General features: G+C 41.0%; 6 protein-coding genes across 9 annotated transcripts; 4 read left to right on the top strand and 2 right to left on the bottom strand.

Annotated features, from left to right (window-relative positions):
• Positions 1–43,000: 43,000 nt before the first annotated feature.
• On the top strand, positions 43,001–62,825 carry CDC16 (cell division cycle 16). The gene is made up of 18 exons (XM_021545572.3): positions 43,001–43,146; positions 45,488–45,542; positions 46,426–46,523; positions 47,001–47,039; positions 47,800–47,940; positions 49,310–49,469; positions 50,100–50,194; positions 50,819–50,952; positions 51,994–52,073; positions 53,648–53,697; positions 54,358–54,431; positions 56,254–56,379; positions 57,109–57,261; positions 57,879–57,942; positions 58,390–58,451; positions 60,477–60,612; positions 61,174–61,264; positions 62,367–62,825. The coding sequence occupies exons 1-18, from the start codon at positions 43,099–43,101 to the stop codon at positions 62,630–62,632; spliced, it is 1,872 nt and encodes a 623-aa protein (XP_021401247.1). The 5' UTR covers positions 43,001–43,098; the 3' UTR covers positions 62,633–62,825.
• Positions 62,826–66,162: 3,337 nt separating this feature from the next.
• Positions 66,163–93,141, top strand: UPF3A (UPF3A regulator of nonsense mediated mRNA decay). Of its 3 annotated transcripts, none has more exons than XM_021545629.2 (10): positions 66,163–66,443; positions 68,616–68,722; positions 77,380–77,486; positions 79,407–79,505; positions 79,591–79,701; positions 83,092–83,147; positions 83,240–83,398; positions 85,277–85,437; positions 88,405–88,699; positions 91,645–91,938. In XM_021545629.2, exons 1-10 carry the CDS (start codon positions 66,312–66,314, stop codon positions 91,816–91,818), a joined length of 1,401 nt encoding a protein of 466 aa, XP_021401304.1. In that variant the 5' UTR covers positions 66,163–66,311; the 3' UTR covers positions 91,819–91,938. The 3 variants fall into 3 exon arrangements, with proteins under 3 accessions (XP_021401304.1, XP_021401305.1, XP_021401306.1); XM_021545630.2 differs by having other exon boundaries at positions 66,215–66,443; positions 88,405–88,479; positions 91,645–93,141; XM_021545631.3 differs by having other exon boundaries at positions 66,215–66,443; positions 88,405–88,643; positions 91,645–91,829.
• Positions 93,142–100,478: 7,337 nt separating this feature from the next.
• CHAMP1 (chromosome alignment maintaining phosphoprotein 1) lies at positions 100,479–112,196 on the top strand. The gene is made up of 2 exons (XM_021545570.2): positions 100,479–100,565; positions 108,517–112,196. Exon 2 carries the CDS (start codon positions 108,579–108,581, stop codon positions 111,414–111,416), a length of 2,838 nt encoding a protein of 945 aa, XP_021401245.1. The 5' UTR covers positions 100,479–100,565; positions 108,517–108,578; the 3' UTR covers positions 111,417–112,196.
• Positions 112,197–126,097: 13,901 nt separating this feature from the next.
• Positions 126,098–178,984, top strand: SEPTIN10 (septin 10). Of its 2 annotated transcripts, XM_021545536.2 has the most exons (11): positions 126,098–126,113; positions 128,656–128,721; positions 130,629–130,750; positions 159,980–160,097; positions 160,785–160,980; positions 162,457–162,643; positions 166,213–166,374; positions 167,868–167,964; positions 168,481–168,643; positions 175,708–175,840; positions 178,221–178,984. In XM_021545536.2, exons 3-11 carry the CDS (start codon positions 130,682–130,684, stop codon positions 178,491–178,493), a joined length of 1,398 nt encoding a protein of 465 aa, XP_021401211.1. In that variant the 5' UTR covers positions 126,098–126,113; positions 128,656–128,721; positions 130,629–130,681; the 3' UTR covers positions 178,494–178,984. The 2 variants fall into 2 exon arrangements, with proteins under 2 accessions (XP_021401211.1, XP_077637688.1); XM_077781562.1 differs by lacking the exons at positions 126,098–126,113; positions 128,656–128,721; positions 130,629–130,750; positions 175,708–175,840; positions 178,221–178,984 and adding an exon at positions 156,388–156,500 and having other exon boundaries at positions 168,481–168,647.
• SOWAHC (sosondowah ankyrin repeat domain family member C) lies at positions 151,261–156,282 on the bottom strand. Its single transcript, XM_021545532.2, has one exon. The coding sequence runs from the start codon at positions 156,159–156,161 to the stop codon at positions 154,653–154,655; it is 1,509 nt and encodes a 502-aa protein (XP_021401207.1). The 5' UTR covers positions 156,162–156,282; the 3' UTR covers positions 151,261–154,652.
• A 21,048-nt stretch (positions 178,985–200,032) lies between the features above and the next one.
• Positions 200,033–453,447, bottom strand: SH3RF3 (SH3 domain containing ring finger 3). The gene is made up of 10 exons (XM_021545582.3): positions 452,995–453,447; positions 292,027–292,302; positions 285,261–285,356; positions 262,469–262,837; positions 247,549–247,649; positions 243,287–243,457; positions 239,859–240,109; positions 235,510–235,799; positions 213,057–213,394; positions 200,033–203,286 (listed from the first exon to the last, which is right to left on the bottom strand). Exons 1-10 carry the CDS (start codon positions 453,388–453,390, stop codon positions 203,118–203,120), a joined length of 2,457 nt encoding a protein of 818 aa, XP_021401257.2. The 5' UTR covers positions 453,391–453,447; the 3' UTR covers positions 200,033–203,117.
• Positions 453,448–495,141: the final 41,694 nt, after the last annotated feature.

Here is a 495,141-nt window from a genome sequence, read left to right as displayed (position 1 = left end):
GCAGGGAATTCAGATTTCAGACTTGCATGATTACACATTAAACAGCAAGAAATAGGACCTGTGTCAGTGTTCAGTGCCAAACTTTGGATCTCGTAAAGTCAGTAATTGAAATAGGCCTTCCCTAAAGGTCTGGCAAAAGCAGAGCACAAGGTTCAGTAGAGGTCTACAGATTACATTCTTTTAAAAACTAAAGAATCAAATTATCTTTGATGCAGTCACAAGCCCCCTAAAGAGGCTTGGAACATCCCTATGCAGAACAGCCCAGGCACATCACAGTTCAACATGTCTGATAAGCACAACAAAATGCCCTTTCTCAAGCCTGCAATTAAAAAACAATTAAATACTTTCCTGTTCTAGCTCTAATTTCAGGAGTGATAGAAAGGCAAACTCACTGAGGACAATCTATACATATATTAAAAAGCTAGTAATGAAGGACAGCAAGAAATCAGAAGGCAAATCAGTCACATACAGTATGAAGTCTGTACCAAAGAGGTGCATGCAAGCCTGAGCATGCATTGAGCAATCCATCATTGCTTGAATCATGGAAGGCACAACATATAATAAATGCCCTTTAGTACCAAAATAATAAAAAAAAATTTAAAAGGTGAAATATTGAAATATAGAAAAGTAGAAGAGCAAATGAAAAGTTGGGAAGGAGCTACAATAGCAGAGGAAGTCAGCTTGTAGGAGGCATCTGAGTTTTCCTACACAGGTATGGGCCTAACTGAAGGAAACTGGCAAGCTCACAGCCAAAAAAAGAAGCAGTCAGTTATCTCAAGGAGCTGCCTGACTTATTGTGTCTTCCTTGTCTGCATAGCCAAGTGACATAAGTAATTTAATAAAAATACTTTTACAGCACAGGACTCTAAAGAGATTTTATAAAGTACAGGCTTCCATTTATCAGCATCCATGCTGCAATTCCTTCTTCCTCTCTGTAATATGCCCAATGTCCTCTGTAACCTCGTTATACCCATTCCACCATGTGCCATCTTTTCTTTTAGGATGCTCTCAGCTCACTCCCAGCAACACTTGAGCTCCTCTGCCTGCTGGTCCTTCACATCCCCTATGATACCTTCACTGCTCCCTTTAGCATTTTCTGCACCATGACCCAAATATCAATTGCCAAAATTCTTGATTCCCCTATTTTTTTTCTCACCTTCCAGCTGGACAAGAGGCAGCACAAGCAGCAGTCTGAACAGAAATTACAAGAATGCTGATCAGAGAGCTCATATTTTAAGAAGGACATTGTCTCAGACCATCTAACCTGATGTTACCTCTCAGATGCTGGATATGACAAACAAACAATTTTGGGGTATACATGCCTGTTTAACACTCTGTACATGCTCAGACATAAAAAGGAATATACGAAGTCTGTTGCTTTTGCTCCTTCATCACACATACACATTCCTTGAACATATTGGTACAAAATAAGTACAATCCCAGCGGGCCATTTCACTGAAGAAAAATGGCAAGCAACAATGCTATACACAGGCACAAACAAAGAATTACACAAACAAAGTAAGTGGATAATGTTTAGCTATAAGCAAAGGTATCTTGTGCTTAGGATCTTTATAAATATTCCTCAACAGCATCAGGGAGAAACCTGCTTCCATGCTCTAAATATTAGGGACATCTTTAATGAAATATTTTCCTTCTCTGTTTGCTACATAAGGACTTCAGCAGACCTAATTTCCCAGTTGGAAGCTTTTCTTATCTGTAGAAAGTTGGCCCCAAAACAGTAACTTTTTTAAAAATCAATTTTTCAATTCTCTTCTCAGCACCTGCTGCTGTAAGAGTTGTTCTCAGCAGATACTGAACAGACTATCCTTCCCCATTGTGTTCTTTCCAAATAGTCATGGCGTTTCTATCTGTATACTTTATGCCCAGAAAATGAAATAATATATCTACCTATAATAAAGTCTTTGTATGTTCAGAAAAATCAAGCTATACATAAATTCCCCACCCCTTGATGTGCACCCAAATTTGCAGGCAAAGCCCACCATCTTAAATCTAATGTCATTTCACCCAGCATAAATTCACCTTGTAATCTAAGGTGCTGATTTTCTCCCACGTCCTAACCTCAAGTGTTTCTTGCAGCCTCACCCTGTGCTAACGCTGGTCTCACAAGGGTGTGTGGTGTAACACATTTGCTGGGTAAAAAAACATACACTGTCATGACTCCCATTTGTATTTTGTGAAAAACAAGAGGCGCATAAGCCATGACACTTGGAAATCCTTTACCCACCATCATAAGCAACCTGATCAGAAAGCATCTCAGTCCAAAGGTGTGGTTAGGGCACAGTGGCGTGCTGGGCAGATTTAGGAATGCATACCTGCCCATGGCCATACTTCCAGGCTATTTTTCAGGTTTGCCAAGAGCACAGATATGTCCAGGAAAACTATGGCAAAATTTAACCACAAAGCCAGCCTTTCCTGCGAAATGTAGTGAAGCATGAACAACTTCCACACTTAAGCATAACAGAAACTACCAAGATGCCTACAGAATCAATTAACAACAGTTGGAACAGACCAACATTTAAAAACATCAAAACACACAAAAAATTAGTAAATAAAAAACCAGTGTATAGCAAGAAAAAACAGGGGGAAAAGCTAGCACCTTTTTGCCATGGAATAAATTAATATTCCTCACATGAAAATCTACAAATGGTTACTTGCAGCTCTCTGTGCTGTCCAGCTACGCTTCAGGTTTCCCACCAGACCTTTTCTGCTGAAGCTCTTTGTCAGTGCTTCTGCGTATGAGTGTGCTAGTTTATTTGTCTGTCGGATCTTGTTTTCTTGACATACAGCTGAAAGCTTCTTGCTTCCTCTGTAATAAACTTGTCTCCAAATGTTATACAGTCCAACAATGTAAATGAAAGCACCATTTCAAAATTCACATGCATATGTATTTTTAAAGATGTTAAACACAATGTAAAAAACAGCCAAAGAGTGTGTGCTGCTTTTTCAGTTTTTCCATTGCTGAAATGAAACCTCAGCAGTAGCATCACATATGTATGTGCATATTACACATAACATGTGCAGGCAACATGAGGTGTACAGCTGCAGCAGTCTGATCAAAAAAACCTAGGCAAAGTGAAATACTGCTTTTTAAGATGTGGATGAGTCTGTTAGTGACAATGTCTTCCCAACTTTCTTCATCCAAGCCATATGGGTTTATATTATCAGCTCTTCAGAGGATTCTTGAATCTAAATTAGACTACAAAGAAGGTCATTTTCTGTGACTCATTTGTGCCAAGCAAGGAAATCATTTCCTCTCTTGATCTACATGATAGCTTTCTCTTGGGAGGAAACAGAATATAAGAAGCTCTCTAATCTTCTTTTGCATTATGCAAGAAACTAACAAAATACGAACCTTCTATCCCCAGGGCAGCACAAGGCAGCTACCTATATTTATGTAAAGGAACAACATATTTAAGACAAATCTAAGGAAATATCACTGTTATAAAAAACAAAACTATGATCTGATGACTGAGATATTGTAACTGAATTCTAGGAAGACATAGACAGTTTTAACTAATAATATCTGTACCAGGCCTAAAGGCAGCTGCTATCCACATTGAGATGCTGCATGATATGACAACTATGCTGACTAGGGTGACTCAATGAATATTGAGTTCAATGAACATCCCTGATAAAGTGAGTGAAGAAGAGAAGCAGAGAAGTCTTTGCTGGAGCCTCTGCATCCTATTCCCTGTCTGAGTGGTAAATTCAGACTGAAGTGATACCTCTCACAGGAAGATAGGAAAATTTGCTGTGTATGTTTGCTCCTGAAGTCCTAGAACCAACCAACTGGTCAGGAAAAGGCTGCAGTCCTTCCTGCAGTCTCCATGCATAGTGAGATATGGCAGAAATATACTATGCAAGTAGGAAATTAAGACTGAGTCTGTGATTACCTGTGTCTCCCCAGGCTAAGAGTTCACATCTGATGTAGCTCCAGAGGAATTATCAAACTAGTAGTGAAACTGCTTGTATGATTAGTCTGGCAGAAAAAAACTCTGGCCATTACATTAAATAAAAGAAGAAAAGAAATAGAATGATAACAAGAAGAAACCTTTAATTAGCAAAATGTCAGCAAAAGCGACAAGAAAGTATAGATTTCACAATAATACAAAAGTGACAAAGTTTAATGGAAGGAGAAATGTGGGAAAGAGCAGATACTACTGAAGTGGCTGTTACTGAGCTCTGTGTATGTACCAGTACATATGCATGTATGGTACACTCACACACTGGATAAAAATAGATCTATGCATCAGATTCAGGAAAATCAGGGATTGCATTGCAGTTACTACACTTAAAGAAAGCAAAGATCTCCCCTGTGACCCCAGAGTACAGGAAGTAAAGCTTGTCTACCTGTTTTTCTTACTAGTTACCTTCAAAAATGCCACATTTTTGCTTCTTGTGGCTGGAACATGGGGCCAGGAAGAGGCCAGAAGGGGGAAAAGAAAAATGGCTTTAATTACAGGAAAAGGGTGCCAGTAAGAACTGGTTGTTACAATAGCCAAGACAATACAACTAACTTTCATGGTATATGGTTTTTTTTAGCTTTTTCTTTTTTTCTCTATTAATTCTTGTTCATTACTACTAAAAATCTGTCAGTCTAGTTCTCTCCTAAAATATATATCTATGTTAAAATTCAAGTCATTTCAGCAGCAAGCTCCTAACATTCAGGATTCCAATTAAGTTTACCAACATTAAATACTTTCTGGTTAAATTTGTCAAAGCATTGTGTTCTGGGTCATATCTGCTTTGCTTGAGCCTATAAAGTTTGCTTTCCTATGAAGGAACAAATCCCTTTATCCTTCCATAAAAGATTACAATGTAATAAAACCGCAATAAGACAAAAACCAAAAATAAAACCAAAACAAAAACTAAAACACCCAGTGATTATGTACAAGAATGAAATATAGTGAATTTTCCTGCAGTTTAAAAAGTATGTGTCTATTTTCATATCTTCCACATTAATCTTCTGTAAAACTGCTAGGTGAAAACAGTAAATAATATTGAGAAAGAAAAAATGAACAGCAATAGGACTTGCTATTGTCTTAAAAATACTGAATATTTCTGTTTATAATAAATATATGGTTATGCAAACAGGCATATAAACAACCATATTTCACATGCCATTGCATATTGTCAGCCATAATCATAATTTTCAGATCTCCTTTGCTTTTAAGTCACCAGCTCATCTGCAGTCTTCTCTGTTCTTTATGGGAATTAATTTGATAAAATAGAACTCCATCCTTACTCTCACCTCCAAGGCAAAATTTCATCTCCCCTCAGTTTGGCAGCAGCAGTAATATCTCTTTTGAGAGGAGAGCAAGGAGAGCTTTTACCCCGTCTTCTCCCTCTTATCCACCCCAGAGGATTGTATAGCCACCCAGAGGAAAGTAATTGGGATTATATTACAAACATCCACCCCAAAACACACATTAAACAAACACCTCTGTCTCTGAGATGTGTTCCAGTTTTGTGCTATAAGCAAGACCTGTGAGACAGAAGCTCTGAAGTTTACATTGACTTGGTGCATCGCTCACCCACAAGCAGGGGCACAGCTCTCCCACATGCTGCTGTAAACCTTGACCAGCCTTTTCCATGTAGTCACGCGTTTAGTATGGGTCAGGTCCTGTGGTCTTCCTTTGCTCAAATACCCCATTGAAGCCAAGACTGGAAGGTCAACTTGCAAATGCCACCCTCTCTGTGTGGTGAATAGCTCCCATTGAACACACTGGGATTACTCATGTGTGTGAGTGACTACCAACAAGAGCAAAAGGATCAAAATCTGGTCCTCATTAAGGACTGCTAATCTGAAAAAAATCCTCCTTCAGTCAGTAGTACCAATCAGGCAGAGCAACTCTGTCAGTGAGAAGCTATATAGGAAGAGCAATATAGCACTGTTTGTCACTACATTTTAACACATAATTATTTGAAGCATCAGTTAATTATCCAGGCATGACTACATGGAGGAGCTCTATCCCACCAGGGTTGATGAGCAAAGATAATCTTATACCATGAAACACAATTAGCCAGATGGTTATTTGGAGGTTTTTGGAATAGAAGCAATTTCTCTGATCTGGGAAGTTAAAAAAATCAAGGTTGAATTTAAAAATAAAAATCATAGCACACTTTATAGCCAAGTATTTAATTACATATTATCGTGGGTAACTACTAATGGGCTCCAATTATGCAATCTTAGTTTATTGCTTTTGGAAACATTTATAGCCAATAGATAATGTGTAGATTTATGTCAGTATCTGAAGAAACAACCTGGAAAACACATCATTTGTACCCAGATTGGGTTACTTGCATGATTATCATCTGCCACCTGCTGGAAATAGCTGTGATAATGCAACTAAGTTCCACAGATGGAAGGTCTAGTCACTCACAGAAGAGGAAATGTCAAAGAGCAAAAATATATTCCTTGTACTCAGGAGTTTATTCTTCTTGCATCCAGTGGGAAAGTTTGATTTGCCAAAGAGGGATATTTGTGAGCATCCACTGAGAAACCTTAACATGACTTTGTTTAAACAAACTTAAATTAATTTGCTATTGAGAAGGACATTTTCTGCCTGTGTCTGACCAGAAGGCAATATATACAGTCTGAAACTAATTCATGCAGCTAATCCCATCTCAGGCTGGCATAGCTGGCTTGCCACTCTGCTAGAAATGGCAGGATTGCAGGTCCCCCTGCACCATCCTCACATTGTCTTTGGGCCTCAGTCAAAGAGATTGACTACTCTGGCTTTACAATGGCCCATAAAGCCCTCAAGGACAACAAAACCTGCCCATTCAAGACATCTGTTCTCACTTAAAAAAAAAAAAAAAAAAAAAAAAAAGGGACAGTGTTTGTATGTGGTATTCTTCAGAGAGCCAGAACCTTGTAACTTGCTTCCTCTGTGCCAGCAAACCAGAGTGAGTAATCCAAGTAAGCCAGAGGGTAAATTGAAAGGCAGCACTGCAGGACTGGCCTTCCTCTCTCCCTTGTGCAGAACAGTAGCAGGACACACAGGTACAACGAGCAGTTCTTGTCAGGGACTGGCTTATTTTGACCCACTGGCTGATGACAGGGCTAATTGTATTGGTGTGATTTTGCAATTGGCAGGTCTCCCCAAGCCAGAAGGGAGAATTAGACAGGTGCCACTATATTAGAAATTCAGACTTTTTTTTTTTTTTAACAAAATCAAACACAGGCCTTAAGCAACCAAATTTTGCATGCCAAACAGGTTTAGAACATCAGCCCAGAGTTAGTGTTTAGACAGTTCTTGCATTCAGGGAAACAGTTCCTTTCTCTGCATGCCTTTCAATTAAGTCAAAAAAGGAGAATAAAAAGAGAAAATGGAAATAAAAAAAGGAAGAAAGAGAATAAAAAAATGAAATTATTTTTGAAGGTTAACCAGGTCTGTGTGATGGAGCAGAGAAAGAAACAAGAATACACATCCCAGGGCCTAATAAAATTCTAATTAATTCCTAATTTTCTCCACTAACTTTTTTTAGCCATTATAAAGCAACCAGCTGTTTATAGCAGTAAGAATTAATATCAGCCCTGCAAGCAATATAAAAAAATCTAAAACATTGAGCCACACATTAACAAGAATTAACATGGGCATGTACTACCACATGCCTCCTGAGCAGGGAAAGGGCCAGGCCTGCAGGAGCACCATGTCCTACTGCAGTGTACATCATTCCTTCCAGGAGCTATGGCCACAGGCCATGCACCCAGAGCAATGTTTCTGTCAGTATTTGCTTTCAGTTGAAAGCCTTTGTTGCTTCACCCTGTTTGTCTGCTCTTAGGAGGTCCCTGTGCTACTCTTAGGAGGCTGACACCTCTCCTACAGCAACATGGTCCTTGCCTGTGCTAGTAAGTGTCCCTTGTTCCAGCCAAAAATTTAGCAATGCCTCATGCAGAAGATTTGGCTGATTTGCTCCACAGTAAACTTTGGCAAGTGTCTGATATTAAGAAAATACCCAGAAGTAAAAAACCTGCCAGCCAAAGAATCAGCAACACCCCTCAGCCTACACTCACTTTAGTCTGGCACCTTCGCTGCAGCCATTGCTGTGGTGACATTTGTACCCAGGGGGGCACGTGGCTGAACACAGACCCTCACCTGGGAGAACACGGTGCTGTCAGGCAAATTCTCCCAGCCCTCTGTCCCCAGACATGCTGGTCTCTGGCTACAGACCAGCTCTTCAGCAGCAAGAGCCTACCCCATCCAATTGCCTTCTCTGTGCCCAACACCAACACAGGGAGGTTATCACCCAGACAGTGCCCCCCTCCTCAGGCAAAGGTGGGGACAGGGCTCTGGCCTTACCTCTGTGTAACTACCCTGTGTCATTCATCCAGGCAGCAAGACCAGCCTTCCCCAGAAAGCTAAGGACTGCTGCACAAGCAAAGAACTCAGTGCAGGAGCTCAGTTAATTGCTCAACAGTCATGTCCTGCCCTGTCCTCTCCCTCTGTGTTCTCCTCCCACGTTAAAACCACTCAGGAACACTAGTTGTCAGTGCTAGTCTTCTTGGCAATTTTTCTGGAGATCAAGGAAATCGTGCATTTTAGTAAACATATCCAAAAGTTTTTAAATTGTGTAGGTAGATATAAATACATATAGATAAACAACTCTGTGTGATTATAGCAGTGTTTTTCCCTTCCTCTTCCTCTCCTTACACCCCATTTCCCTTCTCTCAATTTCTCAGACAATAAGTGGGAAACAAGCTCTTTTTTTTTTTCCCCAGCCAAAAATTAATTCTTGCTCAAAACTTCCAGAAGGGGTCAAGTCTAAAGGAAGCATCTGGTCCATCTGCTTTTGTACTGCAGTGGGGACCGTGGCCCTCCCGTCCCCTCCCTCTGCACCACTCGGCACCGCCAGCACTTGTGCCATGCCAGGGAGGCTTTGCTCACACTCATTCACGAGGGCAGGCAGCTCTGAGATGGAAGCCCCCGGGTATGCTGCATGCCCAGACAGAGCACATCCCACTCCTCCCAGCACGGCTTCCAGCTGCTTTTTTTATCCCTCTGAGTACAGATGGACTCCTAACTACCGACTCGGGTGGTTTGCTTGTGAGTTATCTGATAAGGGAGTGTGCTTGCACGGTCAGAGTCACAGCACGGGCTCCTGTCATGTAACATACTGAACTGACCAAACAATAATTTGGCTTCTCTCAGCATCTTGAAATGCATATTCAGGGACAGGCAAGGAATGAAGGCAAACTAGGCTTGATCCTCAAACACACCCACAAGTGGCTCTCGTCCTGTGGTTCAGTCTGTGTATATGTTCAAAGCCAGTGTAACACACTTCATCTTGCATTCCCTTAGTAAATATACCAAGTTCACAGCGAATGAAAAACATGAAAAAGGCACTTCTGGTCATGGTGAGCACCAGTACCTCCAACCATACACTCTCTATGGGGTGTGCAATGGCAGAAGAAGCATTTTTTTAACGTATACTGTAACTGGGCAGTAAACATGAGCAGTTGCTGTAGCTAGCAGCTCCTGAGTCAGCCCAAGCTGTTCTCCTGGCAAAGGGGGTGGGAGAGGAAAGGGCAGTGACTCACTAATTTGCAACATAGTGGGAAGTAATTCAAGAATCAAATTCCTAGCAGCAGTACCACCTGCAGAGCTTACAGCCCTATAAAGTTTATAAAGAGGTTTGCTTAAAAATCAGACCAAAACAAAAACAAACCCAGAAACCTATGAGAGCCATAGGGTGCTGAGATCTCCAATAAGAAACTGAACACACTCTATGATTAACAGGTTAACAAAGTAGTCTGGTATTGACTACTTCACTCTTATGCTGCAGAAAATACAATTCTCTCTGCTATGTCTGAAAGCTAAATGTATTTGTGTCTTAATACTTAGTGGAAAATGAAGTTTTTGCAAAAAATAAAATATTCTCATGCTCATTATCTACTAATTTCTCAAAATCTGTTCTTTAGCAAATACCTTTGCTATTAAAAAATTACATGCAAGTCCAGTCTGTGGCTTTTTAAGGATGCTTCAGAAGACTGCTTTGACTAAGCAGTGAACCACCATTCTAAAGACTTTCCTGCTGTAGCTCTAACTTTAGAAGTGAAATTAGATCTAGAGGTAGGATCTATTGTCCCTGTCTTCCATCACCATATTCTGATAGAAAGGATCTGCTGGACCTTAGGTAGCTCAACATGAAGACAACCATTGAAACTGCTGAGTTTTTTTTTCCTTATGTCAAAATAAAACAAAACCCATCAATACCAATTTCCCCCAAAACCCAGTTTAGAATGCATACATACACAGTTTCTGAGGATAGAAAGAGAATAGGCAACCAAGGAGGAAGTTTAAAGCCACTTCCCTTCACACAATTTAATTGAGAAGCAGCTGGGAACCCGTGCCAGTTGATTTCATTTCTTACTGGGCCATGTTTCCATCATTCTAAGCGTTTATGTTTTTCTTATATTTTAAGAGCTTCATCAAAATCAGTAAAAAGATAATGATGTTCTTCACATCAGTGCATAGCAGATCATTAAACATATAGCATTTAAAAGACCAAGGCCAAGGCCCTGCCAAGCACTTTTATTTGTTCAAGAGCAAAATATAATTGTATTATGTGCACAATTTTATATAGATATTTTTAAAAATACACTTAAATTCTGTACTCTTTATTATTTTGACTGACAGTCTCCACATCTTTCTTTTATATTAACAAGAAATTAAGAACACAAACAGTGGGGAAAAAACCACTTTTCATTTCCTTCCATCATTTGTCTGAAAATAAGAGTATTTGCCTTACAGCTCAAAATTAGTAGGTATCAAGATTTTAATTATATGTCTGCTTCTGCTGTTTAAGCTCCATTTCACATCAAGTGTAATAAAAATCACTAATGCCTATAATCAACCTTACTTCAACTTCTGAAATGAAAATGATAATCAAGATATATATCAAAAATACTGTCACTGATTCTCTGTTGGGTAGTTGAGTGATAGACGTGTTGCTGCATCCACATGAAACACTATGTAAGATCAACCTGCACAAACTGCCTTGCAGTAAAGAGGAATATCCCCTGGTTCATCCCTGAACAGACCAATTCTCATTAGTGAATTTTGGTACTATCTGCCAAAGGTTCCCACCCTACTTCCCAGTACTCCTATACAATGTGCATTAATCTACCTGTTTTAAAAGATCCATGGCAGCTGCAAGTTGTAATTCAAGTCTTCTCCTTAGGAACTAAGGACCTTATAAAGAAAAAGCATGAACCAAAAGCAAACTTCTTCAGCAGTCTGCCAGAGCCAGCTTAAGGGTGATCCATACCTTGAGGACAGGAACCTCAAATGATCTGTGTCAGCCCAAAGTCATCTTTGGAGGAGACCAAGCTGATCTTGAATTTGCAGAACCTTTCCTATTTATGAGAGGGCCTGAGTAAAAGTCTTTGCCCATTCACTTTTCTGCCAAATATTGCCTAAAAAGAATGAAAGCAAATGTGGCCATGGATGAGAACCAGTACTCAGTTTGGTAAATGGCTTTTGGAAGTCTGTTTTGCCTGTTTTTCTTAGCAGTCAGATATTAAGCAGATAAAGAAAGGTGAAAAGTCTACTAAACGCCACAACTATTTCAGTATGAACACATTCCCCTGGCTTTTGAAAAGTACATTTTTAATCAATGAAATAAATGTTTTAAAAAATGTATTGCAGAGCAAAAGACCACTGTGGGTTTGTTCAGAGCATTACTAAGGTGTGCCATGCAATTCAAGACTCAGTAAATATAGGCCATTATGAAGTCCTTTACATATTGTATGAATTATTCGTAGAATCATAGATTGGTTTGGGTTGGAAGGGACCTTAAAGATTGCCTGGTTCTAACCCCCCTGCCATGGATCTTATTAATGGCTTACACCACTGTCTTTTCTTCACCAGTGAGAAATAGAGCTGAATTGTGAAGTATAACTGGTAATCTATTTAATGTATGAATAAAATACTCTTTGCTATAATGTTCAGTTCTTGTTTTCTATTTGTTAAATTTATTGTTTGAAATGCTACTACCAGCTATTAATTCCTTTTCTGAGCAGCAATGCCATGACAACCCCCACATGACTGGCTACAAGCATACCACAAGTCTCTAGGGCTTTCTATTGCTTTAGAAAAGACTCAGATTGGTGTTACTCACACTTTTTTTTTAGAGCCCAGTTTCAGAGATGCTTTATTTTGCAGAGATGCATCAGACCAACCTGTCAATTCTACCATGTGGCAACAACTATTTCAGCTAAAATGGGACAAAGCAAAGTATGAAGAACTCAAGAAAAGGATGGGTACAACTGTTTGATAAGGAGCACATTCTTTAAGACTTCATTGAAGAATATGCTTACCCAAAAGGTCTACAGCATCTCTATTTGTTCTTAATGTGTTGTGAAAGCTACTGATAAGGAATAAGAAGAGACAGGTTTTGAGAATATCCAGCAAATATATGTGTAGCTTTTGTGTCCATTTAGGGTATCATAATGATTTTCACCAAATTTAGAAGTGGAAAACATTTGATTAGTCATTTGCTTCAAATCAGTAATAATGCAGGACTGTGCCTTCTTCAAATCCGTAAGCAGTGAATAGCATCAGGGATGATTCAACTGCATTGCTACTTCAGGAAGATTGTATCACAATACAATTAGCTCTAATATGAAGAAATAGTTCTTTATTATTTTCAGACTAGGTCTGCTTCATTAACTGTGTAAACCAACCTTCCTTCCTTCCTTGCTTCCTTGCTTCCTTCCTTCATTCCTTCCTCCCTCCCTCCCTCTAATTTGACTTGCAAGTGGAAAAAAGTTAAAGTTGAGGTAGAGAATTGAATCTGACATATTTTTCTAACTAAATTGACAATACTGAAATGAATCAATTTCTTTCTGTGTGAATTAACTTCAAGGGGCTCACTACTGTTTATAAGCATGGCTATTTAAACAGTGGCTCTTTTAAAGGAGAGAACTGATATCAGAGTAGCTGAAATACCCTCAGCATCCACTGTTCATACAGAACTCTATTGTTCAGTGTGCAGAACAGTCTACTTCATATATGCATGAAGGGCAGAACAGAGGTTAGAGATCACCATGGTATATAGTGAAGAAATGTATTTATAGAGAACAAAATATTTTTCACTACTCAATTGCTCTTGGATTAAAAACAAGTATTAATTCTGAGTGCAAGAGAAGAGAAAGAATAACCATCATGTTGAGTGAAGGATGGCTTAGAAAATACAAATTTTTGGGGTTTATTATGGGGTTCCCACCAAGCAGTGATTAAAAAGGTCCCCAGTGACCAAAGAGTGGCCTTTCCAAGTGCCCCTGTGCTGTCATGCTGGTGCTTCTAAATTCCCATGCTGGTTTTCCAGAAAATTCACCATGCCTTGTCCTGGCAGAAACACAGGCTTGCTGCAGAACACCAGCTGCCGGAGCAGAGGTATCTGCAGCTGTGGTACCTGGGGGCAGCAGGGCAATTTGCCAAGTTGTCCTGAATGGCACAGCCCCCTGGGGCCCGGGCTTTTGATCTACCAAGAGAGACAGAAATCGCTCTGAGAAAACATAAGGGTCTCTGCTTGGGGATGTGAAGGCTTTGCATTGAAGGAGCTCACAAAAAAAAAAAAAAAATGAACCAGTGTGAGAGAGAAAGGCGGAAATAGGAAGCAAGGAAGAAAACAAGGTAAACTTCTTGGAGTAGGCCATTAAAAAGATGGCAATGTTTAGGGATAAGTTATCATTTTCTCCATGCTGCAAAAAATGTCAGCATGTTTTTATGAACCCAAAAGCAAATGCATCCAGTCTGAATAATTTTGCTATTTCCTTAATAGAAGAAAGGAACAGGGAAAAAAAATCAGAAGTTACATCTGCTCTATGCAATATTCTGCATTGAATTAAAAATATAATGGTTCCAAAACCATCTGTAAAGTGCTGCAAATTTAAGTGCTGCTGTAAAAAGGTAAGGGTGGGTTTATAAATGCCAGGGTTGTGCATATAAGAGCAAGACAGAAATTGTTCACAACAATTTCCAGAAAATTAAATTATATTGATATGAATTCTACAGAAGAAATCTGGTTTCTAAACCCACCTTTTGTTATTTCAAGTTTGGAAGAGTTTGCATATTTACAAATTAAAATCAGAGTTTGCATAAATATCACTTTTTTTTCTTCACGTTGGTGATTTGTACTGACTGGTACAATAACAACCCTCTTTTACAAATTACATGTCTTCTTAAAGTTATTTTTAAATTAACTTATTAGTATGATAATTAAAGGCACCTGAAGAATCAGAGGAGATAGCAGCAGCAGCCAAAACTCTCACAGGTTTGCCAAGTTTAGTTTTGTTATCCAGTAAAAGTCAGCTACTTAACATGATGGTATCTAGAAAGGATGCAGATGAGCCCTGTCATCATCCCCTGAAAACAGTTGGAGTTGAGAGCAATTTCCTTCTGGGATGCCACCTCCTCTGAGATGACTGCCACAAAAAAAGCAGCTGAATGTTTTCACAGGAAGCCAAACAGCTCAAGTAAATTTCAGACAGTTAGAAACTGCTAAACATTATACCAGTCAATGCTGTAAATTATTCACTGTTCTAAATGCAAGGAACCTGCCCTGGAAGTATGTATGACAAGTCTGCTTGTCACAGGGATTCAAGCCTGGCTTTTGGCTCATCACAAAGGTGCTTCAGAAAAAGACATGGAAAACTTCTGTTGCATTCAGGCAGTGCTTTGGTCATCTCCTACACTGAGGAGTTTGTGTTGGTGATGTGCTTGCTGCTTTTACTTGTCAATCTCTTATTTTTTAAATAGCAAGTATTTCTCTCTTCTTTACATATCACTGAGTCTCTCTGAGCTGGAACAGTTAATGTGTAAGATATGAGAGAGGGAGAATGTATTTCATGACAAAAATTCATAGTTTCAACTGATCCGGTGTCACTCCCTGCAGAAGACCACTCTGAGAGAAAGCGTTCTCCTCCCCTCTTAATCCTTTCTTGCTCTACTCCATTACCAGCTTTTCTTCCATGGGGTTTACTTAGTCCAACACAGCTCACAGATTATTCTTCTCCCTCATATGTTGCATGGCTGTTTAGGTCAGATGGAGATAAGTATTAGTATGCCACTAAACTACCAACTCCATCAGAATTATTAGATCTACAATGTGCTCTTAATGATTGTTCTAAAATGCTAATAAGGAAGAGACCTGGGAAAACTTTCAACACAAGTCCTTTTCTTACCCCTCTGGCAGCATCCTAAATAAGTATCCTTTTGTAAGACCTAACTTATCTTAGGTGTACCTAGTCATTTCTTACACTAGTCTTTTTATTTCTGCTGAATGCCTTATTGAAAAATGCCTGCCTTCTCTTAGACAGTAATTTCTGTATCATAAAATCAACCCAACTGTAACCAGACTGTATGCATTTTCTACAGTTTTCCAAAATAAAGAAGACTTTGCATCTCCAGCAGGCTTTAGATTTTGTTGAATGTTTTCGTTTTCCACTACTCTTCTGGGCAAGTCTGGCTTTGCTGATACAATGAATCATGTGTTTAATAATGTTTCTGCCGGCTAACAAAACAGAACATGGGAATTAACAGATCTTCCATAATGATATGGAAGGATAGTTCTAACAAGAAAGTATAAACATTTCGCTTCTGTTGCAGATCCAGACAGGAAAACCATTATTGGGCACGTGTGCCCCAACAATATATGGCCACAAGCTGAAGGTATAGTACTGGCTATTTCACTGGCCTTCACATCTCCTGTCAAAGGAAATAAAGAGCCTAGCAGAATGCCACAATTTCAGAATGCCTTTTTTTTTTTTTTTTCTCTCAGTGAAGTGACTGTTACAACAGGACTATCAGGATCCACGAATAGCACATCCGTGGCAACATTAAATAACTTCTTTTATCTTTATGATGACTGATGAAAGCAGAGTTTCAGATTAAGAAGTGCTAAAGTGTTCCAATAGCCTTCTAAGATGTACTTCTGCACAGCCAAGAAAATACCATTGCAAATAACAAGAATAGCACAATCACCAAGATAAAGAGCAAAGAACTGAATAATGGGATGTTAACATATGCAAAGCACAAGAAATAACAATGGGTAGCCTTGACTGGCAGTTATCCTTCAAAATCTTACTGCTCCCAAGAGAGAAATTTTTAATAACAGATGAGAGTGGAAAATACATCGTTAGCTAATTATCTCTCCTCACTAAAAGGAAATAACAATTTTTAAAAAACCCAAGAAACCTAATGTAAGCAAAGTAGAAAATACATGGAGCTAAACCCTGTCAAAGACTTAATTTCCAACACAGTGCCCCTCAGGCAATAGGAGAATAACCCATATAAGGACTTCAGAATTAATTTCCTTAAAATTGTTTATCATCTCACTGTGTGACATAATAATCCCCAGGCACCTTAAAACCATTTTACTAGCAAAACAATTCATTTATTCTTCATGCATAAATTCACATGGTATATTAGGATGTGGGTTCAATTGCTGATGTTAATTTTTTTTCCCTTTACTGTAAAAATAATTGCTGAAGTTCCTTTGATAATGAAACAATGCATAACCCCACACACGGAGGCTAACAACAAAAACACCAACAGGAACCCACTAGGCTGAGGCATGCTCCTTAGAACTACAGGTCCTGATACCTCAAGATGGGACTGATTCTTTCTCATTCTCTTGATTTCCATACTCCTATAGAAAGGGAGGAGAAAAAAAATTGTGATATTCTGGTATCCAGTTTCTTTACAATCACTCTCCTCAGGGTGAGTGTTATTTTGTTATGGGATGACCTAATGCACCAGTTTTAGGTACCTTTATGCTACAGTGTAATCAGCATCTGGCCTGCTTTGGTTGCAAAGCCCACCAAGCAAGGCAGATTAATTAGATTTCCTCCAGAAACCTGCTATTCTAACACTAGCCTCTCTAAACTGTCAGATCTGGATAAGCAGGATTTACTATTTGTTCTGAATAAGACTTGGAATATTTTTGGAGTGTCTAGTATCAAATATGGGGAAGGAAAGGATGAGAAAGGAAAAGACTGAATTAGTATGCTCAAAACAAGACTATTACTTTAGCAATTCTGTTCCAAGAGCCTTTTGAGGTCCAGCTGTGAAAATTGTGCTCTCCCTGCTTCCCTCTGTCCAGCTTCTCCCTGGTTATCTTCAATTCAGCCCTTCCAGAAAAGGGATTGTTGGGCATCAGATAGTCATATAAACAAGTTTTTCTCTTCACCCCCCACCCCACCCCCCCATTCCTTCTCAATACCCACAAACACACTTTTAGCATGGACATGTGTTCTTTGAAAAACAACATGGTAACATTTCTTTACAAATTAGAAAATGCTTCAGGATGTCCAAAGAGATTCTCTCTCTTCCACTGGACTATTTCCATTTTTATCCAATGTTGACACAGTTAACTTTAGAAATTGAGATTATTAATATGTTCCACTTAAAAATCAAATTTTAAAAGGCATAAAATAATGATAACAATGAAAAGAACTAGCTTATCCTTCCTCATTCATCTCTCTCCATTTGTGCATTACACCCAGTTGTTACTTCTCTACTTACAACAGCCTCCAGGACAAAAATGGCCTGCAACTGGACTTAATCCAAATCTCACTGAAGTCAATGGAAAAGTTACTATTTGATCCAAAGCCCATCAAAGATAATGGAGAGAATCCCACTGACTTCACAGAAATCTGGATATGTCCCATCATGTGCTTATGCACTGTCCATAACAATCCTAGCTTTTGATAAGAGCCTATGAAGGCTGTTAGAGACAAAAATGATGATGATTCTGGAAAATATGATGACAAATATTTATAGAAACTCTGCTTACACTGATGAAATGCTTTCACTAATCATGTAGGCTGTGGTTGCAGGAGAGTGTTTCAGGGTCCAATTCACAGTATTACAAAGGGTTTTGTCTCCCTGTGCCACTATGAAAATGGTGGAAAAAAGGGTTCTCTCAACAATAGCACAGAGCTTTACCTGATCAGTGTCTGATGCATGCTGTGTAGACAAGGGGACAGCAATTTTGAACACCCCATTGGGTATCCATGGTTACATCACTGCTGCTTGTTATGCCCTTGTAAAAACAGAACCATTTCTTTATCCCTTCTGTACACAAAGTTGGAGGAACACCAACTTTCTGCCACTGAAAGAGAGAACTGTTTGCTGCTGGAGATGTCCTGCATCATGAGAACAAAGGGACAAATTGACAACAAAAATTACTATAAGGCCAAAAGGTAACATCAGCAACACTATTTCCATGTAGTTATCAAATTTCCTTCCCAGTGATAAACATAGCTAAGGATAAACTGCTCTGTGAGGATACATTTAAAAGGCAGCCTAAGGTATAATCAACACTTCAGAAAGCCATTTGCTTGTCCTGTCACATGAAATCTAATGCTAGGTCATTTTCCTCCTACACTCTGTTGAAGAGACGAGGGCTTTAAATTAGTTTTTCACTTTAATAACTAAGGGAATAAAAACAAATAGAAAGGGGAAACATTGCCCTACTTTAAGGAAATAATTGAAGCAAACCTGTTATGTCTCAGCAAAGCTGTTGATCCTGGTAAGTGAATCATTGCTGTTGACTTTGCCAGTTGTTCCTACAGACACCACCGGGCCCAAAGCTGAGCTATAAAATAAAGCCAGAGGAAAAATATAATTAATTTTTTTTAAAAAAAGTGGAGCAGGAAGAAGGCAAAAGTGAAAATTTAATTTGCTGCTCAAAGCAGACCAAGCAAAATGTGCCTTGAAGATTGATCACTGGAGAGAACCATCTTAAATATTTTTGATTCAGCAGGAAATTCACATCCCAAATAGGGCACAGGAAACCAGTCAACAACAGGGACAGGTTTTTGAAGTGAAGAATTTGTATAGTTCAGGTGGTGGTTGTTATCTCCTGTGATTCATTTGCAGCCAGTCTACTTCTTGATAGACTGACTACTCACCAAGCCCTAAAGTGTCTCCAGAAAGCAAACATTGTTCAGCTGAAATGACCCAGGTAGAACTCACTACACATCACTGTCACAAGTATCTTGACATCTGCACAGTTCCTTCACCTGAGGCAGAGTTGGTCATGGGCACATCATGCAAATCCATATGATAAAACTTACAGCTTGTCACTAGTGAATAATATCCAGACTGTGCAGGCATCAACAAGAATTACTTAATCCCACTGCTGAAGCTGAGATTACACAAGATACAGAAGGAGCAGAGCACCCTCCTCCTTTCCATTCCTTGTCTTCGCTCATGATTCAAATGGCAAACTCCTGTTGTTTTCTTTGGATCAACTCTGGTTTTCACTAAACCTCTCCATTAGCTAATTAAATTTGTGACAGCAGTAGAAAATGAACACAACAAAACCAAGCAAACCTGGATGGTTTTTCTGCCACTTTCTGCAAAGTCATTAATTCCAGGGCTGTCGCCAGGGATGGAGAAGACCACACAGTGGGAGCAGCAGGGAGATGAGCAGGGGAAGGAAAAGTGTGGGTCCTTTGCTTTTTTCGTGGCAGGAGACTGTTGTGAGATCAACTCAGCTGCCTGGAAAATTGCAGTCTAAGAAATCACAGAAAGCTTCCAAGGCATTTGAGGCAGTAGACTTAGCTTCAGTATCTTTGTGCTTCTCAACTCAGTATATCAGGTTTGTACACAAGAGAAACTTATAAACCAAAGTAACAGAAATTGATGATTAAGCATTTCAGACACCAGCCATGCCCTCACCTAAAGTACTGCACTACTGCAATTCCAAGACTGGAGGGCTGGCACTAACCTGAGATAAAGCTGTAGAATTCTCCCTCTTGTAAAATGTTCCAAAATTCCATATAGACAGGAGTGTGTTTGGAAGACACTGAACAAAGTCTATCCTCTTAAGAAGGACAAAAATATTGGGTTACAAGGGCCAGTTAATGCAGATCAAGAAGGAGCTAGTCCCTGTAGGGGAGGTATAAAATTTCAGGCAAAATTCCCCCCAACAGAAGATTGACAAATACCTCACATTCTGGATTACCAGGCATGGGAACACAAACAAGTGTGAAGTCTGATTCTACTTATATGGTTTTCCTCTCTAGTTAAATTGAAGAAAAATGAAAGCAGGAGCTGTGGAAAATGAACCAGGAGAACTGAGCCATTCTGGATAGAATTACAAAGTCCCAGCCTCAGTATCAGGTTCAATGATGGCATGAGTATTGGCAACAAGCTGAAAAATATGTGGCCAACATTGCAAGATATCCTCGTGGGCAGTGTAAATCACAGAGCCCAAAGGTAGCCCAGAGCTTCTATTCTTTCCTTCACAGTTATTTCTGGATCAGAACTGCTCATAGAGCACATTTTGCTGTACTTTTGTGCTGGGGATTAACTGCATGTGGCAGGCAGCCACACAATTAACAACCTTTCACTTAATGCAGCCACTCTTATCAAATGAATCCCAGAGCGCTCTTCAGACTTCATTAGGCAATTTGTAACTGCTGTTGTTTCTACACTCAGCCTGTGCATCATGAAGAGACGGTGCTTTCAGAAATAATCTAAAAATTATTGAAGAAACCAGAAGCAATTCCTCACCAGTTCCCTGAGAGAAACAGTCAGACACTGCAACAACAATTAAGGTGACTAGAAAGGCACATGCATTGAGGGCTCCAAAACCTACACTGGCAAAGTAACCAGGTTCTTATTTTACCAGTAACAGAGGTAAAGAAAATCAGAAACAAAATGGCTATAAGAGGTTTTAGCAAGCTTTTCCAGAGAAAGAAATTTGATTGTCTTTTGCTTTTCCATGTCCATCTAGTGTGCTTTGAGCCCTCTAAGTCAGAAATTCCCAACTTTCCTCCCACACAAGCCAGAGAGAAGCTGCAGCACTGCCTATCAAGCAGGGAGCTGGCATCAGCTCTGCCTTTACCCATCCTCCTTATTGCCTTGGACTGCTAGGCCTCTGTAGTCATGTGTCTTGATTTTTGAGGTATGTTCTCTGTCATTTGCATCTGATTCAGTATGTGTCTCATACTATCTGTATGTTCACCATATTCACTTCCTTACCCATTACCTCTAGCCTGAGTTTGCTGAAATAAATATTTTTGAAGCCAGTACTTTCTGAACACACATAAATGGATTTTCAAAGGAGCAGCTCATCAAAATCTGCCTGAGTCTTTGGAGGAAAATAAATGGTATTTCTTCTATCCTAGGACTATCCTTTTGTCAAATCTTTGGTCCCAGTTCTAATTCAAGAGGGCTTGTTCATGAAAGGTAAAACATTCAAAAGAAAAATAAATTTAAATTGTGGCACTGAAAACAAAAACTACCTCAGCTTCCCCCTAGCTTCTGTCCGACAGAATATATATTCTTGAATACAGATACATCAGTTTTACTAAAGCTTCCCAAAACTGTTTAATCAGAGGCAGAAAGCAAAATAAGAAAGCTTCAACCCAAACAGTTAAGACTTGACCAAGAAACTTCCAACTAAATGAAAGGCTTCTACAATGAAAAATATGAACAGCTTTAATTGCTGTGAAGGCAACCAAACAAACAATTATATAAAAAGTACTATGGTTGTTAATCCAGGAGTTTCATAGTCAGAAAGTTCCAAAATTATGGAAAACTAAATATATACTCCAGCCTTGCCCACATCAGCTGTTAAGTCTGTGCTCTGTAATTAAGAGGTACTAGAACATCTGTAAGAAGTAGTCATTAGAAAACACTTTTTTCCACTCACCATTTCAGAAATGGGTAAGCCATTTTGAAGGACATTTTTCTTTTAGCAAATAAGCAAACTTGATGCAGATATCTGCTGCAAATCTCTTTATCACCAGGGGAAATTTAGTAAAGTTACACATGAAAATAGGATCAGTGGAAGTATTTGGCAAGACCTGCCATAACTTGTGCTACTCTATGATATCTCTGTGATTTTACAGTTCACCTGACACCAGTCTACAGGCAAACTTCAATACAGTACAAGTCATCCAATTTCTTGTTAAGTGTTTTTCTACTCTACCTCTGCTGCAATTGAAAACATTTTACTAGTCACATGTATTCTCTAAAAGCAGGAAAAAGTGAGAATCTTTTTACATAAGGACATTCTTTACCAATTCCAACTGAGGAAAGAATTTATCTGAACCAGCCTTTCCACTGGCCTGACTGATGGAAATTGCTCTGACTCGGTGGCTCAGGCAGTACTCATGAATGAAAGGAGAATTCTCTTTATTTCCACTGGAAGAGGACTACAGCTATATCACCAGTAAGCACCTGTCAGCTTGCTTTGATAACCAAGCTTTGGTGCCAAGACAATAATCCTGAAAACAATACATATAAGGTCATTAAATCAAGGCAGTGATGATGGGTTCTTTATTTTATATATCTTTTTTCTATCTGCAAGAACAATTTTAAAAAACAGACATCTAAATGAGAAGGGGGGAAAAAAGAGAAAAACAGCTGAAACAAGTGTGAAAAGTAAGATGAAGGAAAAAGAAAGATATCATGTTAATCATGGAAAGCAAAAGAACAACTAGAACAAGACAGGGTTCCATAAATAGCATTATTCTAGTAGTCTCTTGTGAAGCAATTTAGGAAATAGAAAAGAATTCTTACTCCCTCTTGGATAATGACAGCATTTGGAAATTTTACTGTCCTCAGCCTTCCAGCTTTGCCCTTATTCTGAAAGTTAGCCCTTTCCTGGCATAGTGAACCAGCAGAACAGGAGTTACAAGCCCATTTTGTGATTGCAAACCTATGCATCAACATATTTTGATTTCTGCAGTTTAAGTTAAAATACAGCTGTTCCTATGCAGAGGATAAATTCCTGCATAAAAAAAAATTGACTTGTGAGGGTACTAACCTTTTTAGCTATGCAGCTAAACTTAGTGAAATTTGTAAATAGAACTCCAGAATTAGCTGGAGTGTGTTGGACAATCAAGTGGAAGGATTCATATACTTTAGGATACTAGGGGGTTAAGAATTCTGTAAGAGTATAGATATTAAAGACACTATGTCTTAAGTATAGTGAAAAACACCATGAAGCAAAATTACATAAAAGCCATTTCCCTTACAATTCCCAACAAAATTCCTTTGAGACTATAACAGCTAGTAAAGAAAAAGCCTAAATGGGAAAATGAATATAAGCCAGCAATAACTGTAGCATAACTAATTGATCTGATTACAATTTGGACTTTTTTCCTACATGACAATTTTCATCTAAGTATCCAAGGTCTCTCCAGCAAGAATCCAATTGGCTGAGAGCAAATACCTCAGAGTGAGGTTTCTGGAAAATCTTCAGAGGCTCTGAAGCCCCTGAGCCACTTGCCACAAATGAGGGAGAGCTCTTAGCAGAGCAATTCCCTCCCACTGCAGCAACACTTCCTTCTTTACTCATGATTTCATGCAATTTTTTGTCTGTCACAGTAATTGCATTCACAGAGTAAAAATACTAAAAATGTATAAGATCTGTTTCAAGCTTCCCTTTTAATAGGATTTGACAGCTTGAAACAAGGAGAAGCAGCACCACATGACTGATCAACTCTTTGCATGTTATAATTCACCACTCTGTTGCACCACCATTCATCTATCATGCAGGGGACAGACACCTTTGTTCTGAAAGCACATATTCCATATTACTTATTTTTAATTACACTTCTTCAAAAGAAAATTTGTATTAAAATCACGAATTATCTTAGCATAGCCAAGTAGGTTAGCAGCAATTCTCTCAGAAGCATTATCAATTTAAACCAAGACTTAAACCAGTATCAGCTCTTCCTTTATTTAACATAGAATTTAATCTGCAGTCATGTTGGAGGCTGCACTTAGATATGCTTTCTAAGGTATTTTCTCCTTTCTTATTTGCAGTATGGATCAGTAGAAAATGTTTGAAATTATGATGAAAACTTATCTTCTGAAAGACAGAAACTCTAGCACACAAGACTATAACTTTTTAGTACTGAACTAGGAGTAGAAATACCACCTACCATAACCTCCACCTTACAGTACTTCAGTGACTGCCACACAACTGCAAACTCCTGACTTCAGAAAATTGGCAGTTTCCCAGGGCAGGATCCCCAAACCCACCAAACCAGAGAGAAAAGCTTCGCTATACCTAAGTACCTAGGTCAAGAAGGAAAAAAGACTCTTGTTTGCTCAAAACAGAAGTGGGATTGGTCCGGTGTGCCACAGCAACACACAACCTAGAGTGCATTGAGTATGTCCAGACCCCATGTTGAGGAGGTGACTTCTATGCAGTGGTCAACCACAGAGCTCCATGGCTGGATGAAAGTTATCTCAAGCCACCAGCCATGATGGGAAAGTGCCAGGACAGACAAACTCAGCTTCTGTTGTGCACCTCTGTTAGAGCAATCACACTGGGCACATATTATCTGTTTCCTTCAACGGTAGCTCATTTCTAAAAGAAATATTATGAACCTTTTAAACAAGAGCCAGAAAGAAATTTAATGAACCAAAACTTCCTTTGCTAGCAGAAGGAAGATGACAACTTGGCTTTAGTAGTAATTCTATTTTTTAATGAAAATATTCTATGCCCTTATGGCTGAACTCAAACACCCTAGAACTCCCCTGCTTCGGAACCTTTGTGGTTCTAGGCTGGATCATCAGGGCACACTGTAAGGGGTCAGCTATCCTTAACAAGTTGCATCATTGAATCCAATATTTCTTATCTCCTTCTCTTCTTTAAAAGCTTCAGTTTGGGATAATAATAACCTAAAACACTTGACCAAATGCCACTTCCCTTATAATTAAGTAGAAATCTTACTCTCTTCAAATCCTTGGCTCTGAAATTAAAACACTTTGCTACTGAATCACTGGTATGATTACAAACGAAATACTTGAAACAAAAGAGAACTGAAGTACCACTTATAAAAAAGAATGTTAAGAGTTACAGGAAATGTTAATCTCAGGGTCAAGTTCTTTGTTCATTTTCACTGTTGTAAATCCAGGCTAGCAGCTTTATCTTCACTGCAATTGCTGTGAATATTATAGCCTCACATTAAGAAACCATGTCAAAAAAAACCCTGATTAACTAATTTTGAAGTTTTAAAGACATCTGTACTGAGATTAACTACCAATTCACTGCTAGGGGAAATAAGAGTCACTCTTCCCCTTTAACTCCAATTCTTGTGCCTCTCTTCCATTCTGTTTATCTTATACTTGTGCTCTTGAAATCCTGAGCAAGGGCAACTGCATGAGAAAAAGTTTTGTTTGTTTTTTTTTAAAGGAGACTAGTCTTCCAGTGGGTTAATTAGTTAAATCAGTTCATTAAAGATGAATTTAAAACTAAGCAAGGAAGGAAGGAAGAAGTAAAACCACATATTCCTTTGGTAAAGTAGAAAAACATTTACTCACTGCCTGGCTGTATTTAACATCAAAATAGCTCTCCTAAGGGTTGATAGAAACACATGAAATCCAGTAAAATGGCTACAACTCAATAATCCATGTTGGTTACCATGGAAAGGCTATGAATATAGACACAATAAGGGTTTGTCCAAGTTAGGAATGACTAATCTGGTATTCACACACACACCCCTTTAAACTGGACAAACACCAAGTATGAGTGTATTTATTTTATTACTTCTTCATATTTACCACAACAAAAGGAATATTACTTAAATATTCCAAATTTGGTTTGGGTTTTTTTTTGTTTTGGTTTGTTTTTTTTTTTTGTTTGTTTTGTTTTGTTTTGTTTTTTTAACTGAGTTTTTATGATTTCAGGATAAAATTAATCACCTGCACTTCCAGGTCCAAATTTAAGCAAGAACAATGAGTTGAAACCATATTGTCTGCAGTTTTAAAAAATTGAGTCAGGCCTTCTAAAAATGTTGCACTTGTATAATTGCATTAAAATTTGTGAAACTGAAATATGAATTGTGATTATTTCTAGTTGCTTTCTAGTTACAGAATATGCAGAGTTCATGTTTTCAAGTTTTTCTTTCCTCTTACAAAGTTAAGGAACCTTCTTTTCAAGTTTTCATTTGATGCGGCAGCAGGAACATGAAAAAAGAAAAGGGGAGAGAAAGAGTGATAACACAGAAGTTAATAATAAAACTATAAAACTGTAACAGTTAAGATCTTTTTTATTAGATACCAGGAAAAAATTCTTTACTGTGACGCTGGTGAGGCACTGGAACATCTTGCCTAGAGAACTTCTGGATGCCCCATCCCTGGAAGTGTTTACAGACAATCTTTAAGGTCCCTTTCAATCCAAACCATTCTATGATTCTATGATCTTTGTTCCTAATTCTGTGATCTTTGTTCCTTTCCAACATTCATGTTTGACTCTATCTGAATATCACTTGAAGTAACCTCAACTGTTCTGTGTTTTAAATGTACTTCTAAAAATAAATGGTAATGTTTATTTAAGAAGGATGTGGGATTTAACTAGTATGTATTGAAAAACTACATCAGCACAAAAGAAGAGCAAGAAAAGCATCAGTGTCATGCAGCCACAAGTAGAGGTTACGGAGTACAGACGATTTGTTTGTTTAAATTTGTGGTTTGATCTGTCTCTTCAGTATTAAAATAGTTTCATCCCACCATACAGCCTGCTGTGAAGGATTGAAATGATACCTTCACCTCAGAGCTGAGGAACTCTGGCATAAAGTTTCCTGTCACACTAATCAGAGGGTCATTCCACACCATTCTCACTATTTGCACTCCAAGACAAGCCAACCGGGGCACCAAGCAAATCAGCTCAGGCATAAGAAAAATTTAATCTCTTCTCTTGAGTATAACACTTATTCTAGAGTCCTTAGCCACTATCACAAATTCAAGCACATTTACCTAAGACTGGACACAGATAACCACAGAGTTCAAGGTCCAGGTTCACAAGTCAGTGAGAGGTTGGTGCCTGAAATATCATGTGGGGATGTCACTTCATTGCCAGTAAGAGGTGCAGATATTCTTTTGCTCTCCTACAGCTGAGAAGCCAGACTCTGAACAAACATATGAACTATAATGTGTAGAAGCACTAGAGTTTATTGGGCTACAGGAAGGCACTGTGCAATTTGTCATCCTGAAGTTCTGCTACAGCTCTCCAATTCACAAGCTCACTTCTACTGGGACTTTGTGAACAGTAACTATTAAACCATACCTAGGGGAAGACATGGCCCATCAGGAGAAAGAAAATGCCCGTGGTGGGAAACAAAGGGCTTACAGGAAGGAAGGTGAAGATGTGATGGTTGATGTGCTACTGTGTCAGAGGGGCAGGTAATGAAAAGCTCCCATGCCTGCTGTTGTTCCAGCCCTCAAATATAATTTCTAACTGGAGCAGCCAAGGAAAAGTTAAATGAGGAAGGAAAGCTGAAATGGAACATCCTGGTCACCTCCACATCTGGCATCATCCTCTGTTTCCTTATTAACCAAATATAACCCAGATTTATTTCACTGTCACATTTTCTTTTGAATCAGCAGACTCTTAATTTTTTTTAATTAAGGCAAAGCTTGCTAAAGCTGTTGGAAAACACGCTAGCTCAAACACAAGGATAATGGTTACAGTATATAGGTGGATGTAGAAGTGCTACACTACCACCTCCTAGAAATTCCCTTGTCTGAACAAAGAGCAGAAGGAGAAAATACTACAAAAATCATAGGGAAGTAATAATTTTCATATATATTTAAGTAATGCTGAAATATTTCTTCAGCCTGTAGAAGCTTGACATTTACATGCACTGTTAAAGAAATAGAAGAAAATCTTTATTTGGTATGAACAGAGATGCAACTTGTGAAGTGAATCACAGCTACCTTTTCTGCAGTGCTTTCTTTCAGTACTTTTTGAGACTATTAATAACCTGACAAAAGGAATTCAGCCACGGATGAAAAAGATTTTCTGCTCTTTCTTACCTATTTCTTTGTTGCTCATGACCAACATAAAATTATTTTTATATTCTGCATCAACCAGCAAATTTGGAGTCTCATTTCCATTTTAAAACTCACAGTTCTCTTCATGAATTAAATATGGCATCTAGTAATACAATCGCTACAGTAAGGCTGGAATTTTAGTTCCAATAATACACTGATTAAACTCTGCCCTCAGGAGTTTCAGCTTTCAGCATGACAAAGGTTGCTTTGATTATCCCATGTCTGCATTATCTATGTATAAGGGCTTAAGTACAGTGCCATGATTTGGGAGGCATGTGGAATCGTGCCTGTCATATATAATCTATAGGCATACATACAAATTAAATCCCATTGAGCTGGATTCCCTGGTGCCTTCCTGGAGCTCAGCTGGCATAGCTGCACTGAAAATTGGTCCCATTCTCAGGAGACAGACAATCACTTCTTGCCTCTGCCTTCCCACCCCCATCCTCCAGCTGTCCCTCCTGGAGCGGCTCGCTGCTTCATTTGTGCAATGCCAGCACTTTATTGCGGGAATTGCAGCCTTTGAATTGCTCCTGCCACTTCATTAACACCATCAGAAACAGAAGCATTTGCTGAACAGCATAATATTGATAATTGGTTTAATTTGGTCTCACCATCTCTGCCAGGCTTCCATGCAACAGAAGCATGAAGAGCAAACCTGCTCAAGCTCTTTTAACAGCCTGCATGGCACAAGTTTCATTGCACTTTAAGGCTCCTTAGTTTAAAGCTTAGCACAAATTAGAACACAAATTAACAGGTTACAGTGCAAGAAAGCACAGCCTTAACCAGGCATAGCTTGCATCTTCTAGAGGACAACACACCTTGGATTTTGGGGCAGCTGGTAGGTAGCAAACAGAGGGCAGCTGTAGCCTGGCTACACTCACATAAATCCGTGTGAAAATACATAAGGACAGACAAGAAAAGAGGGTGTAGACCCTCAGGAAATACTGGTTCTCACTAGTCACAGTCCCTGCAGCTATTCTATTTTCTGTCTTTTGCAGCAGTTCAGTCTCTCCTTTGCTACATATGTTCTCACAGCCCTGAAAGCGAGCTTGTCATGTGAAGTTAAAGTGCAAATTACTTCATCTTTGCTGCTGCTCCAACTTCATAACTGTGTTTTGCAGTACCGATACATCCTGTATCACACTTTTAGAACACACTAGCAATCACCAGCTAAAGCATTTCAGTGTCACATCTACATCCTAGGCTAGACAAACTGTGACAGATAGATCAAACAACACGAAAAGACACACATATTGGCAGGCACATGAGTTGGCAGACATACAGGAAGGATACAGTCCACTTGACTGGTTCAAGCTCATTGACAATGAGGGTACACATAGAGGTCCACTGTCCACTGTCTGTCAGGACATCAGCCAAAGTGAGTCTTACTGTGAAAAATCAAAGCAAAATTTGAAAATATCAGATAAAAAAGGTATAAAACAGAACGCATTTTAACACTAGTCATGAAAACTTGCAAAAGTTTGCAAATCTTCAGATATGGGCGGAAAATAATATTCACATTTGCTGGAAAAATCAGAGAAACAAAATTCCAGTAAATGGGTGCAAGTGCATAGAGCTAGTCTGGACTTGAATCAAGATCGATTTAAAGTACTTCAGAGATCCAATCTAAATGTTCTGCACAACAAGTTTCAGGCTTTGATTTTGTGAGCTGAAGGCAGGAGCCCATTTCCTCTGGGCTGCATTGCAACTAATAACAGCTGTAAAATGGTTCTGGCTACCTGATGAGGCATACTTTCATCCTCTGACCTTTCTGAGAAAAATGCCAAGGTTGGCATAGATGTACTGGCACATTTTTTCCATCATATAATATATTATGCTGATGCAACTAATCACTACACTGTAAACACAATTTTATTTTTGTGTTTACAATTTATCAGACTGATAAACACTTTCTGCTGTGGAGTTTATAAATATATACAGTTTAAAAAAATCTTGTTTGTAATTCAGAGTTCTTATAAAAAGAAGAATATTTTGAATGTTATGTTACCTCCAATACCAAAGATAGACATTAGAGTTTGACATGCTTGGGCTCCATGCTCTGTGCAATGAAAATTCCCAATACAAAATACATGGCCTACTTATGAAACCAACCAGGAAGTGGGGGGGGGGGGGCCGCGGGAAATGACACCAACTTGGGAGTTTAAATTATGTGCCAAAATAAAATATCCTGTTTACAAAGGCACTCAGCATTCTCAGACAGAAAGCAAATAAAAAACCCAGAAGCCTTCTTTTGTTGGCTAAGTATGGTTCTATATCTTAATTAGATAATCAGATTTGAATAAAGATGTTTGCCTCCAGTTTAAAAGTGTTGTTATCTGACCACACTTCTAAATGACAAACAGTTCAAGCCACTAAAATCAAAGGGGAGGCTAATTGTATTATTCTGAAGCATGCAAAGGGCTTGACTTTACAAGCCCTTCATGTACAGAACTCCTACTGCCTACAGGATCAGAGCCTTACATGGGGACCTGAGACATTCCTAGTCCTTTCAGTTCTATTTCTCATGCTTGAAGAGTTAGGTTGCCATCTGGCATAGGCTTGCAGCAGCTGCACAAGATAAACTTGAGCAAAACACATAAGCACAGGAGTAATTAACAATTAGAGGGGGCAAGTATTGTACATTACCTTATCTAAACAAGAGCTTGTGGGGACTCCTCACTCCTGAGTACATCATGATCATCTACCACCTTTTCAGCTGAAGAACTTATTCTTCAACCTTAGGGGCCTGGAGAATGCTTCATTCAAATCACTGCTCCCAAGTATATTTTGGGCTAAACCTTTAAGATTAAATTTTTGGTCTTAAACAATGAATGCTCCAGTGTGTGTGTGTATATGTATATATATATGTATATGTGTGTGTGTGTGTGTGTGTGTGTGTGTAGACATATGTAGACATAGAAAATATATAAAAACTGAAAAAGCTCTTATGATAAGTTCAGTAAAATGCCTGGATTTTTCTTTTTGTTTACTTGAATTTTATAGTACTTTCAAAGCTGCCCCTCAGTAAGCACTCTGTTTAACCTAAAATACAATTTGACCCAATTATGCAACTGGAGAAATAAACTTATTTTTACAGAACAAAACAATAACCAGATCACAAATTGGAAGACGTATTTAATGGATTTAGAAAGACTGGCAAATTACTAAGTATCATCATATTGTTCACAAAAGTGACTGGGATCTATGCAGATCTTTCCACATGTCTTGGAACATGTATTGAGCAAGTCTCTCAACTAGACACAGAAACTAATTTAGGGTAGAAAGGACCTCAAAAATCAAGTCCAGTTACAACCACACTGCCATGTCCCTAAACCATGTCCGTAAGAGCCATATCTATACATTTTTTGAATTCTCCAGAGATGGTGACTCCAACATTTTCCTGGGCAGCCTCTTCCAATGTTTGTCAATGCTTTCTATGAAAAAATGTTTTCTGATAGTCAATCTAAACCTCCCCACAACTTGAGGTCATTTTGTTTTGTCCTGTTGCTTGCTACCTGGAAGAAGAAACTAATCTCCACCTGGCTACAACCATTCAGGCAGTTGTAAAGAGACACAAGGTCCTTTCTCAGCCTCCGCATCTCCAGACTAACCCTCAGCTGCTGCTCATAATATTTGTGCTCCTGACCCTTCACAAGCTCCCTTGCTCTTCTCTGGGCAGTCTCCAGCACCAGTGGAAATTTTTCTTGCAATGAGTGGCCCAGAACTAAACACAGGATTTGAGGTGTGGCCTCACTGGTGCTGAGTACAGAGGGACAATCACTGCCCTGCTCCTGCTGGCCACACTATTGCTGATACAGGCCAGGATGCCACTGGCCTTCTTGGCCACCTGGGCACTGCTGGCTCATGTTCAGCTGCTGCCACCAGCACCCCCAGGTCCTTTTCCACTGGGCAGCTTTCCAGCCACTCTGACCCCCGCCTGTAGTGCTGCAGGGTGTTGTTGGGACCCAAGTGTAGCTTGTTAAGCCTCATATAATTTGCCTTGGCCCATCAATCCAGCCTGTTCATATCCCCCTGCAGAAACTTCCTATTGTCCAGCACATCTACACTCCCATCCAAATTGGTGTACTCTGTCACCTCATCCAGATCATTGATAACAATATTGAACAGATCTTTATATGTGAAGGAAAAGAGAGTTTTCTCTTTACACCACAGAAGTATGTGCCTTCTAAGATCCAGGTAAGGAATTTTTATGCCATGAAAGTGAAATGCATAGCTCCTTTAAAGCCCAGCTACTTGTAACTTGCTTGGTCACTCTTGCTAAGAGTGACCATGTTAGTCTGAGTGTGGTAAATGTGTGAAGTTCTAGAAAGTTATTTTTAAATCTTCAGTTTTCACAAGGCCAAACAACTCAACTTAGTTGAGTCCAGTCAGACTGAAAGCCCAGACACTGGACTGAGTTCATTCAGAAGAAAGCATAGATTTGAGAGACTGAACAGGAAGAGAGAGAAAGCTGCCCCATGCATGTGGTTTTGTGTTTAGACAGGACAACCAACTCTACTCCTTTTAATCATCTCTCCCTCTCCTGCTTTGGGCATTAAACTAGAACAACTTCACACATGCAGTGACCATTACCTGTGATTTTTGCACAGAGCAGCCCTGGTCTGTGTGTACAACGGAACCATTCTCACAGGTACATCAGGTTCTACTCACATGTGATAACTGATTGATTTTAGACACTTGGAGTTACCATGCTTACAGCAAATATATGTCCTTGAGCAGTAAACCTGGACTACCCTGAACATACATGAGGCCTAATGCCTATCCACAGTCAACAACCCAAGTGCAATAACTCTCACAAGTTTCTACTACACTGTTGAGCAGAAACATAAGCAAACAGGTGAGCTGAGTCTGCATCCTTGGCTTCCAAGCAATTTGTGCTGCCAGTAGAAAATGCTGGCAGAGGTGCTTCAGGTGTCCCATCTAACAATGAACACAAGAAAACACAACATCTCTGAACAGGCCCTGCCTCAGAGACCTTTGTGCTAGATTATGATACCCCCAGTGTCACATAAAGATCAGTGTGATCCTCTTTTCTAAGCCTCAGTCATTTTCTACTAGCTGCTGCCAGACAGGAGGAGTGGAAACAGAACAGCATGCAGAAACTGGATCTGCAGCAGCCAAGAGATTTCCACCTCCAGGGGAATTTTTTACTGGTCATTTTCAAGCCTAGTTCAACGCCCTACATCAACAGGAAAATGAAATCTGATAAACTTGACAAAGTTGATAATGAGAGACAGAACCTGGTACCTCTCTGAAAGTCACTTCCCAGGTGCACCCATTCTCCCTCCAGACATAACATTAGGGATCTATAAGATCCCCAAGCAGGTTTTGATCAAGGTCCAGGTAGATATGTACGTGCCAAGAGGTCAGCTGAATGCTGTACAATTAAGAAGTCAACGGGTATTGGCTTTGCCAGAACCAAAGGGAGGCATCGTACATGCCAAAGGTGAGTCAGTTAGCAAAAATCATAACATTTAACACTGAAACACAGAGGCTAGTTTGCTGTGCTTCCAAAAGAGTGCATTGATGTAGAGACTGGAACAATCAAGGCAGCAGTTAGATAAAAAATCCCTCCTTGATACTCTTGCCAAACCAACAGAAATGCCACTTATGTTCTTACAGTTAACATCCAAATAACTGATCACATTTCATCACGAAGAAACATGTTGCTATTGCCTGAGGCAAGCACAGAATCTACTACGGGACCAAATAGGAACAAATGAGATATTAAGCCCGAACTTGACAAGCAACATTCCAGTTCCTACCATAATTTTTTTTGGGGGGTGAATATTAGGAGGACAGATTATTTTATGGAATTTATTACTTTCCTGTGAATTGTATCCAACTGTAGAAAAGTGCAACCCAGCAAATCAGGACACGATTTACCTCTCTGGCCTTTGAATGACAAGTGGGGTACTCTCAGTTAATATACTGAGGAATGCAGCTCAGGACAAAGACTTGAGACTGATGCAAACCGTGTCTCTCATTAAGCTAAAAACAAAAAGGATTTTCAAATTTCTTTCAAAAGAATTTTTAAATTTCCAGTATGTGTGAAGAATTTATCAAATGCTGATAAAAAATGAAATATCCAAGGAATGGAGCTCTGTCTGCTTAACCATGCTGAAGAGGAGCTAAGGGCACTGATTCTGCAAGAGGCATCCACAGCCCCTGTGACTCATGTGACTCAGTGACACCTCAGGTACTGTGGACTGGTTGGTGTTTGGTTCTGTGAATCTTGACTAAAGGCATTTATCTCAGTTTGCTCATCACAAAAAAGCCCCTGTGTCGCTATAGGACATGTAAAGTACAACACGAGCCACTGTGATGGCGAGGCAAAAAGAAAGATGTTTATTATTCTGACTCCAACCTTTATACTTTTCTAAAGGTGACAGTGGATTGGAGAGTGAATGGGCCACCTCTCCAAAGACATTGGACAAACTACTAGTACATTAATTTCTTCCACCCCCATGAAGGAATGCAAAACAATATATCGTTTATAGAAAATGTGTGGGAAAGTTTTCTAGCAGAATGTAAACTCAGAAGGTTTTAGAAAATCTTAAGAATCAGGGTGACACCCCTAAAACTACTTGTAAGATTATCACACACTGTGAGAAATGAGTGCTGATGCATGCAAAACACAAGTTCCACCTTTATAAAGATTGCTGACAACAAATCAGAAGATATTATCTCCCCAGCTTAACCTTAGTATACATTTATTTATATTTTTTTTTGGATGAAAAAAAATAGCCAGACAAATTAAACATGGCCAAGTCCTGGAATGATCAACATATCGGCTTGAGGAGTACGGGCTCAGTTTGCACATAAATTGACTGCTCCGACACTCATTGTAATCCTGTTTAACAGTGGCCCCTAGTGTTGTTCGGCAGCATCTTTGTTTTTTCTTGGGTGTTGGGCAAAAAAGATCAAATAAATCGTAATAAAATGAAGCTGCCTTTATACTACAGGGCAGTATCAATGCTCAACCTTTGTTGTGGATGAGTGGAATGCATCTCAGTCAAAGCAGGGAGGCGGCAATATGTTTTATTAAGGTAAGGTAATAATTTGACAGAGTTAAATAAATTCCATGGAATTTAACAGTGGTTTAACAAGGTTCAGTAAGTTTGATGGCAAAGCTCACCTTATTAATTCATGCATGGAAGGAAAAGCAGGGGGAGAGGAGAGGAGAGGAGAGGAGAGGAGAGGAGAGGAGAGGAGAGGAGAGGAGAGGAGAGGAGAGGAGAGGAGAGGAGAGGAGAGGAGAGGAGAGGAGAGGAGAGGAGAGGAGAGGAGAGGAGAGGAGAGGAGAGGAGAGGAGAGGAGAGGAGAGGAGAGGAGAGGAGAGGAGAGGAGAGGAGAGGAGAGGAGAGGAGAGGAGAGGAGAGGAGAGGAGAGGAGAGGAGAGGAGAGGAGAGGAGAGGAGAGGAGAGGAGAGGAGAGGAGAGGAGAGGAGAGGAGAGGAGAGGAGAGGAGAGGAGAGGAGAGGAGAGGAGAGGAGAGGAGAGGAGAGGAGAGGAGAGGAGAGGAGAGGAGAGGAGAGGAGAGGAGAGGAGAGGTGTGTTTTAATTCTGCAGTAACTATTGAAAGGTCTAAAAACCTCAAACTTCCAGTGTCATTTTCTACTTAGAATAGAAATAGATTTGTAAATTTTCAGTTTTCTAAAAAACAGCAGAAACCAAACCTCCGCTGATTTGAAACTTTTACAGTAACACTAGAGGGCAGGAGAGCAGCTTTTAAATCCAAGTCTTGCAATTTCAACTTCATCTGGCTAAAGTGTGTTGAGGAACGTCCCTTTTGTAAGGGAACAAAATAGAAATTAGGTATTTCTTTTCTTATAGACTACTTAAATCTGCTGACATTATCATGTTTTTTTAATTACCACATACTAGCACAAGAAAGGTAGTGCCAATTTGAGCTAAAGAAATTAGTTTGCAATTTAATACTCTTTCATAAACACTCTGTATTTTTAAGTATAATCCAGCATATCTTCATTCATTTCACTTATGCAATCTTTCCTGGAAGATTTAGTTAATGTCTTTTCAGGCTTCTTGTCTTCCAGAAAATAAATTTTACATATTGTTTTATATATCCCAGTCAGTTGTAAAGAGTTTGGATTCACTGAGCTACCTTCCCCATCCATATAATGAGGACCACCAGCTTCTGCTCTCACAACTAATTTCCTTTATAGTCAAGAGGAACAGTCTTTTCTGGGTCGAAAGTGTTTCTGACTGCTGTACAAAGATGTGAGAATCTGTGTCTTTGAACACAGTATTTCACAGGATGTCGATGTGGTTGAGGTTTGCAGGCACCTCTGTCAGCCATGGGGTCCAACCCCCAGCTCAAGCAGGGCCACTGTGAGCTGTCCAGATGACTTTTGAGTATCTCCAGGGACAGAGACTCCACAATCTCCCTGGGCAGCCTGTTCCAGTGCTCAGTTACCCACACAGTGAAAATGTGTTCTCTGATTATCAGATGGACCCTCCTAAGTTTCAGGCTGTGCCCATTGCCTCTGCTTAGCATTGCCCCACTGGGCACCAGTGACCATAGTATTTATTTATAAGATGCAGAATCATGCACAACTATTGGTCACATCAGAACATTTTTAAATGGGCAACCTGGCACTAAAACAAAGAAACTAAAACCAGTCCGGAACCTCAGATTAGGAACTTCCCCAGAAGCCAATGCTGTTTTAAAATGGGGGTGCATAGGACCCTCTAAACAAGTCACAGGCTCAGTAATCAGTCATGGGAAAAAGCATGCTCAGGTCTCAGTCCTAAACAACACAGATGTCTAGGGACGTAAAATAAAGAGGGGATTCACACCATGAGCACAAATTTGTCAAAATGCAAATGTGAATATGCAAAATACGAAAAGCACCTGCAAGAACAGTTACCATGATCTGTCTAATATCTTGATAGCATGAGAGATTTTCTCTACTTTTTGTCTACTTGTGGGAACATGCTCTGTTTTTTTGGTTTTTTGGTTTGTTTTTTTTTTTTACTAAAAATTTTCCGTTAAATGGTAAAGTGCTTCTCTGACATGCATGCTGATGAAATACCAATGACAGGAGCTAAAAAACAGCTACAACAGCACTGATAGGAGATAGAAGACAGCTTTTAGAGGGTAATGACAGAGACAACAATAAACATGGAGATGGAAAAAAATGCAAGCAAAACAAATCCCAAAGATGCTACAAAACTGCTTTTCAAGGAAATCAAAAGTATACCTATTTTAGCTATTTTCTATTTCACATTGATTGATTCTTACTCAGCCATTTATGACATTTCTTTATGGAATTGAAGGACACAAGTGCCAAGCAATAACATCTCAGTATAAGAAAGCTGCATCTGTCTGGTACAGTGACCTGAGAAAAGTAAAAGTTGTTCTCTGGATATGATTATTTCAAATATTACATTTAGCAACAGAATAATCAAAGTCCATATTTCTTGAAAAAGAAATTCCAACAAACTAGATTTCATGCTTGCTAATCAGAAAATATGTCATGGATTACCTCGTCCATGCTGGTGATGAATTACAGTGGTAAGCAGTTCTCTTCACAGTCAAAGGAAATGAGTCACAGACTGTAGAGCTGCTCAAGCTGCAGCCCATGCAAGATGTGCTAAGTCTCATAGACAACAGCGTGATCACAGTGCTCCTACTTCACTGTCTCAAAGCAGAGAGAGCAAACTCTTAACCAAGCAGGCACATCAGCAGATTAGTCCCATACAGATGTCACAAACACTCTACAGCAACTGAGATAGCACTTAAATACAACTACACTCCTACATGTGGAGAAAATCATTGATGTCCCCGGGTAGATTCTATTACAATACATACATTTGGATAACTGTGAGACAGGTGCTTAGGGTCTCATTCTAGTCAGCAGAAATCAAATTAACACAAACAACAGAGTCCAGAGAGCCAGTCAGCTACCCCCAGTGCAGACACATATCCTTGGTCAGCCATATTATTGATACTGTGCCACTGACAACAGAAACTTCCAGGAAAATGACAAAATCTGGACTGATGGCAAAGCAAGCTCCAAGCACCTCATCTCCCTCCTAGTATATCTAGCTCAGCTCACCACCTCTGGCTACATAGACACCACAAGTCTTCTCAACAGAAATCGAAGGAAAATAAGATATAAAGAAAAACTTAATGAGGCAGGAACTCAGAGCTAAGCCTTACTTCAACACATACAATTTCTTTAAACATACATAGAGGAGCCTAACTGTAGTCAGTTGACATGGCTTTGCAATAAAAGTCACTTTTTATGATGCAAATATTTATTTCCCTGTGTTAAAATTTATCTTAAAGGTGTTACATTTTATTGTGATCAACATAATGAAGCAAAAGAAGATTGTGCTATCTTCATTTCCTTAAAACAGATTTCTCTTTTTTTGACTCCTGAGCAAGAAAGATGAAGCACCCTCAAACTCATACTAGGCACTTCTGTAAGCTAAAATGGAGTAGTACTGCATGAAGGAGAGAAATCAGCATGAAAGAGGCCACTCTTCCAAAATTTATCTCTTGGAAAAAACAAAGCCAAATGTATCTTGGTTGTTTTGATACAATCAATGAGATTCACTCATCACCACTGCAATGAGTAAACCTGCTGCAGAGAGCAAATACCAAGATTCTTTGCTTTACAGCAATAGGGTTGCATCATGTGAATAACTGCAGGACAAACAATGTTTTAGGAGCAGCAAACCCACAAAGGCTGTTTTTTTAATTGATGAAATCATGTGGCTCCCAATTTTTTTGCCAAGCCCCAGCTTCTCTTTCTCCATAGTAACTCTAGTTCCTGTCCTCCCACATCCTTGAAGCCTTCTGGCACAATCTCCAATTGTGATCCTGAGCCATACACATCCTCACTGGGCTGCTGGCAGGCCAAATGGAGCAGGTAACTCCTTAACTGGAGCTGTAGCCCTCCTTGAGGGAAAAGGGGCACTAGTCTGTCCATGTCTCTCTAATCTTGACACTGACTTCCAAAAACTTTCAGAAACTAGCTTTGCTTTTGGAGACTTCTCAAACTTGCTTGATAGTGACTAAAGGGATGAAAAATGTTTGGAAGGCAGGTCTGATTTACAGCAGTTGTGTAAAGCAAGCTAAAATAAGAAGGAGGAAATTTAAATAAAGGCCTCACTTTAATTGCAGATTGCATTTATGACAGCTCATGCAGTTCATCATGAGCAATCAAATAACAGAAATTCAGGTACAGAAGTATCATGCTAATAAGTTTAGAAGAGATGACACAATTTCTGTATGAAAAGGCAAGAATTCTGTAAGATAATTAAAGAACGCTGGCAGGAGACAAGACAAAGCCAACAGCTTTCCTTTCCATCCTCCTCTCCTTCCATGCATGCCACGGGTGTTCTCAGTTTATCAAGTTCAGTCCATTTCCAAAATCACATTTTTTAGACCCACTAAAATCAAAATACCTTTTTCCAAGTTTAGCCATGCTGCAGGCAGCTGAGGGAGAGCCATACCCCAAAGGAGCAATTCAGATATTCTGCCTCTGTAAAGTGGGGATTGCCAAGGGCTGCCCCTTGGCAGGGCTGCAGTTCTTATACACAACATTGGAAACAGGAGCACACATGGGTTTGGGGTTGCTGGGATGAAGAAGAAAAACTTCAGAATGAGGGCAGTAGAATGTCACTCACTTTTTCCACTTACCTGAACAAAATATCTGAGTTAGGGGCTGCCTCTAAAACCTTCCCAGAAAGACTGACACCCACTCCTTGGCTATTTCAGAGAGAACTTCTCCCAGCTCAATACAGATCTCCATTTCAGAGGCCTCACTTCAGTTACAGTACCCAAGCCAGAAACAAGGACACTTTCCAATATCAAAGAAGATTTTTTTCATGTACAGACTGAAAGCTAACACGGTCACTTTTACTTGATCAAGTTTATCTGGTCTGGTGGAAGGTGACCCTGCCTATGGCAGGGAGGTTGGAACTAGATGATCATAAAAGTCCTCTCCAACCTGAATAGTTCTGTGATTCTATGAAATGTGCAAGCACCAAACTGACTTGGAAACAGTAATTTAAAAGCAGCAGGAAGAAGCTATGTGATAGTACCAGCACATATCATGTCTACAGGTATTTTTAGAACAGAAGAAAAAAAAATTATCTAAAAGCAGATAAAAATATAGGAACTTCCACAAAGTACAGAAGTCTTACTATGACTGTGGAGCCTTAAACTTCCTGTCACAATTTAAGATATATAAGTTCAAATCAATTTGTTTTAACTGACTCTGCATACCCTCACCACTTTTAAAAGTATTATTAAGCAAAGCATTAGGTATATCAACACCACTTAACCATTACAGTAGTTTTGCTCTCTACTGGTTTTGAATCTGAAAGAGAAACTTACATATTATTTGAAAACTACATAACATCCAAAATTTCACCTGTTCACACCTAAAATAATTTTTAAGCCTCAACCACCACTTCACAAAAATCTTGCTGTTCACAACGTGATGTGAACATGTTGTGAACAGCAGCCCCATCTATTTGCTTGCACACTTACATAACTCCCAGGGAAGGAGCAAGATGATGGAGTCTGTCCATAAGGTTGCTGTCTTTGAATGACCAGCTACTTCATGAGAGCTGATGTCAGACCACTTCCTGTTGAAGAAAACAGGACTGGAGCCCACCCAAGCAGCCACACTGCTGTAGCCCCCCAGCATAGCTTAACCAACCATTCCTCTGAGCTCTAGTCCCAGAAATAGCTCACTCAGGTGAGCTAAATTTTCAGGGAAATACAAAAAAGCAGCACATAACACATGAGATTATGTACTCTGCTTTGACAATGTAAGAACTAGATAGATGCTAAAGGAGAAACAACATTCTCTATGTGCCTTTCTGTACCTGTTTCCTCAAGTTTATAGAGCATTCCCTGGACCACTCCAAGATCCTACAGATGACAGGTCCTCTCTGTGCTTCAGAGCAGCTCCCAGTGACCACGGCTGCTCTTAACTGTCACCCATCCCCAACAAGAGCATTTTCTTCTCTTCCAACCCCCACACTTCCTGTGCATCTTTTTTTTCTTCCCCAGACAAGATTTCTATCTTAGTCATTAGCACCAACTCCTAATTTTCATATTTTATTTTATTTTTTTGTTCTGCATTTCATGAGGTTTCAAATTCAGTTTTCAACTGAGATATTTAAACTAAAAGAGGGTAGTTTGGACTAGATATAAGGAAGGAACATTTTCTGATGAGGGTGTTGAGGCACTGGAACAGGTTGCCCAGAGAAGCTGTGGATGCTCCATTCCTGGAAACGTTCAAGCTCAGGTTGGATGCAATTTTGAGCAACCTGGTCTAGTGGAATGTATCCCTGCCCTTGGCAGGGGGTTAGAACTTGATGATCTTTGGAGGTCCTTTCCAACCCAAACCATCGTATGATTCTATGATTTTTAAATTTATCTTTTTCTCTCTGAATTACTGCAGTTTGCTACCCTGATGTCTCTCACTGAATAGAAGCCACTGATCTCTGGTGAGTTATTATTACACCTGGTCAAAGAGGGAAATGTGCCACACAGGACAAATCATGGGCTCCACCACTCAGCAGTTTCTAAATGTTATCAAAACCTCACTTAAACATCTTTTGTTGTACACAGACAAACCAACAAGCTGATAAATACATATGCTGTTATTTCCATACTGATTTCAAAGAGAATTTTAAACCAACAAATGCAGTAAGTGGAATGGTAGTACTCATTACAAGCCACAAGTTTCTGAGAACTGTAGGTACAAAAGTTTGATTACACCCTGCCATGGAAGGTACTTGCACACCCAAAAGTCGTCTTTAAGGAAGTTGAATGTGATAATAACCCTCACTAGATACAACTGTCTGATCCAAAGAAACCACTATCACATGGATTAGTTTCTTCATTATGTGATCTAATGGAAAGATGAACAAGGATTTTGCTTTCCCCAAGATTTTGGTTACCAAAATACAAAGAAGTGGCAGACCTACAAGTGCAGTTGAGTTAAAAAAATAACAGAATAAATTTATGCTTTACAGCAGGCATAAATATCTGCCTTCTGCAGCACACACACTCAATGGCACTAGAGAAGAACTGGCTCCCAAACGCTGACACAGTGTGAGGTGAAAAGCTGACCTAACTAATAACTGGAGGAAATCACTGAAATCAAACAGGTCTACATCAAAGTGCAGCTACTGCAAATAATTCAAGAGAGGACACATGGATCCATTTTCCTCAGAGACTGTTTGCTTGTGACCAGCTGCCACCTTTGTGGCCTTCTCCCCACTGTAACCTTGACACAAGTCTTCCTTCTCCATCAAAGCAAACACAAGTGATTCTTCCTCGTGTCCCATGCATACTTGCTCTAAGACATGTTGGCCGACACCCAAATGACTTCAAATCAGGTGTTTTAATGGTTTGCATTACTTGGGTTTCAGTAGTGAAAGCTGACATGTTTCAGCAGTGTCCTAGCAGATGATTCCCTAATCTGTGCGACACCAAAAATGCCTGGGAGATGCAGGACTCACAGAAAACCTCCTGATACACCATCCACCATTGCTGGAGAGTCCTGAGGGAACATTTTCACCACACGGATGCGGCAGCCGAAGGCAGCTCTCAGGGAGCAGATCTCTCCAGGAGCCCTGGCAGAGACTATGGTGGAACCACAGAGTTCAGGAAGCACAGATCACAGGATCACAGGACCCACAGAGTATGCTGAGCTGGAAGGGACCCACGAGGATCATCGAGCCCAGCTCCCGGCCCTGCACCTCCCCAGGAGACACACCCTGTGCCTGAGAGCTGTCCAAAAGCTTCTTGAACTCTGTCAGGCTTGCTGCTGAGACCCTTCCCTGGGGAGCTGTTCAGTGCCCAGCCATCATCCCCTGCATGAAGATATCCTGATACCCAACCTAAACCTCTGCTGACTCAGCTTCAGGCCATTCCCTCGGGCCGCATTCCACGAACAATCTTGCACTTCGAAACTGTGAAGAAGCCCCTCACCATAAATGTCTCTCTCTCTCCAGTACGGACCGTAGAGAAAAGTCGCAGGACATGTTTATTTAGGGGCGTGTGGAGGCCGGGGGGACGCCTCCGGCGGCCTCAGCGCTCCCGGAACGCCGCGCTCGGGGCGCTGTTTCCGGGAGGGCGGGAGCGAAGGCGGGGGGCGGGTTTGGGCGCTGCACCGGCGGGCGGCCGCGGTCCCTCGGCGGCTCCGGCACGCAGGGAGGGAGGCAGGGAGGGAAGGAGGATGAACCTGGAGCGGCTCAGGAAGCGAGTGCGACACTACATCGACCAGGTGAGCGCCCGGCGGGGGCTGCTGGGGAAGGGGCGGGAGGCCCACGGGTTTTCCTCGAGGAAAAACCTCGCTCGGCGTGGCTCCCGCAGAGAGGCAGGCCGGGGTGGGGCGGGGAGCGGTGCCGGCCTCTGCACGGCGGAGAAGGAGTAATTTTATAATTGTGCCGCGTTCTCCCTGGAAGGGAAGGAGCGGCGGGCACGGAGGGAGCGGCGGGCCGGAAGCGCCGCCTGTGGGTCTCTAGCAGCAGCCGGGTCCTCCCGCTGGGTTTTCCTGGTTTCTCCCTCGTGTGGAGAAGGAGGAGGGGAGCCGCCGTGGGGCCGCCGTGCAGCGAAGGATCCCGCCCTCTCGGGTTGTGCAAGCTGGGCCGTACCTACCTAAGGCAGGGGGAAAGAGCCTCTGTCGCACAAGGGCAGGTTCAGGTTGGATATCAGAAAAAAAAAAAAATCTCTTCGCTAAAATGGTGATTAGGTATTGGAACCGACTTCTCAGGCAGTGGTGGAATCACCCTTCTTGGAAGTGGACATGGCTCTTGGTGATACGTTTTAGTGAGTATGGTGGGTTCTGGCAAGGTCGGACTTGATTATCTTGAATGACTTTTCCAACCTTAATGATTCTATGATCTTTACAAGGGGGAATGGATTCAAACTAAGACGAATTAGATTTAGATTTAGATATTAGGAAGAAATTCCTTTCTGTGAGGGTGGAACTTGAAACAGGATGCCTAGAGAAGCTGTGGATGCCCCATCCTTGGAAGTGTCCGAGGCCTGGTTGGATGAGGCTTTGAGCAGCCTGGTCTAGTGGAAGGTGTATCTGCCCCTGGCAGGTTAGAACAAAACAATTTTTAAGGTCTCTTCTGAGCCAGACCATTCTGTGGTTCTCTACCTGGTGATTAAGCTGCCCATCACACTCCTGCAGTGCTGCAGACAGCTCATAGGAGGGCAGGGTTGTTTTCATTTGTTGATGGATTCAGCAATTATGTTGCTGCAGGGCAAAAAAGAAAAAAAAAAGACACAAGAGGAAAAAAAGCATAAATAAATTAGGCTAAATGTAGCATCAAACTGTTCTGCTCTTCTTCCAGTTCAGACTTGGTGCAGGCATCAGTACTAAGAAAAGCACAGCCCTTAAATTAGCAAAGGCATTTCTCTGTGTGGCCAGCAAGTCTGACTGAAAGGCTGTTAGGGATCCAAGCTAATTTGATTGGTTTGGTTTGCTGTTCTCATTTGTTAAACTGTTTCACCGAGCTGTTTTGCCACACAGCTGTGTAGACAGCTGTGCACTTTTGAGGAAGGAGCAGCAGCAGGAATGCGAAGTTGCTTTTTTGTGTAATAATGTGTCATCCTATAGTACTGTAAAAGTTCTCAACAGAAATCATGCAGTGCCTTGTAGGCCTGGATTATACCTTTCTTTTGTGGTGTTGAGGTAATAATTTAAATCTCTTTTCTTGTAGACAGTTATTAAATTTGTGTGGGGTTGGTTTGTGGGTTTTTGTGGATTTTTTTCCCTCCTTGGGACTCCAGATTGAAACCAAACAATTCTTAATTATTAATTAATCCCCATCAAGTAGGAAATACAGGAACACATGATAGAAGAGACCGGTGAGGCCATGGATTGTAGTGCTTTATGAGGACTGGGATACCATCAGTGTGTACATCTCAGAACAGGCTGCCAGACCCGTACTCCAAAAGCATAAACCAGTCTCTGAGGGTCTGAACAAACTCCACAACTTCAATGGGGCAGGAGAGGAGAGAAGCCATCAAGGCTTTCTTAGTCTTTAGAGAACCTCAGAGTTGTTTGGGTTGATCTGGTTCCAACCCCCTGCCAGGGGCAGGTGTCGCTGCCCGGTAGCGCCCACAGTGTGGAGGTCTCCTGGCTAGCACGCTCCCTATGGCCAGAAGGCACAACAGGAGTGGCTGCCCCAGATCTCTTCCAAGACCTCTAGGGTGGCAGTGCTCACAGGGGCTGGCAGGGACAAGTAGGGACAGGTGTAAGGGTGGCAGCACATTATAAAGAGGGGAGGGTATGAGGGGTGGAAGCAGCTCACATCCAGTGGGGAGACATTAGGGGAAGATAACACAACTGTGGCAGTCCAATGAGGGCAATCCAGGGGACGGATTGCCAATCCAATGAGATACTAGGGAAGGGGCAATAGGCAGGGAATTTTTGAGAACCAAATGGGACAGACAGGGGAGGTGGGCAGCACCTTTGATTGATAGAACCATTGAAGAGTAAGAGGGGAGGAACAGGGAGATTGGCACTTTGAGGGACAGAACAGTGTATTTCAAAAATATTCAGAAAAGCCAACCCCAAAGGAATACTAATTATTTCTATCATGCTTTTACAGCAGCAATATCAAAGTGCCCTGTTTTGGGCTGACAAAGTAGCTTCACTCTCTCATGGTAAGTGGTTGCTTTTTACATTGTATTTTATTAACTTCTTTCTGATAGTATTGTGTTTTGGTGGGGTTTTAGTGCTGTATGGCCAAATGCTAACGTTTTGAGTTTGATTTAAGTGCATTTTTGTGATCTTTGGAATGCCATTCTCCTAAATAGAGCAGAGCTCATCTTCCTTGCCTTTTGAACTTTGTGTTAAAATTCATGTTTGAACAAACCTTACGGTTTGCCTTCCTTAAGAAACCAAAAAAAAAAACCAAGATTAGCAAGAGACCATGGTGGTTTCCCACCGGACTCAGGGTTGCCCTGGGTGACAAGTACAGAGTCTGCTTACACTGAGAGGGAGCTGATGCTGCCCACAGCCACCAGCACTTACACTTCTTAAAGTGATTCCAGGGACTTGAGCCCACAAAGGCTGTGATTGCCAGTGAGGTAGAGGGTACTAAACTGTGCTTCTGAAATAGCAACTCCAAGCTGGGGAAGTCTAGTGCTTTCACTGTTGTTAGGTTCCCACTGATCATTTTATTGAGAGACATTTATGTCTTGTTTTTTTCTGCCCTATGTCCAAGAGCAGGGTAGCCTGCAACTGCTGCTTTTTTAATCTGTATCATTGTCTCTTTCTCATGGCACACCTCTATTATGACATTCTTTGTATTCACTGTCCAGTGAGGTCTTTAAAGTTAAAATCAGATTATCTTTTCATTTTAATCTCTCGCTGATAGATAGTGTAAGTACTTTATACATACTTATAAATAAAATTTTGTAACTCAGTCAGATGCTAGAGTAGGGGAAAGATACTTCTTTAGTGAAGCAAAAGTGAACATTCTGTATTAAAATGTTTGAAGGTATATTGTAAAGCAATGGTTTACAATTTGTTCTTTTACTTTAGAGGAACCACAGGATATCTACTGGTTGGCTCAATGTCTTTACCTAACAGCTCAGTATCACAGGGCAGCACATGCCCTTCGATCACGGAAACTGGATAAGGTAAGTCATTTCAGTCAAAGACAGGCTATTGTTACCCCTCTTTTAAGGTTCTGCTGCTAGCCACAGTGATTTCTTCACCATCACAGTAAGAAAAGTAATTTTAAAAGCTGCATTATTTAGTTTATAAGGCCTTGTGTTCAATTGGTCAGGTTTAAAGCATTGTTCCCAGACAGGTCACAGAAAAGAGAATGGGTCTGAGGATGTAACTGCAGCAGGTATGGGAAGGTGGATTGTCACTTCAGATGTAGTTTCAATTTTCCTTCCATTCTGATAATGAGTGGTAAAGACAAAAGTCAAGTAAGTGTCCTTTGAGAATTTAGTAGTAGAGAAAGTGTTACAGGCTTGGTCAGGAAGGACTTTTGGTGTGAAAGGGGTGAAGAAGCCAAAGTACTGAAAAAGGAGAGAGCAAAAGGGACTCGGGCAGAGTAAGCAAAAATGTTCTCTGTATAATTGATGTGTATGAAACTTTTCTTTCAGTTGTATGAGGCATGTCGCTACCTTGCAGCTAGATGTCATGTGAGTACACATTTTAATCCTTTACTGGAAACAAGCTAAATAAAAGACACATCTTGGGAAGATTTGGTACTTGATAGGCAGTGTAGATATATATGTTCATTGGAACAACAGGTTTAAATTTTCTGACAGTTAATGTCATTCTTTAATTTTCAGTTGGGTCACTGGAGTATCCATTGTGGCACTAATCGGAAGAAATCCAACTGACCATTTTTCCCAGGAAATACTCCTCTAATATTTTGTGGGCAAAGAATGTGAACTATTTTTGTCTCATATCTTCATGTTTACACTTTTATTTGGTTGGCTGTAATCTGACCACATTCTGTAAGATGTCATACATAAAAGGTAAAATACAGTGCTTTCAGAGACACAACTGAAACAATTGGTAGATTAAATACAGAAATTTGAAATAGAATAATGTGCTGCTTGTAGAATAAGATTATGGTATTTTATTAAAACCTGTGTTAACTATTTTTAGAGTCATACCTGTTTCTCTGATTGCATAATTCTGAATAATATATTTTTCTGCACATGCTTTATTTTATAAATTTTGCATATTTTTATAATTCTGTCATTTTTGCATATTATAGATAAGCAGTAAAAGAGCTAACTGCAATTATAAAATGACAAATGGCCAAATAAGAAAATGCGTGCATGAAAAGCCTCTTATAATCTATGCCTTTAATACATGGTGCTGTGCTTATTGGTGCTTTATGAACACATTTTTCATAACCTTGTTTTTTGCATGCACATGTTTGGTTAGTATGCTGCAAAAGAGCATCAACAGGCCTTGGATATTCTTGATATGGAGGAGCCAATCAACAAACGACTTTTTGAAAAGTACTTGAAGGATGAAAGTGGATTGAAAGATTCCACTACAGACTGGGAGATGTCACAGTCTTCAGTAAGTCGCATTATTTTAAAAAAATATTTTGTAGGAAAAAAACCTGTGAAGTCAGAAAGTGATTTCACAGCTCTGTGAATCTGAAAGTACATTAAAGCTTTCTTTTTCAGATAACGTAATTTTCGGAAATGCTGAATCGTTCTTCTTTCAGTCACACATTGTGTGTTAGCTTGCCTGTATGAAAATAACTTAGTATGCAAAAAATAACCAGTGCTTTTCAACAACTTCTTATAAATTATTTGCAGATGCTTTTCAGGAACTTCATGATCTAGTATTGGTTTTTACAGTCTTTTAGCTCTTTCTTGGTAATGTATCCTAACATTGCTTTCAGTTGGGCTGCAGGTTCTGAGATAACAAAGCAAGTTTGTTTGTTTTTTTTTAATTAAATACTTCATAATCACTCAAGTGGTGTTCTCAGTGGTATATTCTTTGATAACATTTGTGAAAATTATGTGAGGTCAATGTGAAATTTTTGAAGCTTAGTGAAAAAATTCTGTGTAGACATACAGTTTAAAGAGATTGGTATGATGTGTAGGCTGAAGAGTCTGTGAAGAATTGTTCATTTCAGAGGTACAAATTAAAATTTATTTGCTGAAATTGCAAATAGTGTAGGTGATTGACAGACAGCATTTTCCCTGTAACACTGAAGTAGCAAAGTGGGTTACATTGCTGATGTGAACTGATTTTGAATGCCGGTATAATGGGATTAAAGAACTGTTTAGTGATGATAGAGTTGGGTAATGTGTTCACTTTCTCTTTTGCTGACACATTTGTGGCTTTCCAATTGAACTGAATACCAGTCAAGGGAATTTGGAAAGAGCATGTTAATTAATAAACATTGAGGCACAACTGGTAATTTTGGGTTTTCACTGTTTTCTTTTGTGGAATATCTTATGTTTTCACTTAAAAAACAAGGATATATTTTTCTGTTCAGAACAACTGAGTCCATTGCTTTGGCCTTTTTCATCTCTACTGTGTTCATTCTTGTCTTGCATGAAATATGGGGTTAAATGGTCAGCAAAGAAGCATATTGCCTTTGGAAGGGACAATTTCTCTATGTTGGACATGAAGGGAATTTAGTATAATTAGGTTATAACTCAGTATCAGAGAGCTGGATGACAGAGATAAACTCTGTCCTCCTTTATTTTGAGCATCTATTTTTTTGGCAGTAGGTAACCTGACAGAGAATTCTTTGGATTTTTCTTTGAGATAGAACCTGGTTTTCTAGTGCTGTCTTTAAATAAAGAATTGTTTTTACTATCATACATGAAATACTTTCTATTTTCCAGTGAGCAAATTTGATTTGTGCTGAAAACTAAATTGCAAACAGTAATTCAGTCTTTGACCTCCAGTCTTGCTTTTTCACCAGATCAAGAGCTCTATATGCCTTTTACGAGGGAAGATCTATGATGCTTTGGACAATAGAACCCTGGCAACTTACAGCTACAAAGAGGCCTTGAAGCTTGATGTTTACTGCTTTGAAGCATTTGATCTGTTAACGTCACACCATATGCTGACAGCACAAGAAGGTCTGGAGAGAAGTATTTCTCAAACACAAGTAAAATTTACCTGCTTTTTCAAATATGTGTTTTCCTAGATAAAAATTAAGCCAGTACAACAAGTAACAGATTCCAAAATGTTAAGAATAGAAAATATATCAAGCGAGTGAAAATTATGATTTGAGCAAATTTGCACTTGAACTTTTATTTTTCAGTCCTGCAGTGCTAAGAGTTGAAAGAAACACAGTAACCCAGCTGTCCTGCTTGTTAGCTCCTGAAGCTCTTCTGTTCTGCCCAGCCCAAACAAAGTTTTGTCCTGTGTTCTCAATTTCACAGGCTTTGAACCAAAGAAACCCTCCTGGGGTTTGCTTAGGCATTAGTTAATAGAGCATTCTAAGTGATAACATTTGACGTATGGAGTAAATAAAAATAATGGTGTGTTATTTCATTTATTACATTTTGAAAGTGTAGAAGAAATGACTAATCAATCCTTAATTTCCAAAATTAGTAATATTATTAGTTTCAGTGTATCTGTGCTGTTATACTCTTTGCAGTTGGGATGACCATCATAAAATCCTTTGTATCTCTAAGTTCTTGAAATGTTGGATCATGCAGTTTCTTCTGTAATATGACCATTTCACTGTTTTTTAACTCATATAGAAAAAGAACTCCTTGAATCTCTACCTCTTAATAGACAATGTACGGAAGAAGAACAGGAATTGCTCCACTTTTTATTTGAGAATAAATTGAAAAAGGTAAGTCCCAAAAATCTGGAGAATTAATTGAAAGTCTTGACTTTGTGTGTAAATTTTCATGGGTCCCATTTATTCTGAACGTGGAAATAAATATAGACTTCTTTATTTTTTAAATTTTTGATGCAGTACATCCCACTTTATGCAATAGCGTAACAGCTTTCTGTTAATTGTTTTCTGGTGTGGTAACAACTTGAAATTCTGATTTATGTTTTTGAAAACTTATTTATTGAGAAACTTCTAGATGGGGAAAAGGAGTGTTAATAATGTAGACAAAAAGTCTGTTACCTGAAAATATTAGGCTATAAGAACATAATTCCAGACTATTCTTATACAAAGATAAGGTGATAAGGGAGCACTAAAAATATATATTGCTCAATTTTAATTTCTCCAGCCTACACTAAACATATTGACTATGGCAAGCATCTTTTGTGTTCTAAAAGAGCTTTTAAGTACATTTTAAAGAAACATTTTACCAAATACAGGTTTTATGGACTTTCAGTTTAAAAAAAAAAAAAATTAAGAACTTAAGACTTCTTTAGGACTAAAAATACTAATACTTATACCATCTTATACCATTATTTTAGTTTAGTTTTTGTTTCAAATGTTGTTTCTTTTATATTTCAGTATAATAAACCCAGTGAAACACTGATTCCTGAATCAGTAGATGGTCTTCAGGAAAACCTGGATGTAGTAGTATCCTTAGCAGAAAGGCATTATTACAACTGTGACTTCAAAATGTGTTATAAGCTGACTTCAGTGTAAGTGTGCAAAGCAACTTTCAGGTTTTTTTCTCATATGGTGGAGTGTAATAATTTTACCTGGACTAACAAAAATATTGTTCAGTGGGTAAACATGCATAACAATTTGATATGTATTGCAATACACATGTCATGTGTTATCTATGTCTCAGGTATTTAAAATGTGTAGTTTGTGTCTGGCAAGACGGTATTTTTATAATACATATCAGAAGTATCCAAGGTAAAACTCTGCTTAATCACCACTGTGCTGAACTTCCCCATATCCATCCTCTTCCTTATTCTGGTACCTTCAATTTTGTGTGCTCTCTACCTACTTCTTGTTTGGCCTTCAGAATTAACTGGTGTGAATGAGTTGGCTAGTTAGGAAGTTTGATTTCTCTGGCCAATAGCAGTTACAATGTTACTGACAGTGATCAAAAGATACTACTTTAAAAGCTAATTTTGATGGCCGAGTAGTGTGTATCAGTTGTTATGGGTGTGTGCTGCTGCTGGGGTCAGAGGGGTCAGAACGCTGCCATGGTTTGCTTCCTAGCTGCGGTAGGTCTACACTCATGGATGTGTTTCTGAATGCCACAGGAAACAAACTTTTACAACTGAGCTAAATGTGACAGGCATACTGCCTGGTGTTAACCTCAGGAAGTTGAGGACTATTACTTGAAAGTTGCTGTCAAATGTATGGAAAAGATTAACAGAAATGTTGTTGCTTGCTGTCTGCTGGTTAAATTTGAAGTGACCTGCAAAACAAAAGAGCATTTTATTCTGATTTTCTAATTGAATATTCAGCTTCAATTAGAAAATCAGAATAAAATTTTAAAAAATAATTTTCTGTTACCCTCTTCTGTTAAGCTGAATTAACTGTTGTATTTCTGGTCTGAAGAGAGCCTTTATTATGCTGTTAATAGTTGTCCTTTAATCACAAATAGTTTTCTAATGCCTAAAGTAGTAACTAATTGGAACATTCCATGCTATACAAGCAGTTTGCTTTTAACACATTAAAGTCTTTGAAATGTGTATTATGTTTTTTTTTTAATTTTTTTTTAGAGTGATGGAAAAGGATCCCTTCCATGCAAATTGTTTACCTGTACATATAGGGACACTTGTGGAGCTTAACAAAGCAAATGGTAAGGAGCACAGCATCTAATACAACTCAACAGAAGTCTGTAAAGTCCAATTTTAACAAAGAATTAAAGACCCCTAGAAACCCCCTTATATACCATAGGAAAAATTACATCTATTTTTCCTCCTTTTGAAACCTGCCATTTCAAGAAAACAGTAGTAACTGGTAAAGAAGGGAATATCAGAGCTGACAGCTGGATTGCAGGTTAGGGGGAAGTAGATGTGCAAAGAGTTCATGGTCATGGAATGTAGCTATCTTTTAACCACTGGACTGTGTAGCCACGAGGACCGTGAGCTACACTGCCTCATCCCTGTCATTGTGATTTCTGTTTCTGGGTGATATTTGTACAGTATCTGGCTGGACTTTTTCTGCTCAACAGTAAAATAAATAAATTAAAATAGAAAGTAATCTTCAGCAATCGTGTATGCTTAGGTGGACATGATTATTCTGTGATAGAAAAGGTTCTAGACTCTCCTTGACTTTGCTGTTGTGAAGGTCTCTAGTTCAAACAAATTAATAATCATGCAAAACTTTGATAGGAATTACAATAATAGCTTACGTGCATCTGGGGTGGCTTTTTCTCATTCCAGAATGCATATAAAACAAGTGAGTAGCTTGAATATCTTTAAAATCAATTGGAAAATAAAATAAGGAGCTCACATGCTGTGCAGTCTCTCGGGATGGTGCATTATATGTACACAAATAGGACATTAGGTGTACTGGTACTTCCTGAAGATTAGTGAATGTTATTTTGCAGTTATTTTACAGTTAAGTACATCTGAAAATGGCGCCAGTACTCTGATTTTTCTTCTAAATCTACCTTGAGAAGCATTATATACAGAAGTTAATATTCTGTAAGCCAGTTGTCTTTTTTTTTTTTCTGAGCTAAGATACAAAGTGCTCCAGGACAATCTCATTAGTTTAAGAGCACTATGCTGTGGAAATATAGAAACTTTATGTGCCATAATGTTATTTTCTTTGAAATTGCATAGGCAATAGAATTATTATCTGGTAGCTGATTACTGCTGCTATGATTAGAAAATCTGTAGTAAGTTATTCCAGTAACTAGAATTACTATTTTTACTAAAAAAGTAATTGCTTGAAATTATTTCAAACAATATAATAATTTATTTGCTTTTGTCCTATTTTCAGCATATTAATGCACTGGACTCTGCTTTGAAATGGATCTAGCCAGTATGTTATACCTTTTAGATGTAGGAAGTTGAATAGTGTTTAACCTTGACAAGGTACATTCAAGTGTAATGCTACTGGCATTTATTTTAATATATGGTAATGACCTAAGTTGTTGCAGAATTCTTAAAGGGTGGGAAGTAGAGCTGCTTATTTGTGTCTTACGAAGACTTATAGGTTATTTTGTGTGGGTTTTCTTTATCTAATTGCAAAATTGAATCTATTTTGAGGCAGTTTGAAGCATTACCTCTAAAAAAAACCATGTTGTTCACTTGTGGATTAATGTTAGATGTTCTGTATATTTTGTATGGAAAACTAAAAAACTTGAAACATCTAAATGTTCTGGCATGTTTTAATTTTCTTCTCTTGTTTCTTCCCACTATGTAGAACTTTTCTATCTTTCTCACAAACTGGTGGACTTGTACCCAAATAATCCTGTAAGTTGTTCTCAGTTTTTGTTGTCAGATAGTTTCTTTTTTAGGTGAAAAGACATTAAGTTTTAATGTATTAGTTTGAGATACAGAATTCAAAATCTGCTTCTGGATGAAGCTTGTACTCCTTTTATTTTCTCTGCATTGTAATTTCCTTATGCCAAGGTTCTTTTTATAAGATTAAGTAAAAGGTATTCAGTACAAGTTATTTACTTTGATTAATAATTTAAAACAAGTGCTGCACTAATAAATGTCTACATGTCTCTGAGCAACCTTTTTCAGTGTTTGATCCAGCTTCACAGTAAAATTGTTTTTCTTTGACTTGATCTTAAATTCCTGTGTTACGACTTGTACCCATTGCTTCCCGTTCTATTACTGCACCCCTGAAAAGAATCTGGCTCTGTCTTGTATTCCCTGCCATTAAATAACTGAGGACAGCAGTAAGCTTTCTACTTAGCTCTCTTCATGAGACTGAGTAAGCCCTGTTAGAAAGGTACATGCCAGCAGTTCCAGCTTGTCTGTAATACCAACTAATTTGAAGAGCTGATTGTCATTTCAGTGAAAATGTTCCTAGCTTCTCTAATTATTATGTCTTCCTCTCTTTTGATGCTTCACTACAATGAGTGTGATGTATCTATAAAATTCTATTTTGATTTTAATATGTAGGTGTCATGGTTTGCAGTAGGATGCTATTATCTCATGGTTGGCCACAAAAATGAACATGCTAGAAGATATCTCAGGTAATTTTTTTTCTGTTTTGCTCAGTGAATCTGTTGTTCACTTGCTAAGTAAGCATTTAATTGTTCATGATTGTTTGTAAGCTCATAAAGAGAAGCCTTAAAGAGCTGGTTACTATTTACTTTCATTGCCACCCTTTTTTTGGTATAGCAGTTTAGACCTCATCCACAGAGATACTTTAAAAATGAAGAAGACTTATGTGGTGTCTCTCAGTCACCTTCCTGTTCTGGACTGGTGTAGTCCCTGCAGTCGCTCATGCTGCTGAGCTAACTACAGCTGTAGGTGATCAGGCCTCAGTTCTCAATTGAGGGAAACTCAGGCATTCTCTCAGGTCAGGTTTCATATCTGAAAGGGAAGAATTATATGGAAAATTCTGACATTTGGCTGTCCAGTTCTTTCTGGACTTTTTAGGTTTGGTCAGTGCTATTTCCTGTAGGTCTTTTGTATGTGTAGTGAATATCAGCACTGGGGAGCAGGACCTTGCTGCGAAGTAGGGCATTTGTTCTGGTGCTGTAAGCTCAAACTGAGAAGGCATAAATCAATCTGTAAGACTAATTTTTCCTTAGATTTTTACAGACAATATATGTAAAGATGGGTTAGTCATTTAGACTTTTCAAATGCCTGGCTGATATTGTTGCTGAAATAAAAAACATCTTTAAATGTACAAACATCTCTAGACAGTAGGAAAGTATCTGTAGATGTGTTGAAGACAAAAACAAACAAACCAAGAAACAACAACATCAAGATTCAGAGTAGTTGTGGCAAAAGGGAAAAGAGGTCTGCTAAAAGTGAGATAGTAACAAGATGCTTAAATACCTTGGAGAAGAATGATAGTGTAAAGCTAACAAGGCTAGGGACAACTGTGGGCTACACAGCGGTTTCCAGAAAAGAAACTTGAATACACAGTCAAATATCCACATATCTTTCATTGCTGTCAGGGGTGGCAAGATACAAATGTTTGAATATGTAAAGTTTTGTCTCAGAAGACATGGAACAAGCCATTCTCTAGGATCTGTGATGAGAAATAATGAGTTTAACTGTGACAGACAAAATTTAGATTATATGTTTGTAAAAAAATAAGCTTTTAAGGATAGTTAAGCAATATGATCGAATTCTTATGGAACATGTATTATCTCCATGTAAGAAGCTTTTAAGAAAAAGCTGGGCACACTTGTTATGAGCTGTTTAGTTATGAATGCCCTTGCCTTCAAATTCAGAAAATAATCTACACAGCTTTCTAATGTTCCTGCCAAGTCCACCTTTCTGTAAAGTCTCCAGGTTGATGTCTTGATGCTCAGGTTGCAGTTTCCAGCTCAAGACTTGAGTGACTTTTTGTATACTTCTGTGATGCATGGCCTGTGATGTAACAAATGCTCATTTTCTTCAAAGCCAGTGCAATTAGATGGCAAAATTTCAACTTAGGTGTTCATTTGGTGTGTTCATCTCCAGCTTCTTAAACTTGAATTTGATGTAATGTATTTATTTCAAAATGTATAGCTAGGAATTTGCAATGAGTTTTGAGTCACTTCTAATGTTTCCTGTATTTTATTCAATTCACTTACTTTATAATTGTTTATGTTCAGTAATATCAAATAATTCCTCCTGTCTGTGAGCAATAATAAAATCAATCATAAAATCAGTTCACAAGAATGTGTGTGATGCTTCTAAGCGTGAAATAGTTTGAACTTTTATAATGAACCTTGTTTACCACTGGTCGTTACAATTATCTTAATAGATACTTAACCATATGGCATAGCATTGCTATCTGAGTAGTCATCTGAAGCAGATGAAATTTAATTTCAGATGTGTTTGCTCTTGTTTTAGCAAAGCTACCACACTGGAGCGAACCTATGGCCCTGCATGGATAGCATATGGGCATTCATTCGCAGTGGAGAGTGAGCATGACCAAGCAATGGCTGCGTACTTCACAGCTGCACAGCTCATGAAAGGGTCTGTATAAACATCATATTTGGGAAGATTCAAATGAATCCATAAGTAGTGTAGAATATTGACAGTAGCAATGCATTTGCTACTGTCAATGCCTTTGAACAGTAGCAATGCATTTGCAACAATTATCTGGTAGTGAACAAGGGAGGAAAAAACGCCCAATAATTTAACCATCTACATTTAACTGCATTATTTGCAAATGTTCTGACTTTACAAGTTCTAAAGTCAAGTTTTATATATTGGTAATCAAAGTTCCACCTAAACATCTTCTGAAACTTGTGAATCATGATTGTCATACCAGCTCATCAACTGCTTGAACAGCTCTTCTATGCTGAGTCGTGAACTAATTGTGTCATATAGCATATAAAACTATTGTATTTGATTGTGGTTACTGGCAAATGTATTTCTTTTATCCATTACTTCCCCCATATTCTATTTGTAAATTAAATGTATGAATGAAGTTAGGAGAAAAAAACATCAAAACTAAACTTAAGTGCTGAGAAAATACATTTGATTGCAGAGCAGGTTACAATTAGCTATTGGAATTCAGTCTCTTGTTAAATGGACATGTAAAGTCTTTTAAACTTCCCATTAGGTTAGTAGTCCATTTAAATCAGCTTTTACTTGGATGTGCATAAACATATGCCAACAGTTGGCACATCTTTATAGTTTGTGACTCCATTCTTGACAACCGCACAGAAACAAACATGAATTTTGTTTTATGGTTTTTAGGTGTCATTTGCCTATGCTCTATATTGGACTGGAATATGGTTTGACCAACAACTCCAAGTTGGCTGAACGGTTCTTCAGCCAAGCTTTAAGCATTGCCCCTGAAGATCCTTTTGTTATGCATGAAGTTGGAGTGGTAGCATTTCAAAATGGAGAGTAAGCTTGCACAATATGATCAAATACTATCTTAAACATGTATTATTCTGAATTATAATGTGCCAGTATATATATAAAGTATCTAAAGTATTTATATTGAACTATAGTGTCTTTTGGTCATAGTTTAGATGGTGTTCACCTTAAACCCTTGCTTTCTACATTGTTCTTCCTTGTGTAAGATTGAACAAGAATTTAATGCTCAAGGAACGTCCAGAGATTGATGCTATCTTCCATGTGCCTGTCATTGTGTAGTTGAATGCCTTATTGATTGCCTGAAAAGGCATCTATCTGCACACATACTATAAAATTTTGTACAGCAAAACTTTTTTCAGCTCAGGGAATTCCAAATATATTCTGGGGGAAAAACCCCTAACCTACTTAAGAAGTGTTTTGTCAATATTTTTAGTTTGATTCTGATTTTTGTTTTGTCTTTTTAGGGCTTAGGACCACAATGCAAAATATAGCCAAATGTAAATTACTGGGTTTTTTATCTAATTTCACTCATATGATGAAATAACGTTATAGAAGTCTTTCTTGAATAATACAGTTTTCTCATACTGCTAATGAAAACTCTTCACTAATTTACTTTTCTTTCCCCCCACCCCTTCAATCCTTAGCTGGAAAACTGCAGAAAAGTGGTTCCTTGATGCATTGGAAAAAATCAAAGCTATTGGAAATGAGGTATTTATTCTAATAACATGTAAGATCATAAATTTGTAAAACTCCAGCAAATTCTGTAATAGCTTGTGACAAAACATGTTGTGCTTATTTTAAGATAAAGGTAATATAGTATAAATTTTATTTTAAAACTGTGCCTTCAGTGTTCCTAGGCTGAGACTTAAGTTTTTTGGTTAAGTAGAAAACAAGTTTTGTTTGACTTGCATCAAGTTTTAAAAACACTGACCCTTTAAAGAGATATTATTAGCTTTGGGGAATTAGAAAAATTAGTTGTTGAAGAAATGTTTTCAGCTTGCGTGTTTTCTTAATAGTTTAAAATGCTTGTGGTATTTTTCTTGTTAATAAACAAAATTCCCTATTCATTTATATGTTTTGGGTTTTTTTAAGTAGACAAAATTTAGTTACAGTCTAGGAAGCTGCAGTTATTTGAATTGTTGCATTATTTTGCAGGTAACAGTTGATAAGTGGGAGCCTTTATTGAACAACTTAGGACACGTCTGCAGAAAACTCAAGTAAGCAGAGAGTACTGGAGCTCCATTTCTCTATAATGCTGCACATATGTATTTTCTCTCTCCTGTATTCTATCTTAAGAACAAGATTCTCTAAATCAGCTTGTGAACATAACTACATTAATCACCCCTAATATCCCATCTATTACACAAAAGTTAAAGTACATTTTGTAAAAGCCTTTCTTTAACTATTGATTCTTATTGGGGAATTAGTTGTAGGCTTTTAAATGCTTGTATGTTTGTGAATTTTAACTCTCTACTGTCCCAGTCCTCACATACTGAAATATGTCCACTGATTTAGTTAACATAAAGGTGGGTTTATGCCAATTAATTGGATTAGCACTTTTTGTTTTTTTACTGAAGTGAAATATTCAGTGGCATTATAACACAGCAAGGGAGTCTTACTTTGTGTTTTAGAACAAAACTATTTAATATTTCATTTCATGTTTCTATTCAATGACTAGAAAAAGTGCAAAGCATACATATACAAGTATTAACACTTTTAACATAGAGACATTTTCTTGTTAATTACCTTAATCTGACTTTACCCAGTCCTTTCTTTTTTTCAATCAATGCAATTTTAAAAAATATTTTCAGTGGTTTTAATTGCTCAATTGGTGTACGCTGTACTTTTTGTTTTAAAGCTGCTAATGAGAATGTGATTATGGTAGATGAAAGCTGTACTTCTGCTTTGGCAGTAATTGCTTTGTGCTTTAATTGCCAATTAGTCTTTATTTTCATTATGAAATAAGGACATATAACAGTTACTCCTTGTGCCAAGATAAAACAAAAGGCACTGCTTCTGAAATCTGTCCATGAGTATAATTGCAGGGTTTTTCAAATACTTGTTTTGTTTATAATTACTTTTGTCTTTTTAAAAATTCTATAGTGAGTTTCTAAATGCTTACATCATGCTTTGTACAACTTCTAATGTTTTCTCAGGTTCAAAAATCACAGCTGAAATATTTCTGCATCCTTGTAAACCATCTTCCAAGAAAATCAAGTTGAGAATTTAGGCAGCTGTGCATATGCTTTGACATCTTAAAAAACTCTGTAGTAACTAATTTAGTAATGTCTGTAATACATAATATGGCTATTATGAAAAACTTATTGGATATATGTCTACTCACTAGTATGTGGTTGAAATTTGAAAGCAACATATTCAAAAACAGTGGTAGTCAATTGGATGAATAAATACTATGAGTGAAAATGAAATTGAAATCATGTGAAAGGTTTGTGCAGCAAGCAAACAGTTGCGTAATTTTCCTGCCTCAATTGTTACTTGATGGCCTCTAACAACTTTGTGTGTTGCTCATTGCATAATTTCTTTATCACTTTAGATGTTAAAATTTCTTGTAAACAGATGATATCTGTCTTTATTTTAACAGCGTAGAACTAGGATGTCAAATATGACAATTTCTCAAGAGTAATGCTGTAGTGTACTTTTAATCCATGTTTTATAAAAAAACAAATACAATTATCAGTGTAGTTAATAGACAATTTTCAAAGACAGATTGGTATTTTATAGATATCATGGATATGTGTAAACTGCCTTTTCTGATAGAGCGTGTCGCAAAATGATGAAGGTATCATTGTATGCAGCACTTCAGGGTTGTGAGCTTTCTGCCCAGAGAGCTTTTCTCCATTTGAATCATGTGTGATTTAGTCTCATACTGCTCCTTCTCTCCCTCGGGAAGGCAAGTGAAAGTTACAGAAAGAAAGCCAGTGCTACAATGAGCAACATTAAACATCTAAAGCAGTTTACTGTATCAAACATCTAGATCTCCAAATGGGACTTTGCTGTAGGCAACTGTTTTGCTACGTAAAGAGAACAATGATTTCACAAGTACACTGAGGAAGAAAATTGTCAACATCCATTCTATTATTATGTTCAGAGTTTGAAGCAATAATTTTTAAGTTCTGGCACAACTGTGTTCTACTTTGCTAAGGAAAATACCCACAGGGTCCTGTAAAAGCACCTTTCACCATGAAGCTTACTAATAGATCTCCTGTACTTAACCCTCACAGGAAGTATGAAGAAGCACTGGAATACCATCGCCAGGCTCTGGTATTAATCCCTCAAAATGCTTCTACCTACTCTGCCATTGGCTACATACACAGCCTCATGGGCAATTTTGAAAGCGCCATTGACTATTTCCACACGGTATGTAACTGCCTTCAGCTGAAGGGCTGGTCACAGATTCTGTTATTTACTGTTTCACTCTGGTTTGGGTTTGAAGCAGAGAACCAGCATATTTTTCCAGCCTCCAAATGAGTGTTTATTTTATAATCTTAATTTGTTTTTTTTTCTTAAATCTTCTATATATTATTGGTTAGGTAAAAAAATGGCCTCTGATAAACTTTGAGTTGCAATTTCCATTTCATGTATGTAAGCTTCTCATGCACCTTAAATAATTTTGAGTACTTCCAACCTAGAAATTTTGCAGTAAGTAAACAGCAGCATATGTTGTAGCTCATATGTGAATGATTTCCTGTCTGTATATATGTTCTTTTCTGCTTTTGTTTTTGTGCTTTCCTTGGTTACTACTTCAGCCAGTTCATATGATGGTGTTATTTTTGTTGTGCAATGTTTTGCTTTTACAGTGAAGACTATGCTCAGATAGCATTGTGAAACAACAAACCAACAAACTGAACCATTGCAGACTTACGATGTAAATGTCTTTATTTGATGCTAAATACTTTTTACTGGTTTTTTTTTCCATAGGCCCTTGGTCTCCGGCGGGACGACACATTTTCGGTCACAATGCTTGGACACTGCATAGAAATGTACATTGGTGATTCTGAAGCCTATATTGGTAAGTCTCTAACTTATGTGTGTCTTGAAGTCATTGAGTCCTTTGAGAGGAGTGTTATGTCAAAAAGGACTGCCTACCACTACCTAATTACCTAACCAAGTAGAGGATGATTTTGTTTGGGTTTTTTGGCTGTTTCTTTTTAATGGCTAAGTGAGTCAAAACTTAGCAGCAATTGCAGATGACCACTGGTTTTTGTAAGCATCATGACAGTACTCTCACCAGCATAAAAAAAGGAAACACTTTGTCATTAAAGGTGTTGATGGTTTCTTTTATGTAAAATATTGATTTGTGGCATCTTAGATCGAAAAGCAAATGGGGGAAAATTAAACAGAGGTATGGAGTTAGGAAATCAGAGCACTAATGCTAATGTTGTTGTACAGCAAGGTATTTTCACCTTGTCAAAACTTGTCTTTGTGGAGACAGGGTAGGTTCTTCTGACTCTAAAAATACAGCTTTATATATGGTAAAAAAAGTTCTTCATAACAGTAATACATTATATTGCCATAGGTTTAAATTTTCTATGAAAGATTTTCCCTGCAAAAAAATTATATATTTTTTTATAGATTCTTGCTTCACTGAACTTAGTGATTTATCTGTAGTGAACACAGTTGATGTCTTGTCAAGCATGTTAAGAAGGCTGAAGCTTTAAAAGTAAAAGCCATCTGTGTGTTCTAGTGCTTTTCCTACAGATTTTTCACACAATTGAAACAGATGTTTCTTCTCAATATTGTCTTGCTCCATATGTAGTCACTTAACACATCTGGAAGAACCATGAAGGCACGTGATATGCATTAATGTAAACCAAGCTGTGTGTAACTTAAACAAGAAAAAAGCCGCTTGGAGAATTGTGAAGGGAATTGGCAATTTCTTCTCAAAACACACTTTTGAATCTGAGTTGTGCTTCTAGTATAGTGCTTTTTTGAGAAAGGAGGCTGCTGGATTTTTTCCGAACAACTCATTCAGCTTCAGTCATTAAGCAGCAGCAGCTCCTTGATGGTCTGAAAGCAGAGAATTATAGTAGTTTCTGAATGATAGTTTCTTTGAGATTACATTTTTGGGAGTGTTCATTTGAAATAAACTACTGATTTGTCTGTTTTCCTAGGAACAGAGATCAAAGACAAATTAAGATGTTATGACTTCGATGTACACACAGTGAAGACATTAAAGAACATCATTTCACCTCCCTGGGATTTCAGAGAATTCGACATAGAAAGACAAACTCTGGATGAAAGTGGCATAGTAACATTAGAGACATCAAATCAAAGGAAAAGTACAGATACCAGTCGCCCATTGGAAGAAACATTTGAGATTGAAATGAATGAAAGTGATATGATGTTAGAAACATCAATGTCAGACCATAGTACGTGACCATAAATACTGGTAGAGAGCTGATTTTGTCTAAGTGTAGTATGTTTGTTTTAGCATTTTTGTTATGGTGGTGTACTTTCATGGATTTGCTATTTTTTATATGAATTCAAACTACTATGTACTTAACACCGGGAGTTTTATAGTTCCTACTTTATAAATATTCCTTTCCTGATAGCACTCTTGTGAATCCCCATCTGAATCAAGAAGACCTCATTGCATTGATGCAGGCCATATACATAGTTTGAATCCAGAGTATTGGCTATTTTGCACATGCCTGTGCATTACTGAAGATGAAATCAAGTTTTAGACACAACTGCACTTTGGAATTCAAGGGTATCAAGGGAGGAAAAGTTTGGGGAGGAATCTGTATTTTATCAGCAATTGCACACACTCTATCTGTGGAAATCTGTTTGGTCCAGGTGATCCCATTACTTTCCTATGAGGACCAGCACAGCAGTGTAGAGAAATCTGGTTCTGTCTCAGTGACAATTGTGCTGTGGTTCCACAAAGGGAACAGAAGATGCCCAAATTTCCCTTCCATATGTTAGAAAATATAGATTGGACTTTGCATTGAGTGCAGAATTCAATACCAATCCTGTATATTCTTAAACATGAGACAATGAGGTGAACAAAAATGTTTTACTTCCTAGTTCTAAAACAATTCACCAAAAGTTACACGCTCTCCTGAAAAACATAGTATGAGCCACGAGTCTTAAATGAAAAAGTATCCAAGCACAGTGTAGGAAAAATTAATAATTTAGGAGGCATATGCATCTCCTGGGCAGAGCCAGGTCTCTCTTCTTCAGTTTGACTGGCAAAGGAGTTCATACAAAGGGCTTTATTTTCATTTGGAACCTGGTGATTTGGGTATGGTGCAGGTGACTTCTTTGACATAAACTGGGGATTTTTCCTGACCACTCTGGAAGAATCACTATTGTATGTCTCAACAGCTGCTCTATTAGCAGGTCTCTTCCTTTAAAGGATCTTTTGAAATTTATTTTTACATCTGTGCTCATGTATCCTGAGTGATTGTAACCAAGACTATCTCATGGGTATTATGACAACAATGGCTTGTTGCTGCACACAGAAGGATATTGCAAATAGATTCTCAAAGATTATCAAGGGCCCAAACTCCTTTTTCTCTATATAATTATTTTTAATTCTGCATATGTCAATCTAGTTTTCAAGTAAGACATCATGACAGCTTCTAAATAGAAGGTGGCAAAATAGTATTCTAGAAAATCAGGCCTTTTGACTACTGTCAGACATGGATATAAATTTTGCATTGTTTTGCTCTGTTACTAATCTTTTTCATTGGCAAAATGGTTTTAAATATTGATAGAAGTTCATCTTTCTTCCTGCACTCCTCAGTTATGATCTGATGCTGTGTTGGCTGTGATGGCAACATTGGTTTACATTATTCCTGCCTGTAGGAATCTAATCCTCAGCTGCGGTAATACAAATCCTTGTACGGTTACATTGTGAATGAAATCAGGGAACTGGAACAGCATTTTAAAATATTTTCTAGATCTGATCAATTCTCAGGTTCAAGGAGAGCAAGTCCCTGCTGTGTTACTTGTTGTCAGTGGGGCAGAGTGGTTGGAGTGGGAGGAAACAGATGGAATAGTGAGAATGGGCATTGCTATAACAGCAGCCTATCATGACACTGTGCCTTAGCACGTATCTGTTGGAGGTTGTTTGGCTGGCTATTGCTAACCTTCGTTTATTGGTATTAAAAATTGCCCAGAAAGAAATGTATGCAAGGTGTCCTAGATTGTGAAGGACTCTTGTATGTCAGAGGAATTCTTGAGACGGCTTGGCTCCAAGCCTCTTAGGCAGCTACAGTTGGGTTAGAGCTTGTAAGCTGGTTCATGATGTTTGTCTCAGACAGGACTTTAGGGGAAGTTTTTCTCCCCTCATTTATCTTCTGTTCAATGTTTTGACCTGCTCTTGTTCTGTCTAAATCCCTGCCTTTGTACTGGGAGCACCTGCTTGTCCTGGTCTTCTGCACTTCCCATCACCTGTCCTGCTCTTACTAGAGAATGCTTTGTGCCTTTCTGGGTTATTATGGCATTCACCCTGGCTCTAGTTAAATTGAGTACTGTCCTTGTCCTCGTGAGGACTTTGGTTATTGGTTTCAGCCTGACTTGACCTCAGATTCTTGGTTCATGCTGCAAGCCATTACCATTGCCTTGCTTAGCTTTGGCTGCTGAGTACAAGGGTCCAGGACTGTCAGGTTGAGTGGCTGATAAATATATCCCCAAAAGGGACATTTTGACTCTGTCTCATAATTTCATCTTTCTCTTCCAAGGATTAGTTTTGTCCCAGAGAGGGGAGATCTGGATGCTTCCTTAAAGGTTTTCAGAACAGATACGAAAACCCACAAGATAATTGTGCTGCAAATGGCTCCAAAAGTTTCTTCATAGATACTTCTGCCTAAAAGATTTGAAAACAGATAATGTGTTAGTTCAATTGATTGGAGCCTGGTGCTAATAATGCCAGTGTTGCAAGTTTAAACCCCATATGGGCCATTCACTTAAGAGTTGACTCAATGTTCCTTGTGGGTGCCTTCCAACTCTGAATATTCTATGATTTCAGTTTTTGCAGCCAATGCTATCTACTTTTATTATCCACATCAGATAATGTATTTCCTTCATGCTGTGGACAGCTGTTTGAGGACTATCAATGCAGCAGGATCTGAAGATTTGCAATGACCCTGTGTATTGTGATTAAATTGCAGGCATTTTTGCACTGTCTAATTCTCATAGCTCCAGACAAGCCTGTCTTTAAATGTGTGACATGTCCTTCCTTAGGAGCTTGCTGTACTTAGAATAATCATGGAATCATAGAATGGTGTGGGTTGGAAAGGACCTTAAAGATCCTTTAAGGCAGGGACACCTCCCTGCCAGGTTACTGAAGGCCCTGTCCAACTTGCCTTTGACCACTGCCAGGGATGGGCACCTACAATCTCCCTGGGCAACCTCTTCCAGTGCCTCACCATCCTGACAGTAAGTTTCTTGCTAACATCTAGCTTGAATGTCCCCTGTCTCGGTTTGCACCCGCTCTCCCGTGTGCTATCAGCACAGCTCCCGAGGAAGGCAGGCAGAAGGGCCCGGAGGCACCTTTGGAAGTCTCGCCTGCTGCGCGTAGGGACTGAGGCTGGCGTGCACTGCCGAAGGGTAGGCACTGCTTCTTAATTATCACAGACCCTCCCTGCAGCCATAAGACTCCTGGCCTCACGCATAACGATTAATGGCCTTGTATTTCGTTTTTCCCGCTGCTTTCTCCCCAGGATTTGGCTACCCCTTAGACCTAGCATCCAAAGACTGAATAACGCGCCCCGCGGTGTCTGTGCCCTTCCCGCCCTACGAGCCGCTGAGGCGGAGGTGACAAGGCGGCCGTGAGAGGCGGGAAGGGGCCCCCGCACGGCAGCGCGCCCCGCGGCGTCCCGGGGGCGAGCACGGGCACGGAGCCGCCGCTCCTCGCCGCGGCCAGCCTCGCGAGAGCCCGCCCGCCGCGGCCGTTCTCGCGAGGTTTCCGCCGGCTGCGGGCGGGCGGCTCCGCGCGCTCGGAGCGGGAGGCAGGGCTGCGGCTGGAGCCGGGGCTGGAGCCGGGACTGGAGCCGGGGCTGGAGCCGGGACCGGGGCCGGGCCGGGGCGGCGGCCGCGACTCGCGGCCCATGGACGCCCCGCTGCAGCAGGAGGCGCCGCGCCGCGACACCGACGCTCCGCCGAACCCGTCCCCGCTGCCGCCGCCGCTTCCCCCGGCGCCGGGGAAGCAGCGGGAGGAGAAGAGATCGGCGCTGAGCAAAGTGAGGGGGCGCGGGGCGGGGGCGGCTCCGGCAGGAGAGGGGAGAGCGGGGAGGGAGGCTGCAGTGAGGAGACAGATCGAGCCTGATCTCGGGAGGTTCGTGTGCTTATAACGGGAATTTCTTCATCTGCAGAATGAGTGTTCGTTCCCTGGAGTAGTGGGAGACCCCCAGCGACAGCGCTGGAAATAATTTCACCTTTAATTGTGAAGTTAAGGCTGGCTATTGCTGTGGCAAAGCAGTTTCTCACAAGGGCAAGAGCACATCTGTCTTCTCCGTCTTTATTCGAGCGCCTTTCAAATAATACTTGCAGACTAATATAACAGATTGTCCAGGGATGTCACGGAGTCTTTCTGGCTGGAGACATTCAGACCCCACCTGGACAAGTTCTGTGGCACCTGCTCTAGGTGACACTGCCTTGGCAGGAGGGTAATTCTGAGTCTTTGAGTACTGTGAGATTTGATTTATTCCCGGGATTTCTTTAATTAGAAAACTGAAGCACTAAAAATTACTATAACTCAGTAAAGTTAAATTCAGATGTTAAAGTACTCAGAAATTAAAACAGGTTTGCCTGAAGCTTGATGGCCATTTTGCTGCTTTGTGTGCTGGCATCATTCAACCAGAGGTTTCTACACAGTTTTCTGGCCTTTTTTATTGGGCAGTTTAGCTTGGTGTAGTGGGTTGTCTCTGGGTGGCTGACCTCAAGCCAGGTGGCCTTGCACTCCTCCCTCAGCAAGACCCAGGAATAAGGTATGATGGAAAAAAAACAGTGTCATCACAGGAAAAACTGACACAGCTGAGGGAAAACCTCATAGCAGCTTCTTACAACTGTCTCACAAAGGAAAATGGAGGGGCAAGCACTGGTACTTTCTCTCTGGTGGCCAGTGACAGGATGTGAAGAAATGGCACAAAGCTGTGTCTGGGGAGATTTAGATTGCATATAGAAAAAGTTTCTTCACCCAGAGGGTGGTTAGGCACTGGAACAGGCTCCCCAGGAAAATAGTCAGCACTAAGCCTAACAGAGTTGAGCATTTGGCCAATGCTCTGAGGCATAGGCTGTGATTCTTGGGGCAGGGCCAGGAGGGGGACTTTAATGGTCCTTGTGGGTTCCTTCTATCTCAGGATGCAGTATGGTTCTAACATGGAGAGAATTCATTTACTTAATGGCTAATTAAAAATTAGGGAAGACTGTTAAAGATTGCAACTAAAACATGTTCCAAATCTCCTCTGCCTGGAAGGACTACAGAAGGATGAGGAATGGGGGTTGCAACAGGACATAACAGCTCCTCTCTGCTGCTCCTTCTCCCTCACACTCCTTCCCTCCTACAGCATGGGGGACCTGACATGGGACACAGCAGGATACAGTCCTTCATGAAGTGCTGCAGAAGTGTCCCTCCCACATGCTGCAGTTGTTCATGACCTGCTGCAGCATGAGTCTCCTTCATGGGCTGCAGGCCTTCAGGATAAACCTGATCTAGTGTGGACTCCTCTGCACAGGCTGCAGGACCCTTCAGAGCATCTCCACTTGCTGTGGCATGGGGTTACCCATGGGCTGCAGTGGATGTCCTCTCCACTGTGGTCCTTTATGGCATGTGGAGGAACAGTGTGCCTCACCATGATCTCCTCCAAGGGACTCTCTGCTTCGGCACTTGGAGCACTTTCCTATTTGTCTGCAGGGCTGTTTCTTACACTTTTTTCCCCCTCTTACTCCTCTGTCTCACCCACTGCTGTGCTACCTTTCCTGTCCATTCTTAAATACCTTTCCCAGTGTCACCACCAACTTGGCTTAGGGGGCTCAGCTGTGCCCTGGGGTGGATCCAGTGGAGCTGGCTGCACTCAGCACTGATCAGCCAGAGCATCCTCTCAGAGGCTGCCCTGAAAAAACCCTGCCAGGAGCAGCTGGACACAGAAACCTATTACACTGAAATACTGCTGTAACAAGACTTAAAAGCTAGCTTAAATCATTTCTTAAAGATAATTTAAAATTTTTATGTAATCAATATCTATTTTTTACATTGATGAATAAATTGCAATGGTTCTCAGGCTTTTCATCAGAATATGTCAATTATCCTACAGTTTCAAAACAATTGCAGGAACTGAGTCAGGGAATTTGTACCATCTGTTTCTACAGTATTTAGATCAAATATAAATCTCCATTTCTTTTTATATATGCAGGTGGTCATTCGAAGGCTTCCTCCTTGTCTAACCAAAGAGCAACTGGAGGAACAGCTGCATCCTCTACCTGCCCATGATTATTTTGAGTTTTGCACTGCTGATCCCAGGTGAGGATGAGCTGTTTCTGTAGGTTTTCAGGTGCAGAAAACCTAATTAGGGTATGTGGGACATTGCAAATCACAATGTTTTTCCTTTTGTTATTATTTTTGTTGAGCTACTGTAATGGCCTGCCTCAGAAGGTGAGGATAACCCAGGTTCTTGTTACTAGGTCCCTTGGGGGACGTTAGTGTGAAACAATACTGAATGATCAGTAGCTGTAAATAAACAGTGTAGGGTTTATTATAGAACAACTTGGCTGCAAAGGAAAACACATATGGAGCTGTTTGGGTGGTTATTATCTATAGTAATACAACATGAAAGCATTGCAATGTGAAAGTGCAACATCACCCAAGGACACATACAAGGGGAAAGAAAGAAAAAGGAAGAAAGAACAAGAGTGTGAAGCACAAAAGAAAGAAAAACAAAGTACAAGAGTGCAAGGATCTCACTACCTGCAATAAGACCTGGTTCCTGTGCAGTCTTGGATCCAGATCTGGCAGGAGGAGTGGATGGGAAGTCCTGAATAAGTGGTGGGGAGAATATGGTGGAACACAGCATCTCTTGGGTCTATATTCACTCAGATGCAGGTGAATAGAAATCACTTCCTCCAGGGTGGTGAGCTTGATGTAAGAATGTGGATCAGGGGACACCTTCTAAGACAGCACAGCTAGCCATCCTATCAGTGCAGTTGAGTCAGTTTGCCCCATTATGTCCCATCAGCAGAGATGAACCTGCTCTGGTCACACTTGAGTTCCCTGGCATTTCCAGGGGGAGGAGGGCAAGCCCCACAGCCCAGTGGTTTGTGCAAGGAAGCACAGCTTGGCATGACAAGGGGCACAATTCTCTCCACTGGATCCAGCTCTTATCTCACTCTCAGCCCATCATTCACCCTGTGCCTTATCAGATCAGAGGTTTAGCCATTACACAACTAAAAGTTCACCTACTCCCTGTCAGCCAAGCACCCTGGCATCTCCACAAATGAGGAATGTTTTGATTGTCTCTGAATAGTTTGGTCTATTTCTTAAAATATTTCTGAAAGCTGGCTGCAGAGATATGCAGAGACAATGGCATTCCTGCTCTTTTCCTTTACACAGGAGATGTTAAAGTGTTTGTTTTTTTTTTTTTTTGGTGTGAATAGGCCATAATATATTTTGAAACCCTGATGTTTCTTTCAACCTTCATTGGTAAACTGTAACAGCCTGTTTAATTGCCTGTGAGCAAGATTCAGTCTGGGGCAAACAATGACAGAATGTTTTCATGAGTTCCATTTGGGTTACCTGCATGGATTTTTATGTGCTTCATACAAATTTTTAAATTTTATTCTAGTTTTATTCGTTCTTGTCTCATGCAAAAGTAAAAAGAAATATTGGCTGATTAAAATTGAATCAGAATTGCTGATATAGTTACATAATTTACTTAGTATCACAGTGGTAAAATGCAATTCATTTTTGAATAAATCAGTTTCCAGAAGAGAAACAAAACACTGTGTATGCTTAATCTTCATGTGTTCTGAAAAACTGAATTATAAGATCCATCTTACCATATCTTAGTGTGTGATTAATCACCCCTCCACTGGCTTGGGATTCTTTCCACTGACTACAGGGATGCCGACTCTTTATTGCTGAGCAAATTTTTAAGATAGGGGTTCTCTCAGAGTCAGTTTTACAATCAAGAATAAATAAATGTCTATTTTGAGAAATTATGACCTTTTCTGACCTAGGTAGTTGCACATGAGTGCAGCAAGAAAATAGTAGGTGCTTCAGATTTTCTGTTAAAACCACAAAGTATGTGAAGTGAAGAAGGAGGAGAACATATTCTGATTGGAAGTCTTCGTACCTTACATCGTTCTTCTGAACTTTGTCATCTCTATTTCCACATGGGCCTTTTTAAAGGCTTCTGTCCCAGCTGTTCATTTGATAAGAGGAAAACACCAAAGGCAAACCAAAAATTCTCTGAAGAAGAGTGTCAGTTCTCACTGTGTTTAGATGCACAAATACCAATTAACAGTTTAAAAATTTCCAATTTTAATTTTCCAGAAAAGTTTGCATAAAAATTTAGGGAGTCAGCCTCTTTAGAAAAGAGAAGGCACTGACAATAGTTGCATATATAAAGTTTCATTCTCTCTCCTATGTGATGAAATTTGGATTACCCAAAATACTGGCTGTTCATTTGTTTAATTACATCTATGGCAAAGTACCAATGAAAGATACTCTTTTTTCTCTCACACTATCATTTGTAATGTTATTTTCTTCTGCCTTCACAAATCTAAACTCACTAAAAAAATAATTAATTTAAGTTTGAATTTTTCAGCATGAAATGTTTTATGCTTGCTCCATTTTTCTTCATCCTGCTTTTCAAAAATGTGTTTTCAGAAAAAAGATGGGTTTTTTGGAATGGGTTTATCTTTACCAGGTTTGTATGGCTATAGCTTCTTTCAGCAAACTACACAGTTTACATGGCCATTTCACTGCCCTTCTGCAGTGTTGGCTTGACTGATTATTTGGTTTTTGATTGACTCAAGATCACCTTGCCTCTTTTGTCCCCTTTGTTCAAATGCTGACACATACCATGTATATCTTTTTATGAGTCATCTCTTTACATTACCCACTCAGGAATATACAATAAACCTCCAGAAATTAAAAGTTTAATCAAGGTTAATCTCAGTCTTGTATTACCCAGCAGAGAATACTTTTTGAGTATAAGGCGTGATATTGCCATAGTCTGTCATGTTATGGACAGTTCACAAGATTTCAGCAAACTCTGTGCATGTGTCTACATGTCATTCCAGCTAACAGGAAAAGCTACAGGACAAGGTTGGCATGTTTTCTGTCTTTCACTGAATAGCTTTTTTCTAGATCCTGTACCATGTGCATAGTGGCAAGCAATCCAGAGAATTCAGTGATAACAAAAACAAGTGAAGATGAAAAGAAATGCCACCCAAATGAGAAGGATTTGAAGAAGCTACTCAGTGAAGAGGATCTGGTGGAAAGGGAAAGGGGCATAGAGATGCTTTGATGCAGAAGCAGACAAGTTTCCTTAAGAGCTGTAACATCTCAGTTTAACCACATCCTGTGTAACTACATCACAGAAGTTTATATAAGCTCATTCAGATTTTAGAACTTGTCAGAAATTCATGCCACGAATGATGAATGTTGGAAATAGGTCAGGAGCAGTTTGACAAATACTTACTAAGACAAATATTTATCTATTAAAACCTATTAAATATGTTACCAACCTGGTATTACAAAGTCCCTAGGCTGCAGATACTTGAAATTATGAACTGAGTGAAGCATTCTCTATTAGTTGCTGTTGGTAAGGGCACTAGAGAGGTCTAACTGTAGCTGTTTCTACATTTTTATTTCCAAGATAATTCATCCTAGTGGACAAAGCAAAGATATGCATATCAACTCCAATTTCTCTTTTTTTGTAATCTTTATAATATCTTTATAAGTGTTATCTTTAAGTTTACAATGTCCTGTTATAGGCAAGCTATAAAACTTTTTCAAATTTCATGTGATTAATGTAATTTTCAGTTTTTCAGTTACATCCATTTCAGTAAAATAATTTCAGAAAGTGACTTGTGTTTCGTGCCTTTTTCAGGTTCATCTGATTCACTGCATTACATTTTATTTCTCTTGCATATTGGCATCAAAATGCAAACAAAGCACTGTTTATAGGTGATAATAAAGACTCTGCCTTCTTGACAGACTGTTGTGTACTCAGACTTTAATGTTAACTATTTTTTCCAGACACTCTTTCCTTTTTGTCTGCTAGTAAAGGTTTCTGAGCCTATTCTAAAGATTTGACTAATCACTAGTCAAGTGATTGATCTCTGGCCCTTCAGGGTTTGGGTAATCTCTCTGGCCTGGCATTGAGTGCTGAGTGTCAGGAATTGTTGATAGTGTTGTGAGGTTATGAAAGGAAAGAAATCTGAACACAAGCCTTGCTCGCATGAAAACAGTTCAAGTAGTCAGTTCCATGCCATGTATCACAGGGAGTGATAAAGCTTTTCCAAAGAGCATTCCTCCTTTTCTCTCCATAACTTCTTCCCAACATTTTGCTCAGGATTATTGTAGCTAAACAGTGTTAACACTGTAGGATGTAGGTTTGCACCCAAGAACTGCAGCACTGAAGGGGCAGTGCCTTTAGTGCTTCAAGTGAACCACCACTATTCTGTGTGAAATAATTGACAGGCTTTGATTGGCACGACTCTAGTGTTTCTGCTTTCTCTGCCAAGAAAACTGCTCATTTATAGCTGTGAAAAGGAAAGACTAAGCTTGTTTGCAATTGTGCCAGTTCCACCCATAATGTGAATGACCACAGAAGATGTTAAGGATGACAGCCAGGGGATTTTAACTTGACATGACAATATTGATGATGAGTTATCAATTACTGTATGAATGGGTGGAGGAGTTATTTGACTCTCCAGAATTTAGTTGTTGAGCTCTATATACATGTAAGTATATATTTTATGAATGTCCACCATGATTCAAGAGTTGATAAGTATTTTACTAAGATGAGATTGCTGTTTTTATAGTTCATATGTTGCTGCTTAGACTGTAGATAACTATTTAAAATTATATTCCTGTGTACCAATATTTTTACACAATTGTGTTAAAAGGTACTTTGTAGAAGAAGAAAACATTTACAATGTGTTTATTATTAAAGTTGCTAGAAAAATAAGGACTTAAAGAGATGACAGACTAAGTGTTAGAGAAATAAATGTACTCTGAAAGATTGAATACCCTTGAATGCAGAGCAGAAAAAGAAAAAAGAAACAGTGTGTTGGAATGAATAAATGTGTACACTCAGACTCATCTGGGTTATTTCCATAGAGATTGCTCTAAGTGCCAACATTTGCAGTGCATCTGTCCAAAACATTATACATATGGAAAGCAGCATTATAGACAGCAAACATATGGCAAAATGGAACCAGCTCTTGGATGATAAAACTGAATTTCAGATCCTCAATGAAATCTGTGGTGGTAGATACTTGAAAAAAGGAGGGGACATACAGAGTTCACTTCTGTAGGACTCAGCTGGAAGACAAAATCCTGAAGAGTAAAGAGTATTTTAGCCAGTAACTGCTAAATACTAAGTACAAAAGTCAAGCAAGAGTGTTTCTTCCTAGGAGGGGTTGTTAGCCTCAGAGTGCCTGTAGCCTTGTGAAGCCCTGTGCATTCTTTGCTGCATGACCATGCTGTTGAGTTCTGAATGGATAGGTAAAGACAATCCAGTGTGGGAAGTAGCTGCTGGAAGTCATATGTGTGAAACCTAGAGTAAAAGTTATATATATGCAAACCACTGCTAAGTATTCCAAATTTGCTAGGTTTAGTTAGCTTCCCACCTAGAAAGTTAATTTTACTCACTTTTTTAGGCACACTGCACACTTTGCTGGGTAAGAAGCCTAAGACAAGGGTTTGAAACACTCATTTGGGTGTTTTTTTGCACTAAGCACTCTGATAGCTGACTCACATACATAGGAGAACCAACTCTTGTGGAAGTGGCTCCATCAGAGAAGCATTGTCACAGCTCTGTTTCTGCAACCTTCTACCCTAATACACAGCTACAGTAATGGACAGACTGTGCTATTGTGCTGCACATCAATATCCTGCTGTGCTCAACTGTGCTTTTATATTGTTCTGTGTTTCTGCTGATGCATGTGAAGTTCTTGAAGATGTTAATGTATAGCAGCAACACTAGATCCCTTACTTGCAAGGTAAATTCTAAATATCTGTTTTCCAGTGTTCTGTTTATATAGACTCTGTTCTTTCTTACTGATGAGTGCTTGATAACCATGTCAGATGATTCTCCATTTTGAAAGATACTCTGTTTAAGCTGAAAAAGCTAGAAAAATACTATGTTGTGTACCAAGAAAAGGTTATGTTGCCCAAGAAGGTGAAAGAGGTGGCATTGATATACCAGCTAAAGGAAACAAGGAAGGAGCAAGCCTTTGTATTTTCAGTTCTGTTTCAGAATGTGTCTAACCATAAGGTTCTAAGTTCCTAGAGGAAAAAGATATCCAACTGTATGATGACAATGTCCACCGTGTACTGAGGCAGAGAAGTGCCACAGTAATGTAGCAGTGGACCCTTGTCCAGGTAACAGTCTTAAATCTTGAGAGAACCCTGGGCTTGGTTTGGGGGTCTTGTGTGGTGGTAAAGTCTCTCCTCCAACCTGTGCTTCCAAAGAAAAACTCCACAGCCTCTTGCTGTTCAGTCTCAAGGCAGTTTATTGTGAGTTATCTAAAAGATTGTCTTCTCGGGCTGCGGCTGCTTGGTCAGCGGCCCAGGCAGAGGCACACACACACCCTGACACCCTCTCTGTCTGCTGTCCTCTTCTTCTCTCCCCCCGCCCAGGGCTGCTGCTAGCTTTTATATGATACATTACTTGTTATATGTTTACAGTTTTCCCCCAATACCTACTACCTATGTTACAAGGTGCTTTTCTACTCTAAACCAATCCATAAGTGCCAGCATCACCAAGAACATGGAGGTAAGGAAGAAGAAAGAGGAAGAACAGGATCAGCCCACTTTCCTCCATCTTAGAACTTCTGACCCCCATGTACAAAGTAAAAACCCTCCTGTACAGGTGCTAAAACCCCCCTGTACAATACTAGAAAAATTTCCCCTCTGTTTTGCAACTGCTTTTCCTATACTATCTAACCCTTTGTGATTGCTTGTTCCACCTCCAAACTTGGTAACTCATTCCATGGCTCAAACTCAAAATCACAGCTGTTTCCAGCTGCCTGCCAGGGTCTAAAATGCTTCTGACCAAGGCCTGGAACCTCTAAAAATGTCTGAGGGACATTTTGAGTTCCAACAAAATCTATAGAAAGTTTTAGTATTTTACAAAAGCTGAAGATGGAAAGAACAGTGGAGTAGCTATTTAGACTAGGGACTAAAACTCAGTTCCTCAATCTCAGGTAATAATAACTGGAATGAAAAAGAATGCTCCTTCAAGATTCCTGGTTTTATCTGATGAATATTTAGCACTTCAGGTGTACAATCATACTAGCCTAATGTCAGGCCTTGTTTAATTTAAACCTCAAATCACATGAAACATAATAGTGCTGTTGTTGTGACTGAGAAGGAAATTTCCTTCTTCGTGGGAACTCCAGTTATCTGAGACTTCTACTGTTGTTGCCATTAGGCAGCATAGAGACATTGTTTCCAGTACAGCTATAGATTGCCAAATTCTCTCCTTTACTTACACATTTTAAAATACATTTTTTAACTCTGTGTAGTTATGGAAAATGTTGAATTTTGTCTTTGAAATCGATGAGAAGAAATCTGTCTTTTTATATCTGCTTTGCATCTTGGTGATAACTCTACAGCCATGCTATTAGCATCTTCCAGCCCTGGCATGCCCTCGCAGTTACCCACTTACCATTCATGCAATGCTGCTCCTATCTTAGAATGTCAAAATATACCAGGTGTATATGGATAAAATGGTTCTTCCTTTCTTCCTTGGGAATAGTTTATCCCCTTCTAGCTGTAGAAACACTTCATAGCTGGTATTTGCAAAGCAGCTCAATAAAAAAAGCCCTCTAGGTTGTTTTGGTTTTTTTAACATTTCTTCTGGCTACAGGATCAAACACAAAATTGATGGGTGTACAAAACCATTGGTGATTGACAGCACTGCTCTTTATGGTCCCCTCGTAACATTGTAAGTGGATGCATGTGGATGCATATGGATGCATATTTTAAAAAGAAAAAAATTACTTGGGAGCAGTGTTGCTTTGAGCTGCCACATGCATGGATCTTGTGATACAACCCATATTTTTGTTCTTTCTCACTCATTCTGAAATCTGATTTTGAAAGAGCTATGGAATTGAAATGCAATTGGAGCTGTGTATGTTTATTGGCTCCTGGTGCCAGTGGTGAGTCGATCTGAAGACTGGCCATAGGTGACAATGGAATTATGGAATTACAGGTATATTAAAGATATGGGCTTGTGTTAAGATTTGTTCAGAAACTAGATGTAATATTTAGTCATCATTAAATCAGTTTAATGCAAACTGACATATATAACAGTTGCAGGAGTTTAAAGCATGTACATGCCATGACTCACAATAACTTACCTGATGGGTTCTAATTCCAAAATTGCCTCCATTTCATCATGGTTGAGGTGTGCCAGCCTTGAGGTTTTTATCAGGCACATTAAATATTTACCGATGGAGTGGGATCTATGCCAATAAAATCTTGAAGAATCAGAATGGAAATCTATTTAAATACAGTAACAGCCTGGAAGTTGCCCCTTCACTGCAGTCTTTTACTTAACCTTTCCTTTTCTTAGTATGCCCAAGAAGTTCCCCAAAAACACTGATGTTATTCATATCTCTTTAATTGAGAAATATTAAAGTTTCGATCCTGCACAATTGTAAATGTTTGCGCTGCAATTTAGGGGGACGAAATAAACTGGAAGTATTTTTGTCAGTTCAGAATAAATTTCACAGTTGCATACAGAACTCTGATGTTTTGTTACTTTTTGTCATATATGTATATGACATTATCATTAGATAGGTAAATGTAAAGGCTATTTAAGGTAGTAGTTTCTCAAAGAAGATGAGAATTAATTACTATGTGATCCTTCTGGTTTTATGTTTTCCCTAGCCCTGAAAAGAATGATAAGTAACAGAAAATAAAATTGTTTCTTGTTGCAGCCTTTATCCTCATCTCTACTCAAGAGCATACATTAACTTTAGAAATCCTGAGGACATCCTTCTTTTTAGAGATCGCTTTGATGGCTATGTCTTCATTGATAATAAAGGTTGGACTATTTATAAGATATTAAATGTGTATGTATACATATAGCAGTTTAGAGCATCAACTTCCTTTCTTTTTGCTAGTTATGCTATTATTTCCTTACTATGCAGTTAATTACATTGAAATATGTTAACATTTATCACTTAAAATATAACAAAATGCAAAATATATTTGTCCATGCAGTTTTGCTTGTCTATGTGGTGTGCATGCTTTATGTGCATTCTTGTACTTTTGGCAATGCACTGTCAAGATCATACTAAGAAAATTACCTCATGCAAGCTTCACAATTCATTACAATAGTAACTGAACACATTGTGAGCACAGATTTTTACATCTTCTGTGTTTCTGAGATAAAGTTTTGCCATTTACCCCTCTTTGGAAAAAGCAAGAGGAAACCTTGAACATTTTGATTGGTTGCCCACTTTTAAGACATGTAGAGATTGAATTTTTAGGGCCTTTGCTGACATCCTGAGTTGAGTTCTAAGAACAAGAATGGTAAAATTGATTGCCAGTTTTAAAAGGTTCAGTCTGCAAGTGTTTGTCCAACAGTAAAGAAAAAGTCTGTAATGTAGATGTGGATAAATCCAGGTCTTCTGCAGGAGTATGAAACTGCCATCATTAAGAAGTGGTTTAGCAGAACTTTAGCAGTTCCTTGCCTCACCTTCTGTAAAAAAATACATAGGTTATGTAAAATAGACATAGGTTTGTGGCTCTCTTGTACAGACATTTTCTATTCTGTATACTTAGTGTTGAAGAGGTCCTGTGAAAAGTAGTCCTGCCCACTCTTACTAGAAACTGATCTCTAAAGAAGCTGTCAAACTAATGCATTCCTCTTCAACATTTCCTACCTGAGTTGTTTTATTTGCTTCCAATATCCCTCAGATTTAGATTATTGTAGAGATTAAGAACAACACATCCTTAGCTGTGTGCATTTCCCAGATTTAAAATTCTGGGTGTTTTAAGATTTAAAACTAGAAAGAAGATTTTTAATGATTCTGCTAAGACTTTGCCTAAATTCAGCACATTCTTCAGTAATATGCTGGACTGAAGCCAGAATCCTCTGCAAAACTGAGCTTGGACTGATATGATACGATTGCTTGTACAATTAAAGAGCACAAGGTTTGATCAGAAGTGTTCTCTGGTGAGGCTTGTGGCAGCATTGCATTATGAAGCTAACACTGAAACAAGGATTAGCAGCTTCAATAAGGTTAACAAATGTTCTAGGAGACTGAAGACAAGTTTTCCATGGACTTGAGTAAAGTTTAATCTTGAACCTGCTGCAAGTGGAAACCAAGTGAAATTCAAAATCCACACACGGTTCTGACTCCAGTCCACAGAAGAAGCCAGTGTTTAAGGGGCAACTCAAAGCAAAGAATCCCTGCCAGTGAAAACACAGGCAGCAGTTACACAGTCCATCATAAACAGAGAAGTTACACACAATTCTGCCTGCTGAGTTTTACAGTTGTGGTTCTGAAAGGAGGTGCGTTGTTGTTTTATTGCATATTACCCGTCATTTATTTATTTTTGAGGCAACAAAGCCTTAGAAAAGCAACTCAACAGGTGCAGGTTGATTTCTCAATAGTACTTAATCACTTGTCAGATTGAGATTTTGTGATAGATTTTTTAAATCAATGTCTGTGAATAATTTAAAGGAAGCTATAAATAATAATGAAAGAATTTTATTTTGCAACAGTAGTTATCCTCATTTTCACAATCTTGTCAGCATATCCAAATAAAAGATGTTTTTAAAAATTTTAAATAGCTCTACATGTAACTTTTCATTAGAAGTTTAGGAGTGAGTTGTAGAAACATTTTTGTTTTCTCATAAGATTTCCCAACATGTGTTCAAGAGTTTGGAAAATCTTACTTGAAGGTAGGGAATGTTTCTCCCCTTCAAAAAAAATAAGGATTGATTTCTTTTAAGGTTTGGAATATCCTGCAGTGGTTGAGTTTGCTCCATTCCAGAAGATTTCAAAAAAGAAGCTGAAGAAGAAAGATGCAAAGGCTGGGAGCATTGAAGATGGTAAGCATCTTTTCTTGACATCACAGTGGAAAATTTCTGTTATGCATGGCAAAGTATTAACATAATTAAATTTTTTTCTTCACAGATCCAGAATATAGGAAATTTTTAGAGAATTATTGTGCTGATGAAGACAAGATCTGTGCCAATCCTGAGATTCTTTTGGGAGAGATTGAGGCCAAAACAAGGGAACTCATTGGTCTGTTTTCTTGATTTTTCTTATTATTGAGAATATTCAATATTTGAATTTATATCTTTATCGTACTACCTACAAGAGCTGACCTATTCAGTATAATAGATTTGTATTACTACAGTTAAATATTTGTTTTCCAGGCAAGTCGTAGCAGTAAACCTTTAAGTCTCTATGCATGAAATCACTTGGTTTCACTTGAACTTTTGCATGCACACACATTGGCTTCAGAAATAGGCCCTTAGCAATTCTGAATACTTACAGACATATTAGTAGATGGAAGATTTATTTTTAAAATACAAAGTAGCTGAATAATTAACCATTCATCCCTGATATTAGCTGCTTTTATTAAGAAACATGAAATGATCTCTGTTCTCATGGTCAAGATTCTGGAAAAGCTCTGAAAGTAAGGCAACACCTTGTTTTCTGTATGCATGCAGCATGGCTTCCACAGTCTGGGGGGGATTTTAAAAAAGGTGAGCACTGGAATCTTCAGTGCTAGTATGCAGTTTTCAGGATGACATGGAATTTTGGTGTATCTTCAAGGGATAACATGCAGAACATTTAGTCTTCCCCTAGGTGTGACAATTGAGTAGGAAAAAAAATTGACCTTTGCTGTTTGGTGAAAAAGTGGCCACCTCTTTTGATTGGAATCATAGAATCATTTAGGTTGGAAACTTGCTGTTCAAGAACATCAAGTACAACCATTAACTCAACAGTGCCAAGTCCACCACTAAACCATGCTCCCAATGCCAGAACTGCACATCTTTTAAATACCTCTAGGAACAGCATCTCCATTTCCCTGGGCAGCCTGTTTCAGTGCTTTTCTTTTGTGAAGAAATTCATCTTACTATCCCGTATAAACCTGCTCAGTTACATCTTGAGGCCATTTCCCCTTTCCTGTCAACTTGTTACTGCTTTTGAGAGTTGACTAGAGAGATTTGGAGCTCTAATAATTTAGAGGAACTGGAAATGGACATTTAGATAACTCTGTTATGAATAAAACTCGTTTGTTGCTGTTTTAGATAATTTAGATAATTTTTATTTACACCTAATCTTCCATGGTTCTCTGGTTGACAGCAGAGTAAAGGCAGTAAAATGTTTTAATAAGTTTGCAATTTGCAAAAAGTTTACAGTTTCAAGAAGATCTAGTAACTTTAAAATATTCTATCAGTGAAGATGATTAATCTTGTGAGTTGCAGGTTTCTGAGTAACAACATTAACTGAAGGCAGCTTTACATTAAGACTTCTAATGTTTCATTTCTGTTACATCAGAGGAAATGAAACAAGTTGCTTTATTTTTCCTGCCATTCAAAGCTCTGGCCATTGATATCAACACAAAACCAAAAATTTCTTCAGCAGTTAGCAACCTTATAGCAAAATTATGTAAGGGTTTAGCTATGTGTCCAGTTTCAAAGGTGTTACTCCTACTGATGTCAACGAAGGATGTGCCCAAGACTTTGCTGGCAGAATTGAGCCTCACATGCTCAGAATTTCTCCATATAAAGTTACTGCAAACCAAAATGTTTTATGCATCATGCATTTGCATGATCATGGTTGATCAGTTTCCATGTGACAGAGAGGTATGAAAGAGATTTTCTCTGTAGCAAGATGAAGATAAGATCTTATTTCTTGTTTGTTTGTAGGCAGCAAGATAAAATGTAAAGTTTTACAGACACAGCTCTTCATTTAGTAATTAATTTTCATTTAAAAGTTCTTAAACATTTTAAGAAAATGCTCTTAGGTTTGTATTTGCCGTAAGGCCCATAAATAAGATGGGTAAGATTCAAGTTTGATAAACTTGTTTTTTCCCCTTCCTCTTTTGGTAGTACTCATCACACTGCTTCTCTCCCTTGAACTTCAAATTATAATTTCTCATTAAACCTCTTGCACTACAGTCTTAAGTCATGACTAGGGTCAAGTTCTGAACTCTCAGTGCAGCTTATCCTTCCCCAGACCTTCCAATTAGAATTTGTGATCTCTTTCAGCATGTAAAGGTGCCTGCCCAGAGGCAGCCACTGCCTCTGGAATTTAGGAATTTAGGGAGGAGGAGAAAGAGGCTTAACTCAGATCTGAGGGGCTGGAAGGGGGCTTTGGGGACCTAAAACTTGTCAAAAATGATGGGCAGGTGGGAAGGATGGAGAGGCATGGAAAATCTAGGAATAGAAGGAGGAAAATATCAAATCAACAATCTTTATTGGTTGTTGATGCCTACCATTGATATTTGCCAAAAAGAAACAGTAAATCCTATCAGCCTTCCCATTCATAACTGTGTAACAAAATTTTGTTGCTAATGAATGGCTTGGCCCCAGCATAATCCAGCTTTCAATGCAAAAACATTTAAATGTTTTTGGGATATGAATTGTGTCTAGATTTTGGCCATGTAATTTTAAATTTGTTGAAGACTTTTCTAATTATTTTTTTTCTTTCTTTTCTTTCAAATTTTATCATGCATTTCAATAGGGGATGTTTTTCTATGGTTTGAGGGAGAATACAATACAAAACTGTGGAGCAATTTCAAGTAGTAAACATTTTCTATTCTGGCATATCTAAAATTGACAAAATTTGTTGTAACTACTTAGAGCTGTAAGTACAGGCTGAATTGAAGTCTGAATTCAGTACTGACAGTCATGAATAAAGAATTTGATAAGGAACGTGATAAAGAATTTGATTATGTTCTCCAAGTTTTTATAGTTTTTATAGAATTTGAGGACAGTTCAGGCAGGTGACTTGATTTCAGAGCATGGAGACAGCTCTGTAATAAAAGAATGGCTGTGTGAATCAGTACATGAGACCTTTTATTAGCAATTTTGGAAGCCAGAGTTTTATTTGATCTGCTAATACTTTGCTGTGTAACCTGGGACAAACTGCTTATCTGTTATTCCTCCTGTTTTCCTGTGGAAAGGTGAATACTAAATGTCAGGTTTATATGAGACTGAAAATGTTTCCTTCATGATGTACTTTGAAAACCAGGGTTGAAAAGTGCTATATGAGATTGCAGTAATGTGGGCTGTATATGAATAGCAATATAGCTAGGTTTTGATATACAATAGTAAAAAGTAGGAATAGATTCTGAACACATTTCTTTCTTTTTTTGGTGAAATAACCATTCAATAAGCAAGAGAAAAAAGCCATTCTCTTGAACTAAAAGGATATGATCTTTAATTAAATATCAAGTAATTGTGCAACATATTTCTGTTGCTTCTAACACTAACAGCAAAAAAACAATGAAGTGTTTCTAAATTATGGGAATGCCTTCAAAAGTACATGAAACAAATAGGTTTATCAATGACTTAGCTCCCTTTCAGATAAAGCTAGAAAAAGGGGGTTAATACTAGAGCAAAGAAATGAGTACATTTTAGGAGTTGAACACTATATCACAAATTTTTTGTGTTTTAGCTAGAAGAACAACACCCCTTTTGGAATATATTAAAAATAGAAAATTAGAAAAGCAGGTACGTTCAGACTTTTGCCTGAAGTTCTACATTTATGTTTCATATTGTTTTCTGTTGGACAATTTACAATTAATCATTATTGAACTCTTCAGAGAATACGAGAAGAGAAAAGAGAAGAACGAAGGCGGAGAGAATTGGAGAAGAAACGTTTGCGGGAGGAAGAGAAAAGGAAGCGCAGAGAAGAGGAAAGACGTAAAAGAAAAGAAGTGGAGAAGCAAAAGAAGATTTCTGAAAAAGAAATAAGGATTAAGGTAACTAAGATCAATGAAAAAAATTTATTATTTTGAAATTATTCAGAAGTTCTCTGGTTTATTTAGGCTACCTACAGATACCTACAATGTTTATTTAGGCTATCTACAGCTCAGTGTGTTGACACCAAACCAGTTTTGGCTGGAAGAGGAAGTAATGTAGGGCTTTGACAAAATGTTGTTTAAAAGTGTGACTGATGGCCTTACCTACCATGGTGTGCTGGTGCAGTTAGAGCAGGTAACTCAGATATCTTCATACAACTCTTCTGCATTCTATGCCAGCATTACCTGACAGAACTGAATTGTTCTGTACCATCATGTTGGAAGATTATTGTGGGTTTGATCCCCATATGGGCCATTCACTTAAGGACTTGATGGTCTTTGTTAGTTTCTTCTAACTCAGAATATTCTGTGTTTCTGTGAAAGATAGCTTTAACACTTTCTGTCATGCAAATCTTCATTTGGCCATGTATGCAGAGACATATATATGTTTATGCTCAGAACTGATATGCTAATTTCAAGTTGCACTGCCTTTCAGCAATCTGAACAGATTTTAATGACATCACTTAAGAAGGTGTATTTTGTGCTATGAGGTCAGGCCATATAAAACCATCTTATTTCTGTAAGATGACATAGATACAACGGTAAGATTTATTTCTGTAAGATGACACAAATAAAACTGTTCATCTGAACCAAATTTTTTATTATTGGAAAGGCTTTATAGGATGTTTTGAGGAGGAAATTTGATAGAAGAATCTGTAGCATAAAGCAAGAACACACAGACTTGACTCAAATTTAGTGGTGGTGAGAAGCCACAGAACTGTGAACATATTTCCTTGTTTCTTCTTGGAAAACAATTTTCTTCACCTAAAAGTATAAGAATAGTAAATTCTGAAGCTGAATTATATGTTTGTCATATCTGAGTATAAAAAAAATGCTCTAGAAGTTCATAAGAAAATACTTGTCCAAAATACTTGTCCAAAAATACTTGTCCAAAAAGCCCCAGTATTCACAACATATCTGTGGTGATATGACTCTGAAAGCTATTTCTGTCTCTGAAAGAAAAGGAAAATATTACCTGAGAGAAACATTATAGAAGTTTCAAATATGGGAGAAGATTAACCTGGGCTCATTTCAGAAACAAAATGGTGGAATGGAAAGACAGAGATGTTCTGCCTAGAATTGATGTGGTAGGGTAATAATTTGAGACAGTTGGTCCTTCTATAAAGATTATGCCTGTAATTCTGTACTCTGCTGAAACCCTGTATGGGTTGCTGTGAAAGAAACAGACTTCTTCAAAATCCTAATCTTCAAGGTGAAAATGTAATGACTTCTCTTCTGCTAATACCACAAGTTTTTCCTCATGTTTGTGACAGGATGTACTAAGTGCCTACTTCTACATGCCTTTCTATCCCAATTCATGTGACACACATTTTGTATATAATATTTCAAGGAGTGAAGTATTAATCCTGCTCTCTTTGTAGTATTGTAGAGGTTCTCCTCCTTATTTTATGGGCAATGACACTGAGCTCTGTTACATGATTTCTAAGAAACCATAGACCGTAATAATGTCTTTATATTTATAACTCAGGAGAGAAGAGAAGGTAAGTGCTTTGAGAAGAATGGGTAAGTGCTTCCTCCAGTATTCTCCACATATTTGAAAGTGTGCAGTTGAATGCCTATTAATGACTGTCACTCCTTAGGAAATGAAAACCACCTTTTAAAATAACTTCAAATTTCTTACTTTGTAAAATATATTCCTAGCATGTAAATAAGGTATCTCCAATTGTAGCAGGTTACTGATACATTTAGTATTTACTAAAATGTCTGTACAATAGAGGAGAATAATTTTGCATCATAATATAAACAAATATCTCTTAGCTTCTCAAGAAGCCTGAAAAAGGAGATGAACTGGCCAGTGAAAAGCACAAAGAAAAAGGTGAAGAAGCTGACATTGAGGAAAACAAATGGGATAAATCACCTGGATCTGGGAGTATAAAATCCAAATCTTTGGAGAGTTCCCTAAAGGAACTTAAGGAAAAGTAAGTAATATTTATCTTCTAGTCCTTAATTTAGATCTTAAAATCTTTCATCATAAGGCTTAAATATAAGTGGTGCATTGACAAGATGTTCTGTCACCAAAGAACCAATTTCATTCTGTGTGTGAACAAATTTCTTCTGTTGTTTTGGTAAAAGATGTTTTGTAAGAATTTACTGACCTGGTGGCAGTATTAGTGGATGCAATTTGTCATTGATGAAATGCTATGAAATCCCTGAATGGAAGGATTTCTGCATGAAAATTCAAGTAATGTTGTTGTTATTTCGCCTGTTCCCCATCAAGAGCTCAGGTAAGGCTCTCTTTCTATTACTCATATTGAAGACTAAATTGTCCACAATGCTATACTTTTCCTTCACATGTGTGTTGGCTGCAATAAACATAAATGTTTAGGTAAGTGGGACAATGGCAAAATATTGAATGTGTGAATGAAAGCCTTATGATAGATACGCTGTAGCCTGGAAATGATTAATCTTACAAGTGTTTTCAGCAGTTGGTTCTTTCTTGTCCTTTGGCACATGAGTCCCATCGCAAACAGGATCTGCCCGTAAGATATGTAAGATAAATAAGAAGAAAAATATGTATGTTCTGAATGTTCCTGGAAACTTTCATGTCCTGTTGAAATTGAAAATATTCAGCAACTTCTTTTTTGATGGTCTTCATGAAAGGAAACAGAACGGGCTCAACAGAAGCACTTGCAGGGACAAATCAATTGTTTGCTACTCAGAATCTTTCAGGTTGGAATGGACCTTTAAGATCATTGAGTCCAACTGTTAACCCAGCCCTGCCAAACTGCCATTATAAACTGTGTCCTTAAGTGCCATGTCTACATGTGTTTTAAATACCTCCAGGGATGCTGCCCCCACTACTTCCCTGGCTTTTTATGGATTAAACTTTTGGTGGTGCCATGTAACATTGTTTGTTATTGATACAGTAAGTTTAATAAGACATTAATGTAAATTTTGCTCATGTAAAACAGAATCTGTTTGGCTGCACAGGTACAGTAAGCGTTACCTTGTGTTTCCAAGTGCTGATATCATCTTGATTTTTAGTGGGTAGGTAGCAAGCTATGAGCTGTTTCAGCTGGATGGAGGTTTAAAGTTGAAACTACTTTGTCACTGACTCAGAAATTGGTAATAAGCTGTAACTGCCAACTCTACCTGCAGGAGACTGTATTGCCTGTTTGACACCATGTCAAAGTCTTGGTAGCAATAGCTTCCTACCACAAATCAAAATCTTAGTAGGTGCATAAGTTACATGGTCAAATATGGATTTGAAACTTCACCAAACAGAAGTGTTTCAATTCCCTTTACTTCTGTTCATTTCTGCTTTCTCTGACAGTGTAACTTTGTCTTCTACCTATACTCTGAAATTGCTTACCCTGCCATTTCCACTCTTGCCTGCCTGTTCACTGTGACTGAATTTTAGGAATCCACTTTAACCACTCTTGGAACAGGAGTTTGTATCCCTGTCATCTGCCTGCCTTCAGACACAGCACTTCCTCCCTGACAGTAACAGACAAGGGAAGAGACAAGTATCAGGCAATACTGCAGCAGCAAATTGAGAGATTCTTTTTGGCTTTTTGTGGAAGATCTTGCCCTAAGCCTTGCTAGGACTTGGAGTTAGGTTCTGGAATAGCATATTAAACATGAAACAAAGCAACTTAGAGCCACATACCCTTAGCTAACATAGTATTTTGTGTAAATGTATCCATGCTATAGGCACAGGGTCTGTATTGGTTGGTTCAGGTGTCTGTGAGAGCTGGGACATTGCTTCCACATGGGAATGTGTTATGCTGATACGAGCTCAGTCTTGTAAAATGCTGAATAACTTAACTTCTCATTCAGGTTCTGCTCTGACTTTCAGCTCTTCCTGAGACGGGGACTCTCTTTTGGCAGTCCCACTAATGCCCAAGTTCATGACAGATGCTACCAATTTCACATTTCTGTTATATGAAAAAGAAAAGTTGTATATATAGATACAGTTTAATTTGTATTAGATAATTCTGAATGAGAAGCATATAGCTATTTGATCACCATACCATTGAAAAATCTCCATCCTCTCTGATTTTGTCTGCATTTTCCCAAAGTATGAGAAGACTACCAAAAGTAACTTGCTGTTTCAATTTTAAATATTTATACATATGTAATGAAAATAAACTGCCTGTATTTGTTCCTTTTGAAGTTAAATCTATTTTGTAATCTTTCTTCATTATTTGCAGTCTTGCCATATGAGACAAACACCCATTTGCAGAACTGGAACAATGAAGTGAATAAGAGCTGAGAATTTTGTCAGACAGATTATTGCCAGTAGTCTTTATAATATAAACCATTTACAACATAGCAGAAATTAAGTATCGTGTTGTGGTAAGGTAATGGTCTTTGCTGAAATAAAATATGCAAAGGCAGGCTAGAGTACTTGGAAACACAATAAACAAAAGCCTGGAACATACGTATTTATTTTCACAAATGTCTTCTGCAAGTTATGATGTCAGGAAATAACTTTTGTTATACAGAGACATAAAATTTACAAATTGATACCTGCACAATTCCTTCACAGCCTGAATGTTCCTGTTCAAGGGAATACTTCCATGCATGACTCACCTCAACACAAAGCTACAAGAGCTAGTAGTGCAGCATGTGTTTATATGAAAGATACTGGGGAACTATTGATAGGATTTCAGAGAGGGATAGAAGATGGAGAATGGGCCTTCCACAACAGTTGCACAAAAGCTTGGTAAAGCTTTGTCTGCTATTCTGAACCAAATGCATAGGTAGATATACACAGGTGAGGCATTCAGCATTTAACCCTTTGTAATGAGAAGAAAACAACCTTGCTGTATAACTTATCTACACACTTCTGAACTCAAAGGAAGGCTTTGACTTGTATCTTTCTGTAGCCCTTTTTTTCTGTTAATTGCTTGGATTTTCTTTCTTTTCATGCATACTCATAGGTCACAAAATGATAGTGACAAAGAGCAAAGAGATTTGGAGCGAAGATTTCGAGAAAAAGAACCTGAAAGACAAAGGTATCGATTGGATGATGGCAGAAAGCATAGAACTCACTATGAGTTTGACAAGTTTATGAGAAGGAATGAAGAAGAGCTGAAATGGGGGAAAGGATACAACCAAGACAGAGGAAAGAAAGGGAACTACAACTACAACTTCACTGTGGAGGCAGTAGACAAACTGGGTAAAGAGGACAAGTGTGATGACATGGCATCCAAAAAGGAGCGCATAAGAAATAAGGTTCTTTTATTCACTTAGGATAATCTTTCATTAGTTAATATGGTTCAAGATCACAGGTTTTAACTTCTGCAAATTCAGCATAAAGATGCTTTTTCAAAAGAATTCTTTATCTCATTTTCAGTAAAACCCAGATTTCTTTCTGGGTTGTTGTCAAAGGACAACGGCAGTTAAAATAAGTTAAGGTTATAGGCTCATTCATATTCACAATATATAGAAGACTTTCTGTCTTCATTTCAACCCTGTCATTTTAAGAATACTATTCTTGGAAGCCTTACATTTTATAAGTGTATTAAACATAGTTACACTTTTGATCAGTAATGAAATTTAAAAACTGTGGCATGTTAGTCTTTCAAAATGTGCTTCCATTACTCTCATAAAATAATTATATTATGGATTTGCCAGGCATTGCTTGGGAGAGCAATAGGAACTTAAATAAATAGCTAATTCAGAGAGCGTGAATGTATGGATTCTTCAGTATTGCTTACCTGACAGTATGAAAAGGCTGTCACTTCATCAGGATAAATTTATTCTCATAGCTATTGTTAGGGAAAGAGCAAATACAAAACCAGTGTGAGCAGGGCCTGCATCAGGGTATGTAGTAGAGCTGTCCCTTATTGTCTCCCAGAGATATGGGTATTGTTTTTCTTGTTTTTCTCGGCTGGCTGATTTCACAGGTGTGCCAGAGTCTTTTCAAGACGTGGCTCTCCTTGTCAGCCCCTTTCTCTCTCTCTCTCTCTCTTTCTCTCTCATGATGCTAGACTTTCCACAAAAGATTATCAAAACACTGTTAGCGTAGAAATTCATTCTGCATGTTAATCTCTTCTTTCAAAGCAAGTGACTGATCTGTACTGTGAGCTAAGGCTGACAAGAGTAAACTGGTCACATGTAGAGTGAGCCTGCATGGAGTGTGCAGGGAACAAGTTCAGATGGACTCACTGTGCATGTCCAGGAAGTCATCTTCTGCCAACACAGAAAGCCTGGTGTGCCCCGGGGTTTTGTTATGCAGAGGTCAGCTGGGCAGGATGGCTAAGATTTATCTGCATTTACACATTAGCCACTTGCCTCATGAGTGGCTCTACATTTTTCTGTAGAATAGTCAGAAAAATGGCTAGTTCAGAAACAGGAAGATGGGAAAAATATTTTTTCTCATTCTTGCCATGCTTGTCTTGAAATCTGTCAAAATAATCTCCAACCTTGGAATTGGATGGTGGATCTTGGGGGCCTTTTGGCCAGTGTCAAGAAGCTTCCTGCTTTCTATTTCTTTGCATCACACTTCTGGTAGCTTGCTGAGTCCCTGGATTAGTCCACACTTATGACTAAAATATTAGATTTGTTGCCTGAAAAAGTAAGCACCATCAGTAAGGTATTTTGCATTATGGAGACTTTTTTCCTTAGAGTGTTTATCACATAGGTGATTAGGGGCTAGTTTTACAACTTAGGTATAGCATTTACAATGCCAAGACAAATTTTTAGTCAGAGATGGAACCTCTTTCTGAAGTTTGGAGGAATTAATTATTCAGATTTCAGAAAATGGGAAATTTCCTGTGTGTGTAACGTGATAGCTTTTATACAAACCACAGGCTACAGAGGCTGTGCTAAGAAAAGTCATTTGGACCCTTTATCTTAAACTTTCTAAAGGGCACTGCTTGAAGCTGTTTGGGATACAGAAAGGTGTGCTATGCATTTCATACCACACTGCAAAGCACTAACTAGAATGATCTAGTCATAAGGCTCAGTAGTGAATCTTGACATCTGGTTAAAGAGAAGGAGAAAAAAATGGGTGAAAAAAGATAAGTGGGTCAAAATAGATGAAGGAAAAATAAAAGGGGAAATACATATTGAGAATAAGAAAAAAGAATGAAAGAACAAAAATCCAGAATTACTTCAAAGATATTTACTATTACTTGTTATATTGCTTACTTCATTATGAAGGCAATTGAAAATTGGTATAGTTTGATGTAGGACAAGTTCAGTGCTCTGCCACTGTCTTTAAGGAGGCTTCTGGCTGTTTGCTAAACTTAACACAAGACTGATCAAACAGCTAAGGTATTGGTGAGCTTTCAGTTGCTTCATAACATTATGTGAAAGTAAAATACCCTTACCAGGAAAATACTTCTTAAGCAGAGTTTCCAACTGGTGTGTTTTACTAATGAAATTTCAAAAATAAAAGTGCTCTGAAGAGCATCACCATTTTCAGGTTTGAGGTGTCTTTTCCATGTAAACTGGCTCCTTCCATTTTCTCAGGATCAGAGCAGCATGTGTATGATTGGGTGATTCATAGAGCCTGCACATGCTCAGATTGTACTTACTTTGTTTATTATAAGTGCATAAATTCCCTTGTTCTCATACTCAGTATGGAAGGCAACATGAAGTGAAGTAAAAACTGCAACTTTATTCTGATGTGTATAATTCAAATGTGCATTACATGTTTAAATTCTGGTAAGGATTTGGATCAGTTGAGGATAATTTTCTAGCTGCTCCCTAGTGAGCTATTCTCTGGTCTGCCTTGGATTTTTTTACTTATATGTAATATTTGACATTCATCTGCAAAGTTGCAAGTGCATAGGTTATTGTTCTTCTCAGCTAATGTTAGTGAAGGTAGCAACATTTCTTTAGTTTTACTTGTAAATAACATGTTTGATAATTGTCTGCAATATTTCTTCTTGTTTATGTCAATTGTATCATAGGATCTTTAATTTTGACAGCAATTTTCATTTATTCAAAATGTTTGGCTCCCAAGAATAGTGTTATAAACAACTCATATTGAATACTAGATACTCAGTACCCAGTCAGTTTTCATTACATACCATTTTTTCCTGGTTCTTATGAAATGTAAAGTAATTTAACACAAAATGTTTCTTCATAAAGATTCAAAACTTTAAAATTCCACATACGTGTCCTACATGGGTTTCTCAGAGCATTAACTGTTACCTCCTTCCCTCCAGGATCGTCCAGCCATGCAGTTGTACCAGCCAGGAGCTCGCATCCGAACACATATGGGACCTACAAGTAAAACCTATGACTGCAGTGGGAAATCCTTTGAAGATGCTCTTGATAAAAAATATGAGGCAGATACTTCAGCTGGAGCTAGTTCTGAAAAGACTGAAGAAGCAGAATAAAACAGTCTGGGGGGAAAGTCTTGTGAAAAGGAATGATTTTAAGATTCAACGTCATCACAAAAATCCATTGGCAGAATTCCACAGGCAATTGCATCAACAAAATAATAATAGCTCTGCCTCTTACTTTCTGTAAAATAAAGAGAAGAGTGACTGGAGATATGTAAAATACCATACAGCAAAGGAATATTGTTGCTTTTTTACAAAAAGCTCAAGCACTCTTTGCCTAATTTAAAAGCAGTTCAAATATTTTATTAGATTATCTTGAAATAGAAGATCCTCTAACAGTTTTAAGGGAATATTTATATAAGACTTTAGAGAAGCGAGGTCAGCTTCTTGAGTCTAAAGAAATTAAATGTAAATTTGCATCAGTTTGAAATCTGAAGCATTTTACATGTATTTGGTGCATGACATGAGGGTCATGCATGAGGGTCCGCAGGGCCCCTTCCTGCAAATGGCAGGGGTGGGGCTGCTGCAGGGTGTTGCAGACCATTCAGTGGGACCAGCCCCAGGACAAAGCTCTGGAGCCAGTGGTGTTTGCAGGTTGAGGCCCACAGTTTGCACAGTTGTGAGGAATGTCCAGTGGTATCTGTACCTCCTGGTGTTTACCTTGGTTTTCAATTAACTGTAGTGTCAGATAAGTGTTAGTAAAGCTACAAGTATGTTGTTGGAGAATTTGTCATTTTCTGAGCCACTTTTGCCTTTTAAGTTTTAATATATTCCTTGTGCTTAAAACAGAAGACAGCTAATGCAAACATCAGCACATTAACAATAAATCTGGTTTTAATTAATTAGCTGTTTTTTATCGTTCTGACACTGACTTTTGGACAAAAATGTGGTAGAACAGTGGTGACTTTTTATATGCTAATGTTTCATGTAAGTTGCAGTAACAGGATTTAGAAAATGTAAAATACATGAGCATTCTTCAGTTTTGTTTGTTAAAAAATTAAACACACTTGAATGTCACTTGCAAACTACCATTTTGTAAGATCCAGGCCAAATTCTGTCCTCTAAGGCAGGCACATATACATGTGTGTGGGGTGTGTGGGTGTTTGTGTGTCTTCTGTTGGTTTCAATGATAGATGTGTGTTTATGAAAGGGCAGGATATGTTCATTTATCTTTCATGGCTGAAAATTTCTCAGTTATCTAAAACCGAGACCTGCTTTGTTGTTGAAGTTAAATAGTAAGATATTATTTTTACATCCTCTCTGAACATTTTATTATTAAGCATAACATCTAATTGTCCTAGACTGAAAACGATTTATTGTATTTTACCAGATATTAAGCATTAAATAAAATAAAAGCAAAAAAGATTTTGACTATGATTTTGAGATGTGATGCTGTGCTATTTTTTCATCTATTACTCCAGAAAAAAACAAGTAAGATGCTATTATACTGCTTTGCATGCTTCAGAAGCAGATAAAAACACAGTTGAGAAGAATTTTAGTATCAGGCTGCATAAGTCAGCTGCCAACTAAAATTACTTCAAGATTAAGTAAAACTGCTACTGGAGAATCATCTGAGTTTAGCTCAATCTAAAGTTTATCTCATTTGCCAAATTTATCTTTACTGCAGTAGAAAGGATTTTGTCGTGGTGTCCTGTCTGAGCACTGGGAGGGCAGCCTTTCCCCTCAGTGAAAAATCCTGGCTTGATCCAGGGAAACTCGTCCTTATGCAGCAGAGCTGGGCAGAGCTGGGATCTTCACCAGATGAGGGTCTGCTCAAAAGCATTTCCCACCTTTCTGGATGCTCTGTGGGTGACTGGAACAGGGGGTGTGTTTCACCTGTGAGAGGGACCAGCAGGACACGGGAGCTGAGATTTTGCACATGCTCACAAGTTGAGTTTGATATCTTTTGGCTTTTAAGGCTTCTTCTCCACTTGCACCTGAGTTCCTTGGTTATGAGCGCCTCTTGACAGTGTCACAGAGAACTAACAAAACACAGGAATTTTGCAGTATTTTGCAGTATTTTTTCCATTTGGGTCTTGTTATTTAAACCTCATCTCAGTAAAAACTGTTAGTGCTAAACACTTGTGTCCATCAGATCAAGCTGGAGATCAGGTCAAGAAATTCCTGCAGCCTTTTGACAAATTGTTGTGTTCTTGTGAATGCAGGCTCCTGCCCAAAGAGGCAGAGACAGAATCTACCCTTTGACTTAGATATTCACATAGAAGGAATATTCAGGACATCCAAATTTGCATGTGGAGAGTGCCGTAGTCAACATCTGCATGCAGCTGCATCCTGAGCTGCATCCCAAGCTGCCTGATGGCTTGGCAGTGCCACTCTTGGAACCCTTGGGGCAACCTCTCTTACACAGCAGGTATTGGCATCTTCTCTTGCCACATCTGAGAGGGGCAGTATCAGCAGGATCTGCTGCCACCATCAGCAGGATCTGAGCATTGCTATGGCCAACTACACCTGCCGCAAGTAGCTCAGGAGAGACAGGAACAGCAAGGCAGCCCCAGGAACACCGGGAGCCCAGGGTGCATGGGAGTAGTGTCTGCAGGTTCTCTGCTACAGTGTGACCCCTCCTAAAACAGAGAAAACATCACCACTGAGCTTCCCCTCTCTGCGCTCATGGTCAACTTGGGCAGTGCCAGCAGGACAGCCTGTGCCTGTGGAAACAGGAATCAGGTTTGGGATGGGAACTTGTGCAGCCATATCTGCAGGGAAGACTGCCCACTGGAATCAAGCATGTACCTCATGGGAATGCTGCAAAATACAATGGCTAAAGCAGCAAATACATTTCCAAGTCCCTGCTCCAATGTCTCCTGCACAGGAATGCAGCAGGCCCTGAGCTTGCTTCCCTTGTGGAGGAGCTGCCACCTGCTTTGTGCTCACTTGTCTTTTATGCTTCTCCCGATGACATCAAATAAATGCAGGCTTGCTGCCTGCCTTTGTGCAAACTCATCGTGGCGTGAGAGCTTCATTGCCACAATAGTAACTTTGTTTTGCAAATTCAGCTTAGCTGAAAGTAGAGACAGCATCCCCACAGAATGGGAATTGTGTCTGGTTGCATCACAGCTGACTTCAGTGCCATCTGTTTTCTTGCTTTTCAAATATAATGTTCTACATATATAGAGCTTCACCAAATTTCTGTTGCCCTGTTTCTTATTGAATTCCAAGGTCATTGACATTTAGGAAGATGGAAATCACTCTGTCTGTCAAATGGAGATTGGGCTCCATTCTATCGTGATCTATTGTGTTACTGGAAACTGATGTGGAATGTAAATATTCTGTAAAAATCCCTGCATTTGTGCTTGTTGCTAAAGAGAAGCTTATTCAACTCCAAACATTGTACTGACAACTTCACATTCAGTTTATAAATACATTCTGTTGCTTCTTTTGATTTAAAACCAAATGGCTGAAAGTTGTTTTTGAGAGTCTTTGGAGGCCCATCCATGGTTAAGCCAACACTACTCTTCATGCTGAAGGCAGTTTCTCTGCTGGCATTTATTTGCAGTCTTAGTCCTGAACAGCCCAAACAAAAGCCTGAAATACGAACATGACAAAACCCACTCACTGGGCACAAAATAATACTGAACATCAGAATAAAATATGCCTAAAAAAGAAACCCCAAACTTGATGGAATGTTGAAAATCTGGGGAAAATTACTTGTGAGTTGGTGATGCTGTTTGAGTATTACATGATGAGAGGAGAGAAGTAAAATTCTCAAGATACTTATTTATAACTGTTTCATTAGAAAGAAAAAATATCTGAAACAAATGGGAATCCAGGATCTTACCTGATAATTTCTAAGTGACTTAGATGCATTCACTCTGTCTTTTGTGTCTCCACTTGTTAAGAGGGTCCTTTCTCCAACTGTTAAGAAGAACTTCATTGAAGTTCTTGAAGACTGAAAATGTCATCTTACTAAGTGCTGGTTTCCCTCTTAGCAGTTAAACTCTCTCCCAAATGTCTTCATTGTTCCATAACTAAAAATTAAATATTTTCCAGATATATTTTGTGATTTACACTTCATTAGGCCACACCTGATCTCCTGAATATGCGCCATTTTCATATCCCATCTACAGAAATGTAAATACTATCAGAGGCTCATTACTATCACATAAATATTACAGTATGTTGATTCAAATTGACACAAACACACAAGATGTACTCCAGTGCTCTTTGCTCAATTCCAATTAAGCCTGGATTATTAAAAAAAAAAAATTGTCCAACACACTCCAAAAGGGTAAAGATTAGCAAAAATGGCACATAGACTCATGGTCCATGCAAGATCCATAAATGGCTCCCAGCATATGCAGAAGGCAGAAGATACGAAACATGCAGAAATAGGCAATTATTTTTCCCCTTCTCTTAAAAATGTTGATATAGTCTAGAATCAAATATGAAGATTCTGCATAGAAGTCGAAAGGGGGTGGGCAAGGGCTGGGTCTTTACTGGTATTGGTGTTCTAGTTTTTTTTTTTTCTGTCAGGATCTCAGTTGCAAACACTAGTGAACAGATTGAAAAGTAATTCTGGTAGGCTCCAGCTGGCCAGACAGAGCGTTTGGCTTCAGACTGTCCTCCAAACGTGGAGGCCTTGGCCTGTTACTACTGATCTGTGCTCAGGTATGTGTGTGTTGTGCTGCTCCCTATACCTGGCTGTGTAGAAACACAGATGTTTCTGCTGGATGAAACTGAAGAGAAGTTCCATCTCACCTTGTTTCTTAACAATAAACTTGAATATGGCACCAATATATGACATTACCTGCTGGAAGTTCTTGCACAGTTTTGACAGCTGTTGAAGGTCATCAGCATCCAGAAACAAGAGTATGTGTACAATTATGTTCTCAGGCATTCAGTCAAGAAAATCAGGATATCAAAGGAGAAATGGAAACATTTTCAGGGCTGAAAAGGCTCAGTCTTGTTTCCTTAACATTTAAAAACATCCTGAAATACAAAGATTAAAGTTGCTTATATATTGGGAACTTTAAAGTTCCTAAATCAGGGATCAAATAACAAGGAGGAAAACATTTGTGAATATGTTACATAAGGTAAAAATATAACCAGGGGTATTTAGATGTATCTCCAATGAATTGTGATCTCCCTAGCTACACTGTTAGGTAACATTCATTGCTGTATTTGTTACAGTTACTAATGCATAATAAGCAAAAGGCCATTTCAGAAAGTAATTTAGAAGCCTACGGGAAGGAATTGAATGAAAAAATAGCTGTCTTGGATGATTAAACTCCATGCCTTCAAAAGCCTGCTGGCATTTTTACTGAGAGATTTCACCAGTGGATATGGTAAATTTTTGCATGTTGCTTATTAAAAAAAAAAAATCTAGAACTGCAAATGATATTCAAGTGTTTTTCACAATAATATAACCGAAAGGGGGGAGACTTATGAAACTTTAGCATGATTTCATAAATCAAATTTAATCCCTAGATGTAAAGGAAAAAAAGTTCTAAACAAGTTAAAAAAAGAAAGTATAACCATACAGTAAAAAAAAAAGTCTATTTAAAAAAAGTTATTCACTGCAGTTAGTTGAGATGTGTTCTTTACCTATGCTCTGTAATTGATAATCCAGAAAAAAAAAAATCTCTGTGGGATTTCATAACCTCCTTTGAGAGAACTTCTTCACTAGGTTGAAAGGAAATCCTCCAAGTACTCCAAATCACTTACAGGTAACAATAGCATGGAAGAAGTTTACTTAGTCTGTCTAAGAAGAAACCTAATAAATGGGGTACACCAGGTTTATCTGAAATTTAATTAAGTGTTTGATTCCATTCTCAATGGAAATAATTAACTACAGTAGCTGGAAATTAATTTTAAAACTGTAAGATGAATGAAAGCACTGGCAAATCAGAAAGAGATGACAAGTTCAGGATCAAGTGAAAATTACAGGTTATTAGTTGGCCTTGGGTTGACTTTACAGCTATTTCCATGAATGAACAAAGCAGGAGTCAGCATTTTGAGTAATAAAAAGCAGATAAAATGCAAGTACAAGGGGATAAGTAGCAATAATATTCTTAGCTGCAGATTTGGATAGAGTCGACCAGTTGGGTTTTGTTAGTCATGGAAAACCACAATCCCCAATGATAAATGTATAACCTGTAGTTAAAGAGATATGAGCCTGGGACGTGACTACACAGAACACCTGGAGGGTATCTAGCCTGCAGTGCTAGATTTCTCCATGGCATCTAGATGTGGAAAAAATAAATAAATTCCTCATCAATCAGTAATTGTAGTTAATCACTACACTTCCACTACATTTTCAGAGCATGGGCAGGATTGATTTTGTTGGAAACTTAGATATGACTGGTGAAAAATCCTGCTTCTATCCAAGCAGCCGGGGGATGTAACAGATCACTGCTGAATGCTGCCTGTCACAGAGCCGCCCTCTTGGTAAGGAAATGCTGCCGAACCTACAGCCCAAACCTACAGCCCGAACCTTGCCTGAAGGAGCTCTGAGCCATCCCTACCTATCCTCTCAGTGGGTACCAAGGAGAAAAGCTTAGCATCTTTCCCTCTGCTTCTCTCCTCTAGAAGATGTAGAGAGCAATGAGGATGTGTGAGAGACGGAACTATTAAGAGACAATGACTCAAAACATTCTTCATTTGTGGAGATGCCAGGGTGCTTGGTTGACAGGGAGTAGGTGAACTTTTAGTTGTGTAATGGCTAAACCTCTGATCTGATAAGGCACAGGGTGAATGATGGGCTGAGAGTGAGATAAGCGCTGGATCCAGTGGAGAGAATTGTGCCCCTTGTCGTGCCAAGCTGTGCTTCCTTGCACAAACCACTGGGCTGTGGGGCTTGCCCTCCTCCCCCTGGAAATGCCAGGGAACTCAAGTGTGACCAGAGCAGGTTCATCTCTGCTGATGGGACATAATGGGGCAAACTGATTCAACTGCACCATGATCTACAGTATTACATGAAGCTCCCTGGTCCTGAGAAGGCACCTGATTTATATTTACTTGAACCAGAGTGAATATAAACCCAAGAGATTATGTGTTCCGCAGATTCATCCCCACCACTTCTTCGGGACTTCGTCCATCACCTGACCACCACTTTGACCACAATCGCTGGACAGTAATCAAGTCTTACTGTGAGGCTTAGGGTGGTGAGATCCTCACCTTTCCTTTCCTTTCCTTTCCTTTCCTTTCCTTTCCTTTCCTTTCCTTTCCTTTCCTTTCCTTTCCTTTCCTTTCCTTTCCTTTCCTTTCCTTTCCTTTCCTTTCCTTTCCTTTCCTTTCCTTTCCTTTCCTTTCCTTTCCTTTCCTTTCCTTTCCTTTCCTTTCCTTTCCTTTCCTTTCCTTTCCTTTCCTTTCCTTTCCTTTCCTTTCCTTTCCTTTCCTTTCCTTTCCTTTCCTTTCCTTTCCTTTCCTTTCCTTTCCTTTCCTTTCCTTTCCTTTCCTTTCCTTTCCTTTCCTTTCCTTTCCTTTCCTTTCCTTTCCTTTCCTTTCCTTTCCTTTCCTTTCCTTTCCTTTCCTTTCCTTTCCTTTCCTTTCCTCTTTCCTTCTTTCCTTTCCTTTTTCTTCTTTCCTTTGTCCTTTCTTTCTTTCCCCTTGTATGTGTCCTTGGGTGATGTTGCACTTTCACATTGCAATGCTTTCATGTTGTATTACTATAGATAATAACCACCCAAACAGCTCCATACCTGTTTTCCTTTGCAGCCAAGTTGTTCTATAATAAAACCTACATTGTTTATTTACAACTACTGATCATTCAGTATTGTTTCACACTAACGTCCCCCAAGGGATCTAGTAACAAGAACCTGGGTTATCCTCAGCTTCTGTCTTAACAAAATGCCCCTCAGCCTCCAGAGAGTGTTTCCTTAAACACCTCCGGGGAGTAACTGTCCCTGGAGATGTTTAAGGAAAAAATGGACAGGTTGACATGCGGGTGCTCATTCACAGGTTGGAGTTGATTTCAGAGGTCCAACTTAATTGGTTCTGTGATTCTGTAACTCTTTCATTCTTTCATTACAGACAAAATGCACAGCTAAACCCAAAAGACAAAAAGCAATTCCTGAATTGAGGTGTCTAGAACTGGACACACAGTTCCTGAGGTGTGGCCTATTTGGCTGTGCAGAGCCCACACCTAGAGCCCTGCACACATTTGGGGAAGGATGCTAATGGCAGATCCGGGGAAGAGCGATGGAGGTGTCCTGCAGGGAGCGGCTGAGGGAGCTGGGGCTGCTCAGCCTGGGGAAGAGGAGGCTCAGGGAGACCTTGCCACCACTGCAACACCTGAAAGGAGCTGCCGCAGGCTGGGGTCAGGCTCTTCTCACAGGCCACCAGCGACAGGATGAGAGAACACAGCCTTAAACGGCATCAAGGGATTTTTGGGCTGGATTTTAGGAAGAATTTCTGTACTCAGAGGGTGGCTGGTTTTTGGAATGGGCTGCCCAGCAAGGTGGTGGAGTCACCGTCCCTGGAGGCGTTTAAGGAAAACTGGACACGGCCCCGAGGGCCATGGCCCCGTTGACACGGTGGTGCTTGATCAAGTGGAGGACCTCGGAGGTGTTTTGCAGCCTTTTTGTGGCTTTGTGACTCGGTGTTTCTGCGGCTCTGGAACTCTCCCCGCGCCGGACGAGCCCCGCGGGCTCCCGGACGCGGCCGGGCCCCGTGCGCAGCGCCCCCTGCCGGCGGGCGCGGAGCGCGGCCCCGCCCCCGGCCCCGCCGCCGCCGCCGCGGCACGTGACCCGGCCCCGCCTCCCGCCGCCGCCGCCGCCGCCATTGGCGGGGGGAGCCCGGCCCGGCCCCCCCGGCCCGCGCCCGCCGTCCCGGAGTGCCGAACGGTGAGTGCCGCCGCCGCGTCCCGCTCGGCCCCGCTCCCGCCGCCCGGGCCCGCCGCGCTCCCCTCCCTCCCCCTGGGCGTCGGGCCTGGGCCTTCCCCTTGTCCAGCCCCCGCCGCGCGGGGGGCGGCGGCGGCTGGCGGTGCCGGCGCGGGGGGAACAAAACCGGTGGGGCCGCGCACGGGAGCGAAGAGGGAGAGCGGAGGCGGCGAGGGAGAGCGCCCGCCGCGGCGGCATGAACGGGCGGGCGGCGTGGCCCCGGCCCCGGGGGTGCGGCCCCGGGAGGGCCGGGCAGCGGGGAGCCGGGAAAGCCGAGCCCTCAGGCACCCCCTTCCCGCAGGAAAGTTAGAGTGATGCCGGCGGAGCGAGGAGCAGGAGGAGCACGCCGCCGGTCCGCTGTGCCGGGATAGCGAGTTCGGCACGGGACGTGTCCCCGCCGGGACCGGGCCCTTCCCCGGTGACAGAAATAGCTGCCGGGAGCGGCTGCGTCGCACGTGGGAGCAGAGGAGCAGGTGCAGAGCCAAGGCTCACGGCACTTCTGGAGACAGGTCCTGTGAGGAGCGGCTCAGGGAGCTGGGCTTGTCCCGCCTGGAGAGCAGGAGGCTCAGGAGGGACCTTAGCGCTCTGCAACCGCGAGAAAGGAGCGTGTAGCCAGGTGAGGGTCGGCCTCTCCTCCCAGGCAACAAGTGACAGGACGAGAGGACATAATCTTAAATTGCACCAACGGAGGTTTAGACTGGACATTAGGAAGAATTTCTTCACTGCGAAAGTGATTAGACATTGGAATGGACTGTCCAGAGTGGTGTTGGAGTCACTGTCCCTGAAGCTTTTTAAGGAAAGACTGGATGTGGCACTGAGTGCCATGGTCTACTTGACAAGGTGGTGTTCAGTCATAGGTTGGAGCTTGATGATCTCAGAGGTCTTTTCCAACCTAAACGATTCTATGAATTTTTTGCAAGTGAGGAATATAGAAACTTTGGATTTCACATTTCTCTTCTGTAATCTTCCCTTGAACTCCATATTCTTTCAGGGTAGTGTTAATGGAATTCTTAGCATGTTACTAAGTTTCACGACCCTAATTCAGATCTTGACTAGATTGTTATGCTCTAGTGGGTCTAGTGGCACTTCATTAGCTCAGGTACAGCACTGCGACAGTAATGTTTTTGGGGGCATTTTTGGAAGCCAACTGGAAGTGGAATTGTGAATTTGGAATTAGAAAGCTGTAGAAGCAGTACATGGAATTAATTTCTTCTGTCTTGAATCTGTCGAAGGTATACTGATTTTACTCTGCAATTTTGACTGTTGATAGATCTTCTATCAAGAGCTAATGTTGTGTAGACTTGTCATTCTCTTCACAAAGATTGAAATATTGCAAAATTGTTGCAGTTCTAGGTGGTTTGTTTTTCTTAAGTCATCTGTATGTGTATCAAGTATTGTCACTTTGTAGATCTCTCCTGACTTGAACCTTTCCTGGAAACATGGAACTTCATAATGCAGCATTTCCTTCCTGGAACTTGTGGCTCTCACGTTCTTAGCATTCCTTGCTGTTTCAGTGGCTGGTTGGGTCAGAGTGTTTGTGCCTTGTGTAGATGTGTAATTTTAAAGACCTTGTTCAGCAATTGTTGCTGGTGGAGCTTAGCCTGAGTAGATTGGCTGATAGCTGGGAGTTCAGATGTGAGGTTGTAGTCAGATACTGTGGATGCTTCTGGACTAGCAAGAGCACAGGGCTGCCTGTCTTGTTCATGGTGCCTTGGAAGTGATGCCCGTACCTGCCTAGTGCACTGTGAAGTGCCTGCTCTGCCCCACGGTGGGGTGTTTGTGTGCAGCTTCCTCTGGGAGCTAAACTTCTCTTTGTCAGTCACAATACAGGGATGTAGCTTCAAGAGAAGTGTCATGCTGCCACCAAACTGCCATTTACTTTTTGGCACTGCAAGAACATGTAATTTTTCCTTTTGCTTAAACCCAGCAAAAGTCTGGATCTGTTCCTGCTATCAGAGGCAATGATGATGCTGTATCTCACTTACCTCAGCTTTCTTTTTCTGAGAACAAATTTGCTGTTGACCCTCCTCACTGACAGAGGTTGTGACTGAGCTGTTAGTCTGCAAGAAACTTCCAAGGCTGATGAAAGCCAACAGTGATCCTTCCTGCGCAGTGACTGGTATAGGGAATCTTATGTGTGGTTGTAGCACATTGCAGAAAATCACAGGGCTTTCTTCTGGGTCATTTTCCCAGCTGTGTTGGTGTCATTAAAGCATGTTGCATGTTCTCTCTCTGCTTCTGTTTCACCAGGCTTCATTGAGAGGAAAGGGTTATATATTCTTCTGAGAGGAAAGAGTTATATATTCTTCTGCCCCTGAGAACCAAGACACAATGATGTAGCAGACTACTTGTTGCTGTGCTCTGAATTTCTTCATGTAATGTAGAAAGCAGTCTAATTCTCTGTGCTCACTGAGAGTCTAGATCTTTAGCTTTGAGCCCTTTGTTGCTTCCCTTGGACAGTCACAGCTTATCTTCAGTAAAGGAAAAATGCAGTATATAAAAAACTAGTATATATTAACTGTTGCAATTCTAAGTGTAGAATGTGTTTATTAAAAATTACCAGGAGTGATTGGAAGATTTGTAGCTGTGAAATTGGAATGGAGTTAAAATGTATAGACATCCTTGTTTGCTGCCAGAGTCATGTTGTACCAACACTTGCATGGATTCCTTCTTATGTATAGGTATCTCCTCTGCATTTTTCTGCTTCTCTTCCACTGGGACGTTTTTGAGAGGCTGTAGGAAGTATGGCTTAATCTTAACTGGGATCCTTGTGGAAGATGGGTGCAGAATCCAGGGACCATCTCTGACATGGCTGGATGTGTTGGCTGGGAGGACATCAGGAGGTCTCTCCTCTCTGTGCATTAGCTTGGGACACTCCTATTGCTCAGTTCAACATTAGCTCAGCAGAAACTTCTGACGGTGTTTGACTCCGCTCTGTGGCTGCCTTGTGATACTCATAACCAACTTTTGGTTGAATTTGTGGTTTTCTCACTGCCTTTGACTTCCTGGATACTTCTTCTTTCTGCCAAATCATGACTTTAGCCTTTTGACTGCTGAGAACAAATCAAGAAAAACAGTTGATGGTTGTTCTTTTCTCAGGTGGATTACATGCCCTCATTGCCAGTCCTTTCCCCATGCTGTTTTTCTGTTTTTTCTCTGGTGGAGGAGATTATGGCTAGAACTGCAGTGTAGGGGACAGGAGCTGGTGTAAGGATCTTCAGCATCTCAGTGAAGAGAGGAGAGAGTTGGTGGTAGGAACCTCTGGGTATAAGTTCTAAACATGCCTGAAAGAAGAGGTGTTGGGAGAGGTGGCTGATGGAGCAGCAGTAGGGACCAGTGGTCCACTGCTGAGATTTGTGTCTCTTCAGGCAGCTTTGAACTGCGTGATGGACATTGATCTGTGTCACTTCAAGCCAGCTAAGAGCTGAGTTGGTTCTGATGCTGTCACAGTGCTTGCTACCTGAGGATATATAGTGAGCTTTTAGCCAGAAGCACTTACCTGTTCAGGTAGATTTCAGTGGGAAATGTCTTGTCTTAGGAAGATTCTGAATGAGTCTTGGCTGCCTTAAGTTAAAATTTAGTATTGCAAGCCACAGAATCTTAGTTGAATCACAGTATTTTGTCTTGAAGGCAGCATGTGGATGCAGGACAGGCATAAATGCTGGGCTTCAGGCTTCTGCTTCGGTTGTAGTGTGTTCTGTTTGGCTGCATGTGTATTTGTTTTCTCATGTTGCATCCATGGAAAGTGAGAAAAGTAGTAGGGAATGCAGAAAGAGCAACTAAGGAATGTGTTGTGCTTTGTAGTATTACAGTAGCATGCAGCACAGCCTCAGTTATAGCCACTGCTGCACTGCACATGCTGTTACCTGAGAGTTTGAATAGGGGGATGCTCAGGTGTCCTTTTTACAAAACAGTTACAGCCTGGCAGAGTGTTCAACTGAACAAAGTGGCCTGAGGTCTGCACAGCAGTTATGTGTACTTGCAGAGGTGGCAGCTTCTTTGTCCTCCTAGAAGTATTCAAGAAGTCTTGAGAGATACTCCAGTGACCATCTGTCTTCTGATTTGTTTAATGGAGAAGCTGTTGCTCTCCATTGTCTCTCATGACAATTTGATCTTTGTCCTGAAATTCATACTTTTACTCAAAGAGCTTCAGAGGACTTGAATGATATTGTGATTTAGTACTTGGTCTAGGTCTCTGCAGTGCACATGGAGCACCCTGACAAAATCACACTATTTATTTAATAAAACCTTTTTATGGGTTTGATTTGCAGCAGCACAGAGCTAGTTCCCTTTAATGTCTGTAATCATTCATTTACACAGAAGGAGCGTGGTCTGTCTCTCTGTGTTGCCAAAAAGATGCTGCTGAGCACAGATTACATCACAGTTCATGCAGGACCAGGGCCATGGGGACCCCATTACTGAGCATATGGTTTCTAGGCGGGCTGGTTCTACTGGTGTGGGACTCGTTAGAAAACGGTGACATGTTGTTCCTCACACTTTCACCCAACTAGGCAAGCCAGGATCCAGTGCAGAACAAGTTCTGATGCAGGAGCTGATGGCAAAGAACAGTATGGAGCAGAATCATCTGTGTGATAAACCTGAGTACACAGGAGGACAGCAACCAAAACCATGGAGAGACAGTAGCACTGGAGCTCAAAATTGAGAAAGATTGACAGGAAAATCTTTCAAACTAGCTGTTTAGATCTGTGCTAAGCGGACCAGCAACATCTCAGAGTTTATTCTTCCAGAAGTGTTTCAACAAATGTAAATTGACAACATGAGTTAGTAGGGGCTCAGCGCTGTTTAAGTTTGTTACTGATCTCAGTAACTATTCTAAAACTAGATTTACTATTCCATGGCTTGTGGCCTAAGGTGCTGCAATAATGAAGAGTTGTCTTGCTCAGTAGGATGCCTCAATTAAATAGAGATTTCAGCAGAAGAGGCAGTTACTTCAGTGACTGCCAGATACACTGGGTTGAGTTACAAAACTAAAAATGGTGTGTGATGGCAGTGTGAGACAAAGTGCCTTCAGCTCTTTAATGTTATTTCTTATGCAAAAGGCTTGACTGTCAAGACTTTTGGATTTTTGGACTGTGCCTGTAATTTCTTTGGTTCCAAAATAATCTCATGGTCAAAAAAGCTTAGCAGCAATGTGGACAATTTGTGGAATTTGGGAGCCACTGACTTTTTCTAACTGTTGTATTTGGAAAGAAAGTGGGAATTTTCATCATAAAGTAAGGTAGAATTGAATAAAAGAGGATTCCTGGTTGGAAGGAAGGAAGAGGATGGGAGGTGGGGTGAAGTGTAGTTCAGTGAATAACAAAAAACTGCAGCAAGGCCAACAGGTGACATGTGAAGAGCTGGGAAATAATGAAGAGAGTAGAAAAGATTGTCTGGTAAACTTTGTTATAAACTGTGATAAATTCAAATTAGAAAAGCCCTTTTTTTGGTTTTCTAATGAAAAGAAAATGGGTAATTCAGGATTACAGCCAATTTTGGAATTGACAAATTCCCTTTCAAGTCTAAAAACATGATTGCTGCAGTATGTCTTCATTGTCCTAATTATGTTCTGCTGTGATTTGATTAAAAAAAATCAAAACCTTTTTATTTCGCTCATATCAGCAATTCTGGAATTTTTGCTTTCAAATTTAAATTTTCCTTTCCTCCTATTGTTCTGAGTCCTGCAGACTAAATATAAACTGTAGTTCATAAAGATTTGAAGGTCTTTTATAGTACTAAGACATGATGCACTGTGGGTTTTTACAATTGCCAAGTTATTTTCTGTTGCAGAGATACAGCCCACTGAACACTGCTGTCATCTTTCTGTTTTGTTTTCATCATTTACAGACATAAAAAATTTGTTATAAGATGTTGGGAAGTGTTTTGGGTCAACATTGAATATGGTGTGGGCTACAATTTGGGGTGTCTTTTGTATGGCTGCCAGCAGTGCTGGGAAACTGCAACTTACATCCTAAAGGCCCTTCCATGTCAGTGTTTGTAGAGCAGAGTAATTACTTCTCATTTGTAGCTAGGCTGTGGTCAGATGCTGTTCATTTGCCTCATGGTTGTAAAGCAGGATCTTTCTTAAAGCTCCATATGTGGTTCCACCATGCTTCCTAGTTGGAAATCTGCCTGTTCCTGTGACTTAATGTGAAGTGTGTATGCACAGTGCACACAAAGGAGTTGCTCTGTAAGCAGCTGAGCTAGTGAACATCTATTTCTTAAGGATTTGTGCCCTCCTGCTCCTCAGCCAATCTTTCTTTCCTGGTTTTTTGCTGTATCCATCTCATCCTTTAGCAGCACTGCTAATTTGCTTCCATTCTGTCTCTACCACAAGCCCAAAGCAACTCACTGCTGTAGTATTTTGAATTCCTTCCCCTTTTCCTTAATTACAAGCTGAATCAGATACTGCTTGCTCTGAATGTTTCAAGACTATTTGTAGAGAGGCTAAAGAGAAGTCGCTGTGACATATTCTGCCTCAGTGGAGACATTGCTTGCATTCTCTAGTTCCTGATTTTCATGAAAGGTGTAGAAATGCAAAGTGAGGCTGGATTGCTTTGTCCGGTTTGATTGGCATTGACTGTAGGGCAATGTGTTTGTGTAAGCCTCATTTCCATAAGAAACCAGGGGGAAAGTACTTTAGGAATAAATTAAGAAAACTTGCTTTGAATGCATATTTTTAGACTTGTTAGTCTAATATATATTTAGACAGGTAAATTAATGTTAAAATTAAACAACAATTTTGAGTGTTTTGAAGCAGTGTTTTACAAGTCCTCCCAAAATTAGGTTGATAGCTTAGCATGATTAATAATGTAACAACTGTTTAATTTCAACCTACAAGAAAAAAGTGTGTGCGTTTCACTTAAATGTCCTTTTTACCTTCCACTTTTATGTCAATATAACTTACAGAATGTGGCTAGACTTGGTTTTCTGATTATTGTAGTAGCTAATCTGGTTAAATTCTTATGGAAATAGGGGAGTCTAACCAAATCATTAAAAGCTATTTATATTCGGGGGATTTTTAGTTGGTTTTTGAGGGTTCTTTTTTGTTTGTTTTTTGTTGTTGTTGTTATGTTGGGCTTTTTTAAGTCTTGCAAAAACATTAATTTTGAGAAATTTCCATCTTTGGAGAGAAGAAAACAATGTTTAGATACAGCAGACTGTTAACTACCAGCAGGGAAAAAAAACCCTGCTGTTTTTCTTGAATAGTATTTTTGGTTTTATTGTGGCAACAGATGAACTAATGGAACAGGAAAAGTTGTTTTCATAATAGATTAAGTTTTTATGATCAGCATTATCTTTTTTCATATAATTAGTGAAAGGAAGTCAGTATTCGACCAATGAAAACAGCCTAGGCTTTAGGCTGCTATTTTCTTGAATTTTTTTGGCCTTTGTTAAAAACTGCTGATTTGTTTTGAAATTTAATGATGGAGATGCATTTTTTTAAATGGCCTCATCTCAGTGGCAGTGTTTCAAGTACTTTCCAAAGTACTTTTTGTTTTCAGTTTGCACATGTAATGTAAATAATAGAGTGCCAATAAAAGCACATCAAATATGGGAGGAGAAGACAACTGAGAAAACAAGTCACATTTATCAAATGAAATTCAAAATTTGCTTTTCATCACCTGGGTTATTTTTTTATCATTTGTTTCCAGTTTTTTTTACATAGACAGGAAGGCCTATTGGTAAATATAAACTTTTGTTTTTCAAGTTTTACTCAGGTAAAATTACTTTCAGGAGTTGGTGACACCTATGTTTGGATTTCCCTGTGAAGTAGTCAGTATCTGTGCAAAATTTATGCTTTCTAAAAAGGGAGGGGGGATGAGCAGAGAAAAGCCCATGAGGTTATTTAGGAATGACAGAGTTGAAATTAACATGGACGGATAACTATATAGATCTTTTTCCTTTATTGCAGGACCTGAAAAATCCTCTTTAAAAGGTGCAGTGTTGTAGAAACTGTTACTGCCTGTAGAAAAAATGGACATGTTGCAGATCCTACGTAAAACCACAGAGCGGTTGGAATGTGACTACTGCAGCTTCAGGGGAACTGACTATGAAAACATACAAATTCATATGGGTACTGTTCACCCAGAGTATTGTGATGAAATGGATGCTGCTGGTTTGGGTAAACTTATCTTTTATCAAAAAAGTGCAAAACTGTTTCACTGCCATAAATGTTTCTTTACCAGCAAGATGTATTGCAATGTATATTATCACATCAAAGCACAGCATGCAGCACCTGAGAAGTGGAACGAAGAGCAGAAAGAGCAACAGGTAGAAGGAGATTCAGATTCATCCAAGGAAAGTGTCACATTAGAGCCACAGAAACCTACCCTTTCTCCTGAGTCATTCAAACCTGCCCTTTCTCCTGACCTCCCCAAATCTGAACCTGTTGTTTCCCCCAAGCTTCAGAAACCTTCTGTGTCTCCAGAGCCCCAGAAGTCTGCTCAGGTGACTTCCCCAGAGCCAGAGATGTCAGTCCAGACCGTGTCTCCGGATCCAGAAAAGTCAGCCCAGGCCACATCTTCCGATCCGGAGAAGTTAGCCTCATCTATGTCTCCTGACCCACAGAAGCCATCTCCTGCTGTGTCTCCTGACCCACAGAAGCCATCTCCTGTCATGTCTCCTGACCCACAGAAGCCATCTCCTGCTGTGTCCCCTGACCCACAGAAGCCAGCCCCAGCCGTGTCGCCAGAGCCCCGTCGGCACTCCCCAGCAACGTCTCCAGAGCCCCGTCGGCATTCCCCTGCCATATCACCTGAGCCCCGGCGCCATTCTCCGGCCGTGTCTCCAGAACCCCGCAGATACTCCCCAGCTGTGTCACCAGAGCCAAAGAAACCTCCTCCAGAAGCGTCCCCTGAACCACGGAGGTATGCCCCAGCTGGGTCTCCTGAGCCACGGAGGCATCCCTCTCAAATGCGCAGGCCTGCTTCTGCTTCTTCTCCTGAAAGCCGGAGGCCTGCTTCTGCAGTTTCGCCAGAGTCATGGAGACCTGGTCCCACCATTTCCCCTGAGCCCTGGAGGTCTTCACCTCATGAAGTACAGAAGTCTTCTGCAGTTTCTCCCTGGGCTTCAAAGCCTGCCATGTCAGTGTCCGTAGAATCCCGGAGGTCTGCCCCTGAGTCCCGAAGGCCTGGTTCTGTTGTGTTGCCAGAACCTAGGAGGCTTGTTTCTGATTCCTGTAAGTCTACGTTCTTTTCTGAATCTCAGAAGTCTACTCTTGTTTCTTCTGAGCCCTGGAAACCCATCTCATCTGTTTACCCTGAAGGCTGGAAACCTGTTCTGTCCCCTGACACATGGAAGCATTCTCCCCCTGTTTCTCCTGAGCTTCGAAAGTCCAGTCACACTGTTTCCTCTGACTCTTGGAAGCCTTCTTTCTTTCCTGAGGTCCGTAAGCCTGGTGTTTCAGTATCTCCTGAATCTTGGAAACTCTCTGAGGCACGGAAATCTATGTATTTTTCTGAAACTCAGAAATCCACTTCTGCTGCTTCATCTGAGATACAGAAACGGGCTCATTTCCCTGAACCTCGGAAAAGAGTGTTGTTCCCAGAGACTCGTAAATCCAATCCCACTGCTTCTACTGATGTCCAGAAACGTGCTGTCTTTTCTGAGCCCCAGAATCAGATGTCTACTTCTGCTATTTCTACTGAAGGTCAAAAACAAACTCTGTGTTCTGAAACCCAAAAATCCGCTCTCCTTTCTTCTGAAGTCCAGAAGCATGCCCTGTTTTCTGAAGCCCAAAAACTCACTTCCATTTCGTCTGAAGTTCAGGAGTCTACTTCCTTTCTAGAGTCTCAGAAATCCACATCTCCTGAAGTTCAGAAACACAGCCTCTTTACTGAGTCCCAGAAACCTACTCCTGTTTCTCCTGAGACACTCAAGCAAGCTGTTTTCACAGACTGCCAGAAATCTGCTGTTTCCCCTGATGTTCAAAAGCATGCTGTATTTTCTGAGATGCAGAGGCCTGCTGCTGCTCTATCCTCTGATGTCCAGAGACACGCTGAAACTACTGTACCTTCTGAAATCCAGAAGAACATCCTGTTTTCCGAGCCTCACAAGTCTGCTTCGGGCTTTTTTTCTGAGCCCCAAACACCTAGCGAGTCTGGTGAGAGTGACTTTCTCTCACACAGTTTAGATGATCAGAAACCACTGGATGATTTATTCTCACAGGATGAACAATCAATATTAGCCAAAGAATCACCTGAACACATGTTATATTCATGCCCAAAAAAGAAGCCCAAGAAGGAAAACCAGGAGAACTCAGATTCTGAACTAAATAGCAGTGAGTGTGAAAAACCAGTGGTGGACTCAATGGAGATAAAGGAACAAGAATCCAACAGTGATCAAGAGCAGTATGATATGGAGTCATCTGATTACAGCAAAGAGAGCAAAATGGATGCAACTACGCCTACGCAGCCACAGTGTGTGCTTCAGTTTACTGAAGAGAAAGAGGCTTTCATCTCTGAGGAAGAAATAGCAAAATACATGAAGCGTGGCAAGGGAAAGTATTACTGCAAAATTTGTTGCTGTCGTGCAATGAAAAAAGGTGCTGTCTTGCACCATTTAGTTAACAAGCATAATGTTCAAAGCCCATACAAATGTAAAATATGTGGCAAAGCTTTTCTCTTGGAGTCTCTTCTTAAAAATCATGTTGCAGCTCATGGTCAAAGTCTGTTGAAGTGTCCCCGTTGTAATTTTGAATCAAATTTTCCCCGAGGCTTTAAGAAACATTTAACCCATTGCCAAAGCCGTCATAGTGATGATACACCTAAAAAACACTTGGACAGCCTTGAACCACTTGAAGAACAAATTTAATGGTTTTTTTTCCCTTGTGCTAGAAAAGCTGAATTTACGAAGTGTTCAAAAGTGTTATTGTACGTTAACTGAGTAGTTTAGCTGATCTGACAAGTCAGAAGATGCATGGTTTATTGTACTATGTTTAACTTGTCTTATAGCTGTATTACTGAAAAGATTTACTTTTGAAAGTAATTTTGAATGCGTGTTCATGTCTTTGTATTACCCATCAGTAGAGTCATATTTTATTTTTCAGATGTACTATGTTTTTGAAACCAAAATGGATACAAATTAGTTTTGTAAAGATTTGTAAAACATATAGGCAATTAAGGACTCGAGTGGCAAGCAATCTGTATTTTCCTGTGAAGACAACTTCTTTTTTCACATTTGTTAACTGTTGTATTTTTAAAAATGTTTTTATCAAGTTCTCAAATCAAAATTCTCACTAAATTGAATGTGAATGTGCAAGAATATGAGGAACTACCAATATTCCTGGAATAATTCTGCCCTGAGGTTGTAATTGAGTGTAGAGATATTTGCTGGAAATTTATTGCACTCAGTTCTCTGACTTCTCTCAGATTTAGAAGCGTCAAGGTACTTATTTTGTGATTCTGTATTTTGGCCATGTTTTAATTATTTACTAATATCCATTAAATTGATAGATTAACATCAAACTGTGTATAGCTCAACACTTTCTCTTGATGATCCAGATGTTTGTAATGTCAGACAACCCCTAAATTTCCTGTAATTGGTGAAATGTTATGCTTTAATGTTTTAACAATAAAAAGAAATCCAACCTGGTGTTGGCCATAATTTTTTTTGTTCAAGTCAAGAACAAAACCTTTGTGTTCAACATAGTATCTTTTAAGTATCTTTTGCAACAAGAGATGCAAAATTACCTGGGACGTCTGCTTTGAAAGCTTCAACTTCTCAGTCCTCACCCTCAGTCATCACTAAGCAAGGTTAGTCTGAATTTCCTGTCTCTTTCAGAAGAACATGCCAGATGTAAATGAAGGAAAACAAGAATTTATGCACTGTTATTTAGGATGCTGGCCTTTGTGTGATTTATGTATTATTTGTTAAAAACATGCGAGTACTTTGTAATTCAGAAGGAATGTAGATTTTATGTGGAGGCAGACAAGGAAGAAGGAATTCCTTTCCAGCTGAATTACACCTAGACAAGCTGTTTTAAATATGGGTTTAGGATATGAAGGTGTTAGTGTTAAATTAGTAATAAAAAAAGTCTCCAAGTGTAATCTCCAAAGAGGTTCAGATTGGTTTGACTGAAGCTTGTGTTTTTATCTTTGTTGTCTTTCAAGAGGATTTCTGTAAGGAAGGGCAAAGATACTCAAAGCTCTGCACTCAGGTGACTTCGTAGTGCTGTTCGTTAAGTGAAGGATTTGCCTTCCTACCACATCTATGTGAACAATTCAAGTGCATTGTGTGACTTATACTATGCATGCTGGGTGGCTGCAGTTCCGTGTAGAAATGGTGGTGTTATTTAAAAGCCAGTAAAAGTGACTCACTCAGAACAGCACAGAATTACACAGTCATTCTTTACTTCCCAGGTGTTAGAAAATATTATTTCTTGCAATGGCAAATATTTAATAATGAAGGTCAGCATAGTGAAATAATTTCCTGACTTTGGAGCATGTCTTCATTACATTTGGGTGTAATACTCACAGTATTAACTTTCAGGTTCTCTAACTTTTTAAAGGCTGTTACATTAATAGATCATATATACGACTGAAAAAACACTTCTATATGAACTTTTAGGCACTTCTTTTTTATCATCCCTGTCCTTGGAGAGGAACCTCTTCTGTGTACTCGTGGAAGGACACTGGTTTCCATCCTTTTTGTGAAGAATGCTCCAGGGAAAGTACAAAAGAGAAACAATAAACATCAGAGGATGTTGTTATAGAAAGATGTTAGCTGTGGCCATATGTGCAATACAAACTTACCTTCATTTTTTTATGGCAAAAAGTTGTTGTATGGAATGCTCAGTCATGTTTTTAAAGTGCATTTTCACAAGCTTTCATTCAATCAAACTAAAAGTAGTCTTCTGCAGACAACTTGGAGGTGTTTGTCAGAAAAGGCCATTTTTGTCTCAGATTACAAGTTCATTTCATTTGATATTTGGGGAGAGATTCTTGCAAGAATTACTAGTTTCAGTAATATTTTATCTTCAGCATAGCTAAGAGTGTCTAAGTAGCTGTCTTGGTATATCAGTATGTTGCTTATCTCTAGATCAGAGAAATATGGAATGTAACTACTAGAATATGAACACATATAACATTATTGGTACTGTTTAGTTTTTCATTAATGAGTAGATTAATTGTGTAAAAGTACCCCTGAAGACCATTTAGGATTCAGTGTTTTAAAATAAGAATTCTGTACTTCACAATTGTCTATTCCGAGAAAGATTCTATAAAAGAAGTATTAAATTTTAGTATTAAAATTTAGTGGAAGTCACGTCAAAGGAATTCTTGCTAATTTGTATTGTCTGGCATACTTGATCAGGTATTTCTTCTGAGCTGTACAATCAAAAGTGTAGGCTTGCTTTCTTACTTGTTTGGGCAGAAGGGACAGTGAGTTCTTATGGGCTTATGGTAACTCTAAAACTGCACCCTCAGTCACAGACATGCTGGCTGAGTTGCTTATCAATGATGTCCTGACAACTCAGTTGCACTATTTGCTCACATCTGCCTCTTATCTGTCAGTTGTCTGCTGGGTTGGTTTTTTTTTTCACTGCCTCTCTACCTTTTTACTCAGTTTTACTGAATGCTCAGGCAAGATTTTTCTTACACCCCGTGAAAGTGTGCCCAAGTCACAAGTGCTAACCCCCAACAAAATGGATAAACTGTGTTTGTTTATACTTAGTGTTTCATTAGCTGAGCTAAGCCTTGGTGCTGTAGTTGAGACTTGTTGTTCTGTTGAAGCTGCAGGGTAGCCCTCATGGTACCTAGACACTCCATGACTGCAGCAGAGATTTGTGCAGGTATCAAAACCAGATGTTCCGATTCCCTGTCTCAAATGCTTGTACTAATATTGACTCATCAAAGTGTACAACCTTCTGAAACCCAAAACCTCAAACTCCCAAAGTTTAAGTGAAACTCAGTGCAAAAGCAGGCATTTATTCCCAGAGGCTTCCTCCAGTGCTGCAAGAGAAAAAATTAAAAACAGTTGTTCTGCTCTTTGTACACTCGGTGTTTCATTTTATTCCTTATTCTTCCTCCATGCACAGGCTTAAAACTTGAAACATGTTGGTGAAAAACGACTTTCAAATACCTCCCAAACCTCCTACATTTTAAAAGTTAAAATAAAAATAAAAATAAATTCTTTAAACCCAATGGGGAAAATGAAATGCTTGCATTAAGAAAAAGGTACCTAACACAGGTATATGTCATCCTGACTTTGCAGAAGACTGGAAGTTTTATCAGTTACAGCATCCATGCTATGTACTTCTAGTTAGCAGTGGTCAGATGTTCACAGGCACAAGAGGGTGAAGTTTCTGGCAGCTTCTCACAGAAGACCCTCCCTCTCCCCATAGCCCCCTAGCCCTCTGCTACCCAAATCTGGCCATGCAAAGCCAGTACTTACTGCTGCATTAGTGGAAAAAATCTGAGCAAAGGACTGTAACTAAGTGGGGTGGGTGGATCAGTGGCTGCAGGCAACTGAAGTCTGAAGTATCCAGTGCCACCTTTGTCTTTTTTTCACCAGTAAGGTCTCCCATGCCTCTTTGTTTAGTCAAAGGGTGGAAGCAGTGGGAGAACTACCATCAGAGAGGGTCAAGTCAGGAGTGACTCATGTACATCCCTGGCACCCTAGGGGTGGTGTCCAGGGTGCTGTGAGAACTGACCGATGCCCATGGCTATTGTACGTGATCTTTGATGGAGTTTGGGAAAAGGTCCCTGTCATTGGAGAGGAACAAATACTTCACTCATGTTCAAAAAAGTACAGAAAGATGGTCCAGATTTTCCTGCTGGCAAATATTTGATTTCTATAATTCTGATAAAAAATGATGAAAACATATTAAAGGTGAATACTTTGGTTATCATTGGTGTTCTATAAACATTAATACTTATGCTGACTCTAAGGACAGAATCTTTCTGAAAATTAAAGGAAAGCAGAGGGATGTGCATTGAAGAAATCCTAAAACTACTTCTGTTTTCTCTCATTCTGCAGTTTCCAAATATGTAACATTATAAGGACTCATCAATGCAGTTGCTACAGACCTGAATTGGCTCAGTGATACCCCATGCTGTTTTATTGTGGAGAGGAGGAGAGCTGGTAATGACCAAATGAAGAGTTTGGAGAAAATCAACTCTGCAGTTGAAATGATGTCTCAGCATGTCATTAACACATATTGGTAGAGCAACCTCACAGATGGGACAGAAGCTTTTTACATGAGGACCATATGTGCACTAAAGAGATAATGTAATGACCTTTCTGCTGTGGCATTGGCTTTAGGGGTTACTGCTCTCAGCTGCCTGACTCCTTTTGTCTGTGCTCTGTTCCTTAGCCCTTTTTTTGTTGAACTGTTCACCTGTGTGATTTCTAAAGCAGAAATTAGTCTCTTAAAGTGTCTTGACTATAATTTTTTTTTTTTTCAAAACTAGAATGATTTCTGACTGACTACATTTATGGTTAAACAAAGCATCCCACTATGATGCAAATGGGGTGTTAACATCCAAAAGAGGCAAAAAAGTCACCTGGGGGTGAATGGTAAGTAATAATAACATATTTCTTAGCAAAAGAGCATGCACATAGTAGGGAAAATTTCTTCACCAAGAGGAGTGCCAGGCCAGACAGGCTAGAGTAGGGAGCTCAGGGAGGCACCATCCTGGAGGTGTTTGAAAGACACTTAAATGTGGCACTTGGGGATGTGGTTTAGTGGTGGAGTTTGCAGTGCTACATTAACAGTTGGACTTGATGAACTAACATACCTTTCCAACCTAAAGAGTCCTATGATTCTGTGATTCTACATGTTGCCTATGTGGACCAAAGTATTCCTATTTGAATGAGTCCTTCACTACGTCACTTTAGGTTCCTTCCAAGGCCCTGCCACTGAGCACTCTGGGACTTGTATCAGCTGAGCCACAAACCTCCCTGTTAAATGAAATGTTTTTTACCTCACTGTGAGGCAAATCAATGTGTATTAGAATGTCAGATGGTTTTCTTAAAGTATTTTGCTGCATAAATCAGTTATTTATGTGGTAATTATACCAAATTATCTATGAAATATTGTTTTCTTCTAGTTTCCAGATGCTGTTCTGCTCTGTACCCAGCCTATTGTTCATTAAGACTCTTCCTCTGGGCTCTGAAGCAAGTGTTTTTGTCTTAAAGTCAGCATTAAAATTAACGGACAGTATGAAATATTAATTTTGCCTAAAAAATATAATTGCTATGCCTAAAGGCAGGTTGGAGTTGACACAAACCCTTAAACAAACTAAATGTTCCTGATATGCATATGAGAGAAATACACATTGGACAGAAAGGGGTATGTGTGTGCAAATACAGCATGGCTTTTGCTACTATCACTTGTTCACATGTAAGAGACTGTTTTGTTACAGCTTTTTCTCATATCTAACTTCCCAAAGATTTCACAACTAAAATAATTTTCAGAACTGGAAACTGAACAGACTTTACCCCCTTTGGGCTGCGCTTATCTCCAGGGTGTTCACAGTGACTACAAGAGTGCAAAGTGTCAGAAAATATTAGTGTGGAAATTCTCACTGATGTGTTAAAGATTTGGTGTATATTTTAATCTACACAGGAGGAGTTATGGCTTCTCATTGAATTGTAATATGTGGACTTCTATAATTAATTTTCAACTAATTCAGTATGGATGCTATCATATTTTAAATTATACTATCTTCTGACGTTGCTGTTTGTACACTGCTAGATCATGTAATTATTTTTTTAGTCTCCCTGTTATCCCATTCTTTTAATTTGCTGTGGAATCAGCAGCACATTTTTTGATTAGGCAGTACTTCTGTTATAGCTGCAAAGAAATATGCCTGAGGATTGACTGTATCAGCTATTTTTTATTTTTTGGTCCCTTGCCCAGAGAAGTTGTAGATGCCCCATCCCTGGAAGTGTTCAAGGCCAGCTGTCTAGTGGAAGGTGTCCCTGCCCACGGCAGAAGGGTTGTAACTAGAGGACTTTTAAGGCCCCTTCCAACCCAAACCATTCAGTGGTTGTACGATTCTGTGCTACATCAAGAGCACAGAAGTTTTATTGTTCTCTGCCTCCCGGAGCCCAGTTTCGGTAAAGTTGTCATTAGAGGGAGCTACAGAGCAATTTATGAGCAGATCAGCTTTAAACATGCTAAATACACACACACAGTATTAACAATAATAAAACACCAACGATTGGTTCAGAAATGGCTGTGGGCTTTTTTTTTTTTTTTTGTTCTGATGAATTAATTTTGGTCCTCCTGTGACTGATTTCCTCGCCACTGTATCCCGAGTCTTTTGTTTCCAAGCACTTGTTTGTTTTCTTTGACACCCCTCCTTGCTGTGCAGTATTCCCACTCCCTCAGCATATGCATTATTTACAAAGGTGCTCAAAACATTGATGTAATCACCAAAAAAATGACCTCTCTTTTGTTCTTTAGGCCACTGCTCATCCCGGTAGGAAAAAGCTCTAAGGGAGTTTCAGAGGAGTTCTGCCCTTGCCATGGAGGTGTTGGAGCGCTGGGCTGTGCTCGAGCCCCGGTGCCAGCCTGCTGTGCCCCGGGCCGTGCTGGGCACAAGCTCTGCAAGTGCACGCAGGATTTCAGTGCAGTCCTCAGCAGCTGGTGCACACGAGTGAGACACAGCCTGGGCCTGACAAGGGCGTTTAAAAATCTCTGACCTGTTGACTGCCAGAAGATGAGGGGATGAAGCAGGGCCACGAGCACTCCCCTCAAGTCTTGCTCACAGCAGTTGCAGCTCCCACTGCTTTTGTAGAAGAAGACTCCAGCAGAGTTTCTCACCCAAGGTTTGCACTGAGAAGGATGCACAGAAATCACACAGTGATTCAGAGTCACACAGAAATGCACTGGGGGGAACTAGTGAGACGGAAAAGAGAAGAAATGTGAGAAACCACATTTAGATCCAGGTTAAACTGGCCCAGGTTAGGGCAGAGACAGGACAATCTCCAAGTAAGAAATATGAACATATGAATCCAGGGGTCGCTGGTGGTGTCATAGGAAGTCTGCCTGCAAAGCAGTGGTAGCACTGGCTTGGTTTAGTATGTTTCCACTTCCACTGACAGCACTTACTTGTTATTGATGCACAGCAAGATAGTGACTGTCTTGCTTCCCCCATGTTGATGATATTTATTCTTTATACCTTATATATTAAATTAGATATAAAGAAGTTCTTTACTGTGCAGGTGGCAAGGCACTGGAACAGGTTGCCTAGAAAATTTGTGGATGCTCCATCCCTGGATTTTTGGGTGGATCTTTGAGCAACCTGGTCTAGCGGAGGGTGTCTATGGCAGGGGGCATGAGATCATCCTTGAGGTCCTTTCCAAACCACTTTATGCTTCCCTGTTTCATCTGTGTTTTGAGATGTTGCTTTCACATGCAGCCTGCCCATCTGCAGTCATATTTCCCCTTGAAATCCAAGGGAATTTTGCCTGAGTAAGGCTATGCACAACTTGTCTTACAGAGGCAAAAGCAGTTTGCAGATACAAAATAAATATAAGGCCTGAAATGTCTGTCCTTCACAATTTTGCATTGACTTGCTGTGGTCTGGGCCATCTCCAGTATTTTTTCCTCTCTGCTCTCATTACTCCAGGCAATAATTAAACTGACTAAGTGAAATTATGAACTTAGCCTTGACATGGTCAAAATGTTGTTGAAATGGGGAAAAATACAAACATACTATCTTGGCCATGGGAGCCTTCCTGCTTCATTTATAGTAAAAAAACCAAAACCAAACCAAAACAAAAACCAGAAATCCTTAATTCCCTCAATTTCATAGTCAATTTCAGACTTCTTTGGCGCACATCCACTCTACTCTTAGGTGTTGCAAAAAGCATCAGAGACAAAAAAGTCAGAAGACTTCTATAATTTGATCTTTCCATCCTGTCAGTGATTTTTTTTTTTTTTTAAGTTTTAACTTCCTACTAAAGAAACAGAAGTAAAGTTGCAGTGATGTCTTAATAGTATTGAAATGATCAGGAATGGTCACATCACTTAGAAGCAAATGCCTCTTTTGAGTAATAGTCTCCTGCTGCAAGATGAACTGACAAAATAAGATAAATGGTCTTAGGCAGGATTGTTGGCATAGGCTTCATTGTGGTTTTGAAGCAGCAAGGAAAGATTCAAATACCTGTGTGTTTACAACAGAATCAGAGCTATTTATCTAAACTGGTTTATGTCAGCACATTTATGTGCGAACAGCTGAAGTGAAGATTCCAGTTCTGCTGATAAATAACAGAAAATTAACCCACCACCCCTGGCTTCTGCAGCATAGTTCACATTGCTTTGCAGCAGCTGCAGGATGGGTTTTTTACATTTTGTATAAACAAACAGATATGATCCCAGCACAGGGCAGGGCTCCTGCCAGGCTGTGGTGCAGCATCTCCACGACCTCCTGGCCAAGAGAAAGCAGCACTGGAGCCTTTGATGGCTGTTGGCCTGGGCTGTGTCCTAGCCAGATTTCTTAAAACAGGCTATTTTATTGTTTGGCTGTGAACTCATTGCTGATTAGATAGAAGTGGGTTTGTTTAATTAAAACAAGAAAAACAGAAAAAAAGAAAAAAAGGCCAACAAATTGAGTTAAAACTATGCAGTTAATGGCAGAAAATGCCAAAGTTAATTATGGTTACCATCTGTTTCATCAAAACCTTTATTTGCTTTGGATACCTCTATTTTCATGTCAGGACTGGTTTTAACATCTTTCTCAAATTTATTCCAGTGACGAGGCACTTTAAAATTAAATTACCTTATTCTCCATAACCCTGAGCAGAGTGTTGATGTCTGCAGTGACCTTGTGGTGCTATTTCTTGTAAAGAAAATATTACTGTGGCTTTAATCACTGCAAGCTTAGCTCTGCAAGAAAGCTTGCATGGCTTTTTCCAGGGATTTATTAAAGGAGATATGTGTGTTTCTGTGGGAGGTTTATTCCAAACATTAATGGCGTTCTTTTCCCCAGTATCTTCTTTCCACTACCTGACCATGATTTAATTTCTGATAAATCAATTCTCAGAAAACCCATGAAGAATTAATCTCTCCCCATGGCAGTTCTGCACACACCTCGTTGCTAAGAACCATGTCACAATATACAAGTCAGCTACCTTGAGAGTCTTGCAATACACTTGTAAGGCAGAGTCTGGAGGAGCTGAGGGAGTGGACATTGCATGAGCTTCTCCCCTGTGAACTTGATTGCAACACGAGCCTGCAACATTGATAGGAGGCTCCTGCTGTATTGCTGGGCTGCCTGCAGTCCCGAGGGGATGCTAGCATGTGCACCACTTCTTGACTGGTTTCCAGGAGGCTTGTGAGGTATTCAAAATCAATGTTAGGTATTACTATTAGCAAATAGAAGAAGCCAGACTATTGCTTAGGTGATAGAAGAAAGGTGCCTGTGAAGAAAGAAAAATAGCAAAGTACAATAACTTCTTTTAACAGCACATGTCTTATTATATACATATTCCCCAAAATATTAATTTCTCTGGCAAAGGTATCACTGACCAAACATTTGTCATTTCTAAGGCTCAAAGGAACACATGGAGTCATGTGTACTAAATCCTATGAATTCAAGGAAAATTCAATGGATACTTAATCTGCTTCTAGAAAGAAAAATTCTTTACCCTGCCTCCTTCAAAGAGAAAAAAAATCATCCTTTATTATTCTTAGTGAGAGGACTGTGCTGCTGCTGCTACTCTACATAGTGAAATGACAATTCCTTGAAATCTTGCTCCTCTTGTGTCTTAAATAAATACTAACCTAAAGGGAGTGATAGAGAATTAGGCAATAAGATTAGAAAGAGAGATTGTTCCTGAATCAGTCCATTAGGATTAACTAGGCTTTGTTCCATGGCAACTTAGCTAAGAATAATCACGACTGCAAATAGTGCTGTTCCAGTTTCTTGGGTGGAGTGCAGAGTAAAATTGCTGGTCTCCAACTGCAATTGTTAATGTGTTTGGCGGTTCTTAAATGTCACTGTGGCTGTACTTCAGCAATTCAGTTAGAATTGGTTCTGCCATCACATGTGATGCATAAGGAATTCAAACTCCTGCAGGCAAGCTGAGTTCACAAGGTCCTTGTATTTTCCAGTTATTTCTGGTGGGACATGATTTCTGGCATTAACAGTTGAGGTTGACAGCATTGACTCTGCCAAGAGTTACTGGTTGTACATGAGGTACGAAGGGAGTATGTGAGAGATGTGGGGCAATCAGGCTGGCACATTAGTGGGTCCTGATGATAAACCACTTCTCAAGAATGTGGATCTCAGGTGGAGGAGAAATTCAAAACGCTTCTGTTCATCCATGCTGCAGGACACACATAGCCAAGCCCTGTTGTGGGAGCAGCTGAGCTGAACCCAAGGAAAGCCAGTGTCACCTGTGAGCAGTTTGATTACATTGATTGTGTCTAGGAAGAATCTTGAGAATTTTTTAAGAATTGTAAGTCTTTAATTGCTTGGTTTTATTTTTCTATGGTATAGTCCTCTACTTCACATTGCAACATATTTTTATTTTAAAAGCATCAGCCTGTCTCTTTCATGCTTGGAAACTATGGTTTCCAATAATACACCAATTTAAATTGGCATGAATCATTTCTACATATTTGATTATGGTGTCACAATCATTTAAACAAAGATGATGTGAGTGAATTTAATCACTTCACTGCAGGCAACACCAAACTTACTCAGGGTTCAGGTAGCATTTATTTGTGTACTCAAAACCACTGCAAGATACTCTAGTAGGAAAAATCCCACCATATTTATTGGCTCATGGTTTAAGATGTATTTCCAAACAGACACTCATTTCTCCTAAAACCAGCCAAGGCCCTGGAAGAAGGTGTGTTCAGGGACCTCCCTGCTTCACAAGTGCCTCTCTTTAAGGGTGCTTACTGTGGTAAATCTGTGTCTTTGGGGCACTCTCCAGCCTCTCCTGCCCACAACCATTACCAGGTCTGTTGATCCAAGAGTCTCAGCTCTTCTGGGTGCCTTGCAGCCTCTGTCTATGGCGAGTGTGGCTGATGCAAAGAGCAGATGACATCTCATTTACCTTTAATTGTCTGGCCTGAGCCTGCTGACCAGGTTCCTCCCCCAGCTGGTGGCATGTGCTGGGTACCACCAGAGAATGTCTCAGGGCTCTTGTGACACCTTGGGGATGGAGGAACTGCCTCCCACAGACTCTACTTCCCCTCCCCCAGCTGCAGACAGGACACAGGCATCCAGCCAAGACCTGACCCAAACGTGTAAGAAAGGAAGGGAGATAATTGACAGTCAAGTCATCCAAACACAAACTCACTGAAATAAAACACTGTTTATTCCTTTTAAGGGAAGTGAAGAGCAGAAGATGGGATGAAGAGAGTGAAGCCCATGCATACATTTCCCCATTAGGTTTTAGTTGGGCTGCTCTCATTCTTGAGTTCAAGGTCACCCTTTATTATGGGTGTTTCAGCCAGGTGGTGTTGACTATTCCCTTTACACACACACACACAGATGCACACACCTTCCACCTGGCACCTGGCTTCTTTGGTAGATCAGCACCTTTCAACTTCTGGTCTCCTCTTTTGTCCTAGCTCCAGATCTGGGTTTTCTCCAGCCAGGCACTCACCAGGGCATTCTCCATCTCACTGCTCTTTTGCAATAGGCTTATAGTATTGTCTGAACCCCACCTTCCCTTGCCATCATTGCCTTTCCCAATTTTCCCCCCTCCAATCACCTGCTTCTGATTTAATTCCTTACAACCAAGTGAATAATGGCAAACTCATAAAAATTACAGCATCTTTACAATATAATATTAATCCGTTACATTTATGACACAGTGCTCAAACACTTCATCATACAGTTTCATTGAAGGTAATTCTGGAGTCTGCTTACTTTTACAATAGACACAGAAAATGTACATATGATTTGTGCTTGTGGTTATGTACAGCCCTGTGTGCCTTCGGAAGAAAGCACCTACAAATCTTGTGGAGACATGACAGATAGACTTTCTGGGGTATATAATTTGGAATCTCATATGCAAGATTGCAGAAAGCCCATCCCACTGATGGCATGCTTCAGACTAGAGGAGATTATCCATGCAATGCATTGGGCACAGGCATGATTTACAACAAAGGACCCATCCCATCTGAGCCATGCCATGGGCAGTGTGGTTTGCTGAAGGAGTTGTGCACGTGTGGTCACGCTACTGGAATTCCCATCTGCCATCCAGTTTTCTTGTCCTGGTAGAAGCCTCGTTGTGTGCCATACTTTTGCCATGAGGAGGAGTAGGCATTGCTTACCAGCTGTGCTTTGATTCCACTTGTTGCCCCTACTCTGTGTCCTTGGGTATGCACACCTCTTAGGTTGTCTGCCAAATCACTCAGTTGAGGCTGAAATACTCTTCAAGATATTGGGTTAGGAAATATTTATGCAGGAACAACAAACAAGAAAATGTGGCCTCTGTGTTGTCCTTTAGCTTGGAGCTAAAATTAAGTTTGTCAGGAGGAGAGGGGAGCAGATGCTCTGCAGGCCAGTGCTGGTGCTCAGGCTCCAGGGCCAGCTGAAGCCGTGAGAGGACTGCGCCTCCAACACAGAGCCCTGGGCAGCTCACACGCACAGCACCAGGGTAAAGCTGCAGCGTGTGTGACAAGGTACCCCCCATGCCCTTCATCTGCCCTGAGCAGGAGGTAAATCAGTCCTTGTGCCACTTACCAAATGCATTTTTTGATCTTCAATTCCATCTAAAAAGATAAAAAAAATAGAGAAAAATAACACCCTCCCCTTCTCTGAATTACAATAATTTATTCAATGCTTTGTGCTTTTTTTGCCAAGTTCATAAAGAAAATCTCCTTTTTAATGCTTTGCAAGAAAATGCTGATCTGTTTTCCAGAACTGATTTAATCTGTATATATTGTTGTTTAATATCCTGTGGATGTTTGGCTAAATTTTAATAAAGCGGCCAGAGTGTGCCACCATGGGAATTCTAACAAAATCCTCCCAAGGAAAATAGTATTCATCCCAAGGGATGTGTCATAGGTCAAACAAAAGCTGTCACACCTCCTCCTTATTTCGAAATTACCCATCCTTTCAACTTTTATTTGCAATCAATATAAAAAAACCCTTTTTGTCAGCAATTTGTCTTTTTATTTATATGTTGGTGTGCTAACTAATTATTACAATTCCACACAGTGCTAATCTTACCATAATGGTATTTCTAGTACAACAACTTTCATCTGCTGACTTAACAAGCACAGTCTTGCCTTTTCTCAGCATGACCATGAGTCAAAAACGAGTCACTGGGAACTGAAGATCCTAGGGCTCGCCTGTACATGGTTTTTCCATAAGTGCAATTAGACAAGTTCAAGTCAAAGCAATGCATCCCCCAAGCATGGGAGAAACTGCATTCCTGTTAAAGTCAGCACAGCTTATCTGAACCAATTCAGTGTAACAAGCAGTCCATGTGAGAATTACTGCTCTGGAGTACATGGACTGGCTGTCCTGCTCTGGCTGAGAAAGTATCACAACATTTACCACTGTGCCAGCGTTCCCAGAACATTTTTTTCTGACAATATAAGTGTGACATTTTAGAAAGAGTTCTTACGACAAGAAAATGGGCATCATGCCATTCACCAAAAACATGAGATTTTACCCTCTGCCTCCCTTCATATCTGGGAATTAAGAGCCTGGACTCTGAGGCTACAATTGGTTATAGGGAGCAACATAACACATGGAACTTTTGTTAATCTCACACCAAATGACTGGGTGCAGGAAACATCCTCTGCCACTTACCTCAGGGCAGCAAACATTCTTCTGACACAGAAGGTCATGCAAGGGGCTCACCCTGCAGAAACTCACCACAGGACCAGTCTCAGGGTAGTTTGTCCTTTACCATATGTTGTACTGTGCATGACACATCTTCTGTATCATGGGAGTTTGTTCTTTGTTCCTTTTTCCTTTTTTTCTTTTCTTTCTTTTTTAAAAGCCTGACTACTATGTGCTGATGGTGCAGGTACACAATGTGTTTGCTTTGGCAGTGATAGCAGCTGAATAATTTCCCACTTCTTCCCCCAGCCCAGCTGTTCACCCTGTTCCTCTTGGTCGTGCTGACTGTTTGCATATGGGTAGGACAAACCAGGACAGAGAAATAACAATGTTAAAAAGTAACTTGCAACAAAAAATCCCCAACATTCACAGTTGCAAGGACACTGACTTGTGATTGAGACAGGAATGCACTGCAGAGGACAAGTAACTTCAAAATACATCATTAAAAAAGTATTTCATACAGTCTGCAAAAGAAGTAGGAAGCAGCTTGTGTTAGGGACAAGGATGTTAAAGCTACAAAACATGTGAAAAACAATTGTTGAAATACATAGACTAAACAACAAAGATGACATTTGGAATTACACAAGTGTGTTGCCATCTACTGTGAGCATACGTGTATTTCTTCAATCTGTCTAATCTAGTATAAACATAGAGCAGCAGGTAGATCTAAAAAAAGCCTCTTTGAAAACACCACAGATACCCATCTTGCCTTGGGGAGATGATAAGGAAGACAGCAAACCAGGTATGACAGCACCTGCAGGCATCATTTAATGTGTGGTTAGAAGGTATTCACATTCCACCGAAAGGAGGAGAGGAGAGGGAGAGGGAGAGGGAGAGGGAGAGGGAGAGGGAGAGGGAGAGGGAGAGGGAGAGGGAGAGGAGAGGAGAGGAGAGGAGAGGAGAGGAGAGGAGAGGAGAGGAGAGGAGAGGAGAGGAGAGGAGAGGAGAGGAGAGGAGAGGAGAGGAGAGGAGAGGAGAGGAGAGGAGAGGAGAGGAGAGGAGAGGAGAGGAGAGGAGAGGAGAGGAGAGGAGAGGAGAGGAGAGGAGAGGAGAGGAGAGGAGAGGAGAGGAGAGGAGAGGAGAGGAGAGGAGAGGGACCATGCAAGTTCAGCATAAAAGAAAAAGATATTGTCTTAAAGCTTCTTTTTTAGACGCTAAATTTATTGGAGCATATGGAATGTTTTTATTGCCTCTGACATATTCAAAAGCAAGTTTTCCTTCAAATTATTTTTTTTCTTTTTTTGTCTTATAGCAAGCTGTTATGATTAAAAAAATCCACCCGTTTCCAAACACACAACATTAAGGCAAAAAACTCCCTGCATGAATTCTGGTTTGTAGGAGTAACTGACTCAATTGACTCTCTTTTGGGATACTTCTAGAGCCTGTGGTTTGTAGAACTTCAGACTCACTGATTACACAATTTTTCTTGACTGGTAGTTGATGAACCTACATTGGTTTGTCCTTCCACCCTAAAGTGTTATTGGCATGTAGAGTGAGGTGTCAATATTTGATGTGTTTTGCAGTGAGGATAGGAATGAACCTGCCATTTGATTTTAATGGTGACTTTCTGGGCCCTGGTTTGCTCACAGATGACCTTGCTCAAGAAAGAGGAGAGAGATCTTCAGGTTCTGCAGATGAGAAAACTTCCTTCTGAGAGTAGAAACAACACTGCCTGATATGTGACCCTTGAATGTCTTTTCACTGTGATTTTAAATTTAGCTAACAGATACTTATTAAAACTTCTGCCATATTTTAAGTGTTGTTTGGATCTAATCAGTAACAACTTCCAAAATGTCCTCACTCTAAACAGGAGAGGATTTAACTTGTGTTTTTATCTCATGCTAAGAAAAGATTTCTGATCAGGATTAGTTGAGGAGACAGTATTTGCATTTGAATTATTTTTCTGCCTTAAATTTAAATTCTGCTATAATAACACTGTCTTTCAAAAAAAACTTTTCAGTGTAATTGTTCCTGACAATGCTGGAAATCCCATTAAATCTCCAGTGATCATATTTCATAGGTTGTAGGTGAAATTTCGAAGGAGTTCCTGAGATATTTTGGCTGTGCATAGTCAGAAATTGGAAAACTGTCCCTTCATTCCTTGGTTTTGATGCAGAACAGCTCCTACCTCAGTGGTACAGTGTTTGCTCCTGTCCATGGTGCTCTGGCAGGAACCTGCACCAGTGTTCTCTTCCCCTGCTGCTCTTCCCCCTCACTGCCACACTGCTCAGATCCTCTTCTACCTGCAGAGCTGGGCTTTGGTACCCAACATGCTGCTCCCTTATAATGCTCTCAGTTCAATCTATCTTGGCAACTTTTGTCTGGGGCCTCGAGGGAAATACTTTAAAACCCAACAAAGAACAGATTTCAGCTGTTGACCTCAGCAGTTCTTGCAGCTACATCATTTCCCTCGTGCTTGCTGTCTGCTAACCAGAGAGGACGCAAGTTGGCTGGCCTTTGGCCAGGGAGCTGGTTGCTCTGCACATTTCTGCAACCACGCCAGTCCATTGCCACAAGCACCACAGGGAGTTGTAAAAAAAACCCAAAGATGTGTTACAGATGCCTCAGTCTTTGCAACTGTATATGAAAGAGGAGCCAACAGCCTGTCGCTGCTTTGGGGACTTACAGTACTGGGATATGAACAAGACCATTTTCTTGTATTGATTTCTGCACAGGCATTGTTGGAAACAGTGCTAAAACAGCACTTTTTTTAAAAATTTCAGATCAAGCCCATATTCCTGGGAGTGCCCCATTCTTCCCTCATCATGCAGGTTGGCACTTATGTGAACTGATGGTCACAGAGAGTGAAAATTTAGGTAGAGTGAGATACCAGCTTACCCAGGCAGGAGACATACTCCCCTGGCCATGTGAATGATGGGTATTTTTGTGGATCCTGTTCTCTTCTTGTATGCTTACTCACACAGTAAACAATGTATTTATTAATATTTCAACCACATATATACTGACAACTTTCTTTCACATTGCATCTCCCCAGTAGATTTTAGATAGATCTTTACATTTAATTCCAGCTATTGCAACACAATTAATACTAATTGTTGCCTTGTTGCTTTTGAGGATTTGGGGGTTAGTTTGGGTGCTTTTTCCTTGTTCTGTTTTGTTTTGTTTTTGTATTGGGACAAGCACTTGTATCTCTTCAGTTATTAAATCAGGCTCCTTCCCCACTGCAGTGGTAGGCACTGGAATCACTGGGGATTTGTCACTGCTGTTAGACAGGAGTGTATCAAGGGGATGTCATCTCTGCAAGGTGCCTGATTCTCTTCTAGCCATCACTGCCAAGGTCACCACTGGGGCAGTCAGACCAGCTCCTGCTGCAGAGAAGGCAGAAACAGGTAAGGGAGCACACCCAGGCATGCTGTACATGAGGCTGACATAAGTTACATAAGGCTGTAACTTAAAACTGCCAAAGCAAATGGTACTTAGACCCTTTGAAAATTTTATCACCGATTTCTAGTCCAATGTTGGATACTGGGCCAAAATCTGAGTTTGCTTGGATTTTTTGGGGGCATTGTTCAGTATAACCCATGACAAGCCTTATGGAAAGGGTTTATTCTCAAATTCCTTCTGGGACTGAATGTATAGAAGAGAAAGGCTTCTTAAAAAAAAAAAAAAAAAAACCAACGAAAAAACAAAAAGCATTGGAATTGTCTGCCTGGAGAGGTGGTGGAGTCGCCCTCCCTGGATGTGTTTAAAAAAAACTGGATGTGGCACTCAGTGCCATGGTTTAGTTGAGGTGTCAGGGCATGGGTTGGACTCAATGATCTTGAAGGTCTCTTCCAACCTTGTGATTCTGTGATTCTGTGATTCCTAGTCTCAGCTCCTCTGTCTAGCCCCAGAACAGTCAAGAGAATAGAGAAAATGCATTTAAAGAGGAGGGCCTATGCAACTCCAAACTTGACCATGTTTCCAGAAAATAAATGTAGAAGTTGTTACCTTGTCTCTACTGAGCATACGTAACTCATTTTTTTCTCACATTTGTAACCTGGTGTAATGGTTTGACACTTCTTTTTCCGTGTCAAACTACGACACTTGGAAACAGGAAAAAGCACATTTCATGCCAAGCTGCAATTTTTTTCCTCCCAAGGATGGTGATATTGCAACCTTTACATAATTTTTTATGTGAAAAACCCCACTTTGGTGTTATTCTGCAGTGCCTTATCTCCCTCAGCTGACTTGGAAAAAAACAAGCTTCCCCCTGCCCAAAGCCCTTGATTAAATCAAAGTCGGAAAATGGAAAATTTCAGACCATATGTTCAAAGATATAAACAATTGAAACCAAGATATTTTTCTAGCCAGAACTATCAACCATATCTACAATGATTAGTTCTAGTTATGTTTCTTTAAACCATGTTCCTTTTTATCCCCATACAAATACATCTGTGATCTAGAGCTCCAAATACCCTGGAAAAAGCAAAACAAACAAACACAAAAATCCTCTTCCTGAGAAGATGAACAGAAAAAAAAAATAGAATTTGAGTCAGAAACAAGGATACTGTTCACAGAAAAAAAAAAAAAAAAGCCATAGCTGCATCTACTTAGAGAAATGTCTTACACTCAGATGGCACGTGGGTTTGTTGCCACCCTTGGTGGCAAATTACTTTCATCCCCCATCCATAGCTCTGTGACATGACCATCCACAGTTTTATCATGGTTTCAGATGAGTTAACAGCACACAGTCTCAAAACTTTCCTAAGGGGAGAAAAAAAGTAATATTTTTAATCTCTTGCATTTTTTACATTTTTGACATATTTGTGGCTATTTCTGCATAGCAGGTAACCTGCAGAGGAGTATGGACATTTAAATGTTTCTGTGACTACCTACTCAGCAGCTTCACCTTCAGCAGACAGCAAACCTCAAAACCCATTTCCATTTGAGAAAATCTGCCAGGGTGAGGATGATTCCCTAATTAGCCACATCCTCTGTGTGTCACCATTAGGTAACACAAGGAAATGTGTTCACGGCTTGCTGCTTCATCGAGCTGCTGTAGTGATTCATTCCACATCACCTGGCACTGTGAGAGCAGAAAAGCCCAGGCTGACAGTAGGGATGTGAAGGAGAGCCCTTTCCTGTATGACTTCAGACAGTGTCTCTGCCTTCGTTTTTTCACAAATGAAAGTTTTCCCTGTGCTGCCCCAAGAACCTTGCCCTCCTACCTCCCAGAGCAGGAGATGTTTTAGGTTGGGTCAGTTCAAAATATGTGTGTCAAAATGTGTTTTCCTTGAATGTGTGTTTCTTACAGGGTTATCAGCTGGATGCCAGTGTCTATTCAGAGCAGTAAAATACTCAGTTCCCATGAAATTCTTCACAGGGCCTGAACTCCTTCTGTGGCCAGGGAACAACAGCCACGTGCATCTCCAGCAGGTATTTCATCTGGCTTGTTTCAGACACTCACAACTGTACAGGAAACCTAAGCAACCATTTTTGGATCAAGCCTATAGAATGTTGTACTTCAGAAACATGCATGCAGCCCCCTATCTACAGTAATAGGCATCTCTGCATTTTCACTTGATTCCACCTGTCCCAGCACAATTCCTTCACCCAGAGGTAACCTGCCTGTGCTTATGATTGAATATTCTGTATATGTGCAGTCTCAGGGTCTGTCATCAGACTGTTGAGAAATGTGATGGGTGCAGGAGTTACTGACTGTACAGCCTGGAGCTCTGAGTTATTTCAGGGCCTGGGAGTTATTTTTGAAGGGTGCACTGTATTTTATATTATGTCTGCAACACAGTTACTTACAGCTGCAGAAAGCCATTAGTTTCTATTGCAAAGAAGAGCCTCTTCCAGGTGCCTTCACTGGGCCTGTCATGTCTGCAAGAACATTCCCTGAAGAGGTGAAGCAACACTCAAATATATCATAAACTTGATGACTACTCTCCCAGGAGTTATGCCAGTCTTAAGTATTAGACTCAGTTCATGGAAAAGTGCTGGGAGTTTCCCTGAGGAACAGTCTGCTTGGTTTAATGAAGGTTAGCATTGGTTCCAGCAGGAAATAGAGTTTATGGTTTAGCCCTGGTAGCAGCACACCAATAAAGGACCAGTCAAGTCCTTATTAAGACATGGCTCAGGAGTATTTTGTCAGTGCTTGTGGCCAGATGGCAAGGCCTTATGCTGACCAGCATCAAAGGAAATATTTTGCTTTGATCTCCAGACTGGCCAGCCCAGGCTCCTGACCCCCAGCCTCTTTATCTACCACTGAGCAGGCTGACCAGCTGGGCATTTGAATTCTCAGTCCTGCTTTGTCTGTCCCCATTGACTTTGCTGAGGTTTCCTTTCCCTCTAAAAGGTGTCTCCTCTAATGCATTGGCATTGCAGCCCAATCTGCTCCAGAAACCTGCCTGAGGATGGCTGGTATCTGTCAAGTAAACATAATGTTTAATGATATCCTAAGTGCTTTGATATTAACCATGTGTACAATGTAGGGAAAGTGGATTTTGGTTGTAAATATTGTCCCATCAAAAAAAAAATTCTGAGTGCTTGTTCTACCATTAATGACCATTAATACACACCTTATTTTCCTGCAGCATCTATTGTACTCATTTAGACTCTGCTGAGGATGTAGACAAAGATGAGAAACTAAGATGTGGCTAAAAGGAAAACAAATCCTTAGGAAGACACCATCAACCATTCTCTCCATCAAATGGGAAATTATCTATTACCGCTCATCAAAGGTCTTCACTGAAAGTGGGTTCTTTATGTTATAACATACCACAGAATATTGTACTGCAGCATTAATTACTGCATATACTTTTTACAATACTCCAGGACTGTAGAATTTTATGGTTTTTTACTGAAAGTACATCCTGGGTCATTCATTCTGCAAGTTTCTTTCCCCAGTTTTAGAGAGGAAAGCTTCTTTAAAAATGGTAATGAACTAAAAGTTGCAAAATTTTACTTATTTGTAGCCTTAAGGATCAAAAAGTGGAAAATAAAAAGCTTTATTTCTGCCCTGCTATATTCGAACTAAAATAAGACTGTTCAAAAAAATAACAACCAAAAAAACCCCAAAACTCATTTTTAGGGGCATCTGATTTAATGTATTTTGCACTCTTTGAGGCTATGAGACTGAAAATTCTTCCTGTTTGCCTGTGGGCTCATAGTGAGAAACTGAAGTTGGGTTTCAATTTTTTGTAAGTGGAAGTGAGAGGAGTTAAAGCAAGAACTTGAGTCTCTGTCCTGCAACCATGTTCAAAGTAAAATGCCCTGCTCTTTCTGCATATGAAATCTTTGTCAGTTGGGATCTCTAAAATGTGCATACATCTTAAAAAAGGAGAGAAGTGTTTTCTCATTATGTCTGCTCAGTAATATTAATATGATTGTTTTCGTAGCTTTGAAATGTTGTGGAAGTTCCTTAGCTTACATTAGCTTTTCAAGCAGGGAATTTGTCTGTTGTCAAAGTAGTCTGGCATGCCAGCCTGACCTTTAAGAAGACAATGTCCTTAGTATGAATTGTATTTCTCTTGGGATGCCCTTTTTTTCTTTACTTATGAATAAGATAAGCCTGTTAAATATATAATATTAGTTTTCAAACTTTCCATTCTTCGGAAAGGAGGGGTCTTTTTCCTCTTTAAGGGTGTTTGTTCTACTTCTGCTTCTACTTCTGAGGATTACTCATTCCAGTACACTGGCAGGTAGCATAGACAGGATGTACTATATAATGTTATTTAGAAGAATTACTGCCTCCAGTGTAGGGCATACACAATATAAAAACTAGCAAAATAAAAAAGTGGTGATGTCTCACCATCTTCTTCCCAAAGAAAATGTGGCCAAAACATAATGTGGTCAGCCAAAAAGATAAGTAAAAATCAGTGTTCTGCAGTCTGTGATCACTACATGAAACATAAGAATTTGATCCAGGAAAAGACTGCAGAATGGTGTTTGTAAATAATTGCCCACACAGTCACTCACTGATATCACTGAAGAACAACAAAAAGAAGTATTGGTGAGAGAGAAACCTTCAGACTTTGGCCCCCTTTTTCATGGTTGTAAGTGCAAATCTCTGTGACACTGCTGTACAAATGGTCTCATGCCCTTTGAAAAAAATGTTGAGGAACATTGGAATTGACACCTGTCATTTTCTGTGATTTTCGCCTATGCAAAGGGTAACTTACATAGCATTTCACAAAGGCATCTGTGTCTCTTCTGCACCCCTCAGCACTTGATTACTCTCTTGTCTTGTACTGCAATCAAACTGTAAAATCTGGGGTAATGGCCATCTCCTCCTTTTCTCTGGACCTTTTAGCTCAACAGGATCAGTCTCATTATAAGGATATTGAGGAGCTAAAGAAAAAGTAGTAAAAAAAATAGCAAATAATTAAGGTAATGAAGAGTTAACAACTGAAGTAATAAGTACCTGTATTTAACATATTATACATATTTTTAAACAGTAATGGAAAAGATCACCATAGGAGTCATAATTGTTACTATTTTTCCCTTGTGTAGATTTTTTAGTCTATGACTCTCTGAACATGCTAATTAAAGATTTTGCACATATCCAAGTACAAATAATTCCCATCTGGAAAGGATAGAATGTGAGAGTGAAGTAATTTAATGCCAATAATATCCTCATCTGACATTATCACTGCAGATCTGGGGTTGGATTTCCGTTTTTTATTAGCTAGCAATCTTAGTGTGCCATAGATGGATTAAGTATATCCTCATCTACTGTTTGGTACATGGGCCAGTAGTCACCATCAGGTGATGGATCTTTGCAATGAGCAGGTACCAGCAAACCTCTGACCTCTGAAGTGACTCTTGTGTGCCAGTCTGCAGCTGTAAAACTGGGACTCGGCTTCAGACTTGAAGGTGGCAACTTCCTTTTCATTTTACCACTCACTATATGTGACAAAAGAATTCCTTCCTCCAATTTCTTACTGATGGCATTAAGATTTCAGCTTTTCCTTTGTGGGATGGCAACCACCCCTTTTCTGCAGTAAACAGCTGGGGTGTCAGTATCAGCCACAGACTTTTTCCTTGGAGCCAGGCAGCCACAGCCCCAGAAGAGTCTGCTCAATAGAAAGCAGCAAGATTTAAACTTTCACCATAGCCTTATTTAATTAGAACTTCTGCAGGTGGTTACATGACATTTCTTCAGGAAACTTTGCTTTGTGGCCATGGGGAGGGATAAAGGCAATCACTTTCTCCTCTAGCTGTCCTGTTTGACACCAAGGTGAGTGATTCCCATCTCTGTTTCAGAGGTCAGCTGCCCATTTGCAAAACTTGCAGGATCCAACTCTCCTCTCTTTTCACAACTAACAAATCCCCAGTATTTCTTGGAGCAGCTCTGAGTCAGGTTTGGGTGGGTGCCACAAACCCGTCACAAGGAGCCAGGCAGCCAAGTGGGCAAAAGGCACCACAGTCACATTTAGCTGTATCCTTCAGTAGCTGTTTCAGTTGTAATTCTTCTTTTGTTCAGCCTGCAGCAGATGGTGAATCAGAGCACATTTGGGCAGGTGGAAGATCTTCCAGCAGCAATGTCTGGAGCTCTGAACTTGGCTCCTTGCTTGTCCTCCCCCCTGCCTGGCTGTGCTGGCCCAGGGTGCTGTGTCTGCTCAGATGGCTCCAGACAGAGAAGAGGGCTAGGGAAGAAAAGTGGCAGATGGCAGCTGAAGCTGAATCAAAGAAGGAGGCCTCACCTCCACACAACAAGCACTGATAGGAACTGTATTTTTGGGCAGCTGTGTTTTGGGTGGCTATATTTAAGAAGTTCCCCTTTACAGAGAATTTTGATTTTAAAACTTTTTGCTGTTTTCCCCATCTCACCCTGCCTGTGGGCATAAAGGGACAGATCCAGACCTAAATTAAAGTAAGTGTGAAGCTCAGGTGGCAGGACCCCATGGCTCTGTGTTGACCAGATGTAATGCTTCAGATGTGGGGAGTGTTTTTCAAGGGGTGATCCATCTTTATTACCATGTTTGCTGTGAGAACACGTCTGTACAAGATGTGGAATTAAAGTGAGGTAGTTTTTTCTATGGCCTTCCTGAGTTAACAGAAAGCTGGCAAAGCTTTCATAGCCCTTCCCAGGTGCCCTTCTTGTAACCATGCCAACATGTTTTGCAAACACTGAATTGGCCAAAATAGCTGCTTTCACATAATCTAAAATTTGTCCACATAAAGTGTTGGGAGAGGATGAGTAAGAGGGGTGAGCAGGCCTGTAGGAACTCGTATATGCCCCTGAAGTGCTGTTCTCTGTGTAACTCAGGATACAATGCTCTTGTGCAAGTCTGGGGGCATTTAGCAGAGGTGCTTGGTATCTGCTGCTCTTTTCACTTCTCCCACATTGACAGAAAAAAAAGGATGGGTTTTGCCACCAAGATGATGCCAAGTCCTTGGATAAAGCAAGTATAAGATATTTAATATTTAATTTTGCAACCTCAAAATATACAAAAACTAAAGGGAGACCAACACATTATAAGAAAACTTGCTAGCAGGACAAGAAAATGTGCCAGAGGTAGCAGGACAGGTCTAAGACTTAGATTTTCACTACTCACATTGGTTAGGCAGGCTGCTGAGATCCATAAGCCTGTGTTTGCTGCCCCACAGAAGTGCTGGTGCCAGTAACTGTAGTCTTGCCACAGGACAGAAGTGTCCCAGCCACTCTGCCATGACATTCCTGAAGTAAAGGAGATCTAGCTATGAAGTTTGCCATTCTGGGGGAACTGAAACTCAAGCTAATCTGAATCACAGCATCACAGAAAAATGTAGATTGGAAAAGACCCTTGAGTCCAGCTGTTAGTCCAGCTCTGGTGGTGACTCACCACATCTCTGGGCAGCCTGATCCAATGCTTGACAACACCTCAGTGAAGAAATATCTCCTAGAATCCAATCTAAACCTCCCCTGGCATAACTTGAGGCCATTAATTATGTTAATAATAGACAGGGGACAAACTGTTTCTCCTAGCTTTCATCCTGATGATTAGGACCATTTCAAGCATTTTCTATTTTCTCAATCTATTTTTGTCTGAAGGAGGTTTCATAGAACATGCAATATCTCAAGGAGACCAATACTCAAGTGAATTGAACTGTGTGACTTATTCCAAGCAGGAAGTGGTCTTGATAAGCTTTCCTAGTTCTCTGCAGCTTCAAAAGCAAATTGCCAACCTAGGAGCCGCCTTGTTAGATGACCTAGGAGAAGATGTGCTGGCAAGGGTCCCTGGTCCATCAGCAGGAGGCTGGGCTGGAGCAGCTGGGCTCTACTTGCAAACTGTGTCCTGCAACACTATATGGTTGGTTAATGGTTATCCTCTGTGTCTTTCTTTTGATCTGGGGCTCCATCCAATCAACACCTGTAGATAGAAGGAGTTCCAGGGAATCCTCTGCCTGATTGCATGGCATGCAGCACTCTGTACTGCACCAAGTACCCTCTAAAATAAGCTCAAGGGAAAGTGCTTTTGTCTATTTTAATATCTGCACTAATTGCTTTTTTTAATTCCACAGAAATGAGGTGAAATGACAAAGATTTCACCTGTGGGGCATTGTCATGCCTTTACCTCAAAAGGAAATCATCTGGATTTCTCAGGCAATTTTGCAGGAAAAAGCCAGGGATCTGCCAAAAGTTTGCTAAAATTAAAAATATTAACTAAGCCTTGGAAAAAAGTTTGAGATGGTACTTCCACAACTGCAGTTTTGAGTGATGACCAAGGAGGACAGCAACACACCCTCAAGACAGGTTCCTTGCAGAGGGGAAGGTGGTGGGAGAACGGGACTCAAAACGAGCCCTGCAGTTTGGCAGGGGGTCAGCTGGCAGCACCCAGGCCCTGGTGTGCTGGTGAAGGAGTCCATGGGCTCCATGGCTGAGGGAGTACAAAGAAGGAAAACACTCTTTCAAAGTACCTCTGGAAAATCTGGCAGTGCCCAAAGCACTTACTGCAGTTCTGAAGAGCAGTTGTGTTATTTTCCCTTTTGATGGGGCATCAAACTGAGTGCCAGATTCTCCACCTTACTTGCAGAAATGGAAAAAACAGAAATAATCTCAAAAAAAGCTGTCTTCCAGGATGTAGATCTACAGTATAGGCTCTTGCATCACCATGGAAATTAAGAAATCTCTGACAGCTTAAATCTCACTGAGAAGGAAATAAAATAGAAAAATGTCACAACATGGCAGGATGAAATCTGTCCTTCCTGGATACCTAGTGAGATAAACAGTTCTGGACCAGGGTCAGGCATGGAACTGTAATAGGCTCCTGTCAGAGGGCTCCACTGGCAGAGAGGAGTAATGTCTTGAGTGGTTAAAATGCATTGAAAATTTCTATCCTGCCCCTTGGAAAAACATGTTAGTTAAACATTAACGTGGTTCCTTTGCCAGTGGCACAGGTCACAGGATGGGGACAAGCAAGGACAAATGACCATAAACTTGTTTCTCTCACCTTCCACAGATCCAGCGTTACATCCTGGGTTTGGGCTTCATAGGTCATATTTACCTTATAGTGTTTCTGACATATTCTAGGAAATAGTACGGGTTAGCCAGCACAGACTAAAGCCTGCTGAAAAAATGTGCTGCTGGACCAGTGCCACCACTGCCTTCTTTCTCAGTCACTCAAATATTTCCTGCTGCCATGTCATTTGGCTGCACACTGGTGCTTCTCTGACCCTTCTCTTAGCCAAAGAGCTGGGTAGGTTTTATTTTGTGCAGAGGAGTTTGTAAATGCAACTTTGGATGTCAGTGTGTATATTGTAGGTACTGGGGCTACTTATGTGAGAGGACTGGCAAATCATTCTTATCCTGGAGTATGGCACTTTAAAAAATAAGAGTTTCTGAACAAGGCAATGGTAAAAAAATAATTTCACCAATACACATTACACCCAAATAATCTAACATGAAAGAATTAAAAAAGGATTGGTATCTAAAAGAATTTTATATGTGGAAGTGATTTTGAAAACAAGCACACATTACAGACTTAAAAAGAGGCTAAAAAAGTGTAGACAGATGGTCAGATACCAAATTAGATGCAATTAGGATATGGAAAGATAATTTATCATATTCCTTACTCCCAACTTTTCATATAGACACTGGACTTGGCAAGCTCTTTATCTGATGAGTGCTTACAATAGAGCTGAGAGGTCTGAACACTGCCAGACCTGGCAGATCTAGTTTTTTGCAGGCTTAGTCCTACCAGCTGCTATCCCTGAGGTGCTGGGTGCTTTGGCCTCACTTGTTCCTGTGCCCTTCCTGTGCCCATGATTTCACAGTGCAATAAATCCAGCATTAGGGCTCTGAGGTCAAAATCACTGCAGCCACACAATGTAAAGTGCTGACTTACACCAAACCCTTGCTGCTGAGTCAAGTTTTTGCTGTGAATCTGTTGTGCTGGCAGGGTTTTTTAAAATAGGAGCTTTAGTATCATCTGTTTGTGCAGCTTGAGCTTTATGCTGGATCAACCATCATCTCTTTTGGCCAGCCTAGGGATGGCACAAATCCTGTGTCTTTATGAACTTTATGAGAGAAAGGAACCATATGAGGAAGATATAGTGTCTCTGATTAACAGATTTTTTTAAAAAACAGCTGAAAGAAATGGAGTGTCAGACCTGCATAGTGACAAGGACTGAGTTGAAAAAAAAAAGCTAAACATTAAATCCACATGGAATGCCATGAATTTGGATGTCTAAAATTTGTCTCCTAAGGATTTCTGAAAGACAAATTCCAATACTCTTTAACAGACAGAGAAAATAAGGATTTCTGAAAGACAAATTCCAATACTCTTTAACAAACAGAGAAAATGCTCTGAAGCCAGATCTGAAATGAATGTATTTATCAAGATGCCTCATCTCCTCTCATGTCCTTTTGCTTTCTGGCTCAGCTTCAGATTATATGTAGGAGCCACTGTTTCTACAGAACTAATAACAGGCAGTATGTTCTGGCTATTATTAAGATGAGGGATCTCAAATATTTCAATTTATTTTATGAGAAAGTTAAGAATTTCTGCATAAAATCATCAATAAGGAAAATATCTTTCTCTGAAACCAGGTCCTGGTTATTCATGTTACCTAGAAATAGGATAATGAATATAATGGCTATTTTGAATCACAGGTAGTTCTAAAAGAAATGACAGGGAAAAATAATTTTGAGCTGCATCAAAATAGAAACCTTTCAGAAATGGCTGGTGAAATTAAAAGGTTTGAGAAAAATAATTTCAGGATAAATTAAATACTTGATTTGAGTAAAAGGCATTATTCTTTCTGCTTTGAGAACTTCCACACATACGAAACATAGTAGAAAGTAATTTTAAGGAACTACCAAGGCAGAAAGTTCAAAAAAATCAATTTCCTTTCGAAAAAAGCAGAAGCGAAACAAATAATTTTCTTAAAAAGAATTTTATTTTTTTTCTCTTAACAGACAATTCTAGCCCAGCATCAAATCACAAAAGCTCATAGCATTACTGAAACTGTGAGAAGTAATGCCACATCTGTGCATGTAAGTTGCTTTCCAGGTGGGAAGAGGAGAGAACAGGAGGGGATGCAAGCAGCCATAGGGAGGCAGGAGTGCAGGCCCTGCTGCCCATCTCTGCTGAGCCTCCTGAGGGCCCAGCCCCGGTTTGCTGGCAGGACTCAGAGAAAATGAATCTGCCTGAGACTCCCAGCCTACACTCTGCACAGATGGAGAAAATCAAAACCTCTTGTTCTGAAACGACTTTAATCTGGTGAGAGGGAGACCTCCATATGGATGCTAAAGTAAGCAGAAATTCTTACTGACAGTGTAACCCATTTAGATTTCCTGTATATATCGATTTGAGGAAGACACCAGAACACTGATCTTTGTGACCCCCTTCCCTGTTTGGTGTGGCACCTGAGATGCCACCCAGACTCAGAGGAGATTCCAGAGGGAGGAGCCCTCCTCTCTCCCTCCCTCTGGGTCAGCTGTTGATGCACCAGCCTCTCGCCTCTAAGAGCAAAGGGAGTGGGACAAAGGGACACCCTGAGTTCATGCTTTGAGTGATTCTGCTGGGAAAACATGAATATTGCCTTGGTATCGATAGCCCAATGCAGCTCTGTTGTTTGCCCTTCAATTTCACTCCAAATTTTCAAATCACTTTCCGTCTGATTTTCAATTTATGCTTCAGGTTATGTCTTCTTGATCTTTCTGAAAGTTGTATTTGCTGTATTTGCAAAGGCATTATCAAACAGCTATTTCCTGCTGCTAATACAGAGAAGGGGAAAAACATTTCTGCCAAAAACATGAGAGAGATTCCTACTCCTAAGGGCAGGATGTCTCAGCTCTAAAACTTTATCTGCACAATCTGCACATGAACTGTACTGCCTTGTAATGACTTAACCATCTTTAGGTGGAAGTGCTTATTTCTAAGAAGAAGAATCCATCTGCAGAGGCATATTTATATTAATCTGATGGAAGATGGGACTGTAAGGTGTGTGAGGCATAAGTGAACCTGTAAGGATAATGCCTCATCTTCACATATAACTCAGTGGAAACTTCCCAACTGGACTATTTTGGCTGTATGTCATTATTTGGAAGAACATATTGCTGCAATGTAGTGTTTGCTTGCTTTCTGTACACACTATGTACGCCATGGAATAAAAAAAAAAAAAAAAAAAAGGTATTTTGGCATAGGACAAAGCAAAGACACAGTAACTGTAAAACACAGCACAGAAACTCTGATGGCAATCACCCTGCACAGCAGGGGGCTTGTATTCAGCTAAACCAGTCTTCTGGTACAGCAGGTTCTGGCTAGCGAGACTCCATTGTCATTTACAAGCAAGCATATTTAAGTGGTTAGGATATCTTCATTCCATTTTGTTCTGATTTGGCTGGTCTCCTTGTACTCATTCTCTCTGAGCACACTTAAGGGACCAACCCCTTCATCTGCATATTCAGTTGCACAATAATTTTTTCATCGGGTCACTCTTCTGTGAGTTGCCATTTGCCAAGTACTGCATTTGGAAGCCTTTGCTGGTCTCAGGAGAGGTGATGCTTCACTCGTGTTGTGAAGAAGAAGTCCTCACAGGCAGGAAAAGCTGGGCTAGATGAAAAATGCATTAGCATAAGTAAGATAAAAATTTAAGATGCAGAAATTGTAATTGCAAAATATATCTCTGTGAATTCTGGCATTAATGGAACCCTGGAAAGCACAAAGAAAATAAGTCCCATTAGCCTGGGAATGACAGGCAGGTTTAAACTAAACCACATGATGTGGTGCTTAGGATGCACCGAGGACATGTGCAATCATTGGGGTGTACCCACAGAGCACATCTGAGGGTTACCAGCAGTTTGCCACTGCCAGCAGGGGCAGCCCAGCCATTCCCCACTAGGTTTAGCCCTGCCCCATCTCTGTCCCTCAGATGAGAACCTGTGAGCCAATCCTCACCTGGCACGAACTGCTCACCTTTTACTTTTGGTAGGGTTATTTTTGGTCAGGACAAGCCATTCAGTTGGTGCTTCATTCCAGCGCTTGGAAGAGACCAAGGTCTCCCACCAAGTGTGAGCAGGACAGAGCTCAGCCTGCAGCACCTGGGAGCTCAGGTACTTCAGCTGTACTCTGGTTGTTTAAGGAGTCTGCTCCTGGGCTATAAGAGCCCACCACCTTTCTCCAGGATTCATAGTGCTGCAATATCTTTTTCTTTGTGTGGAGCTTCTGATCTTAGACAAAAAACCAGTTTGTTTGGGGGCAGGGAGCATGCACCCCTTACTCTAAGAACCAGAGGCCTTGAGTAGTTATTAGGCATGTTCTAAACAGTGCCAAAGCTATGGCTTTGGACTTAGGGTTGCTCAAAGTTTATCTTTTTTCTCCCCTCCTAGTTCCTGTGAATTAACAGCATCATTGTTTTTCATCATGTCAACAAACCAGCCTCAAATACCCAGGATTTGTCCCTACCAGCAAAGTCCAAAAAGATAAATAATGTGAAGAGAGCTGAAAGTGTCATTCAGATGCAATCACATCAGTACAGGTTATTGCTGGCATAATTTCTTTTCCCTGTGTAAGTGTTCTGGTTTTGAGTTGGTTTCAGTACACAGCCTGTTCCAAAGAACACTACATCACCAATTGTAGTTCCTGCCTCTTGTGCTGCTATCCCAACTTGACAGCCAGTGCTGCTAAACAGCAGCAGAACTGAAATGCTGAGGAATGTGGATGGGAAGGGACTTTCTGGAGTACAAGTAAAGCTTATAGGGAGAACAGCTTAAACTGCAAATGTATTTGGGAGGTTGAGATTCTGTAGAAAAGATTAATTTGAGACTCTTAGAATGGGAAAGGAGATTTAACCACATATCTTTCATTAAGTAACATGAGGAAATCCCCATGTCCATCTTGGAAAATTTTGATATAAATTACTTAGTTGCAGAATGGCAGAGTCTTCCTGAGCAGTACTAGTTCCAGCTCTGACCCTTTTTAAGTACCAAACTCAGAGAATATAATGACAGAAAACAAACACAGAAAAGCTGTTACACATACAAAAATGCTGAAAAATTGAATGCTTTCCATGGTGATTAAAAAAAAAAAAAACCCAAGACCCAACAAGTTCTTAAATTCAAGCTGGCATTTAGGGGCTACAACAGTCTAGGAAGCTTGGCAGGAAAAGGAGCACTAAGCAAAGGTTATTGTTATTATTCTTTTTCTGGTAAAGCAGGGGCCAGTTGTACTAGAGTTTATCCCATTTATTTAAAAGAAGCTCTTATTATGTTGTCCTCTTAAACTTCTGACTACTTCTGGTTTCTTTTTTTTTTTGGTTTGTTTTTGTTTTTTTTTTGTCAAACCCACAAAAATTTGTTAAGGAGGACTTGGTTAGTTCAGTGTAAATTTCCATTGCTTGCTTTCTGGACATTGTTTCTTTTAAATCTTACACAAGCAGAAGTTGCTTGATGGGTTTGGAGCTTAAGTTCACATTCTTTGGCAATCCAAAAATGGGAGTACTACAGCTTGATATAACACCCAGACTAAAAACTAGGGAGGTGTTAGGTTTCTTCTTAAGTCAACTCTTCTGTTTGTCAATGTTCCTTTTTTTCCCCCCCACATTAATGACTGCTGAATAGTTTGCAAAGAATGCTACAGATGACCAGTCTTGTGTGCTGCAAAGTGTTATACTCCTCTGCCCCTGGAAGCTCCCTGGTGTGAACACCATTACCTATCTGTACAGAGAGCCTAACAGGTTATACTGTAATAGGAGGTGAGGAAGCAAATTGATAGAACTCTTAGAAGAGGAAAAAGGAATAGATCTGAAAAGAGATCCAATGAGAATTATTGCAGAGTTACACAGAGAATTAATTTAGCTAGTCATACAAGATCCATCAGCCTGTTGTCCTCCTGAAAGAACAGGCTCTATATCCTTGCCTGCAACCTTCCCAATACCTTTTGAGTACAAACTAAGTCACTTCAAGAAAACAAGTAAGAACCAATTATCTCTGTAGCTTTTGATTTTGAAATATTTCCCACTATCCAAATCAAAAAGTTCTTTCATAAAATCCTTCTTCATCTGGTTTTCACCCTGAGGAAAAACTAAAGTCCCCAAGCATCAAAGTCCTCGGGGAGAACATAATTCATTCCAACAGCAATGGCAGCTCAGTTTTCAGCTGCAGTAGCAGGCTGAAGGACCTCTCCCTCCATGGTCTCTTCTAAGAGGCTGGGGGTGCACGTATCTGGGAGTGGGATGGGGATGGAACAGGGGGAATCAATGTCTTTCCTGTGTAAGCCAGGTGGGCCTGCAGAGGTATAACATCAAACCACAGTATGGGATCAAGAATCATGCATAAAGTCACCTCCAGGTGCTCACTTGCTGCTTCAGAGCTTTTCTGATGGCCAGGATTCCAAAACACCAAGCTTGCTTATTGACTATTTTAGTGTTTCCAAAATGAGGAAACACTTTTTACCCCAGAGCAGCAGTTCTTCAGCTTTGAAGCACAGAGCATTCTGTGGTAGAGCTGAGAGAAGCAGCTGGTTATTCACACAATGTACATTAATGTGGCTTGTACATTAATGTGGCTTTTTTGAAGCTAATTACCAGAACATAACGAAAGAAATAAAAGTTGGATGGAGTAACTCCTTGAACTTACTCTAATCTGTGGACTTACAATTGGTTTGCAATGCCATAATTTGCTGTAACATAGCTTGTGGTATTCAAATAATGGAGAGCTCTGGCTCTCTATTGCATAATTACCATAACAATTTTTTTTTGCTTAAAAGTATACCTATCCTCAGAAAGTCCTTGTTCCCTCCTTTGACTTTAGAGAGATTAAAAAGACTAATTGACACTGTAATTTAACTTCTTGGTGACCGTATCAGTCCTGTAGGTCCTGCTCAATCAAGATGCTGATACTGCTGCTGCTAAAATACAGGTTGTCTGATAGACACCTGCCCCAAATTTATTCCTGCACTTGACATGAACAAAGTCTAGCTAAGGTCAAACATAAGGAAGTTCTAGTTAATCACAGTTCTGGAGCGAAGTAGAAGCAATGGACGTAAATTAGTGTAATACAGAGCAATTCTCAGGAAAAGAAACCCTAAGATTTTATTATTATCTCCCTGTGAGTCTGCAATTTGCAATTTGCGCTATAATTCCATCAGCTGTCTTTTCTGCTTCTCTGCATAATCAGATATAACATCACATGTCATTAAAGAAACAATTATTCTAAGAACAGACTAATAAATGCCTTCTGTTAGATGCAGGATTTAGCCAGCAAACATAAATAGACTTTTTGCATCAATACCAGAGAGGATTAACAGTGACATTTTTATGTCACCCACTCATTTGTGAATTGCCACATTGTCACAGCAAGCCACAGGGTGTAAGGAAAAAAAAGGAGACAACCAGCAAATGCAAAGTTATCATTTGTGGGAGTGAAGAAACTGTGACTATTTAAAGATGCTAGTTAAAAACTCTAAAATGAGGAAATATTTGAATCCCACAAAAATTCCATATTTAAGATTGTAGGATTGAACATTTAATGAGAATTTGGTGAAAGAGGATTTTTTTGGGTACGGTACTTCTTATTCACAGTCTTCCTGTGTTAACTTGGACAACTTGTACAGTATTTGTGTGACTCATATTTTCTCAGGCTTTTAATTTTTGGGGTATATTTTAGGCAGTATTTCCCATTCTTATTGGAAGCAGTTTAGTAGTGTCTGCAGAGAATCTATAGATGCTCTGTATGGGTAGAGAAATTCTGCTTTTCCGATGAAACATGAAGATCCTGTAATAACAGTCGGCTTCTTTTTCTTCACACTCTACAAATCAAAAAAAAAAAAAAGAAAGAAAAAAAAAAAAGATTGCAGGGAGCAGCAGGGTGAATTTGATTCTTAACTGGTGGATAGTTAAAATTACACTGAAAAATTAGAAAAAATTTCAAAAACCAATTTTTTCAACAGGTATTTTTTTCAGCAATTAGTTTCTTAGGCACACATAGTAGATTTTCTGTAGCACTCATCATTAGGGCAGTTAGCTATTCATGCCAGGATGATGCAAGTTGTCAGCTAAAGCCTTGCAGCCTGTCTTGCAGTCACACACTGATTTCCACATACATTCATTGACTAGGCTGGGCTTAAGTTCCTTCCTAAGAATATTTTATCAGTTAAGCCTGAATACAATTTTGTTCTTTAAACTGAGTTTCAAGGATAAAGATTTGAAGATTTAATGATATCCCTTTGATGTTATTTGAAATTTCATGAATGTCAAATGTTCTAGAAATGTTCTCATTTTGAAATTAGTTGACTGGCTCCCAGGAAAGTCGTAGTGAGGTGCTAGGGATAAGTAGGAAAACATCTAGCCAAAAGCATTATGACTGTTTTTTGGGTTTTTTTTTTGTATGTGTCTGCATACATTTGATCTATTTTGCAGGCACGATCCCTGCCTGGCTGCCACCATTTAAGCTGGCTATAAAAATTCTAGGGACTGTAGGTGAGGAGCTACATCCTTTCCTGTACTTGAACATCTGATATTTTGGGATACTGACTGTACAACATCATCAGAACAAGTTTTGACAGCTTAATACATTTCCTCCTCTCCCACTCAATCAATTTTAACTTATTCAGTATCATTTCCCTGTTGTTTCCATTCAATCTCTAGTCAAACAGGCAGGCAAACTTTCATAAACCTGCAAGGGACCATTAAAAAAAAGGCACACTGGCAACATTGGCAACAAGAACTCCACAGCTTATGGCAACATTTCCTTTCCAAAAAGAACACTGGTGAAAAAGCAGTATTCTGAGAGTAGGTAATTCTTCATTACTGACCTACTACTGTAACAGGTCAGAGGGATTTAAACCAGAAAATCACTAACCTGGAATGTGGAATATTAAAATCATTCAGCAGTTACAAAGATAGGAACTGTGCCCTGTACTGCTTTCTCACTGTGTGTACTGGCATGTCTGAGTCAGGTTGCTTTTTTTTCCCATTGTCTTTACAACAGGCATTTCAGTTTGAAGGGTGTGTAGGAAAGTGAACTTTCAAAATGTTAGTCATCTGAAAAGTTACAGTATTCTACTTTCAACAGGATGTGAAGAAAAATTTTCCAGAATGTAGATTCAGTTACACAGGGATCAAAAGGGACTCATCTGTAAGAAAATGATGTGGGCATTCCAGTTAGCCATAAATCCCATTAAGGACCTCTGTAAAAGATATTACTTTTGACATGATTAATGACGTAATCATTGGAAATCCTGTGAACTATGTGCAGTGTTTCTTATTCAAAGCAGAGTATGATTCACAGTGTTGACTTTAAGGTACACAATGCTAAAACCCCAAGGAGAAAGTGTGGCCTTCTTCCACATTTGCCCATCATCTTTTAGTTTTGTCTCTGTTATAATTAAAATGATGCATGTGGAGACCTTTATCATCAACACAATTTTTGTTCTTTCTGCTCCTAAAATTTCAAGTGGAAAAGGAAAGCTTATATTTACTTTTTCAATTTAATTCTTAATACAGAGATATCTTTATTTGAAGCATCCCCATTTTCTGAGCTTTGTAGATCTATTAATCAATATTTATAGAATTCAAGCAACTAAAAAAAAGAGAAAGAGAGAAAAAAGGGGACATATGGGAAGTAGCTAGGAAAGAAGAGGATAAAGATGCACAGCACTGTGATCCCAAGGGCTCTGTGCTTTGCCAAGAACCATCAGCAGACTTTTTCATAGCAGGACTTTGATACCTAGTGGAAAATCAGTTGCTTTGTTTTTAGCCAAGGTTCCAGTCTAGAAAGAATCACACTTTAATTTAGAACTCTCTGATTTGTTCTGTTCTGAGCTAAAACGTAAGCTTTGCAATGATGTAAAAAATAGTAACTGCTATTCTGTACCACTGATATGTCAGAGAGAAAAAAAGAAGTCCCGCAGTGCATACAGCAGAAGTCTCTGCTCAAATGTTTGCCTGTTTGCAAACATTGCTTCAGATAAATTTACTCCAGATCCAGGAAAAGGTTTAGGTTCTCATTCTTTTTAAGCCCCACAAATGTAAACACTGGATAAAGGCCACTACCACATTTCTTTTGCATACACAAGTTCAAGAACTGCCCAGCTCTTTAATTATTCAAGGAAAAAAAAATTGGCTACAAGGAAGTTGATATTATTGCAGTAACTTGAAGCAGACTTTAAAAGTTGAGAAAATTTCAAGTTAATACCCAAAAGCCTAACACTGCCTAGCATGCTGACAGCTGGCAGTGACTTACTGTACAGCCTTTAAAAGACATAACTAGGGATGTAGTACTGCAAGCTCTTACCCATGATACAAGACTCTTTTTGCAAAGGAAAAATATCCTTAATAAGATATCTTTAAGAACAATGATGTATCTTATGAACAGATATGATAATCTTGCTGCAACTCTTTAGTTTCCTGTAGCTACTGTTCAGTGTTGATCCAGTTGAATTCTGTCAGTAGCTAGAGATTAATAACAGGCTGTTAATTAGCTGTGTCAGCTATATGAGGTACTTGGCACCATTCAACACCAAAAGTTTTCTCAGCTCTCCAGTTTCACCCATAGTTCAGTTGATGTCATTTATTCACATGTGAAAGCATAATACCTGTGTAAATGTCAAAATGATGTAGCAACTCAGCTTCCATCCTCATCCAAAGAACTGCCAGCAGCTTCAAAAGGCCTCAGACTTACCAGTGCTGGAGCCCACACTGTGCAGCTGTAGACTGCAGGGGTGGAATCTATGACACCCAGTCTGTGGCAGAAGGGGATGCTTCAGGATGCAGAAGGCAAGTGTGAGCTTGGTAGCTAATGGTCCTACTGTGGGAAGCAGCTGAACCAGCAGGACATACCTACATTCCTTTAATTATACTGTCCCAAACTGTCACAGACATTTCCATAAGATAGATCTATAGTAAGATATTATGCCACACGTAACAAGGAAAAGAAATAGCAAATATAGATGTCCTTATATATTCAAGTGTTACAAACATATTTTCTGGTACTTGGATGCTGTATATCATCCAAGCATACGTCCAGTGAACAGAGACACCTTCGCAAGTCTGTACAGTTAATTTTGTCTTTCTGTATTTAAAGCAGTAAAAGGGACAGCACCTCTTTAGTTTGAAATGTCCCAAGGAATTTCTGTGTCTCAACATATATTGCAGACATACTTTATCTCTCTTTTAAAAGGAAACCCCCCACCACAGTTCCAGAATAGTCAGCCACTCCACCCAAACAACCATCACCCCACCCAGCTTTAAAAAAGACATGTTATTTATGTCTACCCTACTACCAGTTTCTCAGGCACCCTTAAGGAACTGCAAAGTGAAATAAGTGGGAGAGCTCAACAGCCAGCCAGAAAAGTGAAAGGCTTCTGGCTTCAGCAGAGAAGTGCTGAGGAAATGCCCAGATACAGCCCACATGACTGAATTATTCTGGTAGTTAGCAGCATTTGAGATTAGGTTTACAAATCTCTTTTCATGGACAAAGGTTGATGCAAGGATACCTTCTACAGCACTTCTGCTTTAGACTGATCAGCTTCAATCATTTTCCAGCACTGATGCAGAGCCATGCATGGACAAGGATCTGTTCACTCTTGCCAGTCCCACTGTGGGTTTGCCAAATGCCTCTTAATGAAACAAGAGCAGGTTAAAATTGATTAATGTGACTTGCCCCCAGCAACCCAGGGGAGGAGACAGTTTACAGCTGTCTGTGCAGAAGGGCAGGTACACCTAAATACACTACAATGGTTCATTTGGCACGGCTGGTCTAGCTGAAAGAACACGGAATGCTTTTGCACCTTGACTTAAGTATTACCTGCTCTAAGGGCATCTCATGTGCCACTTGCAGCTTCACTCCTTGTGAAAGTCTCAGAACATGGCTTCTTCAAGGTTTTACCACAGGACATGAACTACCTAACACCTGACTTGTAACACAGTTTTATTAAAAGCAGACACAAAACCTAGTAGGTCGGGTCAGTTTTTCCAAATGAGTGCACATTAGGACATGTCAACACTAAATTTGGCTAAACTGAAAAATTATAAATTGTGGAACAGCTGTAAAATGATGTTTCATTATAACAAAACTAGGAATTCAAAATCATGTTTCATTTTTTCTGTCAAACTGTTCACAGTTTAGCCCAAATCAAAAAGCTAGCCCCTCTTCTAATCCCTTCTATTAATCTCAAACTTCTTCCTCCTTTGCACACTCAGATGAGGACATGAAAAAATGAAAGTACGTAATTTTTTTTTATCTTCAATGCCAACAAGGAAACAAAATGCATAACTGAACTACTTTTTTCCTAGATGAAGTGTCTGAAGTTTAGCCTATTGCCTTCAGGTTCACATGCATTCTGTATTAAGTCAGGTGTATTAAGTCAGGACAGTAATCTCCTTAGCCTTCCTTTCTAGCTAAGGGAAAAATAAGTGAGCAATGCAATGCTGAAGAGCTTCTCTTCCAGTGAGAAGCCTGAAGTTAAGTTGAGTTTTCTGATGTACCAGGACTGTGCTTCAACAGCTGTAGCTACACTAAACACAAGAGTTGTTTGTGCTTTTGCAAACAGTACTAGCCACACAAAGAAATGTTGTTAAGAGGTCCAACTAAAATACTTAACATCAGACATTATGCTAAGAGCTCTCAGCAAGCTGTCTCTGTCAACTATTACTCTTTAGGAGAAGGGATGCATGTTGAGATACAATTTTCTAAAGAACTAGTCAAGCCATTGCATGATCAGCAAGCCTCATGGAGACTGCTCTTCTACCAAGTTGTCCACTTCCCCCATAACCTCAGCTGCTTTCACATGCCTCTGTTCTCTCCTACATTTCCAAGAACACTTCCTCCTCCCTTCTTCTTTCACTTGTGTCACCATACCACTGATTTAGAGTTACTTGGCTTGGAGCTGCATGCATCCTGATCCACAAGCTTGGTAACAGCTGTGATTTTTTTTTTCAGTTTAAGAAAAAATCTGGATGTCTGTTAGGAGCTACTGGCCACATGAGGTTTTAACACATCTTCTGATAAGGCAAGAGCTTCAAAGAATTTTCAAAATCCCACAGTCTAGCTTGCTGATGAAACTTCCCTTTACAGTAGACACCAGCTGTAGTTAACACGCATTACAAAATACCTTAATCCTAAGCCCTTTTTAATTAGGTGTTGACCTTTACACAGTGACTAAAACTAGTATTAGTCTTTCCAGAGTCAGAGATATTAAGCTGCACAGAAGTAGGGTCAGTATACTATTTTAAGTTAAGCAATGTCACTCTCCCAGGCCCTTATTTCGACATATTTGTCTACAACAAAAATTGTCAAGTCTTCATTTAAATTGACATAAAATATTAAAAAGCAGCTACCAAAGAAAAATGTTACTGTCTTGCAAAGAACTTTAGTATATTTTTTCCATGTCTGACTGCCTGAGTGCTAGACAGCATCACATATCCTGATAATGAAAAAAAAGAAAAGCCAACACAAACCAGTAGGTAGTTTTAACAGCCAATATGCACCTAAGTATGCAGCATACAGGAGCCAATTCAGAGCATTCATGGGCTCTTTTTATTTCGTAAAACTAAAGCTTACAGATTCTCAACTCATAACCATTCAGAGAGACAACCACAAAAAGTGTATTAATAAAACCCAACAGGCTTCCAGGCCTCTAAAATTTTTCAAACATAAAGTACAAAAAAAAATATCATATGTTACATTATAGTCTTGCTGCCTTACAGACCATCATAAAAAGTGAACAAACACATTCAGTAACTTCAGGAGTACCATTAAAAAGATACCAGTAAGTGCTCCAGTTTTCTGTACCATACAACTTTATTTCAGCCACATTTTTCTAGGCAATGTATCCAAAATATTTGACTCAAGCATACCTTTGGACTGCAAATATACTGAAATAGGGCATCAAGTCTTTCCTACTTCAAAAAAACCCCACTAAATTTTAGGTCATATTATAAAAAGTAACCATGTGGAATGTGACAAGTCATAATGTGAAATCAAAGTGCTTTATTCCCATAGCGCAGAGAGACTAAAGTGGTTATCCAGCCATTCTTTTGTATATCTTAAACACCAAAAGAGATATTTTTTCTGTTGCGCCCCACCTTGCAAAGACCTTTAGACCATTATGGTGAATTTCATTAACTGACAGCTGAACAGTATCAGTGGATCAGCATTTTCACTTTGATACTTCAAATAATGAGTTATAAATGAGGCATCTTTTCATAATTTTTCAAGTTCCCTTAACAATTTGCAAATTTCTACTGTATTATGTAACATTATATTTCAGTTAACCTCTTAAAATCCAAGGTATGCTCTATTCAAAACCCTAAAATTATTTCCCTGGAACCCAATAGCTGTCTAAGACTTGGTATTTTTGTGCAATTCTTTGCTACCTACATGTGAAGGGAGAAACACTTCACCCAACAGCCTGTATGAAAGAACTCTAAGCTCTCAAAGCAGAAGACAATTTTAATAAGGTTTGGACATCAGTAGTCGCATGGAATACATGCTCAATTCAAATGTGCCCATACTGAAGAATACTCACGTTTTAAGTGTTCAGCCAGAAAACTTCCTTCCTACAGAAGTCTAAAAACCTATTTATCTTGCAGAGAAAAGTTTGAGACTTAGGCATTAATTATCTTTTCTGTTACAACAGAATCAGCTCTACATCATAATATGTATGATTAATCCTCCCTGTTTCAGACACCCCACTGTACAAGTGTACAGTTTAAACAGGGAGGACTGAGGGAAAATTTCTGGTCCCATCCCACAGACATAAAGAAAAAGCGCTTTGCAAGACTGATTTTATCCATTGCATTTGTGGCAACCAACCCAAAATGAAGGCACATGAAATCTATAACATTATAGCTTATAAATTGTAAACTAAAGCTGAACCTCTCTGTAATTTCTAGTCTTTTTACACAGAAGTAATGACCAGCACCTATGCGGAGGTTCTATATTATTTTTAATGCAGCTTTTTCCAGAAATAGTTAAGTGTCACTCACATGCCTGTGAAAACACTGTCATTTATTAGGTTTTGACAAGAAGTGCAGAAAGTGGCTGTTTATCTGCATGGAAAGTCTGATGCCAATGTATCAGTAACATTTCTTTCCCATCGCTACAAGAAATGTAATTTGCTAGCAATAGCCACAAACCTGGCTGTTACCTCAAAAGTGCACACTCCCAGCAGCAGTTTTCCTGTGAGGTGTTCTACAGCTTGTGGCATGCATTTAATCAGTGTCTCAAATTTGGATTTTAACATGTCAAAGCCTATCTACTTTTGGTTAGCTACAGGCCAGGCACGCACATGCATCTTAAGGAAGCCAACTCGAAACATGCTTTGACAGATGCTGCATTGAAACTGGCCATAGTTTAACAACTAAACACAGATGAGCTGCTACACTGAGCAGCATTCAGGATACAGGGTCAGCTCAATACCTCAATACCTTAAGGAAAGCCGAGTATGGATATAAATCTGCCTCCTAGATTTGACTGGAACTGCTACCTTTAAAGCAGAGAAACAAGATTCAAGGTTCCCAAAAGCTTGAGCAGACGGATAGGCTCATCAATCAGATTAAGACTTACTAGGCTGTCAAACAACAGTTCAAAGCCCTGGCTATCACTTCTCTAGAAATACAGGTTTAAAAGAACTCAAACACCACTGCCACCACTTAACTAGAATATGTAATTATACTGCTTTATTCAGAATGATTAACAGGGATTGAGTTTAGGAGTTCTAATTTTTCTCTCTACATATGAATTCACAAGCCTACCTTTTTTTTTTCCTTCCCCTTTTATTTTTTCTCTATTTCTGCACAGTGTAAGTTGAAGGGATTGGCACACAAGTTACCAGTGAACACAGACCTGTAGCTATTACATTACAGAACCATATCAGAGTTTCATGAAGATGTCATGCAATGGTGTCTGTGCTCTTTTATTCTAAAAGAGAACAACTTTCACAGGTAACATACAACACAATTTTCTGATTTTAAATGCAGTGAGTTACACAAAGAACATTAACAAGAATTGACCAGACTTAATAACTGGAACTGCGCTAGGTCTGGCACTTGAGAATTCACAGTGATTAAAATAAAACTGCTTTGCCTAAGACAAAACATAAGATACCAAATATATATAAAAACTCTCTGTTTATATTATCTTGTATTAGTATTCCAAGAGTGATAAGTAAGCTCAGTAGTACCTCAGACAGCAAAGACTTCTGCACATAGTTAACTTTATTCATTGCTTGCAGTGCAATGTATTACTTTTTTTTACTAATGTATTAATGTTGTCAAATCAGGCAATTTTCAATGCATAAAGTCAACACAGGCTCAACTCTTTGATGGATTGAAGCTTGGATTCTGACAGGAAACCATTCTGTACCAATTTTGTGTACCCAACTCCACATTGTGCCAGGTGGTATTGCTGTTAAAGAGAAACTTAAGGTATACTTGTATATTACCGAGGTGTTCTTCTGACATAGCAACTTGTTTGCTGATCGTTTATAGTACCAGTCGATAATGTAAGAGTAAAGCATTTGCACTTTTCTTTCCCCCACTCACCTCACTAATCCTAGTAGATCCACTAACACAGGTTTACGATCCCAAAGCCTGCTTTTAGAGAGAAAGGAGCACAGCTTTTAAACACCCCAGTGTTTCTCAACCCACCCACTGCCTCCCATTTCAGCACCGAGGGCCCGGCTGAAGCAGTAGCTCCTAGGAGCTGTGAGCTCCCAGAGCCCTGTTGACCTGCTGGGCTCACTGACCACACCGAGCTGGGAGCTAATGCAAGGTACTCAGGACCCTTCTGGCCAGAGTCCACGAGTGTCGGTGAGCACCCACTCGTACCTGCCTCACCTTCTGTGCTACACCTGAGGGCACTTTGGTCCGTGCATCCACCTCCCAGACCTCCTGCTCCCTGGCCTTATCCAAACACATTGGACTTCGGCCTGAGCTTGAATGATGATTTCAGAGATTTCTCCTCATGCTCTTCCTCCTCAGCGTCACCACGAAAGGAGGGCGTGTTGTGGATGATCTGAGTCCTGAAGCGGATCTTATTAAGCCGAGGCTTCATCCGTCCGCTGCCAGATGCTTTCCTGGTCATCTCCTTGCCTTTGCCCGGCATCGCTGCCCCATCGGTACCTTCAGCTTCCTCCCCAGTACCGTGATGGTGGTGGGAGAGCCGGTAGTTCATGAGATTTGATGGCAACACCTTGGAGAGCCTCCAGCGCCCGCTCCCATTGCCAGCATTCCCTTCCTCTTCCTCCTCCTCCTCCAGGGCCCCCACGAGGTTCCGCATGTCCCCCGAGGTGCCGCGCTGCAGGTACTGCGCAGCCTTGCGCCCGCTGTAATCGCGGATGTCCACGTCGGCGTCGTAGGCTCCCACCAGCAGCTTCACGACCTCGGCGTGGCCGTGCATGGCGGCGATGTGCAGCGCCGTGTGCCCGCCGCTCGTGCGGGCGTTGATGTCCACGGGCAGCCCGTGCCGCTGGGCGAAGTTGACCAGCGTGGCCAGCAGCTCCTGCCGCCCGTGCTTGGCGGCCCAGTGCAGCACGGTGAAGCCGGTGATAAAGTCCCGCTTGCAGAGCAGCGCCGGCTCGCAGCTCAGCAGCCCCTCCAGGCTCTCCCACCGCCCGTCCGAGGCCGATAGCATCCAGGCGTGCTCCAGGGGGTCCAGTGCCACGGAGCCGGTGGTGCTCCCCTCCTCCTCGGCGGAGGACGAGGCCACCGAGGCGCTGTCCGAGTCGCGGCCGCGGCCCCCGCCGGGGAGGGCGCCGCGCTTCAGCTGGGGGGAGCTGCCCCGCGCCGGCTCCCGCAGGCTCCGCCGGCCGCCGCCCTGCGCCGCCGCCCCGGGCGCTCCCTCCGCTGCTCCCGCCTCGTCCGTCGCCGGGGGCCGCCCCGGGCCCGTCGCTATCGCGGTCTCCTCGCCTCCGCCGCCGCCTTCGCCGCGCCCGGGCGGTGGCTCCCGCCGGGAGCCCCTCCGCTGGCTTCCAGCCGCCGCCGGGCTCGGCTGGGGCGGCTCGCCCCGCTGCCCCGGGGGCTGCGGGCGGCTGCCGGCATCCTCGCCTGTTGCCGGCGGCGTCTCCTCAGCGCCAGCCCGCGGGGAGGGCGGAGGGCTCAGCTGCTTCGCGCTGTTCTCCGCCGCCGGCTCCTGCTCCCCGGGGGTCGGAGGGGCGGCGGCGGGGGGCTCGGGGGCGCAGTACCGGCGGCGGAGGTGCACGTACTTGACGCCGGTGCCGGGCTCCTGGCGCACGGTGGCCACTGCGTTGACCAGCTCCTTGAAGCGATGCCGGACGGCGGCACGGCGGGAGGGCTCCGCGGGGTTCAGCCAGTCCCGGAAATGCTCCAGCAGCTCCGCGTTGCGCGCCCGCCCGCCCCGCGCCGCCAGGAACCGCACCACTGACTCCTGCTGCAGCTCCGCCGGCTCCGCCATCGCCGCCGCTACCCCATCGCGCTGCCGGCGCTCCTGCTGCTGCTACTGCCGCCGCTGGCGATGGTGGTGGCAGCGGCGGTGCGGGCGCGGTAGAGCCGCCGCTGCCCGAGCCCCTCCTCCCGGCGGCAGCGCGCCCGGCAATCACTGCCGCGGCGGCGGAGCCGCGCCGCCCTCCGGCCGGGAGGCGCCCGCCAGCAGCGCCCGCCCCGCGCTCCTCCCCGCCGCGTGGCTCTCCCCTTCGGCGGCAGTTTTGGTTGAGTCCTTCTCTCCCAGCTCTACTCCATCCTTGTGCGTCTCCCTGGTGGGGCTATGGCCGCTTCCGATGCCGACGGGCACCTGGTGAGTTCCCTCCGCGGTGCGGGGAGCAGCCCCCGTGCCGGGGGTGAGCCCGGCGCGGCTGAGGGGACGCAGGGGCCCGGCAGCGCCAGCGCCGGCAGGGGAAGGACGGTGGTGGTTGCACCGTGCCAAGAGGTGGAAGTGCCGCCTGTAGCTCGCTGCCCTCGCTGCGGGGCTCCGGGCGCTGCCCCTGGTCTGTGCTGAGGGCCGCGTCAGGGTGGGGTCGGGTTAGCGGGGGAGATGAAGGCTCCTTCCTCACGCCGTCTAGCTCCCAGAGCTGCCAGGCGTTTAGAATTTGTTACAGGAACTGGGTTTCAGATGTCACTGTTCCTAGCGCTCCCGTGGCGCATCGCGTATTTCAGGTAATAAGTTGAATCTCATCTGCTAAAGAATTACTTCTGTGTAATGGCAAAGCTGTCAGCTTTATGTTCTGAAGACATCGAACCCATCCACACGACGGTGCTGGAGCCTAGTTCCTATGCCTGTAGATAGTAGTGGAAAACTCGGGGCTCGGGAAGAGTCAGATTTGGGGTGCCCATGGGATGTTAATGGGATGCCCACCCTCGCGGCTGGGAGCACCGCATCCTTCCCAGGACCTCCGTGTATCCGCCTGGAGCTGGCGGGTCCCCCACTCCCTGCATAATCACACACTGGTTACGGTTTTCTTCGAGTTTTGGAGGGCAAATTTCAGTCACGTCTGTAAATCCAGTAGCAAGCTAGTTTCTTGCTTAGACTGCTAGTCTCGTTCTACCGATGTTTATGCAAAATAATGGATGTAGTCTGACACAGCTTTTGCTTTGGTACCTCATGGCATTGTGCAGTTTTGGTCAAAATATGTGGTAAATTTAAAAGATTACTATTTTTTCAAGTTTCTTTCTTAAAGAAATAATTTTTAAGTGTTACACCATCTCAGGCTATGTTTTTTTCATGCTGTTTTTAATGGGCAAGACAACTTTATATAAACCAAAATATTTGATTAAATAATAGAATCTTAGAATAGTTTGCGTTGGAAGGGATCTCAAAAAGATTGCTTCCAACCCTCTTGCTCTGGGCAGGGACAGTTTTCATTAGACCATGCTGCTTCAGAGCCCCATCCAATGTAATGAATCTGGAGAAATCCAGACACATTAGTTATGCCACTAGCTATTAAAAATGGGGTTGAGGGAAGAAATGAGCTGTGAGTTAGGTGAGATTTAGGTGATATCAATTAGGTGATCAATGAGCTGATACTTCTTTTAGAAGTGGTAAGAATGCAGATACCGTATGGTCAGTTTTGTGGACTTATTTTTTTTGCTTATTTATTAGACAATAGCAGAGAGACAAACGCTCGATGTCCTTGGAAAATTTCAGAAGGAAAAATGTGGGCTACTGCTTTTCTATTATGAGAATGCTTCAATTGCTGTCAGGTGGAATAGGTTTAGACCATGATTCCTCTGTAAGGAAGGTAGGTGTTGTCCTGAAAGAGGGCTTGCTGCTTGGTAAGCAGCAGCAATTTACACACTGAGACAAGCTACCTCCATTTCTTTATTCTTTTTCTGCAAAGTGGGGTGCTAGATGGTAACCCACAAAATGCTAGCTGCCCAGTCATCAAAACTACATTTATAGGTTTTGGCAAACAAGGAGATCAAGCATTATTGGCTACTAGTTGCATAATTTGCTTAATTAGTGTTCTATCTTCAGTTGGTTAGTGATACTCTCGATTGTCATGCTAATTAGTCCACATTCACAGTTTTTCTCTTCTTTTGAGTTGGTGGTCTGTGAGTTGGTGGTCACAATCTCCTCCTGCTAAAATTTCCTTGGAGCGGAGTCAGTTGATTTCAGCATAGTTGCTGATGTGGCTTTGTTAGTTTCTTCCTTATAATGGGTGTTCTGCCAAATGTCCTTGTGGCCTGTAAATTTTATTTTTTTTTGTGTCCACTATCATTAACACATCCTGCTCCCCAGGCTTTGTTAACCTCCTCCAGGTCTGAGATCATCGAGGCATGTCAAGCCCTAAGCCTTAACAAGGCAATTCTGCTGACAAAATAATTTATCTTTCTAACATCTGGACATCAGAAGGAAACAAATTTATTCCTGTGAGTTTTTTTTTTTGCTTGGAGAGTTAGAAATGGCAGTGCAGAGGTTGGGATTCAGGCTGGTGACATGAAGGTGAAAGGCCTCCCTTCTTCAGTTACTCTGAGCCACTTGCACTGGCTTTTGGTGTGGAGGCTGAATGGTTTGTGTTAGAGAACTGTCTTGTCCTAGTGGCAGTAGAGGTGCTTTGAGTATCAGACTTAGTAGCTAGAGTTCTTAGAAGTGCTGCAGCCACTCTGCAGCCACTTGTCTTTAAATGGACAGGTCTCTGTGTTTCTCAGCACATTTTAATAGTAATTTTCTTCTGGTAGAATGCCTTGAGAAATTTTGTTTTCTGACATGCTTTGAATGTACATTTTTTAATAACTGAAATATGTAATATTTTCTCTTTAAATTGTTCACTTTGGATATGCATTTTCCCTCATATTAGTCTAAAATGGAATTATCTAATTAGAGGAATGTAAAATGAGTTGGTGCAGTTGGTGCAGTGCAGTCTGTAAGTCCATACAAGGAAGTCCTGTATGCAGATAAAGAAGAGGATGGGTATATGCCATGAGGAATATCCATCTCCTTTTAGCTACAAGAATTCTGAGACTTGCTATGCATACCTATTAGAAAAGGTGTCACTTTAATGGGCTTTTAAGTGTTAAATTAAAAAATTTCGTGCTGTTGACCATGTACATGTTCACAGGAAACAATAATGGTTTCCAATTCCATGTGAATTGGAAATATAAAAGAAAGAATAGCATGGACCTGTCACCATTTCTACTTCTGTTATGTAATGTTTCTTTAAAAATACAGTTCATTTGTATGGATCAAGATATTTCCTTTTAGCCTCATGCAGTTTAGTGTGCTCACTGCCTTGATGTCATGATTCTAGATTGCTAGCTGATGTTTGAAAAGGAATGTGCACCTTTAGATATTTCTAATGAAATAGATGTAATGCTATCTCAGAGTTCTAAAATAAAATGAGTGTAGGTAATGTTTTAGTTGACATAAATAGCAATTTCAGTTCCAGCTCCTCAGAATGAGTTCTGTTCGGTAACGTACACCTTCCTCTGATTATGCATTCTATTTTGAATTCTGATGCTTAGATTTTTTTTTTTTTTTTTTTAGTACTTTTGCCTATTTTCTAAGAGCAAACCAACTGTGGTCTATTTTCTCCCTACAATTTTCAGTTTACATTTTCAGTTGGACTTGTCTACTTTATTTCATTCATGTTTCATAAGGTTGTTTACTTTGGTTTTTTTTTTTTTCTTAAATTATGGAATAAAGCTCATTTGACAGGTCTTTTTCCTTCGGATTTGGCTTTTCCTCATTGTGTGTGAAATCATAAGGAATGAATTGTAGCTTTCTAGTGGAATTTTTATTGCCTTGTTAACTGATATTTTGAAATTATTTTTCTGTAGCAAAATGTTGGCTGTCGAACTTTGTCCTTGTCAGCGCATGTTGGGTTTGACAGCTTACCTGATCAACTGATTAGGAAATCCATCAAGCATGGCTTCTGCTTCAACATTCTTTGCATTGGTGAGTAGTATCTGGATGCCTAAAGTCTTTAGTGGTATACCCATCTTGGGAAGTGACTGGAATTTAAATCCAGTTGTGGTGTTAAACAGTTTCTTTAATGTTAAGCATGAACTGTAATTCCACCCCTTCTCCCAGATTTGTTTATTTGTGTTTGTATGTAGCATTTTCATAAACAATATGAAGACCAAAAATGTTGAAAATGTATGCCAGTCATTTATTTATTTATCAGCAGCCTTTTGGATTTTTTTGAGTAAATGGGGCTTACAGCTGTAACAAAGAGCTTTAGATGAAAACAATTCTAAAATTCTGAGGTGGTGTTACTGAAGTGTTTCTATACTTATCAAATGTTTTGCTCAATATTTTACCCTTATTCTTAAAAGATGTTTGTTGACTCTGGTTTCACAGCTAGCCACTTAACTTTTAAAAATCTGTAGGAAGTTAATTCAGACTTTTAAAGAAACCAAAGTGTCCAGACACTGTTCTGCTCATTACTCATTAGCTGATAATTTACCCTTATATCTAGGATGAAAAAAATAATGAAAATATATTTAGTGTTCACTAAAAGAATGCACAAATGTACAGTTTTACACAGAAAAATCAGTTGAGTTTTTGTGTGCACTTTCTGTGATTATTATCTATTTATTTGATGTGAAAAGTGTCTTCTCCAACCCTTCTGTTTAACTTTAGGGGAAACTGGAATTGGGAAATCAGCCTTGGTGAGCAGTTTGTTTAACACTGATTTTGAGGACTCTCCATCAACACATTTTCTGTCAAGTGTGCGACTTAGAGCCCAGACTTTTGAACTCCAGGAAAGTAATATTCTTTTGAAGCTGACAGTTGTAAAAACAGTGGGATTTGGTGACCAGGTGAACAAAGCAGATACGTAAGTGCCCTCTTGTCACTATGTTATGCTGAAGTTTTGGTCTTAAGTGCGAGTTGATTTTTCTTTGGGCTTTGTAGTAAGTGGGTGTCTTACATGTATTCCAAATAGATGGTTAACTGTTTTCCCTGTGTGCCAAAGTAAACACATTGTTCTTCTCTTGTAAGAAATTATTTTATAATTCAGATGAACTCTGCTCCTTTCTTTATGAAATCTTTTCTTTCTTAATCTTTTATAAATGTGTGTACATGCAGTAGTTTCTTTTGGGGGTGGAGAAAAGCAGGGAGTTCAATGGGTGGGTTTTTAAACAGTTAAGCACATTATAAAGTACTGTATGTAGATTATATTGATTGGATCTACAGGGTTTTTAATAATTTGACTGTAACTTGTTGAAGACATTAAACTGGAAGTAACATCTTGTGGATAACTGAAGGCCTTTGTTTTTTGTTAGTCAGCCTAGTCAGAAGCTGTAGAGGCAGCACATTGGTGTCTTTCAGAACCTTTTCTGAGTCTCCGCTTTCATGAATTTTTTACAGGACTAAACTGTCTCAGCAGATTTTGTTTCTTTAATTTAATTGTAAAGAATTTATGCAATGTGAGTACCTAAATGGTGGTACTCATATAATAAAAGGTTAGAGAGTCACATTAAGATTATCATGACAGCTGTGGCTTATGATATGACTGGATAATAGCTGCTGCTGGTGAATTGGATGAAGGAGATGCAAGTGGATACTCGTATAGCTATTAGAGGTTTTGATGTGTGGTATGGGAGGTGCCTTTTTGTTCTTTTGATTTTGTGTGTAACACCTGCTTCTGGATTTTGATAGCATTTGATCTGGTTTGTAAACTCTGTGGAGCAGAAAAAATGTAAGGGTCCTCTGTAAGCAATGCTTCTACATCTAGCAAAACTTTCTTTTTGAAAACACATTAGAATTTGGTTTTAAGTAGGATAAAGTAACTTAAACTATACTTAGTATAAATTGGATTTTTATTCTCTAACATTTCTCATTTTAGTTTTTGTCTATTGTTTAAGAGCTCTCTCGTGTACAGTACTTCAGAAGATAAAGTTCATCCTGTTTCTTGGTACTGTTAGTCGCATATTCTTTCTTTTCTTGTATTGTACCTAAGAGATTGTTGTATCTTCTTTATATTTAAGAATTCTGCATTTGCACAACTTAATTGCAAAAATTTAAAAACATCACTTGGGAAGTTTGGTTATAATCATAATTAACTTTATGTAGTTTTTTTTTTTCACTAATGGTAGCTAGGAAATATTTTGTTTGTATTAGATGCACAATTCGTTTTTGAATTACTTTTCAGAAATTAGGATTAGTCTATACATGTAGTTTTCTGCACTACTTGAGCAGCCTTTTGACATGTAAAGCAAAAATCTGTAGAACAATACAAGAGAATTCCCTTCTTAGTCTGTCTCTGTTTAGGAGTAGCTAATATCTGGTTGTTAAATTTTATTTCCTACAGCTATCAGCCAATAGTGGATTATGTAGATGCACAATTTGAAGCCTATCTCGAGGAAGAACTGAAAGTTATACGTTCTTTATTTAGCTACCATGATACTCGCATCCATGTCTGCCTCTATTTCATTTCACCTACAGGCCGTTCTCTAAAAACCATAGATTTGTTAACTATGAGAAGCCTAGACAGTAAGGTAAGACTTGGAAACAGTTCCAAGAATTTGTCTTACTTTCTAAAGCATCTTGTAGCTTTTAGGTCCACTACCATCTTTCAGTTCTATATTGATGCATTTGGTTTTGTAATGTTTTTTGCTACTGATATACTTTAAGTTCAGAATAAATGGGCTCTGCAAGTACCTTGCAGTTCATCACTTGTTTATTTACAAATCAAAAAGAGAGACATAGCAAGAACACTGAAAAAAGAAGCACAACAAAGTTAAAAAATACTAAAAAAAGTAGAACCACACCAACTTTACTTTTATTAAACCCTAAACATTGTACAGAGATTTGATAGGGTAACCTTCCATAAGTGCAGTACTATTTCTAATTAAGATTGTTTCTAGTTTTGGGACTGCTGGAAAGTTGGCATATAAAAAGCTCTGCAACACTGTGAAGATCTTCATTCAAGATAACTGAAGAGGCATGAAGAGCCATGAACAGAACACCCTGCCAATGTGGCTTTTACTGTGATAGGCTGCAGTAGTGTTTTAACATATTGATTTGTTTAGAAAGCTTTGCAATAACAGTTTCTAGTGAAATTACTTGCATTTCCTAAATCCTTAACTTTCTTCCTGTAATAGGGCTGTGTGAAGCTAAATGTTTAACCTATTTTAAGAAACCTTATGTTATTTGGATTTAATTTGTTGGAATGTTGAAAATTTTAAAAACTTAAATGCATTTGCTGTGCTTTTTGCCTTTTTCTTTGTGCTGTACTAGAGGCCCTCCTGCTAAATTTTCTTCCTGCATTTTCTTCTGAGAAAGAAGAAAAAAACAAACTTCTGAGAAATTTTTCCAAGATAGCAAGGATCAAGTTGGCTGTCTAGTCCACATTTGTGGTTGATAAGCACATTTGGGATTTTTGTTAGTTTTTTTGTTTGATTCTGAATTTCTCAATAGCAGAGGAGGGAAGGTATGGTGGTACAAAGTAGGGGAGAGCACATTTCTGTATGCTATGTTGGTTTCTGGGTTGTGCCTGCTCTTTACTGAACTTCCTTTAAAACAGTGTTTCTTTCAAAAGAAAAGGATATAGACTTCAAATTCCAGCATCCTAAAAAAATGTTTCCATCAGGATAAAGCAAAAGTAATTCTGCTTTGGGGAATTTTGGCTTCTAGCCACCTACTGCAAAAATTTTTAATTCTGCTTTGGCACAGAGAGAGCATAAACCACATGTAACTCTGGTGTTTTATCCCTTTGCAATGGATTCTTTCTGATCTTACTACAGAAATATCCATGTACACAGAGAAAGAGGTATATGCTTTAACTGTAGTTTTGTTTCCATCTTGTTGTGGAGTATATTCATAGTGCTTTTAGTACTGCATTCTTCTAGTGGCAGTTAAGAACTTGAAATTTCCCAGGATGTGGGAGTCCCTGGGTGTATTCGCTGAGTACAGGATTCCATAAAGAGATGATGATACAGCCACATGTATCCATCAAATGTGTAAATCAAAAGCTGTCTTGAGTTTCTTCCTAAACCCACTGCAGTGTACACTGTGTGCTCTTGTTACAGTCTGCTGCTACAAAACAATAGCAGATTATACATGCTCAGAGGTAGAGAGAGTTCTTGGAATAGATTAGGTTCATCCTGTACTCTTCAGGCCTTGAATAAAAAAGCAGACTATCTATGGTCAATTTATTTTTCTTTATTATGAATTGGATGATTAGCTAAGATTTTGGACCTCTAGCATTTAGATACTGGAAAATCTTCTAGTTTTGCTTACAATGGCATCACTACAGACCAGCCAGGTTTCATTCACAAAGGGGATGTTTTCCTGTACTCTTTCTTGCTGGAAATAGTGATTATTCAACTAAGAGCTCTGCAGTTCTAATTCCTTCTCACAGAGTTGTATGCAGGTTATGGTTAAGTCAGTAAAATATCATGGAGATTTAGTTTGGGTTTTTTCCCTTCAGAAAGAATCTTCAGAAATTTTGATACTGATTCACAGAGGTACACTTAAATCAGCCTGCTCTAGCAACCAACAATGATTTCAATTACATGTATTTATTTTCCTACTTTGTTGCTTATTTAAAACCAGTGTTAATTTTATGCTTTTCATTTTTTATGCAATTGTGGTGATTTAATGTCAATGTTGATAGCTGTAATCTCAGTTTCTGATGATTTTGCGTTGTACTTTTCTCCTTGGTAGACTTTCTCTCCTATTTGTTTTCTGTTTTCTAAGAAATTTTCTCTTAATTAGCGAGTGCTTGAAAAATGTTCACATTGAAAAGACAACTTTCATGTTGAAGAAGAGTAGAGCTTAATTTAATTCTGAGGACTCTGTGTTCCATCCAGTTTTAGACCTATACTGGAGAAAACCTGCGTTGTTGTCCCTCAGCTAATTTGATTTGATTGTGAATTACTCCTAGTGCAACAGATCATTTATACAATTTTAATTAATTAAATTATTAGAAAAATATATTCCATAATTTTATTTGATTTTAGATATTTTACCCCATATATGCTTAGATCATGTATGATGCAAAATTAAGGACTACTATCAGGTAATCCTGGAAGTCATACTTCAGAGCTGGCTTGCTTTTTATTTGGGACATACTGTTTAAGATGGAGGTCTTATTTGAAAAATAACCATTTTGAATCTGTTCTAGGCATTTCCATTCAGGCAGAATATTCAGAAGAATAGAAAGTGTATATGGTTTTTTTTGTTTTGTTGGTTTTTTTTTTTCCTTTTCCTCTCCTTCCTTTTTGCATCTGTGATCAACTCTGTAAAACACTTCATCTTCTGAAATTTGTAAGAGTTATTTATGTTGTTCTTTCAAAATATTTGGATATCCATTATTTCCATTTAGTTCCATTTGGGCATTCATTATTTCCATTTAGTTCTGAAAAATGTGTATGTTGGGAGCGGTGATAGTATTTGTAAGAAAAAATTGGCATCTATTGCTTCCAAGTTACTGCCATCACTATTTTAGGAAATAGGGCAGTTTAATGGAACTGCATTCTGTGTTCTGAATAATTAGTGTAAGGACTGGTAAGCAAGAAGCTTTAGCCTTTGTTACTTCTCTGCTCATGTCAGGTACTGGAGAAACTGTGCTGCAGTGGTGAGGTGAAGAGGATGTAGCTGAAAGGAATCCAAGGAAGAGGCTTAGGGGTAGGCAGGGTTTGGTAGCCAGCTTCCTTTTCTTTCTGTATTTAGACTGCCAGCTTTCATTTAACACTTGAGCCATGTCCCCTGCTGCTATAAGCTAAACAACTGGTTTTTTTAACAGAGATATAAATACTTAATGGCATTTAGTTAATAAGTAGGCATTGCTTGCATTTGAGTACTTTGCTCTATGATACCTCCTTCCTTGTTCTTAGAATCAATTACTTTTAAGGGAGTATATTAAATTACTGGTTGCTAGTTAGTTAAATGATGTCCATGAGAATATTTTTCATTGCTTGTCAAAATTTGATATCAATTGATGGAAAGGTTTGGACTGTGGAGGAAGTTTTAAACAGCTAATTAAAAACCAATTCTATTTACAAAAAGTTGCCACCTCAAAATTGAAGTCGCACTCATTTAATATAATTTATGTCATTCATAGGTGAACATTATACCAGTTATAGGCAAAGCGGACAGCATTTCTAAAGCTGAGCTACAAGAGTTCAAGAAGAAAATAATGAGTGAATTGGTAAGCAATGGCATCCGGATATACCAGTTTCCTACTGATGATGAAACAGTTTCTGAGATTAATACCATCACAAATGTAAGTAAATGACAAAAATATTGATATTTCAGTACTAAAACATCATTCTCTAATACTGATTAATGTCACTGCTACCACCATTGTCTTTAAGTTTGCAAGTTTGCATGTCACGAGTTTGTTTTTTCTTCTCCTTAAAAAAGCTCTTATGTATTGGGTTTTTTTTCCCTACTTGCAAATCTTCTTGCTCCTCTGCTGTTCATACCTGTTGATACCAGAAAAGAGGTTCTCATGTATAAATGATTTTTCTAATACCTGGTTAATTAAAAATTACAATTATAGATGGTGAGATTGACTTTGCTCTTTTCCTCAACAGATACAATTTTACATCTGGTAGAGAAGATATTTAGGTGCCTCATGTCTCCAACTTTCTACAATAACAAGTCTTACACCTGCTTTTTTTCTTTTATTTAGTAATTTATTTTGAAATTAGGACAGATTTTCTCTGGGGATGAAGAAGTCAGATGTAACTCTGGCTTATTTCCCGTTGTCCTTTCCGACTGTCTCAGGTAGCTGCCAACTCTCAGCTAAGGCTGTGAAGCTAGATGGCTTTGCCTTGAGCACTCTGTATTTGCTGCTCTCTTGCATGTGTTTGTAGGTACGCATGACCATGTTTGTGTGTAGGGGGGTTTGAAAGTAGGGAACAGGAACCAGGATGGCTGTGCATTCCCAACCTGTGTTACCTGGCCAGGGAGTGAGAATGTGCAGCTGTCCATCAGTAGCAGGTCCTTTTGCTGTGGGGAAATGTGGTGGTTTGTTACTTAACACCTCCATGCTCTGCTAGTGGTTTATTTTCCAGGTAATGGTGTTTCTCTATTTGGTCAGCTGTTGTGGGTCAGCACACAGGCATTCAGTGCCCCGCCTATCTTTGTGCCAAGCCCACAGCAGTAACCACAGCACAGGTTCCAACATGTGATTGTCATGTGTTACTGGGGTATGAGCTCTGACTGAATGCGAGTCATATGTTCTAGAGCAGTTTTCTGTTTGGGGCTGACATTTCCTAGTGCAGCTCAGGATGTAGTTGGCTGCCTTTGCCATTGGGACAGACCTGCTGACTCGGGAACAACCTGCTGTTCACCAAGTCATTGCCCCCATGTCTTATTCTGCAAAGTGCCCTTCCAGGCAGTTGGCCCCCAGCATGTGCTGGGGCATGGGCTTATTTCTCCTGACATGCAGGACTTAGCATTGCTCTCATTTCTACTGCATGAGGTGCCTGTTGGCCCATTTCTCCTGCCTGTTGATGTTCCCCTGAGTTGTCAATACATGCATCTGGATCTATCAACTGCTCCTTCTGCTTCTATTGTACTATTGTACTTCGAGTTTTTTATCAGTAGATACTGCCTAGCTGCTGATCTCCTAGGGGTGATATCTGGTCTTAAACTACCTGTTGGCTTTTTCTAAAATTGTGTTTTCTTCCCTAGTTTATTTCTGAAGTGTTTTTATGTTTTTATATAAGAGTGCTGACAGATAAGACTTAATTGGTACCACTCCTACAGGGTTATTTGCCATTTGCTGTGGTAGGAAGTATGGAGAAGGTGAAAATTGGAGACAAAATGGTGAGAGCTCGTCAATATCCTTGGGGCATTGTAAAAGGTAAAAGAATTCTTAAAAGTGTTTTTAGAGATTTTTGCTGTTGTTGAAGTATAAAATTCACCAATAATAAAAGGGACTATTTCACTGATGCCAGGCTGATTATATTTTGGATCAACAGTATAAGGAATTTAGCAATTAATACTTGAGGCATGCACTAACTTGTAGTTTCAACCACACTGATGCATTCTTGGGATCAAGTTATGAGATGGTGTGTGTAGTATTTGAGCAGGTTAGGGTAGTGGCAGTACCTCTAGAACTACCAAATTTCAAACATTTGTGGTTGTCAATAAAGAGGGATAAAAGGGAGAGAAATGTGGTGGTGTTCAGCTCAATCAGGAAATCAGGACAGTTGAAACTTACAGGACTTCAGTGTGTATATTAGAAATTATAAGGAATAAACAATAAGATACCTTTTGCTAGAACTATATTTAGTGAACAAAGAAAGTGATGATGTTTAAAAATTATTTTGACTATTTTGCTACTTCTGCATAATAATCAAATCTTTTTACTGATTAGTGGAAAATGAGAACCACTGTGATACTATAAAGCTTCGCAGGATGCTTTGCACAAATATGGAAGACTTAAAGGAGAAGACTCGTGCATATTATGAGTCATACAGACGCTGCAGGCTGGAAAAGTTGGGTTGCAGAGACCTTGGCCCTGAGAACAAGCCAGTCAGGTAAAGGACTTGGTGTGCAGTGCTTGCTTTCAGCATCCATTCACTTCACATCATCCGAGTGCAGAGCAGCTTTGATACATAAAATAAGTTTTCTAAGAAGGGAAGAATATTTTTTTTAATTGAAGGATGTAGCTGTTCATTCAGTTACCTTAGTGGAGAAATATATAGGTTGAAATGAGCATTCTTTTTAAAAACATGAAAGCCAGTTGTATTTCTGAAATCTTTCTCTTATGTTATACAATACACCTGAGGATTTTAATTTTTCTCAGGAAGAATGTCTGTTTTTTTTTAGATACTTGTGCTTTATGAACTTCTAAATTATTTTCATTATATATTAGTATTATGTTTTGCTTTCTTTCTTAAGAATGTCTGATTATAAATAATACTTTGGTTGGACTCCAGGTTCAGAGGGAAACTGAAGCAAAAACTTTTACAAAATAAGTTGTTACACTGTTGACTTCCCACATTATCTGCCAAAATAACAAATGTCTTAGCATTTTCAGGTTAAGAAATCTCTCGCTGGACTGTCAGGAGTTAAAAGAGTATTCCAGATGAAAGTTAAGCTGAAGGTTATAGACACTCAGTTGTTTCATGTAGTGAAGCTGCTTTCTACAGGGAGGATTTAAAATGTTATATCTGTTTTGTTTAATCATTTATTTCCAGTTCTCTCATCTCCCTCTCTCATCTCCCTCTTCCAGCTTCCTTTGTTGGTTTTTTTTGTGTGTTTTTTTTTTTTTTTTTTTGCTTTTTTTTTTTTTTAACGCATGGGACTGTACTTTTAACTGGTCAGAATCCTGCTGGGGAAGAGCTGATGCTTTGTGAGTTGTTCAAGCCTTCATGGTTTAGTGAAGCATCATTACTGCGTAGTCATGGTGGGAAATACTGACTTAAACCAGGCATGAAAACAGAATAAGACTTTGCATTAAAACCAGTTTCTCATTGTTTGGATTGAGACACATGTGCAGCTTAGTTCATTGAGGTGGTGTTGAGCTGACCTTGAATCAGTGGTCTCTTGACATTTCACTTAACAAGAATGTAATACATCCTTTTCATAAAAAGAGAACCAAAGGTCAAAGAGGTTTAAAACCAACTGAAGTTAACCATAGCATTTTCATTTGGTTTATGTTTAGGAATGTGTGTTAATAGCAGATGTCTTGTTATCCTTGTCTAGAGAAAAGTTTTTTTGAGAGATTAGTTCATGGCAATATTGACTTCGGTTCCTTCAGTGTTTCTGGAGCTTTGTTTCATGTTGTACAGCCATCTCAGGATAAGAGTTAAATTATAAAAACCATCATCCATAAAAGTGTTTCTTCTACAAAGGAATTATCTTTGTAAAACCCTTACACAGTTTTTGTTTTGTAAACAGCCTGAAGTGGCAGGTTCACATCAGAATGTCCCAGTATTTTACACTTCAGAGCTCATTTAGAAGTTGTCTGCAACTTCTGTATATCCAAGTTCCTTGGATATACAGAAGAGCCGAGTTCTCTCTGGTGTGTAGATTTTACATATGGCTCTCCAGATGTCAGTTTTATCGAGAGAGTTTTGGCAAGAAGGTACACTTAGTAATTAGTTTTGGTAAATCAGTTTTATTGAAAATGCCTTTTTTTTGGAAGGATAAGAATAGATATCCCATAATAATCTAGAAAAATGAACGTTTTCCCAGATTTACTGCAACAGGAAGAGAAAAGCAAGACTAGGATAGATGTGGTCCCGCAGTAATGTGGCATAGTGAATTATGCTGATGTCTGAGAGAGAAGGTATTTGGTGTTTTGAGAGACATTTTATGGTACTATAAGAAAGGAAGATAATATAGAGGATGTGTATGCAGTGTAATTAACAGATTAATGCAGCCTTACCCATAAGATGTTTTATCGAGTTCTGAGGGAACAATAAAAATTGTCATCCTCAGCAATGTGATAGAAAATGTCTTTTTACATAGAGGAAGTTCAGTACTTCCAAGTTTGCTTGTACATTAAAAAAAAATTAGATTAGGGACTATCCAGTTGTTTTGGGCAAAAATGTGATCTTAAATTATCATTGTCTTTGTCCTTAAAGATGTTCGCAATATATTCATGCGGATTCTAAGAGCTGTGGTTTTAGACTATAATTAATATTGCATGGCAGTATTTGCCTGAAGATTAAAATTTCGTGCTAGTTGTATAAATAATGATCAAAATGCATGTTGAGAATTCATATTTTGTGCCTGTGATGTAGCTGTCTACATACTAAATTTGATAATAATGTAAATTTAGAAAACCTGTGCTAGACTTGAGTAATTTGGTGTTTGTAGCATTTGAGCACTGACACTTGAGTAGCAAAGTGCCTTGCCTTTTGGCATATTGGGAGAAGCTGCCTGTGAAGTTCTGCACTACCCTTTTGGATTTAGAAGTAGGACAGTAGTTTATTCATCCAAAATTGTATGCCACTGTAAGGCAAAACCAGTAATTCTTGGATGATTAGCTACCTTAGGTTGTGGGCAGACATCTGTAAAGCCTTTCACTCTTCCACGTGTGTAAAACACTTGCGCTTTTACATGTGTGTAAAAACCTGTTGGCAAGTTTTACTTTTTTTATGGGAGATGTGGAAAGAGATGGTTTCAGCATACGACAGAAAAATATATTTGCATCTTTATTACTAGGGCTGAGAAGGGAAAAGAAAGGTAGTCTGAAGTGACTGTCTTGTGCACACCTTTAAAAACACCTATTTCTGTATTTTTGGTGAAGCTATTTCATAATAACTTTTTGTTTGCAATTGCATTCTAAGAATTGCATTCTAGGAATGAAGAAATGAAGTAAATGGATAACAGAGTATTTAGAGTGTGGTTTATGCATTTTATGCAGTATTTGTTGGATATAAAAATCAGAAGTGAATTTTTTATAATTTTATAATTTTTTGCTGCTTAAAATTGGCATTTGCATTTCTTTATTGTTGGAAAGTAAATATAAGCTTTTGTGTGTGTCTGTGCAGATGGTCTGGTCCTGCCCTTTTGATGGTCCAGTTATGTTCATTAGGAACATGAATTCCTAGTCTCAGGTCATTCTCAGCAAGAGATAATTGCTGAGATGTTTTGAGTGGTAAAATTTGGATTACTTGGAAACAGAAATCTAGACATGAAGAGTGCTTCCAGGAAAACAAACTTCTAAATATAAACACACACATGCCTAGTTAGCCTAGGCATTTGCAAGGCAGGAGAGGATTGCTATTGTTTTGAAGTTGGACATTTTGTTAAGTCCATTTTTCAATTTAAGTTGTTGCCTATGGGCACATTTTTTGTTTTGAAAGAAGAAAACTGAAAGACCAATGCTGTTGAAAAAAGCTGAGGATTGATATTCAGGCCATATGCTTATGTGTTTAGATTTGCTGATGTTAATCATTCTCTGGGTTAGTTGTTTTTCTGTCATTGTTTTTAAAGTTTGTTCTCCATTATAATTGCAATTAAACACTGTTGTAGCATAAGCATCTTGGTTTCTCAGTATGTGGGGAATAATTCCTTGCTTTTTTCTTCCCCAGAACTGGGATATTCAGGCCTTGCAGTTCTTGAACTTGTTTATTTTTCAGTCTGTTTTGAAGATGATGACAGAAAACCAGGAAGGATTCAGTGACATGAAGAAGTTTATATGTAGAGGAAGGTTGTTGTGACTCTTGTCATGTCTAAGAAAAGAAACCTAGTATTTGAAAGGCTGTTAGACCTTTTCCTTAAGAAGTCCTTGGCAATGGAGTTCATCTGACCAACTGCAGACCTTTGCCTTTGAGCTAAATATTTTAACCATCTTAGAATGAGATTGGACTATACCCAAAATAGCTGGTTTTCTTGCCCCTACTGAAAAATTGCTCAATATCAACTGAGCTAGTTGTCTGAGTCAAAGCACAGTGCTAGAAATACCTGCCACTTAATTTTTTTTAATTTTTCTTATATACCTTAATTACTAGCCAAATGTTCTGGAAAAATTTACAAGTGTTACTTTCAAATTTGTAAGCTTTTAAAAGTGTAATGGAATGAACTTTAAATACCTGTGTTGTTCAACGTGCACACTGTGTTCCACTGAGAGTGAAATTCACTTCAGAGTCTTTATTTATGAACATAATGTGTCTAATTTGCAATTTTAGGCTTCCATGCTTTCAGTCTCATGCAGACAGAAAAAACTGTCACAGCTGTGCTGTGGTAGTGAAAGGCAGGTGGTAGTGCTGGTATGTATGATTAGTTTAGACTTTCTTCATAATCCCTTACTACAAAACCTCAGTAAGAATACATGATTTAAATAATTAGTTATGACATTTAAATTTTGTGTCTTTGTACAGAGTATTACATTCTGGATTTCTAAGCCAGAAAAATGAGAGTACCTGTGAACTTGATTTTCATAACATGCTAAAAGAAAGGCAGCAAAAACTAGTCTTCAGATAAAAAATATTTTACTATGAGCAGTGGATGAAGTAATGTTGAAAGGATTGGCTTAAGATGGGGTGAACTGTTTTTCCTTCCTCCCCAAATCTCATAACACTTAAGAGTGTTTGGGTTATTGTGTTGCTGATATGCCACATGCAGAAAAGGAAATTTTGCTTTAGTTCTGTCTTGGTGATTCCCAGAACAATTCATTCCAGGGGGAGGGGGTATTTCATGGAGTTATAGAATGGCTGGGATTGAAAGAGACCTCAAAGACCATCTAGTTCCAATGCACTTGCCATGGACAGGAGCATCTTCACCAGAGCAGATTGTTCAAAGCCCCATCCAGCCTGTCTTGAGCACTTCCACACTTCCACTTGAACATGTACTAGCATCCACAACCACTTGCAAAGTAAATGTAAAAAAATGCACTTTTATTTATCTTCTTCTTTTTATTTGTAATATGATTATTTACGGAGTTGAGTGTCTTCAGAGTTAATATTTTACTAATTTCAACACAAAATTGCTTTTACCTGATAAAGTAACCTAGTCTGGGTCTAAAGATGTCCACACAAAGAAATGAAGGTGTGATTGTAACATGTTAACTTAGTCTAGCATTTGCTCTATCAGTTTTATCATTCCCAAAGGCAGCACTTTATCTCTCAGAACTGACAGTGTGTGCAGAAGCGTGTATAGTGTGAGATTGCTAGCAGTGGGAAAACCTGTGCTGGCATGAAAAAATGTGCTAGCATTATTGTCTAAACTTAGAGATAGTGTGAATTAATACATCTCTGTGAAAACCATGCCCCTGTTTCTTGTGGGTTTAGGGATTTAGAATTTCAGGGTGACCTAAGTTATTTCACAGCTGATTAAAAGCCCTCAAAACAAGCACAAACACAAAAGGGGAATTGTTCAGAATTAGTTTTGTTGCCATGTAGTGCTTGAATAATACAGAATAGGAGGAGTGCTCTGACCTTGTTATCTTAAGAACATTGTCTGCATGTGCAATTTCAAGATGTTTCTTCTCTCTTTAGATGATATTTTGAATACAAATAAGAAACTTTAGGATTGAGAAGCTGCACGGTCACCATAAATTTAAAGATAGAGCTGTTTAAGCTTAGTGTTGCTCTAAATAATTTAACTCTTTAGGTTTCTTGATAAATTTTTTAAATTTATAATTGGTTTAAATAGAAACAGTAAAAGATACGACAAAAACATGTGTGTATGTATATTAAAAATATAAATCAAAATGAAATATTTAATATACTTAGCTATTTATTTTACATGAGAGTGGAAGGCATGAGTTACCTGGCAAAGGACAGTAATTCATGTTAGTTGGGAAAGGGTGACCAGTCAGCACTCAGCAAGTGCTAGAAGAGATGAAAAGTGTAAAGAACAGCCCCAGAAAAAAGGCTAGAATATTATCCACGGTTTTACCTGTTCTTAAGCCAAATGTCATAGAAGACAATGCTTTTGAGTTTCCAATAACCATTAAAACAGCTCTGGTCCTCCAGTGTTCTCTGAAATCATGTGACTTAAGTTTATGGTACATGTTTTGATGGAAGAACTTGCGTCATTAAGCAGGTTTTCTTTTCAAAAGAAATTTGGTGTATGAGGTACATCCATGTACAAGCTCCATTTGTATTTCTTGAAAAGCACAACATTTCCCACCAGCACTGCCTGGCAGTGGTAGTATAGGCTCTGAAAATGTCAAACCTCTAATAGTTTATTCATATGAATAAATTACTAGCATCTTCAAATTTGCCATGATATGCTTTGACATGAAAGAAGTCTCTCAATTTCAAGTACCTGTTGTTTGGAGGCAAAAAAATTATCTTATGTACTGGAAACAGAGGGGAGGCATAGACTTAAAAGTAAAGAAATGTTTGATTTACCTGCTGAATTTTTTTTTTTTTTTTGCCAGAGATGTTTTCAATGATCTGATCTAATTTACTCCTCCTATATAGTTTCAAATATAAGTATAGTATATATGCAGTTTGTTTACTTCTGGAAGAGAGGGTTCAGGAAAAAACAAGCAGTCTTGAAGTTTTGGCTGTTGCATTTTGGAAAGTAACCCTGTGTTTTGGACGTTGAACTATTTAGGAAATTGAATTCATTCTATAGTAATATAATTCTGCTATATTTAAATTTTGACATTAAAAAAAGAGTGCTATATGTTTTGAGGATCCTATGATTTTCTTCCATTTTCATATAGGAACAATCCATTTTTTGTTACATTAGTGCTCTAGATTAATTATTTTTGTATGGTCCTACTTGAAGATTGAGGTTTCACAATGTGGAAATTTTGGGAGATTTTTCTGGCAATTTCAGTGTCCTAGTAGTAAGCAACTTAAAGAAGAAGCTTATGCATGTTGGAATCAGAAAGGTATAAATCGAGTCTTTAGAACATGAGATGCCTAAAGTGTTGTATTTACTTTGAAATGTAAATTGCTGAGGAGCTGTTAGCATAAGTAATTTTACTCAGGGTTGTTTATGTAAATAAAAAAATAGAAAGATAAGATGCTTGCTTCTGTTTAGGTTTCTTCTTGAATTTTTATGTTGGAAGCTCTAGAAATTAATATTTCAGATGAGAATTAATTGTTTAAATAATTTTCTAGATTGTTGGTTTTCCACACAGAATAAAGCAGCGTGCTGCAGAGTTGCTTACATTTTTGAACTTCAGTCTACAGGAAGTCATTGAGACAAAGAGGCTCGAGTTCTGCCTTGAAGTGGAAAGAAAAGAAGAGGAGATTAAGCAACGATTTGTGCAGAGAGTGAAGGAGAAAGCAGCAATGTTGGAAGAGGCAGAGCAACAGGCAAGCATGCCTGTTTGTCTTGAGTTTGTTTTCTGAGATTTGGAACAACTAAGTTCTTAACAAAATCACTGGTTGATATTTATCATTTCCTAATATTTCGAGGACAGTAATGCTTTAAATCAAAGGCAGTTTGATTACACAAGATGATTGGATTAGCAGATTAATTAGACACCAGCAAACGAGAATATGTCTTATGAGGAGCAGCTGAGGGAGCTGGGGTTGTTTAGACTGAAGTAAAGAAGACTCAGGGGAGAGAGACTTTATTGCTCTCCACAACTACCTGAAAGGACTATAGTGAGTTTGGGGTTTGTATTTTCTCCCAAGTGCAAAGTGACAACATGAGAGACAACATGAGAGGAAGTGGACTAAAAGTTGTGTCAATGGGAAGTTTAGACTGGATATTAGAAAAACATCTTCACTGAAAGGGTTGTTAAGTGTTGAAGAACAGGCTGCCCTGGAAAGTGGTGAGTCACCATGCCTGGAGCTATTTAAAATATGTGTAGATGTGGCACTTGGGGACATGGTTTAGTGGTGGACTTGACAGTGCTGGATTCATGCTTGGACTTGATGATCTTAAAGGTCTTCCCCAGCGTACATGATTCTGTGATTCTATAAATGGATCTTGTTTTGGGAAGGCAGGAGCTTATGGTCTAAAGGCTTTAGTGGGTGTCTGGTAAGCATCTGTAGAGTAGGAGTTGATACGGTGAAGTAAGAGACTGATGAATATAATGGTTGTGTTTCTTTGTCTTCTCTAGCAGTGTGCCGAGAAACATTGGTATGCCATAACAACACAGCAGGTGCTTTTTGTGCATAGACTGCTCTGTAAAAACCAAGATTTTAGGAAAAACTCTTTCCTGAGGCTTTTCAGAGTGGGCCATGTGGGTTTGCCCGACTTCCAGATTCAGCTATTAAATCTAAGCTTAGCCCTCATGCTGAGAGGTTTGAAAGTGTGTAAGTCTGATATTCTGTTGGTCTGTTTCAGTTTTGGTTTCAAAATCTCATCTATTTCCAGCTGCCTTAAGACTGTTTGAAAATATAGAATATATCTTGGCTCTGTTTTTGAAGATTTAGTCCTGTCAAGCTGGACTAGCAAGATAGGATCTCCTCATCTAGTTTCTGCCAGACTCTTATCATGGTCATGTGTATTTATATTCAAACACTGGTTTAATTGAAATTGGAAGCCTGTGTATTTTTATGAATGTACTTTTCTGTATATCAGTCCCCCAGCAAAGCTGTAGCAGGTTTTTTGAGGTGTTCAGGTGCATGTTTTAAATAAGAAGGCAGCTTAATATTTGTTTTCTGATTCTGTTAAGACCCCCATGCTACTTGTAGGAAAAAAAAACAGATTTAGTCCTTCTCAATATGAAGCTATCTAATTGGAAGAATGCTTAGCCATGTTCAAAGTAGGTTCAGCAAGATCTAACCTTTGATATTTTCCTTGTATGATTTATACCAAGTGGTTTGTTAACTCTGCATATTGCAGAATTATGGATATTACTTTTCCAAGTTCCTGATGTGGGAAAGTGATCATGTAATCACTCCTAAAGAGCATTTGTCATGTACTCTTACTGCTCTATTTGTATCTGGAAACTAAAGAAAACCAGGAATTTCTGTTGAACTTCAGATTTCTTTCACACCCTTCATTTAGAGGAGACTTGCAGGTGCACCTATAAAATTTGTCAGGTCTGCTGTGTACAGCAGGCGTACTATTACATTTATAGTCTTAGTTTCTTCATTGCAAGGGCAGGATTCTACGAGAATTTGTGTGTGGGGAAATGAGAGATGAGGAAGGATGAAGTATCTCTTTTGTTGTCACATACAACTTTACAGTAGGTTTAAACTGGTTAAAATAGATCTGGAAACTAAAATGCATTAATATGTCAAAAAAACCGAATCAAAGAGCTGAAAAGTAGGTAGCTTCTTGCAGCCCACCAGTAACTCCCCAACCAGACTAACTCTGTGTACTTATTAATACTTAAATCTGATCAATATACACTTCCCCACTATATTCTACTTGAGTCATCTTGATTTAATCTTCTGTTGATAATAGGTTCATCTCTAAAGGCCTCCTTTTTTGATACAATAAAGATACAGTAAAATGTAGTAGGGAATCTAGTATTCACTTAGTGCCTTCCATGTTTTCCACCTATACTTGGAGTGTAGTAGCCAGGATCATGAGAACAGTCTGATAAAAGTTTTTGTTTTTCTGTATTGCTGCTTTTTAATCTTAACAGTTTAGGGAAATAACTGCAGTTTCTAATGACCACTAACACAAGCTGACACGGGTTTTAGTGTTATTTTGCTGAGGGTTTTTGTATTGTAATATCACCACCTTGTGTTGCCAGTCGGAAATGTTATTTTTTGTGCTTTCTTTAAATAGGTACTGACTAAATTTGAACATCTTACGTTAATGCATCAAGAAGAGGAGCTGAAATTAGGGGAAGAGAAAAAACGTCTAGAAGATGAAATAGCTCAGTTTGTTGAAAAGAAGGCTATCACTGAATCGATTCAGTCACAAGTGTCTGTCTCTACCCCTGGTGTTAGTTTGAAGAAAAAAGGACTGCGAAAAGTAAGTGCTGGTACCAGTCATCAGAGGGCAATGAGAAAGTTCTTCACATTCACTTTTATAACTCAGATTTCAGTAATCTTTTAGAAAAGACAGATGCTCCTATTCTGTGATAAGAAGACAGAAGTGTATAAAATACCCTCATGCTTGGATTTACTTTTAGAGTAATTGCTATATGTTCTATGAGCATTGTTTTATCTTTCTTTTCTTTTTCCCGTGAAAGAACCAGGATTTTCAACTTGAAGTCAAATGCTTTCATATCAGAGATGAAGGAACTATGAATGTTGGAGAGCAGAGCGAGAGGGAGAGTGAGAGTGAGAAGGAGGAGTTAGAGAGAGAAAGTCACCCAGGAAGTTTCAGGAATAGTATTTGATTGCAGCACTCAGGTTTTGAATGGTAGGGTATGTTAGTAGTTTTATGAAGTGTTCTAACTGCTGTTGGCCCATATTAGATGTGTCTTCCTAGTACAGGTTTTTGAGAGGAGAGATTGATAAAATTGGCTGTAAAAACATGAAATGCAGAATATGACCCAATAAAGATTTCACTTTCTCCCACCCACAAACTTCTTTCTTTCACTACTCTCAAAATAAAAACTTGAATAAATTGTGAAAACAGAGAAATACTTTCAGAAGTAGTGTCCAGAATAAAATGCTCAACTGGTTTATATTAAAAACATTGAATTAAATATTCATATATTAAATTAAATTGACTTAAATGTTTTTCTTCTCCAAAACCAGAACTCAATTAACTTACTAACTTTTTTCCTGATAATTTACAAAGTTACTGCAGATAACATTTTGTTAATTAATAACTTCCTGCAGTTGAAAACAGATTTCTTGGTTATGAATTTATTTATAACTGCTATATTCTGAAGAACTTTAGAAGCTACATTGGTGCACATATTTCTACAGATATCATCAAGCTTTGACATTTTTGGGGTGTATGCTAGAAGCCTAATTTGGCCAAAGTTTATTGCATTTCAACTACTGTTATCAAATTCCATTTCCTAGATTCCTTTCTTTCTGGATTTGCACATGAAAGAGGAATTCTTGGTAACAGAAGTCATTATCTGCACTACTACAAGTAACTCCTCTGGTTTAGTTTTATTTCTTCAGAGTATGCTAAATTTATATGCTTGCTGTGGTTTTTCAGTTCCAGCTTTATGTAGTACTGGTGACAGAAAACATAATACTGGTAATTTCTCATGAGGAAGCAGTGATTCATGGTGTAATCTTGAAGGTATAAGAGTTCCAGTTTCTCTAATATCTCTTGTTGCTGCATTCTTCAAAAGAATAATTTTTAAGCATGGTCTGTATGCACACAGTGTGGTGGTTACTGTCATTGTCATCACAGGGTTTCTCTTACAGCTCTGCCTTGATACATATTTGCCTTACATAAGTGTGGTCAGTTTGCTTTAACTTTAAATGCATTGTGCCAAAGAAGGCGTCCCTGCCACAAACAGTTCTATTCAGACTATGAACAGTGTAGTACAAAAGTATTCTGTGAAAATATCCACTGCAAGCTTCCTGAAGAGTTCTTTTTGAATGGTATTGTTTATTAGTCCACTAAGTGTTATTTAATACAACTATTGACATATTTGAACCATTTACTGATTTTGCTGATTGATTTTTGCTTATAGGTTTTTATGTACAAGCAGTGTTCTAAATTTCAGATACAGTCTTTTTAATCAAAATTTACTGAGATATTTTTGCAATGCTGTACTGTTGCAGGATAGTTAATCTGATATTACTAACTCAGTGTGGAAAGTACCTATAGTTGATGGTTTTGAGTGTGGTATTTAGTTACAGTTGAAGATTTACAAAAACTCCAAGCTGGTTAAAACAAGTTCTAAATGCTTTGTATGTTTTCAGTAGTCATGATAACTAATGGGAAACTATAAGAGGTACAGTTCTCTGGAGTTGTATTGTTTGACTGTTTAAAAATTAAATACTAACTTGACAGAAATAAAATAGATTGGTTTTGCTTAAGTATTACTCTTGTTCTGCTTCTTGTCTCTCATGTGTTATTAAAAAGGAGTAAGATTTCACATTTAACTGAAAAATATAAAGGTTTTACATCTGTTTTAAATACCTTAAGTCATTTATGGATTGGAAAAAATAATTGATTTTTGTGAACTGTGCCAGAAGGGCAATGTGACTTGTGATACCCTTGTCATATAGCACTATACTTACCATATAGTCATGGAACATCTCAAGTTGGAAGACCATAAGGAGCTGGAAAAGACCCTTAAGGTTCATTGACTCCAGCTCCCTGCTCCTTGAAGGACTACCATAAGATCCAGACTGTGACTAAGAACATTGTCCAGAAACTCCTTGAACTCTGACGGACTTGGTGTCATGACCACTGCCCTGGGGAGCTGTTCCGTCACCAACCTCGCCTTCTATTTTATTCACACAGTGATGCATCCCATATAATTTTAGAGGGGTGGAATAGACCTTAAAGAAGCATCTAGTCCCAAGCCCCTGACATGGACAAAGACACGTACTACGGCTGCTCAGTGTTTCATCCAACCTGGCTTTGAACACTGCCAGGGATGGGACATCCACAGCCTCCCTGGTGGCAACCTCTTCCAGTCCTCACCACCCTCACAGGAAATAATTTCTTTCTAATATCTAACCTAAATTTCCTCTCTTTTAATGTGTACCCATTGCTCCTTGTCCTGTCACTACAGTTCCTGACAGAGTCCCTCTCTGGCTTCCCTGTAGGCCTCCTCCAAATACTGGAAGGTTTGTTCCACACAACCTTCTCTTCTCTGGACTGAACAGCCCCAACTTTCTCAGCCTGTCTTTGTAGGGTAGGTGCTCCAGTCCCCTTATCAACTTTGTGGCCCTCCTCTGGACTTGTTCCAGCAGTTCCATGTTCCATCCAGAGCTGGATGCAGGACTCGAGGTAGGGTCTCACAAGAGCAGAGTAGAGGGGCAGAGTCCCCTCCCTTGCCCTGCTTGGGATGCAGCCCAGCATGTGGTTGGCTTTCTGAACTGCAATTGCACATTGCCTGCTCGTGTTGAGTTTTCCATGTACCATCACCCCCAAGTCTTCTGCAGGGCTGCTCTGAATCAATTCTCTGCCCAACCTGTACATAAAAGATTGTTTTCCTTCAGTAGCAGTGAGCTGGAATAGATAATGAGACATAAACCCTTCATTGACCAGGAAAGAGTTAAACTGCTAATTCAGTCGTCTACAGACAGAACAGGCTGTTACAAAGGAGGAAAGGGTTAAGAGGAGACCCTCATTTAGCACAAATACTCAGGCAAGATATGACTTTGTTCAAGAGAAGAAAATGGGACAGGGCCAGGCTCTGTGATTGCCCCTTCCTGACCAAAATGCAGCTTGATGAAAGACTATTTTTTGTTTGACTTTGTACCGTTGACTGGGCTATTTGCATTTGTTGGATTAGAAAGCAGCTTTTCTTAAAGGAGGTAACAGTGAAAGGAAAAAGATATTTTTAAAGTGATTTGGAATGTTATGAAGTGATCTTGAACAGAATGTAGTAATAATTGAATGATGCATGTTGTCAGCACTCAGTTATCTCCCAGTGTCCTATCCCAGCTGCTGATGTTAGTTAGCTCAAACACAGCTCTTGATGAGTGTTACAAAACTACAAAGACAGATTTAGCTGTCTATAGTCTGGCCACTTTGCTGAGGACAAAGACTGAGAATAGTTAAGTACTGTTTGACCTAGATAGCTCTGTCTGGCTAGTGCTAGAGGATGTGCTGTGCTTTGACAGCTGGGAACCATGAATAGGGACATGTGGTACCACATGTCTTGGTCAGATGGGTTTCTGTGCACTTGCACGTGCTGGCCCTGCAGGACTCAGCAGCAAAGCAAAACTGGTGCAGGCACCTGTGCAGGTCTTTGGAGCAGGTGACAATCAAAGATGGGTTGTTCAGTTGTAGCACAGAAACAACTTAGCACAAAGTAAGACAGCAGGTGAGTTTTCCTTTTTGTTTCCTTGTATTCATTTAAGCAGTGGAGAATCATCTGTAAGTGGGGAAGATTCCACTGTTTTGTTTAAGTTTGCTCAAAGATGAGATACCAGCTAAGAGCACAAGTGCACATCACAGCCTGACAGTCAAATGTAATTCAAAGAATTATAAAAGAGCAACTAACAATATTGTCTGGAAGTGGAGAATTAATAGTGGTGGTAAATAAAAACATGTGTGTCTCCTTGTGGTTTTCAATTGGGCACTTCAGAGAGGTTTATCCTACATGTGTAATGGTTTCAGGACCACTTATTAAGGTCTCTTTATTGTTATGGTACCTTCTGCAAATGGCTGCTGCAAGATTACTTACACTCTGTACAAATCTGAAGGCTTTGTTTTGGTGGTTTTTTTTAATCCTTTTGTTAAGGTTATTTTTTATATTTATTCACAACTGTATATTTGAAGTTACTTTGTCAGTAACAAGCGACAGCCAGTAAGGAATTTTATCTTAAATCTGGCTGACAGGTTGGATGCAAAATTTGGTTACATCAAACTGGCAATCAGTCACCCCAAGGCTCACTTTTAGGGTCAGTACTCTTTAATGTTTTTATAAATGAACTGTACATAGGAGTTGAGTGCACATTGAGGAAGTTTACTGATGATACTAAATTTGGGAAGCTGTGGATTCCCTCTAGATAGAGAGGCCTTACAGAGACATCTGGATATGCTACAGAGCCGTGCAGTCCCCAGCTGCTGGAAATTAACAGGAGCAAATGCCAGAAATTCAGAGGAAGTTCAGACTGAATATTAGGAAAAGACTTTTCACTGGGAGCATGGTTGGAACAGGCTCCCCAGGACAGAGGTAACAGCACCAAGCCTGTCAGAGTTCAAGAAGCATCAGGAATATGCTCTTAAGTCATATGGTTTAATTTTAGGTAGTCCTGCAAGGAGCAGAGGCTTGGGCTCAGTCCTTATGGATCCCTTCCAACTTGAGATATTCTGTGATTCTATGATTTTAACTTATGGAAACACAAGCCTCTTGTAACAGCAGCAACATAATATTTTTGTAGAAGGAAGAATATTCAAAAGAAAAATGAGTAATTTTTCAAGACCTTTGTGAAGACTTCTGCAATTCACATTCAGTGAATCACTGCAAAAATTGTTTTAGTGTAATTCATGGATGGGTAAAATACTCAGCTGGATTTTTATGAAGTACTGAGGCATCTACGTCTCCACATTTTCTTTAATAAATGTATTTTTAAAAATCCAGACCCCAGCATCAAGGCAGCAAAGTGTCCTGATAGTTAAATACAGAAACTTGCCGGATTTTAAAGCAGACAAAAAAAGCTTCAACAGGGTGTTCGCTAGGGTGCGCTCAGAGCCCACGGCTTCTCCTTTCGGGGAAAGGACCGTGACACCCTGAACAGCCCCGACTACTTAAACCTGGCTTTGTCGAGGTGTTGGTGTAGGTGGGCTCGACGCCCCTTCCAACATCAGCAATTACATAATTCTGTAGCACTTTTACAACAAGCACTGTTTTTTTTTTCTTCAAATATTATGAAAATACTTATTTTCTGTAGAAGCAAAGGTATAAGCACAGAAGGCAACATTAGAGTAAGTGCAGAGAGAGCTCTGAGCTGATTGATTGGTTGATTACATGCTAGGGCATTAAAATGCTGGATTCGGACTTCATAATTTGAAAACCTAAAAGTACAATTGCACCTCATTCTGAGCCAAAATCTTTTTAAATTGCTTCCTGGAAAGGTGTGAGAAAATAGCATATTTTTCTTGTTGAGAGCTACAAGTGATATGTGTCAGGATGATTTCTGGGTGACAATCATGTGAGCTTTAGACTTTCTGAAAAAGAGTACTTAAGGAGCTACACAAATGTCTTTTGGCAACAGATCTCTAAGTATCTCTTTATTTTGGGGGCACCTGTATTTGCAGTCATTAAGGAGTAATCTCTCTAGCACTTCAGTGTATCACAGTTTATAAGTGCAATTTTCATAAATGAGAAGCCCACCAAACCAATTATTTCAAAATTAAATTCTGGCTACTGGTAGACATTTGTCTTTCTCTGATTTTCATATCCAAGTGTGAAGGATTTTGATATATTCCTATTCATATATGCAAATACGTACCTTTTTTGTAAGCGTAGAGAGATGTGTCTCACACCTGCTGGTGCCTATGGATATATAGATCACTCACAGCAAGTGGCAGAGGTTAGCTAAGAGTGGGCCTTGGGCTGTGTGGTTCCTGATCAGTTCAGGAGACTATTCCAGTTCTTATCACTCAGTCTGGGTGCCTGCCTGCAGTGTCTGCATTCCCTTGGGCTGGGAGTCAGAAATCTTTACTGCCCCATTAGTCCACATACGTCTGGGGGGATGATTGTTCCTGCTGAGAAGAGACAGCAGGGCAGAGCTCTCTGCAGATTTTACTCCTCTGTCCTCGCAGAGTGGAGATGTGAGCCTACTCCTTTCTTTGGAAGATGTTAACTCCTTCACCTGAGGCTTACAAGCAGCAGACTGGTAATCATCACCCCTCTGGAGAGAAGAGAGAATAATTGGCATGTTCAGAAAGAAGATGAGAAGGTGCTGGTGTCTGCACAGCTGTTCTTCATGGCTTCTACTTCGGTTTCGTTGGTAAGTCTGGGGAAAGGCAGAGACTGACTTCCATTCCCACTTGTGTTGGCAGTGTGAAGATGCTCAGTCCTTTGAGCTTCTGAGGAAACAGTGATCCCTGTGCATTTTGGCCAATCCAGCTGACAAGGTGTGCAGGCAGACAGGGCACACAGAACTCTTTCACAGGCTATCCTCAAGTGTTTGTTACCCCCATCACATCATGGGGCGTGACAGGACTCATTTGAGTCTTGTCCTTGCAGGCTCTGGTGAAGAATGCATACCAGGTTAGAAACACAGCAGGCAATACTGATACACTGTGCAGAGGAATGCCAAATACAAAAAAAATATGGCTGTGTTCACAGCAGATTAGTGCCATCCAAGCTTTGCCCCAAGGTTAAATCAATATATACTCCTAATAATTTAAAATTTACAAATATGCAGTGTGAATACCTACATGTGAGAAATAATTCAATTGCCTGTCCTGGTGGGGTTTGAGATTGGCATTTGTATTTTGTCTCCAAAGTTACAGAAGTTCTTTTTGCCTATGCCAACTTCTCAAGGGAAAAAATCTCTTAGGCAAATCAGAGTATCTTCTGACTGCTTCTCAATCTTCATTGTATTTATTCTTACAAAATACACTAAGAAGTTAAAAGACATTGCATTGGAAAATGACTTCCACAATGGGTAGGGATTTAAAAGCATATTTAGATGTTTTTTTAAATTTGCACCCACTCAGTGAAGATGAGCCATGGAAGTAAAAACATCATAGTTTTTAATGTGTAACTACAGTCCTGCAGGAAATCTATGATGGACTACGTACTTGGGCTAACATCCTTTGCTGGTGAAAAGCACAGACCCCTGCTCACCAAACTTGTACATGGATCTCAATTCTACTGTTGTTTTGACTGATAAATAAAACAAAAGAGCTTCTGTGGTAAGTGATCTACATAAGGAAGAGAATGCATTCTGAATTCTGACTACTTTGGGTATTATATGAGACCTTGGTTTCCCTAAATGCAAAATTTCAATGCTTTATGCTGTAGCATCTTGATTTCCCAGCCACTTGTTAGAGAGGAACTCACGTACATGTTTAATGTCCTCATCAGAGGAGAGGCTTCCCTGATATGTAATGTGTCCTGAGTTGTCAGTCCATCTTGCTGGCTTTCTCCAGCTTTAGTGAGATGGTAAAGGAAAAAAAAGATTGTGCAAGAAAAAAAAAAAAGTTCCAAGTTTAAGTACATGTCAGATTTTGCTCCATTGCTCCAGTATATATAGTTTCTCAAAAATTCCTTAGTCTGGTGGACAAGTTCATTGTCTGAAATGTGAGAAAGCTCATTTCAAATTGCTTCTCCAAGTTTGGCAGAGCAAGGGGCTGGGATTAAAGCTCTTCACACTCTGAAATAATTTGTGAATATATTTCCTGTAGTTCCCTACAGGGCAGGGCTTTCTCTGGTTGATCACTGAGTGACAGTGATCTTTGGGAAGGCAATTGTTTTATGTGTGACTTCTTGGAGGCTCTGGAGTAGTCAGAAGTTAAAAAAAAAAACAAAACACAATAGAAAAAACACTTTTAACAAACTCCACCCCAAACTTCTGTTTCTGGGGTGGCAACACTGGCTCTGGGAGCTGGTGCTTGCCAGAAAGCCCTTTGTAATCTCCTGGCTCAATCAGACCTCAGGTTCATGCTTGACCTCACTGGGCTGGTTTTGGTAGGGCTAAAAATAGTTCAGTTTATGAATCTAGTAATTGAAAATACGATCACAGAAACTAAAGGGCACTGCTGATAACATTCTTGGTAAGTGAAATGTAATTATGGTGGGTGGCACAGCGGATTGCCCCAGTAAGGGCTTGTGTGTCAGTTGTGTGTTTTGAATGCGCCATTCTGTGCCTCCGAGGTCAGAGTGTTCCTTGAGAGTTTTATGGGATGATACAGTGGAGTTTGTATATTGGCAGAACTTACTGCATCAGAAAGTAAAGATACTGTATTGCAAGCTGTGAATTAACAATTGCTGCAAACAGCTGGCTGAGGTTGCTGTCACTTTACATAGAGAAATAAAGGAATTATAGCCTAATATGCCTGTTGCTGAAAGCCTTGTTTGGAAATTTGCCTGTATAGGATGTTTCAAAAAAAAAGCCCATAGAATCCCTATGTACTTCTAAAATACTATTTATAGCTTTAAAATTTTTATAAGGTGCAATAATACAAATGTCATATCTCAGAATGTAATACCTGAAGCAATAAATTCCCTGTTCTCTTAACAGAAATACAAAACCCACATGCAGAAGCTTCTGGGTCCTGCCTTGTGCAGCCTTGGAGGTTGCAGGTGCATCAGTGAGTTTAACTGGATAGGAAAAATAAAGCATTTCCTGTTTGATATGAAATGAAGTAGAAATTACTAAAAATGGCAAGCAGGCCATCCAAAACCGCAGAGGAATTTACAGATGTGTATGATTTCAAATAAATTAATTTTACTCTGGTTAGTATGTAGTCAAGACGGCACAAAGACTACAAAATAATCCCTAATCTTGTAAATATGGCAAATGTAAGGGACACACCAACTGAAGTGTCCTCTTGATGTGTATTTTTGTATCATCCTTAATCTGCTCACCTTTGATAGTTGGAACCCAGTTAATGACTTACTAAAAGGATTCTTTAAATAAACTGTTTTCATGTCGCTTCGCAGAAAAAAGTAGATGTGAGGTCTAGGACTTCTGTGTTTTAAAAAAACAGATCTGTTTGCAGGAAAGACTGGTTTTTAAAAAAGATTACAATTGTCTTGGAAATGTAATTTCTTTGAAATAAGGAGGGAAAGGTATATTGTGGTTGCTGTCAGTCTGGGTTTCTCTGGATCTTTTATTTGGTACATTTTTGGGTTTGTTTCTTCTCTTTATATTTTAAAGGCTCTTTTATGGAGGCTGCCAGTGAGGGGTGCTGCGTGATCACCCCAGAGATGATGGAACTCCTGAATCTATGTCCTGCTGCCAGCCAAAAATTATGTTTGAGCATAAAAACAAACCCCCAAGCAAAGGAAAGCTGTGAAAGCCTCGCTTTATAAAGGGAACATTAAAGGATTGTCAGGATTTTACTCCTCAGAAGCAGCCAGAATGAAAATCCTCAGGCAGTTTGTACCCCGTGAGAGTGGAGTGGCAGGGAGGATTCAGCAGCGTGGGATGTAAAAACTGTCTGGCAGGGATGAGGTTTTCAGCATGAGCAACCCAGGGGCAGAGAGGAGAGTGGCTGGGGTGGGCATGGAAAATCCTGACCTTCCCAAGGTGGGGAGTTTAATACAGTGTGTTCTAATACTTGGATGTGGAAGACTCTTGAGATTTTTCTGTCTCATCTTAGTTGTCAAACACACAAGAGATTATTTTGATTTAAACCATTTTAGCAGCGTATTTTATCGTTGCACATTTTTGTTTTCTTTTAATTCTAGACATAACAGTATATCCTTCCTCTTTCATCTTAGCCGCTTGCTCACTAAATCTGGTGAAGGTTCTCAGCCTTAAAGCTGAAAATGTGCATTACCTAGGTTCAAAAGAATGCTCTTTGGTAATACACTCAGTGGTTTACATCCAAAAAGTACCCTTCAAAGTAAAAAGTGCACAGCTGATGTCCCTGTCCCGCTGTGTTGACACTGGAGCTGGAAGGCACCTTGGCTCTGTCAGGCACTGTGCAGATGCTCGCTCCTTCCTGTGGTGTCTGAGGATGGGTTTGGAAGTAGATCAAAGTAGAGATTAGAAGTGCAGCTATAACCAGGTAGGACAACAGGAAACTCCCTATTTAAAAGAAAGAACTTCCATCTGGGATTTCTGATATGATTTCTTATGGTTTTGGAGTGGGTGATGTCTGATCCCCTTAAGGAGGGACAGTAAGAACAAAAGTAGTTCTGTTGCAGTGAATATTAGAGACAATGGAAGAAAAAAGTTCACCAGCTGAGATTCAGCAGTGGCAAGAGTAGTATTTTTCTCTTTCTGTCAAAGGCAAGACTTGAGTCCTAGCTCCTACAGAACCCTGAAGAAAAATCTATTTCTCCTCCTTTCTGAAGAAAACCCAGTGAAATAAAACATGTAATTTAATTGTATTCTGCACAAACTGCTTCTTTGGACACAATGAAACATTTTGTTCTCTGGCACAAGAGGGTCAACACTCATCTGCTGTGTGAAGTTTATCCTTCAAACTCCTGGGGAGGATTTGTTCAGGGCTTCTGTGTTAATGCCTGGGCCATCCTGATGATGCTCTAGGGTGAGCAGGATCTGGGCTAGGCAGCAAGGGATCCTGCTCATGCCAAGTGGTCTGCAGGATGCCTGAGCCTCAGCTGTGCTTGGTGGCTGGAGGAGCCTCTTCAGAGCCTGATGGAGCTGGTCTGTCTTCACACAGAAAGAAATGAGGGCTGTCACTCCCTCTCTGCCCTTCAGATAAAAACCACCAATTGGTGGTTGCAGGGAACGAGCTGATTTTCAAAGGATGCTTTTACTTCGGGGCTAATTTTCAAAGAATTTGGGGATTAAACCTGAGCCTTTTAGCAAAAGAAATATAGCCTGTGTCTCATTCTCTGTTGGTTCCCATTCTAGCACCAGCCTGCTTTTTCTTTCCAGGCTTCTCTGTGATTTATTTTGTAGGTCATAAGGGTCTTATCCCCTTGCCTTAGTGTCTGCAGGCTGCTGGGGAGCTGCTGGCAGCAGGGCTGATGCAGCTGTACAGTCTCCCCTGGAGGGATGGGCCTCTTCCCTGGGAATGCAGTGCAGCCTCCGGGTGATTAACTGCAAGCTTCTGGTGCATGTAATGCAAATGCAGTCTGGACAAGAAGTAACATTTGCCATCTTTTTGCAAAAGTTTTGAACATAAGAGTTTGCTGAGTCCTGCTTGGGAGGGTTTGCTCGTTGTTTATCAAATCACCACTTTTTTAGGCACTGCTGCACAGTCTGTCACATCTGCAGCACAGGACTGTGTGCCATGGCACCCAGAGGAAGGCAGCAGGAGGGTGGAAGCTCTGCAGTGCTGGTGGCACCTTTCTGGGGGCACATGGCTGCAATCAGGCTGCCTGTGGCCCCTGCACCGTGGTCCTTAGCAAGGCAGAGGCTCTTGCCCAGGGGCAGGGAGGGATTTCTTCATCCTTCCCCGAAGACAGTGCTATCCCAGGATCAACTGTGAGGAAATTAAATATGGCTCTCAATGTCCTTAAAACTGTAATGTGACCCCATGTTTTTAGTGCTGTGTAATTCCCACTGAGGAAAGCTTTTCCATGCTTCTGTTTGGTCTCTTTCACACATGCACATGCTCATTCTTCATCTCTTGCTTTGTAGGCCCTTGCTTTCTGAGTGCTTCTTCCATGAAATGTCTTGAGGCTTGATTATTTTCCTCAGGAATACTGGCTTGCACCTTCTCCATGTTATTCTTGTCTTTTGACTGTTGAGGATTTGTAAACTTTTCAGGCCCCATTGTATCATTTCTCTGTGCTCATGGCTGTAACACCTCCTTGCTCTCAATATTGGCTCCAAATGCAGCGTGCTATTTCCTGTAAAGACTAATGAGAATACATCAGCTTGCCATCAGCTCGGATGTGTGCCAGGCCAGTACTCCTCACTAGACTGCACCTCTGCTGTGTGCCCTGAAGGAATGGCGCAGTGACAAGTGGCGGGTGCTTGTCCGACAGCCAAGGCTGTGAGGCTGTGCCTTGTGCTCCTCCTGGTGAGCGTGGCACAGCTCCTTGGGGCTGAGCCATCTGCATGCCACTGGTGTGAACAGCTGGATTAACCCCTGAGGAGTGGGGGCTCTGCAATCCCTCCTGACCCAACCTGGAACCCTGATGCAGTGGGCAGACAGCTCTACTGGAACTGTTGATATCAGAGAGAACTTCTAGCCTTTGCTGGTGCTTGGAGATTCCAGACTATCTGTATGGCAGTGTATTTATTTAGTGGCATGGTAACAGCCCAGCCACGGGCACTTACCAAAAAACCTCAAAGATTAAAACTTCAAAGTGGAAGAAGCTGTAGTATGGAGATAAAGGGGATGAACTTGGAATTTAAACCTTCTTCCCTACTCTTCCCTGGCCGAGGTCACTTGGTTTGTTCAGTCTAGTGAAGAGGAGACTGAGGGGAGACCTCATAGCTTCTTGCAGCATGTTCACAAGGGGAAGCAGAGGGGGAGGCATTGATCTTTTCTCTCTGGTGATCAGTGACAGAATCTGAGGGAATGGCCTGAAATTATGTCAGAGGAGGTTTAGGTTGGATATTAGAAAAAGGTTCTTCACCCAGAGGGTGGGTGGTTAGGCTTCCCAGGGAAGTGATTACACCACCTAGCCTGACAGAGTTACTGGACAACACTTTCAAGCACAGGCTGTCATTCTTGGGCTGTCCTATGTGAGGCCAGGAGATGGATTTGATGATTGCTATGGGTGTCTTCCAACTCAGGATGCTTTATGATTCTATGATCAACATGGGCCCTGGCATCTCTGTTCATTGTTTAGCTCTTAAACAGGACATTTCCCTGTGGCAGGAGTGCTAGAAAATAATCTTTCTGGGCCTAATATAAGCACCTATCAAAGACTCAATTTCTGTCATTTTGTAAGACATGGGATAAGTATGGTAATTGCTGTCTCAGGGCAGGAGCTCCCTTTAGGCTTGCACAAAAATTGAGCAGGTGATAAGAGCCAGGGCTGTGGGCAATTTTACATGGGTGAGTCTGTGCATACATATCCATTGCTTCAGAGGTAAAGCACTTTGCACTGGATGCATAAAATATGATAATTCCCCAAATGGCAGATTAGAGCAGGAAGAGCACTTATTTAATGTTTTTCTACCCTTATATTTTCACAAGGGCTGGGTAAAAACATTAGCAGCCAGGAGCTCTTCTGTCCTTGTGTCTGGTGGATGTGCTAGTCTGCTGTGTCTGTACAGGCTTCACAGGTCCTGTGGTCTTCGATAAGGGTTGGAGTTGCAGTAACTTTGGGACCACAAGAGATGGGGGATAGAAATGTGCTGAACAGGAGGAAGGAAAAGCCAATGGTGCAGAAGCAGAGCACAGCAGGACCCACAGTGGATGAAGAATAACCATGGGCTTACTTGCAGACCTTGTTGGGGCTCTGGGTCTGGTTGCCACCAGACCTCTGCGCTCCCCACGGCTGGCACTCACGGCTCTGTGGTCGCCAGTGCGTTGGCCTTGGGCCAGAGCTGCGCCCTCACTGGGCATCCCCCAGGTGCTGGAGCAACCCTGCCAGCCAACCCATTTCTCCCTGTGTCCCTCAGCTCCTGCTAAGCCCAGACTAAAACCCAGGAAAAGCATGCAAAAGCATGGGGTGGCCTCAGCCGGGGTCAGGCATAGTAGTGGCAGAGGCAGAGGCTGATCTGCGCTCACATCTCTCTCCCTGTGTTGAAAAGACTTTATAAATATTTGGAAAAACAAAAAGAGAAGGGGAAAATATGAATTTGACACACTTAAAAAGTTTGAACTATATAGAACTAGGTTGCAGAATGTACTCATTTAAAAACATAAGAAATATTTTAATAAATGCAAAGCAATGTTGTAGCTGATCAGCTTCTGAAAACCTGAGGTAAAAACTGAGTTGTACTTATTAATGTACAATGGAGGTTTACGTGAGACATGAAAGAGATGTGTTTGACTAATACATTGGATTTGCTGTAATTTTATTAAGTCTGGGGAATGCCTGGCACTGTGCCTTCCTTCACTTTACTGCTGCATCATATGAGCACTTGATTGCTGTCAACAGAGGGAAAGGAGCAGGCACCAAGAGTGGATTTTCAAATGCATATTATCACATTTTGGCCCAAGGAAAAGTGATGGCTTAAAGGAGCTAAAATCAAAGCTGCAGTCCTCTTAAAAACATCATTTTAGGGTCTCCTCAACCCACTTCTGCCTGTTTTCAAGCCTCTAGAAAAGCCTGTACTGCCACGCTAACTCCCGTACAATGACAGAGGGACGCAATGAGAAAACAAAGAAAAAACTGTAATCGGCGTCAAGCCGTAATGAAACTAAATTTTGCCTTAACTGTGTTCAGTTCTTCTGCTGCTGCTGCTGTCACATGCCAGAGGCTTTTGTTCCTAATTGAAAATGATAGCTCCCCAGGTGCTGGGGAGGCATGTGGCAGCCTTTTATTGCCATGTGGATTATGTGCCCGCTATATTTTACACACTGCCTGGAGAATGCGGCAGATTTTATCGATATGAGGGAACGTCCCTCAGCATGTTTTTTTCTGTCTCCCTTGCATTCTTGGTGCAGCTCATTTCCAGTTTTATTAACATCTGGGATGTGGTAGGAAGGCTTCAGTATAAAAATTAGCAGAGGCCTCAGAAAAAAAAAAAATCCCCAGTGCTTGGGTTACAGAAACACAAGTATAATTCTGATATTTCAGTAAAATATAACAGAGGGGAAAAAATCCTCTGAATTTGTTTGACCACAAAAAAGTTAAAGAAATTTAATTTGTCCTCAAAAAGGTTAATTTAGACTATCAAACCAAGGAGATTAATGGAAGTACAAAAATGAATATAGTTTAGAAACTAAGCTTTAGAAAGTAAGATAAGGCTAATGACAAAATAAATCACTTTATAACCATCTACCAAGAGTGGCTCATGACTAATGAGGTACTAGGTGGGTGTCCCTTTCTGAGCTGTGCCCCTGCCCCTGCAAGGGTGGAGCAGCAGCTCCCTTGTCCCACCATCACCCAGCGAGTTTGCATCTTTGCATCCTGCTAGGGCTGTGCTGAACAGGGGGAATGCACTGCTGGGCATCATCAGCTGCAGGCTGCAGGGCTGTGAGACCAGCCTGCACTCCTGCAGGACCAGTCTGCACTGCTGCCAGCCTCACCAGCACTGAAATCAGCAGGACACTTCAGTAGAGGCGTTCCAGAGTGCAGTTTCCTCACTGCTGAGAAGAGCAGCACTATAAAAACTTCTCTGCATCTACGTGAACCTGAAGTAGTTGGTGAGAAAATTGGCTGACCTGGGGATCCCCTTCTCAAGCAAGGGCCCTGCCAGCAGTGGCCCTTGCCCACAGCCACCCTAAAGCCCAGAGGGAGTTTGGATGCCCACATTTAGCATCCTAATTGTGGCCTGGCCCCCAGGGATCGCGTGGCTCAGCAGCAGTGGCGGCTGTGCCTGGGCTGGCGGGTGGCAGCAGGTTGGTGTCTGCCCCAGCGCTGCCCTGGGGTCTCAGACACTGACCTGACCTGACCTGCACCCTGCTGCTGCCCGAGCTGGCACAGGGAAGGGTCATAGTGACAGCTGAGCGCCATCCCAGCACTCCTGGGGCTGGGCCAAAGTGCTGTGGGTTGCTTCATCCCTTCTTGCTTGTGCTGAACCTCAGGAGTTGCCTGGCAGTGCACAAGGGGTGGTGGGAGATGCTGCCCCAGCCGCTGCTGGAGTATCCAGCCGTGTCTAAGGTGGCTTTGCTTCGGGCACCAGCCATTATTGAGGCAGTTACGTGATTTTCCATACCCTTAGGACAACCTCTGGAGCTGCTGGCTCCCCTCCCAGCACAGTGTCTGACCCCCAGGATGGGGAATGTGGAGGTTGGGAGGTGCCTCAGGACACTCACCAGCTCTCTGCTTCATATCAATAACCAGACACTGCCAGACCTGATCCTCCCTGCCCCAGTTACTCTCCCTGGCTTTCTTGTGCTCCCCTCTCTCAGCTGGTGAGTATTTATTTAGACAAAGCAAAACAGTGCTTTTAACAAACTGTCTTGGGCAAAATCTAGCATTAATTTGATATGAGTTTCCAGAGAAATTTACTGTCCTATGGCCAGGGTACATGGATCGAGGTACAATATAGCAGCTGCTCTTCATATTAAGCCATGGGAAATGATCAAGAATGCATTTTACTGTCTATAAATCTGAATGAGTGCTGCTCTATTTAATTAAGGGCTCTTCTGTGAGGACTGGAGAATTGAAGGAAGGAGGACATAATTTTTTGCTTCAGTTTCCTTTTAAAGTACCTGATTCAGAGTCCTCTGACATTAATAGAAATTTTGGGCATTGGATGATTTCTTTAAAGGATCCAATTGCTGCATCTCCAAACTGGTGGGAGGTCATCAGAGGAAATTCAGAAACTGCCAGAATTTGGCCATGCCCTTCAGACAAGGGAGTCACAGCTCAGACCTCAGGGTGGTTTTCCTCAACCTCCTGTTGTTACTTTACAGCTGACATCTAAAACTGTTCCAATGTACCCCATGCTCTATTTGCAAACACAGGTAGCCCTGGACCAGCTTAAATGACATCAATCAAGATGGCATGCAGCTCAGCAAGAACACTTGGCTCTTTTCTGATACTAAAGAAGTGATATGCATAAAGAGATTTGTATGTAAATGCATATATACATGTGTGTGGTTTACGTATTATATATATATATTTATCACAGTAGTGAAGGCAATGTCTGTCATCAGCTCACAGAATGTTCACAGAATAAGCTGAGTTGGAAGGGACCCATAAGGATCATTGAGTCCAGCTCCAGGCCCTGCACAGGACAACCCCAAGAGTCACAGCCTGTGTTCAGCTTGTGGAGCAATAGCCATCATCTGAAGCAATAACCCTCACCTCAGCTGCTCCCAAGAGCTGCAGGTTGTCAGCCACGTCATCAAAGCCTTTGGAAAATCACCTGCTGTGTTTTCTAACAGCAGTAAGTTAAACAGCTGTTCTAAAATTGGTTGAATATGCAAAACTGCCCATGGTTCTTCTCCTGTGGTTCAGTGAGTCTCTTTCAAGGGATGCCCTGGCTCGTTCCTATAGATCTCCATCACAGATACAGTGGGTGAAACCAAAATCCCCTCCTAAATGGGGCTACAGTCACTACTCACTGATTTCCCTTTCTGCAAATCCAAATTATCGTGGCCTTTCCAGTGGTATCCACTTATATTCAAATGTGCTTTTACTCATAGATTTGTGTGAGTTATTTGGCTGGTCTACACCAAGTGGTCTGTAGGCCCAGCAATTTATACACACACAAATTGTGTCACTTTCACAGATCTATTGCTTTTTTCTTGCCTTGAAGAGATTCATGTTCATTTTTCTGTATGAGACATATTTAAATGGGAAAATAAAAATGACATATTAATCCTTTCCTTCCTTTGCCTCCCAGATGAGCAAAACTCTTGGAGTAAACTCCAGCCTGCTTCTTAATTTATGGAGAAATGAAGAAGTCTAAATCAAGCTCTGAGATTAGGTTACAAACTTGGAGTGGAAAAACTTCAAGGAGACCAGTTCTGCAAGCTGCTGAAAGCTTCGAGTTTATTGAGCCCCCTGAGCTGCTGTGGACACCTCTTCCCTCCCAGGACAAGACTAAAGAAAGCTATTTTCCTGTGGAAGATGCCACAGGGCACAGATTCCAGTGTGGCAGTGCTGCAGGTGCCAGCCTGGCACGCTGCCCGCGTGGCACGGTGCTCTGCTGGCACGGAGCGTTGTGCAGGAGTGCTGTGCTGAGCAGTCTGAAAGCTTTGACTTTTGCAATGACTTTTTTTCACAACCAACTGGTACAAAAGCTGCTGCACATCCAGCGTGGGGCATCCAGCATGAGAAGTAACCCCAGCACATGGTGGTGTCTTGGGAAGCAGCTGGTCATGGTTGCATTTCACGTTTTCACTTGTGTCCTGTAACTGTTCCTGTGTAGGAGTGTTGGAGATACCTGGGCAGTGCTGCCGTGTATAAACCTGGTAATCTAACAAGAGAAACAGGCCATGAGTGCAGCAAATGTTTTCCTGTCTCTTTGAGGCACAGCAGCGTGTTTCATCAGAGGAGAACAAGCTGGGAGCAATAGACATAACAGGATTAAAATGATGGCTGCTCTGTCATTTTCCACGCTAACCTGAGTGCCCGAGAATTGCTGAAATATGGTTGAAATGCTGCCGTGATGCATCTTGTTTAAAAAGTGATTTGTTAAAAGAAAATCCATGCCAAATAACTGAACCTGCTCCATTAAAAAAAGATGTAAACACTAGCCCCACGGTTTAACCATCATGCTTTTTGATAGCCTGTAGGAATTGAAAGACAATTCTCTCCCCTCTCTGCATTATTATATAACCTCATCAGAAGATAAACAGCCTCCTTACCCCCAAACACTTTGCAATTTGCATTTAGATTGTTTGATGCCAATGTTCAGGACAAGATACTTCCTAGCTCTGTCAAACAAAACCTGATTGTCATTTAGCAGAGTGGCAGTCAATTTATGTTTCCATTAACGCAGATCCCAGACAATTATCTGGGGAGGGGAGAGGGAAAAACCTTAACAAATTGCCCTCCTGTCTTCAAGGCTGATTTTCCAGTGGGCAGCTGTAGGGCAAATTTGACACACCCATGAGGAGGAGAAAGGGATGCCTTTCTGCTGTTGCTGGGGAGAAAGATGTGGGGGTAGCTCCCTTGGCTGTGCAGCATCACACATGAGAGCCAAGTGCCTCATGGAGGCAGCAGTGATGTGGGGCACGGTCACCAGCCCTGGGCCAGGGATGTGTCGGACTTTGACTCCCTGCCTGATTCAGTGGCAAAGCCAGGGGTCCCTGTGGTTTCCTTGGGCATGTGTCCACTCAGCAGCTGGAGATGTGCTGTCAGACACTGCCCTGTCTCCAGAGTCCTGTGCCATCCTTGGGGACCCTGGCCCTTAAACACTCATTGTGGTCCTTGGCGAGGTGGGATGCCAGAGGACATGCCCTCCTGGCAATGGGATCTCCCTGCACTCCTGCCACACACACCCCACAGCTGCACTCCTGGGGCCAGTGTTACACACACTGGCATGACTGACAGCAGCTCCACCAAGCCCTTGTGCAGATGGAGAAGACAAATGTAATATGCTTTCCTTCTCCGATAGTAAGTTAAAGACACTTCTCCCTTCCCTCTTGTCTTAATGACTTCTTTTTTCCTCTGTCCCCTTACTTAGCTGTGCCCCCATCACTCCTGTATTCCCCATGAGGATTCCATGCATGACAGCAACCCCTCCTCCAAAGGCAGCTGCCCCATGGCTCGCCCCTGTCGTTGGCTGCAGCGCAGCACCGATGGCATTGACCAACCCGAGGTTTCCCCCAGCCAGGCATTTCCCCCAAGGACCTTAACTAAGAAGCCAGTCCTCTCCTTTCCAGTGCCCTTTCCCAGAGGGGTGGGCAGGTAGCACTGGTGCAGCCCCACACCCTGGCAGCACTCCTTGCTCACGGGCTTTTCTGCACACACACGTGTGTCACGCAGGAGGTCACAAGCTCAGAATCCTGTGTGCAAGGCTATTCCTGGCACCTTTGCAGTACCTGCATTGCATCTTGGCTGGTGCAAAGAGCCATTTGTGTTGGAAGCAGCTTTCAGTGATTCCCTGGCCAAGTCAGCAGGATGCTGGCTGTCCTTGCCTGGGGCTGCTGGGGTCTCCATAGGGAGCAAAGAAGAGACCCAGGTAGAGGTGGGCTCACCTGCAACTGAGATGTACTGTAAATGTGGGGGACTCACACAGGTTGTCAGGCACGTACTGCAAGGGGTCCACTTTGGTACAAGCTCTTCGGTGTTCTGGCTCCTGGCTCCTTTGTGGCACCGTGGGGCAGGTGGTGCTGCTTGGTGGCTGTGAAAAATCAAGTGGCTTTCTGAAGGGAGAATAGGCACCCATGCCCCAGTGACTGGAAATACATCTGTGACCACTAAGAAAGTTATTTTTGCTACATGAAAGGCTGGAGCGTGAGGACAGGGCCTTCTCCAGACTGTAGCACCTCTTGGCTTTCCTTCCAGTACAGCTCATTTATTTGGTTTGGCACCAACTAACCAACCCATGGAGCTGCCAGGTTCACCATGTATAAGGAGCTGCTGATGTCAGGAAGAGCTTTTGGCTGCAGGAAAGCCCTGCAGATGTTGTCCAGGTGGTTATGCTCACCATGAGCATTTAGAAACAGTCAAACTGTGTAGCAATTTTAAAATGATTATTTTTCTTTCGAAACGTGGCCTAAATTTCTATCAGGCACTGGAGCAGAAGCACAGGGTGACACGCAGTACGAAGGCAGTGTGAGGTATGTAGTATGTGTTGGCAGCAGGGCACAGAGAAATGCCAGAGGAGCAGGACCTGGCAAAGTGTGGAGGGGACTGGCACGCCAGACCAGCTCAGAAGTAGCTGGCAGGCTCCTCATGCAGCGTTTTGCACCATGCTGCTTGTCAGACAGCCAGCAAGGCTTAGCAGAGGGAGAGGTGTTGCCTGCCCACATTTAAATTCTAGTGGTTCCCACACTTCAGAATTTTGACTCAGGATCTAGCTGGGGCAAAAAGAGACTCGTGTCACCTCCCACAGAGATGACCTGGTGAGTTAGCTGTGCCTCACTTATCCCTGCCCTATGTGCTCCCTAACTGTGCAAAGAATCACCACCTGTGGGTGCCTTTTCCGGAGGTGTGTCTCAGCTAAATCAAGGCAAACACATCCAGATCCACTCATGGACTCATGTTCCCTCTTCAGATGCTCTGCACTGTGCTGCTGAATGGGAATCTCAGGCCTTGTCCAAAACTGGGCTTACCCCCCTCACCTGAGTTAAAGGGCATTCAGCTGCCCAGGGTACAACCTGCTCCTTCCCTCTCTTGCAGTTCCTTGGCTGTGTGCTGCCTAGAGCACACATGGGCCCTGCTGACACCACACCCAAGCCTACCCCATGAGGAAAGGGGTTTTCCTCTGCCTACAAACCTGCCCAATCCACCAGGTGACCTGAGAGCACCCCCGAAGCCCATTAACACTATTAGAGGCTGCTCTTTTCCTTGCCAGTTTTTTGCTTCCACATCCCCTCCTAGCCTCTCTGCCACAGCCTTACCCTTGCCACCTTGCTGCCTCTTCCTGGCCTGTACCCACTTTCTTCCTCTGGACCTACACACCTCTTCTCCACAGGTAAGTTGTTAACTTCTTAATATTTTGAAGAAATCCCAGATGTGCCAAAAGAAGAACCAGACATTCTGACGCCTGTTCAGGCATTTCTTACCCCTAACAGGTTTTTATTTATATCGGAATTACTACAGGGTTTGCAGACCAGTTTTCCCTGTTTTCTTTGCAAACCTCAGAGCTGTCTACACTGCTTGTTCACCTTGTTGTCTAATAGAGAGAGAAACCTCAGTCAAGTTGCCTTAGTACTTATTTTATTTAAAGAATCAGAAACACAGTCATTGTAGTTCATTTTTACTCATATCTGCCAACATTTCCTAAACCACGTTAACATTCATGTATAACAAAAACATTTTCTGAGCTGTGCAAAGTTCAAAGGAACTGTTCAATTACTTGAACCCATTTCTAGAAGAACAAACCTGGCGTTCTACAAACTGAGGCCACCAGAAGGAATCTTTTCCCTGCCCTGTTGCAGGAGATGGAGATGCCCGCTCCTCCCTCTTTTCCTGGCATGACAGGTAAAAACTAGACCACAGTACTAGTCAAACCTCTCACAGTCTAGAACTTTCTGAATGGCACTGGGTCATGTTTTTGTATCACTGGGCTGTATTAAGTTCACCTTAATACTTGTGCTCCTGGCATGGAAGTGATTTGTCCAAGAAGATTACTCAGTAACCCAAACTGCGATAAGCAATAAAGCAGGCCCAGAAACAGCTGCTATCAAAATAGAACACCTCCTCCCCCTTTCCCCCAATATTTTTACTAGAAGAAAAATATGACTCAAAGGGTTGTTGACCATTCAGAAAACCATCATCCTCCTTGCAAAATCTATTTTAAAGCACTGATTTAATGATGTGATATGACATCTGCACATTTTCCTTGATCCTCTCACACACCAACTTTTGTCCTCTTAGAGTTAATGATAAAATGGTGGAAATCTGGAACCATTTTAGATCTGGCTAAACAGAATAGGCAGCATGCAAGTTGACATCCTGTTTTGTTTTTTTGAGTGTAGTAAATACACCATGAAACAGAATTTTAAGAGTGTTTTAACCACTGTAAGTTGTCAGAAAAAAATCTCATCTCTGACAGATCTAACCCAGAATTTTTATTGGAATCATTAACACACATTTTGGCATTGCTGACTGACCAACTGTGCAGTTACTGTTTGAGGTGCAGTGACACCAGTTCTGACCTGGACCAAATAAGTGGAACAGATATGGCTCTAATCTCAAGCAAGTCTTTCCAGAAGACGTTTCTTCAGTCTCTTATTGGTTATAAAAAGGCAATTTCCTCTTGACAGTAACTAAATTTTTAGTGACTGACTCATTACAATCTGGAATATCAACAAATGCGGCAACATCAAGTATAAAAAGAAACACCCTGAAAGTGACGCCTCCTGGTTTGAAGGTGCTATACTTGGCCATGAACTGTGTTTCTGGAATTTGTTTGTTAACATGTGACAGCAAGAAGAACTTATTTTACAGAGAACAAAGTCACAGAGCTGAACTTAAACATGAACGCTCACTTACATGGGTTTTGATATGTACTAGTACACACAGCTTGAATGAAAACAAAACTTACACCTTCGCATATGAAATACTGGCAACGCAGTGATGATGTTCACCCACCAGGCCTCTTTGTTTTAATAAGATCATCTCCAGGTTACGGTGCCTCTGACAAACTTCTAAACACCCACCACATGTGGGCTTTGGCAAACAGCCAGCTGCTGTCAGAGGCAAGGTATGGATATAGGTATGAAAGGCCTTTCAACACAATTCACTCCTCAAGAACCGATGTCTTTTTAAATACTCTCAACAGTTGCATTATGACTTTTTTTCTCATTCTTTTTCATACAAATTACTGGCTAAAGTCACATTTATTGCACCTTTAAGTCCCTGGTAGATGGAAGCTTATATTGCCTGATACAGTTTGTATTGTAGCTTGACGACGTTAAGAAATCCAACAGTCTCCAGAACTGTACATTTCTACAGTAAGAAATCACATTTCCATAACACTAATTACTGCTGTCGCAGATCAGCTCTTGTCTCTGTCATGCAACGACAGAGGAAAACTCCACGGTCCCTGCGTGTGCTAGAACCTGCAGTGTTCTTCTTATTGCCATGAAAAAGTCAATGTAAATGACTCCTCTGGGAATTACTTCAAATTCTGGAGTCATTATCACTCTCCAGACAGAACGCGGTGCTTCAGCATGGGTCTTCAGCCACTCTAAATATGTAGGAGAGAGCAAGCATGTGTGTGTTCCACAGGCAGCCCCCCCAGGTATATTTATCGGTGACCATGCAGCTTTTTCTCTTTTCCTCTATGATGCAAGAACAAGCAGTCTGATCTCAATCTTCGGGTATGTCTCTAATTTCATATGTTGAATGCAAATCTTGTTGCAGCCTCTCTGTTTAACCAAATCTCTAACAATTAAAAAAAATAGCACCAGATGTATGAAAAAGAGGAAATGTCTGATCTAGTAGGAATATATATAAAGTAGAGCAATTCTTACAGTAAAAAGGTACGTCGTACAAAAAAGCAATGGAAAGTGATACCAAAGGACAAAAATCCATGCTGCATATAATACGGGCAGAAGACAGGCAAAAGGGATTCTGCTCAAATAACCACAGTTTAATGGTGGAGCCGTGCTTCCTCCAGGACCTCCCTGGCAGCAGTGCTAGGACACGGGGTGCTGTGGCACTCTGAGTACTGAACACCGACACGCACCAACAAACCCGCGCAGCATATCTTTGAGGTATATAGAAAGCATGACATTAACATTTTGACTCCTCATTCTTACTTGCACAATGATGCACTGATCTTTACCTGGGGTTTTCTCCACCCTCCTCTCTTCATCCCTTGGTAAAAACAAAATCCCAGTTTAAGAGCTTCCTAGCACACCTCCTTGAACTCTCAAATCCATCTTGCATAGGCCAGTAATAAGAACACTGCAGCTCTGACAAATAAGTTACAGCAATATAACAGCTTTCCTCTTAATTTTTTTTTAAAGATATCTTCTCTATAATTTACACAAAAGGTTAACAGCCAGAGTTTAGGTTACTACAGTCCAGATGGGCGTCCTTTCAGTCTGTGATTCCAGGTGGAAGGCACTACTTCAACATACCACTGTATGCACCGCACGTGGTCTCAGGAGCACAGCAGGACACTGTGTCTCCAGAGCTGCAGACTGAAGGGCCTGGGGGAAGTCTTTGGAAATAAAAATGGCAGTGGTTATCAGTCCAGTTTCTCTTTGCTGTCTTTTCTTGTGCTATGCAGTTTCCCCTGAAAGCTCCTCAGTTGAGAGAGCGGCGATTCGTCCTCAGAAGCTTTCGACAAAGCTCCCGGGGAAGAGGCCCGTCCTGCCGTTCCTCTGCAACGTCCCTTTGTACCAGCCGTCCTCCCGTTTCTTGTGCACAAACACAATGTCACCTTCCTTCAGTTCGATCTCCGCCTCGCTCTGCGGTGGGTATGGGACCACAACGCGGTACCTTTGGAGAGAAAAATGTGCCAAGACTTGGTAAATCTGCACTTGATGGGAGCAGCTGGGCACCAATACCAGAGATCTTGGGAAAAAAACTTTTGGAAATATCAATAGGTTACATTTTCACACACTAGTTGTATGAAAATGTAGCTCCACAATGCAGCTACATTTTCTACTAAAACTGAGTAAGATGGAAATTTCTGGCCACCATAGCTGGACAATTGACCAGGATGTACTCTGGAGCCAGTCTATGAAAGGAGAAACGTGTTGTCTAATGGATGGACCACTCATGTTATCTTTGCTCCCAGCTGTGTGCTCGGCCTGTGCCAGGACTTGGCTGCTTTATCTTAGTGCTACATCTCTGCTGTAACATGTCTTATTCAGCTCTTCATTTGCTCCATCCAAAACTCCTCATAGCATCATAGAGTGATAGAACAATTTGGGCTGGAAGGGACTTTAAAGGTCATCTAGTTCCACCCCTCTGCCAGAAGCAGGGACATTTTCAACTCAAGCAGGTTGCTCAGAACCCATATGTCAACTGCATAAATCAGCTTGGTGTCATCTGCAAACTTCCTGAGGGCGCCCTCAATCCCACCATCTATGTTATTGATAAAGATATTGAACAGCACTGGTTCCAGTGGGACACCACTTTTCATCAGTGTCCAATAGGACATTGAGCCATTGACCACTACTGTCTGGATGTGACCGTCCAACCAACTCCTGATCCACCAAACAGTCCACCCATAAAATCCATCCCTCTCCAGTTTAAAGAGAGATGTTGTGAGGGACCATGTCAAAGACCTTACAGAAATCTAGATATATGATACACTCTCTTCCCTTGCCCACTGATGATGAAAAATGGGGTTTGCAATGCTCCCACTGCCTGTGACACCAGCAGATGTTAGCTAAAGCAGTTCACATTTTTCTTCTTATAATGCGTCTTGAGAATGTACTTTGAGTCCCTCAAACCTGGAAGGGAAGCTAAAATGGAGAGGTATCAAGTGACTTTCAAAGCACTCTCCAAACCAACAGGGAGCCCTAGTCCTGAACCATTCCCAGGGCTCTCTGGGAACTTAGTTGTCAAGTGTCACTTCATTTCAATGAAGTAATGATGTGTCTGAGCCTGATACAGCTATTCTGCACTCAGAGCTGATCAGCAGGCGTCCTGCTGAGAGCACAGACCGGGCCATTTTATATCAATGCGCTTGTGTGCAGAGCAGGGAATATATTCCGACTGCACGGTTGTTTTTTCCTTCAGCACTTCTGCAGTCATCTGGCATTTGGTTAACAGTCAATAACTGTCTTACTAATTGCAAAGTAATGAATATAGTAAGACAGTTAAAGTTGCCAATTGATTACCTAAAGCCCATCTCCTGAGAATATATTCACAACTGCTGCCTGGCCACCAACGCCGGCGTCCTGTTTGTAACAAGGTTGAGTATTTATCTAAGATAATATCCTGTCCCTGGGGACTTTAACATGCCTTGAAGGCTGTGGACCATGCCCTGAGGCCATGCCCAGTGACACAGTACTAAAGCTAGGGGATCTCCAGTGGCAGTCACCCACTTTCTTTGCAGATTTTGCCCAGGTGCCTAGTGACTTCAGCTCTGAAACTAGGCACTCCATTTTGGCACGACACTGGAAATATCAGCTTTGACTCTATGTCTGGACATCCCCACAGCCAAACAACCCATTGCTTGGAAAAGCATTAAACTCCATTTGAAGCAGGGGTTCTGTTCTAATACCTGACTATGGCTTTTTTATCTTGACAGAGCAACATGGTCATGGAAAATATATGTGTTCAAGCGCCGTCAAAAATTTGCTGATACTCTCTGTACCTTGGTTAATAAATCTAGTTGTCACTTCCTTCCTCAGTGGAAAAGCAAATAACAGGGGTTGAAACGTGTGCAGGAAAATGGTCTATCAAGCTATCATCTGTGGAACTGCTACACTTATAATATGAAGCTTTGCCAATTACACTCATTATGCAAATGAATGCACACATTATTTCAAACACTCTGCTGCAGTGTTGATTAATTAAATTATCAGAGTGGAACAATTTCAGCTAAGATGATGCCAAGTTTCAGGTCTCACTACTCTTATGCACAATCACAACATATTGGAGCTCTGCATCAGGAAATCAAGAGGCCTTGAGAAATCAAAAAAGGTCGGACCTCAACATTAGTTGAGTCCTGTGGAGGTACTCACAGACAGTTCTTGAAACTCAGGAAACAGAAACTCAGAAAAAGGTGGTGTCTTGGGCAGGGTCACTCTGAAGACCCAGCTGAGACTGCCAGCACCTCACATTATACCAAAAGCACAGAGATATCCTTTTAAAGCAAAACTACGTCCTCAGAGTGATGAGCTGCTAGTCCCTAAATGGTTCACACAAGGAGGCAGGTGACCACACTCAACAGGAATGCACCCACTGTCATAAAAGGAGTTCTACACAGCATCTTCTTAGCAATTTAGAGAAATAAATCTGAGTCATTGCATTACAAAATTAAGCACTTTCCCCCATTCGGGAAACCTTAAATGCTATGGTTTAAATTTAATTAACTACAGTTAATTACTACCTCCTAAGATAGTAGCAGAGGTTTTTGATAGAAGAACAAAATACTAGCTAGGAAAGACCTTGCAAATCAGTTCAGAACTCCTCTGTGAGAGATGAAAAAAGATGCAATGCCTTTTCCCACGCGAGGTTTGAAGCAGGGAGAGGCAGCCCGGCGGGGCTGCAGGGCAGCATCCTGGCACTGCGCTGGCACAGGGAGCTGTGCCGTCCCTCTGCACCTCCAGGTGGCACCTCAGCCTCGCTTATCCTCTGGAATGAAACCTAAGGACAGCTATTAGCTGTATTTTTTTGGCAGAAAAGGTCTCTTCTCCCAGACATGCTCCCTCACTCCCAAAAAGGCAGTCCGGGATACTTCTATTTATATCTCCACTTTTAATTTCCTCTTTTGTTCTTTTTTTGAGAAGATGCTGTAAAATTGTAGGTTTTCCTATACCAAACTGTCGCTTGGCATTTTAGATGGATCTCAGTCTTCTCAATTTTGTCTGTGTCACATTCCACCTCTAAATTACCAACTTTCAAAAATACTAATTAGCTGATCAACAATTATAATGACAAGTGTGGCAGCCACCTCTGACCAACAATAACAATATTTGGTATTTTCTGTTGTAAATTGTGTAAATCTGTCTTATATAGTTACAATTCTGACAAATGTTAATCATTTTGGCCCAAATTCTCCACAGCAGTTGGCTGTATCAGGTTGAAGGTCCAACATACAGCCCAATGGCCTCATCACTTCCAAGAATAACATGGGGGGTTTCGCAGCACCAGCAGGACCCATATGATCACTACCACAAACTGCTCTCAAGTCCTATATTTGGGAGCAAAGACCTGTCCTGTGGTCCCATTGCTCTGTAAGGAATGGTGTTCCTTCAGAAAATCATCCACTCACTTTTAAACCAGGTTTAAGAACGTTCAAACCACCCCAAAATGGCACATGTTTAGGCTTGTATGAGCACTGAAAGTACAATCTCTGCTGATTCATGCTCCAAGCTGTCCTAGCTCTGTGGGACCTCAGAGGTTGCATTTCTCTTTCTTTCTTAGTACTGGGCCTCTTGTATTTTTCTCTTAGAGGACAGACTTTATGTTGGACATCCCCACTGCTGGCTGCTGTGGCATCCTTGGATTGGGCACTGCATCCCTGGAGGCTACTGCCCACGATGGGCAGTGGCCTGGGAAGGGTCCTTGGTGCACAAGAGATAATGCATGAGGAGAGGCTGCAAGTAGTATCAGCAAGGACAGGGAATGGGTTTTTCCTGGGCAGGGAAGCCTCAGGGAGCTGGAGAGGGGGGTAAAGTAAGGGACGAGGTGGAGGAAGAGAGAAGCTGATGGGAGAAAAACTGGGAGCAGAGGGAGAAAAACTGGGAGCAGAGGAAGAAATGTGACTGTGATGAAACTGGAAGCCCTGATAGAAGGTGTCGGTATGGCTGCTGAGGGGGAAAACTCTGATAAGCTGAGTCTGGAAGAGCAAAAAGCCTTGGTGGGAGGGAGCCTGGGGCAGGGACATGGAATCCCAAGAAGTAGGAGACTGCATCGGTAGAGGCTGGCACTGGGGCTGAGGATGAGATGGGCACTCTGGAAGCAATTATCTCACTGAGCTGGGAATAGGTCCATCCTCTGCTGTCAGCAAAGACCTTGCAATCCTCCTGTCCCCTGTATTCATAGCACTTGTTTTCACAGCCAAAAGAAACACCTCTCCCACCCAGCCCTCCCTTTGCTTCTCCTACTGAAATCTGGAAGGTGCAAGTAAGACTCCTAACCTCAAACAGATGTCACATGATGGAAGTTCTGGTCTCGTTTCTTTTTAAGAAGCAAAATCATTAAAAATATCATGTGTACATACATAAAGACATCTACAACCTTAACAGAACACAAGTATTTCACACCCATGCATCTGAGATGAAGAAAAAGGCAAATAAAATTGTCCATGACTTTACTTCTGCTGTCTTGCAATATAATCTTTCATTATATGATTGCTATTATACTATTTTCCCCGCATGATGCCTGCCTCATTTAGTGCACAAGATGCTGCTCTGGATGTGAGTCAAGGCTCTGACATGGGAACCACCCCACCTTTTGCAGAGGTTGGAATATCTCTAGCAAGTGACCATGATGAAATGCACTGAGTAGTGCAGATGTGGGGAAAGTGGCTTCTCTGACTCCTTCAGCTGCAAAGCCTCGTGCCACACTTTCCACAGAGAGAGACTCATCTCACACACACTCTGGCTGTGTAGGAGTCCTGTCTGGTCTGAATGACTCACACAGGCCCTCTGTCAGTGTGCAGGCAGGCACTGAACAGTATTGACCAGAACTGATCAGTAATTAATGGCTGAACTCAGCCACAGACACTCTTAAAAAACTCCAAAATGCTCACTGAGTAAATATGTGTATCCAGGACACTGATGGAACTAGAGCATCTTAAGAAAATGTGCAATGAGGCAAATTAGGCCTGCATTAGGAGGCAAATTAATCAGATTAACCTCCAATCTGATTCCATTTAGAGTGCTTGAATTTTGATGCTTAATGCAAGTTCCTCTTTCTTGAAGTATCATGCATTAGGGTCAGATTGCAGTTCTGTGACTCCAACAGGTGCATTAGGGATACACAGTTTTGGAGGCAATGGATAATCAGTGCCAATGGGCCATTCTAGTCCAGTTAACCATTGCTCTTGTTTACCGGTGGAGCTCTGTTTTTTCATCCTTTCACTGGCAAATTGCAGGGACCTGTCAGACACCTCTGCACACTACAAGCCAAAACCTGCTTCTCCATAGCATGGTGACTGAATCAGCAGCTTTAGAAGAACAAGTCTCAGTTGGGTCTTTTACATTTCTACTGGAAATATCTCAGGATTCAATTTCTGAGATGGTTGATGGTTGGTTTCCAGTTCTAAGGCAGGTATCCCTACTCAAAGAAGCACTTAACCATGTGAATACATGTCACTGTTCAGTCAGAAATTACTCCTTGGGTCATTTTTCTAGTATCACTTTTCAGGAATAAAAAGAACCCTTCTTCTGCTTCGCTTTTTGGCAAAGAAGACATATGAGCACAGCAAAATTGAAGTCAATGGGCGTTATGCACATGCTTGAATGCTTCCTTGAATTGGGAGCTCAATTTCTAATGTGGCAGTGATTTGTAGAAAGATACATGGAAACATGGAGGAATCTATTTTAAAGGTCAAACTTACTGCTCCCATCTTATTCTGCAGCACTGTTGTGGTTATAGCTTGGTTGAAGGCTGCACAAAAACCATAGAAACACAGTACAGATATGCCAGTCGTGACAATAAGTCTGGCCACAGCTGCTTTATCACAATATAACATAGCAGAGTTAGTGCCAGCTACTATAAAGGAGTCAACAACGCGTGACATGTTTTACTCAGGTTTGCCTCTGGGAACAGTGCCAGGCAGCGAGGGAACATGACTCATGAACACACACATGCACACTCAACTCTCCTGTTTTGCTTAATGTACAGTCACATTTTCTTTAAGGGGGTGGCAAGGGAAGTATTTTGTTTTGGTGCTGCCAGGCGCACAGCACATCCCTCCTGTAAGCCAACAATGTGGTGGGATGTGGGCAAGGCCCTGGCCCAGTGCCTGCCTCACCACAGTGTGTCCCTGTAGTGGTCCTGTTCATCATACCAGCAGAAACTGGATGGAGCAGTAGGTGGAAAAGAGTGTGTGGGGCACACACAGCCTGATGGGATATTCACTTGGCAGTCAATCACTGCCACATGAAGTGACAAGGACACCACCTGGGAAATTTCTCTGCTCTGCTGCTTGCATTGCTGGATGCTTTATGGCAAAGAGCATCTGAAGGAATGTGGTTTTATAAACTGGTAGTGGAAACTACACCCAGAAGGCAGAGATGAACTCTGACTATCATAGCAAACTAGACAAATATGAAGGGTAAATGACAGGAGAGCTAAGAGCAATTCCTTTTCTATTCCAGTCATCCATAGCCAGGCTTTGGAATATCAAGAAGAAGAATATAATTTCTCCTCTCTGTGTAAAAAAAAAACCAAAAAAGCAAAACAAAATAAAACAAAACAAAAAAACCACTAAGAGTATAAACATTAACAGAACCTCCAAGAGGGTGAAATTTGCCTTACCTTTCTGTCTACCTGTTTTCTGACTGCAACTCCCAGAAAGATCTGCACTGTCAGGTAGCAGAATAGGCAATTCATCCCTTAAATAGTGAGTGAGATGCAAGTAATCAGAGCCCTTTAATGCAGCTCTTGGTGCACTGGGTTTGATTGGTAACCTGGATGTGGTGAGTGCTGGAGCTGCAAGCCAACCCCTATAGGAAAAGTAGCAGTGCTTTGCTGCCTGCATGAGCCTCTTTTTGAATGCCGTAAATATTAAGGAATGTGCTACTTCTTCCAACCTTTCAGTGCTCTGTTTCTGTGTGCACAGATGGGCGTTGGGAGATAGAAAGCCAAGTACAGCTAAGTGTACTGAAATGCTTTGCAGCTTTTTAAAATTTCTTCCAGCATCTGAATCTGTTTATCTAACCTTTTTTTCCCTCTCCTCCCTTTTCTTTCTCAGAGAATTGCTCCTACTGTGCGTATGAAATGCACCAAAATGCAAACAAGCAAAATATGGAGCTGAGTGACGTTGAATGCAAGTTGCTTCATTGCCAGATGTGAAAAGAACAAGTGGTTTGAAAACCATAATTTGTTTAAAAAAAAAAATAATTTGGTACTTCTGAGAAATTTGATGATTTAATGAGCACAGATGGATGTGGGATGAATTTCTAGCAGACAAGTGTTTAATGTATCTGCTCAGATTATTCCAGGACTAAGCATTATCCTTCCTAGTGCATGAAGGTAATTAATATTTCCCATTGTGGACATGAAAAAACCCATATGATCAGTTAAGGAATGCAGATACATCAATGATATGGAAGTTAATTCATAAATCAATTAAAGAATCTTGCCTGCTGTGTATAATTATGGTTACTTCAATTATAGCTCATTTTCAGATTTAAGACTCAGGAATTAAAATACGTAAAATCAGAGGAAGTTCCTTATCACCATATACTGCAGCTGAAGTATTTACTCAGTTTTAGCACTCTAAATCTATTTGCTCCTGATTCCAGCATAGCTAAGAGGATCCAGGTAATCTTTGTCTCACTGGTTCTATTCTGACACTTAAAATAGTCATCAGTTAACATCCTGGACCACCCTGAAGTGGACTGAGAAATTTCTACGGTATGGGACTAGCCCTGGCATATTACATAACGTGTCTGGAGTTCTCTGTAGTAAAGCTTTGAGAGCAGCACATTAACATCCAGCGCTGGAGACATCAGGAGCTGTACTACCTAACTTCTCTTCATGGTCACATTTAACTAAAGGTGCAACAGCCCACTGATTCAGTTACAGTGGAGCTAAATCTGGTTAATATTGATTTAACTTTTCTTATAGCATTAATCTGAACTGATGTAGACCAAATTAAGTGTGCCTAAATAGGGATTGGTTTTTCACTCCTTTTACTAAATTAGTTTTTCATGGATTTTAAGGGCAAGAGACTACTGTGATAGTCTGTTCCCACTGCCTTCATTAAAATGCTGAAGGATTTGCCTGTATTTATTTCTGCTTCAAGTCTAACAGCTGCACCTGAACAAAAGCATCTCTCTTAGAAAAAATGCCAAATCGAGTGTAAAAATATTCCCATGTCTGTCCTGACTGCAGTCTCTTGCAAACTGTTGCCATGCCATCCCTACACCCTTTACCAGGTGTGCCAGAGCTCCCTGTGTCTCTCATCGCAAGTGTATAGTTTTAAATCTTCCATTTTTCTTATGATGTTTCTCTGAGTCCATTTCACTTTGCATCAGATTTCCCTCTTCCGAAATACATTGTTACTGTTTTCACCTGACCAGGAGCTGATTTAGCTCTGTACCAACAGATTTGCCCTGCCCATCACCCACCTCCCACTTCAGTCCTCATTCTGCAAACAGCAAAAGTTTTATGTGAACAGTTCAGGTTCAGGACCCCACTCCCATTGGGCTGCACTACATACATTAATCTCCATTTTCTAGTGATTTCTTATGTAGATTAAGATTTGATGCCAGTTTTCAGTCCACTTAGTACCTCCTGGGTTGGTTATGTACAGTTTACTCAGCAAGGGGTTTTATTGTAACAAACCAGATGCCTTAGAAAAGTTTAAGTATGTTATGGTGTCACTGTCACCTTCTCAACTGAATTCCAACCTGCATTCAGTAAAACACTGTGTAAGGTATGGACAGTCCTGTAATGCCCCTTATTACACATCATCTGCTTCATGATCCCAACAGGATTCAGGGTCAGGTGCCTTGCCCAATCCATTCCCTTCAGTCTAAAGGAATTGGCATATTATGTCCCATCTGGACATGTCCTGTTCTGCAATACAAAAGACTATTGCAAATTCTTCAATGTTTTTGTAAAATACCTGTTTTTCTCTATCACCTTCTGAGTGGAAAGCATTTCAACAGCACTGTAGCTGTGTATTGTTTATTCATTTCCCAGTTCTCAAGCTGCAGACTTATAGAAAAGATCTACCTGAAGCCAGTGTGACTCTGCACATGTAGACCTATCTCTTTTCTGCAACCCCCAGCTCTTTTCTGGTCAGTTATCGCTCTCTCCACGTGCTTTTGTATTTTGGTATTCCTATTCTTCTTTTTTCAGGTTTGTGAAGTCAGTTACTCTGAGGTACCAAGGTGGAGAGCAGGCTGCTGAAATGTACTCCAGAATCACTGGTACATCCCTCTCTAGAAATGAGCTACATTTTTGTTAACAGTTCACTGAAGATGGCCATATCTGTATGTATTCTAAACACAAAGAATTTGCAATAGTCTTTGATATTGCAGAACAGGACATGTCCAGATTGGACATAATATGCCAATTCCTTTAACTTATTACTTAAGTTAAGATACTGGAATCTCATTTAAAACATGGCATTTGCCAACAGCATTTACACCATTTGGGCTGTGAAAGAACTGCTGTTCTCCACATTTAGACTAGAGCTGTGGAGTGTCATGGACAGGTGCTCTTAAACCTACATGGTGTACCAAATGATTTTCAATGGGCAGATGCATGTAAACCCTGTCTTCTTAAAAGACAGCTGAGCCATGTACAGTCAATCCACAGAACACCATCTTGAACAAGCTAAAATATTGTCCCCCCTCCAATTGCTCCCCGTGGATGCAGGTAACCTCAGGAGAAACACAACTTACCTTTCCCGGGGCAAAGGCTTGGGCTCTGGCCGAATAGCTGCCATGGAAGAGAGGGGTGGCCTGGCAGGTGAAGGGATGGAAAAATTCAAATCCAAGGAGCCTGTTTTCCTGTGCAGAGGCTCCAGCCCCATGGCTCCTTGCATTTCACTCTCGATGGGGCATGAGCCGGCTCTGCCATGACTGGAGAGGGAGGACAGCTCAGGCCCCACTGCCCCTTGCAGAACTCCTTCAATGGCTGTCTGGGGGTCGTGCGTGGGGGACACAGATGGTGGGGAGCGTGACTTCTTTTTTGTTGATGCTCCTGCTAGAAGTTTCAACAGCCCGCTTTTCTTCTCCTTCTGCAAAGGAACCAAACAAAACATGGGCATTGAGCAGACATACCAAGTCCCTTTTGTTTTCCTTTTGGAAAACCTCAATGTGTGAGGCAGGAAACCTCTCAAAACTGCCACAGAGGTGGATCCAGGTAGAACTTTCTGTAACAGAGATCCTATGAAAATCCCTCCCCATTGAAAAGGGCTTCAACTTATTCAGTAGAGTAAGGACCAAACATACAGCAAAGATTATCCCCGTTTTCAAATCTATGGAGGCAGTGATAATGTGCCTTTTCAAAGAAAGACTGCAGCTACACTGGCTACAAACTTTCCACTCCGAGAAGACAGCAAGCAGAGGTGTTGCCCTCTCTCTTCAAGGAGAATCCTGTCCCTCAACATCGATATATCCCACAAGTAAGAAATCAGGACCTATGGCTAAAAACCTCTGCTGGGAAGCACGATGGGCTGAGGAGAGATTTCAGATCCCACCCCACTGCAAGAGAAGCACTCATCATTACTGCCTCTTGTACTACCTGATGCAGATTTACAGTAGGGAGAATGGAGGCATGAGAATCTGGTTTAACAGCTCTTTCCAGAACACACTCCCCTTCACATCCTGCATCACACAGCAATAACTATTCGTGTCTCCCTCCCAGAAGGGGGTCACTTCCCCTTATGGGTTAAGGTAAAGGTATCACCTTGATGTTCAAAGATAGACCACAAAATTCACAATTGGCAATTGCAGTGGCAGTGCATGGGAGGTTTCAAAGTTCTGCAAGGGTTTCTGACACAGAGAAATGAAAAGATGATAATAGCACCCTTTCAATTAATGGGAAGAAAAAAGTTTAGTCTGTGTTCCTGAGAAAATACATCTGACCTTCTGGATTTTATAACAGTGTGAGAAATCCTGCTACACATTTACCTCAAGCACACAGAAATACCAAATACTATGTCCTTCATCTTGAAAGTTTTTTGGCTAATGTTTATATGTAGAAACCGGCCATCCTCTGGTATATGCTTCACAATGATAGGTTAGAGTTGTAACCAGCAATGCTGTGCAGTAAATTTTCCATTTTTAAAAAATGATACAATAAGTTTTGCAAAGGTCTATTAGATTTCTTCCTCTTTTGTTGGAAGTGCAAGCCATTACCCAAACTATCTTCAGAGGCTCAGGACTGTGAGGTTTAGCTGTATTTGATAATTTGTTCAATAATAGGATCCCAGGGGATAAAATCAAACCCAGCAACAGCAAGACTTATGGAACAGAAACTCTATATATTCAAGTAGGAACACTTCTTGGAAGTATAAGCCAGTAATTTATTTATTCTCTGTAGACAAAATGTCCTATGCAAGGTTTAAAGTGATGCTCTTTTATGTCCTGACTGCTGAAGTAATTTATCAAAGCAGCTTTAAAGAATAGAAAAGCTACAATAAAATAAATAGAAGATTTTAGAAGATGCTTGGATTTACTACAGTAAATGTACTTGAGTACCTGGTATCTCTGCTTCCAAAGTTCTTGTTTGCGCACTTTAATTGTCACGGACTGGTAAGAAAACAGAAATTCCTTAGATGTCAAGATACAGAAGACTTAAAACAAAGCACAGTTGTCACAGAGCCAAAGTCCACTGATTTTTGAAGTGCAGAGTCTGAACTGTTGTCCTAGGGTGATCTGTGCATCCAGATCCTGGTCTCCTGCATACCACTGGTCATGTTTTAAAAAAAAGTTTTGCACTTACAGGATGAAAGGATCCATCCTGTCAAGATGTTCACCCAGGCAGAATCCATGGAAGCTAAGGGAGGCTGGCCATATGGCACCACCAGGTCAAAAAAATTAAATCAGTTCCCCTGGAAACAACAGAAAAGCAGACCAAATGACCCTGATAAATATATTTTTTTTCCTGATGGAAAGGGACTGTATGAAAAGTGTGCATTCTGGAATTCACCTGAAACACCAGAAAACATGCTTCAGTTTTTCTCTTGCTGTCTAATTAAGAAATATTGTTGCTGTCATCATTATATAAAATTTTAAAGCTCTTAGTGAAATTGCAAAACTCTTCTTTCCCTGTGGCACACTGAAACAATAGCTCTAATGATCCCAGCATCCTGTGTCAATATGCATTTGAAGGTGTCCAAAGGTCAGTGACAGAATACAATAGCCATTGTGGGGCTCTGGAGAAATGGCTATTGTGCAGCAGTGAGCACTTTGAGGCTCTTTAATTGGCAGTCTTGCAAATGCAAAATAACTATGTGAACTAAAGCCCTGTATAACGAACAATTAATATTCCTCTGTGGTAGCAGTGTTTCTAATTTTTGCTTCTAATTTAAATACCTTGGCAAAATTTCATTAGAAAAACCTTGGGCAACTTAGATAATTTCAGGCACAGAAACAAAAATATTTGGAATGAAGGAGGTTCATATACTCATACCCATCTACACATTAAAAAGCAGATGACAGTCGTTCAGTTTTGTTTTCAAGAATGACTTCCACTCTATAGGGTTAGCCCTGGCATAAATTTCTACTCTTAAGCTACTATCCCTTAGAAAACAGAAAGCTATAATGAACTTGCTGATCTATCCTTTGTTCTACTTTAATAAAAGGAAAAATAAAGAATTGATTTTTAGCCCCTACTGAGCATTTTACTCAACTTTTGAAACTAAGATTCTGTGGTCTTGGAAGAGAGAGGTAACTTAATTCAATTGCTAAGCCTAGTCAAAACCTGAGCAGTACCATCCTTCAAGCAGTGGCCTTGGGCAAGATATTTAGAGGTGACCTACACCAACCACTTTGTGTGTGTGGAGATTAGACAATATGTCCAGCTCTTTCTCCCTTTGAGTCTGGCTCTCAGCCTTGTGGTATCACATGGCCAGATCCTCTGCTGATGCTGCTCACAGCATTTCAAGCAGAAGAAGCACTGTCAGGAACTGGTAATCTACTGTGATGTGGTCCATGAGAAACAGATTTGGTTCGAATCTTCTGCGATCAGCAGTTCAACCTAAACCACTACATGCCTCCCTCTGTTTGCAAAAGGGGAAGAAGCTGAAACTCCTCCTTGTGCTGTGGGAATTGGTTCATGATTCTAGTGTTACAAAGCTCTACATTTCTTTGGGAGCAACCAGCTCTTTTCCATAGCTTTAATATTAAAAAAGAATGGGATGGGATGTTAGTATGCAGTCCCAGCAGTGATTTATTGCAAATGTCCAAGTATTATGAATTAATTTAATATTTAGTGTAATAGCAGCCATCCTTCACCAGAAATTAATATTTATATGTCTATTGAAGACAGTCCTTCAGCAGTTTCACTGTAAATCAATGAAGCATTAATGGACATAAATACTGCAGAGAAATCTACACTGATTGGTTACAGACTGTGTCGCTTTTGAAGAGATAAGAAGTTTACAGGGGAGATATCTGATGACTTTCAGAAATGTTTTTGAATTAAATAAAAACAGTTTACTTTTTTTTTCCATTCACAGATGGTTGTTTTATTGTTTTCTAGGAAATCTGTAATCTACTGAAACAGCTGTGTAATTATTGAGTTTTCTTTGTCTAGTAGCTACATTTCCAATTGACTGCAAACTGTGTTTGACATCCCTACCCCCTGAATCTGCCAAGGTCAGACCTTCACATCTGTGTTGATAGACGGATTCACAGTGTGGACAGGACTTCTCCCATCTCCTGGTTACTGCCCACATGTTTATATGAATTTCAATCACCACCTTTATGTTGCCCAGGTTTTATTCTAGGACATTCAGAGTCAAAACTTCCAAACCATTAATCTGAAAAGGATTCAAAGGAAAGTAAAAAGAACAAAATTAGCCCTTACAAATAAATTCCAGGCTGTTTCTAGTTAAGAAAAAAAAAAAACTGACTGGGAACATAGACAGTATAAGACAACTCAGATTTTTTTCTCTGGCACAGCTGACAGTGGAGGCTCTGTTCCTTTGGTGTAGGATGAAGGAATCTCAGAGGATATCAGTCTCCAGCAGCACAAGGATGAGATGGGCAGCACTTCTGTGACCCTGGAGCATACTCTTAGGGAAGCCAGCACTTGGACAGGTGTAAGTTCCTCTTGACACATCAGTGTGAGAATGTTTGGGAAAGTGAATACTGTCTGAGCTTAAGAACTCATGAAGGATTAGATCAAAATTAAAGTCTGAGATATGTAAATGTTGAAATATTTTGCTTCATAGTAATTGGGGATGATTTTTCCCCTCATTAATAACTCACTTGAAGATAATAACTAGCTCTTCTTTCAGCTTCAGAGATGAGATGAGCACAGAATGCAGCTACCTCATTGATGACTGAGTGATAACAGAGTCCCCTGTCTGCAAAGCAATAATCATGCCATAATCTAAATACCAATTACATGTACTGGCTATATTAATACAGATATATATTTTTAAGCCACCCAAATACACAGAACATTCTGGTTTAGTTTTCTTCCTCTGCAGCTCCTGATACTTAATTTTCTGCCTATCCAGGTTCATTAAACAAATGAGGAAACCTTACTGCAGCTGATAGAAAAGCTGTCTCCAGCCACTGAAATGAGGTTACACCAGTTACATCAATAGATAAGACAGCCAGAGGGAGAAGAGGTTTCATTTAAAAATAAAGAAAAAAGAAACAGCACTGCTTAAATGCTGCCCTGAGCCCTGAGAGGGCTCAAAAGCCCTCACAAATCAGGAACTCATCTATCAGTCAGTACCCACAAAACACCACTTTTATTGCTTGTTTCACTTGGTCAGTGCCTATTGAGTAAATGTAAGTTAGTGGCTGGAGAACAGTGCATTTTTATTCTGATTCCAATGTGGCTTCTGGTGATTGATGCTTGTATTGAAACAGTAGGTCATATTTTGGATTATGTTTCTGAGAAAAAAAGATATCTGGGCTTTTAAAATCTGTAAAATTATTTGACTTGAGATTTTGATAATCATTCAAAAAGCCCTGCCAAAACCCCCAAACCAATATAATCTCAAAGGGAAGCTTCAGGTCTGAAATATCTTTGGATATGTATTTATCATGTGCAATTTGCCACTATTTCTCATGAGGCAATGATGTCATAGTGAACAAGACAACAACAATTACTTACTACATACTTTCTTCTGATTTTAGGGAAAGACTAGTCTGGTATCGTATATTGTATGGAAATACCTGCCAAAGATCTAATTTTTAATGGAGACAACTGCTCCTGGCCACAAGTCTTTTATTATAATCTCAGTATACATGTTACATACCAAGAAACAAAAAGGATTTTAGGATCATAGTATCTTTAGTTTTTAAATTCCAGTGACAGTAACATGCATACAGATGTGCACAAAAGATTATATTTATTTATTATTAATTTGAAGATAGATACTATTAAAAACAGGGGAAAATAAGTAAAATATCTTGCTAGACCTGATGGGGAATTTGAAATGTTTTGAAAACAAAACTGAGAATAAGAAATTAATGTTCAGGTCTCAGTACAGCAAAGCACATAGGCACTTCATCATGTGCTTCTGTTGAACTGAGGCAGCTGCAAGGCTCTAGAGACTCCAAAAAGAGATAAAGAGGGAATCTAAAAATATATTTCAATATTCAATTTAGATAGAATATTAGATCTTTCAAACACTGAAGCAAAGTTAAAGGCTAGCTCAAAGGGAAAAAAAAAAACAAAACCAACTGAAGAGGAAGCAGAGAGTCTCAGCTATCATTAAGCTTCCTGGAGGCTGCCTAATTCAGAAGAGGTAGAAGGTAAAAGGGATTCTGACAGGGTTAAGTGTGAATGAGGGATAGATGACCTGCTCCACTGATAGTGTAGCAGTTTTAGTGCTACTTTTTCACAGGAACAGCTGAAACACAGCACAGGGAGTTGAAAACTACTGCTGTGATGAGGTAACTCAAAATTGTGTACAGATTAACTGAAGTGCAAGAACACCACCAAAAAAGTGATGAAACATGGTTCTCAGGAAGACTCTGTGACATTTCCACTTACTTCCAAGCAGCCATCCTCTCTAGAACTAAGGGCAGATGGATGTGTTTTAGTCCTAATTTTAGCCCACCTCTTCCTTTCAAGTGTGAGCAACCTCTTTGGTACACAAAATAAAGGAGTAGCCCTGATATCCTTGTACATTTGACATTCAGCTTCTTTCTTTGCTCAGCAATCTACTGGATTTCAATTATCCTACAACAAGTAAGGGAAATTCAGCTCAAAAGCACATCCCCGCTCTGCTCCAGTCTCCTGCTCACCATGCTGCTTACATAGAGAGGCATTAAGTATGTATCTTGTGCATGCTTGGAAAGCAGAAAACTGACAGGAAATACTGACCTACAAAATCCCTTCCTGTGGAGATGGTACTTGGGAAATGGATTTTTTTCCCACAGTACAGGAATTAGGGGGAACCTAAATGAGATTATCAGGCAAATGGTTGAAATGAAAAAATAGGAAGCACTTTTTCACACAACACATAATTAAATGAAGACTTCATGCACATAGTATTATGGAAGCCAAAAGTATGAAGAGGTTCAAAGGGGATTAGACAAATTAATGGAGAACAGACCTAGCAAGGGCTATTAAAAAGTGGTATGAATCCAAACTCTGCTTCAGTAAATCCCAACAGGTAAATGAAACAGTACCTAGAGCATACACAGGGTAACTCCACCTCGCTATAAAGAGACTGTAAAAACAGTAACATTCTCAGAATTATTGCTATGGTAAAAAAATTAGGTATTTTGGCAAAAGCTTAGGAAACAGGACAAAACCAGGAATGAGCCCTCCCCTGTGCCCTCTCAGCTTTGGGAAATCAGCTGTTTCAGGGACTTCCTCAGCTGCAAGGGTCTGAGAGAGGGCAAAAGGCAGCCATCAGGATGCAGTCTCAGCCAAGGAAGAGACACAGAGGGTTGGGAACCACAGCCCCAGAGCACTTTCACAGCCCTGCATCTGCTATTTGGATTCCTCAGCTCCATCTCTGCTCTGAAAACCAAAGATCAAGGGCTGCTGCACTCACACTGCACCAAGGAGCCATAAAAGTACTGGTGACAGGGCTGACAAAGTCCTAGTCCTTCTTGGATACCAGTTTGCTTCCTAATCTGACATTGCACAGTCTTCATACATGCCAAGGGCTTCCTGGGTGTCTCCTACACTGTGATACACTGTGTCTTGAGGAGCTTACCTAAACTGAAGCCTAGAAATGTTACACCTTTGTTTTAATACAAATCAAGGTGACTAAATGATTTAGGCAACTGTGGTGGACTAACTGTATTTTCTAGAGAATTGAAGCACAACAGCTGGACAGAGCATGATGTTCTTGTGAAACTAAGTTCTTTTATTCAAACTAGAGGATAATCTATCACAGCTTGACTGACAGCACAGGATTCTGAAATGAGAAAAAGATGTGCAATTAAACTAACTGCTAGATGAACTACTTAAAATTAATGTTTCTAAGTAAGATGATTTAGACTGACTGGTTAGCTTGCTGCTCCCTGTCTCTCATAAGGAAGTGTAAATGATTTATTTGTCCTGGGAAGCATTGGGAGCAACACTCAGATTTTGCAGTAAACCAGAGCAACCTCACTCACCGAACACCTGAATGAAAGGCAATCAATGACAGAAGTCACAACATGCTTTGACATGCTTTAGTCTTGCACATAGTTGGCTCTGGCTCTACCCATTCATAAGGGATAGATTTTATTTCAGAAGCAAACAGTTAAAATTGCTTGGCCTTCCTTTGTAATCTTGTTAAATGACAGGCAAGTGACACTTGTACTTTTATGGAAAGCAGAAAGATGAGGATAAATGGTTTGGATTAGTGGAGGCCATCTTATGCTTTATCCCTGATGTATCTATTCCCGCTTGGTTGATCTTGTTCCAGAAGCTGTGCCACCTCAGGCTGTAATTTCAGCACTTCCAACAAACCACACGGTATTGGGCTGGCCTGCACTCAGAGGGAAGACTGCTTGTGGAAAAATCAGGTATCACAGGAGGTATATTCTCCTCTCAAAATCAATTCCTCATTGGAAGAAAAAAATGGTCTGTCAGTGGACAGTGCAAAATTACCAGAATTTTTTCTTATATTCATTATGGCAAAATAATTCCTTCCAAGGATTAAACAGCTCCTGAAAGATGCATTTAGCTAGAGACAGAGGAGTCAGCTGACATTGACAGAATACATCACACTTGCATGGACTATGGCCTAGAGGGGACCAAAGCAGAAGCTCCTCTTGCCTGTATTTCTGAAAATTATCTGGGCTTTGCACTGCTGCTTGGGCAGCCTGGACTGAGTGAGGGACAGGAATGAGAGGGGCCCTGATGGTTCTCAGAGGGTCTGACATTTTAGAAGCAAGTCCCTGACATCATCAAAGCCACAAGCATGAAAATTTTGCTCCCTCTGAAGGCTGACCTCCAGTTTTGGCAGCTAACAGCACCAAATCTGACCATTCCCCAAACATTTCTGATTTATTTCATACATTAAAGCTGATGGCTTCTGTTCTGGGTGTAAGAGAAGCTCAGCCTCTGAGCACACAGGAGTGTGCAGGGAGTCACAGGTGTTACTTTTCCATGGGCATCACAGGCCTTGCTGGGATAACTGTTGCACAGACACAGAACTGTTGTCCTGCAACATTGATGTGTGATCAATTGCTGAAGTGCATAAGCTTTGCAGGCAAAGCAGCTGAGGTTTCTGTAACCTCCCTGTCAGCTGTGTTACAGGCATTTGCACTCTTACTATATTTCCAAGCAGCCCTGTGAATCACTCCTAGGACACACTAAGATGGTTGGAGTAGTTTTCTCTCAAGAAGATCAATTGATCAAGTATACTCTTTAAAAAATTAAGAAAGAAACACAATAATTTTAAAGTATTGCAAAGAAAAGTGCCTGTCAGTGTCAGAGGAATGACCAGGCATGCAAATGACAATTTCTTTGGTAAAGACACCAATGAACTGTCACTTTCCAAATGCCACAACACTTGGGTTTTAATTACTAGAGAACTTTGCCATGGCAAAAATCTTGCTTTCTCAAGTCTTGGCAGCATATGTCATAAGAGCATCCTCTCTTTAGCAAAAACTAATATTTCTTTTTTTTTACTAGTTCATCTTTTTTTCTGCTTAAAAAATACACCCTCCCCCCATTTGCTTAAAATACCCTATGCTAAAAACAGGTCTTTAGGAATATAAAATTCATCTTTGCTAAATTGAAGTGCAGAGCAAGAAGGATCAGCAATGAGAAACAGGGCTAACTGAAGAGAATAACTACAGCATAAGCAGGGAAGGGGAGCCAATAGCGCTGTGGCTTTTTTTTTTTTTTTTTCACTTTTGTACTAACCCTGGTTTTACTTTGCTATCCTGTCCCTTCATTTACCTTCCCTTCATTTGTTTGTTTAGCCTCCTTCTTTTTCCCTGCCACATGACCTGTACATATGACCATGTAATGAAATGTAACTAAGTTACACTGATTTAACTAATTAACACTTGTCACGTGTGCTACCTAAGCTAATGCTCTCCATTGCCTAATTCTATCCCAACTGTGAGATAAAACATGTTAGCTCAAATGTCAGGCTTAAACTGACCTGAGTAACCCAATATATGTGAGGATATGCTTTATGCCAGGGCTGAAATAGGGTAATATCAGTGATGCAGCCAGTGAGAAGCATCTCACAAAGGCTGCACACAGACTCACATCTGTAACCTCAAGTGCTCTCTGAACACAAATTTGTTGCATGTCTGGATTGTGCTATGCAATAAGGCAGTGACATCTGGTTGGTGTTTTCGTTTGCAACTACTGCAGAAATAATTATCAATGACAGCACATATACAGCATATTCCTCTTCACTCTGCCAGCTAGTTGACTGATGCAGAAGAGGCCAGTGTGACCTGAAAAAAATGGTGAATCCTGCCAACCAGTAGAAAGAAATGGTCAATTTTAACATGTAAGTTGAAAATGCTTCTGTGAAGATGTTGGGCAAATATACCTCACATCTGAAAATGATGAAAACTATATAAAGATTAAATCACTACTGCACTGGAGCAGAAATGACAGTTTTGTCATTCCATCTCTGAGCCTGCCTACCACAGATGAAGATGAAAATCCCTTTACACAAGTTAGATAACAGTGCAAAACTGCAGGGGTTGATCGACATGTTGGCAGGCTTTCTGATTTTCATTTTAGCAAAACAGAGTGGGCAAACATTAACTTATAATTCTTATAATTATCAATTTGATCCTGGTTGATTGGAATGTCTCTGCCTATAAAGATAACAGAATTACTAGCCCATCAGTTAAGCAATCACGACTTCTATTCAAGGTCCTGTTTGATGATTACTTTGCCATATCCGACAATCTTCCCAGAGCAGACTAGGCAATATGATGAATATCTTGCACTCCTCTTCCTGCCAGACAGCAATGTGTTTGAAGACCCCCTTCCAGTCTCCCTCTTTTTAACTCAGCAGTATTCATGCTGCTTCAGAATTCCAACTACAGATAACCAGATGCTACCAGTTGCTTTGCAATGTTTTCCAGTTAATGATTTTCTGTCAAACCATGAGGACATTTCAAGTATGTACCATAAGGGCTTGTCTCAGTCCCAGTGCTAGTCAATCTTTCCATCAATGACTTGCTATGTGAGCTACTGAGTGTACTTCTAAAACCAGCAGTGGGCACTGAGATGATTGAGGCCACAAAGAGTGTCCTGGTTTTATCTGGGACAGAGTTAATTTTCTTCATAGTGGCTTGTATGGTGCTGTATTATGGATTTGTAACCACACAATGGTAATAACACACCTTGTTTTAGTTAGCAAGCAGCCCTTGCACATTGTTAAAGCCTTTTCTGCCTCTCACTCACCCCACCAACAAGGGGGCTCAGGGTGCATAAGGAGTTGGGAAGGGACACAGCCAGGACAGGTGACCCTAAGTGACCAAAGGGATACCCCAGACCATACTGTGTCACGCTCAGCAACTGAAAGCCTGGGGAAGGGATAGAAAGTGGGGCACATTTTGGATGATGGTGTTTGTCATCCCAAGTCACCATTACTGTAAAGGAGCTGAAGATCTGCCTGTCAGTGGGAAATGGTGAGTGAATTCCCTGTTTTGCTTTGCTTGAGTCTACAGTTTTTGCTTTATCTATTGAAGTGTCTTTATCTCATTCCATGTGTTTTCTCACTTTTACTGATTCTTTCCCCCTTCCCACTGTGGCAGGGAGCAAGTGAGTAGCTGTGTAAGTCTAAGATGCCTGCCAGGGTTCATCCAAAACAGCAGGATTAACAGGGTAAGAATTCAAAATAATTTTCCTAAAATGGAGAAATTATCCCAAATCACCATAATGAAATATTCAAAGACAAGCATGATATGAAACTGCTAGGAATGAGACATCAAATGCACACTGCAATATGAGGAGTGATTGGCCAGCCAGCAGCTCTGCAAAGGGACATAGAAGTTACACTGGGTGACAAAGTCAGAGAAAGTCAAGATGCTGTTGTGAAGAAGACAAGCTTTATCTGTATACAATCTATATATAAGTAATGGGAAGTGCTTATTTCACCCTAATTTGCACCACAAGCTCTCAGAACAGCTCCACTCTGGGACACTGCTCTTTAAGACTCTAGCAAGCTGAAGACTGCCCAGAGGAGAGGGGAAAGTGTAATCGGAGGTCTAGAAAACATTACTGTGAAGAAAGACAAGGAACTGGGCTCAGTGAAGTTGAAAGAAGAGAATTTTCAAGGACTAAACACATTATAAGTTTCTAACGTGGAAGGCTGTCAAGAGAAAGATGATCAGCAGTTCCATCTGGAGCAAGACATGAAGAAGCAAGACTGAGTTATAACCATGAAAGATTTGTGAGGGGTAATAAAGAATTTCCTGACCTGAGGAGTATGAAAGGACAGGAGTGGATTGTTCAGGGAAATTGCAGAACTGTCACAATGGAACAATGAAAACACAATGGAACAAGAAAAGTTAGACATCTGTGGTGGGAAACTGGCATCCACCTGACTTCCTCATGGCCGATGAATGGAAATCCATTCCAGGCTTTGGGGTCACCATCCTTACTGCCCCTCCTGTGTCATTGTCTCTGCTGTCCAGGTTCACTCTAAGTCTGCCAACCAGGAGTACCTGGCTTAGGTACAAAACATGTCCAGAAAAATTTTAAAACTTGGAAAATCAGCTCCTTCTTTTATGTCCTGGTCAAAACCTATCTTATGCATTTCCATTGCCACAGCAGGGACCATTGTGTTGATAGGATCTGCTTGCTTGACCTCCTCCTTTTTCTGTCTCAAAACTAAAGATATGAAAAATAATATGATGTTCTCCAGGAGGGAATAGAGATCTCTCGGGTCATAAAAAAGCCACCTAGTTCCATTTAAAAATATACTAGTTCTGGACTGATCATGAATTGGGACAAAAAATCTACAGCACAGGAAATCTACTTTACTGCAAAATAAGTTGGCCATGGACTTGCATTAAATTACTTCTTCTCTCCCTGAGGCATCTGGTGATGAAGCCCAATGTCAATCTGCTTCTAGTCTGCTGAATACAGTGATCTGAGACTGAAGGTTAGTATTACAGCTTCTGTAGTATTAACTTACAGAAGCATGTCAGTGAATATGAACCCAACAAAATATATGCAAAAAAAGGCAAAGCAACAGGTTGAGTTCTGCCTTTAAAATAAATTGCTTTTCAGAAGGTTGACTGCTTGACACACTATATTAATCAATTACGGGCAGCCTGCAGACGTAGTGTCAGAAAAGTGACTTTTGCATGGTGTACTTTTTGAACTCCTGAGACTGATCTTTTCTCCAGAGGGCAAAATAGTAACTTTTTTTTTTCAGTCCTTCAGAGATGATCATTGACTCCATGTCTTCACTTGGTCCCAAGAGAATTACTAGATGCTTGAGACATTAGAGTCAGTCTGGGCTGTTATTTTTTTTGACTGAAAGTGGCTTTACCATTTGGCAAAAGAACGGCTGAGGGGTTGTACATTTTTATGCTGCTTCTGCAATATGAATAATAAACAAAACTGCACAAAATAAGATAAATGTCCCTTTGCTATAACTTGGTTATGCCCTTGAGTTACATAACAAATAGAAACATGCCACAGATATCTGTTGACTGTTTCAACATGCTATTCCTACAGTACTGAAGATTTGTCAGAAACAGCAATTTCTTTCAGTTTACATAATTCTTCTAGTAGAGCTTGCTGAAAGACTTCTGCATTGATTGTAGATATTTTAACCCACCTAGGAAACAGAAACATGGGCATTGAAAAGTTGATTAGAGACTTTTCACAGGGAAGTTCAGGCTTTGTCTCCATTAAAAAACTGCATTGACACTTAAATTTCTTGTAGCTCAGTGAATAATCTGTTGTCTCTTGGTGGTTTAAGACTTACTGGCTTATGAATTCACAGTTGGAAAACCATTGAAGAAAACAAATGAGTCCTGAATGTGTGGGATGCCAGGATGCCACCAACTCTGACACACTGCAAGTTATTTCATTGTTTTCAAGGCATCCAGCTTCCTACTCTGTTTTTCTGCTGGAATGGTTTCATCCTGCATGTCTTCCTTCCTGGGAGTGGTGGGGTAGTGTCAGCTCATGCCAGCTCTGTGTGTTACTGCTTCAAGCAGAAAGGAGAACTATGGGGACAGGAAGAGCATTCACACTCTGGGTTTTTTAACCCATGCATGGGGACTGGGACCTTGATGCCATGAGGGAATGAGAGACCAAAACATGCTCTTTGGGAACAGGACAGGGAGAGGGCAGAAGCCATGAGGGGAGGCTGAACTGCAGAGCTGTGTGGTCTGGGGTTGGCCCCTATGATCCCACAACAGGCAGAATGTGTCAATGTCTCCCACTGATAGAACAAGAGCACTTACATTTCACCCAACTAATCCAAGGACGTACTTGCCATCCCCACCCACAGCCTGGCCCCATCCAGCCATCTGGTCCTGTATGATTTCTTCTACAGGCAGGGGAATGCCATGGGAACGCCAGTGCCGGGATGCTCACACGCAGACACACACTCGCGCACACATACGCCTCCAGCCTTCTGCTTCCAGTGCTCCCTTGCATGCTCTTTCTTTTGTCAGTTCTACTTTCTTCCTCAAGCCGTGCTAAGGATTTAGCAAAAGCTCATGGGTCCTCTGTGCTGTAAAATTAGGTCTGTACAGGTGCCAGGAGAATTTTGCGCCTTGGATCCAAACAGCTTCATCTCCAGTTAGTAGATAAACTGAATTTCCTCTTGAAGTTAAAGCACTCTCCATCTTCTCTTCCCTGGGATCCACTTCCCCTTAAGGCCATAGAATGCGGCACAGAACCACTCAAAAGAGCGTTAGAGAAATCCACTGCGGACACTTGAGAAATCCTGTGACAGCACTGTGAGGCAGATAAGCAGAGGCGGGGGGAGAAGAGAGAAAAAAGGAATAGCTTTCGGAGACTGCTTGGCAGCAAAGTCAGTGCCTGAAATATCTGTGGGGAGTTTGAAAGCATTTCCTGACATCAAAAATGTGAAGAAGAAAAAGAAATTTTGATCAATGACTTATTGCCCTTGATCTAAGCAAAAGAATCCTAGACAGTCAGAAATAACAGAAATCTGTTTTATTGTAAAGCTTAAGTTTTCTATGTTTTGACAGCTGGGGCTCGTGCTTTTGGCTGGGTAATTTGCCAGCTTTAAAATATTCATCACTGAGTTGCCAGGTTTTTGTCCTTTCAAACTGATCTCTAACAATGAAGGAGAAGGTGCTGGAGAGATTTTAAGCATGAGTTTTCTCCCTAAAACAGAACTTTGTGGCCTGAGTTCACATGACCAGAAAAAAAAGGTTTCCACTCTAGGCCAAGTTTCTGGTGAATCACTTGCTGGTCACTGAGCCAAAATTCACTTTCTGGAGCATGGGAAGCAGTGGCTCACTTGTGATGAAGAGGCAGTCCCCTTGCCTTTGTTGAGAGGAAATGGATTAACAGTATGTATTCTGTGCACAAATATTGAAAGAACTGAATGAAAATATTCCAGACTAAAGCATCTTTACCAAGAAACAAACTGGAACACCTTACACTGAAAAGTCATAGCTGATTCTGAAAATGATCAGTGAAATGCTGGTGTTGGTGGCTCCTGGATCAACTCAGATGTCATACAGAGTATTAAGGAAAATTAGTGCCACAGAATTTATTCTTTTTGGCGCAACCCTTTAGATTACTATTCCAATGTTGCTCCTTCTTAATGCATCCTACCCTTTTTCTAAGATTCCAAGTCTTCTGGTCTTGTACAATTTTTTTACTGCTGTATCTTGCACTGCTTTCATTTAATCACTTGGTTGTTATCATTCCATTTCACACCTGTGCAACTTAGTGGGCTTTCTTAGTTGTACATAAGGAACATTTTTCCCAAACTGAAAAATGTTAAATAATTTCATATCTGCTAGGAAGACTGATTGCCTCTTCCAGAAACTCAGGGTCAGCCTTATAAACTTGGAATCTGAAAAACCTGCTTGCATCAACCCTGTCCTTAGCTTCCTCTACTCATCACAGGTGACCACTATTTTTGCCACCCAATTTTATATCTACAAAGTCCTTGCAAGTGCTCAACATTTCACTTTTGAGACGGATCTTTCATTTTCTGGATAAGGAATTAAAATGTCATTGGGGATATGAAGTGATAACAAATGCCTTTCAGTCAGGGACAAGTTAATATGAGAAGTTGTTGCAATGCAGAGACTAAGAGTAAGTAAAAACTGAAAATGCGTAACTGTGTAGGATCTGGTTCTTCAGGCAGTTTCATGTTGACCATCTGATAGCTTAATTGCACAGCTGTAATGGGAACTAAGGTCAAAGAGAATCTCAAGAGTTTATGAAACCAAATTTCTAAAGGGCCCTTGATCTAGTCTTCAACGCTGCATAAAGCCAGGTGGGCAAATAAGTGTGCAAGTAGGAGGCCTGCACTGAGGAATGCTGCCAGGTAGGACTGGGCACTGGGCTGCAGTTTAGGAGAAGGATGAGAAAGGCACTGACAGGAAAGGGGAGTGGTGGAGAGGGAAGTCTCTCTGGTCATGTCTACTCAGATATAAAAGACAATGTCAGGATTTAGCAACAAACCTATGTGTGCATCCATTAACCTTTGTGGCTCTGGCTTATACTGACTTCCTGCTCTATGCTCCACTGGGGCTGCCTCACCTGAAGTCCTGTGTGCTGTTTTGGGCTCACAATATAAGAAACATATAAAGCTATTAGAGAGCATCCAAAGAAGGGCTATAAAGATGGTAAAGAGCCTTGAGGGGAGCTGCTGAAGTAACTTAGTGCAGTAGATAGGGACAGGCGAACGGAAGATTTCGGGATGTAACGGAAAGCAAGACCCTTCCCCCCTCATCCTGTGACATGTAATCCATCACCCCTGAGACATGTAACCCCTCCTAACTCGTAGTTTTCCACCCCTTACTAACCCTAGAGACCCTATCTTCTTTCTTTGACGTAGCAAAGCCCCCTTGACTATTTAACCTCACAAGATAAGGTAATAAACGCCATTTGACCATCCACCACATTGGTGTCTGTGTATGTCTGTGGCCCGAGTGGCCCGGGCAGGGCCGGGCTGCCGTGCTGTCCCTTGGAACCAGGCCGCCTGCCTTCTCAGCAGAAGGCAACACTCAGCTCATCCTGGAGAATGAGAGGAGACCTCACAGCAATCTACAACTTCCTCATGAGGAGCAGTGCAGGGGCAGGCACTGTTCTCTCTGGTGCCCAGTGACAGGACCTGAAGCAATGGTCTGAAGTTGCACCAGGGGAAATCTAGTTTGGATATCAGGAAAAGGATTTTCACCTAGAGAGTGGCTGAGCACTGGAACAGGCTCCCCAGGGAAGTGGTCACAGAACCAGCATGACAGAGTTCAATAATCATTTGGACAATGCTCCCGAGTACATGGTGTGCATCTTGGGGTTGTCCTGTGCAGGGCTAGGAGTTGAACTTGATGATCCTTGTGGGTCCCTTCCAACTCAGAATATTTTATGATTCTGTGAGCTAACACTATCCTAGGACAACACAGGAGCATGGTGGTTCCACATCACTTACCCGGACTGTTCTTGATGAGCAGTCTGGATGTAGCCATTCTATTCTGGGCAGAAAAAAAAGCTTAGAAGCACGGATACAAGTCATGCAGGGACATTTGCAGGGCCAGAAAACAGGCCTTGGCTTGTTCTGCTTTGCAATGTAGTTCTCACACCACCATCATGACAAACATACTGTATCATTTGAGGAATGCATTTATTTTGAGCAGGACTGATACTTGAGAAAGTGAGTGACACTGGTAAAAACAGACAGATGTTTACTGATTTAGTCTTCACATGCAAAACTGTTGGTGTGTGTTCAAAGTAATTTTCTGAAGATGTATCTCTTCTTATCTTAGCATCAGGAAACAGCAGCCTAATGTATTTTCCCATTTGTTGTGACTTGTTAATCTAGATCCACTACATATTCCAGGGACACAGTTCCTAAATTTAAAGCTGCAAACAGACTTGTTCTCTCAGCATGCTTTTAAGAAATGTTTAATTTTACATTGCCAAATTTCAAATACTTCCATATACTCTGGCTAGGTAAAACAGTAAGGAATTGCTGTAACACAGTGACAAATTAATGACTTGCTTGATAGCGCAAGCTCTTATTTTCCTCTCTGTCAGCTCTTGGGCCAGACATTTTGGAAGAGTTTAATCAAAATCCTCATCAAAAGCCAAATGACTGGATTTTAAAGAAAGTTTAATTACAGTGGTCAAACCACCCAGCATGATTTGCTTGATTTGATTAACATAATGAGGAGCTCATTTAATGAGAAACGCATTAATTCATTCAAACAAGTGGTTTTATCAGTGGTATTAAGCATCAACCCAGATTATGTACAGCAGAACTATTATAGCAAAAATTGAGCAAGGTCAAGGCAGCAGTCATACCATAATTACAAGCTCTCAGCTGTAATCTACCAGTTGAACTGGGTAGTATTCCTGCCCATAAAAGCAGGATCCCTATTTTTAAAAGCCCCCAAACCATACAGTTTTGATCCAATTCCACAGCTGAGATCTGTATTTCTTTCTTTCAGATGTTCAGAAGATTTGGGAAATGGGTCTGAATTTTCTGACTTTCAGATCTGCACTACACATGCAGGTATTAGCAAGAAATGACGAAGAGCTCAAAGGAACTCTGCTATCACTCCACAACCCTAAAGGAAATGGATATTGTCCATCTGCTCTTTGCTTTATCTCTCTCCTGACTCTGTGATGTCTTCGGGATGCTCCCATCCCTAACCTGGCATAGAGCAACTCTGGGGAAAAATTTGCATTTTACTTCTGGGGAAAGGAACCTCCTTTTTGGAAAAAGAAAAAAAAAAGCCTCAAGTGGGAAGTATTTGAAAAAAAAAATGAAGTGTCTCCTTCACACTTTCCTCTCTTCCAATGCCTTCTTTAGATACACTTCACTCCCTATATTTCAACTTCCTTGTTTCAGGACCCCTTCCTCTGGGCTTTGCACAGCACCCTTCACCTGGATCCCCCACTGGCACCCCTTCTCTGGTGCTCCCTGCTCTATCTCCCAGCAGCTGCCAATGCTCTTCTTTCTCCTATGCTGCCCTGACCACCTTTACCTCTTTGACTTCTGCCGTGCTCCCTCACCTTTACTCAGGCCACTTGTCATTCCTGCAGTGTCTGTGCTGCCTCTGCGGGAGCCGCCTTTCCTGCTGCTTCCTCCTGTGCCCGAACAGCACTGAAACTTCTTTGATTTTCCAGTGCTCTGCTTCTCAGCTTGCTTGGCTACCAGTGTACTTTCCAAGTACTGTTACACAGTGGACTTCAGCACTGTCTATGGCACAGTTTTTCATCAGCTACTATTAGCAGCTGGTAAAGGAGACCATGCTCAAAACTGCTCCTTAAGCAGACAATAGGCTGGTCAAGGAGCTGAGATGTTGAACCCAAGCCCAGTTGAGATGGGATACTCCATAAGTGAAGATTGGCATGGAGGCAGAATTTTACCTCTGATTAAGTCAGCAGGAATATGACAGTACAACACTATTCTTAGGGTACCTAAATGAATATAAGTACCAAGGTTCACCCGCAGCTTTGGAAATTTGGATCAAGATCTTCAAGAAATAAGCTGAAGCTAAAAACTAGAGATGTCAAAAAATAGACATAAGGATTTATTTGCTATAGAAATAGAAAGTGAGCAAGAAAATAATTCATGCTGATCTGAAAACCATAATCCTTAGGATTATTTCTGCCAGTTGCCTTTAAATCGCAAGGAAATGAGTGAAAGTTGAAATTGGAGCCCTTGATTTTAGAGAAATCTTGGGATTTGCCTATATGTGACTGTTGCACACCAACAGGAACCTATGATATTGGCATATAAATGTTTGCACAGAGGAAAGCATTAACAGTGATGATGGCACCATTCACTCAGCAAGGCTATTCTTGAGGTGAAGTCCAGTCCATCTTGGAACAAGCACCACAAACAGCATACATGAACTCACTGCAGAAGCTGCCCCTTGGTGTCACATTTAGTATCCCTGAGTAGAAATGACATGGGAAATCATAAAACATAATTTTTTTAGAAGATCATATCTTAAAACACTTTTCCCCACTATCTCCCAACCCAGCCTTCAAGCAGACAATCAACATTATTAAAGTTATAATCTGAAGAAAATTCCCCATGGACCAATATATCTCACCATACTAGAGTGATAAATGCAAAAAATGCAATTTATCTCCACAGGCCTCAAAAGAACCACGAAAAACAATGGATCCTCGTCATGTCCATCCCTGAATGCAAACTACTTCTTATGAACTGTTGCCCTCTGTACCACAGTGAACTCACACTGACAATTTCTGCATGAAAGAAAACCATGGCTAATAACAAGAAAATGTCTCCTAAAACTGTTATTCTCTGATCATTCAGCCTTTTTCTTCAGTGGTATTCTACAAAAGACACTGGAAAGACTAAGCCAGGATTAAAGTTAACAATTTCATGGAACATCAAAAATTGTTGATTCTAACAACAACACTAATTTTATGACACACTACAATTTACAGCACATATGACTTGCTAATCTCAAGTTTCTCAGGAGATAATTACCTGTGCATTTCTTCCATCCGGTGTTCAATAGAGCTGAAGACCTTATTGCCTCTCCTCTTACCAACTTCCCCTCTGTTCCTTTAATCTCAAAATACCTGACTGATTAATATAATGAAACTGAACTTAGAAAAATTACTTCTGATCTTTGCTTATCTGGCAGCTTTCTAGCTATGTCCCTGCTGTTTTTTACTCCTCGATTTTGTCTTTTTCCTACTACATGTACTGATAACAGATACTGCCTTTCTCTACTGATATTCCCTCATATATTATGACACTTTCCTATTTACCAAAAAAACTGCCCAAACAGCCTTCACTCTGAAAATATCAAGCTCTGTTAGAGATATGGTTCCAGTTCTGACTCACAGATGCCTTTCTGAATAGTTATATGGCTTTCATTCTGGCATTATCTAAGCTCTCAATTGCTTCAAAGAAATATTTGGGCTTAGAAAAGAGTAAAAACACAACTTATCTGGCCAAATATCAGTTACTATTCTAAAAGGAAGGGAAACATTGCTAATTCAGATATTTCTAAAATGAAAGTGAACTCTAACATGGATAAGATGGAATATGTTGTCCAGCCCAGGCATTTATGTAGTACCCAACCGGGTTAGAAATGACAATTTCTACTGTCACTTCTTTCTAATACTTTCCAGATAGTGAACTGGTCTTTGGCAATGCCCACTGCAATGATGTTGTATATTATTTCCTTCTCCCCTTCATGCATGGAGATCAAAACCCTCTTAACTTTACTTCTTTGCATCCCAATTCAGTAACTTTAAGCTGTAACAGCGTGGAAAAGATTAACCAGTATCTTACGACTGTGCTCAAAATAATTTTGCCTACAGACTTTCAGTGTGCAGTATCACATGAATGCAAATATATGGACCTATCACTTAATGCATTTTAGGAAGTAATAAATAAGCCAGCACACAATGCTCTGAGGCAATGTGCAGCTCTACCACCTCCTGCCAAATGCTGTTCCCTTCCTTGGATTTGCAGAACTAGTAGGTGTTGTTCTGCTTCCACCGCATGCAGACCTTGATGCACACCTGAGAGTTGCTCTTTGTAATCAAGTACCTAAATGTCACATCCAGGGCAGAATTTCTACACTCTTCTTCTTTCACCAAAATGCATTCAGAGAAAATTCAAGACAGGATTAAGGAAAGTATTCTAAAACTTGTATTCCTCATTTTGTGCAACTAGGGGTTATCTGTGGCCCTGAAGACACATGAGACATGCCACCTCAGTATTACCATGTACAAAGAAACTGTTTACTCCATATATGTCTGTCACCATGGGAACATATGGAAAGGATTTTTTTCAGGTTCAAGGGAAAAGTAAGCCCCCACATCTCTTCCACCTACTCAGATACGAACCAGGATCTTGCTCTGCTAGCCAGTACAGAGATAATCTTCAGCATTGATATATGGGAATTGCTGTCAAAATGTAAACATTTGGTAAAAGCAAAATATCTGCCAAGAACCTAAAAGGCTGGGTGCTTAAAGCAGCTCTCCTCGCTGGCTTTCCTTAGCAAGGTGTGCCAGGGAACATGTACCCAGCTATCAGTCCCACTGCTGGCTCCTAAAAAATTGACCCTACAGTACACTGTACCTACATCCCATCGAGCAGTATCCCACTGCCTTCTTGTCTTTTGGCTGTCACTTCAATGAAAGTTTCTTGAAGAAATTGAGATGTTTCTGGAAGAGCAAAACAGCTCCTACCGCTCAGGAGCCAATGTTTTACACCACCAGCCTCTGACACAGGAAGGCAGACGGAATCTGACTCGGCCATCCGGCTCTGATGGCCAACAGCCCGCTACACCTCGCTGCGCCACTGCAAATTTGCAGATCTCGGCGCTATCATTGGCAGAAACACACAAATTCAGCCCATCCAGCCTTGTTTCCCATCCGCGAGCAGGTGATGCGAGAGCAGTGTTGAGTATGGCGGTGGGGGAAAGATGAAGTGTGGAAATAGTGTGAGATGAGGATGCCCAAGCTGTCTGGCGGTGGAAGCCGGTTTCCGCAGGGCGCCTCCTCAGCCGCCTGCGGGAGGGCGCCGCGGCAGCAGCGGCGCACGGCGGCCCTTACCTTCTCGCTCTTCCTCTCCTCGGGCTTGCCGGCGGGCCCGGGCGCGGCGGGGCCGCCCGCGTCCCCGTTGAGGTGCGCGGCGCTGACGTTGGGCGGGGTGATGGCGGCGGCGGCGGAGGTGAGCGGGATGAGGGGCCGGGCCCCCGGGGCGGGCGGCTGGTGGCCGTGCTGCGGGGACACGGCGGGGTGAGGCCGGATGGCCGCGGCGGGCAGGCGGGAGGGCGAGCTGGGAGTCCGCAAGGGCGAGACCGTGGCCGTGGGTCGCTCCGGGGCCGGCACTGCGGGGTGCGCTGCGGAGGAGCACAGAGCGCGGTCAACCTCGGTCACCTTGCCCTCGCACTGCCTCGATGGGCCCTGCAGTGGCCGCAGCTCACTTGGGCACAGCACGGTGTCAACAACATCTGGGGACCATTCACCTGGCGTCGATGATCCTTGTGGGCCCCTTCCAAGTCAGAATGTTCTGTGATTCTGTCTGTGAAGGTGCCAAAGGCCCGATGGGCAGATAAGCTCTGAGCTCAGGATATCTCACCCTGCAAGTGTTTTTGGCTAATTCCCCTCCTGGCTGCAAAGCCCTGTCCAAAGTCACCAAAATTTGCTTGTTCCCCACAGTGATGCCACTGGGGAATGGCATTCACTATCCCTGCCCATGCCTGTAAATAAATACCTAACCTGCTGCCTTTTAAAAATACATTATCTCATTCCAGCTGAGCTGTTTTTTGCACCCCCAGGCCCTCCTCCTAAGGTGATCGGTTCTGGAGCAATGGAATGCAGGACCTAAGGGGTTAGCCCAGATGATCCACGCTGACCCTGCAGACAGCAATTACAAAAGGAGGTGTCTTGTTTCAACCCTAACAAAATGATCAACATCACATCACTGTGCTGAACAGGATAAATTAAGCAGAAATTCACCAGAGGATTTTGAGTTCAGCCTCCTCTCTGCCAGCAAAGTCCCTAAGGAACCATGCATTGCCTTTTAGTCTGGCTTCTGCTAAGCAAACCCTGCCTGCAAGCAGTGGGAACCAGGAATTAGACCTCGCCCATTTAGCGCTGACTGTGACACACTGATGAGGTCAGCTCCCCAGGGATTCCAGAGCATGTTGCATGCTTCAGGATGCAAAAAATGTGACAGAGCTCTGGGTCCATTTCCACAATGATGTTGTCTATTACTTACAGCTTGGTTGATTGCTTAGGTGTTACCTAAATACAGCTCCACTTCAAGTATGCCTAAAAACAGAGTCCATACTCAGACATTCCCTCACATAAATGATTCAATAATAGGACTGGCTGGAAAGTGCCCATTTCGTAAATGATTTCAAGGTTTCATAATCTTGTTGAGTTCTGTCTCAGTGCAAAATTTGAACCTCTGAACATTTTTTTGAGCACAACATGCTCACTCACCCCACAACAGACTCTATTTTGGTCAGGTTATTCACCTGGGATGTGAAAACATAGAATGTGATCATTGCGATTATTTCTTATGTGGAGAACATCTGGAAAGCCATCCTTAGCAACATGAGCCAGTACAGCTTCATGGTTGGTCTGGCTGAACTACATCCATTCCTGATAAAAAAACTTTGAGTCCAGCAAATCAGCTTTTCTTTGACCAAGTTGTATTTTTGTGGAAAATTTCTGACTAACTTTGATCTGTCATTTTCTGACAAATTCATCTGAAGGACAAGCTTCTATGCAGCTGGAGTTCACTCAATCTATAACTAAACAACAATGCTAGAACAACTCAAACCACTAGTTTCTATTCCTATGGTTATCAGTGGCACCCATTATAGGGATTGGATTGATAGAGTGCTATTAATCACACTCACTACACCAGCTGAGCACTCCTGCCAGGAGGGGATTTCATTTCCCAGCCTTCTGCCCTATTGTCTGATGTGATACTAAACATGATGGGCCAGTCATCATCAGATTAGCACCTCCACAGTTTATATGATTCTCCCTTACAGAAACTCCTTGACTCTATAACATCTTTTTTTTTACTAATGTTTATAACAAACCAGCTAGACTATCTTTAGCCACTTGATACCACTTTACCACGTAGCATGAGGAAGGCCCTAAACGTTGTTTTACAGATGCCTTCGAGACTATTTTTACTATTAGTTATCATCATCCCCTCCCAGGACTACCTAGAACATGCACTGAAAGTGCAATTCACTTCCAGAAAGCCAGGCAAGGTGCGCACTAGTTATCTGGAAATTATTCCCTCCTGATTTTCCCATTTGGAACCTGAGTGGTAAGCAATTTTGCTATGAGAAATCTAATTTTTTGGGGATGGTTAAGCTTGTAGGATCTAGGTTTTGAACTACTGTAGGGAGCAATGGCTTTCCTAAATTTAGAGAGAAAGCATACTAATGGAATTTCTCTGCATGTACCTGGATGCAGAACACTGATTTGATAATCATACTAGGTACATCACCTCTTTCATGTAGGATTTGGTATTTCCAGACACAAAGGAAATATAAAACATGAGAAACAGTAAAAGAAATGGCCTTTAAAAAAATCAACTCTAAGCAGAACTCTCACATTTTATTCTGTAGTTTCATCTGCTTACTGTTACAATGTATGCTTTGCTCTGGGATCTCTGGATCTGGACTGTGCTGCATCAAACATGCTATTAATTAGCAATGCTCACTGAAGGCTATTTTTGTTTTACACTACTCATATTTCGTTTTGGGTGTATCCCTACATTAGTGGCCTTGTAGAAAATTGATTTGTTACTCATGTATATTGCAAGCCAACAGAAACGTGATTTGCATACTGTGCCAGCTTGCCTCTCTTTGGAAAGCTTTTTCAAAAGTCAGTGCACTGACCTGTCCTGCATGGGCTCTGGTCCACAGGGAGCTGGTGAGGACAGCCATTATGGAGATAATGACTGATAATTGTGAAAACTTCCTTTATTCATCCTGGCAAAAATTTATTTAATTAAAACAACAATCTCATGAACATTCTGGAAAGGTTGGAAAACTCTCTGTTTGGGAGGTTTCGGAACAGCTCTGTGGTCCCTGGATCACTCTGCCTGCCAACGCTTTGGCACTTTAGAGATGTCAGAGTGACCTGGAGGAGCAATCTTAAATCAGGGAAACTGCTGGAGGTGTGGAAAGAAGGTGTGGGACATGCCAGGCCTGTGAGGCAGAGAAATCTGTCACCTTAGTTTCAGGGGAGTCACCTGCCTGTTCACTTGGGCCCAGGAGGCACCAGGAGCACCTGAACACTTCCTGAGCACTGCACCCAAAAGGGGACATTTTTGCTTTTGCACTGTGGGAGCAGGAGACCTTTTGGAAGGGTGTGACTTGAGAGGAAAGCAGGACTTTCTGAAGTAGAGAAAAAAGGATAAATCGATTATTCCCCAGTGTGATGTGGATGCCATTTAAAACCCTGCACTGTTTGTTGAGTAGAGGAGTCTCCACTGTTTGAGACTGAGATTTTCAAGTATTTGATTACATCTTCTTCCCTTTCGTCTGAACTGTGTAGGAGGTGAGATTAGATGGTCATCATTGTGCCTTCTGGCTTCAAAAGGTATGAATTCATGACTTACTCTGCAGGCTATTTCTCCTTTTTGTTTGCTCTGTTTTGTATCTAAGACCTCAGTTTTGAGCAGTCACAGTCATTACTGATCTTTGTAAATACAATGGCTTACATCCTTATAAAATACCAGAAACAAAATGTTTTAAATTTCACTCTATAATGTTCCACCACAGGATTTACTTTTACTTTATTCAACATCAGAAGCTGTTTAACATCAGGGAAAGGGGAATAAATTGTACTCTAGAAAATTGTGCTGTACATCAGAAAGGGAACCTAGAAAGAACACAGGCCCCCTGGTGCAAGAAGCTCTTATTCTCACTTCAAAAAGGTGGCAGCATTTTTCAGATCTTTTGCTTTACCACTAACATGGGGTCCCATGCTGCCTAATAAATACCTTTCATCCCTGAAGCCCAATGAAATGCTTCTGAATTTCAAGGCATGTATTACTTGCTCTGCAATAAGAGCAGTATTTTTTTATGAGGAAGCCAACCGGATTCAGAACTGTTAATCTCCTTAGTATATAGAGTGCTTGCTTTCACTCAGATAAATTGTATAAATATTTGTAAACACTACAATCTATTTCAGCTGTAGCAACAGAACAATCTGATAAACACAACATGGTTCCCAGAGATCAATAGAAACCTGTAAATACTACCAGCAAAGAAAACATACTCTATCACCGATGGACAAACTCCACAATGGCTGGGTTAAACGAGAAGGAAGGCTGTGGGGACAGGCACATTCCAGAGGGCTGCACTGGAGGTGCAGCCCATCAATCCTGCCCGTGCAGGAGGTGCAAGGCGAGCACTTACCCATCTGCATGGTGCTGCGGGGCTGGCTGCCTGGCTGCTGAGCCGAGTACCTCAGGCAGTTACTCAGCTGCGGAGAGGCTGCCTGCAGCTGGGCGTGCGTCGGGGGAGCAGTGATGGGAACAACTGGTCTGACAGCCGTGGTGGCGTTGCTGTGACCAGCCACAATGGGGTGGATGGCTCCTGGGGCTACTTTTGTTGTTGGAGCTCCTACAGCTCCGCTGTTCCTGGGCTGCCCAGCTCCCACTGGCACCCTGCATGGAGACAGACAAGTGCAGTGTAAGCATGCTGCAGAGACCCCAATACCCAACCACAGTGGTGATAAGTACCCCCAGTTACTTAGGGGGTTTAACATGGTACCCTACCAGTTGTTAAAGCAAACTGAGGTATTGATCTATACCTATCTTTATAGGACCCATTTATAAGCACGTTGCGGGATATTTTCAGCCCTTTATTCTACAGGAAGAAGAGCAGGGTAAAAATAGAAAAGATAATTTTTCTCATCATGTCTTTTATTACCCTACATTTCTGTCTGAATAGTTTCTAGTAAAATCACAAATCTTAATTCAGAGAAAACGAGTATCTCCCAGATGTCATTTGGTGTGCCAGAGGCTATTTCACATGGAGTGATAATTAAAACAGACTCAGAGATCTTTTCTTTGGACCAAACCTGCATACAGCCCTACAGGGAGAAACAAAGATGAATTACACTAAATCTGTGTGTGGCTAGGGAAGGGGACTGACAAGCTGCAGACTTGACTGGGCTTGGCTTAGCTGAACACTCATCCTATGATACAACCAGCTTAAGCTTGCTAAGGGAATGCAACAGGGAAACGAATGCAGCTGACCTGAATGAAAAAGAAGTCCAAACATTTGTTGACATCTCTCTCACTCCTCACTTTTAAGTGCATGCATAATTTGTATTTCACCTGAGTGGCCAAGTAGATCTCAGAGGGAAGGGACGAAGCTTTTTCTCCTATGAATTCAGGCTACAGTATGTCTTGATCCTCTTATCACTCAGCTAAAAATTCTGACTAGGACAGAAGGACACTTATGAAGACAGAAGGACATCAATGGACAAACTCAGCTGCTATTGAGCAGTCTTTCTCCGTGTTTCTTACTCAAGTTCCTGAATAATTTCCTTCCCCAGCTGTAGATGCCATGAAACAGATGGATCATTTTGTGCTCTTCTTCTGTGCTGCTTCTTGCACTAAGGTCCTCTTCCAGGAAAGAACAGCACAGGGTATATGTACCAGAACAAAGTAAGGTTAAGGAAATGGAAATGAGACAGTGCAAGAGTTTAGCAAGAGAGGAGAGAATAACAGTAAAAGTGTAAGAGTCAGCTCTGGGGTGTGGAACTGGGAAAAACTCTGGGCCCCCAAGATTGCATGGGAAGACAGAGAGAAGAAGAGCAGAAAGGAGTATGAACAATCTGGTCTGGTTCCAAGGACATGGGTGACAGAAGAAATAACCCTAAGAAAAGAGTGAAAAGCTAAAAGAGTGGAATTCTGATGGAAAAAGACCAAAGCACAGGCTGGAGGATATGGTCCAAAAGGGCAATTATAGCTATTCCTTCTGCCCAATCCTCCCTCCCCCTAAAGTCACAAGAGGAAAGACAACACTGTGGTGTCGTCGGCTGGACTCATATCATGGTGCAAGGTTTGCAGATTTTTTTTATTAATTTTTTTTTATAAGTCCCCAGGTTGGGAAAAGCTGGGAATCCCACCAGATGGAAATCTTGACTGTCTGTCATCTGCTGAGAAGAGCTGGCAGAATGGCAGGAAGGTTCAGCTGGAGCTGGCTTGGCCATCTGCACTAGATTCAGTTTGCCAGAAAAGCACATCTAACAGTCCACTGAGAGCTGTGTTCAGGCAAACATGCACACCAACAAGTACAGCAGCTATCTGTGACTCCAACAGAGATGCATAGATGTTGGATATGGCAAATATTCCCTGCTGCCCTGTTCCTGTCTGCCCATCTAAAGAGTTTGTTTCTTTTCTATAATGCTCCACTCACACATGTGTTTTGGCAGCATATAAATCTAGTTCAGTGTTATTAAATTCACAACTTCTTTCCTTGGGTTTTGTAGGATGTGGCAGAAAAACATGTATGACTCTAATCCTCTGCTTTTCTGTCAAAGGGGAACAATGTATGTTGAATGTAGTGCAAAGAGGAGATTTTGTTGCTATCAGATTTTTATTGCTATTCTCACTGAGGGTGATTTATACAGGAACTTAATTAGCCCAGAGGATCATAAATATAATCATAATGCTGCTTTCAGGTTTTGTGGAAAGAACTTTTGCCCTTTAGCACTTCTCTGTCTTGTTCTAGCTGTGACATGCTGCATTTAATAAAGTCTCGCTGATTCAGATAACTCACCCTTCAGCACAAACCTCCTTACTAATTAAGAGCTGAAGAAGCAAGGAGTGAAGGCAGCCAAGGGGCTGTATAAAATAAATACATTTAGGTTGATGAACAGTGAAGAACCAGTGAATTAATATTTGAGATTTCCTTACTGAAATGCAATATTAGGACTGTCAGCAGGCTTAGCTATTGCCTTCTGATCTGTTCTTAACTTTTGGTGTTACTCAGAACACATGCTACAGACTTGACATAAACTTTAGATGCAACAAAGCTGGATCAATTTTTCAAGATCAACAGTGTCTGACTTGTGAGGTGCCCTTTTCTGGAGAAGAGTCAAAGATGGTAGAGACAGTGTGCATATGGGAGGAGAGACTGAGAGGATATGAGAAGGAATGAATTCAGTTTGTAAATCCACAGTTGCTCTAAAGGAGATATGGACATATGCCACCATTCCCCTGCAAGAAACATGTAGGGCAAACAGTCTGGGACACAGAGATGGACTTTCTTTTCAGCTTCTCAGCTTTGATTAGGTATTGTCCAATACTGAGCTTTGACAAAGGGTATTCCTCTCCCCAAAATGAGTTTCCTTTTCTCATCTGCTGCAACTGAGGCAGGGGTAGGTAAAATCAGACAATTTATTTAACTCTCCTACCACTTCAGAATTTTAACTGTTCAAACATTAGTCCAGGTCCAAACCATCACAGATCTCTGCTTTAAGAAGAACAAAATCGACATGAGGAGCTACTGAAAAGCAAGACACAAGCATTTCTTATTTTGATACATGTTCAGTAATGATTTTATAGCAATAAAATCATTAGCCAACAGATTCTTTACAATAGTAAAATCTGCGTCTCTCAGAGGTTATAAATGCCATCATCTAATACAACTAGTGCAATCTCCTTAGGACATGGATAACTCAAATGCTACAACCAGCAAGTCTCATTACTAAAGTCCACAGTGCTACCAGAGAATTTCTGGAAGGGGAATGTGATTTAAAAGCAGAGCTACATTGTTTTCAGTGCCATCCAGAATCCCTCTCAGCCCCAGTACAGGCCAGTGGTCCTCACCTTGAAACAGGTGTCACGTAGTTGCCTGGGAAGACACCGGACATCCCACTCCTCAGAGACGTGCCCTTGAACCAGCCGTCCTGGCACTTCTCAATGACCCGGTACATCTCCCCTTTGCGCAGCTCCAGCTCGTCGTTCTTCTGAGGCTTGTAGGCATACAGGGCTAGGTAGCTGTGGGCAGAGGTTACACAGGGAGAAAGCACACAGAAGACATCAACAGGTGACATCAATCATCACCTGTCCTGCTCCAACTCCAGCCCCACAGAGCAGAAAGCGACCAGAAGCTCTGTTCAGAAGTTGTAATTAAAAAGGGGCATCATTACAGGTGGCTTCACAAACAAGGAAGGGCAGAGACTGGATTCTAAGACAAAAAGGGAATAACTAATCAGAGTAAAAGGTAATTCAGAAGTTGATGAGACATGCTTCTCACTCAGGGCATAACCAAAGCAAAACAATGCCACAAAGCAGCACCGAAGTTAAGGACATAGCAAGTTTCAGAAAAACATTACAATTATAGTGACAGAGAATAACAAGGGTTCGAGTAAGAGGGCTTTGCAAATCCTGACATCTGGAAGAAGTATACATTCATATGCTTCAGGGTGGGATCCACCTCTCTTGTGGAGTTTAAGAAGAAAATTTTCTTGTGGGTAGGCTATTTCAAGAGCTTTGCTTGCAGCTTTCTCAATGCTAGTTGTGCTGGCCAAGAAACAACACACCAAACTTCTGATCTGGTACAGTAACTCTTGTACTATGTTGGTAAAACAAAAAATGAGAAAGGGCCACATTCTGCAAGGGGTTTTTTACTTAAGTAAGTGAAGTTGGTTTGCATGCAAGTATTCTAATGTTCTGCATGCATGTATGTTTTGTATTCTAATAAATCTTTAATACAGAATCCAGTATGTAGAACGTTTCATTTATTTATTTAATTACATATTTTATTTATTCCCTTTGTTTAGAATCTTTCTATTTATCTCTCTTTTGTTCTTCTGTTACACTTCAAGGATGAGTCTAGTGTTGTGAAATGACTACAGCTTAAAATCCCTACAGAGACTCTCTCTGTTTAGAGAGATTCTTGTTGAAAATTAAGAATGATTGCTTGCACTTTGGGAAATAATGGAAAGTTGGGATAGAATAGCAAGAGTGCACACACAGAACAACACTTTATAAATACCAGATTTTTTTTGTATTGTTGTTTTTCTCCAGATACAAAAAGGGGTTTCTGGTAATTCTTGATCAAGGTTATGCCTTCCTGAGTTTTTTTATTTATTTGTGATTTACAGGCAGTGAACATAGACTGAGAGAAGTGGGAAAACAGAGAAAGTGCATTTACACTCAAAAGTGCAGCAGAATGCTCTTAGGCTCAGGGATGAGTGAGAAGAGGCTTTCTGTCCACCTTATAGCAGTGAACCAGAGAAAAACCCAAAGCTATAGCAGTTGTATTGTAGATTTTCAGCCAGTAAAAATGATACATGACTTTTTACTTCTGCTTTCCAGGAAATATAATTGAGGAATAAATCCTGTTATTTTTCTTGATTCTATTTCTTTACTGTACCATAGATTTCCTTATTTTTCTTCTAAAGTAGTAAATAAACAGTAGTAATGAGCAGAATACGAAATATTTGGTAACAGCTCCTTGGGGAATCTTAGGCTGATGTGCCTGGCTCTGTTTACCACGTGCGTGGGGTACAAAGACCTAATCAGAAACTGTATTTCATTAGTCAACAGATGGGAGAAACCACCCTGCGCATCCTTTTTTTAGCCTATATAATCGGGTCTCGAGCAGGTCTGTAGCTGTTCACCTTACAGAAAACACGAGGCTACATATGATCTGAAGAACATTAAAATGCGTCACCCTGACACGAAATAAGTTTCATGCTTCAGTGCTAATCCTTCAGCACTGTGCTCTGCAAGGACATAACAGAAAGTGCCAGACTGCACTCACTCGAGGGAGCAGAAAGTGTGGCTTTGACTGTCCCTTTTGAAATTGCTGCTTACACAGGGTCCAGATTCAAAAGCTATGGGTAAAACAGGGAGTCAGGGATAGAGCATTTTAGATAGACTCACTTAGCCTTTTCCCTCAGTGGACTACATGTAATAACGTAATTTACAGGTGGAGATTCTGGAAGCAGGTGCATGGAAAGTTACCCTAAGTGGATAGGCTGTTGTGCCTTGCAGCTATATCCAGATCGTCTGTTAGTTTCTTTTTGTTCTCTCCTACTAGCTTCACCCAGCAAATTCCCCCAAATCAGCTACCAGTAAGTCTGAATATCCAATATCACAATGAGCCTTAACTTCCTCTGGATAGGGTATTGAAATCCTTGCAGAGACTAAAAGAAGGTGTACAACAGCCCAGCACAGATGCCACACCAAAAAGACCAATCTCTGTATGGCTAAAGTGATGAAAGCTTTTGTGTGACAACCGGGTAGGGTGACCCTGGCAAAACACATGTGATCAGCACTTTTTTGTGGACCAGCAGTCCCACCTCCTGTGCAGGAGGGTAGTGAGGATGCCCATCCCTGGGGTCTCCTCTTTTGTTCCAGAGGCACAGGGTTCTCCAAACCCAGTGACAGGCCCAGCTGGGGTCTGCAGCCCACCCTGTGGGCAGGCATAAACTCCATTCTTGGCAGGGAGGTGGCTGTGGGAGAGCTGGGGGGATTCCTGCTCTCATCCACGGCTGAAAACAATTTGATTGCAGGCAGCTTCCCTCCCCAGAATTTGTTTCTTGGTTTTTCCTCTGGCAGAAAATCATGTCTAGTGGTCCCATTTGCTGAGGATGATTTTGCCTTAAGGCAAAGTCTTTGGATTTGGACACATTTCACTGTTCTCTAGATTTTAGGTGTGAAACTTCACCAGCTAACTCTGTACAGCCTAGAAGAAGGTGTTACAACAACAATCTGAAATCTTGCAAAATGTAGTATCAGATTATTCTGGGCTATATGAAACAGTGAAGCTAAGGCTTGGAAGTGGGACCTAGAAGAACCCAAAATGTTTATTAGAAGTTCCCTGAAAAAAAATTGAAGTGTGAAGTGTTCTTGGCCTTGGGTAGCTGCCTGTGACTCTGCTTACAACACAGAAGCCCCAGGGCTTTGTCTAGAGTTGCACCTCCCCACTACTGCTACAGCTTTCAAATAATGCATCCTCTTTGACTGGAACTTGGCTCGCAAATGCAGAATGACAGAATGGATTACAAGGCTGCTTCACAAGGGAGATGACAGGAGAAGCATGGGAGGGAGAAGGGGAGGCTTGCTGAGGCATGGAGTCAGGGGCATTTCCAGAGAGCTGAAAAATGTCCTGATTCAGCAATCAGGTACTTCAAATATTGCCAGTTACCACTTCCTAGTCAGGGCAAGGCTTGCAATAAACATGTGCCCCACTATGTGCCACTCAGGCCATGTAGAGTGAGCACAGGGTGATGATGAGACCTCTCTGTGGGGCATTCAGCGATGTGTGGCATCCATCAGGTATAAAGATCTGAAATAAATAGCTAAGAAGAATTTTGTTTCATTCTGATCTAGCACCCCTATTGTTCTTAAAGAAAATCTCTTTAAAGTCTCTTTAGGATTTTGTGAATTCAGACTCTGTTTTAGCCATATCATAAAACCCAAAAATATGGATGTGCATATGTGTGTGTGTGTGTGTGTGTGTGTGTGTGTGTGTGTGTGTGTAGTTGTCCTGCTTTTATGAGGTATATGTGTTGAGAGGAAAGGATTCAGTAGTTAATTAGACAAGTATCAGATAAACCAACCAGGCTAGAAGAGACTTGCTAAAATGAAGTCTACTCTTTTTGTTCTGTGAACCTTCTGTTATTCTATGTACTATTCAACAAGACCATATGCCAAAGATGTGCATCATTCATTGCCTTGTTCATTCATTGTTGATGGCACCAAAAGTGTGACTGGGCCATTTTTTGGTGCAACTGGTTAATCATGAATATATCAGGTGTTTGACTATGTAGGGCTACACCTTTTTAAGAGCTTTAAATGAAAGAAGATTTTCTCAGAGGTACTCAGTTTGCTTTACAGTGATCCATACAGCTATCATAAACAAAGTCTAAAAGGGCTCACAAAGAAAGGGGGAAGTCTTGCCCTTCTCTATTAATTTTTCAATTTCAGCAGGGGCTGCCTCATGTTGAAATTGCAATCTCTCTCTTCTCAGAATGCACCTGAGCTGAGATCCAGGCATTCAGGATTCAAGCACACACATGCATGTACACACACAGTTGGAAACAAAGAGTACACAGTGACTGAAATGAGCTGCTTACATATTGAGGGGGAGCTGGACCTTCGATGGTGTTCCCTGATCTCCAATTATTGCACTTGTCCTGGGACCAGCCACTGTGGCTGTTCCAATCAAAGAGGAATCCTGAAAATACACAAAGAAGAACACACAAGGATTTAAGATTAAACCCATCATTTCCTAAATTGGTATGGGGTGAAGGCATAGAAGAATTAACCACATATTTTATAAATTCTTAGATTTTCTAACTTCATTATATTGCCTTAAAAAAAGGCTTATTCTAGCCTTACACATTCCAAAAATACATTTCTGACACAAAGGATTAGCAGAATTTCCATGTACCGGACAGAGAAATTTTAGTTGTATGCACACCTTAAAAGTTTTACAATGTAAAACTACTTAACTGCTTTGTAAAGTCAGCTCAGCATGTGCATCTGCAATAGTACCATCTCTGATAAAAGTAACCTTTTCCCCTCAAAAACTTGTTTTTAAATTGGTAATCTTTTGGTAGTGGTTATGGATCTCTGGAGAAGAAGATACTATTCAATTTCCAAAATGCAGTCTCATTTCTATGTACTCTTTTTATCATCAGGAATATTCTTCTCCTTCAAAAGAAGGTGACTACCCAACCCAAAACTTTCTCTGAATGGAGAAAATAGTTCACTCCACTTTTACCCCAGAGAATAAATCTCCACTCTCATATAGACAGCTGGACAGATCTTCTCCAGCTATTCATGTGAAAGGCAATTCTAAATGTTATCATTCATTTCTCAAAGCCTAATGCTCAGCCAAATTATATAGGGCAATCTCTTTTTGAGTTGTCTCACCAAAGTCCTCATTCATCTATGTCAAAAATGAATCCTGACTGGAAACGTCTCCTGAACTAATGCCAAAGCCTGTAGCAACAGATCTTTATTGCAGGCAGGGCAGAGCTGGGTTGATGGGACTTGTAGTGGTTTACTTGAATAAAAAAAAAAAAAAAAAAAAAAAATCTAACCATATGCTGAATGCACTTCCACATGCAGAATGGCTCTACAAAGTAGGAACCAATACCCACAAATTGCAGGTTCAGGCAGGGTATGTTATACTCAGCAAATATTCTGAGCAATTCACAGGCCTCCACTACAGCGTTTCTGTTTCAAAATTCTAACAAACAGTAAATACTGATTTTTGGAATTCAAAATTAGGGACAATTTTTGCACTTAGAATGACACTGAATTAAACTATTACACAAAGTTAAACCAAGACACACTGTTATTTAATTATTGGAATTCAAGGTTACCTCATTCCAAAGAAGCCACATAATTATTAGTGTTCTGTCTTGAAAGTGCATTGCTGAGTTATATTTCTTTGCTGTGTATGAACACATTATCATTAGGAAATTGTGCAGCAAAATATGGAAACACTACACTGTGATTCCATAGCTTTTGGCAAAAAGCAGCAAGATGTCTCATCTACAGTCAGTCATGAAATTGTATTGACAAATACATCTTCTTTTTCTCATTATTTCCTCAAACTTTCTGGCTGCTTGCTCTAACAAAGGATCCAGGCAGCTCTTGGTCCTATGTGTAAAAAGCATTCTTTTCAGCTCTGTGACTAAGGCTTTATTAATACTGCCTGTCACGTCAGAAAAACTTAAAGAAAAAACACAGCCCACTAAAAAATTTAGGGGTAGCTGGAGAATGATCCTTCATTTGTTATGTTGAGCTGGTTAATGGGGCTAGGGATTGGGGAAGATGTTGGGCTGGCAGCCTGGCAGCTACCTTGTCCAAGAGGTAAGTGAGAAATCAACCAGTTCAAACTTCTTCATGTTGTTCTACCACTGTATGCCTGCTCTGGACTAGAGAAACTGTCTCTAAGAAAACAGAAAATGCATCAGTCCCTACACTTCCTTGCTAGGAAAAAAAAAAAAACGTAGATTTTACCTCATGAAAAAACAGACCTTAATGAGCAGCCTCAGGGTGCAACTGTAAAGGCAGAGGAGATTACAACAGGAAAAGATGGAATAGGACAGAATGAAGTAGAGTAGAATAGAATATTTATATTGGAAGTGGCCTGCAACAAGTACCTAATCCAACTGCCTGACCACTTCAAGGTTAAGGACATTGTCCAAATGCCTCTTAAACACTGACAGGTTTGGGGCATCAACCACTTTTCTACAAAGCCTGTTCCAGAATTTGACCACCCTCTCAGGAAAAAAATGTTTCCTAATGTCCAGTCTGAATGTCCTGTGGGGCATTCCCACAGGACCACTCCCATGCATCCTGTCAGTGGACACCAAGGAGAAGAGCTCAGCACCTCCCTCTCTGTTTCCCCTCCTCAGGAACCTGTAGAGAGCAATGAGGTCACCACTCAGCCTCCTTCTCTCCAAATTAGAGAAGCACAGTGTCCTCTGCTGCTCCTCTTAGGACATTCTTTTCAGTCCTTTCACAAGATTTGTTGTCCTCCTCTGGATGCATTCAAGGACTTTCACATCCTCCTTCCATGGTGGGTCCCAGAACTGCACACTGCTCCAGGAGAGGCCACACCAACACGGAACACAGCAGGATAATTTTGAGTGACTGGTGATGCTCTGTTTGATGCACCCAGGATGGGGTTTGCCCTCTGGTGTCCCACACTGAGCCTGCTGTCCACCAGCACCCCCAGATCCCCCTCTGCAGGGCTGCTCTTCAGCCACTCCTCTCCTAATCCATACTTGTGCTTGGCATTACCCCATTCCAGAGGGATCAGAATCCAGCATTTTGCACTGTTAAATAATTTCCTCCCATAAATCATTGCCTAATGCTCCAGTGTATCTACATCCCTCTGCAAGGCATCTTGTCCCACCTCAAGAGAGTCAAAAACAACTCCCACTTTGGTATCATCAGCAAACTTGCCAGTGGTGCATTCAACTCCTGCATCCTGATCATTGATATATATGCATATGTGTGTATATATATATACACACACACACACATATATATATATGACAGAATAAGCCCTAAAACTGAGCCCCAAAGAACATCACTGGTGACCTGTCAGCAGCCAGCTGTATCCCCCATTCACTGCGATCCTTTGATATCTGGCCTTTGGCCAGTTCTTCATCCAGTGCATCACAAGTCCACTCATTCCATGACTGAGCAACCTGTCAAGAAAATGCTGAGGTACAGTATCAAAAGCCTACTAAAATCCTGAAAAAACTGTATCCACTTCTTTCCCTTCATCCTAGGCAGGTGACCTTAGTATAGAAAGACATCAAGTCAGTTAAATGGGACTTCCCTTTTATGAACCCATATTGACTTTTCCTTATGACTGTATCATTTTTTAAATGCCTTTCAGTAGTACCCAGTATAATAATCTCCATAATTTTTCCAGCAACTGAGGCTAAATTAACTGGTCTCTAATTCCATGGGTCTTTCCTAATGCCATTTTCTTTGGAGACTAGGAAAGGTTTCCAATCAGCAGGACCTCACTAAACCTGCAAGATCTTTGACAGATGATTGAGAGGGGTGCTGCCATAACATTGACTGGCTCCTTCAGAGCACTTGGATGAATCCCATGAGGCCCCATGGACTTGTGAACATTTTGCTGATACAGCTGGGCCACTGTCCACAAATAGAAAATTGCTGTTCCCACATTTGTGGTACTCCAACTCAGGGGACTGGGAAGCTGAAGGTTTACTAAAGACTGAGACAAAAAGTGCATTGAATGCATCTGCTTTTTCTTCATCCCTGTTAGTCAGATTGACCAAGTACTATCAAGTATTCACCACCTTCAACAAGTATGAGCCCAATACTTTCTTTAGGCCTCATCTGGAAAAAAGAGCCCTTCTTGTTATTTGAAACAACAGTTGTCAGTTTCATCTCTAATTGAGCTTTGGCTTTTCATGTCTTCTCCCTGTGTAAATGAACCACAGCTCTGTACTCAGGTTCCTGAGAAGCCTCACCTTGCTTCCAGAGGTCATATAGTTTCTTTTTCTACCTGACCTACACAAGGAGTTCCCTGTTCAGACAAGCTGGTCTTCTGCTCTGCTTGCTTGATTCACAGCATGGTGAAGTTGTCTGTTCCTGTGCTTCTGAAAGGTGAATCTTAAATAGTGACTTAAATGTGGACTCCAAAGTCCTTAAAAGCAGAATCCCAGGGCACTCTGCTAAGTAATGCCCTGAACAGTGTAAAGGTTGCTCTCATGAAGTCCAGGGAAGTAACTCTGCCATCCTTTTTTGTCTTTACTGTGAAAATCCTAAACTCAGCCATTTCATGAACACTGTATCCAAGACAGCCTGTCACATCCCTCATGAGTCCTTCTCTATTCACAAACAGCAAGTCCAGGAGGGCATCTTTCCTACTTCGCTCACTAAGTATGAATGACAAGCAGTTTTCTCCTAGAAGCTTCAAGAATTTCCAAGACTTGTCACAGAAGTATAATATTTCCAGTTGATGTCTGGAAAGTTGAAATCTCCCATAAGGACAAGGGCTACTAATCCAGAGACTTCTAATTGCCTACATAGTAACTCACTGGTGCTTACATCCTGACTGGGCAATCAGTAATAAACACCCTCTACAATATCTGCTTTTGCCTTCACCCAGAGGCTTTTCACCACATCACCACTAACTCTAAGGGCTGTGCAATCAAATTTCTCCCTTACTTACAGTACCACACCTCCCCCCCACCTGTCCTGCCTACTCCTGAAGCCTGTAGCCCTTGGTGCCAGCACTCCAATCACAGGACTCATTCCACTAGTAGCAATGATACCCAGCTCTGGGAGCTGATCAATGCTTTGTCTTTCCCGTAAGACACATGCTAAGCCTTCTTTAGCTCCTGTGATCCTCCCTCTGCACACTGCAGTAAAGTCAGTTTGCAGAGGTGCAGCTACCCCAGCCTGAAGTGGCCACTGCAGGCCACCCTGGGCTAAGCCTGACTGACTGCGGAGTGATGAGTTCAACCCAGAGCAGTAGTCAAAGCATCATCTATTTACCTGTTTGCACTGACAATGGGGCCTTCTGTGTCTTCTGTATTACTGAAAGCATGATCTCAAGTGCTTTCTATTAGGCTTGTACTAACATATAGTCCAAGGGATTAAGAAATCATGTAACTGCCATTCATCCTTACTGGATGACAATTTTGCTTTCTTCCCTTGAATAATCCCAAAGATGTGTCCACAGTTGTGTATATATCTATCTACCTGACATTCCGTTTCTTGCCTGTATCTGGTTACTCCAATATTACTGCATCTGGTGCCAGCCTGGCACCTACAAACCATTTACTTTTGCCTTTTTGTACAGTTTAGTATGCTATACATCCAAACTCTAAATTAGAGACTGCTTCCTGATTGTGCTCTGGCTTTTCTTTAGCTGTTCTCCCTACAGGCTTTGACATGAGTGTGTACTTTCCAGTCTGTCTATGACCCTGCCTTTCATCATCAGGTTTTACTCCACAGGACCTGCTGGCCTTCTACACATTGAATTCAGCCCTTTTGTTCACATTTAGACATTTACTGTCACAGAAGTATTCTGCTCTTCAGCTTAATGTGTCTCTGTGCTCCTTACTATATTCTTTTGGTCACTGCTTGATTGCCACTATACATCTGAATGTTCACCAGCTTTGCATTTAAACTACAGTCCCTAACACAGTTGCTGAATCCTTTCTAAGCTGACTCTTTCAAGGTCCTGTTGTCTCCTGTATGTATCACTAATTAGCTCATATTATAAATTACAGTATTGCTAGATTATTTTGCAAGATTGTATTTGCAATAAGATTTTGTAGAGACTGGTTTTTGCAAAAGAATAATCTCCTATTTGTTTATACTTCTGATTACCTGTGTTGGAAGCTTACCTTTCTACTCTTCACTCAATTTTATGTGCATCTCTCCAGTTACCAGTAATACCAATAATCCTCCTGGAGAACACAGCAGGCCTTTCTCTATCACAACTGGTAGGAGGACTTAGTACATTTTCTTTCTTTATTTAACCCTGGAGCAAGGTTGTATTTTTCCTACTGTGATCTAAGGAACAAGATACTAAACATGTCCTCCTTTTCTCTTCATCTGCTCAGGGGAATGGGATCCAAGACAATGCTCTGATTTTTTTGTTTTCTGCTTTGATACCTTTTAGGAAGTCTCTGGGCCACATCCTTTCTGATGGCATGTCCCTACACGATCCATCTTCCTTGTGTGGCACCAGACACACAAATAGAGCCATGCACAGACGTTACACAGGGAGGGCTCAAACACTGCAGCATTTGTGTCTTAATCATTCTTCAGTTTCTGCTACTCAGCATTGCTAAAGCCTTATGGGCAGGAGATGTCTCTGACTGCCAGGATTTTAAGAGGCACATAGGCACTTACTGATAAAAACAGGCACCTAACAGAGTTTTCTCAGGGTGTCATTAAGTACCTCACTGCCTGATTCCCACAGATTTTATTACAATTTAAGTAATAGAACTCACTTCTGAAAATAACATTTGGTGCTCCTCTCTATCCTTATGAGCCTCTAATGCCTTTAAACATTTGGCCAGTGAATTTCCAGACGTGATCTGGGTGATCACACGTGCACAACTCTTGATTAGGAGGCTGTTTAATGGGGGCATGCAGTTCTCTGAACCAGACACTGCCACTCTGATCCCATTTACTTAGGCCCGTGAACAGCCAAATCCAACTTCTTCATGCTCCCACTTCAATCTGGCATCCAGCAAGCACCACTTACCACTGTTTCAGCTCAACAGCACCAGCTCTTTTCCCCTGGACACTACAGACCCAGATGCCAGCCAGCAGGGAAAAGCAGCTGCACAAAGGCGTGCGGAAAGTCACTTCCAGATCTTTCTGCACTAATTTCTGCTTCTTTGTGACCACTGGTAGCACAGCAGCACCATCTGTACTGTGCAAGGCTAAATCTTGAGTAAAACTCCCAGACTATACACACAGGCACAATGGTGCTGCATGGACAGGTATTTCACTCCCAGCTCACCAGTAGGTGATTATGTACTCATGGACTGAAGAATAATATTAAAAGGACTTTTTGCCTTTTTTTTTCCTGTAAACACAACAGCTTCCTTATGACTGCTGAAACACTAGTCCCCCCCAAAATTATTACTGACAAGTCCAGAGACATCAGGCAATTAAAGGTAACAACTACTCAGCTGGGCTGAAACATCTTCTCAAATTCATTCCCTTTCTCTTTTCTCATCTACACCTTCATGGAAGCATAAGGATGACTCATTTACAATTCCAGCATAAATTTTTCTTTCCCTTGCAGATTTACTTTAGATTTTCACCAGCACTTTAGGGCCACAATTGTGGTTTAATTTGAAAAGACATGATGCCTGTAGGGATTAGTGAAGTGCCTTGCAAAAACAAGGGACTCAGTTGTTGGGCGGAATAGAAGTGTAGAAGACAGTGATAAAACTAGGAACAGAGTACAGTGATATTGCAGGTTGCAGTAGCCTTCCCTGAAAAATAATTGTTGCTATCAGACGAATGTTCTTATCATCTAGAAAATTGCCAACCAGAATTCTCAGTTTTGACTTCAAAGAAAATCCTCTCTTGCCACAGGGCACTTATCACATTCATTAATTCTCAGGAAAAATTCTTTTAATGTCTTGAATGCATATTTACAGCTTACTTTAAATTTCTCTTTAATATTACTTTAAAATAAGAGGAAAACACCCATTCAACTCACATAAGTTGACATACCATACTCTGGAAATATCATAAAAACAGGCTAATGGTCTTTAAGATTCCTGTGACTCATTTCTCTAATTTGCTGACTCCATAAAACAATGACTGTGGCAATCATTCTGAACCTTAATGTTCCTAGAAATAATGTATTAGCACTTAATGCATAGTAGTGACACCAAGTATTGATGAAAAGTGTTACATGCAAGATCAAGTAGCCTCATCAAATGCTAATTATCAAAATGGGGGCTGAAATGGACTTACCAATTCTAGAGGAAGATTTTTTTTTTCATAACGGTGTGTGGGAAAAACAAACAAATGTGCAGGATAACAGCTGCAGCTGCATAAATAGCTGCATAAATATCCAGTTCCTTCCTGCAAGGACAGGAGCTAAATTTATATGACTTACTCAGGGGTTCTTACAGCCTGGAAGTGGCTGTGGCTGTGGATGAAGCTGAGGCAGAGTATATGCCAGCATTTTATAGGACCAGGTTGGCCCTGGTTATTTTTGGTTTGTAATAGACAAAAAACTCTAGATCATGTTTTCTCTCAGTAGCTGATAGAGCTATGCAGAGAGCTGGAGAACCCAAGTAAATTAATTTCCTGAGCTTCCATTTCCCCTATCCTGCAATCTAATGATGCCTGAAAGTTAAAAGAAAAAAACAAATATTTTTGTCATTTTCTTCTGAAGATTCATCTGACATTGCCATCCATAAAGGCACTGATTATTCTGGCTCACAGCTCCTCAGCTCTCCCAAATGAGGACTAATTAAGCATCATGTGGATGAGCATCATGAGAATTATATTTTATTCAGCCTTGTTTCTCTCAGACTATACTCAGGGTATAGCTCTCCATCACAAGGTTTTAAATAGTTTGTAATAAATACTTTCCTGAAACTCTGGGATCAAAGAACATGAAAAATCAAACACAGAAACACAAGAAAGCTTCAAGTGAAAGACCTGTAAAAGATGTTAATTTAATCCCACAGTTATAATTGTCCTTTTGATAACTGTACAACAAACTCATCAGGATCCTGTGCAATGGCTCCTGTATGAAGTCCCCCTCGAGGGAGAAAATAGTGGTAAACAAATAAACAAACCCTCCAAGCAAAAAAAAAAAAAAAAAAAAAAAAAAAAGAAAAAAAAAAGAAAATATACACTTTAGTAATTTCTGCTCAAATGTCATACATGTACACATAGTGTGTGCTGGACAAACAGGATTTTACAGTATGGGGCAAATACCAAGACAGTGTCTCACTTGCTCTTGATTGCTCTTGAGACTTCCAAACCAGTAGTTGACTGGCAGGTACTGTAAAGCCTCAAGATTAGCTGTGTGCAAAAATTATTTTAGTGGCAAAATGTTTTCAGGTTACTACCCTGAGGAGCATCTGGAAAAAAAATATATTGCTTTCCTTTTACTGGCAATTGGATTTCATGCACAGTTGAATAACCCTTTTAAAATACAACTTTCTCTTTCTAGTTCCTGTAAAAAATTAAGTTTTATGTGGTTCTTGAAAAATCTTTCAAAATATATTTGTGAAAAGGCATATTGTAGGAAAAAGAGAAGACATCATCTCTAACCTGGTAGTTCCCTAAAGACAATTTTGCTTTGACCTGGATTCCTGGTAGCTTATGTAATCAGTCCATAGACTGAGTCAAGTCATGAGCCTCATTTGCAACAGTTTTGACAAATAATGTAATATATCCCAATATGCACAGAGTATATTCAGAGACCTATTGGTAGTCCCCCCCCAACAAAGCTGCTTAGATTCCTGCCTAAAACTTTCTGTTTAAAAGAAGTTAACCCCTTCCCACCTATAACCACCCCCCCACCCCCACCCCCCAAAAGATAGAATAGGCAATGTCTGGAATCAGTTATAAATAACTATGAATAGAACTGGAAATGTACAAAGACAAATAGTTTGTTTAGACCTTAGCAAAAGCTCTTCAGCATTTTTTGTGACATATTTTGATCTAAGTTACAGAAAGACAGGTTGGATGAGTATTTATTCTCTTGCCATTTTGACCAGTGCCACCTCCTGAAATAGCTGCCCCTCGGCTTCACCTGTCTCATTTATATATCCGGTCAGTTGTCATTCACAGTCAGCAACAAAGCAGGTTAGATAGAATTTGGACTCCCAGCCAAAGCTGAAAAATACCTGAATTTTACTTATTTTCTCAGAACCTTGTTGTGCACTTGAAAATTCAAGGTTCATTTTTAGTCTCTGCATTTTAGGTATAATCTGTACGCCTCTCATGGTCAGCACATTTAGGTTATCAGCCAAGGCTCAACTAGAGTTCTGCTATTACATTTTCTCAGCTAAAATTCAGCACTTCTAAATAACTGATAAGGACACACTTCCAAATGATTTATATAGCAAGACACTTCAAGGAACATTTTTCATTTCAAATACTGTCACCCTTTGGGATTGGGAGCGTGCAGGACATTGTTCTCAGCTTTTCCTGAACATGTGTCCTCTGGTTAGAAGCTTGAACTTATACTTGCAGATACAAATTGACTTTGTGTGTGATGATGAGTTGTTCAAAACACACACAGAAGTTCCTTCTGGGGGGAGGGCCCTTTCTTCCTCACTCAGCTGTGACCCTGGTGTGCACAAAGCCATGCTTCATTATTCATGAGATGCTTCTTCTGTCAAAATCCAGGGGATTTGGAACAGTACTGACCCATGACCTTTTCAACTAGCAGGGACAAATAATTCATAAGGGGTGCAAATGGAAGCAAGACAAGCCATCTGAGGCCTAGGCATGATTACTTTCCAGGGGGACCTTCCCCACTCCCCAAGGAGTGTCAGTTGTGAACCACTCCTCTGCACCCGTCACCTAATTCAGCTTCAGCTCCATCACAGACCTGAAGCAGTACTTACATCTTCAATAAAAATCCATTTTGATAGTATGATAGGACATTCTGCATGATGGAAAGACATTATTACATTTCAGATGAAGATTTTACATTTAATGAGTGGTGCTCAGCATGCAGCAAAAAGCATACAAGCAAGTTTAGTTGCAGGTAAAATTGGGATTCCAGCATTGCCTCTTTTAAATTAAATGCTTTATATCCTGGCTGTTGTGGAATTCCAGACACTATTTTATCCAGCTGAGGTGACTTCAATTTGATTCTTCTACCTTTCAAGAATCCCAAAGTTTGTAGTCAGTGAAGATACTTTTTAAAGAACATAATTCATTTCAAAATACATCTTGGCTTTTGGAAAACAGCTTAGTTAGTACTGCTTAAAGAACAATGAACACATTATGGAAAGCCAGCAGTCTTTGATTATTAAATTAATGATATGCAGAGCCTGCTTTCAAAACATGTGATTTCATAGTCTGGTCTGCATGTCAGTGCACAATATGTAGAAAGCTGTGCCCTCCTGGAGGCTTATAATATTCTAACGACTCATAAAACAAAAAAAAAACCATGTCAGCTCAGTATGGAAGTCTGGTTTCAATTCACAAGAATTGACAAAATCTACAAGAATAAAGCAATACGCATGAAATAACTTCTCAGGGGTGGAATATATGCTACATTTACTGAAACATGTAAAATTTGTACCTAAATTTTAAGTTCCTGCAGTAACTTAGGCAGTAAGCCCTACATGTCTCTGTTTCTTCCCATGTCAGCAGAAAGAAAGCAGATGCTCCAGATGTAGGTGCCTCAGGTCTACAGGGAAAACTGATGCTTGTTTAGAGGAGACTGTTTCGCTGGGCACCAACGGTTGCCTTGAGGTAGGGGACTGGATGCCATTCAAGAACTCCTGTAATTGAATTCTGCTTGTTCAAAGGACAGGCTATAAGAAAAACTCTGTTGAACTTCTTCAAAATGTAGAATCCCCCTGCAAGCTAAATACCAATCCTGATACATCCCAGAGAAACTCATACTTACTAAACTGAACAAAATTCCTTTATTTCTTTTTATTAAGAGATCTATTAAATAAGCAATGAAAAATGCCTGGAAATTTAAAGGACAGGATATAATGACACAATAAACCAAATTTACATTCTAGTTAAAAAAATGGCATAAATTTGCTAGATACTGAAGCTGTAAATTTGTTGTTTCCCTTATAAGAAATAAGCTTTGGCTGAATTTGCTGTTGCAAACCAGTAAGGGCCTGAGATAGTTAGAAACAATCACTCAAGGGCTGTGACAATGACATGCAGGACAGAGAGGTTCCTCTTCAAGTGAGGAATGAAAAGGTGAGGCATTTTCCTGCAGCAGAGCTCACTGGTGAGTTCAGCAGCTACATGCACAGCCTTCCTGCAATCTGCCCATGCTCTCAGCAACGCCCCTGAGCACTTCTGAAGCAGCAGTAGAATCAGTTTGCAGATTTGTCAAGATGTCAAACGCTGAACAAGACACACAGGGCATTTACCTTAGAAATGCCAAATGCATTTTAGAATGAAAAAATCTGAAGACAAGATTCTCACTGCCCTGAATGCCTTGATATAAGGGCTCATGGGGCCCATTGTTTATGCTACTCTGGATGGCATTCAGCCATGTGTATAAGAGAAAAATGCTGAACTGATAGTCTGTCTAAGGCTGAAGCATCATTAATTGCTTCAGAGCCATGTCAGGTCTTAGCAGATGGTAGAGAAGAGACTGAATTTCTGACATTTTTAATTAACTTGTAACCCGCATTATTATGGGATTAATAGTTATATAGCTGTGCAATTTTAATGGACATTTGGTAAGAGCCAAATTCTGTACTTTTTGTAGACCTAAGAAGGCTTACAAATAGGTGAATGCATGTTTGTAGCTCTTGTGATTTCATTGCTAATCTTACAAGCATTTTTCTGAAGGTTGCTCCTTCAAGAGAATGTAGTGAAAACTTCAGCCCCACTTTTTTTCCCCTATAGATCCACATTCATTGCAATGTTTTCAAAGAAAAATGTTTAAATCCCTCATATTAGAAAGCAAGGTTCCCAAAAGCAGAGATACATATTAATACATGTAAATGCCACACTTGGGGTGACAGTGTGACTTTTTGACAGAGGGAAGCCTCTTTTTACTTAGGTTGATCTGAGCCACCAAGATTCTACTTCCCTGCCTGGATTTTGGCCAAGACACTTTTGACCACTTTTGACACTTTTGACCAGCAGTGATAGAGGCATGTGCTCATCTGCCTTCTCTCCAAGCTGGTTCTATGGCCTAAGGCAGAACCACTCCCCAAACCTGTTCCCACCATGGGCTTTGTTATACCCCAGCCTTAGATGAGATTTTTGACCATGGCACCAAGTACTGTCTTCCCATCTGCTGCAAAGGACCCAACCAAACTTCCTGTGGGCTGGATTTAGATAATCATAACTTGTCACCGGGAACATCAGGCCCTTATTGTCCTCTACCACTGGTGTGAAAATGACAAAATTGTTTGAGAAACGAGTGGAGTCTCACATACCAGTTGTTCTGTTAAAACGGGGGAGAATAATCAAGGCACTTTTTGTTTCATAGTATAACTTTTGTTGTTTACCAGCTAAGAATGAGTCTTCAACATGACTCTAACAAAATAGGGTGTGTGTTATGTTTCTCTTGACTAGCAGAGGACCAGAAAAGCCACTATCACATCTCTATAAGTCCAAATGTGTCACTCTCAGTGCCAAAAGCTTGGGTGTCATTTACTTGACAAGTTTGAGACCCTCCCTCATGTGTGGTGCTTGTGCTGCTTCACAGATGTCCCAGTACATCTTGACATACTGCTGCTTTGTGTGGGGGCCATATCCTCACCTTTACCTTCCTGCTGGGGACTGAAAGGGGGGGAAGACCTTACAGCACAGAAACCCTTCCTAGAAAAGGCATGTGGAAGAAACCCAGTGCTATTACAGCTGCCTCTCTGGCTCCTACATGTGGATGGGTAGTGGAGGGAGATGAGCAGCTGAGGCAGGAGCAGAGTACTGCTCCACTGTGGCAGTGTCTTCTCAGCACAGTTTTGGCTGACTCTGCATTGCTCATGGTCTACATTCGGGCCCCTTGCCTCCCTCAGAGTCCTTGCAAGCCTGTGCTGCAGGGGCCTGGGGCTCATATCATGGGTCACAGCAAGGCACCCCTACCAGGAGTGACCCCATGGTCCGCTGCAGCACACTGGCCTCACAGGGGAGACCCACCAGCACTACAGATGAACATAAATAGGCATTTCATAAAGCAGCCCCTACAGTTTACTGCTTGTCCCTCTCCCAGCCATCTACATGCATACCAGCATGGGCAGGGGCTGTAACATGGATTGCTTCCTGCTCCAGGCTACCACAGGGTTGGCAAGTGATCCATGTTTGTCCCTGTATGGGGACATGGATGTGAAGGGCCAGAAGGCATGTCCAGGGAGAGGAAAGGGGCAAGGATGGCTTTTTTCAGCAGAGACATGATGTGTGGGAAGACCCTGTCCTGTTGAGGTTACCTTGGCACTAAGAAGCAGCACAGACTATGAGAAACTGGTCTATAAACCACCAGTGGGTGCCAATCTGCACACACATTGTGTGGATGACTGGGCAGGAAGGCTGAGGCAGAAGAGTTTTGGGACTGTGACTATTCTCCCTTCTCTTCTACACCTTCAAACTTCAAATTGCCAGTTGTATTTCCTTATCCACAGAAACAGTGGGCAACTGCAAAGGGTTTCAGTGTACCCCTGGTGAGTTTGGCTCCTGTTTCTGCCAGGGCTCCAGAAGCAGCCTTGGAAGCTCCTTTTGGGACCTCTGGGGATGTCTGGGAGGATGCTTTTCTGCATCCTCCTTTGAGAGGGGGAAGGATGGAGAAGGATGCACTCTCAGCATGTGTGATGGTTTAAAAACTCCTTGGGTTTTTCTGAACCCAGCAGCTACTTGGTGGGTACAACACTTGTCAAAGTGCAGCACATTTGCTCATCCTCCAGTGATCTGTACAGAAATAATTATTCCAAAAATCTTTTTTTATCCCCAGTGTGTGAATTTCATACTGACATTGCTACCCTGCAGAGTAACAGATGCGTTCAGGGTAATGGCATCACTCAGAATTATTCCTTTCTACAACAGAAACTGGTGCAACAGTTGCATTGCTTCTAACAAATTGTAGGATTACTTTTTGTTTTTTAAAGTGTTGCAGTATTGTGGATCTAATTTAGCCTTATCCTCTGGCTTCTCATGCCTGCCCAGTGATTAATGCAAGGATAGGAATGGCAGATGCCAAGTACTGTCACACCAGGATGACAGCACCTTGTGACTGCTTCATATGAGGGTGAGCCACTTTGCAAGAGGTGAACACAAGGTCATGCCACCTGCTAAGGATGCCCAACCCCCTGCCCCTGCACCCCACCTTACCTGGGCCGGAGCACTGGAGGAGAGGTGGGTCAGGTCCCCGATCCTGGCAGCTGCCCGTGGGTCACTGGAGCTGATGAGGACAGGGGCACTGATCTCCATGGAGTGCCGGTTGCTGGCGGCCTGGGAGGACTTGTGTGTCATGCTGAGGGCGGTGAAGGAGTGGCGCTTCTTGGCGTTCTTCTTGCCTTCCACCTGCCTCTGGGCCGCCCCGGCAGCGCCCGCACCGGCCAGCGTGGAGCACGGAGCCAGACCCACCGCCGCTGCCGCTGCCACTGCCACTGTCTCCGTCGCCAGCGGCATGTCACAGCCAGAGGCGGCAGCCGAGCACGTCTTGTCCATCTCCATGAGCTGCTTGGCAGATTCATTCAGCTGTGTGGGGAGGAAAAGGGAAAGAAAAAAGTTGTAGAGAGTGATGAGGTTCCCTCCACTGCAGAAAAGGAGGCTCACTGGGACCTCATTTCTCTCTACAACAACCTGAAAGGAGGTTGTAGCATGATGAGGGTTGGCCTCTCCTTCCAGGTAACAACTGACATGACAAGAGGAAATGGCCTCATGTTGTGCCAGGGGAGATTTAAAATAGGATATTAGGAAAAATTTCTTAATTGAAAGGATTGTCTAGCACTGGAACAGGAAAGTGGTGGAATCACTACCCCTGGAGATATTTCAAAGACTTAAAAGACATGGCACTTCAAGGCCATGGTTTAGGGGTGGGCATGGCAGTGCTGAGTTAACAGTTGGACTGGATGGCCTTAGAGGTATTTTCCCACCTAAATGATTCTATGATTCTTTGAATTTATTTGGTTTATGAGGGCAGATGAATTATCTCCATTCACTTGTTAATGCCAGGAAAATCAAAAGAGGCAAAGTAATGATCCAGAAGAGTTAATCTAGAACCAGGCACCATTAATTGGTCCATATGAAGCTATAACATTTAAAAACGACAGCATTCCCCAAAACAGCTTGTTCCAGTCTGCTGAGTCAGAGCCTGGAGAAGGAGGCAGAAGTCTCTTCATCAATGTTTTGCTATTCTCAGTTCCATCACAGTCCTGTGCTTGATGTTTGCCACACAGGGTTTTGATCCAAGGGTACAGCTTCCAAATCTTCCCAGTTTCATCTCCCTGCTTTCCACCTAACACAGGTTATCCAAATGCAGATGCAAACTGAATGCATTTTCCCTAGCTGTATCACCTAAACTTTGGAAGAGCTTGATGGCCACTGGAAGATTTGCTCAGGGTCCAGTTTAAAAACATGGTTTCATCAGTTCTTTTGAAGGATTTAACACCTGACCTACCACCCATGAACATTGCACTAGGAGGCTCAGGCCAGCTTTCAGCCTGCTGTTCCTCATCCAGTCCACATTCACAGATAACCTTGTGTCTATGCAGGCCAGAGGCATGCTGGGTGGCACAACCTTGTCACTGAAATCTCTTGCCTCCCAGCCCTCATAACTCATCCAGGAAAGCTACACTGTACATGGCTGGACAGATTTCAGGCACACTGGGATGCTACCGTCACTAATGATACATGAAGTGCAATCTGAAGTCAGCTGGGCTTTCTGCACAGCACTCACTGCCAATACATCTTCCCTCAAGGGATGTTAACAGCTGATGGAAAATGCCACATTTTACCAACAGACCTTTATATTAAACTAGGATGCACGGCAATATGTTTGCATTTAATGAATAAAAACAACATATGAATAAGGGAGCCACAGCTAATGCACACGTGCTTTTGCATTCACTGCTATTCTGAGACCCACATAAACCAGAGGTGTATATAATACTATTCTGGACCAAAACAAGACCATTTTTTAAATATAACTACTTTTATGAATTATGGCAGCATTCAAGAAACAGTTGAGGACAAGGTCTTCCAAGGCTCTAAATTAAAATAAAAATAATTATTTCTGCTACAAGTCAAGCCAGTTTTGAAATCTAGCACAAGTGTAAATAAAAGGGAAAAAGAGAGGGAAGGGAAAGACAACAACAGAAACATGCAGTTAAACAAATGTGTAATTGTGTAGCTTTTATAACTCCCAACCACTGTCACCATTCTGTAAATAAAAGAATAGATGTTGCTTGCCTTAGGCTAGCAAACTTAGTCCTCCTAAGTTTGAAAGGACTCCTGACTCCATGAGGACTCAGTGTAACAGGCAAAAAACACACTAACACCTACAAAGTGTTAAAACCTCAACTTGCAGTATCCTTCTTTCTGTGACAGCTTCCACTAAGTCAACCAAGAGCCTCCAATTAATGATGCTCCACTACTTTCAGAGCTACTGGGAGTCCTGCAACCATTCAATTAGCAAGTCATTTTCCCAGCTGCACTGTCCAACTTGAGACCATGCTTACGGCCAGTGTAGTGCACTGCACCTGCCAATTTTCACTGATAACAGCTGATCCTATTTCAGATTCTTCAGAAATATCCATTATTTCCCACTTCATCTTGCTCTAAATTGGTACAACCTAATATTTGCCAGCAGGCTCCAAGTTGCAAGGAAACCAGATGGCTCCCCTCCCTTAAGTAGGTGTTACAGCTCTGCTTACCCATTGATGAAGATAGTCTAGCTGAATTACTTGAAATATTAAGGAGAAAAGTATAAACCTATCAAATATGTATGACTCTTCAACAGCAGAGGGTGAGGAAATTTTTTCTAATCAACAGCAAGAAGAAAAAGAATACATTTTAACTCTTTGAGATAGGAAAAAATAGAGTTAAAAAAAGAATTTACAACTTCTGATTTTACAATATGCTACATGTGGACATGCTACATTGTTATCAAGCTCTGAATCTCTTGTAAGAATTAGATTATAAATCCCACTGTCTGGAATCCAATTTAACACTGAAGCTGTTCTTTTTAAAACAACAAAATCCGTTATTTTTTTGTTCAAAGTGGCACCTAGTTGAAATGTCAATAAGAAAGCAAGCATGAAGTGATAAAAAATAACACTGTATTGATATAAACAAAGTAAATCTCTATATCAGTAGATGATTGAAACAGAAAGAAAACTCCTCCCCAAACAGTCAAGCTAATGAACTTTTGAGAATGTCAGAGGCTTCTTGAAATACTGGGAAAAGACTATTTTGGTCTGCCAAGATAAAAAATGCTTTACAGCCTTACAACTTTATTTTTGTAGAGAACTGTTTTTAAACAGCTTTGCCCACAGATGCTGGAAAGTACTTCCCAAATAGGCTATGAATGCCAGAGAAAAGTCTGCTTACTACTTTGTAAAAGCAAACAATTCTTCCCCTTCACAAAAAAACTTTTAGAAACCCCTTTTTAAACATAAACATGATTGCAAATTTCTTATTTTAAACGCTGAATATGTAAACAAGCATTGCTTTCTGGTGTCCGTCATCTGATCTTCAGGCAGATTTGCTTCCAGATGAGAAGCTTAATGGAAAGTTCTGACCCACAGTCAGTGTCAGGAATTTGACATTTCTGGAAGCCTGTAGCTCTTATGACAATCTCTAATACCAGAACTCAACTTTCTCACTCAGTTTTGATCCCTTCTCTAGAAAGATCCCATATTTGAATATGTGGTCCTGCTAAACCCAAAGTGACTTGAGACTTATGCCCTTGAGACTGCAGAGAGACTGATTTTACCCCAAATCCATTCTTTGTAAAGGGGATGTCCTAGAAAACTTGACATAGGATTAGAGGGATAAGGCTTGGATTTGTATGCCAAACCAGTCAAACATTCCCAGCAGCCATGAGATCCTGTCTAGAAATGCAAAATCTTGCAACAGCAAGCCTTAATCTGAGGGACTTTATAATGTAAGAGCTGTGATGAGATGGTGCAGTAAAAATGTTCACAATGTCTCAGTGAGTATTGGCTGCGAGGCTCTGCATGCTGAGATAAGGATGCACCAGTCTCAGCTCATGGAGCTACTGTGCCTATTTGTCAGGAAGAGCTTCCTCAGCTGTGAGTAATCATACTGGAGACAGCTCCAGCTCATCTGGTGTCAGGAGTGAAGAAGGGTGGAAGTGGAATACCTCTGTACACAGAGCCTTGTTCACCTCCAAACAACCTTTTCCTACAATGGGAGCAGTAATTAAGTGCTCTTCATTAAAAATTTGGTGGCCTTGATCAGGAAGCCATACTCTCCACCCTACCACAATACAAGCTGACATGACATTAGTGTCCAAGCAGAGAGCCCATGTGATATGAACTAAGGGAGAGGTTTTTTCTTTCTTCTCGCTTTTAGGTATGCCTGTCTTAGATATTTGTGACTTTACCACATAGGTGACAAATATTAAGCTACATCATACAGGACTTCTCCACTGCCAAAATTATTTTTTATTAGTCTCCACATAAATTTCTTTTTTTTCCTGCAGAATATATTATGGTGAGTTTCTCGCAGTCTCTGTTGCACGTGCTTGCATGTACAGATATATGCACACACACACTTCTAATTTCTAATACATGTGGGTTTAAAAGGGACCACCTGTAAATGCTTTCAACACATTTCTCTTTTAAGAATGAGCGAGTACAGGAGAGAAACTGTCATCTACATTGATGGTCCCCTGTGGGACCAAATATGTTCTTTATATCCCAATATGACTTAATGAACTGTAGTTTCAAACGTTATACACCTACTTACATATCCCAGATGGAATGAAGAGTAAGGAAAATCCACTTCTTGTCCAGTTTGGGTGACAATTAACTCTAGGCTTAATTCAAATAGCAAATTATTACTTTGGAATGGATTGTTGTTATTATTTTGGAACAAGAGAGAAACATGGGAAATTTAGGTCAGATTTAAATAATTAATCCTTACTACATCTCCCTTGACAAATATGCCAGTGCATTTACTAATCCATGTTAGTGGCAAAATTATTCTATCCCAGTTTAGGCTTCCAAGGGACACTTTGATACACTGTGGTCACAACATCAGCTCCTGGGTTGTAGCATTTCCTTGGTAGTGCTGTCTTCTGTAAGAAGGAAGACTATTCTGCTATTGAATACTCTTACTTTCTAGTTATTTAGGTCTGGGTAAGGGATTAATTTCTGACTGGCATCTGTCCTACCAAAGACAGGACCTCACTGTGTGGCTTACAAATATATTTCAGTATGTACTTAATACTGGGCAGACCAAAGTGTTACTAATGTGTGACTAAAATGTCATTCTCTAAATAAGAAAAGATTGCTTAAATTCTCAGTTTTACACATCTGATTCAGTATTTTGATAAATTGGAGCCAATTTGGACCAGAAAGTACACTTTATCAAGACTTTCACTTGCTACAAACATCTTTTTTTTTCTGTCTTTATGGAAACTATTAGCTAAAGAATGGTGCTGTTCAAATACAGGTATAAGACTCAAACCAGTTTCAAAAGCAAAAATGCCCTCAAATCTCTACATATCTAATACAAAAGAACAAATTAAAAGAAAAAATTCATGCTCAAGATTTTAGAAAGGAACTACTGAGCAGAGCAGAAAACAAAATTAAAATTATTAATAAAGCATCTTCACAATGTCCCCCTGAAAGACTGAAAATATTTTCACCTAGGGACTGCTGATTTTTATACTTTATGGTTCATAAATATTGAGAAGATCATGCACATCCCTATTTTATGCCTTGTGGAGACTTTGGCAACTTGCTGTTCCATATCTGAATTTGTGTTTAAAACAAACAGTCTGAATTTATTACTGCATTTTCACTTCAGAGTAGGTACTTTCAGGAAATATTAAGTTCATATGCCCTCATTAAACTAGTTTGCTAGTATTGTAATTTATGTTCTGAAGCACAGTGAGATTATTAAGAAACTAAGGGCATAACTATACAAGATTCTTCTGTCTCTGCTGGGTTCTTGAGAGGACTGCATCTGTAAAAGCATTTTAAGACCCAAAAAGTAGTCTTTCAGAAAGCTAAAACAGCTTTTTCTTACTATTATCCCTATTGGCAAATGCAGGATACAATTTTCTTCTGCTGTAGCCAAATAACAAAACAGCCTTTGACTCAAATGGACATCAGGAGGAAGTATGTAATACTTTCTTTGCCTAATACTTTACATGTTCTTCGGTAGGTTAGTACAGAGGACACACAGCAATTCCACGAGCTTAATAGTGGGATATTAGCAGACAAATTTGTGCCAAAGGTTCTTCGACCAAGTTATAGTGAATGTATCTAGAATTTTAATCTTTTATATGTTTTATTAATTCAGATATAAAAGTATTTAGAGAAAACATCCAAAGTTCTCCATGGACAATTTAAATTCATTCCGCAAAACCTACAAAATCCTACCTCAATTATTCACTTAGGCACCATCTTATGAAGAGTAATTAGTAAGGCACATTTAGGAGAAAATATTATAGACAAACCAAAGCAGTACTTAATGGTTTTGTGTTAATCTCTAAGAATCCACTATTGCCTTTTCTAATTTATTGCCAGAGAGGAACAAGCAAATTTGGAACAGATTTTCTGCAAGTGGTTTATCCATCATGGAAGATAGATTTCTGAAACCCACACTGTGATTGAGAGCAGAGTGGTTCCATACAGCCAGAAAACAGAAGTGCAGTACATGTGCTTTCTTGAACAGATTCAAATGAAATGATAGCTGCAGAAATACTTTCCTAGGACACATCTCAAACTTCAAGTTTTCTGTTCCTCCAGCCATAGGTTGAGGCATATGCGTAATTTTCTTTTCCAAAAGCCTGCTAAATATATCAGCATGTTCTCAAGGAACAAAGTCCCTAAAACCCTAAAGCAGATAGCCTTCCTAACCAGGGTCATCCACATACACAACAATGTATAGTCCGGAAAAAGCAAGCCAATAATTTTTGTCTACAACATGAGTCTTTGAAAGGCAGCAGTACTTAGCAATCTATTTGCCTGTCCTACAAGATCTTTCTCATTTAGCAGCAATGTCACTTCTAAAGCACTGAGGGGCTGAAGGAATGTAGCATATTAGAACAGCATGTGCTTGGACGAGCGTGTCATCATGATCTTGCAGAATGAAAATAAATGATGCGTGCAGCAGAAGTAAACACTAAGCCCTGGGTGGTGAACTGGGATTTTTTTTTTCTTTCCCCTTTTTTTCCAAATAGTTTTAAGAAGGAAAATGGTTTGCAGTGGTGGAGAACAAGTTTGGTGTATCTCAGAGAAATACATTATCTGCTGCAAAGTCTGTTCAGGAGTTAAGCACAGCAAGAAACCGTATGGAAACTAATGTCTAAAGAACTGAGAAGAAAGAAAATAAAACTAAATGCAATATCATTAAAAATAGATTACCTCACCAAAAAGAAGTACACCTTGTAGATCCCCCTCCACTTCCTGAAACAATGCTAGCTATTTAGCCTTCAGCTCCAAGTATGAAGACTCTCTTGCTCTGATCTGTCATCTCTGAATCTCTGATCTGCTGTGTGCCTTCGATATGCCTAAGGATTTCCTTTTTCCTTCTATCTGTCCCCTATGGACACCCTTTTCCATAATGAGGCACTCACGACTACACCAAAGCTATTTGAAAGCAAGAAATGTAACCAAATTCAGCTTTACTCAACATCAGAAAGAGTGGGAGAATACAGCCTATTTTTACTTATAAATTATTCAGAAAGCTAAATAAAAAGTGCAGTCATGAATTCATGGGCTTGATCCTAATTCCTTTGAAGTCAGTGGCAAAAATCCAACTGCCTTCAACAGTGGAAGGACTGGTGCCCATCTGGCACCAATTTCAGTACCAGAAGAGTCCCTGTTGAAGCTTGTGTAGATTTTACTGACAAACTATTTTTTCATCAAAAAATTAAACTCATTGGAACTTAAGTATTTCCCAGGAACTTGCTTGTTTTGACAAGATGTCCATCAGGAAATTGTTTTGCAGATGATGTTTCTCAGTTAAGACAAGAAATTACCAAAGCCACAGTAGTTTAGGAATTCAACAGGGTACTTGGACTCCTGGCTGAAAGTCTCTGTGTGGGGGAATAGCCATAGGGGATCTGAAACAATACTAACACACTGAAGTGTGTTAGTTTGGAAACTAACACACTTTCCAAATAGAAAGCCATCAGCTTTCTGCCTATGCTGAGTATCCTTTGCTCTTGTCCTTGTAAACTGGAAATCCTTTGTGACTCCCCTCCTGAGTCCAAGTGTCCACCTGCACCATCAGGAAAGAGATTGGTGCTAGCAGAAGTGTGAGCAGCCTTAGGCTGGGCAGCAGCCTTGGCTAGGGACCTGGATGAATCAGGAGGCTTTCTGAAGCAGTTCAGATGATGGCCTCATGCCTCACCAAAACCTGGCAGCTGTATGAGCCCCGTATCATTACAGCCAATTACTGCAAGGAAGGGAATCCCTTTGAAGGATCTTTGTGCTGAATCTACAAAGCCCTTCACTTGTGAAAACTTCCACTGTGAGCCAGCTGTACCAAAAACTTCAGCACAGGCTAGGAAAGATTGTTTAGATCCTGTAGCAGACCTGTATGGATCACATGTAAACTCTACAAAGTATCTTTAAAAACAGTCAAGTTTTGTGTTTTCAGAGTTTTCAGGCAACTTTCTATCTCCTCCCTTCCTTAATATTTCACAAGGCTCCTGGTGCTATTGCTTACTCAAGTGGTCTCATAAAATTATGAATTAACTGAAAACTAGTAAGTTAAATACCACCAACTAGGGGCAGAGGATGTCTTCAGAGTTAATGCACACATCAAGCCTGGGAGTCTTAAAGCAAATGGTTTCCAAATTACAGTGTGTGGCCCCAAGTACATATAAATGGGACTGTGAACCAGGAACATCATGCTCATGTTGTTGCAGAGACCCTTCTCTTGCTGATAGCTGCACCTGTGCACACATGTTAGCAGACAACACATTGTACCCTTTTGCTCATACTCTCAGATTTGTTCCTGGAAATACAATTCTTGAAAAAGTTAGTTTTGTAATGATCAGAGTTGTGTGAAAGAAGCAACAATACCACATCATTTTTTTAGGGAAAACACTTACTTCCAGCTTAATGAGACATAAGGAGGAAGGAAAAAAACATGTATTTGCTGAAGTCCTTCATAAATTTGGTAAGAAAAGTGTTCTGGTGGGTAATGAGAAAAAGACCTATGCCATCACCTCACATCATCAATGCTACCTGCAGAAAGATTAGTTGGATAAATCTTTGGAGGTCTTGGAAGCTCTTGGAATTGCAGCACAAGGAGCCCATGGGAAAGCCAAAGTAATTTTTCCAGTAATGCAAGGCTTTGCCTACACTGAGCAAGCAAGGAGTCTTTGTTGCAGTGATTTACAGCTTTGTGTAGAATAAGAAATCTTGTGCAATAAGGGAAAATTAAGTTTTATGTTTTGAAACTGAAGATTACCTGTGGGGAATCTCATACAAATAAATGCACTGTACTCTCTATCTCTGATAAAGCCGAAATGAAGAATGAAAGCAAATGCCAAGAAAATGCTTTGGTTCAATTGCTTGTAAAAGGAACCAAGGCATACACAATTCAAGCAGATATTTCCACTAAAGGGTTGTGATAAACAGCCTTTGCCCTGTGTGTACTATATTTAGAGACCTTTTTTCTGCATAGTCTTCTGGCTTCTGCTCCTAAGTACAAGACAGAAAAAGACTGCTGGATGTGCTACAGGGCATTTGCTACAGTGTGACATCCCATGGGGCTGTAGAATTAGATTCTGTGTGCACAGAGCTCCTGCTACAGCTGGCTATAAAGAAGGGTTGCTGGTTGTGGTGGAGGGTTCCTGCTCCAGCTCCAGGGTCACACTGCATGTTTCTCTGGAAGCAGCCAATGGATGTCAGCCATCTGTCACAAAACTGCTGCATCTTTGGAGAGATGTATCCAGCCTTTGGGTTTGCTATTTGCCAGTTGGGGTGAAAGTATGAGTCAGGACAGACTGTGCTGGTGTTTCACCAGACTATGGGATGACTCCCTAGAAGGAGAGTACTGAGAGTTTCTCTGAAATGGGGGATGAATTATATGTGTTTGAAAAGGGCAGCTGCACCAGGATACACGAATCGTTTATGTGAGAGGGAGACTGGTCTTCTTAACTGTGCACACAGATGAAAAAAGAGGAATTGGGCTGAGGGAGACTTTAAGGCCTGAGTTTATGTCCCTTGTGGTTATTACAGTGCGAACTCTACTTTGAATTGTCTACAGATTTAAAGCACCTTCTTCCCTCATAGATTGCTGATGTCTGGTACAGCAGCATGGCTCTTTGTCCTCAGTGGGAACATTAATTTGCATCTTTTTTCGCTCTATGCAGTGACCAGTTATTTTAAAATTATATTTAGATAGCCCTGTCTCACCTTGGAGACCTCTATACTTCTGTCATACTGCTAAAAGGCAGACAATGGATTGGGATGGCATTATGGGGCAGGGGCCATTGCACATGGCATATTGCATACTACACAACAGGCACATCTCAGTATTTTTGGAAGCCTGACCAGTAACTGAAAGCCAGTTTGTAAGATATGAAAATAAGTTTTCTGTCCTATATGATGGCATTTGGGTTCAAAACTCTCCCCCCTCACCTTGTGGAAGAAAAATCTGACAAGGACGAACTGCAATAAATTCCCTAAACTCTGCAAATCCTTGACTGAAAATGGCAGCACTCAACCTCACACTCATGGCATGACTCACTGCCCCTCACCTCTAAGAACCATTTATAGACCTCTTTGGAGAATCTGAGATATTAAAATATGATTGGGGGCAAGGTTGAGTTCAAAGTGGGAGGTCTCTTCATTGACTTGCCAACGGCTGCAGTCAAAAGTTCACTGACCTCTCTGGCCGTCAAACTAGAAATGTTACTTGTTCAACTTTTTGAGTTTAACTTCTGGTTTAGGGTAAAGGACGCATACCCAGTGCAATGGAATCATACAGTGAAGCAGCTAGTGCCTTTGCCTCTTGTACACTCATCTGGAGCTGGATCAATGTTCTGGTTTCTGTCCAAGCCTGCTCTGCCACTGGTGTCACTGCTAGATAAGAGCTGTGCCATTTCTTCAGCCCCAGTGAGCTTGGAGCAGATCATTTAGGATGCTCAGGCACATGTGTCACATTACTGCAATAAAGTACGATGATTGCCAGCATTAGTCACTTTTATGACATCCATATGCAAATGCTGTTTATGCTAGTATGCTTCAAGTGGAAGGAATTTGGAAAACCACTCCTCTAGGCCATGCTGTTTGAGCCCTGAGATGGCAAAAGGAATGGGCTAGCAAAAAATCTGCACAGTAGGAAATCTTTCTGAAACTGCAGAACACTGGGGTTTTTTTCCTGTTTGTGGAATTACTCAAGTGCAAATATTTTCCTAACACATTCCTTCCTGAAAACAGTCTTCCCTGCATTGCACCTACATTCCGTAGGCAGAGAGACAAGTTGTCCCAAGGAAACTGAAATTTTGCAAACTGTGACCACGTTGTGTTATGCAGTCACACAGAGACATTTATTCATACTTATTTTTGCCACTAAATGCTGAAAAGCTCCTACCACACAGAATTCCATTGTGAGAAGCACAATGTAAACATAAAGCAACAAGACAGCTCTTGGTCCAAAGAAATTACAATTTAGGATGGCGACAAGACACCGTGTATAGTTATAGACAAAATATTCAATGCAATATTCTAATCATCAAGATGGACAGAGGATTTTGCACAACATATATCTTCTCTAGCCATCACAGCCAGGAGCAATTTTAGAGTGGAATCTGGAGGAGCAATTCTGATGCAGATGTTTGAAGCATTAATATCAACAGTGAAGAACAGAGCACTATGGAAGAAAATCTGGATTCAAAAAACTGACAAAGTGATTGTCATAGCTGACATTCAGTAATAAATAGTAGAGGGTAATAAATAAATAGAGAGGGTAATGTAAGCAAAGCATTGCAAGTAAGGGTGAGTTGTATGGGCTCTAGAGGACAGAAAAAGACCCTGGAGAGAAAGAAAGGAGTAGCAACAGATGTCATCAGATACAGCATCAGACTGTCATGAATGAGGCAAGTCTGCATTTGCTAAGGATGCAAAAAGGATGTACCCATAATCAGGGTATGACCTGATGAGAGTTTTGTCTTTGTGAAGGCTCAGCAATCAGGTTGGACAAAGACTGGTAGAACTGCTGGCCACATGAATGAATGAAACCACTCATGGGGATGTGATTCCCACTGGCAATGTCTTTATTACTTGACAAGAAAGTTCATTCTTCCCTGTTTAACCAGTGGCCAAAGAGAATTTAACACACTCAACTGTGTACCATGTACTGCACTGAAAACTCAGGTATGTGCTTAGTGAGAGTTCCTCCAGCAAAGGCAGACCTGTGTGTCACTGGAATGGTGTGGAGCTGCCTTTATTTTGACCTTAAACTCATCCCTCAGGAGTGCTTTTGTGCCTTCAAGGTCAAGGGCCCCCATAGGAAAAAGTCTTGTGCCTGAGACAGAGCATGACCCTAAGCAGTAACTGGCCAGGGTTAAACCATGACAGCCTCCCAGGTGCCTTAAGGCAGAGAAGCTCAGTGTCAGGAGCTCTCAGATCTCATTTGGCCTGGGAGATTTCCAGGAATTCAGTATTAATCATCTCTACAGCTCTTCTTCTACTCCCATAGTCCATATATTGAGGGATAGTAAAATCTTGCATCCACCAAATCAATATAATCACACACATCTCTTTCCTAAGCCATGCACCTATGGGGAAGTGAAAGGCTTTGGTTGGGAACAGGCAAATCTAAGCACTAGACTGGAGTAAGGAGGGAAGATGCTGAGGAATTTATTTCTCAAAGGTTAGTCATAGTCCTTCCTGCTGGGCTAGGAAAAGAAAAGAAAAAGGATACAAGAGGAAGTCATGACTGTAAATTCTTTACTATGTTATTGGGGCTGAAGCAGATCAGAGAAAGGGATCAAGGAGATGGCCGTCAGGGAGTGCTCTCCCTCCTTCTGTGTGGCTGCTTTCTTCTTGAGAAACAGAGCTGCCTCTTCCCTCAGTGCCATCCCTTTAGCCATGTGGTAAGAGAAGAATATCTCCAGCATGAGTCTATCACTGTCTGAATGCTCTGGCTGCTCTCCTGCTTTGTCCCAAGGTTTCCAGAAAAATTCTATTATAGAAAGCTCTCTCATGAAATTTCCTGTCAATTTGATTCAATTGTGTCTAAACAGATCGGAAGACTTCAAAGTCAGATTTAGAGCAGGACACTCCCTCCAGCCTCACTTAAGCAAAAGCTAATATTATTAACCTGGTTTATGTAGTATCTAGTATGCTTTTCATAAAATTATAACTTAATAAAATAATTAGATAAGTCAAGGGACAACCAGGAGGTGGAAGAGGTTGCTGGCACCAAGTCCCACATTCCTCACTTCACCATTTTTGTGTGCTGGCTTACAGCACACTGCAATGGCAGCAATTGCTGCAGGATAACTGTGGGTGGGAGTTGCTGCCCTCACGGATGTGTTTTCCTGCAGTGTGAGGTACCACATGGCCTCTTTTCCCATCTTCCCTCTTTCTGCCCTACATCATGTGACTATGCAGTAAAAGTAACAGATATATGACTGGAAACTAAAACAACTCCAACTTAAATGAATAGCTTTCAACAGGGTGACTTCCCTGATTCATCTCAGCACATAGATATATCTGGTAGTCCTGGAACATGGAGGGCAGAAGGAAAGAATTGTCACACATGAGGTAAAAGCAGGACAATCACTTTGGCAGCAGCCCTTGCTTTTGTCAGATTAAAATAATACCAGTATTACATTCAAAAAATGATGCAGCAGGAGATAAAATAAACAATGGCTGATCTACTATGTAAAGGAATAAAGTAATCAAAATGAATACAATTTCTTCTACAGGATAGACTAAACACAAAAGGGTCAGCCTTCAAGAGTTCTGTGTGTTCTAGAGAAAATCTGGAAAAGAGAGACTCCCAAATTAATTTCAATTATCTTCCCCTCTTTCTGATTTTTGTTTTTAATTTGCAGATTCTTCCTCTAGTCTTTTGAATTTAGTTTTTTCAATGTTCAGCCCTAACACCTAACAAAATGTCAGAGGATTTCAGACTTCAGCATCTGGTTTTGGCACAGTTAATGACATTTTTAGGCAAAAAACCAACTTCATCTGTTGTTTTTATTATTTGAAGCATGCATTCAACATACACACACACACAGATCTTTTTGTGCCTAGAATAAAAACAGTTTGACCATTCCAGCATGTGCGACAATAAGAAGAATAAAAAGAGGTAAAACTGATTCATTGCTACCTTCTATCAGGAAACTGTTATTCTTTACACCACCCTTCTTTAAAAGTTCAAAAGGTCAAGCTCAGACATATTTGTGACTATTTACCATGGTAGAATAAGCATAAAAGCACAGAATAGTTTGGATTAGAAAGGACCTTAAACATTATTTAGTTCCAGCCCCTCTGTCACAGGAGAGGTGTTCCAGCCCTCTGATCAACTTTGTGGCCCTTCTGTGGACTTGTTCCAACAGGTTCACATCTTCCTTATGTTTGGGTCCCCAGAGCTGGATGCAGCACTGCAGGTGGGGTCTCACGAGAGCAGAGTAGAGGGGAAGACTCATCTTCCCTGCCCCACTGGCCATGCTGCTTTGGATGCAGCCCAGGATGTGTCTGGATTTCTAGGCTACTGAGTCATGTTGAGCTTCTCACCCACCAGCACCTCCAAGATTTTCTTTTAAGGGCTGCTCTCAATCCATTCTTCATGCAATCTGTACCTGTGCTCGGCATTGCCCTGACCCAGATGCAGTACCTTGGCACTTGGCCTTGTTGAACTTCCTGAGGTTTGCATGGTCCCACCTCTCAGACCTTCACAGGCCCTTCTGGATGCCATCCCTTCCCTCCCACACCACAGAGCTTGGTGTCACCAGCAAACTTACAGAGGGTGAACTTGATCCCACTCTCCATGTCACCAACAAACATTTTAAACAGCACTGGTCCCAGTACTGACCCCTAGGGAATGCCACTGCTCTCCACTTGGACATCAAGATGTTGACTGTCACTTTGAATGTGACCACTCAGGCCATTCCTTATCCACTGAACAGTCCATCTGTCAAATCTATGTCTCTCCATCATACTTATACAACATGCTATCCTCTGAAAATAAAGATCAGGTGGGGCTCTAACACACACTCCTTGGTAATTCCTTTTTGGTGTCACTCTCATCAACTGTCCCTCCTGTCCCTCTGATGGAGAGCATCTTACCCACCACTGGCACAAAGGATAACATGTGCTTCCACCTGTGCCAGGTCCTTTCACATTCTGGGATTTTAATATAGGACCCATTTTCTTCATCACTTCCAGCATCAGTGCTGTGGCAGACACATAGAAACATTTTGTTCTTTGCTCATGGGGCTGTGGCCACCAGCAAAGGGCCAGAGAAGGTAGCCAGTTTGCCTGGGTCATCTCCCAAAGCCCTCCTACTGACTCTCCATTTGGATTTAAGATCCCCACTTAGAGTTTTAAGGCATTAGGAAAGCTCTCCAAGAAGGGAGCTAATTTCCCAAGACGGAAGCTAATTAAGATGTGCAACATGCACTAACAAGGACACTAGGAGAAAAGATGAAGAATGCTTGTGTGAGAAATAATGAAATCCTCTAGGATTTAATGTTTAATTAACTTCTAGGCAGTGTATTTGTTGACATATAGCTTCTTCATATACATTCATGCATTATCTCTAGGTAAGTGAGGCTGAGATATACTTTCTTTTCAAAAGGAAAAAGATCCCAGGAAGTCATTAGTACTGAAACAATCTTTAAAAGCCATCAGAGGTGATCAATGGCTGGAAAAGACAACAGATCTCTTCAGTATGTTCTCTAGAGAGCATGGACTACTGATGATATACTCTAGACCCCACTCAGAGCTCTGTGGGACAGTGGGTATGTTCAATTGGGAATGCTAATTTCTAGTGCCTGGAAACCTGCATCATTCCTGGAGTTTGTCCAACGTGGTTGTGTGCTGTGAGGCTTCTGAGCACCACTGGCAAGTCCAACACATTTGTTGCACAGGCAGAACTTCTCTCTAGGAGATGTGCTATCTATTTACTTTGTCCTTCAGAGATCATCACTAGTGATTGTTTTGTAACACAAGCAACCCTTCAACCAAACAGTAGAACAAAAGCTTTGAGACACAACCAAAAACTCATTGTAGAAATAACAGAAATGAGACAGAATTGCACCCAGGACCAGAAAACATATATTAAAGCATAAGTATGGTTCAGGTGATCTGGAGGTGAAGGGTTGATGTGCTGAGAGCATGGGGAAGTGGCAGCAGATGCAAAACACAGTAGGGCAGACCCCATTCAATTTGCACCAGGCAGGATGACAAACAGGATTTTGCAGGGGAAGTGCCAGAAATCCTTCAGTGGATTGTAGCTATAGACCAAAGTCTTGTTATCAGATCAGCTTAGATACCTAAGGAACCTAATTTTTGGTATATAGGAAGCAGCACTTCAAAAATGCCATGTACAGATACAGAACTGATATATATGACTCTGAAAGACTCAGGAAATGGGCTTATTTGCAAAGGTTGTGTGCTTAAGTTGATTGTGCTGGAAACCTTTTTTTTTGCTATAAATTGCTCCAGAGTTATTTTTAAAAAACAGTCTAGGAAATTCAGATGTTACTCATAATTAGGAGGGGTGGGTGGGAAAGATATTTTTGGATATGACAGCTGACAAATTTCTGGCTTAACAGGCCCTGAAACAATAAGAGGTGATAACAGCTCAGATCTGGTTTTGATGAAAAGAAATATTGGTCATAACATATAAATCCAAATAATTTGGAGTTCATTCAAATGAAAGTAGGCAAGAGTAAAATCAAGAGAAGACCTGTAACTAAAACTGTCAATTCTCAAAAGGCAAATTTTCACAACCTACAGCTGTGTCTAAATTTACATGCTGGCTCTCACCAAGGCTCACACAGATCTCATAATTGTCTGGGCTGGAGGATGACTCAAATATGACAGTACTCCTACCTATTTCTCTATGCAGGCTTCCCCTCTGTGGCACCCACCTGAGATGAACTTCAGTGCAAACGTGGTGTTCCCTGACAAAGAAAGCAGCCCTGCTTTGACTTGTCCAGACACAGCCTGAGGGGACTGAGTGACACAGAAAGGTCTACAGAGCTGAGGTGCTCAGCTAGTCCAGGGGAAACCTGACATTTAAGTCAAAAGGTGCAACTCAGTTTCATATCCTGAAGATGGAGGAAAATGTTAGAGAATCTGTATGAATGATCTCTTTATGAAGGGTGCTAGAAATCAAGAGAACTTAAAAGAAACCAGTCAAATTTAGAGAAAACAAATTTTCTGCACAATGTCATGCTAATTTACATTTTACATAGGAAATTAAATCAAAGAGCACAAGGTTCTTTATTTATAGAGGCAAAAGGGAACATAAGAAATCAAGCTGTTATGCAGAAAAATGGGCCACAGATTAAAATAATGTATATATATAAATTATATATATATAATAGACAAATACATATTTATATATTGTAACATGTTGTATATTTAATCTTTTTCTCACCTCTGACAGCTAATACTCTTAGTTTTCCCAACTAACATAATCTTTATTTGAACTTACATAGATTATTTTACTTTATATGCATGTACTCTTACATGCATACAAAGTAAAATCAATGAGTTTTATTCATGGATTGATGTGAAAATAGAGGTCCCTTTTGCAGCCTACAACACAAATTCTGCATGTTTTAGTTTGAATGTGAAACATGAGAACTGTATTTTGTACTCTATTCACATAGAAATCTGATACCAAGAAGTGTCTTGGAATATTCTATAATATTCTATATAGGATAAAAACAAGTGGGACTAACATTTTAGAAGTTATGAAGGTGCAGGTATGAAATTCTTCAAGCTATATATGCACAAAACTTGAAAATGCATATCAATAAAGCTTTTCAACAGAAATTGGCTGAACATGCTTTAGAGCTTACATTATTGTCACCTTTACAAGGTTCTTATTCCATTTTTATCTGACACATAAAAGGAGAGAGAACAGAAAAATCAATTGTGATGTTAATGGGTATAATTCTTAACTCATTAGTGTTACACCTACTTACTACTGGGATGAATTTGCTCCTCTGAGATTTAGTAAGTCAGCTTTTCTAAAATAATCTACATTACTTTCCATCTACCCACCTTTCAAAAGCTTCCATTTTAATTCACATTAAGTGATTCTTGCAAGGCTAAAATCAACCATTTTGACAGTCCCTAAAAACAGAGATTGCACATTCTTTTTGAAAAGGGCACCAAACAAACGTTAGTATTTAATGAACATCTAATGCTTCAGATTTTTTGGAAGGCTTTCATAAAAGATACTCAGAAAGATTCAGAGTGCTGCCACCAAGACCACACAAAAATAAACGATGGGTCAGACATCAAGGTTGAATTAATTATGAGAGTCCCATAGGGACCCATCTGTCCTGCAGCTGAAAGGAGAAGCCAAACAGACTAAGGAGAGAAAAAAACATAGACAAGAAGTGGACAGGGCAACAATGATGTGTTGAAAATGGTAAAAAAAAATAGCTAAAATAGCTATTAGAACTAGAAATACACACACAGAAACATCTGAGTTTTCAGTAATGTAACTGTGATGACTGCCACTGGGGACACCAGCATAGTGGGAAATGGCTAATGGGAATCTTCATATAGAGAAAAACAGGACACAATCTGCCATCTAGACTGAAAGGGTAAATCTGCATTCATTTGCAGCCAGCTAAAGGCTCCCCTCAGCACAGTACATGTGTACACAGCTAAGGACCTTCTGCTGGGAAAATGGGCCTCTGTGACACCACTCAACAGCTTCAGCTGGGATCCTGGTAAATGTGCTCGGGTTCCCCTGTATGGCTTAAGCTGTTTTAGGATGACTGCTAGATCCTGCAGTACAGAACAAATCTTAAATGGATAATCTGCTCTCCAAAGATAATTTTGGAATGAAAAAAATTGTTTTCTTTAAGAAATGCATTTGCTTTTGGATTTTGTTTTATTTTCACTTCTTGAACTCTTTTTAAGCACTGACTTGCAAGAATTATTTTCCCTGGGGAGTCTTCTGGACCTATGCTGCAGGGCATGGAAACGATCGACTCTGACCATTTCCCTCCTCCCTCTTTCTCCTAGACCTACTTTCTACTTTTTCTTTCCTTTTTGACTGTGAAGAACAGGAGAAGATACTCATTACCCTGCTTCACTGCTCTGTAAAAATAATTTTAAAGCTCCTAATATTACTTAATCACAGCTTTCAATGTTCCTGCTGCCATAAAACATTATAACAATGGGTTGGCACTTCATCAATTGTAATTTGCTGATATTACAGTCACAGTAGCACCCAACATAATTACCATGCTCTACCACTGACTCATAAGGTTTCTTGATCTTGGTCAACCTTCTTCTTTGCTCTGGGGCTTGCAGGCAGAAATTTTGGTCTAACAGCTCAGATTTTTGGATTTCTAGTCTCTGCCCATCCAAGGAGGATGCCTCCCTCCAAATGCTCAGCACACCATTGCCCTCAAATTTCACTCCCAGATACTTAATCTATCAGGACACACTTTATTCTTCATTATTATCAATTTTTTACATGTAGCAGCAGAACACAACTTTCAGTCAGAGATAATAACAGAAGTTATTAAGAATGAAGGAGCTGGCTTGAAGACAGTAAAATAAGAAATTTTGTAAGGGTTTTGAATTCCTTAGAAGTCCAAAACTCCTCATAGCAAGACTGTTACTTCAAACCATACAGGTTATTAACAAGATATTTATTTCAGGACAAAAGATAAAATGAGGATCAATTTCATTATGTTGTGGGGCTTTTTCTGTAGACAAATTAAAACATAAATTATCAGCCTAAATGACTTCTACTGAAGATGAAGGATAGCAACAAAGAAGAAACAATACTCCCAACTCTTCCTGACAGAACATATTGTTTGTGACTCGTGCTGTAAAAGTAATCATTGTGAGCTGTGAATATTTGTTCCTTATCCACTTGTAGCTGCTCTGAGGTTGGGACAGAGATGATACTACAGAGGCAGGAAAAAGCCTTTGCAGATGTACAAGCACCTTTGTTAAACACTTGTAAGGAATCAAGAATAAGATCCATGCCACATTACACTCATATGGCTGTACAGACAACCAAACATAATGCTGAGATGGAGACTTTCTAAAACACTGCAGGGACAAGGTATAGTTTAATGTCTGCTGGGTTTTGTGGCTCTTTCTGCCACCACGGTCTGGCTCTAAAAGCTGTCTTTCTGGGCTTCCTTTACAGAGAGGAGGTGATCCTGATGAGGAATTTGCCAACCAGCCCTCCTCCACCATCCACTGCAAAAGATCTGTAAGCCCTGCAAAAGTCTTTTGTGCAAGCACCTGTGTGAAGGGTATGGCAGCACATTGCCAGGACAAAGTGTTGCCACAGGGAGCCACAACAAGGATTATATGCACTGTTTGGAGCCCTGGCATGCTAAACCCTGAGATCCTCAAAGTGACCAGCTTGTTTTCCAGAGCTCTGGCTTGCATAGCAATGGTAAGAGCCCTTGTCTGGGCCGTGGGAGCAACTGGGGACATCAGAGCCTGCCAAGTTGGAATTCACTCTGTCCAGAGAGCAGGGCTTAGGATGCCATGTGAAATCCCACACACTTCAGCCAGTCAACTGACACAAATGGAAGGCTACTGTAAGAATTAAACTTTGCTTATTCTACATATTTTGCCAAGATTTTGAAAACCACTTAATGGATTTAGACAGACTTAAGGAGTGTTTTTAGATTCAAGTACTACTTGTTTAATGGATTTATTTTATAAATATCAGCACTGAGATTTTCAAAACTTCTTTGGGGCTTGACCTTCTGATTCCTTTTAATTTTTAATGCAAAACTACATCTGAAGCTGGCAACAGCAACAAAATTATATAACTCGAATACTTCCATAAGCTCATCTCATATTCAGAACAAGGCCTTCATCCACTATGTGGATGAAATAGATGTCCAGTATTGTAGTCTGGAAGATCACTTCCCTTTGGTTTTACAAATCACTGTGCAAATATTATGGCCATGGCACCCAAACATCTTATTTGAATAGGCCTTTTAAGTCTCCAGATTTCAAATTTATACAGATAAAATACATGTGTGTTTATACACATGAATATACACGTAAGTGTATACAATTGTACTTATTTTACCTACTCTGTGTGTGTGTCTGGTATGAATGTATATGCATGCAGACCTTCTTACACGTGTTCTTCAGCCTGGTGCTGGCTCCCTGGCTATTTGCATCCCTTTAGGATCTGCAAGCATCACTGTTCTGACCCTGTACAGCTCTACCTCCTGCTCCTCCATGGCCACTCAGGATGTGCTAGTGCTTAGAGAACTTCAGCAAGTCTTCAGCAAGACTTCCCTACAGGCTGTTCTTCTGAGGTTATGAGCCCTTCACCCTTCAAGAGCAGTAATTATGGAGAACAGATACCTAGGAGTGGGAGAAGGATCAGGATGCTGCACAGTGAGAAGGAAGTGCCAGCCTACAGGTGGAACTAGAGGGGGGGAAGGTGGTGAGGTGCAATGGTGGCTGGTTGTGCAGAGATCCCCAGTTCACTCCTTCTGCAGCAAATTCAGGACAGCCACATTGCACTTTCCCAAGACAAGAAAAAGAAGGAGAAAAGGATGAAATCTGGGAGCAACCCAGCTTTCTCATTTAATCACAACAAACTGAACATGTCTCACACATTCAGAATGGAAGAAAACTAGTCATTAACTTATGTGAGGCAGCTGGTTTCCCAATAATGGCTCCTACACATTCTGGTGTTAATATTATTATTCTTGTCAACTGTGGGAACGCAATGTATATTAATGATGGTTTATTCCAAATTGGTCATTGTCGGAGTTAATAATTAGGCAGTCAGGCAATAATTATCTCTATTTTGTCTCCAGTCACTAAGAAAACCGGAGAAGTAATTTCAGAGGCAGGCACCAGAACCACACACAGTAAAGCAGGCTCTGCTGCAGGCACAAGAGATTCTTCACTGCAGAGAGGCACCAGACAATGTCTGGAAGCAGAGTTAGGGTGATACAGCTCTGAGTACTGGATGCAGAGTGGCAGCACCTCGGAAAAATACACATGCATGTGGTACCCATCTGCTCCTGGTTCACCCATGAGGGAGGAAAAGAGCCTCGAAGACACTGCCTGGCACCTGGACAACTGAGCTGCACCAGGAGGACCATCACTGCTGGCTGCAGCCCTGGTCCCAAGCAACATCTGGCTGGAAGGGCACCACCAGCAGGAGGAGGGCAGCAGTGGGAGGAGGTGGAACCACAGGTGTGCACAGAGGAAGTGAAGTCTCAGCATTCACTCTGAAATAAGAATCCTGTGTGAATTACAACAGGAAAGAGCTCAAGATAAAGATGGGTTTGGCACACATGGAATGAGAGCCCTTTGGCATATGGGTGGAGGGGCCTGAGCCCCTGCTGAGGCAGAGGACACCCTCAGCACCACTCTGAAGGTCTGTGCATTTAGATCACAGCTGAACCTGCACTGCTTCTCTCCACCAGCCCAAAACTCACATCTCTCCTCAGGTGTGTGCAAGGTATCCCAACTACAATAATCCTCCTGTATTTCCCCTGTGCACTGTGGAGATTACACCAAAGGGGAAGCCTTTAGAAGGAGTTTATGGAGTTTATTTTGCTGATCACTTTAAATTGAATTGGGTGTACCCCCATAGTGCCTTAGCAGAAAAAATCCCTTTTCAGTAATTGTGTTTTAGTTTATCCTTCTCATACAAGAATATTTGAGATTATCCTGCCCTTGTAGGCACAAAACCCCCACAAGATTTCAAGACCAGCATCCACCACTATGTGTTATAAACTTACCTCAACATAGAGGATAGGGAAAATGCCAATCTTGTCACCCAGCATGCCTTCTGCCCAGTTGTCATCCACCCTCCTGATGACTGTCAAAATTTCATCCTAAAATCAGAGATACACAAAATACATAATAAAATATTTTCAGTAGAAAGATGCCAATTGTTGTATACCCACACAAATAGCTTAGAGAGTGAGTACACAGAGGAGGTCATAAGCCAGGTAAAAGTATTTCCTGAATCCTGGGCTAACAGCATCCCTAGCCCAGCATCTTACCCCAGGCATCCCACTCAAAGTGCACTGAAGCACCCTGCAGACTGGTGCAGCTCATGTTGGCTGTCAGCAGCTGCAAGGGTCTGGGCACAGCTGGTGGGAATAGGGAACTCCTGGCTTCATTAGGGGAAGAGAAGAGTGTCTGATCCAAGAGGTCACCTACAAATCATAGGTGAAAACTCCTCAGCATTAAGTGCCCCTGTGCATCCTGTGTCTGTTGTGATGCTTTTCTCCTCTGGAACACAATTCAAAGGGAAGCACCAGTACAGCACAGGTAGTCCTGGAAACATTTCCAACGAGGAATAGTACAAGGTGCTCAGCAACAAACCTACACTGCTAGCTCACCAAATGTCAATTTTTCTTTAAAAAAATGTTATAAGGTAAAACTGCAAAGCAGATAAAAAGCCAAAGATAACATGTCAAAAAAATAAACTGCATTCACCTGTTGGATCAGCTTCAGTTTAGATACAAGTTAATCTCCTAAAACCAATGGCATTTTGATATTATATTTAATTACAATAATTTATTATTATATTTATGGGGACCTTATAAGAATTTCAGCAGCTGATGAACTTCTTTGTGATTATAAAACAAGAGATAAAGCGAAGTCCAAACCAGATTAATAATGCTCAAGTTTTCACTTGGTATTGTTCACACCCAGAATGTACAAGTCATTAGGAAAGCTCAAGTGAGTAGAACAAACCCCTGACTCTTCCCAGTTTGAATTACTCAGTTTGTCAATGGTTTGTCCCTTTCTTCTGGGGTCTAAACCCAGGCTTAAACCAGCACCACTTTCTACAACAGCGGTGGAAGGTGACCCTCTCAACAGGGCTCTGTCTAGATGCTCAGATCTCCTATGAGAAAAGGAAGGAGTGGGCTGAGAGAAGCTGGGAAGTCAGCTTTGTTCCCTCATGGCATCCAATCTTCCTCTGCTCCTGTGCAGAAATTTACAAAAAAGAAGAAAATCTCTTCCTCCAAAAAGCTGAGACAGCCCTGCTGATCTTGCTTTATTTCTGCTACTCACTCTGTGAAAATAAGAGCTGTGTATGGTCTACCACACTCCATGTAACAAGATACTGACATCAAATGGCCAGGCAATGGGCAGCTGTTTTTTCTTGCAGATACTTCTCAAATAGAAAAAACTCTCACTAATTCCTGATCCAGGATGTTCAGACCATGGATTTGCCTTGATAGAAAAATGACCAGAACAGAGATGTGACGCAATGTACTTTGTAGTTTTTGAACATGTGCATTTTGAATACATGCACTCTGAAATAGTTTAAATGTTTCCTTTGCATTATTCATCTGAATGATCCATTAGGGGAAAGCTCATAGAAATGGCTACAAGCTGAGTCTTTCAGCTATTTATTACAGCTGGAAGGATGCAAAAAGAATTTGTGCATTTAATTTCCTGAAGAAACAGATAGTATTCCCTTCCAAAGCCCTGTCTGCACAGACTATTTTTGATCTGTTTAAAGAACTGACAGTAATGCATCTCTGCAAAGCTTCCACACACTCTTACAAAAGACTGATTAGCATAAATTTAGAATCTAGGTAAAGGGTGCAAACGAGGAAAAGACTGCATCACTTCAGGGAGCTGCTATGAGTGTTCCTACTTTTTATATTTGCTCAGCTATTTCCCTAAAAGAGTTTTTTAAGAACACAAAATGTGATGTAGTCTACACTACGTGCACATATAAAATCTTATGTGTGTGTAAGTGCATACACATGGGTATGAACAGAGTCATAGATTGCTCAGGTTACAAAGGACTTCTAAGACCATTAAGTCCAACCGTTAACCCAGCACTGCATATAACTGTATATATATTTGCAACTATTTACACATGTAAGAAATTAAGAAAAAAAAAGTAAACTGTAAAACTCCAGAAGCTTTTGACCAGATTTTGCTAGAGGCACTGTGCAATCTCATCTCTGGAGCAGGCAATACAGACACCTGGCAGGAAAGGTTTATCCTATGTTGACTTTCCTCAAGGATGGGGTGGGGAATGTCTGACCTTTGAAGATCCCTTTCAACTTTAGCTTCCATGGATGTATGAAATCTGGAAGCATTTCCGTACACTAAACTTTGTTCAGCTCAGCCAAATCTGGCCGCTGAATATGGTCATATATGAGAAATGCATCCTGAGAGATGCTGACATTCAAAATTAGTATCTTTGTGGGAGAGCAAAGTGCAAATTCTTGAGAATTCCATTACATAATTAGTTTTAAGAAGGGTGTTGAAAATCTTCAGAATTACAGCAAATCCCAAAAAATATTTTGAAATTTTTTTATTACTAGAAAGTTTCTTTGAATTTGCAGCCAACGACATCATTCTATACCGTGAACTGGTGAAAGCTTCAGCATGAACTATTTTAGAACCTTATATTAGTTGGATAGCTGTGCTACTTATAAATTCCTAGAAAGGTTCTCAAAAGGATCATGAATAGCAAAATGCCACAGATCTCTTTGCATACCACTTCACTATTTCACATTGACTAAATTGATTTCCAGGCAGCATAAAGGAACCCAAGACTCAGATCTCATTTCAAAAGCCAATGGTATCCACTGTAGTTTGGACAAAGATATGTCGTGCTCCTTTTATGCCTGTTGCTAGACCCTTTAATTATTTGCTCTCTCCTTTTTCCTTGAGTTTCTCTCTATTCATCAGTGCTGGATCAGCCTTGTGACAGGCATGTGGGACCTGCAGTTCCAGTTTATAATCATTATCAGAAAAGAAGTCAAAGATAAATCACGTAGAAAGCTGTCTGATGGACAGAGAAATGAATCCTTTTGCTGAGAAAACAGCACAAAATTGTGTCCAATAACAGTCATGATTCACAGCCTGATTTTTATTCCAGTCATTAATGGCCATTAACGAAGCAATACAGAGCAGCTGTGCCTGCTATTCTGCAGAGATAACTACTCCATCCAGAGCACTGGGGAGATCGCAGCAATGGCAGGATGGCACCACGTGGTGCTTGGTGAGTCCAGAAACAGCGCTTGCCAGCTGGCATGAGAATCACTGCCACCAGCTATTGCTGGGATGGTCCCTCTGTGAACAGCAAACGCTGCTGGAACTGAGTGCTAAGGGGCTGCTCCACAGCCAGGAACAAGTATTGGATATGATGGTTCTAAGATTGGCATGGGTCTTGTTAGACACCACTGTGGGCTGTGAACGAAAGTGTCATAAAATGAGGGAAACAGTTGATGTCATTAAAAATGTGATCAGCAATGAAGCATGGGGAACAGCTGACACTGCCTTGACAGGTTTGAGACTCATCGACCAGCATTGCTCAGCCTTCTGACGGCCATGTGAAGATGCTTCCAAATGGGGGTTGAACACCAAAACAAACGTGTGGGCTGAAACTGCACTCAGCATGAGTCTGGAGCAGCTACACAGACAACCTTGCAACTACTTCAGATTTGCACGGTTATACCTGAGAGCAGAACCTTCTTGCACAGTTTGTACTAGCATTCACAGCCCAGAGAAGGATAGATTATTTTTTAAAACAGAGACAGCAGGATCCCATGTCCATACTGTGGCACCACGTTAGGAGAGATTAGAAAGCTGAGCCAGTAAGTATATCCCAAGAGCATGCAATTAGGCTCTGTAGGCCACAGCATTATCCCAGCACACTAGAGAACATCAGGAGTAGAACTGAAACTACTGATATTAAATTGGTGCACAGTTGACACAAGGCTGGAACAAGTTGTTACAGAGAAAAAAAATAACTGCCTGGTTTGGCTAATCACTACCAAACACTGAGGGAAGACATATTAAGTTGGAAATCTGTGTAAGCTCTATTATCTTACAGACAGCAGAGAGGACAGAACATAGGTGAGACCCTATGCCTGTATGTATGGCTTCTCTGGGAAGAGGACATGAGGGAGCAGTCCAAGTGGTGTAAAAGAATGTGGGAGCTTTGTTTTTTGCACTGGGTACTCAAGATAGATTTTTCTCTGCCCCTCCTGATTTTATTCTTGCACACAAAAATGATTACATTTACATCTTTGGCCTTTTATTTGGAGAGTGTTGTATCTACAGGAGATGAAAATAGGTAAATGGCAGAAACACCCTGCAGCACTCCTCATGAAGATCTGTGTAAAGTAGACTTCATTTCCTTGCAATACACATCTGGAACAATGAAACATTTTCATTTTGAAAAATTTTTCATTTTGTAACAAAACAAATTAGTAAGAGGAAACACCAAATATCCTTCCTTTGTTTTCTTTTACTGTACCAGTAGATGTTCTGAGTGCATAGTAATAAGGGGGATGGGAAAAAGCAAAGCCCAGCAAATGATCAACAAACCAAAATTATACAGAATATCCCCATGTTTGAGTTTCCTTCTTATAGCTTCTATTTGGAGGAAAACTCTATTATAAGTTTATGTCTGGTAGCCTTAAATGAGTTGCAGTACACAAATAGGTTATATTAGTTTGCATACATGTTATGTAACCCCTCCACCAGAGGAAGGAACAAATAGTGTAAATGAAACTGAGACCTGGTCCAGCATCTTCAGATGCAAACTGAGACTTTCAAGTGATGCATATTGCTCAAAGTGACAAATCACATCTACAGCACTGCAGTGCTCAGGACTCTGTGCAGAGGAGCTGACTGCATCAGCAGATGATCTATAATCTGGGCTAAACAGGAACCTTCATCAGCACAGGTGACAGCTAAAATTAGCATTGAGAAAACTGATGAAAACATGATGGCAAAGTCCCAAGATGAAAAATAGATTATTCCCTGCCAGGGAGAACAATAGGCAGGACATAAAATCTGTTACGAGGTGACAGTGTGTGTAGTGGAAGGAGCTAAAGAAGAAAATAGCAATAGAAGAGAAACCAAACCCCCTTGGGGAAGACACAGTCATCAGGGATAAAAGGATGCTGAGAATAACATGAGGGGTGAAAACAAGGAAAATTGAGAGATTGAGAATAGAGCTGTACAGCAGGAAGAAATGCTCCATGTGAGAATGACATTGGACAGCCGAGCAAATGAGAACTATCACTGTACAAAGGCAGTTATTGTAAAGGAGGTTTTCTAATATATGGCACCAAATATATCAAATACAAAAGTGTCTAGGAAAGAACCTTCTGTAACAAAAAAGACCACAACTGCCTGGCATAACTATTAAATTTCTTAAGACTGAGCAAGCAAGGAATACTTTAAGCAGACAAGAAAGACTGCATCTCAGAGAAGTCACCAGTGTACCTCTGGGCAGGCAGCAAGAAAAACAACGCACCAGAAAATATATATTTACTGATAAGGTCTCAGAGGTAACTTCTGGCTAACTTTCTGTTAGTGCAGGGCTGTTACTTCTTACTAAGCAGCCCACTTTCTCACAGAGACTCATGGCTCCAGGGAGGCTGGCTAGTCGCAGGGTTTGCAGTGTTTGCAATCAAACACTTCACTTGCTACGGAACAAAAGTGCTTACAAATCCTTTGTTAAATAAATATGAGAAAGTATACAGTCTAGGAAATTGCATTCTGCTGAGAAACACTGCATGTGGGAAAAAGATGTTACATTTGGTGAGAAAATTATATGCTGCAAATAATTCATTCAGCTATAATAAGTAGATTCAAAAGAGGAGGTCAGTAAAATCCTGGTGAAGGATATTTTTATCGTCTATTTCATATTCATTTTCAGCATAACTGTTATTACTTTATGTGATACTATAACAGCCGCAGACAGCTGAAATAAAACAGAAAATGACAATGAACAGGTTCTCCATGGCATTCACTGCCATAAATTAACAATAGGGGATAAGCTTTATTTTACTGTGAGTTTCTTGATATCCATGAAACCCATCTAAGGTCAACACAAATTACTAGGGAGGGGAGTGGGAGGCAAAAAGCAGGTGGGGAGGTGGGGGTGAAAGGGAAAACGTGACATTTTAAATCCAAAGGAAATTACAATATCTCGGTTTTCTCTCATTTCAATATGAATTTCTTAAACATTTTGGTTTTAAAGAAACCACCAAAGACTGTTTTTTAAATGTCTGCTTTTTACTGTCTTTATGTTCTTAAAATAGGAAATACTATTATGATGGTAGTGTATTTCAACTGCTAATTGGTACATGGTATGATGCAATACACATTTTGAAGCTGAATGCAATTTTAAAACACTGGAACATCTGATTCAATAAGGAACATTAAAAGACACATTTCCATTAGGATTTTTTTCAGAAATTTGAGTACTTCTTGGGGAACATTTCAATGCAGATGAAATGCATGCTTTTTAGCGGGAAAAATATTCTCAGAAAGCCAGTGTAGCCAGTTCTACTTGTTGAGCCTCACTAGCTTTACACCAGCCTTGCTATTCATGGCACAATCTCACAGAGTGCAGGGTAGGCCAGGGAAGCCAGGAAGACCAGGAAGGTGTCCCACCAGTCCCAGCACCCCTGTGCTCCTGGCTCAGCTGCCAGCACTGCACGTGCCCCACCACTCCCTACCAAAGCAGACTTCTGAACATTTTTAAAAAACCTATTCCCCTACCTTGGTGAAGGTCAGACAATCCTTGTCTTGATCTTTATCCTTTATTTCAAAGTCGTAAAGTGCTTTGCCCTGAGGTGGAGCTTGTGGGAGGGGCTTGATGCACTGGATGTAGCTGGCGGGGAAGAAGCCATGGTTGCCATTGAGCTCCCCATGGTACCAGTTCTCGTCCACCTTGCGCCGCAGGATGATGATGTCCCCCTTGTTAAACTTGAGGTCACCAGGCTCCTTTCCCTCATAGGTGTACAGGGCTTTGCCATAGGGAAGCTGAGAAACACTCTGGGGAAAAAAACCAAACACCTTTAAGCAATCTCTAGCCAGCACCAGTATCATTCTTAGAGCCATAATTGAGCTAGAAGGAAACTGATCACCATGATCATTTACCAGATTACCCAGTGACTGCCACATAATGCGATACCCTGGATCTCAGGAAACCTAGGATGCATGTGATGAAAAGCCTGAGAAGGTAGGTGTGTTAGAGCAGGCACTGTCCATCTCCTGTAGCTCAGCTGAAACCTGCAGTACCTCTTACACCACCAAGCAGCCTCACTTAATTTGCAAAATATTCTATGCAAGCAGAACTATATGTTTAAACAACTAAACTTGGACATGTCAAAAGGTAAAATATTAGACATTTTGACCTTCAGGGTTGCTTTGGTTTCTGAAGATCAGAAGAGAGACAAAACAATACATGCTTGATTATTCACAGGCTTATAACAGTTGGCAAATTGGTAATTTTTCATCACATTTGTTTGAGCAACTCCAAACATTTTTTGAGTTTGAAGCCTTTTGTTTAGCTTTTGATTCTGTAACCAAATACTCTTATTTCTTTCAAAATCCCCCAGTCTGATGCTTCTCACGGAGGGCTACTGTAAACAGTTATAATATTCTTTGTTGCTTATGAATTAATGTCCTTGTGGAAAAGTGGAATAGGCAGAATGCCCCAAATCTTCCTTTTAGAACTAAAAACAACTCTGAAGTTTTCACTGTCATTAAAAAAATTAAACAGACTTAATAAAAAATCATGGCCCATGAGGAAAAAAAAAAAGCCTAAGAAGTTCATTGTTTGGTATGATAAAAGAGTGAAACCTATTTGATGGAAGCCACTTGAGTGGGAAGAAGAATTCTTCCCAGAGTTCATTTTGTCCCAGTGAAAGATAGGCTATCTCACCCAGGCTGGGACTGCATGGAACAGTTGGACAACATTTTGCTGGAAATACAGGTTTATGCAGCCCCTGTCCTCCTCCCCATCTACTTGCTGAGTCCCACGGAGCAGAGGGTAATTGTGTTGGACACAGCTTCCTACTGCTTTGGTCCTATAACAGTTCTTTAACCCATACTGGAGTGGAAAAGGTGTATTGCTATATTATCCTATACCATTTTTCATTTTATTTAACTTGAACTAAGAGTCAGCTTGCAAATATATAGCAGCACATAACACAAGCGGTGTTAGAGGGGTACTTTTTTTTTTTTTTCAGAGTTGTAGTTACAAAAATGACACAGTTTTCTTTGCATACACATGCTTTTGAGTAGTCTCCCTGCTGTGCATCATGCTTGTCAATGGGGTATCCTATAGAGACAATGAAAAAGTAAAGCTATATTTAATAAAACACCTTGGTATTCCCCCAGGTGATTCTTATGTCTGTACTTCTGGATGACATTCCTGTGCCTAAAATAACACTCAGATGCTTTCCCAAGGGGGAAGGTGGAGCGGCCCGACAGAAACACTGCACTTCCAGAAAATGAGATGACTTTTCATGGTATTTGTTAAAGCCACAAGCAGAGGCATTTTTCAATTCTGATGGGTGCATTAAATGCACTGCTCTGGTGGGGTGGGTTTCATGCTCTTACACCTGCATCTTTTGGGAGGAGGAGAAGCACAGCCCGCTGTCTGCACTGCCGGCTGGCGCCTCCGCCTGCTTCTGGGCACCAGATGGTCACTGGGCAGGCACACCCCACACTGATCAAAGAGTAGCTTTCCTCAATGCACCTTCACACATAGGCATTAACTTACTCATTTTTATTAGGAAAGGCTTTAGTAGCTGTACAGGTCTTGGAATGCTGTGTGACAGATCTTTTTGCACACAGCCCAGAGTGAGGGAGACAGGCAAAGAGGCACAGCTCTTCAGAGCATTATCCATGTTGTCTGGAGGGGGATTTAATTTCATTCAGATGTGTCCTCAGTTCTAACTTTTCTCATTAGCAACTTGAAGTTCTTCTGTAAATCCTCTGTATTCTTCTGGATTTTGCTGTATCTGAATGGAGCTACCCTCTTAAAGACTTGTTTCAGAAGCTCCTTCAAACATAACTAAAAAAGCATAAAATCAACAGCCAGCTAACAAAGCATCAAACAGTCTTTGCCAAATCAGTGGCAGCATCCTACTGATATTTTTCTCTCTGCCAGGATGGTTATTTCCCTTGAAAGCAAATCTTTGCCCCCTACATAGCATTTTAAAGATTAAGTATACAATATCATCAAACTCCTTAGGTAAGGCATAGATTGCATTACTCATTTGAAACTAGAAAAAAAACCCCACACACTAGCTGAAAGATTACAGAGCCTTGTAATAATTTACAAATAAAAGAACCATTACTTTAATTCATGCTGGGAGAAGACAATTTATCAAAGTAAGAGTAAGATTTCTGCCAGGTGCACACTGCTGATCCAGAAACATGCCTGGCAAACACACCCTGTATCACTTATCCTAGATGGGACCTTCCTATTCCCAAGATCTTTGTAGCAATTCAAGGTCAGATCACTTCCTTTACTTTTTAGCCACTTTCTCTTCCCAAGCCTCATTTTACTGGGTAAAAAGGCAGCAGCCCCCAGCACTACAGAAAAGAAAGTGGATTTTACTCCACTGCACATTTCATCAAGGAAATTCTTATGCAATACATACTGCATTTTTATTGATAATTAATTGGTCTGGCTAGAAGATGATTCAGGTCCCTGTTTTTACCTTCACCTGATGCAAAATAATACTTTTGAGAAAAACAAACCAACTGCCAGACATAAATTTGAAATCTGGCATTGTTTTATCTGGAGACCTTAATGTGGGAATTTGCAGTTTAGGTGCTTGTGTTCTGCTTCTCTTTCATGGGCTTATCTGTGGACTATCTAGGAGCTGTCCTACACAGAGACAATCTGGGCAACTGACAGTGCGCAGAACTTCTAAAACAAACTGTTCCAATCATCAGCTACAACTTTTCTAATTCTGAATCACAGTTTTTCAACTAAAAACTCTGTAGAGGCATTTTTAAGATGAACATTTATTTACTGGAAAAGGTGCCCTCCTACTGAAAAATTGAGACATTTGCCAGCCTTTCTGTAAGGCTCTATGTAAGGCTTTCTAAGGCTCTATGCTCCATTTTGATTTGAGCATCCCATGTAAACCTTGCATTTACTGTGGCCCAGGTACGAGTGTACTCTAATAATTTTCAAATAAAGCTACTTGTTCCATTCTAAAATTTTTAAGTGTCTGCTCAAATCAACCAAAGAGAGAAATTTAATATCACGATTACAATTAAAAAAACCAAACAAATAAAACACAAAAACCCCCAAAATATCCTCAACAAACCAACCCCAAACACTCAAGATAAACTCTTGAAGCTTCTTTGATTATATATTCTGGCCAAAAGATCTAGGTTTCAGTGGACTTTTCATAGTCACATCATATTAATGGTTCCTAAGAAGCATATTTTTGGAAGTTTCCCTTTATTATTCCTATTTTTGTTTAATTCATAAATGAGAAGCAGATCAGATTCACAAAGTTCCTCTGAACTACACCTGGAAGGAGGGAACATTAAGCACCTTTCAGAAATAGAATAAAATCTCTGCTGCTGTTGCTAGTTGTAATGTGGTTCCTAGAAATCTTCCTCTGATCCTGATTATCTTCCTCACTGTCAATCTTTGTGCAGACAATTCTGGCCTATCCACTCCCCTCTTCTTCACTTGACTTTCCCAACTCAAAGGAAAAGAGGTTGGCCAGGACTGATATTCGACTGACATTCAAACTCCCCAAGCCCTGCTGGTGAGCATGTCCTTCCCATTTTATGTTCAAAACCTTGGCTCATGCCCTGTCCTATTTCTCCTCAGGTCTTTGTTCCATGCAGCAGCATTTCAGTCAGAAACCACCACCTTCAGAATGCCCAGGTGGTCCTTCCTACAAAACCTTCTCATCTAAACCAGGATACAAAGTGTCATCCCAGAGATCAGACTGAAGCAAAGCAGAGACAGGCAAAGTCCAGGCGAGGCAAAGCACATAGAGGTGTTTCTCCAGCACCTGCAGGAGGCTCACACCTTCCTCTTGCTCCCTGCTTCAGCACAGCAAAATCTCCTTACCCTTCCTGTGCTCATGCCATGCATAAGCACTGCCACAGCAACTGCTGGTGGACACCACTGAGCCTCTGCACTACACCCTCAGCATGTCCTTCACCCCCTGCTCCACCACCTAAGTCCCTGACATCCATGGGGCCCCATCTTGGCATCTCCTCCCGCACATGGAGGGGAGCTCCCTTTCCAAGCCCGGCCCCAGCAGCATCATGCTGCTCCTCTCCCCATGCCCCTCAGCTTCACAATGGCCACTCCTGCATCCACGGAGCAATGTGGTGGCAGCCTGGCTGTCCTGTGAGGAGCTCGGCAGAGAGCACCACCCCACTGCCTTCCTCCAAGTCAGCTCTTGACATGTGCTTCACTGTGAGGAACCCCTGCCATAAAGCCCCTCCCCAGCTGCCATGAAATCTGAATGAGCATAATGCAGGTGGCTGCAAAATTAAACAGCCTCGACATCTGACTGCATCGAGTAGTTGATTTGCCCTGCTGGTTTATTGTGAGGCTAACTGGCATTTGCCTATGATGTGTACTAAATTTCAAAACTCTGTGTGGGTGTGTATAGAAATAAAAAAAAATTAAGAAAGGAAGAAAGGAAGGGATGAAATCACAGTCAATGGCAACAGCCAGTTTCTTTTTCCTGCCACTAAATCCATGCTGGCACGATGCTGAATACTGCCAAAGGTTTCTTTTCTATTTCAGCAATCAATACTGACGTGAAAGCCTGAAGTGTTAATATGCTGAAAATCCCCCTTGCAGAAGACTCAATGATATGTTGGCAACTCAATCATTCTGCATTTGTGTTTCAGCAATGTCAAATAGCAGCAGTTAAGCAGAAACCTGCTGGCAAATTGACAAATAACAGCCATGAAGCAATTAACTGGCAAAGCTGGAGCATTCTTCATTATGTATCCTGAAGAACAAAAGGAATGGGAAAAAACCCAAACATGCTTGCTTCCAATAAATTGTCCCTGTAGAAAGCTTAGTAGAATGTGAGCTGCCCAGATAGAGTAGATCTTCAGTTTTCAAAAGTTACAGAATATAAACACTTCCCCAATGTGCTCAAAAGCAACGCAGGCTCCAAGAGGGGTCAGAGCCTGTCCACTTTTGCACACAGGACTTGGTGGAAGAAGTCACTACTTCAAAAAAAAGTCTAATGCTTGCCAAAAGTACCATGCAGGTGCCTATAAAACAAGAAATCAAAAATAAAATAAATAGGGCAAGGCATACATCTACTAAACCCAGACCGAAATGCTATGATCCAACACTTCTCTCAAACTAAGTTTGTGTTTAGATCCTTGAAAGCCAAGAAACCTCTTGAGGCTCCTGCTACAAATCCTCTCTACAACAGCAAAGCAGAAGATTGTTTTTCTGCAGTGTGAAAACTATGTTAATGCTGAAGGGTAATTTCTCTTGCCCAAGCTCTTGCCTTGTGCAGCTCAAGCTGTGCAAAAACCTCAACCTCACTGCTTCAATGGGTTCTCTTGCACATGGAAATCCCCACAAGAGGCAGGTGTGATGCTGACTTCCCCATGGGGCAGCTGTGTCACCTGACCCTTATGTCAGAGGGATGAAAGAGTCAAAGAATTGGAGAAATGCAAAAGGTGGAGGATTATTTTACTCCTCTTTCCCTTTGCTCCATGAGTCTTGATCATCATCGGAGCTAGAGGTGAAGCAGGAGGGTATAAATCCAAACAACCTCAGGACACACTGCTGGAACAGCCTGATAAGAACACTGCTAGGGACAATAATTTTTTATTTTTTTAAGTCTGTAATAAGTCACTTCAGCAAAACACAAGGGCATGTTTCTTGTTGCAGTCCTTCAAAATTCTACAAGATCTATCTCCATATCCTCCGTACTCCAAATATATTTCTGAAGAGTCTGTTCTGCAGCATGAATGTATATACATTTATCTCTTTCATCAAAGACTATCAAGTGTAGACATCCCAAGTAAATTAAAAGTTGACAAAGAAGAAAAGGAAAAAGTAATGAAAAGTAATTAAAAACATGCACACCTCAGTGGTAAAATACAGTTAAACACAAGCTATTACTATAGAGCATGAATAATAATTAAAACACATATTGCTAATTTTTTGCTCCATTACTCTGAAGCATCACACATTACTCTGAATTTCCCAGTCTACACAAGCAAAGACTCAGCAGCGACAGTTTGGACTGAATTTACATTTTCCAACTGGTAGGAAACTCCCCACAAGCAGGCTGGGTAGCACTTCAGCATATGGTTTCCTGATACCCATAAGAGCTGTGCAGAAATCCCAGCAGCTGTGCTGGAGAGGACAAGGGCTGTGTGATAGAGCATCTATCAGCAGGACTGCTGAGGAGGAGACAGGCTACTCCCTATAACTACCCTATTACTGGGATCATGGCATCTAAAACTCCCATTCAAATCAGCTGAGAGCAATTGAAATCACGAGCCTGCTCAGATCCCTTTGGGACAGAAAAGTGGAAGGCAGTCTGGCACAACAAACTTCTCCATCGTGGTGCAGTGACAGCCACGTCTGCTGGACCTGGCAGGGCAGCAGGGACCGTGCGCTGCCCGCTTGCTCCTCGCCATCCTGCCCGCTGCGCTCGCTCTCAGTTTAACACCTTTCCAGAGCAAAATTGAACCTAAATTAAAACATGTTGCTTAGTCAGCCCTAGGAAGCAGGAAGAGAGTACCTGCACATGTTTCTTCAGCAGAAGGGGTCGAGGCAAACTTTAGCCAGTGCAGTTAAAACAAAAAATGTATACTACCACCAGATCTGTGACCTGCAGAGTTTTTAGCGGCTTTTGTCCTCAAGAGGAACTTTCAGGGTGACAGATCATAAATCATCATCATATCTCACAGCAAAAACTCTCAAAAGTGCTTTGTCTTCTGTGTTAAGATGGTTTGTCTTACGTGCAGTGATTCAGAAGTACAGGTCACCTGTCCAACATATCTCAACAGTGACACTACAGCATTTGCTTTCACAGAAAGCTGATTACAGGAAAATTAATCAAAGAGAATCTAAATTTGCACAAAGAATCAAAGACAAAACCTGGTTATATGCTATTAGTCAGCTCTGTGACAGATCAGTAAAAGCCTGAAAAATCACGCTTTGCATGTATAATCTTTTTAAAATCAACTTTAAAAAGCAAAGTATTTGAGATGACAATAGAAACAGCACCATGGAGAATGAAAACTCAGTATAATCATTTATATACTTTGGAAAGTGGCATGTTTATTAATAGTGCCATATAGGTATTAATTAATCACAATAAAAATACAAGTTCTTAACTAAAGCTTTCCTGTTTTATTTGATGAAATGACCTAATATTTTGGCCCTGACCCTCACTGATGGTGCTGCAGATAGGCTGCAGTCCTTGTGACACCTGAAGATACATGCAGACAATGTGTGCTTGAGGTGCGCATGGCTCCCATCTGGAGTAGAAGGGAAAGTGCTTTTCCAAGCATTTGGAAACTAAAACGTCTTGGGAATGTCTCTACACATTTGCAAGAGGTAGCCTTTATACATGGAGATGAAGTGTCCAAACAGATTAGGAGCCTATCTGCCATTTACAGAAATGACTTCTGCAATTAGCATGAAGATACCAGGGGACTTGCTTAACAGATGGAGCACAAAGGCAGGCAGGTACAGCATCATTCTAGCACATCAACATTGCTCTCCAATGAACAGGGAACAACAGTGCTCACCACCCCAGAACAGCACAGGATGGTGTTCATCCTCTTCAGCAATGGGTCAATGGAGCACAAACTGATCTTCCAAGAGAACAGTGTATGGCAAAGTTATTTTGTAGTTGATCTGGCAAACAGGCACATCTTGCATTTCACCTTATAACGTCCATTTTTGTAAATGGCAATATTAAAGAATATTTCAAAGTTTCTCCTAGCAAATGCAGTTGATGCATGCAGCACAACTGAGAAAAAAACCAGCAGGTTTTCCACTGCACAGCTTTTCACATAGGTCTGTCTGGGATTCTCCACTTTACCAATATTAGAGCTGAGTTAGTTTTACAGTCCAATGCCATTTCTCTTAGAAAGATTCACAACTTGAATGGAAGAGTGCATCTGATCTCATAATTGCAGCTAATAGCTTCATGTCCTCTGCACAGCTTACATTGCTTCAGCCCATCACTCACTATCTATCAATATTTATGCATTAAAAGATCTCTATTTCTTAGTAAACTGTTGTTTAAGTCAAGTATTTTCAAACTACATGCTCTTCTATTAAACAACACATGATATTCAGGGTCAGGTTGGATTTCCAGCAGTGAGTTCACAGCTATGGCTGCCCAGAGAATTAGTGGGTAACACCAGCCAGCTGTTTAATCATGTCAGTGCAAAGTCCCTCCAGTTCTGCAAAACCCAAATGCTTCCAAACTCTGTGCTCTTTAATATGTTGTACCATGAACACGCTGCTGAAATTGTAGGTCAGTTTCTGGTTGCAGTTGAACCACTTTAATTTTGTTGATCTTGATGAAGTGGTGTGGATGTATAGAAAATTCCTACCTGGTATAAAGCTTTACCTTACAAGTAATCTTCTCTTTAACAAAGAGAACATCTGGCAGCCTCTATCAAGGAAAATATTTAGTGATGTCTTGTGCTTGCCACAGCCTTTACAAAAGCTAGGTATATTCTAAGAGTCTGTCCTTCACCTTTCAGGCAGAAAACATTCACTGGATCCTAAGGGCCAAACATGACCCTTATAATCCTGTGCAGGGATCTCAGTGAGAGGATTGGCTGTTGTGCACAGACACTTCAGAGCAGAAGCTGGTCTACAAATCCCAGCAAATAGCCGACACAACTTCTAACCCAAGTATGCAGTGTGGCTTCCTGAGAAACCATCAGACAAAATACACCTCAGCTGACTGCCTCTCAAGGGCAAGAGCAACCAAACACTTCCTGAGCTTCAGGAACTGTTGGTGGGTTAACACAGAAAAAAATACGAACAGAAAAAAATTTTCCAGTGCAACTCTACTGAGCAAACTGAGAGCCATGTGGTACTTGAGCCGTTCAAAGAGGAAAGACAGCACATTTGGCTACATTTAGCCTGCCAGAGCCACCAATAGAGACAAATCAAATAGCAGCTCCCTTGAAGCTGCAGAGAAACACAGAAAACCTACTTATATTCAAGGCACTACAACATTGTATCTTTAACGTTGCCTTATGTTCTCATTTCAAAGTGTCTTAAAACCTTTAAATAAACATGTAATCTCTCATTGATTACTCCCCAGATGATACTTTGGTCAGAACCATGACCCAGTTTTCCCAGCCACCTGACAGAAACAGTCCTTGCTTGCTTTTTAATAAAAGAGATGAGTTAAAAGTCAGTTCCCTGTGCAATTTTGAGAGCCTGAAGTTTTTTCAGGCTTCTTCACTTCCACAACGGCAGCTTTTACAGCTCTGGAATTTTCCACAATTCCTTATGCTGTAGGTCACAGCAAGAAAAAACAGAATACTTTGGGGGAAATACAAGAAATATTGCATAAAAGCCCATAACATGAATTTCTGCTGTAGCTGCTTCATTTGATCTTTCCTGGTGGAAGCTGACGAAGCACGGGGTAGCTTACATTTTCCAGCAGCGTCTTTGTAACTCTGCTAGCCAGCCCAATACCTCTGGTTTACTTTCCAGCCTTTCCACGTCTTTCTTTTTGGCTCTTTGCCTTGTGACTCAAGTGTTTCCTAAGCAGAAACCCTCTCCCACCCCAGAAAGGACTCTGTGGTCCAGCCCTGCTACAACTCATCAGAGCTGGGTTTCCTCCTGACAGAGACCAGGCAGGTCACAGCTCAGAGGTCCTACTCCCAGACCCTGCTTGTTTGGGAATTTTATACTGCAGTTTTTTCTCTCTTAGCTGGACCACAAGCAGGGGAGAGGGGTAAGGAAGGGCCTGGAGATGAAGCTGCCCCAAAAATGGAGTGGGCAGATGTTATTTGCCAGCTGGCAAAGCTCCCATAGCTCAACAGAGGGAGCCCCACTCCGGTGAATCTTGCCGGGTATGCTACCAGTAGAGAAGAGACTTCATTTTTTTTTTTTTTTTTTTTTTTTTTTTTTTTTTTTAACATAAATAAATTCAGACCAGGAAAATATTTCTCCTCTCTTTCTCCCTCCCTTCCCACAAATGTTAATTTAAAGGTTACACAAGAGCTTCTTCCATAATTTCAACCACTGAGAATTAAGAAAACTGGTGCCTCAAACAACAAAAGCCACTTTGGCAGCCTCAGCTCACAGGCTGCTGCAGCACCCAAAGAAAACAACCTAGAAAAATTTAAAAATTAAGGATTTTTTAAAATTAGCTTTCTGAGATGACACAGGTGGGAATTACTCCTCCATATGGACACCTGCATTTACTGAGAAGTCTCTGAGGCAGTCAGAGTATTGCAAGGCCTGAAGGGTGAAACAAGGATGTTTTTTTGCAGGGGATTGAGCAGGGTCGCTGCCAGGGTTTCCAAGGAGTATGGGAGAGACAGTATAAGATAAAAGATCATTAAGGCCCTCTGATATGGGAATGGAATGAAAAGTGCCCACCCAAAGAATCTGCCTGTGGTGTCAGGGTGGCCTCTAAACTGAAATGGATGAAAGGGTGGAGGATGAGAAGCCAGCCTTGATTTTTATTTCTGATGAAGGGGACGATCTGAAATTCCTATTTAAACCCCAAATATGCAAAAAGTCACATTTGATTTACTTATGCAGCTTTTACTTTTTGCTTTATGATAAATAACTGTGGTGCCTAGGAAGGACCTCTTTCTCTTGTATCTTTTTCACTGCATGTGACCACAGAGCAGATTCCTGCACTTTAAAACTGAAAATATATCCTCTGCTTTCTCCAAAGTTTTCATAAGACAGTTTTAAAAAATGTACTCCAAAAGAACTTTCTGAGGTGGCATTCACAGTTTCATAAATACTGTATTACCTGAACTGTGCCTTCCCTGAACTGACAGGGCGTTTGATAAATGCACCGTGGACTGCATACACAGTGGAGCTAAAGAACATGTTTCCTTGGTAGCTCAGTTGTAAACTTCAATAGGTGGATAAATTCCCATGTCACTAGGGAATATTTACAACCGAACCTTATTTATCAGCAGCGTGCCCTTACCAACAGCCCACACAAATCCTGTTATACAAAAATGGCTATGGCTCTTTTCTCATAGTTAAATGAAAATCACAGGGATTTCTTTTGCACCAGGACAGGTTTTATAGCCAGTGAGGAAAAAACTGCATTAGGCGATGCTAATGTTGAAATATTCTTGGCTCAAAATGTCAGTGGGAGAGGAGCTAGCTCATCCACATCTGCACTATGTGAACAGCCTCCTCATCCCCTTGCTGTTGGAGAAGTTCTCAAGAGAGAGCCCATCGGGAGTTCCATCCTCTGAAGAAACCTACATGATGACCAACTGCCAGGAATTTAGATTATTTCCCCTCTGTTTGCTGTGATTAGCAATATGAAAATATCTGCTATGCAATAAAAATGAAAAATTTGTGCATTTTAAATCACAGCATTTCATCCCTGTTTATCAGAAGTATCCCCATGGTTATTCTCCCTCAAAGAAGACCTTATTTTTCAGAATCCCTGTCCACTCCTTGGTGGGACTTCAGGCTCCCTGACATCCCACACCCTGCCTCCACTTTGTTCTCCTACCCAGATACCATGCCCTGAAATGTTTCATTAGCTGCAATTTACTGACACACACTTTCTTCGTGCAGATGATTAGGAATTGCTTTCAGGCCTCAGTGCTGCTGACAGGACAGGCTGGCACCTTCCTGCCCATCAGCCAGCTGATTGCCAGGAGGGCTTTAATCAGCTCTGACTTTGACGTGTGCTGGGCACTCTGGGCAGGGGTGCCCACTGTGCTGAAGAGGTCAAAGAGCACCTTGCACTCTAGTGCTGCCAGTCCTCATCTCCTCTGGTGTGGAAAAGGCCCCTCCACTGCTGTGCTGGGCTCCCATTAGGAGCAGTTCAGCTTCTCCCCTGCACGGAGCAAACCTCTGTGCAGTTTGATGTTCAGAAGCAATAGCAGTTGGAGCAGACAAGGAAAACATCAAGGAAGATACAAGGCTTCGTAATGCAAATCATGCTTTTATATCATTCTCCCATATCCCCTTTGGGGAAAGGAAAGTTGATTATCTACAGAATATAGGTCAAATTTATGCCTTAAGGATCTTTCAGTGCTTTGGCTGCTTGCTAACATAGTATGGGGCTCCTCGCTGCCTTTTCAGGTTAATGCTTTCAAAGTGCTGTCCCTAGGCATCATCATCATCCTCAATTTCATAATATTACTAAAAAAATTAATTTCCTGCACCCACTCCCAGGAGTTTCTCTCATGCTGAACTTAATTGATGCTTCCTCCTGCACTCTGAGAAATGATTAAAATGAATGCTGCACATGTTAGGAAGCACCTCGGATTTCAAACTCTGCATGGTTTCTAATTAAAGAGACACACACAGGATGCTTGTGCTACATTTCACTCCTCTCTAAGGCTATTATTATTACATACATTTCAGCAATAGTCAAAAGAGTCTCCTCTACCTCACATAATAGGATCCTGATTTAGACTGGATAATCACCAGTCGTTGATCTGGGTGAAAAATGTCTTTAGGAAAGGGAAAAGAAAAGGCTTGTGCTGTAACCAGCCCTCTGGCAGAGAGATTGATATTAATGTCAGAAGTGTTTGAATTTCTGGCTAACCTAGAGTATATAGTATCCAATGTTAAGCACTGACACTAATGAAGTGCAATAAATAAAAAAGAAAAACTAGCTAGAAAACCCCCATCATAATCAGGGGTGCCTGATGCTCAGAGATTTTTGAGGAAAAAGGCACAGGTACATGAGTTTCAGCACTATTCTCACAGTTCCCTACCCACCATTTCCCTCCCAGTTTTCTGGTCTCTCTGTATCTTACTGATAAATACTTGATTCCTAGACATCCTGTGTGTGTCTGCTTCACTTCAGGTACAATTTTTGAGATGTTGGTCACCTTTACCTACCTCATGAAATCTCAGGACCCAAGCACCAGTGGGGAGACAACCAGTGCTGAAATCTCACCCCAGTTAGTTAGACATCTGCACCATCAGCACCTGCATTTGCCATCAACAAGGCTGCACAACAAAGCTAATATCCCTGCTTTTCTGTGAGAAGACACGGGGCTGTAAAGCTCAGAGGGGAAAATATTTCACATAGATGTGTTATTGATACAAAGTCAGCTCGTAAACCCTATCTTGCCAAGCTGTGCAGTCATTTTGAAAACTGCAGCTACACCTTGCTAGATGCAATGACCTTACTTTTTTCCAAGGCCAGCTTTTGACTTTGCTTACATGAATGTAAATAAATCAAGTGCTCTCCCACTGTTCATAATGACAGTATTCCTGATTGTCACCGTTGTGGCAGCACACTCAAGTTCTGTGGCAAATGACACCAGGGGAAATGCCATGATAGCAATCCTATGCTATATTGTGTGCATGTTTTACCACCAAGTAATACTTAAAATATGGGATCCATTTGCTTTTCCAATGCCTTGCAAAATCCTACAGGTTATAAATAATTCAAACCAATAATAATAGGATGTCTGGGCATTTCTTTTTCAGGTTTAAGAAGGTAACTGTCTAACTTGGTGAAATAAACTGCTTTTACTGAAATAGTTTTCTCTACTGATAAGGAAATGATTTTCAATTAAACATACTGCATATTAGCAATAGAAAAAAGACTTAACAAACTTAACAACAAAGAAAAATAACAACAAAGAAAAATTTTTATTACTTGTTCATCTCTGTATGGTTTCAAATCCCTTCAAAATAGAATTGAACCCCTGTGCCTCTACTTTGGGTTAATGCTACAATCACAGGAATATTGTATGAAACAGGCTTCTTCTCTGTCTGTGTTATAAAACTGAAAAGTATTTTGCTTTTCAAAGACAAGTTTTAGACACAACTTTGGGAAAGGATTAGGGTATATCTCACAAAAGGAAGAAGAGACTTTGGCCCCTGAGAGGGACAGAAGTAAGACATACAATCCTCAACACTTCACTAGAAACTAAATCAGCACACTAGCTTTACCTCACCTCACCTTCAGCTAGCACCCCAGGCTCCCAGCCTGCCCTAACTCTTCTCACTGGGATTAGGTCCCTATTTCAGGACAGTCACTCTGGTATGGAAGCAAGACATCTGCAAAACACAGGTGAAGTATGGAGTTCAGTGTTGCTTGGAAAAAATACAAAGATACTCTGAAAAAGACTACATCTTGTATTTCAATCAAAACCATTTCAGCTATGTTTCTCTGCTCATTATGCCTAATTATTGCATCATACTGCCTTCAAAAAGCTATCCATGGTTATGTGTGTCATATGACCTCAGCACATCTGAAGACCAAGGGTCTGCAAGTGCGTTCTGTGGAACAGCAGTGATTGCTCTCTCAGAACTGCTGGAGAAAGCTGCAACTCCCTGGACTCTCTCAGCAGGGGGACCTAGAAGATATACTTTGAGAAAGAAGTGGCCAAGGGTGAAATTTTATGATATATGAGCCCATCTTCAGGCAAATCCTTGCTGGTTAGTGTGCCTGGATTTAGCTCCCTGAGCTGCCTCCTCCAGCAGTGAGATGAGGACAATGTGCTGCTACACAAGGAGTGCAATGGGACTTCACATCTAATGGGAGGGCTCAGAAGGGAACCTGAACCTCCTTTTAGAGGAGCAGCCCCCAGATGGGCTCCATAGGCTCATTGCTACCCTAAACACACATTTTTAGTATGATAATAAGTGATAGCTCCAAGTCTGAGAATCTTTTACTTGGGCAGTCTGGATCTTTTACTTGGGCAGATGGGAATTACCGTGCTATTTCAAAGGATAGAAATTTAATTTTCATATCATGCGGTGCTTTCTTTTCACCACCTTATCCCCCTGCCTGCAGAAACTCAACTAAGGAATCGTCCATATCCTCATTTGAATGTTTCTATGGATTTAGAACTTGAAAGATTATATCTGTGCTCAAAAATTACTTATAAGTCCATTACAGCACAACAATAACTCAGCTGTAATTGCCTAGCAGTGCAGGCTGTAACAAAACAAGTGTGAGTAAATCCAGAATCTGAGCAAATATGAGAAAAGTCAAGAAATAATGGACAGAGACCCCTTTGAGACTGCTGGACTCCCACATGGTCTCTGAGTCTAGTGCTCTGCAATCAAAAACAAATGTTGTAATAGATTTATTTCTCAGGTTCTCTGCCATTTTTTTCTACATGCTGCATTTCATCACAGGCAGCAAAGCACCTTCAAATCCCTCTTGTGAACTAAACACCAAGCAGGAATGACCAGAACCTGCAACTTTCACATGGTAAATGAAGACAGCAGGACATAGCAGAAGCAATGTCAATGTCCTGCTCCTCATAAAGAAGCAAATTTTGGTCAGAGTGCTGGGTCACCCGAAATGGTAAGTACCAAGAAGAATTGAAAAACTTATCACCAATGTACCTTGTTAGCTGAGTGGAAGAGAAAACTTATTTCTGCCCACAGATGTAAAGAATGATGCAGGCCTGGGCAGACACTTGGTATGGCTCTGTGCCCCAGTGCACCCTGACTTGTGTCCTGGCTCCGGATATGGACAACACCCAAATCCTTGCAAGAATGCCAACCCCAATTAAGCTTTTTCACACAGCCTGCAAAAGTTCTGCAGCATGAGATGAAGGCAATGTAAGCATGATGCAGTGTGACAGTAGCTTTGAAAGCCCTTTGGGCATATCAGTGTAGCACATACCTAGTGATTCATACTTCTAGAGCACTAAACATGCCATTTCTCCTGCAAGAGCCTGATAACTAAAAATCCTCAGATTTATAGAAGGACTGTTCAGCCAGTATGATCCTGTAGCTACTAGATCAATGTCTTCTCACACAGGTAGGAAATGAGAAATTATGTGTTCAATAGTTCAAAGACACAAATTTCTCCATAGAACAAAATGTGGGGAAAAATCAAACCCAGTTCCAAAACATTCTACTGTGAAGCTGTCATCCCCTCAATTTGGTCTCTATTATAACAATTGTTGGCTATTTTAACACAAAAAATTGCACAGAACTTTGCAAACTTGCTGTCCTACAGGGTTATTTCAGTGGAAGCTGAAAAGTGCTGATGCTTGTGGAAAGATTCCGTACTCTAGAAAATAATTTATCTACACTAACAATGTCCAACAGAAGTGACAGAAAATGCTCCTTAAGAGAGATCACGCCCATTTTACCTTTGTGTAGATACTACATGAAAGGACAACTAAAGTTTAAGATTTTTCCCTTCCACGTTTGCCAGTATCAACCTTGTTCAGGCAAATTATCAGCCTGCATCTCCTCTGAACTTCCATCATTATGAGTGCACATACACCCTCAATGTCTGATGTGCATACATTATCCGCATGAATTAAACTAATTTGCATTTGTACACTGAGCAGCTGGCCTAAAATTTACTCCAGAATAATTTTTTTTTAACGTCCAAAAACCATATATGCAGCTGGGATTGCTTATGAGTGAAAAAATGTGGTATCTTTATAGCCAAGAGCATATGTATTCAGTATGCAGATCTACAAATATTGGATTCACTGCCAAAAATCATTGTTAAGCAAACTGGCTGACTTGCTGCATTTTCCTGATGAACCAGAAGGAACTTGCTGAAGAGAGGTAGAGTACTTGCAAAAATTTCAGATCATGGATTTATAGTGTGCACAATGCAGTGTGATCTACTCCTAGATGAGCAGGTATGTCCCTGTAGCAGGATTTCTGACTGGGATATGAGCGTGGATCCTGGGGAAGTGTCAGCAACATTCTGATGAGCCCTGATAGTGTGGCCACATTCTTGCAAAGCCACCTGTGTGGAGCAAGGTCAGGGGCTTCTGCACATAGCTGAGGTGAGTGTTGTAGACCCACCTAACTGCATCCACAAGTGACTCTGGATGAAGTTCTTGTTTCCAAAGGGGTTTAGTGGCCTCTTGAGCTGCAAAAGATGGCACATGCAACAACCTCTTCCTTTGCAACACTTAACCAGAACAGCTATTGCTTAGTTTGTAAAAATTTAAAGTAAATAATTAAAAAAAAATTCACTCTTCATTTATGCCTCTCTTCAGAATATTAACAAACACTAAATTCCCCCCTACTTATTTCAGATAATGAAATCTACATAATGAGAATCATTTTTAATAGACATCTCTGTGTTTCTACCATGGGCATATTTTTACCCACTGTGTGGAGCTGACTTTGCACATATTCATTCTGCTATTTTAGCAGTAGGAGACTAGGTTAACACACCAGTCATTCACTCCTGGAGATCTGGATTCAGTTCCTGGCCTGCATGACAAGTGATAATGAGTTTGGTTATTGAATCTCCAGGGGATATTTGTTCACATTACTAAGCAACCGCATAAATTTGGCAAGATGTGTTAAGTATGTGCTAAGGATAAGACCAGGGGCCAATTGCTCAAATGACTGACACAACGCAGCCTCCCGCACATCACTGCACCAAGCCCCTCCTTTGTGCAGTTCTGCTGGAGCTCAGGAGAACCGTGCAGGTTTTTCAGCCTGTCCATTCCACTGTCTGAACTGACACAGCCCATGCACAGCCATGCAGGTGCTGTCTGAACCTGCAGATACACAAAGAAACACAACCTATGTCCCTCCTCTCAAACTCAGCACATAATTCCAGGCTACTTTAATCAGTTATGCATACTTTTTCGGCACTTGTTGTACCCAAGAAATAATAAAACACAATTAAGGCTGGGGGAAAAAAGGGACATAAAAATAATTACATAGTAGTAACTTTTGCTTACCTGTTGACATGAAACTCTGCAGGGTTGGCATTGCTAGGGCTTTCTCTGCAAACACAATGTTTACAAAGTCTCATTTAAACAAAATGACAGTTGAAACTTGTATGTTCACAAAACTCCATTTAAAAAATATGTTGCCCACTGCCAAATACCAGTAAAATTGCTATGTCACACTGGCTAAAAATTTCAGGCTTGAAATTTTTTTGCAACAGGTGGATTTGGCAAAAATAGTCACTTTTCCTAAGGCTACTTCCAGCTCATCTTCTTTTGACCCTAATCTAGCTGACTGTTTCTCAGATTCAACAGGAGGCACAGGCAAGATTCTGTAGATGTTCTCTAGTCTCGTGGCACAAACACATTGAGAGATTGGGTCTTTCATGGATGATACCTGTAGGTGGGTATATAATTGCTATGATATTTTTAACAAGTCTAGTAATCTCCTTCCCCTTGGCCACTGTCTAATAGATCTGTAAGCTCTGAACACAGTGTGCATCCCAGGATTTGGGAATTGTAAAGCAGACTTTGCCTTGTCTCCAGAGCCCAAGCAGGCAGGATTGGTTGTGTGCTCCTGCATCTATGGATCTTGGAAACTTTGGGGTGAAAACACTGAGGTGTATCAGGAGATCTAGATACTTAAGGACAAAAGGTGTTCATTATTTTCTGGACTGAGGTGTCTACAACATTTAGGTAAGGGATAGAAAGCAATCTGGATCCTTTCCTTGACATACTCCAGTAGAAATAAACCTGATTCATGGGCCATAGCCATCTGCTACAGATTAAGGTTCAAAAGGGGTTAACACTTCCAGAAAATAGGAAATACAGACGTCACTTCATCACCCAGTTGTATGACAAAAGTCAGAATTCATTGATAGCTTTTCCAGGAATTAAGGTTCAGCACCTGGCAGGTTTAAACCTGTAGAACAGAGGAATAATAATTAAAAAAAAAACCACAAAAGAAATAACTCTGCTGCCATTCCACCAGGAACAACTCTCATTGTGAGGGTGACTGGTAGCTGAGTAAATCTGCAATGGCTGTGAATCAGGAAATTACTTGTCAGCCAATTCCAAGTCTTTTTTTGGCACACAAACCTCTTGGGGGGGATAGTGGCAGGAATGAGGCATTTCTGTGTGATCATTTGGGAATTCTATGAATAAAAAGATAAAGTTCACTTGCTATGAATCACAGAAAACCAGAAAACTCTCCCGGCCACAACCAAGAAAGCTTATGAATAAAACTTCATTGAAGAGAAGCCATGGTAGAGTGTGATGTTACTCATAAACAAACACCAGTCAGCTTATGTTCACCATGCCTTGGGACAAGCAGCCAACAATTAAAGAGCTCTCATTTACTCTGGAAATAATGCAATGGCACGCTTCCAGCTTCCAGGGAAGGTCTGGACAGTGACAACATCTGAGCTATCATGGAAGGTGTATGTGGGAGTGATGTTTCATCTCATGCTGATAAGAATATCGGGCTCCCCACGCCACCCCCCCCTTCTGGCAGTGCCTCTGAAACAGGGGCAGCCACCACACTAACAGGAACCTCAGTACAGCACTGTGGGTGAGAAAGATGGTTACAGCCCACCTGATTTGCCAGCCCACCCAAGAAAACATTGAGTCGTGTCAGAAACGACAGATAAAACATTTGCTTTGATTTAGAGTGCTTGCCTTCTATTTAGGGGATGCCAGAGACTCCCAAAGTGTGAGCAAGCAGCAAAGAGAGGATGGCATATAATCTAGTGCTTGAATTTATTTTATATTTATTTTTCTCTCTTCTCTCATAACACTCCACCTTCCCCAGATTTCCTCTAAATCAAGTTCTGCTCCAGTCTGATGCACTTCTTCATAGTTGTATAAACCTGTCTGCTCAAATGTTCCACCTGCAGAAAAGCTGTGCCAGCTTTAACTTCATCAAACCAGCCATAAATCCCACATGTGCCAGAAAGTGCTGCTGAAATGCCAAAGCAAGCCACATTTTCCAGGTCTCCTGCTGGGAAAACGAAGCACCTTTAACCCCAAATGAAGAATTGCAAAAATCAAGGACAACTACAATTGCTTTTGGTAATTGGAAGACCATTAATATAAACACCACTTTCCTCATATGTAAAGCTGTCCTCCCCCCTGCCACCTAAGGATAGTATCTTCATTTATTAGAGCATTGAGGTGCACTCATCTCCTGCTAAAAAGCCCAGAATTATAATGAGGGGAGAAATGTGAATATTCATCTGAGATGGGGAGGCTGTGAGGCCAGTATCTTCTCCTGGGCACTGTGAATAAGGCATCACTGAAAGAATCCTTCAGTCCTGTCACAGCCTCAGGCAAGTGTCCCCAGAATAAGCATGTTAGTCACTACAGTGTCAACCACAGACACTTGACCAAGAACAGAGCTGGCAATTGTCTCCAAAAATAACAGTGCCCTGAAAGTCCCAGGTAGATGGGCCTTGTGATCAACTGACAGTACTGTAAATCAAGGTTAAGCCATTGCTGAAAAGCCAGCTCAGCGAAATAATTGTCAAGAGCCACTTTACTTTTGGCACATCAGATACTGAGAAATGCAGGAATGTGTTAACAAAGGGCCTCTTGACTCAAAAATCTGCCTCTGTGTCACATGAAACACGAGCCATGGCAAATTCAGATAATTAGGGCCTGATCATATTTATGGCAAGATTCAGTATAATGCTGGTTGTGTCACTAGAGCTGGGGCTACTAACAGCAGCAGAGAAAGTGGCCCTATATGTTGAATATATCATGCCTGGACATCTCTGACTCCTGGAAGCTGCTGAGACAGCATCTGCTGCAGGTCAGCTTTCAGCTGGAGGGATTAAGCAGCTCAGGAACTTGGTAACAGGATAGGGGCACTTCCATCCCCACTCCTGGCTGCAGTTCAGCCCAGGTTTACACTGATCTTTGTATCTTTGTGAATGAATGGCTGTGCCAAGAGGGGGACACAGCTGATGTGCTCTCCTTGTGCTCCCAGCAGATGTGCTTCTGCACCATGGAAGTCCAGCCCAGCACAGCTTGGTTATCTTACCAGGGCGAAACTGCTGGGAATGCAGTTAAATGGTCTCATCTGTCCCTCAGAATGAGGCCAAGGCATACTGGTGGGACAGGCATGGCGTTCTTCTAACTAGATGGGGCTTTAGAGATTATTTATGAAAATTACTAGTTCAGCATAGTCCACCCAAATGAAAGCTGGCATTGTCAAGCAATTTGTGAGAAACAGAAATCTTCAGAAATATTTTGTTCTGACAGTAAAATTAATTTTGTTCAAACAACAGCTTAGCTCTTCTAAGCTACAGATTTCCAAGGTAAAAACCTGCTTATAGAGTGCTTGAATGTCAAAATAACCTGGTTAATCCAACAGAAAAAGCAATCCCCTAACTTTCCCTCCAAAATTAAAAAAAAATAGCAGGAAAACACACCAAACATTAGGGATCAGGATACTGCTTTGGGTGCAGGTTGTCTCACTGCATCAGTAGTGACAGGTTAATGGGTCCAGTTTCCCCTGAACTCAGTGAGAGCCAAGGACCAGCCATGTCCCCATGACTCCTCTTCCCTGTAGGGTTTCCAGAGATGCTGAAGAGTGCCTGTAGCCCTGCTGCTGCCCCCATGATGCTGGGTTTGCTGCGAGAGGGAGGAACAGCTCCCTCACTCTGTGGGCTGTGCAGGCTCCCGGGAAGGGCAGCTGGAGCCTCCCAGGGCAGCTGGCAGAGACCCTCTGCAGCTGCAGAAGCAGGACTTGCCCTGGCAGGGTGAGGTAATGACACAGTTGTGGTCTGTTGAGTTGTGTAGCTGGAACAGGAATTTCTCTGGAATCGCTTGCTGCCTATAAATGTAAAAAAGTAGTGTGCTTATACAATGCCGAGACTGAAGGCTTGAGCAGTGGGACAGATAATATAATACTCCTTCTGTGGCAGTGTCATTAAATAGAACTTTGCATAGAAGCCAAAGCACAGCACTACAAATCTCTCTCCCTGGCAAAATCCTCACTGCCTGCATTTTTCTGTATTGCTCATTACCACCAGGAGAATGATTTATTTTGAAATAGGAGGGAGAGGAGACACTTGGCACTGCAGCTTTGAAGAGTTCCAGTCTTCTGTTCTGCAAAAAGTATTCCAGCAGAAATACCATTAAGGAAAAAAGATAAAGGACTGCACATTGAAAGGAAGAAAAATAAAAGATTTTGTACAGTGTGAATGCCTAGATGATTCACATCCTTTTCCCCACTTCCTCAACATACATCCTTACAGTAGTGTGACATCTGTAAGAGTCTTTCCTTTATGGAGAAATTCTCCAAGGAAGGTCAGCACAAGGTGTTTATGCAACAAAATCTCCCCCTGCTCTAGTGTTAATAGTGCTAATAGGAGTGACTGGAAATATGAGGCAGCAAATAACAATGGCCTATTGCATGGCTAGAGGATGGAGGCACTCACTGAGATGGCAAATGTTGACATAAATTCTGAGTACATGACACAAATGACATCTGCAGAGGGGAGGGCATGAGACAGCTGGACACTCTGTGTTTGAGAAATGAGAAACTCTAATTAATTAAGCTGTCATGACCCCTTGGCATAGCAGAAAATACTCTACCTGCTTGCAATGTCTTGTCTATTTTAATGCAGTTCCCCAAGGGGATTCTAAGCACATGGGGCACCTATCAGTTCCCCAGTCTCTTTTAAAAAAGGTTCAAAAGAATTATATCTTTGGTTGGCCCAACACAGTAATGATTTGTTCTTCCTGAAAAAATAAATGCATAATGATATTAAAACTCCCCTCTGCATTTAGTTTTAATTTATTGTGAATTCCTTCAGAATGACAGGAAATGGCCTCAAGTTGTGCCAAGGGAGGTTTAGATTAGATATTAGGAAAAATATCTTCACTGAAAGGGTGGTCAAATATTAGAATTAATTGCCCAGGGAAACACCACACCTGAAAGTGTTCAAAAGTATATGGATACAGCACTGGGGAATATGGCTTAGTGGTAAGCATGGTAGTGATCATGAACTACATGAACATGGTAGTGGTGAACATGAGCTACGAGGATGGTTGGACTTGATGATCTTAGAGGTCTTTACCAATCTGAATGATTCTGTGATTCTGTCATCATCTAGTCATAAACCAGAAGTGCCTTTGAGACAAAACTCCCTAAAAATGCAGCAGCTTGGGGTAATCTGCTCTAGATTTGTGAAAGCTACCAAATTATTACCAGTCTCTATAGTTACAGCTTCATCTTCCCTCTTTTTTAAATGTCTCAGGAAGCCAAGTCTGGAAGATGATTTGAAAAGTGCATTGGAGATGCTGAAGATGAGCAAGTGATTGTTCTCATCCTCCACAATGTGGTGGCCAATGCTCAGTTATGCAGGAGGCATTTTCTGTTTTTTGGACTTCCTGACCAATCCCCCATCTCAGCTGCAGAACTTTGCCTACCCCTCCCAGTCAGGATTTCTGCCATCATTAGCTGTACAGGTTTCCATTGAGTTTTTCCCACTGTTATCTGTGTGATGGGCAGCTGTCACTCTGCTGCTGCCCCTTCCCTGGCTAAGCAGCCCTGGGAGGCAGCTGAGTTGTGTAAACTGGGTAGTGGGGCTGTGCTGACCCATTTGTCAGGAATGAATCACTGGCTGCACAGCTCAGGGTTTATGAAAGAATTCCAACATTTGATCATGTATGTGTAGGACTCCCAGTTAAATCGGATTGATAACCCGTTGCCAGTTCAGTACAAGGGGAAATACCAGTGCTGACGATATGACAGCTTTCAGTCAGGCACCTGTGGGAATGGGACAGTGTGACAGGGAACAGGCTATTAGAGCATGCCATGTCACAACCCCAGAAAATCCCAGAGCAGAGCAGTGTAACAATTACAAACTCATTAGGTACTTGTCTTCTTTCATTAGATCTTGTCTAACCTCATTAAACTAACAACCTAAGCAATGGCAATAAACCCCTCCCTCAGCAAACACTGTAGCTCTAATTGGCATTAAGAGGAGATACTCTGGCCCCTCTGTGTGTCAGAAAGGTGCTGCCCTCCAGCCCTGGCTCCTTTGTGGCAGCCAGCACTGCCTATACCTGCTACCTTCAAGGCCAGGCAGCTCCCACCTTCTCCAGGAGCAAAGACAGAGGGAGAGGCAGTTGTACAACAACAGCTCTTCCATAGTGCTGGGAAAGGGAATTCAGATCAAATTTTGCTATGCCCTGCTAATACTGAATGCTAGTAAGGCTCTCCAGCAGCAGAGTGTAGACCACTGCATGACCTGTGAGACTCTGCCTGGAGGACTGACACTGCCAAAGATGCTCCTACAACCGAGAGAGCACTTGGCCCTCGTGTACTGAGTTTTTACATTCTTTAAATACTGCACAAAATTATATTTCCACATCAAACTATGATAAAAATTGGCAATACACAGCAGATTTACTCACTCAGATTTATTCTTGTACCAGCAGCAGTGAAAATCTGCCTCATTGGTTTACTCCATGTAGTTCCATTTGTGGAATTATTCATTAGCACTTCATTTATAAATCAGACTTTAGAAAAATTATTGGCAGCATCTCCCACTTTCAAATTCCAAACTTTAATAAAAATAGATTTCCTTTTCAATGTTCTGTGTACACAGTATCTAGCAATAATTTTTTAATAATGTTTGTAAAAATCAGTTATAAATCTTTACCACCATCTTTTGTTTATACCATGGGTGTGCCATTGAGCCCAAGTTTTATTTAAAAAGGGAGATGCACAGAGGACAGGTCCTTTTAGTCCCCGACTGTTTCCCTAAATTGTTGCCCAAGGAAGAAGGACTATTTTGCTTCACCTTTCATAACTGGTTGGACATCAGCTTTCTGACTTGCTTCAGAAAATCTGCTGCTTTTGGCTCCTTGAGGTACAGCTACAGGACTGGACCAGGGGCTGATGCTGAAGAGTTAATTGGGTTGGTGAAGCCTCCCTGGTCCTCCCTGCCAGCTCCCAGCCCACCCAGTCATGGGATTAAGGCACAATTTGACATCTTGAGGAAGGGCAATTGCTTGCTAAGATGATGTGATCTGACCACATGCCAAGCCCCCATGCCTCCTTATCCATTTAGAAACTGATTAGCACAGTGTGCGTTTTGCTCAGACATATCTGAAAATATTAATAAATGACGAGATTGATAGTGCAAACTATTCCTCATATAAATGCTAACCTCCTCCCAGCTAGTGCCATGTCTCATAGGTTTTCAACTTCCATAAAAGACCAAGCTCTTGGAGACTAGTGCAGCCTTCTGCTCCTGCTCTGGTGAAGAGGAAAATCCATTGCAGGTCATGACAGGTATGTCCATTGGCCATTTCTTCTCCACAGGCACAGGCAAAACCCAGTGTCAAATTCCCTCTCTAATCAAATTTGGTTTTGTAAGTGTAATTTTAAAAATAAAAACGTAGTTTTACAAATCAAGAAGGTTTTAACTCACATCCTCAGGGATATGAGTAGATAAAGCTTGTCTGCTTTAGTGGTGAAACACCAGCAAGTTATTTTCCTGTCTAATAAGGAGAAGGCAAATTTTGCTGAAAAATAAATTACATCGCAGTGCATGCATTAATTGTAAAAATTCATTTGGTTAACAGAAATAGTTAAAAACCCCAGCTACTCATCTTATGCTATAATCAAGAAAATACTGGGAGATAAATATTGCTGTTTACTATTTATAAGTGCTAATAAGTCTCATCCCATGAAGTAAACAATTTTCATTTTCAGTCCAAGAGATTCTCTTTACTGAAAGAAAAAAGCACAATCTGATTTTTCAAAACACACCAAAAACGGTCAACATGAGAGAGGCCAGTATTTACTTACAGAATTTCCTTCTCTTGTGATAATCCCCATCATTTCTCATCCTATATGACTCTCCTGCATATTTCAATTTACATGGCACATTTGCTCTGATGATTTATTAAATTAAATGGAAAAAGAGGAGGATGGGGAAGAGAGCCCTTATGTGGGAAGAGGTTTAGAATAGTTCCAAAAGAAAGCACATTATGAGACAGATGATAATCATAACTGGGGCACTTCTGTAATCTGTTTTTCAAGTAATATGAATTTAAAGCTTAGCTATATTTTTCCCCCTTGATTGAACTATATTGTGGTGGTGGTTTTTTGTTTGTTTTGGGCAATTTTTTTTTGTTTTTTATTAATTTGGGGTGTGTGTATGGGTGTGTTGTTTTGTTTTATTAAAGGAATACTTTAAGTACAACAGCAGTGAGAAACAATGTGGTGGATGTAAGGAGCACTTGATACCAGGGCTTCAGCACTTCACAGAGAGAACACTGAGGGCAAGGCCTGTGGTTTACAGATCAACACCTCCTGTTAGTGGTGCTTTCCAGGAAGCCTCTTCATGCTGTAAGAATGGTCTAAAATTATCAGGCTGGGCTCTGCATTTCCTTGAAAGTAAAACAAGATTTTGTACCCCGTGAAGAAATGTTACCCACCTTCTGCTTCCACATACTAAATGCCCTGTATTATTATTCATCTGTGGTTATTTTACTACCAGGATGATGGAAAGGAAAAATGTACAAATTCAAAAATGTGTCTGTAGATGGAATGGAGGCATGTACCTATTACATTAGAGACTCTGTCGTCTGCTGTGATAACAAATACATATGGCAGCAAGAAACTCGAGAAACCCCACAGACCCCTGAGCAGATCACCCTGTGCACGAAATGTGATCAGGCTATTGTTTAAGACCTCTTTTAGTGGATGAAAATATTTCTCTGTCAACGCTGTGAAGGTAAAACCAGCTCAAATTATCTGCTGTGTAAGCACCACTCACATGAATGAAATATGCCCAGGGACTATGAATCTTGCGACAGACCTTTCCTGGCTGTATTATCCATAGCAGACTCTACATTTCCAGATAGAAAACACATTTCTTTGCTCCTTTGTATTTGTTTACCTTGGTCTTCTCATTTCTACTTCACATTACTGATATCTGCGAGGTAGCTGGCTCTGTCAGGATGATAAAACTGACAACTTCAGAGCCGCACATCCTTTTTCTAAAAAGAAAGCAGTTTGCTGGAACTGCTTACAAGAAATTCAAGCATGAAGGCTCACTTGTGAACATGGCCAAAGCCCTTTCTGGGAAGCACTGAGGACAGGCACTGTCATTTTTTGTTTGGAATTGTCCATGGCGAGGCTGTGGAGCTTCTTAACAACATTGGCACCAGTGCTGCACTTTCTGTAGAGCACATCACCACTTCCCCTAAACACAAGACCAGCAGCAGTGAGAAAAAAGAAGAGCTATGAGGTACAAGTTGGAACAATTTAAGAATTTGGTATGTGTACAGAGTGGAGAACATCACAAAACCAAATTAACCACTTTAGAGACCCCAAATTAAGTAGAACTGTCTGAAAAATAGTTAAGATGACTACAGCAAGCAATACTCTCACTAAAATTCTTTAAATTTTGAATGTAAAGAATTTTAAAATTCCATCTCCTAAAATTTTAAAATTTAAAATTTTCCCTCTCCTAAAATTAATTTTAATATTTAACCTGAAGCATTGAAGGCACTTATAAATAAAGCAGCCATCAATAAGTACTTTTAACTGCTACTTCTCTATGGAGATTTGCTGGCTTATCTTTGCCATCACTACATGCAAGCTGAGAGAGTAGGAGCATCCCAAGGAGGACAACAGGCTGGCTTCTGCTTTGGTGGAGCAGGTGCTCCCCAGAACTGCCCACCCTGCACTGCCATAGGTACAACACATCCCACGAGCAGCAGCATGAAAAAAATCTCAAATGCAGCACAAAAAATACAAACAGCTGAACAAAGGAGCACTCTGCAGTCAAGTAAAAAGAAACTAAAGTCTTGTTCCTTTCCTAGAAATATTTGTACCAGTTTAAGATTATAGTAGAGACATTTTCCCAGGGAATAAAGTAATCTTGTTTTTCTGAAGATAACAGTACAAGCCTAAAACAAAAAAGGTATGGAGTTATTGTATCCATTCCAAAAATTTAATTACTGAATACACTTCCGCACAAAAACAACACACTAATATGAAATCAACTCCTCTTTATCCATCTGACTTGTTCTTATGAGTCATGCTAAAAGAATAGCAAATGTTTTTCAGATGCAAAATCTGAAAAATTTCAACATATCTCAAAGCACGAACCTTTTAATGGTTCAATGACATACTAAACCAAGCATAGTTCCTTTTATTTCAGTTTAATTCAAATTCCAAACTCTTCTGGCAGATCCTACATAGAGGATCTTTGCCCTGTTAAGTCTCATTTCTGCTAATCATCTGCTGAAAGCTGAATAAATATGCTTTCAGGGCAGCCAATGTGCTTTGAGGGCTTTGGCTGTCTCTGGATATGTAGGATCCAAATTTTCTTCATTCTTGGTTCTTTTGCTTGTTGCTGTAGTTTTGAGAAAGATTGTGTTAATTCCTTGAGAGTTTTCCAAGCTTTCTTTTTTCTTTTTTAACTTCAGTAATTATTTCCACATCTTTGAGTGCTTCCAGCTTTAGAAAATTTTCCAGGATTCCTCCTGGTGGTCACTTTCCCCATCACATAAAGGTGGTAAGCATGCCACATTTGTTTTTCAGTAACTGGAAGGCCTATAGCTAGCTTTGGAATAAAATTACTCCAAAGCCAGCCTTGGCTCTGTTTCAGTTTCAAAGTTACTTCTTACTTCTACACAGCATTAATTTGGGGATATAGCAAACACATTTCTCCTAATTTTGAAATCTGACTCAAGGGTTTTAAGTGTTGTTTTCACTCACACTGAAGTAGATCTCTCCACTTTAAGGAAACATTTACAACATATTTTCAACCAGTTTGAGGTTTAAAATCTTCTTAAGATGATGGCCTTCACAATGATCCCTTTCCATCACAGCTGAATTTAAAATACTTCTTTGAGTGTACACTCAATTTTCCATGCTGAATGAGACTTGGTTTAGAAAGCCACTCTTTTGGACAGGATGGATTTCCAACGTAAGTTTTGAAGTGTATCACAAAAGTTAGGGAGAGGTAGGGAAAATCAAAACAGTAAAGACACTTTCAGAGTGATGGGCATCCCCTGGCAAAGAGGACTTGCTGGTGATCTACTCATAACAGCAGGGTTGACTCGACTGTCCTCACTCATGGAAGGAGGCCAAGGCATTTGAAGGGAGCTTTACTGAGGAAGTGAGGCAAAGCTCATTGTGAGGGTGACAAGAATTAGCTCTTCAGCTGGACAAAAAAGCCAATCTCTCTTGTTCAGTCCTCTCCTAAAAGCTGTGCCTTAACCCATACAACCAACTGTGGTTTTATACGCATTTCCATTTGGAAGTCTGAAAGACAGGGTGATCTAGGGCTCTGTGATGCTTTAATTGGTTCACTTGGGAGCCACCCAGATTTGAATTCCTTATTTATGTTAATCACAGGCTGAAAATTCTCTTTCTGCCAGAGAAGTTCTTCCTATTCCACCCTCATTTAACGTCATAGCAGGGTGTCTTGGTTAGACAAGACAGGAGTCTGTGAAAGAGGGCAAAGCCTCCTGTGCAATGGAGAACGGCAAACCCCCCTCCCTCTGAATTACGAGGATCTTTAAATTAAAAGGCTCTCAGGCAAAGATATGGGAGTGGGAGTAACAATTCTTTACTAGGAGAAAACTAGACAACAATTTAAAAAGGAAAATGCAATCGGTACAAACAAAACTAGTGAAAGAAAAAGTCTAGAACCTGAGGAATGCCAGTATCAGGTTTTGCTGGGACAATTGCTTTCCCTTGCAATAGTTGATGAGTTGCAGCTGAAGTGGTGATCTTTAGAAGGGTATAATTTTCCTCTGAAGATCTGGTGGCAGTGGGGCCGGTCTTCCTCTGCGCCGGGGTTGCCTCTGAGCTCCGCTGCCGTCGCCTCTGCGCGCGCCGGCTGCTTCGCTGCGAGTGCCGCCGAAGAGAGAGAGAGCGAGAGCTGCTTTTCTGGGAATCCCGCGCAGAGAGAGAGAGCTGCTTCTCTCGGAGTCCCGCGAAGAAGAGGGAGAGCTGCTTCTCTCGGAATCCCGCGAAGAGAGAGTGAGAGAGCTGCTTCTCTCGGAGTCCCGCGAAGAAGAGAGTGAGAGAGCTGCTTCTCTCGGAGTCCCGCGAAGAAGAGTGAGAGCTGCTTCCCCCCTCTGGGTGGGACCCCTCACGGCGTTACATTTTTTCAGCCTTTCATTGAATCAGTCAAAGGTGTATACACAAACCATTGTCTCTGAGAGAGATAACAAAAAACCTGTCCAACCGGTTCGCCTTCGACAGATGGCAAATGGAATACAAGCTTATCTTACAACCCAGGACATTATCCACCCCTTATTCTATTTCCATCTGCACACCATGAAATCTTACACCCAGTTCTCTCTTAAGACTAAGTTTCCCTGTGGTACACAGCGGGTCTCCCCATCTTCCTGCATTACCCACCAAGTGTAACCAGGTCCTTGAGCAAAGACAATCCCACGAATGGGTTGGTCTTTGCCTGAGGTGGGATTAATCCAAACAGTTTTCCCTAAAATACTTTTCATATGTACTACAGGGACCTTATCTCCATCTACTGCGTGTAAGGGTTCTGACTGAGCAGGGCCAGCTCGATTGACAGACCCCCGGGTGTTGACCATCCAGGTTGCTTTTGCCAGGTTAATTTCCCAGTTTCTAAATGTTCCCCCACCGAGTGCCTTCAGGGTAGTCTTAAGGAGTCCGTTGCACCGTTCAACTTTGCCGGCAGCTGGAGCATGATAGGGAATATGATATATCCATTCGATACCATGTTCTCTGGCCCAGGTGTTGATAAGGCTGTTCTTGAAATGGGTGCCGTTGTCAGACTCAATTCTCTCAGGGGTGCCGTGTCTCCACAGGACTTGTTTTTCCAAGCCTAAGATGGTGTTCCGGGCAGTGGCATGAGGTACAGGGAAAGTCTCCAGCCATCCAGTGGTGGCTTCTACCATGGTCAGCACGTAGCGCTTGCCTTGGCGTGTCTGGGGCAGTGTGATGTAGTCAATCTGCCAGGCCTCCCCATACTTGTACTTGGACCACCGCCCACCATACCATAGGGGCTTCACCCTCTTGGCCTGTTTGATGGCAGCACACGTCTCACAGTCATGGATAACCTGGGAAACACTGTCCATGGTTAGATCCACCCCTCGGTCTCGTGCCCACTTGTAGGTGGCATCTCTGCCCTGATGACCTGAGGCATCATGAGCCCATCGAGCCAGGAACAACTCCCCCTTATGGTGCCAATCTAAGTCTATCTTTGACACCTCTATTTTTGCTGCCTGATCTACCTGCTCGTTGTTCCGGTGCTCCTCATTAGCCCGACTTTTGGGGACATGGGCATCTACATGACGGACTTTCACCGTCAGCTTTTCCACCCGAGAGGCAATGTCTTTCCATATATCAGCAGCCCAGATTGGCTTTCCTCTACGTTGCCAGTTGGCCTTTCTCCACCTTCCCAGCCAGCCCCACAGAGCATTGGCTACCATCCATGAATCAGTATAAAGGTAGAGCTTTGGCCACTTCTCCCTTTCAGCAATGTCCAGAGCCAGCTGAACGGCCTTGAGTTCAGCGAGTTGGCTCGATCCACCTTCTCCTTCGGTAGCTTGTGCAACTTGGCGTGTGGGGCTCCATACGGCTGCTTTCCACTTCCGGTTCATCCCTACGATGCGACAGGAACCGTCAGTGAAAAGAGCGTAGCAGGTCTCCTCTGCTGGTAGTTGGTTGTATGGTGGAGCTTCTTCAGCCCTTGCCACTTGTACCTGCTCCTCATCATCAGTGAGACCAAAGTTTTCACCTTCTGGCCAGTTCGTAATTATCTCCAAAATCCCAGGGCGATTCAGGTTTCCAATACGGGCGCGTTGAGTGATGAGGGCAATCCATTTGCTCCATGTGGCGTCAGTGGCATGGTGGGTAGTAGGAACCTTTCCTTTAAACATCCACCCCAGCACCGGTAGTCGGGGTGCCAGGAGGAGTTGTGTTTCTGTGCCAATTACTTCCGAGGCTGCTTGAACTCCTTCAAAGGCAGCCAAGATTTCCTTCTCTGTGGGAGTGTAGTTGGCTTCAGACCCTCTGTAACTTCGGCTCCAGAATCCCAGTGGTCGGCCTCGAGTCTCCCCAGGCACTTTCTGCCAAAGGCTCCAAGACAACCCATGGTTCCCGGCTGCAGAGTAGAGCACATTCTTGACCTCTGGTCCCGTTCTGACTGGGCCAAGGGCTACAGCATGAGCGATCTCCTGCTTGATCTGGGTGAAGGCTTGTTGCTGCTCAGGGCCCCAGTGGAAATCATTCTTCTTTCGGGTAACCAGATAAAGAGGGCTCACAATCTGGCTATACTCAGGAATGTGCATTCTCCAGAAACCTATGGCACCCAGGAAAGCTTGTGTTTCCTTTTTGCTGGTTGGTGGGGACATAGCTGTGATCTTGTTGATGACCTCAGTGGGAATCTGGCGCCGTCCATCTTGCCATTTCACTCCCAGGAACTGGATCTCTCGGGCAGGTCCCTTGACTTTGCTCTTCTTGACGGCAAAGCCAGCTTCTAGTAGTATCTGGATGATCCTCTCACCTTTCTCAAACACTTCTGCCGCTGTGCTCCCCCACACAATGATGTCATCAATGTATTGCAGGTGTTCTGGAGCCTCACCCTTTTCTAGTGCAGCCTGGATCAGTCCATGGCAGATGGTGGGGCTGTGTTTCCACCCCTGGGGCAGTCGGTTCCAGGTGTACTGCACGCCCCTCCAGGTGAAAGCAAACTGAGGCCTGCATTCTGCTGCCAGAGGAATGGAGAAAAACGCATTAGCAATATCAATGGTGGCATACCACTTTGCTGCCTTGGACTCCAGCTCGTACTGGAGTTCCAGCATATCCGGTACAGCAGCGCTCAGCGGTGGAGTCACTTCATTTAAGCCACGATAGTCCACAGTCAATCTCCATTCTTTGTCAGATTTGCGCACAGGCCAGATGGGGCTGTTGAAGGGTGAGTGGGTTTTGCTGACCACCCCTTGGCTCTCCAGCTCCCGAATCATTTTGTGGATGGGGATCACGGCATCTCGATCCGTCCGATACTGCCGGCGGTGCACTGTCGAGGTCGCAATTGGCACGCGTTGTTCTTCCACCCTTAGGAGTCCTACTGCAGAGGGGTTTTCTGACAGTCCAGGCAAGGTGTTCAATTGCTTAATGTCTTCTGCCTCTACAGCGGCTATTCCAAAAGCCCACCTGAGTCCCTTTGGGTCTTTGTAATATCCGTTCCGGAGGAAGTCTATGCCTAGGATACACGGAGCATCTGGGCCAGTCACTATAGGGTGTTTCTTCCACTCCTTCCCAGTCAGGCTCACCTCAGCTTCCACCAGAGTCAATTGTTGTGATCCCCCTGTCACACCAGCAATGGAAACAGGCTCTGCCCCCACATGTCCCGATGGTATCAGAGTACACTGTGCACCAGTATCAACTAAAGCATCATATTTTTGTGGCTCTGATGTGCCAGGCCATCGGATCCACACTGTCCAGAAGATCCGGTTTTCCCGTGCCTCTCCCTGGCTAGAGACAGGGCCCCTCTAACACTGGTTATCATTCCTTCCCTGGGCATACATACTAGAGGTCCCTTCAAGGGGGTCTGACAGATCGTACCCACAAGCTTGGTCACGGGAGGTTGAGGCTACTTTCACTTTGGTGGAACTCCCCCGGTTAGAGTTTCCCTCCTTGAGTTGACGGACCCGTGCTGCCAGGACAGAGGTGGGTTTCCCATCCCACCTCCCCATGTCTTCCCCATGGTCACGCAGGAAGAACCACAGATTAGCCCTTGGGGTGTACCCTCTCTCTCTAGCTGGGGATTGTTGGGTGCTGATTCTGGGGCCTGTGACTCTCACGGGTGCTGTATTAACCTTCCTTATCTCCTCCCTCATCTCCTCTTTAAACTCCTTAATCACAGCTGAGATATGAGCCTGCATTGGGCCATTAATCATACTCTCATAATTCCTAAGTTTGTTGGCAACAGAACCTATTGTCTCCCGGTGGGTGTCAGCATTGATCGTTGCAATGAAGGTGGCGTATTGAGATGGCCCAAGATTTGCCAGACTCCACAGCATTTGTCCCGTACACCTGACCTTGTCAGGGTCATTATTGTGTCGTCCATCCCTCCCAAAGAGTACCTCCAATACTGCCACTTCTCTCAGCTGTTGGATCCCTTCCTCGAGGGTCTTCCAGCGCATTTTATGATGGTGCTCTTGCATTCTCTCTCTGTGGATAAACCTCTCCCTGACACTCATTAAGAGCCGCTCCCAGAGAGAAAGGGACCCTGGTTCCCTTACAAAAACCTGATTTATACCCGAGTCCTGGGTCAAGGGTCCCAAGTTCCTTGCCTCACCACCGTCCAGCTGCACGCCTGTACCCATAAGATCCCAAACCCGGAGTAGCCAGGTAGCATAAGCCTCACGCCCTCGTCGCACAATGTCTTTATGCAGATTGCGAAGACTTTCGTACGTCAGGGACTCGGTGATGATAGCAATCTCTGGCTCCCCTGTGGGTTGTGAGGTTCCTCCATTCCTGTCCCTATCTGCAGGGTGCTCTGCTTTCACCTTAGACTTCCTTGTTTCTACCGGGGCCACTGCTGCTGACCGTGACTGCCCTTGTGGTTCAGCTGGAACCTGGACAGTTGTAACATTAGTGGGTTCCACAGCTGTACTATTAGACTGTCCCTCCTCAAGGCAAAGGGCCAGTTTCTCACCAGCTGGGGAAATGCACTCCTTCAGCATCTCTCGTATCTCCTTAACCAGAACCCTCACCCAATCTGGGTGGTTCATTTCTGAGGTGGGCTGTGGGGCAGGGTCAGGCTCTGGAGCAGCAGCATCTCGAGTCTGTGGTGTAGGTGTGAGGGTAGTTATCCAGGTTAATCTTCCCTTATCTCTGAATGCTAAATATAACAGGACTATCAGCAACACCACCCATTGTATGGTATCATTAGCACTTAAAAAGGATCTTAACCCTTTGAGAACTGGTGGAACAGACCCAAAAAGATGGTTAAAAGGTTGAGAGAAAGTTTGCCCAGGTGCTATTTCCTCGCAGTAGGTACCGTTATTAAAGTAACCCCAAAAACATACAGTTAACGTGTGATAGCTATGAATCCATGTACCTGCCTTCCAGAGGAAATTAAAGATCCATGAATTCCTCACCCAATTAACCCAGAAGCCAAACTTGATAACAGACACCGTAGCCTTAGTCATAGGACTCATTTTTAGATAAGGGTCTGCAAATGGGAAAAGTATAGCTACGATCACATGCCACCCAAACCAAGGTAAACTAGACCACATGGTGATGCTGAAGATGTTTTTACACACAACAAAACCAAATTACTTAAGAACTGTTAATCCTTTTTCCCTCTCAATGCCCTCGGGCCCCACGTTGGGCGCCAAATTCTGTCTTGGTTAGACAAGACAGGAGTCTGTGAAAGAGGGCAAAGCCTCCTGTGCAATGGAGAACGGCAAACCCCCCTCCCTCTGAATTACGAGGATCTTTAAATTAAAAGGCTCTCAGGCAAAGATATGGGAGTGGGAGTAACAATTCTTTACTAGGAGAAAACTAGACAACAATTTAAAAAGGAAAATGCAATCGGTACAAACAAAACTAGTGAAAGAAAAAGTCTAGAACCTGAGGAATGCCAGTATCAGGTTTTGCTGGGACAATTGCTTTCCCTTGCAATAGTTGATGAGTTGCAGCTGAAGTGGTGATCTTTAGAAGGGTATAATTTTCCTCTGAAGATCTGGTGGCAGTGGGGCCGGTCTTCCTCTGCGCCGGGGTTGCCTCTGAGCTCCGCTGCCGTCGCCTCTGCGCGCGCCGGCTGCTTCGCTGCGAGTGCCGCCGAAGAGAGAGAGAGCGAGAGCTGCTTTTCTGGGAATCCCGCGCAGAGAGAGAGAGCTGCTTCTCTCGGAGTCCCGCGAAGAAGAGGGAGAGCTGCTTCTCTCGGAATCCCGCGAAGAGAGAGTGAGAGAGCTGCTTCTCTCGGAGTCCCGCGAAGAAGAGAGTGAGAGAGCTGCTTCTCTCGGAGTCCCGCGAAGAAGAGTGAGAGCTGCTTCCCCCCTCTGGGTGGGACCCCTCACGGCGTTACATTTTTTCAGCCTTTCATTGAATCAGTCAAAGGTGTATACACAAACCATTGTCTCTGAGAGAGATAACAAAAAACCTGTCCAACCGGTTCGCCTTCGACAGATGGCAAATGGAATACAAGCTTATCTTACAACCCAGGACACAGGGAAACATACATGAATGCAATTAACATTTATGTTCTTGACTTGACTTGGACAGAAAAAAATAGTCTCTGTCAGCTAGTGTAAAATTTACTACTTCTATTTTTATTTTAAGATGAATTAAATAGCTCAGGCTTTTGAAAAGTAACAGACAAGGGCTATGCACCCATCAATTCTACTTCGTAGTCTCAAATGTTACATGTATATATTTGGGTCATAAAAAAAAACTCAACAGGATAAACCAAAGGGTTTTCAAAAATGCAGATCAACTTCCCCATTCCTGGGTTTATAATTCTCTGACTCTTTAAGAAGTTGGAAGGAACTAAGTTTTACCCCATGGAAAAGCAAGACTCAGCCAACTCTGTTGCATGCTCCAAAAGCTCACGGGGAGACTTTGAAAGTGTCTGCCTACATCAGCACATGGCTTGGAGTCACAGAAGTGGATTGTCAGAGTGGAAGAGCAGGTGCTGAGGACCTAAGGACCATGCTGTAGGAGCTTCGTGAGCTTTACCTCACACAAGTCTCCACTCCACAACCATGCACTAAATGTCCATAACCAGCCAGGGGCATGATGTGTGGTGGACTGCATCTTCCCACTGAGTTTCCTCTGAAAAGTACCAAAACTGTATGCTTCAAGACCACCCTGTGACAGAGCCGAAGCACAGTCAAGCATGATGCTTGGATAAAACACTTCAAACACACGCTCCTGGTCCAAACAATACCTATGGAGACAAAAGGACAGTGACCGACAAAGCCAATGAGCGGCATCTCCTTCTGCCCCAGGAACTGTGACAGAACAAAGTGCCACCTCTCCTCAGCCCTACTACAACTTTCTAACTTCATGTAGCGAAAGGAGGCTGTCACACCTCTTCTTTCCCTGACATTCATTCTTCTGTACTTGCATCAGTTGTCTTAAAAAGAGGCAGTATGGGTCCACTATATGAACAAACAAATCATTCACAAAGCTCATAGTCTTCAAATTCTGGTAACTTGCGCTGGACATATGTGAAACAGGACTGGTAGATTTAGAACAGTGTGAACGAGGAGTGTGTGAGCCTCCAGCCCAAGCAGAAGCAGTGTCCCATTGATGAGAGACCTTCTGGAGTCAGCTGGGTTTGCCCCATATGAAGTCCAGCATTTCCCCCACCAGCACTCACTCTGCCACCCCCACAGCCCTTGTAACATGAGCAGCAGTTCATCATGCTTTCCTCCCACCATTTTCCTTTCACCATTTATTCTGCCCTGATGCAGAACAATGTAGAGAAGAGCCAGAGGACTGACTCATCTGACTCACTCACCTGACTGCCTTTGACAAACAGAGATGAGGAGCCTGATCCTTGTTGGAGAGCCATGGAGATTTGGTCACTTTAGGGGAAGCCCCAAGCCGATTTTTCCTGCAGTGGGAGGCAGAGCTATTGCAAGATGGGGAGGACAGCAGTTCCTGAAGCAGCTCCTGCCTAGGCAACAGAAGCACTGCAGTAAATTCTGTTCAGACCAGACATCTTCCTCCCATGCGCTTCCTCATCTCCAGCATAAAAGCTGCATATATAGCCTCCAGCATAATAGCCTCTATGCCCCAAACTCCAGAGTGAATGAATGAATGAATACACAACCCTCTGGCTTGTTTATCCTTCAGCTGCTTAAATTCCATTCTCCTATTAACTGCAATCCACTCAAAGCAGTGCTATTTTATCAGCCTTTCCTCCTCCTGTCCAGTTTCTCACCCAAAAAGACTGCTCCAGTTCATGTAGATCTACATCTTCCAGTTTTGCCAATATTATGTTTTGAATTTATCTGTATCTTTTATATAACAAACATTTATCTGTCTCTTTTGTCCTAAGGAACTAGGAGAGGGAACTTGATCTTTAAAAATGCATGTTTTTAAAAAACCTTCTGTTTTATGTGTCATTCATTTGAGATACCCAAGACCAATTTTCCCTTAATAAGGTCTCAGGGACCTGGAGAACCTGGACAGGACAGGTGAAGTGGAATTGCTTCATTTCTAATGAACCATAGGAATAGTGCAAAGTGCTCTGAGAGCATTTCATTCAGCACTTATTTATTGTTCATAATTCACCTCCTCTGACAGAGAAGGGCATGATAGAGCTAATTTAATATTTCCATGGTCAGATTCCATTCATATTTGAGTGAAATATCAGTAAATAAAACGGAAACACCATTTATTAGGCCTCTGAAATTGTCACAGGTTAGGTTATCAAACATTGTGAGTCGACAGCATGAAAATTAACTTACTATCCTGCTCACCAGACAGTGCCCAAAGAATCACTCAATCCGGGTGACCAATACTTTTGAGAAGAACTGAGTTCTTCCAAAAATAAAAAACTCCAGCTGAGATAAATGAGAAGTGTGTCAATATGGCAATTTATAATGAATTGTTTAATGGAGCTGAGCAAAACTCTTTGGTTGGGGTGAAGAGAAAAGAAGATGTGCTTGGCGTATGGGAATTGTGGAATGGATTTGTGCCAGATTGCTCCAGGCTGTAAAAGATTAAATCCTTTTCATCCCCCAAAGGAAAGTGTTCCATCTCAAGACTTATCAACCAAAGCAGATTTGGGGTTTTCCCCCACCAGAGACTTATCTATTTCAGTCAGCATCTAATGACTGGCTGTGAGAACTCAAAATGTCTCTCAGACATTTTTAGAGGTTCCAGGCCTTGGTCAGAGGCATTCTAGACCCTGGCAGACAGCTGAAAAACAGCTGTGATTTTGAGTTTGAGCCATGGAATAAATTACCAACTTTGGAGGTGGAACAAGCAATCACAAAAGGTTAGATAGTATAGTAAAAGTAGTTACAAAGTAGAGGGGAATTTTTTTGAGTATTGTACAGGGGGGTTTTAGCACATGTACAGGGGGGTTTTCACTTTGTACATGGGGGTCAGAAGTTCTAAGATGGAGGAAAGTGGGCTGATCCTGTTCTTCCTCCTTCTTTTTCCTTACCTCCATGTTCTTGGTGATGTTGGCACTCACAGATTGGTTTAGAGTAGAAAAACACTTGGCAACTTAGGTAGTAGGTTTTGGGGAATAATTGTAAACAAGTTATATGTAATATATCTTATAAAAGATAGCAGCAGCCCTGGGCGGGGGGAGAGAAGAAGAAGACAGCAGACAGAGAGGGTGTCAGGGTGTGTGTGTGCCTCTACCCAGGCTGCTGATCAAATAGCCGCAGTCCAAGAACATAATCTGTTAGATAACTAGCAATAAACTGCCTTGAGACCGAACAGCTAAAGCCTGCGGAGTTTTTCTTTGGAAGCACAGGTTGGAGGAGGAATTTCACCACCACATGAGACCCCAGAGCAAGGCCGGGGTTCTCACAACTGGCCATCACCATGTTCTGGGTCTGCTGGGAGAAGCCTGGAGATATTAAGAAAATTGGCTTGAATTGGTGTTTGCAAGTCCTGCAGCCATGCCTTTCAGCAATTTCCCTTGGATTTATTGAGATCCAGAAACCTGAAAGATCTAAATAAGGATGCTACAGAAAGGTTAGGAAAAATAAAGATTCCTTCAGACACTGCTAGATTCAAGGCAGATCTGAACTAATGCTGAGTTTCAGAAATATTGAAAGAAATATTTCATTCTCTTTTCCCCCAGTACATAAATTTCTCTAGCTTACTGCAAGGTAAGGTAAAAAAAGGAAAATATGGAAATTGCATAAAAGAAAGCTTGATCTCAATATTTCCAGCTGCCTTTGGCAGCTTAAAGAATATTGCGTAGGTTGCTGGACTACTAGTTGTTCATCCAGCCTGACCCTTTGAAGTGCACGCATCTTAAGTTCAAAGTGAGTCAGAGTTTAATAAAGTGATTTACTTAAATTGCCCATATTTTGAATTCTCAAGGGCCAAACGCCCCATTTAATTTGAATGCCACCAACGAACAGCAATATACTGAAATCTGGAAGAGACCAGAAATCTACTAAGACTGAAAGCAAGGACTTACATAACCCAAGAAGAACTACATCAACATTTCCTACTTAAAACCCATTACAAAATAAAACGATTTTGTGGGCAAGGCAATTAATGTAAAGAAATGTAAGAAAGACAATATCAGAACTAGTCAACTGGGTGTTTTAGCTAAACTTATGCTTCTGGGCTATGATTTATTCTAGTGGATGTGCCACTTGTTGGACTGTCATAGTCCACCCACAATCAGTGTTATTTGCCAAATCAAATCATACAAAGACCAGGCAGGGAAGGATCACTCACTGTAATACAGTACATCTATCCAAAAGGTTATTTTCATGGACTTGGTCCCTAATCAAGCAGCAAATCATTCTCCAGTTTTGATATCAAGGACCATTACTTTTAGGAAGTGCTTAATCTGAAAAAAAATAATCTATTTGAAACTACAGGGCATCTGGTAAGATATACTGAAGACAGAGGAAATGAAATATGTGCCACACAATCTACCCTCCCAGCAGCATTTTATGAATAGTTTATTTGTGAAGAGAGAGGTGAGTTGCCAGCAAGACAGGAGTTCTAGCTTTCTATTTGTCTCGTTTGCTGAGTTATTGCAAAGGTCACTTCTGCACTTCAATTGCCTAAGTGCCACTTTTGATGGGGGAATTTTCAGATTATATCCCAGGTGCCTCAAATATTTGCAAAAGGCTTCAGGGTATATGTGCCTTTTTAATTTAAGTGCTCAGATAAAATTACAGTTATGTCTCCACGTTAAAGCATTTTCCCATCAAAGTCAGGGTAAAAGCCTGTAAAGCATCAGTGTTGCCCCATCCAAACACAATTGTTCTCCTACAGGTAAAAATCACTACCAGGGCATGCTGTGCCTCCTGAATGTACTTCCTGGGCCATTTACTCCATCCCTGTGGCCTGCAAAGCATCACTTGGGAAATCCCAGGGGATTGTATAAATGTACAACACAGAGGAACAGGCAGCAATACCAAGCTTGACTCCCAAATCAAGTTTGTCCTTTCTTTCACATAACACAGACATTGCAGACCTAATAATTGAAACAAAGCTCTACCAGCTTTCAGAAACCAGCAGTGATGGTGGCACAAGGCTTTCACTGTCTGAAGAACTACTGTTCTTGCCTTCTGTGAGTTTGTGCCCAAGGACGGTTTTTCTCAGTGGTCAAAACAGGCCAAGGTGCCCCCATCCCTGCACCACAAGTCAACTTCCGGATGCCTTCTGTAATAGGAAAAAAAGATTAATAGATATAACAGGCCTGATAAAACTTCATGCTGGGATGGTTGAATTCTGCTAGATGTCAGTCACCATAATACTTTGCTCCAGGAATGATCCCACTGAAATTCATGGGGGACAATCATTTTTTGAGCAGGGAAAAAATGATATAAAAACAGACACTAAATAGATGTAAATAACACAGTGCCATCTTGCACATATCTTCTCTTCCTTATCTCTGCAGATGTCTTCCAGATTTTTAGGGGAAATATTTCATTTAAAATTTTCTTAACTGTTTTCACAAAGGAAGAAATTTAGCTGCTCCTTAATGAATCCCACTAGTAGCCATTTTTTGTTATACACCATGCACAGACCATACAGAATTACTTTGTAATGGACTTTCAAAATGTGATCTAGATAATGAAACACATTAGATCAATGTGTCTTGGTGCATCCCCTCTGCTGCCACCCACTCTGCCTGCATGTGCCTGCTGATTCCTGACAGCAAAAGGAAATGCCTCTACTAAGCCACCATCAGGTGAGCACATACATCCAGAAATGCCCAAATGAAACCAGGTTTTGGATCCAGCTCTAAGTAAATATAATCAACAAAGCATATTTTTTCTTTTTCACATATTTGTTTCAATTACAGCTTATTGAATTCTCTGTAGCCACAGAGAGGGCTCAAGCAACCTTCGGTGCTGCTCAGAAGGTAATTCAGGATGCTGTCTGGAATATTTGTCCTTCTTAATCATCTGTCACACATTGATCTTTTAGGATGTTGTCACTCAGAGACTGAAGAACAAAAAGGAACATTAAAATGAAAGGGTGTCTATTTGAATGTGGCAATTCCCTGCATAAAAATGAGTCCCATTAACAGGAAAGCCCAACCTATCTCCTCCAGGCAATATTTCAAATCCTTGTCTGCCTGTAACCTCAGAGGAATTTAATTCCTTTATATTATTCAAATTATACACTAGAGGAAGAAATTATGAGATACTGGTCATTTAAAATGCTTTCTTTAAAATATATAATTAAAAGAGCTAGCAGACCTACTAACAGCAATTTTATCATGGCAGTCTAAAAAAAAAAATCTGAATTTATGGCATTCACAAAGTATAATTTTCTCCTACAGCCTTTGGTAAGTAAACCACAATTTAAACAATTTCCCTAGCAGTCTCATTCACTAATATCTGAGCATGTAAAAACAGTAAATAAAATAGTAGTGGACCAAAATAGGTAAAAATGAGTCCTAAAAGAAGATACACAGTGCTCATACACTCCTTAGCTCAAAACTTAAACGGTGCTCAATGTTTCCCTCTTCCTAAAGTAGTTCACTGCACGGTTACTATCTGGTTTGGAAAGTCCTGGGGGACTGAGTATTTGGGCCAGACTTTTATCTTGGTTGTCTGCTTCTAAATCTAAAGAAGCTTGCTGATGTCAAAGGCATTATTCCAGTTTATGGGTTAGGAGAAGTTCTGCCAGAGCAGTATGCATTTAAAACAGCCACCTTTCTAAACTCAGCAGTTGCTCGAACAAGTGAGCTGAAAATTAACTGCGTTGTTAGGAGTTGTCACAAAAAGGGCAGGACCACAACTGGTAACATCCTGTTGAAGACAGGCTGAAAGGACTGGTGTTTTTCTGCTGGGAGAAAAAAGGCTCCATAGGCACCTTATAACACCTTCCATACCTACAAGGGAGCTACAGGAAATCTAGAGAGGAACTTCTCACCGAGGCATGACGGGACAAGGGACTAATGACTTTGAACTGAAACAGGGTAGGTTTCAAATAGACAGCAAGAAGAAAATATTTACTGTGAGGTAGGTGAGGTACTGGAGCAGGTTGCCCAGAGAATCTGTGGATGCCCCAACCCTCTCAGGGTTCAAGGCCAGGATGAATGAGGCTCTGAGCAACCCAGCTGGGGGGAAATATCTCTGCCATGGCAGTGGAGTTGGAATTAGGTGGTCTTTAAAGTCCCTTCCAACTCAAACCATTGTTTAATTCTGTGATTCTATGCCTAATAGCTACATATTGGCTTCACCACTACATTCAATTTTTTTTCCACTTTAGTCTTGTGCAAATCACTTCTGAAATCCAGCGTGTGTTCAGCAATGTATTAACATTGTATGCACCATTATGAAACTTGAATGCCATTAATGCTAACATTTAAAAATGTCTTTCTTCTCAAAACAGCAGGGGAAAATATGTCCTGAAATGGTATATAATAACTATGTAAGAACTTGGTTCAAAAGGATTTTAAAATGAAGAAATCCACCAAAATCAAGGAGGCTTTTTGTCTTGCTTCTATATGTGTATATATATGCGTATATATATATATATATATGTGTGGAGAAATTCCAGCAAGTATGTGTACCATTTTTAGGATCAAATACGTAGTTTGTAATCTTATTTGTGTCACACTTAAGCAAAAGGCCATATTCAGGGGGAAATAGGGCATCACTTCCAGAATGAAAAGAGACAGAGGGTTAAATTGCTCCGGAGCAGAACATGTGTTTGAAAATCAGATAATCCAAGTTCACATCTCCCCTATCTCTGGATAGTTGTGAGCACACAGGAGGTGGATGCTATTTATTTATTTGCTTATGCACTGGAAGAGTTCCACTTTTCTATAAAGCACATGCTCACTGGAGCAGGAATCCACATTGCTCCCTTCCCAGCTCTGCTACTGGCAGGATAAATACCGTTTCTGCTCTGGTGAGTACATTTAGTACTTCATAAAAAAACACCTTCAGGACTAATGGCTGAAAGCAGCCATGCTGATGCTTAAGGCACAGTCCTAGTTGGGGTGTAAACTTGCCTTGAGTTGAGCAGACAAGGATGTCTTCCTGTTCCTGCTGTCAGGCTCATTGGCTTCTCTGCTGGGTTGGCAAACAGTGCTTAAGTCCCATAAAGCACCCACTCTCAGGAAGAAAATTCCAACAGGAACTATTCCAAATATTTCCCCAACCCAATTTGGTTGGTGCTTTTTTCAGGTTTTAGCCTGGTTTTCTAAGATTATGTGATGCTAAAAATTGCCTGCTTCTCCAGCTGCCCTAGGGACTTGGAGCCTGCTGGGCACTTCCAGCCACCTCTGAGGCAGCAGAGTTCCAAGGTAGCACGATGGCCATGCAGAGGAGATGGTGGTGAATCCACACCAGCCAGGAGAGCTAGAGAGAGAAATCAGTCTGGGTTCCTGCACAGTGGAAAAGCTACAGCTGGACCATCTATTTCTAAACAACAGAGCAACCTCATGGGGAAACAACTTTGGCTGGAGAGCCAACCAAGGGATGTACACACATTGCAGCTGCAGCTTAATTCAGTTAAAAGTCAATCAACCAAGAGGCAGACATCCATTGGAAAGCAGGCATTGTTACTTTGGCTGCTCATGGAGAAATTTGCTTATTAGCTGAGACAGCACCTCTCTCAATGGTGCACTGAGGGAAAAATTAATCCAACTTGAAAAGGAATATGGGGGCACTTAGGGTTAGTAGGAAAGCATAACCTGAGAAGCAAATATAATGAGTAGAAGACTACAAATTTAGTATGTCTTTTCCACAATTAAAACTGAAATGAAACAACAGTGGGAAGAGATGACTTCGCGAGCCAAAAATTGAACTCATCTAGTTCACTGTGCCAAAAAAAAAAAACAAACAAACAAACCCAAATATAAGGCATCTGCATCTTCCTTTTCCATGCAAAAATGTAATTTTTTTCTGTTTTGCAGGATTCTAAATACCATCTGATTTCTGAAAAAATCACTATTAAAAACTTAATTTAATGTCTCAGTGTTTAAGTTATGGGATTTTATCTGCCAATGCTTCATAATATAATGTTAAAGGCCTTTTAAAGATTTCTTAAAAATAAAAAGAAAGTATTTTCTGTTCTGCTTCTAATACTGATGCACAGGCAATTGCAGGAGTTATGTGAACTGGATTTTAATTGCTCAATTTAAAGATATTAGTATGTTGATTTATGTTTAAAACACCTTTTTTTTTTTTTTTTTTTTTTTTTTGTAATGCAAGGTAAATCTATATTCCAGCATCTCATTTTCTCTAATCTTTCTGTGTTCTAAGGTTCACAGACAGACTATGCTTCTAGTGGGGCTTCTGATGAAGTTAATTGAAGTTTACTTCAGTCCTTTATATTTTCAAACTTCTTATCAGAAGTAAAGAACTCTAAAAATTTGCCAAGCATAGGGATCTGATCTTTTCAGATTAAAAATTGATAGAACACTCTCTGCACAAATATGCATACAGGAAGGTATTTTAAGAAAGTAAAATCTACTCTCAAAATCAATGGGGGAAATGACTTTAAACATTAGATAAAGAAATTAGAACATCTGAAACCTTGGAGATCCCTTTCCAGAAATGAATCACAACTTTATTAAAGTCTGAAAGCATCAACAAACATTATGAGGGAACCTAAATATCCGCAGCAATACTTTCTGTGGAGATAATACAGTGTTCCCTGATAACTGTGTTACTCAGTGCAACCATAAACAAGCCTCTTTCTTTCCCCAGCTTTGTTCTCTAAGAGTGCAGCAAAAGCTCATGATAAAATAATGTTTTTTTCCCCCTGGAGCACACTGTATGCCTTGCACTCTCTAACTCCTCTGAGTTGCCAAAGTTTCTAACTTAGAAGTTACAGAGGTTTAGCCTGAGAAACTCAGATATTCAGCTATACATTGCTGAGGGAAATCTCCTTTCCTCTTGGCAAAATAAGACTTGCATATATGCAAGCACATAGCTCAATCTGAATTTCTCATACTTCAGGAATTTGAAATCATCAAGACCAAGCTGCACTTTGGGTTGTGACAGAAAAGCTCATGAATGAGTTCATGTCTAGCTGAGACATTAGTTTGGTTTTCACATCACAAAGCTTAAAAACACTGAAAACGGAGGGGGAAAAAAAAGCCAGAATAATAGAAACATTTTGGGAGGTAAAAACCTGAAAACAAGTTAAAAAAAAAAACAAAACAAAACTTTTTTTTTATTCCTAGCACTACAAACTATAGCTGATCAAACCGGAATGACTGAAGGAAGGTCCCATATTCCTCTCACAGTTATGAATGGATAAGTCTCAAGTACTGCCTTGGGCTCTACTTGGATGGAGCAACAAAAGGGTAAATGTTTATTTAAGTCTGTGTCAAACACTTTGAATTTTTTCAGTATACAAAGCTGAGCTAGAATGTCATGAGTCAGTGAATAGTGGGACATTATGGTATTTCCTCCTCTGCTGTAAAGGTATTTCATCTTAGAAACATGGATTTGGTTCTGATTAAATTTGGGCACAAATTCAAGCCAGTGCTTTATTTATTAATATGGATATTTCCAGTCCCTGAAATTAATTCCTGGACCTTTAAAAAAACCACCATCCACTAGACCAGGTTGCTCTGAGCCCCATCCAGTCTGGCCTTGAACACTTCCAGGGGTGAGGCATCCACAGCTTCTCTGGGCACCCTCCTCCAGTGCCTCACCACCCTCACAGTAAAGAATTTCTTCCTAGTATCTAATCTAAACCTGCCCTCTTTCAGTTTAAAGCCATTAGTCCCTTGTCATGTCACTACATGCCCTTGGAAAAATCCCCTAAAAGCCCAAGCTTTCCCGTGGGCTCCCTTCAGGTACAGAAGTTGCTCTAAGGTCTCCCTGGAGCCTTCTCCAGTCTGAACACCCACAACTCTCTCAACCTGTCCTGATAGGAGAGGTGTTCCACCCTCCTGATCACCTTCATGGCTCTCCTCTGGACTCACTTCAACAGTTCCATGTCCACTTCCTTATGTCAGGGCTCCCAGAGCTGCATGCAGCATTCAGGTGTAGTCTCACGGAGTGGAGTAGAGAGGGAGAATCACCCCTCTCAACCTGCTGGTCACGCTATGTCTCACTGTTGTGGTCAGGCACAGTGCCCTTCCTCCTCAGCTGCTCTGCCTCTCCTTTAACCCTTGCCTCCTCTGTACCCATCCTGGGTATGTGTGGGGCTGGAAGCTTGAATCCCACTGGGGAACTACTGGCTGTGCTTTGGGTGAGTGTTCCAGAGGAGTGCACTGGCTCAGCTGTGTCATGTAACCACAACCCAAAAGTGAGCAGCAAAGCCAGTCTGGTGTCAGCAGAGCAAAAGGTCCAGCTGGAGGGAGAGAGGCAATCTCAGGTGATAGCCCTCCATGCCAATGGTGCTGCAGAGCCCTGTGTCCTTCTAAGGAGCAGGTGAAGACAGCTCCCGAGCACCAGGAGATTCAGGAGAAGGGTGATGGACAGAAAATGGAACACCAAGTTTGCTGTCTTCTTGACATGGGGAAACCTGTCAGCCAGGACAACATGACCAAACATAGAACCATATGATAGAGGGCAAGGAATGAACATTCAGTGTAAGATCTCCAGAAGAGGTAAATAAAGGTCTGTCAGTCAACAAAAACACCAAATAAAATCTCAGAAACCTTTTCAAAAACCCCTGAAGAGTGACCAGAGGCAGATGACCACAAAAAAGGATAAGGCTAGGACAAGCCTGGACATCATAACTTTCTATTCATCCTGCCAATTTGGCCCCTTTTGTTTATCATGTGGGACAGAGGCTGATTGTGTCCACTCTCCAAATGCCTCAGAAGCTACACCAGTTCAGTGCTGAGCGGGACTGGGGGTGCTGAGCTCACAGTGTGCTTGCAGTGACAGCAATGAATACTCCAGCAGACACCAACACTGAGGATGGGGGCAAGGGGAGAGACAATGATTGTTTCTAAGAGGTTCTTTTCTCAGTCTATGAAGACAAGACAAGAGCAGTGTGCCATGTGTGTCAGTTCACTCGCTGGGTATGTTGTCTCAGTGATATTAAATGTACTCAATAATTTTAGTTTTCACATTTCCACTTTTTACGATGGTTCAGAAAATCCCCCAAAACTTTATGAAAGTTATTTTGCTATAATGCAATTTAACAACAATTCAACGAGCTTTCCATGAGCCAGGATGGCATTGACATAAACAATAACACCACCATTTGCCAGTCAGAATTATTTTCTTTATGCCCTTGGTAAGTCCATGGCAAGTTCATCAATGTATCCAAAGACAAAGTTGAGAGGAAAAAATGCCATATCCCAAGCTTTGCATGCAGAAGTGCCAGTCACTTGTAGAGTGCCACCATCTGTTTTGCCACGTACAGGCACTACAGCTTCCAGAAGGCCAGTAAGGCACTTAGCCATTAAACTTCCTTATAGCTTTGGACCATCTGCTTCTTCATCCCAAAGGTTTCTCTACCTATTTACCTACCTTATATAGTGTTTACCTAAGCTAAGGACCAGAAGAAAAAAAACAAAACCTCTTGAGCAAGGACTGCACACCTTCCAGCACATACTGGTTCAATGGTACATTTACAACAGTCCAAATATTCTTGGACAAACTGCGTTTAAATTCCACATTTTCACAACTGCACATAAGGGTAACGTGACACATGATACTTCCAGGAATGCACACAACGGCTCAAAACAGAATTATAATGAATTCCCAGGAAATTTATCAACAAAGACTTTTATTCATTCCTTTAGCAATGATCTATCTTAAAGGATAGATAACACAAGAATGTGTAGAGCCCACAGCATCTAGAGAGAAACGAGATCTTTGTTTGTATACTTTCTAATATAATTTAGATCCCTAGAGATAAATATCTTTTGGATTACCCCTTTTTATGCCTGAGTTCACTGCACTTCCCCACTGAGAAAATATTCTGTCAATCAACGTGGGTCCTGCTTTCTCTTTGTCATATGCCAGTTTTCCTCCACAGTGCCAAGTCCAGAACTGACAACTTACAGCAGGAAGAACAGATGGAAACACAACTGCCCTGAGCTATGGAGATGCTGCAAACTACTTTTAACAAATACCAAAAATTTTATGAATGGTTTATAAGCAGCCTCATTTAAAAGGGGAAGCAGTCACCACAGTATCTTCCAACCTTACAATTTATGCCTGAAGTTAAGAGGGTATCTTCAGGGGCAGCACAGCTTAACTTACATTTAAATATAACAGAAGAGCCGGTTATTGGCACCCTGCCGAGTGCCCAGAAGTGCCACACACAAAAAAACTTGCAGGATCCAGGGACTCCATGCATGTCAGTCACAGAGCCTCCCTCCTGCCCTCCAGTACCAGCACCACCATAGCCCTGTTCTACTTGCCTGCTTAAAGAGGAGCCTGGATATTTTTTAGTCCCTTGCTAAATTCTCATGACATCTTGGCTGGAGAGGCAGAGGCAGTGGTTAGACAATGCCTGTCTCAATAATAACCCAGTTTTTCTCCAGCAGACATCAGCCCTGAAACAGCTGACCCAGATGTTGACTCTGCGCATGTACTGGCTTAGTTTTCTAGCTTTGAATGTTGTATATGTAAGTTGGTATGACATGCATTTTTATTTCCAGTATTTGTTTTTTAATGTCATCTTAGCCTCCTGAAACAACAGAGTTTCCCCACTTGATAAACCATGTAACCTAAAAATAAGAATAATTTACTATCAACACACAAATCAAACAGTTGGGAAGGGGAAAACAAAGACATAAAAAACACATGGAGTATATTCCTGAGAACAAAAACCAGACAAGCAATGGTACAAGTAAGATTATAGCAAGAAAAGATCCCACCACTCTCTGGGAAGTAAGATTTTCAGTGTACCACCTGAGGATACTCATATAAACATTGTCTGTGTAAATCAGATTAGAGAAAATGGTGCCCCTGTCTGGGCAGCCAATGCATTAAGACATAGATAGGACTTTATGGTAAAATTTGAAATCTTTTCCAAATTTCTCATCAGTATGGTATAGAGGTAATTAAAACTGGTGTGAGTTCTTATATATGCTTATTGGCTTCCAGCTTCCCAATACCTCTTTGCTTTATATTGCTAGGCCATTTCTTTTTCTTTATATATCAAGTCTTTTAAAAAAGAAAGGCTAAGAAAAGCAATTCAATCCCCCAGATAAGTAGTTTAACACATGCTTTGCTTAATTGATTACAAAACCCTAGTAATTTCTTGACTTAGGCAACGTAACTTCCCTAATGTCTGTGCTGTTTATTATACAGTGAGACAAAGAAGGGGTAGGAGCCACTGGAGAACACACTACCTTTGGGACAGTGCTGGCTGCAGAAGCTCACTCTGCTGACCCACAACCTCACTCTCCTGACCCACAGCCACCACTGCCCCCTTGCACTGCCAATTGCTGCCCCTCCAGGTTTTGCAGTGCTGCCAAGCTGCACTGACCACCCAAGAGACCGAACCTGAAAACAGCCATCTCAAAGCACAAAGAAGGATTGCAGCCATGCTTTTGCACAGCAGCTCCCTCCTGGGAACGGTCCCCCAGGCTGAGCAGAGGACCAGGCCCAGGAGACTGGTGCCAGCTGGGCAGACCTGGTGCACCTGGCCAGGTTCATGCTCGCCAAAAGCCATCTATGTTTGTGCTGCTGCCAAAGGAGATGGTCCCCACCTTCCTGATGGACCCTCTTTCTTTCCTCCAGCCTTGTCTCTTTCACACACACACACACACACACACACAGACACACACACACACACACACACACACACAGAGAATATTCTGAGCCGTAAGGGACCCACAAGGATCATCGAGTCCAGCCCTTAAGTGAATGTCCCATATGGGGACACAAGTGCAATCAGTCCATTCAAGAGTTTAGGTGGACTGAAAACATAGCCCTTTTTCTCCTCAGTTTTGTTCTGTTGCAGTGATTAACCTGATCATCACAGGGATGTCTGACTGTAAATGCCTTACAGGGATGTGATAACCCAGTTATCAGGTGCTTATTCTTATTGTAAGAATAAGTATCATAAGCAAATAAACGGAAAGCATTATTCACTACTGCAGACAAGAAAATGTTTCCTCTAGACACAACAGAATAGGAAAAATGTTTCCATGTGCAAATGTGTTAGCTAACTTGTTTTAACTAATGTGATTTTAAGCCTGACTTAACATTAAATGTGGACAAGCCACAGGCTTCCCCAATGATCTAACCACAGCCAACCTACATATTTTTAAATAAAGCTTGCCCTTGTATCCTACAATCCTAGAGTTTTCCTGATAGACACATTTAAATTTAAATGGTGGCTTGAGCATACAAACCCAGTGATCATGTTAGGAGGATGTACACAGGATTCACTGGTGTGCAGCCATCCTGGGACCCAGTTTTGCTGGTGGGCTCAGGCTGCAGAGCTGCAGAGTGTAGCCACTGCAGACATCATCGCATCACAGGGAAAGAACACCCTGCAGTCTCAACAGAGACCTAAATGCAATACATTTAGCTCAAATGCCATCTTCCAAATGGTGCAGAAATCTAATGTAGGCCTAATCCTTTGTGCCTACAGAATGGTCTCTAGTGTGAGGTTCTCAAATACTTTGTGGATCCCACATCGTATATCTCATAGAGAGTAGAGGCATAATTATATGGGGACCATGGTAGAATTTTTCAAACCTGTGGAACCAGACATCTGGGGAACTGGGGAAAATGTGTGCCTCTTTCATGTTCCTCAGTCTTTCAGTGTGTCCTATATTCCTGCTTTGATCCCCTCTTGTAGTATCACTTCCAGAGGAGACACAACAGGAGCTGAATTACTGGAAGTAGTGTTCATATCCCCTGCACTGAGTGCAGCCCCCTGAATTTCTTCAGGAGTTCAAGCTGCCTCAGCACTCTACCACAGTCATCACTTAGAGGCAGATTTCTCCATAAGTCCTCTTGCAAACCTTTCTTTCTTTCCCCAAGAGAATGAAAGACCTCATTTGAAAATGTCAGCTGCTGAGCAAAGGCATGATTTTATCTTATTTTTGACATATATTATTTTCTAAGCAAGGTAAAAATTGGTGAGTTTTTTCCTTCACCAGGTTTCCTTCAGAACCTATTTCACCAGCCACTGGAGTTCCTCCAATCCTCTGGGGCATCTTAATGTACCCGCTGACATTTGGGTACATTTTGCCTTTGGCTTTGAGAGCTAGGATTTGGGCATTGGGGCTAAGCCTTGGATACTTTTGCTGTACGAGGCCTTCTGAGTTACACCACAAAACTTCTTGTCAGGCTGCCAGCTGAGAATTGATACTCTAGGTTTAGTTAGTGGCATCTCCAAAGCCAGGGGAGCAAGAAACATCTGCCACAGGGCTGAGACCTCAAGTTGGTGCACTTCTTACACTGTGGCAGCAGGCAATGTCTCTGATAGTGTGAAAGAAAGGCAAGAAAAGCTAAAACTCCGGGCTCTGCACTCTATGGTAGGCAGCTCCACACAGGGAATATGCATCAGGCAACACATCCCTGTGTAGCAGACCTCAGCCCTGTTTTCCTACTGCCAGCAGGAAATCCACACCTAATTTCAGAAGTGAGGCCTGAGTCTGTTACCTCTGGCAGGCTGCAGACACAAAGGTCTGTCACCTAAGAGTAAGGAGACATGACTTTTGATCTCCAGAATTTAAGTGGGTTTGTCTTTTTCACAACAGACAAATGTTGCTTGACAAATCTAGTAATGAAACTTTCATAAATTCTAACGTGTTCTTCTGTAAAGCACAGCTCTGAGAGGCTGCAGAGAAAGGCTAAATGAGCTCCAAGTCTCCATTCATGCTGCATGATAACATTCTCTGTGAATAAAAATGTCTTTATCTTCTCCTCCTCCATGAAAATGAAACTCTGTGACCTACTACTCTAGCTGATTATAGCTTTACATTTCTAAGGGAAAAAGAAAAAGAAAAAAGCAAGCCACCAAAATGAAACTTTGAAGACTTTCAGCTGCATGTGGTTTAATTGCAAAAAAAACATTTGTACGCCTATCTTCCCCAAATGTGATATGGAACCCAAAGACTCTTTAATAAATCTACTAACTGATTATTTTAGCCACCCTCACATAAGACTCAATTTGCACTCGGTAGTAAGGTGTGACATGGGAAATTTGCATCCATATTTGAGAGACCTCATCAGTCCACAGGAGGACCAAGAGACATGCCAAGTCCAGAAGGTTTTGCTCCATCTATCTACTTTCCATGCTTTACCATCCCTCCCCCCAGCTCAGACCTTGTCCATCAGTGGAGAGGAGTTACTTGTGTACTTTGCTTTTTTCTTGTTCCAATTTTGAGAGGAGTGAATTCTGACTGCATTTTGATACCACTTGTAAAGTCCAAGAACAATATGCATTGAGACTTTTAGCTGCTTTCTATATTGTACTCATTTTTAATACTGCAAAGCCAAAATTCCCAGGGTATTAGAGAAGCCAGAAGGGAAAACAAAAAGACAAAAGCCATGGCTGCAGTGCAATTTATGAGAAACCACAGAAGCACATGCTTCATACTGAGTTTTTCTCCCCAGTACTCAGAATGATATGGCAGACATATACAAAGGGACTCCTTCAAACTATCCCCAAAACCAAGTAGGATTACACACATGAAAAAAATGTTAGATTTGGCACAGACTCTTCTCATGTAACCATTTTAGCAAAGAGAAAAGGTGCTCGAATTACTGTAATACTACTTTACACTTTCTATAGATTCTATTTATTTAATTGCATTAGGTATTAAATCTGCCCTCCAACCACAACATAAAGTTTCCACATTAGTACTCCACCTACACTATGAACAAATAACATTTCCTCTTTCTGACTATGCATGTACAAACAAAACCAGCATGTATTATGTTAACAGTGCCTCTTCTCCCCCTCCTGAAAATGTTCTTTGCTACTTATAAATATAGCATGTGTGTATGTTCTCCCAATCATTTTCTGAAAATGTTTCACAAAAAAGTTGAAGCCTATCAGAAAACAAACAAACAAACAAACAAAAAAAACCCCCAAAAAAACCCCAAAAACCAACCAACCAACCAACCAACCAACCAACCAAATAAACAAACAAAAAACTGAGAAGGATCCCCAAGGAAAAATCAATAGCAATGGCGGTGTACTGCATCACTCTTCCTATCCCTTAGAATCCCTTTCATGTTTTCTGTGACAATGAACACAGTGCCATCCCTCTGAACTGCAGCCCAAAGACAGTTCATGGGTTAGGACACCTCATTTAACTCTCACACAAAGGCTTCAACATAAAATCCTACCCTGATTATTTATAGCATAAATCAAGACACTGTCCAAAAAGAGTTAGGCACCCAAGCCTGCCTCAACCAGCCTTATCAATAGGTTGTTGTTTTGCCTTATGTCAGGTTTATATTTGCTACAATAATCATGCAAATTGAGGGCAAGTCCTGCATATATATTTGCAATTTATGTGATCAGTGTTTAGCCAGCCTCTTTCGTGAGACTGTGGTGGAAGAACTCTAACAAAGCAGGACCAAATCAAAGGACATACCTAGTGAAACTGCAAAAAAAGCTGTAAAGAAATACTCTCAGAAGCTGATTTTAAAAATACTCAGTTATCAGTAGATGGATTAAGTTTTATGCGACATGCCCCATCATTTCAATTATTTATTGCACCCATTTTTGTAATTTAAGTCTTTTAGAGTGAGTTAAGGTATCTTACTATGCATTTTAACAGAGAATCTATATTTTTATGAAGAAAGATACATATTTGTCATTTTTATTAGTGTCTGTAACAGCCCCTATTCAGGTTTGAAAACATCTGAGAGAAGAACCTGGTGCTGTTAAAGGGCTGCCTGGACAACATAATGCAAAGCTTAAGCTGTGCATAGTTTTTAACTGTAAGCTATTTATTGAAATAAAATGAAGACTCATCATCACATAAATATTTCATGAATTCGTATCAAATTTGCTGAATTGTTAGCTTCAGACAAAAGAAATCAGTGAAAAATGGAAAGGCTTCATTTTGACATTTTGAAAATGAAAGGTTTTGATTTTCTCATTTGAAGTTACTTCCATATACAAATTTTCCTTATTTCATAGAATGTTTGAATTTGTTTGAAACCAAAATAAAGTCTTCCATTCCACGTCAAACAAAATGTTTCACTCAACTCAAAGCATTTCAGATTCTGTGGGGTACAGTGGTTATTAGCTCTCAATTCACTGAAATTTTCATCTAATTCACTCTCACTCTGACATGAAGCTATCCTTTTTTCCTCACCAGCACTGTGAAACCGAAATGCCTGTTGTTCTCCATCCTCTGCTCAGTGGGCATTTTCCATATTCATCATCCAATATTCTACAAAATGTTTTTAATATAGGGAAGGCGTACTCAGTACTTCAAATACTTTTTTTACTGGTAAGTAAAAAACCTCAATGTAATAGCAACAGAAATACCCAGATCATGTTTTCTTCCAATTTAGAAAGGCTTCCTTAGAAACCCTTACTCTAAAGCCCAGGAACTCAGCTTGTATCGTGTTAATTAATGAATGACAATGGGATTCAACGAGCCTTTAAAATCATCCAACTTCAGAGTTGTAGCAGCTGTGGTATCATCACATAAGGTGACTTTTCGGCATAATGCAGATTCTGAAGACCAGAAGTATCTCATCCACCCTGAAAAGCAGGCATCTGGCTTCTCTGGCAGTGTAGGGGCTTCTACTCTAGGCAATGGAGAGAAAGAGGCATTTCAAACAAGAGGAGAACAGACCTCTGGAAGTTTTACCACTAGCAAGTGACTATAAGGGAGTGCTTGCTGAATGCATTTCAGGGTAGATGTCTAGTTTTAAAATGAGTCTGGCCCTGGCAGCCAGCACAGACCAAAAGCTCTCATAGCCCTTAACTGGGAAGCACTGCCATATCTGCACTGTCCTTTGCCAGCTCTGTGCATCATCGTCAAGTCCCCACAGAGAAGCAGCTCCCATTTCATGGCCAAGTGAGCATCACCATGGAAATGCTGATTTCCTATGGCTCCTCACCCTTGTCTCCATCATGCACACCAGAAGAACCCAGACAAGGAAAATTGCATTTATTTCTATATATCTAAGTCCAAAAGCCTTGAACACAGTACTTGTTCCCAGTTGAAGCTCAGCAAAAGGAGCAGTTTCCAATCTCTCTGTGCTTCACCTCCAGTTTTCTACCTGAGGAGCAGGTGTTCCTGCAGCTATTGCTTGTTTTTCTTAGTTGCTTTTCACAGAGCATTTAAAGGCTGTGCAATGAACTCTGCTAGTCTGTATAAGAGAGTTTGCCTGCCCCACACCCTCCATATTCACAGTATGCTCCTGCTGAACAGCCACCTTTCCTCCCCTCTCAAAACCTGAGCAAGAACCTCCTCACTATCACTGTCTTCAAGAAGTAGAGCAGAAGCAACAGGAGAGAGGATATTTGTGTTTTCCTGCAAGCACACCTTTTCCAAGAGTGCTGGCCACTGCTGATGTCTGTGGGGGCAAGCCTGCCTGCCTGCTGCCCTGCCTGCAAAAAAGGTCTTGTACCTGCCTGGCAGGTACCCATGCTTGTTCTTGGCAACCCACCTGAGTGTCTGCTCATGGTTAGAATCCCCTCCATCCCATCCCTTCCATTCCATTTCATCATCAAACCTGGGGAAAAGAAACACCTCCAGGGCCATCCGGAACCAGGCAAGGAGGTGCCATATTCCCAGACACTGACATGATATCCACTGTCTCCCTGAGGACAGTTTTCCTAACAAATTATTACTTCAGAGATTTTTTTCACTATTGGCTTATCTTTAGACATTCCAGTGATTTAAACCTTGGCATGAGGCAGAATAGTATCATCCAGCCTGACTGCAGTACACTTTAGTAAGAAAAAATGCATATATTACCTAGAGCTTTCTCACTGAGAGTGTGTCTGGGCACAATTCCATTTACTAAAAGAAATATAGAGAAAATTGTTTTTCTAGAGCCAAAGATGAGCAACAAATATGTTCTTCTATAAATAAAAACCATCCTAATACATCACTTAGAGAAGAATCTTAGTCCGTGGAAAACTTGAATAAAAAGACCATTACTGTGAAGTAAAATACATTTTCTGTTTTCCTCTTATTTTCAGTAGTATTATTGTGGATTATTTGTGTCTAATGGTTCATTTTTCTGTGTTTTTACTTTAACCCAGAGTATACTCAGAATTCTACACAGAATTGCACTGGAGCCAGTGCTCTCCCAGGAAATTGTGTTGTCATCCACACCACTACAATGACTTCTCTGTAAGCTGAAGCAAGAAAAATAAGTGAAATAAGGCACTGGGAAAGATCTCATCTAAGTGCTATCTTCTAATAGTAAACATATATTCTGTGTCATTTAAACATGGTATATTCTAGAAATTTTTTATGATGTCTGAATTTCCTTTTAGGGAAGTATATTAAAATGCAGGGGTTTATTTTATTGAACAGATGTACAGTTTGCTGAGAAAAGTCAAGTCATTCTATGTTCTGCACTTTACATACATTTTGAGTGCTGTGTCAAAGAGGATAAGCTGCAGAAATCAGAACCATCTCTTTTGGGACTAATTGTCAGCTAGCAGAATTCCGATGATTATTGCAGAAACTATTCTCCTTACTTATGTGTCTAAGTAAGAATCACATCTAAAATGTTATTTGCTAATTTAGTCCGAATCTCTCTTCTGTCTGCTGATGTTATGGGTGATTTACCAGATTTTAGATACACTTGCCAGATAATTAATGCACTGGCAGAGCTTTAGTGCCTTCTCAAGCTCTGTTAATTTTCCACATGTTTGTATCCCAGGCATAAAATCACCTTTTAGTGGAGTTCACAATATAATATGAAAGAATGAAAAAAAAACAACCCAGAAGACTTATAATTTGTGTCTAACTGTAAATGCATGGGCATGAAATTAGCAGGAGCACAAGCAGAGTCATTCTGATTTGTCAGTCGATAGGTAATGCTTGTCTTATTTCAGATGACAGGTATTATTAGCTCTATGCTCATTTTCTCTGCAGATGCTGTACATGCTGCAAAGGAATGGCATGTGCCTGTCCAGCCTCCTCAGAGTCACCCACAGCTGTCACATTGGCATTTCACCACTGCTCTCATTACTATCACCACATGACGTGCAAATGAGAGAGCTCCACATGAGAAGTCTATCAATTTCTGAGATCTTGAGACTCATCAAGACTATACCCATTTTGAAAGGAAATAAAATGTTTTGAAAATGCATAAAAAGAAAACCCATAAGGAGGGAAATTACTGAAATAACATGTCAATATGGGAAATAATCTTCCAGACCACCCATTTGTACAAATTGAAAATTACTCATTCACTGGTAAGATACACTCAGTTGTGGAGACATAAAAGGTAGCATTCCTTTTCATAATTACTTTAGCGGTACATATGTAAATGGCATTACAATTGAATGTTGATCAGAAAATCCTTCTGTGTATTGGCAGAACATGGATTTATATAAGAAATGTCTACAAAAAGAAGAGTGCAATGTAACAGAAAAGGAAGCCAAGTTAAGGGAAAAGCCCCAACAATTTAAGCTATGTGTAGTTATAATGTGGAGTTTAAGGTTAATGAGAGCTACCTGAAATAACCACTTTACTTTAATTGCTTCCTTTATATGTAATAAACAGCAGTTATGGATAAAGAATAATAATTTTTAGAAGCTGTCACTGAATTACAGAGCTTCAGAACATGTTGTAACTGCACACTAATATCCCCAAACAAGAAGACCAAAAACCCCAAATCAGAAGACCATCTTATCATGATGGTGTCTTGACTCAAGAATTCACAAGTCAACTTGAGCTCCAAAGGGTGGGGTTAGCAAAAGCACAAGCCCAGCAAGGCAGGCATGCAATATGCTGTGTCTTTCTGGAATAAGGTTCCACTGGAAACAGGTTCAGAAGTGAAAGCCATAAGGCTTGGTGGCTGCAAAGCCATATCCGAGAGAAGGAGGAGCTGGGAAGCCAGTGTTGACTCTTCATGGTTTGCTGCAGGATATGAAAAGACCCAGCAAAGGAACAATTTTCTTCTCACAAAATAATTCTTCTAACATGGAGCCCCTAGGAGGGTCATAAACTATAAATATTCATAGCTGTTAATTTACCTCAGCTGTTAGCAGGTTTTTATTTTTGTCCTGACATTATTTAATATGAAATACAACAAAGGCAGACGAGTTTTTTGTAACACCTTCACAACCAGGAAAGAAAATTTTCCTCCGTGCTGATATCAAGAGCTCTCTGGTGAAGTACAGATGATTATGAGAAAGTTTAAGAGATCTATCACTGAAAATGGATTGTTGCCAGTAGTTTTCATTTCTGTTACCACTATTTCACCTCCCTAAATGTTATCAAAACAAGAGTATTAGTACTGATGAGCTTATGCAATATATTATATTCACTGTTGAAACCATTATTCATATGAAAACCAATGGGCGAAAAATACAAAAACTGACAACTTCTGATAATGCCATCTCAGAGTTTTATGTCCTCTTCACATATCTTCTCAGTATAATCTGGCCCCTTAACTATTCTGATGTGGCCATGTATACATCTCCCACACTCACAGCAAAGCCCTTTTCTACTCCACTCACATAACTCAACCAAGGTAAGGCTGTCAGAGGCCGTGCTCCTCCAGCCTGGTCCTCAGGCACAGCATGTCCACTTCCCACTGCCCTTGCAATGCATGAAGCACACCTTCAAGAAGATACAAACACGCTAAGCGTGAGAACTGAGTATAGAGTCTGGAAGTCAGTTCTTTCCTAAATGTCTTGCAATCTAGTAACTATTATCTCCTACATCATCTAAAATATTGTTAATACCCTAAAACTCCACCCATATAGGGAGTTTGCTACCTTAATTTACATTGTTTCTTTGAATTAGGAAACTTTCCTAATGAATGGGCCAGTTCAGCAAGTCATAGTAATTGCTGTGTAAGTCTGCCCTAACCCAGAAGGTGTATTATGTCCTTTTTTTGTCACCACTGAGCTGCAAAGTACTTTATCATCATCACCTGCTTCATACACGTAACCTTGCCTTTTTCCAGAAAATAGCCAGAACATTAATGTTTATTGATGAACTCTCTTTTCTGCATCATTAACAATTTTGCCATCTCCATCAAATAACACCTTATACTGTTGCTAGGATATCTTTTTTTTCTAAAATACTTAAATAATCTTTACTGTCCCCAGCTCTGCTAACCATTGATTTTTCCCTGATGTCTTTAGCTTCCCCAATCAATTATCTGCACTTTGTAACTTCTAACTTACATTGATTACCATCTCCTAAGTTTTTTTTTTAATTTAGCTATAATATTGCTTCTTCATTTCTAATTACTGCCTTTTTCATAATCCTGAAAGAGAATGGGGTTTTAGACAAAAAATGTCCCACTCTGTAAGACAATCTATATCCCCTCATCCAATAAAATCCATTTTAAAAACTCTTTGTGTTTTTATAGCAAAAGATTTTCCCACAGTTTATTTTACTACTAGTTTTCCTCAGCTTGTGTATTGATCCTTCTGAGGAGCAAAGCAGATATATTACTTGTTCTTTAGTGCCAGGCACCTTGTATGCCCATATTGAATGTAACCAGGCTGTGATCATGGGGTCCTCACCAGTCACTCAGGCAAAACTTCTTTATACATTGTAAGAAAATTTTAGAAAGCAGTTGCTTCCTGAGGTAGGACATTCTCATCCATCTTTTATTCAAACTTTAATAATGTGTTAGCATTGTCTTCAGGATGCAGCATGTCTCCCACTGTGATGCCCTTCATCCCTGCCATTCCTCCTTCCACCCATCACAGACAGAAATGTAAGCAGCACCTTACAGATTTTACCCTTTCTGTTAACCTTGTGAGAGATGTGAGGGCATCCACCACCACACTGTTCACTGAGGCTCTGTGGATTAATATTGACCCACATGCTTTTAAGATCCCAATGTTATCCATATTCATACACCAGGCAGCACTGGCTTTATGCAGACTGTACTGTAGATTCACTCTCTCCCCACCCTTCTTGCCCTCTCTGTCTTTTATACGTAAGATAGAAACCAATGACCTTAATATTTCAGTGTTGGAAACCAACCTATCGGTTTTTAGAAATGGCATTTGTACCATAATTGCATGTTTTCTTCAGGGATAATGTTTCATTCCTACAGCTTATCTGAAGTATGAATGCAATTTCTAAGCACTAAGATTATCTCTTTATCTGACATTCTATATCACATTGACTCGTTTTGCAAAAAAATTTCTAAATTTGAACTCTTTACTGCTCTCTCTTTTGTTTTGTGTCTCCTTTGATGAATTAACTAGTTCCTTTTCCTTGCACTTTGTATGTATAGGACACTATGACTTGTGTGGGACATGATGCATAATTTTCCACAGAACCTTAACTTCCAGTTTCACATCAGAAGGGCAGTCATCTATCCAAACCCCGGGTCTCCTAACTTCTATGTTTTTTCCCTCCTTCATTTGAAATTATATCTAAGAAAATTAAACTGGCTTTTCTCCATGTCCTTGCCCAAAATCTTCTATAATTAGCATAATTCTACATTTATCTAAATAATTTCCACTGTTGCTAGTAACCATTGGTGGAAACTTGCCAATTTTACAGTTTCATTCAACTTTCTTCATGCTAGGGAGACAGCTGACAAATTTCTTGCTGAATTCTCTATTCATTCGCCTAAACATAGCACTGCCTGTATTACTTGAATTTTAGGATGATTGAAGAACCTTGTAGCAGCAGACTAAATCCTCAATCCCACAAGCTGTAACCCCTCAAGTATCTCTCCAGTGGCTCTCTCTTCTGCTCTACAAGAGGAAGTTTCTCCCGTAATTTTTTTCAGTGGGTATCTGAAAATTTCTAGCAAGGCTGCATGTCTTCTGGTTTGCTTCCATCATCTCATCATATTTCTTACATTTCTAATTTTTCCTTTTCTCCTTTTCACACATTTCTCCATTTGGTATTTCAACATCTGGTTGCCCAAGTGTGTTTCTTTCAAATAGTGTTCATTGTCAGGACCCAGGCTTGTAAAGTCATGTAGGTTCTCCTTCACTGATTATTAGCTTGCACTCATATATAGGAAATCTCATTTTTTATCAAGAAAAGTCAGTCCAAAGTAACTCTAAACTCTGAGTATCACCAGAGAACCACTGAACCTGTCACTGCAAAAACATTCAGATGTCTTCAGCAGGCTCAAAAGAACCTTGCTTTGCCAATCACAGAGAGAACAGCAAGCCCTGTCCAATAGAGACAACTGAACAAAGAATAGGGAAAAGGTACAAATGCAAATGCTTTGGCAAAACACCAGACAGATCCTTTCACCTCTTCACTCAGAAGCAACCTGAAATTCCTGCCATGCCCAGGTGAGCTCTTCTTTGCATAACCACTGCCACATCCCTGCCTGTATTTTATGTAGTCTGTGATCATTCTCATTTTATAAACTATATCACCCTGTGAGACCACAACTTATTCATTTAGGACTGCTGGAGAATAAATGGTACTTCATTTAGGTCATTATGTGAAGATTTATTCAGATTAGCACAGATATGTCATGGTAAACTATGTCTGGATTCATAACTTCAGCAGGTAAAAGGGAAAAAACACAAGGTCTAGCTACAGTTATGCACAAGGGCTTAGAATCATCCCTCCTGACTTCAGAAATCTACTTGAGGCTCCCAAACTGAAAGCACAGTCACCTTTGACTCCATATTTAGGGAATGAAGAATGATAGATGGATTGAGTTTCTCTTGAAATCAAACTGCCTTCCAGAAACTGATTATTCCTCTCCCCTCACTGTATGGACAAAGCCTCTGCAGCAAGAGTTAGGTGCACTAGTCCTTCACAAAGGTCAATGGCTAGCAAATACCAAACAAAATTGACAATATTTGCTTCCTTTGAATTACAGTATTTTCCCAAAATAGATAGGTCAGCTTCCTTTCAAAGAGCTATTTTAGTTGTGAATTTTTCTAACAGGTATCATTTCTGTTCCTGTTCAGACACAACCAGTGATACAATGCATTAATAACACATCAGTAGTACTAAGGTAACTTAAGATTACAAAATGTTGTAATGCTGTACAAATGTTGAGGATGTGTGGTGTTCCCATCTCAATGTGCTTTTCCTGAGGAGTACTGCAATGAGGGCAGATTTTAAGTGTCATTATGACAGACTCCTGGGTTTTCACTTTGACTTCTTTTCACATCTTATTGAGCTTTCCAATGTCTGAAAATCACATTTTGATATGTGGAGATCACATGTTAAAAACCTGAAAGCAAAATCCCTTGCTAATGGTGAATTGGAAACAATTTTTGTCAGTTCACCACATAAATCACTCTATACATTTTTGGGGATCATAAAAAGAAAAATTGTACTTTGTCATCTAAGGAAGGGATGTAAAGATTATGTCCAGGAGACATTCTTCAGCCACTGAGAGCTGGAATGAGGGTCAGAATAACTGAGTGAGGAGAGAAAAGGCCACTCTTATCAGTGAGCAGCCACAAGAGTACTGGCAGGTGAGAGGAGGTAAGAAAGAAGTCTTGGGATTTATAAGTAACAAGAAGAGATAATATTATTCCTAAATGCAAGTATGGGGGCAGAAAAGTCTATAAAGAGGGCATCTACTAGGCTAACATCAGACTTTTGTTACACAGTCAAGTTAGAATATCTAAATTTAATACAGATTTGCATAACTTTCATTTAAAATTTGTGCTAATTCCTTTTTGGAAATGCACATTTTGCTTATATTTTATTCCAGTTTAGGTGGAACAAAGTGCTTAGCAATTTTAATGAGGCAAAGTAATGTTCATTAAAAGCAATGAAGGAGACCTCCCACAGCCTGTTCGGGCACTTGAGGTACTCTGTCTTAAAGGTATACTGAAAGTAAACAGATGTAATTTATCTTTCTGATCTGTCAGGAAAACTTTTTCTTCAAATGCCTCAGTGTTGAGAGCAATATATAAGTCTGGTTGCCTTGGTGGATTGCAAGAAGGAAGAGCTTTGGTCATTACAAAAAAAGGAATCACATAAATACATTAAATTCTGCCTCAAGTCCTTTTCTCCCCAAACTGAAAGAGCACCAGGAGAAACAATCCACTGAAGTTTCCTCCCTGAATGCACAGAGCCAGCATGCCATCAGTTTTTCCAGGAGCAATATTTCTTTGGGACTCATTGGGGGTGTGACAAATTTATTTCCAAGTTCTGAATTGGACCATCACACTTCTGCAATAGGTTTGGCTCTGCTAGCAGGACCCATCCCACCAAAATGGGCTGGAGTGCTCAAGGGGGCAGCAACACAAGTAGGACCTAAAAGACTGGGATCTGAACCAGGTATTACTATTTGATCATAATAATATTTACAGTACTTAACTATAGTGAAGACCTTCTTTAGCACTCAGATATCAAGAATCATAAAAGATACAATTACACATATGCCTAGCAACATGCTATACAAATACTGGCCAGCAAGGCTGGAGGGAAAAATAAAAGGCTGGAGGGAGAAATAAAAGGGTTAAACAAAATGATAGTCTGGGCTTCAAGAGCTCAGATGTGGTTGGAGCCTCTGTGGCTGGAGATGTGGTTTCCAAAGAAACCATGAAAAAGGTTGCACCAAAATTTGCAGGGAAAGCACAAACAGTTCAATTTGGTTATTTTTACAGTGATCATAGGCAAAATAGAAATACTAGCAGCAGTAAGAGAGGATTTTTGGGAAGCATTTGTGTTGTTCTGTTTTGTTTCTAGTTTTCCATCTCTATTTTTTCTGCTGACATTGCAGACTCAGGCTTCCAGAAAGGCTATGATGGAGAGAGACAGATACTTTAATACATATGAACTTGACTTGGTAAAGGCATTTTCACCATTGTCCAGTCAAGTATTGCCACTGACAGCAAAACTGGTTGGGGAAGAAATGGGAAGCACTGTGAAGCTTTTTCAAGACCAGCAACTTGATCAGCAAAATCTCAGTAATGTCATGACCTCTGACACCGGGTGTTATTCTTCCATTAATTAGCATCTCAGAAGAGTACAAGTACCTCTAAATGATGGCATGAATTACTTTCATACACATGGCTATTGATACCATGCCCCAACTGTAAAATATTTTAATACTCTGTGCAGTTGGAGATGACATCAGACCTTCTGAAATAGATACTGAACCTCTGGATCACGATTCAAAGTCTATGTTCTGCCTGGTCTGCTGAGGATATAGCGATAAAAAACTAGGATGCCTTTAATGAATAAAACACTAGTCACTGATACCATGTGCGTTATACATACTTTCCACTTCACCAGCAAAGCAGTTACAGCTCTCACTGCCTGGAGCCATCCACATTGGACTGTGACTGTATCACATCTGAGAACATAAGCACATCGAGGCGGTGCGGTCTTTGAACAGGAAACATTGAAATGAAACTAAACGTGCTGCCCAAAATGTTCCTGGCACCTCTGCCTCTGAGTCAGCAGCAGGCCCACACCTCAGCCTGTTCCTGGGGTCACCGTGCAGCTCTGCCCAGAGGACCAAACCACATGTTTGCCTCTGCTCAGGAGAGCTGCCGCTCAGCTTCTGGTTGTTTGGCCAGATTTCAGTGCAAACAGTCAGACCCTGTCTGCTACCTCTACTTCTATGGCAGTTTCAAGAGAGTATTGTACTTCATTATTTTTCTGTCCTAAACTATCATTTTATGTCCCTCCACACTGCTGAAATAAATACCATAATCCAAGCCAAAAGCGTAAGGCAGCAATACTCAAAATCACATTAAGGCTTTAACCTAAGCTTGCATTCAGCAGGGCAAATTTAAAGTACCGCAGCACTAATTGCACAAAAAGATTCCAGCACCAGGATCCTACCTGTTTTGAACCTGGCAAAGAGTGTGTCTTTGCTAATTCAGAAATGCCAAATAAATTCAAACTGGAAATACATGAGAAACTGCTCAAATCATGTCAACTGTAAGACAATAATGCTTCATCAATACATGCATTGATTTTACCATATTTATGCCAAACTGGTTTTAGGATAAATCTAATGCAATCTGGAAGCAGCTTATTTTTGTGCAATGCCATCAGAGTGAATAGTGTTTGGGTTTTTCTTCAGGACCCAGCTACACCAAAACAAATGGCATCTCCAGGAAAAGATGAATGTTGATGGAAAGACCCATGATGACCTAGATAAATTATTGTCTTAACCTGGCATTCAAGTCTCTCAGCTTCCTTCATGCATGGCATTCAAGTCCCTTCTGATGGTGAGTGTCTGCATGTCCCATACATGGGTAATGTAATGGGTATTTGTCTGATTGCACGAGCCAAGAGGAGCAGGGGTACACTAAATGATAGAGCTCTAGGGATAACCCACACCCTGACACTGGGTCCCCCTCTCCCCAGAACCTCAGTGCAAGGTGCACCTTGGCAGCACAACACAGCTCCAACCAGTCAGCAACAGCCAGACACCACAGGAGAGGATGGAAGCTGCCAAATGGCCATTTTCTGCGGAGTCTCCTAGTCCATTCACAAATGGTGCACAAGCTATGTGATGGATTTAGTGGAAATTCACTGAGCTTTTCTCAATTCCACCCACTCTTATTCCAAACTGAGAAAGACCCTAAACAACTTTTGCATAAAAGTAAGTTGATTAGGTTTGCTTTTTTACTATTTTTGTCTAAGAGTGCTTGAAGTTTACTCCCATTGTATACTGATCAATATAACAGTCACTATAAAAAAGAGAGAATGTGAGTGGTTCAGCTGTCATTTGCATCTGTGCAAATCAGGTTTAATTTCATTAAATAAATGTAATTGCACCAATCAAAACAAAAGTTTAAACACTTTATTTTAAATACTTTTGACAGACTACAGTTAGTGCAATAAGATTTAAACGCATGACAATCTCAGCTGTTAAGGAAAAAAAAAAGCTGATTTCCTGTTTTCAGTTAAACATTTCCCTTTCTCTCACACCTTTCCAGCAGAGCAAATATTTTTCGATTAGGCCTAGGAACCAGTGTTTCCTAAGAGATCTATGATGAAGACTATTTCCAAAGCATTCAGCTTTCCATTTCCTGATTCTGGCATTTCATTCACTTCAGTGTAAACTTATCCAGTCAAAAAAGGCCCTCATTTTTTTTCCAGAGTCCTTATAATCCAGGTTCTTTTGCCTAGACATAATGCATCCTACTTTACTTAATGTCTAAGGTAGATCTTTTACAAATTCAAAGCAGATTGCTTTTTTCCTTTCCTGCTCTCCAGGCTATTCTTAGTTACCCATACGAGTCTCAGTACATCCAGAAAAAAACTGCCTTTTGGCTTTGGGAAGTGGGAGTTATTTCTGAAGAAATTAATAAATATTTGCTTTAAATGCCTGAACAAATGAGTTATTTCCTGTGACTTACCTCTTGATACTTTAAATCTGTTAACATTTTGGCGTTAGATCCTCTGTTCCCTTGGTGTCTCAGATCACAGTGTGAACTGATGGCTTATGAAAAAAGGACAGAGTAATCTCTGGAAATACTGAGAACCAAGAAAAAATAATTAAATAAAAATAGAAAGGAAAACAGCTTAGGCTCATCTGGAAGCAGAGGCTGGACTGAGCAAACATTAGCAGTTTCTGGTGGCTATATTATTCTGGTGGTTTCCCTGTTGTCCCTCCTACATCCTGAAAGGGCAGATTTAAAAGGCCTCATGTCAGTGGGTCCCTTATGGCTCTGGGGCTGCTGCTTAGGTTTTATGAGAGACTCTGCAGAGACCTCAGAACATGCCCGGGGAGGAGAACAAAGAATTTGGTGCATTTACAGCCCCTTCTCCACCCTCCAGCTCCAGCTCCACTCACTACACTCTGGAGAGAAGTAGGGCCAGTCAGTGCCTGTTAGCCCATGCTTCTAGCTTGAAGGGAAAAATATTCTTATCAGACACTGAAAATTTGCTATAGGTGCATTTATTGCTCTTAGAAACTGGGCTTGGAGGATGCTACCCAGTTCTAGGAGTGGGAAGAAAGTTGGAAGTGTTATTTTTTAATGTCAGGACAGGGTTGGCCTTCAAAACCAGATCCACAGTTGCCAGTACTTCAAGGAAAACCCCAATAGTGAATCGCAGGGGTGATTCTCTCAGACAAAAGGATCACATGCAAATCCTAATTCCTGCATTCTCTGCTCTGAAACAAACCCACTGCCCAGAACAAGATCACTTATGGAGTAGGGAATATATCTATATCAGCTAGTTTTAGTCTTTCCCAAAATGACTACACTCCAAAAGCACTAACAAAGAAGCAGATGTAAGATTTTGTATGACTTATCTTGAAGGCAATTATTTATAAATCTCCTCGATTCATTATGTGCCAAGCCTAAATTAACCCCCTAGTTTAATAACAGAAATGTATATGAAGCCTTGCACATTGCAACGAATTGTGCATGCTAGGCATTTTGCTTTATGGATTATTTTTGATAGCAAGAAGCAATTTTGTCTCTTTTGAATATTTTAGGCAGAAAAGCGACTTTCTCAAAGAAAAGATCTTGGCTAAGGCCAGTTGCTACTGTGGGATCTTTTATCTAGGTCTTTCTGGAGATTTCTGTAGGGTCAGGGAAAGCTGGCATTGTATTAGGTTGAGAGCTGCACAGAAAAAGCACATACCCAGATGCTCACTTGCACGAACACTCATAGAGTTATGTAGAAAACTTCAAAGTATGGTCTTCATCTCCTCCTTCCCATGATAAAATAAAATTAAATGCCATGAGTCCCTAAAGGCTAGCATTCCCCAGGCTTAGCTATTTTGCTTATCCAACAGGCATCACAGTCCTGGTGGCCAAAGGCAGAGCAAACCAGGAAGGATGGAGCAGCTGGCATGCAGTGGTTTAGTTCTGTCTGTGCTATAAACTCTGCAGCATAGGCTACAGATTTGAAGGGGCAATGCTATTTATGCAGTGTAAAAAGCATGTCAAAGTTCATGTTTGGAGGTTGATTTTATTTTTTTTTTTTACTCCCCCACCCAAACACTAATTGTTGTTGCTTTTTAATGAAAGTCAGCAAAGTAAAGGATTTTAATTTACGCTGTCAGTCAAAAATAATGGAAGTGCTAGAAGGTCTGACACTGCTTCTTTTCTGTGTGTTGACTAAAGCTGTGACAGAGAGGATGTTTCAGCAGGGGTGAGGAAGGAAAGGCCAGGGCCAGAATAATTAGCAACCAGACCTTATCTAGGACAAATATTACAAGGGAATAAAGCCATAAAAAAGCTGCATATTTGCTGATGCTAAAGCAGATGTGGATTCTTTTGACAGGAATAAAAAGAATAATCAAAGCAATAGAAATTGTGTTCTGCATTGCTACAGTACCTGGCAGAAACTCCTCTTTCATCAGGTGCAGGAAAGTTAAACTCAGAACAGGAGCTCTTAAATAAATGTCCAAAACCACACACAGCATGGTTCTGGCTACGGCCAGGAGCCTGACCAAGTGAGCAAGCAATGGAAACCTGTGGGTGTGACTGGAGGCCAGCCTTGCAAACCATCCACATGTCTGCACAGAGGCTGTCACCCATGGCACTGAGCCCCTTGGGGCAGTAGGGACTCCCCCTTTGTGCTCCTCAGGGCTCACATCTCCAAACCAGCTCTAGAACAGGTGAAATGCAGCAGACAGGTGAAAGTAAGCAAGGCAGATCCAAGGCAGACCTGTTCCCCCAGGGACACCCACTGAATATGGGGTGAAGGAGCTGCTGGCTCAGATTGGGGTGGCAGGTCCCAGGGATGGTGTTTTCCCCAAGTTCAAGGACCTCAATGAAGAGGGTCTTATATGTGCACCAGAGAGGAATCTTCCTCGTGACTCTTCTGTTCCTCATCACACTAATTTTCATAGAATCATTTGTTTGGAAAGGACCTTTCAGATTATCAAGTCAAACCATTAACCTGCCACTGCCAAGTTCAACACTAAACCATGTTCCCATGTCCACACATCTTTTGAATATCTCAAGGATGGTGACTCCATAACTTCTCTGGGCAGCCTGTCCAAATGCTTGACAATGCTTTCAGTGAAGAAATTTTTCCTAATATTCAATCTAAACCTCCTCTGGTGCAACTTGAGGCCATTTCCTCTTGTCCTGTGTCCTGTCACTTGGAAGAAGAGACTGATACCCACCTGAATGCAACCTCCTTTATGACTGCTGTAAGAGAGTCATAATATCCCCACTGAGCCTCCTTTTGTCCAGGCTAAACAACCTCAGCTCCCTCAGCCACTCCTCATCAGCCTTGTGTTCCAGACCCTTCCCCAGCTCTGTTGCCCTTCTCTGGACAGGCTCCAGCCCCTCAGTGTCTTTCTCATAGTGAGGGCCCAGAACTGAACACAGGATTTGAGGTGTGGCCTCATTGGTGCTGAGCACAGAGGGACAATCACTGCCCAGGTCCTGCTGGCCACACTATTGCTGATACAGGCCAGGATGCCACTGGCCTTCTTGGCCACCTGGGCACTGCTGGCTCATGTTCAGCTGCTGCCACCAGCACCCCCAGGTCCTTTTCCACTGGGCAGCTTTCCAGCCACTCTGACCCCAGCCTGTAGCAATGCTTGGGGTTATTGTGATCTAAAGGCAGGACCCAGCACTTTGCCTTGATGAACCTCATGCAATTGGCTTTGTCCCATCAATCCAGCCTGTCCAGATCCCTCTGCAGAGCCTTCCTGCCCTCCAGTAGATCAACACTCCTGCCCAGCCTGGTGTCATCTGAGAGTGGGCTCAATTCCCTCATCCTAATAATTGATAAATATATTAATCTAGACTGGCCCCAATACTGAGCCCTGGCCACCGGCTGGATGCAGCTGCATTCACCCCTGTTTTCTGGACCTGGCTATCCAGCCAGTTTGTAGCCTGTGAACAGTGTACCTGTCCAACCCATGTTCCACTCTCCAGTGCTGGATGTCTTTTCTTCCACATGTCCCTTCTTTCATTATTTTAAGAAGTTGTGTCTTGTTTTTATTAACTTCTTTGACATTAATTTTCTATATGGCATAGGAGGATAACATCTATAAAAAGCCATCTATCTATCTGTCTGTCTATCTATCTATCTATCCATCTATCTCTCACAAATGAAGAAATAACTCAGCCTTAAATGAGATGCAACTCCTGATTAAATTGCTACATTAGTTATATTTGACATGCTATAACCTTGAATGTTAAAATACTGGAGAAAAAAATAAAGCTATTGCAAAATAGAAGGATGATATTTATGTACCAGACAGTTAGGCTTCAATCATTTTGGTTGAGATGCTCAGTTTTACTCCTTTAGTTGTTTTGTAAAAGGGCTACAAGTCCAACTCTCTTTTTACTTCCAGCATTCTGGGACTCATTATTTGCCATTCTCGATGTTATTAATTCTGGCTGCCTGAACATTTTCATTATCAGAGGAAAAGGAGGTAACCAAAGATAACTTGGCAGGCATTATTCCTGTTTAGGTGCTCCTCTGAGATTTCCTTTTGACTGCAATGTATTTCATTAATTCAGAGGACATTCTGGCATGGATGTCTAATTAGATCTGCTTAATGGATTTCATGTCACAGAGGCATGTAAATCTTGCCACAAAAGACAAGGTTTGTATTGAGAGATAATATCTTTTATTAGACTCCCAGATAGAATTGAAAGGGATGGACATAATTTTCACTTTTTAAAAAAAATATATTTTGCTATAGACTTTTTTACCTCCTTTCTTACCTCTTCAGAGACCCAGAGCTACAAAGACCTGATCAAGGCAGTCTCTTCATGGCTTATTTTAACAATCTCTTGCTTTTCAATAACCTTTTGCCATATCTATATTTTTCTTATTTCTTCCAGAGATTTAGCTTTCTGACATTCATCTGTTTTACCACCCACTGCATGTTATACACTATGGATTTTATTCAATTTCACTTATTCAGAGGAGGATGGTATCCCAGATGAGGTTTCCTTCCAGGTTTCTATATCCAAACATCACCCACTCCCAGAGATTACAAAATGCTACTGGAGACATTACATTTTTTGTGTTACTGCTAGCTTGACTTGAGTCAAGTGCATATTCATCAGTTGCATGCATTTGTTAGTTTGAATACCCAAGGCTACCCTTAAAATATCCATTAATTCATCTTAAAATCTTTAATAGAATTCTATAAATCTTTAGGGGGAGAGCAATTGCTGTGCCTGACTTAGTGGCTCACCTGTTCTCATGAGAGCAATGTAGGAAGTGCACATGTGGGCCACTTTCATCCTTCAGCTTGAGCTTAAATTTTTGATGCTGGAGGTGTTTAATGTAACTGACTAAGCATATTCTGCCTAATATATTAGACACCACATAAAAATATGTACCTAATTTATGGTGGATTTTTATATCTGATACTGGTATATTCTGCAAATCATGCAGAATAGATTACTACAATTTTGAATTCTTTAGTATTTTTAACTAGTTTGGTAGCATATTTCTTGAGGTCTTAGGATGCAGTTCAACAGGAACTTCTGTTTTGGCATGTACTACAAAAATTTTGGATTGATCTTGCTGGATTTCTTATAAACTTCCAATCTCCTTTTTGATGTTGCTAAAGACATGGTTTCAATTATATCACATGATAAATTGCATGAGTTTATTCTTTGTGACGCCAGTCCTGTATCACAACCCACTGTGTGTGACACTGCCTTCAAAACAACCTGTACCTATGTTTGTAAGTCACAAAAACTGCCACATCTAAAAGCACAGTATTGTCATATTCTTGGGAAAAACAGGCTTTCTGTTGTGAAAAAAACTCTTAGCTGTAGAAACTAGAAATTAATTATCTCACATATAGTTTTGATTTACAATGAATGACGGAGGGGGGATATATCAACTCCTACCTCTTCAGAACACAGCTTTACTTTTTAATGTATAATCAGTTATGTGTCAAAACTGTTCTTTAAAAACCTTAGTTTTAGGATATCTCAACACTGATTTTCAAAGATTAGGCAACAAGAAAACTCTAGAGATCCGACAATTTAAGATATTTGTAATTTGGCACCTGAAAACAGAAGTTGTAGAAATGTTATGAACAAATTAATTTCAGTTTTGATTAGTAAATGCTTATTAAAACATAAAATTAGGCACATCTCATATCTAATACAGTAGTACCTTAAAATAATATTGCCTTTCTGTTTTCCAAAATCACATCCTCTGCCAAATCCAAACAAGGATGTAAATTTCCCTAGTGCACATCAGGTTATGCCCTTTGCAATATTGGTAACAGCTATTCAAAATAATGTGTCTTCACAGTCTTCATAGAGCTAAGTGAGAATGGGTCTTGGCAAAGAGAAGCTCCACCAAGCAGGTTTGTAAAAAGCAAGCACCTGCTGATATAGCAAGACCTTTAAATTGATTAAGCTGGAAACTGGTTGCCACACTTATCCATTATCCCCAGACACAACACCCATAAAGGTTCCCTCCAGCCTACATCAGTGACACAAAAGCCATCAGCGCAGGCAATGACTGCATGGTCTCAACTCGGTTCACTCAGCACAGGTGGCCACATCACAGACACCACTGAGTGCTGCATGGGCAGGAAGAGCCAGCTGTCCCCTTCTCCCCAGAAACCCCTTCCTCCTGAGCACATCTGGACTCTCTCTGGCAAGGGGAGAGCCATTTTCCACCATCAATTACCTGCTTCTCTCAAACAAGAGGCTCACTTCTGGGAGGGAAGAAAAAAAAGTCTGGGGCCTCATGACAAGCCTAGGGTATTAATAAAAGCAGTTTGGTTTACAGGATAAAGTAGAGCTTTTATCATCTGCAGTTCAATCTATCAACTTAAAAATATGTGAAATCACATATTTATGTAACATCATTGGCTTCAACACCACATGAAACAAAAAGCTTAAATAAAGACTACTTGGGGAAGTAATTCTAAAAGATACAGAAAGAAGGACACATCTAAGACTGAAGGTCATACTAGACATTTCTTGTACCCTGTAAAGCTTAAAGTACTGAATGTAGTGTTGTGGTAACACAGGGCATAATACCTGTCAAGAGATTTTCTTTAAGAACATAGATGAGGAGGGGGACAAGTCCAGGAGAGAATCTCAGATGTGCAGAAGTAGAGGAAGTTATAAGCTTTCAAATTGTGTTTTACTTGTCTGCTGCTTTAGCCACTTTAATTTTTTCCTAAAACTTAAACCTCCTTCTAAGCTTCTGGTTTCTTCAAGGTGCAATTTATCACAGTCCCATTTCATTTTGAAATGCACTAAAGCATGAAGGCAAAAAGGGAAGATGAAGTCTATTTAATCCCTCTGCTGCATTGCACTAAGAGCAAGCAAACAGGGAGTTTTAAGTTTATGAGGGAGGCAGAAGAAGGAATAGGAATGGAGTAATCTCATTGCAACTGGGTTTGGAGATCTTTAAAAAAGCAGTAATAAGCTTCCAGAGCTCAGCTATTTTATTGTAGAGCGGAAAAGAACTTTCAGCCTAAACTTGACATCATTTGGCATCTCCTTAACTAGCGGGGCAAAGAACACACTGCTATTTTACATGGCTATGAAGTACATGCCACAAGAGATTTTAGCTGCAGTGAGGGCCAAGTACAGACATCAAAGGCTGGCATTTGGATGCAAAGAAGTGAGAAACACACTTTATTTCTCATAATGAGAAATGCGACTTATGCTTTATCAACCCCAAACTTCTAATAGGAGTTACATAACACAAGCTCTGCTCCTCTCTGCTGACTGCCAAAGAGCTATCAAATATTAAAGAGATGAGCACGGGCTCTGAAAGGGGGTTGTATGATCACTGTGCAGCAGCCTTAATGTGCACGTGTGCAGGCATGTGCCTCTGTGTATGTGAGCAAGAGACTCTTCACAGCAGGGTGCATCCTGAAGGTCAGTAAATAAACCCATAAACTTCCTCTCCCTGTGTTACATTCCCATCATTCCCAGTTGCCCCAGGAGTAAGGAGCCTGAAGCAGGAGGGGAAAGAATTGGGTCAAGCGCTGTTTGCAACCACTCTGCTGATGAAGTAAATGAACAGTCAGGGATGGGCTGTTGATCACAGAATGAAAGAATTATTTGTGTTTGGAAGGGACCTCAAAGACCATCTCGTTCCAATGCTATGGGCAGGGACATCTGCCACCAGCCCATGTAGCTCAAAGCCACATCTGACCCAGCCTTCAACACTTCTTGGGATGGGACATCCACAACTTGTCTGAGTAACTTTTTCCAGTGGCTCACCACCCTCACAGTAAAGAATTTATTCCTAATATCCAATCTAAATCTACCTTCTTTCAGTTTAAAGACATTCCTATCAGTACAAGCCCTCGCAGCAAGTCCCTCTCCACCTCTCCTCTAGACTACCTTTTGGTACTAAAAGGCCTCAATGAGGTCTCCCTGGAATCTTCTCCAAGCTGAACAGCTCCAGTGCTCTCAGCCTGTCCTCATGTTCCATCCCTCTGATCATCCTTATGACCCTCCTCTGGACTTGCTCCAGAAGGAGTCCAAGCCTCTAAGTCCTACAAGCAATGTGACATGTTGGAGATAGCACTGGTACCAACCCTCCCAATTGTGGAGATTTTTTTGAGATCCAGTGATGGAACAACATTAGTTGCTTGCTGACCTCTGTAATTAATTAAATCTTGTAGGTTTTCTTAGAGAGGAGGAAAGAAAAAGGAAGCTGCCTCTTGGATTCACAAGACTTGAAGTTGGCAATATTAGGACTGTGACTAGAAGAACCAAATCAAGCATTGGGAAGAAGGTGAAATGTGGGCATTTTCAACACTAACCTTCAGTTTAAATACACTTTCATGTAGTGCTGAGTATGCAGGGAGGTAAGCCCTCCTGACAGTGGATGAGGCTTTTCAAGTGGATCAAAGACCTGGAAGGAAAAGAGGAGTGTGATGTCTCCATTGGCTTCCAGGTGATTTTCTAATAAGATGAAGTATAATTTGATTCCTTTTGTACTCTCTGCTGACATAGCCATTTTCACAAAGGGAATAAAAACAACTTCAAGACTTGTAGAGAGCAAGACAGAACTGCTTACTGCTTGGTTCCAAGTAGTTCACCAACCAGTATAGTCTAGTCAGAAAGCATGCTGGACAGGTATATAAAGAAATGCACTAAAATCTACTGTGCTTTTGAATTTTTGATCCAGATGGAAAATAAAACAAATGGGGCGGGGGGGGGGGGGAGGATAGGGAGGTGGGGAGAAGAGGAGATGTGAAGCTGAAGAGTAGAAAAAATGTTACTCTGATCCAAATACTGTAAAAATAATTTGGAGAGTGTCTCAATCAATGAAAATTAAATTCAAATGTGAACTTGAACAATTTCACTGTCAGCTTACCTGAGATCTGAGCATGAAACATGTTGCTATAGGCTCTATCTATAAGGCACTTATCCCAGATTTCAGGGTATTTATGCCAGAGGTTATTGTTCTGTCGGTGGAATTAAGAAAAGCAAAGAGAATTTATCACAAAAATTGTTTAAATTGCACCTGCTTTGACAAAATATAGACATGTATTGAATTACCCGGGATGCAGTACATGTTTTATAAAGGTTGATAACATTATTGTGGAAGAACCTTTTTTTTAATGTATTTTGATGTATCCTGTGTGTGAAGTTCCTTAATTTATCTGATAGGCTTTGTGACAAGCAAATTTGCTAGTGAATTTCTGAAACTTTGCCTAGTAAAAAGATTTTCTGTTATGAACAAAAGAAAGTAAGAAATGAATCTGTCAGTGGTTAACATCACCAACAATTTAGTGGGGAGCACTTAGTGAACAAGAAAATATACAATAGTCCCATATTCGCATTTTAAAGAAAACTAAAAATCAGAAAAAGCTTTTTCTAAAATAAAAATACATAAGCCTTCTTTGCATGTGTCCTACTTTGGAAGGTAATTGATGAAAAAACGAAAATGCAGCTAATCAAAGACTGCAATGTTCTTGGTAACAGGTGAAATTAACCCATGAGAGTCTCCCAACATTTTTAGCAATGTCTTTCACAGGTCTTTGACATCCATTTAAGTTTTAACTGCTCATTTTTGCTCTATTGTCTAAAACCTACAAACAGACATTGAAAATTGTCTATCCTGTGGTCTGCCTTTGAGGCAACCAGGCTGAAAAACACAGTGTCCTTCCCCTAAAAATGAGTTTCTTCCTTTTTTTTTTTTTTTTTTGCCACACCCATACAACATGACCTACCAAGAGGTACATCAAGGCAGGTTACTGGAACAAGGAGACCCAGCCCTACAGAGGACATGAAGCAGCATGGCCCAGGTCCAAGCTCTGCTAGAAATGATGGCTCCTACTTCCACAGTCTCCTCCCTGCAGACCCACAGCTCACCCCAGACAATGCCCAGCACCCACTTGAGCAAATTAGACAGGTCATGCTGCAACATGTTCATTTATAAACTCACCTCCTCGGTGTATTAGTTAAACTTACATTAAACAGGTACTCCAAAGACAGAAGTTCAAGGATTAATGCCATGTAAACAATGGCAAGCCTTTTGCAAGTAAATGAAAGCCCACCAACCTACAGCTGAGTTTAAGCTGGCAGTGCCTGCCATGAATAAGTACAACTTCAATGCTAACTGCTGGCATCACAGCTATACTCATTTGGTTTTATGATTCAGCCGATGTTAGTCCCTTCATGAAACAGTTCAGTATACTAAAGCCATTTTTTTCTTTCCCCAAAAAGATCATCTGTGCCTTTGGGATTTCATTGGATTCATTTCAGTACGAATATGTAGTGCTATTAATGGGGTATTAAAGAACAGACTGGTGGAAGACTGAACTCTCCCTTTTAGGTTTATGGTCAACAGGCCCAAATAAAAAGAGTACAAAAGAAAGTGTTTTTTTTTAACTGCCACTTAAAAGTATCAGCTATTCCCTGAAGCTCAGGTACTAGACTTAAATGAGTCAAATAAAAAGAAAACTCAAATGATAACAGTGTGCTGATCGACAGCAGGCAACTCCACATCAAGCAACATACTGGGACCCTGATTACTGCAAAGGTCTGCAGAGGATTCCCACATGGCTTTGCCCTTCCTGTGTTTGAGGGTGCCCTGCTCAACAGGAAGAGGCACTGTTGCTGTGGTTTCTCATGCCTCCCTGGAATATGACCAAAGACCCAACAAGTAATTTTTGTAGTCCCATATAGTCACAGTCTGAATATCAGCTTTTCTTTCAAGCACTACTATTTATACTTGATTGTTTTCAACAGCGCATTAAAAGCCAGCTGGAGCAGGAAAGAAGGATAGTGCAGAGGATATACATATTTTTTACTCCAGACACATTAAACCCACAGCCTTATCATGCTTTGTACTTCAGAGACATTAAGTAAGTCTTTGATGAACATCTATTTTAAAAACTGTCAGTTATGCTTCATTTGTACTATCCCTCTTTAGTTTCATGTGGTAAGGTATGTCTTTTACTGTAATACTGATACAAAAAATTAACAGACTCCCTAATTACTCAGCATGGCTGCAGAGCAGGTCAGGCTGCAGCACAGGCATTCCATCCAATTGCTCTCCTGACATCCATAGTCTCTCTTCAACTGTGCCCATTCCTTCCCTCTCTTTTTTGCTTTATTTTTCTCTAGAACATATACTTCTTTTTCTAACTCATTGCTTTTCCTTTACCCACTCACAGTTATTGTGTGAACTTGGGCTGATAACTGGGTTTAATTAACCATACTTGTATAATGTAGCAATACAATTTCAATATGACTGCTATGTTAGGAATAGTGGACTAATCTAATGGTCTACTGAAGCGCAGCATTGTCCGTTAAATTGAAGGTGCAACTTCTCCTAAAACACAGCAAGCAAAGCCAACCACATGCTTCATGTACTATTAAAACACCCTTATTCAAATTCACTATCAAATAGACTTCTGAGATGAAAAACTGTATCTTGTAAAAACATAAGGTGGACTGAAACTAAATGCATATTGTTTTATGATGAAAAAATGCCCCTGTCACCAGCTGGAAACATTATCCACTCATCATTTAAAATGTATTGGGAGAAAGAACTGCAATAAGGAAATCCATGTCATGAGGCTTGGTGTGAGAAATTTTGCAGCTTATGTACATAGTCACCTTTTACTTGATGCCTCTAGATCCTTTCTCATGTTGTATATTTTCATGATCTCCAGTGTTCTGTGCATACACACACACATGAAAAATCACTGCAGAGGTCTCAACTACTCCATGCTGATCAATAAATTTCAAAACATTTCTCTGTTCTTTCCAAGGACACAGGTAACATTTTTTCTGCCATAGCCAAGAGAAAAGTCACACTGCTAAAGCTGCATGTGTAGATTGAAGTCAGGATGATGAAGGAGGGATTATGTTCAGGCAAATTTTGTTTATGCATAGTAAGGGATGTTTAAAATCTTCAGGGATCTGAGCACTGGAGCCAACTTGGAAGCAAATGTTCCCACACTTGCCCACAGTAAGATCAGCAGAGTGCTATTGGGAAAACTCTGCCTCTTTAGGAAAGCAGGCAGCATCTACCTTTCCCTCCATTCTGTTTTAAAGTAAAACTGAGGAGCATGGTTTTTTCCACAACAACTCAGTAGTCAGGGTGTTAAATCAGAACAGGGACAGCCAGGTATAGTTGCCTGCTCTGACTAATTCAGCCCAGGCGTTTTCAGTATCAGTCTCCCAGGCGTGAGGGATAACATAATTTCCTGCCAAAAAATTTTCCGAACTGGTTCTTACCATACTGTTTAGTGTTCTATAAAACCTGATATTGGCTGTGCTAAGGTGAGTCCAGCATTATATTGTGGAGACAGGACCCTGGGAGATCAAACCTTGTGGTTCAGGCCAGGAGAATATAATACTTAGAAAGATGCAGAAGGGCTTCAGCAAGAGACACCGAAAAGACATCTGAAGAGGAACAGCATACTGATCATGGGGAGTGGGGGGAGAAAGTATGAATCAACATCTCCTGATTATGATAATCCTATATGATTTGCCAATCCCTTAACCAGTTTCCCATAGCAGCTGTTACTGTGCTGTCTCCTCTAACCACACTGTTCCATCCAGACCCACCTGTCTGTATCATCCAGCAGTGGTCATTACAGGCAAGCATGTGGTACCCTGTCACACAAAGCACTGCTGGTAGGGACCTTCAGGATTCCAGGTTTTGATATCTAGCAGTGTGTAGTCTGGGATACCATTTGAAGGAGATCTAGACAGATGGATTAAGGAATGAAGGCCTTAAAAAGAGGGTGAAAAGTCAGGTCTTTCTAACCTCATTCATCTGACTATGGCATGTTGTTCCACCCCTTCCAACAGGGGGGTCTGCACATTGCCTCCTTTGTCCACAAGTTCTCCCTTAGCATCATTACTGTGACACACTCTCTCTCTTTGTAGTAAGATGTTTCAATCGCTGGCAGTACTTTTCCAACTACAGGATTTCAGATTTGGAAAATTAAAGGGTTTGCTGGCCATTCTAGACATGACCAGGGTGCACAGAAGGACCTCCCAGTACTCACCTTCTATTTCATTCACAAGCAGAATATGCCAGTCTGACTGTAAGGCAATCCTAAAGAAAAGTTTGATGCAACACTGGGTGCTGGGAGAAAAATGTTCTGCTTTCCCCTTGCCGATCTGTATAATGGTAATGACAGGATAAATGACAACATTTAATCACTTTGGTCAGATAGCTGCATGGATTACAGAATACCCCTGAAAGCACCTGGTTGGCTGGGGTCCAGGTGCTCTGACAGAGACCACAAAGCACTTTGTGAAGTGCTTATCAAGGAGCAGGGCTGAAGTGCAGCTGGGCTCACACTCACCTTTCAAACATCAAGGAAACCATAGATGGCTTTTGATTTTGTATACAAAATATTTAAATTCACGGATGTCTGGGCTTGCTGCTGTTGTTTCATGGGCCCTCAGCAGGTGTAACACAGACTCCTGTCTGTGACCAAGAGCCCACACTGGCAAGGCAGCCTAGTGACACATCCTTTGTAAAGATGGGACATCTTCCAGTGCAGGGGGACATACAGCATCATGGATACAGGACATGACAGTACAACACAGTCAACAAAAAGCACTTAATAATGCCTAAAAGCCATCTAAGTTCAGCCTGCTGCAAGTCAACATTTAAAGGAAAAACTTCTCCCACCACTGGACTCCCCACGTTGCAAATGAACCTCCAATTAGTTTCATTAGGGCAGCTTGCAGCCAGAATGGGACTTGCCAAGCCACAAACCCTGTAGTTGGCAGTGCAGCTTTATCTGTTTAGGAAATAGGTACCTTTGCTCAGAGATGCTGCCAAAATGTAATGGAGGAGCAAAATCCAGTGTGGAAGTGCCTCTGAAATGCTGTAATTGGAAAACTGTGCCTGCAAACCAGTTTACTTTTTTTTTTTTTTTTTTTTTTTTCCCCAGCACAGGTGCTGGGAAGGTTTTAGAAGGACATAAGCAAAGACTTTTCTGATTTGAGGTTTTGTTTGTCAAGCTCTCTTCCTCTATTCTACTTCTCTACAAGCTATGACATTCTCTACAACTATACTTCTCTAAACTATTACATAGTAGCCTTTTTTGTAGATAAGAGGCTGGACCATGACTAGGGTTGAGTCAGTACAGAGTAGATTAATTCTGCTCCCACAAATGAAGTTTGTTCAGATTTACAGTGAAGCAGAAGAGATTCTCGCCTGTTTCTGCTCTTCCACTTAGGGAATTAGATAGGGAAGCATGACCATTCTGTGCCTGAGGAAAAAATATATGTTAGCACCCCATTCAGGAATAGTGATCATCCTTGCAATATGGCTCAATAAAAGAGTAATTTGAATTGAAATTTTGTATTTTGTGGACAATAAGACCCAGTTTTCACTTACTGATTAATGCGTTTGTTTCAAGGTATTCAGTGTTAGCTCTACAGCCAAGTTAAACATGATTTGTTCTATTCTGGAAGCCCAGAAAGTAGACAACTGAGAATTCTTTTAACACCAGGAAATTCTCATTTGGCATAGAACCAAAACGGCCAGCTGTACACAGTGTATGGGACCTGTCAGGAACACTGCTGAGCCAAAAAAGCATGATAAGACTGCAAATTACAACAACCAAGTTGTTAACGTTCCTGCCTCCACTTCAGCAATCTCTGGGTGTTGCACTAGCTAGCGATGGGGATGTCTTAAAAGGGAGTATGATCAAGGAGGCCAGAACAGCCTATGATTTGATGTGATAAATTAAATATGACAGATCAGGCTCTCTGCAGTGCTGCATGGAAAGCTGGGTGTAGAATGCACTGTTCTCCCAAATTAACAACCTTCTCTCTCAGATGCAGTTGGCACTGGGGCCAAGCTGCCTTAGTGCCAGGCAAGCTTCCTCCAACAGCAGGTTTAGCAGGGTTGCTGTGCCCTCTCCAGGAGCTCTGGCTGGCAAAGCCCTGCTAGCTGCAATTTGTACCTTATCATGGCTCAGTTCAACAAAGTTATGCTGGCACAAAGTCCCAGGGTAGACTGGGCCAAGCCTTGTTAGGGAGTTCTGCTATTAAACTGTATATCTCGGGTGCTTAAAAGCACTAAAACTTGTGAATTGACTAGTCTTTGTGGACTGAGAGCACCAAAACTCACCTCACACCATCATTATCACCTGGTATTCAAAAAAAGTCCTGTCCTTTAAAGAAATGTAATCCTGCACATTGTAAGAGTTGTGCTACCTCTTGGGAAATACAGCTCTGCCAGGAATACAGCTCACCAAGGGGTTGGGAACATGAAGTACACAAACTACCACTGCTCTGCAGCATTGCAGGGCAGCTTTGGAGAAACTGGCTCCAATTTTCAAGTTTTCATTTTCTTGTGAAAGCAGATGTTATCCTCATAAATTTCATTGTTTTCATTAAAATCATTCTGAAGGCACTTTTTCAGCCTTTTTCATTAAGTGCACACATTCACCTTGCAATACAACATTAAAGCAATACCCAGCTGTCAGCCATGTGGTTCTTTACATTTGAGATCACTTTGACCAGAGATAAAAGAACTAGACTCATTAGCTTAGCAATTTTGACCAGACATGTTGATAGAAGAAGTCTAAATTAATTTAACCTCTTACACATTTACTCAAACCTTTCCACTACCCGAACATGCAGGTGTCAAACATTCTCTGCTCCTTGCACTCTCCTGCTTCCCTTTTTGTAGAGAGTAGAACATATCTACATTTGCTTTGCTGTTGTTCAGAACTGTCTGACTATACTTTTAAAGAAAACCAGGCCAGGGAGTGAGGCCAAAATCTGGCTCCTCCTGATGGCTCACTCCCCTTGGCTGCCTGCTGGCTCCTCATGGCTCACTCCCCTTTGCTGCTTGTTGTTTTGCCTCCTCCAGAGAGTCTCTGGACATGGTCCTGGGATATGTTGCTTCATCTCTTAAGGCTGACATGATGAAGACTACCCCACATTTTTCTGTGACTTCTTTATAGCATCCTCTCTCCAACATTATATCAGCACATCATCATGGTGTTCTCATGTAGGAGCTGCATGTGCTTTCCACCCATGGTCCCAAGGTACTGAACACAGGTTCTCCATTTCATGTTAGCAAAGCACCGTTCTGATGCTTCCAGAAACCTGGAACTAAAATGATGCACAACAAATAATAATTATCTTTCAAGACCAAAACCAACTATTTGGGTCTCACGGAGATTTAGGGCTAAGGGCTGTGTGTTGTGGATGTGGCCAGTGTGCTTCTAAAGGACTGCTCAGGTTTGGGGGACAGGGGACAAGAGAGCAAGCACTCTGTAAACTGAAGGTGTTTGGCTCATGCAGATGCTGCCACTGGTCTGTAAAGCTGAGTGTCCCCACGCCACTGACCCAGTGCTGCCTCGCCTGGCTGGGCACTTGCAGAAACCCACGTGGCTGGCAGCATTTCTGTGAAAGGATAGGCTCTCCTGTGAGCAGAAATGTCATGGTCCACAAACACACCTTGGCTTGTCTGTAAATCCTAATGAAAACCCATCCATTTGTATAGACGCTTTTCCAAGCATGGATTTGTAAACATAGTAAATCATACTTTACTATTAGAAACTACACATGAAAGCAACATGCACTATCAAGAACAAATAATTACATGTTCTAAAAATTGTATCAACTTTAATTCAAGAAGGTTCTGTAGATAATAATGTGCTTTCAACAAAAAACATTCAGAGAAACAAAACTGCATTAGGTAATTGAAGAAGTGCTCTACAGGAAATGTATAGTTAGACTCTGCCGTCCTAATTCTATTTTCAAAACAACCTTCTTTTTTAACTAATATGTTGAATCTTGATCTTTTGTTGTTATTACTGTTGTCTGCTATTCCCATAGCAATAAAAACCAATTGTAACTAGCGCATGTGTGCGTTAAAAATAACCAACTGCTTCAGCAAGTTATTCTTTTTTAAAATGTCTCCATTAAGGTCCATTAAGATATCAACAAACTCAAATAGTTTGACATAGCCAAGAAATACTCTTAAAATTAAGTTTCTTATTGATCCCAAATTTAATTTTAAAAAGCTCTGTATTAATGTGTGACAGCTTAAAAGACTATTTAATACTCATATTTCTGTGATTTTTGTGCTTGACTGAGAAACAGAGAAGACAACCAAGAATCAATATTTTTCTCTTTGAAACTAAAAATAATCTCCATTAGATAATCTTAATATTTTGTCAAACTAGGAGATTCAGTTATTTGAAACCAACAGTTCATCTTAAGGGCTGAAAAAATACAGGTTTTTGAATGTAGATATTTTCAAGTTGATACTTTCTCAAAGCATTTGATGGGAGGGGATTAAGAAATTTTAAGCAGTCAAATTAATGCACTCTCTATTTGAAAAATCTTATATAGTAAATAAGCTTCAGTATGGACACTGGGACACACAATAATTTTTGAAGAATTGCAATAAACTTATCATATTTACAGCATATCCAATTTCATGCTTTATTAGAGTGACCTCAGTTTTCATGAAGTGTGAAAATGGACCTCCAACATGAAATCTCTTTGGCATTTCAGCTGCAATGTTACTGCTGAATGCAGAATGTAAATTGCTTCCCCGCTTTCATTCTTCTAATGAAGCACTTACAACTTATTATAATACCCATTTGAACGAATGTTTTTAAATATGCATAAATACCAGAATGTATTCCTGATTTTTTTTCTCCACCATGCAGAGACCAGTTGAATTCATCTGCTGAAACTCAGATTAAAAATGTTTTCATGGAGGAGGATCCACACAGAGACCATGCCTGAAGAAAACACTTCCATCAGCCCTTACAGTTCTGTGAAAGAAGTTAAATAAAATTACATCAGAAGAACAAAAGTGAAGGTCCATAGTAGTGCTTCTGGGAGCCAAGTGCCAAAATGTTTTGGGGGATAAGACTAGGGGCTCTGGATGTTTGTGCTTAAGAGGAGGCAGCAAGAAGTGAAGGATCTGGGCTCCTGGTGTGATTCAAAGCCATGGGAACTTCATCAGCTTCAGAGGGCTGCAAACCAGCTCCTCATGACGAAGAAGGAAGGGCTGGTAGGGCAGTGTTAAAAGGAAGGCAACCTGTTATTATGAAAGGCAACTGTCACTGAAAAAGGGTCACATTCAGAAGGCAAGGCTGTGCTAAGGCGTCACATGAAGCACACTGTGCTGTCCTCTCCCTCCTGGCAAAAAAACCATCCACCCTAGTGAGTTTCATGCACAAAGTCCCCCCAGAAAATAGTTTTAATTGTGTGCATTCAGATAAGTAATTATATGAAAGGCTATTATGCCAGTTACCCCAAAACAATATAAATAGTCATCTCACTGACAGATAAAACACATGGTGCCAAACTCCTTATAACAACAGGACAGGCTATTAATCCCATTCAGTTTTGATGATATAATGCTATGGAATATATTTCTGCCCACATTACTGACAATTAATGCAGCTTGCATGCTGAGAGGAGAAGCTTTGTGTTCAAGGGGAGTAAAATTTCCATGTAAATGTGGGACAAAGGTACCAAATGGATGGCAAAACTGAAAAAGAAAGATTTACTACTCAATGTGCATTTTGCCAAAGAGATTTTTTTTTTTAAATAATAGTAATAGCAGAGAAATGTCCTGCCTGTTAACTAATTGGATTTGTGCAATTCAGGCACACTAATTTATACTGAAACCACTTGCTTGCCTTCCCTCCTTTCAGCCTGGCAGATGGACTAGGCAAAAATGTGAAATTCACTCAGTCATTGCTACTCATAGCCCACTTAATTCACAGGCCTTTGTCAAAACTTCTTTAGTTGAGATTAAAAGAGAGGGTACCATATCTATCATAACCATCTGGACTGAAATCTGCCAATCTGGACCGATTGGACAGAAGCCTAAACTGTACTAAAGAGCAAAACCCTGTTGGGGCTCAGTGGAAAGAATTCAAGCACAATGGAGAGGAGGTGCTCCAGGAGGTGAGCACATTGAGCCCTGATCTCCCTCCTCAGTTCCTCTGCTGTTCATGCCACTAGAGATAGGTCAGTGAAAAATGCTAATCAAGGTATTAGCATTTTATAGCTTTCTCTTTTTTTTTTTTTTTTTTTGACAACTGACAGTATTTATGCAAAGTGGGAAGCAACTAAGAACACAGCCTGCATGTTTTACTTTGAAAAAGGAGAAATTGATTAGGTGATGTGCTGTCAAAGCATCACACTTTTGGCTAAGAAAGCTCTTTCCAGTGAAAACATAGTGCTGGTAGCTGAGCACAGTTAGTGTATTGACTATGTATTTAGGATTCATCAAAGCTCCAAAGTGCTCAAACTGCCTCTGGCACAGGATAGAGGAGCCAGTCTGAAGAGATGAAGGGCAGGACATCAGTCTGGGATGACTGCTGGGTAGGTTTAGTTCTGATTTCATCTGCTGATAACCAGGAGTCTCTGTAGATCCCCAGATTTCTCATAAAAATGAGCAGCAACTATTTGTTCACATCTGTAATTGCAAAAAGCAGCTGAGGCTTTTTAAATATACACCTACCTCTCCATGGCTATCCCCAGCTTTTTAACCTCCAGAGTGAGTTATCATGGCAATCTTAACACTCCACAAAGCAATTAGAACATTAACTTTGGTTGGTTGGTTGGTTGGTTGATTAGTTGATTCGTTTTTTTTTTTTTTGTTTTGGTTTTTTTTTTTTGGGTTTTTTTTTGGTTTTTTTTGTTTTTGGTTTTTTTGGTTGGTTGTTTTTTTTTAAAGTGTCCTATCTGCAGTCAGGTATCAGAAAAAGCAATAGAACTTATTTCTTGGTGACTGAAATTCCTTCAGGTGTGACAGGTCCAGGTTTGTCTCAGTACCACCCTTCACTGTCAAACCAAGTACTGCATATAAAAGTCTTTGGCTGTGTAAGAGCCAGCTCTGAGAAGTGAGCAGTATGGGCGTGACAAAGCATAGGAGTAGGTATTAAGTCCTTGAGGGTTGCATTTATAAAAATCCACTCTACCAGTAAATAATTTTATTACAAAACATTATTTGCACTGCACACACATTTCTAATATACGTGCTTGTGAAAATTTGGCTTGTATATCTCATCATATATTCAGGGTCAAATCTGTAGGTGGCTCTATTGACTTGAATAAATCGACTTCAGTTTCCTAAGGTCCTAAATCTGATTTTGATATAATTTATTTTAAATACAGCTGACTGAGAGGAGAGTTACTCTATTAAACTAAAATGTTTCACTTCACAGAGAAGAACTGCTAATTACTTATTTTATGAACTGGTGCATTTAGTTTACTTTCATCTGACTTAAATCCGGTATCAAGCTTATTTTAAAAGCATCATCATATACAGTATGGATTGCAGTAGACTAGATTTTTGCTTCTGTACAAGATTTCTGATTCTGTGGGTTTCAAAAGAAGAGAAAGATGTTCTCTATGTAAACAATACTTTTTGTTTGCAAAAAAATTTGCAAAATGCTTTGCAATAGTTATTTTTTTAACATCACCAAGATAACAATGATAAAACAGAGGATAGGACACCTGGAAGTATACACAGTATTGATAGCATTTTAAGAAACAGAAACATCCCTATGATATTTGCATGTAAATAATGAATTTATATTATTTATACTAGCAAAACTGCTTATGAACTTTGTTAATGCTTTCACTTTATCTATAAATGACATAAGCAGCCATTGTTATTTCCAGAGAGATTACAGATTGCATGTAAACACAAAGCTAAGAAACAACTCCCTGTGTTCTCAGAATAGAAAACATATTAGAAAATATTTTTACTGATGCAACATCTGGAACTCCAAAGGAGTAATTGAGTTCCTCTTAGCTATAGAATCAGAGCAAGAAGCAAGATTAAAATATGTCAAGGAAAGCAGGAGGCAAATGGACAGAGATGAGGATAATGATATGGTGAGACAAGGTACCCATATAGAATTGCAGTCCCTGGAGCCAGAAGTGACCACCTGTCCAGATACAGAGAGAAGCCAGCAGTAATAATTTGCAGGTCTCACTCCCATTAAGGACTTACAAAGTAACAACATGCTATCTTTTACTGTTTGGTTTTTTTTTTCCAAGTAAAAGGGACTGTATAGATGGAAAGGGTTGTGTAAAAGGGTAAAGCAGAGAAGTTATTAAGAGCAGTGCAAAGATAAGGTTAGACTTGGATGATATAATGCGCTGATAAAGCTGGGAGCGATGTTTCCTACCCAGAGTATTTTAAAGCCCTTGACCACTGCTGCAATACTAGCCAGTTAATTAGGTTTGGGACATGCAGCAATTTAATGAGAAATTAAGTTACAAGGTGCCGTACGTAAAATTACAAAAAAACCACCCAAGTTTTCACAGCACTGTTTCCAGAATGCTTTGATGTTCGTATACATTTAATAAAAACAAAGACAGCAAAGATACAAATTCCTGAAATGCTTTGAGAAAAGGCCAGAGAGGGAAATGCACTTTCTGTACAAGAGCTGGGTTTCTCAGCAGCAATGGCAAATTCTGTGCCTTTGAGCAGGACTTGGTCAGGACCTTGCATCCCTCTGCTGAAGGGTCTATGGCCTGGCAGCACCAGCCTGGGCAGGGGGCAGACCTCAGCCCCCACCTGCAGAGCCTGGCGCACACCACCGAAGCACAGCTGCCCCTCTTGACAGGAAATGGGGGAATACATGACCACTGCTCTTGCAGTAGCCTTTCACAGGAATATCGTTGTGTGTTACAGACCACAGATTTTCTTGGATGGAACAGAGCAGTCTGTAGGCACAGGGAAGTGCATTACCTCCAGTCCCCAGGGCGGGACAGCTTTGGGGTCTGGGTGATGCTGCAGCCCCCATGCAATAGTGGTGGCTGTTTGGCAGCAGCTGGTGAGCCAAGGACCACAGGCTCCCTGAGCTCCTCTCTACCTCCGCCTCTGCTGCAGAGAGCTTGCTTTTTTCCTCATTTAATGAATATTTAAGTAAGCTGTGCGAAGTGGGAACACCATTGGCAAAGCAAAAAGGGTATTCTGGGATCAGCCGCTCCCATTCACGTTTATAGGAACTGTTCCTGGAAATGGGTTCAAGTTCCCCCAGGCAGTAGAGGGAATTGAGCCTCTCATGTCTGGGGTTAGTGGTATAATTATCTTCAACTGAGTAAAAAGGCAATGGGTTCACCCTTCCTCTTTGGTTTTCTAATCCAGGCTTTTATCTCATTTGCTTTTATTTCAGAGCTTAAAGATGAAATGTGATACAGAGAAAAAGAAAACACTGGAACAAGATGCATGGGGTTTTTCTTTCTTTTGGGGCAAGAAAGAATTTCTTTGTCTTGATTTAAATCATTTTTTTCACAACTGATTGCTCTTTGTCAGAGAAGTAAGGAATGAATAAATATGCTATTAATCGCAGTTTGGAATTTTATATCAAGCTCTCTTTGTTTTGTTGTTTTTTTTTCACGACGAAACAAGCAATGCACACACAAAACTTTTAGTATATTAACAAATAAATGTCACATAAAATAATTAGGTTCTACTAAAAGCACAAGTTAAAAATGCTAAATATCTTCTTTTTAATTACACTGTTTTTAATGGAGAAATCATATATCCGTATATCTATGTATCCATTGACCACAGTCAGTTCAAGTGGTGTTTAAGGATATTACAATTCTTTTAGGGAACAAATAAAGAGTTGTATTTGACCTTAAATTGTTTTTGAAAGTCCTTACATTTAAAACACAATTTCCCCAGAAGGAGGAATACTTGTTTTTCCTTGGGCACCTTTCTCTCTTGAAAATTACTATTTAGCAAATGTCATTAGAGAGAGTTGATATGGCCTTATCTGTCTCAGCAAGACCTGGCAAACTTCACGAGCAGAAAGTTGAAAGCACTGCTTCTAATTTGTCCTTGTATTCCAGTCACGTTGCTGGCTTGGCAAGTTACACCGGACTGTTAAAATAAAGTAGCAAATAGGAAAGATGAGAGGAAAAAAAAGAAGAGGAGAAGAGAGCAGAGGACAGGGTCAGATGCAGCATCCACCTGACAGGCAAAAAGGGACTTAAGTGGCTGTACAGCCCCACAACCACCTGCAAAAATAAAATCACCCCTCACTCTCCAGGAAATCTTTCCCTGAGAAAAGGGGGACTAAAACAACTGGCAGACAGAAAAACTTGCAACTGACAGCATTTTTACTATCCAGTTGTCCAAACACTGTAATGGTATGGTGGTGGTTAAATGTGTTACAAAGGAGCAACTCTCTGGTGTATTTGACCCAGATTAACAGTCTTCATCTTCACGGATGGGAAGGTGAAACTGGGTAAAGGGTTCTACTGACAGAGCCTGGGACAGCTGGGAAGAAGGAAGGTACCCTGCACATGGATGAAGTTTGACCACACACATATTAGTCCAAAATCTCTAGGTCTTACTACCTCTCCCACAGCTGACACGTGAATGAAAGATGTTCATCAAGGTCTAATATAGATTTTTTCCCTAACTCCTTCACTCTGGGACCTGACAACAACAGCATGCAAAAATATTGGCAAGAAAACTCTTTTGCCTTGATCAGTAATAGCCATATTTTGCTTTATTCTTACCAGGATTCCAAAACCAAACGTCCCATCTTGTTAATTAAATTTTCCATAGGAAAATGAAACTATTATGTCACAGGTCAGGCAATTGTCACTCTTTCTATAAAAGAACTGTTCCCATACAGCTGATTATACATACAACTGGAATGACACAGGAGGGAGAGCATGCACCAGACTACTTTGTACTGTGTGGATTTTAATTCCCTTGCCTATCTCAGCATTATTTCCCCAAAAAATTATGGCTTTGATGTCTTCAAAACCACTATACAAAAATGTCTGGGAATTTCTTACTTTTTAAAACATTTGTCATTTCATAGAATGCCTATGATTTGTGTGGGACTCAAATCAGAATATCATTCATGATTAAGAGTTGAAAAGACCTCTAAGATCAATAAAGTCCAGCCATTAACCTAACACTGCCAAGTCCAGCAGTACACCATTCCCTAGTGTAGCTAGTGCCATCTACATGCTTTTTGAACACTTCCAGGGACAGTGATTCCACCACTTCCCTGGGCAACCTGTTCCCTGTTCCAGTGCCTGATCACCTCTTGCACAACATCTTTGTAAAGAAGCATTTAATGCATTCTGCAGAGGGCTAAATCTTAGAACAGAAATGCCCACATAAGACAGTAAATCATTGGCAAAAATTCTTGTTTTTTCTGTACTAGCAGTTAATCATAAAGGCAAGGTACTGATGCTGTAGCACATTTCCACAGGTTCAAAGATTTTCTGCTAACTACTTTCATACATGCCCTGCTCAACATCCTAAACTTAAACTGTTTAGGTGACAGAGGAACTCCATCAGAAGACTTGGCAAAATATCTTGAAAGAGACTTTTTTGTTGTTATTATACAGTGCTAGCATTTAACTCTGTGTTGTCATGGAAATCCTCTCTTCCCTAAGTAAACAGCCATCTCTCTGCCTTTCTTCAGTTTTCATGAGTGACAGCTTAACTACCACAGCCACCACTTATCCACAGGTGGTTTTGGCCATTTAGGGGGTGTTTCTCGTATTTTTTCACTTAAGTCTGGAATAGAGGTCAAGGCATTCCTCTCTAATCGCTGACCTTTCTTCCCCTCAATTTCTTTTCTTTGCTAGCTGCTGGGGAAGAACCCACAGTGTTATCCATTCATTGATATCCATAGATGAAAAGGTATCAGTTTGAACTACACCACCTTTTAAGACCGTGTGAAAGTTTGTGTTGAAAAAACACCCAGGTGGTACTTCATATACTTCTTCTGGTAAACATGAGGTGAAGAAAGGAGAGTCATCTGTGCACAAATGAGTAATATCAGCTTCTTCCTTAATCAAGAATGGTATTAACAGCATTGCTGTATTTGCATAAAACATGAAAAACACTGAAGTCACCATGTCACTCTATGGGAGCAACTATCCTTAACACAAAAAAGATGTTCTTTTCAGGTTATCCACTAAGACAGACATCAATGCAAATGACACTGCAAGTCGCCTCTTCTTTGGGCACACTTCCCTCAGTGTTGTCCAAGACAAAACACCTTGAAATTTTGCCTTAATAGACTATGTGCATTGTTTTAAGGTAATCTGTGCTCTTAACATTTTGAAAAGGAGATATGCACAGGATGATTGTATATCGACACAAATTTACCTAATATTCTCCTTTTAGAATGAGAGCAAAAAATGTAGAAACTAGTGTCACCATACCTCTCACAGTAGCAAAGAAGAAACTGGACAATTAAACTAGTCAGCAGTGCACACTCACATAAACTCTCTCCTGCTTTCCTGTGCTGTCTGTGCATTGCCACTATACTGAAAAGCAAGGGTGTCCCTAAGGCACCACAATATGCTTCCAACAAGCATTAGCAGGGAGAATGCTTCTGCAGGGAGAAAGGCTTTTCAACAGGGCATGAAGCCACGTGCACAGCAAAACAAAACTCTAAAGCTCAGCAGGGAAAGATGTGGAGCTGGCAGAAATACTTCTGTACTGCTGAAATGAGTGCTGCTCCCACTCATACCAGGTCTACATTTGCCACATCACAGGTCTCTTCCCTCTTTTTTGGGGTTGCATTAAGAAATGAGAGACACAGCACAAATTTGCACTGAGACTGAGTCGCAGCAGCACTGGCTGTAGGAAAATGCTAGTGCCTTGCTGTTGCTTACCTTCATCAGTTCTGGAACAAACCATGCTGCCCAAATATATCCTCCTCAACCCCCTGCCTTAAGCAGAGCTATAATGGAAACTCACTCATTACAAGCACATAGAACCCCAAAAATTAGCTTTTAAATAGTTTTGCATTGCCAAGTGACCTTCCCATTTCTCTTCTCTCTGAAAACTAAATCACAGGGTTCATGTCCTAGACTGGTAGAGCATTTTGCTACTGTCAGTTTAATAAAAAATGTGCAACTATTTAATTGTTTCAATATTCAGGTTCTTTACTGTAACCTGAATTTGAGCTATCTGAGACTTCTTTACTAAACATCACTGACTGGCACTTTCAGTGTACTCATGACTGTACAGTTCATTTCCCAAATAGACACTGTAAACTTAGGGAGAGAAGTGTGTCCACAGCTTTCTTTGTCAAGTCCTCTCTTCTTCAGATGCTGGAAACACAAGCTTGGAACACTTCAAATATAAAACTGTTCTTTTTGTTGTGTTTTACTGTCAACCAAAGTCACAAAGCATACCATTCAATGACCAAAACACCATTTCAGCCTGCAGCAACATCCCTGATTTATTTTATCTCAGGGAGTTACTCCTTCAGGTTGAAATACATTCCATTGGACTGAATAGAGCACAGAAAATTCAGCTGTTTAAATATTTTCTATGCTAAAAAATATATAAAGAATTATCTGACATGAGTGTGATGCAAGCTCTGTTCTCTCCAGCTCCCCTGTGCTAGGTCACAGACTTGGGTAAGTAAGGTAAGAGTAAGGGTAATGAAGCACTTTCCTCTGCTGCTGAGTCCCATATCTATCCTATCTGAGCCTAATTTTCACTTGTGCTAGGATCAGGAAAAGAGTGTCTCCTCCATCCATGAGGAATGTCAGGAAAGTTCTTCCAGATCAGGGGGTGGAAAGTGCCATACCAATGTGCTTTTTTAGTCTTTTAAAAAGAAAATATCTTTGGTAATCATAAAACTATCAAATAAATAGAAATAATAAATGTCTCAATCGATAAAATAAAATAGTCTGGAGCAGTATCAAATCCAGTGTTATTGTCACCACATAAATTTTGGTCTTATTCAAGGTTTAATACAGCATAAACAAGGTAACAAAAATAAAAATTGCAGGGAATGGAATGGCATCTTCAATTGTTTATGAATTATAACACGAAACAAAATGAGGAAGAACAGAAAAAAAAGGCATGTTAAAAAACAACTGTTGAGTTCACTATACATCAAACCCAATTTTACTTCTGTGTTCTCAGAATGGAGCATTTCAATTTTCACACTCTGAAACAAACCATACGAGAGCTTTAAATGATCCAGATGGGATGCTTTTTGTTAAAGCTTTTGAAATCAGCACTATAGTTCTGTTTCATGGATGAATTTTGGTTGGTGTGTTATTGCAATCAGTAATGCTAAAACAGTCTGTCAAGCTCTCAAGTAGAGAGATGAGAGAAGAGAGAACTAAGGGGAACAAACACACACAAACACCCTTTTAAAACCCATAATGTATGTTGACTTTTTTGTTCTTTTGGAGGACATGAATTGAGAAATAAAGAAAAGGCAGACACTCAGTAATGGCCTGGCTGGTAAATCACAGCTCATTATTCCACACACTCTTGGATTTATGGATGAAAGCCTGTGAGAAACAAATAAACCATATTTCTTATATATAATAAACTGCAGGCTGGAGTCAGGATCCTAAGTGTTTTGTAAAACAAATGAAACATTACTTTCTAAACACAGTAGTCCAAGTTATAAATGTAATGAAAAGATGATAGCATAATTAATTAACCCTAGTCAACATGGTTTTACAGCAAACAGGTCTGGCCGAGCAAACTTGCTGCTGTTTTCTGACAGAACAATGGGCAGAAGCTATTTACAATCCCAGGACAGACTTCTGTGCAGCACCCAGACTCATGCATAACTAGCAACCCTGACTGTTTTTAAAAGCACTTACACAAAATCAATGCAGCTGATGCCAAATCGATTAAAAAGAAGCTGACAATGAGTTCATACACATGAATGAAACCCCTCTAATCACAAATGGGCTACATCATCTGAGAGTAGCTTTTTAATGGGGCCTACAGGGATCTGGTTACAAAACTGCTTCGTGTCTTCATGAATGATCTGAAAGAAAACACCAATCAATTTTCAGTAACAGCTGGAGAAGAGTCAAAATTTGGCGTGGATAAATACAACTGTGGATCTGCCAATTATTTAAGTCATCTTGCCTGACAAGGAGGGTTCTTCTGAACTACAGTAAACCCCTGTAGCCCTATGAAAAATCACAGGTGTACTGGCAAGGAATAAAGGATGAGGGTCTATGGCAGCAGCGAAGTCCTTAGGCAGGTACTGTACCCTGTCCCAACATCCATCAGGGGAAAACACTGACAGCTTAGAGAGAGCTTGGATTCAGGAAAATGATAGAAAATTTATCTGAGATTGAGGAAATGAAACAATACCAAAAGACTTTCTTATTTGCCCAAGAGAGCTCAGAGGTGACTGGTTAACAACATTTAGGTTGTTACAGAGGAAAGAGGTTTCCAGTCACAAAGTGTGCTTTAACATAGGTGCAAAAGACATAGAAATAAAAATATCTAATGGCAAATCTAGATTCAGACTAAAAGGCTGTATTTAACATACCAAGACCTTTTCCTAGGTAAAATAATTTTTCGTTTGCTTTGTTGTTATCAACAAAAAATGGGGGAGGCTGCAGCAATACAGGGGCATATATCTGTTAGACCTGAAAAAACTGACATTAAAAATAAACCAAATCCCCTTCTATAGACATACAAAGTTCTTTGAGGCTTCCCTGAAGAGACAATGCTGGCTAAACCGTCCCACTGAAAGATCAATTTCCTAAGAAGAAGCAAGCACCATATAGTAAGACCTTGAAGGGTACAGCAGAGATAAAAAGGCATGCAGGGAGATGTCCTGCAGCCCTCAGCTGCTGCTCCTGCAAAACCTCATCAGTTGCAACACAAGACTTGCAGGTAAATTAAATGCTTATTATCTTTTTGAGTATGAACATATCTGTTGTAATCATGACCATCTAAGGATATGGGGCGGGCAGGATTGGTAGAGAGATGCACCTTTGGGAATAAAACATGCACACTTTTGGGCACACACAACCCCCTTTCACAAGTGCAAGGTAAGCTACGGAGCTGAACAGGATGAAAACCAGAGGAATAATGATGAAAAAGGAGGTGGTGGTCGTGGTGGTGAAAAAGATGGATGCTGGGGAATGGTCCTCACTGGCCTTGCTACATCTTCCCCTTGCCCCACACTGGCTCCTGCAACCCCAGCAGCAGCTCCCCCTGCCCCACAGCCTCCTGAGGCCAGCATCAGGGTCCCAAGGCTCCCTGCAAAGTCAGCACCGTGCAGCTGCCTTAATAAGTAACTGCACTTAATTCATTAACTCTCCAAGATTAGCAGAAGATGCACGCCGCAGCCAAAGCCAACAGAGCCAAATAAATTCAGAGTTTTCACGCCAAGTCACGGAGTTATACCTAGCCAACAGAGTTTTTTTTTAAATGAGGAAAACATTCACTAAGTACTTTTCTTCAGACCTCTGCAAAACCCTCTGCAAGGTTTGCTTTAAACAAGGCTTCTCCCAGAGTAAGCACCAACAGAAAACATGATGAAGCCTTTTTATTTTAATGACATTATTTTTAATTGCATAAAAAAGTGGATTCTCAGCATAAAGTCAGTTTCAAATTCATCTGTGAATAAAAGCAGCAAAGAGCTTGCAGACCTAGTGAAAAACTGCCAGGGTGGATGTGGGCGAAAAGGAGATTCTTCAAGAAAATCCTCTGATACCAACTGCCCTGGTTTGAGGCACCAGCCCTGCCTGCACTGGGCATAGCACGTACCCAAAAATGCCCCTCCACTGAGCACTTGCAACCTCTTTATGTCCATTAACATCATGGTCACTGCAAGAGGGTTGTGTTATACTGCAGTTCCAGGCAAATGCAGTCTTGTGTTAATGATTTCATGCTCGCTTAACTTCACTGCCAGGCACCAGGCAGGTCAAGAGCCCTCTGCGTTCCCATGCATGCACTTTGCATTAACAAACTGCTGGTCAGGAAATAATAAGTTAAAGAGTTCCATGAGACCAGTCTGGCTTTAAGGTGTGTATGTACACAAACCCATGAGGAGATAGCACACACACAGATTGCAGGAGGACTTGCAAAGAGGTGCCATCCATTAGAAGCAACAGGAGGTGGCCAACACGGTCCCTTCTCCTGGGGGTCCTCCTTCCACTCCAGCCCTGCCCACCAAGTTGCTGCACAAGCTCATTCCAGCTCCCTGCCCCACCAGCCACTGCATCAACCCATCCCCAGTTCAGTGGGCACTCAGAGAGCCCTCTGCTGTCCTCCACTGCCCCAGGGTGATCATTTACAGTGCTGGGGCTGGCAACCAGCCAAAACTGAAGAGTGCTCTGGGGCACACCCCACATATCAGAGTGCTGGGTCCAGCACATACACCAGGCACAGCACCTTGTGCACATCGAATCCCTGGTGCTGAAACAAAACACCCTACTTTTTTGACAGGGATAAAAAAAACTAATCCTAAGAACTCAATATTATAGCTATTCCTTAATAAACTCCCCCAAAGTCTGTGCTTTGCAAGTGGTAAATGTATTATTTACCTAAAGAAATTGTATTACTATTACATATCCAATGTACATTAACATAACCTTTGTATGAAATTTGTATTAATGTATTTCTCTACCTGAGCTTAGACATAAAGATGCCAATAGTTTCTTCAAATAAAAAGGCAGAGGTATGAAGGCTGACAGCAAGCTCATCTTTTAAATATTCAGAGTCTCCAGGGAATTATAAAACTCAAGAACTACAGTGCATTCTTTCACAAAAAAAGTAAGGAAAAAGTCATTTTCTTATAAAAGGTGACACACAGTAAAGTGTAATTCACACAGTATAAGAACATAAAAACATTAATAATAACCAAGTATTAAATACATATAGGAGTTATTATTAGGGGAAATCACAGATTTTCTTTTTACAATGGATTTGGAAAATTCTGAAAAGTGACAGGGCCTTATTAAAAGAAGTATCTCCCAAGTGCAGCTCTTTTTAAAAAGCCTCAAGAGTAAGAATTTATCTATACTTTCCATGACTCAAAAAAACAGAAATCAGTGAAAATTGGGAAGGCAGGTGATCATGGCAATCCTTGGTGAGGTGGGCTGGGACAGTGCCAGCCTTCTGTGAGTGATTGCCACCTCTGTGTCTTGGCTGTCCCAGTCCTTAGTGCAACATCCTTGTGACAAACGCCCCTCCCGAGGTGGCTCTGTCCAACATGCTGTGACAGAGGAGTACAAAGCCCCAGTGTAAAGCAGTGCTGCTCCTGGAGAGGATGCTCTGGCCTTCTTCAACACCTGCAGCTGCTCTTTCCTCATCTGTCTGCTCCTACCAGCATGAATATTTGGATACTGTGCAGTGAGCTGGGTCAGGGAACCAACCCATATGAAAATCAACCTAAGATGAAGTATAATTAATTTCCCTTTGGTTTTGCTCCCTCATGCAGCTGGGCAAACCCCAGCAGGGGCAGGTGAGAAAAAGGACAGGGGAAAAAAGCCCTGAGATTAATACACAGGGTAAGGAGATCAGGAGCCCCTGCCTAGAAGCAGTCTGGCAGGACAAGCATAAAAATGTTTAAGACAGAGGCAAAAAAAGCTTCAGGTCCTACACCTCTAAATCCTTACATGGAAATAAATTGGATGAGAAGTTTATATTTTACATGACTGCCCCAAACTTAGTGGAAACAAATTTCTGAGAGGTAGCAGGAGAAGGGAGGCTGGTGGTGAGTAGGACTAGACAAACCATCTCTGTGGATCCAAATAAATCCTGCTGGCATAGAGGACACAGCACCACACCACCACAGCACTTGGGAGAACCAGTGGCATGTGTCAACACCCAGGGGGACCCCAGAAGTTCAACTGTTGTTTGATCCCAAATGCTCAGCCCACACTTGGCTCCACCTTGCTTGGGTGATGCTGCATGCTTTGCAAAACAATCCATCCTGTAATGAGGACTGTTAAAACCATAAAGCTACCACTGGATGGAAGTATCCCAGTATACTGCAGGTAAAGATTTATCCTTATCTCTTCTCGGCTTTTCAGTCACTTTCCATCACACACTTTTCCCAACCATATCCCTTGTGTGACAACATGATGTTTTAGTTTGTCAGCTTTTTTTGACACTTTGGCAAACAAGCCACTCCTGATAAACATGACTTCCCTGCAGAAATTAAAGCTCTGCGCCCTGTGCCATTTATGGCTGTCATATGACTGAGAGCAAACTTTACAGCAAACCTTGAAAATCAAATCCTTCCATTCACTAGCTTTTAGGGCTATAATCCTATCTATCAATTTATTTATTTTCTTGCTCTAAAATATTATTCCTTTCTTCTTAAAATCTCTGCATAAAAACTCTGCAATGTTTGTAACCCATTATCCACAAAGAAAGGGCACATTTCAAAACACCAAAACATTTGGGATAGAATTAGAGAGAAGTGGATTTTCATAGCCAACTTCCATATGGCAGAGAATTTAGCTCCCTGACTTTGTCTGCCATTGAGATATATGCAAGCTGCTGTCAGGTGTGCAGACTGATGAGGATTACAGTATTGGAGGCTCATTATAAACATACTAATTAGTACCATGAAGGTGGCAAATGCAGCACTTCTGACAATGTGAGTACTAGGTCACAAAAGACAAAAAGCTGCTACTTTAGAGTCCATAATAACATTGCTTATGATGGCCAAACCAGTGAAGTAGAAAAAAGATTAAATTTTTTCACTGGATCACTGAATGCTTGCCAGAAAGATGGCACTAAAATCCAGGCAGTTAAGTTTTCTAATTCATAGCCAAGAAGTTTGACCCTAGTTCATAAACCAATAAAATACCAGCATATATCAAATAGGCTATTCATATTCAAGAAGCCCTTTCACTAACAGAAGTATTTTCCCAAAACTTACTTTCCCTCTTTCCAAAGTAATTTAGAGTCACTCTAATGAGAGAAAGTTGTGATTCAAACCAGAAAACTCTACATCTTAAGAACTGGACAAAAACCAGTGAGTAACTACATTAATCCAGAAATATTTTCTAAAATCTCTAGCACGTGAAGAAGCCTTCTGTATATTTATTTCTCCTACAGAAATGGCAAAAAGGAAGAAATGAAAGAGCTGGACTATAGAGAGTAAAATTTTATATGAGGTACTAAATAATCTCTCAGTTTGCAGACCATAAATTGCACAAAAATCAGCCTTCATATTTTTAAGCTCCAGAGTTTACATAAATTTGAAAAATGATTCACATCAATATCAAAACACAAAATAAGATTATGTCTCCTGTTTGATAATGGACCTACAAAGCATGAAAATCATTCTTCTTTAATCTTTCAGTTAAGTCTACAATACAATACAGAAAAAGAATGGTAAGATTGTATGCAGAGGTTGCTATGCAAACAGGGAGCCAAAATCTCATCTGAACCTAAGGTGAAATTCACAGAATTGAGAATATTTTCTACTTTCAGCTACAACTAGCTGTTCTAACTTCCCACTGACAGCTGTGGAGAATTTGACCTATATTTTCTAAAAGAAATATCTTCTTTTAATAAAACATATATTTTTAGATTTCATTCACTCTCTTTGAGCAGCTAGTCGTTTTAAAATAAAAATACTATAAAGGAACCCCTCCACACCCCATACTCATATCAATGAACAGCCCTCGGGAGCACCAGAGCATTAACCTCCCTGATAACTGCATTAACCTTTCCCCAAAGGACATTTTCTCTGAAACTGTGAAAATCTGCCAATCTGTGTCTTCCACCATATCACCCCATGCCCTTCTGTTGTGAAAGGGCAATAATTACTGTAAAACAACAGTTTAAGGCAGAGACAACTGCACTGATGATTTAATCAGGGAATTTCTTCATAGGCTCTCCCAGTAGGAAGGACTTATAAACACTGCAATCCAGAGTATTTTCAAAGTCAGGAATAACAAATATTAATTATCTTCCATGGACTACCTTCACAGCTGTGTCTGTAAACTGACATACAGGAACCAGAACCGTGAGGATTAATTACAAGTAATGAAGCTCACTTCTGCATTGCACAGTTAAACACAACTCCCTGCAAATGAGTTTGACCTTTCCAGCACCACATGCTCTGGAATTCCTTGCTCAGAAGGGGATTACCTGCAGCCAGCATCTTTACATGGGAACCAGGATCACGTTTGAGACAGGCTAGGAATCTGACTCTATATTCAGGCTTTAAGAAAGACAAAATGTGCATTTGACAGAAGGCTGGAGACCCTCTTTTAGTGGATGACACCATGTGAGCCACTGACAACTTAAAAGGCTTCCTGTGTAAAATTCTCAATAACACATGTGCAGACTTGTGCATACCTGTGAAAGGTGTATCTGCACTAACACATCTCATGACAGAGAGGCCTGGGCTGTGAAGCTTGAAACTACCCCAACATCAGAACAAGATTAGGATCACTGCAAGATTGAACTAAAGAGTGGATATATTATTGACAAACTATTCAGTCCTAGTACCACACTGAGAAACATTCCCATCTACTCAAGTGATGCCAATAAACAAGTAATAGGATGAAATTCTATCATGTGTTCCATGGTGGTATTTTGGAAAAGAAGCAAGGTCATAGGATTGTACAGCAATATTTTGCAAAATGAACATCAAAAATTGTATCTAATGTAATTATTACTTTGGAAACACATGACTTTTGTAAGCCAGTCATATCAAAACACATCTTCTGCATTTTTTCTTGAATCTGACATGCTGCAGCCTGGATTTTATGGACACAAAAATATAAAAGAAAGCATTAATCAAAAGATCTCATTGGCCTCAAATGTACTATTTTGTGTCACCATTTGAGCAAAGAAATGTGTTATGAAAGTGGTATGAAACTAGAAAAAAAAAAAAGCTTTAAAGGTTTCCACAGACATGCTGATTCAAAAAATCACATTTTTTGAAAGTCTTAAAAGTCACATTTGACATCAGAATTTAATGACCCTGATAAACTTAATCCTCACAAGCAGAGAAAGTCACTTCCTTGCCCTGGAGAATGTGGACTGCCTCCTCCTTTAATGTGCTCACTTCTAAGGCTGGGAACAGCCAGGTTGCTGACGAGTATTTGCAGGTCAGTTTGCATTTTCATTGACTTTGGTTGCTGCCTTAAGTCATCCCTCCCAGCAGAGAAGAAACAGTTTTAAATGCCACAAAACTGACAATCTCCACTCTAGCAGAGGAAAGCCACTAAATCTGACATCACTTCTCATCACCTACACTTTATAGGTCAGACGTGTCCAACTGCAAGTTAAGATTAAAAGTGGCTCACTACTAATCTTGGCACAGCCATTAGTGCCGCTCTAATACACTGTCTGTGCAGCAGGATGGGAGATGAAATAATCAGCTATCTGCCTGGCCTCTGACCTTGGCTTCGAAGTGTGTGGGGGTGGGAGAAGCATTAAAAACATATTTAATGATCGCTTCCCCTTCCAGTCAAGTTTAGTAAAAATTTTAACAAAAAATACAAGTAGTCTGACTTCAAAATCTTTCAGAAGATGCTGACAACTCTGACTTATGTCATTCTCAGTCAAATAAATACCATTTATACAGTACCTCTCGAAACTGGCATGTCTCCCGCTTTGTATTGCAGCTGTTAGCATGACTCGGGGTTCAATGCTCACAGCAGCTTTAAAAAATTTTAATGAATAATTACACCAGCCAGTTTTCCATATCACTTTAACTTCATCAATATTATTACCTTTGAGATATTCATGTAGACATCCCACTGGAGCATTAAAGAAAAGGCCAAGGATAACATATTTGGATCTATAAATGTAACATGGAACTGTTTCTGGTGATTTCCCTAAGGATCTGTTCCCCGGGTGCATTTTTTTTTTTTTTAAACAAAACCTGTGATCTGTCACAAATAAAGAAGCAAGATGAAATTCTTTTTCCTTCCATGCATCTAAATGAATGCAAATTATTAAGATTTCTTGGAAAATCAGTGACCATAACAAAACCCTTTTGTATCCCTTGATGAGCAAAAAAGCCAGGACTGAGATGTGAACGGAATTTATAGAGCAGAAATACTTGTCAACTTCATCTGAGTCAAAAGGTGTGAGGTGTAAGAAAAGCTCAAAGATAATGATTGCATCATATAGAACCCCTCAGTCTCATTCTCTTTTAATTACCTTCATCACTACGGAGACAATGGGCTTTTTGTTTGATTCTTTCAACTTCTTGGACTGAGTCCTGATGTCCTATTAACCACAGTACTGCAAATAACAGTGAAGGGATAACTAGCCTTATTAAGAATTACATCAATTCACCATTTCTCTGCTCAAAGCATCGAATCTGTACTGTCCTGCCAAACCACCTGCTGATAACAAACATGGAAGACCGTGTTAGTGGTAAAAATAAAAGGTCTGACGTTTTACCACCATCCCAAACAACCATGGCAGAGCTGCTGGCTCCTCCTTGCTGCTGCTGAAAGGGGAAATGCTGCTGGGAGTCAGCTGAAGGTCGGTGGCGGCTAATGCTGCTGCTGCTGCTGCTGCTGCTGCTGCTGCTGCTGCTGCTGCTGCTTCTTAGCATGCAGAACTAGTTTAAGCACAGATGTGATTCAAAAAACCTGCACAGATGGTTTTTGCCAGTGACTCTTCAATAAGTTACATTTATATTCACTTAAGCTTGGTGTAAAACAGCAGCATTATCGTTAAAATTAATGAATTCATGCTTTGGTTTTTTGTAATACTTACTTTACTGTTGACTGACTTACCTACTTCTGTACTGTCTATTAGACAACAGAAGGCAAATTTTCACCATCCAGAGTATTCTCAGTTCTCTAAAATTCTTCACTAAACAGGAAAGTTTATTACCATGAAGGAGTTGTGGTTAAAATAAAACAAACACAGATTTCCTGGGAGAAAAATGGCCAAAGTTTGAAGTGCAAGTACAGACATAATCCTAATAAGGTTATATTTGGTTCAAACCAGTGACTCTAACCTACATATGAACAAAACAGCCTAATCCCATGCTTGATGCCAGTGCAGGCTTGGCAATATAAATAATTTAGATATTCAACTTTAGGTAACCCAGAGCTCAGTTCATCATGGAAACTGTGACTAGCTCCTGCCTTAAGTCATTCAGCTAAAGAAAAAGGTTCATTTTCTAAAGAGAAGCACACTGAAGGTATCCACATGCCATTTGTTTTCCATTTCCCTGAATTGCCAGGTGACAAAGAAGTCAGTGTATTCTTATGGGATTTTTCCTGGTCCCCAGGCCTGGCTGGCTGGGAACACCACTTTCACCCACCAGCACCCCTGTAAACTGTTGGGGAGATCTCAGCTCCGGATGCCTCACGAACCTCTTTTCTCTCCTCTGTTAAATCACACTGACAGTTCACCAGAAGGGCCAGGGCAGCATTCATCACTCCAAGTAACACCAGCCACAATGCACAACCCTGCAGCTGTCCCTTGCCCTAATCTCACCCCCCTGCCTTACATTTGGACTATAACCATGCCTGAACATGTAACCTTTATGTAGCTAGGTTATCTAGGGATTTTTCCTTCAATATTTCTTGAATATTTTATTCTGTGAGCACTGTTCATAGTAATTGAATAATCCAATAATTCTCAGCAGTGACGTACTGCTTAGTTTCTTTCTAATTTGAGAATGATGATGCCTCAATAAAAGAACTGGGGCAAGCCAAAAAGTAAAGGCGTTTCAGGCAGCAATGAAATCTAAAATGCTCGCCTGCATCTATTTATTAATGTCACTGCAGAGCAAAAAAGCAATAGAGCATCAAAATGAAACTGCATCTGTGGCTCACCTATCGCCAATCAGACGCACACGGCGTTAATTAAAGGCTGTAGTACAGGTTTCCTTTTTTGAGCCTTTCTGCATTATTTCATGTATAACCCAGACTAAGATGCTCTGATAAAAGCTCAGTAGAAAAATGTCCGAGCAGCCTGCCAAGAACCACACAGACTTGGCCTGTGGACAAAACACAAATACACAACTGTGGAAAGGAAAACAAAAATGAGGACAGAAAGCCAACTACTCTTGAACCAATTGTTCAGGATCAGAATTGTATTGGAGAGCACTGGGCTCCTGACTGCGAACATCACTTGAGCAGAGAAAGGATATACGAGGACCTCTGAAACAGCCCCACCCACCCAGGAGTAACTACTAACCTTTGGGGAGCAAAACATTTCCCAGGAGCAAAGCCTCCAAGAGACTGCCACAGACTTATGCTACTCCTATTTGAGTTTCTATTATGAAAGAGCAGGAAGGTATTTTGACACTGAGCCAGATTTTTGACAAGAATGCATACGAAGTACCTCTCTGCACAGCAAAAACCCATATCTATGTATCTTGGGGTTAGCCGTTTATTAGCAACTTTTTTTTCTGGTAACACCTGGATCAGACAGCTTCAGTTTAACAGTGGCCCTCCTCTAGTTTGTGCAGTCCTGAAGAACTTTCATGGTGTTTTACAGCACTCCACTGTTACAATACAGTGTTTTCCAAGAATTCATATACATTTACTTATAGCTAGATTTATAGAAGAAGATTTCATGTTGATCAGCTGACAGTACTATACACGCAAAACAACAGAATGTCTCAATTTTGATACTAGTATGATTTGAGAAATGCTATTTCAACTGAGAAAGAAAAGTCAGAAAGAATGAGATCATGAGCCCTTCCCTTAACAACAACAAAATGCCAGAGTGGAATAAGACTGATGGATCCAGCTACTACATTTGTAATACATTTGTGTTCATTGGTGTTTCCAGGTAGACAGGTTACCCAGGCTTCTCCTGAAAGGGAAAGTATCTTGGAGGAAAAAAGAAACCAAAACAGTGAAAGAGAGTTTTACTGTCTTTTTCTTTTCTGGCTGAACCTTCCCTGCCCAAACAAACAGGAAAACGAAATTGAACTAAAACAAACAGCAAAAAACAAAAAACAACAAAAAAAAAACACCCACAAAAAACCACAAAAATAATCCCAAAAATAACAAACAAACCAAACAACCCAACCAACAAATCAACCAAAAAAAGAGACATTTCCATGCTATTTAAGTCCTTCATTTGAATAAAAAATTGATTCAATTTACTTTCTTTTTATATTTTTACCTTTTTGTATCATTAGTTTATAGCCACATAAACAGTTTTGAAAACACTGAACCAATTCTGTAGCTCTGTGTTACCTTGAGCTGCAGGTTTTGGTAAATAATGAACTAAACCAATTTACTTTAGCTTGATGTCTAAATTTCTGGATGGTCATTGCAAACTAGACCCATTTGGAAAATCACCCATAGTAAAAAAGCTAGCTGCCCTCTTTCCTGGCATTTATCTCTCCTGTCTCCTTGAAAGGCACTTTTTCAACAACCTTCTTCTCTCTGGTATGTTGTTGCTGTGTCTTCCCAAAGAACACAGCAGCTTGAGGAGCTCTAATTCCATCTGTTCACAGATGTAATTCAGCTTCTTCTGTTTCCTAATTGAAGGTACAAAATCCATCACATAACAGGAGCAAAAACCAATTACACCATGCCTTACTGCATACAGGGTTTACACACTTAATATTGTGATAACCCAAGAGACATTTATCCTACCATTGAATTTCATTAATGTACACCAACTAAAGAGGCAATGAACAGCAAAAAACCTTGACAATTTCAAATTAAATGACAGTAATTAAGTAACTTTCCTATATCTTATTATGGTAACACCTGAAACTGCCTATCAAAAGCCAGCAATGTCATGAAAGGAACCACAAGAAAATTTGACCTTTTAACGTTCACTGCTAAAAAAACCCCAAAAACCAAAAAAAATCACCACCCCCCAAAACCCCCCAAAACCTCAACCAACCAACCAACCAACCAAACAAAAACAAAAACAAAAACAAAAACAAAAATCTACAACAAAACCAAATCAAACCAAAAACAGTAACAAAAACCCCAAAGAAACCCAAAAAACAAAGAACCAATAAAAAAACCCACAAACCACAAAAAACCAAACCAAACAAAACCAAAAACCACAACAACAACAACAACAAAAATCCATGCAACAAAAAAATCCTGCAAAAATGTAGTTCTGTCATATGAAGACAGCCAAGATGAATTACACAGCTGTTTAGATAATTAGTAGGTACTTTACTAGTAGATCATTTTCTATTCCTGAAGTGGAATTACAAAGGTGGCGGGTCACCTTTGCTTAGTCTCCAAAGCCTTTGGAAAAGGGTCAAACAGGAGGACAGAAACAACTTTGAAAATCACTGACAGCCCTACAGCTCACTGGCCCATAGTAAATACAATAACAAGCACTAAGGCATGTATCCAGAAATCACTTATCTGGAGTCAAAAGTTCAGAAAAATGACAAGCAAAGCACAAGCTTTCTTCACAACTGTACAACACACAAGGGCTGGAGTACTGAGCATCTCAACTTTAACAGAAGGTCTGAAGCAGAAGCTCAGAATTAATGGCCCTGTTTAATGGCAAAAAAGGACATGAACTCCGTCAGTGCCATTCCTGTTAAAAAGACATACTGCCCAAAAGACAAGGTCCACTTTGCCCTTTTTCTTGTTATCAACAGGATTTAAAAAATACAGCGGACATCTTACAGCCAAAACAGTTTCTCTACTGATGCTTAATGTAAAGGTTGTGCCTGTCATGCACATGTCACCTGTCCCCCATATGTAGCAAACACAGATCTGCTGACATGTACCCTCCAGAGACCCAGGAGAGAGGGAGGATTTTCCAACTTTTAAATGCAAAATCACTAGGCTTATTCTTCCACCTCTCCGTCTTCTTTTTTTTCTTTTCTTTCATATTATTTCCCTTCCATGAATTGCCCGTTTTCTAAGCCTCATCCCACTTTTCCATATTCCAAACAAAATTAGGATTCTTCTTTTTTTATACACTTTTGTAACATTATCGGTATATTTGTGATCACCTTATTTAGTGCCTTGTTTCAGAGTAAGAACGTGTGGTCTGTTTTCAGACTGCTTCTGTGTCTTATGCCAAAATGTCCCAGACATCAAACTTTGCTGGAATCCTACTTAGTCTCTTCTCTTACAGCATGTATGTTGCCATTTTTATTCACCATTTCTGCTGTTTCTAGCCACGTAATAATGGTCATGCATCCCTGGTGCAAATATCTTTACATGCAAGATTTCAAGAAACATAATGTCAAATGTCCAGCCACTTAAGCAGCTGAATATCTGTTATTTGTAAAGGGCCATTCAGTGATAAAGTGAAAAAGAACCTCCAGCAATACAAATATATATGCAAAGTGACCAGTCCTCTTACTGCAGCAGCTGCTGAGGAAACACAGGATTTCCTTGACTTAAAAGAATTGAAGTGATTCTACCAGGTGGAAAACAATTACTGCAAGAGCTCTGTATTTTGCTCTAGTACACTGCATTAACCCTAACAAGGTGATCAGAACCAGGAAACTTTTTTCCTTTTTAATTTCTTTGACTGCTGTAAATAAAAAGCCGACCCATTCCACCCAGCCACAGTCACTTCCTTCACCACAATTTCCCATTCCCATCCAAACAGCATCAGATCGATGGCATGCCTTAAGAAAACAGACCTTCAGCAGCACACTGCCATCACTCTCATCAGCCTTGCCAGGCTCCCAAAAACCTGGGGAGCTGCTGAGGCCAAGCACCCCAACCCTGCTGCTCACAGATCACCTGGAGGCTCTGAAAGCACTTCTGACTTTTGTGAGAACAAAAATCAACACAGCTAAATATTGTAAATACAGCGCTACAGGTGATTTACCAAAATGCAATCTACAGGCAGCTATCTGCTTGTAAACTGTGAGTTTTCCTTTTCATTTCCAAGTACTAGAATGAAGAAAAGGAAAAAAGAAAAACAAAAAAACCCACACAAACAAACAAAAACCCCAAAAACAAACAAAGAAACAAACAAAAAAACCAACAAAAAAAAACCCCAAACAAACCAAAACCCAACACGCTTTTTTCCCCAGGACTCCTTTCTTGTATTAGAGGGACATCTCTCAGGGCTCCCCAACTATTAACATGAAATCAGAAGAAGTAACACCTGAAATTGTCACTTGGCACTCCCAGTCATGGCCTGTGATCCCACGTGGAGTCCCATAAAAGCACTCCACACTATGCTCCTTCCCTGGCCAGCCCTGACCCAGCAACAGCACATCCAGGTTTGTAAACAGCAAATCTCAAAGGAAAGGTGGTGGTCTAGTGCAGCTGAGGTTCACCTTGCAAGGAATTCTTCCTGAGATATTCTGAAGGAAGGAAAATAAACTTGCATTATTTCATTCTATCACATTTTATCCCTTGACTGGTCTGATTACCCCCCACTCCAGAATCAGGAAGGTAGTTAGAGCAGTGTCTTTGCCTCTTTCCAGGCCATCCCCATTGCTCATTCAAGGCTCAAGGTTTGTCAGTGCTTCAGAGAATCCCTTAAGCACAGTACAGCTTTCGCCTGCCTAGAATGACCATGGTGCAGATTCTGCATTTTGTTTGTTTTCTGATACTACAAAAGGGAAAAACACCCTTGAACTGTTTATGAGTCTGTAGGTACACAGGGATTTCCTTGCTGTGTGGCCACAACTCAATATTCATGCTATTGTTTATTAGTGTTGTAATCTCTTTCACAGACAGATGATAAAGTAACACCAACAACTCAAAGACACATGCTGAAAACATATCAATTAAGAAAACAATGGATTACAGGTGGAGAAACATTCAGTACAGAGTAAGTTACCCATCAGCTTTTTTATCCTAGAATGGTCTGGATTGGAAGGCATCTTGAAGATCATCTAGTTCCATACCACCTTTTATATCTATTGGCTTGCTCTGACTCATGATTTTGTAGTTCACTGGACACACAAAGAAAACTGAGGAAATGTTTCAGAAACTATTTTTACAGTATCATTTATTATCGTTCTTAGCTCACTGTTTCCAACTGTATATACATGGATAAAACTTCTTCCTCTAACTTGACTTAAAAATGCAATCTAAGCATCACACAATTCAAAATAATTGTTTGGTTCCATTAATTACTGCATGGTGAGTCAGAGTTTACTGAGCTTCCAAGCAATGACAGGACACAGTGGAATGAGAAGAGGGCTGAGAAGAATAAGGATAGGCTGGGGCTTAGAAAGCCTTCCACACAAGAAGACACAGAACAGACTCAGCCTGGGCAGCATGAGTATTCACACTTTCTTACTGCACAAAAATTGTTCAGTGAAAAATTATCAGTCAGCAGGCCTAATATAAATCAGAGGATAATCTTTTTGCTGAAAGCATAATTATAACTGAATCTGAATGCTACAGGATGTGGTAATAGCCAAAATTGTATGTGAAAAGTTAAAAAAAAAAAAAAAAAGACAATAAATAATAGGTTTCTCAGAGGGTTTCAGAGAGAAATCCATTACTGACCTCCAAACTATACACGACACCCAGCTTGGGAAACTCCCAAGCTGCTGGCTGCCAGCAGCAGGCAGAATATACCACTTAGAAAAATTGCTTTAAAAACATCCTCCATTTTAGACTCATTCCCTGAGCACCCCACACAGGTCACCATTAGAAACACGCTACTCAGTGAAATGTATTTCTGTAGGAAAACCCCTCCTGGTTTTGCATTACGCTCAAAAACTGAACTGCTCTCAAGGCAATGGAGCCAGAAGAAAAGCAGCAGCAGTGCCTGGTGTATACATGTATAACACATTTGCATTTTAAAAGCAGTATGTTTGCCACAGCTGAAATATTCTTACTTCCCTCAAGTAATTCAGCATTGCCTTTGAGAAAAAGTGGCAGGCAAAGAAGTGGAAGAAAAAAAAATCCCAACAGACTTAACCTATGGGCATCTTTGGAAGGTCTAGGTGGCAAAGGCTTCCTCCCTACCTCTCCTGACAATGCAAAATCAGTCCTGTTCAGGCTATTGCCAGAATTTGTAGTCCCCCAGCTCCTGCACCAAGCATCTCATGGGCTGCATGGAGGACACAGCCTTTGGGCACTGAGACATCCCCTCCCACCCCACTCTTCCCCCAGGAACACCAGCTGCTCCTTCCCTCCATGCCTCCATGGACCAGTCAGTTCGGGTACTCTCCAGGAAGGGTAACACTGCCACAGAGGAAAACATCTTTTGCTTTCTTATCTGCACAATGCAATGTGGGGAGAAGAGTTGCACCTGCTTCCCTCCAGACTGGGAAAAACCATGCCTAGATCATCCAGCTGCAGGGCAGCTCCGTGGGTGCTACTGGCACCTTCAGTTACGATGAAGTGCCAATCCTGAGCAGGGAAACACCGACTTTGTTCCTGCCAGGGAGTGCGTAGGTGTCAGTGCCAAATCCACAAGTTAATTAAAAATTGTATTTTCTATGGGAAAACAACACGGCCAGCATAATAGAGCTATAATTATAGCCAGGTTTCCACTGGCAACTTGCTAATTGATTCTTACTCTGTTTCTTAAAGGAGAGCAGGGCTGCTGTCACGCCCTCTTTCGTTCCTGCTGCTGTAATTTCTCCAGCAATATTCCCAACAAAATGTCAATACATTGTGTCTCCGCTCTAAAAGGAGATCAGTATGGTGTTGCATGATATGCAGCGTCCTAAAAAGAAGTTGCTCTGCCACATGGCAAATCAGTAAATGTGTAATTACCTACATAATTTTATAGAGAGCATCAAAAATGAAAATATGATAAATCTCATCTCTCCTCAGCCCTGTTCTGTTGTCATGGCAACTGGACACTTTCTCTCTTTCCCCCCCTCCTTTTTCCCAAGGGACAAAGAAAACCACCGGAGACTTCACCAATCAGCATACATTAAGCACAAATAGTTTGCCAAATGCATTTGTTCACTGACATCTCTTACTTCAGTAATTGTGTGCATTGTGCTCACTGAAGTGAGCTGCTGCAAATACACTGCCTGCTTTCTGCCCAGTACATCCCTGCAAAACAAGGCCCCTATTCTCTCCTCCACCTCCACTTCCCTACACATGCTCAGGCAAACTCTCTCAAGTCAAGCTGGGTAGTGTTTTTTGTTCCATTTAGCCATTATATTCCTGTTTACATGTGCATGGATGAATGGAGGTGAGCTCAGTTTGAATCCACCTGTACTGCTGAGTCCTAAATTTCTCTGGTGAGCAACAGGTTGAAGTAAATACCTATGTCCTGTAGGCAGCCTTTCACATGTGGCACACTACAGACAAGAGAAGCAAGGTCTGGGATTCGTGACCCAGGTAAGTGGAAACCTTCACAGCAGTTCTGCTTGTCTTGCAAGCATCACCTCGGCTGCAGGATGTTTGTGGACTGGGTCTGGCACAAGTCCGGCCTGGGAAAAGCAGCTGGGTGCTGCCTCCCACCCGCCCTCAGTTGCTTACTGCTGTGCCAAACTTAAACTGACAAGCTTTCAATGTCCCTGCCAGGTGTTTGGCAAATACCAAGGAAGCACTTTGCTTTGGTTTCATTGGATGTACTCATTAAAATGATTCTTCTATTCCTGAAAACAAGGCTGGGGAAAATACAATTTTTGTGGGTACTATACCCAAGATCTTCATAATTTTTTTTCAGGGTTGAAAACAGGAGGAGAGGGGCATATCTGTTTGTTGAGAGGGGCATAGTGTTTGTATGAGTAAGATGTACTTCTCTCTATTCCTGTGAATTTTCCACGGAGTTTGAGTATTCAAATCCCTCCAAGCCCCACCACCCACATGGAATGAAGACCATCCATACTGGTGGATGCTAACACCCACATGATATTTGTGACACTGGAATGAAAACCCAGGGAAAGGGGTACCACCAAGCCACTGCACACGCCCCTAACAATGCTGGATGCTCCCTGGCCTCGTGCCCGTGCCTCCCTGCTGCAGACAGCCAAGCAGCTACTGGCCACAGGCATGAAGAACAAGACCCTGGTCCCACAGGCAGCGCGTGGGCAACAACCACCCGCCCGTGAAAATGCCCTCCTCAAAAATAATGGGGCTTCTCAGTGCTTCCAATACAAATGGAGACAAAGTGCTGCAAAGGCAATGATGACCTTCTGTACCAGCTGTCAGGAGGCAATGTGGGACGTGACATCAAGGATAAAGACTTGCTGGCACCCTGCACACCCTGCACCAGCTATGGCCACTTGCGCCAGCAGTCACCAGGCATTGTTCTCGCAGATGTACCAGGCATTCTCCCATTTCGGGTCATAATGAGCTGCAGATGTGACAGGCATTTCAGATTCTGAATCTGCAGCAATGAGACACTCCACATAGATGCTTCTGCCTCATTTTTACTTGCTAATTTTTAATAATGACAATTTAACTTCATTGTGTGTGTCATGTACTGTAACGGCCAATTCAGAAATCATCCTAAAGGGCTCTGATTGCTTAGGAAATCTTGCAAATAGCTTTCCAACATTCTTTCATAAAGTGTGTATTCTAAAAATTCAGAATTTCAGAATTTCAAAATATCACTTTGATAGTTCTCTAGAGGGAAGTAATAAATAATTAGGAGGCACGATACTTTGGAGATACAGAGCCAATGCCTCAATTAGAGGCATCCCCATCTCACTTTTAAAGGACTTCAAAATCAGCATGAAAAAAAGCTGATATTATACAGAATATATTTACACACATCAAAGAGTAAGTCACAAGTGAAAGCTTAATTAAACTGAAATTTGGGTTGATCAATTAATTCATGCATTTCAGAAGGGAAACCACCTTATATAACTCCAAGAAACTATGATAAATGTTGGAAAGGCTAGACTTTCCACAATGAGGCAAAAATCAAATCTCTCCAAAATTTCATGTCATCTCAAAACTTCATGCTTCTCCTGTAACCCTTTCACATGATGATGCAATTAACTCCAATTTTCTGGTTACTTTTGACATCGAGCTAAAGCCATATACATGATCCAGAGATACACACTCCCACTGTGGTTAAGGGTACAATGAATGTTATATTAGAAAGGACCTGAAGTTTTCCTACAGAGTTACAACTCCTCCGTATCAAACTCCAGAGCTCACTCTAAAAGCTGCTTTCCAGAACTGTTTATTTAACATTAACCATGGCAATGTTAAATGCCTCCTCATTTCAGGGAGGGGCTGCAATAATATAAGCTTTGCAGATGCCTGCAATTCACAGAGCAAGATTCTTGCAAGTTATGTCTGGATATCAGTGTCTCTCAGCACTCACGAAGACAGATTATTTTCCAAAGCATGTGCTAAAATGCTGCAGAGGAATACTTTTTCGTTTCCAAACCCAAGAAGTTCAATTAAATGATACTGACTTCTGTCTTATTCTGCTCTAACTAACTGCAACACACTTTACATGTTTGTTTACTAGTTAAAGTAATAACCCTGAGAAAAGTTTTGCAGCAACATACTTCATGTAACAAAGATAACAGATCTTTAATAGATATGCACATCATATTCACAAAGGGAACATGTATACACTTATTTTGGTAGCATTCTTATACTTCACTTATCCATGCCTTAAGCACATATCAACTGAATGCAAGTTTGGCAAGTGTATGGAAATGGCTTTTGCTTACTAGAAATATCTAGGCTTGAGATTTATGGATTTCTAAAAAAATGTGAATCTGTACTTCATATTAAAAAAAATATACAAATGTTCCTGAAAAACAGTCTTTTTTACTTTCTAAAGTATTTCTTCCCATTCTATGCAATTTGCCCACTTGTTACAGAAAAGAATTAATTCTGTATTATGAAAGATTACGGTGTGTAAAGTCTCATCTCAATTAGCTAATTTTGGTGTCTTTAAAAAGAGGGACAGGTAAACACTGAAAAGACACACTCAGAACAGAAAAGGAGTTTTGACTTCAGGTTTGGAAAGACAAGCATTCCTCCGTAGCTCAGATCATCGCAGCAGGTTTCCAGGAATAAGTAAAACAAACCCAAACCAATGCGGGAGGGGGAGTAAATCCTAAAATCTAGGTCAGAGGAAGAAAGCAGAGAAATATGAAGCACCATTTTTCATGAGACTCACAAGTGATTGTGTGAAGGTCTCATCTCCTGCCACACTCATGCCCATGTGCCACTACTTGTGGAGAGGAGCCACAGGAATGTTCCACGAAGGGGCTCAAGTGGCATCTTTGGCAAAGCACAGGAGGTCACATGGGGGTAATAACATACCTGGCTGTACTGAAGAAAGGTCACCTCAGGGAGAATTTGCTTACAGTGCAGCCTGCACAAAACTTAATTTTCTCGATAAAAAGAAGGGGCAAAGAGCAAAAGGGACTCCTGAGAAATTCTGTTCTCGAGGTAAAGCCTACAAATATAGAAAGTCTCTACTGCATTTTTTCATAAACAGACCAGATATACAAGTGGTTCTTACACCCCAAATTTTATGATCCTCTATTTGCTATCTTAATTCTGCTGCTCAGCCACCTGGTTTTACATTTACAGATGGCTTTGAGATCACAGTTTGTTATCTTATTCAAACATAATTAACAAACACATTTCATCCTCTTGCATCAACAGGGATCTGACTTTTCATGATAGAACAACAAAAATGGAAACTTCAGCAGATATAGCCAGTTATTGCTTTCTGTCATACACTTAAGAGACATCTTTAATACCTCCTTCTATTCTTGCTGTCTTCTAAATAAGCCCTTTCCTATTGTAAAAGGGATACAACTCCTACTTAAAGTCACTATAATTTTTCTTGCCTTTGAATAGAAAAGCAAATTAACTGATAAATGCATCTGTTATTTTCTTATCTTTTGTGTTCAATTAACCACTACCATTCTGAGTGACAAAAACTGTCTCTTACCATCTGCTCACTAGAAATCTGCTTTAAGGCTGTTTATAATTTATTGATTTTATTGATCCTTTTTTTTTTTTTTTTTAATTCTTAAGGTAGTGGATTTGGTTTCCTTCTGGCTTTTACTTTTCTGCCATGAAGCTCACAGCACTGTATTTGAAACAAAGAAGAAAGAAAATTGTTGGACACTGTACCTTCTCATTGCATTGCAACCATACCAAACCAGGGCAAGTATAAATTTAAGAGCTGCATAGGAATGCACAAATAACTGGCATTCCATCAGAAATTTTCTTTCTAGTATCTTGCAATGCCTTAATCCTCAAAGCCTGACTTGGGCAGTGTGCAGAAGGCAGAAAGGCCAGCTGGCCGTGTTGGCCCCACGACCATTTGTCTGCCTAGAGCAGGGGTGTTTTCCAAGCTGTCGGGAAGCAGCCCACAAGGACAATCCATGTCAGGAACCCAACAGCCATTTCTAGCCATTCTCCTTCCCAAAGCAGGTGTAAATGCAGGCCCAGGGTGAGACTGGGTGGTGAAGGCACGTGTTGGTGGACTGGGCTGACTCTGCCCCCACTCGCACCCCAGGGTGCCCCCCTTGCACCCACGTGCTGCCTGTCCAAGGCTCATGTGCTCACATGGGTTTTCACAGTCTCAAGCTGGGAGCTGTAGTCAGCTCTGGGGTGATGGCAAAACTTTCCCTGCAAAACTAGCTGGGGCTGGGCTCTGAGGCTCAAGGCTGGGGCTGGTGTGGCACTGCTCATCCCTAGTACATATCAGATGCTTCCAGCCCAGCACTGAGTGATCCTGGCCTCTTCTGATGAGAAGCACTTCTTTACCACTTCTGTGAATACAAAAGCAAATTATCTGATTAAGACAGCTGTTTTTTTCCTAATAATGTATGTTTAACTATTTACAGTCTATTCCCCCTTTTTTTGGATTAACTTAGAGTGAAGTCAGTCATGAGAGTCTTGATCCCCAGTGCTTACTTTTTACTCTGTCTGGTTCTTGCTTTGTTTGCTTCAGTCAGCTCTTCCTGAGCCAGTGCCTCAGCACCCTCCTGGGAATAACTCACTCTGGGGAGTTCTCCCACAAAGCATGGAGAAGACAATAGGCATGGCTGTCTATACTCCATGCAGTTTTGTCATGTGATCCCAACAGTTTTTGTATGCTCAGTTTGGGTCTTACAGCCTCATGCCATGCCTCAGGTCATGCAACATGCAACTTCAGATTCATGAAATAACACCATGGCTCCAACAGAAAATAAAAAAATCCAAATAGAAAAGAAAAACATAAAACCCACCATGCTTATACCTCAGGGCTACTAGAACACCACATGGGCCTCAAAGAGATTCATGGTTAAGTTTTATGTGGACTGGATGCACTGGGTATGCTCTGGTTAGAGCTCACCATAAGTAATACAGGTGCAAACGAATCTGTGACTTAGCCTCAGGGCTAAAGGTTAGTCCCTGTCTTTCTTCTATGTTAGTCCAGTGGGTTTGAGAGATAAAAGACTCCTTTGTTTTGTCTGCCAGCAAGACAGACATTCAGTATTTCAAAGCACATTGTCCAACTAGTAACTCCTAGCATCCTTTTTCATACTTCTTGGAAAGCATTGTTCCTTGCTGCTTATCAGGAGTCCTGTAACAACTCCAGACTGCATTGCCTTTCTTATCTGACCTCTTCTAGTACTATTTTGTCACTAACACTGAACTTTTAACAATACCAACCCTTACAAAGCAATTGTAAAACTCTTTTCTCTGCACAGAACGCAATGGTTAGCACAGCAGGCCAACTTTCAGGTTTTGTGAAAGCCTGTCTGTGCCTCAGTTCATTAGGTATGAAAGTGAAAAAAATACCTAAACAACTATTCTCTTAATATACTCCATTACTCACAAAGATTCTGAGGATGAAAACATCTGCATCCCTTCCTTTTTTATGCATTACGATGAGAACACATAGCAAAACTGGACACAGCTTCGTGAGCCTGACTTCACACACACCTGACTTCATTCACCATGTAACCCAGTGACAACGTGTCTCCACTCTTCAGTCCTTCCAGCTGCAAAGTGGATAATCCTAAGCCCTCAACTGTGAGGGAGGAATTACAGATGGCAAAAGAGCTCAGTATGAATGAGAATGAGAAGTTTGTGCCAGAACAGTGAGGAACCATTAGTAACTGGAGCTTTGTTACTTCCTTCAATGACGTCTTCACTAGCCTCTGCAGAATTTTTATTCAAATTAGGTAGGAAAACAGTTCTTCACTGTTTTAACAGAAAATAAACCTCCTTTATTTTTTTTCTCAGTTATTTTCTTTAGTTGGTACCAGAATAATTAAAAACGTTTAATATCCATGATTTTTCTGTATTCTTTGTTTTCAAATAAGCTTTTCTTATCTGTGAACAGACTTTATCTATTTTCTCAAACTGTAAGAGATTTACAATAGCTAGGGATTACAGTAAGATTGGGTTTTTCTTCATTTCTTTTAACAATCTCAGTGTCTTCTGCAGAATCCTTAAATCTGGTCCTTCTGTAGTTGAAAATTATCAACTATTGTTTTTCATTATTGCTTTTCCTGTTTTATTTGTCCCATGAATCCTGATCTTTCCATTCCTTGTATAAAAATCTATACAAGGATAAAATATGTGGAAGAGAGATAACTATATAATGCATTCCAGAGAAGATTTATCTATAATTTACTAAGTTCATTTCAAAATCACAGCATTTGTATCAGTTTTGTTTCCATTTTCTATAGCAGCCCTCATCAAAACATCACTTCCTTCTTTGCAAGGGAAAGTTGTTACCATGGTATCCCCATTATTCCTAACACAGAGACTAGGGGAAAAATCTGTACAGCTCTTTAGAAAATTTTCTTAATTTCAATGCAAAGATTTGCTGGGGAAGTTGCAGCTGAACTTGTACCTGTTCTGCAGGCTGAGGGCAAAGGGAGATTGGTCAGTGGCTGGCAGCAGGACATAGAGAGACTCTGCACCCAGTACAGCTCCCATCTGTTTCCCTGAATTACAATCGTGTCTGGGCAAACACCACAAATATTTCAGTGCGGTGTGGCATAAAAAAAGCTTTCCCATATCATGGCTGTTTGCATATGAATTTTAAATAGTACTACTACTCAAAAATGGAAATTTTTTGCAGGGAACAGCTATACTTTTTGACTCCTTGTTGTGCTGTGGCCTGACTGAAACCACTATGGAAAAGCATGGAGAAGTATCTGCAGAAAGAATGACATTAAGAAAAGATGATTGGCCTCTGAACATGTGATTAATAGATATGATCACATCTGGAAAGAGTGATCCCACTCTCTGGGAAAGGCAAGGGTACCCAGGGACAGGGCTTGGGAGGCTGGTGGGTTTGTTTCCAACTTTGAATGCTGCAGCAGCACTAGGGCTACAACAAGATACAGGAAAAAAATGCTGCAAAATGCAGGAAAACACTGTCAGATGTAGCTTCCCCCTGCCCAATCTGGCTCCAGGGGCAGAAAGGCACTTCCAAGTCAGAACTTCTCCTGAGGGCTCCTTTTGCGGTGGAACCTCTTCAAACCTTTTCCTCTTGAGCACCTGGGTGAAACCACCACCTACAGAGGCTTGCCCAGGTTGTCTGGGCACCCTCAGCACTTATGTTTCCCCAGGAGATGGGAAGCTCCCTTTGAGTAAGTGTGCTGGCTGAAAACACGAGCCCTGCTCCAGCTCCTGCCTTGGGGTTTGTCTGACCCTTCCCCAGGGCCCACAGATGACACCTGCCCCACCTGCCCACACTGCTCAGGAGCAGCTGTGGCAACAGCAGCATCACCACACCAGGGAGGGATATGCTGCCATCAGATGTCCCACTGAGACAGTAAAAACCTTCAGATTCCCCAGCCAGGGAGCAAGGATGGGTATCTTCCAGTTACAGAAATTTATCTGGGGGTGTTGACTTGGCTTCAGTTTAAACTCACATTAATTCAATTAGAATGGCATTTTCAAAATAAGAATTTAACTTTATCTTGTTTTGAAAATGTTAAAAGGAAATGTTTCAACCAATTCAAAATTATTGCTTTTATTTTATATTCAGCCAAAATGGTTCAGCAAGCAGATTCAGATGCTCTAAGACTTCTGGAGAATAACAAGCTGGTAGGACAGCAAATTTTCGCAGAGCTCTAGCCTGGATTTGGTTTTGTGCAGCTCTGTCCTTGCTGCAGATTTAACTTGAACTATGTTCACTTCTGCTCCCCTCTCAAACTGAGCTGCCACTTTAGAAAATGGCAGAGTGCAAGTATCAGGATTAGTGAGTGGGATGATTTTGTTAACAGTGCAAACATACTACAGTGCTAACAAGATGGTCAAGTGAAGTTTTTGGATGAAGGGTTTATTTGTCAAACAAGCAGTTTCAGAAGCATTAGTAAGATTCACAACTTCCACTTGAATTTAAAAAAAAATCTGGTAAATATTTGATATGTGTTACATTGCAAAATATTTCGGAGAACTCCAACTGCTCTGTTTCACCACTTTTTTAAAAAATAAAAACCCAAAGGTTTCTCATCTTTCATTTTGATACACCCTTCACAAGTGGCACTTATCTCTTGCCAAATGTCTCAAAATATCATTTTGCATCAACATTGACAAAATCACCACCCACAGCCTGTTTCATTGGACAACCAGAACAAGTTTCACAATCAGAGACAGTTCTCTGGTGCTGGCTAGGGAACACAAGCATCACCTCCTGTCTGATGGGTGGTGGCATCCCTGGTGTCACAGCCCTCCCTGGGGCAGCAAGGGATCAGTGGCCACTAAGCCAGTTTTTCTCTTCCTGACCTGGAGGGTAACTGAGCAGCCTCAGCACTTCTAGGGGTAGGAAAAAATAGATGTATCTGGCACAGCTCCACCATGAGCCATTTACTCACTAGTCAGTGAAGCAGATGCTTTGTTTTCTGGCTCTCCCCAGTCTAACTCACCTCTGAAGGCTGTAGCAGCAGATGAGACAAGTGTGTGACAACAAACTGTTAGTGGCAATTTTGAAGCCTGGAAGTATTTCTGTGTCAGAGAAAGCTGGCTGAGCTGCTGGCCTCTGCTGAGGCAGCAAGGAGAGAAAACCCCAAAGGATGGCTGATCCGATGCTGTTGGTGCCCAGCTGCCTCTTGGAGCTGCCACAGGCTGCAGTACCCACCACTGCAGAGACACCATGGACAGTGAACTGTGAATTCCTCTGCAATGCCCATTGTCATATTGCAGTGAATCACCATTGCAATCCCCTTCTGTACTAGATATTCAACATCTACTCCAAAATGTCGCTATTGGACACAAAATTAGTACACAGAACCTTGGTGAGTTCAAGAGAGAAAAAGAGCCAATTTTATTTCTGACCTCACAATATATAGAATTCCAAAAGGGACAGTGGATTGGAGGATGAAATTGCCACCTCTCCAACCACACTGGTCAAACCAACAGCCCATCAATTCTCTCCTCCCACAAAGAAGAATGCAAAACAATAATTATTTACATGAACAGTGCATGAGAACTCCAGTAGAAATATGTAAACATTATCAGAAGGCTAAAGAAGTTTTATGAGAACTTTAAAACTGTCAAAAGAACTATAAAAGAAAACTTAACACTTTCAAAAATCAGGGCAACACCAAAATAATGTTAAAAATAACTGATTGACTTCCAACAAGCAGATGGCTCCTAGATCCTTCCCCATTTTTCTGCACCCCATAAAACTTGGGTTTTTTTATTCAATATATATACACTGTGATATTAAGACATTACAAGTATTGAAAATATAGCAGTTTAAAAATATATACACTGTGATATTAAGACATTACAAGTATTGAAAATATAGCAGTTCAAAACCTGATGTAATTAAATATGCCCTCTGAAGAAAAGCTCTGAGTAGTCGCTGAAACTTCCAGAGCTGTTATTCCAGCATCAGTGTCCCAGTATTCCACAGAAATTAAACAGCTGAGTAAAAGTAAAACTTCTTTCAGGCTCCTTCTGCATAGCAAGTAGTCAGATGGATAAACCTTTGGGAGACACAGCTGACTGGATACTGCATCTCATCCTCCCAACTCAGTTCCTGCACAGGAGTCTCCAAATCACAGTAATGTCTACTTTTCCTCTGCTACATTTACCAGGAAAGCCAGCAAGGCTCAGCCAGGACCTGAACTCATGGCAGGCTTCAAGAGCTGCAGGGAAAGGAGGGAGCCAGAGCCCAAGTGTACAGCTGCCAGCAGGCAACAGCCTGGGGGGGGCTGTACCCAGGCCATGTTAAAACTCTCTTCTCAAAGGAAGCCAGCTGGGTCACTCAGGCAGCTTGGAAGAAGAACAGTACATATGGAGCAGCCCCTCTCTGTCTAGAGACAGAATCCAGAGGCAGTTTAGGGAGATAAGCTATGAGACAGTGCAGGTTCACCCATTTGCTTTATGGACCTGATTGATAAATTCTGCTTTTCTTGTGGGGAAAAAATCACCAACCCCTCAGCTTATTTATATACGAGTTGTGTCTCCAAAAAGAGCTTTTCAACCATCTTTAGGCATTAACCAGCATTGAGAAATCTCTGAGAACAACCTTATTTGTTCAGACTGGGCTGAACAAATTTGCTTTTTTTTATTTGATTTTTTGAGTTTCTAAACACTTGCTAAGGAAAACATGGGGCAAATGCCCATCTTTAGCTGGATCCTGAATTAACAGCTTGCAGCCCATCATGTGGTTAAATGGTCAGGACAAGAGACTGCTGCTTGCTCACACAGCACCATGAACAGGCTCTCACACAGGTTTCTCACCATCAGGAAGGAAGCATAAAGTTCCTTGAAATAAATAAGAGACTGTTTATAAAGCTGACTGTGTGATACTGCCCTTCGTCTTTGCTTCAGCACCAAGGACATCAAGGCCTTTAAGCCGTGTGCAAGGCAAGCATGCCTGCCCCCAGTCCCTTGCAGGCTGAGAAACTAATGGTGAATTCAGATATATCATCCTAAGTGACAATTAATTGACCTCAAAGTTGCAGCAGCTCCAGAGGCATCGTCGCTGGCTCTATTGTTCTTTAATATGTCATTCAGAGAAGGTTAGCAGGCTCCTGCAAGAGACATTTGAAGGACTTGCTGAAGCAGATTGCCATCTCAAGAGAAGATTACATTATGATTCCTTAGACTCCAGTTTTATCTTAGGGTGGGTGATTTGTGTGCTGGGTACAAAAGAAAAGAACAGACATTTCAACATTTCTCAAAAGCTTTTAGTTTTCAAGGGACTTACAACAGACATCATAAACTTTGCAATAAGCAAAGTGGATACAAAGACAGCATCTCAACCTTGTCAGACAGCTTTGCTACACCCTGTTGATATATTAATGTCACTGAAAAAAAACCAGCTGTAACTCAGAAATGGACGTCTTGTAGCATAACCAAACATTGTTAAAGACCTGCTGAGTTTGGAAATGAGAAGTCCTACACTAATAAAAAATTAAAGAACTTCACTCCAAAAATGGAGGTAAAAAATAGCAAGGAGATGCCCTTTCCCAGTATCCAAATCATCAAACTCACTTCTAGAGTGCCTTAAGAAAACACACTATTTGTTTTGTGTCACAGCATAAAAACCCACAACCACCCTGTGCTGGTCTTTGGCAAGGATAGAGTTATTTTTTTTTTTATTTGTGCTAGAAACTATGTGCATAACTCGGGGATGTTTTACCTATCGATGAGCAGGGCTCATTGCAGAGGCAAGACCCGTTCTGCCTCTCACCCCACCCCACCAGTGAGAGAGTTGAGAGTAGACAGCCAGGACAGCTGGCCCCCACTGACCAGAGGGATACTCCAGACCATAGGAAGCTGGAGGAAGAAAGAGGAAGCAAAAAGTGGGGGACTTCTTCTTAAATTTTTCCTAGGCATTTTAGCAGCCTTGAAACCTAAACCTGCAACCCACCCAGCTACCAGGAATGACAGGGCAAGGGTGGGTATTTGGGGTAGAGGGTTGTGCCAGTGTGCAGTATTGGTCATCACTCCAACTCCAGTGTCCCTGGAAGCACAACCCAGCAGAGACAGCTGCAGTGGGAACTGCAATGGACACCAGCTCCAGACCCATGCTGACTGCCCTGGTTACTTTATTTGGACATTTTGCAATCTGCTTTCATGACTTTTAAGCATCATCTTCTTAATTCATTTATGGCAGTGGTGGAGACGTATGGATTCTATCCCCTTCCAAAGTCATCTCTTCTTTCAGGCTTTATCAGCTTCTTTTAGATTTAGCAGTGTAAGTTCCTATCTTCCTTTTTCCACACACAGAGTACATCTGTAAATGAGAGGCTGAGAGCTACATGAGCTCAGAAAAGGTGTTTCAAGAAAAGCAAAGACAGAGAGGAAACACAGCAATTTCAGTTAACGAGGGATGCAATGTAGTTTGATGCAGAAGAAACAGAGCCTGACATTTTTCTCTGATTTCTGTGCACATTTATGTGTGGCTGTGGGTACAAAACCCATTTTTTAATCATTTGTGTAATACAGGACACCAGTCTAGGTTGGTCAAAGTACCACACTGGGGACTATGCAGTCAAGACAAACAGGAATTTTGAATTGCGTTTAACAAAACAGAAATTCTGAGCAACTTCCACAGAGATTAAAAATAGCTTAATTCAACTGCTATTGTGTAAAGATGGAAATTATTAAACATATTTTTCTTTGGTTATGCAGGCTTCCTCAAAAAGCTATTTTCAGGGTCTTTTTACAAGGAACATAAATGGGCTGTTTCAGGAAACAGCAAATTAAAATTATCTTTAAAATTATCTTATTATGTTCAGACATAGGCAAGTGGATGTGATTTTGACACTCATGCCTGTTTCTGAGAGAGGACAAGCCTTTCTAGTACACTTTGGATAACATGAAAGAATCATGAGAAAATTCCTAATACTTTCAGATAACAAGGTGGTAGCTGTAAAGCATCTGCAAAGCTGAATAGTGGAGCTGGAATCCAAAGTACAAGCACTGACATAACAGAAACAAAATCCATTGACTTACGTGGTCCTTCATAATAGAGGCTCTGCTACCCCACGCGTTATATATCTGTGAGGTTCAAATGTACATAAGAAACTCAGGTAAGGCACTGAAACCCCCCAGGGCAGGAAGACAAAAAGTGCCTTATGGGGTCTGAATCACTCTTCTATATAGTCCTGCTCCTGTTGCTGTCCCCGGGCTCACTGTGGCTGGGGAGCCACCCTTACCTCCCAGGCAGCACCGCAGGGGGACCTGCTCAGAGCATGGGCAGGGACGGTCACTCACTTGCCCAGTACAGTCTGCTCCAAGCTAGACACCTTTTGGCACAAATGTAACTTTAAAAAGTGATGTAGTTTTCTGTACATGGGCACAAAAAACCAAAATGAAAAAAAGGCAGCATAGAAGTTGAGCTGTATATTGGCTAGTTTGATGAATACATCAAAGGGAGAACTACTTCAGAAATACAAAGCCTTATTATAAAACAATAATGAAAACAGATTTACAATGTCTGATTAAACAAAAGAAATCAAGTTTCTTGGATAGTACACCAGATCCTTGTTTGTTTTAGTTTATTAATAAATTGTGATAATTACCTTCCATTGCTTTGCTTGTAAGAACTTAGCATCAATATTGTATTTGTTTCCATTAAAACAGTGATTTATAGGCTATCTCTTACACTAAAACCATTACATAAAGATCAATTTATCAGTAAACTTTAATGGAAAATAAACTGGAGACAAGATGTTCAGTTCAAATCAGATTTAGCCTATTATTGGGTTTCAGGCTAAGGACAGAGAGAATTGAACCTTTGTATATTAAACAATAGTGTAAGCAAATGCAGTTTGCATCTTTCTTTGTTGTCTGGATTTCCAAAAGTAACCATACCCTTCTTCATTGTTAATCCTTTATTTTGTGTTCAATTTGAAGCATGAAAAAAGGACTATGATGTGACAGGGCAGTTTTGTATCATTTCCATCTCACCCACAGGAAAAGGAATCCAGCAGTATTCTGCAATGAGTTAACAAAAAGATTTGCTTGGAGTTTGACCACTCCAGGCAATCTGCCCAAGCATCCCTGAGGCTGCAGGACAGCAGGCAGGTTTCCAAGGGAGGACAGAAGGAAGGACAGCCTGTGCCTAGTGACTGGCTCCAGGGTGGGCACCACCATTTTGTGGATGAAAGTCAAAGCAAGTGCTGTCCTCCCTGGGATGGACTCTGGGAAGGACACTGGGATGACAAGAGGTCCAGTCGGAGGTGAGCTGTCCCAGTCCCTCACACAGAAGAGGACATTGTCCCAGGTTACTGCTGTACTGGCCTCACAGAAAGGCTATTGGACACGCAGTTCTTTCAATGGATAGGAATAGGAATTTCATCTCAAATCCTTTGTGATGTACAAGTGGTGCTCAGCATGTCAGAAGCCACCAGAGACCAACCACACAGCAAACCTGGTCTGCAGCAGGGGTACTTGGTCATTGGCAGCAAGTGCAACCATGGAGCTCTTCTGAGCTGTGCTCCTCATGCTCTAGCAAGAGCCAGAATTAACTGCAGGTAGTACCTGTATATTCTTATGCAAATCTGTACATACTACACCTTTAAATGCATCTATTTTCCATTTTCCTAATCATGTTTAAGGGCAAACAACAGCGTCTGTCAAAATCTTCACTTTTTTATTGTTTTTTAAGACATCACATATATATCTGAAGTGAACTAATTTACTAATTTGGTCCGAGATTATTACATGTCCTTTATGGAATAACTACTGAAAAACTGCACCATAAATACACAGGTACAGCATCTGATAAGATAAGAAGCTTTGGTTCTCACTGAAAATACTTTGCCATGTTAGTAACAATGACACATGACTGAGGCAGCTAATCGAGTGTTTTGTCACATAAAGTAAGCATATGTGGAAAGCATTTAATCACTTATAGCCATGCAATGTCTACTTGTGCATCAAAATTATTAATTATTAAACAATGCATTACTAACACCAATGTTTGTAAAAATTCACTTACCCTCACTGCAACACAGTTCAAGTAATTTACTCTTTTACTGCTTCTTTCTAAATAGTCTAAATAGGACACTGGCAATAATGAGCCAATTTCAGTCCAAAGCAATTGAGACATCTGCCGTGGCCCTGGGGCTGGGAGCTCACATCCTGCCCAGAATGTGTTCCATCCTGACAAAGTTGCACATCCAAATGAACACTCCCTCAGGCAAGGCTGAGTGCTCATCGCCACAGCACACTGCTGACAGGCACGATGGCTAAGCACAATCTGGACAACCACAGAAATTATTTTTTAAACTAAAATAGCCAAAAAAAAAAAAAAAAAAAAGGATAAAAACAGAGTGAGTAATTTGGTATCTCTGCAAGTAGCACACCTAAAGGAAAAGTGTGGTTAAGAAACTTAACTACAATGTAGGCTTTTATGGCATTTTTAGATATGAACCCTTACACGTGTACAAGAAAAATCTATCCTAAAGAGAGCAAGGAAGACTTAGGTGATAGCCGGTCTGTGTTCTACCATAAATTCAAAATCATGGCAATGTCTTTGGTATTCTGTGTACCAGATCCACACATGCACAACCAACAAAGTCTGCCATGCATTGTACATGTCAGATTTATCATGTGGGTCAGGAGTAATTCATCCTGCAGATGCAGGGAGTATGATGTGTCTGGAGCCTCTCAGACTGGCAGCCAGTGCCCAGCAGCTGTTGGCTCTGGGTTGCTGGAATTCCAGTTCTTCAGTCTGAGATACTGCTCACCCTACTTACTGGGCACCAGAAATGTGGCAAGTAACAAAAAATAAAACAAGACAAAACAAAACAAAAAAAAAATGGTACAGCAACATGTAAAAGCAATGTGTAAAGCAATAGTCTATCAAGAGTACAAGTTGCAGTAGAGCTGGCAGACATGCACCTCTTTTGCCTACACCTTTTTACTAGGCAGATGCAATTGAAATAAAAACTGTGACATGAAAAATGCCAAAAAGCAAGAAATAAGAAACTGGTCAAATTCTATTAACATGAGTGCAAATTAAGTGACTATCTGCTGTACATGCCTTTGAAAATCTCTGACCTAAATTGAGAGAGAAATATCCTTTGCAGAACACACAGAATGCCAAATACAGATTTTGGATTCATCTATGAAAATAAAACAGATTATGTTACTATCAGAGAGAGTACAGGGAAGCATCAGCCCTCCCTTAAACCCAGTTACATATATACATACATAAATAAATCCCTGACCTGCCAAATTTCCTTAGCCCATGTAAACTGTTTTTAAAGATATTTCTATTACATGAATAAACACCACTTCCTATATTTTTGTCAACTGAGTGTAAGGATTTAAAGAAGACAGATCAAGTTTATTTTAGATTCCCTGAGGAAAAACAAACCCATCTGTCCTCACTCCTTCCCCGCTGTTTTACAGCGCTCACTATTAGTTATTTCTGTAACACACCTACATTTATCCTTATCTGCAGGAGGAACATTTATCTCACAAATATTCCTGTCAAATCAACCTAAAGTGCCAGCAGTTAAAACAAAAAAGTGAATCCCCATAGAAATGATATTTATGACATAGGAAAGGAGATAAGGTGAGCTCTAACCTGGTGACTCTAAAGCTGATGCCGTCACATCTCTCACGGAGTGTGACATGGGAACAGACAGAAGAAGTTCAGGAACAAGAAGAGAAGAGAAGCGTGATGCCTGCTTTACTACATAATGGTGGGCTTGTTATCATAATAGTGCTTTTTAAATAGTTTTCTGCTTGAAGACATCAGAGTTGCTTGCTCTTTTCTTTCCCTCTACACAGGTGGCACATGCAAAAAGTGAAGCCTTGCACTACCTTTAACAGATGTGCTGTCTCAGTACAGAAAGTCCCAGCACTGAACGTCTTGTCTATATTGCCACCAGTCCACTACAAGATCACAGTCCATGTTCTTTTTTGCAAGAAAATGCTTCTCTAAATTTGGAGAAGCTTTTTTGCAAGAAAATGCTTCTCTAAATTTGGAGAAATCTTAAAATAGTGTATTATCAAATCACAATTACTTAAACCAGTAGAACTGATGGAAAGCCATGTTTACTGACCTTCAAAATACACCTGTAGGGGATGATGCTCTGCAGAGTTCCATGGCAATGAGACTTCAGCTTTCTACAGCAGTCATGCAGGTCAGAAGAATACATGTGCACATGGAGGTATTTCCAAGCTCCTTGCTATTTAGGCAGGGACTCAACCCAACATTTATAAATTATCCTGTATCAGGAATTTCTATTGACAAAGTAACATAATGCACTGTCATAACTACAGTGTTACACAGTTATTTCCAGAACAACAGCAGTTTACAACACTATTTCTGTTGTGCTTTTGCTTTCTGTGTTGGGACTACAGTTTCACTCCCTCTCATCTCCACTGGCAGTGCTGCTGTTCCCATCTGCACTGAGGTGTGAGTGTGGCATGTTGCCATCCTGATAAAAAAGTTGGGACCGCAGCAACTGAACTGGAAATTTTTTTTCTCAAAAGCTGCTTACTGCATGTCTCACCTCTGCTGCATGCAAGCCTCTGAGGCACGTCTCTCTTAACACACATTTCCACATCAGTGGATTTGGTATCTCAAGACAGTTCTGTTTAATGTAGCTCTGAGTTGTGCTGTTTCATTAGTCTCAATGGCAACATCTCAACTTACCTGAGCTGCAGGTTTATGTTTCTCTGCACTGACACTTTGAACACAATTTAGCTTGTGCTCCAGATAATCACAAATACCATCTGTCTTTGCTTTAAGAAAGACAGAGATCCTTCTGGGGAGGATCCTGTGCTGTTCTGCCTCCTAAAACTCAAGTCTTGTGGTACCCATTTAAGATGGATGGAATACAAGGGGACAGCTGGAAGAGGCAAGGAGCCCCACACTCTGGCTACATCACCCACAGTATTCCCACTCCCACTGGTGCTCTCCCAAGAAACAACAGCATAGATAAGAGACAAGCTGGCACTGGGCCCCTTTCCATGGCTGCTCACACAAAGCAGTGCATACACAACTGCAGACCTCAAGCTGATCCCCATGTCTTTCTGGTAAATAATCTGTCTGGTCAAGGCAGCTTTGGCATGACATAGCTGAGAGGTTGTCACTGGAGATCCCTACAAGAATGGTGTGAATGTGCTGGCATGATGTGTGCTGTGAAGAGAAACCCCCAGCATACAAGTTAAGGGCAGTGAAGAGAAGAAAAGCATCCTATCCTGTAATGGATATTGAAACATAAAGACTGTGTAGGAAAAGCCGAGGCTTTTTAAATAGCCTGAAGGAGACTGAGCTGTTTGCAAGAATTATTCTCATTACTTCTAACAGCCTGCCTCCAAGAGAAGTTGGACAGATGAGGTATGTTTAGATTCTGCTTCTGTGATTTTTATTTTTTTAATTCTATCTGAAGAAAAAGCATTTCCATAAGGTTTCACTGTATCATAAATTTCATGATAAGTACTCCTTCTGTTATAATGCCTACTGTAGTTGGAAAAGATAAGTTTAACTGAAGTGGAATGTACATTTGCTTTCTATATGGCTTTGTTCTAAAATCACAGCAGTCTTTGTAAAACCAGTTCCAAGCACAAAGACATAAATGGTTTACTTATTTTTTCTTTTATTTGCTTCCATTTATTTAAAAACAAAAACATTCTCACCATAAGCAAACACAAACAGCTTGCCTCAAACTTGAATTAAGTCCTATTTAAAGCACACCACAAGACTAATTTCTAGTCCTGGCAGCACGGTGATACTGATAACCACATTATGCTACAGAGCCCAACTGTGTCTTCCAGAGAAAACAGAACAGATGAGGAAAAGTGCGTCTACTTCTTAACAGAAGAATTCCCACTATTCCTCAGGCTTATTTAACAAGGATCACAGTATATGGGTTAGTGAATGTACATGTTGCTGGCATCAATATTATCCTTTCTATAGAAATTCCATCTATTCCTCTGGAAAGATGAATGGTACAACAATTCACCTTACACTAAAATTCCCTTTTACACCAAACACACAAGAACTGTATCAAATTTCATTTGCTTGACTTCTTTCTTCCATAATTCCTACAGCCTTCAAGACCACAGGACAATTTTATCTAACCCTTAAAGTATTTTCCACCATCATGTAACATTACAAGGTAATGAGTAACCTTTGAGCAATCTTCTACCATTTAATCCAGTCTGCAGAGCACAAAAGCCTGGCCAGCCTGTTCCTTAAGTCAGCAATGCAAGTTTCCAGGACCAAAAGAAAATTTTGTAAACATTTTATCCTACTAACAGAGCAATCACTTAGACACACCATTGCCAGTCTGTAATTGCTGGAGTGGTTTGAATGAACCATTCATTAAGCATCTTACTGCCCCAGGTTTCAACACTGCAGTTTGAAATGGAAGGTACCTCAATGTACCCTTGCAAGGCTTGAGGTCCCCAGCAGCAGCAGACCAGATGGTCAATAAAATAAAAGTAACAGCTGAGTAATTTCCACATATGGTAGCACAGTGGTTACAATTCCCAATGACAACATGAAAAAAACCCTCCTGCACCTTTGACCTGGAATTAAAATCATGGCTCCATTAACCTTGGTCAGTAAAAATGAGAAAATGAGTGGTCACACATAAGTGTTCAACATCAGGCTGGATAAGTCTCTGAGAAACCTGGTCTAATGGAAGGTGTCCCTGGCACCCATGGCAGGGAATGTGGAATTAGATGATCTTTGAGGCCACTTCCAAGGTCCCCACCAAACCATTCTTTGATTCTATGACCTGATACACCATTTTGTGTTTAAAACATCTGTTGAAACTACTGATGTCTCATATATGCTTTTTTCTGTTGAAACTGCACTTCAGGATTAACAAGGGCCATGGCACAAAATAAAAACCATAGTCTTTACTATGGTTTGATGCAGAACAGAAAACAAAATCCAAGTCTTCTAACACTACAAAGCAGCAGTTTCTAGTATCTGGCTCAAGTGCCCAGGCAGAAGAGGACAGATTGTTGAATCATACAATCATTAAGACAGAAAGAGACCTTTAAGGTCATCACGTCCAATTGTCAGCCTACCACCACCATCATGTTACTCATTAATCCATGTCCTCAAGTGCCACATCCACACGTTTTTTGAACACTTTCAGGAAGGGCAACTCCACCACTTCCCTGGTTACAATGCCTGGCAACCCCTTTAGTGAAGAAGTCTTTCCTAATATCTAAAATAAGCCTTCCCTGGCACAGCTTGAGGCTGTTTCGTCTCATCCTATCACTTGTTACTTGGGAGAAGAGATCGACCTCCACCTCACTACACCTCCTTTCAAGTGATTGTAGGGACTGATTGGTCTCCCCTGAGCCTTCTTTTCTCCAGGATAAACAATCCTGGCTCCCTCATCTTGTCCTCATCAGACTCGAGCTCCAAACCCTTCACCAGCTCCATTGCCCTTGGCTGGACACATTCCAGCACCTCAATGTCTTTCTTGTAGTGAAGGGCCCTAAACTGAACCTGGTATTTGAGGTGTGGCCTCATCAGTGTAGAGTACAGGGGACCAACCACTTGTGTTGTCCTGCTGGCCACACTTCATGTGACACAAGTCAAGATGCCACAGGCCTTCTTGGGTACCTGGGAATTTGGTGCCAAGGAACCAAATGCCAGGTCCCAGGGACCTGCAGACCTTTTCCTGTGTGTCTCTAATCATGGCGTGCCCACTCCCACCACAGGAGGTTGTGGGAATGCTGGACCCAAGCAGAGGTGCACTGCAGTCAGGCCAGACCCCCAAAGGCTGCAGCACCCCAGAACCCAACAGTGCACTTTCTGTGGTGACACACATGGAAACTTGTTGATTCTGACCACAGCCTGCAAGCGTGCTGAGCACTGAGCTCCCCTGTACAGCTAATTTAAACACTCCACACTCCTTGAATGTTAGCAACATCATGTGTTTTCCATAGGTGATGAAGGGATTTAGCTCCAGGTAACTGCAGCACACCCACAAGTCCCCAAAGGGTAGTGCTCCCATCATTAAATTGCTGAGCATTTACAGTAGACAGTAAAAAAACTATTCACCTTTAAAGCTCTAATTCAAGCTCCACCACTTCCCAGATTCATAGGTACCAGAAATTAAAAGCTTTGTTAAAGTATCATAGAAAATAAAGAGGGCTAGAGAACAAGCTGGAAAACAACTGTAGGACCTGGCAATATTCAGTACACTTCCACTTCTCATATCCTTTTAAGACCTTAGGAACTCAACAATTTGTCATGGCTGGAAGAATAAAATCTCATCTTACAAGCCGAAGAATAAGCATTTGAAAATATCATGTTTTCTATCTACTGATGTAATCCTGTTGATGCATCCTTGCAATACACTGTATTCCTTAACCCCCAGCATACCTGAAGCACACGTTGTGTTCGTGCAACAGTGATTCCCTTAGCTTTACCAAAGTAGCATCAGTTTGCTGCAAAACTCTGACTGCTGAAGTGCTCTGTGCATTGCACACAGAGGAGGCAGGCTGCTCCCTTGAGACTCTATGAACACCCATCCACATATTTTCAACAATATACCTAACTTCACACCTGAATTTGTACCCAGGGAATCCTATGACCTGTATGAAACAAACTCAGCAAAAGAGTGAAAATCCGAAGCCTTTACTGCTTCCTGAAAACATCCTATGACAGGTTTCTGGAAAGCAGTAGTTACATAAATAAAAGGAAAAAAAACCACATTGTCCTCATGCCTGCTGTTTTCCTGCTTTTTAAGCCAATTTCTGAACAAGAAATTTACCTAGAGGGAAAAACCCCGCACCACTAAAAAACCCAAATAAACAAACAAAAACAAAGCAAACAAACAAAAAGGAAAAAAAACCCACCCAAACACCATTGCAGGAAAAGTTCATCTAGAACCATATGCCCACTTTTTTTTACAGACTTCTCAAAAAGCTCAACCCACAAGTAGTAAGACCATGCTAGAAAAATGTTATATGGAAAGCTGCAAACATGAAGGAATCTTCAGAGACTCCCCTCTTGATAAGAAAGCAAAGTAACATTAACTTCACAGCCAGAGCAACTGAGGTAAGGTGAGGTCACCTGAATGACCTGGCAGCACTGGAAAACAGCACTACTGCACTACAACTAGCTGTTGTTACTGGTAATACTTTTGTGCAAACAGCTTTCTAACAGGGGGCATTGCATGCTAAATCAGGAACCTGGCTTTCAGGAGTTTATGTTCTAAGTTATAAGAAAAAATGGTATGTGTCCTGTAAAAACTGGAAAGCTGATGAGCAGAGCACTCAGTACAGCCAGCAAAGGACACACTGTGTTCTGGTTCTGGAGAATCACCACTAGGTACATTTCTTAATCATTCAAATGGACCAATTTTAAAACTTATTTCTTAGAAATACACTTCACATAATTGTGAAGTGTTCTTCATTTGGGTTTTTGCAGGAGCCCAAATAAGGCAGTTAAAGCAAACTTTTAGAAACAGTACAGAAGACAAGATTTTGAGTGAGGATGCATCTCCCTTACTACTGTCCAAAGATATTCAGAGAAAACAGAAGGTATTAGAGGAGCTCTAATTAATAAACATTCAGGTAGGGTTCCCAGAGCTGAAGTAAGGCTACTGATCTCTCCTTTTTCCCAGCCTAACCAAAGTTACAGAAGGGAAACAACAGAAGGCAGTTGCACCAGGCGGCTTTGGGATTTCTTCTCATTCCTCCCTTTCCCCCAGACAACCTGCTCAATTCCTGCAATAAATTCTACTTCTGTCTGAAGCTGTTGGCATCACTTTCAATTCACATTCTGAAGTGGGGAGAAGCAAACAGAGCTAGCAGGGGTCCCAGGAACAGGTATGGCCACAGCTCCATGTGATGGACAGCATGGTCCCACCTCGCATCCTCACACACCCATCCACTCCTAAGTAAGGATGAGAGACAGCCATCTGCCACACAACTTCCTATGTTTTCTTTTGCCTGTTGGGTGCATGTAAAGCCTACATGTGAAAGTAAATTCATAAAAGAAGTGTTAATAAAATCCAATATATTATTCAAATCCAATGACCTCTCTGGTTTTACAGGGTGAAAATTAGTACAGAAGCTAACTGATAATTTCTGTAAACACCATAGACAGATCACTTTCAGCATATTTTCATTAAAAGTTTTCAGTTAAGCTAACTGAAGCACTCTTATATTATACCAGCATACATAAAGAATGAAACTTTGCCATTAAAAACTGCCATTGCCAAGGTGCATGTATTTAGAAATAAAATTATTCAGTCAGTGCTTCTTTTGGACTCTCAGGCTAGTAAGACCTGGTACAGTAGTAGTTAAACACACAAATAACAAAATTTTTTAAGAGGCTTTCACCTTAATTTATTTCTACGTATCTAGGGTCCACTTTCAGCCTAATTAAAAGAGCCTACCACAAAATACTGGATGGGTTTATGTAGCATTTTTAAAATGCTGCAAAAAGGTTGGCTACATTTGGTAGCCAAAGGTTGGTTACATTTTTAAGTCAAACAGAAATTTGGAAAGAAATGGTTTGTAAGGAACTTACAATGGTGTTCCATGGTTTGCAGCCATGCTGTTAGTGTGAACTGTATGACAAATAAGAATGCATTTCTTTGCTAAACATTAATATAATGAGCATCTGCTTTCTAGTATTCACCATATTCACCACTCTTCCTCTTACTGATTTAAGACTACATTCTGAACTGAATTAAACCTAGAGCTTTTATACAAATTAATTTTAAACTCAAGAATAGAATTGGCTTTTGCTATCCATTAACATGTTTCTGTTACACATGAAAAATACTCTCCAAATATCCATTAAGGAACCCGAGAATTTATTCTCCATACAGGGACTGAAATGTAGCACACCTATAACTGCGGACAAGTGGGAACCCATTAGCAGTTACTGTCATCATCTATGAGATCAGCTGTGGGGAGATCACAAGAGAGCAGGGAAAAAAAGCCACACAAAGGAGAAAAATATAACCATTTGCACAATATTCCCTTTTATGTCATACTATGCCCACTAAATAATTAATTACAAATACATCAGTTGCAGTCAAAAGAATTAAAAAAAAAGGGGGGGGGCGGGGGAAATCAATGAAAAACCCCCAAGTGTAGTTAATAAAAAAAGTACAAGAAGCACCGGTTTAAACGCTGGAGAAAGCGCTGGCAGCAGCAGTCGCCCGCAGGCATCCCGTGCGTGCTTAGCGCCCCGGGGCCACAGAATCCGCTCCGCCGAAGGAACCCTCTGACCTGCGGATCGTGACACCAGGAGCCAAACGCAAACTGTGCAATCACCCCTTCCAGATGGCTCTGAAAGCATAAAGCCACACTGCTTGCACCCAGTTTTCCACAGCAAGAGCACCACAGAGGTCAGGAGTCTGTATTAATTAGTCCCCATTGCTGGCATCACCTAAAATTCTATTCATTTTTGGATTTTATCTGTAAATAAAAATAAAATGCCTCAGAGGAAACACATTCCCATGAGCTAAAGATGTGAATCACAGATAAATACCCTGCCTGTTACCATGTTTTTATGTGAATACAAAATGAGGCTTTCAAAAACTACTGCATATAAAGCATGAATGTCTTTATTCTGGGAGTAAAAGTCATTGCCGCAGAAGAATCTCTCTCCTTTCACCCCCTCCCTGGCTACAGCAGAGACAGACAATACATGTTTTTGAGATTTTACATTGCCACAGATTCATTTCTTTCACATTACAGGCGAGACAGCTGATAACTTGCTACCTGAAAGGCAACTGTATGGGTAGGAAACTACCCAAAAAAGGGAAACAGCTCAGACAAGAGAGTTCACAGTGGTTAACCTCCTGGAACACATTAGCTACACCAACTCCCAGTTGCCCAGACTAAACAACCCTGAAAACCTCTTGGTTTTATTCACTAACAGGAAATGATTCAGATACAGTTCTGCAAAGGGAGTCAACAAGAAGAGGTAAATTACGCACACTCGCTGTACTACATTTTACTGTGAAACAATCGAGTACAAAAATTATTCAGCTCTGATGTAGTTTTTTCTTCCTTCCTTCTTTTTAATGTTTTTCCCCTTGGTTGATACATCTGAAATATAACACGTGATGCTTTTACTGTAAAACTTCAACACACATAATTTTCTAAAATACACATATCCTACAGATTCCTGACAGCATCATGTTGCCAGGTGTGAGAGAAACTGGGATCTCTTACAGAGAATGGTGCCTGCAGATAAATAATGAAAACCAAAGTGCTGTCAGGTCTGAGGCTGCAAACAGTTACACTTTTCTTTTTCCTTTAAAGTTTGCTTTTTGTAAAAGAGATTTACTTACCAGCATAAATGTTAAACACTCACCACTGCAGAAGCATATAGAAGGATCACAATCTTTTCTGGCTACACAACTCATCTCAACTTCTCTATGAAACATAGCTTTGGTCACAAAATTAAAAGCCCTTTATCCCTCATCAAACTACCTGGTGCCAACAACAGCAGAGCACCCCATTTACCTGAAGATAACATCAGCCTCCCTCACCTTAAATGTACCAATGAAACAGCCAGACTTCAGGCTGAGCTTTCATGGTAAATCAGAGAATTCATATATTTTAAAATGATTTTAACTATATTGTCCCTATATATGCACTCTATATATATGCACATATATACTTAAAGCCACATAAAGCAGGCAGAAGAATGATATTTGGGATAAACCACCAGCATTCCTTCACATTTTGCTGATCAGACAACACTTAATATGTTGACTGCTCCATTACCAGATGCCTGGAGCACTGCTGACATAAAGGACAAATTAGAGATCCAGCAGCTTGTAGCTTGTCCCTATCATCTGCTCCAGACTTCCTTGATGTGGACTACTGGCAATTATTTCCTATATTTCCTATTGTCCTTGTCATAAAAAAAAAAAAAAAATCCCAAGAGGCCTAGTAAAAACCCCTTATGGTCCATCATCATCCAGGCTTTAATTAAGAGCTGTAACCAAGTGTTCACATGCTATGCAGCCAGGCAGGACCCATGCTCAGGATTACTCCTTTCCTGAGACGACGTCTGCAGCCCATCATGCCAGCAAGGATTTACCTAAAATGAGGCCTGGGGGGGTGCAGGAGGAAGAGTCTGGTTGAGCAGTTTGACCTCCAAGGGCTGCAAACGGGTAAGAAAGCAGCAATTTGCCTAGTGCTGAGGCTTGCTGGGAATCAGCTGCTCTTCCAAGTCATGGGAGGAGGCAGCTCTCAAAATGCCAGCTCGTGACAATTTTAAAATATGGGTTTTGCAGTGTCCAGAATTCCACAGCTGGAGTGATGGTGCTGGGTACAGCTCATCACACCCTGGCACTAAAACCCCCCACATGTTGTGTTCCCATGCTCACGTCAAATGGAGTCCCAGCTGGTGAAGATGTTTTCCTGGATGTCTGGCTAGATTGTACTGGATTTTTCCATTCTGTCTAGGGATCTAGAAACACTACCAGGGCTCATCTTGCTCCTACTGTTTCCTTTGAGTTTTGATTTATACTTAATAAAAAAGTGCTGGTAGGTGACTTGGAGGCTCTGCTGAATCAGGCCATCAGGAGACAGGTGCTTTGTGGATCTTTCCAGAATGACTTCTTTGTTGCAGTTGTCTCCCATAAGAGAAGGCTGAAGGCAATGACCATGTGGTTCCATCCACGTATATAGTGCTGGCAAGCATAGACCAAGAGTGCTCTACCGCCTTACCTCACTTTTAGGAGGGTCATGTGAATTAGTAGGGGGCACCAAAAGTGATTAGGGTCCTGCTGGGTCACAGTGTGCCACTCCTGAGGAAGGAGTGGTCTCTAAGACCATCTGAAGCACCACATGCACCAAGCTGGTAAGACAACAGCAGCCGCCAGGGAGAATTAGTAAGCACCAGGCATCCCACAAGGAAATTTCTGAGCAAGTAATCTGGTTAAAGCAAGGCTTAAGTTTGGTATCTTTTCCTAAATATGACCATAAATTGGCTCAAAATACCATTCAAGAGGGCCAAAGGAGGCTTGGTATGACTGCAGCTAAATGTCTGTGAATAAGGGCACCTGCAGTGAACAACATAACTGAGCAGACAGGGAGGAAGCACTGCAGGGTCACATATAGCTGAGCCAGTGTCAGGGACAGAGAAGCACATTAGCAACCTGCAGAGCCAGCAGGGGACAGGGCAGCAGTGGTTCAAACAAATGCTGCCATGTCTGAACCCCTAGTGTGCAGTGCAGGCTGGTAGTGCAGAGAGGTTGTTCCCTGCTTACATAAGAGATGAGAAACAATATTCTGTGAAAGGCACTCCCCTTTGAGAGATGGGAGGACTAGGATGACACTGCAGTTGTTTGGTTCACCCTTTCTCCCCTTCCAGCACAGACGTGTGTCCAGCAGAGCGAGGGGCTGGGAGTGGGACAGACATTGAGCCAGTGGTAGTCTCAAATGTGCAGAAATGACTGATGACTGCTCCTAGGGGATTACTGCTGGGCCACACTTAAATGAGTTATGTCGTTAAAACAGCAGCACCTTTCAGTCCCACAATCTGCATCTTCCACATCCACGACACAGTCCTTCTGTTCATCTTCCTCCACCTGTTGCCAGCTGTAAAAGTTTAGTGCTTCTAACACAATCCTAATGTAAGCACAGGCAGTAAAAAACAAAGTGCTAAACCCATTCTTCTGGTTTTGCATTTGTTTCAGACTGGAATCCTCACAACTTGCTAACCATATGGTTTATGGGGCTCACCAGTCCTGCAGGGCTCACAGGACTCATCAAACCTAAAACTGAAGACTATACTTGCTTCTGAATTCTGCAGTGCTTACGTTGTCCTATAAATCACTGTCTTCACTCCCTGGCTCCTCATCAGGAGCCAGGATTTTTTCACACCTGAAATGCTTAGGTCTTTCAGACACATTTACACCAATCATTACTGTGGGATGGCAAAGAAGGCATGGGTGAAAGAAGACGCCTGGGTGAAAGAACAGCTTTGATATATTTTTCCTGTAAACACAGCAATTCAGTTATTTTGCTAGATGGAGAACCTTGTAGGGGAAATCACCTTGTTGATACTTAAGAATAACCTTTATACCTTCCAACCAGAACTGTCACTTTGTATCTCCATTCCTTATGAATATTTCAGGAAGTAGGCCATATATAATTAAAGATGCCTATGACACTTGCAATGTACATTGCTCCTGCAACAGCTGACAAAGAGCAGTAACCCCAAAACTACATTTTATAGTTCTGCTTTTTGCATAGCTCCTTCAGCTCCTCTCTTATGAATTAAACAAGTGGAAGATTTCAGCTGTTTTCTTAAACAATTCTTGATAGGAGGATGTAAGTCACCGCCTTGCCTTGTGCTAAATAGATGCAGACAGGTACAGCCTGGACAGAGTTCAGTAGCAACTTAGAGGAAATTATCTCTAACCTCAAGTCAGCCCTTTATTTCTGCATGTTTAATTGAGAATACACTACTAGAGCTAACCACAGGCAAAACTGTAGCAACAGAGATTAATACAAGCATATTTTTAAAGCCTCTACTGAACTAGGGCCTGAAGTGAATACCTCACTTGGGAAGGGGGAATTATTGTCAGAATACCTGCATCTCTAACAGGCTATTGGCAACTCCTTTCAAAACTGGTTCTGACATACTCTTGTTTTCAACATCCTATTAGCAACTCTACTTGGGAAGCAATGGAATTAATTTAGAGAAATGGTTCAGAAAAACAGATGGGTTGCATGTCACATCTGGGCTCCTTCAAAACCTGCTTCCTTCCTGTATTTTCAGAAAACTCACCAATACCAAAGGGAACAGCAGTTATGAACCCCATATGCTTTGAATACATAAAGCACCTATATTCTAGTCCTAAAGCTGTTTGGCAAGCCCTTTTGTTTCTTAGAAAAACTAGGCTGTAAGACTTGGTGACCTTTTTGTTTATAATATTCATCCATTCAATACTGCTGACAAAGTGACTGCTTCCTTTGATGGCTTGTGATGAGCCTTGCCAAGTTAAACAAAGGACTGCCTGCTATTAATCTGCTCTTCTGACTTCTCTCTTATTAGGCAGAACCTTTTATCAAACAACTATAATAACTATAAATACTTCAGATTAATTCACAGTAGCCACCACAGCAAAGACAAAACATTTTCAGGACAGGTGACAACTTCCAAAGTCTGATGGAAAGAAAGACTCTCACATCTAGAGTGTCTGAAGTGGCTGCACCTTTGGATCAGATTCCCTGCAGAGGTCCCTGCAAACACTCCCTGACTCTGTGATCTACCAGGAGTGTGCAGGGACACACTCCTCACATTCAGACCCAGACTATTCTACACAGCCCATGAGGCACATCAGCCCTGTTTCAGTACTACTTTACAGGTACCTGTTAAGGACCCTTTGGGCTGTTCTCATCCCACCAGGTGTGCTTGTTCCTCAGTGCCCCTGGAAGTCCTGGTCCCCTGGCCCACAGCTTGGGCTAAAAACCCAGGGCATGTTGCCTCCACCTGGTAAGAAGTATTGAGTGTGGATAACCCTATCATTTATTCTGAAGTAATTCAGAAGGCTTTAGTGCATTAAATAAGTTCATAGTAGAGCAAGATCATTTTAGAAATTTTATTAATATGCATTACAGCTTAGCAGAGGTATGTATAGAAGTTACAGTCTGTGTATGCCCAAATCAACTTCACTCACTTCAGTAGGAAATGAGACAATCAAAATATGATTCACTAGAAAGAAATGAACCAGGGCCTTTTCACTGACAAACTGCAGAAAAACAGATTGATCACAAACACCCAAGAGAAAGATGTGTGTGTGTAGAACAGGAGCAACAGTGCTATACGAGCTACAGATGAACATTTGTCTTAGCAAATAATTTTCAATCAGTAACATTTGTTATTCTTAAGGTAAAAATAGCAACGTTTATTTTGAAATAAAATAACAAAATAAAGGTTCACTGAGGCAGTGAGCTGAAGTGGGACCAAAGTTTCCTTCTTAATAGACTGACCCCTTGCTATCAACCTTCAAAGAAAAATACAACTCCTGAATCAAAACATTTATATTCTTCTTTATTTGCTTTTCTTGTTGTTACAGGAGCTGCTTTGCCAGATGGTGGTTAGCAGATGAGCAGTTCCCAGTGATGTGGTTCTCTGACCTGTACTGCTGATGGACATGGTATTTAAGGGCTACTGGTTCAGCAAATAACATCTGGGTGACAGATCCTTTCAGGACAGGTGACAGCCCTGTCAAAAACACCACCAAAGGAAACCTGTGACATCTGCAGCAGCAGAGGCACTTATGACGCTCTCCTGACTTTTCTGGGAGAATTTCAACAGGAGAGGGCGGTGCAGGCACAAGTGAACATCTCCCAGTGAATGATTACAGCTTCCTGATCATAGGTTTCAAGGAGAGAAGCTACCCTTGGTGTCCCTTCTGGATTCTCTGGAGGGCTGTTGTACTCCATGGCTTCAGCTTGCTCCAGACAGTACTGATTAACAGCAGTAGTAATTTTATTGGAACTGTCTTATAAACAACATCTGCTAAGAGGAAAGAAATTGAATTTTATTTTTTTAGGATTTCTCATTTTTCATTGAAATTCATAGAAGTTTTCAGAAGAACTTTTAGGAGCCTACAAGAAATAGATAGCTCTGACACAAACTCCTACCTTGCCTTTTTCCCCATCCTACCCCCCTCTGCCCCAGTTTATTCATCAATTCTCTAACACTAGCAACAATCTCCTATATTATGGCTAAATTAAATGTACCAATTGATTAATATTATACATACTTATTGAACATATCCTATTTTCCCATGGAATATGTGTCTAAGAGCATCAGTTTCACAGTGTTCAGATGTACTGACAAACATTAGGAGAACTTCCCATATTTATCTGTTGCAGCCGGCAGCAAAAATGAGGATCACATTTCAAATTCTTAGACCTTCCTCAGAAAAACAGAGTTGTTTTTATTTCAAACCTTTCAGGATGTCTGGGAGAGAAATAGTTAAAAATAAAATTTTATTAAGGTCAGCAGAGACAGCATCATGATTTCCATGTTTTCCGTCTTCTCCAGATATGGAATGATTTCTTCTAACAATACAGAACAAAATACTATTTAGCATGAGAAGCAAATTGAGGCTGTGTTTTATCTTTTTCCTTTGCCAAAACAATGGCACTGTCAGCAATATAACCTTGAATGTCTTCATTTTCATACATTAACCCTTTGAGCCCTGTAAATTTAAGCAGTATTTTTGACTAACAAAGGAGAAAGTGCATTCTAAACTCCTGAAACAATGGAGAACAGAAATTTTAATTAAAGTTTTCCTTGTACACACATATAACCCTCCCTTTAGCAACAAAAAACCCTTTTAAAATTAAACTTATCATGCTGAAATAATTAACATAACTCCTGGGAAAAATGCATAATCTTTGCATACCAAATGCCAAAATGTCTAAATTAACCGTGTTTAATAAATATTACATTTCTCTTTGAGTACATACACTCAGTTAATCATGCATTGATAGGCAGAAAATATCTTTAAAGCTTGAGGTATTGTAATCTAAGCATTTTACATTTGACTGGTGTTCTGGTCCTTGCAGGTCCCTGAAGGGCTCAAATCTTTGATCCTCAGCTGGAATAACTTTGAAAAGACCAGGAACCTCACATCAGCAGTGCTGCCACTCCAGATGCCATCCTGCTGCTCTTGGGGGAATGGCTGAGCATCCCCGTGTGCAGCACCGAGCTCGGGGCCATGGACTGCTCCTCTCTTCTGGGCAGGGTGGCAGCTTCAGTGGGCAGCCAAGCTGGCTCTATGCTCATGCTTCATGAGGCCCACCAAAGTCATTATTTGGTACTTGTTTTGCCCCCAGAGCTTGGTACAAGGATGATCCTTTATTTCAGGATATTCCTTATCAGCAGGGAGTGAATTTACAGGAGGAAATAGAAGTGATAGACCCTATCTCTGTACTTTTGAGGCACTTCTTTTCAAGCCTGTCTGTTTATAATGCTCATTTAAAGTCAAATTTCACTCTCTCTCAATACCCAAAAGGGTGCAGTAAAAAATTAACATCATTATTTGTTGTGCTTAGCAAGATTTAAATGTGGCTCAAAAAAAAAAAAAAAAACCACCCAACCTTGACTGCAAAATTACATGGGTGTATGACTCTTCTTAGGTGAAGAGTAACAGAATTCAAATATAAGAGCAACAGAATTTCATTCAGTCTCCTGTATTTATCAACACTCCTCCACCCTGGAATCAACTACATCCAACCCTTAGTTTCCAAAATACATAATCACAGCCAGAGGATGATTCAGTCCAGCTAAGGGATGTGTTGATCCATAACATCTACTCATTCCAAGCCTCTGCTTCCAAAATTCAAGGTGCACTTGCATCCCAGCTGCAATGGTCCTCAGCCATAACTGCAGCCCCTCTACAAGGTCTTTTAAATTGAGAGACCAGCCCTGGCCTAGCCAGTCACTTTAATAGATATATGTAATCTTTAGAATCATAATGAAAGCAAGTTATGAGCATTGTTGTACCACTCAGCAGCTAAGTACATAACAGCTGTATTTAAAAGTAGCCACTATCAGCCAGTGAAAGCAAATTAATTATTTAGATATATTTATAGGATTTATAGGTCAGCTGAAGCTAAAGCTAGTTAATTGAAATCCTGATAACCGATTGAAGCCTGTGCTCAATCCTATACTGTGAAATGCAAAGTCTTTATTAAATAAAGCCATTAAGAAGGATGATAATCCCTGTGGCCTTAAATATGAATAAGGTGCAATGTAAATAATAAAAGGCAAAAATCCAATTTTCATGCAGTGAACTTTCAAATACTCCGCTGTTTCCATTAAATTACCTTTTATTCAGCATATTGTAATGGCACTGAGGGCACATCAGGCTTCCTTGTAATACAGTTATTGTTCAGCATAAAACCTGGTTTTTAACTTGAAGCAGAAAAGGGAAATATTTTATTTGGCTTCTCTCATATGTCAAATGACATGAAAATTGAGAACAAAAGCTTCACAGATGCAATAAAAGAGAAAATAAAGGAAAACTAAACATATGCAAACAAAAAAAAAACCAACCCAGAATGTGAAGACAAAAGAAAGAAAGAGGGTACATAATAGTACTTTTCCAGTTAATTTTACAGCAATTTAATATTAGGAAATAGAACAGGAAAACAATTTCAGCAACTAAAGTAACTAAACTTGACTATAAGCCAAACAGAGCTGTAGCACACAGCAAAGGAGTGGAACTCGTGTGAAATGTCTGTCACACTCCTTCCAAACATGAGGATGATGACAAGAGCTTGAGTGAATCAAGTGCCCAAGTCTGGAGGCGTGTGATCATTCCCTGGTTCTGCGTGCTGGTAGTGGGTCCCTCTGGCCGTGCTTTAACTTCTCATCCACAACGGAAGCACTGATATTTACTGCTTTCTATGAAGGATTCTATGGAGTTAAGAAACACTAACTAAAGATTCCTGTACTTATTGAAGAACTGGAAACTGTAACATAAGGTCAAGAATTTACTGTTATTGCTCACAGAAAGGACACCCATTGCAAAATATAAACGATCCATTAAAGATGAGACTATATTTGTTATGAATGTCAAATGATTTTTCCACTATAATTTTTTTCTGCAAATCAGAGGAATTCCTCCAGCAAAGCTGTGATGGAATAAAGATAAGAGAATGACTATTTTTATTCAATTCTATATTCAATTTGGAAGCATTACATCCAAAGAAACCTTTCAGCACAAAAATACAATTTTCCTTGTAGCATCTTCATACTACATCACAATGTTTAAAGAAGCAATGGTAGAAATGCGAACTGCTGTAACCTCATTAAACACATACAGATGCATTCTGCAATATTTACTTTTCACTGTCTATAGTTGTGCATCGCTGCATTGGGCCCATGGACAGGTAATAATTAGCATTGACTCCATGATTCACAGGTTGATCAGTGCCTTTATTATATCATTATTAAGAAACCCATAGCTTTTACAGACAGTAACAATACACCTGGAGCTAATTGGTCCATCCATCCAAACACCATCACCATTGGCTAATTAAGAAACCACCCTTAGGTAAACAAATCTCCATAACATTCCACATGTTCACAATAACAGGTGCAGCAAGTGAAGATAAGAATTGTTTCTCGTTCTTTTCTCTGATCTTCTCACAGCCTTTCCCAGAAAGGCCTGGGAAAGTTATGTGTTGCTCTCTGTGGCCAGAGAGCTGCTGTCACAGCTGTGTCTGCCACGTCCTCTTTTCTGTGCTCATTCTCTGGTCATGGAGTCACAAAATCACAGAACAGTTTGAGATGGAAGAGACCCAAAAGATCATCTAGTTCCAACCCCACTACCAGTGGCAGGGACACCTACTGACCAGATTGCTCCAGGCTCCATCTAATCTGGCCTTGAACACTTCCAGGGATGGGGCATCCACAACTTTTCAGGGAAACCTGTTCCAGTGCCTCATCAGCCCTCACAGCAAAGAATTTGTTCCTTATATCTAATCTAAATCTACCCTCTTCCAGTTAAAAGCTGTTACCCCATGTCCTGTAACTACAGGCCCTGGTGAAAAAAATCTCTATACATCTGTCTTGCAAGCCCCTTTTAGGTACCATAGGGCTGTAATAAGGTCTCCTTGGAATGTTCTCTTCTTCAGGCTGAACAAACCCAAGTCTCTCAGCCTGTCTTGCCAAGAGTGCTCCAGCCTTCCTCTGGACCCACTCTAACAGGTCTACATATGTCTTGTAAGGTGGGGTCTATTGAGAGTGAGGTAGGGTAGAATGACCTCCCTCAATCTGCTGGCCCTGCTGCTTTGGGTGCAGGTCAGGACACATCTGAACTTCCAGGCTGCGAGCACATGTGGTCAGCTCATGCCTGGCTTTCCATGCAGCAGTATCCTGAAGTCTTTCTAGGCAGAGTGGTTCCCAGTCCATTTGTACCCTGGTCTGTAGTGATAGTGGTGCTTGCCAGAGGGGCAGCACCTTGCACCTGGCCTGGCTGAACTTGCCATGGTTCCCCTGGATGGCACACCTTCTCTCAAGAGTATCAATGGTACCACTTGGGTCATCAGCACGTTTGCTGAGGGTGAACTCAAATCCTATGTCTATGTTATTAATAAAGATACTGAACAGTACTGGTCCCAGTAAAGAACCTAAGGAACGCCACATGGTGTCCATATCTCCATTTGGACATCAGCCATTCATTTGGTCCATCTCTGCTCCAATGCTGCTCACATGCAAAATGAATAGGGAGTGTCAAAGCTCAGAAACAGATCTGCTCCACAGGCTGTCTGCTGCCCCACACAGAGAGGATCCTGGGACAAAGGGGTGATGGCAATGGGGCAGAGACAATGTCAAGGGGTGATGGCAATGGGTCAGAGACAATGTCAAGGGGAGACGGCAATGGGGACATTAAGCTGCTGCTGCCCAGGCAGATGTAAGCAGCAAGGGCCACTAGAAGCATGGGATGTGACAGGGGCACAGAGCTGTCACCTCCCATCAAGCCTGAGTGAAAACATCCTCCTACACCCCAACAGAACCAAACCCCTCCATGGTCTGAACCCATGGGGAACATGTTGACAAGAACACAGCCTCCATGTGAGATCTTTATTCCTGGCAAAATTGTTTCCTTTTGCTTCTTGCATGTGCAAAGAAACAAAATACAATAAGAAAGAAAAAGCAAATCTATTAATGGCATGCAGAGCAGAAAATAGTAACACCTGACAGACCTACAGTGAAGTAACACAACAACTCCATCTGTGCAAACCATTATCTTGAATAATATTTTCACCAAGTCAATGAAGCAAAGCTATTTGAATGATGTTTCTCAAGCTTTTATTCCTAGGAAGGACACTATTGCCTTCCAGCAACACTCTCCAAAATGGTTCTACTGAGGTGCTACAATATTGTTACTTACTATGGTAGTGATTTCTCACACCTCCCACCAAACAGAGTCAGAGTCCTAAAGAGCAGATCTGTCAAGTAGCAGATTACTCACATTCCTTCATTAATTACTGAAAAAAGCCACAAAAACCAGAAGAGTGTATATTTAATCTCACTCAGACAAAGCTACTGAACAGCTAGGATACTGAACATTACAAGGATCAGAATCTCCTCATACTATTGCTCTCTTGGAGCTGCAACTACTTGACATCAAAAAAATGAAATATTGCTATAGAGGCATCATTTAATGCTCTTTTAAACTCTTCAGGGGAGGGGGGAAAAAACCCACCAAAAAACCCCCCTGAAGTAACCTTTACTGTTTTACCTGACATTCATTCTGGTCTTTATCTGCTTGCTGCCAATTGCTCTGAGTTTACACACTAATGAGACAACTGCAGGCTGACCACAGTGTGTGATCAGTGTTTAACTTCTATTTATTTCACCAGCACTGAACAGGAACCACTGATCTGGTAAGTCACTACCCAAAACTCATGAGCTGACTCAATTAAAAAAGCACATATTCATCAAAAGCATCAGACCAGTTGAGGAACCTCAAATCTATCCTATTTCCTGCCGTCTCTTAATTCAATTGTGAGCTCAGAATTTTTTCACCCCAGTCCCTGCATCAACAAAAAAGTCTCCCAAATGATAACTATGGAGATTATAAAGGAAATACGCTTCTCCTACATCCAAGATCCTAAAAAAACCACCTGTCTTTCACCACAATTTTCATAACCAGATGAATTAATTCTCAAACGACCAAAAAGGAAAACCCTCTCTGGCAGGACAGCATTCTAGCGTACAAAATACTCATTAGATGAAGAGTATTGCTGAGGGAATCACAGAATCATCAAGGTTAGAAGAAACCTTCAAGATTATCCACCCAGCACCACCAAAATAACCCCTAAACCATATTCCCAAGTGACACATTCAGATGCCTCTTGAATACTTCCAGAGATGATGACTCCATTCACTCCAAAGCCTAACCAGTCTTTCAGTGATTTTTTTTTTCTAATATCTAATCTGAACTTCTCCTAGTGCAACTTAAGGCAATTTCCTTTCATCTCTTCACCTGAGAAAGGAAGAATTTAAACTTCTATTTTGTATAAAATCAAACTAACAAAAAGCCAAAACACATGAAGGAAGCTGGAAAAAATGGAACACCACCTGGAATTTTTAAGCCTCATTTGATGAAGAACAAAGAACTACAAAGAACTGAAGAACACCAGCCATTGGCAACATCCCCTCTTCTCCTCGGTACGGTACTCGTTTTATTGTCACCTCTGTACACCCTGAATTCTCCTCCCATGTTCACTGGCCAGAGACTGTTGCCCCTGTCTCTGTTTTCTAAGCAGCCTGTGTGAAGATTGGTCAAAGCAGGCTGAGTCTTGGGAGTGTAAATTCAAAGCACAACAACAAAGCACAAGCCCAGCAACTCCTTTCTTGCTGTAGCAATGAGGAAGGTGCTCATCAGCAACAGCTGATCAAGTCACTGGTGCAGCACAGGTTTCTGAGCTCAGAGAACGGGGTACAAAGACAAAGTTCAGTGTGGTCTCCAAATCTTATTATTGACTGCACTTGAAAACCAACCTACAATGCTGTCAGGGCAAATTCTCCCTAAATACGCCCCTCATATTTTTAAGATGAGGCTATCACATAAGCTCTACTCCCACAGGAAACTGAGCTTCCAAAATGTTCCTCTCTCATCTTCTGCCCAGCCCTGTGCTGCCTTTCAGTATGATTCTACTTGGTACAGTCATTCTATCATGAGCTACACCAGGCATCCCCCTCTCCCAGGGTCCCTGACCACTAGCACCACCAGTGACTCATGAAGCTCTTAATCACTCATGTTGAAGGAGTTCATCTTCTGGGTCCTTCTCTGAGCTCCTCACACAGACAAAAAGGTGACAATGCTCATCCTGAAAGGTGGGTTCTGCAATATAGACTAGAAAGGATGTGCTAATTTGGGAGGTTAAAAATTCAACAAGCAGGAGTGACGGCACAGGCAGGTGCCCTAGCCCACTGAAAAGCGAGAATTCATGTGAAGAACGAGGACAGGAGAACAAGAGCTCAGGTCCTGGACAGACTGCTCCTGCACACTACTGACTGCTGGATGTCTTCAAATGTGGCAAAGCACTACAGGAAGGACACGATGACACAGATCCTTTGCTGGATCTTCTGTTACCACTACCAACAAAGCACTTTGCTTCTGGTATTCCTATTTTTTGTATCTTTTTAAAGGTCGGTGAAACAACTGGGAGAGGAGATGCATTAAAAGCACAACAAACTCCCCCCAGTCCTCCAGATAATCACAGTGCTTGAAGCACCAAACCTATTTCCTGCTCTCATTTATGGGGGTAGACAGGGCTTGTCTCTCTTCTCTACACACTGCACAAGGCATCAAATTAAATGCTGTATCTTGTTGTTTTGTGGTTTTTTAATACAACAGGTAAAACCAATTCTTAGCAACAGTGATTTCAGCAGTATGAAATTCATATAAAATGAACATTACAAGTGGAGAAACTGGAAAGCAAACTGGCAAAAGAAAGAAAGAAAGAAACTGACTCTTGAACACCTCTGTACTTCTTGTAGTGTGCTGCTAACAAGACAAAGGGAGGAAAACACCAACCTTCCCTTTAGCTACTTGCTTCCTGATTTTAGAAGCTAGGTATGAAGGGGAGATGGCCATTTAATCCTGGACATTAAGTTCTTGTTTTTTAGGAAGCAGAAAATTACATGTCCCTGGCTGAACAATATCATTACAGATGATGAAACCTCCACAGTCCCTTCTTTAAAATGTGCTGAATTATTTTTAACAGTAGCAACCATCATAGAAGTTTACACTCAGACAGAAGTGAGACTAACTGCACATAAAAGAAGTCCTGTGTTTATCAAAAGAACAGATAAAACTCTAGGAAAAAATGGATTTTCTCTTCTGCAATATAGATCAAAGGTAACATGCTTTTCTTTTATAAAAAATTTACTAATTTTTAAAAAGGTGTAATTGGTTCAGATTTTACATTGCTGCATGACTGTGAAATATAATAGTCAGATGTTCCCCACTAAGATCTAACACTATGATTACCTACACAGCAGAAGAGAATAAGTAAAAAATTTCATCTCATGGTTGTCAGCTACTATTTTACTGTATTTTATGACGTGTGTGTATGACTCTATTTTCCCAGGAGGGTTTATGATTTGTTTTAGAAAGAGCATATGCAAAAGAATGAGGCTCTCCACACAAAAGCTCTTGGCTGAAATGCAAGATGCTCTGGACTGAACACAAAGATGTCCTCGCCTGCCTCTTCCACAGCGTTGCACCCTCCCTGCACAGAGCTGGGCAAGCAGCAGGAGCCCCGGCACGGATGCATCGTGCCCACTCAACATGCTACAGATCCCACTTCTGTCAGGAAAGTCTGTGCTATTTCTGTGCCTCATCTCATGACATTTTTTTAGCATGCAATTACAAGGAGGCTCAGCAATGAGCATCAGAAGAGCCCGTCACAACTTGTCCCAGCATCCTCGAGGAACGAGCGCCTTGCAGCACATCGGGACCCATTCCACTTCCTCCTCTCCAGCCAACCCCTTGCTGGACATCCCTTCTCCCTCACACAACAAGCACAGGGCTGTGGTTTTGGGGTGCAACAGGAGGCTGTGTGTGTGCACTCTTATGATCCCTCGAGGACATGTACTCTGCAACAGGGGCTCCCCACAAGCACGTGGCCGGAGATGTGGCCGGACCAGCCACTGAACTGTGACACAACACACGCCTGTGTCTGACAGTAATGCACAGTTTATTACATATGGACACAAGAATGCATGGAACAGGCCAACCTGACAAGAAAATATACATTCAGGGAGATAGATATACAGATAGATATAAATATATATAGTATACATACCTATATTTGAGTGTTTACAGACAACTAAATGTAAGTTGAAGTCAATCAAAACAAAATCTTCCTTCTACTTCCTTCTAATTCCTTCTACTTCACAGCATTAAAATAATTACAAATTCATAAATTATTCCTGTTATTGGAAATGAAAATATATTGATTTGTTTATAAGAACAACAATATTGTAAACCTGGTACAAGCTGAAATAAAAGCATTTCAAAACACATATGAAGGCAGCCAGTAAAGAGACAGCCTACTAAATGCTGTTAAAGCTGTTTCAAAATTAATTTAGAAATTAAAAAGTAAATTTATAAAATCATGTCTTTTTATAGTAAGTCACAGAGGAGTTTTTTATTGGAATTGGCCTGAAAGTAATCCACAAATAAACATGTTCAATAATATTTACTGAAATGATCATTTAGGAAAGTAAATACGATAGTGCCTGTGTTTGGCTGACTCCTTAGCTGTTGCAGGGAAGGCAATCAAGAGGCAGCACATCAAACACAGCAGTGCCCCCTTCATTTGGTTAGGGCTGTAATATCTTAACCCAAAGGTCCATCTAGTACTGCACAGTCAACATTTTAAATCTCTTTTCCCTCTATGCTTCTTGCACCTAAACCCACTTCAGAGATACAACTGCAGCAATTAATTGAACCTTCGTCCAGAAGGGGAAAGACTGTAACAGCTTAATGAGACAGTAATACATATTAAAATCAATATTATTCAGATTATGCATCTATTCTAGTCCTCCCTCTGAAAATAACCGAGACTGTAGGAGAAATGATCATTAGCATTTTGATAAAAATCTGGCCAGCCTTCTGTTAAAATACTTTCTCTTTAAAGTAAAACTGGGATTTGTTATCTTATACAAGCAGACCACTCTAAAATTAGCAATGGCAAATTCATATTCGTTTGCATCAGATTTTAAAAAAACTTGGAAAAAAATTAATGCTAACTTGCCTGAATAATCAGACTCTTGTGCTTGTTGCTGTAGCAGTGGAAAGACACTCTAAGCATTGCTTCTTAGTCAATCTCTTCTCATAAATACCATTTTTGTGCACAGAAAGGCACTCCTTAACCATATACAGCATTAGTTTCACTTGTCTGATAAATCATATTCCTGTTGACAGCCAACATGAGGGACGAATTCCTCCCTACCACAAATCCTTTAGGTATCTAAGAAAAAAAAAAGGAGGCTGAATACTACAAAGCAGGAAAGGGTTTTGCACCTTTGTCCCATTGCCACTGCAAGTGGACAAAAATTCCTCAGCATTCCTGAGTCAAATTATATTATGCAAACACCATGGTGAAAGAAAACAGTTCCATCTCTCCCTTTTTTAAATTAGCAAATCCCGCAGCCTTCCTTCTTCTCCTGGCACCCAGTGCTGTGAACCAGACAGCTAAAGCCCTCTTGTTTCCAAAATGAGACAAGATGGAGACCTGCTGCAGAAATAGCTTTAAATTGTTCAGGAGGATCTGTGTCCCTCGGAAACCCCTGCCCTCGGTCAACCACATGCAAACAGACCAGTCACACCAAAAGTCCCAACCACTCCGACAGGACAAGAAGCCAAACTTCAGCAGGGGCCAACCCATGCTTTGAAAGTGCCAGAAACCAGTTGTAAGACAAAGCCAAGCAAGTTTTTCACTGTTTAACCCCTCAATAGCTGGCCTGCAGATGTGAGAGACTGAGCCCAGTGCCAGGTGACGAGTCCTTCCACTGGCACCCGAAGAGCTCCATCAGCTTCTTTGGGCAGATATTCAGCTGCCCATCACCTCAGTTCACAGGTCACCCCAGCTGATAGCAATCACTGAGCAGCAAGTTCTGTGGAACCAATGGAACTTATGCTCAAAAGACTGGTCAGAAAGTGCTCTTGATTCCAGATGTTTTACATTTTTCTCTCTGCTTTTGAAAACAAAATGTCTTTTTAATACCAAAAGTAATACTCTCTCCTTCTGTTCTTCCCCTAAGAGCCATCTCATGTACATGCATCATTAAATTAATGTTTGTTCTGTCTAACGGAATAAAACCATTCAAATTACATACAAAGACAATTAGATTAAATTATTAGGTGCATGCTCTGGGTTTTTCTTTTTAAAGCTATTCAAACACTTTTAAAGGTTTTTCAGCAATCCTCTAGCAACATAAGCAAAACTTCCCACAAAGAGGAGGTAACAAGTTTAACATTACTGCTGAGGAAGACGGTAATGGAGCCAAGTGAGTAAAACTAGTACATCAGCAACCCCCCACCACCCCATACAGCCAGGAAAAGGCATGGCTCAAGCTGCCAGAGGAATCCAAATTAGCAAAAGAAAGAGGATATGGGGCTGGTATATGGGGAGAACCTGTTCCCAGGCCCATCTGCATCATGCACAGAAACAAATTTTTCTCATTTTTTAATTATCTCTATCTTTTTTTTTTTTTTCTTTTTTTGTGGTGCAAAATGGTCAGACCAGTAACTTTCCAGCCAAAGCACCAGGCTGCTCCAAGCAAGAGGCTTCTGTCATTAGGAGCAGCTTGTTTTGGTGCAAGACTAGGGATAAATAGGTAGCTTTCAGCTGGCACTGTATTTTCCCCATCACTCCCTCCCCAGCTGCAGAAGCACAGCTGCTGTGGGAGCTGGGCAATGCCAAGGTCATGCAACTTTCTCAGATCCTGTAGTTTATCCTTGTCCAGGCGCTCATGTCCTATTAGAACTAATCCTGGGTTCTTCTCATGACAGCTCATGGCAGATTGGGAAAACCTGCTGTAAAATATCAGATTTTAAAAGGACTGCATTGAACATGTTTACAAAAATTTAGCTTGATATGTGATGAGTGAATGCAGGAAAGCTGAAACTGTGTTCACCCCCACTAGTTTTGGTCTGTAGAAGTCCCTCAACACTGAATGAGTCCAGTGCTCTAGAGGTCATCAATTACAATGTTGCAATGCTTAAAGACATTAACCAGAGTGAAATATTAGTTATTATGCCTCCTGAAGCTTAAGGAAAGGCTTCTAAGAAAGAATGATCTACAGATTTGAAAAAAAGTGTCATCTCACAACTGAAGATATTTCAGGTGGGTCACTGAAGGACAAGAGTAAACGATGGCTTTTAGCTGAAATTTAAGCACTGTTTTTTAAGAGAAACAACATGAAATATTGGACAGAATAGTGAAATTAGAGGGGACCATATAAAGTCAACAGTGAAAAACTCAAGAACTACCCAGCCTTTTCAAGATGAAATTCTAATGGGAGTACTAAACCAAAATTATGAGACAGAAGAAAAAAAATAAGAAAATACCTTCTCAGAGAAAGAAACCCTCCATGGCATAAATAAATTGCTGTAGCACTTTATGTGGCAACTTATTGATCGTGTGGACACAGCTTCATCTAGAAGGAGCCTTGTGTAGCGTCCCCCTGACCTGCAGGTACAGGCAACCAGCATCACCAGCCAGTGCCTGCAGCCTGTCTGACCTGTTGGGCACCCAGCCAGAAGCAGGAGTCTGCCTGAACATGAAGTGATAAGATTAGAAACAAGGAATACAGTGTACTATTACAGTCCATGTGCAGCATACGTCGCTGCATCCCTGCGCCGACGCTCCCCGCAAACCAAGCGCAGCATCTCTGCCAAACCCCACACAACAGCCGAAAACAGCCAGCAAAGCTTCAGTGTATACAGCCAGCACTTTTCAATTTTCCCAAAACCTAGCTCCTCTAGTAATAATTCTGTGTTAATAGGGCAGCTTCCTTTGGAAGATTAAGAAGCACATGAGAGTGGGCTAGTGCTACTGGGGCAGGTTTCCAGCTGGGAAATGTGAAAGCCCAGAAAGGTCATGCAGCTTGATAGACACAAATGACCATGTTCTACAAATGCCTTGAAACCACAACAGAGCTTTAGGGCAGCTGGGCAAAAATTGCCAGGGTTGAAATGTGCAGATCTTTAGGGTTGAGCTGAGCAAGCCTATCCATCTGTCTTTGAGTAACCAGCTACCAAACACAGAACCGTGTCATATGCTAAACGTTACCAGCATCCATCATGAATCATTCAGAAGGATGACGTGCAGGGATTAAACTTAGCATTCACATTTGACATCAAGAGGAGTCCTACAGAGGCATGTCACACTGACATGTGATAGGGAGGGTTTGGGGCTAATGACACAAAGCCTTCTCCACTGTCCCACAACTTTTTTAGGTGTGACTGAGCCACTGAGCCAATTCAGAAGAAAAAGTCCACTGTCAGCACTGGCACCCTTTGGTCGCATTAGGTCCATCACACATTTTTCTAGTTTGCAAGTAAAATAACATCATCACACAGAAAAAATAATGAGTAAAAATACTCTGTTTCTGGAAAACATAACAGATGTAAAGATGACACCTGCAAATGGCACATTTTCTGGAAAGTCCAAGTGCTCAGTGAATGATGAATTTTTCTGACACAGCCCCTCAGCAATCTCTTCTCCTTTGCTCACTCATTTCTGTGGAAACAGCTTCAGCTGCTGGGGTTTTAAATACTTCTGGCTATATTTTTCACAATACCCTTTAGTATGGTAGTTAATCTCCTGTGTCAAAACACATTTTTAGCCATCTGCCAGACAAAAAGGAAATCCTCAAGATCAGAGCCTTTGACATGTGGAACATCACTCCTTTTTGGATGGCTTTATGACAAAGTTCAAGTGCTGATCAGTGAAACGACAGCATCAGAAGCAAATAAATCAAAGAGAATTAACAAAAGTAAGGTAAGTCCCTGGGTTTATGTACATGGCACACTGCTGAACAGCACTCCAGTCTGTGCAAGCCTGACCATTAAAAAGGCAAGCTGAAGACTACCCTCTCCCCAAGACAAAGCGTGTCCCCTACACAATCCTCTCCTGCTATAATATATATAAATGCATATAAACACCAGACTCCATCTGCTTCCTTTTGTGTAACCCAGGGTGGGATCTTCACCTGATAGACAACGTAACCAAAAAGGAAAGAAACAGGGGAGTGGAGAAATACTGTGAGGTCTGGTCCTTTAATCCACAGTATCCAGGCTAGGATGAGGAAGAACTCTTTAAAAAGTGACAGAATGTCCCTTTTGGAGAATTCCTACGGAATAGCTGAAAAGCTTATTTAGCAAATTAATGCTGTTCCCTTTGCCTACAAAACTTGCATGAAGCCAAGGGCTAGGAAATGGCAGCCTTCCTCCTGAAACAGAGAAATAGCTCTGCAAAGCTGACACACATGAGATGCATCCCATGCAACATGGGAGTGCAGCCCATCCGTCACTTTGCTCAGGCACGCTGACACATCATTTTCCTTATGTGCACATCTTACTCTTCACCAGTACCTACAACCTATCTGGTAAGACACCACATCCCTATCCATCACTTCAGCCATGTTCTCTCTTCTGGGAAAGAGGACATGTTTTGTTTTACTAGGTTGTTTCTTTTTCATGCAAATGTTGTTCTCAGTTTGAATTATGAGCAAATAAGCAATAAGACTTGCACCTGGAGTGGAGGATGCCTGGTTTGGGAGGAAATTACTAAAGACTTCATGCACTTAGCTGGCTATTAGATCTCAAGAACTCCTGAAGAAAATTTAAGTGATGAACTGCAATAATTGTTAAAAAAAGCCCCCAAATTCCACACTCAGTAAAGAAAGCAGATTTACCATAATGCCTCAACAATCTAAGGGAGCCATTTACTTTGACAGAACCTGAATTCCCCAAGCAATTCGTCAGTGGTAATGGAAACGGAGGAGCCAATAAATTATAACCTTGTGAGTAATGTGCCTACCATTATAAACCACTCTTAGCCTCCTGTCTATTCCCAGAGCGGGTGGGCACACAGTTGTTGGATTTCCTTTCCTTCATTCTTCCAGTGTGCTCTTTCAGCAGTAGTTCCCTTTTATAATACCATACTCTGCATTTAAACAGCTTTAATGTGAACATCTCAAAATATGCAATATCATTTAGAACAGGACTGTTGAATTTTTTTTGGTTTTGTTTTTTTTACAGGCTGAAGCAGAGGCATTGGGTTACACCATTATATACTGATATAATCACAAATATTGTTCAATCATGTATTTGTAGGTATGTGCCACTTCCACATCTCTCATACTGAAGATGTGTACCACATATCTCCAAACACCTACAGGATTTCAGGAACGTTTCTGAAGAATAGTCTTGGACAACTTTAGAAACAGCACCAGTGCCAGTTCACCCCCAGCTCAGCTCCTCTTACACTGGCTTTCAGCAGTCTGTACAGACCAAGTCTGCGACAAACTAAGGAAAAAGAAAGGCCAGAGACCTGATAAAGAAATACAAACCTCACAGAGATTTGCCCACGAGATAAACAACATGTGTTGATTTCAGAAAATAGCATCTATGCAAAGAAATTTCTCCGAAGTATAAGCTGCAGAAGCAAAATACAGGCATGATAGCAACAAAGAGGCTGACCCTGCACTGTCTTCTAAGGTTAATTAAAACTCTCACAGAAACAGATCCCTGGTGTGATTCTAACATATCGGTCCAAGGAACCGGGCAAGATTGAAGTCTGATAGAAGTGACTTTGGCTCTCTGCCATTACACTTCACAATCAGCAGTTTCCTTCCTAACCAAAAAGCCCGTAATGATATGTCCTATTTTATATACTGCATTATCTAAAATGAAAGGTAATAATTAGTAAAATAGTGTAATTTGCATTTAAGCCTCAGGCAGCAAATCTACAGCATTTCTGAAATATATGTATCACAAAGAATCACTTCTGCTTTTTTCAAGGCAGCTGAGCTGTCAAAGACCAATGCAAGAGAGAAAGGGGTGTAATTCTTCTCTTCCGTATCAGCCTCAAAAAGCTTGATTCTAGCCTGGATTGTACCATCTATTGTTTAGTACAGAGAGAGGTTCTGCGCTCTTGTCTCCAGGACTGCTCAGCAATCAGCTGTATCAGCAGCTCCAAGGAGGATTATTCTCCCCTGCTGTTTTTTTTAAAAGCAGATTAGTTCAGACTTTCTTTCACTGTAATGAACCTTGTAAGGATCAAGCACACTGCATTGATTTCCAGGATAAAATTGTGCCATCAGTCAAAAGGCCAAGCAAACACTTCCACAGACCCACTCTGTCCCAGCAGACCCACTGCCCCAGAATTACCCATTAACCCCAGCAAAGGGAAAAGGATCGCAGTTGTTAACTGTAATAGCCAAAACGTGATTCTCAAGTAATGTAATTTTGCTTTCTGTCAAATTCAGATGGGTAACAACCCTCACAGAAATGGACAACAGAATTGCCAACGCTCACCAAAGTGCTATGCAATCAAAGACAAAAAATTATAAAATGCAACGTGCTTTTATTTACTACATAATATCTGCAATAATGGCTAGGGAAGCAACCTTTTAAAAGCCTGACAATTTATGGTAAAATAATGAAAATTCAATTTCCCTAAAAATTTGCGAATAGCTTTCCCCATCAAGCATTTTATTACATATGCACACCACTGTAATATGCAAACTTGACTAGGACTTAAATATTTCATAACCAGAGATTGTCTTCTTGTTGGATGGTCACAAAAGCCTAGTGAGGGTGCAAGACCCTGCCCCTCCAACACAAACACTGCAGGTGTAATCAGCAGACCCTGCCTCCCACAGGAGACTGCCTGCCTGGACTTCAAACCAGACCATGAGATATTGCACCTTACCTAATGAATGCAAACTTCCCTTTCTATAATGGTGAAACTAAGAAGACAGAGGTTGTCTGCTGTGACAAAGCTGCAGCATTAAGCCTGGTTGAAAAACGAGGAAAAAAAGCAGAAGGCAGAATTCCATTGCTTTTCTTCTTTAAATTGGACAAGTCATTATTAAGTACCTGAGTCTCATTAAAGACTACAGCTCAATAATAAAGGATCTACCCTTCCAGAAATACTACCTAGCATATTTCAATTCCAACTCCTGGACAGAATTTTACAGAACAATGTGTGGCATTTGCCATCATTTCCTGTATGGAAAACTTCAAAACAGCCGTACGGGTTGATTCCCTTTTTTTCAGGAAAAAGAAAAATTAAATTAATTAATTGAAACATTTACTATAGCAATACCACTTCACAAGGAATCTCTACATTGACCTTTTAAAATCAAAAACCTGTACACTAAACTACAGCTCAAGTGCATTTCATTAAAAAGTCAAAGACAATTAAACATATGAAGCATATATATGACATTAAAAGTGAGATTAAGTTCACAGTTTTAAGACTGTCTCAATTCCCAAGTTTCCTGACGAGGTCCAACAGTAAATTTTCAGATCGCATGAAAGAGCAACACAGAAAAGTGGAAGGAACTGATCTTGTCCCATTCGAGCCAATGAAACCCTTGTCATGGACTTTAAAGGGCACAAGATGGGGCACTGGATTGAAGAGTTCAACAAATAAATGCACACGCTGCAGTACTCGCCTTCGATAAATCACACACCTTATACATAAAAATGAAATTACGTTCCCTTGAGAGGGGAAGCTTCAGCTTCAAACCCCGCTCCGTCCCTGTCAGGAGGGCTCTGTGGGGTGGTAGCAGCACCGGCGGCGCCCGGGAGAATTCCAGGGCTGGAGGAACACGCCGGGCTCGGACCGGCCGGGCGATGCGATCAGAGCCTCCCCCGGCAGGCAGCGGGAGGGTGGGAGCCGGCTCTGCCCGCACCTGACAGGCACCTGGCGCAGCCCGGCTAAGAGCGCTTTCGAGGCATTCTGTGGCTCACAACTCCACGTCCGGCTCTTCTACACCGGGGCAGCCCCGGGTCCCGCCGGTGCAGCAGCTGCCCCGCAGCCGGTATAAATCCACCCAAAGGGGGTGTCCCGGGGCGGTCCCGGCCGCTCCCGCCGCCCAGAGTACTTTGAGGGCATCCCCGTCCGAGCCTCCCGTCCTTAGACCGGGGGAGCTACGACAAGAGCGGGCCGCAAGTGCGGGGCAGGCTCACGGCGGTGCCCGCGGGCGGACACCCTCCGCCGCCCGCGGGACGTCCCGCCGCCAGGCCGGGGCCGCCCGGCGCTCCGCGGGACGCGCGCTCGCCCGGCCGCGCTCCCGCCCGCCCGCCCGGCCCGGCACCCACCTTTCCCAGCAGGGCGCTGCGGCTGGCGGCCGCCAGTTCCCGCAGGCTGGCGGCGGCCGAGGCGGCGGCGGCGGCGACGGCGCTGGGGGCGGCTGCGGGCTGGGGGTACGCGGGGGCCGCGGAGCCGGGGCTGCCGCTGGCGCCCCCGGCGGCGCGGGGCCGCTGCCGGATGCCGTCCAGGAGGCGGACGAGGAGGATGTTGGCGGGCAGCTCGTCCACGCCGCAGCCCACCAGGATGCGGCACTCGGGGCAGCGCAGCTCGTGGCGGGAGCTGACGATGCTCTCCAGACAACGGCGGCAGAAGGTGTGCTGGCACGGCAGCACCTTGGCCGTGGTGTCCAGGCGCTCCAGGCACACGGAGCACTCCAGAAGATCCAGCAGCGACGACTCGTCCATCGCCGCCGCCGGCTCCCGCTCCGCCGCCGCTCCGCCGCCGCTCCGCCGCCCCCTCGCCTCCGCCTCCGCCCCCGCCCCGCCGCCGCCGCCTCCGCCTCCCCTCCGCGGGGCAGCGCAGGGCCCCGACGCCCCTAGGGCCGCCGCGGCCGGCGGCGGCGAGGGAGGGGCGGCGGCGGGGCGGCGGGGGCCATCGGGGCGGCGGGTCTGCCCCCGGCGGCGGGCGGCGGCGACCTCGGGGGCTGCCTGGGCGGCGCTGCCCAGCGCCGTGCGGCGCGGCGGCGATGCCAGCGGCGGGGAGCGCGGCGGCTCGGGAGGAGGGCACCTGTCTGCCCGCGCCTGCTCCCGCCGCCCGGCGCGGCTCGGCAGCTACGGCGGGGCCCGGCGAGGCGCCCGGCGCGGCTCGGCAGCTACGGCGGGGCCCGGCGAGGCGCCCGCCGCGCCTCCGCGCGGGGCGGGGAGCGGCGGGGAGCCCCGGGGGGGCGCCCGCAGCACGGCGGCCGCCCCGCAGGCGGTCCCCGCCCGCCTCGCCGCCGCTCCGTGGCTCCCTGTAACCCGACTCGGCAGGGCTCGCCGCCCGCTTGCCGCCGCCGCTGCTCCCTCCTCCTTCTCCCGGCGGAGGCTCCTGGACAGGCCGGGTACAGGCGGAGGAGACCCCTCGGGGAAGCCAAAGGCGCCCAGGCGGGGGCGGAGGGGAGCCCCTGCGGCCGGCGCCCCGCGGAGAGCGGTGTCGGCGGCGGCGGCCGGGCGGGCAGGGCCGGCGGGCACGGCAGCCCGGGCAGCGCGCTCGGCCCGCGGGCCGCGCCATCCCTGGCGGCGCGGCGCCCCCTGGCGGGCGCGGCCGGCGGCGGCGCGGGGCCCCAGCCCGTCACCCCCGGTGCCCCGGGGCGTCCCCAAATAATTGCCATTTAATTATTAACGTATCGTACCCATCCCCGAGGGGTCCGAAAGGGTGAAAATAAGAGAGGGCGTCGCGCCTTCTCTTTCTGCCTGGTGTCCTGTGCTCCAGCCAGCTGCCTGCCCGGGTGCCGTCCAGTCTGTCGTGGCACCCGTGTCCCGAAGGCTGCAGCAGGATGTGCTTGGGTCCTGTGTGAGCTGGTGCGGTGAGGGGAGAGACCTTGTCATTTTGGAGTTAGACATCCGTGCTGCTTATTAACGGCAGGAAGTTTAAAAATATGACATACAGCCGTTTCACATGTGGACTATGCACAGAGTTTCTCCTAAGAGAAGCTGCCAACGAAGCTCTTCTTCATATAAATATTTCATTTGACAAGTCCCTTTTTGTATAACTTTTGAGTATTAATACGATTTAGGGCCCTGCTTAACCCAGACACTACAACTGAAATACATTATAGTCTTGCCAAAGAGATTTTTCATTTGTGGTCCAACCCCTAACCGAGTCTTTTCTTCTATACCTGTGCCTGTGCTGGAACAGAGCACTTTTGGAATTGAGGATTGCAATCCAAGTGCTTGCGCTGAAGCCCTCCTATCCTTCTCTTAAGTGACACTTTTAAAATTGGGTTTTTGTGAGAGCCATGTCATGATGGCTGCACAAAATCTTTCTGTCAGCTTCATGACTCCACAGTTAACTTCCAATGCACACAGAGTTGAACCTGTTGTGATAAGGGTAATCTAGACACTGTATAATAAAGTTTATTAAATTTCAGTGTGTGGAAAGCCACTAATCTCTTGCTACTCTTTTGCTACTCTAGAAGGAATATGTGTAAAGCCAAATAAAAGCAGAACAGAGTTCAGATCGTTATTTGTTGCTGAGTTATGTCCAGTAAGGTTACAACATATGCCCTTGCAGATAGAAATACTAAGCACAACAGTTTTAAACTACCATTAATACTGATTCCTGAAGAAATGTGGAACACAATGGAGGACTTTGACTTTCTCTGGAGTAAAACTGTTCATTTAAGAAAAAGAAGTAGTGGAGAACCTTTAATGATAAAAAGTGTTGTTTCAGCAAAGAGAGAGAAATGCTGGAAAGTCTGCAATTATATGCATAATTGTTTCAACACCTCAATTGCTTCCTTCAGAGGTGGAAACTTAAATATCACTGTCAAAACATAAAAGCCAAAAGTGCTGTGTTACACACCAGAATACCTCCAGTGATTAGAGGGGCACTATTCATTACTCCTTTCTTCTGGCTGCTCCAGAGTTTACAACCAAACTACCCTGTCACCAGAGTTGCCCGGTTACACAGCCCCAGAGCAGGCAAAGCACTGGAGAGCCAGCCCCCAAAGGTGATGAGAGGGTGCCTTGGTATTGGGACGGCTTAAAGTAGGTGCAGGCGTGCAAAGCACTTATTATTCAATAGAAGAAGTTACTGACGCACTTAAAATTGAAATCTGCTGTAATCCACCTGGAAAATACCCTCTTAAACAGAAGCTGGGTGCCATCACTGAAGCAGAAGCAAAGCTACATCAGGTCCCTGCAAAGGAGAGCAAGTCAGGGAGCTCTCCAACCACCCCAGAGGGCTGCAAGTGAGGGAAGGAGTTGCTGAGGGACACTGAGGAGGATGGAAGAAATGTGGAACCAGAGAAGGAGAGAGAAAAGGAGACATGAGATGAAAAATAGGTAAGGAAGAAGGAAGGGAGACAAAGATTAGGAGAGTGAAAGGTTTATACAGAAATGGCACAAAGGACAGGAGACAATAAAACCACATTTTTATGGAAGGAGGACGACACTTGCAAGTTGGCTCCAACTAGAAAAAAACACCTCTGAATTATTTGATGTCAAGAGAAGCATTTTCAGATTTACAAGTTTAGTGTGTGTTTGTGCACCTCCCTATACCTGGGACTTAATGAAAGTTAGCCCAGGCCAGGCCTAAAGGAAATGAAAGAAAAAAATATCATCCCACATACTTTTTTCTTCTTGCCAAAGAGACCATGGGAAAAGTTGCATTAGATATTAGGAAATTAAATACTCAGAGTATTAAGTTTGGAAATAGAAAGAAGATTAAGTTCTCAGAAACCTGAGATAAAACACATTGGAAAAACCAAAAAAAGATAAAGAAGATGTAACAGGTTTACTTTAAACAAATGTGGATTTTATTAATTTCCCTGTCTCAGCTGCCAAAACATCTAGCTACAGATTATAAGTGTGAAGTGATTATTTGTGAACTAATTAAATAATGTGATTAACACAGTTCTCAAGCAGAGGTGCTGCTTTACACACAGGGATGTGGCTGCACATTTTGCTGCACATTCCTTGGTGAATGTGTTTGACAAGGCAGTTGATAAGCAACTTCTGTTTCAGGCTGTGGAAGTGGCTTCACTCCCATGGTGGATGGGAGTGAGGAAGTACCCAGAGACAAGAAGAGATTCATAAAAGAAAAATACTATTGCAGGAGAGTAAAGTGATGCTGAAGCGTTCCAAGACTTCATTTGTAGTTGTCCTTAAATTACAATGTGCTAGGTATTACTTGGTGTCTCAATTCAAAATTTAAAAAATTGTTCTGCTTTCCCGTTTCTTTTCCCTGTGTGATCTCTCTTGCTATTTCATTCAAATCAGGAGAGGCTTGACAGATTTTTCTATCTGTAGCTATATCTATGTTGGTTTTGAAGGCACTTTCTCAGGACAGAAAATGAACATTGCACCTTCAGCATTGCCTTCATGTATTTGCATGCTGCTCTTTAAAATGCCCAACTCTTTTGCAGTCTTCTGCCAAATGGGATTTGATAATACAGAAATAATTCTCAATTCTTGCTTGTATGTTTGCTCTGCTTTTAAGAGTCTACAGCACAATAACTATCCATTTGCATAGTGAGAGAATATTTGCCTACTAAATAATGAGTTGCTCTATTTTTATGGTTCTTCCCAAACCTGGAAAGCATTATATGAATGATAGGCATTATTATTTTAGGTTATTCAATGTGATTAAACTTATGATGAAATTCACAGCAGTTAATTTTTACTACTGCATTTTCTCTATATGTTTAAATGATCATTCAGTTATACTTATATTACTTATTTTATTTAAACTTAGATTCAAAAAATTAAAGCATTATTGGATATTAATACCAAGCAGGGGGAAAGAGGAAAACCCATCAGCTCTGCCTTTTCATCCTTTTATTTGACCTAAAAAAATCAGGTATATTTAACAAAAAAATTCCAAATTTCAGACCATGGTAATAAAACTGCCAAACAGACAAATTTTATTATGGGATTTTCTCTCTGCTCCTTTGACTGGAGATAAGGTTTTTGATCAAGATCAGCTGATCTTTCTGTCCATCCAACCATCCAACCATCCATCCACCATCCATCCATCCATCCATCCATCCATCCATCCATCCATCCATCCATCCATCCATCCATCCATCCATCCCTCCATGTGCATATACACATATATTGCCCTCCAATGTAGAAACCTAGCAATAAAGACTGTAAAGAGTTTTTTCTTAGATGTGGAGAGGGTAACCTGTCAAAAAAAAAGACTGTACAAAACTGGTGGCTGAAAGTGCTTACAGAAGCTACAGCAGGACCACAGCCCCGAAGTACATTGCCTGTTGCAATACCTGTCCTGGCAGCATGTGTGTGACAGCCTGCCCTCACATCAAGGTCTGGAGAGGGTAGCTGAGATTCCCCCATATGAGACAGCCACAAAAAATCTGCTCATTTGGGCTCTGGATTATTTTCAGTGCCAACTTAAAAGACTCCTTAAGGAGGACGTGTTACTTTAATTGCTCTTAAAAGTATTTTAGTACTGAGGAGAAAATAGTTCCTCGCCTTGTGTTTAATAATAAAAATAACCCAGAAAAAAAATTAAATAACTTTGACCATAAAAATTACAAATAATTATTAAAACTAGACATTAGGAAAATAACTGGATTATACTGTGGTTTTGTTTCAATGAAAGTATGAATTAAAAGTGGCACGTCCTCTGACAATACATGTCCATGGCCAGTCTCAGTATGACAGCCTATCAAAGTACTGCAGTTTTCTGACAAGTTTTATCTCATTTGTGGTAGTTCAGGAGACTTTTTTAAGATATGGACAGAGGCATTGTCTGTTGTTTAGATCTTACAACACGTCCAGCCCTTCTGGAAGGCACTGCCCTTTCAATGTGATTGTAAAACCTTCCTTGGGCATGGCTTTCAAGATGCACCTTGTGCTTTTATAAAGTATAAACTTCAACTTTTTCTGTAACTTTTTCCTAGGGCCTCAAGCATTTATGAAACTACCTTCTTGCAGTGAATTTGACATGAATGCTACAAGGAGCTTTCAATCTTTGTGGGAATTAGCTTGATGGCATCAAAGGCTGAAGAGGAATATTTTCCTAGTCCTGAGGAACTTTTTCCAGTCATGAATGCAGTATACAGAACTATATTTCCTTGCCCTCTCTCGGAGTCAGTTAAACTTCTGTAAAATGATAAAACCCCACATTCTATTTATTTTGTCTTTGTCAATCATGATTGAATTTTCCTCCTGTAGCAAAACAGATTTAAAAAAAAACCCTGAAAGATATTTCAGTTAGTGATTAATTTGTTTACCCCATTAATCAAAATATTTTTTCCATTTAGTTGATTTCTTCCCACTAAATCACATGTAAAATTAACAACAGCTTTGAGGATGTCTGACAAAGTCTCTGTATTGGGTTTGCATAGCCAGGTTTTGGTAGCAGGGGGGCTACAGGGGTGCCTCCTGTGAGAGGCTGCTAGAGGGCTCCTCTCTGTGCAGTACTGTGCACTGTAAAATTCTTCCTTTCTCTGTCACACTTTTAACTTTGTAATTTTATTTTTTAAAGGAAAATTAACTTTTCTTGCATATGGTTTAGGAATAACTTTGACTTTTATTTGTAGAAGTTTGGAAGAATAAGGATTAATTACCACGTGTGAAAGAGGACACGTGTTCTTTCAATCAGCATTGACTTCTTTACACTGAAGAGGGGAAACAGCAACCAACAATGCTGGCAAAATAAATGTTTAATGGAGCACAAAGTTGTAATTTTCTTTATAGGGATGAAATGGGTACCATCTCCACAGACAGGCATATACTTAGAAATGTAGAGATGTAATATACAGAGAAATCTTCACAGTTTCAAGCTACAGACTATACAGGCAAGGAATAGCTCAATAGACTTTATTAATATTCAAACAAGCAGCTGTCAACACTTCATCTCAGAAGACACTGAAGCTCCTTACATAGTTTTTACTACTTTAATAGTTGGGTTAATTGGCAGTAGATTGGAAAACATGCAAGACTAATGAACCTCCCTATTTTTCCTGGTCTGGCACTTAATCCATCCTAAAGTGAAAAACATTTATGACATATGCAATGCCACACTCACAAGGGGCTCAGGTTCAAAAGAGATGTTTCAATTTTGTTTCTTAGCAACATACATCCAGCAACAGTGAAACACTATACAAACTGTAATATGTTTGTGTTGTTTTAATCTATAATGCAGTACTTTGCCAGTGCCAAGGAAGTATGCTGCTAAGGATCTTTTCAATGTCACTTATAATTAGACGTACGCATTTTTGTTTTTCCATACTGGATTACCTGCTGCAGAATATATTTCTGAAGACACTCCAATGTACTCATGAATAATAAATAAATAGGTGAATTCTGCTATAATAAGGACACACTTGTCAGGATTATACTGTAGTCTATTACACAGGGAGACATCTTTTGATGTTTCTATCATAGGAAACATTTGGACACCTTGTGAGGACTTGATTTCTAGAATAAGTATCAGCCAGCTTTCAATACAGGGCTTAAAGGATTTGTACCAGCACTTATTTTTTGGAAGGACAGTAGGCATGGCTTAATATTTTCTTCTCCACAGTCCAATGTCTGATTTGATGTGACCAAAACCAGTTTTGTGGTGTCTTCACTTTAATGTCACATCAAGGAAGAGAAGGAATCAGCCAGGAACATCATGTCCTACAGAGAATCTTTCAAAATTTCACTCACTGCAGCTATAACTCTTTCTCTCTGTCATTTAGCATAACTGCTTCCGCAGTGCCAGAAAAGAGGAATAAGAAACATGGTATTTAGTTTCTTCCTATGCTTTTTATGCTTCTTCTCTGTATATTTATCTTTAAAAGTCAGAGTCCTCTTTCTAGAAAAGCTGTAGTATTTGCATTCTCTAAGTGCCTGGTAATAACAGTTCCAGCACATCAACACTAAGTTTGTAGTAGGCAAATATTGAGAAGTTGTAAAAGAAAAAAAAATCAGTACATAAAGAAGTTCTGTTATTTAATGCACAATACAAGATTTTTTAAAATAACATAAGTGGTATCTTTCAGTTTGGAAATACCAAGAAATGGCTCAAGAAATGCAGCAATGTTTCCAGTTCACACTAGGATTCACCTTCCCAGGGAACCTTGTGCCCTAATCCTCCTCATGCTGATCTTATACATCATGCTCCAACATTAGGCACTTCTACAGACTAACTCATATTTTCTAGTTGTGTGGACAGAAAAAGTCAGACTGAAATATTCAAAGAAAACTGGTCTGAGGGGAGGTCTGTAAGTATCTAGCACCACAGATATAATTTATGAATTACTTAACATTGAGGGTAGCTAAGGAAAACAATACCACACAGAAACACCAGGTGGAACTAGGAGGAGAGGAAAGAAGGAAGGAAAGAAAGAAAGAAGGAAAAAAAAAAAAAAGAACCCTCTTTGCCAAGTTTTCTGAAGAAACGCTTTTTCCAAATTCAGTCTAGGTAGAAAATTAGTTATTTACCTATATTACACTAACTATCAACTTCTCTGGATGCATACAAAATTGAACAGGCTGTTTGGCTCTCTAAAGCAAAGCAGCAAAGATTCTACACAGAAATAATAAATAACTCAGCCAGATATGATAACGCAGTTTGATACATCCCGTTGCATCCAAAATTTGGTGGCAAGACATAATCTGTCCTCATAATGCCCTCTAATTACCTGCTCTGTATTTTTCTTTAGAAAAGCTGAACACTCTAGTAGGTTTTGCTGGGGTTTACTGCAATTTGTAAATTAGGTCGCAGAAGTCAACAAACTCCATGAAAATGGCAGAGGAAATTAATCACATGGTGAAAGGGCACAGTCTCTCTTGAGGAAATAATAAATTCAACTAACTTGAGCCATCTCAATAACGTGGAAGAAGGAGGGTTTTTCCCCCTAGCAGAGACCACTGTGATGAAATTCCCTGCAGATCTATATCTATCCCCTAATACACACTTAAGCCATGAAGAGGAAGTCACCCTCAGCAGGAGTGAGATGCTGCCTACACGTTTTGCAGAAGGCAAGGAGCCAAAAATGATCCTGGAGTTCAGTTTCGGTGCAGATTCTTGCCCCACGAATAGCTGCCAGAGGAGGAGGTGCTTTGTTGTGGCAGCTCCGAATCACCTCTGGCCTCAGTAAATAGGAGGTGTGCACTTCTGCCTCTGTATAGAGAAAATGCATTAGGAAGTGTTTCAGATTTTGTATCCTCAGCTTTGCTTCTACAGAAAACACAACTGCAGATTCTGAGATTTGTAGGATTAAACTGAACAGGCAATAAAATTTTCCACTTCTGTTCATGTGATCTGTGCTTATTTTTATAACTTTAAATTAGTTTTGATACCAATTTAAATATCATTGTTAAGATTCAAGTGACTTCCCAAATTGAAATCTTGCAATTTTTCACCATTAAACAATACAGGATACAACTGAATAATTTGGGGTTTTGTCAGAGCAGTATACTTCCAAAGGCACTAATAGCAAAATCTTAAAAATGCTATTTCTCTTTCATCAGAAATATTAGCTGGAGAAATTATGTAAAAAATGCATTGCCTGGAAACCAGTAATTAATCAGTTATTCAGTGCTCAATTATTCACCCAGCATTCAGGGTGATTTTGCTAAGGGCAATGTTTATGTGGAGACATTTGTGTATTTCTGGATGGAGAAGAGCAATCTCCAGATGGGGTTTTCTGTGTGAATCCCCCTCCACAAATCAGTTGCACTCTTCACACACTTCTCTGGGACTTACTTTCCTCATGAGTATTACAATCAGAGTGTTTATTTGCTAGACCTCTTATGGAAAGGAAACAGAAAAGGTCTTGAATATAATCAAAGCACATTTCCTTTATTTGCAAAAATGCTTAGTATGTACCCAGCTTCCTATTTACAGCAACAAAAAAAGAAATACAAAAATTATGTATTTCTTTCTCCTGTGCTAATTTTCCTCTCTTTATTTCCCAGCTGAGAAACCAAATTATAATAGCCTATAACTGGAAGGCCAGCTCATAATGTCTTGACCCTTCTGTAATAATTCACCCTTGTGCAAAAATCATTAATGTGGCCCAACAGAATAGCATTTATAACTCATTTGCAGAGCGTAAATTATGTAGTCCAGGGTTTTTCACTCCATAATTTAAAACTGAACATAATCAATAAAACTACAGACTCTTTAGTGATGCCCTTCCAGACTATGTTTGCATTATGTCAGGGCTACTGTGTATTGTAAAAATCTGCACACAGAAGAAATGCTGATGCAAATAAATTTGAGATGAGATCTTCTTTTCCCCAGACAAAACATATCATAAAATCTTTTCTCAGAAAAAATTGTATAGGAACCTGGGCTAATGCAGGACGAAATAGAGGTTTTTATAACCAAATGCTAGTTTACAATGACCATGTAAGTAACAGCAACTAATAAAGATTACTGGAAAATTATACATTCTGGCCAAAAGTCAGATGGTTATTAAGAAGCAATACTATTAAATGCATTTTTAGTGACACAACAAAAAGTTAGGAAGTCAATGTAATGTGACCTCCGTGACAATGGGGCCAAAACTGATTTAATCACTTCCTGTTTGTGCAAATGGTCACCAAGATTTGTAATATTGATAACATGAACCAAACTATCATAATTATTTTTAAAAAATGATCCAGGAAAAGATATAAAGCTTTACTGCTTCTTGATTTTCCTTTGACTTCAACATGCTAGCAAATGTTAATATGCCAGAATGCAGATCTTGAAATATAAACATGTTCTATTAGCTCTCTAATAGACAGGAGAAGGACAGTTTTCTTCTGAAGACTGTGACTATTGAAGATGCACTGTCCACATATGTGTATATTGAGATGCTGATGATCTCCAGGCCTGTGAGAGAAAATGCAAGGAGGCTTGGATGGAGCTTTGAGCAACCTGGTCTAGTGAAAGGTATCTCAGCCCATGGCAGTGGAGTTGGAACTAGATAGTCTTTAAGGTCCCTTTCAAACCAAACAATTCTGGGGTTCATGAACTGCATCCTTCACCACTGCAGAGTCTGGAGGCAGGAGGCAGTAGTTAAAACAGATATCAGGAGCTACTGGCACAAACCTTTAGAAGTACAGATGAAAAGGAGGCATTTCAAGCATGCAGCTATTCCAGCCTAGTTTATGTTCACACAGAAATCAGTATACATCTCCGAAATGCTGACTGGGCACACCAGCGAGGCATTTCTCCCAAGCAGGCACTCAAACATAAATTCTTAGCTGTGGAGAGGTGCTGTTGCATGGACTGACACTGCCACCAATACATCATAAGTGTCTGAAGTAGACTGACAAATCAGCTTCCACTTGTCTTTGAAAAAGAGGTCTAAGCAGTTGAATTTTTTCCTGGCAAAGGCAGAACAAGGTGTAGTGCCTCCAGGGAGGGCTTTCCATGACAAGTGGGGTTCAAATTTTTGTCCTTCTGTTACCAATTTTAATTTCAGATGCCTGGCAGCTTCAAGCTTGAAGAAAGCATTTGTGTCTACTTTCACAGAAACAGATTTGTGTTCTTGGGATTTTTTTAAACTGTCTTTTGTGGCATTATGTAATAGAGAAAACTTATTAAGAGTAATTGGATGCCAAGAAAAATCAAAGAGAACTAAAGCCTGCAGCAGTTCAATCTACTTTGGCTAAATCAACAGCTTAAGCAGCATGGTCTGATGCTCCTTTGGAAGCATATCTCTGCCAAAGATGCTACGGACACCTATGTAACCAGTTTCCACAACAGTGAGAAAGAGGGATGTTCTCCAACATGTACAACAACAACAACTTGAATAAATTCCCTGCTATGGAGAAGGAGGTCCATCATTCAGCATGTTTGTGTATTCCTGTGAACAGCTGGTACAGGCAAAAGCCTAGTATTTTTATCTTAATCAGAATCAAGTGCATTCTGCATTAAAAAACTATGAGACTTTTGAAGGCTAGTAAGAGCTGTCTGTTGCTTACTAAAAGAGACATCCATAAGGTTTCAGGAAAAACCCCCCTGTACAGAAAGAGAAGTGAGGATTATTTTAAAACCTTGCATAAGGAGAAATCACCATCACATGGAGAGACTAAAGCAGCTTTATTATTTGACTCCTCAAAGCTAAATTTGCCACAATTTTTAAATGGTAGACGAAAGGAGAGGAGCATTTGCCAGGGAGGAGAAGAGCAGAGCTCAGCTTAGGTGGGACCTCTTTCCACATCTCAAAGACAAGAGGCACGGGCATGGTTGGAGATATCATTTTGTCAAGATCAATTTTGTATTAGCAAATCTCAGTGCAAAGAGTGTGCCAAATGGGGAGGTAGGATCTCAGAGATACCATAGCCCAGGGAAACACAGGATGCAACCAGCAGTACAAAACCCAGCAGTGACATAACTGATGTTTTAGGTGTGCTATGTAAACCTGGTTTTCAGGGCTGTCAGGGAATTAGGTACAGTTGTCAGCACAGGGCTAAATACAGGCAGGGTAATACGGCTGCTGGCAGTCTCCCATATGCTGAGAATAAGGTCCCAGGGAGGATAAAAGTTTTCTTTAAGAACAGGTTAGACAAATATATCCCAGGAACAACATGAGTACAGATCATCCTGCCTCAAGCAGAATGATGGAGTAAATCACCTCCCAAGGCCTAGTCTGGTCTTGTTTTCTGTGTTACTACCCAGCTAAATAATGAAATTATAGAATTTTGAGAGTTTATAATATCCACAGGGTTGTGAAGAATGAAAGGAAAATAGATGGAGGTTTTTGCAAGGAATATTTCCTAGAGAAATACTAAGGAAGCAAGAGTGGGTTTGCACTAGCAGAAATAGAGGCAAATAGAGAGAAAGGAACAATGTTCTGCCATTCCACTGCATTGAAGAGACTTGTTTATCACACCAGCAAGTGGACAGTATCTAGGTCTGCTCTAGATGGGAGGAGCTGGTTTGTAGTCAGGCTGGAGAGTACCCCACTGCAGGATAGGCAAGATGCAACTGTTGGATGAAAATCAAGAATTTTGGGAAAAAATCACCACAGACCCACATCTGAGGTGCAGACCCACACATGCGTGCTGCAAAAGCTGTGGGAAGAACTGAAATATGTAAAATTATCCTTGGGTTGCTGTCACCAAAAAGCTGTTGGAAATGGCCACTTTTCAATTCCCCAACTTGTAGGACTGGTTTGTAACGGGAGATTGAACCTACCAGGATGGATATACCCTAATACAAGTGGTGTCAGAGCCAGAACCAGAAGGCTCTGGGGCAGGGGTGTACCTGGGGACAAACTAAGTGGGATGGGTGGCTTCTGAACCAGCTGGGCATCTCCAGGGATTCTCAAAATATAGCTGAGTACCAGCAGGGGCTCCCAGGGACATCCCATAGCTGATTGGCACATTCATAGCTGAGGGAATATTCATGTCGGGGAAAAGAGAATGTAATTTCTATCCTATAAAGTCAGATAACTACAGAAGGTCTATGAACCTTTCTAGCGATATTGTATCATCACTTAAGATCCATCAATGTGTTTTGTCATGTTGCATAAAAATACAATTGTGCCTTGATGGAGAAATAAGGCTTTTTTTAAGGAAGAGAGAAATTAAGTCATTACAGTTGATGGAGACAGGGCTTTGTTTTCCATTTTCAAAAAGTGCAGGGGGAAAGCCATTTTATAACAGTAGCGAATGCTACTCTCTTCAGGCAGCATTTTGTGGGGAGCTAAATTCCAGAAATATATTTGCTGGGTAAAAAAAAAAATATCTTTCTGATATATTATATGGTACTGGTGAAAATCATGAGGCTGAAGACAGTAAGAGTAGCAAACCAGTAGCATTGAGTCACAGTGATATCTTTTTTTAAAGACGAAATTCATGGAAATTGCAGAGCTACAAACTTGTTAATGCCCCAAGCACTAGGGAGATGGACTGATTGTGTCTCAAGCTCAGCTTCCTTACAATGCCAGCAAAGCAGAGTTCATGTCAGCAGTGTCTGCTTTCTAAGGTAGCTGAAGACAATCATACAAAGAAATTTATGGAAAATGGGTATTGAAATGAAAAATTAATTAATTGGGAATCCAGCACCCTGCATGAACATTACTTCTTGATCTATGCTCCCAGACTGTTTTCATCTGCTCTTCTCTAACATTTGGCCAGGTGTAGGCAGAGAAGAACAGAGCTGGATGGGATCTGCAGGGTCATTGAATCCAGTCCCCATTGTCTGCAACAGAGGCTTCAATCAAAGTGCCATTTCCCCTGCCACAGAAAGACCAGCTGTGATATCGTTAATGCAACAGAGGAAAAACTAGGAGAAATTAAGAATGTTTTGATCATCACAATATAAAAAAGATACTAAAGCTATTAGAGAGAGTCCAAAGATGGCGAAGAGCCTTAATGGGAAGCCTTTTGAGGAACAGCTGAGGTCATTTGGTCTGTTCAGCTTGGAGGAGACTGAGGAGAGACCTCATTTCAGTTAAAACTTCCTCATGAGGGGAAAAGGAGGGGCAGACACTGATCCCTTCTCTGTGGTGATTGGTGACAGGACCCAAGGGAATGGCCTGAAATTGTGTCAGGGGAGGTTTTGGGTTGGATATTAGAAAAGCATTTTTCACCCCAGAGAAGTGGTCACAGCACCAGCCTGACAGAATTCAAGGAGCATTTGGACAATGGTCTTGGACACAGGGTGTAATTCTTGGGAATGGTGCTCTGCAGAGCCAGGTGTTAGACTTTATGATTCTCATGGGTTCTTTCCAGCTCAGCCTATTCTGTGATTCTGTGATTTTCAATTCCCAGAGTCACAGGATACCCCATGGATGCTTCAAGATAGATCACTGTATTGTGAATAAGGGTCACATTCTGCTCCTCCCTGCCAAACCATCCAGCAGGATAATATCTTTCTGACTGCAGATCACAAACTGCCTTAACTTTCAGTATGTGAACTGGACAGGCTATGTCTACCTTAACAAGTAAGAAACTCAATAAATATGGACTTCTAGAGCAAAACCACTGATGTTGGAAACCTGCCATTGGCATTACACAATTTAGAGGTGATAATAGCTAGTCTGATCCCCAGGACCACATTGTGGCATGTTGGGTGTGCAACTGAGACGTACCTGGACCTGGTTTAGTCTCCTTCAAGGAACCCCATTCACACACCCAGTGGCATCGCTGTGACACAACCCACACTGCAGTGAGTGGGGACCACCAAGACCACCACTTCAAAACTACAGTCTTGGTCTGGGTTAAAATGCTGATGTGGATGTACTTGCTAATGTTTTACCTGAGGATGTTACACCATCAAGAACTGTCTGTGCCCTCTCTCCCAGCCACTCAAAGAAAAGTGTGTGTAGGAAACAGCTGGTGGCAAATTAGGCATTTAAATTATAGAAAGGGGTTCCTTTCCTCCTTATGCATTACAGATGATTGGTGGACACCCAGAAGGAAATATTAGGTGAAGTGATGGTGCAGAGAAGCAGCAGAAAAACATCAATTCCTCTTCTGCTATCAGTGTATCACAGACCTGTGTCCAGTCATTCTCCCTTTCTTTTTGCAGTTCTTGCTGTGAGAATTGGCTAGGAGGGACGTGGAGCTCTTTGAAGAAGAACAAACCTGAGAGCTGGAAGTAGTTCAAAAAAGCTCTCAATACTTGTAATGCCTGAGCCTTGACAAACCCCTCTCCTTTCAGACTCAGAGGACTCCATCAGATGCCAGACTTCAGGGAAATGAACTTGTGCAAGTCTCCTCCATCTTATTTTGAGAGAAGAGAAGTTGCCCCTGCATCTTTCAGAGATGTGATTTAGGCTGAGGTAACCCACACCCAGCTTTCATGGGCTGGAACCTGAATATTGCAAAGACTCTACACAGAGCTTTTAGACAGAAAAAAAAATACTGACACACTTGATATGCCAAACAATAGAAAATAACTTAATGCTTCTTCCCCTCTGAAGTAGGAGACAGTACTTGGATTATTCCTTATATATAAAAATATATCCTCCAGTGGAATTAAACAGCATCTACAAGTGCAGACACAGAGTACACTGCTGGTGAAAAGAGTCCCTGAGTTTGCATGAGAGACCTGTGTTTGCCAGGAGACTTCAGACTTTCACATGTTCGAGGAACTAACATCTAAGAAAGAAAAAGAACACCAATTTTGGCCCCAAAACTCAAAAGGAACATGGATGGTTTTAGTAGCTGTTTTTACACCCAATACTAGAAACCTTGCTTTATCCACTCATTTAATCAGCACCCATTTATCACCACAGATGACTGAAATGATCCTAATGATAAATGGCTTGTTACACAAAAAGCGATTGCAAGAGAATTAGTGACATTAAGAATTTTTCATAATTTAAATTATAATAAGTCTTCTTTCTTCTACAGTTATTTCTTTCAGTAATCCATTCTGACTTTAGTATCTCCCGAACTAGAATTAGTCACATTAATACATTTTTTACTATTCAAATTATGGTCTACCTTTTACCCATAGCTGGGTATTTAATTTAGTAAAGGAGACTAAATTAACATCCTTCGAAGGAGATTATTTAATTTAACAAGAAATCTTTTCATGGTTGAATGAGGTAATAAAAAAGCTGTATTATTGAAAGTTATTGATATAGTTAAAAAAAAAACCTGATGAAAAGTATGCCTTTTATGAGAATCTGGAAGTTTCTCTACTTTTCTGTTTAAAAACCTGACACCCTCCTTTTCATACATGTTTGATATTCTAAAAATCTTAGAGTTCATTAGGAAAAGAACAATCACAACATCATCTGAAGAATGTAGAATTTTTATATTCAATTTCTTATTTTATCATTCACATGCTTATACATGGAAAATTAATAAATACATCAACATCTTTCTGAAAAACACTAATGGTTTCAGAAGACTTGGATCTACTAGAATTATGAGACACAATGACGATTTATTGAAATAACTTAATTAACACTTGTTATCCATAATAAATGCCTTTCCAGCTAATATTGTAAGAGTAGGAATTGCAAGATAAAAAATCTAATCACAGAAGGAATGGACTTCTGAGTTGCAGCCATCATATATGGCTGCTGCTGTGCAGGCAGGGCTCTCCGGAGAGAGGGGCAGATCCAGCAAATTCTTACTGAGGCTACCCATAGCAAATTATATTGCAGTCTATCTCTCCATATCTGATATATAATGCTGGCATTACAGGAAATGTAATGAGACTTGTAATATACTTTGTCTGCTGTAGGAATGTGTCCTCTGCTTTTTAATAACTCTGTGCTTGGGAGAAAATCATTATGAAAGGTAAAATCATTATTACGAGTAGTTTCCATAGGCTAGACGTGAAATGCAGTAATCTAGGTAATTCAGATATTTATTTAAGCAAAGTCAACCTAAAATATTAACATGGAGAAAATGTACTTTCAGGGCCTAATCCTGATTTTTTTTCATCCTGCATGGAATCTGCTGAAGTCAAGCTATGAATGATTTATAGAAATAGGATATTAGGTAGTACTTTAGTCAAGCATCAGAAAACCAACTTAAGTACTCCTAAAGAATATGGCTTGTTTGTTTTCACAGCCATCTTGCACTGAAACTCAACAAATGACAGTAAACACATTTTCCTCTCAAAAGAAATACTGAGAAGGGATCAAGAGAAACTGTGGTATGGGCCAAAATCCTGCACTCCAGCATGACCCAGAAATAGAGTGCATCCCAGGCAGTCCATGTGTGCCATGAATGAACTTTGCAATAGCACGTATTCCCTCTTTAGAATGTGTTTAGAAACATAGAGATGTTTAGTTGGCCACCAAGCTGGTTGGTACTTTATTACTGAAGTACTACACAATACTGTTGCCTTCTCCCAGAAGAGGTCTTTTTTTTATTTCATTTGGTTAATGAGGGATGGCCTGAATCATGAGTATGAAAGCTAGAGCATTAATCAGCTTTCCCATCACCCAGGGTATTGGATTTGGCAGAGCAGTTTCAGCCCATCTCCATACCCATGGAACCAGCTTTCACAAAAAGTAATCCATGAAACTGGAAACACACATTACTGTACCACAGTATTATGGTGTATTCTTGTTAAAAGTAACAGCTGAAAGGCCACAGGAAATGCCCCAAAAAGTGAGGGAAGAAGTTGCATCTGAGCACCAGCCACACTGCCTTGACAGGAGGGGATGTATAGCTCAGGTCGTGCTTGTTTGGCCCTTTGCACACAGGGCAACTCCCCATGGGATGAGGCTCAGAGAAATGGCACACCACAGTGATTATCCACACAGTCTTCCCCTGAAGCAGTTCCTACCCAGAACCACCTAGGTCAGAGTTTTGGACAGCTGGTCCAAGAAAAAGCCTGCCCTTTATCCTGCCCCATATTTCTGCCCTTCCTGCAGGCACTGTGATGACATGTAAGGGCAGAGACCTAGAAGGAGACATTTAGTGTGGGTACCACAGAACTTGTCACTGGTTAACACAATGCATAACCACACACTCAACTCTATTTCTTTGTATTAATATTATCTTAAGCCTTAGGCCACATGAACATATTATTCTCTGATTCTTTGTTTCTAAGCCCACAAATCCTCAACAAGATCCAAACCTAAAGTGCACAAAATGCATATTTTATACTGCCAGAATTCTTAGCCTATGGAAGGTATCAATAGACCAATTAAAACCAAACCAACCAAAATCAAAAGCCAGACTACTGAAACCCATTATCTAGTGTGAGAACCCCGGGCTTGGTCTGGGGTCTCGTGTGGTGGTAAAGTCTCTCCTCCAACCCGTGCTTCCAAAGAAAAGCTCCGCAGCCTCTTGCTGTTCTGTCTCAAGGCAGTTTATTGTGAGTTATTGCGGTGGTGTGTTTTTCTTTCATTTAATATTAGTTTAATATCTGTTTCCCCCCCCTCAACCTCCCTTTCCCTGCCCCTTTCCCTAGAACCTTCCCTGTCATTCATTCTAGCCCCCTCCTCAGCTTCCAGATGTTAGTTCTGCCCTAAACTCCTCCCCTGCTATTCCCTCATTGGTTGCTGTTCCTACACCCGTTCTCCTGAGTTCTGTATAAAACCTCTGCTCCCGCCCCCGAGGGGGTCTTGGGGCTCATGGAATAAAACCATCCTGTTCATCCCGTGTCGCCTTCGTCTGTCCCCACGCGCCACGAACTGAACTGCAGAGCTTGCAGGGGAAAGCGGCCGCCCATTTCTCTTCCCTCACCGCCCAGCCCAGCACGGCTCGGAGTGCCGCGGCGAGGAGCGCGTACCGCGCCACAACAAGTTATCTAAAAGATTGTCTTCACAGGCTGTGGCCCTTTGGTCAGCGGCCCAGGCACAGACACACACACACCCTGACACCCTCTCTGTCTGCTGTCTTCTTCTTCTCTCCCCCTGCCCAGGGCTGCTGCTATCTTTTATATGATATACTATGTATTACATATTTACAGTTTTTCTCCAATACCTACTACCTATATTACAAAGTGCTTTTCTACTCTAAACCAATCTGTGAGTGCCAACATCACCAAGAACATGGAGGCAAGGAAGAAGAAGGAGGAAGAACAGGATCAGCCCACTTTCCTCCATCTTAGAACTTCTGGTCCCCATGTAAAAAGTAAAAACCCCCTTGTACAGGTGCTAAAACCCCCCTGTACAATACTAAAAAAAAATTCCTCTCTGTTTTGTAACTACTTTTCCTATACTATCTAACCCTTTGTGACTGCTTGTTCCATCTCCAAAGTTGGTAACTCATTCCATGACTCAAATCAAAATCCCAGCGGTTTCCAGCTGCCTGCCAGGGTCTAAAATGCTTCTGACCAAGGCCTGGAACCTCTAAAAATGTCTGAGACATTTTGAGTTCCAACAATCTAGCACGTTAACTTCTCTTGATTTGTCTTGGATAAAAGGCCAAGAAAATGAATATGGATTACAGTGCTGGCTTACTTGTAATAGAACAATAGAATGAACTGGTTTAGAAATAGTTATTTAATTTGATTTATAGTTTGAAGATTGATTATACAACCTTTATCAATGATTTATTTATTTATTTGAAGTTCTTTATGAGTCATTTTAGTGACTGATAATCTGCCTTTACCAGAGGCAAAGGCAGTCCTCCTGAGGGCAAACTCCAATGAAATATGTACAATGTAAGACTCACTGGAGTATTTATGAAATGAGGTATTTGCTTCATTTCTGGAACATATAGAAATTTGCTTTTCATGGTGGAAGACCAGCAAGTACTCCAAGTGCCTGATTTTATCAAATGTACTGAATATTTACTGAAGTCATACAGTTTGGCGTAGTGTATGTGGTCATAGTTGCAATGAATATATCTGTAGCATACTTAGAGATATCACAAACTGTTTAGGATGAGAATGAAGTGAAAACACAGCTTCTTTAAAAATTGTTTATAATTACCATGTGCATTTTTGGCCTGTATTTACTGCTTTGCAAATAAACTTGCCATGCCCTTTCTGGTTTTCTTTGCCAGCTGCCATTTCCCACTCTAGTCTAGACATAACCATGCTTTGGTCAGCTACAGAAATAGCTCTTCTTCTCAGAAATAAGATCTTTTCCTTCACAGAGATGACAAAGGCTTCTGTATTTTGCATTTTAAGAACAAAAAAGGGAAGAAGAGGTCTGAGGAAAAGTAGCCTGCAGAGGATCAGAGGTGCCCAAAAGAGTGCAAAAATGGTATTGTTTTAAAAAGAGAATTTTTCCGCAGCATTGTTATTGTGTTATTGTGGTTCTGTATAGAGAAAAAATTTATAGAAAGTGACAGATTTTAGTATCATTATTTATCTTTACAGTTCCAGGAACAAGGAAAAATCAGAAAGGCAACAAGAGGAGGACTCTCTGGTTTCACTTAAGAATTGTTGCAAATTAATTCAACCAGATCCAGTTTTAAAGGTTTTATTACACAGTTCTGCCACTCTTCATGAGAGAGGAGAGATAAGGGAGTAGACTAACTTACAGCCAGACAGCTCCTGAGCATGTATGGGAATTCACAAGGCCACTGAATATTGATTTGACATAAACAGGTACAAAATAGACTCTGTGGAACTACAACACCAGGGCACAACAGTGCAAAGAAAAGTCCAATATCCCACCATATTAAGCAACTGTTCTCCTTCTGTTTTATTCTATACAGGCCTGTTGTGCTCTTTACCAGGAGTAAATGGAATTTAGTAGAGTCTTGAAAGTAGATAGTGTGTGCACTGCTGGGAAATGCCACAGCGCTGGCAGTGGCACTGTCCCTTGAGGGTTTCACGCAGAGGGAAGGAGGAAGATCTTGTGCCTTTGGATGATTTCACTGCAAAGGAGATGGGTTATGAGTAACACATTTGCTCCAGTTAAAGAATCCTACTGAGGCAATTTCTTCCTATCATGAAAAGTCATTTTATAAATACACTTAGAGTGTTCTTGAATCTGGAGAGGTAAGGAGAAACCCAGCAAAGCTGGGGACAAGAAAGAAGATGGGATCTCCAGTCACTGTGCAGAGAAAGCTATCTAATTTGATGTGCCAGAAGGAGAAATGCCCATGTACTCATTGTTGCATGTGGTCTCACTCACTGTTACTGAAAGCCATTATTAACCTGGAGAGAGAAAGTGGTTTGGCTGCACGTTTCGGAATGAACTCCAGTCAACTGGATTCTTGAAGCTGGCTTTCTAAGAGCCATATTGGTTCTCCCTCTTCATCTTTTTGTGTCTGTACTTATTAACAAAATACATGAACAAGTATATTTATATGAAGAGAGAGGGAGCTACAACAACCACTTGTAGAACACCACCAAATTCAGACATCCCTATGACCTTCCTCAAAGTCAGTAGAGATGTGCCAAAACTGAAGGTATATTGCAGGCTGTCCCAAAACCTCTGATATATTCCAAGTTCAGTAGGTATGTCTAAAGTTAATTCACAGATATGCACCTGGGCTAATCCATGCCAGGAGAGGGTTGCCCTGTGGAAGTCAGCCCTCCCTGGCATTGCACAGAGAAGATAATCATTCATGTTGCTTCACAGGAATGTGCTGCATAAGGCACAACAGAGTCCAGCTGGGGACAGGCAATTAGATAATACAGAGCAGTGCTAAGGCTTGAATGCTGAAATTATCAGTGTGCTGGTACCAGTCTCTTGCCTGCTGTATGTAAAGTAGTATAAAACTTCCTGGGCCCATCCTGCACATAATGCAGTCACTATTTGGTCTCTGATGGGAAAATGTTGGCACAAGCAAAGGGCCTTAAGGCCAAGGAAGACTGATAACACTTTCTCTAGTCTTCCCACCTTCATAATTAAAAGGAGGAATGAAAAAAGGATTTAGATTGCATTGAAAGAAAAGGCACCAGGGAGCAGATTCAATTTTTGAGTCATCACAGAAATTCTCTAAAATTCAATTACAGTGATGTGGATCTGACATAGGATGTATCATTATAGTACCCTAGAGAAGGTCAATAAAGCATATTGTAAAGTTTCTACAAGATTTCATCAGGACTATAATATAGATAAGTCTCATTGTTTCACATGTTTTGCAGATGCTCTGACTTAATTTTCAGGGGTGCTATCATGTAATTATCAAAGATTATTAAGTTTTATGCCCCCAGATCTTGCAGGTTAAGTCTGCAGGGAAAGAGTTCAAATTTATCATATAAAAGTGGAGATGTAATTATGCTCTGGAGAGTGTATAAATAAATCACACCAAGTGAAAAAGGGCAACCTATCTACCAACAGAACGGCATATTTACAGATGAAGCTAATGTCATACAATGAAATACCAATTTAAAGTACTGGAAATCAGCAGGTATTTCACAGAACCTTGACTTTTAGCCACTCACCAGTAAAACACCTGCACTTCTTTAGATATGAAATCTGTCCACACTGACTAATGTTTTCATCTTTGCAGAGATAGGTCACAGTGACATAATATTGTATGTATGGCCCAGACTTCGCCTCCAGCACTCACCATGGAATTGCAAGTCTACAGAATGTATCTATTTTTAAATTTACCACAGGTTCACAAGGAAAGAATGGGACTGATTGTGAGTTTATCTTGTCTAACAATAGGTGGCTTGCTGCCATCAGACATGCCCTCAATATCTGGGGCTTCTGAGTGGGGCTGGCAGGAACAACACAAGACTTGTGAGAGGTCTGCTCCTCCATGAAATAGCAGCTGAAGGCAGGGGGCATAGCAGGGTCTGATATTACTCTAGACTCATTAGCATTTAGTAATTTTGGGTTTTTTTCCCACAGGGTTATTGAGCTGCACAGTTTGATCCAGTGCTTGCTAAAGGACCCAGGTGTTTTGGTTATTGGGAGAGGTCCCCAAGGGTGTTTTAATCATTAGCCTATGTGGATCAGGGATTTAATGTGGCTGTGTATTTATCAGTCTATACCTTTAGCATGGTAAGTGAAAAAAATTAAGACTTGCTGCTTGTGGTAATTTCACCTTGAAAAAATGTGGTGGAAATAGTGTTTAAGAGATAATAAGAACATGTAGAAATTTGCAAAGGCTAAAAAAGACCGACCCATCAGTGACCAGAGATCAAGAAACATGGGTGATGCTAGCTGTCCTTTCTGCCTGTGTGAAGATAAGAGCCTATCTGATGTCAGCAAACAGCATGTACTGAAAACTGAGAAAAATACCTTGTGTTTGAAAATTTCATGCCATAATATCAAGTTCTTTAAGCCATGTCTAAAGCATCAAGTATCTACCATTTGTTAGGCAGAAGAAGTCTCTTCACATTTCCAAGTGGATATACATGCATGTCAAAACCTTACCATACAGAAGCTGATTTACTGCCAGAATGTAGGTATTGCCATCCCCCTTTTGAGTGCCTGGCACAGCCCCAAGGTGTCAGGGCACCTTCACAGCTACACATCCTGACCCAGGCCCATGCAGACCCAATAATAGCTGGTCCACATCAGTCTTGCTTTCACCAAATTCACTTTCTTGGACAATCCTCTGATGGTTCATGAATTTCATTGGAGCAGCTGTGTCTGCTGCATTTGTGATGTGAGGGAAAGGAGGCTGTTTAGAACTCTGGGGGAAAATTCAGGGAGCTTTATGGAAAATGCAGCTTTTTTAAATGAAGAGTAGATTTCTTTGTGCATTTAATGGGAATACAGCTCGTGCTGTTTGGATGAGGCACTTCTGAAAAAAATTACTAATTAATCATTGTTACTTGTATCCAGACTGTTTACATTTCAGCTTGTTGTACTACAGTATAACTCTGATAAAATAGAGATGTTAAAGGCAGTTCAAACTGTTCACAATATAAACTAGGACTTCTGGGGCTTTTATATGTCTTGTAACAACATTTTTGCTTCTTGTAATATGTAGATAAAACCTACAGAGCCAACCCAATTCTGCTGTGAACTCGACTGATGCTGGGCCAGCGTTACAGTTCCCAGTGCCACCTCAATTCTCCCTTTTTTGGCATTGTCTGCAGTCATTATCTGAATGACTTACTTCATTGCAGTCTTCAGCACAGCTCTCTTCACCCCTTCCCGAGCCCCTGCACCTCCCTGGTCCCCTACCCCCACCCCACAATGAGTACCTGCACCCAATGTCTTGCCCCCATGTCCCCTTCACTGCAATCTTGTTCAGCTTTTGTCTTGCTTCACAACTTCAGTTCCCAGTCTCGCTATCCAGCTCCCAGTCCCAGTTTTTATCTTCCTCCTTGGACTCCAAGGTTTCCTCACAAGGTTTTTCGCCTAATCTGCTTGGCATGCCTACCCCTTGCCCACTCTGAATTAAAATAATTCTTTTTCTAGTCTTCCCAAGCACTGGCAAAGTTGTTGAAATTGCTGAGTGTGGTCTTCTAGTGCCAGGACACTCTTATTCTTATTACCCACCTGGAGAACAGGATTTGAAGTGTGTTGCCCCAGAGGGGATGGAAATGCCTCCTTTAGGTTAAAGAAAGAGGATAAAAAGTGTGCAGGAAAACAAAAAAAACCCCAAGACCAAAGAAAGCTCCTAAGATTTTAAGAAAATTAACAGACTGAGAGTGATTTGTAACTGCATTTAAAGAAGGAACAATGTTCCAAATACTCCTAGGAATCAAGAATCTCAAAATATGCCAGTCAATAACTAAGCCTAAGAGCACTGCTGGAAGGAAAGCAAAGGCTCCATCAAACTAGCAGATCACAAGCTGCAGAGATAGATGCAGAAACCAAAATTCATATTTCACAGGGTACTCTAAAGGATTAACTCAGAAACATTATGTTACAGTATTTAGTATTTTTGTTCATATAAAAGAGCAAACTGCCTGCAGTGTTTACCTGGGTGCTTTTTTTTCCTTGCTCCCTTAGTGTGAAATGTTTAAATTAAATTCTGTATTTGTGTATGCAAATCATGTTTCTTATACGTAGGCAGAAGTCTCGTCAGATGTTGCATGTGCAATTTAAGAAGCAGCTTTGAACATTTGGTCCTGTATTTGCCTGAAGGAAAGGATTTCAGTACATTAGGATTACATTCTTCTGTGCCCAACCTTAGCAGCTAGCTCATTGAGCATGTTGGGTCACTGACTCTGTAAGCATTTAAACTAACTTCTCTTAGCAATTACAGTAATTAAGTCTCTCCTAAATTACAAATTAAGATCATCTGGATGCATTAAAGAAGCAAAAGTGGTATTAGCAGGGGGGAGGGAAAAGAAGTTTAAAAAGTTTTCAATTATTTTTAATTTTAGAGACAAGTTTGTGTTTTTACAAACCAGGCTGTGCTGTTGCTGTGGGCGTGTAGGGTGAGGCACCTCTGCAGCACAACCTGGCCACTATCTCCGTTCCTGCTGCTCTCCCTGCACTTTGCATAGTCTCTTCACCTGTCTGAGGATCTTTGTTAGGTACACCAAAGTGCTGCTGTGAGTTTGCTGTGGCAAATGTATCTTCAATGTGGATGTACCTTTAAAGTCAACTCAACTCCTTTGGCTCCCTATCTTTCTCTAAAGGCACAAGCTCTTAAAACACCCATGCAAGCTGCCTGCACAGAGTTGCTTTCCACTGCTGTTGAACAGGAGCTGCTCCAACAGTGGCTCACTGACTTCTCAGACACTCTGTGCATGCTCACTGATGTTACTGAGGAGTCTTGCCAGCAGTCAATACCCTGGGCCAGAGAATGCACGGGAAAATGCATCAGTTTAAAACAAAATCTGTGGTGGCTGCCAACACCTGGATCCATTTTTCTCTGTCTTCACCCTTTAGTTTAAAAGCAAAAATGGAGAATATGAAAGCCTTTAACCAGCAAGTAGTGAAAATTCTTGGTAGAGGTCTTGGTGTAAGCCCCAAATTTACTTCAGGCCCAATGTATCAGGGGAGTACTTTGACTACTGTGTTGCTAGCTGTGCTGGAAAGGGGAACAGACATGCCTCTCACACACACCTACATATGCCTTCTATCCTGAGGGTATTTTCCCAGGAATTAGAATTTTGAAATTATCTTGAAAAAAGCTTTGAATTTCTTTTGGGAAAGGATCCCAACCAGTTCAGCTGATACACTGTAGGAACTAAGGGCAAGGTAGAGAAGGTGTGTTCTGGTCTGAGAGAGGTTATGAACTGCTTCAGCACAAGCAGAACTGGGATTCTACCTCTGAGCAAGCGCATGGCCTTACAGTTCACCTCTAAAATGGAAACAGGACTATTTGGAGAACAGCCCACCAGTGGACAGTAGATGATATAGATGGTGGTGTCACCCATGTCTTCTGACTACCTGCTCACCTGCACTTGGGTGGAAGTATTGCTGTGAGGCTGGATTTGATCTGTTTAACCAGCTGACACTTTCAATTTATTATGTATTTTGAAGTTTAGTAATACACCACAGTAATATATTTCAAGTGATGCAAGACCATATTAAAATATTAATCAAATGTGCAAACCATCTGCATTCATAAATGGAAGTAATCTGCAAAGGAAGAAGTTATAAACAAAATGGGAATTCATTGCACTGTGTTTGAAAAATGTGCTACTGGAATGTATTTGAAAATACTCTGAATAATTCCTCTTAATACAAGCTTCCTGGATTAAAGATTAATTACATATATTAAGAGTAATAAAAGTGTAATTGACCTTTAGGGATGTGAATTTAAACTCTCTTGTCACTCTGGAGAAAGCGCTGACTTGTAGCGTATGGAATGGTTTATTCTACTAGACATAGAAATTTGTTTTGATCAGATTCATGACCCAAGCCTTTTTGATTTTTTTTCACCACTTAAGTGACAAATTTTGACATCACTGTGGTTATTTCTACCCCTAATTTTATGGTCCAAATTTCAATTATATTTTGGTTTGAACCAAAGCTAAAATACCACTAATTTAAAAACCTCATTTTGGCAGATGTTTTATAAACTCAATACCATTCATGCCCTGTTTATACTCTTGTATTAAATTGAAGTTATGATCATGTATTTTGCATCAAAAAAACTTATTATCATCAACATTAAAACAAATACTTAAAACACTGCTCTAGTTACCTTTTCTAAGTGATTACTCTAAGAATACTCCAGGAGTTTATACAATGTTTACACACAACAGAGGAAAAAACACTCCAATGAAAGCCTCCAGTTCTATGCTAAAAGCAAGGTATTTACAGTCTCAGGATATGCTTGAAATATCTACAAAGAATTCTTGCAAGTTAATTCACTTTTTAGGTGGCTAAACAGCTTTAGTATCCTGTAGCTATTTGAAGACAAATCGCTGCTGACTAAAGAATTCTCTTGCCTATATACCCATGACTGTAACAGTGAAATATATGTTTTAATATACTAGTGCCTACTATTTTTGCCAGGTGACAAAGTTTGCAGTGGTCAAGTTTCAAATAACTTCTGAGGGATGGAGCCTGATCCATGGAAAGTGATTTGTGTGCAAACCAAGCATAGGGAGTCACCAGTTGAGTATGACAGGGCTGGAGACTAGCTTTGTCTGACTGGCAGAGGTTATACAAACATAAAGCAGAATTAGGCATCTGAGACTGAATTTAAGGACTTACTCAAATTACTTTGAAAGCACAAACTACCGTGTGTTCATTTTGGGGAGGGGGGAGGCGGCACAGGGGGTGGTTTCTGTGTGAAGCTGCTAGCAGCTTCCACCATGACCATGAGCCAATCTCTAATGGATCTGAAGATGGACATGCTTCTGGCCCAGTCAGAGAGGTTGGTAACACCTCTGTGATGACATATTTAAGAAGAACATCAAAATGGCACACAGGCAGTTTATTCCAAGGGTGGTGAGATGCCATAGCCGCTGCCATCCCAGCCTGTGGTGAGGTGCCACCATGGCCACCGCCGTGTTGGCACAGCCGCAGCAAGCCTTGCCTGCCTGGCCAGCCCAGCCAGCCGCAGCACGGGCAGAAGGGCAGGGACAGCACCAGCAGCTTCTCCTTCCTGGCACCCCATGTGAGGAGAGGCGTTAAATAGCACAAGCTCCATGACAGCCACCACTGACACAATGGTGGCGGGGCCACATGGCCAGCAGTGGAAACATGGCAAACAATTCCTTGACATTGAACCTAGACAAAATCAACCTCTCAGCGCTGTGTGATCCTGCAGGAGTCTTTGAATTAGTGGAACTTGTTGGCAATTATATCTGTGAGCTGCAGGTTTTTCACTGGTCAGAGAAGAAGAGGAAGTGAAGACGTGAGGGAAAACAACATGGTGGCATCAAGGTCAGTGAAAAAAAAAAAAAAGAGGTGGAGGACGTGCTCCAAGTGAGCCAAGATTCCTCTGCAGGCTGTGATGAAGACTGTGGTGAAACAAACTGTCCCTCTGTAATGCATGAAGTCCATGAGGGATTCAGAGATCCTCTCACAGCCTGTGTGAAAAACACTCACACTGGAGCAGAAGGATGGTGAGCTGTGATCCAGTAGGAGACCTGAATCAAGAGAGAGAGTCCCTGTTTCCAAACTAGAGCAGCCTATCCTTAGAGGACTGCACCCTGTGGATGAGTGACCATGCCACAACAGTTTTGGGAAGACTGTTTGTCTGTGGGAGGGAACCCACAGCACGGCAGAGGAAAGACTCCTCTCCCTAAACAGAATAAGATCTTGAGTGATGAACTGACCCAAACCCCCACACCCTGTCTTTCTGTGCTATCAGTGGGAAGGAAGGAGGGGCTGGGTGAAAAAAGGTGTTTTGAAGGCTTATTATTCTCATTATCGTCCTCTGACTGTTAATAATAAATTTACCTTATGTCTTTTAATATGAACCTATTTTGCCCTTAGAGTGTTTTTGTCCCAGTCCTTATCTCAACTCATGAGTCCTTCATAATTTTCTGTTTTCTTCTCCTCTGCCCAACTATAGGAGAAGAGAGTGAGCAAATGACTTTTGTGGGTGCCTGGCATTTGGCCAATATCAAACCATGACATACCATATTCTGTTTGGTTACATGATCTGCTATGCTGTGCTTTTTACTAAACTTTGCTTCCTCTGCTGCAACATCTAAACAAAAGTAAAGGCAAAGAGATGAAGGAGAAGAAGGAATATTTGAGTACTTCAGGCAACCAGTACTGCTCTGGAAACTCCAAGGGTCCTTGCCTTATTACCCTGCTTATTACCCTGCTGTGCAAGAGATGCACAATACAGACCTGACAGTGATTAAATTCCTGACTGCTACTGAAGCCACTGCAAGCTCCCCCCCTCCCCACCCCCCCCCAGAATATATAAAGTACATTGTATATTGTGATACAGCCTGAAATATAAGTCCTGAGGCATTTGAAGTCAAACATCTGAAATTATTTGGCATATTTGGTTATCATTACTCCTATGTCTTCCTCCCTTTTCTATTACATCAAATTAACACTACCTTAATTAGAGAGAAGTTGTATTGATCGATACAATCAATATTGCTTGTAAAGCTCTGAGGAATACTGAGTGTTTTACAAGAGACATCCATAGTACTTGGCAACTTCCATAAGAAAGTTAATGCATATTTAGTAGGGTTTGCTATTTTGCCATTATTAATGTTCCTGCTTGCACTTTGCAAAAGGAAGAAAAGAAGGAGTGTTCTAATGTACATTGGCTGGGGTGGGTGCATGTCCAGTGTCTGGGGACTGAAACTGTAGAGGCAAGCCAGTGTGGGCATACTGTGGACTCTGGCTTTCTCATGTTAGTTCTGGTCTCCTACTGAGTACCCCTCTTCTCTTTGCAGTCATGCATGTGGGTATGTAGCTGTCCAGCTATGGATATACATATGGATGCAAGAAGCTTGCAAATTGTAGTGTCAGATATCAAAAGAAAAAACCTCAAAAAACAATAAAACACTGAAAAAAATAAAAACCAACCTTTAAAATTATACTTACCTTTGGTTATTCCCAGTGCTCTCCCTCTCTTCCTCAGTAAGTCTTCCCTCATCTTGTTATTCTTGCTAATCTTCATAACTCTCTGTTCCTTTTATGCTAATGTTTCCATCCTTCTAGCCTGTCATTGTCCCATTCTCTTCTTTGTTCCCTCAAACCTAACTATTTTCCTATGTTTTCCTCTCTTCCTTTCTTTCTTTTGTCTCCTCCCTCCTCTCACATTCTGTTTCTTCCCAGCTCTTGCATTTTTCCTGCGCACAGGGATGAGTCATTACAAGCATAGGAGATTTCTCTTCCTTGCAGATCAGCACTACAATGCCAATAACACTAACAAGAAATAATTTCAGGGGAAAAAGTTGGTTCAATTTCCACAATGTTGGAGCACATCCATTGTAAGAAGAAAGTTTGGATGATTTAATAATTCACTTTTCATTGTAAAAATGCAAATAGCGATATTCAGAGATGCATAACTCTCTCAGATCAGTGTCTATAGTAGCAGAAAACAAACCACAAGTTTTACTTTCTCCAAAATTTACATCCTTAAGTCAAAATCTGTGTTATGATGAAGTGTCCTAATGGAAGCCATTGGTAAATATTAGCATAGGTGAAATTTCCAGTAATGTTGTTGACTCTGACAATTTGATATCAAAGAGAGACACAGATAAAATTGGACTTTTTTCAAAAGATATAGAAAATACAAGGTCAGTTTGGAACAGAACATTAATGTGTGTAATATGAATCATTTACATTGAATATACCCATATATTAAGGGCTCCCCTAAAGTTTAGGGTTTTAGAGAAACTTTCTGACATTGACATCTTCTATGCAGGATGATTTCAGCAGAGAAAATCTGAAATTAAATAAGATAGGCAAGAACATTGAAGATGGAAAAAATCTCTCCTAGTACAGAAAAAGTTTGGAATAAAAATGGCAAATCTAGAAGCATCAGAGATTAATGGTTTTTAATACCCATAGTTCTCTCTCCTCCCCAAATAATTAAACCTCACAAAATATGAGCTAGTTTTAGATATAACAATAGGGTAATAAAAAGAAAACAGCAGTTTGATGAATATCTTATCTTCAGAATATACATCAAGAAATAAAACTAAGTGAAACTATATGGAAAGACATTGGTAAAGAGTAATTTTACAACAGTAAGTACAGAAATGTCAATGAAGAGAGGAGGTCAGCATATATGCCAGAGTGAAAAATTGCACTACAAAGCAATACATGTGAACAAAAGAGCTGCAGAGAATGAAGGTACAAATGTAGATTCAAATATAGTGTAATACAATAAATATCCACTGATCACTGATTTAAAATATTGTATCCAAAGTCTAGATCAAGAGTTTGAGCTACTGATTGTCTTAGAATCCAGGGTTTTTATTAAATCAATAGTAAAACTCTGGGGGAGTTTTGTGATGCCTGAAGAGGCCTCTTAAGAATACTTCTAATACCACAGTGTATCTCAAGTGTCCTGTATTCCATTTGTTCCTGGCCCTTCAGTTTAACTCTTTCTTAGCTTCCTCTCTTCCCTTGGCTTTTCAGATATTTGGGAAAAGTTTGTGCTTGGAGCCATCCTCCTGTGTTCTCCAAAGCCTGCCTGAGTTTTTGAAAGATTGGGAAGAAAATACTATAATAAAATGTTCATTCTCAGCAGCAAGGGAAAGGGTATTTTCATTTGGTTTTGTTTTAACTACTTCTGCTGTAGTTGTCATAAGTTCTTCCTTTTAGGAAAGGAGTCATGATTAATATATTTGTTAATTACATGCATCTAGAAGGCACAGAAATACATTGCTAATTATTTGAAATATTTATTGCAAACTCAAGGGTATGGTTACTGTGGGTGTTTGAGCTAAGCTAATTGCTTTGCAATTTTAAGAACTAGATTCTTGTGAACTAGGACCTAGGTTCTTGCAAAAGACGTAATTCTGAAAATCAGAAATATATTTAAATGGGCTAGCCTGAAACAGTCTACCTGAAGATTTGGAAGAAGTTCTCCAAATGCTATGTAGGGTTTTATTACTTGGCAAGCAGTTTCAGTTCTGAGGTATCTGTAAGGCTGGTGGCTTGTAATGAGTCAGCTGGAGAAGTGAGTCAGTTAAACCTAAAGAAAGATACCAATACTTCAAAAGATACAATTTGAAATAAATCATACTTTTCTGGCTGCAAGAAACCTTTATCGGACTAGTCTCTACATAAACCATCACCCATGTGTGTTTTCTCTGGCCTAATAAAAGGTGTGGCATCTGAAAGCATTGCTATGTGTCTTGGACAGATAGAACAAGTGAAGGGCAACCCCATGGATGTAGAAAGTGTTGAGGGAAAAAAGCTGAGGGCAGTGGTAGGTGTTGCACTAAATCTGACTGAGACAACTGGGTGGGTGGGTTATGAAGGAAAGGAATGGGGTTAGAAGCCCTGGATGAATATGCTCATGTGTGTATCAGTCTAACATCAGTGAGTCCAGCTTTTGAAGTAGGTGGGATGCTAATGGGAGTCCTTTGCAGGTGTATGCTGGTTATTTTGTAATTTTTTATTATGGGAAATAAATGTAAGCTATGGGAGAGGGGCCCTTTATCAAGCACACCTCCAGAAGTGTTGGCTTTTCATTCCTAGGAGGAATGAAAATTATTTCATTTTCCTTCTTACAGTATCTTTCTTAGCTCTTAGTGTTGCAGTAAAATGAATGTCACTTCTGAGAGACAATGGAGGTCTTTAGAGAGCTCAGCTTTCATTATAAACTAGATATTTTCCACCACAAAAGGAGATGTGGTTAGATCCAAGAGCTATGATGCTCTCTCCTTCTCCTCAGGTACCACCTCTGGATGCCATGTCTTGTGCTGCAATGGGGCAGGGGGATGACAGCCCCTGAAGAAAAGGAAGACAGAAGATGCAAAAGGGAGAGCTCCATAATCTCTACTTAGCAAGCAGCAAGAAGACATGCCAGGCCAACCCACTGTCTGTTTTAGGCATGTAGTACAGGCACTCTTCATGTCATTCTACCTCTCCCATGACTTGAGGGAAGACACAGGCCCTTTGGACACACTTAAGAAATATTGCAGTGACATACTCTGCCCTTGGGCTGCCTCTGGTGGAACCGAAGGTAGGGTGGAAGGATGATTATGTGACAACAGATATTCATGTGCCATATAGACCTCCATTCTGATAGAAAAGGTAAGCAGTAAGAAGCCTCACAAGTCCAGTGTTTATAGGTTCATCACAGCTCGTTTTTCCTTTCCTCCCTTCTGGCTGTATATACATATTTTGTCACTGATGCCTGCATGTCCCCTCATTCCAGCTGGGTGCTCAGTGCAGGAATTTCTCATGTCAGAGAGAGTGGGTGACATATGGTTGTCTTAGGGGCTGCAAGGGGTAGTTAATCCTTTTAGCCTGTTACCTGATGCCAGGAATCAATGTGGCAGCTTAAAAAATACACTGGTGGCTCCTTGACAAAGGTAGCTCTTCTTTCATATTTACTTTTTCACTATGACTGGGTCATCAAAATATGAGTTTCTCTTTTTCACACAGTGTCTTTGCAGAGCAGCTTCTCTGAGCCAGATGTCAGCTCTGATAGGATGTGGACTTCAAAACCAAACCATGAGGAGTTCACTCAGAGGCAGGACCTTGGGCACCCATGTTGCATTGTGATTTTTCCCTTGGCACAGCCTAGATGCCTTGAAGACCGTGAGAAACAGAAGAATGAAAATTAACTGAATTTGGCCCAAAGATATAAAGCATAAAATACTACAGCGCCTCTTAGACCCACAATGATAAACCATCCTCAGATGCAAACATCTTGCTCCAGAAGTACTGGAACTAATGAATCCTGATTTCCTACAGATTTATGTTCTGTGGGTTGACTGACTTGTGTGGTCTAAGAAGATGTATGCTTTTTGGGTGACTGGAGAATGTGTGAGGTCTCTCTCTGCATGGATTTGTTGCTTTCTCATAAGGTGTGTTCACAGTGTGCTTTCTCCAAATCTGGGCAATAGATTTGGGATGACTGTCTTTAGCCAGCTGCTTATTTTTAGAGGCTTCTGAGAATGTGTTTTTATTGGCCAGTAGAGTCAAATGCTATTCGGAGGGAACACAAATATTGTACAAGCCTTGCTTCCACAGGCAATGGGGATAAACAGCTATTGTTCTCCCTTTGCCCTCTGCTCCACACTATCTTCTGTCTTTCATGGTCCTGCTGCCTTTCCCACTTCTTGGAAATGGATACACCCTGTGGGCCTAAGGAAGCAACCTCTTTCCTGGTTTATTCCATCATTTCAGGTGAACCTGCCCTGGTACTACCACCTTTATCCTTGTCTCTCTTATATCTTTGTTTCAGAAAAAAACTAGGTTCAGGAACAATTCACCTGCTGCTAAGAGAAATGATTCCTGGAAGGTCAGACAGGCTTAGCCATGTTTTGTCTGTTGTAGTAATACTAGCTGTAATCTTTTCTTCTCTGCAGGTAAGAAGGAAGAGATTTGCTGTGTAGTCCAGCTTTTGACAACTGGAACCATTGTATTGAATATATTTCTTAATAAAATGAAAAAATGGCCAATTATATTTTAATGTTGATTCATATGATCGAGTTTGGTAGATGTTCAATAGGAACCAAAGCATCCCTGCTTTAAATGCATGCCTTTGCCCAATGGGATGTTGACTGTAAGGTCAGCTGCCAATGACAAGAACACACCAATACACACTTAAGAATCTTGTATACAACAAGGCTGAAAGATCTCAGTTGAAAAATATTTTCCACTGATCAAGCACTGTCAGTTTTTCATACTACATAATGGATGCTCAAAAAAGGAGGTGTAGTGTTGATATGTTTCTCCTTTATGACGTCTAAATTAAGTGCTCTAACTGGTCTCAAGCCACTTGCAGGTGGGCTGTGTGTTTTTAGTTCCATTTATTTTCATTTCAGTGATAAATAATGCTGAGTAGGTTATTTCACATTTTCTGATTTTAAGGAACACTACAGAAATACTGGCAATTCCCTTGCAAGAAGCTAGCTGACAACCAGAATTTGCAACCTTTAGAAAGCACAACTGTATAAGAACATTTCCATTTTGCTTGGGAAGAAAAGAATCAATAGTTCAGAAAGGTACCTATGACATTTTCAATTTGTAAAACATTTAGGTTATTCTTTAGAATTTTCTAGAAGCAGTAGGGAGCTGTTCTGTTTCTGGGGAGCCAGTGATTCCTGATGTCTCCCATGCTATCCCTTCCTGGTAAGAGTCCTGTGGAAGCCCAGGGAGTCTCCAAAACTGCTATTGAAAAATAGGAAACTGGGGCAGGCTTCAGAGGAGGCACCCCAAATTATCTGAAAATCAGATTTTTCTGCAGGACATTTTGATTTTGCCATAGCAACATTCACTAAATTGAACCAGTTCAGCCATCAAACTTCCCCCCTCACTTCTGCTCCCAGGCGCTCCCCAGCAGCATTCCCCTGCACCCCAGGCTCTGGCTCCCCGTCTCTCAGCCAAACCAAATAAAACCTTCAGTTCAGCAGCCAAACGCGAGCTCGGCGGTGGCAGGCATGGGCGCGGGACTCCTCCTCATCCTGCGGGACTCCTCTAGGTGGGGCAGGCGAGTTTTCGCAGAGAGCGGAGCCCGCTCGGCGCCGCGGCTCTGCCGAACTTCCCAGCGGAGGGCGAGGCAGGCAGAAGTTCGAGCGGACCGCGGGGCCGTGGGCTGCGGGCTCCGAGGTGTTCGGGCTCACTGGGACCCAGCTGGGGACATTCATGACAAACTCTGCGAGCGGAGGAGACGCGCACTGGCACCTGTGAGAGCCCGAGCGAGCGGGACCCTGCGCCCTGTGCCCGCCGGAGCAGCTGCGGGCATCGCGCTCTTTGTGCCCCCGGAGCAGCTGCGGGCATCCCTCTGTGCCCGCCAGGGCAGCTGCGGGCATCAGCTGCGGGCATCCCGCTCTCTGTGTCCCCGGAGCAGCTGCGGGCATCCCGCTCTCTGTGCCCCCGGAGCAGCTGCGGGCATCCCGCTCTCTGTGCCCCCGGAGCAACTGCGGGCATCCCTCTCTCTGTGCCCGCCGGGGCAGCTGCGGGCATCAGCTGCGGGCATCCCGCTCTCTGTGCCCCCGGAGCAGCTGCGGGCATCCCGCTCTCTGTGCCCCCGGAGCAGCTGCGGGCATCCCGCTCTCTGTGCCCGCCGGATCAGCCCTTCTCCGGGCTTCGGAGGCAGTGAGCCCGTCTGTGCAAGGTAAGCTCCCGTCTCTGTGAACCCGTCTGTGCAAGGTAGGCTCGCGTCGAGTTCGTCGGCTGCCTCTCCCCAGAGCCAGCGTGCTTCTGGGACGGGATCTGCTCTGTCACGGGGATGTCATTGAGGGCTGTGGCTGGAAATTGTCTGGGGTTTAGGCTTCGTTTGAAAGAGGTCTACCTTCCAGTGAGTTTCTCTGCTGCTAGAACAGCAATAAAGAACTGCTTTTACTCTGCGAATCCTAGAAAGTAGCTGCAGCTCCTGGTAGTACCTTTGGTAAGAAGTTCTTTTCTTTGCACAGAATGTGTGGTGGACTTTTTTTTATTATTAGAAGTACTGATGTTCTGACTGGTTTCTAAACTCTAGAGGATCCAGTTGGTTTTTTATTTCAATAGAAGTATAAATTTCTCCAAAGGATTGTGGAACTGCTCTTTTGAGTTTTGTTAACATTGAAAACTAATTTGCATTTATTTTTTAATACACATGTGAATACATGTTCATAGCATTCTGATTTTTATTCTCTCTGCTTCCACAATCTCTCTGTGTAAGGGTACTGAGGCTAAGGTCCAGAGAGGAAAGTGGACTACTGCCCAAACTGAGAAGTACTTGGGCAGAGTGGTGTTGCACACCTGCTCCAAGCAAAGGACTATGTAGCGTGGTGCCAAATAGCTTTGAAATGCCCAGCTATGCTTGGGGGAGCAGAGCTCAGCTGGGACTGCAGAACCTGCTCCAGTGGTGAAGTGGCCTCTGTGAACCTTACACAACTATGAAAGATTGCAATTTGTACTGAGCCTGGGTGGTTTTAGCTGCTGCTGCTACAGCTATATACTGCACTGCTACTGTGTATTAGAAAAAGTGCAGCTAGACACTGGTGTGCCAAGGAGAAAAGGTGTTTTCATTTTTACAGCCAGTGAAGCTTTAGATATGATATGAAAGGGCAATGGATGGCACTTAGGATCTGTTGCCCATGGGGTGAGATCCTCATCAATAGCACAACAATGCCAAGGAGTGTAGTGACCACCACCTCCTTGGGGTACCACCCCAAACCTCTCTACATGCCTCAAACTACAAGGAAATCTTTCACACTTTTGGCTGCAGTTCATTTGAGTAGACAAGGCCAATGGCCATACTGCCCTTCCTCTACAGCAGAGGTGGGCGTTGATGTTGTGTGCTGCAGTTTCGAATTATAGGTCTTGAAATGTTTTGGGCAAGTGGCAGAAATCTCTGGCAGCTCTATGGGAAAAATTGTGGGAGATCACAAATTTTAAAAGGAAATTAATGTGACTTTGCAAAGCAGGGTCAAACCCAATGACTGTTATCAGGATTATTCAGTTCTTTGTTCTTCTCTCTCAGAAATGCCTAAGTTGTACAATGTGAAAAGAAAGAAAGTTTGGGTATCCTCTATTGAAGACCAATACTAATAAGAAATTAATTGATAAATTATAAAAGACAAGAACTCTCAAATAAAGGAAATACATTCAACAGCAGCAAGTTGGCTCCATACCACCCAGTGGGAACAATTCCACCTTCAGGTAACCTCCTGAAGATCACTGATAATGTGGTCAGTGATCACATTTTCACTGAAGATCATTGACAATGGTGAAACTTTTACCAGACCTTAGCCCATTTCTTTTGGTTGGTAGGGCAGAGCCTAGCTATGTTTTGTTTGTTTGTAGTCTGACCACAAGAAAGAGCTCAGATGAGGATGTGCCCAGAAAAAGCCAACAGGCTTTTTTTTTAATTTTTTGAGTACATAGATAGCTTTTGCAGAAAACCACTGGCATAAATAGACTGATTTTTCTCTATTGCAGCTAAATGAAAAACATGTGATGTTTTAATTTTTCACATAGGATGGTGAGATGGTAATTTTCAAGGCATCATACTGAATGGTGTGCCATGGAAATCATCTCACCGAAAATGTTGAACTGAATGCAATTTTACCATAGTGTTGTTAAGAACTCTTCTGAAAATTACTTTATGTGGAACATTTCAACTTTACGGGTTAAGGTGGCATTTCTTGGAGGACTGAAATATTTTAACAGAGTCTAAAGTTTCTAACTGAACCCATATAGCTGTGCTAGATCCAAGTCTCAGTTTTCAAGAAATAGCAGCATAAGCTTTTGAAGATTAGATTAATATTAAGATAATGTTTTTCTCATGTTGTCATCAATGGAGGAATTCCCCTCTAATATCATCAACAAGTGTTGTTTCCTTTAACCATGCTAGGATGGAACTGGGTCTCAGATCATATCTATGCTATTTCTCTTTTCAGCTAAAAGGTAGATAAATTGCAATGTGAACTACTGCCTATAGCAGAATAACCAGAGAGGTGCCAGCATGGCCCCACCCTACATGAGTCATTGGTGTGAAGCTGAGTGTAGAGCAGCCTTTCCATTCACTCCTGAAAAATGTATCTAATTTCTCCGTCTGATTATTCTGAAACCAGGCCTTTACTGCCTTCTGGTGCCCTCCCGGCCCTCAAAACCCAGTATATATTTTATGATGCAATAGAAGGCAACAGGTACCCCTTTTTACTCAACAGGTCCTGTAGCAGCAGCTTTTGTTGCAGAAAACCCTGCTTCCCTAACATGTAAAAATGTTCTGGCTGGTGTGTCAATAGGTCAGGGAGCTATTTGCGAAAACAGAGAAACTTTCTTGCCATGTATATTCCAAGAAGGTAAGTCCCTGTAAAGAATTAGATTATTACTGAACAAGGACAGAATTGTGATGTGTAAGACTAAGACTGTCCACCTTGGCAAAGTGTAACTGATTTCTGCCAACGGTCACTTTATGGACCACGTGTTCAACTATACTTGTCCCAGAAAACCAAGAACCTTCATACAGCGAAGACTAGAAAATTCAAATATTATTTGGAGGCCAAGTAACTTGCTGTTCCTTTGTTTGATTTATCACTCATCCAATTTTATTACAAACGGGTAAAATTCTGGGCTGATGCAGTCAATGGCAAAACTTCCACAAGGGTGGTGTGCCCAGCTCTTTCTGGCTCTTTGGCAACATTCAGTGATCAAACACTTTTTCCTGAACTATATTAACTTTGCACACATTTCTCTGACTTGACATAGATCAGCTTTTTCAGTTTCTTTCCACTGGGGAAATCAGAACAAAAGTAGAGAGGACATTATTTTCAAATTCAGAAGGAGTCCATTTGAAACAAAAAAATAAAAGATAAACAAAAACTACTTTAAAAGCATTATCTGCTATTGTCTTATGAAGAAGTTAAAGCTTTGCCAGTGGATTTTCAAATCTCTGTGGAGATGGAGTCAGGGCCACATCCTCCTGAATCTGACGCAAGCAAGTGCTAGTTTTGAAATGTCAGAAGTGTCATTCTGTGAAGTTAAGCCACAATGCTTGAACTGAATCACCCACCATGAATCTAGCAACAGGTTTTACAGTGCCACATTGCCATAATGTCTGACCATCTGCAGTGCAAAATCAATAGCTAAGTCCCTGGTGGATTTCATATAATTTCTGGCATTCTTTTTCAGACTCTATTCTGCAGAGCTGAGATTTTTTTTTTTTTTCATTTGGTGCCTTAAATTCTTCCTGTTTGCTTTTTGGGAGTAGATGGCTGGTAAGAGTTTATATAGCACAAGGGACTCCCAGAGCTATGTTAGTTTTATAGCAGAAAGGCTTTTTGAGGAGGCTGATGTTGTCCCATTCCCTGTCCCACAGAGAGCCTCTCCAACAGTTGGTGATACCTCACCTGATCCTTGCTTCACTTGTTGTGCATAGGAAGCTAGGAGGGTGTTAATGACCTGACTATCCAGAGTCCTGCTCTGCTAATAAAATGTGCATGGTATACTGTGTTTTGAAAATGTTACTTTGATACAGTAAATAGCTATGGGTGAATTGGGAAGAAAAAGCAAAAGAGTTCAGAAAACTTAGTTTGATTATACTTGCAGCATCCTGAATGTTGATGGACCTGAGACCCTTTTGATTTTCAAGTCTAAGATCAATCTAGTTACTACCCTTGAGCATCCAGCTCTTCTCAACCAATCTTCAGTGAGATACTTGCTCCCTACTGGAGCCTGGCATAGAAAGATCCATAACTTACAGTTTCTTGCTGTCTTTGTCTCCGCTGTGTAAGCACTGATGGATGCACATCCCCTGAAGGTCATGTTAATGAGCCTCTGGTTCTTTGGGCTTTGCAGCCAGGAAGGACATGGTGCTGCAAAACTTAGCTGCATCCAAGTCCAAACTAGCTCTTTGGCAAGAAGGAACCCAGGAAAGATTCATCCTTTTCCCTACCTCCATATGTATATGAAGACTAGGCTTTATCCTCTGTACAGCAATGTAACAGACTGGGGACCAAAGCAGAAACATATGGACAAATAATGAGAGAGCTTTAATTCTGACAGTGCATCCATCTCTTCCTTTGGATATATCGCAAGCAAAAATTACTGAAGTGCCAGTTAAGCAGCATACAATTATTTGCAGATTGAGTGTCATAATATTGCATTTCATGTGAAGCAAGAACCATTTTATTCGTTCAGGATTAGATATTTGTAATTATCCAGGCTAGAAGGATGCATTCCTAGGACATGCTCCATTTTTCATTTGGAACTCTATTCTTCTGGGGAGAAGGATCAGGGATGGAAAAAGATCTGTACAGTAATAGCTGATAAATTGAGGCTTTCTAGAACTTGGCTTTTGTCACTGAAAAGAAGACTTAAAGACCCTGTACATCAATATCACACTTCTTGGAAGAGAAACACTGGGACTGCAAAAATATGAGGAACAGATGGTATCAACGGTTAATATAGGCAGAGTCTGTTAAAATACCTGGTGCTGGTTTATAGCCCGGTCTAGTTAGGAGCTATGGAACAGACAACATCCTCAAACATGAAGGATTTCAATTTACCTCTTATAATGAAGCAAAACTTGAAATTACCATTCTAAACTAACATTTCTCTTCCTATTGGAGTTCACAAAAAAACGGGAAAGGCTGGGGACAAGTTCTCTTTTTCTCACTCAAGATTTTGCCATTTCTTCTCTCAGTGGGTAGTTGTGACAATGTGTCCCCCGAGTTAGACACGTTTGTATTTACAAACATAGGAAAGAATGATGTGTGGGCTGCCAAGCAAAGCAGCAGCACCTTCAACTGTCCATCCCCTTTCTTTCTCAGTGTTTACCACCTGCACAGCAGGCATGGCTCAATGGCTTGTGGGCTCACCTCCAAGCCACGGGAGTTTATGGGCTGGCGGATCCACGTAAGCCGAGGCTGGCGTAAAGTCTGGCAGCCTGAAGCTGGTTTCACAAAGCATCCAGTTTAGCCAGCTGCAGGAGGGTAATAATTTCCAAGAGAGGGACAGAGTACACAGCTGAGGGCAGTAACCATCTCAGCTGTCACCATTTATTCCATCACCAAGTCTGAGTGTCAACACCCTCCAAGAGAGACAAAAGTAAAACTGAGTATCCAGGCATTGTGGGGCACAGATTTATTTCATTAAATTCAAATACTTCCCTGTGATGAATCTTGTCTCTTTAAATTTTCCATACAGAAAAAGTATGTGCTAATATATTGCCAGTTGGAGGGGTATATTTTCTGTGCATATGTAGATTCAGTTGGTTTCTTTGGGACGTAAAATGCGAATGAAAAAGCCATTGTTCTTGTCTTGCTCTCAATTTTCAAAAATTGCTAGTTCTTATAAGCAGACCAAAACAGATAACAGATGGCACCAGCTAGCAACAAGGAAACCTAGATGCAAATATTGTATGGTATATGAAGAACATCTCTGATGTGGTAGAGTTATGTTTTTTATCATGGTTTCTAACCAGTTGTGAGAAAAATCCAGTACTAACCCTTTGTGGTATTTAACTGGATGTGAAAGGTGCAAATAATTCAGCTGGTGACCAAATTATATAATTGATAATAAATAAAAAAAAAACAACCAGAAAGCCCAACCTGATAATATTGATATAAAGGGACTGGATATACTTTCCAATAAAGCCAACAGCAGACTCTCCAGTCATGTCAGCAGATATCCAACCTGCTTGTCAATTTCTGATTTTCTTCCAAGATTCCCATGTACACAGGCTACACTGAAAAAAGAAATAAAGGGCGCTTGCGTGTGAATGCTTTCCTGACCCAATTGATCAGTCAGTGAT

This window comes from Lonchura striata, chromosome 2 (assembly GCF_046129695.1).
Source record: "Lonchura striata isolate bLonStr1 chromosome 2, bLonStr1.mat, whole genome shotgun sequence".
NCBI classification, from domain to species: domain Eukaryota; kingdom Metazoa; phylum Chordata; class Aves; order Passeriformes; family Estrildidae; genus Lonchura; species Lonchura striata.
Note: the sequence above shows the minus strand (reverse complement) of the source record. Positions and strands in the feature narration are given on the sequence as shown.

What these genes read in the sequence shown, in the direction of transcription:
- UPF3A (XM_021545629.2), top strand. Translation starts at nt 66,312, where the DNA reads ATGGACGCCCCGCTGCAGCAGGAGGCGCCGCGCCGCGACACCGACGCT. An exon ending in AAAAAGAAATAAGGATTAAG is followed by an intron (nt 83,399 to 85,276) that starts GTAACTAAGATC and finishes AATATCTCTTAG; the next exon opens with CTTCTCAAGAAGCCTGAAAA. An exon ending in AGGAGCGCATAAGAAATAAG is followed by an intron (nt 88,700 to 91,644) that starts GTTCTTTTATTC and finishes CCTTCCCTCCAG; the next exon opens with GATCGTCCAGCCATGCAGTT.
- SH3RF3 (XM_021545582.3), bottom strand. Translation starts at nt 453,390, where the DNA reads ATGGACGAGTCGTCGCTGCTGGATCTTCTGGAGTGCTCCGTGTGCCTG. An exon ending in GCAGCGCCCTGCTGGGAAAG is followed by an intron (nt 292,303 to 452,994) that starts GTGGGTGCCGGG and finishes TTTTTTCCCCAG; the next exon opens with AGTGTTTCTCAGCTTCCCTA. An exon ending in AAGCCTTTGCCCCGGGAAAG is followed by an intron (nt 203,287 to 213,056) that starts GTAAGTTGTGTT and finishes TTCTCTCCAAAG; the next exon opens with GTACCGCGTTGTGGTCCCAT.
- CHAMP1 (XM_021545570.2), top strand. Translation starts at nt 108,579, where the DNA reads ATGGACATGTTGCAGATCCTACGTAAAACCACAGAGCGGTTGGAATGT.
- SOWAHC (XM_021545532.2), bottom strand. Translation starts at nt 156,161, where the DNA reads ATGGCGGAGCCGGCGGAGCTGCAGCAGGAGTCAGTGGTGCGGTTCCTG.
- CDC16 (XM_021545572.3), top strand. Translation starts at nt 43,099, where the DNA reads ATGAACCTGGAGCGGCTCAGGAAGCGAGTGCGACACTACATCGACCAG. An exon ending in AGTAGCTTCACTCTCTCATG is followed by an intron (nt 45,543 to 46,425) that starts GTAAGTGGTTGC and finishes CTTTTACTTTAG; the next exon opens with AGGAACCACAGGATATCTAC. An exon ending in GGGAGATGTCACAGTCTTCA is followed by an intron (nt 47,941 to 49,309) that starts GTAAGTCGCATT and finishes CTTTTTCACCAG; the next exon opens with ATCAAGAGCTCTATATGCCT.
- SEPTIN10 (XM_021545536.2), top strand. Translation starts at nt 130,682, where the DNA reads ATGAAATTCTTCACAGGGCCTGAACTCCTTCTGTGGCCAGGGAACAAC. An exon ending in GCCACGTGCATCTCCAGCAG is followed by an intron (nt 130,751 to 159,979) that starts GTATTTCATCTG and finishes ATTTTTCTGTAG; the next exon opens with CAAAATGTTGGCTGTCGAAC. An exon ending in AGATTAATACCATCACAAAT is followed by an intron (nt 166,375 to 167,867) that starts GTAAGTAAATGA and finishes CCACTCCTACAG; the next exon opens with GGTTATTTGCCATTTGCTGT.